This window comes from Natator depressus, chromosome 2, assembly GCF_965152275.1.
Source record: "Natator depressus isolate rNatDep1 chromosome 2, rNatDep2.hap1, whole genome shotgun sequence".
Classification (NCBI taxonomy): Eukaryota; Metazoa; Chordata; order Testudines; family Cheloniidae; genus Natator; species Natator depressus.
Window position 1 is genome coordinate 119,009,213 of NC_134235.1, and position 486,440 is coordinate 119,495,652.

The 486,440-nt window shown below is 42.4% G+C and overlaps 3 protein-coding genes and 1 long non-coding RNA gene across 5 annotated transcripts; 2 read left to right on the top strand and 2 right to left on the bottom strand.

The window, feature by feature from the left end:
- The first annotated feature begins 37,714 nt into the window (after positions 1-37,714).
- On the top strand, positions 37,715-58,220 carry LOC141981533 (MARVEL domain-containing protein 3-like). The gene is made up of 4 exons (XM_074943185.1): positions 37,715-38,030; positions 42,009-42,166; positions 46,410-46,579; positions 57,388-58,220. Exons 2-4 carry the CDS (start codon positions 42,051-42,053, stop codon positions 58,083-58,085), a joined length of 984 nt encoding a protein of 327 aa, XP_074799286.1. The 5' UTR covers positions 37,715-38,030; positions 42,009-42,050; the 3' UTR covers positions 58,086-58,220.
- Positions 58,221-84,190: 25,970 nt separating this feature from the next.
- On the bottom strand, positions 84,191-302,182 carry PHLPP1 (PH domain and leucine rich repeat protein phosphatase 1). The gene is made up of 17 exons (XM_074944968.1): positions 300,471-302,182; positions 182,526-182,722; positions 179,291-179,416; positions 157,034-157,200; positions 134,490-134,636; positions 133,693-133,923; positions 129,838-130,040; positions 128,368-128,428; positions 125,083-125,178; positions 121,441-121,596; positions 114,692-114,892; positions 113,305-113,467; positions 101,880-102,010; positions 95,346-95,450; positions 93,466-93,660; positions 90,705-90,933; positions 84,191-86,146 (listed from the first exon to the last, which is right to left on the bottom strand). The coding sequence occupies exons 1-17, from the start codon at positions 301,951-301,953 to the stop codon at positions 85,037-85,039; spliced, it is 5,001 nt and encodes a 1,666-aa protein (XP_074801069.1). The 5' UTR covers positions 301,954-302,182; the 3' UTR covers positions 84,191-85,036.
- Positions 301,224-372,674, top strand: LOC141982681 (uncharacterized). Its single transcript, XR_012638172.1, has 5 exons — positions 301,224-301,446; positions 306,881-306,994; positions 335,039-335,110; positions 370,184-370,345; positions 372,580-372,674. It is a non-coding gene; the product is annotated as an uncharacterized LOC141982681 (long non-coding RNA).
- On the bottom strand, positions 360,600-433,222 carry ZCCHC2 (zinc finger CCHC-type containing 2). Of its 2 annotated transcripts, XM_074944969.1 has the most exons (14): positions 432,392-433,222; positions 419,168-419,276; positions 411,067-411,143; positions 406,716-406,787; positions 401,809-401,921; positions 399,782-399,876; positions 396,907-396,990; positions 394,391-394,448; positions 388,666-388,801; positions 387,294-387,358; positions 385,401-385,495; positions 366,870-366,998; positions 362,366-363,865; positions 360,600-361,340 (listed from the first exon to the last, which is right to left on the bottom strand). In XM_074944969.1, the coding sequence occupies exons 1-14, from the start codon at positions 433,220-433,222 to the stop codon at positions 361,273-361,275; spliced, it is 3,432 nt and encodes a 1,143-aa protein (XP_074801070.1). In that variant the 3' UTR covers positions 360,600-361,272. The 2 variants fall into 2 exon arrangements, with proteins under 2 accessions (XP_074801070.1, XP_074801071.1); XM_074944970.1 differs by lacking the exon at positions 396,907-396,990.
- Between the last annotated feature and the right edge of the window lie 53,218 nt (positions 433,223-486,440).

Genomic DNA, 486,440 nt, shown 5'->3' on the forward strand with positions numbered 1-486,440 from the left:
TTCTGACTGCAGAATTGTACAATATTGTGGCTGCATTAGCTGTAAGGATAGTTGATGATGCATTTATTATTAATCACCATACTAGAAACATTGAATGTATATAAAAGCTTGAACGTGTTTAAAAAATCTCCCCCTCAACCCTCTTGCTTTCGCAGTGATTCCTGTCCCTTCCATTTTCTTTGTTACCATATGAAACAGAACTTTCCCTACAAAATGCAAGGCCTTACAGTCACACTCCAAAACTACATTTCAGTTAAAAATCACTTCTTCTCTCACCCCGATAAGTCCTGGTGGCAATCTATAAAAAGAAGCTAAAAATCTAAATAGTTGCACTTCTAAAGTTACTTGGCTGTGGAGAACTAAGGGACAACATGGGAAGAGGTGTTAAGAAGTGTTGAGAGGAGATATATCATTGAAATATCTCCATGACTGAGGAGAAAAGCGTCTGAGAAATTTGGCCACCTTTCATCTAGATGAAAAGAAAAAGAATTTTAGGCAGTGAAGATAAACAGAGCAAAAGGTTACAAAAATTCCCCCCAAAGTATTTAAGTAAAGCCTTGTTAATTCTAGCAGCAATCATCTACAAACCAGATCAGATATTTGATTTTATTGTACCACAATTTTTTTTTTGTCCTTTAATTCTTTTGGGCTTTGTTTTTCAATAAAATAATAAAGAAAAAGTCTTGTTTTTTTAAACAAAGGAAAACTTCATAAGATCATCTAAGATTTCTTATAGTTCCACAATGTACCGATAAGCCCCTTTGTTTTCAGTTTTAACCAATTTTTACTGAAAATTTCCTGGACTTTACAAAAAGTATTAATCTACTGAATACTTTCCCCCCTTACCCCATCTTTCCATCCACCAAAATAAACCCCGATATTTACCCAGAAAAACTAATAGTTTCTTTGCACTGATTTTCCAGTTGTGTTTATAAATATTGATAAATTCCCAGGGAAAATTAAATAAAATAAAAACTGAAAACAAAGGGTTGTATGTACAGAGTAAATAAGATTTCTAAAACAAGGGGAAGGAGCCTAAAACTAAGTATTAAACGAGAAACAGAGGATAGTTCTTGGTAGTTCAGACATTGGCTCTGACAATGGAACAACATGTCTGTCGTGGTAATTGAAGCTACAGAGAGAAGTGGGATCGTGAGGGCTGAAAGACGATTAGAGTGGGGTTCGTACACACAGTCTTGTATGATGCAGAAGCTTGGCCACAATGGTCCAAGTAGTAGATTTCAATCATAACCATCTACATGTTTGTGCATCAACCCATAATTACAATTAATATATTTTCTGAGTTTCCTGTTGTGATATGTGAAATCATGGGATGCTTTAATAAAGCACACAGCTAGAGACTGGAATAATTCCTTTAGAAACAGACTTTTGCGTGTGAAGGTCAATATGGGATGATATAAGGTGCAGGTTATGGGCCCAAAACTTCTTGTCCTTGCATACCCAAACCTCCCATTCACCTCAGTGGGAGTTCTGCATGGTGATGTGGTTGGCCATGCATCTGCACTAATTTCATATCAAAACATCTTTTTAAATGTTGATGAAAAGTGTGATGAAGTTGCATGTGCAAAGAGCCTGGATTTCTAATTTTTTTTTTTTAAACAAGATAGCATATGGATTCATTCACATTATTTGTTAATGACTCCTAATACCATGTATGATAAGTTAAATTTTTTTGGATTTTGTGTAAATATCCTCTGAAACCAGAAAAATTCAGTTTTATTTTGCATTCCTATATATCTTTAAAACAAAACTAAGCAATAGCAGACAAGGAATCAATTTAATCTAAATTGGTTTTAAAATGTGCTCCTGTGCTAAAAGTTAATGCAGATTCATCCTGGAGTGAAATCTTTGCAACCAAGTTATAGAGCATTAAGAATGCCCATCACACACAAAAAATCATGTATATTTTTATTATTTAAATAGCATTGTTTCTTTTTCTTTTGAGTATTTGACTTTTAAATATCACCAGCATCATTGTATATAAGCAGATATTGTTTATGCATTATCTTGGATGATGTTTGTAAGGTAAAGTAGTTTGCCAGTTTATTATTGTTTAACATGATTACATTGTTCTTTGTGTTTAAACTGTTACATGTTGCCATTAAACTTTCTATGTCTGTCTAGTTAATATTGTGAAGAAATAATAAAGTACACTGTGAGTTACTTGTTATAAATTTAAATGGTTAGTAACGTTTTACTTTTCCCTCTATTGGCAAACATCTTATGAGTGTGATCCTGTAAATGCTAGAGTTTAGAGTTTACTACTTAATAGTTCTGTTGACACACTGGGCTGCATATAAAACCATCATCCTGCAATGAGCTCTGTGGAAGCAGTGCCAACTCACCTGATTTTAATTGCAAATCTCTTAACATTTGATGTTTTTCCTAAAGCCCTAGATACCGGAGTCATGTGAATTGGATTTTTGGCCTTCACGGTTGCAGAGAGAAGCCTGAAAGGTTCAAAGCCAGATGGCAAATAAACAGAACTTCAAATGTGTGTTTTTAAAAATCTTGTGATTTTTTCAAGCCAATGTCATGATTTTTTGGGGATCCAACTTCTGATTTTTAAACACCTGAGATTGACAGTACTGAGGTGGACTCCTGCACCCAGCCCAAGCACCTTGTTAAATCAGGTGTCTGCCTAGACAGAGATTATTGCAGAATTGCGGTCTAAGTGCTTCCAGGACTGGACCCTAGATAAGATTATTCAAAGGGTATGGCCTAGTGATCTGAGCTTTAATTTTATCATACCTAGGCCTTTTGGAATTATGGGCTTGGGTCCCAGCAAGCAAGTCAGTTCAGGTTTCATCCTTCCAAAGTAGATAAATCAAGTACCACGCAGCTTGGGAATCTTCCAGAGGAGACCTGGAAAACAGCCATGTCAAAAAGGGACCATACAAGCTAAGATCCAGTGTTGTCAATAGCAGAATCCTGCTTTTGGGCATATTAACGTGACAAGACTTGCTCCTAGAAAAAGAATGAAATATAAGAATTTTCCATAAGTATGATAAAAAGTGTGTTGGCAGCTCATAAACAATGGCATTTAACTTCCATTCAAACACTTTATATTTTTTACCCAAATTCTCTCTTTTCTGGAGCCCAAACCTGAGTCACTGCAGCTAAGGTACCATGGTGATAGGCACAATATCGAGAACCAGAACTGAACAGAATTTGTCAAAAGAGAAGGACGTTTGGTCAAGGTCATATTTTAGAGAGTCTGGATTGTCAGAATTTTCCTGCAAGGGCCCCAAACATCAAGCTATAACATCCAGTGTTTGATGGGCCACCACTTTATGAAATATAGGAGGCAGATGCACCTCATATTTTGGAAACTCTAGGCCGTGACCGCATTTTGGCTCTACCATTTATCTAGTTGTCTGCTGTAACTAACTGATTATTTATACTAGAGTAAAAAGTTGCTCAGCAAAGACATTGAGAAATTATAATAGCAAGATTAACCAACACTAAGAATAAGAAAGATTATGTTTCTGTTATTCTTACAGGTTTGCTGCAATTATCATCAGCACCCATGAGTATTGAGATATTTTACATCTTAAGGGTTTAGTTTAATTGGCCCTAAAAAGGGTAGGAGGGGAGTTAGGGAGGTGCCTCTTTTTTAGAATGACATCTGAAGTGTGGAGAGGTGATCGTGTAAGTTTCTCCACGAGAGAGGCAAAATATATGCAAACAATCCCAGTGCATGCCCATTCCACAGACTCTCCTTTCCCTTTTGTCACTGGGTGCAAGCGCTGGTTCTTTTCTGAATGGTTGAGAGATGAGCATCTGTAATGGCACTAGTGACCTGGGCAGAAGTGCAGTAAGATGATGAGAACAAGATGAAGGGGAAGTAAGTCTGGCTTGAGTCAGAATCTGTTTCGGACCTGACAACCAAAATGTGCACTAGATACCGTGGTGAGAGTCCCCTCAGAAAAACCTTGACTAGACAGAAAATTACAAGCTACATTTACAAAAAGAGATCTCTAATTTTACCTCCCCTAAATTTTCCCATGCATGCACACGAAGGAGCAGCTCCCTCACACCCAGCTCCTCAACAAAGTTTGTAATGACCCTAGAGTATTGCAAACCCATTGACTCAATGGATTCTCTCCTTCCATCCATTTTTCCAAAGTGCTTTTTAACCTTGTCAGTACCCACAGTTATGATCCTTAAGGCTAATCCCTGTACTGTCCTTTAAACTTGTGCCTTCATTAATCAATAGACTAACAATCATACTGGGTGAAATTCACCCCTGCTCAGAGAAGCAGAATAAGGGTTATGTACCACTGTGTCTCATTTAAGCCCTAAATGGTACATCTACATCCTGAGGGTAGCTATGCCAACATAACCCCCAGAGTAGACACAGCTAGGTCACTGGAAGAATGTTTCTGTGGACCTAGCTACCATCATTCAGGGAGACAGAGTTCCTACAGTGAAGGAAAAACCCTTTCTGTTGCTATAATCTGCATCTATGCTACAGGGTTATAATGGTATAGTCACAGCACTTCAGCTGTGCGACTATTATGCCCGTAGAGGAGCTATGTATTGGCCTTCTTCACAGGAGTGAATTCCACCTTTACATGCTAGCAAGAATTTCTTCTAGAAAGGTGTTACCTAGCCTTACTGGTAGGGTGATCAGACCTCCCGATATTTGGGGCTTTGTCTGATACAGGCAACTATTACCTCCCTCTCCCAATTTTTCACAATTGCTATCTTGTCACCCTACTTACTGATAAGACAAGTGAAAGAAGTTTGTTTAGCAAGCTGGGTAGACAACAAAGATCAAATTAACTCTTTGAACATCTGATCATCGTTGTCAATGAGCTGATTGAAACGCCTGAGTGGAAGAAGTTGATAGTAAAAGCAGATATAAAATGGCCCTCTTAAAAAAGGAAGAGTGTGTGCGTGTGTATCCTCCCTCCCTGCTAATCAAATTAAAAAGCTACATAGTTCCCACTGCAGTAATAATGCAAAACAATCCATAAAAAAAACCCCACAAAAATGTAAACACTGACCATTACCTGAACAATTAAAAATACTTCACCAATATCTTAACATAAAAAGCTTGCTGGTCTCCATAAGGGCTCACACTTAAAGGTGGTGTGTGCCTGCAAACTCCTATTGACATCTGTGGCAGCAGAATGCACTCAGCAGTCACCACCCCCACACGAGTGCATAGAACCCTGGAGGACTGAGAAGCAGAATGTGGCACTGGCCTTGGGAATCTGAATAAAATTTTGATAAAATCCCAAAATTATCAGGCTGTTGAGGTGATGAAAATCTCTCAGGATGAAGTCAAGTTTTCGTGTGATATTTGGGCAATCTTGAAAAAAAATGGCAGGGTGCAGGGGGAGTCTGAAGATCTAATTACAGACCAAGATAATTTTTATATCTGACAAGGAAATATGAATTATCCTTCCTTGAAAATGTATCATTGATCCCTGCTACAACTCCATATCTAATAATATATATAGAACCCCACTGTGACAACTTTTGTACCTTGCACTGTAATAAGGAAAGCCAAATTCATTACAGTTAAACATACTCTTTCGGAGGGTTTTCTAATGTTTTCTGATTTGTTCAGCTGTTAGTCACACCCTGATTAGTCTTTCATCCAACAAAGAAGCAACCCAGCACCTGAATCTAATAATGCAAAACCCTCTAAATAACCTGAACGACAATTGTGGCAAACCAATTTTTATAAAACACAAATGCTGGTATCTGTAGTCCCGACAGCCAGTGGAGAAGGGACAGTACCTGGCTGTAATGAATACTGTGACGGGGCAAGGCCAGATGGCTATAGAAAAGTAGTGTGAGATAGATATATTAGCTCCAGGCTAAACAAATCCCTGGTACCAGGTTAAGTGAAATGGAAGCTGCTCCTGGTCAATTAAGACCCCTGGGGCCAATTAAGAACTTTCCAGAAGGCAGGGAGAATGCTAGGTTGATTGGGACACCTGAAGCCAATCAGGGACTGGCTGAAACTAGTTAAAAGCCTCCCAGTTAGTCAGGTGGGTGTGCATGTCAGGAGCTGTGGGAGGAAGTTGTGCTGTTGGAGAGGCTGAGTAGTACACACCATATCAGGCACAAGGAAGGAGGCCCTGAGGTAAGGGTGAAGTGGAGCTTGAGGAAATGAGGGCTGCTGTGGGGGAAGTAGCCCAGGGAATTGTACATGTCACGTTTCTAAAAGATCAGCTACCATAGCTGATACTATTAGGGTCCCTGGGCTGGAGTCCCCGGGCTCCCCCCCCCACGCCTTTGCCCCCTGATTAATCACTAAGACTGGGAGACAACAGAGACTGTGCAAGGAAGGATAACTTCTCCTCACCTCCCTCGCTGGCTTATGATGAAAATGGCTCAGTAGACTATGACCCTTGTCTCTAGAGAGAGAAGGGTTACGTGGAGGGTCACAGTGAGCCTCTGAGGCTAGCGAAATCCGCCAGGAAACGTGGGACCCACAGAGGCAATGACAGAGCTTTTTCACAATATATGGGGAATCTTTTCACTGAGGACTCTGAACACAGACAAATCTATTTGTCTCTCCCAGCCAGCTAACAGGCTGTGCTGTCTAATTTCACCTCACAAATATGTGGCCCAAGTTCTGGCCTGGAACGGATTGCTGACTATGTTAGAGTCCTCGTATAATGTGCTTTTAGCTAGGACTGGCAGAAAACCAAGGTGCTCACTCATTAGGCTGTAAATTAACGTTGCCGAGGGATATTGGCTGGAAGCTCACATGGTTCAGAGTTTGTTCGCCATCTGGAGTCTAATTTTGAATTCCCTCTACACCTAGGGATAAAGCAGGTGAGGTGTTTGGATCCTCTCCTCATTACTTTCACAACAGTTCCCCATTCCCCCCCTCCCTTAAATGCTCCAGGTTTTTTTGCACTCACAAAAGCAGCTGTTATTTCTCTAAAGTAATATGTAAATTCTGCAGCCATGTCTCTCATTTTGTAATTCAACCTCTGTTAACACAAATGCTTCTCTGACAAGCAGCTCTAAGAAAAATGATTCTTGTATTTTACACTTTAAAACATGGGTGAGCGTTAGGCACAGATTCATTTTAAACAAATGTACTTACTTTTAACTCCTTTTGACCCTTAAGTAACATCTATGTTATCTGTATAGGTTTTTTGTATCAAGCCCAACACCTTATCTGATCACTTAAGATATCGTTGCTTAAAACGTAAAACAAAACCCAGTGTAACCTCTCTCTCTAATTTAAATCAATCTTCATCCACAGACTGGAAGCACTGATGCCAGTTAAACTGAGTCACCGGCGCCAGTTGTCGGTCTAGGTCACAAGCCTGGTGTTTCTGTTAAGAGGAAAATGAGACAGACCAATCACAAAGGAAATCCCTGAAACATGGAAAGGAAAGAATAATTTGGGGGGCCACCTCTGAGAATATGTGGGGTAGTACCTGTGGTCCAGAAAAAAGTTCCATTTTTTTCTTAAGACATATCACAAACCTGGGGCCTGTTCCCACTGAATTCTATTGCACAACTCCCACTGACCTCAGTAGGAGCAGGGGCAGCTCCTTTATTTTCGTATCCAGCAACGGAAATATTTACGGTCACAATAGCTCTAATAGCTGCGTGTGTTCTAACAGCAGGTAGGGAAATTCTAGGTCTACTCAAATCTCTCCTGTTTTTAGCAAAGATTGACCATGACTGGGGTTTTCTAACTAGAGGAACATCAAGGCTGATCCCAGCCCCTATGAATCCCTGGTCACAATTACAGAACAGATGCCCGTTCTTGCTACTTGCCAGCTCCACCCTACCCCTGTGGCTGCCACTGGCTCCTCCACCATGCAGCAGATAGCCTTAAATCTCCCTGCAGGTTAAGTTGGGAAAGTTAATGCTGCAGTTGGACCAGCATCAACATCCATGACAAACTGATGTAGATATTAGGGAAAAGGAACATGCCGTGTAAGTGTGTACACATTCCTCCCCTCACTTACCAAGATATTTCTATTTTCTCACTTAGTTCTTGGATGATCTTTAACCTCAAACTTTCCTAAATATTTGCATAACTACTGTCTTTTCTATATCAATCTGTTTAAAATTTCATCACAACAACAGGAAATGGTAGTGGAAGGAAAAGATTTTGAAAATCTTTTATTCCTTTTTATTTTTTTTTTTCATTGTGGCATATTTTTTAAAAAAAACGGAAGCTGAAACATTGTCAATTGTTATTTAAAACTGTCTTGAAAGAATAATTAAAAGAAATTTCGCTTTTTTCTGAGGAAGCCTTATAAAAGAACTATCTGATGTCTCATTTTAATTCTTGCAGCTGCTTGTTGTCCAAATTATAGTTGTCTTTGGTTATAACTGGCATTTTCCAGCATTCTCTAGTGGTGAAGACTGCACAGAATGACACACATTCATGGCAGTGAGATGCATGAAAGACTTCTATGAATTAATAGTTGTCAACATCGCTTCATTAACGCATCTTGTTTTTTCTCCTTCCAAATACAAATAAAAACAAAATTAACAAATATTAAAAAGCAAATGTGTTTCTGTCATGACATCCTTCAACTGCCACCCCTAACTCAAAAGTTAGTGAAAGAACTCACTATTTTTTCTTAATCTCATCCAAAGAAAAGCAGTCCATGAGCTCAGAACCACACACGAAAAAGCTTCTTTTCATTCCCAGAACACCATATCTGTTTGTCACGTTGACCAATCAAATTAAATAGTATGAGTCATCAATGACTGTAGGACAAACATTCATATCACAAATTCTGTCAAAACATAATAAAAATGGACAACACAGAGAAGGAAGCATTGCCATTTTCATGATGTGCCATAGCTAAGTATGCCCGTAGAAAAAAATGCTTTAGCATTAAGTGAACTCATCTATAAACCAATATTTCTGATAATCAGATATATTTGTGCATTTAGAAGACCCAGTAAGGTAGAGGTCAGATATAAGAATTTCCTTTATTGTTGAGGAGAGTCCTAACAACACTTGTTTAACTTATAATGACCTCAGACAGTCTTCTCATTTTATGTACATAGTCAGGGTCAGCTTTTTTAAAATGGTCAGCACCCACCCATGAAAACAATGAGGGCTGCTGTGTGAGGAGCTCTTGACAATTTCACCATTTCATTTAGTTGCCTAAATGGGAGTTGTGGCTGCTGAAGTCTTTTGAAAATCTGGAGACAGGCACAACTGTGCTAAGTCAGAGAGACGTACAGATTTAATTCTTCCGCCTAGGACAATAGATCATTCAAAACTATTTTTGGATCAGACTCAGCTCTGCAGCTTGACTTTTTTCCAATATAAGACAACCTACCAAGTGTATACATCATCATTAAAAAGAATCAGTAATGAATGAGCTTTGCTATAAAAATACTTCATTATCACAATCAACAGAAGAAATCAGTTATAGTGCTTCTCACTTTTCATAATCTAATACAACATGCAACTCCAGTATCTTCTTATGTCTATTTGGAGAGGAGGGGGGAATTTACAGTACGACCAAAAAGGGTATGTTCACATAAGATACAGACATTACCTCTCCCCTCCCCCCAACCCTCCACTGTCTTGTCACCCAGGGGCTCAGTCCTGTGAGGTGCTGAGCTCCTGGCAACTTCCACTGAAGCCAGAACCTTGCAGCATCAAGCCCTTATGAGCTAAGGACTCAGACAAAAAAGCACAACGACCCACAGAATATAGACACTAGGCAGTGTAGGTGTTGGATGGAGGAGCATCTGACATAGACCATGGGATTAATACAAAGATGTTCATGAAAAATATCTTAATGTCTTATGGATGGAAGACCTCCAAGAACTATTGTCACACCCTTCTTCTGTGAGCCTCTTCCTTCTGTAAGAAGTCTGTGAAGAGGCTGCAGATTTCACAATCTAATTTGCCACCGTGTATGATTGTTTTTTCAAATGAAACTGCTCTTGTGCAGTTATTGTCTGTATACAAAAATAACTAAAGGGTAGTTGGTGAACATTTTATTGTTGCAATAAAATCATTCAATTTGTTTTAAGTACAAATAAACGTATGATTTTCTTTAAACATGCAACTGAAAAATGTTAGTTGCCCATTAATAAATATTGAAGCAGTCTCCTTTTTTTCTGAATTATTAAAGGTCATTTACATTATTGATCTATTGATCTATTATCTGAAATGTATTAGTACCACCACAGGCATAATTTAAAATAGTTTGTTAATTACTTTTCTGATAGGGTTAAAATCCTTCCTAGCAACTATCATTAAGACTGTGAAATTTAGTATGATTTCAAAATTAATGGAAACCTTTTAACAACATACACTACTAACAACCTACATAATAACTATTACGCAATTTGATGTTTCACTTTTCATCAAGGAACGCTGTTCAGCGTCTAGAAGATAAACCTCACCATCTGTAACTTTATGAATGCCAGAATCAAAAATCCATGAAAACTCCTACCAAAATACCTCTGATTAGGACCCTCCCACACTTATTTCTCCTGCTGGCCTTTGTCAGAGGTAGATTTTCATCACTTTGGGACTTTTGCCATATAGGTAGCCTCTGTGAACCTACCCATAAAACTGTTCCACTCCCCATATTTCCATTCCCCACCACCACCATTTTTCCACTGCCATCTAATACTGCTCTCATGCACCTTCTCTGGTTTGTAAGACCAAGTCTCCCTGACAGTGAATTACAGGTGATTCACTGGCAAGGGAAAGTGCTCTAAGGACCGGAGCTAATGGATCGTCCTGAAAGACAACTTCAGCTCCAACTCCCCATCTCCATTCAGCTTCCTTCTCCTTCTTCTGGTAGGAAGATGGAACATGGCAAAGGGAAGGAAGAGAGGGAGACTTGTCCCTGAAGTAATTTGTACAGCCAATATACAGCTGTTGGCTAGAGGAAATCTCTTGCAAAGCTCTGGAAATTCTCTGGCAAAACTTGGCATAGTTCCCAGCTATGGGGGGGGGGCGGGGGGAGGATCTATGAAAGATATCAAATCATTTAAAATATGGATACATCTGTATTGCAGATGGGGCTGCTGTGTGGTACCTTAGTAAATGTGAAATGAATCCATGCAGGAAATAAAGTGACACCAACCCAAAGTTTAAAAACGGAGATTTTTTGAATATATTTAAGAAATTGAAACTCCAAAGCAGACCTTGAAAAGGTCAGAAACTTCAGAACTATTACATTACACTGTTGGATTAAAATATTCATTTTGACCAACAGAAAGGCTTTTAAAGTCCAGTTAAATGCAAAAGCTTAATGCAATCTTAACTATGGAGTCACTGTTTCACCTTCATAATCAGAAGCCCATCAGTAGGATGACCAGATAGCAAGTGTGAAAAATCGGGACACTTTTGGGGGGGATGGGGGTTATAATCGCATATATAAAATAAAGTCCTTAATATCGGGACATCTGGTCATCCTACCCATCTGTGACAATTTCTGTAATTCTGGGATTGGCAGTTTATCCCCCAATGCTGAAATACAAAATATAAACAGCACTGCGTGTGTCATGGAAGTGAGTAATTGCTTTAAAATTTTTCTTCTTGGAAAGTGCCTTGTAAACACTCTGGTTTCAAAAGAGACACAAGACCCCAATTTGTATACTTGATAATTAGCAAGAAAATCCCAAATCAAAAAATAAAAAAGGGTGGGGGACGAGTGAAAGGCGAGAAGATTTGGACATGTTTCAACTACCAACAAAGGGGCCTAAGATCAGACACATAAGAGAAAACAGAGCGGTTATTAACTTCAGACTAGTCTTCACTGAGGCTGTCGTTATAAACTTTAAGTACAGCTGCATTTAATGAGTTTGGGCAAAAGCAGACATCATCCAAATTGAAGAAAGTAGGAGCTTCATCCAATTAGATAACAAATTTGGCTGCCAGCCTCCAATGAATCTAAAAGCTCTTCCAACTTTTGAGACAAGAGCTAATTATAAATGTATTTCTCTGTGTGCATGCGCGGTTACTAAATTACTAAGAAATATTGTCTTGTCAAAAATTCATGCCGTATGCACGGATTTCTTACAGATAAAATAGTTGCTGGGGTGGGGTGGGGAGATTGAAGCAATGAGGCTTGACAACAGATTGAGCAGTCTCCTGCAGTCGAACTTCCAAATGGTTTCTCTTTTTAAGTTTCTCCAAAGATAGGTTTTTGTTATTTTATTTTTTTTTTAAGTTTTTGATGGACTTTTTGGCTGAAAGATCCAAGGAAAGATTACAGACCTAGATGACTTAATTAAATGTGACTAATGGGAAAAGTAAGAGCTCCTCTCCAAATGTCGATCCCTGACTGAATGGAATCATTTGCAGAGGAAAGAGGGAGCCCTTCTGTAGGGGTTGGCCAGACATGAAAGTCATCCTCCCCGCACGAAGAATATTTTTGGGAGCACATTATTTGGTGCAATCTTCAAAACCATAGTTATGAGCTGGGGCCAAATTGGTAGCAATGGGACACACCATCGGTATTTAAAAACTAAATTGTTTAGCACCATCCAGAGTGATGGCTTAACTCAGGGGTCGGCACACCACTTCTAGAAGGTTGCCGAGTCTTCATTTATTCACTTTAATTTAAGGTTTCGCGTGCCAATAATACATTTTAACGTTTTTTAGAAGGTCTCTCGCTATAAGTCTATATATTATATAACTAAATTATTGTCGTATGTAAACAAGGTTTTCAAAATGTTTAAGAAGCTTCATTTAAAATTAAATTAAAATGCTGATCTTACACCGCTGGCCCGCTCAGCCCGTTGCCGGCCTGGGGTTCCGTTCACCTAGGCTCGCAGCGGGCTGAGCGGGGCCTGCGGCCGGGAACCCGGCTGGCAAGGGGCCGGCAGCCAGAACCCCAGACTGGCAGCAGGCTGAGTGGGGCCGGTGGCCGGGACTCCAGACCAGCAGTAGGCTGAGCGGCTCAGCCTGCTGCCGGTCTGGGGGGTCCGTCTGCCGGCTCCTGCCAGCCAGGGTCCCGGCTGCTGGCCCGGCTCAGCCCCACTGGCAGTCTGGGGTCCCAGCCCTGTCCACATAGAGTAGGCACCTACCTTCTCCCTGGTTCTAGCCACTGAGATGAGGGTGGGAGTGCGCTGAGTACAGGGCTGGGGGTGAAGGAGCAGGCTGGGGCTTGGGGTGCAGGGTCTGGCCAGGAGCTAGAATGAGGGAGGGGGCTCAGGAGGTTTGGGTGTGAAGCGCTTACCTTGGCAGTGTCCATTTGGTGCGAGGGGTGCAGGTAGGAATGTATGGGTGTTTGTTCAGGAGCTCATGTTTGGTGCTCAGGGTGAGGGTGGGGATGTGGGGGGTGCAAGAGTCAGGGCATGAGGTGTAGTGGGGCTGGGGATGTGTGGGGGGTGCAAGAGTCAGGGCAGAGGGCTGGGGGTGCATGAGTAGGGTGCAGGAGTCAGGGCTGGGGGGGGCTGGGTATTCATGGGGGGTGCCGGAGTCAGGGCTGGGGTTGTGGGGGGGGGGCGTGCAGGGGTCAGGGCAGAGGGCTGTGGGTGTAGGCTGGGATCTTGGGGGTGCTCCTGAGCGGCTCATGGCAGGACGCTGGAGGGGATATGCCGATTCCACCCCCCTCCCCAAGGTCCCCGGAGCAGAGAGCGTGCTGCGGCTCCGCTTTTCCCTCTCCCCCTCTGTAGCAAGGACCGCCAGCTGATCGGCTGCAGGGAGGGAGAGAAGGAGGGGCAGGAACCCAGCACACCAGGGGAAGAGGCGGGGGGGAGGGGGAAGCTTGCCTGCCCTGCAAGAGGAGAGCGGCTGCTGCCCCTGCTGGTGGTGCTGCCCCTGCTGAGGAGAAGAAAGAGGAAGAAAAGAAAGAAGAATCTGAGGAATCTGATGATGACATGGGTTTTGGTCTCTCTGACTAAACTGACTTTTTGTACCATCTGTAATAATAAAAAAAAACACTTTAAAAAAAAAAAAAAGGAGGAGAGCAGTGGGCCGGGGGTGGAGAAGAGCGGGCCGGCCCAGGCAGGATTTTTAGTGGCACACTGCTGTCTGCCGGGTACGGCAGACAGCAGCGTGCCATTAAAAATTGGCTCGCGTGCTGTCTTTGGCACACTTGCCATAGGTTGCCGACCCCTGGCTTAACTATTAGAGAAAGAGGGGAATTTCCTGACATCCCCCTCACAACTTGCTGCTGCACGAATTCACAAGTTGCAATATAACTTAACAGGTTTGGCCTGCACAGCTTTCCTGGCTGGGTCATTCCATTAGATAGCTCCTGGCACTGCTGCTCATCAAGCTAGAATTTATGAGAAACAAAAGACACCTTATGTAGGGAATGAAACATGACAAAGCATGTGCTTATTTTGAGACAAATGCATGACCCGGGTGCATAGTGAAATTAGAGGATAAAATTACTCCAGTGCAGGCAAAATATGATTATCGAACAGCTTCATACCCTGGAGTGTTATTTCACCTAGGAAATGGCACTTTTGAATGAGAAGAGCTTATTAACACTGACAGGTACTGCAGTAATTTCCTGTAGCTCAAGGGGGAAGGTCTCAGGTTGTATCCTTAATGGCAGCCTGTGGTGGATGGGCATTACATATCCATAAAGTGTAGGTTGTTTTCCCTTTTTGGAGAACTGGTGCAGCCAGTTAAATAGCCTCTAAGATAATGGTAAGAAAACAGAACAGAACAAAGAGAGAGCATGAAAGCAGATTGAGATCACAAATGGGAGACCAGTTGATAAGAATGAAAAAGAGTTTGCCTATATGGCCACTCAAAATCAAAGTAAGAAAGGCCCAACAATTTCAGGTATGGAGTCACAGAATCATATAAGTGTAGGACTGGAAGGGACCTCAGTAGGTCATTGTAGTGAGGTGGTGTGGTTCCCTGCCGCCCAGAGAGAGAAGAGCCCCTCCGGACACCAGAATGGGCAGAGCCAGGGAGCTCTGAGCCCGCCCCCCAGAGTGTCAGGTGTTGCCCTGGAAGTATAAAGGCCTGACCTCAGGGCTCACTGGGGAAGCAGCTGCTGGGGAGGCCAGATACCTCCAACCTAGCTCATGAGTGGGAAAGCCCAGCAGCCTGCAGAAGACCTGAGGACTGGCACGACCTTCCCTGCACCAGCTACCCGGAGGAGTTGCCGAGCCTGCCCCGCGCCAGCTACCAGAAGGAGTTGCTGAGTCTACTCCTGGCCAGCTATCCCGAGGAACCCATGGTGCTGGAATCCCCTGAGGACACCACCTTGACCCAGGTACCTCTAGAGGAGGAGTCAGGAAGATAAGCCCTGGGGCAGCCGACCCTAGTTTGGCTGCAGCACTGCCAGAACCCATGTCAGTGTGTTGCGGCCAGGATCCCCACTGATGCAGCAGTGGGTCTTCTGCTGCTGCTAGGGCCCCAGGTTGGGATGCAATGGACTGGGAGGGCCTGCATCCCCCTACCACCCAACTTGCAGGTGGCAGTCTCCCCCTCTCCCAGGCCCTTTGACACCTAGGGCCTGGGCCTACTCTTATTAGATACTGATATCGCTCAGCCCCTGCCTGAGCGCCTGACTTGCCAGTGCCCCGCCCTGACCCAGGGCCTGGGCTCACTGTGTTTATTTGTGCCTTCACTAAGGCTGTAGAGGAAGACTCCTGCGACTGGACTAATTCCCTGCAAGAGCTATTCCCAAAGGGAGTGAGGCGGTGTGGTTCCCTGCCACGCCGGAGAGAGAAGAGCCCCGGCTAGCCTCTCTACAGTCATCTAGTCCAGTCCCCTCCAATCAAGGCAGAATTATGTAATAACTAGTCCATTCCTGACAGGTATTTGTCTAACCCAGGGGTGGGCAAACTATGGCCCGCCAGCCATTTTAAGCCATCCCTCGAGCTCTCGTTGGGGAGCGAGGTCTGGGACTTGCCCCACTCCGTTGCTCCAGCTGTGGTGCTAGCTTTAGGGCCACTCCACATAGCTCCCAGAAGCAGCAGCATAGCCTCCCTCCGGCTCCTACGTGTAGGGACAGTCAGGGGGCTCCACTCTGCATGCTGCCCCTGCCCCAAGCTCTGCCCCTGCAGCTCCCACTGGCTGGGAACCACAGCCAATGGGAGCTGCAGGGGTGGTGCCTGTGGACAGACCAGCGTGCAGAGCTGCCTGGCCACGCCTCCCCATAGGACCCGGAGAGGGACATGCCACTGCTTCCGGGAGCCGCTTGAGGTAAGCACGCCTGGAGCCTGCACCCCTGAGCCTCTCCCCATGCCCCAACACCTTGCCCCTGCCCTGAGCCCCCTCCTGCCCTCCAAACCCCTCAGTCCCAGCCCAGAACCCCCTCCTACATCCCAAACTCCTCATCCCCAGCCCTACCCCAGAGCCCACACCCTCAGCCAGAGCCTGCACCCCTTCCCACCCTTGCACCCCAGCCCAGAGCCCCCTCCTGCACTCTGAACTCCTCATTTCTGGCCCCATCCCAGAGCCCTCACCCCCTCCCACACCCTAACCCCAATTTTGTGAGCATTCATGGCCCACCATACAGTTTCTATTCCCATATGTGGCCCTTGGGTCAAAAAGTTTGCCAACTCTTGGTCTATCCTGTTCTTAGAAACCTCCAATGATGGAGATTCCACAACCTCCATTGGCAATCTGTTCCAGTGCTTCACCACCCTGACAGGAAATTTCCCCTCATGTCCAATCTAAACCACCCTGGTTGCAATTTAAGCCCATTGCTTCTTGTCCTATCCTCAGAGGTTAACAAGAACAATTTTTCACCCTCCTCCTTGTGAACTTGAAAACTCTGTCTTCTCTTCTCCAGACTAAACAAACCCAAGTTTTTTTCAGTCTTCCCTCATAGGTCATGTTTTCCAGACCTTTAATAATTTTTGTTGCTCTTCTCTGGACTTTCTCCAATTTGTCCACATCTTTCCTGAAATGTGGCACCCAGAACTGGACACAATACTCCAGCTGAGACCTTAAATCCGCAGAGTAGAGCGGAAGAATTACTTGTGTCTTGCTTACAAATCTCCCAGTGATACATCCCAGAATGATGTTTGGTTGGGGGTTTTTTTTTTTTTTTTGCAACGGTGTTATGCTCTTGACTCATATTTAACGTGAGATCTACTATGAGCCCTAGATCCCTTCCCACAGTACTTCTTCCTAAGCAGTCATTTCCCATTTTGTATGTGTGCAATTGATTGTTCCCTCCTCAGTGGAGTACTTTGCATTTGTCGTTATTGAATTCCATCCTATTTACTTCAGACCATTTCTCCAGTTTGTCCAGATCATTTTGAATTTTAATCCTATCCTCCAAAGCACTTGCAACCCCTACCATTTTGGGATTGTCCACAAACTTTATAAGTGTACTCTCTACCATTACCTACTCATTGATGAAGATATTGAACAGAACCAGACCCAGAACTGATCCCTGCAGGACCCCACTCGTTATGCCCTTCCAGCTTGGCTGAGTACCAATGATAACTACTCTCTGGAAATGGTTTTCCAACCAGTTACGCAGCCACCATATAGTAGCTCCATCTAGGTTGTATTTCTCTAGTTTGTTTGAGGTCATACTAGACAGTATCAAAGGCTTACTAAAATCAAGATATACCACATCTTCTCCTTCCCTCCTATCTACAAGACTTCTTACTCTGTCAAAGAAAGCTTTTAGGTTGGTTTCACATGATTTGTTCTTGACAAATCCATACTCACTATTACTTATCACCTTGTCATCTTCTAGGTGTTTGCAAACTGATTGCTTGATGATTTCCTCCATTATCTTTCCAAGTACTAAAGTTAAGCTGACTGGTCTATAATTCCCCAGGTTGTCCTTATTCCCTTTTTATTGATCGGCACTATACTCGCCCTCTTCCAGTCCTCTGGAATCTCTCGTCTTCCATGAGTTTTCAAAGATAATCACGAATGGCTCAGATATCTCCTCAGTCAGCTCCTTGAGTATTCCAGGATGGATTTCATCAGGCCCTTCCAATTTGAAGACATCTAACTTGTCTAAGTAATTTTTAACTTGTTGTTTTCCTATTTTAACCTTGGATCCTACCTCATTTTCACTGGCGTTCTCTACACCAGATGTATGATTGCTAGTAATCTTTTTGATGAAAATTGAAACAAAAAGGCATTTAGCACTTCTGCCATTTCCACATTTTCTGTTATTGTCTTTCTCCTCCTCTTTGGTCTTTCTCTTGCTTCTAATGCAGGGGTGGGCAAACTATGCCCTTCAGACGTTTTAATCTGGCCCTTGAGCTCCCGCCGGGGAGCAGAGTCTGGGACTTGCCCTACTCTGCACAGTTCCCGGAAGCAGCGGCGTGTTCCCCCCTCTGGCTCCTACACATAGGGGCAGCCAGGGGGCTCCATATGTTGCCCCTGCCCCATGCGCCAGCTCTGCAGCTCCCATTGACCAGGAACAGTAGCCAATGGGAGCTGCAGAGGTGGTGCCTGCGGACGGGACAGCACACAGATGCATGGCCACACCTCCACCTAGAAGCCGGGGGGGGGGGGGGGGGGGGGACATGCCACTGCTTCCGGGAGCTGCTTGAGGTAAGCGCCACCCAGAGCCTGCACTCCTGACCCTCTCCTGTGCCCCAACCCCCTACCATGATCCCCCTCCTGCTCTCTGAGCCCCTTGGTCCCAGACCAGAGAACTGTCCTGCACCTCAACCCCTCATCTCCAGCTCTAACCCAGAGCCCGCACCCCCCACTGTGCCCCAACCCCCTGCCCCAGTCCGGAGCCCCCTCCCACACCCTGAACTCATTTCTGGCCCCACCCCAGAGCCCTCACCCTCTCCCATACCCCCAACCCCCAATTTTGTAAGCATTCATAGCCCGCCATACAATTTCCATACCTAGATGTGGCCTCAGGCCAAAAAGTTTGCCCACCCCATTCTAATGTATTTGTAGAATGTTTTCTTGTTACCTTTTATGTGTCTAGGAAATTTAACCTCATTTTGTGCCTTGGCCTTTCTAATTTTGTCCCTACATGCTTACGTTGGTTTTTATATTCTTCCTTCGTAATATGATCTAGCTTCCACTTTTTTGCGTTTCAGATAATTGAAGATCTCCTGGTAAGCCAGGGCAGTCTCTTGCCCTACTTCCCATCTTTCCTACGCAGTGGGATAGATTGCTCCTGTGCCCATAACAACATCTCTTTAAAAAATTGCCAAATCTCTCAAACTGGTTTTCCTGTTAGACTTGCTTCCCATGGGATCTTACCTACCAACTCCCTGAGTTTCCTAAAGTCTGCCTTCTTGAAATCCTTTATTTTTCTTTTGCAGTTTTCCCTCCTACCCTCCCTTAGAATCACGAACTCTACCATTTCACGATCACTTTCACCCAAGCTGCTTTCCATTTTCAAATTCTCAGCTGTTCCTTCCTGTTTGTCAAAATTAAATCTAGAACATCCTCTCACCTGGGTGATTTCTCCACCTTCTGAAATAAAAAATAGTCTCCCATGCATTTCAAGAACTTATTTAATAATCTGTGCCCTTCTGTATTATTTTCCCAACAGATGTCTGGGTAGTTTACGTCGCCCATCACGACCAAGTCCTGTGCTTTGGATGATTTTTTTACTTATTTTAAAAAAGCCTCACCTACTGTGGCATTATATGATTAAAGTATTACCATTGTTGCTACCACTGTTATATAATTGCAACAAATCTTGTGACAAAGTATGTCATGTAAGGTGTCAATGGAAAAGTTACGGTTTGCTGAATATGATTATCCTATTTGTATGCATGTATCATTTTTGTATCCGAGGTTAGGAATATTGTCTATGTACCTGTATTTTAAATGTTTGCTCCTGTGGTAACACACACAAGGTAGTTTGCATCCAATCTAGCCAACACATTGTAAATGAACTATTCTAGGTGATGACCCATCAACAAACACAATGGGCCATGGAAGAAGCTTATCTCACCTGATGGATTTTCCTATGGATGTTCTAGCTAGAATATGGGTAATGGCTCTGCTATGACTCGGAGTATTCAAGGCATGTGACTAGATCATGTGGTATTGAACTCCATCTTATGCCAGTACTTTTCCACAAACTGTGCTGAGGGCTTTGCTTGGGACAGTGAAGTTCCCTCCACATGGCAGAAGCTATAAAAGGCCCTGGAAACATCTCCATTTTGCCTCTTTCCTGCTCTGATCTCTGGACTATGGACTTGAGAGCATTTTTCAGCAAGGGACTGAGGACCTTTGGAAGCAACCAGAGACTCAAGCCAGCAGTTTATTCCATGACTACTTCAAGCCTGATCCAAGAACTTTGTAATTATTGTACGTATTTGATTCCTTTAACCAATTTTAACTCTCATCTTTCTTTTCTCTTTAGATATTAGATACTAAAGGATTGGCAACAGCTTGATTATTGGGTAAGATCTGAGTTATATATTGGCCTGGGTACGTGGCTGATCCTTTCGGATCAGAAGAACCCTTTGGTTGATGAAATTGGTTTCATAACACTACTCATCATTAAGTCTAGTGTCTGGATGTTGCAAGGACAGGAATACCTAAGGAGGCTGCATTTCTGATTTCTTGCTAGCCAGTGTGGTGAGACAGCAGTTTACTTTTGTGGCTGGTTTGGTATATTTTATGGAAGAACCACCACCAGTTTTGCGGTGTGTCTGCTCTAATTCTAAGCAGTTTGTCCTGAATTTGGTATTCTCAGTTGTGACCCACTGAGGTATAGTGACACCCACCTCTTCCAGGTTAGGTGCTCTTTTGTAGACCCCTACCCATGACATTGCCCTTGTTTGTTTTTTTTTTAACCCCATTTATCCCTACCCAGAGATTTTCAATAAGTTTGTCTCCTATTTCCATCTCAATCTCCAGGCAAGTGTATATATCTTTGATATACAAAGCAACACCTCCTCCCTTTTTTCCCTGCCTGTCCTTCCTGAGCAAGATGTTTCCCTCTATACTAATATGCCAATAATGTGTATTACCCCACCAAGTCTCTGTGATGCCAGCTATGTCATAGTTGTGATTATTCACTAGTATTTCTAGTTCTTCCTGTTTATTCCCTCTACTTCTTGCATTAGTATAAGATACTTAGATTATAATCTAAGATACTGATTTGATTCACCTCTGTGGTCCCTCTTGTCTCTCCTTTGTCCCTGCTATAATTGCCCATACTCCCACCAGATTACCCAGGTCTGTTTTTGATTTACCTCAGGGTTTTTGTTTCCTGCCACCATCAAACCTAGTTTAAATCCTGACCCACTAGGTTGGCCAGAATGTATCCAAATATGCTCTTCCCTGCCTTGATAAGTGGACCCATCTCGGCTCAGCAGTCTTTCTAAGAAGAGCATCCTGTGGTCAAGAAGCCAAAACCCTCCTGGTGATATCTGCACAGCCATGCAATCATTCACCTCCAGGATGCCTCTGTCTCTGCCTAGGCCCCTTCGCTTGACCAGAAGGACTGAAGAGATGACCACCCTGCACTCCCAGAGCCTGGTAGTCACTTCTGATCCACTCAGGCTCATACCTCACAGTATCACTAATGCTCATATGGATGAGTAGGATGGAGTAGTATCAGAGGGCCTTATGTTCCTTGACAATTCCTCTGTAACATCTTGTATATGGGTCCCTAGTAAGCAGCATACCTCCCAAGATGCCATGTCAGGCCTGCAGATGGGTTCTTGGGAGTGGTGGCTGCAGTCCTCCAGCCTTAAGGGTACAGAGCTTCTCCTCCACCATCTTTGGGGGCAAATCCTCATCTCTCGTTGCCAGGGCTGCATAATGGTTCTTCATTATTATGATTGGTCGGTTGGGAGTAGGGATAGAGCACAGCCTGCTGCCAGAAGTAACCAGGGGCCAGTATCCTCCCTGTGGCAGAGCCATATCTACCTCCCCCAGGGGCATGAAAGCAGTCCTCTCTAGCTGGATATCTTCCTCAGCCTTGGAAGTCTCCATATGAATATTTCTGATGAATTCCTCATGCGCATAGATGCTCCTCAGCCTCGCCACCTCCTCCTGTAGCTCTTCCACCTGCTTCCTGAGAGACTCCACGAGCAGACACATTTCACACTGGATGCCACTCCCAGCCTGGCTTTGTGTGACTGGGCAATGCAGGCCACAGTCTCTGCAAATCCACAACAGGTGCGGAAGTATCCCTGGTCAGATTCTCTGTCTGGATACAGGTGCAGGTGGAGGAGACAGGAGCAGCATTGGCACTGGCAATGCGGCCTTCCCTAATCATAATAAGTTTCCCTCCCACAAACTCCCTTTTGCTGTCCCCTAGATCACTTGGCCTCTGGCTTTTAAGTCCTTCTCTCCTAAGTCAGCCCTATCCCCTCATTAATCACACAGTGGGAGGGTGATCACAAGGATGATCCAGGGAACAAAGGCTCAAACAGTTCCCAAACTCAATCGCAACAGACACTGTAACTTTAACCTGAAGGAGAAAAAACCAAACAGCCAAACAAGCTCACTCACCCCAAACTTAGCAACTGCACCTTGTTCAGCAGGGGGATCCCCTTTTCACCCTCTCGAATTCCCATGATTGCTGTCCCCTGTTCATTTCACCTACATGCTGTAATAGGCATTTTATTAATATTTTAATTCTATTTTTCCAAAAGTAAATAAGCCAACTAGACCAGACTCATATCAACAGTGACATAAAATAGCAATTAGCATCTCAATTAATTTAAAATAATTTATCCACCGGTAAACTAAGGATGGTGGGCAACTGTACCTATGTATAGCAAGCAAATAGGGATTTGGATATTACATGTAGATCTCACATGTACATTAATTTTAAAACCTAAAGCAACATGGGTCTTATTAAAATAAAAGCAAATCACTAGACCATCAGCTCTCCATGATCAGCTGAACTGCTGCATTATACTTGCATGCAATATCCAGCAGCTTTGTCCAAGTTGTGGAAAATGGATCAGTTTTGCTTAGTGAATGTGACCGCCAAGCTTTCCCATTGTAATGTTTTCAATAGAAGCTCAAATCAGTTTGACAGGGTGGAGGGAAAGAGGTTGCTCTGACCCACTTCTCCATGTTGCATAGTAATTTGGCAATGCTGTGGTGTGTTGTGTGTGACAATATTGTTTATAGCACAGCTTCTCTTCTCTAATTTTTCCTTTCATTCTTGCTCACTGCTTTGTTTAAATAATCCACAGCTATTCTCGTGGCTTCAGGAATGGGCTTAATGATCATGAAGGCTAGTTCTCATACCCATTCAGCTGGTGGTGTCTTTGACAGAGGCCCTTTCTGCAGTTTAAGAAGAAAATCTGCCTAAGGAAGCATTCTGCTTTTTTGGTCTTAGGTCCATTTCGGAAGTACAGTTTGTTTCTCTCTTATGCTTTTGCCCAAGAATCTCCTAATGACCTAGGAGAAACTTTTTGAAAGGTTAGACCCTCAATGGAACCTAAGTTAACTTAGAAGAAGCTTTCAGCCAGTGCTCATGCTCCCTGCTACTTCTCTACATCACATCACTTAGTCTCCAGAAGAGAGATTTTGTGCTTTACAAGAAGAACGAACAGAACGACAATATGCCAAACAGGGAGAGTAGCACGATGATTGACCAGCAGACACAGACTGAAAGGAAGTCAGACAGAGGTGGCAACAGGAGAGACTGAGGGAGCCCCACATCAGAATATCCCATAGTGGCGACAGCACGTTCCTGAGAGGCGTGGGAGACTTCTCTTCAAATCCTCTCCCCTCCTCAGGCAGAGGGGGAAACTGAAACCAGGTCTTCTACATTCCAGCTGAGTGCTTTAAGCACAGGGCTCAAAGTTAAATTGGGCACCATCACCCCCTCGCCTGCCCTGTGTTTTGTGGAGAGCGATGTATGCGCCTAACTCTTCCCTCATAAGAAATGACTTGGGTGTCTATGCCACCTGCTTCCAGTAGAGGGGGACCCAGTTGTGGATCGCTAGCAGAGTTAAGCACCGCCCTGCACCCTGGATTTAGGCACCTATCTTGGCAACAGCGGCAGGGCTTAGGACCCTCTCATCAGCAACTTCCATTGGCTAGTTTAGGCTTCACTTGGGGGTATTCCGGCTATTGTAGATTGTATTCCAAGGTGCCTCTCTCTCTCTCCCCATTCAGTGCATAAGGTGCCTAGGGGCCTAATTCAGGCTTTGTGGATTCTAGTGTGGTTCCTGGGGTTTTCTAGACATTGCAATGCATAAGCCTCTTTGTGGATCCAGGCCTCCCTCCCTTGGAAAATCAGGGACTGACATGGGTGTGGCAGGGCAGGTGAGAAATGCACTTCTGTGCAAGCGCTACAGCAGTACAGTCCCAGCAAATACATACATTGAGAGATTTGTGACAAATTACTGCTAGAAGTAACCACGCTACCAGGTATCTGTACTGGAAGGAAGCAGACCACAAAAAAAAGAGGAGGGCTAAAAACTGAGAGAAAATTGAAAGTAATGATTAAGGGAAAAAAATTAAAAAGATGGCAGATCAAACTAAAAATAGCCCTTTTGACAGTTAAAGGAAATTCATTTGACAGGGTACCGTTTCTTTCTTCAAGAGTGGTTTGTTATGCAACAGATGATACTGAAACCAGCTCCTCTTATCTGAGCTGTCAGTTTAACTGACAAAAAGGAGTTTGTTTTAACATTACTGCCGCTCCAATAAGTTTAAACGTTTGTTTTTCAAGCATGTTTATTTCAGGGGGCAGCCCAGTAATTGAATGGACAAGAGGTTAAGGTACATGTTATGCAAAACATTTGCTTTCATAAGCATTCCTTAAACTTTTATCTCTTTATTAAGATGTTAAGCCCCTATTCTCTATCCCTGTCAGACTCTCCCAGGAAGGGGACTGCTGTGACTGTAATGTGCAACAGAAAACTTGACACCCACAAGAAATTTGGTGTATGGAGAGTAGGAAACCACTCTGACCACTGAAGTCTGCTTTTCACCCATTAAGGCAGAATCACGTGAAATATAGATGAACCTTAAAATGTAATATCCTTCTGGACACTGGTGAAAATGAAAGAATAGTCAAAGTCACTTTATTTTGTACTTGTGAAGGTTAGTCCCATTAGAACGCAGTACAAAACAGGTTTAATATGAACACAGTCATCTTGACAAGTCCATATTTTTTCCAGCCTTATCTTTGCTTATTTTAGTTGTAATTGTTGGAGAAGTGGGGGGAGAGGATTGGATAGCTCAGGTGAATGATAATGGATATGCAGAAGCTTTCACCTCTAGGTCTAATGTAGATGGGATCAGAGGGGAAGGATAGGCTTTGAAAGACCCCGTCTCTTGCTTTTTCCTCTTAAAAAGAGGGTTGCGGGGGATTAGGCTACTAGAAGGCCTGTCATCAACCCCCTTGTAAACATGATTGAGGTAGCTCATCTTGATCTCCACTGAGGGTGAATTCCTAGCCATTCACCACTCTTCCCCTGGTCTGCACAGGTTGTGTCTTGCAAACCCTTCATAGAATTGTAGGTCTGGAAAGGACCTCAAGAGGTCATCTAGTCCAGTCCCCTGCACTCATGGCAGGACTATCTTGCTCTTAAAAATCTCCAATGATGGAGATTCCACAACCTCCCTAGGCAATTTATTCCAGTGCTTAACTACCCTGACAGTTAGGAAGTTTTCCCTCACGTCCAACCTAAACCACCCATGGTGCAATTTAACCCTCAGAGACTAACAAGAACAATCTTTCTCCCTCTTCTTGTAACAACCTTTTGTGTACTTGAAAACTATTCTGTCCCCTCTCAGTCTTCTCTTCGCCAGATTAAACAAACCCAGTTTTTTCAATCTGCCCTTGTAGGTCATGTTTTTTTAGACCTTTTTGTTGCTCTTCTCTGGACTCTCTCCAATTTGTCCACATCTATCCTGAAATCTAGCGCTCAGAACTCGTCACAATACTCCAGTTGAGGCCTGAAGAATCCCTATTGCTCACAGTTGTTGCTGTATGCTGTAGAGGAGATAGTTAGATCAATGCCCATTCAGGGATTTAAAGGTAAAGACCAGGACGTTGAAACAAGTTTGAAAGTGGACAGAGAGCCGGAGTGTATTGCAGAAATCAAGTATTATCCGTTTCTATTGGTCAGCCATTCACTGAACTTTCAAGTGACTTTCACTATTAGTCCCAGGTAGAGTGTGTTGTAGTAGTTCAGTGTGGAGAGATGAATCTCCATGGCTGAGAATGTTTCTGAGAGGAAAGGGCACAGTTTCACTGCTAGTCAGTGATGAAAGAAGACATTTCTAGCCACTGTTGCTATTTGAGCATCCAGAGCTGTAATAAATCCCTTAAGATTCCAAGACTGTGCATTCTTTTGGACACTAAAAGGCAGATAGTTACCTTCAGTGCACAAGAGCTCTCAGCTCACTAATTCCTCAGAATGTTTCCTTCTTTCTACGGCCACTCTCTTACCCGTATCACCTCTGTTATCTTTGTGCCAAAGCAGCCCAAGACAGCGGAGGGCGGGGGTGGGATCTGGCTTGTAATCTTTAATTACATAATCATAGATTCTCAGCAAGATTCCTGCCTCATTCAGTACATAGGTGAATGCCGCACAGTGAACTATATAGGTCAGCCATATTTATTTATATACTTGCCATTCAATCAATCAGCACACACCAAACAAGTTGTAAATTAGGCAGGGGTCCTGTAAACGTCTGCTTCATTCATTACTTTATTATCATGTACACCAAGGTCTCATATGATTTTCAACAGGTCAGATTTGCTCTTGAAAGATCTTGGTGCATACAAAAGCTTTATTTAGACAACCCATTGTGTAGCTAGGATGTGGCATGAAGCATTACAAGAACGTGCAAGCTATATAGTTAACAATATTTTCCTACCTCCCATATCTTAAAATTGACTGGTTCAAACATCATCACATTTAGTAAAGTATTTTTATACTGGCCACAAGCCACATACTGAGGGAATGTCTACACCACAAAATTAAGTCAACCTAATTTAGGTCAGCATATAGCTGCCATGGTAATTACATCACTTGTGCGTGTCTACACTTTGCTCCTTGTGTTGGCCATGTGTGTCCTCAGCAGGAGTGCTTGTATCGATTACACTGTTTGTTTGAAGGGCTAAAACAGGCTTATAAGGGTAAGCAAGACTCAACTTTAAGGTTCAGTTACTGCTACCCCATAATAAGACTACTCAGAACCCTTTTTCCTACATTAAAACCTGTACTAATGGCACAGCAGCACCACTATAGTGAAGGTTGCATCCTGACTTCTGTGGATAGGTTGATCTAAGTCCTGTAAAATTGACATGCATAATTAGATTCCTTTGAAATTTCGTTTCCCTTCCCTGTGTAGGGGTATTGAACCAAATTTGGGGTCATTTGAGCTAACAGTTGCAAAGATATAAGCCCTGACAAAACTAGCCATTTTTCAAAAAGACATAATGTGGGTCAAAATGGTCTCAATTTGTGAAGTTTTACCGAAGGTAGTGCATGACACCCATTAAAGCTTTTAGGGACCCAAACTGAGAATAGTATTTAAGAAAATGTACATTTTAAAAAACTTTTTATTAAGGCAAAGCTACAATAAAACACTAATTTACTACATTGTACATTACTTATTCAGGATCAGATTAATATTCAAAGAACCTGGCTAAAGATTCTGGCTTGCTGGCTGGGAAGCCCTCGTCCTCTGAGTATACTTAAAAGGGTAACCAAATTTCTAAATACCTATCCTCTTTTTGGCTTTTCTCTTGTGTGTGGACTTGGTGTGAAAGCTTTTGCGTTATGAGGACAGTCCATATTTTACTATACCACAATTACACAGAACTCACATTTTTCCAGTAATATGAAATACAAAGTCTTGCTAACTAACAATAAAAATAAATTAATTTATCGTTCTGTTTAAAATGCAGATCTTTTACTAGAGCATTAAGTAACCAGGTCAGGGGATCCCCAGGAAGCTGACATAAGATGAATCTCTTTAATAATTTCCTCCCAAAACGGTCTAATTCCTGGACACAACTACCACATGTGCAAGTATGTTCCCCTTTCCACCCATCCGTTCCAACACAGCATCCCCCCAATAGCAAAAAATATGATGGATCTTAACTGGAGTTAAATGCCATCTATACAGTAATTTCCCATAGAGAGAGAGACATCCAGATCAATTTCTTTGTCCAAATCTGTCTGCCATCTTTTCATATGAGTTGTTTTCTTATCTTTTTCAATCAAATTGTCTACATCTTAGAAATTAAATCTTTTCTCCTCAAATGTGGTTAAAGGTCTAGATAGACCTGCTTTCTATCCAGATTTCACAATGAAGTGTTTGACCTATACATATTGAAAATATGGAACCTTTATATTATTACATATTTCTTGACATGATTTCAAATTAGGACCCAGAAACAGCTGTCCAAATCAAGTAACCTCACCTCTTACCCACGATAAATAGTTACTCTGATACAATACTGCCTTGGGATAAATTCCTGATTATTAATGAAAGTAGTTAAGGGAGAGGGCCTTGGCAACAGGAATTCAAAAAAATTGTCCAAAGTGGTTCTGGATGATTTTTATTTATTTTTTTGGTGACCTAAATGTCTTTTTAACCCAACTATTACTATGAATAACTATATTTGGGCATCAGGCTTGTTCGAGTTTTATCCAGTTTGCATGGTCTATTGTTATCCTAGTTGATTACAGCTTAATCATAGAACCATAGAATATCAGAGTTGGAAGGGACCTCAGGAGGTCATCTAGTCCAACCCTCTGCTCAAAACAGGACCAATCCCCAACTAAATCATCCCAGCCAGGGCTTTGTCAAGCCTGACCTTAAAAATATCTAAGGAAGGAGATTCCACCACCTCCCTAGGTAACACATTCCAGTGTTTCACCACCCTCCTAGTGAAAAAGTTTTTCCTAATATCCAACCTAAACCTCCTCCACTGCAACTTGAGACCATTACTTCTTGTTCTGTCATCAGCTACCACTGAGAACAGTCTACATCCATCCTCTTTGGAACCCCCTTTCAGGTAGTTGAAAGCAGCTATCAAATCCCTCCTCATTCTTCTCTTCCGCAGACTAACCAATCCCAGTTCCCTCAGCCTCTCCTCATAAGTCATGCGTTCCAGTCCCCTAATCATTTTTGTTGCCCTCCGCTGGACTCTTCCCAATTTTTCCACATCCTTCTTGTGGTATGGGGCCCAAAACTGGACAGTACTCCAGATGAGACCTCACCAATGTCAAACAGAGGGGAACAATCACGTCCCTCGATCTGCTGGCAATGCCCCTACATATACATCCCAAAATGCCATTGGCCTTCTTGGCAACAAGGGCACACTGTTGACTCATATCCAGCTTCTCGTCCACTGTAACCCCTAGGTCCTTTTCTGCAGAACTGCTGCCGATCCATTCGGTCCCTACTCTGTAGCAGTGCATGGGATTCTTCCGTCCTAAGTGCAGGACTCCGCACTTGTCCTTGTTGAACCTCATCAGATTTCTTTTGGCCCAATCCTCTAATTTGTCTAGGTCCCTCTGTAATGAGCCAACTCCTTTCATAACTTATTAGCGGTCATTCACAGGATTCCATCCAACACTAATAAAGGACAAACAGGTAAGAAAATAAGAAAAAAAAAGGTTGCCCATGCCACCTTCCCTCTACTCTTTTCAAGCAATGACTTAATATCCACATACTCACACTGGCCCTTAGCAGTTTTTGATTCAGGAGATTCTAGATCTTGACATACATTCACACTCTTAGCCAACTCCCCAGAAAGAATACCACACGTGTACAATTTAACAACCACTTCACAGACTTTTACAACTGCCATACACTTACTCAGAGGACAGTCTCTCAACCTTAGGTGTGCATTTCCTGGTTTTTAAGACGTTTGAGTTTTGCTAAACTCAATGTTCTGCAAGGGGACAACCTATCACCAAGCAACCTTAACCTTAACAGTTTTTTGCCACTGAATCTTATATACAACCTGTGAGAACACTCCTGTATCAGTCTTACTCTGGATCACTAAATCAAGTATCTGATTTAATATTTTTTGTTTTCTGTTAGAATAAATCATCGGAGAGAAGATAAGTAAAAGGCATGATACTTCAGGTAATTGTATTTGTGAGTTTGCTGTTGGATACCCAGGCTGTATAATGATAAAGATACCAAAGACCAGGCACAGACCCTCCTGGCACAGTTAACATGATTAAAGTTTGTGAAACTCTGTAGAGCTACTTGCCTTTTAGGGTGCTGGAGTACTGGCAGCACAAGCACAGTATACGCTGTGTGGTTCTTGAAAGCATTAAAGAAATCAAAAGTGAAAGTGAAATAAACTGATGGAAGCCCTGAGATTTGTACTGTGTGTGGAGAAGATTTAATAAAAAAAAAGTTCCCCGAAATAACTCAAATTTCTTACCATTCCACAAAGAAAGATTGATTGACTCTGCTCTAGAAAAGACACACCTGCCATTAACAATATAGACCACAGGATGGCGCTGTTTCTTTTATTTTTCTGTAGGTCAAAATAAATGAAGAAAAAAAACTTAGTCATATGACAGGTTTCAGAGTAGCAGCCGTATTAGTCTGTATCTGCAAAAAGAAAAGGACTACTTGTGGCACCTTAGAGACTAACAAATGTATTTCAGCGTAAACTTTCGTGAGCGTAAATCCATCCTCATCATCGTATCCACGCATTATACTCCACACCTGAACATAGCCATTATATGAACAACATACCCTTATGTCTGTACTTTGACCCGTTAACCTTTTACCCCCAATCGGGGATATTGCAGATTATGTATTCCTTATGCCATCCGATCCTAAACCGAACTTTGCACCCCTTGATAATCTGTACCTTATTCCCTGATAACCAGAAACTTCTATGCTTAAACTCTGTAGCTCACGAAAGCTTATGCTCAAATAAATTTGTTAGTCTCCAAGGTGCCACAAGTCCTCCTGTTCTTTTTATTCATATGAATGAATTTTTGTTTGTATTACACTAGCAATACAACTGCAGACAATACCTGATGTGAAAAGCTCAGTATCACAGTACAAAATGTCTGCCAGAAATAAAATGTTTGGATATCTTTAGCCATTGTTTATGTGCACACAATTTCCCATGCACTCTGGTCCCAAACCAGTGCCCACTGAAGTAAATAGGGGTCTGCTCATTGACTGCCACGGGTACTGGCTCTGGTAGTTGTGAACGCAAAAGAAAGAACAAATACCTTCTGGTGGGTTTTACCTGTTTCCAGCTCAGAGATGGAGAATACAGGGAAGATGGAACAAAATGAAGAGCCGAAGTAGCTTGTGTGATTAACTCTTGAAAAAGCACACAGCATCTAGCACACTAAAGGCAGCTAAAAATCCACATTTTCCTAATATAACTTTTCCATGTAAGCAGTCTAGGATGTAACGTGCTCACCAATGGGAGGGAAAGTGGTTCACGCAACTGTGTGGGAGAAGATTTCTATGTTATGCTGTGGTCTATCTTATGAACAAAAGGTTTGAGAACACCTGCCTTAAGACGTTAGGCCCCAGTACTGCAATGAGCTCTATCCAGGCAAAATCGAGGCTGTATATCTGTAAGGAGCTCATTCCTGAATTGGGGCCAGAGATTTTGAAAAAAAATCAAAGATTCTGAAGATCCAAACTGATTCTAGATATCTTTGAACAAGTGTCAAAATATCACATTACATTTTATATTCAGCTTATTTTGAAATACTAGGATTATATATAAAGTGCTAAGTATTTTTTTTTAAAAGACCTTAAATATGGAATTGGCATTATCAAGTTTGAGACTTTTACTGTGAAAATACTTTCCCCTAACATTGGTACAATAGCAGGGTGCTGGTAAGAAATGGGACAGAGCTTCTCAGCTTTCAAAAGTAGAAAAATGTATACATGTTTCCTTTTGTCACTTTTGAAAGGGAAAAACATATGCTTTCAGCCTAAAATAACTCATTTTCAGATTCAGGAAAACAGAAACAAGAATGGATGAAAATGTTTTAACACCTGCTAACTAGTCAATAACAACAGTTCTGAAGAAGGTCAACATGAGAGTGGAAAATTGTGGTGGTAAAGATGTTATGGAGGTTGCAGTTGGGGTTGCACAGTTAAAGTTCAATTATATATGAATTATAGGAATAAGATTTCTGAAGGGACATGCTGAGAACTGAAATCCAAAGCCCACTGAAGTCTATGGAAATACTCTTATTGCCTTCAATGGGTTTTGGATCACTCCCTAAACCAAGATATTCCATAGTCTAGGATTTGGATTCATGATCTGAGCAGATTCCTCTCCTTACAAAGATCTATTGGGGAAAGAGAATGTGTTTTTTGTTGCTCAGTAGAAGGTGGAAGAACTTAGCTTTGGAAAGTGGGTGGACAGAAAAATACAACAAAAATAAGATGTCTAAGGATGATTCTGTTTTTTTTTTTTTAGAAATGAAGTGTGTACATGTAACATCCCAAAGCAAAGATACAGTATTAATAAAAACTTGTGATTGTTACTTCCTTTGCCGAGGCAGCATCCAGTGTGATTATATTTATTTTTCACTAGAACAGAAAGTTGACTGAGACATAACCAATTACTTGGTTCCAAAACTCAATTTACATCCTACTCTACAAGACTGGATCTTTTAAAATCTGTTAAAAAAAAAAAAACAAAAAACAAAAAACCACACACAAAAGCACAAGAAAACACCACCCCCAAAGCAAATTAATTCTTCTGCTGGTACTAGTCACTTGTTCATAACTAAGACTAAGTTTTAGTCATGGGTATTTTTAGTAAAGGTCATGGACAGGGTCACGGGCAGTAAACAAAAATTCCAGGCCCATGACCTGTCCATGACTTGCACTATATACCCCTGACTAAATCTTGGGGAGGGGGACATCCTGGAGGTGCTGTGGGTGATCGTGGGGGCGGGGGTGTGTGTGTGGCACTCAGCCCAGGACCCCCACTGGTGCTGGGGTGCAGGGGCTGGCAGGCTCCCTACCCAGCTCTGCGCACCCCTGGAAGCTGCAACATCCCTCAGCTCCTAGGTGGAGGCGCAGCCAGGCAGCTCTGTGTGCTGCCTCCTCCCTGAACACCAGCTTCACAGCTCCCACTGGCCAGGAACCACGGCCAGTGGGAGCTGCAGGGGCTGTGCCTGAAAGCAGAGGCAGTGCACAGAGCTCCCTGGCCATGCCTCCCCCTAGGAGCCGAGAGATGTCACCGCTCCCAGGGAACCGCCTCCCCCCCCCCCCCCCCCGAAGTAAGCCCTACCCAGAGCCCTCACCCCCTCCCGTGCCCCAACCCCCAGGTCTGAGCCTCCCACCCAAACTCCTGCTGCTGCTGGGGGGCGGTGGTCCATGACTGCCCCAGCAGCAGCCGGTGCAGCTGGCTGAGGGGCCGCCCGAGCTGCTCAGGTGGCCTTCGGGCCAGCCGCATCAGCCGCTGCAGAATTCACAGAGGTGATAGAGTCTGTGACTTCCATGACAAACTCGCAGCCTTTTTATAATTATTAATCTTAGAGATTCCAGTTATAAGAAGAGAAAAAAGAAATGTCTCAGTGTAAATGTTAGTCATGTTGACCTTAGGAGGGTAGTGTTCCGGCTAGAAACAACTAAGATGCATCTTCATGTGGATCCATTTGCAGAATTGAGGTTGGACAGACCTCTGCAGCTGTATGGAACCCCATAGACTTCAATGAGTCTCTGAATGGATGGAGAACTCTCTCCAGTTGCAGGATCAGCACCTACTGCCCTGGCTATACTAGATAGTTTTAGCTATGCTGGTGAAAACTTCCAGTATGAATGAACTGCACTGGTATAAAATACTGACAAGACCTTTCCCAGTAAGTTACCAAAGTAAGTTGGTCTGGTATTTGCCCTATTTTGCACTTTTGTAGTGCCTACAATAGAGTTACATTGGGTCAAAGTGTTTAAGTGAGTTAGGCTCCTGAGTGCCTACATCACTTTTGAAAATGGGATTTAGGCACTTTTGAAACTTTTACTCCAAGTCTAGACAAGCCCTAAGATGCCTATAGGCTAGTGGTACTCACCCTTCCACAGCTGGAAAGTCACTTTTTATGCAGACAGCCGCCAAATATTTTTAAATAGCTGGAACAGTTTGTAGTACCACAAAAGATTATTTTCTGCTAAAGCACTATTTTTAAAGCTAAAAGATCACAGAAGTTTCCACTCACCTTACTTAGCTTCTAGAACAAATATAGAGTCAGCCCATCTAGGGTGTGCATGTGGGGGGTGGGTGTCTATTTTTTAAATTGCCATTTTCCCTAAGACATGCTCGTGGGGGAGAGGGGGAATTTGCTTTATGCCTTGTTCAGATATACAAAGAGTCTGATATGCAGCTCTACGAAGAGTGGAAGACTGAGGTCATGTCTATACTACAAACTTTGATTGATGCATGTTCTGTCAGCATAAAACCGCCGTAGTTATAAATTGCTTGTGTGCGTGTGTTCTCACTAAGAGTGCTCGTGTTGCTGTACATGGCGATGCACCATGGGGAGGTATCCCAGTGTGCAACCCACAGCCATCCAGCGCACTCTCTTTTGGGAAATTTTGGCAATGCATGGTGGGACAGAAAGGAGTCACACAGGGTGACTAGGAGCACGGAGTCAGCTTCCCAGCAACTGTCTCCATCCCATAATATCAACACCCCACAATTTTCACACCTTTTAAAAAAAATCCCACAAACCCACACAGCCCTCCTAGCTGTCTGTCATCTCTGACAGACACACAGGGGGGCTGGAACAATTTGTGTAGTGGGGGTGCTAAGAGCCACTAAAACAAACTGTAAACCCTGTATATAATGGAAACCACTTCCAGCCAGGGGTTGCGGCAGCACCCGTAGTTCTAGTACCTGTGCAGATGCATGGAGCTGCACAGCTCTGCACTATTGTCAGAAGAATTGCAAGGAGAGGACGCACAATGCTCTGATATATGCAGAGTTGTGAGAACATGACTATTTTCTTGGAGGACAGATTGCTGTGGGACACTATCTTTAGTCTTGATAGGTCAAGACATGCATATTTTTACCTTACTTGCTGTATTATACTTATCCACCCTAGACTATTGTGTGTGTTGATTCAGCGATCTCAGGGACATTCTTTATTCAATCTTTCTTAGGTGGCTGCTGAAAAAAATCAAATTTTGTTTGACAGCCCTGGATATGAAATGTCTTGTGGGAAGCAATGCATTATTCTCTCCTAAACTAAAATGGTAAATTCTCATTCTCTGATGTTATTTGTTAATAAGACAGTTATCAAAGACTTGTCTTGCGGGTCTCTGTGATTCCAGGCATACATTTTAAGGGACCAGAGTCTCAAGACCACAAAGCATTGGCATGCCTGGGATTAGAAGCAAGAATTCTCAGTCCTATACTCAATCAACCAGACCAAGTACTTTTATAAATAATGCAAAGAAATTAGAAGGCTATTAATACAAATGGGCAATTAACACTATTTTATACCAAATTAAAGTTTAATGTATTTCCCTCTTGACTTAGACCACCCTTTTTCCCCCTTTATTAATCTTTAAATCCCCCACTCCTACCTTTCCAGTTCCTGAGCCCAGATCTCTCCTCTTTTACTCTGTCTTCTTTGGGTTTCTGTTCTTCAGGGATTTCAAGCTACAGAACTGCCAACCCTAAATGTTCAAAATACATGAGATTATCTTAAAATACAGTAACAACTTTAGGGGCTTTTTATCTGCCTTCTGGTGTTTGAGCTTTCAGGAGTCCATTTATCAGCTTTTCTTGGCAATCAGCAGGGCTAGAACTTAGTTTTTAATAAATGAAAGATTCTCACATAGTTAGTTACACAGTTCTAGGAGCTGTGGGTTATCAGCAAAACACCAAATGTTGCCGGGCCCATGGTCAAATCGTGAGAGTTGGGAGCAATAAGTTTATGCAGTCATTTATGCCCTTGTTTCTTTTTCTTCCATTTAATTTTTTCCTCTATCTCCTGACACCTGGACCAATCCATGCGCTACAGGCTGCAGTCCAACTGCTTAAGATATTACCTCACCCACTTGATATATTTTCTGCTAACTGTATTTTTCACTCCATGCATCTGATGAAGTGGGTTTTAGCCCACGAAAGCTTATGCCCAAATAAATTTGTTAGTCTCTAAGGTGCCACAAGGACTACTCATTGTTTTTGTTCTCACCCACTTTGAGTCTCATGCAGATGTCAGAGAGGATTTACTTGGCAGTACTGCCTATCAGGCTGCATCATCCCTTTGTCCCAGGGTCTGCATCAGTATCTCACTACTCAATCTCTCTCCCTCCTGACTCCTGCTTACTACTTTATTCCACTCAGCCTTCACTTTTACGGGGACAGGGCACTGGCTAATTGTGTGGCTATAATTCAGTGGTTCTTAAACTTTTGTACCAGTGACCCCTTTCACACAGCAAGCTTCTGAGTGCAACCCTCCCTTGTAAATTAAAAACACTTTTTATATATTTAACACCATTATAAATGCTGGAGGCAAAGCTGGGGTTGGGGTGGAGGCTGACAGCTCGTGACCCCCCATATAATAACCTTGTGACCCCCTGAGGGGTCACGACCCCAGTTTCAGAACCCATGCTGTCGTTGGTTGTGCCTTTGTCTCACTTATCTGTTCCCCTGCTCTGCTTAGAAATCCAAAGCAGTGGCTTTTCTTAACCTTTCAGACTACTGTACCCCTTTCAGGAGTGTGATTTGTCTTGCGTACCCCCAAGTTTCACTTCACTTAAAAACTACTTGCTTGCAAAATCAGACATAAGAATACAAAGTAGTTACAGCACGCTGTTACTGAAAAATCACTTACTTTCTCATTTTCACCATATAGGTTTAAAGTAAACCAATTGGAATATAAATATTGTACTTACATGTCAATGTATAATATATAGAGCGGTATAAATAAATCACTGTATGAAATTTTAGTTTGTATTGACTCGCTAGTGCTTTTTATGTAGCATGTTGTAAAACTAAGCAAATATCTGAATGAGTTGCTGTACCCCCTGAAAGACCTCTGCCCACCCCTAGGACAGGGGTGGGCAACCTGAGCCTGAGAAGGAGCCAGAATTTACCAATGTACCTTGCCAAAGAGCCACAGTAATACGTCAGCAGCCCCTCATCAGCTCCTGCCCACGGGCAGCCGTGCCCATCAGTGCCTCCCCCTCCCTCCCGATCGGCTCTTTCATGGCATGGCATGCAGGAGGCTCTGAGGGGGAGGAGCAAGAGGGCGGGAAGGGGTGGGGTGGGGGCAGGGCCTGTGGCAGAGCCAGGGGTTGAGCAGTGAGCCCCCCCCCCCCCCCGGGCACACTGGAAAGTTGGCGCCTGTAGCTCCAGCCCCGGAGTCGGTGCCTATTACAAGGAGCCACACATTAACTTCTGAAGAACCACATGTGGCTCCGGAGCCACAGGGTGGCCACCCCTGCCCTAGGGATACATGTACCCCTGGTTGAGACCCCACTGCCCCCAAAAGATACTGTTTAAATGTGCAAAACAATAGGGGCTGGAGCTGGAGGGTAAAAACAGGGAACTAATTGCTGCCGGCTCTGAGGCCTGCCATGTTGTCATGTCCCGTCCCGCCCCCCCATAGTTACTGCTGAGAAAATAAAGGAACATCCCCACATACTTGGCATAATTATCACTACACAGCAACAGCCCCAAAACGCTGCACGCATATTAGAAATTATAAATATCAATTAAGGCGGCGCTACACCCTAATTAAGCACCCGGGTTACAGCCACTTGTGTCCTAATTACTGGGTCGCAGCACATTGCACGGGTAGGGTGCTGTTTGACTCCTGCTTTCCCGGGGAGATTAACAACGTCCCCACCCCCCCGCCCGCCCGCCCGCCCGCCCGCCCAATCTCAGGTTGCCTGGTCTCCCCCTCACTACCCACCCTTTGGCCTCAGCAGCGAGCTCCCCGGCTGCAGAGCCGCGCGTTGCCGACACCTCGCGCAGGCCACGAAGCCAGCGTGGTGTGAAGCGAAACTCCCCCGCGGAGCAAGCTCCAGCCTCGGCGAGAGCGGGGAGGGGCGGTGACCTGTCCTCCACCTGTGAGACTCGTCCTCCTCCTCCCCCGCACACACAAGGAAATGCAGCTCCCCTGGCTTGGAGTGGAAAACAGGGAGACCCGGGGGAGCAGCCAGGGAGGAAACTTCAGCTAAAAGCTCTCGCTCACAGGCCCTGGGTGCTGCCGCCGCCGCCGCCGCCGGACAAGTGAGGAGCTTTAAAGACTTTTTTGAAGAGGGGAATGGGAGAGAGATCGTGGGGAGGGTCGGGAAAAGTGCATGGGGCGTGGTCTGGATTTTCTCGGGGAAGGAGACTGTGCAGCCAGGGATGTAGAGGCTGGGGTTTTTGTGGACTAGAGCATGGCCGGGGTCTTACATGGTGGGGATTTTGGGGGGAGGGGGTCGTCATGCCAGAGGAGCTGGGGCTGGGTTGGACTCTCTCTTGAGAGTGGCCCCTGTTGGGCGGGGAAGAGATAGGTGTGACCCTTTCGAAGTCCTGCACCTGCTGTCTTTGTGTTTTTTGTTTACTAAGCACTTGATTTTCCCAGAGGACCAGGTTAAAGGGGTGGGGGGCATTTTCCTCTTCAAAGGGGGCTCATGGGCTTAGAGTTAGAATGCAAGAGTTTATCAACACAGGGGCCTCGGGTCTCAGACAGAATCGTACACGTGCGACTAGCCCCTCCTGCCGCTCGCGCTGCCATGGCTGCATGCTGATTCTTAGCACACTAGCTCGATCAGAAATTACGCCTCCCACTCCAGTGTAGACATACCCAGAAACAGGCCCATTCCACAGCCATGCAGCCCTGAATTTTGAGACAGTCTGGGTGGGGATTGGTGCCTATCACTATAGTGGCCTACACCCCATAATCTGAACTCCTCCCCCAGACTTCGCAACAGCATGGGTCTAAACTACAACACGGGGCTCCCCCCTCCAATTGACCCTAACACATGCAGCAGGGTAGCTGTGACGCACTCCCAGTGCACTGCTACATCACCATGTCTGACTAACCTTCTCTCTGGAGTGTATGGAGCATCCTGCCATAAAGGTTGGATTGTATGAGCCCTAGCTAAAGCATGGTAGCTGAGAAAAAAGGCAGAGAGGTGACTGCCCAAAGCTACTTTAGGTACTGATAATCCCTGTTACCATGGCAGCTGGATGCTTCACAGTTTTTAGTAGTGTATTTATCCTTATAACACTTGGTGAGGTAGTATAGTGCTATTATCCCCATTGTACAGATGGAGAACTGAGGCACAGAGAGGCTAAGGGACTTGCTGAAGGTCACACAGGAAGTTCCACAGCTAAGGATTCAGGCACGGTATATGCGCCCCGAAACTACAGCACTGAGGCGGAGTACAGAATGAATATTCTGAGACTGTACACATACACAAGTTAATTAGTTGGACAAAACTAATTTTAAAGTGAGAACTTTAAATTTATCATCCTGTGTCTCTGAGTGTGTACACAGAGCCTGTGTAATCTTAATGGACTAATGAAAACTTTTCATAATTAAAAGTCATTGAAATCTCATGTATTGGCTACATTAGAAGAAACTGTGGTCATTTTTTGCCACTTTATAACTGTCTCCTTCAGCAAAGAATTTCACAAAGGGCCCATCTTTCAAATTAGCTGCAATCTCCTTTTGTTCTCAATGAAAGTGAGGCCACAAGCTGCTCTCAGGAAAGACAGTGGCCCACTGTCAAAATGGTCATAGCATTCCTTTGAGAAAAATGGAAGTGAAGCCGTTCCCTGCCTTCAGGGAAGATGGTGGTTCCCCATTTGTCAGCCATACAACCTTAACTCCTCCCTTCACTGCCACCACCCGGGGAAAAAATGAGGGAGGGGAGGATGGAGGGGATGTTTTTACAAATCAGTTACATCTAATTAGGGTCTAGAAATATTTATGCATTAATCACAATTGTTTGGTTGTTACATGGTATCGCTACACAGCTGAGTTAAGGCATGGAACTATGTGGTTATTACATGCAAACAACCTTAACACCTTGGGATTCCTTTTAAGGTTAACCTTACATTTGAATTTCCTAAATTTATAACATTGATTGTTGGAGGATAATTACAACACCTCTGTCAGGGTTCCTTCCCCACTCTGAATGCTAGGGTACAGGTGTAGGGACCCACATGAAAGACCCTCTAAGCTTATTTCTACCAGCTTAGGTTAAAACTTCCCCAAGGCACAAAGTGTTTGCCCTTGGATTAGGTAAATGCTGCCACCACCAAGCAATTTAACAAACAATCAGGGAAAGGACCACTTGGAGTTCCTATTTCCTCAAAATATCCCCCCAAATCCTTACACCCCCTTTCCTGGGGAGGCTTGAGAATAAAGAAGATGAGCACAGACCAACCTCAGGTTTTTAGGAATGCTAAAAACCCCAATCAGATTCTTAAAAAAAAAGATAAAAGAACAACTCTGTAAGATTAGAATGGAAGATAATCTCACAGGCAGTCAAATTTAAAACATAGAAAATCTCTCTAGGCAAAACCTTAAGTTACAAAAAGACACAAAAACAGGAATACACATTTCCTCCAGCACAGCGAAATTCACAAGCCAAAACAAAGAAAACCTAAAGCATTTTCTAGTTAGATTACTTACTAACTTTACAGGAGTTGGAGGGCTTGCTTCCTGATCTGTTCCCGGCAAAGGTATCACACAGACAGAAAAAAGCCTTTTCCCTCCCTCCAGATTTGAAAGTATCTTGTCCCCTCATTGGTCATTTTGGGTCAGGTGCCAGCCATGTTACTTGAGCTTCTTAACCCCTTACAGGTAAAAGGACTTTGCCTCTGGCCAGGAGGGATTTTATAGCATTGTATACAGAAAGGTGGTTACCCTTCCCTTTATATTTATGACAATCTCTAATGTATTTTACCCTAAATAACTGAGGATAATGTACTCTCAATCTTATCCCATGTTAATAGTTTGGGTTTTTTGGGAGGGGGGCACGCGTGTCTGGGCACATAGCCTAGGTTGAAGCACAAGCTATAGACCAGGGTGGGCAAACTGCGGCCCAGGGGCCACATCCGGCCCTTCAGATGTTTTAATCTGGTCCTTGAGCTCCCGCCAGGGATCAGGGTCTGGGGCTTGCCACATGGCTCCCGGAAGCAGTGGCGTGTCCCCCCCTCCAGCTCCTACGCTTAGGGGCAGCCAGGGGGCTCCGTATGTTGCCCCAGCCCCAAGCTCTGGCTCTGCAGCTCCCATTGGCCAGGAACAGCAGCCAGTGGGAGTTGCAGAGGTGGCACCTGCGGATGGGGCAGCGCACAGAGCTACCTGGCCACATCTCCACATAGGAGCCGGAGAGGGGACATGCCACTGCTTCTGGGAGCTGCTTGAGGTAAGTGCCATTCGGAGCCTGCACCCCTGAACCCCTCCTGAACCAGAGAACCGTTCTGCACCCCAACCCCTCATCTCCAGCTTCACCCCAGAGCCCGCACCGCCCCCCCCCCGTGCCCCAACCCTCGCCCCAGTCCGGAGCCTCCTCCCACACCCTGAACTTGTTCCTGGCCCCACCCCAGAGTCCTCCCCCTCTCCCACACCCCAACCCCAATTTTGTGAGCATTCATGGCCCACCATACGGTTTCCATACCTAGACGTGGTCTTGGGCCAAAAAGTTTGCCCACCTGTGCTATAGACAGAACTATAATCCTCCCTTTAAAGGGCATTTGTGTTCTCTCCTTAAACATACTAGCAGGGATAAATTTTGCTCTCAGATGTACATGGCTCCTAGTAAAGTCAGGGAGAACCACATATGCACACAATGCAGACCTAAATAGGTAGGTGTGCATTTCCTATGCTTAATGTCTTATACAAAAAGACACCATTAGAGGAGTCTTGAGATATGCTTTATATAAGAACACAGGAGGACGATATGCATTGTCCTTGTACTCAGGCTAGGAGAGAAGAAAAATCTGTTTAAATACCTGTACTGTTGAACGCAGAAAAGTCAAAGTTACTTGGCAATGGAAAAGTAAAAGGAGGGGAACTTACTTCCTTGTTGAGAAGCTACATCTTACTCATGGACTAAGGACAGCTTCCTTATCCTCCCCTCCCTTCCCCAACACTGTACTTCTCAATCACTTTACTGAAATCCTAACTAACTCAGGGGTGATCATTTTGTGTAAATGCTGGTCAATGAGTAATTAGAACTATAAACTGAATTGGTTTTATCTCTCTAGCTCAGAAGAGTTCAGCAAGAAGAAATACATGTGAAAAACAAGATGGCTGATGCTGAGACACCTCACCTCAATAAGCAGCACCAATATTATGAGAGCCACAGATCTGACAGACACCATGAGGAGAGAAGAGCTAAAAAGCCATACCCATTCAATGGAAGGTATGTCTCCTTTGTCCCTCACTATGGGGTGCGGAGCTTGTTTGTTTTACATTCATGTTGTGGTTATTACAATACCAGGAAAGACATATTCAGCTTTGAAATTCAGAAATGTGAATATGCCACATTCAGAACTGTGACAATTATTTTGCTATTGGAAGTTTTAAGGAGTCTAATTAAACATTCTTTGTACTAAAGAACTATGTTGAGGGAGAACTAGGTCATGTGGGCTGGCAGGAAAGGACGGAGGTGAGGCTGAGTCATGGAGGTGGAGAAGGAAGATGGGAAGAGCTGAGTTGTGGGCATGAGAAGATGTGGCTGGGTCATATGACCAAGGAGGGGGGTTATGGCCTGGTCTTCCCAGAGGTGACAATTGGAGCAGGCTTGTCTACATGCAGAGTTGCACTGGTTTAACTGAAGATGCCGTTTAATTGAACAGATGCTAAGGCTGAGTGAACACTTTTTTCAACTAGGAACAGGTTTAAGCTAAACCAAAATAAACTAGTGTAAACATATGTAGTCACTCTTTAGTAAACCAGTGTTAGTGTGTCAGCAAGGCCTCAATGTCTGCGGTAGATGTGGCGCAACATGTGAAGCAGCTAATGGTAGGGTTGCCAACTTTCTGATTGCAGAAAACTGAACACCCTTGCCCCCTGCTGACTCCATCCCCCACTCCCTCCATCACTTGCTCTCCCCAACCCTTGCTCACTTACTCATTTTCACCAGGCTGCGGCACTGGGTTGGGGTGCAGGCTCCTGCTGGGGGTGCGGCCAGAAATGAGGGGTTCAGGGTGTGGGGGGTGGGCTCCGGCTGGGGGGGGTGGGCTCTGGCGTGGGGCGGGCTCTGAGGTGGGGCTAGGGATGAGGGGTGCAGGAGGGTGCTCCAGGCTGGGGCAGGGGGTTGGGGCGTGGGAGGGGGTGAAGGCTCCAGCTGGGAGTGCAAGCTCTGGGGTGGGGCCAGGGATGAGGGGTTTGGGATGCAGGAGGGGGTGAGGGCTGCAGGCACATCTCTGCAGCTCCTAGGCAGAGGGACAGTTAGGGGGCTCTGTGAACTGCCCTCACCTGCAAGCACCACCCTCACAGCTCCCATTGGCCTTGGTTCCCAGCCAATGGTAGCTGTGGAGCCGGCACTTGGGGTGGGGGCAGCGTGCGAAGCCTCCCCAGCCACCCCTGCACCTAGGGGCCACAGGGACATGTTGGCCACTTCCAGGAGCCGCATGGAGCCAGGGCAGGCAGGGAGTCTGCCTTAGCCCCGCTGTGCTGCCACCTGGACTTTTAATGGCCTGGTCAGTGATGCTGACCAGCATCGCCAGGGTCCCTTTTTGATCCGGCATTCCGGTCAAAAACCAGACACCTGGCAACCCTAGCTAATCTAGAAGTTTGGGGTGGCTTCAGAAACTGGCATGTTTTGTGCTCTCCCTGTCCAGCCCTTCCAGCCTAGACCATACTGGGGTGCAGCCTGGCTTATTTTACTGCATTTGACAGAGGAGGAGACAATGAATTTTCAGGACCATTAATAAATAAAAAGGGGAGGATGCAGGGGAGCAGAATGAATGTAATTATGGTTTAAAAAGGCTGAAATACTGAAGTCCTTAAAATCTATATTTAACAGGGAGGAAAAAAAAATATTCCAACAAGACAATCCCTGTAACTAATGGTAAAGAGGAAAGGGAATAAAATAGGTAAAGAATATAGGTTTCAGGGTAGCAGCCGTCTTTAAAATAATCACCCGGTCCAGCTGATGTGAATTTTAGGATATTAAGAAAATTTGCTGATGAACTTACTGTACCACTGACAATTTTTGAAAGGATGTGGAAAATTGGGAAGGAAACGGTTTTCATCTGAAAAGCAAAATACTTTGATACAAAGTGACATTTCAGTGCATCAGGGGAGTGTAATTTTGATGCCTAGTGATCCCACTCTTCTCTATGGGTTTAGCTTTCTGGCCAGGCTATATTTCCCATGATGCCCCATGGCCATAGAGTCCTCTAATAAACACACCACCTCCCCTCACCAAGATGGGAGAAAGTGTTGCGTCATTGGACATGTGGTCCAGACTGAGAGTCCAACCCACAGAGAAGAATGGGAGCACAGTGGACAGGAAAAGAAACTGCTAGAAAATTACAAAACTATCAGAAAAAGGCCATATTTCGTTTGGAACTTGTATCACACTCTCTTTTTGAATATCAATGTTCCTGGCAAGTAGCACAGTATCAGAAGTATTAAAGGGATTGCTTTCGAGTTAGGTGAAAGATTTTATAAACAGTTTAGTTTGTCAGGCAGCTCCCCAAGATCCAGGACAAAAGTCAGAAAATTTTTGATTAAAGTTAAAGAACTAGAGTGAAAAATCACTTAATTCTCTAGAGAGTGAAGATGCTTTTGCTTACACATCCAGGTTAACTGGTATTTGTGGATTACTTTAAATTCATGGAGTTTTAGGAGGACAGAGAAATGTAAAAGAACCTAGAGATCAGAAAATGAAACTAAATTCATTTGAGGAAAAATGTAGGCTAATAGACCTGTGGATAAGTAATCTCAGACAGATGTTCAGTTGGAAGGAGAAATTTTGAAGTAATAATGCTGAAGGGAATCTAAGAGTAATAAGACACCATATTAGACATGTTCTGTTCTATACAGTTTTTTATTCCATCCTCATAACTATAGTGGTGGAGAGCCTTTCAGTACTGCACTGAAATATGTGCAATATCGGTCACATGAAGTCCATTCTCTCATCCTCCCTGAGGGAGAACTGTGTTTTAGTTGTAGGGAAGCATTGTGTTTTGGTTTGATAGGGCTTATGTTCACGCTGCTACGTCTGTACATTAGAGAACGCAGGTCAGAGAAGCATGCTTTCCACTTAGAGCAGAAGGTGTGAGGCTTGTGATAATCCTTACTTCCCTTGGGAATTCTTGTGATGATCCTTAGTTCCTGTGGGGATTTGTTCTACAGTTTCAAACCCGCCCCCAAGAAAGCTGTCTCCTGCACAGATTCTATCACAAGGTGGGGAGGGGAATGTAAGTTCTGTTGTGACAGAGGGGTGGAGTTGTTGACCACTGTCCTCATACCAGAGCTTCAGGAAATCTTTTAGCTCTCCTGGGTCCAAGCCATTTTGATCCTTGAAGATAAAGAACTAAGACCTGGAACTTGCTATTCTATGGGAAAAGTGGCAGACAGGTGTATTAATAGCTTAGGTTACTGAGGAGATGTACTGCACTAGCTGGACTAAACTAAGGACTAATGGTTTCGTGCCCCAGCGTATTGCATTGCTGTAGTCCAGCTGAGGAAATGAATGTATGCTTAACGGAAGTCAGGCCAATATCTGCCAGGATGGGGTATAGTTTCCTAGTCCACCATAAATGGTAGAAAAGCATTATTCATAGATGAGTTTACAGTATGATAAGGCAACAAAATGGCCAGTGCAATTTTGGATACGCAAACAGAAAGGCGGTAATCATACACATTGACACTGGTGCTACCACAGCTGGAATATTGCATTCATTGCTGTAGTACTTCCTCACCAGAAAGATATTCTTAAATTGGAAAGGAGTTCAGAGAAAGGGGGAGAGACTAGATCGTACCAGATCTTGTAAAATTGTAAAAAGGAGAATGTGAGTAGATACAATGTTACTGTCATGAAATATTTTATATTCTGGTTTTAATGCCATGCTTTTGTATTCTTGTAAAAGAATCATTGTGAAATGCAGTAAATTGCAAATATGCATGAGATACATTGCTTATCCACAAATTGGTAGTGCTTATTTACAGATTTATTTGTTATGTGCAAATGTTACAGAAAAAACTTTAGCCTCTGGTTTGTCCATGGGCTGGTAATTGAGTATTTGCTTGTCATGGCAGATGAGTGATCACTGGGTACACGGTATTTAGAAACAGAGTTCCACCCACTTCCTCTTTTCTTTTTGCAAATTACACAAAAGCATTAGCAATAGTTGAATGGACTTATGATGTGAATAATTCAAGTTTTTCAAAATCGCTGTGATATTCACAAAACATTGTGAATATTTATTCGTGCAAGCAGAATACAAGGTGATACATTTCACGAACACTCTTGCAAACAGATCTCATTTGATCAAATGTCTGTAAACAAAAGGGATCACTCATAGCAGTGAAGCAAGTCAGTTAGCAAAAATTCCAGAAACTAAAACTAATACTTTTTTGATGCACTTGTCCAAAAATATTAGACTGTGCTGTCTCCTATAGATAATCCTTTACTCCTACCCCATTTGCAGATCAACACAAGGGATTCCTGGCAACCAACACTCGAGACCTTCTACTGCTAATTCAGACCTGTACCAAAAAAACACACTATCAACTCATGAATATATCGATTCACCATCACATTATAATCCTGAGAAAGAGACCTTTTCAGAGAAATGTAATAACCTGTGCTCAAGGAGAGGTATGTGGATTTTTATTTTGGCTTACCTTCCATGTGTCTCTTCACAGATTTATGTCCTTGTTTCAATCAGACATCCTGATTCATAAACACAACAAACTCAGGCTGAGGGACAAAAGAGGGAGGGGACTGAATAACAACGTCCAGGGAGACTAATTCATGAATGGCATAGCTGCCGTTCAGTTATTGGTCTTATTAAATGTCTATGGGCCAGATTTACAAAGATATGCCTGAAGATGCAAATAGGCCCCTAGTCAGATTCACAAAAGTACCTGAGTTTGGCGCCAAACTCCCACCGACTTTCAATGGGAGTTAGGCCTCTAGGCTGCTTAGATGCTTTTGTAAATTGCTCAAGGCACCTATTTGCATTTTTAGGCCCCTAAGCCTTTATAGGCCACCTTAAAACATGGAATTTTGCGTTAAGGAATCACTCTGAATCATTGGGCCCAAGATAGAGAGCCAGAGCAAGTATGAGTGACTGTACAGCCTGGTAAGTAGAGCACCCAGGGGCCAGTCCTCCTGCTCCAATGACTTAAGTATTTATCCACAGTGGAACAGCTTCAACAGGAGAGCTTGTTGTATAGGGAACCTAGGAGCTAAACTCAGGTTTTGTGAATCCAGTGATTTTCTAGGCACCTAAGTCTCCTGATGAATCTAGCCATATACGGATTTAATGATAAATATACACAGCTTGGTTGGTCCGGAATAAGCCTCATCGCTCCTGTTCTCGTCAGACAAGCAGAACTGGCATCTTTCTGTTTTACGATAGTCCGTTTCTCTCTGGGGGTGTTGCTGCTCCCTTTAGACATTTTCTGTGTAATATCTAGAAACTGAGGTATCCTTACCACATGAATTATCTCCACCATCACATGTTCAGACTCAGGAAATTAGCACCACACAGCTGAACACACTTTTCCCCGATTCTGAAATAAGCGCTGCTCAGACCAGAACAGGGAGCCAAATAACATCTTCTCCATGGCTGTTTCCTGAGCAACACCTAATGCAGGGATCTCAAACTCAATTCACAACAAGGGCCACATGAAGACTAGTACATTGGCCTGAGGGTTGCATCACTGACACCTTTTCATACAAACTTACAAAAGCCCCTCCTGCTCCTAGCCCCGCCCCCACTCCACCCCTTCCATGAGGCCCCACCCTGCCCCACCCCCATCCCAACCGCTTCCCCAAATCCTCACCCCTTCTCCACCTCCTCCCCTGAGTGCCTTGTGTCCCCGCTTCTCCCCCCTGGAAAGCGCACCGCTACAGACTAGGGACCGAATGGCTAGGCAGCAGTTCTGCAGAAAAGGACCTAGGGGTGACAGTGGACGAGAAGCTGGATATGAGTCAACAGTGTGCCCTTGTTGCCAAGAAGGCCAATGGCATTTTGGGATGTATAAGTAGGGGCATAGCGAGCAGATCGAGGGACGTGATCGTTCCCCTCTATTCGACACTGGTGAGGCCTCATCTGGAGTACTGTGTCCAGTTTTGGGCCCCACACTACAAGAAGGATGTGGATAAATTGGAGAGAGTCCAGCGAAGGGCAACAAAAATGATTAGGGGTCTAGAGCACATGACTTATGAAGAGAGGCTGAGGGAGCTGGGATTGTTTAGTCTGCAGAAGAGAAGAATGAGGGGGGATTTGATAGCTGCTTTCAACTACCTGAAAGGGGGTTCCAAAGAGGATGGCTCTAGACTGTTCTCAATGGTAGCAGATGACAGAACGAGGAGTAATGGTCTCAAGTTGCAATGGGGGAGGTTTAGATTGGATATTAGGAAAAACTTTTTCACTAAGAGGGTGGTGAAACACTGGAATGCGTTACCTAGGGAGGTGGTAGAATCTCCTTCCTTAGAGGTTTTTAAGGTCAGGCTTGACAAAGCCCTGGCTGGGATGATTTAACTGGGAATTGGTCCTGCTTCGAGCAGGGGGTTGGACTAGATGACCTTCTGGGGTCCCTTCCAACCCTGATATTCTATGATTCTAAGTCCTAAGTGCGGCCAAACAGCTGTTTGGTGGCGGGAAGTGCTGGGAGGTAGGTGGAAGAACGGGGACATGGCGCGCTTGGGGGGGGTTGAGGGGAGCTATGGCCGGCCGCAGGAAATAACTCTGTGGGCCGCATGCAGGCCACGTGTTTGAGTCCCCTGACCTAATGTGTGCATTGAGAGCTCCTGCTATCCTATTGTTTTACTTTCTACTCTTACCTTATTCCTCTTTGTCTTCTATTTTGTTTAGCCAGCCATGACCAGGCTAACCCTTGCACACGTGGCTTGCCAAACTAGTCACAGCAAAAAGATTCCCAAATGACCAGATCTCTCAAGATCTTTGCCTTGCTCAGACCAGAGAGATTTTTTTCCCCTCAGAGCTATGGTTGCCAATCCTCCAGGATTGTCCTGGAGTCTCCAGGAATTAAAATAAAGATTAATCTTTAATTAAAGATAATGTCAGGTGACAAAACCGCCAGGAATTCAGTCAGTCAAAGTTGGCAACCTACTCAGAGGCAGGGGATTAAAATGGGGGCCTAGAAGAGGCCAACTGGTTTGTGCTATGGCCTTCCAAAAACTGAACTCCAAGCACTAGAGAAAGGAACTGCATTTTTCCATCTCTTGCTGTTCTCTCTCCTTCTTTTGTGTTCATTGTTTAAAAAAACACAAAAACCCAGTACTGGAGTCAATAAAAGAAAGCTACCACCTAAAACTGACTTTTCCCCTAACATTTGATGCCACTTCAGTTTTCAGTTTTTTCTCTTTAAAGCAGTCTGTGGAGGGAGACAGAAGAAATAAGAATAGTAGTTAAAATATCCTTACATTCTATTTCTAACATGTAGGTAGGAGCAAGGCACACAAGAGGCTCCTCAAAGAAATTTAATTTCTCTCACCTGGTTTTTCTTTTTTTCTTTCTTATTTTTTTTTTTTTGCAGGATGGGACTCTTCCTTTCCTTAAACTTTTGTTTTTGGAAACACAAGCCTTTTCCTATTACATTTTTATCTTTCACCCCCTAGATATCACACATTTTCAAGACTTATGTCACAATAATTTTCCTGAACTATATCGTCCCTTTGACCTTTTCAAGCCACCTTTATCTGTTCGCCTCTTTCCAGCTGTCAAATGAAAAATATTGTGCAAAATAAATGGATCTAATTCCAAAAGTTTCTTAAAATTCAGAATTATAAAAATTATTGGAGAAATACTGTTCCTTGTGATGCTAAAATGGTCCATACAGATATTGCATTATTTATCAAGACAAAACCATGCCCCTCTTACTTTATTAAAATATAAAACCTATCAGAGCAATGCATCTGTATCAAGATCTGTTTCATATTGCTTTTATTATTCTGTCAAGTACAATAGTAAAATGTGAATTAATACAATTATCTGAACAAACTATGGTAGCTAACTATATGCAGTTAACTATATTAATACTGAGTAAGGCAAGATCTATTATTACCTGTGTATCCCATTCTTCCAATCACATTTACCTGCCTCAATTTTAGATATCATTGGTATTCAAACTAGCACCACTTGTGAGAGGATGGTGCAGGAACTAATGACTAATTACTCCCAGTGTAATTTTTGGGGAAAAGCGTTGAAGGCTTGACAAACCAATGGATTCGGTGCAGCAAAAAACTATATAATAGAATTAGCCACTGACAAATTATTTTACAATATTGGTATTTGATGACAATATATATTAAACAATCAATTAATAAACGCTCAGCTAAAGTGCAAAATAATCAACCTAAAAATGTAAAAAAAGCTGTTTCAAAAAGACAAAATCCTTTATATATTAATTTATACTGACTTGAGATACTATCAGCTTTATTTAAAAGAAATCATATATCTGATTTTTTTTATCTGGTGTTGTTACAAGTAACATGTAATGCCACTATAACTGGAAGAGTCTGTACTCTTCACTACTTTTCTGTTATAAATCTTGTGCACTTAATTTGAAACACACAACAGGAAGTGCTGTTGCAAGTGCCCAATGCTAGTTAAAATAAATGTAGGCCCCTCTGTGATGTTATTAGGTTGGGATCCATTGTTACAGGGCCCAAGATTTGGTGTGTGACCTTCTCCTCATCTGCTTCAACCTCAATGCAAAATTCGTCCCTGAAGCAGTCATAGAAGCAGCAAATAGGGAAAGTGTCCAGAAGCCGTTCCTACTTTTGTAGGAAGTATCAGGGAAAATAGTGGATGGAGAGAGTCTAAGTAGAAGACAGGACCTGGAATAAGCTCAGGCAAGAACCATGAAAAAGGTTAAGATGTCCTGATCCCCCAAGTGGCCTGAAGTTATTTGCCGTATTGCTCTCAGTCCACATGATGCAGCTACTGCTTAGCGCTATGTGGTGCTGGAGCATGAAGTTAATATCACGCTAGCACTCCATCACTTAGGGACCAGGTTTACCAGTATTGCCTGGACAGTCCTGCAAGTCCCAAGTATGCCACAGATGCAGTACAGGCATGAGTTTCAAACTGTAGGACTTGGAGTAAGTTCTTGGCAGTATGGGAAAACTGCTCCTATGGGAGAAAATGGTCTCTGGGGCAGGGCGGATGTGGGGAATAGAACAATCCCTGCATATGAACTTGAGAATTACCAGGATATCAGGAGGAGTCACTTGAGGCTTCTAAGCAGGATTGTTATCTTCACTAACAAGGGACATTTTACAAATATTAAAAGGGTAGTGCTATTGCTTCTCTTCTGACTAGAGCTGATACATCAAATTTTGTAATATTTTCCAAATTTTGACTAATTTTTCTGTCGGGAGTTAGGCACCTGGATTCCATTTGAATTCAGTGGTATTTAGGTACCTAACTCCCTTAGGCTCCCTTGAACTTCCCAGGCTCAGTTATTAATTTTTGTCATTACATTGCCTCCTGGAACCTGAGTGCTTTTTAAGTATTACCCCATTAGAGATGTTTTAGCAAGATCCATAGAAAGAAGAGCACCACTGGAAAGGGAACATATGAACTGCAGGGTGGGTGGTTTTTTACATAGTATGTTTTCTATTGGTCTGATCCTGCACCATTAGAGACAGCGGGACTTTTGCTGTTGACGTCAATAGCAGCAGGATCACACCTCATGGATATGTACACGTAAGGTGTACAACACAAAAACACACTCACGTGAACATGCAACTTTATTGCAATATGGAGGCATCCAGCTTTATTAAATTATTTTTAGAATGTTACCTTTCTAGGTCTGCTGCTTTCTTTTCCTTCGTTACCTCCCACCCCGTCCCCTGTTTTTATAATGACCTCCTCTCCTCTGTCTGCCCTTTCGTTCTGTTCCTCTTCATCCTCCTCACCTGTTTTTGCTTTCACTGACGTGTCCCTTCTTTCCCTTGGTGTTTTTAAAAATCTCTCCTTTCTTCTGTCAGATTTTCTTAACTTTCCATCTCCCCCATCCTCTCTCAATCCAGCTGCTGCAGCACAGAGGTGACTGTAAAGCCTCAACGGTAACTTTACTCTGTGGAGTGCAACCTGTTTATTGGCATGAGTGGTTCTACATCCGGAGTCCTTTGTAGAACTGTTTGACTCCTGCTTCTGCAATTGCATGTATGTTGTCAGAATACTGGCCTTTTTTAAAAGTTACCTTTAAAAACCAAAAGCCAACCTCCTTTTTTAAAAATCTCTGTTTCAAATGAGGGAGACTCTCTGGCTCAGGGAATTTAAAATGGGCTATTGAGCTATTTAACCCTTGAGCTGACCAATTCACATCTGACCTCTCTCTCTTCCCTGCTTCTATAACAGCCCCTAATGGAGCCTGCCACAGGAACAGCTCATGTGCACAGGGCTGCAGATTTATGCAGTAGCTCACTGCTACTCTGAAACCTGAAAGTAGACTAGGCAGCATAGACTAACACACGGTAAAGTGGAATGTCAAAGCCTCATAGGCTTTAACTCTACCATCTTAGCACGAGTTAAACTCTGCTTTGTTTACATTAGACTATTAGAAGGAGTTAGCTAGCATGTCTTAACAGCACACCTGTAAATCCTACTCTGGGCAAAACCTGAGGCCTTGCTGCTTGACGTGGAAATACTCAAGCTGCACCACATGCTTAGACTTTAAGGCCAAAAGGGATGACCGTGATCACCTAGTCTGACCTCCCGCATATCACAGTATACAGAACCTCACCCACCCACTCCTGTGGTAGACCCAGAACATCTGGCTGAGATACTGAAGTCCTCAAATCTTGATTTAAAGACTTCAAGTTACAGAGAATCCACCACTTGCACTAATTCAGACCAACAAATGACTTTTATCCCACGCTGCAGAGAAAGGCAAAACCCCACATTCCCTCTCCCCCACACCCCTTCCTCTCAGATTTCTGCCAATGTGACCTGGGGGACAATTCCTTCCTGACCATCTATATGGTGATCAGTTAGAGCCTGAGCACGGGGGGCAAGACCCACTAAATTGGCATGTTTAGTGCTCATTCCTCAGCAACAGTATCAGGGCTTGCATCTACACCAGGAGTGGGCAAACTTTTTGGCCTGAGGGCCACATTGGGTTTCCAAAATTGTATGGAGGGCTGGTTAGGGGAGGCTGTGTTGCCCCAAACAGCCAGGTGTGGTCCAGCCCCCGCCTCCTATCCGACCCTCCCCCCCCACTGCTTCTCGCCCCCTGCCCCATCCAACCCCCCCATCCCCTGATGGCCCCCCCAGGACTCCTACCCCATCCTCCACCACCTGCTCCCTGCCGCCTCATCCAACCCCCCTCTCATTCCTGATTTGCCCCCTGGCACCCCTGCCCCATCCAACCCCCATCTCCTTCCTGACTACCCCCCCGTTCCCCGCCCTCTGACCGCCCCGACCCCTATCCACACCCCCCTGCCCTGACCACCCTCCTCAACCCCCCCACCCTCTATCCAACCCCCCCTGCTCCCCACCCCCTTACTGTGGTGCCTGGAGCGCTGGTGGCTGGCAGTGCTACAGCCACGCCACCCAGAGCACCAGGTCAGGCCGCGGCTCTGCAACTGCGCGCTGAGGCTGTGGGGGAGGGACCGGGGGCGAGCCTCCTGGGCCAGGAGCTCAGGGGCCTGGCAAGAGGGGCCCGCGGGCTGTAGTTTCCCACCTCTGATCTACACCATTGCTTGTACTGGTGCCAAAAGTTGGAGACTAGGTTTAAACGAACATACACCAAGCCTTGTGTACGTACGGGATTTTTTGTAATATTTTCTTATTGTTCAGAATAGTATAGCTCTACAAGTAGTGGCGATATTGCAAGCCCTTGTTCGGACAAGGTGCATCAGCTGGTATTCTCACCACAGGGTCGTGGACTCCTGCGCAGTGTAACGGACGTGGGGTGTTGAAACCGACAGTAGGCTGAGCACACTAGAGCGCCCAACGCACGGGCACCCGCGTGGCTGCCGTGGGAAAATTTTACAAAATGTACCTCACATAAGCAAACTCCTACCTGGGTGGAACTGGAGGGCAGTGGCAGGAGCAGCAGCTTGGGAGTTCCTCTTGGAGGCAGCAATAAATGAGAGCAGAGAAGGAACAAGAGGGGCTGAGACAACTGTGCAGGGCTTGGATACAGCACTCTGATCAACGTAGTGTGTATACTTTGAAGGAAGTCAGACTGAGAAGGGCTCTTAATCCAGAGTTCTAATCTCCATTTGCCCCTCAGGTTTGCTTTAGCTGTTTTTTACTTAGACAAAACCTAGCCCTGCTGCCCTGTAATTCACAGCTGCCTGTTCTGCCCTGGAGCAGAATATTTTTTCTCTTTGATTTAGGAGAGCTGTGGATATTTGGCCATTTTACAGTCAGTCTGAATATATTGCAAGTAACTGGGAAGTAGAGGGTCACTGGAAGACTGCGTGTGTTGTTGATTCAAGTACAGTGAACTTGGTTCCATGAAGCCGAGCCCAAATTCCTCAGTAAGTCAGCATTGTGGGAGTTCAGTGCTAAAATCGTACAGACACACAAACCTGTCTAACCTGAATTTCTTGCCTTTGTGGAAATAGAATTCACAACCTGCCATAAAGCAACTCCTGTTACTGTCAGAGATGGTTACACATGTAGTGACCTCAATCCATGTCCTCTCCTGCTGGACAAGGGCCAGATCTGCTACCCTTACTCATACTGTAGTACCTTACTCCAGGAGGAGTCCCACTGAAATCAGTGGGTCAGAATCAGGCCCATACAATTACATAGTAAACTACAGGCACCGCGAAATTGTAGATTGGGTTGAGTAATTTTCATGCTATTGTACAGCTCAATGAAAAGGTCTGAAAAACCCTGGAAGAGCACAGTTGGTTCCGCACCAGGAAATCCCACTTTCCAAAGTGCAACAAAGGTTTCTAGAACAACACAGCCTAGCAAGAGGAAGGATGTTCCATAGTCTAATCCTTGTTGTGCTGCTTCATTCCTTTCTTTGCAAGCTCATACAGATCTGACAGCAACAGAGAGCAGCTGGCTAGATAACAGCAGGGAAATGCAACACAGATGAATTTGGCAGCATAAAGTGAAAGACTGTAGGCTTCTTGCGATTTGTGTCTCACTTTGTAATGGCCAGTAAATGCAGGACCATTTTGGCAAGCTTCTTACATTTAGCCTGTATTCACTTATTGCTGCAAAGAATGGTGGGTGGGGGTAAGAAGAGCCTTAGAGACTCAGTAATTACTTTCAGAAGTTAGGAGGTGCAGCATGTTTGCTACACTACGGGTTTGGCCTCCTGAAGCTTCAAATTTAACTGCAATAAAAGGTTTACTAAGCTTAGTCTGCCCTCTAGTGGTTAATGAACTGATCATTGCTACTACATACATATTGAAGGACTAGCTCTGCACAGCACAGAAGCAGACACACTATGTTAAAGTATTTAATATTTTTCAAATTCTACATTATAATTATTTACTTAGACCCATGAAAAATTCTTCACAACTTCACATTTACCATCCTGGAGATTTTAAAATATGCAGTAAGATCTAAAATACCACCTACATCACACACTAAATAAAACAGTGGTATTACATGCATCACTGGCTCGAACCAGCACTTTACAAGACCTTGAATTCATTGTTTAAGGTGATGTCATCACATAAGATTAACACTTAGATTTTTCTAGTCCAACATAATCCAAAGATAAATTCTGTACGGTCTCTTCCTCTAAGACTATTTACATTTTAGGAGGCTCAGTGCTTGAAGTGAGCAGGATCCAAACTACAGCATTTTTTCAGAAAAAATAAACAGTCCTTTTTAATGGAGTAAGACAAAACAGTAAAGACTGAATTAGTAAGTAGAAAAAATGTACATTTACTAAAAACAGGCCATTTTATTTGGTCAGGCCTGTTTTATCCGTGTTTTGAGAGGTGGGAGAGTATCTAAACAAAGACAGAAATACCTGAATTCCCTAGAGGTACTGGTTCAATGCCTGACATACAGTTCAACATTGCAAGATAGATAAACTGAGTTCTATGCAGTCTTGTGTATGGGTGTTAACCTTTGATATGAAAGCTGTCTTCCCTGGATGGACATTAAAAATCCTATGACACTTCCTTATACAGCAAGGTTTTGCCTTGGTGTTCTTGAGCAAAATTCTCTCTCCTCCCAAACTGTTCCCATTTTCCAAACACAAGGATGAAGGTATTTGTTGTGCTGTGTGGATATATTTTGTAAGCCACTTTAAGATGATGAGCTACATGTTATATTTATGACTTATCTTGCACTGGGGAGCAACCAGCTGATTAAAATGCCCTTTTGAAATGCCAGGATTCAGTTGGATTGCATACACTTAACATGCAGTTATGCTCCAGGAAGGGATATCCGATGGACAGCCATCAACCCCTATAGCCTTGATATGGAAAAGTTACATGTAGTTCTGATTTTTAAAACACTGTTAGAATACAGATATATGGCCCACTATTAGAAGCAGGGGTCTGGGAATCCTTTCTACAAAAAGGTCCTTTTCCTGTCAGCTTGGTGATGGCTTGGAAGATAAACGTTAAATGGTATCTCTTCATAAAATTGCCATTGCAACGGTGGACGGTTTGAAATTGAAGAACTTCAGCTTTACTTTTGTTACTTTGTGACAGACAAACAAGAGTCAAATTATCCAAATGCTATTCCTTTACTTAAAGTCCATGCCATTTTTATTTATTTATTTATTTTTAAACAAGAGGAGGAAGATGGTCAGCCTAGAAGAACTTTTTCATACAGTTTTAGCTTTTGAAAGTGGGAGTTAAGTAAGACAAGCCAAGAATCATAGGATTTACTTCCCTTTAAAAGGAGGTCAGTTGAGGCACACGGATTGAACAAGTGTCTCCTTAAATATGATTTTTAAAACCCTGTTTGATTTAGATTAGATCCAGCAAATAAGAGGCCAAACATTTTTAAAAACAGGCTCCTTAAGTAAGGTTGCTAAATGCATACTTAGGGATCCAGTAAATGGCCTGATTTTTTCAAAAAAGTCACTAGGAGCTTGGAGATTTTTAAAAAATCTTGTTCACAGTTTTGTTCAGATGGACAGCTCCAATTCCGTGTGGTTGTGTGTCAAGCAGCTAGAGTACCAAATACAATCTGTTGGTGCTGTTACCTTTTCTTCATCAGAGCACAAGCAACACTGTAAAAATCTTCATTAATTTTTCTTGCATGATCCACTTATCAAGTGCACTATCAAATTACAGAAAAAGCCATCTTGCTCAGGCTCTGAAATACATTAATTAAAGTGAAAGGAGGGCTTTTTCTGTAGCCTCCCCTGAGGGGAAAAGCTCAATATGATCTCTCTGTAGTTTAAAATGTCTTGGTTCCCTTCCCCCCCGCCCCCGCCATTTGCACAAATACAATATTTAATTCATTCACCCTTTTCTTCCTGCAGGTATTTTGAAGTTTGTTGAAATTACCGTCAACATTCTAGTGCTGATCTGTGTTGGAGCCTCCCAGGCAGCTATTGCAGGCTTCACTTCTATGGGAGGTTTGGGAGTGGGCTCTTTCAACATTGGTTCATTTTACAGCCCATTTGAAGGAACCGAGTTCCAGGAGGTGAGAGACCTGGACATGCATTTCAGCCAGATGAGAGCCCCTTGTGTGTATGGGGGAGTAGCCTTCAGCCTGACATTAGCAGCATTTACACTCCTGTTCCTTGTCGTTGGGGCAAAACCCATTGATCGCCTCTCTGTGAAGATGCTTGTGGCAGAATGTGCCTTTGACATGCTGGCTTGTATGGGGTATATTGCAGCTGTTGGCCTTTACTTACACTTTATCATCCAGGTGAACTCCACAGACACATGCAAGAAGAGGGAAAGACTGTATGCGCGCCGTGGGTACACCTGGATGAACTGTGAGGTTCAGGGGGGTGATGCAGCTGTCAGCCTGTTTGGCATTGCTGCTGCTTGTTTGTACTTCCCAAGTTCTGTGATCTGTGCACTCACCATTCGAAACGTACGGGCCTTTCGAAGCCAGATGACCAGGACTCAGTACAGCCTTGAGAACAGCTACAGAGAGAGAGAATACCAAAAGGACTACAGAAGCCCCAAAAGCACTCACAATGCACAGACCTTAGCAACACTGGTGTAGAATCTGTCATGGAACTCAGTGCAGTGCCAGGGAGCATAAACTCCAGTGATGGGCAGACACCAGATCTGATATTTTTAGGGGTTTTTTTAGTACAGACCATCTGTATCATACTGGGCATAATGTACACATGTACAGCATTAATTGTCGATTTTATGATGGACTAAAAAGTCCTGAATGTAATAAAATGTATACTTTGTCACAATTAATTTTAATTTTAGATGGTTGCACCGATTACTTCAGTCTATTTTCAGTGTAAAAATATATACTGTTTTAATAGTTCAACCCTGCTCAGAGCCGATCCAATTGACTCTAGTAAACACCAGCAGCATGTTAACACTGCGGGAGCTGAACTAGTTAATGGTGGTGGGAATTATTTTTGTTAAAGTTTCCTTTGTATAGATGTAACCCCAACTAGGAGGGTGGGAATTTCATTTCTTCTTCCCCTCCAGCTGCCAGCCCATATAAGAGGTTAATAATCTATCAGCGCTTCCAGCTAATAGATTTAGGCCCCTATTCAGAAAGGTACTTAAGCATGTGCCTAACTAAGTTTGTGAGTAAGTCCTGTTGACTTCAGTGGGGTCTACTAACAAAGATAAGAATGTTTCTAAGTATCACACTGAATCAGGGCCTAAATTGCTACTTGACTCCCTTGCCTGGGCTGCTACCATGCTACTAATCTAGGGAAAGGCTTTAAACTCCCACTATCTATCCCAAGTGACCCCCATTTACACACCCTGATCACACTGCTCCCTGAGGAATTTTGCAGACAGGAGTTAACTACAGTTCCAAACGCAATGGTTTTTTATGTCCACATAACTGACCCTAGTGGAGTTAATCTGAATTTACAAACAGTGAAACATCAGAACTGGGCCCAATAGGTCTGAGTCAGTATTCCCCTGAACGAAGGGCAGTTTGCAAACTTCAAAACACAGGAATGAGGGGATGAATGCTAGACAAATACATACATACACTTGAACATACTGACTCCCTTTGGGTATTAAAATCAGGTTTTTTTCCCCAGAGAAAAGCTGTAACCGAGTGACAAATGCACATGCCCCTCCAACATCTTTGCATGAAAAACTCTGAAGCACAGCAGTAATTAAACACTCCCTGGGTCAAAAAAATTATTATTTAAGAAAACATCTTCAAGAGTCCTCTGTTTGAAGCAGAGCAAACAGATCACTGTACAGCAAAGATGAAAGGGAAAGCAAAAGCGTTGTTGAATCACATCATGATTATGTCAACATGTGGAAAAGGCTATTATCCTAGCTGTGCTCTTTCATCCAGGCAAAACTGAAAGCAGAGTCATTATTCAGATGAAGCCCTCTTTTCATACTGGAATAGTTTTTTGATATGCAGTCAATATATTACAATAATTATTGTGATGTTTGATGTATAATCCATACAAACAAAATGTTAATATTAAGTTCTGGACTGTGCAGATGTGTCTGAATGGACTTAGCAATAATATTTAGTGTTTATATAAAGCTGTATGTGTTCAAAGTACTGAACAGATGTTAAATTAAACCTCAGAATACCCCTATAAGGTGGATAAATGTAATCCCCATTTTACAGATTGGGGAAAACAGGTGAAGTGACTTAACCAAGCCCCTCAATAAATCAGTCAGTGGCAGAAGCATGATTAGAACTCAGGATCTCTTAACTTCCAACCCTGTGCTTATTGCTCCAGACCAGAATGCCTTCCACTGGGCATAACGGTCTACCACTGGCAAATCTATTACTAGGAATAATACCCATAGCAACTCGATTTTGCACTTGAATCAGGAGATTCCAAATTTAAGGCTGCACAAGCGCTCTCAAGTCTGCTGCCCCATTGTGCATATAAATTGTGGTACAGACTGTAGTTACATGATCATATTCTATACCTTTTAAAATTACACACAAAAAATACGTTAAGAAAACATTAAGGTTGCACTTATCAAGCACTGGCAAGTTAGGAAATGCCACAATTAAGGTTGCCTGTGCAACCTTAATTTGATCTTGCTCTGTATATGTACAATGACAGTGTCTTTAATCACATACTTTTTTGTCTGCAAAACCTCTGCCTTATTCAGTACATAGAATGGACAGTGCTCACTGAAGAAGCAGCTATTCAATAGCTTGTTTTCTCTTCATGCAAACCTATGGCTTCATGGGTTATTTATTGCACACTCATAATTTTGTCTTCAGAGCAGGCATTAAATAATTTCTCCATCAGCTTTTGTATGGTGCTTATCACTGCAGTATTAGAGTGCTTCACAAACAATTTATTTTCACAATGCCCCTGACATGAGGTGGTATTATCCCCATTTTACAGATAGCAAACGGAGGTACAAAGAGCTCAAGGTCAAAAAGTATCCACTAATTTAGAGATGCCTAGGACCTGTTTTTTCCAGAGTACTTTATATGTTCCAAGCACAGTTCGCATTGACTTCACTTGAAGCTGTGAGCACTTAGCACTTCTGCAAACCAGATCCCAGGGTCTCAAGTCTGGCACCCAGAAAATGAGGAACACAGAAATAGAGACTACCTGTGAAAAGTTTGGTTTAAGCAACTTACCCAGCATCACATAGGAACTCTGTGGCAGAGGCAGCATTTTCCAGGGCAGCATTCAACTGGCTTAACCATGAGACCATCCCTTCTCTTCCTGCAACCCTTTATGCTACACATCTTCCAGCTTCTGAAATAAATGAAGCAGGGGTCCTACAGACAACCGTCTCCTTCATTACACAACACTGATTCATCCCCAGAGCAGGTCCACCTGTGCACTGAATGAAGGGATCCTGTGGGGGTGGGGAATATAATAATTAATTAGGACTATCATAATGCATAATCACAAGGGAGTTGAGTTAAGATTGCACAGGCAACCTTAAATGTGGTATTTCCTAACTTTTGACAGCTTGACTTTGCAACCTTATTATTTTAATGGATTTTTGTATGTAATCTAGGATTTTTTTTTTTTTTAAAAATCAGAACAGCAAATTCCATCATGTGGCATCATATTGATACTTACATGGGTCACCAGCAGTGCTGGAACCCTTAGATCTGCCACACAGACCTCTATCACTTGCATCAATGGAGTAAATTATGGCAGCAGTAGGCAGTCATTCTCTGCATGGACCAACACTAGCAGGGACTGGGACACTTTGCTCTCAGCAAACAGCTGTGAAAACCACTGGCAGAGGAATGGTGAGACTCCAATGAGGGTTTCATTCAGGCTATGGAGGAGTGTGCGCTCTTAGTGGGCCTATTCCCTCACCTCCCCCCAGCATGAACTTTCTTCTTTGTCCCCTTTTGTGTATTCAAGTGCTCTCTCTTCCCCACCCCAAGCTCGTTGTCCCAGACCCATTCTCACCTAGCCAGTCCCCTCGTGCCCAGCCACTCCTAATCTTTCTTCTCGCTCCTTACCTGATCCATCTCTCCCAAGCGCTATCCTCCAGTCATCTCACCCACTTGCAGATTTCCAATCCCCATTGGCTCACAGTCCCAATCTCCCTCCCTGGTCTGCTCATGCAATCTCAGTATCCCCCCTTGCCTGGCTACTTGTCCCCCTCTCTTTGCCCAGTCCCAGTCTCCTGTGCACGTCAGCTCCTTACCAGATCTAGCTCCTCTCACGTCCTGCCCTCTGCCAAACTAGTTCTCAGCCCCAGCCTCCTTGCCCAGCTAGTATATTGTTTTCCTTTTTTATATTGATGTCACTATCCTACTTGTTCTTTTTAGCAACAGACTTTTTTAATACAACACATTCATTGTGCTAAGGTCCACAGATACATTACAATGGATACATCAGTCTGCTTGCAGCTTGGGGGGCAGAATGAGACCTGTCAGTCACTCCCCAGTGGCCGGTGACTCAGGCAGGCCTCCCTGGTGCAGAGCTTTTCTGAGAGAGAAACTCCAAACTTTTTCAGAAGTTTAGACTAACAGTTTGGCTCAGTGTTTCTGTCTAATTCCCAGCTGTATTTGATTTTTTGGGGTGATTGGCTCCTCAGCTCTGTTCCTCCTTCTGAGGTATTTGTGCAATGGCTGGTGGCCATGCATGCTTCACGGAGCAAGCCAGACAGAGAAAAGAGAAACAAAAGGGAAGAGCCTGCATCTCCTTCACCAGGGAGCTTGGGTGGCTCTGGGGGCAGAGTGCAGTTCTCTCCTTCAGCTTAGTCCAGGTGGGTTGCCTCAGTCCATCCTCCTTCCCCAGCAGGAAAGAAGCCAGACAAGATTAGAAAAGAACCGGCTCCAGGGCAAGCAGCCCCCCACTCCTGCATCTCCTTGAGGGGAGTGAAGGCTCAAGTCACTACGGCTTGCATCAGCAGGCACATGCCTCTATGTAGCTCAGCTGCTTCCCCCACCCTTTGCTTTCTGGCCAATCACAGTTGGAGGACACTGGACACCGAATGGATGCTGCCAACTTTGGAGAGTGCAGTCTGGATTATTTAGGCCCAGCTCTCTTCGCCACTGAGTCAGAACCCTCTCTGCACTGTTAGATGTCACCGAGGGCACGAACAAGGCCCTGCCATCCCTGCCTATCCTGGGCCACTATGTCCCCTACCTACCATCCCATAAGTTTTCCCTCTGTGTAGCGTATGTAACCCTTCTGCCCATCAGAGTTGGCAGCAACAAGGGCCGGGTTCAATATCTAGGGGATCCATTCCAATAACACAATGCAAACCGGCTCGAGCCCCCACCCAGTGACCTGGGACAAATATATACCACCCCCGCTGGGCACCTCCAAGAGGCAATACTTCCCCTCTCGCAAGCACATAGTCTGAGTGTAGCAAAAAGCCTTTTAATAACAGAGAGAAACAATGTGGCATTATGTTGGGGAAACACCACCAACAGGATTCATAACACAAGCCATGAGCAAAAAAAAACCACCCCAAGCAAATTGGGGCATGCCCCTTTCCCTCGGGTTCTTGAGTCCCAGCACCCAAACCTCTCTTGAGTCCAGCAATCCACAAATCACCCAAAGTCCAAAAAGTCCAGCCCCAGAGTTCAAAAGTTCATCTGCATAGTGTTACTCCCCAGTCTGGCTAAGTCTCCCCAGTCTGTGTGTGGGGGAAAGGGGTAAGGGGCACCTTACGTGTCCTGAAGCTGACTGCCCCACAGGGCTCTGCTCAGCTCGCCGTCTCACGAACGGCTCCGCTCTGCACAGCTCGCCGTCTCACGAACGGCTCTGCACAGCTCGCCGTCTCACGAACACACCGCTGTCTCACAGACGGCTCCGCTCCACCACGACCGGCTCCACTCCGCACAGCTCGCCGTCTCACGAACAGCTCTGCTCAGCTCGCCGTCTCACGAACACACCGCTGCACTCTAGATCTTCCGACTCCCCACTACTTGACACAGTGCTCAGTGATTTCAGCTCTCAGTGATTTCAGCTCATAGTAGTGGGGGCCTTAGTGCTGGTGCACCTTAAGGCCAAAGTGAATGCAGCACAGTACCTGTAGCAAGACTCTTAATAGACCCAAAATTTGCTCTGACATTCCACAGTGGAGAGAGACAGAGGTGCAATTGGTGCTTCAGGCCCTCACAAAGGGGCCTACACCACCAGGTACTAATACCTGTCTCAAGTCTCTCTCAATTCACACAGTTTTGGAACCCATGACCCTTGCCTAGCAAGTGCTACTTAGTTGATGGTGAGTCCCTCCATCATAGCAAAAGGCCAAGTACAGTTCCAAGCACAGTTCCCATAATCAGGGTAATAACAATTTATTCTTCCTGCCCCAATAACAGAGACACTGGGGATCCCACAGCAGCCGAAGTGACCATTTGGGCAGCTATGGCCTCAGTCTAGGCGGGGTGGGTGTGCCTGTGCAAATGAGATCAGCCCCTGAAGTTTTTTTTTTCCACAACTTGCCACACCTCACCACCAGATGTCAGGGTGGAGCTCATCCTGACACTGCTTACACGTACAATAGTGGGATTCTTTCACAGGGTCCCTTTTGGGTATTACTCCATCTGCCCAATAGCATGCCTGCCATGCAGATGCTCTGGCTTCATTCTTACCTCACTTCCCAAATATTTCCATGGTCTTTTTCAGATAAGAGGTTAACTGACTTATCTCACCACTGGTTATAAATTCATTCCATTCAATACCTAGCTTTTTCCTGAGGCATTTGCTTTCGAAGGTATGGAGACACGCGGCCATACCTTCAGTTGATCTCCAGCTTTCACATCCATACGTTAAGATGGAAATAACATGAGTTCAAGGTTCGTCATTTGGTCTAAATTGAAGATAACTAATGATCAAACCTTGTTTAAGCTGATGAATGCATCTCCCCTGCTGACACCACTAACATTTCACCACCGCCACTGCCCCAGTGGAATACCATAGAATAGATGGGGTAAAACTTCTCGGAGACCATTGCTGAGACCCAGGCCAACATTCCCAGAAGAGGCCTGTCTGGGGAAGGTGAGACAAATTCAGTCTCTAGGAGGACAGGGAGATCGCTAGCCACTGAAAATATTTTTGGAGCAGTCTCTGAGCCCCGTTTCCCTCCCATCTCTGAAGCAGGATTATGGGGACAAACTCCTAAAGAGGGAAATAAATATCAGTGCTGTTTTCCCAGCTCACCTTCATGGAGTGCTGTATGGCAGATCACTGCAGAAAAGACCAGGTCATAGACACGAAACTTCTCTGGACATGTTCTTGAGCGCGCACACACAAAATGGAAATTCTTCTGCCTTAGGGGAGGAAGGCCACCTGTACAAAAATCAGAGTCAAATAATAATACTAATATATACATATATGTATAAAAAACCCAAATCTCTCCCCTTCAGCCCCCAAACCCTCCATCCCCCAAAGGGTGGATTCTCAGGCACCGTCCTGTGAAACTATGCTTAGGAGGCCTGCAATTGCCCTAGATAAACTACACCCCTCCTCATGCTGCCCAGGAAGATGTAATAGAGGGATAGGATTTCCTTCCACCACTAAAAGACTGGGAGAGTATCAGTCTGTCATCCCCCATCTGCCACTTCATGTTGCCATGACTTACCTACTGGGATGTCATTCCTTGCTGCTTTGGTTCACCATTCCCTGAAGCCCAGGTTATTGTTTCCAGTTTCTCAAACTGCCATGCCTTACCAACACCTCAACCCCTCCCCCCCAGCTGCTGGCCATGGAGTGATGAGAGAGACAGGAGCCCGGATGTGGAAGAACAAGCAGGCAGTAAGGGACCCCTTGACTCACCATTTATTTCTTGTCCCCCATCCTCCATTTTATATGGCCAGAAGGCTCCTCGGTGTGAAAATTCAACCTGGTGTCAGTACTGAAGGTAACTGTGGTTATTTTCCCCTGAGGATCAGAGTCTCTTTTTCTAACTGAGGGAGATTTTTAGTTGGAAGAGCAGCCTCCTCACTATACAGGCCATTCATAGACAACCAAATCCAGGAAAGTATCGCCTCAGGCCCCTTATTTGGTCTTGAAAAACTAAGGGGGCATCAGACGGACCCCCCCACCAAAAATTATGAACTGTTATCTGACACCCACGTTATTCAGTTTTCACAAGGAATGGTATTGGAGGTTGGCATTACGGTCCCTCTCAACCTAAAAATCCCACAAGCCTAACAGCATCTCCCTAAATAAGATAGTGGGATACAAATCTGTTTCACGCAGCTATATGGCACCTTGAGATCAGATGCTCAAGCAATTCAGTTCCCAGCCCTCTTAGCGATACAGTGAGAAACTTTATGGACAGCTGAGGCTATTCAGTCATTGGAAGTTGACTTACTATCCTAGCTCCTGCCAGACACTATTGAAAGAAATACAGGGTAAATGGCAAGTTGAAGCAGTCCATGAAGTACAACCGGAAACAATACCATTCAGCAAGTTGTTGCTAGAACAAGTGCAAGGTGTGAGGTCAGGTGAGTAGCTGCTCTCAGTTGCCTCAGAGCTATTTTCATGACTCCCAATTAGACATACCAGTTTGGGAGCAAAAGGCTACATACAGCTTTGGTCATGGTGAGGTTTCTGGATCCATTGCCCAGAGAAGGTACCCTAGGAGCAAGAATCACAGGAACAGCTTTGTCCCATTCTCAAACTCAAACCATGGAAATTCCAGGACATGAACGAAGCCATCCATCACTTCAGACTGGAGCTACACAACCCGGTCCACATCTTATTTCTAACCTCTGAATCTAGGACAAACAGGGCATCTGAATAATTTCTAAAGAAGGTTTATCTACACATTTCCATTTTATGATCCCATGGACAATTCTTCTACTTTACATATAGATGGTAGTGAAAGAAGTTGGGGGGGGGGAAGGGGTAGAGAAGAAGAGAAGGAAGACCATTTGAGCTGAAAGTGTACTCAGGGTCCCTCTCTAGGATAATGGTAGTATTAAAATTGGCTTTAAGGAAGAAGGAAATTCACTTTCATCTCTTCCTGGACAATTTTTCTGGTCAGGGTTCTGTACAGAGAGAGAGAGCGCTGAGGCAAACAGAAGAATACCATTTCTGGAATATCTTGGATTCGTGATTAACTTCCCTCACACCATATGTCTATCACAGGCCTGGACTGAAGATGAATACTATCAGGTACTAGCTCTCATCTCAGAAGAATATTAACAGAAGATTATGGCCACAAAGGAAAATGAGTGGTGTCTCACACAAAATCCAGTTCTTACTGGAGCCTATTGAGAATGCTGATCTCATGACAGATGTGCTTCAATGAACCAGAGCTCCTATGAGACCTGTTCAGTAATTCTTGCTATCCCCCTGCATCTCACCCCATCACATCCATTGGCAAGGATCAAGGCCCCATCATATATTCTCCACTCCCTCAACCAAGTGTAGACAAAAAAAATTTTTTTTTTAAAGGGATCCACCCATTAGTGCATCAGGAAGAGTAAGCCTTATATCAAAATGCCAGCTGGGACTAATGCTGGGGGCTCATTCAGGTCTCAATTTCTTCTGGTACCTTTCCCCTGCACTCTTTCAATCCAGAGCATCCACCAGTTGAAACACGATTTACTAAAGCTTCAGGGTGCTTTTCTTTCCATAGATAAAAGACTTGTTCTGCCTGAGGATCAATGTGTCTGAGGGAGTTTTACATAAACTAGGGGAAACATGATCATTCCAACTCAGGGAGGGAAAAAAAAAAAAAATCAACTTCTCCTGTCCTGTCCTGACCAGAGCAAAGTTTCCTATCTTTATGCGCACTCCATATCAAGAGCTAAGATGAATACCAAGATTTATTATAGCAGAAGATGGATTAAGCAGAGTGGAATCTGTACCCAGAAATACCCTCACTCAGGCAATTTGGTGAGCTAGTGATTGACATCTGCATCTAGAAACAACAGAAAGCCATATTGGCCTCTCCATGTGTCAGGACCTGGATTGTGAGGTGGTGAATGACCTCTCACAAAACTGAGCAATGTGTATGTTATATGTCTTTCTACTGTTGCCCAGGACCATACAAAAGATAAGAAGGAGAGCATGGCAGTGATACTGTTTTTGCCTTTGTGGGTGAAGAGGCTATGGATTTCAGGCAATTAACTAGCACTGAATTTTCTGATGCCTCTATGTCACAGGGGCCGTCTGCCATTGAAAAAAACAGTTCTTCATCTGGGTTCAGACAGGTTAAAAATTATCACTCTCAGACTATAAAAGTAATTCAACAAAAACAAATTCTGCTGGCTGGTGCAAAGCCCATAGTTTAACTACCATGTAAAAGAAGTAAAACAGTCTTGAATTCCTCCAGGAGGGCTAATGTGGGTGTATAAGAGCGTCCAAGCAGAAAGGTAAATCCCTATAATGTTTTCACGTTCAAGAAAAGTAAGTTTGGTACAAATCCCAGCATTAAATGCTTCCTTAGGACATCAGTGCTTATTCCAGCCCAATAAAGGTCAGAAAACAATAACCTTAGAATCTCATTCTGCTCCTTCAGCACCTGCCTAGATCAAACTCCTGCACACGATACATCATACTTCCTATCCATTAAAGCAGACCCCGCCAATAGCTACTGTCTTCACTCAGATGAATGTTTAAATTGGGAGCTTACTCGGATGACACCCAGTTTAGTACTTGCAATTCAGACATTAGTCCTCACTACAATCAGAATATTAAATCCCCTAAGTAAACTCAATAAATAGTCTTCCTTCTGTTAGGCATCAAAGTCCAGTCCTTAGAAGCACTGACAATCTCAGGCACAGGAATCATGTTTTCTGTATTGAGACCTGCTAGGTGGCCACAGGGCATCAATACATAAATTCACCAAAATTCTACATATTGGTTAGCCAATGCATACTGGCAGAACTCTTCTCCCCACTTTATATATCCTCCATCCTCCCCTGGACACTAATATCTCAGCTGGTATATATTTAAAGAACCACAAGCTTCCCATCTTGGAGGCACAGTGCTGTGAAAATCTCATCACAATGAATCTGGGTGCCTTAGAACAATGAATGGGCCTGCTTACCTGAAAATATACCTTCTTTGCGTAATAAGGCCCATAGATCAGCCTGGAGACACATGGAACATCCAGAATAGAGATGTCAATTGGATTTGCTTTGTTGCCATGGTCTGCAGTAAGAGAATTTGTGCTTTTTCCTCACTCTAGAAAAATAGATATGAATTATCCTGACTGGGGAGGTTAGTTCAAGAGAACTTCAGGAAGCAGGGTACTCCCCTCCTACCAGGGACTTGCAGATCTAGCTCTTCCCCCAAGCTGCAAGTAGGCAGACATACCCATTGTAACAATCTACCTGAATATTGCCTCTCTGAGTAATAAGATCTATAAACACAGAAAAGTTTTCCTATTCTCTTTCACCAAGCATTTTAATGGTTGTCAGGATTAGAGTACTATACATTCTTTTCAATGTGTTTTGGAATAGTCTGCGTTTAATGTGGAAAAAGTACTGAATGCAAGCAAATAATTGTACAACACTGGAAATCACACTCAAAGCCTAGCATAAGACTCTGGATTACAATATGAATCATTGATGCAGCTTTAAACGAAAATGTTTGCACAGATTAATGTATCAAAGAACAGTTTGATTAGTCATTAACATTTGTCCCCATGTACAAAGAATATATTTTGCTCACACTTGTAATCTTTCCCTTGTATTTAAGTTAGTCTCTCTGTTCTTCTCTATTCTTTGTATAATTTAGTTTTACATATATACATAAATGCACACTGATGACTAGGTCTTTTTGGTATTGCTTGATTGTATTGACTGAACTTTCATGAACTTTTTCTTTAAAATCTCAGAAGTTATTAAAACAGAAATAGAAACTGTGTTACTCATGACAGACATGACAAACATTCATTGTTACTCATCTCTTCCACAGCATCGCTCTAAGAAAGGGTGGCATTCAATGTATTAAGAAGCTTTATGCCAGCACAGCATGAAAACTGTTGCAGATGCTCCCCATCACCCATCATAAATAAAACAGGCTCCTTGCAAGGTCTGCAGATTGTCACATTTGATGTGATTGGTTTTGGCATGTGACAATGCAAGACAAGCAAGTCAGAGGGTGCCCTTCAATAATACAAATGGTCTAGATTGATTTATACTGATCCCATTTATACTGAGAAATGCAGCTGCTACTGGACTTTCAGAAGCTCTCATGGCATGTTGAGCAGCTTAAATGAGGAAAATGTGTACACGACTTCTGTAGATAATTAGTTTTTCAAAAAAGATTCTGAGAGGCTCATGAGAGATACACAGATAAGGGATATTGATGTTTTAAATGTGCTTTGGGTAATTCAATTAAGATTCAGATACATTATGTTATTCATATACAATACCTTCCTTTTAGTAATGAGTAAAATATTGTTTAGACAACAGTAGATACCTGAAAACTTGTTCCATACAGGTTTTCAAGTTGGGGTTGGATGAATATGAGCAAAAACAGTAAAAGCTCAAACTTGCCCATCTGCTCTTAATGCAAGTTGGAACCTCATCAACTCTTAAGCGAATTCGATATATGAAGTATCCTTAAACAAACATGAATTCCCATATGGATTATATACACACCATTGGTTCTCAACCTATTTATCGTGGGCTGCATACGGTTGAGAACCACAGTGCCCCCCACAAACCTCTATGCTCAGCGCTCTCCACCCAGACCTCTCCACAGAGCGGGGCTCGGAGCGGAGAGCTGGGCATGGGGCAGGGACCCCGATTCCAGACCCTGCTGCGCGGGAGCCCGCAACTCCCACTGTGTGGAGCCAGGGAGGCTGCCGGGACCCCAGACCCTGCTGTGCAACTGGCAGCAGCCAGGATACCACCCCTGGACCCCACCCGCCCCGCAGCACAACAGCCAGGAGCCCAGAGCCCATCCCCCCTGCTGCGCAGCAGCAACCCAGGGGACCACCTGCTTTTAGCACACAGATGAGCTGGCCCATAATTGGGCCATATGCAGCCCATGGGCCGCAGGTTGAGAGCCGCTTATATATAAACACTGTATTTATATTCTCATATGTATAATATATACACACTATGTTGGATTCAAATGATATAAGTTTTAACAAATAGAGTACCATATCAGCAGCACCGCAGAAGCCACTTGACACTAGTTAAGGATCTGGCCCATGACACCTTAAATTAATGGACAGAAAAATATCTTTTGAAAATAAAATTGGATGTTAGTGATGCTTCTTGGCCACCATGGAGGGAAAAAACAGACACATTCAATTGATGCAGAGAATTGCTTTCCTTCCTTCAGAGAATGTGGAAACACACCTTGACTCTGAGATGGCCTGTAATTATGTCATGACCTTGAACAAGCTAATCGGGATTCGGTTCACGTTAGAATGTCTCGAGACAGCTATATCTCTTTCCTTTAATTTTCTTAAAATACGCTAACTTAGTGATCATAAAGAAAAGGTTACTCACTCTGTGCAGGAACTCTGGTTCTTCATATCCCTATGAGTGCTCCACTTGGTGACTTCTGACAGTATCACCAGATGGAGGCGGGAGTTTCAGAATAGAGTCCACCATGAACTGGACTGAGACCGGTAACTCAAACCCATTAACATGTGCTTAGGGAATTTCACAGGTGCAATAGAAGAGTTAGTCTGTAAAACAAACTAATTTCACAGAAGCCACTGAAAAGCCAAGACACGACAACTATTTCTAGCTTCTGCTTATGCCACAAGAGGCACTTTTCTGTTTCCAATGCACATGCTCCGCAGCAACATAAACTAGTTTCGCACAAGGAGCTTCCTAGGGAGCTCAGCTTCTGAACAGGACAATGAGCCCGGAATACATTTGTTTTACAATCAAGTCTCCCTCAACCTGAAGAAGGCTCTCAATAGTTCAAGAGACTGAGCTGGGCCTGGAAATGATTTAGGACTCTGAGATTGCTGTAAAAAGACTTCATTGCCCGAGGTACAATGATGTGCTGGGGGGCGACACAGAAGCTCCCTCTTGAAATTCTGTCAAACTTCATGCACGGACAATCTCCCTGCCTGTGATGAAGTCTCTCCCCTTCATGGAGCCTGCAGAATCATCCCTGTAACAGCTCATTTGTCCCTGAGGTTCATAAAAAGAGTCATATAAAGAGTTTTTACTTTCATTTGGAATGCAAGCGTCAGGAGCTTAATATATTTATTTTCCTAGAGGAAAAGACTCCCCATTTTCCAGGTCTGTTCCGTCACCCAATTTTTAATAAAAATGAACACAGTCCATGTATTCCATATATTGTACGATGTATATATTCAATATATTTTTCAGGATCAAAGTATAAATGCTTACAGCAAGTGCACTTAATGAAAGTTTATTTGCCAGTGCTGGCGTCCTCTTCCTTGGTCGTGGTTATAATGAAAAAACATTTTATTCACAAGTCACTGTCTCTCATACTTCTACAGCGCAACAGAATCATAGCACTGGAAGGGATCTCGAGAGGTCATCTAGTCCAGTCCCCTGCACACAACTAGCTTTCTTTCACAATCAATGTGTCCTAATTTTCTCTAAAGCATTCAAGTGTGGTTCTTCTCTGAAATGTAAAAATGGCACATTTTTACTGAGAAGTAGAAGCTTCCTATCTGTAGGAAAATCAATTCTGATCACTTCAGTATTAAAAATACTGTTGATCCTTTTTGACTCGACTGGCTAGTCCAAGCCCAGAGCTCCAGGGATGTTCAAGTTGGGAGTAGCAATTGATGGGAGTCTGGTATTTGCTTTGATGTAATCTTGTTTTTTGTTTATTTACAAGGAATGCACCAAGTACTGTCTCTCTGAATATAGAGTGAACCAAGAACAAAAGGAGCTGTTTCTTACAGCACCAAAGCCGCTTTAGCCAACAACAGACTCAAAAGCTCTGACAAGCTTTTTCCAGGATCACATTGTGCTTAGGTTCCTGCCTCTCCCTCTTCCTCTCTATTCTTGTCTGTTCTCAGTTTGAGATTTCTGTACACACACACACACACACACACACACACACACAACCCCAAACAGATACTCAGCCAAAACCTCCTGGGTGGGTTCACATACACCAACTAGTTTTTGTCAAGATCCAAATTTCTTGCTCAAGATATAGTCAAGATCCAGACTCTAGACAAAATTGTAATAAAACAACAATAGTGATAAGTAAAAAGATTTTGGGGTCCATTTAAAAGCATCTGGTGGTCCAGATGTGGCCTGCCTATTGACTACCCCTGACATACACCTATTGTCTTTGGTAGGGGCTTATGCTTATAGTTATGTTAACTGAAGGATGAATTCACACCTGCCAACCCCGGTGGGGTTTTAATTCAACCTGTAACAAGGTTTCACCCAGCTCATAACAATATTTATCTCCTTACACTCCTGTTAGCCCTGCAGGAGCCAACATAAGTAGGAGAGGAAGAGATTGGCTATTTCATTTTACCACTACAATTGTTTCTTAAGTTCCAGTTACACTGGTGCAACCCTCCTGAAAACAAGGCTTGCAGAACCATAGTTAACTGGCAATTAGGGTGGTTGATTAATCACAGTTAACTCATGTGATTAACTTAAATTAATTGCGATTAAAAAAAATAATCCTGATTAATCGCAGTTTTAATTGCACTGTTGAACAATAGAGCACCAATTGAAATTAAATATTTTGATGTTTTTCTACCTTTTCAGAAATATTGTATACTGTGTTGTAATTGAAATCAAAGTGTATATTATTTTAATTATATATTTGCACTGTAAAATCATAAACAAAATAGTATTTTTCAATTCACTTTATTCAAGTACTGTAGTACAATCTCTGTCATGAAAGTGTAACTTTAAAATGTAAGGTTTTTCTGTGTTAGATAACTTTTGCACTCAAAAACAAAACAATGTAAAACTTCAAAGCCTACAAGTCCACTCAGTCCTACTTCTTGTTCAGCCAATCACTAAGACAAACAAGTTTGTTTACATTTACAGGAGATAATGCTGCCCTCTTCTTATTTACAATGTCACCAGAAAGTGAGAACAGGCATTTGCATGGCACTTTTGTAGCTGGCATTGCAAGGCATTTACATGTTAGATATGCTAAACATTCGTATGCCCCCTTCATGCTTCAGCCACCATTCCAGAGGACATGCTTCCATGCTGATGACATTTGTTAAAAAAAGAATGCAGTAATTACATTTGTGACTGGACTCCTTGGGGGAGAATTGTATGTCTCCTGCTCAGTTTTATATCTGCATTCTGCCATATATTTCATGTGATAGTCTCAGATAATGACACAGCACATTGTTCATTTTAATAACACTTTCACTGCAGATTTGACAAAACGCAAAGAAGGTACCAATGTGAGATTTCTAAAGATAGCTACAGCACTCCACCCAAGGTTTAAGAATCTGAAGTGCCTTCCAAAATCTGAGCGGGACAAGGTGTGGAGCTTGTTTTCAGAACTCTTAAAAGAGCAACACGATGATCTGGAAACTACAGAACCCGAACCACCAAAAAAGAAAATCAGTCTTCTGCTGGTGGCATCTGACTCAGACAATGAAAATGACCATGCTTTGGTCCGCACTGCTTTGGATTGTTATCGAGCAGAACCCATCATCAGCATGGACGCATGTCCCCTGGAACGGTGGTTGAAGCACGAAGGGACATATGAATCTTTAGCACATCTGGCACGTAAATATCTTGCGACACCAGCTGCAACAGTGCCACGAGAACCCTTGTTCTCACTTTCAGGTGACAAACAAGAAGCAGGCAGCATTATCTCCCGCAAATGTAAATGTAAACTTGTTTGTCTAAGTGAGTGTCCGAACAAGAAGTAGGACTGAGCGGACTTGCAAGCTCTAAAATTTTAGATTGTTTTATTTTTGAATGCAGTTTTTTTGTACACAATTCTACATTTGTAAGTTCAACTTTCATGATAAAGAGACTGCACTACAGTACTTGTATTAGGTGAATTAAAAATACTATTTCTTTTGTTTTTTTACAGTGCAAATATAATAAAAAATATAAAGTGAGTACTGTACACTGTTGTAATTGAAATGAATATATTTGAAAATATAGAAAACATCCACAAATATTTAAATAAATGGTATTCTATTATTAACAGTGCAATTAATTGTGATTAATTTTTTTTAAATCGTTTGACAGCCTTACTGGCAATGTGAAAGGAGAAAAGTGGCCAGCTGGATTTCCACATCCAAAACAGAGTTTTCGGGACTGGCAATTAGTGAAATAATTTTTGTACTTGTACTGCAAAGTGTGGCACATTAGATTTGTAAATCAACGACACACAAGAAATACGGAACCCCACAGTGCATTTTTTTTTTTAAACCAGAGCCACTTTTCTGAGTAGAACTGTTCTTTAAATATTCTTTCAATTTTTACTAGAGCTTTGATAAGCAACACAGAGAGAGAAGTCTGGAAGAGAACTTGCAGCCTGAGTCAGGAATAGTAGGATCTGCCGACACAAGTAGTCTGAAAGCAACACACTAATCGGCAGGGAGAGGTAACAGCCAGTAGCAGCTCAATGTTATAGCACATGCTAGCTATAGCTCTTAGTACAACCACTCAATCATCAGTTAATCTAGTTAATGGTGGCTGATGCTTTACATTTTTCCTACAGCAGAAAACATCAAAAGTGTATTTACTCAGAAGATATTTACTTGCTGAGAAACGCACCAATGCTTGCTTGTCAGAAAACAGGCTTCAGTTGCATTTCCACTATTATATTCAAGTCTTCCAACACCATACTCTCCTGTTAAGTTCCCAACTACTTCTTGTTGAATAAGAGTGTCTGCTTGTTTTACCCATGAAGATAACACATACCCATTGGAGAAAGGTGAAATATAGCATCTCCTCCATTTAGCTCTTGACTTAGTCATGACCAAGATAAAAGGCTGTCACTTGCTGAACTTGCTTTACAGACTAAAAGTAGCGTTGGTAGAAGAGGTATGTGAACTAACTGCATGGGAATTTCAACTTTTCACCTAACAGAGGGAGGTCTGATGGCTGAACTCAAACAAATGAAAGTATAAATAAGCTAAGAGAAAGAAGGCATGGATTAGTCACCTGAGCAGGAGACTTGCAGCAAGGAACTTCTGAGTTGTTTGTATAGCACCTAAATGGGCCCCACTTCTTCACTGAGCCTCCTGAGCACTACTGTCGTAAGTTAAGACAATTTAGAAAAACGAGAAGTCTGGCGGCACCTTAGAGACTAACAGATTTATTTGGTTTCAGAGTAACAGCCGTGTTAGTCTGTATTCGTAAAAAGAAAAAAGAAAAGGAGTACTTGTGGCACCTTAGAGACTAACCAGTTTATTTGAGCATAAGCTTTCGTGAGCTACAGCTCACTTCATCGGATGCATAGCATATCGTGGAAACTGCAGAAGACATTATATACACACAGAGACCATGAAACAAAACTTCCTCCCACCCCACTGTACTGCTGCTAACAGCTTATCTAAAGTGATCATCAAGGAAGGCCATTTCCAGCACAAATCCAGGTATTCTCACCCTTCCCCCCCCCCCCCTCCCCACACAGACACACATACAAACTCACTCTCCTGCTGGTAATAGCCCATCCCTCTTTGAAACCTCTCTTTATAATGCGCATGATAATCAAGGTGGGTCATTTCCAGCACTAATCCAGGTTTTCTCACCACCACCACCCCCCCCCACACACCCCTCCAAAAACCACACACACAAACTCACTCTCCTGCTGGCAATAGCTCATCTTACAATGTGCACAGCAATAATCCAAGTTTAACCAGAACGTCTTGGGGGGGGGGGGGGGGGTTTGTAGGAAAAAAAAAAAACAAGGGGAGATAGGCTACCTTGCATAATGACTTAGCCACTCCCAGTCTTTATTCAAGCCCAAATTAATAGTATCCAATTTGCAAATGAATTCCAATTCAGCAGTTTCTCGCTGGAGTCTGGATTTGAAGTTTTTTTGCTTTAAGATAGCGACCCTCATGTCTGTGATTGCGTGACCAGAGAGATTGAAGTGTTCTCCGACTGGTTTATGAATGTTATAATTCTTAACATCTGATTTGTGTCCATTTATTCTTTTACGTAGAGACTGTTCAGTTTGACCAATGTACATGGCAGAGGGGCATTACTGGCACATGATGGCATATATCACATTGGTGGATGTGCAGGTGAACGAGCCTCTGATAGTGTGGCTGATGTTGTTAGGCCCTGTGATGGTGTTCCCTGAATAGATATGTGGGCACAGTTGGCAACGGGCTTTGTTGCAAGGATAGGTTCCTGGGTTAGTGGTTCTGTTGTGTGGTATGTGGTTGTTGGTGAGTATTCGCTTCAGGTTGGGGGGCTGTCTGCAGGCAAGGACTGGCCTTTCTCCCAAGATTTGTGAGAGTGTTGGGTCATCCTTCAGGATAGGTTGTAGATCCTTAATAATGCGTTGGAGGGGTTTTAGTTGGGGGCTGAAGGTGACGGCTAGTGGCGTTCTGTTATTTTCTTTGTTAGGCCTGTCCTGAAGTAGGTGACTTCTGGGAACTCTTCTGGCTCTATCAATCTGTTTCTTCACTTCCGCAGGTGGGTATTGTAGTTGTAAGAATGCTTGATAGAGATCTTGTAGGTGTTTGTCTCTGTCTGAGGGGTTGGAGCAAATGCGGTTGTATCGCAGAGCTTGGCTGTAGACGATGGATCGTGTGGTGTGGTCAGGGTGAAAGCTGGAGGCATGTAGGTAGGAATAGCGGTCAGTAGGTTTCCGGTATAGGGTGGTGTTGATGTGACCATCGTTTATTAGCACTGTAGTGTCCAGGAAGTGGATCTCATGTGTGGACTGGACCAGGCTGAGGTTGATGGTGGGATGGAAATTGTTGAAATCATGGTGGAATTCCTCAAGGGCTTCTTTTCCATGGGTCCAGATGATGAAGATGTCATCAATATAGCGCAAGTAAAGTAGGGGCGTTAGGGGACGAGAGCTGAGGAAGCATTGTTCTAAATCAGCCATAAAAATGTTGGCATACTGTGGGGCCATGCGGGTACCCATAGCAGTGCCGCTGATCTGAAGGTATACATTGTCCCCAAATGTAAAATAGTTATGGGTAAGGACAAAGTCACAAAGTTCAGCCACCAGGTTAGCCGTGACATTATCGGGGATAGTGTTCTTGATGGCTTGTAGTCCATCTTTGTGTGGAATGTTGGTGTAGAGGGCTTCTACATCCATAGTGGCCAGGATGGTGTTATCAGGAAGATCACCGATGGATTGTAGTTTCCTCAGGAAGTCAGTGGTGTCTCGAAGGTAGCTGGGAGTGCTGGTAGCGTAGGGCCTGAGGAGTGAGTCTACATAGCCGGACAATCCTGCTGTCAGGGTGCCAATGCCTGAGATGATGGGGCGTCCAGGATTTCCAGGTTTATGGATCTTGGGTAGTAGATAGAATATCCCAGGTCGGGGTTCCAGGGGTGTGTCTGTGCGGATTTGATCTTGTGCTTTTTCAGGAAGTTTCTTGAGCAAATGCTGTAGATGCTTTTGGTAACTCTCAGTGGGATCAGAGGGTATTTTCGACGTCTCCGACTCAAGGAATATTTCCAAAATACCTCTGAACAACATAATGATCCACAGAGGCCTGCCTACCAACATTACAAAAAGAAGGATTCTAGGTGGACTCCTCCTGAAGGTCGAAACAGCAGACTGGACTTCTACATAGAGTGCTTCCGCCGACGTGCATGGGCTGAAATTGTGGAAAAGCAGCATCACTTGCCCCATAACCTCAGCCGTGCAGAACACAATGCCATCCACAGCCTCAGAAACAACTCTGACATCATAATCAAAAAGGCTGACAAAGGAGGTGCTGTTGTCATCATGAATAGGTCGGAATATGAACAAGAGGCTGCTCGGCAGCTCTCCAACACCACTTTCTACAAGCCATTACCCTCTGATCCCACTGAGATTATTATTATTATTATAACTTGGATTATTGCTGTGCACATTGTAAGATGAGCTATTGCCAGCAGGAGAGTGAGTTTGTGTGTGTGGTTTTTGGAGGGGTGTGTGTGTGTGGGGGGGGGGGTGAGAAAACCTGGATTAGTGCTGGAAATGACCCACCTTGATTATCATGCGCATTATAAAGAGAGGTTTCAAAGAGGGATGGGCTATTACCAGCAGGAGAGTGAGTTTGTATGTGTGTCTGTGTTGGGAGGGGGGGGGGGAAGGGTAAGAATACCTGGATTTGTGCTGGAAATGGCCTTCCTTGATGATCACTTTAGATAAGCTGTTAGCAGCAGGACAGTGGGGTGGGAGGAAGTTTTGTTTCATGGTCTCTGTGTGTATATAATGTCTTCTGCAGTTTCCACGATATGCTATGCATCCGATGAAGTGAGCTGTAGCTCACGAAAGCTCATGCTCAAATAAACTGGTTAGTCTCTAAGGTGCCACAAGTACTCCTTTTCTTTTTTTTTTTTAGATTTATTTGGGCATAAGCTTTCGTGGGTAAAAAACCCACTTCTTTAGATGCACAAAAGCTTTTTTTACCCACGAAAGCTTATGTCCAAATAAATCTGTTAGTCTCTAAGGTGCCACCAGATTCCTTCTTGTTTTTGTGGATACAGACTAACATGGCTACCCCTTTGATATAAGAAAATTTAGGTTTTCCTCTATATTTTGATTTTCAGATGCGGGAAGAATTTTTTCTATGTAATAGCAGTAGATCTTTTTGTAACAATATAACACTAGTATTGTAAATGGATGTGTGTCACCTTCTCCAAAACTCAAGTAATCAAGCACACATGCACAAACACACCCACATAGCACATTCCAAGAGCGTCACGACAAGGGAAGTGAGCTGAGTAATCAATAGACAGAAATCATTAGTCAAAGTATAGTGCAGTAATCCTGCTCCAAAACAAGCCATTTCAGTTCTCGAGGGACACAGTACAGAGGATAGGAGAAGGAAAGAATGAGTGGCTGAGAAGGCCCATCCAATGGCTTTTCACTTTGGAAAACTGGATTCCATTCTGACTGAGGGATACAAAGGAATTTCTTTGGACTGAATTTTGGTTACCTTAACCTGGCCCATTATTGTGTATCTGTGCACATCAAGGACAATGATACAAAGCACTTGGGAAGTACTGTATACATTTTCAAACACTTCACTATCTAGTGCTCACTACACCTCTCCGCTAAGTACAAAAGAAAGTATCTTTGTCTCCATATCAAAATATAAGATGACGCACAAAGGGTCAACACCACAGAAGAGGCAGACTTCCCCTAAACATTTACTTCAATAAAATTCTTTAAAATAAAAGCTTAGGTGAATTGAGCAAGGCCGTAAAGGAAATCCACTGCAGGGTTGGGATTAAAATTCAAGAGTCTCTATGATCTGGACCCACAAGCAGATCATGTAAATTTCTCTACACCCAGCCCTGCAGTATCAACCCACTAAAGCAGAGGTCCACAACTGAAACACAGTGACTGTAAGTCAGGGGAGGTCTGTGAAGACTTGTTAAAAATCTAACTGCATTCACTTTTTTTTTTTTGATGCGAAATTCAAAAAGTTGGACAGAAATTCCTTCCACAACCCAATATATCCCATAATCAACTGTGGCCACAAAGATCTGTAGATTTGGGGCCAGGGGGAGGGAGGGGGGGAAGAGTCTCTTCCAGAGGCAGTGGGGCCAATATATCACTTCTCCTCCTGTGCCCGGGCAGGAAAGGAAATGAGGAAGAGCTGTCTCAGGACTGGAGACATGGCAGAGCAGGGAAAGCATATAATGAAGGGAGGAGCAAGCTTCCCCTTCCTTGCCCTGGTATCCCCTAAATCCTAGTTATTGCAGGATTTCCGTACTTTCCCCTGACCCTCAGGTGGTGAGGGGAAACCCCTTGGTATCTACTTTCTGGTTGCAACCCACTAGTTGAGATGTCCAGTTTTATACCATTAAGCCCTCACTTGCATTAGCCCATCCAAAAGTACTGCTGAAGTACACCAATACAGCAGCCCTCTTACTTACAGATTTCTTTTGTAAACCTGTACCTATTTGAAGTACCATCATGGAAATTATATATGCGAGTAAGTCATCTTCTGGGAGAGGAAACTCTGCCCTACATTCAAAAAGCCCCACTCATCAACTGTCTTGTTACCAAATACCACAAAAACGGATACAACTTGGTCTTTTATTTAGGACATTACAGCCTACAGTGGCAGGGGGGATGGACTGATCTGGTGGTGTTCCTCACCGTGCCTTTAAAAAAATTTATTTAGGATGTATGTGTCTATGATAAAAACAGCGCTCTTTGAATGCATTAAAAGATTTGAGAAGTCAGCCACGCACAAGAATCCTATTTTCCTTGACTGGTTTTAAAAAAAAAAAAGAAGCACTAAAGTATTTTTAGTAAGAAAAATTATCGGAGACTAAATGAATCCCAAGCTAAAATAGTTTCATACTTCAAATCTTTCTGGATGTGGCTGAATCAAAGGGCTTGTCTAGATGAAAAATTGGTGTGTGAAAATCTGGGGTCTAAATCACTAGCCTGCTGCGCACTAAAACTTCCTTTATACTCAATGACCTAACTGTGGTTTGAAACAAAAGTAGGTCACTGTGCACTAGGGAACATTCAGTGCACAGCAGCAGGGTCCACATGGACAGCTAGTGTGCAGCACTCTGGAATGGTGTAGAATATACATCTAACTTGCACATAGTGTTTGTGTAGACATGCCTTGCTTGTCCATCTCTCTCTCTCTCTCTACTGGATATGTTATTAATTTAGATATTCTAAGGACAAGTCATCACTACTGAGAAAATTTTCATAAAGTGACTTTCAATTGTATGTGCACAGAACTGCATAAACAATTATTATACGCTCACATACAAGTTGAGTAGTTAGACATCTATCCAGTTTGTGCGGAGATGGAGTTATTGTGCTTGCAACCAAATGTGTATAATCTATAAGCAAACAAGTCAGAACTCAGATTAAGATCACTGAAACTGTTGTCCTTTCAGCATTGCTATTTCTATGCCACTTCAACAAGGTAATTAGTTCTAAGAGCAAGAGACTGCATCAATACAGATACAGTTGGGCTCATTCTGAAAGCAATAAATCATCTAAAGAGATAAGAAAATCACTTCATTACTTACAAATGAAAAAGATGATGTGATTTAAAGAGTCACGCTTGAAACACCCTAGCAGAATTCCTATGATCCATCATCCACAATAAAATGCATTATTTAAGAGCTATTTGACAACAGGGAAGATGAAATATTTCTCTTTAACAATGCCAAAAAAAGGGTTTGCATATATACTGTAAACAAATGAAGTTATTTTTTACACACACACTAGTTTGTTTAGTATTAAAGGTACTTTTCTGTAAAACAATGGAGATGACAACCACCTTTCCACCACCAGCCTTTCCCCTCTTTCCTGTCATGCATCTGACTGTCTCAGGTTTCTCCTTCAGCACATTTCAAAGGCTGCATTAAGTTTAACATTGTCTGTGTCTCTAAGCACCTCCTTTTCTCAATTTCTCATCCCATTAGAGCTGAAAATTTCCCTTCTTTCTTGCTAATTTTTATGAATTGGCTATTGTTCACAGCACACCACCTAGATTTATGGCTTCTCTGGGGTGATCATCACTATGGCATCACAATGCCTAGCCAGCGTGGAGAATTTAGGCACAGAAGTTAAGTGACTTCCCCAAAGTCACCCAGGAAGTCTGTGGCAGAGCTAGGAACGGAACCCAGATCTCCCAAGTCCTAGTCCAGTGCTGATGTCTTTCAGCATGCTCTGGAGGGCCACTGGAAAGATGAAAGAAGACTTCAGTCTCTATGGTCCATTCAGACCTTGATCTCAGGCTTCCCAGGACAGCAGCCCGAATTGCACAAGCAAAACCCTGTCTCACAAGAAATCCAAAATATAGTTTCTCAGCCAAATCCTGGCATTATAAGACTACAGAAGCCCTTTCGGTGAACTGACCATCACTCATCTTTAAAGTAGTAGAGGAGAGTAAGATTTGGTGATCTGTCAGTTTTGTCGGTCTTTATGTTACCATGCATGGGCATAAAAAGACAATGCTAAAAGGCATTTCCTGCAAGAAATAGCTAACATTTGGACTGAACTTCTCCTTTAGTCTCATCCTCTCTGAAGGTGAGGAAGGAGAACATTCTGTGTGAAACCCAAAGAAGATGGGATACAGAGGAGTATATGGATTATTGAGGTTAGGGTCTGATAGACTCATAAGAATCCCCTATTTTGTCCCTCTTATCTGCACCCAGCACCTAAGTATCAATTGAAATTATTAATAAAAGAGGAAATTTCACTCATCATTATGCTATCCTATGTTATTTCACAGAAGCATTTCAGATTGAAGAGAAATAGAAGGACAATTCAAGCTAGTCCTGCTCACTGACAGAGCAGCAGCAACATTATTGCGCTGTTAACAATAGACTCTGCACTGGAGCAAATTCCCATTCCTAGGGTGCAGAGAAGTTTTACAATTACTCAGGAAGCCCTAACTTGTACCCACTTGCCCAGGACCTTGTATAACCTTTGTTCATTAGCGCCTTTAGGCTCAGGCAACATCTGAAAAATCTCAGCGCCAAGGACATTAAGTCTGATTATTCAGAACAAAATGAACCACTACCAGTCCATGTTTGGATTTCGGAACCATTTATCAAAGACTATCCACAGTGTTACCTGCTTAAAAGTTATTAATCTAGTTTCTATTTTAATACTGTATCTTATGGCTCCTCCAGAACAATAGTGATTTGTGCTCCCGTTGTGGAGCTGATTCTGCAGCAAATTAACATACTCCCCCAGCTGTACATGTCCCTACTGAGCTCATTAATGATACCAATGGGACTACAAACACGTTCTGCATTAGAACCACACCAGGCAAGCGATGTGAATCAGTGTCTGCCAAACTGAATATCAGTACTTTTGTATTTTCCCCCCAAATTCCCCACCTCTTAATTGCCCGTAGTATTCTTAGAGGGAAAGCTAGTCAAAAGCTGTATTAAAGGAAATCTCTCCTTTTTGCCATCAGGTCCTTGGAGCAGACTGGGAAGCCTGTCCCATATTATGCTCCCATTACAAGATGTTGACTCAACACAGCCTCAGGGAGGTACGTCACCTGCTATTAAACACCGATCCATCTATCAAAAGACAAAATAAGGCTGATCTGCAGCACTCAAATGAAAGTGAGATTGAGAAGAGTGTTACCACTTCTCAACTCAAGCAGGAAAAAAAAATTTTTTTTTCTTGTTGCGAAAGGCAGAACTACCATTAAACTCAAATTTAAATTGTTCAGACTTCTCGCCCCTTTCTCTCCTCCGCCCCATCCTTCTGAAAGAGGGTGGTGGGGTCTGAAGTCAGACCATAGGTGGTCCTGAGTCTTCCAGTATCGTCAATAGTGTTTTGGAGGAAGCTCTGTCAACAGATTAGTGCTACTGAAAGAAAAAAGGCAATAGGAATTAAATGCAATATTTCTCTGCTAGAGAATTTGAGCCCCTTTATAAGAAATATGATTTCACTGTAAAAGTACCTAGTGATTTATTTTTACAGCAGATTCCTATATTTTCAAGGTTTACCTTTGTAAAATTCTCCAGTTTCACAGAACAATTGAAACGGAGCTATTTAAAAACAGTGTGTGCTATCCAGATGAACCCAAAGAACTCCAAGAACTTTTGTTCAGGAAATACATACATCCAGCTGCTCAGACATAAAAGCAGACTCTCATTATTTGTAAATTTTGTATTTATTATAACAAAAGTTATGACATGTTCATTTGTGCATTCTGCTTTAATATAACTCTTGGTATGTAAATGATCTACAGTAAAGGAGCTCTATACAATCATGCTGGTTGTGGCAGCAATAAGGAACACAAATAAAATGTGCATGTAAAAGTAAAAGGAAGAAAAACAGAGACCAGAAGAGGCTGTTTTCTACGGTTTAAGAACCACCTAAATTTGTAGGTAACTTGTACAGCCACTCAGTATGACAACCATGGCCCAAAGAGTCAAGAAAACAAAAGTAAGTTCAGGTTGTGTCCTTATGCCAAGACTACAAAACATTTTAAGCCTCGCTATACAACACAGACCTATTTACAGTAATTTCCCAATCAACTGTTCTCTCAGAGAAAATTAGTGAATCTCAGTGACTTAAGTCATCTGAAAGACTAAAGCAACTCCTAGGAGTTAGTCTCCATATTCTACAAATGTCTATCATTTTCAAGACCAAAAAAGCCTTTTTCTTTCTCAAAGAAATACAGTATTACAATTTTACTTAATCATTTAGCACTGGCATACTGCCCTGCTTTCCAAACAAACAAAAAACGAGCCATTTAAAAAAAATTACATCATGTCTCTCTGCAATATATTAAACCTTTTATTTTTTACACTTGATATGTTAAGGGGAAAGTTAACTAGTTTAAATCTTATTGGTAAATCATCTCTAGAACAATGTCGGTTGATATTAAAACTAACAAACGGAAAGAGAAACTGCAGTTATCTGTAGTGGTAGAGTAAGGAAAACAAAATGTAGTAAAACCCCTGCTGTAACGTGAGCCCTATTTGGGTCCTGCACTCATGTCTTCTTGTTCGTTAGTTTATTTCTGAACAGCACACAGACTGGGTCATAGTGGTGTATCATAATAGTCTGGCAGCTGATCCATCTGATACTGTCGCTGCTGCTGCTGTTGTTCCTGGTGTTGTTTCATAATCTCCTTGACCTCTTCTTCAAGCTCTGGTGGGATGATGAATTGGTCATCTGGATCTGGCTGCGCTGGGGCTGCAAAGTAGCCCCCAGTTTTTCTGAGGGGTGCATCAGTTGCTACTTCAATCAAGTTATGGCTCCTTTCCTGAGGAGCCACAGAACCATTGCCCCGTCGGCGCCCAATTGTACCAGTGCTGGAGTAATCGGCTTTCCTGGAAAGGCCCGTTTCATCCTCATTCGCACTAATGACGATGCCTTCATCGCTGGCTTCCACAGGCACTTGGAGCAGCAGCTTCTCCTTTGCTCGGCCACAGTGGATGTCCACCTCCACTTCCACTTGGCTCCCATTGGTAAAGACACCCTCAATTGGCTCCTCGTCATCACTGTCAAGGCCGTTGTCAGAGAAGGCGCTGGAGAAGGTGGCACTGGACAACTGCCTTTGGAAAGAATTGGATAGGCAGACTGGGTGAAGCATGCAGCGCTGTTCGTTGGGGTATGCTGGGCTGTTCTCATTCATGGCTACCTGAGGGGGCTCATCAGAGGCAGTGGACCCCACCTCGCTGCTCATTTCAGAGGTGGAGATCTCGCTGCTAATCTCAGAGGCCATGCCGCTGCTGGAAGATGGCATTCCCAAAGCATCCGTAGGTCTGTCTTTAATTACTACGTTGACTGACTGGGGAAAGATGCCTGGGCTGGGAGGCGGGACTCCATTAAGCTCACAGCAGCAAAAGCTGTCCTCCGTCACATTGAGCTGAACCACCACCGCGCTGAGGCTGTCGTTGTAGCCGTAGCTCTGGGCCAAAGTGCAAAGCTTCTTTGCAGCTGCCAGTGGTTCAGGCACATTTCTTACCGCTTCCACCGCCTCCTCGATGGAGAGGCTGTCCCACAATCCCTTGCTACCCAGAATGAAGAACTCGTCCTGCGGAGTCAAGGTCATGGACTGGACATGAGGGCGGGGCACAACGCTTGGGTGAAGGAAGGTGTATCCCAAGATTCTTGTGGAATCTGTCACGCCATTTACTTTACCATCCTGAAATTAAAAAAAAAAAAAAAGAGGACACGAAGTTGAGAATATACAAAGACACTTACATCTTACAAGCATTTTAGAAATGTCCATCTTCACAACATCCTGTATGGCATCTAAACATCCCATCTATTTTATAGATAAGGAGCCAGAGTGATGAAGTTTTTTGGGGAAAAACAGATGTAGTCTCATCATATGCTGATAACACACTTTCCATTTTACTTGTAGCTCTGGAGGATGTTGAACAGAAGCTAATGAAGCTAGACATTTTAAAATCAGCAGGTCCAGATAACTCGTATCCGAGAATTTTGAGAGCTGGCTGAGAAGTTCACTGGACTGTTAATGTTGATTTTCCATAAACCTTGGAGCACTGGGTAAGTTCCAGATGACTGGAAGAAAACTAATAATGTGCCAATTTTTAAAAGGGCAAACAGGATGACCCTGATAATTATTGGCCTGTCAGCCTGACGTGACTCCTGGGCAAGATAATGGAGTGGCTGATATGGGACTCTATTAATAAAGAATTAAAGGAGGGTAATGTAAATAATGCAAATCAAGATGGGTTCATGGAAAATAGATCCTATCAAATTAACTTGATCTCTTTTTTTGAGGAAATGATAAGTATGGGTGATATGCTAATAGTGTTGACATAATATCCCTAGGCTTCTGTAAAGTCTTTGACATGGTATTGCACCACATTTTAATTAAAAAACAAGAATATAAAATTAACATGGCACACGTTAAATGGATTAAAAACTGGCTAGATGATTGGTCTCAAAATATAACTGAAAATGGGGAATCATCATCACGTGGATGTGTTTCCAGTGGGGTCCCGTAGGGATTGGTTCTTGGTACTATGCTATTTAACATTTTTATCAATTACCCTGAAGAAAACAAAATCATTACTGATAAAGTTTGCAGATGACACAAAAATTTGGGGTGGGGGGGGGAGTGGTAAATAATGAAGACAAGTAATTGATTCAGAGAGATTTGGATCGGTTCATGAATTGGGCATAAGCAAACAATATACATTTTAATACAGCTACATGTAAATGTATGCATCTAGGAACAAAGTAGGCCATACTTACATGATGGGGGATTCTATCCTGGAAAGCAGTGACTCTGAAAAAGATTTGGGGGTCGTGGTAGATAATCAGTTGACTGTGAGCTCCCCATGTGAAGCTGTGGCCAAAAGAGCTAATGCAATCCCAGGATCAAGAACCAGGGGAATCTCAAGTAGGAGCAGAGGGGTAATTTTTCCTCTAATATTTGACACTTGTGTGACCATTGCTGGAATACAGTGTCCAGTTTGGGTGCCCACAATTCAAGGAGGATACTGATAAACTGGAGATGGTTCAAAGAAAAGCCATGAGAATCATAGAATATTAGGGTTGGAAGGGACCTCAGGAGGTCATCTAGTCCAACCCCCTGCTCAGAGCAGGACCTAATCCCCAACTAAATCATCCCAGCCAGGGCTTTGTCAAGCCTGACCTTAAAAACCTCTAAGGAAGGAGATTCCACCACCTCCCTAGGTAACCCATTCCAGTGCTTCACCACCCTCTGAGTGAAAGTTTTTCCTAATATCCAACCTAAACCTCCCCCACTGCAACTTGACACCATTACTCCTTGTTCTATCGTCTGGTACCACTGAGAACAGTCTAGATCCATCCTCTTTGGAACCCCCTTTTAGGTAGTTGAAAGCAGATATCAAATCCCCCTCATTCTTCTCTTCTGCAGAAGAAATAATCCCAGTTCCCTCAGCCTCTCCTCATAAGTCATGTGCTCCAGCCCCCAGTCATTTTTGTTGCCCTCCGCTGGACTCTCTCCAATTTTTCCACATCCTTCTTGTAGTGTGGAGCCCTAAACTGGACACAGTACTCCAGATGAGGCCGCACCAATGCCAAATAGAGGGGAACGATTACGCCCCTCGATCTACTCGCAATGCTCCTACTTATACAGCCCAAAATGCCGTTAGCCTTCTTGGCAACAAGGGCACACTGTTGACTCATATCCAACTTTGGGTCCACCATAACCCCTAGGTCCTTTTCTGCAGAACTGCTTCCTAGTCCCTAGTCTGTAGCAGTGCATGGGATTCTTCCTTCCTAAGTGCAGGACTCTGCACTTGTCCTTGTTGAATCTCAGATTTCTTTTGGCCCAATCCTCTAATTTGTGCATAAGGGTGTGGGGGTCACTGCTCTGGCTAATGGCTCATGCAGCTACTGTCTCATTAGCCAGTCAGATCTGTCCCCCCCACTTAAGGTATTTTATCTTGTGTATGATCCTCTCCGCCCCCACAAGTCCACACTGAACAATGGCTAGGGCAGGGGTGGCCAACCTGTGGCTCCGGAGCCACATGCGGCTCTTCAGAAGTTAATATGCAGCTCCTTGTACAGGCGCCGACTCCGGGGCTGGAGCTACAGGCGCCAACTTTCCAATATGTGGGGGGGTGCTCACTGCTCAACCCCTGGCTCTGCCACAGGCCCTGTCCCCACTCCACTCCACCCCTTCCCGCCCCCTCTCCTGAGCCTGCCATGCCCTTGTTCCTACCCCCCCCCACCCCCCAAGCCTCCTGCATGCCACGAAACAGCTGATCAGGAGGTGCGGGGAGGGAGGGGGAGGCACTGATCGGCAGGGCTACCGGTGGGTCAGAGGCACTGGGAGTGGGGGGGGGGGGGGAAACGGATGTGGGGGCTGCTGACATATTACTGTGGCTCTTTGGCAATGTATGTTGGTAAATTCTGGCTCCTTCTCAGGCTCAGGATGGCCACCCCTGGGCTATGGGATCATGGTTATGGCATCTCTCCTGCAGCTGTACATTATTTATCTCAGCTCAGCCCTTCGAAAGGTACAATTTAAAAATATTCTTTAAATTAAGCATGCAAGTCAAATATAGCAGAGTGCAAGTCTGTGTTTTCCAATCAGCTGAGCTGTAGTGAAATGTTTTACATACCCCAATTACTTACTACATTTCCTCTTAGATATGAGATTTCCCAAGGGGAGGAGGAGTAATATCTGAGCGGGAAAACACCATTAAAAATGTGTATTTAAGAAATACATCCATGTACGTTCAAGCCCCAAGATTCTGGCTTAGTTAGAATCTGAGCTGGCAGGGTAAGGAGAGCAAGCATCTCAAGTGTTGTTGTGTTTGGTTACCTGCCAGCCTTTACGGGGATAACTCCAACCCAGCTAATTTAGAGAACCACAAAGGCAATGATTTATAATCATTTGGTCCAACTGATGCCAGCAACGGCCACTACAGAACAAATAACCAAAGGAAAGTGAATGAAGACTAAGAAAAGGTAGGCCTTTAAAATGCCTCAGAACAGAAAAACCTCGTTGGCCTGGTAGGGTTCCATATTATAAATAAGCCTGACAGAATTGATAAGCCATCCAAGTGTGTGAAATTGATGAGTCATTCTAAGATTTAAAGCAGGAATTAACTTCTCCTTTACAAAGGGACATACTGACAGCTCCCTGGTTATCTGCAGTACGTGATGGAGTGGCTCGCTTCAAGCATGTCACATTTTAGATTCTAATCCCGCACCACCTTTGCTTGGCAGGTTTAACAGATCTATGCATGTACAGCAGTAGGCTGAGCATCAAATCCTTAAGTAGGGATGCAGCAGACCAAAAAGAGAAGGACGGGCTCCTCTCTCTTTCTGCTTTCTATCAGTTCCCCACATGTATGTTCTGCGTCAGCTATCTGCCCTCTGGGTCTTTATCTTCCAAGGGAGGAGACTGGTTCTCTACTCTTTCAGCAGCTCACTCAACCTCCAGTCTGTGGGTGAGCACAGAATGGATTCCCTGTGCAGAAGCTGCAGTCTCTCTACTACAGAGCTGCCTGCCAGAGCACAAGCCCATAGCTGGCACAATATATTCTGTCGTGAGACAGAAAAATCAGCCTGCTGTCTGTCAGCATCCTGGCTGGCCAGATAGAAGGAAGGAGCAGAGAAAGTCTCTTATGGAAGAAAAGTTTCAAAGTAGCAGCCGTGTTAGTCTGCATCCGCAAAAAGAAAAGGAGGACTTGTGGCACCTTAGAAACTAACAAATTTATTTGAGCATAAGCTTTCATGAACTACAGCGCACTTGATCGGATGCATCCGATGAAGTGAGCTGTAGCTCACGAAAACTTATGCTCAAATAAATTTGTTAGTCTCTAAGGTGCCACAAGTCCTCCTTTTCTTTTTACAGAAGAAAAGACATCACACTCCAAGCTCTCTCTGAGCACTTTTCCACCGTACACAAAGTGGATGAGCTCTTCATCCCTACTCCAGCCCAGCAATTCCTCTTCCAGGTAGAAGGCTGGTTTCCTCATCTTCCCCTGTTTAAGGCCAGCATGCTCAGACCCTTGTGGCTGAGTATCTCTGCAGAGCAACAGCAACTGGACCACATGACACAAAACATACTGGAAGGGGAAGATGAAATTCCAGCACAGCCACACCTGTTTTTAAACTACAGGTTATTATTTATATGATAAGGAAATATGTTTGGTGTGTTGCTCAGAATTGTCTCTAGAGGAAGTTGCAGACTGTAACATTCCCTCCACCAGCACTACAGTTCTTACCTCTGTGATAATGGCCTTGTGCTGTTTAATCCTCTTTAGCTCTTCTTCACAACTCATCACATAAGACCTGGACAAAGGCAAAGGTTTTCCATTCCTACAGAGAATAGTTTGGCACTTCCCCACATTTGCTGAGGTTAATGTGAAGCATCCACCTGGGTCCATGGGATCGTGTTTTATATGGCAAAGGACAGCAGAGCCTCCAAGTTTTTGTCCTGCAGTTCCAAGTTTCCTGGAATGTAAACAAAGCAATACTTGCTGATTAATGGGAAAAGTTGCATTATGAGATCAGAGTAGAGAGAGGAGCAGGGGACCACAGTTCAGCAATCCCAATCACAGGACATAGACTCTCAAGGTTCACTGGGAAGAACAGGCACTCCAGTTCAGATTGTGACGCTTTATACCAAAGTCGTGAGGAAGTTATGTACAACTCATGGGCAGTGTGTTATAAGAAAGAAGATATACATCCTCAGTTGGATCCATTCTCAATTAAAAAAACCCTCACAAACCCAGTGCCACTGGTCATTTGTCATCGCATTACCAACACAGCTAGAGTATTTTACCTTATACATCCCCCCAGAAAACCTTTAGGAAATTTAAGGATTAGGAAGCTATTGAAAAACTAGAGGTAGAATCTAAAAATATAATCATTTGTGAACATGAAGCTTTAGTTTCCAAAACAGCAATGTATTTTTTAAAGAGCTGGAATCAATGTTTTACTGCTTATTGCCACTCAGTTTTAAGTATTTAACCATTGTTTTTCTGCACTTTCAGACTCCTAAAGCTCCACAGTAAAGTATCTAACCTAAACAAACTAGAACACTTGCAGTTATCACCATTAAAAACACAGAAAACACTTTCCAATTGTAATTGGTCTCCAGATCACTAATTCACAAACCTATCATCACACCAGAAGTAATATCTTATCAGGCACATTTGAAGAATATTTTTAACTTGTCATTTTAGAAAGCCTTGGCTACAGTTCAATGACAAAACCTGTCTTAAGCATACAAAGTATTGTCTTGCTCATATTAAAACTAATCTACTTTTTATGGCATTTTGCAATTTAATTTCCGATTGTATTTAACAATTTTTCCATCTCTCCCTCTGCATGGGCTTCTAACCCTATTTCACTTTCTTTGCAGTAACTGAACAACTAAATTACTGAACATTCCTAGCTTTCTTAGCTCTTTTGTTTTAACAAAGATCAGAACTTTGATATAGAACCCTGAGGTGATAATATTCAAATTCAGTTATCCAAGGTCTGATGTAGGTTAGCATTTTTTTAGCTCAGGAATGTTTGAGAAACAGAAATATTGTACTAACCCTCAATAAATGGATACATGCAACTAGAACCAATACTATTTCTGGGTTCTATGAATTGTTGATTAGCCTATTCTTTGAGACACGTGTAAAGAAATATCTTTTTGCAGAAAAACTGGTATAATTTCAAGGAAATCTAAAGAGATGGGTAAGGCCACCTATTAGGTACTTTCCCTGCCTCATACCTAGGATTCTAATCATCCTGCAGGATTCACTTCCAACACCTGTCAGAGTGAGGCAATGTCCCAAGTAATGATAAAAGTGGGGAGCCACAATATTACAGAAACAAAGGGCACAGTACCCCTTTTTTTTCTTGTGTACAGTTGATTCAATTTGATCCTACAGCTCCTACTTCCTGATGTAGGAATTGGATCTTTTCAGGAAGTGACTGTCTGACAAATATGGTGTAAACAACCCCTCAGACACAGGAATTCATGGCCCTCCAGTGCGGACTATGTGGGTCACAGCGTTCACTGAAGTGTTGCACTGTAACTGCCCTGTGTAGACCTTGCTAGCACAAACTAGAAGGGGCCTAGTTAATGTTAACACAGTCCTTTAGTGTACACAGCAATTCACACCTCCGTAGTCCACACTGTGAGGCCATGTAGTCAAGCCTATTTACATGTCTTCTCCTTTACTTTCCCCATCTCTTCCTTCCCTTTTGTCTGATCCTCTTCATTCAACTCTATTCCCCAAGACACAGTCTCTTATACTGTCAAGAACAGAATACACTGGTTTTCAAATAACCAAAACCACCTAGTATCAGAGAGGTAGCAGTGTTAGTCTGTATCCACAAAAACAACGAGGAGTGGGGTGGCACCTAAAAGACCCATGTGGGTGTTTTACCCACGAAAGCTTATGCCCAAATACATCTGTTAGTTTTTAAGGTGCCACTGGACTCCTCGTTGTTTTTGCAAAAACACCTACTACACATTATGCTTATAGCACCGTCTCTTTATGCCTGCTTGAAGAATTCAATTTTAGGGTTGAAAATATGCAGTTAAACAGTTAGAATACATATCCTCAACAACAGTTTTGATGTTTATGATCATCTGAACTGGTGCAGAGGGACAGACTGAAACACGCTGGGCTTTGTGGGTTGTAAGGGGGGGGGATGTTTAAAGATGATCAGTCTCAGGAAACAAAAGTCACATCACTACCTTAAATATTAACAATTCTGAACAATGAGACTTTTAAAGAAATTAAGCACATCTCAGAAAAGAGACTAAAACTATCCATTCCTTGGTCATGAACCTTTTAGGACATGTGTGGAACAGCAGGTCAGAATTAAAAAAAACAAGCAATTAAGTAATGTGCAGTAACAAGCTAGCAAACAAAATCATTAGAAAACAGTGAAAAAAACAGCTCTGGGATAGAAGCGAGTATGCTGACTGATCAGCATATGGAGGAAGATGACAAAAATTAAAGATCTGGGGTTAACCTCTGCATAACGATGAAAGTGTTGATCATATATTCCTCTTCACTCTTTGTTTTTTGCAGCTCTTCTGCCAAGATATCACTCATTGTACACTGCAGAAGGTAGGGCACTTCCACGTTGCGATCACCATCAAAGACGCCGTACAGCGCCTCCCTGTTGTCACAGAAATTATTCGCTGAAAGAGCTGCCACACACAGTCTAAGGAAAAAGGAAAAACCGTAAATAGTATTTTAATAAATAAGCATTTGTAACAGAAGAGCATTTTAACACTCCTCAATTCTTTTCTCATTGTTCTGACCAGGATGTGCAGCTTGAAGGCAGATCAGACTATAATAAGCATCACAAACTTTTCATGAGTCATGCAGTTTCACTTCAGATCCTGGTAGTGAACAACATAAGTAGCATTTATGGTACTGTTAAATGCCATGGTAAAGAGAGTAACAAAGACGTTGAAACAGAGACCCACTAATGATTTTTCAACTTTTCTGACATGTGAAGTGCAGTCTTTATTTTTGTGATTCAAAAAAATAGTAGTAAAACCCGAGAAAGCTACTGCACTGTTTACTCTTAGGTTTACCCATGAAAAGTGAGCACAGGAAGCTGTAAAGCAAACTTCTCCATACTGCCCCCTTGAACACGTTTCATCAAAGTACGGAAACAAGTGCCTTTAGGAGTGAGAGGGTAGTTCAGACCATATAACATCTTGGCCCCTCTGTTGAGGCTGCCAACATGGGATAAGCTGTGACATGGGTTTTATGACGTGGACACATGCCCACTGACAGCTGGAGTAAGATCATCTGAACAGCCGTCAGACAGGAAGATTCAATCTACAAATTCACAAAGAAAAGTAGGTTTACACTAAGTACCATTTCCAATAAGCTATCGGAGCTAAGGAGGAAGCCTTCTGACCCCTCAGGACCTGGTATGAACAATCCCATGAATTATTTTATGATCGCTGACTCTAGCTTCTAAATGGCGTTAAAAACAAGAACATATACAGAGGTCAGCAATTCACTTTTTGAGCAACTCCTACTCTCTCCTGCACCACTACCACAGCGAAGCCCTGGTGAGCTGATCAACTCAAACTAATCTGGTACACCTAACTGTTCTTTTTTTTTTTTTCAATACGTATTTCACATGCTGCATTGTGTAAATGGGTGGAGGCGCATGGAAAGAGAACACCATAGTTTAAATTGCCTTCACTCCTCTGGCCCCTTAAAGTTGTCATTGTTACTCTATGTGCTAATCATTTTAGTTTGTTGATACATTTAATAAAATGCTGAGTATAAGCTTGCTGGCACTTGACTCAAGTGTTTGAAAACCTTAACTGGAAGTGCAAAAAGATTTTTAGAAGTTATTCACGGACCATTAATGTGAGATGGCATCATATAACCAGCAGCATACAAGCAGTTAACATGCCAGGCCCCTGAGATGTTATTTGTCAAGGGCTGCTTTAGCCATTAAAAAAGGACCAGTCAGTAGTGTAGGAATATGCACAGTTTAAGACACTCTTCTTCCAGCAGCATCCCTGATTTGCTTGGGACACATGCTTAAGCAAAAGATAAAGAGGCTTTTCAAAGAGCAGAGATGCATTTAAGCACTTGGGTCTTTTGCAAATACTGAAGTCTTACACAGACAAAATGCATCAGTTACACTTGTATCTTAGCAACTCCTTTAACAAAGAAGAAATATGAGAGCCAAGCAGGGACCTAGTTTACAGATATAAGTCATGCCGTGGCCTCTGCTTTTGTGAGACGAATGTCCCCAACTAACTTTCTCATAAGAAAAGAGTTTCTTTGTAGGTTTTTTTTTTTTTTTTTTTTTAAAATACAGAAGTGTTCCAGCAGCAGAGCACCTCTGTGCTGATACCAAGCCAGACTTACTTGTTCTTAACTCCCGAAGCTTCGGTATAACCATGACTCCACACTGCTGGGGCTCCTGAAGCGTCACCAGCTGAGGGCTGGTCAATCTTGAAACAACGAATGTTACTGCAGTGAGAAGGGAAAAGAAAAAAGCCCAATGAATACTACAGACATGTAGCTTAAAGTCACTGCTATCTTAAAATTGTAAGGAAGCTTTTATTGTCCCACTTATCCTAGTCACCTACCACTTGAGGCACGTTGCGCATACGCTAAGACGACTACATTTAAGAAAATGAGGTGTCCGTGTAAAGGGAAACACTTAATAGAGTGTGTAGAATGTTATCCATCAGAATACACACAAGAAAAACACAAACAATAAGCAGTACTATGCACGTCTATTTCATTCTTGTTTGCCTTAACTTTGTCTTTTCTTTGCTCAGCTATTTGAACCTTAACCTTGGCTCTGCAGAAAACACAAGCAGAATTTGCCACTGGCCTGAGAAGATATGGAGAGGCGGCACGGGGGGAAAATCCTATCTAACTTGTGCATTTCTTTTACCCATTAATGAGACCTTTCTGCATTCTATTTTTACTGTATTAAAATGAAAGCTCCCATATCACCACCATATCCAGCTTTTCCTCCCACCCCTGAGTCGAAAGCTGATAACAGAGAAATGTTCTAAAACCTCTTATGAAAATGCCTAAAAGCTAATATGAGGATGCTCTCCCCTCTAGGTGCCTTCAGGTCTGTGCTCTAGCTGTAAGAATTACCATTCTCTTACCCCCTGACTCTGGAGTGGTAGCTCTTACTTAGGGTATTGGATCCTTCCTCCCTCCAGTTAACTATCAGTGTAAACTCTGGTCTCAATTTCAAACATCTGAAAATGGTATGCAGCACAATACAGCTTTTAAAAGGGGCCAGCCCCATCTGTTCATACCCATCTTTTTATACTGCTACTGTATGTGAAGGAAAAAACCTGACCCCCTGTTGTTCTCCTCCATTGGCAGTTAAGCAAGTTCTCCACACAATGCAACATCTTCAAAGGCACCAGAGCCTTTCAGTGAAACAAATGCATTATAAAAGGACAAACATAAAAGGTTTAACTATTCACTCTATTTAAAAGTGCATTTCTCCCTACCCAAGCCCTCACTGCCTGTTAAAACTGTGAAATGCTAAGAAATTGTGCATGCACAATCTGCATGGCCTTGGAACTCTTCCTCAAACAACTTAAATTAGGGCTGCTGTATCTGGATCAGAGTCTTTTCCTACACAAATAAATAAGTAGGACATGCACTTGCCAGAGCACATTAAAAAAACAAAAACTCCCCACGTAATGCTCAAACTACTGATGTTTACGTATTAGTCTCTGGGCTCCATACCCTTCTAAGTGTCAGACAGAAGGAAAACTTAATATACTTCTAATATACCTTGTAAGAATGGTCACTAATCAAGAAACAAAAAACAGACCCGTTCCAAAGTAATGCTACTTGCAGTTGGGTATAACCTATACCCAAATGCAATTTACAGCAGATACTGAAGTGGCTCATGTACACTGCACTTGTTTTCCAGGAAGTGGGAACTTGGATCCAAATGGATTTCTGAGAACTGAATTTGCCACCCTCTCACCCCTTTGGCACTGACAGACCAAGGACTCTTGTGGCATTTAGCAGTAGCATTCAGTACTAGAGAAATTCCAACTCCCAGTATCAAAGTTTCACAGAAGAAGAGGATCACTTCTTTAGAACTATTTGCATATTTCCTGGACATTATAAAAAACCCCCTATTTTTGCAATACAGTAAGCCTCTATTAAAAAGCAATTAGGATTATCTTCTAGTGTATAAATACTCCCAGAAAATAAAGCTAAGTAAGACCATCATGACGAGGCTTGAATTCATAAACTCAATTTTTATGCAAAACTTAATATGGAGAGTTACTTAAGATGGGGGGAAGTCTGCATTTCCATGCCCTATTTATTATCCATTTTACCTTTGACCATCTTCCCATACTAGGAAAAGATTATACCAGATCTAGGCCTGTAGCAGTCTTGTTTTTCTAATTCTGTCCCTTTGGAGGCTCTTGAACACTCCAAAATGGCATTACTTCCCACCCTGGATCTTAAACTGGCCTTTTTTGGATCCTCCCCCCTACCCTTTTACCATTCCCCCTCCAGAGAGTTACTTCCTAGTGTGTTTAGTGGCACTTTTATGGGTTGTGATCTGCTCACAACAGAATTCTAGTCCAGTCAGTGCCATCAGCACCTAGATCTACAATAGACTTTCTTTAAGCAATGTGATTCATAGATATTAAGGTCAGAAGGGACCATTATGATCATCTAGTCCAACCTCCTGCACAACGCAGGCCACAGAATCTCACCCACCCACCCAGGCGAAAAACCTCTCACCTATGTCTGAGCTATTGAAGTCCTCAAATCGTGGTTTAAAGACTTCAAGGAGCAGAGAATCCTCCAGCAAGTGACCCGTGCCCCATGCTACAGAGGAAGGCGAAAAACCTCCAGGGCCTCTTCCAACCTGCCCTGGAGGAAAATTCCTTCCCAACCCCAAATATGGCAATCACCTAAACCCTGAGCATATGGGCAAGATTCACCAGCCAGATACTACAGAAAATTATTTCCTGGGTAACTCAGATCCCACCCCATCTAACATCCCATCACAGGCCATTAGGCCTATATACCATGAATATTTAAAGATCAATTAATTACCAAAACCATGTTATCCCATCATACCATCTCCTCCATAAACTTATCGAGTTTAATCTTAAAGCCAGATAGATCTTTCGCCCCCACTGCTTCCCTTGGAAGGCTATTCCAAAACTTCACTCCTCTGATGGTTAGAAACCTTCGTCTAATTTCAAGTCTAAACTTCCCATTGGCCAGTTTATATCCATTTGTTCTTGTGTCCACATTGGTACTGAGCTTAAATAATTCCTCTCCCTCTCCGGTATTAATCCCTCTGATATATTTATAGAGAGCAATCATATCTCCCCTCAACCTTCTTTTAGTTAGGCTAAACAAGCCAAGCTCCCTGAGTCTCCTTTCATAAGACAAGTTTTCCATTCCTCGGATCATCCTAGTAGCCCTTCTCTGTACCTGTTCCAGTTTGAATTCATCCTTCTTAAACATGGGAGACCAGAACTGCACACAGTATTCCAGGTGAGGTCTCACCAGTGCCTGGTATAACGGTACTAAAACCTCCTTATCTCTACTGGAAATACCTCTCCTGATGCATCCCAAGACCGCATTAGCTTTTTTCACTGCGGTATCACATTGGCAGCTCATAGTCATCCTATGATCAACCAATACTCCAAGGTCCTCCTCCGTTACTTCTAATTGATGCGTCCCCAGCTCATAACTAAAATTCTTATTATTAATCCCTAAATGCATAACCTTACACTTCTCACTATTAAATTTCATCCTATTACTATTACTCCAGTTCACAAGGTCATCCAGATCCTCCTGTATGATATCCCGGTCCTTCTCTAAATTGGCAATACCTCCCAGCTTTGTATCATCCGCAGACTTTATTAGCACACTCCCACTTTTTGTGCCAAGGTCAGTAATAAAAAGATTAAATAAGATTGGTCCCAAAACTGATCCTTGAGGAACTCCACTGGTAACCTCCCTCCAGCTTGACAGTTCACCTTTCAGTAGGACTCGCTGTAGTCTCGCCTTTAACCAATTCCTTATCTACCTTTCGATTTTCATATTGATCCCCATCTTTTCCAGTTTAACTAATAATTCCCCGTGTGGCACGGTATCAAATGCCTTACTGAAATCTAGGTCAATTAGATCCACTGTGTTTCCTTTGTCTAAAAAATCTGTTACTTTCTCAAAGAAGAAGATCAGGTTGGTTTGGCACAATCTACCTTTTGTAAAACCATGTTGTATTTTGTCCCATTTACCATTGACCTCAATGTCCTTAACTACCTTCTCCTTCAAAATTTTTTCCAAGACCTTGCATAGTACAGATGTCAAACTAACCGGCCTGTAGTTACCCGGATCACTTTTTTTTCCCTTTCTTAAAAATAGGAACTATGTTAGCAATTCTCCAATCATACGGTACAACCCCTGAATTTACAGATTCATTAAAAAAATCTTGCTAATGGGCTTGCAATTTCATGTGCCAATTCCTTTAATATTCTTGGAGAAAGATTATCTGGGCCCCCTGATTTAATCCCACTAAGCTGTTTGAATTTCGCACATCTCCACTGCAGCTCTGATAGGCAACTGGGAAAAACCAGCAGTGACTCCTTAGCATCTTCAGTAATTGGACATAAGGCAAAGAATGATCCTTCCTGCCAGCAAACCATCTATTAGACCAGTGCTACTCAGACTGATGCTCACAAGCGGCTCTTTAATGTGCCTCTTGCGGCTCTTTGCAACACATGATATTAAAACACTGATTATTAAGTAATCTAAGATATTAACCAATCAGGATGCTTTTACTATGTTATTAACCAATTAATTTATCAACTTGCACTAAGTTATTAACTTATTTGCTGTGAGATTCTCTCTCTCTCTCGTGTGTGTGTACACACGTCATCAACACAGGATAATTTAAAAACTCTCATGGAGAGATCTGGGTCTTGTGATGCATTGTTAGGAGGACAGCAACAGGTCAAATGCAACCCAACATTTGGCTCCTTTAATAATCTTAAGGCCAAAAACAAGTTTCCATGAAGTTTAAAAACTAATACACCAGTGCAAAGAGTTTGTAAATTAAGACACATTTCTTTTGCATTGCTCCCAACTTAAAAATTGCAGCACTGTTGTAACCTGAAAGTGACAAGAAATTAATAAGGACTGTAGTAAAACTCTCTAGTCTATTTTCATTGTCCAAACTGAGAAGCAGAAACTGAACAAACTAGTTAAACAGCGAAAAGAAACTTAGATTAAAAATTCCCTCAGTTTTAATATCCTAAAGGTTTAGTGAAGATAGATAAATTTAACATGAAGGGTCACTGGTGAAAATATATTGGCTGATAAATCTTCCCATAGTGAACAACGTACCTTGCATTTAAAAGTGAAACTATCTGGTAATTACAGTAGAGGACTGAGTCAGGATACTTGGGTTCGATTCTTGGTTTTGCTAAAGACTACTGACCTTGGGTAAGCCATAAACTGTCTACCTCAGGTTACCCATCTGTAAAATGAGGCTAACTGCTACCTCACATTGTTGGCAGAGTAGCTTCCATAAAAGCGCAAAAATTGCATTTCTACATGATTAGGTGTAGCACTTTTAGGACTAAAAATCACCATGCAATCTATATGGTAGTTCTCTATTGCACATACTGCACTTGTCATCCACATGTGGATTAGGAAGATTTGCCATTGTAAAAGAATTAAGCATAATTCAATTACCATCTTCAGAAGTCATCTGCAGAACAGAGACATATTTCTGCACTGCTGTTGTGTTAAGGTTACTCCTAAAATAGAGAAGGATAATTTTTCCTGTTCACTTGCCTTGTTCGCCGTATAAAATACTGACATTTATTTTCAACTATCAAACACTTGCCTTAAATTCCCATTTAACCTAGGTTACTGGTCTTAGATAATTTTTCTCTGTTTAGTTTAACACAATAAGATACCAAGATTTAATTTTGAAAAGCTAACGAATTTAGTGTGAACAAGCATCACTTGTGACAGGTGAAATTTAATACTGCACTGTTTGTCTGTCTGTTTAGAGTTATATAAAACAGTTGCTTAAGCTTTTAAAAAAATCTCAACTGTTCCCAGAACCTATTTGGTCTAAGCAGCTAACAGGCTGGAAGGATCAGACAGGCAAAGAGCCTCAGAGGTGGTGTAGATAGCTCTGGCCTGCTGAATGTTAAAGAATATGAGAGACTTGAAGGCAGAAGCACTAGAACACCTACACCCTGAGGGAAAAACCCAGAACACTCTGTGGAAGGAATCTATAGAGGCTCAAAACAAACTGCTTCTCTATGCGCCAACCCAATTATTTATGGTGACACCTGTAATGTGCTAGGTGCTTTCCAGACCTTCAATAAGGGATGATCCCTGTTCCAAAGAGCTCACAATCAAAGGACAGAAAACCCCCAAACAGGATAACTAAGCTTCACTGTAGGCAGTATAGCAGAAGTGGGTCGTTAAAAGCCACAAGTCTGGAGAGGGTAAGTACCACAGGAAAGTCATACAAAGCAGAGTCATGTGGAAAGAAGCACAGGATTGTGACAAGTGACAGTGAGAGGACAAGGGAGGAAACCAATAGTTTCAAGCCATAGGCATCTCAGTAGTGGAATAAACTAATGTATAGTGGGAAATATTAGGTCAAATCAGCCCAATTGTAGTTACAGCTGGTTTTGATTAGGAATGGTAATTGACAGCAATTGTATTTGTGTGCCAGTAAAATAATTCTGTTTAGAGAAGCTTTAATTTTCTGAATTACCTACACATGTGTTGCCTTTTTGCCCCTCCTTGAAGAGATATGTATGTCTCACGCTTGTGAACTGGGTTCTTGTCCCACATGCCTTTGTAGTCATTCTGCCTCCTGCATTATTAAAAAGACATTTTACTTACTTCAGCAACTCTAGGGTTTTGTGATCCAGGACTAGTCTGGGGTTTCCAGTCAGGTCTAGTTCCTGTAGTTTTGGAGGCAGGTTTTCAGGTAATGTGATTTCACTCAGTTCATTGCAGCTCAGATCCACACACTGCAGAAAGAAGTGGAAAAAGAGAAGAGAGAACTTGGAGAGGGACCTGTAACTTTCTGCCTAAATTAAAAGTATACATGCCTTACACATGACAACCCAAAATCTGCATCATCCATTTACATAAAACTCCGTCTTACTAAATGCAGTCAGAAAATTCTTCTGTAATCTTCAAAGACATCAGACGACACCTGAAAATTTGTTTGAGCCCCTCCCATTTCTTATTAGTCTTAATGTCTGTATCAGCAGAGGTGGATTGATTTAAATTAGCAACCAGGAAACCATAATTTAAATACATTTTAAGTTTGTTTTGCATTTGTACTTTTTATTTATTTTCATAAAGAAAAGTTTATTCTCACTGGTTTGTAACCATTAAAATTTGTTGATTTTCAACAAAGTATACCCTTTCCACTAAATTTGGTTCGTTTTGCTGATCAGGAAGACACACTATATTCATACACATATACTTCAGCATTTACATAGCATAACATACAGGTTTCTTAATTTTTGCGTGGGTTAGAAAATGATGAACGATGCATTTCATTTTAACTAAATTACTGTTTTATTTACTTGTGAATTGTGTTGAGCTCTACTTGAATAGAAACTGGAATTAAATTAAATTAAGTTGGGGTGTGGGAGGGCGTATGGGCCAGAAATGAGGGGTTCAGGGTGCAGGAGGGGGCTCCACGCTGGGGCAGGGGGTTGGGGTGTGGGCTCTTGCTGGTGACGAAGTGTCTGGGGTGCTGGACGGGGCTCGGGCAGGGGATTGGGGTTCAGGAGGGGGTTTGAGTGGGGAGGGGGCTCAGGACAGGGGCACGAACTCTGGGTGGCGCTTACCTCAGGCGGCTCCTAGAAGCAGCAACATCTCCCTCTGGCTCCTAGGCGGAGCCAGGGCCAGGCGGCTCCATGCACTGTCCTCACCCCAAGCGCCAGCTCCAAAGCTCCCACTCGTCAGCCAATGGGAGCTGCAGAGGCAGTGCCTGCAGGCAGGAGCAGCTTGCGGAGCAACCTGGCCACGCCTCTGCCTAGGAGCTGGAGAGGGATGCTGGCAGTTTCCTAGGAGCCGCGCAGAGCCAGGCAGGCCCCCTGCCTGCCCTGCTGTGGGCAGTCAACCAGACTTTTAACAGCCCAGTCAGCGGTGCTACTGAAGCCACCTGCCAGGGTCCCTTTTCCACCAGGCATTCCAGTTGAAAACTGGACGCCTGGCAATCCTAGATAAAGGAAACAATAGATGCAATAGATCTGAACTTCAGTGGGGCATAAAAAAAAAAAATCTTACTTGGGAGTCAATTCAAACTGTCTTGGATATGAGCACTGACAAGGTTTGAAAACTGGCTGAAAGATATTAAAATAAAAGTTTTATAAATGGCAAAGTATTGTGCTGGGAGGAGGGGAATCAAAATTAGGAATCAGTATTAAACCTAGTTTTAATTAACACTGTTAAATATCTTGAAGACAAATATTAAATTTGTAGCTGGTGCTATATTGGGAAGGTACGGGGGGTGGTGGTGGTGTGCACCAATAAAGATGAGGGGGGGGGACAAAAATAAAGCAGGCAAAAATCAAGCAAATTTGCTCAGGAAAAATAAAAAAGTCAATAGATTTCTGAAAAATAACGCCCAATGGGAGGGGAATGTTTGGAAGCTAGGAAGTAGACAGCAAATTATATAGGCCAGTATAATATTTGGCAAAACCCCTGAATGCAGTTTGAGCAGAATACCCAGAAGCTTATCAACACGGATCCAGGAGGAACAGCATGGTCTTTGTGAGAAAGCACTAATATTTGTACCCTGTTCTAGGAACCTCCATTTAGCGGTATGTCAAAACAGAGCAACAAGAATAGTGAGTGGTCTGAAGGGGTTGACTTGAGAAATGATTAAAAAACTAAATGCACATCTTTTAGCTAAAAGATGACTAAGCAGCAACATATAACTTCCATGAATTCACGTGATTAACTTTAAAAAATTAATTGCGATTAATCGCAGTTTTAATCGCACTATTAAACAACCAAATCCTAATTAAAATTTATTACATATTTTTGGATGTTTTTCTACATTTTCAAATATATTCCCTTCAATTACAACACAGAATACAAAGTGTACAGTTCTCACTTATTATTTTTATTACAAATATTTGCACTGTGAAAACAACAAGATATAGTATTTTTCAATTCATCTCATACAAGTACTGTAGTGCAATCTCTATTGTGAAAGTGCAACTAGCAAAAGTAGATTCTGTGTTACATAACTGCACTCAAAAACAAAACAGTGCAAAACTTGAGAACCTATGAGTCCACTCAGTTCTACTTCTTGTTCAGCCAATCACTAAGACAAACAAGTTTGTTTACATTTACGGGAGATAATGCTGCTCGCTTCTTAATTACAATGTCACCTGAAACCGAGAACAGGCATTTGCATGGCACTGTCGTAGCTGGTATCGCAAGATATTTACGTGCCAGATGCACTTAAGATTCATATGTCCCTTCATGTTTCAGCCACCATTCCAGAGGACATGCTTCCATGCTGATGATGCTCGTTAAAAAAATAATGTGTTAATTAAATTTGTGACTGGGGGAGAATTATATGTCTCTGTTCTGTTTTACCCACACTCTGCCATATATTTCATGTTATAGCAGTCTCGGATGACGACCCAGCACGTTGTTTGTTTTAAGAACACCTTCACCGCAGATCTGACAAAATGCAAAGAAGGTAATGTGAGATTTCTAAGGATAGATACAGCCCTCGACCCAGAAGTTTAAGAATCTGAAGTGCCTTCTAAAATTTGAGAGGGACGAGGTGTGGAGCATGCTTTCAGAAGTCTTAAAAGAGCAACACTCCGATTCGGAAACTACAGAACCCGAACCACTAAAAAAGAAAATCAACCTTCTGCTGGTCCATCTGACTTAGCTGATGAAAATGAACATGCATTGGTCTGCACTGTTCTGAATTGTTATCAAGCAGAACTCATCATTAGAATGGATGCATGTCCTCTGGAATGGTGGTTGAAGCATGAAGGCACATATGAATCTTTAGTGCATCTGGCACCGAAGTATCTTGCAGCACCGGCCGGAACAGTGCAATGCGAACGCTTGTTTGCACTTTCAGGTGACGTTGTAAACAAGAAGCGGGCAGCATTATCTCCTGCAAATGTAAACAAACTTGTTTGTTTTTTTACAGTGCAAATATTTGTAATCAAAAATCAATATAAAGTGAGCACCGTACATTTGTTTTCAGTGTTGTAATTGAAATGTATATATTTGAAAATGTAGAAAACATCAAAAAATATTTTAAAAAATGGTATCCTATTATTAACAGCACGATTAATCGCGATTAATTTTTTTAAATTGCTTGACAGCCCTAATCCCTACTTATTACCCCTCTGGCTTTTCAAGGCCATGTCAACACACTGCCCTTTTATTCAATGCTTTAAGATTTAATGGAAAACCAAAACAAAACTATGAAGTCACAGATCTGTCTGAAGGCTATGACATAGCTTTGATTTAGCTGGTTGCAGTGCTCTCCGACACTCCTAGCACCTATAAACACAGCAATGCCTTGTCACAGCAACTCTAGTCCTTTGGTACCAGTAGGCATAACTTTTGTTGCCATGCTAGGATGATTTTAAAAATTCTCTGCAGCCTTATCCCAAAGGATAACAGGGTGTGTCTTCAGTCAAATCTAGCTCTCACTCTACTCCATACACAAACAGGAAAGAACAAGTTTCTAATTTCAATCACATCACAGATTTGGATTGCCTGATGTGTCATTTTAATGCAAGTAGTACCAACCCAGCCTGTACAGCACCAAGATTACTCAAATGTATATAGATTTCCACGCAGTCAGTCAGACTCCTCCCTCCCCTCCAATTTAGTTTGGGCAAGGAGGGGAGGCAAAAGAAGGATGAATCTTAAATATTTGTGTTCCAAAGTTTGTGAGATGAGTGTTCAGAGCACAAGTCATCCACGAACCTGGTAGTTCTGACAGATTGCTCCTGCTCCAGCCTGTGCCTTCAGCCACGGCCGGTCACCCAGCAGTCCTGAGAGCGCTATTACTAAGGGTATGTCTACACTACGAAATTAGGTCGAATTTATAGAAGTCGGTTTTTTAGAAATCGGTTTTATATATTCGAGTGTGTCCCCCCACAGAAAATGCTTTAAGTGCATTAACTCGGCAGAGTGCTTCCACAGTACCGAGGCTAGAGTCGACTTCCGGAGAGTTGCACTGTGGGTAGCTATCCCACAGTTCCCGCAGTCTCCGCTGCCCATTGGAATTCTGGGTTGAGATCCCAATGCCTGATGGGGCTAAAACATTGTCGCGGGTGGTTCTGGGTACATATCGTCAGGCCCCCGTTCCCTCCCTCCCTCCGTGAAAGCAAGGGCAGACAATCGTTTCGTGCCTTTTTTCCTGAGTTACCTGTGCAGACGCCATACCACGGCAAGCATGGAGCCCGCTCAGCTAACTGTCACCGTATGTCTCCTGGGTGCTGGCAGACACGGTACTGCACTGCTACACAGCAGCAGCAACCCATTGCCTTGTGGCAGCAGATGGTGCAATATGACTGGTAGCCGTCATCGTCATGTCCGAGGTGCTCCTGATCACCTGTGTGAGGTCGATCAGGAGCGCCTGGGCAGACATAGGTGCAGGGACTAAATTTGGAGTGACTTGATCAGGTCATTCTCTTTAGTCCTGCAGTCAGTCCTATTGAACCATCTTATGGTGAGCAGGCAGGTGATACGGATTGCTAGCAGTCCTATTGCATCATCTTCTGCCAAGCAGCCATGAGATGTGGATGGCATGCAGTCCTTCTGCACCGTCTGCTGCCAGCCAAAGATGTAAAAGATAGATGGAATGGATCAAAACAAGAAATAGAACAGATTTGTTTTGTACTCATTTGCAAACCCCAACCCTCCCCCCCCCCCGGTCTAGGGGACTCATTCCTCTAGGTCACACTGCAGTCACTCACAGAGAAGGTGCAGCGAGGTAAATCTAGCCATGTATCAGAGGCCAGACTAACCTCCTTGTTCCAATAAGAACAATAACTTAGGTGCACCATTTCTTATTGGAACCCTCCGTGAAGTCCTGCCTGAAATACTCCTTGATGTAAAGCCACTCCCTTTGTTGATTTTAACTCCCTGTAAGCCAACACTGTAAGCCGTGTCGTCAGTCGCCCCTCCCTGCGTCAAAGCAACGGCAAACAATCGTGCATCTGAGTTGAGAGTGCTGTCCAGAGCAGTCACAATGGAGCACTCTGGGATAGCTCCCGGAGGTCAATACCGTTGAATTGTGTCCACAGTACCTCAAATTCGACCCGGCAAGGCCGATTTAAGCGCTAATCCACTTGTCAGGGGTGGAGTAAGGAAATAGATTTTAAGAGCCCTTTAAGTCAAAATAAAGGGCTTCATCGTGTGGACCAGTGCAGGTTTACATCGATTTAACGCTGCTAAATTCGACCTAAAGTCCTAGTGTAGACCAGGGCTAAGAGTCACGTCTTGTCTGCAGCTCATGGGCACATTACAGTATCCCTAATTGTGGCTGAAGATGACTGTGTTAGTGTGGGAGAGCTATAATAACTCAGAGAACACCTATCAAAAGTTAAGATTCTCTTCTTCAAAAAAGTACTACTTGTAACAGATCTTCACTAATACTCTGGAATATCTCTATAAAGACCAAGAGAGCGAGACAAGGAGAAAACTTCACAATTGTCAAGTGTTCCAACAGCAACCATATAATAAAGAGATTCAACCAAAACAGTTATTTCTGGAGAGAGACCCTGTAATTACAGCAGAAGAGTTAGATACTCTCAACCTAGAATATATATACTGTGAAACCAGCAGGGTAAACCTGGACCCAGTCAAAAGGGTGAGTCAGTACAGCAGAAATTTGCTTAAGTATGCAATAACATATATCCCAGTTGGTTTGACCCAGAAAGCAGAGCCATGTTGCTAGGAAATTACTCCTTTTTTATAACAATTGTTTTTCAAGCTTACAAAATTCAAAGCGGATAGGAAAAAAAATTCTGCTGGGATGTGTTATGCTTTAGAAAATTTATAACACATGGAAATTCCCATTAGTTACATACAGGCAACACAGACCCTAGAGTTGGGGATCACCATGACTGGTGTTGCTGGAGACATCATTCTGCACCCATTCTCTAGCTACATGTAGGACTCCTATTCCCATAATTTAAAGGAGAAAAAATTAGCAAAAGTTGAAAAAACTCATTTTGTTTGGGTGGTGTTATGAAGTGCACTATACTCAGTCTCTGGTAATCAAGATACATACTTTCCTGTGTCCTCAAGGTGACAAACTCTTAGCAATTCTCACCCTTTGAGGGCTAGAGATAATGATCTTGATCAGCTAAGTGACACCCTGCTGAGGGCTGGTCTGCACACAAAACTTGCACTGTCAGAGCAAGAGCTTAAGGCTAGATCATCTAGTCTTACAAAGTGTATATCACAGGCCACCAACACCACCCAGCTCCTGTGCACTACATCCAACAACCAATTCAACTAAAGGTGTCATTCAAATTGATTTAATTCAATCAATGCAAACTTGTGTCGACTTTCTAAAATGATTTGCTTAAAAAAATTGATAAACTAGGTTTAAATCAATTTACGGTTGTCCACATAGGCCTTTAAATCAAATTAAATTGTGCGTTAGGGACCTACCTGTCTTTTGCCATCCTTGTGAAAATTCACCTAATTGTGGCCAATTTATAAGCCTCTGAAAAGTAGTTCACACATACTCAGTAGAGAATTTTCATTTCAGCTTCTAAAATCTCCAGAGATTCCATCCTCACTAAGCATGCCCCATCCCCTCAAAGCTCCTGTTGCTGACCAGACAGCACATGCACCATCCCTATAAAGCAGCTGAGAATGCTCCCTCCAGCCCAAGGCTACAAGGCCAAAGCCAGACTTTCCCTATAATGGCTACTTGGGGCCAGGCCCTGGATCAGGGAGCCTGTGTTTGCTGTGCTCTCAATGCCCCCATTGAATATTTTTAATTCAGAATTCCAGAAGTTGAAGCATAAGTGAAAATTGTTTCCATTATCTATATTACCTTTCCTCTGCAACTGGTATATCACAAAGCACAAAACCCACATTTCATGATACAGTATTTGAAATTCAGTATCTAACCATCCCAAGAAGATGAAGAATTAAACATGAAAACAAAATACAATTACTTTTACCTCAGGCCATATATAGTGATATATTTAAAAGTTATTTTAACGCCACCACCATTATTTCATTCTTATAGCTTAAACAATTACTGATATAACATGGTATATATATGCACACTATTCATCCTAGTATATGGACGCTCACACTGTGCCTCTCATACAATGAGACTTTATATAAAGATTTAGGGATTAGATTAAACGAAACATGCCCACAGACAAGTTATAAATTTCAGCCTGATCTACACTGCCACTTTACAGTGCTGAAACTTTCTCGCTCAGAGGTGTGAAAAAACACCTCCTTGAGTGACGCACATTTCAGGGCTGTAAAGTGGAAGCGTAGACAGTGCACCAGCACTGGGAGAGCTCCCCTCATGGGGTGGTTTTTTCACGGTGCTGGGAGACCTCTCTCCCAGCATTGGTGCTGCAACTATGGCAGCGCTTTAATATTGGTAGTGAAGACATACCTTTAATTAGGTACTTAGGTACTTTTCAGAGGCGCTGAATTATTGACATTCCTGAAGATTGAATTTCCTACACTGCCAAGGAACAGATAAAGCAATCAGCAGCAGTTCAAGCTCCAAACAGATGGTTCCTCCCCATGAGAACTGAGGTTCATCTTTTAAGGTCCAGAAAATTTGTTATGGGCACTTTGGCCTCCAAACTTTTCAAGTCTAAAGCTTCTCTGTTCAGAGTGTTAGCTAGGTTAGTAGTTATGTGAACACCTGTTTACTGGAACTGGTCTGAGACCACCAAGTTCTTTACACCTGGGTAAAACAGGCTAAGTACCAACTGGGTATTTTCTGTACATTAAAGAAAAAGCCCAAGAGCAGTATTTCCTCCTATCTTTTGCTGTATATTCTAATAAAGCGTTTCTGAAACTGAGAGGACAACTTTCAGATAAGAATGGCTTTCTTGTCTATTTTAATATGAGGCCTAAGCAACTCCTGACAAAATGAAAAACAAATCCTTAACCTGTTTTCTCTGAGGATGCCTCAAAAGAATTTTGAAGACTGACTATTCCATAGGGCTTTCTGCTTTTGCCGACTATGAGCGGAAACACAAGAAAAGCTATTTGCTTCCCATCAGCATGTTTACATTATTCTTTGAGAAAAAAAAAAAGCACAAGTGTATAGGTTTTGTCAAAAATGTTTCCCACGGAAAGTCTGCCCCTCTCCACCCCAACCCTTCCTTTAATTAAAAGATCAATTAATTTTAAATGGCGTTCAATTTCCTCTGGCTATTGTTCCAAAGAGGGAGGAGTATCCCAAATCCACAACTTTGTTTTACATATCCGGCTAAAACCAGCCTAAGCATCTCATCCTTAGATGTGCTCATGCTCAAGCAGCAGCTTAGTAACTGTTTCAAGTGACCAGATTTATTGAAAAATACATACTGTTCTCAGAACTATATTATTCCACAAGCCAAAAAAACCCCCCAAACAGCTGGAGTAGTATAGTAAGCATTTTGGTCCAAAAACAGTAACCTACTCTCCACCTTGTTTACGTCTCAAGATAAATACAGTTAATCTGCTCTGTGTTATGATGGCACGTGTGTTTTATATCGGGCTGTCAAATGATTAAAAAAATTAATCACAATTAATCGCAGTTTTAATCGCACTGTTAATAGAATACCGTTTATTTAAATATTTTTGGATGTTTTCTACATTTCCAAATATATTGATTTCAATCACAACACAGAATACAAAGTGTACAGTGCTTACTTTATATTATTTTTATTACAAATATTTGCACTGTAAAAAACAAAAGAAATCATATTTTTCATTTCAGCTAATACAAGTACTGTAGTGCAATCTCTATTGTGAAAATGCAACTTATATTGAATTTTTTTTTTTTTTTTTTTTTATTAAAAACACATAACTGCACTCAAATATAAAATAATGTAAAATGGGGTCTCAAACTCCTGGCCATCTGCAGCCCAAGAACCTCCCCAATGTGGCTGGCAAGGCTTCAGCAATTTCAGGGCCAGGTCTCACCCTTGGCCCTGCCTGCCGCTCCTGGGCACTTCCCCTCCCCCCCCACACATCCCCTGGGCGATTTACAATGGCCCGAGGCCCCACTCACCACCGGCAGCGCAGCGGAGCTGAGCGGCTTCTGCCTGCTCGCTCCATGTGTCTGCTGGCCCTGTGGCCCCAAGGCAGGGCTGTGCCTCCACGTCCTGCCCCCGCTGCGAGCGCCCCTGCAGGCGATGGGAAGCTACGGGGGTGATGCCTGGGGGCAGCAGCACACAGAGGCCCCCCAGCCCACCCCGCCTTGGAGCCCCAGGTAAGCACTGCACCCCCTGACCCCCTCCCAGAGCCTGCACCCCATTCCCCTACCCCAGACCTCCTCCCGCACCCAAACTCCCTCCCAGAGCCTTAGGCAGGTGGGGGGTGGAGTTTGGGGGAGGCGGAGTTTTGGGCAGCTGGTTCCGGGTGGCATGAGTGGCATTATTAGCCCGCTGGGAGGATCTGAGGACTGGCACTGTCCTTAAGATAAATTGAGTTTGAGACCCCAGATGTAAAACTTCTTATTTACCTTGCAATGCTGGCTACAAAAGTGCCATGTGAATGCCTGTTCTCACTTTCAGGAGACATTGTAAATAAACAGCAGGCAGCATTATCTCCCATAATTGTAAACAAATTTCAGAGTAACAGCCGTGTTGGTTTGTATTCACAAAAAGAAAAGGAGTACTTGTGGCACCTTAGAGACTAACCAATTTATTTGAGCAAATAAATTGGTTAGTCTCTAAGGTGCCACAAGTACTCCTTTTCTTTTTTTTGTAAACAAATTGTATGTCTTACCGATTGGCTGAAGTAGGACCGAGTGGACTTGTAGGCTGTAAGTTTTACATTGTTTTGTTTTTGAGTTACGTAACAAACAAACAAAAACCCTACATTTGAACGTTGCACTTTCACGATAAAGACCTTGCACTACAGTACTTGTATGAGTGAATTGAAAAACTTTATTTTTACAGTGCAAATATTTGCAATCAAAACAATATAAAGTGAGCACAGTACACTTTGTATTCTGTGTTGTAACAGAAATCAATATATTTGAAAATGTAGAAAAATATGCAAAAATATTTATAATAAATTTCAACTGGCATTCTATTATTAACTAACAGTGCAATTAAAACTGCGATAATTCAATTAAAAATAATCACGATTAAATTTGTTTTGAGTTAATCGCTTGAGTTAACAGCGATTGACAGCCCTAGTTATACCTTAAATGTTTTCTACTTGGATAATTAGCATATGACCCTGTTAGAGTTCTGTGTTATGGCCTGGAAAAAAGACAAAATTTTAGTTTACGTGAGGCAAGCAATTGTTTCCTGAACATATTCAGTTGTTGCATGCCTGCAAAGATAGAATCTCTTAAGGAAAACTCAGGTTTGTATTATTTTTAAGCAACACAAAATTTTTAAAGAGCTATGTGCTTTTGAGCTGCAATTTGCGAAATACCACTGAGACTGTTGATTGCAAAATAATTTGCCAGATCTTTCCTCTTCTGGAATACTATCACTACCCCTTAGGTCTTGCCTGCTCTATTGCTTTTAAAGGTATTTTTAAACCAGTTAGTGATATGGCTGGCTCTAAATATTGTTCGTTTCCATACATGGTTAGCTGTCATGGTTACAAGTATTGACTCATCACAAATACAGCCTGGTTACAGGAAGACAGTTAATACTTATTTTGCAGAGAAGATAGGACCCGCTGAAAGTGCTTGGTTAGCAGGTCCTTTCTTCCTGCCCTGTGGAGCAGCCCATTCCAAAGTGAATTCCTCATGTCCTCTGGCCCGGTGTCCTACCAGGCAGTAACGGTTACCCATATTTCCACAGAATGTAAAAAACTCTGTAGGAGTTACCCAGCACGATGGATTTGGGATTCACATACACGACTAGCACATGTGTGCCGTGACAAACTTATAAGGACACAACTCAGCCTGGTTACAAACACACTGTACGACGGACTGTGTAGATGGGGGGTCTCATTCTTGAGGCATTTTATTCACACTATTTCTAGCATCTAGAACCCTTTCAAAACTTTGTGTGTTTGTTTTTTTTTTTTTTAAACTTTTTTTTTTTTTTTTTTTTTTTTTTATAATGCATCCATTCCATACCTTTATTTCAACAAGTTGCATGACTTCTGGGAAGACTTCAATGCAGTTGGAGTGAGCAATCACAGTATGCATACGTCTACAGTTCATAATGGTTGTTGGAATGGCTTTCAATTTGTTCCCACTGATATCAATTTCTTCCAATTCCTCAAGCTTGGCCATTTTACTATGAAAAGAAAGAAGGGAGATTAAGGAATTTTTTTTTTATATGTATTCTTATTTTTTAATTTTAAGCTTAGCAGTGTTTTTTTTTTTAATTGTAGGCCCATACTGTTGTAAGAGATCACTGTGTGCCATCTCTCCTATCATGTCACGTCAGCAAGGTTACATCACAAGGTCTCACTTGTTCTATTTTGTGTCGTTAATTTCTTAATTTAAAAATTTCTGGTGTTTATTTCTATTTTTTGTTCGTTTCTCTTTTAGAATTAGTTTTTTCCTTTTCCTACTCTATGCTCTTTCCTTACCTTTCCCCGGCATCCTGCTTCAATTCCCTCTCGCAGAATACTTGCTAAATTCCCCTCATTCTGTTGCTCTCTGCAGAGCAACATGTATTCTCACTTCCCCTCTCACGTGTTACTCCCTGAAAGCAGTGTGCTAGGAAGGAGTGGCATGTAGTGCCCTGGTACCGATGGGAGGAGGGAGAGAATTTGAAGGAAGGGGTGTGATGGGGTACCAGTGTCAGTAGCCTGGCTGTGTGAAGTGTCATATCAGGACAGATATGATATACCTTCTGGAATCGGTGGCATCCCCAGCCTTACACTTGGCTTGTCCACACTTAAGAGACATTCTGGATCAAGGTAGGGTGTGAATTTAAGTGCAATAGATAATCCAGAATAGCTCTCCATGCAGACACTAATTCCACGATCAGAGTGTTTTTTTCCTGTTTTAGCTTAATACATTTCGAAAATGCATTAATCTAATCTGGAAAAAGGTACTCTTATTCAGAAATAAGCCTCCACATGATGTGCTATTCTGGAATAACTATTGTGGTCAATTCTGCCATGTAGATAAGGCCTCGGTATGTGTGTGGAAAGCGACCAAGTTATGCTAACTATGTGGGAAACAGCTTCCTGATTTCCATAATGTGGCTGCGACAGGAGAGTGCACTGATTTTCCTTAGTTGAGAAAAGCACACAATCTCTAGAGATAAATGCACAAAACAACACACAAAGTGCCTTCGTTCCTGCGTACAACATGACAGCATGTAGTTATACACATTCAAGTGGCAATGGACAAACCCACCATTGTACAGGCAATGCGCACATGCAGTTAAAAAACAAATGCAACACTCCAATTTGTGAACAAAACCTTGCTATGAAAATATACTCTGCATTTTCCACTTAAGACTGCTTTCTAATAAAGAGACAAGCAGCACTAAGAAGTTACTTACCTCGCAGGAAAGCTCTGTAACCGATTGTAAGCCATATGCAGGATCTTCAGGTGTGGATGGCCTGTTAACAAGGGCACACATTTATCTGTGAGGTTGTTATTGGTCAAATAAAGTTCCTGTAAGATGCTGTTGGTCTCTTCAGAAAGGGTGGCTGGAGGAAGTGTTTCCAGTTTGTTGGCAGAAGCGTTCAAGTTTCTCAAGCTGCAAAACAAGATTGTACATGTAGTTAAGAGTTACTGTATTGTTCATCCGTCTTCATTTATAAACACCACCACCACCAGAGGTTTACAGAATGTTACATTCAGAAGCAGAAAATTGCTGGAAGTAGTCAGAAGACAGTTAAATGATTTTACATGTATAAAACTAAACAATTTAAATGGAAATTTAAAGTAGTGAGAGACTTTGCTCACTTGGAGGTGGCATGGATAAAAAAAGCATTTTCTAGTACTCACTGGACCATAGATGGCATTTCTAATGTACAGTATGAAATGCATTATGGAACCATCTGTTTACGATGGAAAAGTTGGTTATACAAACATGCAAGGTAAATAATAAAGATATACCTGGCAGTAAGGGCTGGGTGGCTTAGGAGTTGAAACTTTTCACTTCTACATCATTGTTTAAAATCTGACCGATACTAATAGTGGCAAGAAGAGGTTACTATTATATATTTGTTTGGTTGCTTATGTATCTAGCTCTTGATGGATGGATACATCTTACCCCCAGACCAGGCCCCCTCTCCCCTCAATGCTCATAGCCAAGTAGTTGGCTTTCTTAATTATTTCTGCAGTCCTAGATGAGAGGCCAAGCACTGAATAAGCAGGAAAATTGAGTCCTTCTCCCTCCCTCAAAAAAGCTTTTGCAGCCCTGGGACGAAATACAGTTGACACTGGTGTGGAGAAGGTTGCACTGTCTGTGCTTTACCTATACAGAGCAGTAGACAAGGAACTCTCATTTGTTTAAATAACGTTAGTGCTAGATTGATACATACAGTAGTCTCAGGGATATCTTGCAAATAGATATAATTCTTATTGGAAAAATATCTTAATGCCACATACATTTTACAAGAGAAATGGAAGAACTTTTATCCCACTATTTCCTTTGCAAGGAGACTGCCTTCAGGAACACACTTTGCTGAAGAATGAGGGGGAGGGGAGTGTGCATGCAAATACACAGTGTCCAGTCTCTTGAGAGCAAACCGCACGGTTTTCATCAACTAATGAAAAATGACAGCTGCAACAGTCAAAGTTATTTTCAAGAAACAGAAGATCAGCCAGGTGAATTTGGTAGACAAGAAAGCAGGTCAGTACCCATAAAACAAGGGAACAGAACACATTTAAAAAATAAAGTATTTGTGTCTGACTGAAGAAGCAATACTGCCTGATTTATTTCATGAGGAAGGTATGAAATACTGATAAATCTTCCTCTAGTCATCCAACTACATGGGGATTCACAAACATTGAGGTTTATTAATGAATGAAACTGATTTCCAAGAGAAGTCACAGCTGCAACCTGTTGAACATTCTCCACAGAAAATAAGGGTTTACACACTACAAAAAACTCACACAGAATGCTGAGGGATTAAAAATTCTTTCCATTAAAACAAAAAACCTCCAGGAGCTCTGAAGAACTGAAACTAGGTTAACTAGTTTACACAGATTCCAGAGGAGTCCACTAACGCAGAAAAACGCAGCTTAAATCAACAGTCTCATTTATTATTCACAGGAGCTGTATGACTTGATGGAAGAAGATTGCAATTGCAAGGGTTTTTATTGTTTTTTTTTTTTTTTAAATCTTCCCCCGGCCCCACTCTCGCCTTCATCCTTTAGCAAACAAATACATTGTCTGTTCAAAAATGGATTACAAAGCATAAGCATACTGAACCAAATTACTTTACTAAATCAAAAGAATGCACACCTAATTCTAAAATATATGAGAAGTTACTGTAATAACTTACATTGGCAACAGCATTCTTTTAGTCTTCTCTTTTGTCCACTATATTTTATAAGGTCTGATCAAATAAATTCTCAAATTAAAGGTGCTCTAAGTGACTTAACAACATTTACGAAGAACAAAACATTCCTGCAACCACCATTACTGAATGGTCGGTTTTGAAAATGGTTTAGGGCTTTACCACTGAGCAACCACCTACTTCCTGTGCTGCAAACTACTACAGTTGCAACCAGTAGAGCTACTCAAGCTTGATCCCTTTGGAAGAGAGGTCTGGCAGTACAGCTTTCTTGTGGAAGGGGTCTCAGCCCTCCACCTGGTCCAAAACTGTTCTGGTGACTTTCAAAACACAATGTCAGGCACACACATTTGCAGGGCCTGCAGGAGAGGGTGGGGTTTCAGGGGGATTGTACTTGTGCAGTGGAGAGGAGTAGTGCTTTCTTGGGGACTAAGTTCTGCTGGCTTAAAGGCATAACCTGCTATTTTACTTTACTTCTTGTGATTTGCAACAGGGGCACTTAGAGCTTTGCATAGGTGTGTCTATTGCTGCATGAATCCAAACAAAGTAACTATACAGAAACCCTAAAGCAGAGAGGCTAAGCTATTTGCACGCAGCAATTCTAAGGCAATAGAGCTGGTCAAAACTGGAATTTCTGTTCCATGGAAAATTCTGACATTTTAAAATTTACACTGCCCAGGGATTCCACAGCCTGGGCTCCTCTATGCCAAGCAGAATGCTGGCACAGTCCTTCCCTACAGCTCAAGCTTGGGATCCTCAAATCTACGCTCATTTGTTCTATCCACCTTTCCTTTCCTTAATATAACAGGTTTGGTTTGTTTTTTTTTTAAACCCAAGTGTATATAGTTACAGTTTCCATGTTTGTGGTTAGGATATCAGATCCTACGTTTTTCATTCCCCCTCCCCCCATCTATAACTTAGATCATCACTGCTCATTAACATTCCTCTTTAGAAGCTGTCATTCCAAACTGATACTGGTTTTTGGGACACTGAAGGATTCATAAAAATGAATACTCTGCCAGCAATTCTCAACCACATACCCATACATAAAAGGACAATATTCTCAGAGCAGAGGGCTTAATGAATGGATGGTTTGGAATAACGTAAACCATTAACTCTAAACTAGTTGTATATAAAATAAGTTGATGAGCATCCGCAGATAAATCTCCATCATGCCGATTTAACTTACTGGGCCTGCCCAAGGCTATGGCTACACTAGAGAGCTCGCAGCTGTGTCACTGTAAGATCTCTAGAGTAGCCACCCTAAACCAACGGGGAAGAGCTTTCCCATCAACTTAATCAATCCACCTCCAATGAGAGGTGGTAGCTATGTCTACAGGAGAAGCTCTCCCCACCAACATTGCACTGTCCGCTCTGGCGCTTAGGTTGGTGTAACTTATGTCACTCGGTGGGGGGGCTTATTCACACCCCTGAGCAACATAAGCTATTACTGATGTAAGTGGCAGTGTAGACATAGCCTGAATCATCATAATTCATCCTCAAACCTCCAGGTGGGTTTGGCACTGCTGGCTACGACATTAAATTTGTTTCATGTTCCATCAATGCCCTCTGAGGCCACAGTGCTGGGAATTTACTTAGATACAAGCACTGCCATCTTTCCAGTGCCTGTATTCAAAACACATTCCATGTGCCTGCAGATATCCCACTCATATCACTATCAGATGGAACCAGAATGTCAAGCATGAAAGCCTAGTCCAAACTCAATTGCTTTTCCTTCACTCTGCCCACACACACACCACACCACAAGCACATGAAAAAGTACAGCATCAACATAAGAACTTGATTGCATAACCCTCAGACATACCAGAATACAATAGCGAGGAAATATGAATTAACAGTTACAGAGATAAAAAAGAAAACTTAAGTCACTGGCAGACACACAGGAATTCTGTAGCTTTGACAAAGTGCTAAGTTTCCTCTGGGGTAATAAACATTCAGCTCTGGTTGAAACAAGTCACCTTCAGCTGTACAGCGTATTAAGCTGATACCCTTGATAAAGGGTCACTTATTTTTTTCAACTACAATTCTTTCAGTTGATGTTTTTTAAAAACATGAAGTAAAAAGACATTTTCCAGACAAGACCCACGTTCACACTCTCCAAGTTTGAGGCCTAATCCATGCTGGCCTTTTTCTCAACTGTCACTGCTGCAGCAGTGGTGTGTGCACTAGTAGATCAGCCAAAGTGTCGTTTTTACCATAGTCTCATCTATACCTTTTCTGATTAGGGTTAGGGTTAGCCCGGTTTGTTTCCCTGCCGCATCTGCAGGTTCAGCCGATCGCGGCTCCCACTGGCTGCGGTTCGCCGCTCCAGGCCAACGGGGGCTGCGGGAAGTGGCACGGGCCGAGGGATGTGCTGGCCACCCTTCCTGCAGCCCCCATTGGTCTGGAGCGGCAAACCGCGGACAGCGGGAGCCGCGATCAGCCGAACCTGCAGACGCGGCAGGTAAACAAACCAGCCTGGCCCACCAGGGGCTTTCCCTTAACAAGCGGGGCCCCTAGTTTGAGAACCACTGTGTTGGATGACGTGGTAACAATTTACACCCATAGGTCTACATAAATAATCCAACCAACAGTGGAGCTGCGAAGGTGTTAAGAAAAATTCTAGAGTAGACAAGGCCCATGTATCTCCTGGAACAATACTTGACATCACTAGTATCTAAAGATCTCCTTTACAATGCATTGGGATGTCTAGGTAGCAGAGGGAAAACACAGAACCTTGAGTGGACCTAAAGTTGATGTTAGCACGCAAGGGAAGAGAACATTTGGAATCTGTCATTTACATCTGACTTTAAATTCTGAATTTTCTTCTGATTCTTTATTTCAGTCAAATGTTTTTATGGTACTTAATGTTTTTGCAGTTGATTTTAAGGTGTGCATGTTATGGTACAATCTCCACCTGCAGCTTCTCGATCTTGCCACAAACAGATGGTAAATTTAATTCAGAAAAGGTTTACCTCCCCACCCCCCGTTTCAGAGATGTGAGTAGCTTTCTGAAACTTCTATTTCTTTTTTTGCTCTCCAGGCTTGACTGAGTATATTTTCTTTCTTTTAAAAAAATCTTGAGTAGAAACGTATATTCTTGTTTGAGGAGGGTGCGGGATGTTAGATTTTTTTTTTTTTTTAAACAAAATGAATCTATTCTTGTGTGCACTTATGAACATGTTTGCAGGAACAGGCTCTATGTTCATGCAATGTTATGGTTGAGATTTTATATGTACAAAAAAGACAGGAAGTTCAAAGTTGTCACCCTGTATCAGCAACTATAAATCTGTCCTTCTGCACACAAAATATAGGCAATATTTTTCTTTACTATACAGGCTGTTAAATTTACTGCAAGAACTTACAGTTGCTGTGGTAGCCATATTGTTATGTTTCCTAACTTGTTAATTGCGTGTTTGGTGGCTGCAAAATTCCAACCATAATATCAAACAACTCATTGGAATAAACTGGCTGAGCAAACCTGGCATGTGCATAGTGCTGAATATGGAGGGCATACTGCAATTATCAAACTTTTAAAATCGAAACTCCATTTCAGCTCCCAGCACAAGCACATTTGAAAGATTCCTTAAAACCATGAAGAATGAAGTTCTATGCTTGGGCAACTTGAACTGAAGAAACCTTTCCTAATGAAAATTAACCTTTTGGCATTACAAATTTTAGTCTAGTCTAAAGGATCGTTTTCCCCACAGCAAAGTACTTAAGTTTGGAATTTATATGCAAACCGCCTCTCCAACCAACCCTGTAGCATTATAACCCTCACATAATGAGCCCTTAAAAAAGAAGATATAACACTGCCTTCATAAAAGATTTATAACAAAATAAGGGCATCCGTCTGACTGACACACTACCAATCTTTTGGTGATGAGTCTTGTCTAAATAATGACAGTGAGATTAACAGCTCGGTTTCCCACCCAAGGAGAGCCAGTAGCTGTGCATTCTCTTGTCATAGTTTAAAAAACAAACGAAACAGTCTTGTATGGCAAGTCACATGCAGCACTGATGTCACCAGTAAGCCTATGACCATTGTTGATGCATGAAGGTACGAGAAATATAAAAAGCTAAGCAAGGTAGTCCTATCAAAGGCCTCTAAATCTGCCTCACTCAGATGCTACAAATATGTTTTTAAAATACTTCTTCATGCCACTAGACCATATGCAAATTAAAGTACATTTTGAAGTGTGTGTCTTTAGATTCAGAAACAAAATTACAAAAACTCCAAGGCATGTGAAGCTGCAGTACAGAAATAAAAGGGGAGGTTGGGGGGGAGAATCAAATCAAGTGATGTCACCAACTAAATTAGTGAAACACTGAAAGGCAGGAAAATTTTAGAAGCAGGACCAGAAGAAACCACTGTCAGTTATTTTGACAATCTTATGTGGCAGGTTTTATTTTGTCTGAAAAGAAACAATAAATTTTGGCTTTTGATTCACAAAGAAGCTTCCACACTCTAGGTTAAAATGTTTATTTAAAAATGGCTGCTAACGGGTCTGGGAACGTATAGCAAAAAATGGCATGCATCTTACTTTGTAGCTAGATTTCAAAATGTAGGGGTACCATGGGAGCTTAGTGACAGAAAAAATAAGCATGAGAGCATAAAACCAGAATTAAAAAAATTACTTCTGTTTTAGTGGGTTGGACAGGATATCTGTTCTTAGCACAGAAGGCTCACAGCTTTCAATTTAAGGGACCCTCAGATTACCTTTTTAACTAAGAAATAAAATGAATCAGGTTTGTCAAAAAAGATATTTTTTTTATTTACCTGTCAGCTTTCAGAAGAAGGTTCGATGGGAGCTCCAGGAGCTGGTTGTGTTGCACATCCAGGACTTCTAGTTGCGTTCGTTCAAACCTCTCTGGTAGCCTTCCTAATTGGTTATGTCCTGCCAGCAGCTTACGCAAACTGTTAGTGCAAAACAACCTTTAAAAAAATAAAATGTCAAAAATAAGTAATTCTAAATTAGATAAGGACACACTGAGAACTACTACTTTATAGGGGACCCAAAGCTTGTTTCAAAAAGTGGTTTATAAACAACTGATTAGCAGAAGAGTGATTTTAATAATACATGAGACTTTACAATGTCTTCCCACACCCCACCAACCTCTCAGAAAAGGGATGAGTGTTGATAGATTTGGGGGAGGAGGGGAAGGGACAAGGAAGGGTTATCGGATCACTCCACAGGCTATTCCTAGAGAGAGAATGTCACTGGTGAAGTGGGTAATTACCAACAGTGTCTTCAGAAAGCTGCACCTGTGGGATCTCTCCAGATAATGAAGGATTAAAAAAAGAGTGAGAGAAACACCAACCACCCTGAAAAAGTAGCAGCAGCAGCACTGTGCTGATCATGTGCTGACTCATAATCCACTGTGCTGCCCCTCCCGCTTCCATTTTTCTTTTTGTTAATACCAGACTAACATAAAGCCTCCTTTCCAGTTCTACAGGGAATGAAATTTAACTAATCCGCTTTTCTATCTTGAGCTTTTACAAGCTGCGGATGGCCCAAAGTTCCCCTCACTGCTTCTTTTTGGGCTGGGGGTGAGAATAAAAGGTTTGTTGTGGTCAACTGTAAGTCAAAACCACTAACTGTTCCTACAAAAATGGTTACGGGAATTTAGATATTGGGCCTAAAAAGCCTGATAACACAAACTGATCAAGTTTCAATTTTAAACAGGAAAACTAAATCAAAAGAAAAAAAGATTATTCTTCATCTGCCACCTGTCTTGTAGTCCAGTGACTATACAGTTTAATCAAAAGATGACTGAGCCCCTTTTTGACCTTGCTTTCAAGCAAAGAGTCACATATGACTCAGCATTAGTGGAAACCTTCCTCCCCCTCTTCACAGGAGACCCATAAACTCGCAAAGAATTCTGCCTTCCCTCCCACCCCAATGCATCAACTATTATTATGCAGTGCCATTGTAGGTCATTGGGCAAGTGTGCCAAAGTAATCAATTAAGTATGCTGGCTTTTTCCTTGACAGATTCAGTCAGACACTACAAGTGAGCGCCAGTATCAACAGTTCAGGAGGATGATGGCTTGCATTATGTAACTATGAATACAAATCAATGTCACCACTTTCTCTAGCCAAGACAACCCAGCAATAGGGGTAAGTATCTCTGAAATATATTGTTGAACCCATTTATTTTAGTAGTTTTGTTTTGCTTCAACTCTCAATTTTGTTCAAAAATGCCTCTTACAAGAGAAAAAGAATTATGGAATTTTCCTTCTATTTTTTGTTTCTCATAGGCATGGTCAATGTTGTCAACATAAAATGTTTTAGCTAAAATGTAGTAACTAAAGCTGGCCAACAAAACAGAACGTAGCAGGTGTGAAAAAAAATTGGAAACAGTTTCTGTCCCAAATCAGGATGGAATATCAAAAGCTTAAAGTTTTCTGTGGAAGCTAAATTAAAAAGAAATATAATCAATTTTGGGAGAACCAAAGTGGAATTTTTTGGCTTGCTCCTTGAGCTACCTGATTATCCAAGTTTCAGAGTAGCAGCCCAGCATGTTAGGGAGATGGGGGAACATTGAGACTCCAGTTCTTTGTAAACTCTGCTCCATCTTGACTGTGTAATCTCCACAGCTTGAAGGACTATATCTCAGTTATAAAAGGTAAGTGCAACTACAATCTGCTGCAGCTTATTCAAATTAGGTGCAACCCCCAGGCTCCCAGCAAATCACTACTCTAGCTCTTTATTCATCGAAGTATGGACACTTGTTTTTATGGTATTAAACTTCCCCCAAACAGTGAGCTCTTCATCCACTTAGCATGTCCTGGCACTTCTGTACAATATGGAAACAAATCAACCAGGTTTCCTTTGAGAGTGGGATGGAGTAAGAAGGCAGAAGGGAATGCTCCAAAGACCATATTTATACCTAAGTGCCAGAGGATTTTGTTGATAGTGATGATAAACATTTGGGAATGGATATCAAAGCTTGAATCCAGGCCCAAACTTGCCTGAAGTTCAGGGATGTTCAGAGCCAATGTTTTGGGGTGGGCCCATCAATAAGCATAATATCACTAAGTTACCTAAGCATATGCTATCAGGAAGAGCTACCGAGGTTTAAGACATGTCCTGGCATTTAATCGGAAGATGGGAGAAGATGCATGCTGATTGTACCTTGGAGCCATTAGTTTCAGCCAATCATTCATCTCCAGAGATGCCCTATGTATGCCTTGATAGTTTTTGCTGTTCTAAAATACAAGTGAAAGGCAACTGGGCATATTTTTCTTATGAGTAATGCAGTTTCAGTTGATGTGAACAAGGCATTTCTAGAGAATTAACAGTATGTACGTTAGCCTGCTAGGTTGCTCAAGTCATTTTCTCACATTTCTTTCAGCCTATATTTCTAAATTCTGCCTTTACTTTCTATTTCTAATGCAAAGTCCTTGGTTCACACCACAGTTCTCACCTGGACTAAAATAATCTCCTCTCTGGCTTCCCTAACACTCTTCTTTGCCATGTAATCAACACAGCACCAAAAATCTTCCTTTCCCATGTCTCATCCCTTTGAGTTGCTACAATGGCTCTTTTTCCATAAAAAGTCTGAACTTATCCTCACTTTTATGGATATGCCCCTCATCCCTTCACCCACTCTTCTCACCACACGATTGCTGCCTGTGTCTTCTCCCACGCTCACCATGTCTTTTTCCATGCTGCTCCCTATGCCAGATATGACAACCCTCTTCCTATGAGCCACACATTTTCACTCTAATTCCTCCTCAAAACCCACTTTTCACTTTGATTTCCAAACTGACCTCCACTCATGTGCCAGCTAATTCCCGTTGTCTCAAGGTGCTATTTACAAAAGATATGAAAATATTAAGATCTTTCTTCTCTTCGCTATAATTTATATTTGTCTGTTAAGCTAACTCTTGGGGGGCAGGGTCCATCTTTTTACCTGAGAATACTGCTGACTATCCAACAACTCACTGTACAAACCTAGAAAAGTCCCAGCCCTTTGTTTCAACTATTTGCTGAGTCTTGTCATATCTTAGGTGGGTAATGTCCTTAGGGGCAGGGATTGCTCTATGTCTCTACTTTGCACCATGGAGGCTTGTTTGGGACTTCTAGGGGAACAGAATTAAGTTGTAATTTCTGAATCTATAAAGCATCAAAGTTATGGTTGTAAATATTTAATAAGGTTTCCTCTCTGAATAGCTGCATAGACAGCTTTAGAACTTCTTTCTGGAATTCAAAGACATTGTTCTCTGCATGAAAGTAAAGAAGAAAGGCTGTGCTGAAGCTTATGGCATGATGACAATCCCATGAGGTAAAAATAAAATCAATCAAAAGATAAAACAAGGTTGTCAGTCAATGGCACACACTAAACACTGAATCAGCAATTATTTTTGAACTTGATTATCTTGTCCCAAGTGACGTAACCTGGTCCGAAGGACTCACCGGGCAGGCAGTTCACGTAGTTGATTGTGGCCAACATCCAGCACTTCTAGTTTTCTGCTGTCACATACCCACTCAGGCAGGCTTTCCAGATGGTTTCTATGGGGATGAACACAGGGATCAAACGAAGGTGTAGTCCTTAAAGACTGCTACTGACACAATCAAACACTCATCTGTATACACACACACACACAAAGCCTGCTGCACACACAGGTCCCAGTGGGAACTGTAGATCCTCTCACCATTGAGAAAACACTGAGGACAGTAAGATTTTGGTTGAAAGAGGAGACAAAGCAGCCAATTATTTTATAAACTAAACATTATGGAGAAGAGGGTAAGTTTTCAAACTCTACACTGAAAGCATGCACAAAGGTGAAGCTGGGCATACAAATACTGCAAATACTTTCCTCTTTGCAACTGTAAAGCACCTAGTACAAGGAAAAACAGATATAGCACTTAACTGAATGCTCAGATACACAACTAGGCATCTAACTTAATATAGTTGCATATAGAATTTTTAAGATTAGGGAACAATATTTTTGACTCCATAGAAATCAACAGTCCTTTGTCATTCGTGTACTTGTGTCCCCTTTGGATTTATTCAAATAATGATCTTTAACCAAAAAAAGCTAATAGTGATCAAGCCCATACTTTTACTGAAATATCAATTACCTTACAGACATAATCATGAATCCCAAATGAATCAAACTATTCCTCTAGAAAAAAACTGAAGAAAACCCATTGCTTAACTGTATGCCAATTTATTATAGAATACAAAAATGAAATCATAAAGAAGTTTCAAAGTCATTGCAAAATCAAATATTGCTTAATATGATTTGTAAGAAATGGAGAACAAAGCATTACAAACAGCACTTTTCAGTAAATCATACTTACGCATACCCAATTACCCTGATTTATGTTCTTGCACTTCTAAAAATTGATGGCCACTTCCCCAGGCTAGCTCATTTACTGCTGTGCTCCCATTTAAAATTTTCAATAGCTTACAAGTGACTGAAGCAGTGTTTATTAAGTTAATGGCACTTAAGTGGAGGTTACTTACTATAACTGGAGGTTCTTCGATATGTGTGGTCCCTATCTGTATTCCACACGTGGGTACACATGCATGCCATGCACCCGAGTCTGTAGACTTTAACAAACAGTGTCCGTTGGCACAACTAAAATGTCAAAAAGTGGCTCCTAGCAGTGGGCTACGAATGGGTCACAGGTGTGGTGGTAGAGGGGGCCAGAAAGCAGGGCCTCAGTCTTCCGTTGCTTGTGGGGAGGCTCGGCAGGATGCTGCCAGTAAAAACACAAGAGGAGAAGGTGGTGACCTTAGTTTATAGGTCTAACTTTAGTGCTTTCTCCTTGGGGCTGGTGACTTATCAGGAACCGGAGAATCGGCCTTAAGTCCTTGAATGAGTAGAGAGAGAGTCAGCCTTTGTGTTAAAGAGGTTGGGCACAAAGGGAAGATCTTTGATATATTCTGCATCTCTTTACGGCCACAAATCCCTCCTTGTACCAATGCCAGTGGCCAAGCTTCTGGATGCTGCAACAACCGCATCCCGCAGAGCCATTTTCACTACCAGCTTGCCACCCTCTAGAAAGGAGAGGAATTGGGTTCTGTCCTCAGAGGAAAGTTTGTCCTGAATAGGCTGGCAGGCTAGAGTAGTTATTAAAGTCATACTTGGCTAGGAGAGCCTGGTAATTGGAACTGGAAGAATTGCAAGCCCACAGAGAAGACATTTTCCCCAGGAGGTCCAGTCTCGGAGCTCTTGTCTGATGGGGTGGTCTTTAAGTATTGAGACCTATTAGGTTTCGTAGCAGCCTGTACCATCAGAGAGTTGAGAGCAGGGTGGAGAACAGGAATTTAGCTCCCTTTGCTGGAACAAAAGAGCAATTCTCAGCCCTCTTAGATGTGGGGGGCAGGATGCTGGGGTGTGCCAGACCAATCTCGCCACCAGTTCCAATATGGCCTGTTAACAGCGTAAACCACCTTATTGACCCCGGAGGCTGCAGAATGTCCAACAGCCAGTGGTGTGGGTCTTGGACTTCCTCAAGAGATAACTGGAGATCACCAGCTGCTTTTCACAGTAAGTCCTGGTATTGCCTATGGTCATCTGGTGGGGAGGGGCAAGAAGGAGAGACCATCTCATCCAGGGAAGAGGAGACTTCCATCGGAAATGTTGGTACCTGCCGTCCCAGTGCAACATCCTCCTCCTCCTCATACACTGATGGAACCAGTTGTTGGAGCAAGGGGGAGGGGACTGGAAAGACTCCTGGGTGTGTCCTGGATGTCTGGTATAGGGATCCCACGGTCCCCAATAGGGCAAAAAAGAGGGGCCAATTGTTTGAGGGGGACCCCATGGCATAGAGAACCATTGGTTCCTAGGGAGGTCATGTTCATAACAGTAGCGACCATAAATCCTGGCTCACGTGTCCAGGCTTAGCTCTCTCTGTGGGGATGAAGGAGGGATTGGCTCATCATATTTGTCTGAATCTGAAAATTGCTCTTATAATGGTGAAGCTGTCAGTATTGGGGCAATCCTTCCTGATGGTTGTAAGAAAGACTGTTCCTGAGACACCAAAGCAGTCTTCCAGCGTAGCTATGTCCCTCAAGGGGGCTAGGCCAGAGAAGATGGGAGTTCTGATGGTCAGCACTGACGGTAACAGTACATCTCTGGTCATGCTGTGTTCTTTGGGAGGACGAGTTGGTACCACTGAGTTGAGAGCTGCACTGGTGGATGGAACTGGCCATTTACTTATCTGCACATAAGGGCTTGTAGATTTTAACGGACACTACTTGTCAAAATCTCTGGATTCAGCCGCATGTGTACACATGTGTGGAACACAGCACTCGAAAAAGCAGCACAACCATAAGTCATCCGTGTTTAGGAAACTACTTGAACACGATTTAAATACTGAGCTTAATAGAGAACGAAACCGATACAGAGGAAGCGCTCAAGAAACCTCTCTGTTACGAATCCAGCCTCTCTTTTAACCAATGAAGTTTATACAAAAGTAACTGTAAATAACTCCAGTAGTATGTTTATCACAAAATTAAAGAGAAACAGGCAGAGTGTCCAGTACATAGGACCAGAGAGGGGGGGCAGCTGAAGAACTGGGAATAAAATTCAAAATTCCTGATACCTCTTGGGCAACATCACAGCCCTTCCGTAATTCGGTATTTAAGGTCAGTAAAACACAGGTGAGCCTTGCTTACTTCACATGAACTTAACTGATTGATGTAGATGCTACAAATAGCAAAAGAAGGCACATCATCCTTCTTACCTAGAAATATCCATAGATGTCAGATGATTTGGAACTGGATACACATCAAGATGAACAAGTTCTGGGAGAAGAAAAAAGACAACTAATTTTATGAAAGGCAAAATAGTCATTTACTGTATTAAGCAGCTTTATTAATTGTGTCAGAGTGTATTGCATATGAAGTATATTTGCTATGCAGCAGACAATACAATAATCAAAATGAACCATTTAAAACAGTATTTCGTTAATTTTACAAAAGGAAACAAGTGCTAACTGAAATTTTATTATTTTCCCAACTTCCTCCTACCCACAGCTCCAACCTTTGGCTTTATTTCCTTTATTCTATTTCTATTTAATAAGACAGCAGAGACAGGCATAAATCTGCGTTACTTTTTCACTAATTAATAGAGTCATTGTTACTGGGTACCTAGAAGCAGATGGTCTCCTCTCAGACACAATGGGTCATCTCTTAGATGTGCCATGCTCAACCAGATCCCACAGATATGAAGCACATTCTTCAATTTGGGATTCAGTGACAATGTCAGAGTCATTTGCATTCCTGTGGGATTTTTTTTTTTTAAGCAGCCCAGCAGGCATTTCATAATTATGTACCACTAGTAACAATGTAAGCACTTTTTTTTGTTTAATAAGGTTTTTAAAACTAAGACCTATGCAATAAATATTAAGATTCTCAATTCAGAATGAAGGCTGAAACTCACTGTAAGTAATACAAATTACAATTAAGCCTACATAGTGTTCTAAAATGAAGATGTACGTACACAATACGTTACCTTCAGAGTTACAACTTACAAATAGTAAAATGAGCTAGGAAAAAAACATGGAAGGAGGAGAGAGATTGGACAGTAATAAATTATGTTGGCCGGTTCACCCAGGACCACTTGTGAAGAGTCCCTTGCTTCTGTTTCAGAACAGTCCTTGCCTATCCTATCACTTTTGACTGAAATAAGCAGTTGATCATAACCAAAACATTGACTGACCATAGGATTTGTAACTTTAACCACAACACAGGTAGGGAGATCTGCTCATAAAAATACATACCACTTTACTAGGTCTCCCAAAAGGCCAATTGTTCAAACACTGCTTACCTCCAGAAAGGAGAAACAACTTCCTTCATTTGCCTTGGCAAGGCAACACACATAGCATATAGGGTAATTAACACTTTCAAGACCCTTCTGACATTGTATAATGTGGAGGGTTAAGACTGGAATTTCTACTTTCATTCTAAATTTCTATGATGCTGTGTCCTTCAAGTCAGCCACTTAGTGTCATTTGAACATAATTTTTGAAACTTAAAATTACCATTGACGTGATATAGGTCATAAGGTTCTCATTTATCCAAAGGTCACATTAACAGACCCCTTGATTAAGCCCAATTATGTGTATTCCACTTAATAAGCATTCATTCTGCTGTAAGAAAACCAGATAACGAAAAGACAGACCTCAACACGATAGCCTTGAAAACGGCCTTACCATTTGAAAAGGCATAAAGAGCTTTGAGAAAATATCCACTGATTTTGAGGGTCACCAGCTGGTTCCGTTCACAGTGCAGCACTTCGATGTTGTTGAAAACTGTTGCATCGAGCTCACACAGTTTATTGTCTCGTAGGTCTAACTGGGTCACATGATGCAGGAAGTCTACTTCATCCGCCACCAGCCTCCTAATTACATTCAATCTTGCAAAGGGAGGGAAAAATAAGAGTTGCTAGTACACAATTACTACACACTCCCCTCTGGCAGGGTAGAGGAAAAGATAAACTTTGCTCTCCAATTAAGCTATTCCACGATGGCTGGGACACAATGATAAGCCTCAGGATCCTGACCTACTTCCACTGTAATTGGTTTTATTCTTCCTCTCTTCTTTGGGATATCTTTAAACAGGATGGTTCAGCTCTTTTATCAAATCTACTGTTACACTGGGATAATGACACTGACCTCTTTTGAAGAATGCTTTCAGATCTACCGAGCACGGCGTAAGAGCTAGTGCTATTATTATGGTGTCCAACACAATAAAGGTGGTCTTGCTGTGATTTACTCAAAAAGTAAAAACTTAACAGTTTGGCTAGCCTTCAAAGAACCACAGTAATCATCTGCTAGACAGGCCGAGCAGATACCAGTACGTACCGTGCTGAAGTGAAAAGCTGAAAATACTGGGAGTCTGACTTACTGAAAGGCAAGATCCAGAATTCTAAATTCCACACACCACCACTCACATCTCACTTCACCACCTTCCAAGGCAACCAAATACGAAGTCAGAAGAAAGCGTACTGAACTCAAAAGGTAACGAGGGGAGAGGATCTAGAAGTAAGGGCTTATCTAACCCAGTGAATTAGTATGCAGCAAGTCTGGGTATGAATCTACAGTGCACCAGCCTGCCACACACTAACCCACTGTGTAGACAAGAACAGTTCTTACTGCTTTACTGTTTTCAATGTAGCAGTTACTAGACTGAAGCCAGCCAGTTCTCAATGACCTCCCCAGGAATTGTTATGAACATAAAGATGATCTATAAAAAGGAGCAACAAGAAGATTTCAGTGCACTTCAAAAAATTGTCTTAGCAGCGAAACCTAACTTTAAAAAAAAAGTCAACACAGCTTGGTGTTTTTAACTAGACAGGAAATGCTTTGCCCTGGTTTCACTGCAGCATTATACATATCATGTAGCAGATAGGGTTAATGAACAAATCCAACACAAAACACTCAAGCTGGTGGAGGACTACATTCATTATTTCAAAAGTGATATTCATCTCTTGGGGTACAAGGAAGCAGACGACAGAGATGGGCTCTGAGCAGCAGACTTTTCCAAAGTTCAGGATATTTTGACACACTATTTTGGTTCAGGCCTATTTGTACTATGAGGCCACCGAGTAATAATATTAATGTTCAAAAGCTGAGCTTGGTACAGCCATCATGGATTTCACGATTTTCCTTTCTTACTTCGAGCAGTATAAACCTGGTTGGCTAACAGACAGTAAAAGCTCAATGACATTACGTGGATAGGACCGGATCACTGGATGCACAGTGAACACTCACATTTCTCCTAAAGATCAAGAGCTTCCTCCTCCCTCTCCCCATCACCAAATGACCAAAGAGTTAAAAAAAAAAAAAAAATGTTTTTTAAAAAATCAGTCATTATAATGAGAGTTGGTTCCTGGATGGCAGCTTGTGTATCCAATATTATTCACTGTTACCATAGGATATACAGTCATTGCTATTTAAAGAGAATGAAAAAACTAGAAGGGTCATTTGAGTACAAACCAATCTTCAAAATTTTCCTCCTTACAAAAAAAAATTAGCCCTGTTATTGGAGGTGTTTAGCACCTCTGAAAATCATGCCACATGTTCCACAGTATCATAAAAATGAAAGACTGGAAGGGACCTCGATTGGCTATCTAGTCCAGTTCCCTGCACTGAGGAAGGACTAAGTATCTCTAGACTTCCCTGACAGGTGTTTGTCTAACCTGTTTTAAAAAACCTCCAATGACAGAAATTCCACAAACTCCCAAGATAATTTGCTCCAGTGCTTAATTACCCTTAGGAAGTTTTTCCTAATGTCTAACTGAAATCTCCCTTGCTGCAGTTTAAGCCCATTACTTCTTGTCCTGTCCTCAGTGCATAAGGAGAACAATTTATCACCCTCTTTGTAACAGCCTTTTACATACTTGGAAGACTTATGTTGCTCCTCTACTCTAGACTAAACACATCCAGTATTTTCAATCTTTCCTTGTAGGTATGTTTTCTAGACCTTTAATCATTTCTGTTGCTCTCTTTTGTTTCTTCTCCAATTTTGTCTTTCCTGAAGCATGGTGCCTAGAACTGGACACAGCACTCCAGCTGAGGCCTCCTTAGAGCTGAGTAGAGAGTGTTTCTAGGACTTGCACCCTTTGCACTGGTCACACTGACCAGTCTACCTTCTCCTAAATGAGCTGCACTTAGTAAAGTGTGTTGATTAAAACTCAAGTTCTAATAATGGATGTGAAAAATCAATTTGATAAAGAGAAGCCCACATACAATTTTAAAAAGCAACTTTTTTTTAAAAAAACAGATTAAGGATCCGTTTGCAATATCTGAATACTTTCCTCATGGATCCATCATTGCACTGGCCCTTCTTCATTGCAAAGAAACCAGGCTATGTGACAACGTGATATCCAGTACATTTCAGTTATATTAACCTAGTTTCCAAAAAGCACTCTGAAATCCAGTTTTGTTTGGAACCTTGCACTCCTTTGCTCATCAGCATTGCAGCAGTGCCATGAAGGCTATCCCTCCCCCAGAGCCTGATTGGTTAGGATTGGAAAGGGACTGGAGAAACTGGCCTCTCCACCCACACAGAGCCCTGGTTGACTAGAAAACTGGCAGGAAACTCCATCCTTACTTCGGTGCTAGCTCTCTTCCAAGTGGTGGAGAGGGACCATGCTATCACTAAACGAACACAGCAGGCCAAAAGTCTGAACTTGGGGCTCAGGAATTGTCCTAAGGAGCAATCTAAGCATGCCGTAAGAATTGGATACTATCCAAAGGGAAGATGACGACTTAATCCATGACCGAGGCTGAGGCTCTGAGGGGCCCTGAGACTGTTTGTGATTGATGGAGGGAGACTTCCTTTTAAGCATTTTGGATTTATGTCATACTCCTAATGACTGCTCTATTTAATGACATTGGGATTCTGTTCATGCTAATAAATGCATTGGGAGAGAGCTGCGCACTGGAGTGATTCCTGGGTGAATTCATGCTTCCCCAAAGGTTGTAAGAATTTGAAACAATCTAGCAGAGAGGGGAGCCCCACCACAGTTGTTTATATAGAGGACTTGTCAACACACTGCTGAGATCATCAATAAAATATTACATATGGTGAATTTGGCTAGGTATTGTCCAGATAACTAATCTGTGCAGTATCATATTTTTGTTCTCTCTCCCCTTTACTGCCCACTTGTTTGTCTAGTCCATCTGTTATTTCTTGTCTTTTAAGTTGTAAGCTCTTTCAGACAGAGGACTATCATTTATTGTATGTTTATACACTACTTGCACAATGAAACCCTGACCTGGCTGGGCCTGTCAGTGATATTGCAAGGTGTTTTTTTGTTTTGTTTGTGTTTTTTAAATTTACAGATTTTTTTTTAAACATTAAATCCTTTATTTCCCTAACCCCCACCTTTTCCCAAAAGAGTTCTAGTCATCGCAAGCAGTGTGAGTTTGTATAGTATGATCTGAAATGTGGTATGATGAACTAATATAAACAGCATCACACCCAGGGCCAACTATCACTATGTAAAAGTAACTTCTACACCAATAATTCAGGTTTGCTTATTTTCCCCCTCAAGTGTTTACCTTAGATCCACATGTTTAACATGAGGCATTCTTCTTAATGTCTGTAGGTTGAGGGTCTCCATACAGTTTCCAGACATACAAAGTTTATCCATGGCAGTCAGCTTCTCTAGTACCCCTGGAATGTCCGTGAATTCATTGAAGGAAAGACTCAGATAGTTGAGCTGATGTATACTCTCCAATTCAGCAGGAAGGGACTGGAGAAAGTTACCATCCAGCAAAAACGTCTGCAAACTAGGGGAAAAATAAAATGACCCTTTAAACTACATTTCCTGGTACCGAACATGTATTCAGCACAAATCGTGTCAACTAAGGTTGCAGAAAACTAAGGTAGTGAGAAAAAAGTTTAAAAAGGTAAGCATAACATAGGTCTGCAATAATATGACAAAAATCTTACAAGCTCTGCTAATTCTGCACCGTGGACCATAGCTGTGTCACATCTTCAAAGGTTTCCAGAATTCCCACTTCTCTTGCACGTACTGCAGCCTTCTTTAGATCTTACACAATTAGCTTTGTTTATACAACAAATGGATTTTAAATTTGTCTTCCCAGTATAAATAAGGCTATTTTAAAAATTATATTGAGAATAGAAAAGCTAGGAACAAAGAAGACTCTTCCCCCACCTGCTGTTTCTGATTGCTCAACATGAGCATAAAAGCAAACCCTCTGTGACAAACAGTGCAGCAAGTTAGAGAGTGTATACATACATATAGTAAGACATGCATAGGGGTTCACAATCTTCTATTGTCTGTATCAATAGGATCCCACTGAGTACGTACACTAAGTTTAAAAATACGTACTTGTGCATATCACCTACAGCTGCTGGAACTCTTCTGAGGGCATTACAGGACACATTGAGTTCAGTCAGGGTTGGAATACTGCAAACTGCCAATGGGAAGTCTCCTAAATGATTACTGGAAAGGTTAAGGCTCTTCAACTTTGTGAATCTATAATAAGAAACAGAGGAAAACACACTTTAAGGAAATGGAATATGAAATGCACCACGTTACTACAGTTGTCTTGTAGTAACTGAAATATAATGTACATTTGATTATTTGAATGCTGCTGGTGTGCATTTCAAGTCTGTACTTTCTGGGTGTCATACACAGATTTGTAGGCTCAGTTAAAGATACTTAAGCGGGCCACTGAAAGTTTGTTGATTCCCTTGACGTCAAAGCACCATTTGGTATAGGCAGAAGAGGGAAACCAGAGTGAAACACTAAATACATTTTCTACAAGTGCATCAGAGTGCAATAGATTCACCCCCATCCTGTCAGAATAGTATGGTAGATTTTACTTTTAACAAGGTCTTCTGTGGAATTTTGATCTTGCACTGAAGTACTACTGTATTCTAACATGCTTCATGCTACAGGACCACCCATATAGTTAGCAGCATCAGTTATCAGGTGCATGGTTCCCTCTACATAAGCCCTTTCAACTGAAAACCCTGTGCTGCATGGCTCAGTTTTGTTCATCTGTGCAGACTTCATATCTCAACTGGAAAATTCTTAATAGATTTTTATGTTAATTTGAACTGAAAGGGAACATCCATTACAGTAAACTTAAATTTAGCAACACTTTTGGTAATGGAAGAAGCACTTCTTTAAAATCTCAGTTCTGCATATCTGCAGACAAGGGTGTCTGCAATTACACTGATTTCATAATTTTATCCTCCTGACATGCGTCATGGGATTCCTAAAAACTTCGGTTTCTCATATCTCTTGAAAGGAAAACTTGCATATGCAGCCTACACTCACCTTGCTAAAAATGCAAAAATACTGGTTAAAAAAAGAGAGAGGACAATCCAATTAGCCAGCCTGCATGTGCAGCAACATTGTTATGGTTGCCTAACAACCACTGGGAGGAGTGCCTAAAGGCAACTAACTGGATGAATGAAAAGATCTGTGTCAGAGCCAATGGATGAGAGGAAGCTCTTTTCTGGCATGGCTAACTAATGCATTTTATTCAGACTTCATTTTCCCATCAGTAAATCTCAGTTCCTTTGTGTTCTTATATAAAGTCAGTGAAAATGGTACCACACCTACTGACGCTAACGGTATAGACAAAAAAGAGCTCTAAAAGCATGCCATTAAAAGTCTACAGCCCGGGGACTGCCCAGACACATTAATATCCTAAAATAATTTGTTCTCCAATTAGAACATTAGGACAATCAAAGCAATCAAAAAAGTGTTACAAAATAAAAACTACAAAAAGATTAAAAAAAGATAGGGAACAATCCAATTAGCCAGCTTGCATGTTGACTAACACAGAATATGCAGCCACTGACAAAAACTTTCCCCCATCAAGATATAAACAATGCCTTCAGACTATAGTTAGACTTTAGATCAGAGGGGGGAAAACTACAGCCCGCAGGCCACTTCTGGCCCGCAAGACCCTTCCCTCTGGCCCTTAAGCTCCGACCATGGAGTGGGGTCAGGACAGGCTTGCGGAGGAGCCAGCCCAACGCCCCAGCAGTGCTGTGAGTGGGGCGGAGGCTCCCCTCCTTCCCTTGCACCTGGGCAACCTGGCTGCAGCTCCGGCTGGGCGGCACAGCTATAACGCTGCCAGACCTGGTGCTCCAGGGCAGCACGGTCAGGGGGATGTGCAGGGGGGCAGTCAAGGGACCTGGGCTCTGCTGCCGGGGACAGGGGCAGAGCAAGCCAGGGCCCCCCCTCCACCCCAGCATACTTGTCCCCTGTCCCCAGCAGTCAAGCCCAGACAGGGAGCAAGCCCTGCCCGACTGTCAGGGAGAGCACCCAAATGAGCAGGGGAAATGCACAGGGAAAGGACTGAGCCCCACTTTCCCCCACTCCACAGGGGAGAACTGGGAAGGTTGGACGGGGGCGGGGGATCCCAGGGGAGCAGTCAGGGGGTGGAGAGCAGGGGAGATTGGCTAGGGAACGGGCGTCCCGGGGGCAGAAAGCAGGGGTGTTTGGATAGGATGCGGGAGTCCCAGGGGACAGTCAGGGGTGGGGGTTCCGGGGGGCTGGATAGGGGGCGGGGGCCAAGCCACGCCTTGCTGTTTGGGGAGACATAGCCTCCACCAGCCTTCCCTACCTGGCCCTCCATACAATTTCTGTACCCAATGTGGCCCTAGGGCCAAAAAGTTTGCCCACCCCTGCTGTAGATTTATCAAAGAGGAGGGGCTATGTCACTGGAAGCTGAGACAGTGAAGATGTGTAACATTTACAAAGGCTTCAACGACAATGGTAATACTGATTCAGACCAGAGGTACGTCTGGCACTATATCCTGTCTTCTGACAGTGGCCAGTTCCAGATGCTTCAGAGGGAATGAACAGAACAGGGCAATTATCAAATGATCCATCCCCATCATCCAGTCCCAGCTTCAGGCAGACTAAGGGATACCCAGAGCATGAGGTTGTGTTCCCGACCATCTGGCTAATAGCCATTGATGGACCTATCCTCCAGGAACTTGGCTAATTCTTTGTTGAATCCAGTTATACTTCTGGTCTTCACAACATCCACTGACAATGAGTTCCACAGATTGATTGTAGTTTGTGTGAAGAAGTACTTTCTTATATTTATTTTAAACCTGTGCCTATTAATTTTCATAGGTGACACTGGTACTTGTGCTATGGGAAAGAGTAAATAACACCACCTTATTTACTTTCTCTACCCCATTCATGATTTTATAGACCTCTATCAATTGCCTCTTTTCTATGATTAACAGTCCTAGTCCTTTTACTTTCTCCTCATATGGAAGCTTTCAATAGTGCTAATGGTTTTTGTTCTTCTTAATACTTTTTTCCAGTTTTTGAAATGGGGTAACTAGCATTGCATGCAGTATTTAAGGTGTGGGCATACCATAGATTTATACAGTGTCATGATATTTTTTCTCTCATTATCTACCCCTGTCCTAATGGTTCCTAACATTGTTAGTTTGGACTGCCGCTGCACACTAAGCGATGTTTCCAGAGAACTATCCTTGACTCCTTCAAGATCTCTTTTGAGTGGTAACAGCTAATTTAGACCTCATCATTTTGTATGTACAGTTGGGATTACGTTTTTTAACCCGAATTACTTTGTACTTATCAACACTGAATTTCATTTGGCCTTTTTTTGCCTAGTCACCCAGTGAGAAATAGATGGTTGAGGTCCTTCATTCACCAGGGTAAGCTTTCCACTTGTCAGCTTCATTTCACACCTCTAGCTGATCAACAGGAAAGTGTTATCACGATGTAAGGAAGAAAATAATCAGTTAAGGGATTACATCTCAGTGATTCAGTGATAAAACTTCATTACTTCCCCCTCAGGCTAGATTGCCGCAAACACTAACATGAGTGGGATGTATAATGGACCCAGACTTGTATAGAAATAATATTTCAACGTAACTTCAATTTGCAATAAGAGGGGAGATGGAGGGCAGAAGAGAGAAAGTGACAGTCAATACATCTACAACCATGGAGAAACTCTAAAACATAAACATTATATTTTTTTAATCAGCCGTAAGAAAATTAGCCTTATGTGCTGATTATTAACTGGCTATGGCCTCAGAGTATTGCCAGCTTGAAGACTTACAAGAGGAGATTCAAAACACACAAAACTAGTGCTCTTTGAACAACATGAAATTATCAACAGGTAGATACTTAAACTGCTTCTTGAGTATGTTTCGAACATCACACGGAAGAAAATAATGATTGCTAAATTACACTTAAAGAAAAGTTGGAAGGAAGGACTGTATACTTTGAATTATCCCCCCCCATTAAAGGGTAACTTAAGATGAGCAGAGGGGAGAGGTGCTGTTTATTTCCTTCTCTGTGTGTTCTCTCAGTTCCAAGATGCTGAAGCCACGTTCTTCATACAGCAGTGTAAATTATTCAGCAGATATATTAGTAATGAAGGCTGGTGGGCAGTTGCTCAGAGAATAAAGATAGTAAGTCAAGCTCACATCTTAGTCACCTGCTTCACATTCATTATTAACAGCATGAATCCCTAATGGTCTAGGGTGTTTGTGTTATTATGGAGCATTGCCAAAAATGAACTGATCTGAAATACTGACTTTGCTTCCATTGTTTTTTATATTTAGAGTTATACCATTAACATACATTGTCACTGATACAAGTAGGATACCATGAAGGTATGTAACTGACTACAATTCTCTGCGGACTAGTTTGCACAAGGAATCAGGCTTTAATTTAAGTGGGCTTAAAGAATTAAATATCCACTGTTTCCATTTCTCCTAAATTATTACATTGTGCTGACAGTATTAACTAGAAAAGTGGTGACAAGCAACACTGATGCCTTTGCAGCATTCCTTGGTAGGGAGAAAACTCCACAATATACATCATTTGTTAACTACTTGATGACATGCTGATTCCATAATTCAAGATGTGTCATTTTCTCCCTCCTGTCTCTAGACTTTTGCCATTCTTCCAAAAAAAAAAAAAAAAAAAAAAAAAAAAAAAAAAAAAGCCACTTGTAGAATTGTGCTTCCTTCCTCTCCTGAACATATTAAGATCAGAAAACTTGATTCTGAGCCTTCTATAATTTCCCTGACCAAAAAGAGTCCTAACTTTAAACTAGAGCAAAATACGGACATGTCAACTCTGGTCTTTGAACATGCAAGATGACTGAACACTAATTGTTCTAATTGAGCCAAATAACGTCCACATTATTTGTTCTTGAAACTGTCAATTTAGGAGAGACTCTAGTTTGACATATACGAAAGCGGGGGGGGGAGGGGGGGGCTGGGAGGGGACACGACTCAACAAGCCAAGTTCTCTTTCACAGTAATATGTGCACGTTTATCACAGTTTCTAACTTTAGGATTCTGATCCACTGAAGTGTACAAAAAAGGAATATTGATTATACTACATAGAATTCGTGTTCCAATATGTTTGAAATAAGTGTTACAGTAAAGCTGGCTATGTGCTCTTAGTCAAGCAAAGCCATAGCAGTTGGCCTGACATACCCAGTTTGTCTGATTCTTATCAAAAAGTGTTTATACAAAAGGTGATTTTTACTATATCCAACCATGATACCTAGTGTAATAAGGGACCAAACCTGAAAGAAAACAATATTCCCATTGATTTTTGGTATTTGATGCATCTATTTTATGGTTACAATGGAACATCATTTCAGACAGAAAAAAAAGTTCTCCTCCCTCAACTCCAGCAGAACATTGAGAGCACCAGCTAGCAGTCAAGCAGGATGTGGCAATTAAGTATTGGAACTGAACCTACCTCTACGCCAAAGGTCTGCTACATTGGCTGGCAATCTCATTACAAGAATTTGCCAAATAGCTTACATGCTTGTTAAATTTCTCTCTTACTACTAATAATCCAAGTTACTGTCTCTTTTAGCTGTCGTCTCAGACCCTCCTAGACCATAGTGTTAATGCCTCCCCAAAGGATTAGTTACCCTAGAGTCAGAAATACAAGACAGATAGCATCTCTTTTCCCTTTAAGGTATAGTCATTAAGACTTTAAAGTAGCCATGCAATTGTCAGGATCAAAGCTTTATGAAGGCCCCTGCTACTCTAGCTCTCTCCAGATAGGAAAACCCTTCCCTGCAGCTAGATGGCTCAAAGATTGTGCTAAGTGGAAGTGGATCCATTCAATCTTTCAGCAAAAATCCAGACACATAGGGTTATCATGGCCCTGCTGAAGTCAATGAAAACATTCCCACTGGGTTAATACACCCAGGATTTCACTCCAGATGCCAGAGAAGAAGGGGAGTGCTTCAGATCTCCCCTCCATTTTGAAGGCAAAGTTATTATACTGGCTCCAATGCATCTGAGAACGGGGATGACAACACACAAAAGCAAACAGGGAAAATAATCCCAAAACAAGGAACAGACAGAGATAACTGGTTAATTTTAGGGTAAGGATTGTATTTGAGTTTGTTTTGGCTACCAAACCAATTAACAATCATAGTTAATTGGATGAGTAACTAAAACTCAAATATAACCCTACCTCCTAAAAATGTTTTCAAATCCCCATGCAAACAAACAAAACAAACTAAAGTTAAGCCCCAGTCCTTGGTAGTTTTACTGCATTTTTACTAACACTACAGGGACCCTGCCATTTTTTTCTCAATCCAACACAGTAAAGGGCGCTTGGGTTCGTGAAGATGAACTTCCAAGTCTCTATATGCAGACAAAAGTTAATAAGTATATCTTTCACTGAAGACTACACAAAGGAAATGTAGCTCATTGCACAAAGAGCAACTTCAAACTTTAGTGGCTCACTATTCAAAACATACAAATAGCCACAGATGTTAAATCAAACTAGGACTACATCCAAGTCAAAAGCAGCTTTTATTCTATTACAAAAATCAGCCAGACCATTAAAAGATAAATATTTTGTTAATGGAAACAACCTGAGGTTATATGGTGCTTTACACAGAAGCAGGATTTAACAATTCTCAATTTCTGCAATAGCCTATTGCAAACTACTTACTTGGGGAAAGACTATTCTCACCTGCAAAGAAAAGGAAATCCTAAGGGATGAAAGTAAAAATCTATACTTATCTCCACACTGGAAGTCTATCTTCAGAACAAAGGAGCTAGAGGAGCTAGCAACAGCTAATCATAGCCCTGCTGGCCCAGATAAAAGGAGCTGCCTAGCCTTAGCAGGTCAGTTCCTGGCTGGGACCAGAGGAATAATGAAAGGTGCTCCTTTCTGGCCTGGAGAGAGAAAAAAACCTGGCCCTGAAATGGGCTGGAAATAAAAAGGTAGGACAAGGCCCAGGGAAATAGCAGCAACGGATTCACGCAAGCAGGACGTAGCTGCCGTGTATAGGGGTGCCGGGGTTGGAATCTGAAGTAGTGGGCAGTCCAGGTTCCCCAACCCGCCACAGGTAAAGTGGTGTAAACTCCAACAAGGGGACATGCCTCATCAGGGAGCACGAAAAAAGGGACTGAATGTAAAGAGCCTAGAGCCGGGGCTGAAAACCCTAGCCCAGGGAAACAGACTGCTTATTTGCTGGACTCTTTAATATGCTGGAAGGGGTTGATTTGGACTTTGAGACTCAGCCAGAGCGCCAAGCCATTAAAGATCCATCACGGTCGGTCAGTAACCTGCAGGAGGCACCAGGGCAAAAAGGACTGCAGTTCCTTACCCAGATGATTGGAGACACTCAAGGTGAGTGCCCCTTTGCAGACGGGTATTGCCAACCTGACAATTACAAAACCAGTGTGTTTTAAACTGCAAGCAGACTGCTTGGAGAGAGACCCTTCTCTTTCAGGAATCTCTTCTTAAATAACAAGAGTGCCAAAAATAATAGGAAAGCTTTTCAAATTACTATGATTACACACAAAGCTCCCCGTGCAAGACGCTCTTTCAACAATCTCCAACTCTTCCTTGCTATAGTAAATTTTCTTGACACCCAGTTTCTGTTGTTAACAAGCAAATAATCCAGCTACTACTGTAACCAAAATAAAAACTGTATTCAATTAAGCATATATAACGATCATATGCAGAATTTCAATAAGATGGAGAGCAAAAACTCCACTCCTCTATTCCAGAATGCAGTATGCTTTTCAAAAAAAACATGATCAAGAAAAAAGTTTACCGTATGATTTAAACTAGATTTGACCTGAATCCTAGCCTGCCAAGTATATGTAAATTAGAAAGGCTGTCCAATTAAGTTAGTGGTTGAGAACACCAATCAATGTGTTTTCATACTAACCATATGTGATTACAAGATAAAAGGGAATATTAAATGCAAATAAACTAGTGAAGATTTTAATCTCCAACTTATTCCTATCTAACAGCAAGTAGCATAATATTTTATGCTCAGGAAATTCAGCTGTAAATTTTTCAATATACTGCTACGACAATTACTGAAGGCAATATGCCTCTGCTATTTAAATGTACTGGTCCAGATATTACATTTAAAACAAGCTTAACAGCAGAAGACAAAATAGGGATGAGCATCCAAATTAATTTTACTAGGTATTTATTAGGTACTAAAAGAGAAAAATACTTCATCAAAGAGACAAGCAAAAATAAAAATAAGTCCAAATAAATTTAGAACTTGCTCTTGAATACAGGAAAAGTGAAAAATGTTTTTCACTTGAAAGTACAGGGGGAATTTCAGTTGGGCAGAATATAAATACCCACCCTGGAAATGAGCCGGAAAGTCTAGAATGACATCTCTGCTCTTGCAAAAAGTACCCTGGGATCTTTTATTGATCACAAATAGTCAGTGCATCACTTTTGTACAACTTCGATTCCTGAATAGTCATATCATGAGGACACAGACAAGGACAACCAGCAGATGTGATGTGAGGTCACTAGCAGATTAACAAAAAACTATAAACTGTATTTAAAAAAAGGGGACAGATTCCTCTTCAATTAACCATTCAGAAAGGAAGAGAGTGACAGATAATCTGAAATGGTAAACTAACTTGTATTAGATTTCAAAGAGCTAGAAAGGCAGGTCAAAGAAGGGTTCCATACATACTCCAGAATCCCTGGAATGCCTAGCATGCTCTCTCTCTTAATTAGTTGCTAATTACCTTTTAAACTAAGCCTCATGCTATACTTATGTACTGACTTGATCATTCGCTCCCATCTTCGAGCAGTTAAAAAAGAGTATGTTAATCTTAATCAACTCAAAAGGGAAATGTAGTTCACTGTAATAAGCTCCTATCCTGAAACTGAATTAACACATTTGCCACCTCTATTTCCACTTCATCTCAATCTCTCTAAAATGTCATTGACAACAGAATTATAAATAAAGTAGTTTTACTGTAGTGACACATGCAAACACCACTTAGTTGAAGGTCAGTCACCATTTCCATTACAAGCTAGTCTTCTCCAAAAGCTGTACTAAAATGGCAATAAAAATGTCCTTGAAGTTAGAAGCTAGCACAACGTACAAAATCTCATCTTATCATTTTGGAGGTTGGGATGGGAGAAAAATGGATGAAAGACAAAAGCTTACCAAAAAAACTCACATAGCAGCTTTAAAGCTGCATCAAAAAAGGAATAGTCAGAAGTAGACCAATACATAATCTCTATTATTTATTTCAATACACTTTAAAAGTCCTCCCATGCCAAAGCAGGCATTTCCAGCAGCAAAGCCCTGTTTAGTAATGCAGATTCATTAAATTCCACAAGAATCCAGGAGGAAGAATGGGAGGGTAGGAGAGAGAGAGAGAAACAAATTGAAGGGTATATTCCACTTCCACCCAACTGTCCGTGGAGATACGAGATCACACCCTGGTGAAGTGGTACAGGTGGTCTTCTAATAAAGGGGAAACAGGATCCGGGAATATAGAAGCTGGTACAATGTCCTTGAGCGTCTCATCAAAAGTTCTGCTTAGCACCCCCTGGGTGTCTGGAAGGGGCACAATGACGCCAAGGCAGAAGAGCATGGCAATCTGCAGCTAAAATCTCTGCTCTGTTTCCACAGTCCCTAGGGTATACAATCATGGAGCTTCACATCAGTCCGCTCAGAAAAAAGTGAAGCTCCCTTGAAGGGAAGGTCCTGAAGGGTTTTTGCTGGACCTCATGCTGGAGACCTGAGGACTGTAACCATGAACTCCTTTGCATGGCCACTATGGAGGCTGTGAATGTAGCTGCTGAATCCACCACATGCAGGGCAACTTGCAAGGAAGCCCTGACTATCAACTTCCCCTTGTCCACCAGCAAGAACTTCTGCCTGACCTCTTGGGGAAGCAAGTCCTTGAACTTCAACATGGAGTCCCACACATTGACGTCGTATCTGTTCAGCAGTGACTTCTGTTTAGTGATCCCAAGCTGCAACCCAGTAGAGTACACCTTTCTACTGAAAAGGTACAATTTCTTGGAGATTTTAGCCTTAGGAGTTGCCTGCAGACCCTGCCTTTCCCTCTTGTTGGCCATGGACACCACCAGGGATTGGGGGGGGGGGGGTGTTAGGCAGAGAGGAGGAACAGGGAGACGTATGTGTATAGGAACTCATAGCCACGGGCAGGGACAAAGTATTTCCTCTCAACTCTTTTTAAGGTGGGGGGAAGGAAAGCAGGGGGGTTGCCACAGGGCTTTCACTGGGTCCATAATAGCCTCATTGATAGGCAATGGCGCTGGTGTCGTGCTGTCCCTCCAGTGCAGTCAGTTTGTCTGGTACCAGACTCAGTGCCTGAGTCAAGTCTGGAGTCAACAGTGCCGACTGCGATGCCGAGGCAGACAAGCAGCCTGACCGAGGTCACACTCCACTCTGCTCCCCATGCCTGGCTGTCTTCGGTGTGGGGGAAAGTCCCCTTTCAGCCAGCTTCTTTCTGTGCTGCTTCTTCAACAACTGGGATGCTGAATGGTGCCAGGACTCCCATATGGTGGGATGAGCACTCCTCTCGGACGCTGAGGTGCTCGGTGCCAAGTCCAACCAGCTTAGCTCAGAGGAAGATCTCAGTGCTGCTCCCTTAGTAGGAGCTTTAACCTGGACTCCCAGTCCTCCTTCGTATGAGGTTTAATTCAAGGCAGATCTAATAGCGATCCCTGATGTGAGCCTCACCCAAGCACTTTAGGCAACTAGAGTGCGGGTTGCTCAGAGGCACAGCTTTGTTGCAGGAGACACAGGGCTAGAAGCCCGGTTTCTGAGGCATGCCTCAGCGCCGGGAATGGACAAAACTCCGCTAACTAATGAAGAAAACCAACTATGCTAACATACTAATATTAAAAAACTATTTACAACCGAGAAAAGCTTGCCGTAGCAAGGAGAGCAGGGCCAGTGACCATCACAGGCAGTAAAAAGGAACTGAAAGGGCTTGGGGTCACCTGGGCCGTTTATACTGGCATTATGTGCACCCGGCAAAAGAGGGCATCTGAGCAGCCCCAAAGAGTACCACTGAGGGGAAATTTTCCAGTGACTGTGCTCAGAATACCTACAGTGGAATGGACATGTGCAAGCACTCGAAGAAGAAACAAGTATGTCGTCAAAGTCATGAAAGACCCAGAAACACATGTGATTGTTAAAAATCATGAGATCTTAACCGAGTGAATTGCACGGTTTGGGTCTGACTCCTGATTTTGTAACTGTCTGTGGAAAACCCTCCTGACACCCATGTGTGCACATTTTCAGGATGAAAATTCGAATAGAAACGAACACAAAACTTGTACATAAAAATTTGGGACACAGCATTCCCATCTTTGTCCCCTCTCCTCCTGACAACTCTTGGCATGACATACTTTTCCTCAGTCACCACTCCCTGGCAACCCCACTCTCCTCTCCTACAAGCACTCTCTCCAGCATCTTTCCACAGACTTTCACCCACCCTCTCCAGCTGCCCCTAACCCCAGCAGACATCACTTGTTCCAAATTCTCTTCCTCACCTCACATGGCACGAAGTAGCCTCTGCCCTCCAGTACTACTTCAACTTAAGCAGTTTGCACCAGAACCGGGTCGGTTACCCCAACAATCCAGCAGGTTAATTCCCCTCTCTCAAGTCCTTCAACCCCGTGGAATCAGCCTCACCCCAGTTTCCAACAAATACGGCCAACTTCTCTGCCAATAGAAGGTTACGCTGTTGCCGCCTCCCCCTACTTTCCTGCACCATTACCCAAACAATATGACCCCTGTCCACAGTTACTGCACTGCAAGTGGAAGAAGGCCCATCTAAGGCACCTATTGCCTCATTTTGAGGGGTGGAGGTGGCTCCCTGATACTTCCATGCAGGACACTGAGGGGTAAACGAGAACTGCAGGCAGCTGCCCTCTCAGCAGATGGAAGAGGTCTCTCATGGCCAGAGGTGGAACAGATAACTGAGCTCAGATTCCTGAGCCACCTGCAGCTGCTCACATGATCAGAGCTTTACGGACCTCACAATTAAGGAGTGCTGGCAAATAGGGTATCAACTACATTTTATTCTGCTTAGGAAGACTCTGACCTTTAAGGGGTTCACATATCACTGGTTTTATGTATTTTTGTAATAATGCGTTTTATAGCTCACGTTCTTGTAGCACAGTATGATTATGCGATCTGTCACAATGATGCAATGTTACAATACAGTGTTTTATTATTTTGGCATTTCTTACCATGCTCACCACTGTAATCTTGTGGGGCAGAGAATACAGGATTTAGTAGATTGTCAGCTTGGCAAATAAACAAGCCTTTAAGAAAGGTCTGGAAACATGTTTTCAAGCCTTATTAACTAAGGCATTTGTATATAAATAATGCCTTTTTAAACCAGAATGCACAGAGTCTCTGGAGATTTCGTGCTCTGCCCACCTTATTTGAAAAGTGTTTCCAGGGACAGTTTTTCCAAATTTGGCAGCTATAGATGATCATCCCTGTTCTATATGAAGCAGCACATCTAGGATTTTTTCTAGGGCTGTCAAGTGATTAAAATAATTAATTGCAATAAATCACAATTAATCGCACTGTTAAACAATAGAATACTGTTTATTTAAATTTAAATGTATTTAAAGAGATCATACTACAGTACTTGTATGAGGTGAACTGAAAAATACTGTTTCTTTTGTTTATTTTTACAGTGCAAATATTTGTAATAAAAATAAAATAAAGTGAGGACCGTACACTTTGTATTCTGTGTTGTAATTGAAATTCATATACTTGAAAATGTAGAAAAATATCCAAAATATTTAATAGATTTCAATTGGTATACTATTGTTTAACAGTGCGATTAACCATGATTTTTTTTGAGTTAATCACATGAGTTAACTGTGATTCACAGACAGCCCTAGTTCTTTCACAAGAATCATCATGGCAGGATAGGGTCTTTGAAGTTACATGGTGGTAAGTCCCAGAGAACTCTGAGGGAGAAAGCCAAGGACTATTATTGTAAAGACCACTACTAAAGGCTGGTAAACTAGAGAAAAGGTGAAGATGCAGCTAAAAACTCGGAAAATACTGGAGAAAACAGAAGGGGAGATTAGAGTGGAAAATACTGAACAAAGTAAAAAGAAATAAAGATTACATAAGAAACAGAATATCCCCTTCACATACCATCTTCTACTCTGCTTACCTGCATTATAGTAATTTCAAATGTGGCCACAAAATTCTGTTTTAAAAACCTAAAAATTAACAAGTGCTGTTATGTTATTTCTTAATTTCCGAATGGTAACTTTTAAAACAATCCTTTACAGTGTTTGCAACTCAAACATTGTAGTATTTTGCAAAACACAAAACAAAGGCAAAACGGACTAGAAAGTGATTGCTGTTTTTATGCATCTGATGAAGTGAGCTGTAGCTCATGAAAGCTTATGCTCAAATAAATTGGTTAGTCTCTAAGGTGCCACAAGTACTCCTTTTCTTTTTGCTGTTTGTGTAATTTAAAAGTTCAATTTAAAAAAAAAAACTTTCAGTTTTAATGATCTGCGGCTATTTGTAAAATAAGATTTTATTTAAAAAGATTTTCCCCACCCACCAGTAATGCAGTGAATTACGTTTGTAAAAATAAGTTCCTTCTCAGCATCTGCAGCTATGAAAATAAAATGCTTCAGCATTTAAGCCTTGATCCAAAGCCCACTGAAGTCAAAACAATCTCTTTCCACAGACTTCAGTGGATTTTGGATTGGGCCCTTATACAGAGATTATTTTCCTGTGACTGAGCTATTAAATGCCTTATCCCCTTCCCCCTCCTTCCTCTTGTGTACATTTGTAAACCCAGAATATACCATTTGCAGGATTTTATTTTCTCTGGAAAGCATGACACTATTTTCCTGCCCTTTGGGGTATTTGATTTTTGAATTCCTGTGCTTCTTTCAAACGCTTTCACTGCTAGCATCCATAATGTATAAATCCTTTGCTTTGTCATACCTTGTGAAAGCTGGAAGATTGAAAGCTGTGTCACCTGCCTAAAGCAATTTCAAGTAAGGGATGCTTGAGAGGAGATTAGATTTCTGAGTAAGGCCCCTAGGAAACCGGTAATGACTGCATGTATGTATTTGTAAAAGAAAATCTATAGTGTCACTGTTAATTATTAAACCTTCATTACAATGTAAGGGGTGGGGGAAAAAGCTAGTTCCTTAGCATAAGAAGAATTGCTAGAACATGCTGACGAAATGGTGTTTGCCAATACTATTTACTCTAATTTCAGTTGCATGCTTTCACTAAAACACTGTTTAATGACAAACATTTGACTAAATGATTTCCCATCATTATTTACAAACAATGTTCTTAGTAAAAAGAAAAGGAGTACTTGTGGCACCTTAGAGACTAACAAATTTATTTGAGCATAAGCTTTCATGAGCTACAGCTCACTTCATCGGATGCATTCAGTGGAACATACAGTGGGGAGATTTATATACATAGAGAACATGTAACAATGGGTGTTACCATGCACACTGTAACAAGACAGTGATCACTTAAGGTGAGCTATTACCAGCGGGGGGAGGGGGGGCAGGGGGAGGAGGAGGAGAGAACCTTTTGTAGTGATAATCAAGGTGGGCCATTTCCAGCAGTTGACAAGAACATCTGAGGAACAGTTTTTTTGTTGAACAACTGCGTTCTTACAACTACAATACCACCTGCTGAAGTGAAGAAACAGATTGACAGAGCCAGAAGAGTACCCAGAAGTTACCTACTACAGGACAGGCCAAACAAAGAAAGTAACAGAACGCCACTAGCCATCACCTTCAGCCCCCAACTAAAACCTGTCCAGCACATCATCAAGGATCTACAACCTATCCTGAAGGACGACCCATCACTCTCTCAGATCTTGGGAGACAGGCCAGTCCTTGCTTACAGACAGCCCCCCAACCTGAAGCAAATACTCACCAGCAACCACACACCACACAACAGAACCACTAACACCGGAACCTATCCTTGCAACAAAGCCTGTTGCCAACTGTGTCCACATATATATTCAGGGAACACCATCATAGGGCCTAATCACATCAGCCACACTATCAGAGGCTCGTTCACCTGCACATCTACCAATGTGATATATGCCATCATGTGCCAGCAATGCCCCTCTGCCATGCACACTGGTCAAACTGAACAGTCTCTACGTAAAAGAATAAATGGACACACATCAGAAGTCAAGAATTATAACATTCAAAAACCAGTTGGAGAACACTTCAATCTCTCTGGTCACTCGATTACAGACCTAAAAGTAGCAATTCTTCAACAAAAAAACTTCAAAAACAGACTCCAACAAGAGACTGCTGAATTGGAATTAATTTGCAAACTGGATACAATTAACTTAGGCTTGAATAGAGACTGGGAGTGGATAGGTCATTACACAAAGTAAAACTTTCCCCATGTTTATTCCCCCCTCCCTCCACCCCCGCACTGTTCCTCAGATGTTCTTGTCAACTGCTGGAAATGGCCCACCTTGATTATCACTACAAAAGTTTCTCATCGCACCCCCCCCACCCCCCCAAGCTCTCCTGCTGGTAATAGCTCATCTTAAGTGATCATTCTCCTTACAGTGTGTATGGTAACACCCATTGTTTCATGTTCTCTGTGTATATAAATCTCCCCACTGTATTTCCACTGAATGCATCCGATGAAGTGAGCTGTAGCTCACGAAAGCTTATGCTCAAATACATTTCTTAGTCTGTAAGGTGCCACAAGTACTCCTTTTCATTAGCTTCCGTTACTGCAACAACCGGGGGTGGGCGGTGGGGGGGAACTTTTCCTGAAAGGCACCATGTTATAAGCTTTAAAGAAGCCACTGTGAATTGGAGCAAGTAAACCCAACTCACTCAATAGGCCATTTATCTTTTACTGTACTTGAATTTTCACACCACCTACCTTTGAAGGTTAGATTCAAATATTTGTTCCCTATTTTCTGGCATGCACAAAAATGGAAAAATATAGGTGTTGGTACAAAACTACCCAGTACTCAAAGTTCTGTTTACAATTTTGGACTATCAGAAACACACTACGAAGTGGATTTAACAAGTTTAAATGAGCAATAAAACAAGTATACATGAACAGTCTCACAAAGTAATGTTTACTTATCTCATGCCCCAAGCAAATATGTCCTTTACCACTCCTCCCCCTCCCAAAAGAGATGCATGAAGCTGCCAAACTTACATTAACTCATCTTGATTCTTCCTTTTACAATACTTGGAAAACATCAAATGCACAGTTACTATAAAACGTCTTCCTACAGCATGCAGCAATAAACATCTATATTTGAGAGCAGAACTGAATCTCAGGATTATTATTTATCTACTCTGTCCTATCCCCTCACTGGAACAGTCAGACCTGGCATCTTATTTTAATGTGAAGAAGATGCTGAGGAAGGCAGGCCAACAAGAAAAGCATTTCTAGTGTTTGCAAGCCTTTACAACCCTAACAATTCATCACCATGACAGGCTTTTTTATCTATATGACATACTGAACCAGAGTTTTGACTATGTATTGTTCAGCCCTGCAAGTTACATGATCTTGAAAACAGAAACAAAAACAAACTACAATAACTTTATAGTACTTTAATCTTCAAGCAGCCAGTTCCAAACAGATTTCTTTCAGAAGCTGTTGAATGTACATCCACTACTGGTTAAAACAGTATTATCCAAAATTTTGGCTCCTGTTGTTGCTGTCTTTCACTGAGGCACTATAGCAGTTCCTACTATTGCATCACCCTGCAGACCACAAACATGGCAGACAATGAGAGTAGCCTGCCATGTTGTTTGAACACTTCCCTTTTCAACATTAACATTAAATGTTAATTTAACATTTTCCCCTTAACATTAAAAAGGCTGCAGAGTAGTTTTTAAACTAAGAGATGGGGGAAAGCCGATTGCTAAAGAGGTGCACGTGGATTGGAAAGAGACTTCTCTTAGAGGAGAGTCTATTGATAGAGATTCTCTAGGTTTTAGTCAGGAGGAGAGGATGGAAGAGGATAAAGTATGCGCCAGATCAGATAAGAAACATTCACAAAGAATCTGACATCAGAAAAGGGCAGACAAATAGTGACAAGTTTTTAAAGTGCTTGTACACAAATGCTAGAAGTTTAAATAATAAGATGGGTGAACTAGAGTGCCTTGTGTTAAAGGAGGATATTGATATAATAGGCATCACAGAAATCTGGTGGAGTGAGGACAATCAATGGGACACAATCATTCCGGGGTACAAAATACACTGAAAGGACAGAACAGGTCGTGCGGGGGGTTGGGGTGGGGGGTGGCACTATATGTGAAAGAAAATGTAGAATCAGATGAAATAAAAATCTTAAATGAATCCATGTTCCATAGAATCTCTATGGATAGCAATTCCATGCTCTAATAAGAATATAACAGTGGGGATCTATTATCTACCACCTGACCAGGACAGTGATAGTGATGATGAAATGCTAAGGGAGATTAGAGAGGCTATCAAAATAAACTCAATAATAGTGGGGGATTTCAATTATCCCCATACTGACTGGGTACATGTCACCTCAGGACGAAATGCAGAGACAAAATTTCTTGATACTTTAAATGACTGCTTCTTGGAGCAGCTGGTACAGGAACCCACAAGGGGAGAGGCAACTCTCGATCTAGTCCCAAGTGGACCGCAGGATCTGGTCCAAGAACTAACTGTAACAGGACTGCTTGGAAATAGTGACCATAACATAACATTTAACATTCCTGTGGTGGGAAGAAACCGTAATAGCCCAACACTGTGGCATTTAATTTCAGAAAGGGGAACTATGCAAAAATGAGAAGATTAGTTAAACAGAAATAAAAAGGTACAGTGACTAGAGTGAAATCTCTGCAAGCTGCATGGACACTTTTCAAAGACACCATAATAGAGGCTCAACTTAAATGTATACCCCAAATTAAAACACACAGTAAAAGAACTAAAAAAGAGCCACCGTGGCTTAACAACTATGTAAACGAAGCAGTGAGAGATAAAGGCATCTTTTAACAAGTGGAAGTCAAATCCTAGTAAGGAGCATAAACACTGCCAAATTAAATGTAAAAATGTAATAAGAAAAGCCAAAAAGGAGTTTGAAGAACAGCTGGCCAAAAACTCAAAAGGTAATAAAATGTTTAAGTACATCAGAAGCAAGAAGCCTGCTAAACAACCAGTGGGGCCCTTGGACAATTGAGATACAAAAGGAGCACTTAAAGACGATAAAGTCATCGCAGAGAAACTAAATGAATTCTTTGCTTCAGTCTTCTCGGCTGAGGATGTTAGGGAGATTCCCAAACCTGAGCTGTCTTTTGTAGGTGACAAATTTGAGGAATTGTCACAGATTGAAGTGTTACTAGAGGAGGTTTTGTAATTAATTGAGAAACTTAACAGTAACAAGTCACCAGGACCAGACGGCATTCAACCAAGAGTTCTGAAAGAACTCAAATGTGAAATTGCAGAACTATTAACTATGGTTTGTAACCGGTCCTTTAAATCAGCTACTGTCCCCAATGACTGGAAGATAGCTAATGTAACACCAATATTTAAGAAGGGCTATAGAGGTGATACTGGCAATTATAGACCGGTAAGTCTAACGTCAGTACTGGGAAATTAGTTGGAACAATAGTAAAGAATAAAATTGTCAGACACATAGAAGAACATAAATTGTTGAGCAAAAGTCAACATGGTTTCTGTAAAGGGAGATCATGTCTTACTAATCTAATAGAGTTCTTTGAGGGGGTTAAACGTGGACAAGGGGGATCCAGTGGACATCGTGTACTTAGATTTCCAGAAAGCCTTTGACAAGGTCCCTCACCAAAGGCTCTTACATAAATTAAGTTGTCATGGGATAAGAGGGAAGATCCTTTCATGGATTGAGAACTGGTTAAAAGACAGGGAACAAAGGGTAGGAATAAATGGTAAATTTTCAGAATGGCGAGGGGTAACTAGTGGTGTTCCCCAAGGGTCAGTCCTAGGACCAATCCTATTCAACTTATTCATAAATGATCTGGAGAAAGGGGTAAACGGTGAGGTGGAAAAGTTTGCAGACTACACTAAACTGCTCAAGATAGTTAAGATCAAAGCAGACTGAAGAACTTCAAAAAGATCTCACAAAACTAAGTGACTGGGCAACAAAATGGCAAACGAAATTTAATGTGGATAAATGTAAAGTAATGCACACTGGAAAAAATAACCCCAACTATATATACACAATATGATGGGGGCTAATTTAGCTACAACTAATCAGGAGAAAGATCTTGGAGTCATCGTGGATAGTTCTCTGAAGACGTCCAGGCAGTGTGCAGCAGCAGTCAAAAAAGCAAACGGGATGTTAGGAGTCATTAAAAAAGGGATAGAGAATAAGACTGAGAATATCTTATTGCCCTTATATAAATCCATGGTATGCCCACATCTTGAATACTGCATACAGATGTGGTCCCCTCATCTCAAGATATACTGGCATTAGAAAAGGTTCAGAAAAAGGCAACTAAAATGATTAGGGGTTTGGAACAGGTCCCATATGAGGAGAGATTAAAGAGGCCAGGACTTTTCAGCTTGGAGGAAAAAAGGAGACTAAGGAGGGATATGATAGAGATATATAAAATCATGAGTGGTGTGGAGAAAGTGAATAAGGAAAAGTTATTTACTTGTTCCCATAATGTAAGAACTAGGGGCCACCAAATGAAATTAATGGGCAGCAGGTTTAAAACACATAAAAGGAAGTTCTTCTTCACTCAGCGCACAGTCAACCTGTGGAACTCCTTGCCTGAGGAGATTGTGAAGGCTAGGACTATAACAGGGTTTAAAAGAGAACTGAATAAATTCATGGAGGTAAAGTCCATTAATGGCTATTAGCCAGGATGGGTAAGGAATGGTGTCCCTAGCCTCTGTTTGTCAGAGGGTGGAGATGGATGGCAGGAGAGAGATCACTTGATCATTACCTGTTAAGTTCACTTGCTCTGGGGCACCTGGCATTGGCCACTGTCAATTGACAGGATACTGATTGGGTTAGACCTAAGATCCATCCCGCTATGGCCATTCTTATGTTCTTAACAGCAGTTGGAACCAAGCCACTCCGTGCACAAAAAAGGACTTCTGTACCTTTTCTAACATTAAAAATAAGAGAGCAAAATGGTTGTGTGTTGAAGGTGCAAGTTGGTTCTTATGTTCACCAATTTGTTCATCTCCAACTGGCAACATCAAGTAGTACAACATTTCTGATATGGTTTTAGAGGGCATAAAATCAACTATTCCACTACAGTTTACTGCTGGCTATGCTCATCTGTTCCTGGAAATGTTGTCTGTTTTGTTCGGGAATCAGACTTATTGGGTTTGTTCATCCCCTATAATGCCAATTTTTTTGTTTTTCTAAAAGTCAATTGGAGATTATTTAAAAATGCAGCAGCCTGCATAATCCATTTTGTATTTTTTGGATATTTTTCAAAAAGAAAAGGATTAGAAGTGCTGGCTGTAATATATTACAATACATTTATACAGGACCATTCACAAATAATCCCAGTGCACTTTGCAATTCAGGCACCACTGAAATTGCAAAACATCTTTACTTGCTATATAGAAACATTCATCTGTCTGAATATGAACAGCTAGTCTGTTCTGTAATTCTAGGGGATGTACACAGACAATACTTGGAAAACATCAAATGCACAGTTGCCCCAACTACGCAATGACACTGCTTACTATTAATTTGTTCCTTCTTGCTCTATACCCATCAGAAAACAGTCACGTATATTAGTGGTCATATCCAGACAGAATCATTAAGGTCACAGCTGCTAGAGGAGTGGGTAGTAGGGAAAAGGGGCAGATGTCACATTTAATTTACTAGTTTGTTTTCCTGACACGAATCATAGAATAACAGAGTTGAAAGGGACCTCTGGAGGCCATCTAGTCCAACCCCCTGCCCAGAGCAGGACCAATCCCAACTAAATCATCCCAGCCAGGGCTTTGTCAAGCCTCACTTTAAAAACTTCTAAGGAAGGGGATTCCACCACCTCCCTAGGTAACGCATTCCAGTGTTTCACCACCCTCCTAGTGAAAAAGTTTTTCCTAATATCCAACCTAAACCTCCCCCACTGCAACTTGAGACCATTACTCCTTGTCCTGTCATCTGCTATCACTGAGAATAGTCTAGATCCATCCTCTCTGGATCCACCTTTCAGGTAGTTAAAAGCAACTATCAAATCCCCCCTCATTCTTCTCTTCTGAAGACTAAACAATCCCAGTTCCCTCAGCCTCTCCTCATAACTCATGTGTTCCAGTCCCCTAATCATTTTTGTTGCCCTTCGCTGGACTCTCCAATTTTTCCACATCCTTCTTGTAGTGTGGGGCCCAAAACTGGACACAGTACTCCAGATGAGGCCTCACCAATGTCGAATATAGGGGAACGATCACGTCCCTCGATCTGCTGGCAATGCCCCTACTTATACATCCCAAAATGCCATTGGCCTTCTTGGCAACAACGGCACACTGTTGACTCATATCCAGCTTCTCGTCCACTGTCACCCCTAGGTCCTTCTCTGCAGAACTGTTGCCTAGCCATTCAGTCCCTAGTCTGTAGCGGTGCATTGGATTCTTCCGTCCTAAGTGCAGGACTCTGCACTTGTCCTTGCTGAACCTCATCAGATTTCTTTTGGCCCAATCCTCCAATTTGTCTAGGTCCTTCTGTATCCTATCCCTATCCTCCAGCGTATCTACCACTCCTCCAGTTTAGTGTCATCCGCAAACTTGTTGAGGGTGCAATCCACACCATCCTCCAGATCACTGATGAAGATATTGAACAAAACCGGCCCCAGGACTGACCCTTGGGGCACTCCACTAGATACCGGCTACCAACTAGACATGGAGCCACTGATCACTACCCGTTGAGCCCAACAATCTAGCCAACTTTCTACCCACCTTGTAGTGCATCCATCCAGCCCATACTACTTTAACTTGCTGACAAGAATACTGTGGGAGACCGTGTCAAAAGCTTTGCTAAAGTCGAGGAATAACATGTCCACTGCTTTCCCTTCATCCACAGAACCAGTTATCTCATCATAGAAGGCAATTAGATTAGACAGGCATGACTTTCCCTTGGTGAATCCATGCTGACTGTTCCTGATCACTTTCCTCTCGTCTAAGTGCTTCAGAATGTAAAGAATGTAATGTGAAGTCCTACACAGTTTATACTCCACAGCTCAAGAACAGAACCCATCTGATAGACAATTCATAAAATTACACTGATGATCAAACACGTGAAAGATCAATGGATTTAAATTGGGCTCAGATGTGTAAGAAAAAAACAGTGAATGTGGAAAACTATTTTGGATTTTAAAAGCTTGCTTAATTCAGAGAACAACATTCAAATCCCTGCACACACGTTTTCCAAATTAGTTATCTATAAAAAAGACCAGAATCTATCGCTCCATGGCGTGTTTCCATACACATATATATAAATTTTTGCCCTCTTGCAGATATACCTTGACGAAAGTTCCTGCAAACCAAGCATCACTAAACTTACACACAGTGAGTAAGAACAGAATGGAGGATGTGGCTAGAAGCACGTGGCTTTTTTTTGATTTACCTCTGTAGTTCACTAAGCCCTCTAGTTGTTGACAGGCTGGGGTTTAGCCTCAGGAAGTTCTGTTTTAAATTGAGATGCGTGAGGTCGTGGCTGTAGAAGAGGTTGGCAGGCAGATGCTCCAGACTGCAGCATGAGAGATCCACTGAGCTTATGCGCTGCGAGGCAACCTAGAAAGTAAGATAACCGAACACATTAACACTCCTAAAATATGGGAATGTCATCCTTTACACGTACAAGTGCAAGATAAGATTTTTTACGCAGCAGAAATCATTGGTCAATGTTGTCAGTACACATGCCCATGTGTGTATAACTTTCTCACTAATTATTCTGACCCTATTTTTTCAACTCTCCCTTGCTTTGTTGTAATGCCACTTCAGCTCCACTGGTGATCAGTCCATATGGACATGTACAATGCAGGCCTTCTAATACAATACTTGAAGCATTTGAAATCCTCACAAATAGACACCTAAAAAAATGAAAGCAATACTTTAAGACCTGAGGGAAAGATCAGAGATTGGCTGCGGGTGGATAACAGTAGCAAATGAGACAGTGCAGATGTCTTTATTGCTCCATAGGCAGAGAGTACACCAGAATGATGAAAAAAGCACAACTGCACAAAAGGGTGCCATATCCATCTGCCCTATCTGAAACACTTAAATGCAGTACTAATGATGGGATATTGAAAGAAAAATCACCATGTCACATTAAAAAACCAACATAAAAATAGGTTATTAATTTATAGACACGCCTATTGCTGCTCGTGTTGCAAATCCACCCTGGCCACTACAATTCAGAGGAAAAAATGGCCAAGAGTAACCAGAGGTATGAGAAAGGAGATGCTGAGATTTGGGGGGTTTTAATACTCCTCAGAAGAAAAAGATACCTATCCATATTGATCAAAGAAATACCACCAGCCACTGTATTTACACCTGTTGCTAACATGGTTTCAGACATGATAGGTTGAGTAGCAACAAGTCTGTACTTACTCATGCTTCATTATACATCAATAAGGCCCCTGTGGCAAGAAGACTTCAAAAAGAAGGTATCCTATCCCTGCCTCCCACCAACGCAGCTTCTGCCAAAACTATTTAAAAATCCTTTTCACTTGGTCATGCAGAAAGGGGGATGGGGACAGAGAAACAGGCTGGTCTTCCCTAGAAAATCAGCTCAACATTAGAAAGAGACCTTGAGGAGCCATGTGAACAGGTAGAATGCTGGATAGGACATTGCAGTCAGTGAATGCTGTGTTTGACACACAGTTATGAGTAAACTCTACTGGAACCATAACATTAATTTCCTAGTGAAGATGAGCCAGAGACAATGAATAAAGAAATAAGGGAAAGTTTACCACTGGACAGGTCCACGAGTTGTATAGAGAGAAGGGGCTTTGTGTGGTGACCTTGTTAAAGAAATAAGAATCAAAAGAAGAGGTACATCTCACCATATTAAGCCTCCACAGTAGCACAAATGATGCTTAAATGGACATATATTGTGTCAGCTATTCATTCCAACAGCAATGTTATTTTATTTGGTCAGTGGCATTTTTATTGCCCTTATAATTTTAAGGCCCAATAAAAATACAAACAACATCTAATGGACACAAAAGGAAAAATTCATAAACACCATACAAGGAGATCTGATAAGAGCTCAATAAGTAAGATGACATGTAGTTCAAAAGTTATAAAATAATTTTTGTGCAAAGTCATGGCCCTGAATGCAGACACACAAGTCAGGCTTAGCCAGCACAGTCCAATTGCATTCTGAGGCTGAGGCTGAAGGAAGGGGTCAGGAACAAGAAATACAGTTCATTCATTATATTTTAAATGCAAAGGGGGGGCGGGGCGGACTGTAGGATAGATCAACTCCATTGTAAACTTCAAGGGGAAAATGTCAGTTACAAACAGTTTTGTAGTTTTCTGTATAGTTTTTTCATTCAAAATGCTCATTTTGTCCACTCACCAATTACACCTTGTATCTGTTTTAGTGTACCCATATATTTCATATTTAGGTCCATAAAGGATCAAAAATGCTTTTTTCTATACTAACCAAAATGCTATCTGTATGCCATTCTAACCAAGCATAAGAGCACAGTGATAATTCCATTTTAGTGTCAGAATGTGGCTGGTAAGGTATGAACCACCACCACCAACCACCACAAGGGTTCCCCCACACAGCTTGTCTGCACTGAAGTTAATTTGGATTAAGGTAGGGTGTGAATTTAAAGTAGACTAACTATTCCTGATTAACTCTGTGTGGATGCTCTTGTTCTGGAATAAGAGTGCTCTATTCCCAATTAGCCTAATTACTTCCCAAAGTGGGTTTCTTTGAAGATGCCTCTAATACAAAACTAAAATGTAAGCAAAAATACATATTAAAAAGTTTTAGTCCAGACAACTGTTAATTTTACTGACTTTTATCAAACTCTGTATATGGCTTATAAATGAAGCAATATTCTGAGGACAATGAATTTTAGTATCCCAATGGAAAATATTAATATATATCTAACAGCTCATTTCCATAGTTCTCTCTGAACCATAAACATATTGCCTTCCAATATTTCTCTTTTTGCTACCACAAACTGGTAGGCAACACAAGGGCAGATTTCCTGGATCACATTTACACTGAGAAAGATATGGAAAAAACCCAAGCAATCCTTTGCAATATATTCTCTCAGCTCTCAAGAGTGAGTTTTTTAAAATATGTAATATTCATCTTCAAAATCTGGGTAAACATTAAAGTGATGTCTTGGCTTCCAAATTAAACAGTAAAGGAGGAGATTTAAAATCTTGTGTTTCCCTCAAGCCAGATTGAAAGAGACTTTGTGCATGACTTTTTTACTTGCTATTGGATTGTTAAAATCAGAGCATTCTTATAAAGCCTACTGCAGTGGGGGACACAGGACATTTCTAGGCATGGCTAAAAATCACAGCAATGGATTTATAGCACACTAAGAAGAAAAAAAAAATCAGGCAACAAGAGCAATCTTCACACAAAAGGGTAAGAAAAAGAAGCCTTGCAGCTAGGGGCAATCAAATCTGCAAAAAGAACATGAAAGATTTCCTTAGATTTCCTCCCCAACCTAGCCCCTTTAGAGAAAAGATAAATTACAGCAAAAGCAAGCTCCTCCCCCAAAAAATATTTCGTGCAGAATGAGAACTACACTCCAGCAGCATTAACTATTTAAAAAAACCAACTAAGATTAACTAAAATTACTACAATGATAAAAACTTGGTTTGTTTGGGGTTTTTTCCTGTTTGCTTGCTTGTTTTTGCTCAGGTTTACAGAGAGGGCATCAGACTTGTTCTGTCTAGGGAGCCCAACACTTCTCAACCTCATCTATATTGAGAAACACCCCCTTTTAACAATACAAAAAGTAGGATGATCATGATCCCAGACCTGTTCATAATCTCCAACGTGAAAAAACCCATGGCCCAGCTGAATCTTCCTGAATTTTCTTCAGTTATCTTACCCTAAGCTAGACCTAGGTGCGATGCCTACTGTTCACGTAAAATAGACTGTGGCAATAACCCTGTAAGAAAAATGGTAGGTTTGCAGTGGTGGGTACAGGATCACTAAGGATAGCAGTTAACAACATGGGTGCAAACAAAACACTTAACTATACTCGGTTCAAAGACGACTGTCTGAATAGATTTTATGGAAATCTGGTTTTCCCCGTTAATATTGCAAAAGGAGACCTAAAGGAACAGTAATATGGCAGTCCAGATATAATTTTATATATTAAAAAGCAACATAAAGGATCTTCAATCAAATTTAAGTCCATAGTCCAACCCTGGTTATGCAACTCAGACCTACAGTATTTTAAAATGCTTCCTTCATCTCCTTTGAGTCAAGCATGGCAATGTGAAAGTCTTTATTCTAGATCCTATTCCACCTTTTTAATGTGCCAATAAAATTAGCACATGCCCCTCCATAGCAATGAGTTCTAAATATTGTCAATTTGCTTTTTACTCCCAGTCCTACAGCAATTAAAATGACGCTTCTACTCCAGCATCATTATTCATAATGGTATTGGCAGAGTACTCTCTCTCATCAGGCAATGAAAGCCAGTAAATGTTCTCTCATTCTCCATCGAGAATCAGTTTACTTAGAAAAGAACTATGGACTATCAGAATATGAAGACCCTCAGGGAACGCAAGCATTTTTAAACTATCATCTGTGTATCTGTGCAGTCGTAAGGCTTACAAATCTAAACAAGAGTTCACAAAAGCCAGTGGTGTCCTTGAATGATCAAAATGCTCTGCACACAAAACTTTCCTTGCTCAGTACTGTCTCATCCAATCTGAAGGAAACCAAGTATTCTGAGAAAGTCAAAAAAATGGTCTAGTTTCATTACAAATCATTAGCTGTTTGCAGCAGAAACCATTGCACCAAAACCCTCTGTGAATCAATAGATATCCCTGCATCTAAAGAATGGTATTTAAGGAAAGCCTTCCTTTGTCCAGTAAAATGTCACCTCTATCACAAAGCTTGCCAGGACGGATCACTGGCCCTGTTTATTCTAAAGCTTTGGCTACGCTACAAAAAAATACCTGTTGCTGACAATGAGTGTCAACTGAACCAGCTGTATGGACAAAGTTATAGGCCTTGTCTATGCAGGAAACTTCTTTTTTTTTAAACCTTAAGGTGTGAATTTAAATTTCCTCCTGTCAACCCCTTTCCTGAAAGCTGAATTCAAATAATAAAAGGATACACATTTTTAAAAAAAGAGCCTTCAACAGAAGAAAACTCAATTAACAGATTGCACTGTAAAGTGACCCAGGATTCTGACTCTCAAAACAAGAAGTTACTCACCTCATGCAGTAATGGTGGCTAACGCTACATTTTGGTCATGAGTATTTTTAGTAAAAGTCATGGACAGGTCACAGACAGTAAATAAAAATTCATAGCACGTGACCTGTCCATGACTTGTCCTATATATGGGGGGAGGGATAGCTCAGTGGTTTGAGCATTGGTCTGCTAAACCCAGGGTTGTGAGTTCAATCCTTGAGGGGGCCATTTAGGGATCTGGGGCAAAAATTGGGGATTGGTCCTGCTGTGAGCAGGGGGTTGGACTAGATGACCTCCTGAGGTCCCTTCCAACCCTGATATGCTATGATTCTATGATATACCCGTAACTAAAACTTGAGCTGTGGGGCCACAGGTGCTCTGGGAGACAGCCTCCAGGGGTGCTGGGAGCACCGCATGGCCTGGGACCCCTGCTGGTGCTGAAGGGGGCAGGCGGTGGGGCTGGCATGCTCCCTACCCAGCTCCCTGGAAGCAGCTGGCATGTCCTGGCAGCTCCTAAGAGGAAGGGATGGAAGGCTGGGGGCGGGGGCCTCCGTGAACTGTCCTTGCCACAAGCGCCAGGTCCACAGCTCCCACTGACCGGGAACCGCAGCCAATGGGAGCTGCAGGGGCGGTGCCTGCAGGCAGTGGCAGTGCACAGAGCCCCCAGCCTCTACATCTAGGAGCTGCAGGGACATGCTGTCTGCTTCTGGGGAGCACCTCAAGGTAAGCCGCCCCGCATCCCAACCCCCTGCCCCAGCCCTGAGCCCCCTCCCATACTCAAACTGCTGCTGGGGGTGGGGGGTGGGGTGGCACAGGAGGGGGGGAGAACAGTGGCACGAGACTGCCCCAGAATCGGCCAGGGTGGCTAGCCCAGGGGCTGTGAGGCCACTGCAGAAGTTACGGAGAGTCATGGAATTCATGACTTCTGTGACAGACGCAGTCTTAACAACAGTTCTTCAAGATGTGTCCCCTACAGGTGCTCCATTGTAGGTGCGTCAGTGTCGCTGCACTGCTGATCGGAGAACTTTGGTAGGTGACTGCTCCCTGCCTGCCACAAGACTAGCCAGCATGCGCGAGCAACCCTCCTCAGTTCCTTCTCAACTGCAGAGTCAATGACAACTCCTCCAAAGTAGAGGGGAGGAGGGCAGGTCATGGAGCACCCATAAGGGGACACATCTCAAAGAAGTTTCAGTTACTATAGAAACAGACCAATAAAAAAAAATAGTTACCTACGTACAAACTACCCCCACCTGTTCGAGAAGAAAGTTCCAAGAAGATGACTTGAACACTTAAGATGAAATCCTGGGATTCTTCCAGATTTTGTAGGCAAGACTTGTCTGTGGTAGGGAATATTTACCAGACCAACTACATCACTCTAGTTATACTGCTATATGCAGTGCTGAGCTGGAGCCGGTTCGCACCCATTCACTAGAACCAGTAGGTAAATTTAGAAGCCCTTTTAGAACTGGTTGTTCCACGAGGGACAACCGGTTCTAAAAGGGCTTCTAAATTTAACCTGCCAAAAGTGGCGCCTTAGGTGCCAACTCCATGGGTGCTCCAGCCCTAGAGCACCCAAGGGGAAAATTTGGTGGGTGCAGAGCACCCATCAGCAACTCCCCACCTCACCTCCGCTCCGCCTCCTCCCCTGAACGTGCCGCCCCACTCTGCTTCTCCGCCCCCCCCAGGGTTCCCGCGAATCAGTTGCTCGCACAGGAAGCCAGAGCAGGCTGAGAAGCAAGCGGCGGCTTTGCACTCAAGCCCAGGGAGGCGGAGGTGAGCTGGGGCGGGGGGGCGTGAGGAGGACCACCCGCGCCGCAGCAGGTAACCTGGTGCGGGGGGGGGGGGGGGGGCTCGCAGGGGAACCGCTCCCTGTCCCAGCTCACCTCCGCCACCCTCTGCCTGAGCTGGAAGCCGCTGCCTGCTTCTCAGCCCTCCCAGGCTTCCCACCAAAGAGCTGATTCGCGGGAAGCCGGGGGAGGGGGCAGCGCAGAGAAGGAGAGCAGGGCAGTGCGTTCAGGGGCAGAGCAGAGGTGAGGTAAGCTGGGGCCAGGCACAGGGCAGGGAGCTGCTGGTGGGTGCTCTGCACCCACCAAATATTCCCCATGGGTGCTCCAGCCCCAGAGCACCCATGGAGTCGGCGCCTAAGGCGCCACTTTTGATGTGATCAGTTGGGAGAGAGGCCACTCCCCTTGCTCCCCCCCAGCTATGGTCTCCCTAGCTGCCCCATGTAAGCACCGCCGGGACTCCCCACCTTGCCCTCCGACAGGTCCCTCTGGCTCTTAGGGGTAGGGTGGGCAACCACTACGGTGGCCCACGAGACCCTCCTGCCTGGTTCTGGGGGCAGTCAGGGGACAGGGGTGTATGGGGCAGGGGGGCATCAAGGAACGCAGGGGGTTGGATGGGGCAGGAGTCCTGGGGGGCGGGGGTGGGCAACGACCCCCTCGTGGGGTGAGGAGGGAACCAGTTTTTAAGGTTTTGGCAGCTCATCACTGGCAATATGGCAGTAAGTTTTCCAGCATAGACAATCCCCAAACATGCAATCTTGTTAGGTAATCTTCAGGTGCACTGGGTACAGCAGAACATACCTAATTTCTTCACTTTAAGTAATTTTCAGTTGGTGTTGACTTCAGTACTCGTGACAATTCTAACAGCAGCATTCAACTGCACGTAGACAAGTTGTGCATGTATGCTACCTGCCGACACCAGTACGCAATAATCAGTTACAGAGAGGATTAAGGTTAAGGCTGTCCGCAAGGGGTGAGCATCAGTACCCCTCACTGGTCCCAGCCAGTTTGTGGATATCATCATTCCCAGCATTTATCTGGACAGAGTTCTCTATCAGTTGTTTTGGGAAATCCTTGTGCTTGAGTTTGACGTTGCGGAAGGTCACATTCAGGCACTTCTTTCCATGGTGGTTGTACAGGTGGAAAATGAAGACAGCATTTCTCCATCCTGGCGTATATCTTACCACTATCCCTCCAAAGCAGCAGCAATAATAGAAGAACACAACCGGGCAATAACCAACCCAGATTTGCCCACCGACAATCTCAAGCAACTGGTGATGCTGCTTTTAGTACAAGAATCCGATCTGGTTAGTGACCAAAGGTTTCAAAACCTCGGGACTATCACCAAAACACAAATGGTGGAGGCTAGGGGAGAACAGTGGGGTCAAGAATCAAGACCTAACCATAGATCCTACAGACCAACTACCTGGCTTCACCATGCCATGCAATATATGGATCACAGCAAACTGCATCTGATTCACAAAAGGCATTGCTATTACCTACTACACAAACAGAAAATGAAGGACAGCTGATATTCAAATGTCAAGACAGTCAAGCCATGGAACATCAAGTGAACCACTGTCCTCTAAGATCTGTCTTCAGAGGGACAGCCATGATTCATTTCATGCCACTGGAAACCACAAACTTAGATGTTGACCTTTAATGTTGTCTTTTAAGCTGCCATACAAAAAAGTAATTTTCTGATTGAAATGAAGACCATTTCTCTGTAACTCAGTCCAAGGAGTATGGACGGATGGAAAACAGACAAAAAAAATGCTATTGATAGTCTCAAAAGTTTTTAACCTCATGAGAAATATTTAGTTTGGGAAATATTGGCAGTTACAGTTTTAAATAGAGTTCACTGCTTGGGTCCAGGCTGGAGGCCAGCACTTTGTGCACCTGTTCTGCCTCAAAATAGTAATCCCTTATGCTCCATAATAGCTTGATCACATATTTGCAAGACTCAGAACTACCACCGTCTACGCCAGGGGTGGGCAAACTATGGCCCAGGGGCGACATCTGGCCCTTCTGACGTATTAATCCAGCCCTCGAGCTCCCGCTGGGAGCGGGGGGTTGGGGCTTGCCCCACTCCGGCGCTCCAGCCGGGATCCAGGGCTTGCCCTACTCCACACGTACCATGGCTCCGCACAGCTCCCGGAAGCAGCGGCATGTCCTGCTCCAGCTCTTATGTGTAGGGGCAGCCAGGGAGCTCTGCATTCCTCCCCCAGCACTGCTCCCACAGCTCCCGCTGGCTGGGAACTACGGCCAATGGGAGCTGCAGGGGCGGCGCCTGCGGACAGGGCAGCATGCAGAACTGCCTGGCTGCACCTCCAAGGAGGAGCTGAAAGGGGGACATGCTGCTGCTTCTGGAAGCTGCTTGAGGTAAGCACTGCCCAGAACCTGCACCCCTGACCTCCCATGTCCCAGGCCCCTGCCCAGCCCTGATCCCCTTCCTGCCCTCTGAACACCTCGGTCCCAGCCCAGAACACCCTCCTGCACCCCCAACACATCATCCCCACCCCTACCCGAGAGCCTGCACCCCCAGCTGGAGCCCTCACCCCCTCCTGCACCCCAACCCCCAATTTCGTGAGCATTCATGGCCCGCCATACAATTTCCATACTTAGATGTGGCCCTCAGGCCAAAAAGTTTGCCCACCCCTGGTTTACACCTTCTGACAGATGTAATATTCTGACATCAGGAGTAGCTATATTCTTAATAGTCAAATTCATTTTCATAAGAACATGTTTTTATAATTTATTTTGTATTGGCAGAGTCCTCCAGCACCAAAAGTTTGCTTCAGCTGGAGTAGTTTCCACTCCAGTAATTGCTGGGAAGTCTTTCAACTTCTTGTTGAGGAAATTACTAGTGAGTCCAACAATTTTTATTTGCTTGGGTCCTACCCTCCCAACAAGGGAGATCTTTAGAAAAGGCACTAGCTGAAAAGGCTAGGTCACTATTTTCTGACTCATATTCCATTCAGGAGAAGTCACACAACGGTCTCTCTCAAATACAATTTAAGACTTCAGTTTTAATTTTTACTTAAGAATTATTTTTCTAGCCATGCTTTCCATTAGATATTGAGAGAAACGTCAAATCCATTACCTAGATAAACTACCTACCTATGGTATCTATGGTGGAACACTTCCACACAGCTGTGCACTCGGCCTTGATCATCAGAGCCCTGTACTAACCCAAACTTACTTTGATGCAATGTCTGCAGTGGTAAATTCATGGAACATTTTGTGATACAAGTGGCAGTCTTCTCCCCTTCCCCCTTCCCCGCCCCTTCTGCGGGTTTGGTTTTTCAAGGGGCTCTCTGATTTTGGTTCTGTTTAGGCTTCTTGATCCAAGAACCTCAGTTTTGTTCTAGGATAGTATATCAAACTGCTGGCTGTTCTGATGACAATAGAGTACCAGATGTTTCTATTTGTAGAAAAGGTTAGTGTTTAGCAAGTTGTTTCAAAGTTACTTGCAAGATTTTGGGTAAATTAATTCACACTTCCCCTTATTTTAGATTTAAAAGAATAAAAAAGGTGTCATCTGAAGCTCTAGGCATCCTAACCCACAATTAATAAAGTAAAATTTAAGACTGAATGTTGCAGTTTCAATAAGTGAGGTTCTATTTTACCTTCCGTGCCCAAGGTTCTATTTTACCTTCCGTGTGAGCCATTAACCTGATTTTTAAAGGTCTGTTCTTACAAAATAAGATTCCCTCAAACTTCCATGGTTTTTGACATTTCTGGAAAACAACGCTTTGATGAGAAGTTAAGTAGTGAAGCAAGAGAGACCTATTTACCTTCCCATGCATTCACCACCCAAATCCCCCAAATTAAAAACTACTCAACAATTCCTCATGTTGTGCAAATACCCTGCCCAGATCCAAAATTTGGATCCACATCCATTTCCCTTCTTACTGACCTCCCCCTGAAAAGCCACATACACACAGGTTTATCTGGAACTCTCTAAGATGACTGCACTTCAGAAATAGGTGTGTATTTTGCAATACACTTTGGGATCTTTCTGTATTAAAGGTGCCACACATATTAAATCCGTGTACACAGCACCTCATGCAATTACTAACTCAGCAGAAAAATCTGCAAGTCTTGTATATCTAAATATACAAAAGTATGCTGTAGAATCACATTTATTAGGGATAGAGGTGCCCAGTGTCCAGTTTTTGACCAGAAGTCCAGTCAAAAAGGAGACTGGACAATGTCCAGTCAGATCTTCTTACCAGATACCCAAAGTCCAGTTACTGTGGGCAGGGTAGGCACTGCTCACCCGCATGAGCCCCTACGCAGCTGGGGCCATCTCCTACCTGTGTCGGGCAGCTGCAACTCCAGCCCTGGCTCCACAAGTGAGTCCCTCCTGACCTGGAGGGGAAGCAATGAGCGACTGTGGAGGGGGGAGAAATTGCAAACAGGGGCAGGGCCTCTGGGGAAGAGGCGGGGTGGGGGAGGTTCTGGCACTCCTGCTGGAGTATCTGGTTTTTAAATATTACAAAGTTGGCAGCCCTAATTAGGACTGATTTGATGGCAATGTATGATTGCGCTTGAAAATTATTTCATGTGTGCAATGACCACTTTTCATGTCCTCACTCTTGGCTGGAACATTTTACATATATTAATAACTAAAGGCAGCAGTCTAGAAAGGGGATCACAGGGTTGCTAAATTTTTGTGTTTTATTTTTCCCTCCACTGGAAAAGCCACAGCTTAACTGAAACAAGGAAATTAAAAGCTTCAAACCACTAGACATGTCATGTACTTTCGAGTCTTATACGTAAAGATCTCAATTATTATAATAGGTGGGGGAAACCTGTAGTCTAGTCGGTCTGAATACAAAGCTTCACTCCCATCCTGGTAACAGTCATGTTATAAACCCTGGAAAACCGAGGTTCATAATTGAAATGGCAACTAACCTCTAACAACTCTGAAGGCACAGAACACAGCAATAGCTATTAGAGGAAGAGAATCACTTCTAAGTGCTTTACGATTACAATAAAACCCTAGACTATCCTTATTTCACACAGCAATTTTCAAACCTGTTTTGATCATTCTTTTGTTCTTCCAGGGACACAAATATGGTATGGGCTCCACAAAGTTTTTTTCTTACTTCAACTTTATTCGACAGAAAGTATAAATCTTGTCAGAGGTGCTGGAACAATTGGGGGGGGGGGCATCTGAGAGCCATTGAATCAAACTGTAAACCCTGTAATACAACAGAAATCACTAAGGTGGGGGCACAGCAGGAACACTCCCCCCCCAGTAAACCTATGGATCTTGTTGTTAAAATGGAGTAGTAACTTGAAGGGCAAGTGTGGGTTTTTCACCTGCGTTATTTCAGGGGACATGTCAGAACACAAAACCTAGGCTCATTGACTGCATTGCACTCAAAGAGTTGAACTGCATATTTTTCCCAGGAAGTGTCACTGTCAAGGACTGGCTCTGTCTGGGTCTTTGTGACTGGATCCACTACTGCTGTTGCAGACATTGGTATGGGGTCCGGTTCCATCACCTCTGACCGGGTCCTGGTAGAAGTCTCCAGAACAGAGCTAGGTGTGACAGCTTGCTTAGCCTGGCTGCAGGTGACCATTCCCAGCCTCTTGGCTCGCTTCACATGATTGGCCAAGTCTTCTTCTCCCAGTCAGTCAGGTAATTTGCATTCAGACAGCCAGGAGCCTGTTCATCAGTGTTCAGATCCTTCACTGCTACTAATTCCAAGGCTGGACTCTGTCTTAAAGAGAAATCATCCATTTTCACTAACAAGCTAGACTCAAAGTTCTGTTGTCCTTCCCTTACCAACCTCTGATTCCACATGGAACTAGATGCTAAGTTCACTGAGAGACTACAAGTCATATCCAATGTGTCTAGAGATGAGCGTTTACCTGACATCGCCTGCATTCTCGAGAGATTAACTGCACAGCTGTTCTGCTCTGCAGACTCAGCTACCCAGTCTTCCCTCTGAACCTGAGACACAGACTGTTCACTTACAGAATCAGCATGGAGACATTCCTCTCTCAACAACCTTGTCTCCCCAACAAGCTGGCCAAACACAGCCACTTGGTTGTAGGACTGTTCAACGTTCTTAACAGCTTTCACTTCGTCTGAGACCTTCTCAATGCTACCCACACTGGATCTTTCAAAAGGAAAGTCAGTGGATCCATTCACAACAGAAAATTTCTGGCTGTTAGGAATTGAAACTTTCTTGATTAGATCACTGTCACACCCTTCAGCTACAGTAAACTGCTTGTAAAGACTACCATGAGGATTCCTTTCCCCAGGAGCTTTTCTAAGCAGCAATTCACCCCTCACACAAATTCTGCCTTTAACCTCTTCACCTAGGGCTTGCACTAAAGGAACACTTCCCTGAGCAACACTGAACTCTAGAGTACAGATGTGGGGACCTGAATGAAAGACCCCCTAAGCTTATTCTTACCAGCTTAGGTTAAAAACTTCCCCAAGGTACAAATTTTGCCTTGTCCTTGAACCCTATGCTGCCACCACCAAGTGTGTTAAACAAAGAACAGGGAAAGAGCCCACTTGGAGATGTCTTCCCCCAAAATATCTCCCCAAGCCAAACACCCCCTGTCCTGGGGAAGGCTTGATAAGAATCCTCACCAATTGGTACAGGTGAACACAGACCCAAACCCTTTGATTTTTCATTGTTCTTAAGATCCATCAGGTTCTTCAAAGAAGAATTTTAATTAAAGAAAAGGTAAAAGAATCACCTCTGTAAAATCAGGATGGTAAATACCTTACAGGGTAATAGATTCAAAACAGAGTCCCTCTAGGCAAAACCTTAAGTTACAAAAAGACACAAAAACAGGAATATACATTCCATCCAGCACAGCTTATTTTACCAGCCATTAAACAAAAGGAAATCTAATGCATTTTCTAGCTAGATTACTTACTAACTTAACAGGAGTTGGAAGGCTTGCATTTCTGATCTGCTCCCGGCAAAAGCATCACACAGACAGACAGAACCCTTAGTTTCCCACCCCCCACCCTCCAGATTTGAAAGTATCTTGTCCCCTCATTGGTCATTTTGGGTCAGGTGTCAGCGAGGTTACCTTTGCTTCTTAACCCTTTACAGGTGAAAGGGTTTTGTCTCTGGCCAGGAGAGATTTTATAGCACTGTATACAGAAAGGTGGTCACCCTTCCCTTTATATTTATGACAGTCATCAATGAATACACATACTGTAAACCATCAAAGACAGGAACTCCTAGATATTATTAGGGACCAGAGGTCTTAATATTCAAGGTTTCATACGTACACAAAAAAGGAAGTTAAGATCCGGTGTGGAAACTGGAGGTTTTGTTTATGTTTCAGTACTTGAAATCACCACTAAAAGGAAACTGTGGGTTTATTTTTAGACCTCTACTTTCAGAGAAGCATTATCTGAACACTATGCCTATGTATGGAGGAGACTGGTTTACTTAAAGCAATCTCAAAAACCTTAAAAAAAAGCAATTGTCAAAATTAGACAAGATGCTTTAAAAAATCAAAGAAACTATCAATCTAAATGTGAAGAGAAACAGCCTGTGTTTTGCTATTGTAAAAAGTATCTTATTCCTGGTGCTCTTCAATATGGTATTGATTTGCTTCCATGAAATTCGTAATGGAGTGAAAATCCCACGAGGTAAAACAGGCTTGTATTTTTTACTTAATGAAAAAAATGATGCTATTCTGTGATCAGAGAGCAAACAATGTCTCAACCAAGGAGGTGCAAAGTATGAGGAACAGTGAAAATTGCGTCCAATTACTCAGAAGTGACCGTCTCATAATCACCATATTAAATGCAAGGAAATGTCATTCAGGGCTTTTATTTTCCACTGGAAGATAAATAAAAAGCTATAACATCAATGTTAAACAATGTACTGTAACAAACAATATTCTAAGTTATACAGGATTTTTCCTTTTGCATGTGCTGTGCTACTGTTTTCTCTGACTTATCCAATATGTGGCCAAGGGTTTAGAGCAGGGGTTGGCAAACTTTTTGGCCTGAGGGCCACATCGGGATTCTGAAACTGTATGGAGGGCCGGGTAGGGAAGGCTGTGCCTCCCCAAACAGCCTGGCCCCCACCCCCTATCTGCCCCCCCTCCCATCTTCTGCCCCCCTCAGAATCCCTGACCCATCCATCCCCCCCCCATCCCCTGATTGCCCCCTCCTGGGACCCCACACCCTATCCAACCCCCCTGCTCTCTGTCCCCTGACTGCCCTGACCCCATCCACACCTCTGCCCCAGCCAGGCCCCCCGGGACGCCAATGCCTATCCAACACCCGTTTCCCGTCTCCTGACGGCACCCCCCCAGAACCTCTGCCCCATCCAACCACCCCCTGACTGCCCCCCCGGTACTCCCTGCCCCTTATCCAACTCCACTGCTCCCCACCCCCTTACCATGCCGATGAGAGCACCAGAACCAGCAGACACGCCACTGAGCAGTCTAGAGCACCGGGGCAAGCTGGCGGCTCTCACAGTTGCGCTGCCTGGCAGAAGCTCGCAACTCTGCCGCCCAGAGCACTGGCAGCATAGCGAGCTGAGGCTGCGAGAGAGGGGGGACAGCAGCAGCCCTCTCCGGCCAGAGCTCAAGGACCGGGCAGGAGGGTCCTGCGGGCCAGATGTGGCCCATGGGCCGCAGTTTGCCCACCTCTGGTTTAGAGCAATAATTTTCAGGGTTGGCTCTGAATAGTAGCTATTAGAGAGCAGCTTGTATGCAACGCACACAGACACCTCAAAAAAAAAAAAAAAACCAACCTAACTATAAAATTTGCTCAAGCCTTAAATTAGGTATGAACAGTAAAGCTCACTGTAGCTTCTGCAGATACAAATAGGAGAATGGAGAAGCCTCCAAGAATGGGCAGGACTAGCTAAATAGAATTGGAAAGAGATGCCAACCTGAAAACTCTGGAGTGGTTTCAGTTTACTCAGCCACAAGCTTAATTCATCCTAGCCTCCTCTACATTCTGAATTGGGACTGGTAATCTGTATTTAGAAAGCTCTGTGAAACCCAAACTTCTGATATCCGGTTAAACTGGAATCAAATTTTAAACTTCCTTATATTTGGCCATGCCTAGTATCATGAGTTTTAAAATCATGTTAGTGATATATGCTCAGTCTAGAAAATGAAGTCTCTGGACACAATCTGAGTTTGATTACATGCAACTTTCATTTTAATGAGCAAATAGTCCAAAGGAAAAACGTTCACCTACTTGATTATCTTTAGCTACCTCAAAAATAAACAAAGCGCAACTGGCAATCAAACCTACTTTACTAATCAGCAACACATTCGATTTCTTTGAGCTCTTCAGGACTAACCCTGTAATTGGCACATTATGGGGATACACACTGATTACATTTCTGTCACTTACTTTGGAATATACTTATAGTATTGAAACCAAGATGAAAGATTTTTTTAGGATGTGAATAATAGTTTATTTCCATATAAATGCTTGATCTCTCCCCACAGTCCTCAAAGAAGCATACAGCTAGTACCCTACACCGTTCTGACTGCATACTTCCAGTTCAAAATGAGGCATGTGGTTGATCGGTCAGTTCGTAACTCTGGTGTTTGTATCTCTGAGGTTCTACTGTGCTAGGTAGAACTGAACTTCTGGTGCGCACACAACTAGAAATGCTGGTATATGACCTAGTGAAACTCCATCACCTTGGAAAAGACAACCAACCGGAAGCACATGGCACTATAGCAAATCAAGGCCAGATTAAGCATTAGGCCCAGTAGGCCCATACATAGGGTCCCTGATTCTGGCCGTCACATGGTGCTCCAGAATTTGAAGATTCCATTTAATTCTGAAACAAAAGCTGTATTAAGATGTAGTTAAGATTGAGAATTTACAGTAAAATTACAATATCCTGTAATGTATTTTACCCTATGTTACTGACATTTATGCTCAACCTTAAGTCCATTTTAATGTCGCTTGAGTCTGGGAATTTCCCTTTTTCAAATTAAAAATTTCATACATGAAAGGTAAATAAACCCAAGGAGAATGTTACCATGTGACATTTCCAATTACTGGAAGGTATGGAATATTAAGCCTTTTATTTTTAACTTTTGTGGCCATATTCATTGTATATCCTGGCTGCTCTATGCCACTCGAACAATGCAAAGCAGCTAGAATTGCCCAGAGCCACCCTCCGCCTTTATTCTGGTATTACTGGAAAGGAGAAGGACAGCTAATTTAAACTAAACAGCCAACACATTGAATATATCTTAATGGAAATACTTTTGTATGGAATGTATAATAAATCCATGGAAGTCATTGCCACAAGGCAATTCATTTTCTTTATCTTTTTTCTTTTTTCAAAAAGGCAGCTTGGGCATTTGTAATAGTCATGTTTGTAAAACAGCTTAAAGACATGAAAGTGCTGTACAAGTACTAAGTACTACGTGACTAATGACATCTACAATTTAGCTAGCAAAAAAAGGAGTTTTGAATCCTCATGCTCCGGGGCATATTTCTCTCTAAGGCATAGTATTGTAGAGTTTAAATAGGGGCACACTACATGTTTTTATCTTCCTTAGAAAAGCATCAAACACTAGGTACTTTGAGACAGGATATCTGATAGAGATGTACTGCTGGTGTCCTGTTTTGGAAGAGTGAGAACTGTATTGACATCTTGTTGCAGTGATAGTCTCCCGGTTAGGGCTAAGACTCCAAATAGGTGTAACAAGAGTGTGGGACAAGTTAGCTTTTCTTAAGCATAGCCTCACAAACTTCACACACACTTTTTGATTCAGGTCAGTGTTCTCTTCATGAAGTGGAATGGCACCCACATGCACAGTGGGTAATAAATTGGTCTATGTGGAAGGGGTATTAATATTTTCCCTTGGTAACTTAATCAGACAGCTAAGAAGAGTCCCACACAAAATGTGAAAAGCAATGTTTAAGTTCCAATGTCTTGTGAAAAGGCATGAAATACAAGGTACTTTTTCTTCTACCTCCCCACTCAGTTCAGTCTTTTCTGCCTACAAACTAATGCTGTAAGGTATAAGGTGTCCAAACTGTCAAAATTCTGGCGTTCTCCTCATCAACCTTTGTAATTTAACATTTGCTTCTTTTTGCTGTTTAATACTACTACATTCTTTCTCCTCTCACTCCTGTAGTTCCTGTTGAAAATGCGTACAGTGACAGTCCAGAATCAACTGCTTAACCTGAATCACTCGCACTAAGGAACTGTACAAGTATCAGCATCTTGATTTCAAGTTGATGTGGACAACATAAAATACGTTTAATATCAGAGTAGGGAAACAAGTTCTCCCCCGACACACACATACGCAAAAATCACCTATTAGTTCTCAGCCTGACAATAGGGTAAGTATAGTAGATTAATAAAACTGAATCCTCTTTATGCCCCTTTTGAACAACCTACAAACTATAATTGCAATATTTAGAAATTAAAACTAAAGTTATGATACAGTGTAGAAAAAGGCTATCAATAATGAAGAACATGCACATTTCCAGCTTTTAAAAGCACTCCATTTGAGGCTAAATCAACATATTTAAAACTGACCTATTTGGAGTAAGTGTGTCACCAAGTTGCATATCTAGGTCAGCATTTCTGCAGTGACCCCATTGAACCTCAGTCTTGAGCAGAATTCACTGTAATCTCCTCCACTTCTACCTCCCCCCACAATTCAGACTTTTCTGTGTACAAGTCTCACACTAACGGCCCACCCCACTGTTTAAAATGTGTGCACGCATAGCCACAGGACATATGCAAACTTATCAAAAAGCCATTAACAATAAACAGAAAATATATTGGGGGTGGAAGCTAATGCACACTCTGAATCACCTTGTTTTTCTTTTGAGCGTTAGTTAACATTAAGCTTTTTAAATTGAAGAAGCCACAGCATGGACATGTTTCCTACGATCTTAACTTTTAGTCTTTCACTGATAATTAGTGATAGGCAGAATTAGAAAAGTGTGGAATTCATTTTAGTCTCCGGAATAAAATAAGAAATGGAAATAAACTGAATTATTGGATGCAAACAATTCACCCATTAATTGTTTGGAAGCTTGAATGAAATCTGTTTCCTTATCCACGTTTTTCTGTTGCATGAATGATTTGTTAGGGATTTTTTTCTTTGACATTCTATTAAAATAGTCACATAGCCTTCTTCCACACCCTACGTACAAAAATGCTGTCAAAGCAAGCAATCCTTTGCAAAGTCAGTTTAAGATTAAACTATGTGAGTTATATAAAAGTACACAAGGCCATCTGAGAATTTTTCCTGAAGCATGTATAAACAATACTACCTAATGGTTTTTCAATTTAAGATTTTAGTAATTGAAAACTAAAATTACATTTTTCATAAACAGATATCTTGTGCTGTGACTTCCTCCTGTGTATTAAATTTATGATGCATTTTATTTTTTGAATATACTAGTAAGTGGAAGTTTTTACTCTCATTTGTCAGAACGCAAACAGATACTATTTAGGGACAACACAATTTTAACTTTCAGACTATCCTTTAAAGATGCTGAAGTGCTTTTGAACACTAGTGAATTTAATAATGTTGAGTGTTAATAAAAATCCAAATAGATGCCACTAAGTAATGAATGTATTTTAAAGAACAGACAATTTCAGAGAGCATATTTGAGTATTCACATTATGACACAAATTTCATACATCCCCTGCGCCAAAAACATTCATTTAAAAGTGGGTAGCATTTTAAATAGATCACTTCTATATAAAACATTTAACCTGTTACAAGTTACACTTAAAAGCTAACAATGAAAGATTAGAGAAAATTCCCACCCCTCCTCCCCCCAAATTGTTTACTTTGTACATTTAAACAGCACATTTGTATTTTTTTCCATTTCCAAGAGTGCGTTGAGTGCCTAAAACCAGTTTTAACTGAACTAGCTTTCAAATAGGCAGCATCTTTTAAGATAATAGAAATACAGGACTAGGATTTATTTTGCTACAAAAGGACCTTCATTAGATAACCCACACTGGTAGATTCCTTCCACTTTGTACATGTAATTCAGGAACTGCGTGTTTCATCTTCTAAATTGAATTCCACAGGTACTGGTATCAGTAGCCAAACGAGATTTAAATTTGTGGTTGTTGCTAGTTTTTTCTATTTCAGTAACATACTAGTCTGTTATTGCATGATACTTCCCACACAAACACATTTAGCTGAGCTGGTATCACTTGTTTTCCATATTTCTTTTACAAAACAGTTTAGAGAAACTTCATTCTAACACATATTAAGTCCTGTCTGAAAGATGTGACTCTACAAAGCTATACTACTGGAACAGAGTGATCTAGTTAGATGGACGTGTAACTGTGAAACAAAGATTTTCCTCAGTTTTTCACTTGCTATGCGCTGCTGTCAACATACTGAAGTGTTCAACTGCCAATATTAGTGGCTTTCCTCAGTTCTGGCACTCAAAGCCTTCTAGGAGCTCTGGGCCTGGAGTTCCTCCCCCTACATTTAAAAAAGGGAAGATGTCATGATTATATGGGGAGATGTCCTCAGGTTGGCTACCTTCCCAATACTGTTAGTCATATGGGTGAGAGAGAGCAAGAGAGAAGCACAGCATGGTACAGAACAAGCCTATGCTGTCAGTAATTCAATGGGACTTTCTGGTCATTTATTTCTACTTCTGAAGTTCATTGTTTTACACTGTTTATCCTCACTCATGAGATCTGTCCCTCATTCACCCAATGTCAGAGCCACTGCAGATGAAAGAACACTTGTCTTATATAAAAGATCGATTGAACAACAAGAACAAGCTCAAAACTGGAAATCAGATCATACCCAAAACCACGCGTATCTTGGCTTCACAATAAGAAGTCAGGGAGTTTTAGGTTAGTGTTCCAACGTCAGAGCGATACAAAATCCTAAAACAGATGAACTGCTAGGACATGCACAAAGGGCATTCTATGCCAGAAAGAATCCCAAACATTTATTGCCCAAAGAAAGCTATAATATAGTAAATTGAGTTGAATTATAAGAGCATAAAATTAACAATCCTCTTTAAAAACCAATACTTCAAAACATTCACTAGATAAAGTATACTGCCTTTTGGAAAAGCCAGACTGAAAGTGATCTAGAGTGCCATAAATCTATAAATATCTTGAAAAAGCATCACACAAACTACTTAATACAATCGAGAACATAAAAACCAGTAGTCTCTTACTAAATACGGAATGAATGAACATTAAAAATACAGTGGAAAACCAAAGAGAAAAATATGTAACCAGTGTGACAAAAGAACAAACATTCTTTACCCTTCAGTGCACACGATACAGGAATATGAGCTATTATCAGACACCGCAAAGAACCCGACTAAAGAAGTAGACGGGAAAAAATTAATATAATAGAGAAAAAGACAATTGCAGAAACAACCTCTCAAGACAAGGTAATATGGTGCCAAATAGTAAGAGGTTAATAATGCAAATGGTGTAAAAAAAAACAAAAAAACCCCTAAATCCTGTTGGCAAAGCCTGCTCTAAACACACGTAATATATTTTTAAGTCCGGAACTCTACTTTAACATGCTCAGAACTTTCATTTTTAAACATGATTGGCCCTCCCCATCACACGTACACACATAGTAAGGCATTGACAGGAGTCTAAACGTTTTTGGACTGATGTTGAAAGTGTTTTAGTGTCAGCTTAGTTACTCTCCCTTGTTGCCTCACCCGGCCCATTTCATTGTGGGATTTCTGTTCAATTATTTACTTTTCTTTTATTCTGAGGTTCCCTTGTATCCTCAATACCTTCAATTCCCTTGCCTGGCTTTTCTGACTGCAACACCTTATGCTGCTTTGTTATCAGAATGGTAGGAGAAAGAGCAGGGCTGCTCTGAACTCTGCCTTATGCTCAAATAAATTGGTTAGTCTCTAAGGTGCCACAAGTTCTCCTTTTCTTTTTGCGGATATAGACTAACACGGCTGCTACTCTGTCCCGAGGGAAGTGAGGAGAACAGATCGTGCTGAACAGAGTCCTCACCTCTGCCCTGTCTTTCCAGCACAAGGCAAATGCAAAGGAGCTCTGAAATAGAAATTCATCAGCTCAGCTAGAAGGTGGGTTGCTCTATATGTGGAGAGACTAGCACTGGTAGATATATAATCTGACTGCATAGTCAATTACAGTGCTGATGCTCTATGATATTGAATAAGTACCAAAATACAGTATATTGGAGAACACTAATTGATCAGCAGTAGGAAATATGTTGATATCTTGCCAGGTCACTCAACTTCACCTATTTTAAGACAGAAGCGAAACACAACATTCCCAACAGAAAAAACTCCTCCAACTGGTTCTTGAAGTTTCTAGCACTCTCTTTGGGTTCTCTACATGCCTTGCATTACCACAGTTTTTATTACTTCTGAAACACAACTTTTCATATTAAAATCTTGGAAAGATGTTACTGACCTTCTCTATTCTAAGGGTCTTATTCCGTACATTAGTGAGCTGCACCAAGATTGGGGGGGCCGGGGACGGGGGAGAGGGAACTCTAGCTAGTATTCTTTATTTACACATTGCAAGAAAATGGAGTTTAGCCAAAAAAAACAACAAACAAAAAAACACCACACCTCACTCCAGCCACAGGCCCACAACTGTTTATGCCATTATGGTGAAAGTGAGCAAACATTTTTCTTAATTAGAAAAATGAGGAGAACTCTAGTTGCTAGAGGTGTTCTTACCTTTGATGCTTGTCGAAGCCACCGTAAGTACTCTGTGAAGGTATCAAAACAAATGTAATAGGTCTGGCTCTGAGGTCCAGAGGAACTAAATGCTAAACAGTGCTGGTGCTTTTTCACTTCTTCCACCTGTATTTAAAAAGATAAAATAATTACTGCATAACATTTGGAAAGTGTCAGCGTGCAGGCTAAGTGAAGCTGTGAAACGGAGGAGGAGCTCAAAAGCCTCGTTAAGTATTGTTAAACCTGCAATTTAATTAATCCAGTGTCAAGGAGCCACAAAACCCATGCAAGCAACAGATTAAGAAACCTGAACTGTTTAATAGGATTCTTGAATTAAGTTATATAAATGTACTGTTAGAGTTGAAGATAAAGATCTGGATAATTCTTAAGACCTGAATATCGTAAGACTTTTCCAAAATTAAACTGCCAAAAAGCCAATTATTTTCTGGCATTTAAAAAAATTTGTATTAACCACATGCTTCTCCCTACTGGGAAATGGAGTGGGAGGTAAGTAAATCTGATGGGTTGTGGGTAGGGCAGAGAAGGGAAAGGAGTTTGGCAATAACTCTTTTCTAGTTTAAACAAGTATTTGTTGATAAGCCTTTAACAGTGGAATGTGAAAAAATATTTTGTGCCCTTTGCTGCTCCTTTTATATAAATACATATAAATATATAAAAACCATCAAATATTTAGTTTCGTCTGGATATTCAAATCCGTAAAAGCAAGAAGTCATCTTTTTTTTTGCTAGAGGTCTTCAGCAAGGGATATGGATAACCTGAAAAGAACTCTACGGAAAAAAGAAGAAGAGCATTTCCTTGTGAAAGACTTTTATGCTGCTTTTATACATGCAATAAGGAGCTGCAAAGAATATATAATTTAGTTTTGTTCTTCACCAGTAAAAATTTACCTTTAAAAAGGAAACTGGTACAATGTACGGTCTCCAAGATGTTTCTGTGATGTTTCACAACACTAAGTTCTGGAATGCCTTTTGCAAACCAGGAAGTGCAAGAGGATTTAAGTGGGTGCGGGAGAATATTTTATTTAAAAAAAAAAGTTCAAAAATACTTATTCTGTTCCAGCTGTCCCCCACCCAAGCCTCGATAGTGTAGGCTTTCAGCAAATATTTCTGGGCTTGACTCAGTTTTCATTTTATGTTTGCATTCTACCTTCAACTTGACCCCTTGCACATAAGCAATTCCTACAACAGACAGGAGACAGAAATAAAGACATACGTTTTGCCAATTCCATGAACAAAACCCTTTAAAGGCTCAGGATCCATTTGGTTAGCTCTCTATCTTTGATGCTAGGATTTTACCCTACTCCTCCCTTGTGGCTTTCCCAGAGATAACAGCAGGCTAGGAAAGCTTGAATCTTGCACTTCCCAGTATGCAGCAATGAGTAATGCCATCTGCTGCTGGGGAGAGGGTTGTGGAATATCCCTTTGTATTTCTTCTGGCTGAGGAAAAGGACACACTCCAGAGAGAAGGTGGGAACATTCTTGCATGGAGAAGGTAGAGAGGGGAGAGAAAAGAATTGCTAGAACAGGGGAAGCTTCACACAACTAGACTTGGCATATAAAATGCCCTAGAACAGAATATTAAGGTGAAACTCTGAAAACTGACTGTGTAAATATGACATCACGGACTCCCATGTGTATCGTGTCTCAGTCAATTTCGATACCATGTGCTAGTACACAAGGTTAAAAAAAGAAGATTCAGCTGCCAGCCCTGCAAAATCAGCCTAGGGTCCAAGAACCAAGAAGGACTCTTCATCTTGTGCATTACAACTAGTTATGAAGATTCTGCCGGCCATACTGGATCTCCAGTTGCTCCTGTGGTAGCCCCATTGTCGTCAGTGCTGTTTCACAGGAAAATCTGATTGGAATAAATTCTGTTGATGCACAAAATGGAATAGAACCCAACTCCATCTCTTAGCAAACAGCAACAAACACTAAGTCACTGGAAAGATACAACTCTGAATATACAAAACAGATTTGTTGATTAAGATAATGCCATTTTACAGTTATGCTGTGGAACTGCTCTAAAACGTAAGTGCATATATTTACACATGCTACCTAGCGAAAACTAAACTCAGCCAATGGGCAAAGTAACGTACTACTCAGCAAATACAATAAAAATGTGTCTTTTGCCACATACCAGGGATGGCTAAATTGGTTCGTGAGCCACATGCGGCTCTTTTACAGCTAAAGTGCAGCTCGCAGAGTCCTCCCTCCCCCATTTCTCTCCCCCATTCTCTGCCTACCAGACTGGGGGGAGGAGGAGAAAAAGAGCTCAGGGCTTCTGCCCTGCGGTGGGGCTAGGGGCTTCTGCCAGAGATTACTAGTTCTTGCTGAGGGTGAGGGAGATGACAATTTAAAGGTTTGGCCCCCCCAACAGCTTGAGGCATGCCCCCCAGGCACACCCCACTTCTTACCCTCAGCAGCCCCTCGCTGAACCTCCCAGAGGCAGCAGCAAACAGCTAGGAAGAGCAGGGAGGGGCCACTGCGTTAGCTTCACAGGGAGGGGCAGCAGCAAAAGTAGCGGCTCTCCCTGCAGCTCCCAGCTGACTGCTGCTGCCTCTCCCCAGGGCCACATCTCCCAGCTTGCCGACGCCAGCAGCTGCAGTGCAGGGAGGGGGCCCCGTGGAACCATGTGACTGAGCAGGGCCAGCCAACTCCAGCAAAAATCTGGGGAAACATGTGACCCCATGTGCCCCCCGTATGTTGTTTCTGGCTTCAGCCCCGCGGGGCACGCCTGCTGGCACTCAGGACTTCAGCAGAAGTTGATCTGAAGCCCCAACCCTCGGTAGGCACCTCCTGAGGGGCTGAAGCCCTGAGCCTCGGCAGGCGCACCCTGGCTCTCGAACTTCTGAAGCTTGTCATATGTGGCTCGGAGGGTCAGTAAGTTTGGCCATCCCTGCCATACATACAAACATACACAGAACAATTAATACTACGTGAAAAGAAGAGATAATGATCCCACATACACAATTTAATAGCCATTCCCTGATTTTTTCCATTTTTAAGTTCTCAATGTAAGAACTTTGCAAGGAGATACAAATGATTCAGATACAGGTAGTAAGTGTTATGTCTAGTAACTGTTTTCATTATCAGATTCCACAGATTGCAAGCTCCTTGGGGCAGGAACCCGTGTCTGAAAATCACCACGTATACCTACAGCAGTGAAAAATAGGATTAAGTGAGCAGCCTCAAGCAAAAAAAAAAAAAACCCTTACTTTTCCACCAATTAGAGGGAGAACATGCATCTTTCCAATTTGGCTTTCTTTCACCGATGATACAATTAGGCACGTCCCACAAAGGATAACTTGGCGTCTTGTCCATCTGTTGACTGGCAAATGCATTTTCCCTTTTCGAACATTGTATGTTCCTGAGAGCTGAATCCGTTCAGAGTTGCCAGTGCTGTGTGGCTTTCCTGAAATAGACACAAAAGCAGGCACTTTATCACTGAAGATGTTTTCCTTTTTCAATCACTCTTAATAATGTTGAGCACAATCTGACAAATGACAACCAACTCTGGAGCCAAACAAGTAAGTAAAGGGACTTGAGCATTGCTGTATCAATACATGGATACTGACTAGTACAATTTCCTTTCTTCAGTATTAGTCTTGCAGTTTTGGTACATTTAAATATTTGCCCAGACGATTTCAAAAATAATGTTTTGCATCTTCTGCTTTACAACCACATATAATACCTTTTCTTGCCTCTCTTCTGAACCAATGCCAAAACCGCACTAGCCCATCCCTAGTAATTATATTTCAAAAACCGTGTAATAGGCATTTTGAATATTTGTTTAATAGTATTGAAGTGTTCAGACTTGGAATGTCCTCTATTCATTAGATCTTGGAGTTCATTTCAAACATCTCTAGATGTTACTTTTTTAATCTTACTCCACCCACAAAGAGCCCACAGCACTTTTACGTACAGTACTGCAGAGAAACTGCAGACGGGGTAACAAATGAGCAGCTCAAATCAGTGACCAGGCGGATCATTTCAAGGTGATCATTTAAAGGAAAGCTCTTTCTGTAGAGGCCACCGTGACAATGACATTCAGTGGCCACATGGTACAGTAGATTATGGAGCTCTGTGTTTAAACTCTTAGGCCTCAGGTGGAAAGGCTTTTCATTGTCTCACTATAATCTGAAGCATTTATCCATATTAAATTACCACCACTTCCAAATCTGGCATTACTCAGCAAAAGACAAGCCTAGGAGTAAAGTAGCAAGGCTGCTGCGAGTCAGGACAGAGGTGCAATCACAGATGTGTGATACACTGGCTAACCTTGTTAATACTATGCTCGGTTATAGTGCAACTTTTCTGACAGCATGTTTAAAAGAAAGGTTTTGCTGCGGGTGAAACAGCAGAAGCAGTAACTCCAAAAAGTTTCCTGATGCCTAGACAAAAGACTGGTAAAATGAAGATTCATCTGTTTTCTAAATTAAACCATAAACCATGAGATCAAGAGAAATCTTAACAAGCTATAATTTCTTTAAAGAAAACCTGAAATTCCACAATTCTGGGGGATTATTACAACAGCTGCTGCAGATTAGGATCACTCCAGTCAGAGTCCACTATTTGAAAAAAAGATAAGTCATGGTGCAGAAACACCCTTTTCTAAGGGTTAACGTCTCTCATTGAGTCAGCTCTTTTAAATTAGCCATAGGAGACCAAACAATTTAAGCCATCTACACCAAAGTAATTTCCCCCAATGACAACTGTAACTATCCCTTCCCTTTTAAAATCTGTTTATTAAACCCAAACTTGGCACAGTTAGTCCCGGTTTTGCTATGCTTTAATTAACACTGGCATTTAGGCTACTGTCTGCCTGTTTAGAACTGCAAGATTGTTGCTGTAACTTAAAAAAAGGATACTTCACTGCCTACAGATTTCTGGCATTTATTAAAAATTGATATTCCGAGATGGCACGACCAAGTATCAAACTCAAATCTATCAGAAGATAAAGGCACTCCTATTATGTCCAACAGCACTTCGAAGATGGGAGCACACTGTAATCAGTTGCAATCTGATCAGAGGATCATGCTATGGCTGGAACTTCTTTATTGTATGAACCTGATATCAAATACAATGAAACTAGTACAGTACTGAGGACCAAACCTTCAGGAGAAATCTTCATGAGGCAAATCAGTTATTTTGAGAGCTTACATGGCAAAAGTAGTTTGAAAAACACCTTCTTATTGTTCATATAACTGCTGCGCTGGGCATCGCAACATGGGGAGTAGATAGCCAGCCCTCTGTGGAGAAAGAGGTGGTTAGGGACTATTTAGAAAAGCTGGACGTGCACAAGTCCATGGGGCCGGACGAGTTGCATCCGAGAGTGCTAAAGGAATTGGCGGATGTGATTGCAGAGCCATTGGCCATTATCTTTGAAAACTCGTGGCAAACGGGGGAAGTCCCAGATGACTGGAAAAAGGCTAATGTAGTGCCAACCTTTAAAAAAGGGAAGAAGGAGGATCCTGGGAACTACAGGCCAGTCAGCCTCACCTCAGTCCCTGGAAAAATCATGGAGCAGGTCCTCAAAGAATCAATCCTGAAGCACTTACACGAGAGTAAAGTGATCAGGAACAGGTGAATCCATGCTGACAAGGGAAGGTCATGCCTGACTAATCTAATCGCCTTCTATGATGACATTACTGATTCTGTGGATGAAGGGAAAGCAGTGGATGTATTGTTTCTTGACTTTAGCAAAGCTTTTGACACGGTCTCCCACAGTATTCTTGTCAGCAAGTTAAAGAAGTATGGGCTGGATGAATGTACTATAAGGTGGGTAGAAAGTTGGCTAGATTGTCAGGCTCAACGGGTAGTGATCAATGGCTCCATGTCAAGTGGAGTGCCCCAGGGGTCGGTCCTGGGGCCGGTTTTGTTCAATATCTTCATAAATGATCTGGAGGATGGTGTGGATTGCACTCTTAGCAAATTTGCGGATGATACTAAACTGGGAGGAGTGGTAGATACGTTGGAGGGCAGAGATAGGATACAGAGGGACCTAGACAAATTGGAGGATTGGGCCAAAAGAAACCGATGAGGTTCAATAAGGATAAGTGCAGGGTCCTGCACTTAGGACGGAAGAACCCAAGGCACAGCTACAGACTAGGGACCGAATGGCTAGGCAGCAGTTCTGCGGAAAAGGACCTAGGGGTTACAGTGGACGAGAAGCTGGAAGATGAGTCAGCAGTGTGCCCTTGTTGCCAAGAAGGCCAATGGCATTTTGGGATGTATAAGTAGGAGCATTGCCAGCAGATCGAGGGACGTGATCGTTCCCCTCTATTCGACATTGGTGAGGCCTCATCTGGAGTACTGTGTCCAGTTTTGGGCCCCACACTACAAGAAGGATGTGGATAAATTGGAGAGAGTCCAGCGAAGGGCAACAAAAATGATTAGGGGTCTGGAACACATGACTTATGAGGAGAGGCTGAGGGAACTGGGATTGTTTAGTCTGCAGAAGAGAAGAATGAGGGGGGATTTGATAGCTGCTTTCAACTACCTGAGAGGTGGTTCCAAAGAGGATGGTTCCAGATTATTCTCAGTGGTAGAAGATGACAGGAGAAGGAGTAATGGTCTCAAGTTGCAGTGGGGGATATTTAGGTTGGATATTAGGAAAAACTTTTTCACTAGGAGGGTGGTGAAACACTGGAATGCGTTACCTAGGGAGGTGGTAGAATCTCCTTCCTTAGAAGTTTTTAAGGTCAGGCTTGACAAAGCCCTGGCTGGGATGATTTAATTGGGGATTGGTCCTGCTTTGAGGAGGGGGTTGGACTAGATGACCTCCTGAGGTCCCTTCCAACCCTGATATTCTATGATTCTATGATATATATATATGGCTACAGTAGTGCTAGGAATGTGAATCAGTGTTGTGCCATGCTAGGTGTAATACAAAAGTAGGCACGATGCTTGCTGTGAAAGCTTTACAAATTTGTGACCAAACTCAGAACTCCTTTAGAAAAGTCATAAAGTAGACCACCAGTGCTGGTGCTGTTTGGAGATAAAATTCCTGTGAATAAACTCTACAAGATGTCTAGAGAGGCCATGTTGCTGCTACATGGCAGAAAAGTCTGACATGTCCAGAGCCAAGATATGAAGGGCAATGGTCTTCAGACAGACTGGCAGCTATACCAGACCAGAGCGTACCCTCAGTTATACTTTAACAATAATTCTCTAACTAAAGTCAGTGTTGTTGTTTAATGAGGTAAACACACAGGCTCATCCTCCAAAGCTAACTACATGCAAGAAGAGTTTAGAAAGAATCCATGAACACAGTTAACATCCACCAGTACCATGTCTCAGACAACTATCTTTGGAAGAGTTTTTAAGTAATAGTTCTCTCCATTTTATACTATGGATCATATCTTTCAACAGATCAAGAATAATTCCCACCCCCAATCTTGCAACTGATTCCACAACTTAAAACATTAAACAAATTTTTAAATCTGCAGGAACTGATAACTTGCACCTAAGAGTTTTAGAAGAACTGGATGAGGAACTCTGAAACACAAAGATTTTTAACAAATGTTGGAATATTGGGAAGTTCCAGAGGCCTGTTAAAAGGTGGTGAATATGTCAATAATTAGAAAGGATAAGTGGAATGATCATGCTAATTACAGACCAATTAGCCAAAACCTGATCCAAGGCAAAGTCATGGAGATGCTAGTAGAGAGTGAAGTCAGTAAGAAAAATTAAAGGAGGATAACAGAATTAGTACCAATCAACAAACTAGATATTTTCGATATTACAAGTAAGGGTAAATTGACTTCTGCAAAGTGTTTGGCTTAATACCATATAACATTCAAATTAACAAAATTAGAAAATATTAATTTAGCACATTATATGGTTTTAAAACAGGCTAACTGATCAAACTCAAAAGGCAACTGTATCATCTAGAAAGAAAAAGGAGTACTTGTGGCACCTTAGAGACTAACCAATTTATTTGAGCATAAGCTTTCGTGAGCCACAGCTCACTTCAAGCTTATGCTCAAATAAATTGGTTAGTCTCTAAGGTGCCACAAGTACTCCTTTTCTTTTTGCGAATACAGACTAACACGGCTGTTACTCTGAAATGTATCATCTAGGTGAATCATCATCCGAGAAGGGACTCCTTAGGGATCTGTTCTTGGCTCAATGCCATTCAAGATCTTTTGGCATGCCTACACTACAAAATTAAGTCAACTTAAGTCAACCTACAGCCACCGCAGTAATTAAAGTGGTGGCTCACGTCCAAACTACGCTTCTCCTGTCAGCAGTACGCGCCCTCACCAGGAGCACATCTACCAACTTAACTGTGTGGGGCATTGACAGCAGGAATGCCCTCTTCCCCCCCACTCTGGGGCTGACAACCCAAGCTGTCTGCTCCAGGGCGCGACTCCGGCTGTCAGCCCTGGGATGGGGGGATGACTCCAGCTGTGAGCCCCGCATGGGACTGACAGCCAACAAGCGATGCCCTAACTACATCAACCAAAGCACTACGCCTCTCGTGGAGGTGGAGTTAATGTATTGGGCAACTTACATCAGTGGGAGCTACATTTTAGTGTAGCCACTTACAGTTCGATCGACGTAAGCTGCCTTGCGTTGACCTAACTCTATAGCCCAGGCCTTTATCAGTTATTTAGAAGAACATACAAAACCACTGCTAACAGAGCTGCCGATGACAAAACTTGGTGGAATGGTAAATAATGTAAAGGCCAGGTGAGTTGTACAGAACAATCTCGATTGCTTGGTAAGCTGAGTTCATTTGAACATCACGTGTTTTAATGTAACATACAACGTCATACATCTAGATACAAAGAACGTAGGTCATACTTAGTGGATAGGGAATTGTATCTTAGAAAGCAGTGACTCTGAAAAGGATTTAGGGATTACTGTGGATAACCAACTGAACATGAACTCCTAGTGCGATGCTCTAAGCCCTGGTCTACACTAGGACTTTAGGTCGAATTGAGCAGCATTAAATCGATGTAAACCTGCACCCGTCCACACGATGAAGCCCTTTATTTCGACTTAAAGGGCTCTTAAAATCGATTTCCTTACTCCACCCCTGACAAGTGGATTAGCGCTTAAATCGGCCTTGCCGGGTCGAATTTGGGGTACTGTGGACACAATTCAACGGTATTGGCCTCCGGGAGCTATCCCAGAGTGCTCCATTGTGACTGCTCTGGACAGCACTCAACTCAGATGCACGATTGTTTGCCGTTGCTCTGACGCAGGGAGGGGCGACTGACGACACTGCTTACAGGGTTGGCTTATAGGGAGCTAAAATCAACAAAGGGGGTGGCTTTACGTCAAGGAGTATTTCAGGCAGGACTTCACGAAGGGTTCCAATAAGAAATGGTGCACCTAAGTTATTGTTCTTATTGGAACAAGGAGGTTAGTCTGGCCTCTGATTGATACATGGCTAGATTTACCTCGCTGCACCTTCTCTGTGAGTGACTGCAGTGTGACCTAGAGGAATGAGTCCCCTAGACGGGGGACGGGGGTTTGCAAATGAGTACAAAACAAATCTGGTCTACTTCTTGTTTTGATCCACTCCATCTATCTTTTACATCTTTGGCTGGCAGCAGACGGTGCAGAAGGACTGCATGCCATCCACATCTCATGGCTGCTCGGCAGAAGATGGTACAATAGGACTGCTAGCCATCCTCATCTCTTGCCTGCCTCGCAGAAGAAGATGCAATAGGACTGCTAGCAATCCGTATCACCTGCCTGCTCACCATAAGATGGTTCAATAAGACTGACTGCAGGACTAAAGAGAATGACCTGATCAAGTCACTCCAAATTTAGTCCCTGCGCCCATGTCTGCCCAGGCGCTCCTGGTCGACCTCACACAGGCGACCAGGAGCACCTTAGACATGACGATGACGGCTACCAGTTGTATTGCACCATCTGCTGCCACAAGGCAATGGGTTGCTGCTGCTGTGTAGCAATGCCGTACCGCATCTGCCAGCACCCAGGAGACATACGGTGACAGTGAGCTGAGCGGGCTCCATGCTTGCCGTGGTATGGCGTCTGCACAGGTAACTCAGGAAAAAAGGTGCGAAACGATTGTCTGCCCTTGCTTTCACGGAGGGAGGGAGGGAGGGAATGGGGGACTGACGATATGTACCCAGAACCACCCGCGACAATGTTTTAGCCCCATCAGGCATTGGGATCTCAAACCCAGAATTCCAATGGGCAGCGGAGACTGCGGGAACTGTGGAATAGCTACCCACAGTGCAACGCTCCGGAAGTCGACTCTAGCCTCGGTACTGTGGAAGCACTCCGCCGAGTTAATGCACTTAGAGCGTTTTCTGTGGGGACACACACACTCAAATATATAAAACCGACTTCTATAAATTCGACCTAATTTTGTAGTGTAGACATACCCTAAGACGGCTGGTGTGAAATACTGAAGAGCAGTAAGGAAGTGATATTGCCTTGTGTAAAAATGGTTTCCAATTCTAGCCCCACTTGGAAAAAAATGTTGAAAAACTTGAAAGGGTTCAGAAAAAGAGATACAAGAATGACGGGATGTCTGGAAAAACAGCCTTATAGCATGAGACTAAAGATGCTCCATATACTTAGTTCATCCAAGAAAGAATTAAGAGGTAATTTGGCCATTGTAAGTAACTAAGTGACTAGAATTGTCAGACACCTCTGATTTTGCAGACAAAGCTAGATAAATATTTCCCCGGTATCTCTAGCCTGAATGTAACAGTTAGGGTAATTAATCTTTGGAACCAAGTGATGCAGTAACTCTCCATCACTTGAAGGTCTTTAAATCAAGACTCGCTATCTTTTAAAACCCTGCTCTCAACCAAAAAACCAGATTTGATTTAAGAATTACTGGGCAAAGTTCTGTTTCAGAGTAGCAGCCATGTTAGTCTGTATTCGCAAAAAGAAAAGGAGTACTTGTGGCACCTTAGGTTTGTGTTATATAGGAATACAGACTACACTGTCATATGGTCCCTTCCGGTCTTAAAAAGCTAACAAACTTTCTAGCAACTACAGTACTTTGTTATACAAAAAAAATTGCAACATTATAAAGAGAAAAAATAAAATTAGCTTTACTAAAATAGGTGCCTATTGCTTGCTTATGTCCTTTCCCTTCCTCATTTGGTATCTCCACTATGAGTATCATTTTCTTGAGTACTTGTGGCACCTTAGAGACTAACCAATTTATTTGAGCATAAGCTTTCGTGAGCTACAGCTCACTTCATCAGATGAAGTGAGCTGTAGCTCACGAAAGCTCATGCTCCAATACACTGGTTAGTCTCTAAGGTGCCACAAGTACTCCTGTTCTTTTTGCGGATACAGACTAACACGGCCGCTACTCTGAAACCTGCCATTTTCTTGAGTGCAAGACTTGATACTAATACTACATATCACTATTTCCTGCAGCCCAAAGTGCTCTAATATTTTGGTCACTGTCATTTGGGTCACTCCTCTAACAGGACTGCAATGCCTCAATATTTAATGTTATCTGGAGTTTGACCATAGTTCAATTTACAGTGCAAAAGAAAAACATGAGGCAGTTCTACAGGATTCTGAGAGGTGCTAAATTATTCTGCACTTACTGGAATCTGTCTGAGCACCACTGAGTGAATGTGTCACTAGTTCAGAGTGAACTGATAGCGAAATTCTCACCCAGGGTACACGTGACTCAAAGGAGAAACTGTTTAACAGGAAGCAATCTTGCCTGCTGACAGATTAGCTTGAACAGCTTGTAACTTTAAAAAAGATCAAGACTATTAGTTGCCAAAGAATGCAACAGGCAAGAAAGCCTCAGCAATGGTGAGCTATAGAGTTGGACAACAAAAGAACAAAGATTTTTTGACAGAGTGAAGAAACTCATACTTGCTGCTTCTCACTGCACTGTCATCAAGGCAGCATGTGCCAGAATATGGCATCAACTACAGAATTACTGGTTTCAGAGTAGCAGCCGTGTTAGTCTGTATTTGCAAAAAGAAAAGGAGGACTTGCGGCACCTTAGAGACTAACCAATTTATTTGAGCATGAGCTTTCCGATGAAGTGAGCTGTAGCTCACGAAAGCTTATGCTCAAATAAATTGGTTAGTCTCTAAGGTGCCGCAAGTCCTCCTTTTCTTTTTACAGAATTACTGTAATCAAAAGAATACAGAATATCTAAATGAAGCAGAAAAAGTGGAGGAGAGCAAGCCAAGACCAAGGAATTCATCCACACTTCATATGGCGGGGGGGGTGGGGGGGGGGAAGCAAGCCATGCATTGGAAGCAGAAGTTAGTCTCTGATCTACTATAAGGGGGCACAAACTCCTTTTCTGGTCAATTGTCCCATCCCTTTCATGAACGTGAACTCCGAACAAACTTTAGACACCTTCCTTTGGGTACAAATCAAGGGTCTGAAGGCAAACAACTTATAGTGTACCAGTATTACCATATTCTCTGCTGAGAGGCTGTTGGTTAATGGGTTAAATTATTCACAGCTGGAAGGAATACATTCTGACTGGAGACCAGCACCTAGAATCTGCTTCCTCAAGCAGCCTGACAGCACTCCAGTTTGGTGAATTTCAGAGAACAGTGCATTTCACATTTTTTCATATATAAAAAGTACCTAAGGATGCTTCAGGACAGCACCAATAAAAAATTCAACAATAAATATCTTAAATATTTTTGCAGGAATTATCACCTGGATGTAAAAGAGTGAAGACAAGTATGTCCAAAGCAAATCCCAAACACATACTAGAAAAATGGATTGAGCATTTGAAAAAAAAAAAAAAATCAACCAAAATAGGTTGGGTAAATTGGCAAGAAATATTTTTTTCATTCCTATCCAGACTCCAAAAGTACAACCTTAACACACCCATAACAAGGCATTCATAACATTACATTCTATGCAACGCTTTAAAGAGATGTCTGAGATCGAGAAACAGACCACTCAGATAACCTGCCATTCATGACTAAGCTACCTTTAGTTTTAAATTGGTCCCAGGACCTAGAGGGGAATTGGTGGCATTTAGAATAAGGGTATAAAAACCTAGGGTTTTGATTTTAACTTTAGACTTGCCATATATAAACCAGCAGCACGGCTGTGGCTGGCCAGATCAGCTAACTCAGGATTGCGGAGCTTAGGCTGCGGGGCTAAAAATAGTGGTGTAGACTTCAGGCTTAGACTCTGGGCTCCAGTCTTAGACTCACTCCCATCAGGCTCTGAGATCCACCCGCCTCGGGAACTCAGAGCCTAGGCTCCAGCCCCAAGTGTCTGCACTACACTTTTACAGCCCCATAGCCTGAGCCCCATGAGCCCAAGTCAGGTGACCTGGGGCCAGCTGTGGCTGTGCAGAAAGTCTGTTGTGACAATGCAGACATGCCTTCAGATGGAAGAGTCCAGGAGAAGCACTGCTCTCCCACATTAAGCAAAGTTAGGTAACAGTTGTTTTCTGGAGGTTTCCTAGCTACATTACTTTCTTCAGAAACAGTGAGATAATTGTAATGGAATTACAACAGATTTCCAAATTTTAAAAAAAAACTTAATCAGATTTATTAACAATGGAAATTAAAAACCACACAAGAAAAGTTTGAATATCCTGGGGGAGCTGTAATATTTACTCTACAGAAAGTGAATGTTTGTTTTTATTCACACTGCAACCAACCCTAATGAACTCTTGCATGCCAGCAGCTGTTGCCCGCAAACAGATTAACTGGATGAAATAATGCATGATGATATTGAATTATACAAGTCACACCCTTAGTCATAATTTATAAAAATCTGCTCGATTTTGGGTGTGCACATTTTGATGTTAATAGAAAAAAATGCATCTAATTTAAAATACTCTATCCTGGCTGATTGTTTTGTGCAGAATACTATAAAGTGGAGAGACCATCATTGTCCCTGACTGAGCTGGAAGAAGCTATGAGTACTGTGAAGATACTCTACATCTACTAGGGGATTGCAAAAGATTTCAGACCATTCTGAGAACCCATAACAGCTGGCTTTGGAATCTGGAAAATAGCTATTGGTCCTAGTCACAAGACTTTTGAGATATTATTTATGATTTGCAATGCATTGCTAAGATAAGTTATAAAATAGCTGTTTATTATGGGACAAAAGCATTTCCAGAAAAGACAGGGAAACTAGAAAGAATTAAATTTAGAGTGTCTGAATTTATATGAAATTAAAACTGTAGTCAAGTTAACTTGTACACAGGGTTAAAGTTATCAAACAAAAGAAAAAAAATGTAGTCAGCACTGATGTATTGGACTTGCTAACTCATCTGACTTTGTAATAAGTTTTATTTTGTCAAAGGTCGGTGCTAAACAAACAGTCTTCCCAACTGCAAAACATTCATACAACTGGACAAATCCCAGTCAATGGCTGACATGTTAGCACAGGCTGCCCTAATATATTCTCAGTCTTCTCAAAAAGTCAGATGTTTGCTAGCCAATAAGAATATAAGCTTTTCATACTTAGAACATATATCTTGCTTTAGCTGTCAGTCTGCTTGAATATGCTGAAGGTTCAAGAATAACTGCTGATTCGGCATACAAAAATTGTCACTCAATTTCAGATACCTCAAAGGGATCTAAACTTTCAGAAAAAGGGTGCTCAGAGAGCACTATATTACTTACCACTCACATTCTGAAAATCAGATCCCTTTAAGGTATCTCAAGTTGGCACCCAAAAAATCAAGGTATCCCAAAATCACTAAGTCATTTCTGAAAAAATTAGGCCACCATCCATTATAAAAAACTTAGAATTTCCTCTTCCTTTCCCCATATTTCTTAATTGCCCCGTTGACAGACAGACAGACATTCTCACTCCCTTGATTCACTTTTTGTGCTTTCATACCAGGCGCATGAGTCTGAACAGAAGAGCAGAGTGCTCTAGAATGCATCATGTAGCTCATGTGGAATAATTATTTCAACTCAGCCACTGGCGGTCGCAAGCTATACTGAACCTTAAATGTAAGAGTAAACTAAGGTTTTGCACTGATTTGGCTAATCAAGCTTTTGCCCAGTTACAAGTATGGGTAAACCCTGATTAGCTGAAACAGTCCCAACTCCTGCATGTCCTTGTCTATACTTTAATTAGGTCTACACAGACAAGAAAATCCCACAGTGCTGAGTCTCAGAGCCCGAGTCAATTGACTTAGGCTCATTGGACTCAGGCTGCAGGGCTAGATATAGCAATATAGACAATCCCACTCAGGCTGAAGCTTGGGCTCAAAGATCCTCCACCCTCATTGTTTCAGAACCTGGGCTCCAACCTGAGTGGGAATGTCTACAATGCTATTTTTAGCCCCAAAGCCAGATGCCCAGTTAAAGGACCTAGACTTGGGCTCAGTGGCAAGGGTTTTTCTCTTCCGTGTAGACATACCCTCAGTTCTCAGCAACTGCTGTACCAATGCTATCCCAACCGTGGTATTTTGTTTTAACTGTTGCTGCTCTTTTTCCCTCGGACATACAAGGCTTCGAAGAAATCTAGTGATATGGTTTTCTTAAGCTTTGAGTATTTAAAGCTCCTTAATCCTTCAGGTGTGTCAAAAGACGACAACAAAGCAGAAAAAACTGCAGGCAAAGTCACAGAGTAATGACAGACAGATGCAAATAGGACAGCAAGTGGATAAGGGGGGGCAAGAGAAGCAGCAGTATATTAGACACACATGGGAGGTTGAAAGAGGAATACTGCAATACATCTTGTATGGACAGAAATGGGAATAAATAGCTTTGATTATTATGTATTTCACTAGTCAGAGAAGCATAATCAAGTAGTTATGTGCAGGAACATACTAGTAATTCAAGTTAATGATGAAGCAAGTGGACTACCAACCAGTAATTCAAGTCATATGTTGCAAGTGGATTTTCCTTGCTGAAGGAAACATCAGGGATCCTAATCTGTTCCAAGTCTTCTTTAAAAATTGTAATGAGATTTAACATGTGGTTGTTGAAAGATTGATTCCCTTTCTCTGCCTCTCCCCATCTCCTACTACAAACTAAGGACTCAATCACATTCTTAAGATAGATGAGTGAGTCTTGTTGTACTGCGAAATGCATGCAGTATTATACCTGGAAAAATCCAGGTTGAGCTTTGCCTATGAATTAGTAGTTCAAGATCTAGTACTCGATGGTATGTAGACTACCTGAAAATGAAACCAAGCCACCTACGTATCCAGTCCACAGACTGGCTGTAGTTGTACAACTACATTTTGCATAATAAATTCTATTAACACTGCAAAGCATCTGGTGCTTTTCTTCCCAAGGAACTACTGCTACAAGCTAGAAAACCATGCATCTTACGAAAAGAAGGCAGACTAGAAAATAGATATTCTTTGGCCTTTGTAAGATATATTCTATCTTCACTATGATAGTACCCCTGGGAGAGAAGCACTACTGCTGTACAAGAGAGGTCACTTTGGAAATGACTGCACCACAAGTAAAGGGGGGCAGAATTTGTCTGGGCTTACCCAAAGAAGGGCAGCTCCGCTTTGTGGTTGGGGGGGATGGGGTGGGGAGGAAGCTGGTCAGAAACTGCTGTAAAAAGGTGCTTGGTGGTCAGCTTTGCAGCAATGACTCACCCTCCCCCGCCCGCCAAGGAATGTGCATAAAGGTACGAAACCTGGGTGGGGCAAGTCTCCATGTCCACGCAGCAAGGAATCCAAGACCCACCCTCCTTCCCCTGGTAGAGGCTAATGGCAGGTTGGGTTAGGACCTGCTGTGGGCATTACGCTAGTCGCCCCTTTTAAAGGGGGGCTGGGAAGGAATTTTTCCCGCACCACTAGAATTGACTTCTATGAAGTGTGGTTTTTTCGCCTTCCCCACAGCGGATGCGAGGATGGACCTTTTCTGGTGAATAGAAAAGGTGGCAGGCCATATGTCGCAACTTATTTTGTAAGGTTGGGCGGATGTTCAGTGCAGGTACTCCATTGGGAGGGCAGTCAGTGACCAGATAAATGGCCTGGTAAAGGACTTAAAAGGAGGTTCTGGATAAAGGAACAGAACGGGGGAGGGGGTTCAGGGAGTCCTATGATTGGTATGGCAGGGAGCCAAGTCCCCCCCTCCCCACCATTCTCATAGCCCTCCTTAACTCTCTTATGAGGCTGGTGGATGGTAAGGTCCAAGCCATGGGTTGGCTAGGGGACCTGGATGGAAACAAAGGGGGGCCGGTGGAAAATTGATTTGAATAAGGATTTGCCTGCACTGTACACTTTATCTGCCGGGTAGTCCCAGACATCTATAAAATAAAGTTGCAGCCTGATTAAAACCCATAACAAATCTCCTGTCCTTCTTGCGGTATACCCAGGCAAGTAATGTCTGTGGTATTATACCAACCATCCTGACTGCATTAAACCCACTGAGTAAGCCTCTAAAATGTTGGTAGTATGATTCCCAGCACAGATTCCATAACTCAGTGGATATCCCTCGTCTTTATTTTTACATGGAAACATACCTGAAAGAACAAAAATCCGTGATTTCACAGCCTGAGTACTCCTCACTTCTAGTTTTCACAGCTCTGTCTCCTGCCCCTCTCCCCCATTCAGACTTAATGCCAAAGTTAAGGCTTTGTCCCCACACAGAAGTCACACTGATTTAACTTTTTCTTTTTTAAAAGGGTAGTTAAAAAGTGTATCCACACAGGATTTTGCATGCATCAACTGAAAACTGATTATTTTGATTTAGCTTTTTCCTGTACAATTAACAACACAGGCAAAAATAGATATGAGCCGGAGCATCCACACATAGATTTGTGCTGGTTTAGCTAAATCAGTTTAAAACATTAACTTGGTGCAATTCTGTATCTTGATCAGAACCAAAGAAGGACAACAGACCAAAGAGGGAGACAGAATGGTCAATGTAGGATGTTTCTTGGAATCAAAAAAAGCAAGTCAACCGCAAGTCTCTTGTAGATTATGATGGAAGAGCAGTCTGGGAACTCTAGCTGCTGCCTGTTACCATTTAGAGGCAGAACAGAGTACAAGCAGGCAGGTTCCTTCAGGCCCACTGGCCTTCATATGAATGACAGTTTTAGCTGCCTCTGTACATTGTGAAATGGACCATGCATTAGCGAACATCTGCAAATGTGCATTGCAGGAGAAACATACCAAAAAGCTTCACTCTCCACCCCACCCCTGAAAAAAAAATCTAATATTTGACAAAATAAAAAAACATTTCAATAACCTTCTTTCTGGCCTTAACATTCTGGGGCAGAAGATAAACTACCAGCCCTCCACAATCCCCCTCCTTTTTGCCTTCCTTCCCCTCCCCCCTCCCCATCTCATTCCCAGTACATTAACAAGTTTTAAAACAAAGTGCATATAAGCAGGTGCACAAAATGAAATCCTAGGCTATCTTGACACCTCTAGCAGTAGTGCATTATGCTTGCACATGGAAGCAGGACCGGAGAGAATGAACAACTGAGACCAATGCTGCACTTAAGCTCCAAATTCTTCAACCCGAAAACAGTACCTGGAGAGGCAGAACCCACCATTGTTCTACAGAAACTATTACAGGCTGGTGGCATCATGTTTTGTGAGCTTGGATATCTTAGGGGAGGTTTTATATGGTATGACTGAGTGCATATGATACAAATAGATTATGAAGTATATTGTTGTTTATGCTACAGTATTTTCTCTGTTCTAGCTCATTTGAAAAAAGAAGTGGAAAAGGAAAATCAGAGAATGCTGACACCTGGGAATCAGTTAGGTAGCTTTAATAATTAGGCAGAATCTACAGGAGATAATTACCCTGATTGCTTTCCACAGAGCCTTACCTGGCCTTTCAGGATTCAGAGTCTGGAGCCCACCAGAACAGGAGAAAGGCCAGGGGGAAGGGGAGAGTGCGGCATGAAAACCAGCCCCTGAGTTTGAGTGCAGGCAGTTTTAAATCCTGGAAGCTTTAGACACCCAGACCCAAATTCTGGAGGAGCCAAGGTTCTGTAGCTTCCACATCTGAGTGTTGCTCTTTTAAAACTTCTGAAAGCATGCTCCACACCTCGTCCCTCTCAAATTTTGGAAGGCATTTCAGATACTTAAACCTTGGGTTGAGTGCTGTAGCTATCTTTAGAAATCTCACATTGGTACCTTCTTTGCGTTTTGTCAAATCTGCAGCAAAAGTGTTCTTAAAAACAAACAACATGTGCTGAGTCATCAGCCGAGACTACTATAACATGAAATATATGGCAGAATGTGGGTAAAACAGCAGGAGACATTGAACTCCTTGTGTTACAAATTTAATATCCCCCCCCCCTTTTTTTAAAGCGTTATCAGCATGGAGGCATTTCCTCTGGAATGGTGGCTGAAGTATGAAGGGGCATACGAATGTTTAGCATGTCTGGCATGTAAATACCTTGCAATGCCAGCTACAAAAGTCCCCTGCGAACGCCTCTTCTCACTTTCTGGTGACTCTGTACATAAGAAGTGGGCAGCATCATCTCTCGTAAATGTAAACAAACTTGTTTGTCTGAGCAATTGGCTGAACAAGAAGTAGGACTGAGTGGACTTGTAGGCTCTAGAGTTTTACATTGTTTTGGTTTTGAGTGCAGTTATAGAACAAAAATCTCAACATTTGTAAGTTGCATATTCATGATCTAGAGATTGCACTACAGTATTTGTATGAGGAGAATTGAAAAATACTATTTCTTTTATCATTTTTACACTGCAAATATTTGTAATAAAAAATATAAAGTGAGTAGTATACATTTTGTATTCTGTGTTGTAATAGAAATCAATACATTTGAAAATGTAGAAAAAATCCAAAATATTTAATAAATTTAAAATGGTATTTTATTGTTTAACAATGTGATTAAAACCGTGGTTAATTGTGATTAATTTTTTTAATCATGATTAATTTTGAGTTAATTGCATGAGTTAACTGTGATTAAATCGACAGCCCTACAAAAAACCTTCAATATTAACTCAGGTTTTTAAAGGTCATTTTAAAGGTCATAGGAATAATCTGAACTGAACAAATAATAAAACTTCCATCTTGAATTCACAGAAATTAGAGATCAGATTTATTTAGAAGTGCTCTTGAACAATAACACCATTCTTCAATCCAACCACCCTCTGAAGAATAATATTTCTCCCGATAATAGGATAATTTTAATTTAAAACCTAATCCTCAAGAATAAACATTTTCCACCTTGTCACATCCCCAAAGTGAAACCTTATGCAGCAGGATGGTTCGTGCTGAGAATATACTGGCAAAAACTGAATGTTATCCATGTTTTAAGATTATCTCAGTAAACCGTATTCCAGATAAAATTGTACATATGCACAGATGTATGTTAAAAACAGGAATTTATCAAACACTAGCCAAAAATCTAATCCCTAATGGTATGGAAATAATGCCTTGGATTTCAAAACATCCCACTGAAAATTTTGTACGATAGGCCCCAGTGACAGCTCAGCCTGGTCTTTTCCCCTTAAAAACAGATAAACAGAATGCTAACAATGCAGATTAATTTCTGTGAAGTCATGCAAAACTGAACTCTGCGTGCTAGACTTCCAACATTTAATAACGCCACAGACTAAAATTCTTGACATCCCAGATGATGTTCTCTCTCTGTAATGCAATTTCTGTAGTGGCAAAACGTCTAAAGATAACACACTGTTCTTAGAGAACAAAAAAACAAAAACAAAACACCTGTATTCTTGCTGGAATTTGAGAAAATTATTCCTTTACAAATATATTGATGACCCACAGTTAGCAGTTTTGGACGATACCTGAAAAACATTACAGATGCATAAAAACTATACTGTTTGAAACTTAATCAACTGTTTTAACAAACAAAACTATCCTCCACGGAGAGGGAACAGTGGTGGATTACAGCCCTTGGCAATGGTTTGACAGTAATATATATTTATATCTCACTGCCACTAAGGAAAAAATTATATGTAGAACCCTTCTTTTTCAATTTTTATTTTATTTAATTTTTCCCAAGGAATTTATCAATGTTTATTACCACAACAACAAAAACAGGTGAAAATCAGTGCAAAAAACCTTAATTTTTCTGGGTAAATATCAGGGTTTATTTTGGTGGATGGAAAGACTGGTAAAAAATATTCAGTAGATTAATGCTTTGAATTCAGTTCATTAATGTGGTTTGCTGCGGAACTAAAACTGAACTCACAACACAATGCGACCTCTGAGTTTAAGAAAACAATATATCTCTAATCCCCAGATAAAAATGTCTTTGAATAAACAGTTCTGTTGTATACTTAGAACTATCAGCCTATAAATATTTACATTTAATAATTAGGTAATACCATTAGCAGTGCATACACTCAACTTCATCCTTTTCTCCGGTTTTTGTTTTTTTTAAACTTTTGCGTGCTTCCTTGGAATACATTTCCGAACACAATACAGATTTTTTTCTTCCCATTTTAGTGTCAAATCTTTAACCCTTTTATCTGCTAACAGCTTGAACTGTGTAGGAGGGGGGCATGAGATTCATCGGTACGTTCAGACGCGCACACACTTCAGAGCTTGCGGGCATGCCTGTTTGTTTATTGTGTATATCTTCTAAATTAATACATAGCCTTACTTAGGCAGCTTTGCATATACACACAGACAACTGTATTACATATCTCATGCAATGTATTGTATTTTGCCCATAAAACATGTTATTTCTTATATATTTTAATGATGCAAATGTAGGGTGAAATATCAGAAAAAACTGAATAATAGTTTTTGTAAAACCCAGAAATTTTTCAGTAAAAATTGGTTTAAACTGAAAATCAAAGGGCTTATCTACATTCTATTCTACCAGCAAAAAAAAAAGCATCACAATTTGGCTAGTGTCAGACAAAAACAGTAAAATTCTCATGGTCACAAATTTAAAAGCACATTCCTTTAGCAAAAAAACTTCAGGGCAAGAATGTCCTCTCTCCCCTTCTCCCCCAGGACTTAACAGACCTGATGAAAATACTTCCTCTCTGCTGACACTACTGTGTTAAATGTTAACTTGATATACACTATTGCTAGAATGGAGTATATCAAGTTAATAAAACATGATGCTGAATAAACCTGATTAATGTTTGTATACTACAAGACAATTGTTTTATATACATTTACCACCATGTGGCCATTCAGGGTTCTTGAGACTAAAATTTTAAAAGCCAAGAGATGCACTAAAATTCACAAAATAGTTTAGAGTACATAGAGTACAGTATGATTTAGAGTGAATATACAGTATCTCAGCTATGGTTTCATATTTTCTAGGTTCTTTCAACAAAACCAACCAGATTCAGTATTCTAAAATATGTTTAGAAGCAGTTTAGTAACTTAAATCCTTTTAAAGCATTTTAAGTAATACACCCTGCAGTAGAGTACTGTACCAGCATTACAACACATAACAGAATCAAGACAGTTTTATTTATTAGAATTCATTTGATGAGCTGTTGGGTCAGAGCAATTTTGTGCAGTTTTGCAAGACAGTGACTAGCATATCTAATTTAGTTCTCATTTAAAATGCCTCTCAAACATTTAATTGCTATGAAAACACTGGGAAAAAATGCAGCAGTATATTGTAATGGTTAGAAGTACAAATTTAATAGGTTTAATGAGGGTGTCTGGTCAAACATGGCCTAAAATTAAGGTTTTGAAATAACAAGCTTTTACAAAACCTGAAGTATTCCCATATTTGTTGGTTTTTCACAATCCCAATTCTACTGGATTTGAACCTGCCAATGTTTATAACATATTGCAACACTGTTATGCAAGAACCTAAAAGTGAAGCTGACTATTAAAAGTGAAACGGACAAGTCAGCCTAATTTAAATTGTACAAAGCGGGAGGAAAAGACAAAAAACCCAAACAGCATAAACAGCGAAAGAGTGCATTGCATAGGGAAGGCCATTGAGACATACTTATTTTGGGGGCATTAGACTTAACTTTTTTCAGTTTTAGTAATCCAAGATAATGGGATTATTTTACTTTATCACTGTATGTGTAACTGGACAGTGTCCCTATAAACAAGCTTGCTCAGTCACATCAACTGGTGTGCCAGTAATTCAATGTGACCTGGGAAAGTCATTTAACCTGTGTGCCACAACTGCTTCATGTGTAACACAACACAGCTCCAAACAGTCCTGTTTTCATTGGGATGTCCCAATTTTCTGCCCCAGTAGCTGCGCCTTTGGCTCAAGCAATTGGGATTAAGGAGCATTTCCACTGCAGTTCCTCCCCACCAATCACAAGGCTGCACGGGTTTCTCTTCCTTCTCTCATGCTGTTTCTCTGGGCTCTAAAGTGAGAGCCTGCTTCTTCAGCAGACAGCAAGGAAGAGACATCAGGAGATGGGCTGGTGTCATTAGCTGCCCCACTCACTGGTCTGTCAGCTTTAACCTACCACCAGCAGCAGCTTCAACATCCATATGGGAGTGTCCATATTGGGGAGGAAAAGAGAAAAGATGGAGTGGGGCAAGACAGAGATAAAGGGAGGCCCCTCTTCATAATGGAAGAGAGAAGGGAAGTTCTTGAGAGAGGACAGAAGAGGGAGATTCACCATGAAGAAACTGGAAGAGGAACAGGTCTGATGCTTTCCCCATTCCTTAAAACATCAGCTAGGGGAGATCTATCGCTCACCCACAGGTGTTAAGTTTGATGCTACTTTTCCTCACCTCTGTCAATATGGGTCTGAAGTTACTTCTCCCAGAGAACTTGACAAAACACAACAGGATATGGGAATCATATGGAAGAGATACATATCATGGTATTTGCATACTATAAAAATACACATTTTGCACAGCCACTCTAAATTCATTAAAATCAGCCATCACACTCATTTGATCTCAGAGTCCTCCCCGCACCTGCTGTCAGTTTCTGTACACAACACTCTAAACATGCCGCAAAGAATATTACAGTGCTGGCTATAAAGGTTGCCTGATACTTCAAAAATATCTTGCTTCATGGATCTACCATAAAAAAAAAAACTAACAGATTCATGAAAAGATCTTGGTGCTATGGTCCAGTTTTACAAGTACACAGCCAATTTAGTGCTCTTGAAGCCTGTTTAATTCAGGAGGTTGTCTAAGCTAAATCAAAAGGTATTTGTAGATCCCCTTTCCCACGAAAGCTGAACATATTCAAAACCTGAATCCCAGGAATCTGAAAAATCCCAGCCAGAGGAGGACTAACGTTTGCTCAAGATAAAATTTCTGGTATTTCTAAAGGTAAAAAAAGCACAACTCCCAGACCCTTCCACACCATAAAACAGCAAATAGAGAAGACAATTTTTTCAAAAGGCCTTCACAGGCCTTCCACATTGAAGAGGTGGAAAGAAAATGGGTTGAGTGTTAAAAGTAGATGTCCTAGCAGTAAGAATTCTCTTCTGCTAGTGTCCCAAATGCCAGATTACCAGAGTAAATAAACAAGGTCCAGAACAGTAGCTTGAAGTATTTTTTTTTCTTTTTGAAGTCCTATTTCAGATCAATCATTTTACTCAAGATGAATCATTCAGTTTAAACTACTGGAGGAACCATTTCTAGGCGTGAGAACAGGCAGGAAGACTACATTTAATTTGTTATGAGAGAGAGGCTGGGGCTCAAGACTTTAATTATTATTAATAATAATAAAAAACTTTCATAACTGATGGGGTAAGCCCAGAGGTGCTGGGGCTATGAACTGCCAAGCCTAGCGGCGACAGGGCTCAGCCCTGGCACAAATTAAGCCCTGGATGAAGCACACGGGCAGGACAACGAAGGGGAAGGTTTTGCTGCTACGACCGCCTGCACTGGACTTGCTCTGTACGGAGATTCCAGCACTGTCGAATTCAGCAACATTCACCACCATTAGAAACAGGTTTTTGTTTAAATAGACTTGTAAAGTAATCCTTACCATTTGGGTAAAACATAATCTTACTGGTTCTTCCCCTCCTCTGGGTTAGGAGGATTGAAACTTTCAAGGACCTTACTTTAACACAATCTATACTTGTTCCAAATTTCTGCATCTCCACCCAGGCAAGAAAGGGAAGGGAGAGGTCAAGGATACAATTATACTTGTAAGCGGTTTTTGAATCCTCTGTGGATTGTCAGCATTTATTTATGTTTCTACAGTACTATAAACAAAAAGACAAAAATAAAAAGCCAGCCAAGGCACTTTTTTCATATAATTATTAGGGGCCAAAATAAATGTTAAAATTGCATTAAAAGTTTTCTGCTCTTTTTTCTGGAGAGATGGGAACAAAAGGCAAAACATGTGAACAGCTGAGTCGTTGTAATCACATTTACTTCATATTAACTAACAGTGTGCAAGTTATAAAATTTATTTTTGAAGAGGTCACCTTACTGCACAGTCAAATGAACTGATGTAATACAGAACTGCGGGTGTACAGAAATTTTAAATTGGAATAGTCTTGCTGCAACCAAGCAGATTAAATCTGACTGCAAATTAGGAAAGATTTAAGGTTGAAACACTGCAAAATCAGAGGCTTTTGCCAAACCTAACATGAAAGGGATTAGAGGGGCTAGGGATGTGAACATCCCAAAAAGATTGGGGGGGGGAGGGGGGGATGTGCTTTTGAACTGTCTTGTTTAAACTCTGCATCAAATGACGATGAGACAAGAGGAGAAATACATGCAAGCATGTATGTAGGCAGACAGACCTCACTTGCCATGGCATACAAGTTTTAATCTCTATGGGAAAAGATTGCAGGAAAAATTAGTGTTCTCAAAATTATATCAGCAACCATTTATGGTCACTCCCATCAAGATGGAGAACAAAATTTCAGGTAATTACTTCAAGACTGCCTTGTGAAACTGTAGGAATGCCAAGAAATTACTTAGAGATGGAAGGGATTTAAGTAGATAGGGTTACAGCTACTTACAGTGTCTGTGGAACACTCTATAGTTTAGTCTAGAAGATCACAAGTCTAGAGGATCTGCTATGCATGGCTGAGAGGCATATGGGTTTTGCTTCATTTTTAGCTCTTATGAAGATTCGGACTGCATGATTGGGACTTTACCATCAACTCTAGACTACAAGGGTGGAAAATGTTTTGTATCCTATAGCAATGGAATGCTTGCAAAGACTTAAGGAGAAGGGGGAGGGGGGTGCTAACCTTTCCACCACAGAAAGTAGAATCCCCCCTGCTCACCCCTCCCCAATTGTCCCAGCTCATCTTACTCAAAGTCTTACTTCTTAAGTCTGGGTTTCTGAACTGGCTTCCTGCTGGTACGTGAGCTTATTTGAACCAATGACCTGGAATGTAATCATGACAAAAAGCCTCTGGTTTACTGCATCTGATTTGCATGCTGCATACTAAGTCACTGTATAAAAGGCTGCTTGGACACACTGTCTTGCCGAAGACCAAACTGTTTGCTCTTAGACAAGAGTTGTTAATAAAAGGTGAGAATCCATGAGAACTCAGTTTAAAAATGTTGGTTCACATTATTTGTTTTGGGTTTTGTTATTTCTCTCACTCCACAAGAGGATTCAATTGTATTTAGTTGTAAAGAAGTAAAAGAAATGGCTTCAGAGAAGAACTTTTCAACATGCATTTTTGTGACTACGTATTTGACCCAAAATAAAAAACTTCTATAATTTTTGAAGCTTCCCCCCCGCCTTAATCTAAATGAATGTTCACAAAGCCCTAAAAGAAAATAGGAAGTGAGATTTATGTAATTTCAAAAAAAAGCTTTCCAAGAACTCTCTTCCAATCCCCCTCAGCCTAAAAAGCAGACCGCTGCAACTAACATGGAAGTATTGCACAATGGACTTCTACTCAGGCTACTGTTTATAAGAATGCTCACAAAAAGTGAGCCAAAATTCTGTAAGACCGCTCGCAAAAAAGAAATTGAACCCACAATTCTTGATAAACTAATCTCGACTAACTTAGTTTCAGGAAGAGCTAGTTTATAAGCGGTTAAGTCATTTAATTGGGAAATAGAAATAGGGCCATGTGACTTGGGTAGCCAGTCACAGCTTGAAGAATTCAAAATATTGAATAATTAACTAAATGCTCACAACAAAGACTAAACAATCCAGAATTCAAACAGGTTAGTAAAAACTGTTAGTTGAACAATTCTGAATAGCAAATTCATTAAAAGTTGTGATATGATCAGTCAATTCGCACACAGGAAAAGAGGGCTGCATTCAAATTATCTGGTTTGTAATGCATAGTTCAACGAGATCTACTAAAGAGCTAAAAATCAGATCTGTGCATTGCTCAGTATCAAAACTGCACCGTTAGGTGCTACTCTGAATAAGGTAGCCCATTTTCTAGACTCTAGAGCCAACTTCAAGTCTGTCTCAGAGGCTTTTTTTTTTTTTTTTTGAAGTCTTCTGGAGAAGACACAGGAGACTTCAGGTTATTTTAAGTGATATAACCATCTTTGAAAGAACAACCACCACCTGTTAGCCAGATCCTAATTGTAGGGGAAAAAGGGGACTGCATCTCGGATGAAATGTACTTGTTCTCTGTCTCCTGACAGAGCTAGACAAACCCGTTTCATTCCCTTCAGGATAGGTCTCTTGGCTCCATGAAGATAGGAGTCTAACCACTTTTCATTCTATTTACCACAGATCGCTAATTCCAGCTAATCTAGCCGCAGACATTTTAAATGACTGAAGATCAAGTTTATGATATTAGTTAAGATTTTTCAAAATTTGGTACAGGGATCTTTAAGCAGAAGTGATAGGTTTATAAACACAAACATTCAATTTTCCAAGATGTTAAGTTAAAGAAAAGAGACATTCTGAATCAAGATGTACTATTTAATTCTCCTAAACTCAGAATACAATGCATGGAAGTTAAGTTCTCCGATTCCTTCAGCAAACTTTGTAGGCAGAGTGGGAGTAGGCTGCATGCACTGTACTTGGCTTCAGGATATTGGATTGAAATGCAAACCACTATCTCCAGCTTTGGGTGCCTCCTAAATTTCATGCCGTATTTACCAGTTTTAGAAACAAAATACATACACTAATCAAACGGCTTTCAAAACAATCTATGCAGACAGAGCACAGCAGCTGTGCTCATCCAGTTCTCTTATAAGGCACAAAGTTGAATTGAACTTGCATCACTAAGTGGAACAGCAAGGCCAGAACCTCTTCAGAACCAACGTTCTCCCTGTTTGGAGAATACCATTCCTATCCAGGTGCAGTCACAATGGACTGTTCACTGCTGCCCTCTGTCTTGCATTTCCTGGAAATAAATCCAAAAGATTTTCCTCATGACTAAATATGATACATCACTGGGAAGATTAAACAAGGTCTCTGACCCGACACTTCTGATGTAGAGAAGAATGAGTACAACAAAAGAGCAAATTTAGAAAGGAGACTGGCTGAGAAGCTGATAATGCAAGAAGTGCGCATTACCCAATTAATTCTTGCAAGGCGTAAGGCCTGTTTGCAATCAAGTCACCTTAGGCCCTGCCGTCACTACAAGTACAGCCATGTCAAGAAATTTGGTTACTATACATTTAAGAGTGCAGTATCTGTGCCAGCATAGTTGGTCTCTGCTCCAACTTCTTCTTTAATATACGAAGGGTTTAACATCTTTTAAGATGTAAGAATGCCTTTGAATTACAAGACTTAAGAAAAATGCCACAGGATTTAAAGTAAGACACACTATTTATGGGGAAAATATTAAATATTCCCACCATTATGTTTTAAGGAGCTGCCCCAGCTTCAAGCGAACACCATCACCAAAAAAAAAAAATACATCAAGTCTGTATTTATAAAGGTACAATTCTATTGACAGGAGGCAGTTCTAATAAATATTCTTTAAAAATCAGTATCAAAAGCTACTGCACATCTGCAAGTATATTTTGTCTTCAAAATATACACAAGTAGGGGATATAGCCGATTATTACTGTATGATTTCTATGATCCTCCTCTCCCTAAAATAAATCTACATATCTGCTATTTGCTTTACAGTCAGCCCATAGTAATGGACATTTTGGTCCCTATTAAATTGGCCAAATAGAAGTTACCTGTCAAAAACAGTTTCAAGATGGGAGAGGGGATGGTTAAGCAATTAAGATGGTTAATATTGATTGGCCCAGCTAAACTATTAAGAGTTAGCGAACAATGGATAATAGATCAGAACTGACAAATGTTTTTATAGTTGTCAAAATCAACAGTGGTCTGTATTTGTGGAAAATTGAATTAATTGTGCTTGCTATCTAATCATAGCGAGATCTAGCCTTCTAACTCTATGCAAGACATTCGAAGAGCTGTAGCTGCCAAAAGCAAATGCATACAAGATTTTGTAAACCTAAAAACAAGGAAGAAATGCCAAACACTGTTTCTTAAACCTGGGACCAATCTGAGTTCTTCATGGTCCACTGAGACAATTTACTTGGGTAGTAACAAAAACCTCATGTTTGTTGCTGCATTCAAGTCTCCATTTCATACTAATAAAATGAAGGTGATTAAAGAGAGATGACAGAAGCAGAGCAAAGACACATATGCATATAAAACACCACACAGTGAGAGAAGAAAAATTGGATGGACTATTAAAAACCCCTAATTTAATATTAAATTGCCACATTCTTAACTCACTCTAGGTTAAAAACCTGCATCTTCATATATTGCTGTTTCATCCTTTCCCCCACATCCCCCTCCATGTTCTATGTCCATGGACTATGCTCCAAACAATATTTTCTAGTCTGCAGCCGTAATGAGTTGTTTTTTATTTTTAAAAGCATTGCTCCAGGGCTTCTCATCCAACTGTTGTGAAACAAAAATAGTATGCTTCTGAAGAGAACCTAGCCACTTGTTCATATAAAAAGGAGATTGCCATGCCAAGCCAACACAAAGATTGTTGTTTCTAACCAACCAAGTTACTCAAGCATCCTGTAATGAGCCATTAAGTTCATCGTGACTTGTCCAAATGGATTAGTCACGTTAGTGCTGAAGCTATGGCATTATGTAAAAGGCTGCTTCTCCCTGACGTGCTTCATTAGTTCCAAATCATATTTACAAAATACAACATGCTACTTCAGCATGTCAGCAGCCATCAGCAGTTAAAACCATTTATTTTAACATCCACAATACACACACACACACACACACACGGGTGGCCAAAGTGCAGCCCATGGGTTAAGTCTACACAGCAGTGAGTAGCCACTTATTTTTTAATACAGCAGGTGCAACCTATGGCAACAGTCTCAGCCTGTGTCAGTCCATCTTGACCCTAAGCAGTCTCTGCACCTCTGTATCAGAGATGACAGTAACCACAACTGGCTCAGTTTTCTGGATATTGTTGTGGGCCATTTACGTCTGGCAAATTGCAGCAAGAGGCTCTTCAGGGAGCAAAGTTTAGATTGAATCTGTCAGCATAGATACCTAACTGTTTTACAAAGGACATGTTGACATTACAGGAACGGAGGAGGCATAGCTACTGCGCCGTAACCATGCCAGCATAACCCTGTGGTGTAAATGCAACCTACAGCAACAAAAAAGATTTTTCAGTCACTTGTAGGAATACCATGTCCCCAAGCGGCTAGTAGCATTCTTCTGTCAACCTAGCTGCATCTACACCAGGGTTAGCTCAGCAGAACTATGGCATTCACAGGTATGGGTTTAATCACACCTGAGGCCATAGCTATGTCAACATATACTTTAAGTGTAGACCAGGCCTAAGAGTGTGGTAGGATGGACGGGAGAGAATAGGACGAGGGGGAGAGGAGAAAAGAGGAAGAAGAATACCAACATACCCTATCTCAAACATACACTACTGAATGGGTTTAAAGAAGCTATGGCAAGTGATAATCACAAAAAAAAAAGACTTCTCAAAACACAGGCTGCCTCCACCTCACTTGGATAAAAAGGCTTCACATAAAAGAAACTGCATCTATCAGCTTGGCATTTTCAGAGTTCTTGTGCTGAGAATCAGGTTTCTGTAATTAAAATTTTAATACTCATTATAAAAGGAAAATTTTCCACAAAAAGTAAGTCACATACTACCTTAGATTTGTCACAAAAGATATTATTTTAGTTACAGATGCATAGTTAGCAAGTTACAGTACTTAATCCAGTAAAATCTCAAGTATATTGGATTATTAAATATTTATATTGCAGTAGCACTAAGTGGCTTCAACCAAATCAGGGACCCACTGTGCTAAATACTGTAGCTACAGATGAGTGACTGATCCACTTTGTTCCCAGGTCTTCCAGGTGATATTCTTTACGAGTTTCAGAGTAACAGCTGTGTTAGTCTGTATTCGCAAAAAGAAAAGGAGTACTTGTGGCACCTTAGAGACTAACCAATTTATCTGAGCATAAGCTTTCGTGAGCTACAGCTCACTTCATCGGATGAAGTGAGCTGTAGCTCACGAAAGCTTATGCTCAAATAAAGTGAGCTGTAGCTCACGAAAGCTTATGCTCAAATAAATTGGTTAGTCTAAGGTGCCACAAGTACTCCTTTTCTTTACGAGGAGTCCCTCTGTAATCAACCAGTACGTCTGGCAATAGAAAAGCTATGAAAGGAATTTAAAGTTTTAGTTCACTCATACTTTGCTCAGTTATAGGGCAAGCACATTTTCAGGTTACGCAATATTCTGACTTAAATACAGTCAGTTTAGTGATTGTGAAGAATGCCAGACTAATAGCCAGGTACCCTCAATCCATAGAACAGATTCAGAGTGAGGACAGCCAGTTTCTCCACACTGCCCCACAGTACGAACCAATTAATTCTAGAGATGAGAGGATATTTCATCCTCCATGTGAATTCATATATTGGCCTCACTGGTGAAAATACCAACTCCAGTGGCAAGTCGTGCTGTGATGTTTCATTACAATTCAGTCTACCTACCTTGGTTTAGAATTTGTTAAAAATTCCTGTAACTAGGATTGTGTAGAGACCATACTCGAAGAAAAAAAATGTAATTCTTCAGTAGCAGTGATCAGAGTTTATTTACTTACAACTTTATCAGTCCCTGCCCATCTTCCCCTCTCCCTTGTAGTTTTACTTTTTTTAGGATTAAGAGAACCATTCAGTATTTATTTTACAAGCTCTGTTCCAAACTTGAGCACGTAGATGCTTCTACAACACCCTTCAGCACTGCTTCCCAAAAGGCTCTTGAAGGCTAAAGTGGGTGAATTAAATAGGAAATACTTGTATATAAGTAATAGAAGGTCCTATCAGAATTAGGGTCCTGGTGTGCTAGGTGCTGTACAAATACAAAGTGAAGAGAGTTCTACAGTCTACACGGGGTGTATTTTCAGGGGCATTCCTCAAAGAGTCACCATTCTTTTTAGTGGAGTTATTCTGACCATCTCATAACTTGGTCCAGTTCTCAGGAACTTACTCCTCTCCATTCCCACTTCCACTGAACCTTTGCTAAATATGCAGCTGAGATGTTCAGAAGACCAGATTAATAAACAGTTGAAACACCTGATGTTGCATTTTGGAATGAAATAGCACGTTTCCAGTAGGATTGATCTTAGAACATTAAGTGCTGCTCCACCACCACCCTCTTCTGTTTATCTTAGGACCAAAGTTGCCCAAAGCTGAAGAGATAGTTGACAAATTACTAGTCTTCAAAAGCACTGGGAATGTATTAAATGTTCTCCCTTCAATTATGTGCCTTGGTTTAGCAATTCTAGGCTTCCGTTTAATAAAGACAGAATGTGGTTATGTATATTGTAGGTAACGATTATGACACTTCTCTCCCCCTGGTGCTATACACTTATTTAGAGGGGTTTTATTTTGGGCTTTTGGATTTTTTTTTTTTTTTTTAAACACAAAATGTAAACCAGCAATTCTGGAGGGAACTGGTAGCTGAAGACTTTGCTGGACAGTGGCTCAGGGAGTATGGGAGCTACACATTCAAGAGAACAAAGGCACTTCTAACCTGCTTCAATACCAGAATATTGGAAGGCACAAAACGAAGATTTTTCCAATTGTTCTGCACTGAAGTATGACAAACCACTTTCATAAGTGGTTTAAGAGTGTACAGGTACAGATGTCACCCATTAAGTAACTGGAGCAAAACTGTTGTAGGTAGTCGATTGCGAATACTGGCAGCTATCAGGAAGGATACACACATATTTTTTAAAATCAGAGATTGTTTAAAAAACAATTTACACAGAATTTACATACATTTATTTTGGGAGAAAATATTTAGTGTAAAATTAAATTTGAAATAACCTATACTAAGAACTAAACTTACTATAATCTTAAAATCATTTATGTTAAATAAACACCAAATTTAGTGTAAAGGCTATATTTAACATGGCAATGATTGTCAGCTAATGATAAACACTCTCTCTTTAGGAAGATAACTAAAGGTAAAAATGCAAAACAAGATTAAAATAGATTTAAAATCAACATGTCCTACTTGCTAATTTAAATCATGATTTAGATAGATTTATATCGAAATTTAAATCACCTATCCCCTCTTGCTATTATTTTTCTTAAAAAAACTTCACATTTCAAACATTCCTAATATACTAATAGTTAAACCACTAGGTACCACAACTGTAGTACTGGGAAGACCAGCGGCATTGCCACTGTCACACGAATGAGCCCATGGGATTCAAGATTACATGTCAAGGTTAGAAATTTATTTATTGCTCAGCTAAGTCAGTATGGGGAAAAAACAATTCCCCCTCACCAAAAAAGATGAATACATAATTGATCAACTAGAAGTCCATGGATCAGAAGCCTACCTAGATTTACATAAGTGGGAGGAAGGGCAGATGGAGGGAAACAGTGCACAAGGGTAGGTGGGCATAACATGCCATATCCCTGGTGAAAAGGCAGAACTCAAATAAAATAGGTGCATCTTTCTAAGTGATTTCTGATACCAAAAGAATGTATAGATGAAACCAGTAAAGGATAAAAACTATATATTGCCTACAATCTATGTAATTTAATCTCTACTTGCATATGCTAAACTATTTTAGAAAGTTTAGGGAATGTGATAAAGTGGGAACACTTTAGAGTTTCCTATTTCAAAATGAAATTATCTCCTTCAGTTACTTACTGTACCTCTTTCAAAGCCAATGCAGCTAGACAGCACCACAACTGTTGGAAAGTGAACTTTAAAGGACATACCGTCAATGAGACCATATACAAGTTCTTGCAGTATTGATAAGGAATTGCAACATAACTGGACTGGGATAAAATGTGGATTTATATTCTGCTTAATACCATTTTTGCTTTACTTCTTGTTCAGTTTCTAAAGCAAGAAGTTTGAAGTGCAAATGAAAAACTAAAGCAACATTAATAGAACTCCTTATCCAATCTTATTGGAAAAGTTTCCTTACTTCAAGCATTACTGACAACTAACTGATTCTACAACATCTTTTCAGCCCACTTGCAGCTTTGGGGACAGATCTCTCACTATGAAAGTTATACCCTCCTTCTTCTGAATAACCTTGCAGTTGACAAACTTCCACAGCAAAGACAACACTCATATTTGGGGGAGAGAGGATGTTTTCTTGCTTTTTTTAAAAGTAGTAAACCATCTTGAACTTTAGCATGGAGTTTGCTTATAGCAGAAGACAAGAATAGTTTCAGGCTGGCTTCCAAATTAGCGATTCCTTATCAGACAATTGCAAAGGTAAAGCCAACTGGAGGGTGTTGGTGCCCCTCTTCGCCCCCCCCCCCAAAAATTAGGAATTTCAACTATAAAGAAAACTAGAGTTTGGAACAGAAGCGGACTTATTTCACTTTTAAAGTGGACTACTCTAGTGATGGTACAAGACTACTCATTGAAGCATTACTTTAAAGAAGAGTCAAAAACCTTAATCTGAAAAAAGTTCTGAACAATTATCTTCGTCGTAGGTTTCTTGAAATTTGTTCTGCTGCAACATCTGTAAGCTCTAAGTCAGTTTTGCCCTGTACATGTGAAGTCATACACCAAGTGAGCCATGATTGTTCCACTGCAGATCAAAGCCATGTTTTAATACAATGTAGAGCACTGGAACAACATTCACTTACAGCATTTGGTTGCTGGTACCACAAAAATCATCAGCCTCACCACTTCAGAAATCAGCTGACATTGGATTTTGGCTGAGTGAACAGATATTTTTTGAACTGACTTCAACAATCTTTCTGTGAACAGACTGTTGGCTTGTGACAGAAGAAGCTCAGTAATCAGTTAATCATGACTGAAACCAGGATCATACACCTGAAGGACATCTTTAAATTGCATTTGGAGTTGAGAGCTTCAAGACTAAAAAATTGTGTAAAATCGGTTCATATCTTGATTTAATATTGCACGCTGATTTTTAATATTTAAATTGAAAGTAAATATACTTTAAAACACCTTTGCTGGGTTCACCTATCCCTATTTATACCTTCCTAGGAACATCTCTCTTCCCAAGAAGCTCAGGCATTCTGACTACCTCCAACTTTAAGCTTTTCTAGTGCATTTGCTCGTACAAAAAGTTACACCTTTCCATCTAAGCAGATGGACTAAAGTTAATTAAGTGTCTCTTTCATAAGAGAGTAGCCTCTTGTTGCTGAAATATATCTGACCCTCGTAGAATTTTGGACAGACTGTCTACTATGTTTAGGACGTTTTGACCTAGCTCAGTACCAAAGAGGAACTTAAACTTTTCCATCTGAGCTGCTATGCCATCAATTTGAGCTCATTTCAGGATCTTCCATTTCATCCTTTGCAACCTCCCAAGCTGTGCACAGTACAAGGTAATTCTCAAATTGAATCCAATGCTTCTCCATGGAGTCCATTTTGTTGGACAGATGCCTGGTAATGGTACTTAACACATTTTGTGTTTTGAAATATAGCATCTCCTCTGGGTGATTTTTTAATATTCTATTACAATAGAATAAATATAGTTTCAATCATATTTCTTAGGACAGTAGTTTTTAAAATAGGCATTAGCACGTCAAATTCAAAGCATACCCATAACAATGAGTATATATACCCTCATGGTTCCTTCTGCTGCAGTGTGGTTGCTACACGGGAGACTAAGCCTGCCATATTAGTGAAACCGCCATAGAACCGTCCATGACAATTACTGATCCTCACATTCAGACGCAATAATATAGATCTTTAATTATATTACTTTCACCAATGTACAGGCTAGCCTGTACAAATGCAATTAACTTCATGAATATTCAAATCATCCACATCACGGGCATAAAACAAAATTCTTCATTGGAGAAATCTGTTTCATCTACCATAATTTTACGGGTTTCAGAGTAGCAGCCGTGTTAGTCTGTATTCTCTAAGGTGCCACTAGTACATAATTTTACAGGAATTCTGAATTTCTCTAGACTCTCAGCCACTTGGAAATATCAGGGTCATATCGGACCTGCAAATAAAGCATCTCAATAAAGTTGCAGTCAACCTCTCCACAGAAGGGATTATTTTTAGCTTGTTCAGTATAATGGCCCTGCAGTGCAAGTCCTTGTCTGACAAGATAACATGCTCTGCTTCGTATTCTCAACAACACCCTTCTTCTTTCTTCTGAGAGCACCAAAAATAACTTAGCATGTCACCAACATTCTTTGTGGTCTACTGAAGAACAACTGCTTTGTGATGACATGAAGCTTGGGGTCTCAAATTTCTCAAGCCTTTTTCCAATTAGAGAATCTGAACTTTACACTTAAAAGCTGTACAATAGTGACAGTGCACTTAATTTCTACTAACTTCAGCATAATGAAGCCACTGGCGAGGGGTGAGAAATCAAACCAGGATAAAACAGGAAAACATCTTGTTTTCCAAAGTATGTAAAGGGAAAGACTTAGCCCTGGTCTACACTACACGGTTAGGTCAAATTTAGCTACATTAGGTCGATTTTAAAATGAATGCATCTACACAACCAACCCCATTCTGTCAACCTAAAGGGCTCTTAAAATCAACTTCTGTACTCCTCCACAGCAAGGGGAGTAGTGCGAAAATTGACCTTGCTGGGTCGAATTTGGGGTAGTGCAGATGCAATTTGACAGTATTGGCCTCCCGGAGCTATCCCAAAGCACTCTAATGTGACCGCTCTGGACAGCGCTTTGAACTCCAATGCATTAGCCAGGTACACAGGAAAAGCCCTGGGAAATTTAGAATTTCATTTCCTGTTTGGTCAGCGTGGCAAGCTCAGCAGCACAGGTGACCATGCAGTCCCCCCAGAATCGCAAACAAGCTCCAGCATGGACCAAAAGGGAGACGCTGGATCTGATTGCTGTATGGGGAGAAGAATTTGTGCAGGCCAAACACTGATCAAAAAGAAGAAATGCTGATTTATATGCCAAAATCACACAGGGCATGGTGGAGAGAGGCTACAACAGGGACACCCAGCAGTGCTGCATGAAAGTCAAGGAGCTCAGGCAAACCTACCAAAAGACAAAGGAGGCAAACGGTCACTCCGGGTCAGAGCCCCATACGTGCCGCTTCTATGATCAGCTGCATGGCATTCTAGGGGGGGAGACCCTACCACTACCCCACCATGGTCCGTAGACACCTGCAAAAGGGGGGGGGGGGGGAAAGAGTCTCATGCCACAGGGAGGAGGATTTTGTGGATGAGGAAGGAGGAGAAGGAGAATGTGCAGCAGGCAAGTGGTGAATCTGTTCTCCCCAGCAGCCAGGACCTTTTCATCACCCTGGAGCCAATACCCTCCCAAGGCAGGATCCCCAAACCTGAAGGCAGCTCTGGTGAGTGCACATTTGTAACTACAGTACAGGGTTTAAAAGCAATAGTGTTGATGTTTGATTTGCCATGAAGAACTGGGATGCATTCGTGGCCAGTACAGCTACTGGAAAAGTCTCTTTACTTGTCTGGGGATGGAGTGAGAATCCTCCAGGGACATCTCCATGAAGCTCTCCTGGAGGTACTCCGAAAGCCTTTGCAGAAGGTTTCTGGGGAGGGCTTCCTTATTTCATCCTCCACAGTAGGACACTTTACCACGCCAAGCTAGTAGCAAGTAGTCGAATCATTGCAGCACAAAGCTTGGCAGCGAATGGTCCTGGATTTTGGTCGCATTCAAGCAACATTTGGTCTATATCTTTCTGTGTTAGCCTCAGGAGAGCGATATCATTCATGGTCACCTGGTTGAAATAGGGGAATTTTTGTAAGGGAACAGCAAAAGGACTCCGTTCATACTGGGTTGTTTGCGCTTGGCTAAAAGAGATCATCCCGGAGAATAGCCACACGGTGGGGTGGGGGGAGGTGTGTGCTACACATCCACCTGAAAACCGCAGCCCCTCCTTTTAAAAGTGAAACCCAACCGGCATTGCTTGCTATGGGAAAGGATGGCGCTGCAGTTTGAAACCATTCCCACATGTTATGAAGGCGTAAGAAGCCAACCCACGTACCAAAAGACTTACCATGGCTGCCTAGAAACTGAGTTCTGTTGCCCAGCCATTTGTGATGTGTCACCATACTGGCAGGCGCTCAATACAAGGTCGCATTTTGCCTTTTATACCTGAAGCACATGTGCGGTGCAAGTGTTTCTATGCTCCCCCTATCATCTCGGCCCTGAGGTTATCGCAGATTAGAAGGTGGGGAAAAAAAAACAACACACTTGCGATAACATGTTTTCCAAGCTCATGCAGTCCTCCCGCACTGATAGGGTACAGCTTAATGCATGCAGGCATTGAGTGGCAAAGGCCAGGAAAGCACTAAGTGAGCACAAAGAGCAGATGCAGAAGCCGATGTTGAGGCTAATGGGGGAACAAATGGACATGATGAAGCATCTGTTGGAGCCGCAGGAAAGCTAAAAAGAGCACAGACGCCTGCTACATCCATTGTATAACCGCCTGCCCTCCTCCCCAAGTTCCATATCCTCCTCACCCAGGAGCCCAAGCACGCGGAGGGGGAGGCTCCAGGCACCCAGCCACTCAACTCCAGAGGATGGCCCAAGCAACAGAAGGCTGTCATTCAAACAGCTTTGATTTGTAGTGTGACTACAGTAAGCAATGTGGCCTTGTCCTTCCCTCCTCCTGCACCCCACCCCACCCCGGCTATCTTGTCAGTTCTCTCCCCCCCCCCTTTTTTTTTTTAATTAAGAAAGAAAGAATGCATGGTTTCAAAACAATAGTTACTTTATTTCCTTTGCCAGCTGTGATCAAAGGGGGGGGAGAGTGGTTGTCTTACAGGGAATTAAAATCAACAAAGGGTGCAGGGTTTGCAGCAAGGAGAAACACACAACTGTCACACTGTAGCCTGGCCAGTCATAAAACTGGTTTTCAAAGCCTCTCTAGAAGAGCACAGCTAGGCACGCTGCTCATCAATCTCCCTGGTGTCTGGCTACTCAAAATCGGCCACCAGGCAATTTGCCTCAACCTCCCACCCCGCCATAAACATCTCCCCCTTACTCTCACAAATATTATGGAGTGCACAGCGAGCTGCAATAACGATGGGAATGTTAGTTGCGCTGAGGCCTAACCTAGTCAGCAAACAGCACCAGCAAGCTTTTAAACGGCCAAAGGCACATTCTACCACCATTCTGCACTTGCTCAGCCTATAGCTGAACTGCTCCTTACTACTGTCCAGGCTGCCTGTGTACGGCTTCATGAGCCACGGGAGCAAGGGGTAGGCTGGGTCCCCAAGGATAACTATTGGCATTTCAACATCCCCAATCGTAATTTTCTGGTCTGGGAAGTAGGTCCCTTCTTGCAACTGCTCAAACAGCCCGGAGTTCCTAAAGATGCGAGTGTCATGCACCTTTCCTGGCCATCCCACGTTGATGTCGGTGAAACATCCCTTGTGATCCACCAGTGCTTGCAGCACCATTGAGAAGTACCCCTTGCAGTTTACGTACTGGTTCGCAAGGTGGTCCGGTGCCAAGATAGGGATATGCGTTCTATCGCCCCACCACAGTTAGGGAACCCCATTGCAACAAAGCCATCCAGTATGACCTGCACATTTCCCAGAGTCACTACCCTTGATAACAGAACGTCAGTGATTGCACTGGCTACTTGGATCACAGCAGTCCCCACAGTAGACTTGCCCATTCCAAATTGATTCTTGACTGACCGGTAGCAGTCAGGCGTTGCAAGCTTCCACAGGGCTATCGCCACTCACTTCTCAACTGTCAGGACAGCTCTCATCTTGGTATTCCTGCTCTTCAGGGTGGTGGAAAGCAACTCAAAGTTCAAGGAAAGTGGCCTTACGCATGCAAAAGTTTCGCAGCCACTGTAAATCATCCCATACCTGCAACACTATGCAGTCCCACCAGTCTGCTTGTTTGCCGGGCCCAGAATCGGCATTCCACTGTATGAACCAGCCCCACTGCCACCATGATGTCCCAATTGCCACAAACCGTGCTTTCAGGAACATCTGTGTCCATGTCCTCCTCACAATCGTCCTCATGCTGGCGTCTCTTAGCCCAGTTCTCCACATACTCCAGGATAATGCGCGAGGTGTTTACAACGCTCACAACAGCAGCGGTGAGCTGAGCTGGCTCCATGCTTGCCATGGTATGGCATCTGCATGGGTACCCCAGGAAAAAAGGTGCAAAACTATTGTCTGCCGTTGCTTTCACGGAGGGAGGGAGGGACGACATGTACCCAAAACCATCTGCAACAATGTTTTTGCCCCATCAGGCATTGGGAGCTTAACCCATAATTCCAATGGGCAGCGGAGACTGTGGGAACTGTGAAATAGCTACCCACAGTGCACCGCAAGTCGATGCTAGCCACGGTATTGAGGATGCGCTCCGCTGACTCAATGCGCTTAGTGGGGACATACAGGATCGACTGTATAAAATCGACTTCTATAAAATCAACCTAATTTCGTAGTGTAGACGTACCCTTAGTCATGAATGCTAACAGTCTCAAGCAGCTGGCATTTGGTTCCTGCTGCAGGTGATGGTTGAGCCATCTTAGCATTGCAACCAGCAGAAACTGAACCAATTGTTGCAATCTGATCACTAAATCTGTCCTCTTATTTTAAGTCAGCCATGTTTTAAGGGATTTCATTTTAGCAACTTGAACATACATTGTTTTTGTACTCCACCTTAAGATTAGCATATAATTGCAAAATTAAAACAAAATACACTACAATCTGGTAAAACAAACATTTAGTTGGCCTGTTGGTTTTATACAGTCACTGCGTTCTTTGTAGAGGAGTCTAGAATGAAGAAATGAAACAAACAATCTGTTGGTTACAACAGAAAATCATTGTTTTTATATTTTGCGTATGGTAACCCCTTAGATTACTTTCTCACCCAGAGACTGACAAGGAAAGGACTACAAATAAAATGGCGACGGAGGGCTTTTGATTGCCTGACATGACGGGTCTGGGGTCAGATGCTGCAAAGGGAGAGCACAAAGAATAATGGGCTCCATGAGGTTTGGCCTCCCCACTCCTTTTGTGAAAACAGCTCATGGAACTCATGCAGGTGGAAGAGGAGAGGAAAGAGGAAAAGAGCCAATCAGAAGGCTTTGGGAGTCAACCCAGAGAAGTGGTAACCGGCTAAGCCTAACCCCAGTCTCCCAAGAGAGAGGATCAGAAGTCCCCGTGGGGGGGAGGGGGAGTGGGAAGGGGATTGAGGGAGGGAGGGAGGGAGAGAATGAATTGCTTTAATGAGAGTAGGGACACAGCCAGCCTGACTGCTCAAAGACTGTGAGAAGCAGATAAGCAAGCCTCACCCAGGCATATAGAGAAAAGGAGATCCTGGCTGCAGAGCCATTCCCAGTCACAGAAAAAAGAAGAAGACAGCCTACTGCAGGAGAGCCATTCATCACGGTCCTATTTATCAAGAAACATCTGATACTGTGGGGGGAAGAAGGACTTCAATCAGCCAAGACCAGAGGACTATACTCCTCCTGGTCCGAAGAGAACAAACTGACTTATGAGAGGTCTATCCGTGCTACAATTAAATAGTAAAAAGGATAGTCAGCTATTTAACTCTAGCCCCCTCCCCCAAATCCTCATCTCCAAAAAGGTGGTCTAGACCCTGCATAGCCATTGGCATGGTCTGTAGACCTTACTACTTGAAGTAAATCTGAAGATAAGCATAGATACATTTTCTTCATCCTCAGCATAGTAGCAGACATACATTCTATGGTGACATTTTATCAACAGCACAGCTAAGGAGGGACCATAAAAATGCACAAGTTTTATTACATTCCACGTGGAGTTCTCAAATTACTGAGGCACTACACTGTATAATACAGTCCTAAAACCAGCATCTGCCAAAGAGCATAGGAACTCACATACTAACATGATGAGGGACATACAAGAACCTACCCAGTGTTTTGCAAAGGTGGGCAGATGAAGACAGCCAGATTTCTACACAGGGTATATAAAGTCACTGCACACAAGAGTCATACTGCTCTTAAGAAGCATGCTAAGACCAAAGGAGACAAATTTTTACCTTATAGATCTCAGGCGCGCACACACACACACACACACACGATCCATCTAATACTCCGAAGCCTTTTGGCCTCAGATCACCAGATGGCCTAGAATAAAGAAAGATACTGAATGCTTTAATTCAGTCTATTTAGAACACCACTGATGCATGCATATGAGATTTGTTTTGTTTTGTCTTCTAGTGCCAATGATTTGAGCAGAAAGATAGCAAAACTATCAGTGATTTATGAGAAACAGAATTTATCACAGGAATTGAGGCTAGATTTGTGCTAAGGACTCACAGTGCCAAGAGTGAAATATGCAGTGCTGGTGCACTATAGACAGATCCTAGAGTTACACATGAGCACACCTAAACAAATCATCAGCCTGTCACCAGTGATATCTGAGCATTTCCGACTCACTAAGTTCTGTAGACCTTACTATGTTGGATTAGTCATACTGTACGATTTGTAGAGTGTTTTCAAAGCCAAAACCTTGGACAGTCATTTAAAATTGCACGTGTGTTCAGTTCCCAGCACCATGTGGCAATGATCTCTGATTGGGGCTTCTACGTACGAACAGAATACAAAGTTACACAAACTCTAGGAGTCTTAGTAGTTTTCTGCGCTGTGACATGGGATATTGCCATAGTTTTTATTTCAAATCTCACTCCTTGAACCATAAAGGATTGAGGTAATAGTATGTTTCTTGTACTGAAAGACATTTTAATTATGTTTAAAAAAAGAAGAAGAACTTATTCAGTATTTTATCTGATTTTGTAATTGGTATGACACCACTATTATACAGAGCAGTGGTTCCCCAACTTGTTCCGCCGCTTGTGCGGGGAAAGCCCCTGGCGGGCTGGGCCGATTTGTTTATCTGCCGCGTCCGCAGTTTTGGCCGATTGCGGCTCCCAGTGGCTGCGGTTCGCTGCTCCAGGCCAATGGACATACTGGCCGCCGCTTCCAGCAGCTCCCATTGGCCTGGAGCAGCGAACCGCAGCCACTGGGAGCCGCGATCAGCCAAACTTGCGGACACGGCAGGTAAACAAACAGGCCCGGCCCGCCAGGGGCTTTCCCTGCACAAGCGGGGGAACAAGTTGGGGAACCACTGGTATAGAAGATACTTCACAGACATCTGAAAAAACATTTAATACTAAAGAGGAATAGATTAGATTCCCGTGTCCCCTTCCACCAAAACAGATCAAGGTAAACCCCCAATGTGAAACAGCTCTATTCCTTTGACATTTGTAATGTTACTAAACATTTTAGAAGTTGCCATTTTAAGAAAAAAAGTAGGTTTTACTGCATATTGGCAATCTGCGTAGGGCATGAATTTGCCCACTCAATTTGCAAAGTCTTGTAAAGAATGCTTCAAGAGTTTCTCCAATTCTAACTGGGACAGCTATAAATCCTGCATGCTAAGAATCAGATCTTTTCTCCACACCCACACAGTGACCTCTGGCATGAACCACAACGCTATCTCCTTTCAAGATGAATAGCACCACAGAAGGAGAAAGTGAACAATTCAAAACCACTCAATGAGTCTCATACCAAGTCCAGGATTCAACAGACCAACAAGTGCCCAGCAGTAGAGGAAAACTAGCCAGTCTACTTATTTAAAATTTGTACTTTGATACCAAGGCAAACCCTGTGAGATTTTAAAAAAACCAGACTTACAGGAATGTAGTCTAGTGCTGTCAACTGAAATTTTATGCAGTTACATCCTAATACAACATACAGAAACAGCCAAATCATCATATGCTAGTAGGGCTAAACAGTATTAGTTTGGTATGCTCAAGTCATTAAAACTGAAAATGTGAACTTTTAATGGACAATGCAGAAAAAATAAGCTACTTATAGAATACTTCATACAAGTATTAGGGGGAAAACAAAGTATTTATTCCACTATGTCCATAACATTAACAGATGCTCGGTACATAGAAAAAGTTCTATTGCATGTGTTTTGTTCAAAGCTGGTAAGTGTCTACCACAACTGTAGGGATGTTTTGTAAACTGTAATGTAGCCTTGTATTAAGCTGTTAATAGCATTTTCGTTGCGTGTTTGCCAGGCTACCATTTATCCTTAACACGTTTAAATGACCCTCCGAAATTGGTTTTTATTTCCAGGCTTGCACTACTAGTGACTACTAGCATATTTGTTTTGGGTAATTTTAACCCTACAGCATAGTTAAAAATCAGAATTAAACCCACCAGACTCAGCCAATCCATCTTCAGACTTCCTTAGTGTGGCTTCAAATTGTAGCACATATAGCACCTTTCATCAGACACTATGAAAACCAGATACCCAGAAGTTAAAGGTGGGAATTGGGACCTAGTGTATACTAAAGTAATACTGATGGTTTTTCAACTTCCCATTATTCCTAATATCATGGTACAAAATTCTACAAAATGCTCTTCCTCCTCCTCAGCCATCTTGCCCTACCCACCCTTCACCACCAAGAAGCGTTCATCCAAGGAACAGGGTTCATAAACTTACACAACACGCTAAAAGCCAATGAATTTGTAGAGACGACTCTATAGCTATTTTAACGATATTGCGGACAGTGACAAACACAAAAGAATTAGTAGGTGTACTGACAACGTGATCCTAAAAAGAGCCTGAAGGTCCATTTTCTCAATGCCACGGCTACCCATATTAACTTTGTGAAATATCCAGTGTTCAGTCTTAGATGCCAGTCACTGCCCCCCATAAACTGAAAAAACAAAACCTATTTTCAGATGATTTCTTAGTATAAAACAATTTGATTACATGTCATATTGTAAGAATGTATTAGCATAAAATATTTTTGGACAAATACCAATCAAACTGTATTAGTCAGTTAACTCCCCCACTCCCCAACACACACACAGACACAGACGCTGAGAAATTATATGCCTAATTTAAGCCATTTTATAAAATAGAGAGGTAATTTAAAATGGAAACACTAACAGATAATAAATTTCTCCTTTTCCAAAGTTGTGCAAGCTCCAGTTTAAAAGCCTACCTCTAGGAAGATACTGGACAGGAAATTCTGAAGCAAAGTGAGGCACTTGATGTGGTCATTTGAATGTCAATATCCAGACCATTTACAGCTATTTCATACTCATGAGAGCACCTATAAACTCATGGGGGGGGGGGGAAGAAGAGGAGAATCAAAGATTTGGGTATCCTGTATTGTTCTAGCATTCTTCTCCACCATGTGGTTTGCAAACCATAACAGTGGAAGGAAGGTTCTCCATTGCTTTTCAGGAGTCACATTAAACACATTTTAAATTGCATGAATGGTACATAAAATCTGTTTCTCTGGAAAGTCAGCACAATGTAACATTTCAAAGAAAGAAGCTAACCACATTACTATATATTATTTATTCAGGAGATCTTGGTTTGCTTTATTGGCAGCATCTCAAATCACTTCAATGAATGGGAACAGAGTGCAGTTAATGCATGCCCAATGCCAATATTATAAAACTAGACCTCTTTACAGAATTTGTTGCAGTAAGCAAAACAAAATTTTAAAGTTTTCCCTTTCTCCCCTTTTGAAACATTTCACTTTAATATCCTAGCCATGAATTTAAAGATTATTGCCAACACACCACTCACCCAACTATGGAGTGTGCTGGTCTTAAAGGCTACTCTGAGGAAATAAGAGTATAAATATGACAAAACATGACTGCTGTGAACTATATCCTGAGCTACTTTATGAGGTTCTGCCTAATGGCTCTAATGACTGAGTTTAATCTTCTTTGACAAATACAGCATGATGAAGTTGCATCATCAATTTGTTAATATTCAGAAGCATTAGGGGGAGGAAAACAAAAGTTTATCTGCTGAAAAGCAGGGTCATGAAAGTTAAAGCTAACAACTAATTATCTCCAATAAATGTTCCAGTTTGTACTGACATGGTTCTAGTATTAGATACATCTGTAATTCTTAATTCTAGTTTATATCCTTTGATTATTTAGCACTCAGAGGAACCTGACTTGACAGGTATTTGTAACTCTTAACTTGATGTTTCTTGGTAAGAGGCAGAAAAAGTCATAAAATATACCTCTATGTATGCAAAAATATCCAGACTTGATTACCGTATATACTCGATCATAAGCTAGTTCGTTTATAAGCTGACCCCCCCCCCCCCAAGATGGATATGTAAAAGTGGAAATTTTTTAAGACTCATTCATAAGCCAACCCTGTAATTCAGGGGTCAGCAAACTTTGGCTCCTAGGCCATCAGGGTAAGCCGCTGGCGGGCTGAGACGGTTTGTTTACTCGAGCATCCATAGGCATGGAGGTAAACCTAAGTAAACAAACTGTCCTGGCGCGCCAGCTGCTTACCCTGACAGGCCGGGACAGCAACTGGTGGGGAAATTTGGAAGGGGGTGAGGGAAGAAGCTGGGGGTTAGGGGAGTAACCCCAGTGACCACCCCCCACGACTCTACTCCAGGACCCCCACACTCTCCCCATCCCATCCCTTCCCACCTTATCTGGGGAGGAGGTCTCTGGCCTGGCTAGAGTTGCTCCGGCAGGCTGGGCAGCACGGCCGCAGCATGTTCCGGTGGGCTGGGCAGGGGTGCGTGGCTGCAGCCTGCCAGCCCCAGAGCTGCAGCTGCTTCGGAGGCTGCAGGGAGAGCAGCATGGCCAGAAGCGGAGAGACTCTGGCCCCACCTCTTCCCTTCTGGCTCTGTGGCCGCTCCTAGCCCTCGCTGTTGAGGGGGAAGGGCTGTGTCCCACCTCTCCCGCTCTATACCCGTTCGTAAGCCGACCCCCTTCTCTGAGGCTTCACTTTTTTACAAAAAAAATTCAGCTTATGAACGAGTATATATGGTATTTTTATGCTTTTGTGAAGAAAGATTTGATCATGCCATATTTGTGAGGTTGGACTTTGTATCTCCAGTCTGTAGAACAGAAACAAGAAAAGTACCGTATGTAAGATGAATACTATAAGATGGGTGCATAATTGATTGAAAAACCACAGTCAGAAGTAGTTATCAATGGTTTGCTGTCAAACTGGGAGGGCCTCTAGTGGAATCCTGCATGGGTCAGTCTTGCGTCTACTACTAGCCAATATTTTCATTAATGAATTGGAAAGAGTTAAGCATATGTTTATAAAATTTGCAGATGGCACCGAGCTGGGAGAGGTTGCAATCACTTTGGAGGACAGAATTAGAATTCAAAATGACCTTGATAAGCTGGAGAAATGGTCTGTGATCAACAAAATGAAATCCAATAACGACAAGTACTACACTTAGGAAGGAAAAAATCAAATGCACAAATACAAAATGGGGAATAACTGGCTAGCCAGCAGTACTGCTGAAAAGGATGTGGGCATTTAGTGAATCACAAAATGACCATGAATCACTATGATGCAGCCGCAAAAAAAGGCTGATATTCTGGGATGTACAAAGGCACAAGAGGTAACCATACCACTCTACTCTGCACTGTGAGGCCTTCACTGGAGTCCTGTGTCCAGTTTTGGGCATCACATTTTTGAAAATATGTGGACAAATTAGGGGGAGAGTCCAGAGAAGAGCAACAAAACTGATAAGAGGTTTAGAACACCTGATCTGGGCATGTTTAGTCTTGAAAAAAGACAACGGAAGGGGACTGGATAAATCTTCAAATATGTTAAGGATAGTCGTAATTTGTCCATTGAAGGTAGGACAAGTAGTAATGGGCTTAGTCTGTAGCAAGGGAGATTTACGTTAGATATTAGGAAAAACTTTCTAACCATAAGGATAGTTAGCACTGGAATAGGTTTCCAAGGGCATTTGTAGAATCCCTATTGGAGATTTTTAAGGACAGTTTCAACGAACACCTGCCAAAGATAGTCTGGGAAGATCCTGTCTCATTGTGTATATGTGTGGTGGAAAATTAACTAGATGAACTCTCTTGGTCCCTTCCAGCTCTCCATTTCTACGATTCTTTAAGATGTATTTGCTCTAAGTTTGACTTTCATTTAAAAATATTTTATGTAAAAAAAATTAGTGGGCTCAATACAGGGGTAAGTGGGTCAAATTAAACGGCATGGTCTGTGACATACAGGAGATCAGACTAGATGATCTGATGTTCCTTCTGGCCTTAAACTATGAATCTATGAAAACACTATTGTAGATTTTTGAATAAAAGCTTCTGGAAGCAGAGCTTCTAAGCTGAATTTTGTTCTTTGATAAGTTAATGTCATCTTTTGCCCCAGGAGCCGCAGTGGGCACAGTGGCAAGCAGGTTTGCTGTACATGCTATTTTTGCCACCATCTCAAAAGGAGTTCAATTTTTACTGTTTGTGTGAAATCACAGAAGTAATAAGATTCCCAATCATAGTTTTAAGAGGATACAGACAGAATACACAGGAAAAATGTAATTATGAAAGAGTAGTTAAAGTAGAAAAAAACCTATGCTAAAATACTAAGGCTGTAACAAAAATGAAGACACTTAAGACGGTCACTCTTCACTTTAAGTGTTTAGGTGGTGGAGATTTAGAAATTAAGATTAAAGTCATCCACGCGTGATCAAAACCCAGTACAGTCCTTTTATCTTCTGCACACCATTCTATTGTAATGAGTGTAGTCAGCTAGGCAGAAAACGCAGTAAGGGCCTTGGAAGTATAGAACTGTACATGCTCTGTGCACCAATCTATAAATTAAATAGAAGAACCATTCCTCCAAATTTTCTGATTTACTGGTTTTGGTTTCCATCTGGAGAATTAATCAGATATCTAACTTTTTTTTTTAAAAAAAAACCACAGCATAACAAGCCTTCCATCATCAATTCATGTTCTTGGTGTCTTTAAAAAGCACCTATACATCACATCTATTCAGAAAAGGTTTAAAAATTCACTGCCACGACAAGTAGACCTCCAGGCAAGTAACATCAATATATGTAACATCTAAGAATCCGATTAAGCAACCCCACAGAGCTCAGGGACAGCAGCCCCTACTTTTCCTAGTAGCTAGAGGCAGGAGTGGGAGAGAAGACGACTTGTCTCCTCATCTGGGTATTGCCTTTGAATACTGGGCCTCCCATCTTTCACATCAACCTGTGGCTAGAGGGTTTAATTGTCCAGCACAATTTTTAAGCAGTATATATGGGTGCATAGGAAAAATAGGATAGTCAAAGTATCAAAGTAGTAGTAAGGTCCTTAAAGGAATTTTATTGGGGGGGGAGGGCGCAAGGTGGAAGAGAAGGAAGGAGAGAAAAATATATGGGAAGAGGCTACCGGGCTTTGGAAAGTTTTTTCAAGACCTGCATTCACACATCGGTTCTAAATTATGTAGTTTTAGAACAGCTAGTTATCTCCTTTCCAAGGCTGCATTCAGGGCATGTTTGCAGTATGCATCAGCCCAATCTAAAAGTAACATGCTCTGTGCCAAGCCTAGGCCACAAAATGACACTGTCGCTGAAAGTCAGGTGAGACATTGTTTCTTCTGTTGGAGATTTACACACCCTGGAGAGGTTTCAGAGTAGCAGCCGTGTTAGTCCGTATCTGCAAAAACAGGTGTACTTGTGGCACCTTAGAGGCTAACAAACTTATCTGAGCATAAGCTTTCGTGGGCTAAAACCCACTTCATCGGATGCATGCAGTGGAAAATACAGTAGGAAGATACACACAGAACATGAAACAATGGGTGTTATACACACTATAATGAGAGTGATCAGTTAAGGTGAGCTATTACCAACAGGCATCCAATCCTATCAAAAAACCACACCTTTCCCACAAATCAACAGGAGAGGGAAAAAACCTTTTGTAGTGATAATCAAGATAGCACTGCGTTCTGCACGGCTGAGGTTATGGGGGCAAGTGATGCTCCTTTTCCACAATTTCAGCCCATGCACGTCGGTGGAAGCACTCTGTGTAGAAGTCCAGTCTGTTGTTTTGACTATCAGGAGGAGTCCACCCAGAATCCTTTTTTTTGTAGTCTTGGTAGGAAGGTCTCTGTGGGTTAGTATGCTGTTCAGAGCTGTGTTGGAAATATTCTTTGAGTTGGAGACGTCGAAAATAGGATTCTAGGTCACCACAGAACTGTATCATGTTCGTGGGGGTTGAGGGGCAGAAGGAGAGGCCCCGAGATAGGACAGATTCTTCTGCTGGGCTGAGAGTATAGCTGGATAGATTAACAATATTGCTTGGTGGGTTAAGGGAACCACTGTTGTGGCCCCTTGTGACATGCAGTCGTTTAGATAGTTTAGTGTCCTTTTTCCTTTGTAGAGAAGCAAAGTGTGTGTTGTAAATGGCTTGTCTAGTTTTTGTAAAGTCCAGCCACAAGGAAGTTTGTGTGGAAGGTTTGTTTTTTTGTTTTTTTTTTTTAATGAGTGTATCTAGTTTTGAGAGCTCATTCTTAATCTTTCCCTGTTTGCTGTATAGGACGTTGATTAGTTGGTTCCGCAGTTTCTTTGAGAGTGTGTGGCACAATCTGTCAGCATAGTCTGTGTGGTATGTAGATTGTAATGGATTTTTTTACGTTCAGTCCTTTTGGTATGATGTTCATCTGGAATTTGGAAAGGAAGATGTCTGTATCTGTACGAGTTTTTTCATGAAGTTGATGGATTTCCACTCCATACAGCTAAATTCAGTGCCTTGCATAATGACAGGTTTCAGAGTAGCAGCCGTGTTAGTCCGTATCCACAAAAATAACAGGAGTCCTTGTGGCACCTTAGAGACTAACAAATTTATTTGAGCATAAGCTTTCACGGGCTAAAACCCACTTTATCGGATGAATGCAGTGGAAAATACAGTAGGAAAAAATTTTAGAATGATAGAGAGATAGAGAGAAAGAACATGAAACAATGGGTGTTATCATACACACTATAACCAGAGTGATCAGTTAAGGTGAACTATTACCAGCAGGAGAGGAAAAAAAAAACAAACCCTTTTGTAGTGATAATCAAGATGGGCCATTTTCAGTAGTTGACAAGACCATGTGAGGACCAGTAGGGGGGAAAAATAAACATGGGGAAATAGTTTTATTTTGTGTAATGACACATCCACTCCCAGTCTTTATTCAAGCCTAATTTAATGGTGTCCCTGGAGACACAAAGTCCCACACTGTTATATACCAAAAGCTGACCCTCTATTGGGCCGTCCAGTGTTACTGAGACAATGGAGTGTCCACACAGCGCAATGGCACATGTTGAGGTGAACCCAGAGAGACTTCCCCTAGATTCCTGATCTTCTCCTGCCTATGTGTGCACTGACAAGGAGAATCATGTCAATCTTCAGACTCAAACAGGCAAGAACTGCCCAGTACAGAGAAAAGAAGGGTGAAGCAACAGTACAAACACTGTTTAACAGAGCAACGAAGAACCACATCAGCAAGTCCCTGTCATATTGCAACGAAAATATATGAACTACAAAACTAGCACATTACTAGGGAGCACAGGGCACTTGGACAGGGACAGCAGCACTCCCTCCTTTTCCTAGAAGCCCGAAGAGGAAGTGGGAGAGAAGACTACTTGGCTCCTCATCTGGCTATTGCCTTTGAATCTTGTGCCCTAGATCTTTCACAGCAGTCTGTGGCTAGTATGTTATGTATCTGCCCAAACTAAAAACATGCTATCTGCAGCACGTAGGCCACTTTGTTGGGATGTCCTCACAACAAACCCACTACAACAACTGGTTTCTACTCAGGGAGGGGCCCAGAGTGGAACAGCAAGGCCGCTGGAGTCAGAATTAAAATTGGTACAACTATATGAGAAATCTTGAGCCCACAGTAACGCCTATTTCTAGTCTCATTTTCATGAATACCCAATTTGCATTAGAACAAGAGGTGGATTCAAGACAACCTGCATAAACCAGTTTCCTGACTCAGACCCTGTCTAAGGCATCCAATCCTATCAAAAAACCACACCTTTCCCACAAATCATCAAGACAGAAGATCCACAGGGATCTATAGGTAAAACCCTGCCATCTTGCAGATGCATCCAGATGGCATGACTGCTACTAGGATAAACACTATATTGATTGTGAAATAAGGGCTTGAATCCTTACTTGGACTTTTAGAGACTTTCATTCTCAGCTCATAATCACCTCACTCCCCACCCCACCCCACCCCACCCCGGCCCCCGCAACCCACCAAAGACAGTCACAATTAAGCCCTCACAGCCCACAATTACCAGCAAGATTGCTTTGCATGCTTGGACTATGTGCCTTACCGTATTACCTTCCTTACTCTAAAAAACACAAAAGGTGTCATGTTCATCTACAAACCTATGGAAAAGGTTAAGGATCAGTTTTTATCATTTCCAAAACAGTTCAGCTACCCTGAACTACTCAGGGAACACACTGAATCTGATAAGCTGCTTGATTAACGAATGCCCAGGCTAAATATAACAATGGGTGGGTTCATCTTTTGTTTTTCTCTTTAATTTAAGAAGTTCAAGACATCTGTATCCATAACAAAAGAGCTATCAAGTGAGTGGATATTTTGTAAATTACAGAAAATTAAATAATAAATAACTTAAATAGGAAAATTACTTTAAAACATTTCAACATGATTAGATAACATTTTTAAGTGACTCATCTTATTATAGTAAACCGCAGGAGACTGGGAATAAATTGGAATTTAGTCATTAGTAAAGCAATAATGTCACAACCACCACAAAAGCAAGAGTGACAATTATGATTCAAATATAGGCCTGTTTAAAGCAGAACACACCCCAGGGAAATCTCTATGTTACCAAAGAGCAGTTGCACTTCGGTAACAAATGGGACCAGTGGAAGGGGGGGAAATTCAATTTCCCCATGTGATAACACTTTGGTAATCAGTTCTTAGACATACTGGCCTAACACTATATTGATCAAATTTCCTTTGTTAATTAAGACAAGCTATTAGTGCTTTTAAAAAAATCTCTGCCTCAAGTGCTATTTATAAAATCTGCAGGTTTTTTAAATTATTTTAAGGCATCATAGACTAATTGGGGGAAGGGAGAGAATTAGAAAAAGACCCACATAAGCAAATTATCTCTATCATTCCTGGGAGTATGTAATAATGACTTGCTACTAACAGCTGAATCAGTGTTTGTGCTGCTCAGAAAGGGATTAGTTTTTTAATTAGGGTGCATATTTTTACTACAACTCACATTAAGGATTAAGTAGAACAGGTTAGAAAAAAAATTTACTTTAATCAGAGAATGGAGAAGAGGGAAGAAGGAAACCGTGTACTGCACAGTCATTTTAGGCAGCGCACCAGGTTCACTGGCCTTTTAAGTTATTTTGACCCCCATAATATATTGTATCAGGCTTCCATGGTTTATTTCTGAACTGATCTATGGCCTTCTGCCCTACACTGACTGCCTGTTTGCTTCAAAACGTCCTCCCCTCCCTCTTCTCACCTGCTGTCCCACCACACCCTCCCTGTCTTTCCATTTAATCCACTGCAACTAAATCCATCACACCTCTTTGTTAAAAAAAAAAAAAAAAGTATAACTAACATGTTTGCCACCATCACTTGATCACTCTGCTTGTATATTGCACTCTATTCCCATAACCTTGACAAGCAGGTAGTTTTGTGTTAAAAGCTATGGGCTGTCCTCCCACAAAATATCTTTGCTTATCAAAGCATTAGCATAACAAACGATGCAACTGAAGGGGGCTTTGAATGACATCACATGACAAGACCCAGTTCTGATGAGAAAGAACTTCAACAATGACACTTAAATTAGACTCAAGCACCAATTGAAGTAGGCAATGACGATATGTGCCTGAGAGAACACTCCCTACAACGCTTTAATCAAAACAGCCTCTCAGCTCCAACAGTTTGAAAGATGAGAAAATTCAGATGCTTTGCACTGTCTAAAAACATATCAAAAATGGTCAAAAGCATTAAAAACTGAAACAGTAACAAGCTGTCAATAATATAAAACGTCCCAAAGGAAAATATTTTACATTTCATTCTGAAGCCCAGAAACACAGCTTTTAGTTGGCCCGCTAGCATACCTGCTTCTTACTCTGCACTACAGAACCCTTCCATCACAATGAGATTTGAACCTAATACTGCACTTAATTAAAAAAGCAAACAAGTTCTTTTCCCCTTTTTTCAGAAAGTTCTCAAAGTCTAGTTTTTTTTCCTCAGAATCTCCCTGGACAAATGTGTTTTGTCCATAAAGATTATTGTGGTGTACACACGGATACTCTGTTACTGTATTTGACTTCAAAATAAATGAAATCTCTTTACTGACCCTCTTACCAGGCCTCTATCTGACGGTGCTTCTCTCTCCTGCCCATGGAAGTTGCAGATGTCATTTTCCTCTGTGCACCAGGAACCATAGCCTCAGACTGAAAAGGACTGGATTCCTTGTTGCAGCAGTTACAGTCAAGTCAACATTTAAGTCTTTTCATCAAGGCAAGATTATTTAATTTTTCAGATGGGGAGAACAGATGAGAGAAGGAAAACAAAATCAGAGGCAGTGGAACTAAAGCAGAAGCGTTGCCTTCAAGACAGACAATTCTCGGCATTGTGCAGCATTCCCAGTTAGAACTAGAAATTGATGCACTTCCCTACATGGCTGTAATAGAGAGAAAAGAAATTAACACTCAGCCTTTCTTCCCTGGCTCTATTATGTCTCACACATGCTTTATCCTTCGAGCATACACAATAATTCCATGGATCCAAATGAATAACTGCTGCTCAAACTTGGGCTCAAATCTTTACAATTTGCTCAGGGAAGGCATAAAGTCACAGGTAAAATGGAGTTTCCACAGTACTGTAGTGGCTTGAAACATTAAGGCTATGTCTACAAAGGTCAAGGGTTGATCAAGGGTGTGAAAAACAACACACGTCTGACCAACATATCTTTCACTGACAAAAGCACCAGTATGGATAGTGCGGTCAGTGGGAGACACTCTCCTGCCGACAGCTACCGGGGCTCATTGGGGGTGGTTTAATTATGCCGACAGGAGAGCTCTCTACAGTCGGCATAGGGTGGCTACATGGATGGCCTTACAGCAGCACAGCTGCAGCAGTACAGCTGGCCACTGTAAAGTCTTTAGTGTAGACATAGCCTAACTCACTAATTTAATGTGCAAGAGTGCTCCTAAACATTGCTGTGATTGTGAATGCAAAGGCAACAGGACTAGGCGATGTATTTTCTACTTTTGGAATCCCTCAGAGAATTAAGGGGTCTCCAAGTAGGTATTCATGCATTAGCTCAGAACCAGTTGGGACTGAGAGAGTGAAGAAATGGCAAGATGTATTCCAAGATCCTTCCCAGATCTCTTTCCTTGTTTATCTGCTTGGCCCTTATGTTGCCCGTCTCCCCCTCCCATTCCAATAATGACACTAGCCTAGGTCAACTACTTCTCTCAAGTGTTTGGTGTCCATCTTATTTATTTTGCCCCGTCTTCATAGAATGCTAACATCTTTTGTCTTCAATCTCTTTAGCATCCCCTTTTTTGATGTGTGCAGTATAAAAATAGAAGATACATTGGACAGTCAAGTGTAATTAGACATTATGTACATATTTTGGTTTTATCCTTCCCCCGCCCCTCCCCCACCGTTTGAACAGTGCCCATTTCCTTAGATAGTAAGTTTTTTCCTTAGGCATGAAAGCTGCTTGGCATTTTGTGACTGCTACTGAAGAAATAGAATATGGAAGCTGGTACCAACCCTATATGGAGGTTGCCTACCGCTTTCCATTATAAAAGCTACTTTCCATCTTTCGAGAAGCTCTCTCATACCTCCAATGTTTGCAGCGGGCCTTTGAAATTCAGTAGGGCATTGCATACAAAATTGTGTGTGCGCCAGAAATGTCTTCTTAAAATGTGTTTGGGAGGTAGCGAATAAACCTGCCAAAGAAACATGTCTGACCAGCTTGATTACTAGCAGAGGACAAAAGTACATTTATATATATGGTAAACAAAGTTACCAAGCAGCAGCTTAGTGAGCACACTGGGGAACTGAGTCTGCACCCCAGGAATCCTTCCTGGCTCTTGAGGCAGAGACTATGAACTTTGGGTGATATAAGGGGAGCAAAAAGGCATTTCAGTTACCCATCACTTAGGGAACAGCACCCTTTGATTCTGTGAACATTGGAGTCCCCTGGCCTGGCGGGTTGGAGATGCTGATAACTGCTTCGACAGATTATAACTTGGTAAGATAATGTTTTAGTCACTAGAAAGCATGTTTTATTTTGTTTGGTTTGTAACAATATCCGTCTTATCCCTCTCCCCACACCCTTGCTTAGAATCACTTAAATCTCTGATCTTTATTAATAAACTTATTCTTGTTTTAAGCCATCTTAATGTTGTATATTCAAATGAAGTGTGAGTCTTCAGCTAATCTATGAGCCGATGTGTGCTCGGTCTCTTTGGAGGCAGCAAACCTAACAGTTTCTGAGCATCCAGCAAGAGGGAATGGACACTGCAGGCAGACGTCTCTGGGGAACTCAAACTGGGATTCATGGATTGTTACCTGCCAAGCAACATTGAGACTAGCAGAGTCTTGAAGAGTTTGCTGGCAAGGCAGATTGGCTGGTGTGTCAGTGAGCTGACACACCTTAGCAACAGCAAAGCTCTCAGATGCTGAGGCAGAGGGGTAACACAGCAACTCACAGTTCAGCCACCCTCTGAAATACAACAGGGTCTTTCAGATGTACCTCCTGTCTACTATGTTAGTTTTCAAAATTTCCATCTTGGTGATACTCACTCCCAGATATTCTTCTCTTTTGGCCTCCAGCATTTAAAAATCATCATCAGACAACTGCCACATGAAATGGGTCTGCCACTGGAAACTCAGATCAAGGTCACCACAGACCACATATGACACGCACCAGACCCGAAGAAAAGAAGAGCTATTCGAGCAGACATCAGTTAACTAATCAGCCACTAGGTGGACAAGCGCCCCAGGAGACCAACGGTTTTCAGAAGAGAGCACACACATTAAAATAATGCCCTTGTTCAAGGAGCTTGCTGATGACCTTGAGAGCACCTGTTTTTCAGTTCTCTATCCAGCCATGGAGGGTTAGTATCTGGCAACACGGAGTATGCCTATTGAGCTGGTGGCCAAGTGGTAAAGTTTTTATCTGCCAGACATCTCAACATACGATGACAAATGGTCTCAGGTCTGCTTGTGCACTCTTCAGTTTCGTGAAGGTCCTCAAGACATAGCACCCTGACAAGTGAGGAAGTTACCGTATCATTATTTAGCTTTCAGACATGACAGGAAACATCCCAGCTGTCAGTGATATTTCTTGCACTTTTCCTTGAGCAGCTAGCCCAAGGGAGGGTCTCAAAAAAGGTAGTTCTTACCTTTCAGGTTCCTGTATCTCAATACATCACTCTGAAACCAATAGCTGGCATCTCCCATTGTTTTCAGTAAAACAGAAACAGTGTGCTGAAGCTGTCTCTGGTAAAGGAAGAAAGATGACAGGACAAAACTTATCTTGTGGAAGAGGCCAAGAAAATGGCCTACTTCTAGTCAGTTTGGAACAAAAAGGCAGTAACCCATCAAAACGTTTAAGTTGATGTACTGATGGTGCCAAACCTGCAGTGTTTCTTTCTGGAAGAGGAAAAAATGAAGGGAGAACAACAGAAAGGTAGAAGTTGGGTGACATGTAGGCTTTATTTGGTTCTAGCATGTTTTGGACCCCGGCAAATTGTGCTGTTTATTCTTGCTGGAGCAAGAGTCTTTCTGCTGTAGAATATCTTTCTTGCTTAGAAGAACCATGAGCTATTCTTCTGGCTCATAAGATGACCAAATACGTGGAGGCTTCTCTTTTCTGCAGAAGTGGTTTGAGGTTTCTTGAAGTTCTGCAGACCCAGGCTTTGGATCAAGAAATGGTTGGGAACAGACTCCCAAACTCAATACTGCCTTAGAGGACTGGTGGCTTTTTCATCTCTATCTGCAGCGTCCTAATGACCTGAGAGGAACAATACAGCTTGATATATTGTTGGAACTAGGTATGCTGCAGCACTTTAAAAGTAAGAAAGTGGCATTCAGACTGAAAAGGACAGATTCCCCCCCCAAAAAAGCAAATACAGACACTTCTCTGTAACGGTTTCTATATGGATGGACAGATGACAGCTGGAAAGGCAGTGACCCAGATGGATGCTCAGAGGATATTGAAGCTGCTATTAAAAATTAATATTTAAAACCCCAACAAGAGACCCATTATTAAATAATTCAAAACAAGCAAGGTTTCACTGTCCAACCCTTTCCTTTCCTTCCTTGGGAAAGTCCTTTTGCAAGGCAGGAACAATTTGAGAGTTTCAGCAAATGACAGCTGGGCTGAATATATAACGAAAAGGCACTTAGAGGAAAAAAGGAGAGAAAGACTTATTTAAACTCTTAAAACTCCTGTAAACTCTTAAGGAGAAGAGTCTCTGCTGCTGTGGAACTTAGAAGCTTCCATGTACCAATTTAAAGAGCAGTGGTGAATAGCAGAGAACACAGCCTCACAACATTACCCTGATCTGCTGAGATCTATGGACAGAGCTAAAGAATTATATATTTTGCTTCAGATTAATGCAAAAAACTTTTCCGACATTGAAAACGACACCGAGTGTTGCTGTTTTAATAGCTAATCAATCTGCAGCTAGCTGGAGCATATTAAATTCTCACCCATTTTAAAGTTAATTAGTATATGTACAAGTTACACGTTTTCCCTTTTCAATATTTCCTAGTATATTTTAAAACGAATTGGATATGATATAGTTCTTGCACCATCACCACACTGGTGAACTTTCCCCACAATATAAGCAAAATGTAAATTTAAATTGATGGGTACTCACTCATTTTCCTGAGTTCTATGCAATCCGGTCATCTCATTGGGGGGGTGGGGGGAGGGCATAAGTCAGTGGTCCTATATCTCCAGTATGCAAAGCAACTGTCCAGTCATGTAATCAGTCCTCTTGTTCTTTGACTGCATATTGTTGTAATTACTTGATATAGCATTACAAAAGTAATCAAACCTATTACTAACATGCAAATTGGCAACGTGGAGGAGGAGGAGGAGGAGGAATGTCTATATCCATTTCCTCAAAAAATTTGCTGAAGCTCTCTTCCAAGTTTCTCATGCTGGCTATCAAATATAATTTTAAAGGCTCTTTGTAAAGCAGTCATTTCATCATTGTTGGCAGAATTTCACCTTGTAATTGTTTGAGAGAATACATTGCATGCCATTGGGATATCAGCAGAGTCCTTCACTATCATCCATACTCTATTTAGTAATAGATACAAATATCAGTGAGGAAACTTTAAAAAAATCTGACAAATATAGGGAAACTTTAATAACTGCTAACTTTTGAAGCATTGTGAACACATTAAAAAAAATCCACGGAAAATCTAATCGGATTTTTCCACATTAAAAAAAAAAGAGTCATGGAGAGAGTAAAGGCAGTGATTTTCACAACATACTTAACTATGAATTTTCCCTGACTCCATTTCTCTCATGGCATCTATATTCCTATTTCAATATTATAACAGCTATGTAAGAAAAACCATACAATTACCTAACAAAAACAGAATCCTATAATCTTTCTGCTCATTTTTAAAATGACAAAATAGCTATACTCTCAAATGTAATCCACTCATTCTGTGCTTAAAGCTTACACAAGAAACAACAAAAACATCAGTGAAGGCAGATCACTGCTGGGAGCTCCGCTAAGCTACACTGTGAGCAACACAGAACGTTATTGTTTCTACATGAAGAGATGGTGTAACTTTATGAAGAAGACCTTGTTTCTGCATTTGAGTCATCACTTTTGCACTTAGATGCTTAACATGATTTGAAAGATTTGGGATGACGAGGTAAATGAAGCTTTGCTAGAAAATTCAAGACATTCTCACTGTCTGATCTTGAGAGGCTTCAAGGGCTCTTCTATAGAGAAAAATGAATGGCCTCTATTTTGAACTCCGGGAGTAACCAAGATCCATTTCCAAACAAAAACAAAAGAAAGACAGATGTTACCCAAACAGCCCAGTTTAAGAGAAATCTTGTTAAAAAGTTCATTTATCTGAATCCATAAGAGTTGTGTATAGCTGGTTGTTGTAAGCAAACCAGGCTTAACTCCAGAACTGTGATTAGTAATTATCAGGGTCGTCCTACCACCCTGCCGAATTATCTCTAATGTCAAACTCATCTTCATTTTATATAGGATCCATACAGATATTCAGACAGAGTGACAGAGACAATTTTATGGAATCAAATGGCTCTGGTAAGACCATTAATTTATCTGAGACGCTGTTGGACGGATAATCTACATATAAAATATATTTGGAGGTGCAGATGTCACCTCCCACCCCAAAAAGGTACAGTAAGTTAATCTCATGAGGTTCTGCAACAGGCAAACAAAAAGTCTCTCTTCCCCAAAGCAAGGACAATACCTAACAAAAATAAAGTTGGTTATGTCTTAACACTGCAGAAAACTGAAGCACAAATATATGAATGGTGAGGAAAATAAGGAAGTACACATTTGGGAAACAAAGTTCTGTGGGTCTCTGTGCTAGGCAAGGGGCAGGGGAGAATGAGTAAGATAAAAGTTTTAGCTTCCCAAGGAACTTAATGCTTTGCTAGTGAATTGGAGCAAGGTTCTTGTTAAACAGTCTCAGGAATTCCTAGCCTGAGCAAGCTCAGATGTGCAAGTCCATTCTACCCTGGTCCTTGAACTGGGGCACATATTTTTAAACTAATCTAACTGTGTATATGGATTTGATATTCACCTTTAAACAGAAGCCATATTATAACCTTAACTTTGGTGCAGTTATTTGTTGCCCCTTTTTATTTGTTTATTCACATTTTAAATTCAGGATCACCTATCCAGCTACACAAATCATAGACTTTAAGGTCAGAAGGGACCATTATGATCATCTAGTCTGACCTCCTGCACAACGCAAGCCACAGAATCTCACCCACCCACTCCTGTAACAAACCCTTAACCTATGTCTCATCTATTGAAGTCCTCAAATCATGGTTTAAAGACCTCAAGGTGCAGAAAATCCTCCAGCAATGACCCGTGCCCCACACTACAGAGGAAGGCGAAAAACCCCCAGGGCCTCTGCCAATCTGCCCTGGAGGAAAATTCCTTCCTGACCCCAAATATGGCGATCAGCTAAACCCTGAGCAAGTGGGCAAGACTCACCAGCCAGACACCCAGGGAAGAATTCTCTGTAGTAACTCAGATCCCACCCCATCTAATATCCCATCACAGGTCATTGGGCATAGATATCGCTAATAGTCAAAGATCAATTAATTGCCAAAAATTAGACTATCCCATCATACCATCTCCTGCATAAATTTATCAAACTTAGTCTTGAAGCCAGATATGTCTTAGGACACAAGGCTTATTTTGGATCTTGTGTCCTGTGCATATCATATTTTTCCTTTTATGTACAAAATTGAAGCTATACCAATGCTTGGAAGGCAAGTGATGTGAAAATCAAAGGGCTTTTTAATTCTCCCTTTCAGAAGCTTGGCAACACAGAACCAGACTACAAAAAACCTAAAGCACTACATTTACACTCAGTATAATCATGGGGGAGGAAAAAATAGTCTAAGTTCAAAGATCACCTCAGAGCAATTTGTCCCTTCGCACTGGGGTCACACGACTCCTCCTGCAGGCAGCCTGGGAGCCAGTATGGGGGGCAGTGACAGCACAGGAGCAAGTCTTGCCACTCACACTTCCTGTGCCCAGCACCACAGCAGCCCCTAATACACAACAGGGTCCCGACACACAGTTTGAGACTTAGTTTTAACCTGATGTGGAAGTCTTGCAAGATCCGGCTCTCCTGATATTAACTGTAGCTCATTATTTTGGTAGACAGACTATCATGACTGCAGCCTTCCATTCAGAATTTCAGGGATTCTGGCTGAAACCAGGATACAAGCAAACTATAAAAGGAAAGGTTAAATAAATTTGGAAAGAAGGTTTATCTTTTTTTTAAAATCCAATCAGATTTTCCATCTCTAGTTCTCACTACAAAATATTCTAGAATTACTACAAAATACTCATCAACAGTAAAAACAGCAACCTGCAAAGCAGTGGGCAAAACACACTTGCTAACAAACTGCAAGTCAAAAAAAATGACCAAAATATTGATAGCTGCTTGCTTTTTCATTTCTCTTATGTTACAGGAGGTGGTTAAGTAAGTGAAACTACACATTCTCTTTACAGAAGCATCATACTTAGAGCAGCTTTTTGACAAGTGCCCTGAGTGACCAGATTCTTGTATGGGTATCTGAAGTTCCCAGCAGGCAGATGGAACATCCCAGGAAACCACTATATCAAGGTCTCTGTTATGTAAACTAAAAGGGTGTTATTCCAGTTTCCACATTTCCTCTTATACAAAAGGATGAGTGACATGTACCAAGACTCATAAGTAATTCCCACTGTTCTTGCAATCTGGAAGATAGTTGTTCTAAAGAGGAGATTAAAGAAAAGCAACAGGAGGAAAGGAAGAGATGCAGAAAATGGCTTACCCTAAGGGCTCAGATGTCCCCTCTTTACTCCTACTACTGAGAGAACAAAGACGACACTCATTCCAAAAAGCACAGTATGAAAGCAGATTGTTATGATCAATGTTACAATCTCGTATTTATTTAAGAGACTTGTAAACAGAATGGACGAACTGAGGATTCCGTGAAATGCAGTCCGTAAGAAGTTTAAAGTAGTATGACTATGGGGTCATACCCATAGCTCCCAATTTAATCCTGTGGGAGCAAGTCTACTGGAGTTGTATTAGTTCTATCTGGTCCATACCAGTGTACAGTACTTGGCTACGGAGTACACAAGGGCCATCGATGATGCCCGTAAAACTGATGCTGACACTTCTGAGCTTGTGCTTCTGGACTAGGTTGATCCTTGTCTTTGTCTTGGCAACTTCTTCAGATGGCTGTGGAAGGTGACTGCTTGCGTTGCCAGGACAAGGTTATCCTCATAGGCAAATCTGCATGACTTTGTTGGAGGCATGTTGCTCTTGTAAACATTGAAAAGCACTGACAGGTTGGGTCACAGAAACCCCCTTGGGAACTGCCACCTGATGTGCTGAGACTACCTCTGAGCCAGTTTCCCCTGGCAGCTTGGGACTTCAGTGCCCTGCCTGGTTTGAGTCAGACACGCTAGCCTGCTACAAACAGACCCAGGTCTGAACCATGCCCCCAAAAGCTGCAGGCTTAACTGAAAGCAGCTTAAGAAGCGTTCCTGTCTCCAGCTTTCTGATACCCAACTCCCAATGGGGTCCAAACCCCAAACAAATCCGTTTTACCCTGTATAAAGTTTATATAGGCTAAACTCAAATTGTTCGCCCTCTATAACACTGATAGAGAGGTATGTACAGCTCCCCCCCCCCCCCGACATTAATACTTACCCTGGGTCAATAAGTAAAAAGTGATTTTATTAAATACAAAAAATAGGATTTAAGTGGTTCCAAGTAATAACAGACAGAACAAAGTGAATTACCAAGCAAAATAAAACAAAACCCGCAAGTTTAAGCCTTATGATAGGTGAAGTGATGAAGTGAGCTGTAGCTCACGAAAGCTTATGCTCAAATAAATTGGTTAGTCTCTAAGGTGCCACAAGTCCTCCTTTTCTTTTTAAGTCTAAGCCTAATAGAGTAAGAAAAGTGAATACAGATAAAATTTCACCCTCAGAGATGTTTCAATAAGCTTCTATCACAGACTGGACGCCTTCTTAGTCTAGGCAAAACCCTTTCCCCTAGTACAGTCCTTGTTCCAGCTCAGGTGGTAGCTAGGGGATGTCTCATGACCGCAGGACCTTTGTTCTGCTCCACCCCTTTATATATCTTTTGCAGAAGGCGGGAATCCTTTGTCCTCGTCTGGGTTCCCACCCCTCCTTCTAAATGGAAAAGCACCATGTTAAAGATGGATTCCAGTTCAACAGACATGATCACATGTCACTGCAGGACTTCAATACCCAACTGCCAGCACACAGGTATGTAGGAGGACTTACAAGTAAACAGAGCCATCTACAGTCAATTGTCCTGGTTAATGGGAGCCATCAAGATTCCAAACTACCATTAATGGCCCACACTTTGCATAATTACAATAGGCCCTCAGGGTTATATTTCATATTTCTAGTTTCAGATACAAGAATGATACATACATACAAATAGGATGACCACACTCAGTAGATTATAAGCTTTGTAATACATTACAAGAGACATTTTGCATGAAGCATATTCCAGTTACATTATATTCACATTCATTAGCATATTTTCATAAAATCATAGAGTGCAACGTCACAGTCAGCACGAGTACTGAGCCTTGTGGCACCCCACTGTTGAGGAACCGGGGTCAACTGATTTTGTTGTCCAAGGGGACACGTAGCCGCCTATTGCTCAGCATTGTCCATAGCAAGTATAGTGTTTTGCGGCAAGATGATCCTTGCAAGCTTCAGCATTAGGCCTAATGAGATTTTACAGTGGGTTTCAGAAGACTAAGCATCAATACCCCCTCCATGTTTTTAGTCACCTCTCACACGGATTTTTTAAAAATGCAAACATCAAAAACACTCAGTTATCAGTAAGTGATTTAAGTTGCTCATCCTTTTCTTTTACAAAAATATGCGTAATATCCAGAAGCAATTTTCTAGAGCTATTCTGTTCAGCTGATTTACAACACAGTGGTCCCCAAACTGTGGGGTGTACTCCCGCTCCAGAGTGGTGTGGAGGAAGATTCAGAGGGGCATGCAACAGGGCTTGGGCATCCGCCCCCAGCCCCACACTCTGCCCCCAGACCAGCTCCATCTCTAGCCCCAGTTCCTCCCCTAGCTCCACCTTGAACAGTTGCTGAGGAAGCCCTGGCTGTGCAGAAATGGAGGGAGTGGTCACAGACAGATGCAACTAATGGGGAGGGGGTGCGCGACTGGAAAAGTTTGCTTGATGTCCTATACTACCAAACTATGAATAAATATAGGGACCGTGGCCATAGGAATCCCACCTGCTATTTAAGCACAAAACATGCATTTTGACTTGCTTCTATGGAGATGCAAGCCTACTTTTTCAGAAGAGCACACCCTCAACTGAGCATGTACAATTGTTGAGCATGCAATTATAAATGCATGCACAGCCACAGTAGTTTGCAAATGAGGCAGGAGTAATTTTGAACATGCATTTCGGAAAACTTGCCCCCACAAAAATCAGTGGGGCACACACAGAAAGTTCCAATTTTTCACACATCATGTATACACATGGTCAAGCAAACTAAGAAAGCCTGACTAATCAAAAGAGAACACATTTTTAAATACTGCTTCAGCATCTCAAAGTTTCAGCTCAGATACAGAAACTATTTCTTTACCTGTAATTTAAATTTCTTATAATAGTACCATCCAATGACACAAATTACTTTGCTGTCAAATTTATCCTTTTATACCTTCATTGATAAGTCCTTTGCAAGATCAAGACTTCCTCATCTCATAGAACACTGGTAAACTGCTGTACTCTACTACCTTCAGAAGATTCTTCTATATTTTAATTTTCCAGGTGGAATAGGATTTAGCATGTTTGTCTAACGTGCTCTCCTTCTGCCAAGCCCTCACCAGTTTATACTTGCACAGAGCTGGAACTGTTTTCTGTGGTCAACTGTCTGAACTTTGATTCTTCAGAGAAGAGAATATGTCCAAAGCCAAACTGCCTGCAGCTACAAAAGATTTATTCTGGACAAAGATGCCTTAAAAAATAGGTGTCTCCAGTTGTGCTCCCAGCCACAAAAGCTGGTACTTGTGGTGCTACATCCAGGAAAAAGATCTTTCACTCAAGTCCACCATCTCCATGTTTTTATTCTAGACTCAAAACCAGTAGCATCTTACACATGCTTAACATTACTGACTCCAAAATTGGGTTTGCACAGGAGAAGCATGACTTAGTACACAATCTGCGCAGACTATTATCCTAATGATTTGAAGACATCAGATGGCCACACACTGGTGAAATCGAGTAACAAGGTGGACGAGAGTTCTATTCTGAAATCCGTCCTCCAGGAGAACTACTCTGCCCTAACTTTTGAAGTCTGGTCCCAGGTGCACAAACTAAGTAGCCCTCTCTGCTCTCCTGATTCTCTCAATTTGGAAATCAGAATCACCATCAATTTCTCACAGAGCCTGGTTACTAATGACTTACAGTGCCATTTGGATTGTTAAGTCACTAGTGCAAAATGAGAGGAGCTGTCAATTTATGGGAAAATGAAGACAGGAAACAACTAAAGGAGACTGTGCTTTACTAGACCTGAAAGAGCCTTAAGTCTAAAGCATTAACATTTCAACCTTACTTTTCTGACAAAGAGAATGAGAACCAAGAAACCTAAGATGAAAAGCCACCAGTCTCTTTGGAAACTATAAAACAAACTCTTAAAAAAACCTTTAACTGTCCCAGTATCTTGAAGTTGCTGCACAGAAGAAAGGAAACAATCTTGTCATAGGTAACTGGGGTTTGAAGACGAAGAAAAAGATGGGAAAAGCACATAAGCTATGTTACAGAATGCTTTCTGATAAATCCCCAATTTTCTGAAATTTACTTCGCTCAAGCATCAATTTTGTTTTCAGCCTTCCCCCCACTTTAGGGATTGACCAGGGAAGCAAGACTTAGTTGTCTGCTAGAGCTGTTCCAAAAGCGTGATCAGGTGTTTTGTGACAGTGGTTTCTCAAGCAGGGGTATGTAGAGGTCATCCGGAGATGTTACCCGGCGTTTTTAGAACCCCCAACAGTGGTAACTTAACTATTTCACTCCAGGCAGTGTCAGGAATAAATCAATAGGAACACAGCAATTCTGTCTGATCAAGGATTAAATGCAGTAAGCGTGCTCTTGTTTAACAGTGCAGTTTATTAGATTTAAGCACACAAAGACAAATACTTGGTTTAGAACATCCCAGATAGTCACCTAATATCTGGAACAGTATTGAATAATTAACAGCAGGTTCACAGTGGCCAGTTACTCACCCCACCGGGGAGAAAAGGAGTCAGGAAAAACCTCTCAAGATGGCTTCAGAGGACTGCTCCAAAATACACTCTATTTGCTAATCTTTTATAACTAACTTCTACAAAACACATAGGTCATAATGACCCCCTACTGAATTATCACTATTCCCAACTTTCAATAAACTTTCTAATATCAGAGGCATGTAGACTCAACGTTTTCATCCACTTTTCTTTCATTGTCAGTTATTTACTTTTCTCCCCCTCCTCCCATTCTGATTAACAGAAACTGTAGCTAGTTTTGACATTACATCTAAAAGCCTGCTTTCCAATTAATGCTTAACTATGTGGTATCCTATTTTCTTAATTAATGGTGGCTGAATGCACATAATATGGTTGCAATTAGCTTGATCACTTTCTGGGATATGCACATCCCTCAAATCCAGGGCAACAGGGGTACATCAAGTCATCTAGATATCTGCCTAGTTTTACAACAGGTTACATAAAAAGCACTAGCAAAGTCAGTACAAACTAATATTTCATACAATGACTTATTTATATTGCCTCATATACTGCACACTGAAATGTAAGTACAATATTTATATTTCAATCAATACATTTTATAATTATATGGTAAAAATAAGTAAGCATTTTTTCACTAACAGTGTGCTGTAACACTTTTGTATTTGTAGGTCTGATTTTGTAAGCAAGTAGCTTTTAAGTGAAGTGAAACCTGTGGGTAACGCAAAACAAATCAGACTCCTGAAAGGGATACAGTAGTCTGGAAAGGCTGAGAGCCACTGTTCTATGAGATTCAAAAAAGGACACTGAATGTGAGATAGATACAAACCAATGAGGTTTCCCAATTTTCTGCTTTGATTTTATCATCAAAAAATGCTGTTCCCAAGCAGATCAGAAGAGAACAGTTCCTCCAGTGAGTAGGGAGAGTTGTCAGAAGGGCAATTTGAAACAAGAAACTGGGCAGAGATCAAAAGAGTGACACCTTTCAGCATTTTTCTGTAGATGCACAAAGGGGTGGGAGATAACTATTTTCTATAGAGCCTAGAATCCCCATCCCAGTCAAAAGCACAGTTGGGGGAAGAGACAAATCGTCAGGTCAGTCTGCAGGGGGATCCTGGATAAGGCCTGCTTATCTTCTGAAAGCATCCAACACGAAGGAGGAGACAGAAACCCCCATTACCAAATAAGTTATACCAAGATGCTCCCACTCCACATCTTTTTCATAATGGAATATCTGTTGGAGCCAAAAAGCATTGAGGGCACAGTCTTACGCTTCTGCATTTTTAAAAATAGCTGGAGACACTGGTGTGGTCAGGACACACTGCCCTCTAGTGTTTGGGATGGCAGACCAACACCCACAGGCAAAGGAAGTTAATGGTTTCAAGTAGAGAGCTCAGAACCACTCCAGGCACAATACCAGGTGTTGCTTTGCTTGAAGGGTCTATACGCTGCTCTGAAATATGTTCAGGAATCTCAAAAATCTAAAGTCAGGAATCTCAATCTGGTTCCCAGTGGAGAAGGAGGGGGGGGGAAAAAAAAAAAAAAAAAAGACGAGAGGCTGAGTGACAAGGACAGCTGCAGCATTCAATGGAGGGAGGGAGAGAGAACAAACATGAGAATTGGGGTTAACGGCACAGTGTCTTCCTGGTGAAGGAGTACAAATGCCATAAAAGAAATGAGTTTTTAACAAAGCTATCTCTATATTCGAGAAACTGGCAGTAGCAAGGACTCCAGCAGATGGACTATGTGTGAGAAATATAGTAAACAGTTTACTCGCCCCTCTACCCCCACACAAGGTAATGAAGTAGTTTGAAAAAGTATAGTTATAACAAAAGGCATACTATCTTACATGTTAAATGATAGCATTGTGTTGCTACATACAACTAAAAAATGCAGTAGTTGATTTTTTTTAAGCACACAAAAGTACTTTAATACCAAATTTTAAGCATCAGAAGCAAGACAGGCCGTTGCATCACTTGCTGGACAAAGACCAGGATCTCATATAACCACTCAAGCTTCTGTCTCCAGAGACAGTTTGTTCCTACCATAATTAAGTTCTGTGCGGTGCAGTGAAAAGGTGAATCAATTATGTTCACCACTAAAAACAGATAAGTGTAAGCATTCTCACGAGACTGAAATTTGTGCATTACTTTAAAGTGTCTGGGGGGGTTTTAAGAAAGAAAAAGGCCTTCACTTCTATCTGATCTGATCCTGGGATTTCCTGAACTGATGTACTAATGAATCACACTCACTCAATGCTAACTCCTTAGGGTTAGGAAATTGGAGATCAATTTTTAAAAGGTTTCAGAGTAACAGCCGTGTTAGTCTGTGTTCGCAAAAAGAAAAGGAGTACTTGTGGCACCTTGGAGACTAACCAATTTATTTGAGCATAAGCTTTCGTGAGCTACAGCTCACTTCATCGGATGCATCCGATGAAGTGAGCTGTAGCTCACGAAAGCTTATGCTCAAATAAATTGGTTAGTCTCCAAGGTGCCACAAGTACTCCTTTTCTTTTTGCAAATTTAAAAGGTTTCTGATGGAGTAATTTAAGCAACTTACACAGAGTCAGCTAAAAAGACACTTTTGGTAAAGGCTAAAGGACAAAAATAAGCAATACAGCCAGACACCCAGCCATCTTGTATACAAATTACTTTATCTGAGCATTTATTAAGATTATTGGAATCCTAGTTCGGGGTAAAGAGGTGTTTGTTTTGAGGCAAGTATCACTTCCATAAAACCTACAGAGGTCCAGACTATTTTATACCTTAAGCTTGCATTTGCAGAAAATGCTGTCTTCTTATTTAGCAATCCTGCTACAAACCAAACTAAATCACTGCACTAGCACTCCAGACTGATTACACCTGATAAAGTCTCCCCATGAGCTAAAATCACCAACAACTACATTTTACTCAGGAAGCTATATTTAATACCTCTTTAGTAAGACTGTGTTCAGTTCTTGGTCTCAGATCAACAGATGATGTTTTTTTAAAATCAAAAGAAAATGTCAGTAATACAAGAGCATTTTCCTACTTGATCCCATAGGTTTAGAACAGTGAAACTCAGACTCGTGAGCAGCAAGTGACTTTTTAATGAGTCTCCTGCGGCTCTTTGCAATATCATCTTTGTGATATTAACACACCAATTTAATTATTAACCAATCTAAGTTAACAACCAAACAGGATGCTTGTACTATGTTATTAACCAATTGTAGCTGATAAAATAGTAATACACAGGTGAGTCATTTTGCTGTGAGAATATATATAAAAATAGTAAACGAAAATGAATTCACACTAGTGTGGCTTTCTTGAGTAATGTTGATCGTTAATTTGGCTCCTGAACCATTAAGGTCTGAATATGACTGGTTTAGAATGTTCTGCTATGCATATTACAAACAATAGCAAGTTTTAGATATTCGCTTAATATTCAGTTTTAGTTCAATTCTGTTTCTGTGAAAGTTTCTTTAATTACTGTACATCTACAACAAAAATAAAAAGCCTGATAGAGTTGAACTGTTGTAGGTTGACAATTTTCTCTTCCGTGCTCTAAAAGTTACTTTCTCTTTAGGAATACTGCTACCTCACTGACTTAATATGTCCTTGACATTTCATCATATCTCAGAAGGAAATAAAAACCCTAATGGAGTTTATTTTAAAAAATGATTCAATATGCTACAACCAAAGTCGTATTAAGTTGCACTACACAACACTGTTTAAAACAATGTTTGAGAGTGCAGATAGAAAATAACTTTTGTAAGGAAACAGACTTGTACTAATTTTTCCTCAGCTTTTGGTAAGGGTATTTATAGGATTAAGGACCACTGATGTACAGCAAGTTCTTCTCCCATTTTAAGCACTCAAATTTATTGTTGCCAAGCGGTCGGTGACTCAAACAGATAGTGATTTCTGAAAGAGCCACGCCTCCTCCCCTTTTGTCCACTTGATTCTTTAGTGGATTATAACCACTAATTTGAATGTTCCAATCATGCAAGTCATCCCACCAGTTTCAGTACCACCACCCAGACTGAATTTATGTTCATAAATGAGTAATTCCTCCTGTTTGTTGCCCAGGTTCTTGACATTACCATATAGGCAACTAAGGAATTTCTTCTCTTCACATCCTTTTTTTTATTATTTTGTTCTCAACATCATGAGATGTGCTGACTGCTCATCTGTTCTCTTTTTTCAGCTTCCCCATTTGTTAGTTTAACTACTCTAGCCAGCTCATCCCCAAGAAGATTGGTTCCCCTTGTACTGAGATGAAGGACATCCAAGATAAAGTTACCCCTTGGAATAGTGACGGTCTTGCTGGACCTATTTCCAAATATCTGTTTATATTTAGAAAGAAATTAATTGAAGAAAACATTCATTAAGCATTATATATTAGAGTTGTAAGCAGCTTTAAAGAAGTGTCTAGCCAGACTTTCAACTGCACATGTTCAATAGACTAACTTGGGGAAAATATTTTATGGAGAAATACTGTAGCATCTTAAAAGCTTTAGCTTTAAGAGATTATGTGGGGAAATTACTCTCTCACAGCAGTACTGTACTCATTTCCAAGCAAGAAAGACAGCAACGTAGCAACCATTTACAATAAGCTGTAAAGATAAGAGTTCTTTACAGCTAGCTTTAAAAAGTGGCAAAACTAACAGTTTTCTTTTGAATATCCACACAAAGCAGCAGCCTTAATCAGCACTAATTAAAGAATGTCATCTCACATACACAGAACTGTGCTGCCTGACCTCTTGTCTTCCTTTGGCTTAAGTTATCCCATACACTAATGCAGAGGTCTCAAAACACAATTTGCTTTAGGGCCAGTGCCAGTCCTCAAATCCTCCCAGCGGGCCAATGTCACTCATGCCACCCAAAACCCATCCCCCAAAACTCTGCCCCCCACCTGCCTAAGGCTCTGGGAGGGAGTTTGGGTGCTAGGTGCAGGCTCTGGGCTCGGGCGGGGGTGGGGGTGCAGGAGGAGGGGGTGGGGTTGCAGGCTCTGGGAGGGAGGAGTGGGAGGGATGCAGGCTCTGGGAGGGAGTCTGGGGGTGGGAGGGGGTGTGTGGAAAGAGGGAGGGTGTGCAGGCTCTGGGAGGGAGTTTAGGAGCTGGGGGGGGGGTGAGGAGGTGGAGGGGTGCAGGCTCTGGGAGGGAGTTTAGGAGCTGGGGGGGGGTGAGGAGGTGGAGGGGTGCAGGCTCTGGGAGGGAGTTTGGGAGCCAGAGAGGGGTTGGGAAAGAGGTGGGAGTGCAGGCTCTGAGGGGGGGGGGGGGAGCGGCGCTTACCTGGGGCTCCAAGGCAAGGCGGGGCAAGGGGGCCTCCACGAGCTGCTGCCCCCAGGCACCGCCCCTGGAGCTTCCAACTGGCCACAGTGGCACTCGGGGCAGGGGCAGCACATGGAGGCACAGCCCCGCCCCGGGGCCACAGGGAGGGGCCGGCAGACACATGGCGTGAGCAGGTAGAAGCCACTCAGCTCCGCTGCGCTGCAGGTGGTGGGCAGGGCCCCAGGCCATTGTAAATCACACGGAGGGGAAGCACCCAGGGGGCGGCAGGCGGGGCCAAGGGAGAGACCTGCCCCAAAATTGCTGGAGCCCCACAAGCCACATTGGGGAGGTTCTTGGGCCACAGATAGCCCACAGGCCGGGAGTTTGGGACTCCTGCACTAATAGTTCTCCCCTTACACCTCACCTTTTGGTGGTTCTTTTGTCCCCTCTCCCATTTTCTGCGGGACTCTGTCCAGCACCATCTACAGCCAACTTCATCTGCTCACACAATTTAAATTGCCATTTCTAAACCGACAATGAATGAGCAGGAAGGGCGTGGTATATATCAAAAGATCATTTCCATCAGGTAAAAATCAAGGTTTTTACCACCCTGGGAAAAACTAGTTAGTTCTGGTGCAAGGAATTTTTAATTTTGAAAACAGTTTTGTTAAAGCACACCACATTACACTTAGTTTTAGTTAAATATTCAAATTGTGGTTACAGAGGACAATAGGTTGGAACACTAATTTACGGTTTTACAAATAAAACGTAAAACAGCAGCGGACATACGTATTTAATACTGAACATCAGACTGTCAGTATGCATTTTGGTTCATGTTTTCTCAAAGAAGTTATACATGTCATGACTCATCTTTCAGTTTTCAATATTATATATAATCAAATGTTTTTGACTTGTGTTTATTCAAACAATAATGCAGAGTTGTAGGGGTGAATCATTAAACAATCAGAAGCATGCAGAGTTGCAGACTATTAATCCAGGTCCACCTGGCCACGCAGTATTCTGCAGCACAAGACCAACTTTGATTTAGTGGTTAGACTAAGCCTATTCCTCAGTTTTGAATGGATATATCCGAAGTTTGAAGAATACTTGCTGGGCACTGATGCAATTATTTTTTTCCCAGTTTCCTGGTTTAAACAGGGTTTAAACTTGTATTTACCAGCATCGTGTCCTAAACTAGTTTTTCCCCAGGAAATTGCCAACCTTGCACTCAAAACTACCTGTCTATTCCTGAACCCAACAAGTTACCATACCCACTCCCCTCTGCCAACTATAATAACTGCAGTATTCTATTTGTCATTTATGCCCAAGGCCATCTTCATAATTTTCTCCACTTTGTCCTTACCCAGGGAACACCCTCCCTCAGCTGGTCCACAAAGCCACCACACTTCTCCCTAATTTAAATCACTCTTGAACACTCCTCTGTTCGGTCTACAAGAAATTAGCAAGTCAGTCATCCAGGAACTAATTTAATTCATTTATGAGTTACTGTGCCTGTATAGAGAGAAGGGGGTTAGACACAGAGTTGGAAGGGTTGGAAAGCATGGCCTGATGCTGGGAGGAGGGGGGAAATGGAGAAGACATTGGGACCGTAGTTTGATTGTTGGGTTTTTAAGTTAAATGTACTGTTAATCAGTTATATAAAGAAAATCCCTTTCCTTGATTCCTCCAGTCTGTCTTTTTAGATTACGCTGTCCAGAGCAGGGACTTTGCTTTCCTCTATTTCCGTGTGCATAACACATTTTAGGTACTATCAGCCTCTTTAGAGAAAGAAATTAGAGTGACCTCATTGCCTTCCAGTTGATTCTTTAACAACTCTCCTTCCCTCAAAAATCTGTGCTTTTCAGAAACATTTAAAAGTGTTAAAGAGGAAAGACCACAATAATTTTGAACGAGTCTTGAGATATTTGGAATCCAGACCTCAGGTGATACGTCAAGTGGATCCTTTGACGATCACAGCTGATGCTTTAATAAGAATATTTATTACACATGGGAATCCGAGAACAAAGCATGAAAAAAAACGGTTACTAACTTTTTGTAACTTGTTTTTCAAGATGTGTTGCTCATGTTCATTCCATGCTAGGCGTGTGCGCACTGCGCGCACAGTTGCCAGCTATTCTTCCCTCCGTGCTATCCATAGAACCAGCTCTATCGCTATCTGGAGTCACACACACATGCGCTGGTACAAGGGGTGCTGCCAGCTCAGCACCCTCAGTTCCTTCTCGTCAGTAACTGACAGAGTTTGGGAAGAGGGCAAGTCATGGAATGGGCATGAGCAACATCTTGAAGAACAGTTACAGAAGGTTAGTACCCGTTTTTTCTTCGAGTGCTTGCTCATGTCCATTCCATGCTAGGTGACTCTCAAGCAGTACCCCAGAGGTGGGCTTGCAGTTCACGGACATGCTGACTGCAACACTGCTCTCCCAAAACTGGCACTGTCATAGGCCTGCTGGATGATGGCATAGTGGGACGTGAAGGTATGAACTGACAACCATGCTGCAACTCTGCAGATGTCCTGGATTGGCACTTGCACAAGGAATGCTGCGGACAAAGTTTGGGCTCCTGTGGAATGAGCAGTCATGATGGCTGGTGGCGGAACCTTCGCCTGCTCATAGAAAGCTTGTGTACAAGCAGTTATCCAGGATGAGATTCTTTGGGATGACAAACTCAGCCCTCGCATCCTTTCTGCAAAGAATTCTACAAAGAATTGCACAGACTTGCGGAAGGGCTTTGCTCTCTCAATACAGAAGGCGAGCGCCCGCCTAACATCCAATGTCGAAGCCAACGTTCCTCAGTGGTCTTGTGAGGTTTCAGAAAGAAGACAGGAAGAAAAATGTCCTGGTTGTTGTTGAACAACAAAAGAGGTAAATGGATCTGGAGCATAGTGGTAAAACATCCTCAGGCATACCTTCAAAAGGCTGACCTGGCCCCGCTGTGGTATCTATGTGAACCCAACTGGAAGGCTGAGGCAGAATATAGGGAAGGGCTATAAGTGATGCCCTCCACCCCCCTTTTTAAAAAAAAAAAAAAAATAGGGCTCCTGCCTGGGAGGTGCCATGAACCTTAGGGGCTACTGGAGCCTAAAGTGCCTCCTGGAGGCATGAGGCAAGTGAAGGCTCAAGGAGCAAATTGTGGCTCTTGAGGCCATGAAGCCTGGTGTCCCTCTGTCCCCTCAAAGGGGAATCCTGGACGGACTGCTGCAATGACTGGAGCCATGAACTGCCTCCTCCTTCCTCCACCTCATGGTGACGACCGACGCCATAGTCCTGGCCACTTGAGTCATCCGCATCCAGAGCCCTCTGGAGGGAGATCCTGGCCACTATCTTGCCTTCCTTCAGGATGGCTGTGAATTCCTGCCTCGACTCCTGTGGCAGGGAGTCCATAAATTTGGCCAATGAGTCCCATAGGTTTAAAACGTATCTCCCCAGCAGAGCATAACTGCCAGCACAATAAGCCTTGTGCAGGAACAGCTCCAATCTCTTGGCCTCTTTATTCTTGGGGGTAGCACTCGACTGCCCGTCTGTCCCACTCATTCACCACCAACATCACAAGGGACGCAGGGGGAAGGGAAGGGTTCAAGTAAAGGTACTCAGACCCACAGGCTAGGACATAGTACTTCTCCCTTTTTGAGGTGGGGGCAGAGATGAAGGAATCTGCCATAGTACCCAACACAGCCTCATTAACAAGCAGGGTCACTCTGGAGGGAACAGCTGCAGCCAGGATGTCAATTAGGCTGTGCACAGACTCCTTTAGCTCCTCAACTTCCAGCCCCACGTTTGTGGCGACCCTTCTCAGGAGCTCTTGATGGGCCCTAAAGTCATCTGTTACGAGCGGGTTACTAGAGCCCACAACCACCTCGTCCGGGATGAGGACTGCATCGGAGGAGGTGCTGCCTCCTCCTTCCTCCACCTGCAGCATGTCCATTGGGGCCATTCCTTGGATTCAGGGTCCAGTGCCGGATGGGATGAAACAGTGACTCACCTCTAGGATACCACTGAGTATGAGCAGTGGGAAAGGGGACCCAGTACCAGGGGAAATCCCCATGGGTTCCAATACTGCCACTTGATTGGCCAGTGGCCCAGTGCCTCTTGGGGGGCTGGTACCAAAGTATGGTACATAGACAGGGTATCGGTAGGTCTTTGGAGTCCAAAGAGGAGTCCTTTGCTCTCCCGAAGAGAATTCTTCCCTCGAAGAGGATGACAATGCAGTACCCACTTCTGCCTCCAGGTGATGCTGGAGAACCGGTGACCAACAATGGGCTGGAGATTGCTCCATTGGGACCATGGAGGGTTTGACCCTGGACGGCACCACGGTGGTCGATGCCACGATGGAGCTCAGCACTCCTTGATCCCTTCTATCCTCAGTCACCTTGGCTGGCAGGGGTCGTTAAGGGGTCAGCAGGATCAGGAGGGACATCAGGTCCTTCGCCATCTGGAAAACCTCTGGGGTCAAAGGGGTCGTAGGCACAAGGTCCCACAGCCACTCCAAGGAGTCAGAGGTGGGTCCTGGACCAGACTCAGCACTGTAAGCGGAATCACCAGAGCCAAAGTGGCTCTGGAGAGAACAAGTGGCCCAGCAGGTTCTCACTACACTGGTCACTCCCTGCTTGTCCCTCTTTGGCACCAGAGAGCACCCTTGCTTGGTGTACTGTTTCTTATATGCTTCTTCCTCGACACCAGGGACAGAGAATGATGCTGAGAAGAGCACTGTGCTGATAAACGCTTCACATGGAAGCTGAAGTGCTCTGCTCAAAGACTGGTCTGAGGGCTGCCTCCATGAGTAAGGCCCTCAGACAAACATCTGTCTTCTTGAGTGCATGGTCTGAAGCCCCTACAGATCTGGTATTTCTCTTTAACATGAGATTCCCCGAGGCCCTTTAGACAGCTACAGTGCGGATCACTCAATGGCAGCTTGCAACAAGAGGCACATTGCCTGAAGCCTGGGACCAGAGCAAAAGTCCCTTGATAACAGGGACAACTATTCACATACAACTATATACACTAACTACAATAACTATACAATATACTACAAAAAAGAGTCCAAACCATTGGGAAAGAAGCTTTGCAAAAGCAATAAGGATTGTTCAAGGCAACCATCACAGGCAGTAAGAAAAAAACCTGAGAGGGTGTGGAGCCGGCGGCACCCCTTATATCGGACATATGTGGGCAGCTCCAGAGGGCACTAGCGCCAGTCCTACGGATACCACTGAGGGGAAAATCTCCAGCAGCTGTGCACACGGTGCGCGCACACCTAGCATGGAATGGATGTGAGCAAGCACTTGAAAAAGAATATAACCAGTTGCTAAGTAGATCTATACAGCTCATTATGGAGCTGTTAGCTTGCAAAAATCTGACATCTACAAACTAGAAGAATACGAAAAATTAGATGACTCAAAGGTCATCCAATGCCAACATGTACACTGAAGCCCAATCCTCTCACACAGAGTCCTAGGAAGGAGTGAGACTATGGGCCCCTAGTCGGGAAAAACCTTTACTTTATGTAAAGAGGACTAAGATGAAATTTGAAAGCCTCCCCAGTTTCCTTAAATAAAGCTGCTCAACCACTATTCTTTTCATAATGCTGCAGGAAAAGGAAAATCACATTACTTCAGTAATCTTAGAGGACTTCAGGTACAGAACTGGAAAACAAGATGCTGGTTTACCTATGAAAAGCTATGTATATATAATATATTTGACTATCATCATAAGCCTCAGTCTAAATTCCCAATGAATCTCACTGAAAATAAACTGCCATTTGGAATTTCCTCAGTCTTGCTATGAGGACTAAAAGTACTCCATTCATGTTCACAATGAACAAATTGTGTCACCATATAAACAACTTTGTTTTTTCCTCCTGCTTTCCTGCTGCACACTATTTTCTACATTTCTGAATGGCGCTTGCAAGGACACTTTCTATAAAGTTGGATCAGAGTCTGGAACATCCAGCTCCAAAAAAAAAAAAAAGGGGGGGGGGGGAACCACTCAAACATGGAGAGGAAGGAAGCACTCTTCTGCTTGTATGAAAGAAGGTGAATTAAGGATATTTTGAGTGAGGACAGTTAATCTCAGTGCTTTTGCAACACTTAACTAAATATAAAAAAACAAAAAAGGGGAAGTTAAGCAGAATCTTTAAAAGTATAAACCCTGTATTCTTGAAGTTAGAAGTGGGTTTAAGGTAATTTAATGCCATACATCTTTTTCAACATGTGTTGCCTAGTATCTTTTCACCCCTTCTCAATTACTATGCTAAATTAGAATAGAGCAGCATCAGTTAAACCTAGTCAAGTCAAATAGCTCTGCTGTGCTTTAATGAAGGAAAACAAGTCAATGGTATTTGTCCATGCCATCAAATTCATTTACCTTGGAAGTCTATCAGAAACCTAGACATACAGCAAGGATAACCCAAGCATAGAAAAAACAGGTTTGTCTGAAGAAGATGGGACACAAAGGCATGGTAACAGTTATGGAAAAATGTGTTTATATGAAACTGAAGGGACATCTATTCAAGGTTCCAGGCATACTGGAAATAAATCACAAAAACAAAATTCAACAGCTAGCAGAACAGGGTGGATAAAGTCCATTTTTCTTTTTAAATAAATAAAAACGGATTATTTTAAATTTAAATTAAATACAGGCTTTTTAAAAAATTAAACCTATTCAAAATTTGAAATTAGGACCCATATGTTTAGGCTTAAATTTACTATAATCTATTAAACTCATTTAAATTAAAAGAAAATATTAAGCAGTATATGTTTGTTACCAAGTTTTAAAGAATGTCACACCACCAAACTGGTGGAAGTCATTGGCTAAGCAACTGAAACCAGAGTTTGCTGAAGTGCCAAACCGGCTTTTGACAGCAGTAGCCTCTTGTGCAGGTGCAGAAAGAACATTTTCTTCATATAAATTTCTTCAATGCAATGACTAGTTAATTTAAAGTTAAGTTCATGAAAACCAGGTCAGATAGGATGAGATCTAGTAGTTCTAAAATCTTGAAGGATCCGGTGACCACAAACAAATCAGTTCAATTTACTACAGATAATATTTCCTTTAATAAACTGATTTTAAATGCAGAAAAAGTTTTGATAAACTTACTGAATCTTTTTTCTTATGTATCCAGCATATTTGATAGTTTTATTTAAAAAAAAGATTTAAAATGCTGTTTTTGTGCATTAATTGAATTAGAATTTCCATTTAAATAGAGCTTGATTCAAGCCACAAGTAAAAAATAAATCTAGTCAATAAGAAATGAATCATTCACCATTTTCTGAAGATAATAAAATAAGAATATGAATAAATTAAATTAAGATATATAATTGTTTTAATAAATGTGTATAAGTTGAGTGTATCCTCCTGGTTAGCAAAGAGCACCAAATTTAGTGTTAATGCTATATTTAGTTGCAAACAAAATATTTTAATGATTACCAACAAATTCAACTCAATCTTTCTTGAAGAAAAGAACTAAAAAGTACAAATGCAAAGTGCGATTAAAATTTAGGATTTAAAACAAGATTTCCTGATTGAATTGATTTAAATCAAAGCAATTTAAATCAGCACTCTGTAGCAGAACCTAAAGTTCTCCTTTCTTCCTCTATACAACGGATTCCTCTCAAAAGCCCACCTCTGCAGTAGCCCACACAAATAGATGCATCTTGCAGTGTATCCTGAAGATCAGCCCCAGTTTGTCTCAGTGCATAAATCACTATGATGAGAATATTTCACCTGGCTGAGAAGACAGCACTTAGATTTGTACAGATCAAATTTCTCAATTACGATTGTGAAAAAGTGTTACTTTTTCAAAATAAGCAGCATTTTTTCACCAATGTCAGGGAGTTACCTATGCCCTCCATTTCCTACTGTTATCATGCCACACCTTAGCTACATGACAAGCACTCATTCAACTGTTTAAGTAAAAAAAAAGGTTAAACACGTGACTGATGTAGAAGAGACTCGATAAGAGCTTTGCTTCGGTAATGTTTATTCATTAAGACACCATTTTGAAAATTGCTCTACCCTTCCTCCAGCTTTTTCTCGAGAACTATGATTATCTTAAGAATACTACATAAAACCAGCACACCACACCATGGGTTAACAAATAAAACGTGGAATTAGTCACTCTGATTACTTCCTGCATTTAAAGCCAACAAAAAGCATAACAGAGGGGAAACTGACTATACCAGTATTAAAAGGATGTATTAATCTGCTACAGTAGCTGGAAGTTAAGCAGAAACATTTTACAACCACATCAGATGCTTACTTGCTTTCCTTTAAAAAAAAAAAAGTTTCTAAAGTGCATCAGAAATCATCCAAAAAGATAATTTCTTAGATGCAAGGTTTGACTTCCAAGATTCAGATTCATCACACTGGAATTTGAATATACATTCCTATTCTAGTTTAAGATGAATTTTAGAACTCAGCATATCAAAGCAGCAAGTACCTCATATTTAGCAATTGCTATGTAACTAGAGCTCTTAATTAAAATCCACTTCCAAAACCCAAATTAGAATAAAACCATTCCATGGATACAGGGATTATATGCAGAGTCTACAGTACCATAGTTCTCTATTGTGCCCAGAATCTTCGTGAATATTTACACCCAGACCAATTTGTCCAGCACAACACCACTTAAACAATCAGTTACAATTATGCAATAAGAGAATGCATTTAACTTTCACACTGCCTTGAGTGCTCTGCACAGAGAAGCACCCTGATGGAAATTTACAGTATAATTAATTCTACCTTAGTTATGGTCACACACAGCTCCTCTGTTTACAAAACAGATCAGAAGCCAAGATTCTTCCTTCTAGAGGTCTTACAATCAACTTCACTCCCCTCTCATTCAAAACACACCCAGAATGAATTCTGAAAACAAGCAGTTGATAGAAAGATTCCTGTCCTTATCTGAAAGTTTTGAGTAAAAAGTTCCACAAATCTAGGACAATGGATACTTCAACTTGCTTGCAAGTTGGGGTCGAAACCAGGCCTGTCAGTCACTGACAGGAGGGGAATGCCTAGCTTCCTGAAGTTCTGTCCAGTTGAGAGAACTTCCACTGCCAGGATAACTCAAATCTACTCTCATATTAAAAATTTTGTTAGATCTATTGTGGGAAAACACAAATTTATCCTACTGTAGAGCACAATAACTTTTAAGTAATAACAAACCCATGTCCCTAGATGTCAATTTCTGTTTCTATTGATGATGACCCATTTGTCTCTAGGGTGGGCTGGATCCATGGACCTTATTGTAATGCTGTCTGGAAAAGCTCATGACTGTGAATACCTATCTCAGGGCAGACTGTCAAAGACAGGACCAAATTGGTGGTATGTTCTATAACTAAGATTTCACCAAGCCATATTTTACTAGTTGATTCTCCAACTCTGATTTGGACTGCTCCTCTTCCTACCATAGGAAAGTATTATCTTTGTGTGCGATGGGGGAGGGGTGCACGCACACTTAGTAGAATCTGCACATGGACATTGTCTTTCCTTTTTCTGCATTGATTTGCCATGCTGTTCTCTGGGGAGGTGGACAGGGGAACTGATCAATTATTTCATTATTAATTCACTTCCCCTTTGGGAGTTTGTCCCTATAAACCTGCTTCAGCAGGAGACCAAAACGGGCTCAGATTGTTCCAAAAATATTTCAAATGGCTACCGAACTTCCCTGTCCCCACTCAAGGAAGCTGGGCTTATTCGTCTCCCCTCCCCACATGGGTCCCTTCTGAGTCTCTCAACAAAGGTGGTGGCCTGTGGCTCAAGGATGGGGTCTCCAGAGGCTCTACTCCTCTGTTACATGGGAACCTCACAGGTCAGATGGGTCTGTTTTCCCCCCAGGAGGTCTCATCCCGGGAAACGAATAGGGATTCTGGGGAGGGGGCGGAAGAGGGTTGTCTGTTACAGAAGTGGCAGCAGGGAGAGGGAGCTAGGCCTGAAGTCCTCTTACAGCATCCTCTGGCATCAGCACCATCCGTACTGTGCCCAGTGCCCTCCATCCACGACACATGGAGAAGCAAAAGGGGGAAGGAGAAGGCGAAGGCGGCAGCTGAGCTGGACAGCTGGAGGCATAGCTGCTGGTGTGACCTATAGGGACTGAAGTGCAATCTTCCATATGGCATATTACCCCTCTGGCTTCACTTCCCACATGGGGACTGGGGAAGGGGGCTGCTTGCCCTGAAATGAGTTCTCCTCTCACCCAGGGAAAGCAGGGGGGGTAAGGGATTAAGGCAAGCCCACCCTGCCTGTGCTATACCCTGTCCAGCACAGCAAGCTGCACTGATCCTTTCTGGCTCTTTTCTCACCAGAGTAAGAACAGAGGCAATAGTCAAGATTGGGCTGAAGGAGGGAACTGAACTGCCTCCTCCCCCACAACTTTACCAGCATCTGACCAACCCCCCAAAATAGTGCTCCACAGCATAGAGACAGACAGGAGAACTCTAACAAAGGGCACAGAAAATTCCAACAGCAAGCACTGGCACAAGGAGTCTGAAGTATGTTTGGAAAAACAATGAGGAGTCCTTGTGGCACCTTAGAGGCCAGCAAATGTATTTGGGCATAAACTTTCGTGGGTTAGAACCCACTTCATCAGATGCATGGAGCACGAGGACAAAAACCAGAAAGAGAAATGGAGTACTTAACTCCCATCAGGATATACCCGTCAAATTCAGACTGGTATAAGTCTATTTTTAATCTAATTAAGCATTCACAATTTAAGAGCCACACTTTCCATTCCACAAGTGAACTCTCACTGGGTGCTTCTCATTTGCACATTAACAAAACCATTGCTTAAGAAATTACATAAATATACTGTCTCATTTAGCAATAACCTTCTATTTGTAATTAGCCAACATGCAAAAAGTACAAGAGTACCTGTATGTTAAGGTTTACTTTGCTTACAGATTTAAGTTCCAAAGTAGTTGGATTTCAGAGTAGCAGCCGTGTTAGTCTGTATCCGCAAAAAGAACAGGAGTACTTGTGACACCTTAGAAACTAACAGATTTATTTGAGCATAAGCTTTCGTGGGCTACAGCTCACTTCATTGGATGCATGCAGTGGAAAATACAGTAGGACAATTTTATATACAGAGAACATGAAACAATGGGTGTTACCATGCACGCTATAAACGAGAGCAATCAGTTAAGGTGAGCTATTACCAGCAGGAGAGGGGGGGAAAAAAAACAACCACCCTTTTGTAGTGATGATCAAGATGGGCCATTTCCAGCAGTTGACAAGAACGTGTGAGGAACAGTAGGGGGGGGGGAAATAAACATGGGGAAATAGTTTTACTTTGTGTAATGACATCCACTCCCAGTCTTTATTCAAGCCTAATGTAATGGTGCCCAGTTTGCAAATTAATTCCAATTCAGCAGTCTCTCATGGAGTCTGTTTTTGAAGGTTTTTTTTGTTGAAGACTTGCCACTTTTAGGTCTGTAATCAAGTGACCAGAGAGACTGAAGTGTTCTCCGACTGGTTTTTGAATGTTATAATTTGTGTCCCCTACTGTTCCTCACACGTTCTTGTCAGCTGCTGGAAATGGCCCATCTTGATCATCATTTCAAAAGGGTGGTTGTTTTTTTCCCCCCTCTCCTGCTGGTAATAGCTCACCTTAACTGATCGCTCTTGTTTATAGCGTGCATGGTAACACCCATTGTTTCATGTTCTCTGTGTATATAAAATTGTCCTACTGTATTTTCCACTGCATGCATCCAATGAAGTGAGCTGTAGCCCACGAAAGCTTATGCTCAAATAAATTTGTTAGTCTAAGGTATCACAAGTACTCCTGCTCTTTTTAAAGTAGTTAGAGGGAGTGAAACCCAGACAGTGTCAATAGATAAACTGGAGAAGGATGCTATTACCCAATCCTAGATCAAAGACCTGTGTGAAGTTGATGTAACTATCATCTTATTTTAGTGAACAGAAAGTATTCTAGTTGCTAGACACTGGAATGTGCATGTTGCACCAATATGAAGAAAAGTGTGTAGCCCTACTCAAATTGGAGCTTTCTAGAGCCCTTAGGGTATTCAGCAGCAAAGTGACCTTCACCTCTATCAGAAGAGCAGAGAGTGAAGTATACCCAGCCAAGTATGTACTCACTGGTAGGCCGAACAGATCTTTTGAGAGCAGCCACCATGTGCCATTCCCAGGGGGAGAAATTTCCATGATAAAAAGCAGAAGGGACAGGAACATCATCCCCTCCCCAAAGCAGTTGCCATATAGATTGAAAAAAATAATGCACTCTTCAGAAACTCTGAAGGTTACAGCCACTTGCATAGTGGATAAGCCATCTGCCATACCAGACAGGGTGGATAAAAATTTAAAAATTAAAAAAAAAAAAAGATTTTTTGATAAAATGCTTTTTGAGAAAAAAGCAATCTAAAGATTTAATTAAGACACATTATAGCTCAAAGATTGCTCATCATGGAGTAGGGATTATAAACTCTAATCTATAGTATGAAACAATATATTCATGTAATGTTTAAGAAAATTTTTGTAAATGAGTTCCAATAGTTCATGGACTAGGGACCCAATCTTATGGGGTTCCACAGGCTTCTGCATAGATTTAGGTCAATCTTTCTATCTACCCGATGGGACTCAGTGCTCAGTCTAGAAGATACTATCAAAGATGCTTAGTTTTGTAGTTCTCAAACTGTGGATTTGTCTCTCCAGAGGCAACATTCTTGTTAACAGCAAAAATGTTTTTAAATAAATAAATATATAAAGGTGTGAAATAACAGACCTCAACCCTGTTGTCCCTCTGTAAATTTGTGTACACAGAGTCAGTCCCTTACCTCTCTCTAAAAGTGCAAAGTTTCAAAAAGTTCAATGAATAGAAGATTACTGGGGGCGGAACAGATCTGGACAAGGAGAAGAACTCTGGAGATAAATGTGAGAAGCAAGGGACATATGCGTCTTTTATTAAAATATTATATGTTTGACATTGAAGAAAAAAATCCAGAATACATACCATTGTTGTTTTAGTTAAATAAAACAATTTAAATGTCTATCTGGTGATGTTCTCCTCCTAATACAGCATGGCAAGAAAATCCTCCAAATATTAATGATTAACCTGTTAAACTGGAGATAGTTCACCTCCCAGCGACTTCATAAATATCTGTTTCAATTACCTTTGGTAAATGAAATAACCAATCATTCACTTTCTGATATAGCTGTAAAATTAATCTGAAAAGTTAAAACAGTGATTTATTTTATGTATAGTGTGTACCTTCTAAAAATGAAACCTATAGCTATCTCTGAGTTGTGAAGAATACGTATTAAGGTTATAACCAAAAGAATGCACTTTTATGTAGAAAACCATGATTAAATAGAGTCTTCCTGACTAATGATTTAAATCAATTTGATTTAAATCAAATCCACCGATACCACATGCAAGCAAGGAGCTCCTAGTTTGTCAGCTTCCCTCCCACCCTACATCACATCCTACGTTTTCCACTGTTTCTGAGTTACTGCTGCTGAACCCTGGATACTGTCTGTGCCCGAGTGAGCCCTGATTATCTGTCTTACATGATTATCACCACTTCCACCTAATGGATCCCTATATATGATAGTGGTGGTGGTACAGGTGATGAACTAAGTCTTTCCTTGTATCCTGGAAGCAACCTTTGCAATATTTAAGCTGTGGACATCATTCAATAAGTGATTTATTGGATCCAACTTTATTGTTTGGGCACCTTATCCCAAAGTTTCTATTTTTAGTCATCATGCAACTTTTTTCATTTTAGAATTGTTCACAGATGTAGTCCTCTAAGCTTTTTTTCCTTCCTCACTACTAAACCACATCTAACTTATAGAGCTAGGAAGCACCAACTAGGTATGCCAGGCTCTTATTTTCCAGAGTACAGCGTGTAAGCTTCTATGGACAGTGGCTCAAGCCAAGAAAGTATGTGGTTTAGGAAGGAACACTTAAGTGAGACCTTACAGGAAATATTCTTGTCACCTTAGCCCACTTGATACTGCTGCCCAAAATACCTAACAAAAGAACTGTAGTCATTTATATTATCTTCAAAATGGAAATATGCATGCTTTGATACAACTAAGGAACTGCCACCACTTGTTGATCATATCACTTAAAAGACATGTCTGAGCTGTATTCTTCTAGAGTGCAGAGATTACAAATACATTAATGTAGGAGACAATTGTTGGCTCTCTTAAAAGCCACTAATTTCTATCAAGTTGGGAAAGAAACATTTAATACATTGTTAGAACCACTCCAGGTGGCAGGATTTTCTTTTCCCTTGGCACCATGTCTGGCATTTTAATATGAAACATCTTTTTATATTCTTTGTGGTAACACAACTTAATTTTGGCCTAAATCAAGATGAATGTTACCTCTGTCTTCTTCAGAGGTAGAGAAGAGAGGCCTGACTACCACAGTACTGCTTAGATGGAAAGATCTCACCACTGTACATTACCTGTTGTAACAAGATTTCTATGTGTCGTTTTCTTTTATTCTTTAAATTTAATTTATCTCACGTGGCCTGGTACATTAACAAAACCCTGCTGGAGATTACTAAGTAATTTCACCATGTGAATCACACACAAATGTCTTCTTGTACTGAAGTCTTACTCTCAGCCTCCAAATCCCGTAGGGAGATGGTTTTAAAAAACTAAAAACAGCCTCGCAGAGGGAGAATGGGAAACAAAGCCTTCCTTTACACAAATTTCCTTTTACTAGTTTCAGATAGAGAGAAATTATATATCTAAATGCATAATAGACATACATGGGGGGGGCATTTTACAATTTCTATTAGAAAAAAAACTCATGCAGAAGTTTAAGATTGCATAAGCAATCCTAACAATGCCTCCTTGTGACCTATACAATAGTTTTTAATTACATGATCACAGGACTCCACATGAGCCCATCTCATTCAGCATGCAGCCAAAACAGAAAAGGGTTAACAGTAAATGAAGCAGGATTGAGGATCCTTGCCTGAAGTGAGCAAAGTTCTCTTCGCACTTAGTCTAAATTCAGAGTAGCTCCGCAGTGGAAATGTACACATATACAGGGCTTCTGACTACAGGTTTAGGTGACAAATACCAACAAAATGCCCCCAATAAAAAAAGTCAGCATTTATCCAATAAACGCCAGTAAAACACTGGAAATGTTCCTTGTATCTAAGGCCTTATCTAGATGGAACAGAATTGCAGACTACAGAGGTGCAATTTCTAAAGCGCACTAATGTGTCGTGCATTAATTGGTCCATGCAGACCCTGCTGGTGTGCACTAAAGGTTCCATAGTGCACTTGAACGTACTGCTGTTTGAAACAGTATTATGTTAAAGCACATTAGGGAATATTACAAAGATTATTCATTACAGTACATACAAAGAGAAAGCCCCCAAAGACACATTTTTGGACCACATAATACTCAAATTGCTAAAAAATAAACCTTGAAAACAGAAACCATACTTACACAGTAGAGCAAAATTTGGCTTTCAGTGCAGAGTTTGGATGGTGCACAGTGAAAGAAGAAGGGGTGCACTGTATGAAAGTGGATGAGTTACTTAAAATTTACTTGGTTTTTTAAAGAGATTTAAATTAGAAATTGTAAATTGCCATAGTTCCTTTTAGCACAGGTATTTTTTACTGTGTGCAGCCTCCTTCACTTGTTTTCAGAAGGTATTTCAAAATAAATGTCATACCACTTCAATCACTATGTACTATCTTAAAGATAGCAGGGGTTCTGCAGATATTAATGTGACCATATACTATATATACTCCATCATAAGCCGGTTCATTTATAAGCTGACCCCCCCCCCCAAAATGGATAAGTAAAAATGGAAAATTTTTATGACCCATTCATAAGCCGACCCTATAATTCAGCAGTTGGCAAACTTTGGCTCCCGGGCCATCAGGATAAGCCACTGGCAGGCTGAAGATGGTTTGTTTACCTCAAGCGTCCGCAGGCACGGAGGTAAATCTAAGTAAACAAAGTGTCCCAGCGCGCCAGTTGCTTACCCTGACAGGCCGGGACAGCAACTAGTCGGGAAACGTTTATTTTTTTGGGGGGGAGAGGGGAGGAGAAGCTAGGGGTCAGGGGAGTAACCCCTGTGACCACCCCTAGCCCGGGACTCCCACACTCCCCATCACATCCCCTCCCACCTTATCTGGGGAGGAGGTCTCTGGCCTGGCTGGAGCTGCTCCGGCAAGCTGGGCCACACAGCCGCAGCCTGCTCCCATGGGCCAGACCAGGCGGTGTGGCTGCAGAATGTTCCAGCGGGCTGAGCCAGGCGGAGCAGCCACAGCCTGCTCTGGTGGGCAGGGCCGAGTGGCACAGCTGCAGCCTGCCAGCCCTGGAGCTGCAGCTGCTTCGGAGGCTGCAGGGAGAGCAGCATGGCCAGAAGCGGAGAGACTCTGGCCCCGCCTCTTCCCTTCTGGCTCTGCTGCCTCTCCTTGCCCCCTCTGTTGTGGGGGGAAGGGCTGTGTCCCACCTCTCCCGCTCTATACCCCTTCATAAGCCGACCCCCTTCTCTGATGCTTCTTTTTTACTAAAAAATTTCGGCTTATGAACGAGTATATACAGTAATTATAAGGAGAAATGCATATGCACAAGAAAAAACAGTCAGAAGTGGTGCAGGCAACATGAACTTTTGTATGGTTAGACGCTTAGTAAGGAAATACTAGTCCTGCTGCTCTTAATCTAGTTTTATTTATTCCTTCGGAGTCCAGTGTGCTAAGGTACTATACAGAAAGAATGAAGATGTGGTTCCTGCCCCAGATGGCTTACAATCTACATCAACAGGCATACCTACTAATTTAACATTTCCATCCATGTACACTTTATACATGTTTAGTACTTTACATTTTCAGAGTGTTGTTGAATACTGTGTATTATTGGACTCAAGTCTTCAGGACTTGAGTGCTAACCTCTAGCGAAGGAACTCTGCAAGGAAGTCCTGTGCATGTCCCAGTGACTAGTTATGAGCACATGTAAATACCCAAGAGTGGCTGCAGCAATCTTGACATGAGGAACAATTCTTGCCCCTTTTGGCATTTCCTCAAGTCCATGACTAGCTTCTCTTTGAAGACTGTGAAACAAGACTAACACTACAACTGAAGACCGGGAGAGAAGAAAGAAGATTCCTTGGCCCAAAGTTCTGGTCCCAAATGCAACTGGTGCTGCTGCCAGCCTCTTGCAAGGATACATCACACCAGTCCACGATGAAGAATCAGAGGGTGGAAAAATATAGTTTCTATCTACAGAAGAGCCAACAGCACCAACAGATCATAAATCCCTGTTACAACACCCCAAGAATCACCAATATGACACATTTTAACACATTCCCATACATGAAAATATAGCCAGGCAGGTTACATAAGACTTTACCTCACCCTCCATTAACTATTATTTCTATTACCTGAATAGATGGAAGATATCAGAAGACTAATTTTCTTCAGTCAGACCAGACGTTTGGGTAGATAGAGATCATTCATGGCATAGTGAAGTAAGCAGCCCCAGGCTGGTACCCTTGCTTTGTTTTTAGCAGACAGCTACACCTCAATGAATTAACTAAACCAGAAAGAACAAAATCCTTTACCTACCTTAGGGTTCACAGCAGGAACATACATTAAACATAGAAAACAATGACATATTGTCTGTTAGAATTTAAGCCCATTTCTTTTCCAAAGAGAAATCCCACATTCATTCTCACACAGCTTGGGCCAACATTATGAAACCCTTGGTACTAGGAGCCGGGTTTCCTGGACACTAAGCAAACAAACAATATTGGCAGACTCTCCAGACCCACCAGTAGCAGAGGTTAAGAGATTTGGAATATTGTGCTGAGAAAAAAAAAAAAAGGAAGTTCAAATGGTGAGATGCATTTCTTACCATATAAAATACAAGTTGTATTTGAAAATAAGACAATCTTCTGGTTTTGTATTTAATTAAAATGGGCCTTTCTGTGCTTTCTGCTGGTAATATAGTAACTATGTTGCTGAAGTAACAATACTGATATTATAAGAAGTGGTTTGGTTTGGGGGGGGGGGCGGGGGGGAAGAAGGATGCTATATTTGGTTTAGAAGAATACTATATTCTCCCCTTGTCTGCCTCCAGTCGGCATTAGTGAAGCTGTCTGCTCAGTTAGGATCATTCATCTTCTCTATGAAGCCTGTTTTGTTGGGGGATGGGGGTGAGGGTGTCAAGAAAATCCCAGCAGGTGTCAAACTTTACTGCAACCACCTGCATTAAAGAGCACTGTTTCATCAGTCTCACTAGTAGGTTGCCACAGAGTTTCAATCTATGGAAAGATGAAAAAACACCTTCCCTTAAACCTAAACCATGAAGTTCTAAATGTACATATACTGTTGTAAGTACATACATGAGTATTGTTATTTGTCTTACAACAGCTGTATGATTAAGTTCAGGGGGGATAAACTGACTTTTAAAAAAACATTTACTTTAAAATTTACAAATCAGATTTTTTATTTACAAGTTTCCCATTTTATAGTCTAGGACGCTAAAGTAGACTTTCAACTTCTACTAAAAATTAGGACATTAAAATTCAGATTGGGGAATTTTTTCCACTAAGAAAACTGACATTAAAAAATGTTTCTTAAGTGCCTAGATATGGCCTCTACCAAAGATAAAAATAATCATCTCTCATTAGAATAGTGTGATTCCCAACTAAAGTGAAACTCGGAAGCAGTGGTCATTAGTACCCTCTTGTATCCTACCACTAGCTGATTCCGTGCAGAAAACCTTCATCCCCTGTTGGCTTTATTAAAATTAATTTGAGAGGAACTGTCACCACCGACGTTTCAGATTAAATTTAATCTTCAAAGTTAGAGTACCGAGAGCTGGAAACGCTATGAAATTCAGACAAAGAGGTCTGGGATAGTTGTGATTTATGACAATATTTATGTCAGAAAATCATGTTCTACATACTCAGTTAAAACACAGGTAAGATCACTTGGCTGCTTACACTCCTATCCAGGTGGCAGGGTGGTGTTGTGTCACAAATTGGTGTGAGGAGTTCCCAGAGCACAGGTGGGTGATGGTACAAGTACTATGGAAATTGGAAGCTGCTGTTGGAGAGGGAGTCCCAGCAGATTTCAGTGTCACACATCTCATTAGGATGATATGTAGGTAGAATACCTACACAGCTGGGGGAGATCAAGGCTGTGTCTATACCTCCACTTTCAGCGTTAAAACTTTAGTCGTTCAGGGGTGTGAAAAAACCATCCCCTGCGGCGACAAAAGTTCTGGCGCTGAAAAGCGCCAGTATACAGGATGCTTTATTGCTGAGAGCCGCGCCCCCAGCGATAAAGCTACCACCTTTCATTCGGGGTGATTTTTTTTTTTTTTTTAATCACCAGCAGAGCTCTCCCCCAGCGATAAGGCGTGGCTACACTGCCCATGTCACAGCGCTGCCGCAGCCATGCTGTCACATTGGCAGTGTAGACATACCCCAAGTATAAAAAGGAGACTGGGCATCAGAGTGAGACAAGTTGTAAACGCTGAGCAGTTGGTGAACAACCATGAAGCTTAACACACTATTCTTAAGTGTTTGCTGCCCTTTGAAGAGCCTTCAGAAATTTAACTTTGAATGACCTGATTTCCATATGGTATCCTTACTATCACCCCTACACTCCCAAACTGGGAATAGGCCAACATGTGCCAATTAAGGGAGAAACCTGCACTCGGGCACATAGAGTAATCTTACTGCAACCATCAAAATCCAGAGCTTGTAAGCGGTCTTCATAGACTATCTGACCATGCAAACCAAGCCTACGAACAGTCTGCTATGCTGTTATCAAACAACCTGCTGGTCCCTCCCTGCACCCCCCCTATTTGCAGTTGCAGCTGTTCTCTCACACTGGTAGTGTTACATTTCCTTTTTTCATGGACCTGGACATACAAAGAAAACACTTTTATCACCTCACTTTTCATCACAGTCTTTTGGACTGTTACAATTAGACAATGAGCACCTGGGGACAAACACTACTAAGGATTTAGCACTGTTTAGGGTCTCCTAAATTAACAAGGAAAATATAGGGAGAGGAGGGGAGCTAGGGAGAAAAGCACTTTTCCTGTTCATTACAATCCTATTCTGAAGTTATTCCTGGAAGAAAACTAGAAGTTCACAAGAACAGCATTGCTCACAATCCTCAGTAGTGGGGGATGGGATGAGGAAAGGGAGCCATATCTAAAATGTTGCCATGAAAACCCTCTGTCATAATGCCCTTCGCAGTACTTTCAAACTTCACAAGAGTAGTTCAATAGGCAAAGATTAAAGGTTTTGTACACTGGAGAGCAGCCACAAAATAAACATAGCTCAAGCATTAGGGCGTGACTACATGCAATTTTTGCACTGATTTAATTAGATCAGTGAAAGTTTAGTCAAGTCAGTGAAAACCCCCTTTTGTAGATACAGTTAGAATAGCAGAGTTGGAAGGGACCTCAGAAGGTCATCTAGTCCAACCCCCCGCTCAAAGCAGGGCCAATCCCCAATTTTTGCTCCAGATCACTAAATGGCCCCCTCAAGGACTGAACTCACAACCCTGGGTTTAGCAGGCCAATGCTCAAGCCACTGAGCTATCCTGTAAAAACACCAACTTTACTAAAAAAAATTTGTACTGAACTAGTTAAATCAATGCAAAAACTGTTTTGACAAGCCCTTTATACAACAAAAATATTGCATGTATTTACTATAATGACAAGACTGTACTTTCAAGATCTTCAAGTTTAAACTGAGGATATCAAAGCACCTTTCAAGAAAAAAAGTTCAAAGTTGAAATAATCTTAACAGATGGAGAAACTGAGGCAAAGAAATTTGCTTACAGCCACAAAGTCAGTCAGTGGCAGTTAGAAATAGAAACTCCATCTTCTGACTCACTGTTCAGGTCTAACCAGGCTCTCTTAACAATATCAGCAAGGTAATGGAAAGTTGCAGGAGCAGTCATTAGCCTTTTCTTATTATGGGAATGATCTTCTGAAGTGTCTACATTACCAGAAGTGTTTACAAAACAATCTTGCATCCATATGTTATTACAATATGTTTTAGAGCAACTACGGTAAAGCGCGCTATTAGTTATAAGCGGTTTACAAATTAAAATGCATACGATCAAGTTTAACCTAATGGGAGTTACGCACATTACATTGTAGCAAGCTCTGCACTAATAGCGGGAGGGGTGGCTTTCATTTATAACCTAGGAAATATATAATCTGATCCGCAGAGCAACTCCTTCAGGCATTCAGCATGTATCTAATTAGGAAGGTATATTAAAACTTTCATCCTGTATTACAAAGACAAAGGAAACAAAAGGATCATCCTGAGACAATATTCCAACACCTTTACAAGTATCACACCTAGAAATAGGTACATTGCAGGGCCCTGTGATAAAGGCTAGACTCATTTGTATTGCAGCACAGTATACTAAAATAAGCTTTTTCAAAAAAGCTTAACATTGCAATCGTGAGGGAAGAGTCCCTAAAAGCACCTTTATATCCAAGATGTCTGATGGAGAGAAGATTTCAAGTGATTTGACACTCCACCACCACCCAAAAGTGGGCACATTCTATCCTCCCGACGGCTATTTGAGTTACGGCATTAAGATCATTTTAAAAACTAAAGGAATAGAACTATATTTTCGAGTGTGATCCACTGCTACATTCTCATCACTCATTGGTCAGGCCTCCTGGATGACTGGATAATTTTTCCATCAATATTAATCTACAACTCATTTTCCTCTGTTCTGTATTTTACAAGCAGGAGCAAGTGCGTTAAGAATACTGTTCAAGTTCTCCCTTTCCTGTATTTCCTTCACCCCACTCTTAACACCAGCCCCCATCCTATTATTTTTCAAGTGATGTGAAGTCTCATTTCTTGGGCTGCCTGGTAACAGAATTTTATTTAGCTTATCATCTCTCCCTGAATCTACAAACTCCCCCTCCTCCCTAAATACTCCAGTAGGGTTGTGTGGAACAGCTGATGCTGTTGGCTTTTGTTTTTACTGAAAACCTGCCAAAAAGAGATCTTCAACTTGGTAAAGGATAAGAGGTACATGGGGGGCAGGCGAGGCATAGCTCAGTGGTTTGAGCTTTGGCCTGCTAAACCCAGCATTGTGAGTTCAATCCTTGAGGGGGCCATTTAGGGATATGGGGCAAAAATTGGGCATTAGTCCTGCTTTGAGCAGGGGGTTGGACTAGATGACCTCCTGAGGTCCCTTCCAACCCTGATATTCTATGATTCTATAAGAGAGTGTCTCTCTAGCTACTTTTTTAGCCTTACTATGCAAATGATTTCTCAAAGTAGGTCTATTAGCTGTTTTCTTTTTTAAACTGCAAACTGCTTTTAAAAAAAAGCAAATACAACTTTTGCTTTCCTATGTATAAAGCAAATAAGCTAGTACTATTAGACTACAAAACAGTAAATTGGTCTTTTATTTTAAAGAAAAAGCTGCCCTAACACCACAGAAGTTCAGAACTATGATCTTCTTTAATATAAAACAGAAAGCAGTGCTCACAGCTCCAAATCAAAAACAGTTTTACAAGTGTGAAGAGGAGATCCAATGACAGTAATTTTACACGCTTCATTTCCTTATTTTTTGTGGGTGCAAGCCAGACATTTGGCATTACTTTTACATAGTTATATGCGTGTTAATGTGTCCCATAATCAGTACATAAGTAATGTTCTTAGCAGACCACAATTCTGGGAACTCCTCTGGCACATTAAATAGTATTCCATCCATGACAACCTGTACAAAATCCTCTCTAGAAGATACAAAGTGTTTTCCAAACTCAGTGGAGCTTTAAAGCTAACTCATTCCTAATACTGGAATTTTAACTTAACTCCTCTACTACCCACCAACTACTGTAGTAGCAGGATTGCCACTACTGTATTTGATGGACAGCGGAGGAGTGACATTAAAATCTCAGTATCAGAAATGAGCTAAAGAGAGGAAGCAGTTAAAGTGGACAAACAGAACTGTATCAAACTGAGTGGAACCTCTTTCCTTCGGCTTTGTCTATACCACACTTTTGTTGTTAAAGCTTTTTTTCCCCCCACACCCCTGAGACACAAAACACACCCCTGAACAACAAAAGTTTTAACAAAAAGCGCGTGTGTGGACAGCACTTAGTCGGCAGGAGACGCTCTCCCTGTGACAAACAAGAGCTACACTGCTGACCTTACAACAGCGCAGCTGCAGTGGCACGGCCATGCCGTTACAAGGTGCACAGCGTAGACAGCCTTAGAAAGATTATGTAGAAGGTAACAGAATACTCAGAGGGGTTGCGGCGGAAGGGGACAGAGAGGATAAGCTTGTAGGTTTATATCGCTATTAAGCTTCCTTTAAGTCTGCCTGTTTATGCCAAAATCAAGATGAGATACCCTAAAGGCAGTAATCACACCAGTGTAAGGGGTCTGAACTAAGATGTTTTTTTAAACACAGAAAATGTGTTGGCTACCACATTTTAACACTCCCATGAGACAGGGCAAGCTATATTTTAACACAAGATGGGAAGGTGAAGTCTTAGGCTTCCACCCACAGTTCACTTTGACTGGTCAGAACATGTTAAAAAACAGCTTGTCCCATCCACTCTACAATTTTCATCACTTGAAATGCATACTCACACTTCATGCTTATAACAATGTACACATTCAATATTGTCCACTACCAGTACCATTGAAAAGAGCAGAAACCTACAACACAATGTGGCTCCTTCTTCATAAGCCCATAGCAGCTCCTTCCCCCACAACCCAATTATGCAATGGAGACCAATGGTGGAGAGAATCTATCACCATGAAAGGTTTGTCCACAGAACACCAAATTTGCAGGACTGAAGACACCATCCTGCTTCCACTGCTCAGGAAGGTAAAGGGGGTATTGTTACATGCTACTGCCGCTTTCAGGAACCATCTGCCACATTTAACTAGTTAAATGCTCCATGAGCTGCATATTTACCATAGTCCCATTACCAAAAACATTCTACAGCCACCTTCCCTTCCCTTATATATTCTAGATGTAAACTGTGCCTACCATCATGGTTTCTAGTTGTAGCAATTACATACAGCACAGATTAGAAGTGAGGGATGATTCCAGAGAAGTGAAACAAGGTTTTAGGTTTAGATATGAAACAAATGTCAATTCTTTTCCTTTTATTCATTTCCTTCTCTGTTTCTCTTTTCTGCTCCTCTTCCCCCCAGATATTCCCTAGCTACCCTCAGAAAGCCAAAACTGGCTACTGCAGCATACATCCCTCCCTGGAGACACTGACCAAATTCTCTGCTAACCCCTTCTTGGGGAAATAAAAAAGGTATTACCAGGGGATTTGTCCTGGCTAGTATAAGAAAATGTTTAGATGCTCGATAGCTCCTTCTAAAAGTCCTGTGTAGACAGAGCAAGTTGTACTTTGGCATGTATTAGCGGACTGAGCTGAACTTTAGCCAGCTAGGATGTCGATGTACATCTTTCCTTGTCTACACGAGATTTTAGAATATATTAGCTAACACATTCTTTTTTAAAAAAGAAAAGAACAAAACCTTCCTACCCTAGTCAAGACATATCCTAGAGAATCAAACAAACAAAGTGTTTAGCTACCTTGGGGCTGTGGACTGAACTTTTGTATTCCTAGGTCATTCTCAAAAGCTGCCAAATGTATAAACTGTTCCCATTATTTACTCACAGATTAACAGTTGGTAAATTGGTCCCATGGAATCACTAAAGAATTTTCCTTATAACCATTTCCCTTGCTTTAAAAAAAAAAAAAAGCAGCCCTCCGTTTCCCCCCATTCCTGAATGAATGTGAGAACTTCCTGCACTCAGAACAACATGAATAGACCTGGCAACTAGTCAGGGAGATAGTACAGGCCTATGAATGCTCTGAATTCAGCTTCTGTGTAGCCGCTAAATTAAAGGAATTCAGGAGCTTCACAAAGGCTTGGCTATTTAATGGATTCAGCCTTTTATTTTATAATATAATTAGGCAGCATACGAAAGAAAGCCTTTTCCAAGTGGCTGTGCTGAACAAGCAGACCCAGTGACTTCTCCTGACATTCTCCCTTTTTCTTGAGGTGATGTCATTATCACACTCCTGTAAATGCATTAGGGAAGAGCTAACTGCAATCTTAGTCACTCTTTACCTGCAAGAATAGAGCCTTTACAAGTGATCTTTCAAGTTGTACATGCTTCTTTAGTGTCTCATTTTTTAACTCCACTCCTATGTACACAGGGAAACTCCCGCCACATTCCCAGACAAGATACATTTTGACTTTGCTATTGTATCTTCAATCCCCTCCCCTGAAATCCACTATTAATTTGTCTTTGGATATATGCACAATAAAAAGGGGATATTGTGGGCACCCAAATTGTAGGCACCCTGAATATAGATTAAAGTGTGCATAATAAGAATCTATTACAATTTCAACTGCTCCTTCCTACTAGCCCCTAACCAGAAAGCCATGCGAGTTAAAAAATGAAAACTCCCACTTCCTTAGCAACAATTCAGTGACCTCACAATGCTCTACCCTTTTTCAAGCAATATAGGCTTTTCTAACCCCTACTAAATCTGGCTCACACGTCTACATCACCTCATGATAAATGGTATCTTTAGATCCAATATCAGCAAGGGTATTGATCTTTGTCTATCACCAGGAAGAGGTAATCCACCAATGCAAACAAAGTGACATCCGTTTCATACCTGATTTGTAGCCATATTGACAAAGATCAATGAAATCTGAAACAACCAGGATACTGTGAAAATTGCCTCACCACAATCTTTTCCATCATCTTAACCAAAAAACGGAGACAGCAGTAAATGGCCAGATCACAAGCATCAAGCAATGCTTTCCTGTGCTGCAGCCACACACTAGTTTACTTAAAGGAGCACAGCAATATGCTTTCCTTTAAGGAGGCAAATACGACCTCTACCAACACACTGGTCCACCAGCTTGAGCACACGTTGTCACCAAGAGCCTCCAATATCTCCAGTACCCCTGGAAAGCAAAAACCTGAGGAGAAAGTGACAAGCCAAGATATTTCAAGGTTTTCCCGAACATCCAGTTATTTATACATAATCTGTCACATTAAAATCAAATTAAAAATCAAATTATTTTGTCCCTCCTATTCAATGCAAAGCTGCCCATTCAAAATTCAGTAGCCTATACCAGATACCAGCAAAAACTTTCAGCAGACAAAACCTCACTTAGTGCTTTGCTTATAGCAGAATCATAGAATATCAGGGTTGGAAGGGACCTGAGGTCATCTAGTCCAACCCCCTGCTCAAAGCAGGACCAATCCCCAATTTTTGCCCCAGATCCCTAAATGGCCCCCGCAAGGATTGAACTCACAACCCTGGGTTGAGGAGGCCAATGCTCAAACCACTGAGCTATCCCTGCCCCCCAAGGTTCAGCTCATCTGGAACTGCTGGATTCATTAATTTCAATCCTACATTTAAATCACAGCTTTTAATTTTTAACTACAAAGAACAAGTAGACATCAGTTTTAAGGAGGATGATTGTAAAAAAATCATGACCTCCAGCCACAAGAGATGTGGAAGTTAGCTATCAATTTCTAACTGCATCTGTAACAGCTGCATTTCTTGCACCAAAGCAGTTTGCCAGTCAATTCCTGTTGAGAGGGGGTTGAGATATTTTGTATATTATTCACTCACACCCACTTTGTTTATCTAAATGAAGGCCATATCACAACCATGTCAGGAAGGTTCAAAGTGAGGTTTAGATGTAAACTGCTAGCTGGAGTTGCCAAAGCCCTGCTGCTGAACTGGGGACAACAGGATGCCTTAGCTAGAGCCCTGTTCAAATGCGAGCCTTACTTAACAGGGGAGTGTGCTCTGTTGCAGACTTTGAAGTCCATGTACTGGGTTTGAAAACCCTGAAGGAACATTTCCAAAATCTGCAAGACCAGCACTTCAGATTATCTAAAGGAGGTGTGTGTCAGACCTCCATAGAACTTACATTGCATGTACCTGAAGGAAAAGATTTCTCTCAAAGCTATAGAAACTTTTAACTGATTTTTGGTACTAATGTATTCATGATTCTCTCAAAGGGAACTACACTTTTTTCACGAACAGCACACAATTCTGAATATTCACAGTTATCAGTGGGAGAAAAAAAACGTAAAACAAAAAAACAAGTTTTCAGTTGCAGTGACTGACTAGACTGAAGTCATGTTGACATGACTTAACTCAGCAGTACCACCCCTCATGAATCAGAGAGGCAGCTCCAGGTTAGAAAGGATGTATGTCTACACTAGAAATGTAAGTCAACCTATATTAGGTCAACTTACAGCCACCTCAGTAATTACCGAGGTGGTACATGTCCACACCACCCTCCTTGGGTCAGTTGTGCACATCCTCACCAGAAGCGCTTCCACCAACCTAAGAGAAGCGGTGTGGGGAGCTGAGAGCCTGGTCACAGAGCTTCTAGCCTCCGTGTTCGAAGTGGTGGGGAAGCCACCCTGGGCTTCTTGCATCCCTGTACCCCGCTGAGAGGAAGCCACCCAGGGCTCGTCGCCCCTGGGGAGCAGGGTCCAGCCGCCCCAGCTTCTCAGCCCCCCTCCTCCCCTACCAGGATCCAAGCAGCCTGGTTAATTTCACAGCTCCAGCATGGAGCCATGAAATTGACAAGATAGACAACTTTCCCTGAGGGGAGCCATAGTTGTCCAGGCTTCCCACATCGGCTTCCCACCAGGAACGGGATCAAGCTGTCCAGCTCTCCAAATGAGCAGGGGGCAACTGGGCTCTAGCTGCCCACAGCTCCTGCTGTGAAACTGACAAGACAGCTAACAGCGGATGTAAGTAATGCAGTTTCTACACAGACCCTGTGGGCTTGCCTACACTTACCAGGATCTAAGGGCCACATCAGGGTGCAAAACTGTATGGAGGGCCGGGAAGGCTGTGCCCCCAAACAGACTGGCCCCTGCTCCCTATCCGCCCCCCTCAGAATCCCCCACCCAGCTCCTTGCCCCCTGATCACTCCCTCCCCAACTGCCCCTTGGGACTCCAGGCCCATTCTAACCCCCCCCCCCCGCCCCATCCAACCGCCCCCTGCTCCCTGTCCCTTGACTGCCCCATATCCAACCCCCCGGCCCCCTTACCATGCCATTCATAGCAGCATGTCTGGCTGCTGCGCTGCCCAGCTGGAGCCGGACGCGCACCCCACCGCCCAGCATGAGCGCTGCCCATGGGGACAGTGGGGGAGGGGCTGGGAGTGAGCCTCCCAGGCCAGGAGCTCAGGGGCTAGGCAGGACGGGCCTGTGGGCCGTAGTTTGCCCACCTCTGCTTTACCATCTTGTCCTCTACACCTCACTACATACAGCAGTCTAGCCACCAGCTAATAGTCTAAACCTGCGACATTAGATATCTATTCACAGCAAAGAAAATCCTCCGCATTAACAGAAGGTGTTCACACACGTTAGCAAGAAAAAACCAAAACCTTTGATATAATACTACAGTATCAACCTTCACTGCAGTTTAACACAGGATTAAGAACCAAGGACATTCAAATTTAAGGTCAATCTTAAAAACACATTAAAAACATGGAAATATTTTTGCTGCCAATCCAGACATCATTAACTCCCCTGCTGTGGCAACACCAGCCTCACATCTATTTCTTTCTTACCTACTTTACAAGATGTTTCTAAGATCAAGTATTTTTGGAGAGTTTTAGGGCTTTAGATTTGAATGAGCAACTACTAGTAAAGTAACACAAATGTGTACCACAGAAAGATTGATTTTGCAACTGCTTTCATAAACTTCTCTCAGACACCAACTGTGATGCTTTGTCAGTACTCTAATCTTTGTTCTTTTCATCCATGTGCTTTAAATCATGGTTTGAGGCTCTGCAGTTTATAGACATAGATATGCCACAAGGCATAGCTCAGTGGGTTGAGCATTGGCCTCCTCAACCCAGGGTTGTGAGTTCAATCCTTGAGGGGGCCATTTAGGGATCTGGGGCAAAAATTGGGGATTGGTCCTGCTGTGAGCAGGGGGTTGGACTAGATGACCTCCTGAGGTCCCTTCCAACCCTGATATGCTATGATTCTCTGAGTGTGTCTGTGTAGACAAACCTCACAGTTGTCTTCTTCGCTGCCAACTACAGTTCAGGATTCTGGCCTCCAACTGAAGACTTCCAACATCTGATGTTAATCCTCCCAGAACAAATCCTCCCTGTCAGATTACAACTTAGGGCTACTGTTATGCATATCACCTTGCAGAACAAAAGGCCTTCGCATATCAGTAAGCATGCTTAAAAGAGGAAAAACCCAAGGTACATGCTCCAAGCTCCGATATTTAACTCCCAAAGGCTTCATGGAGGACAAACATCTTACTAGCAAGTTTAGCAAAGTTGTGTGATGAGGAAGCCTGCAACTGATCCATTATTATCACTATGGTAAATGATAAAACACTTGTCTCAAAATAATTGAAATATATATATTTATAAGCCAAGCTGTTCCACCAGTTAAAAGTAACACTGGCATCTTGCCAAGAACCCAGATTGCAGCAACCTTCACCTTTAATCTGAAACTGCTCAGATTATGATAGAGCATTACATACTGGGGCTACACCTCCTTGATATATTACAAATGTGAGCCATCTCAGGCTTTGGAAGCAGGTAAAGAGAAGGGGCCTGATCCAGAAAGTCAGCTTCAGTATCATATCAACCCCAGCCAGTAAACAAAACAAAAACACGGAAGCTGCACTCGATATAATCCAGTTTCACAAATATCCCAAGATTCAAATCCTTACTTATCACAAAAGGCTATGACTGATGAATAGGGATTTTGATTGTACTGCATGCTGCAGTGCCTCTTAATGCACTGAGTAATGTACAGCAGAAAGTATCACAGACAAGGCTACATCACTCTTTATTTGAGCCAACAGAGTCACTATGCATCCTACAATAGTAAGTAGTCAGCTCTACAACGACCAATCACGCTGCTAACAGGGAACCTGTGCAAACATTAAAAATCCACCTTTAATTCACATTTACAGGGTTTTGAATCACAACCCTAATACTGTAAACATATTGCTTCCTCTTTTCTATCTGATTATAATTTGCTCTATGAGAGTTTCTGTAGGGGTCAGGGTAGGAGAGAGACCAAAAGAAGTGTTTACTTCTCAAAGAAGCAATATCACTATATCAATTTCTAGTTAGGAGACTGCCTCACTGACCTAATTAACCTTCAAATATTAAAACTATATGAAGTTATCATTAAATTTCAAGTTGAAGACTATCTGTGGTCCACATAAAAATCCAAGTCATAATTCGTAAGAGGTTTCAATTTTTCTACTTCATTTATCTTAAAGCAAAAATGATGTGCTGAACTGAGTATCAAGAAGCTGTTTAAACAACTTAAGTACAACACAAACGTGTAGTTTTTCCTCACTAAAATAAGGAAACAGGATTGGTATTGTTTTGATTAACTGAAGTTGTAGAGATTAGAATTACTAATTTTGTTCTAGTTTGCTGCCTATTTTCTAATGCATTTTCAACAATTCTCCTTTGACTAGAACACCCATTAGAAAGAGAACGGGCCCCCATTTATTTTAGTTATAGGTCTGACCCAAAGGGAATGAGAGTTATGTGTGATATAAACAGATAAAACCAGTCTGCATTAAGATTACATAATATAAAAGCATCAATTACATTTGAGATTTTATGCAAATTAGCATCTACCACTTTAGGGCCAGATCCTGAAAAGAGCTGGAGATATCTACTAAGCACCTCGTGGGATCCATCCAATTATTTTAAAATAAAGTTGACAACCATTTGAATGCTTACAGAAGAGAGGAGTGGGTTAAAGGAGCTAAATTAATTCAATTCAATGTAATCCTGGAAACAGAAGGGACGGGGAGGGAAGGCATGACCCCCCCCATTCCCTACCATCATGCACAGAGGGCCTAATACAGCTACAGGTGACCTACGAGAAGAAGTCATCTTTACCTCTTAAAATCCTTGTTTGAGGACTGAACCTACCCTACTGGTCCACCAGACACGTGGTGCACATGCAGAGGGAGGAGAAAAATATCTAACTCCTCAATAACATGAGCTGTGCATGAATGGACTGGGGAAAGCAGGATGCCTCGGTTTATAGGCAAAGCATTATCTGACTCAAACTTTGCGCTGTAACAGAACAGATCTCTCAGATCTTTGATGAAATACAAATTATTATCCTGCAACAACTCTATTCCATTCCACTCTTACTCAGTGGAAAAAGGTTTTTTTTATGCTCAAGGAACCTTGTTTTTAAAATACTTGTGTTATAGGAAAGAAATCTGTTATTGGTGTCTGGTGTGTAAAAGACATTCCCAAAATAAACACATTTAAAAAGACATTTTGACCCTACAACTCTAGGAAGGGCAGCTAAGTAAATGAGAATTTTGGAAAACTGTAGTGGGAAGGTGGCTGTGAGGGTAGGGATTGTTTGTGTGTGCATTTGGTTTTTGTTTTGTTTTGAGAACTATGGACAGGGATGGCATGGTATTTACCAGAGGTATTTTTTACCAAGTAAAATCATGGTTTTTACTGCCCCAGGAAAAATGAAGTTAGCAGTTTAAAGCATCTTCTATTTTAAAAACTGTTATTAATGCACGCCCTATTACACTTAGTTTTAGTTACATATCCAAAATGCAGTTACATAAGGCAGTAGATTCATAGATTTAGGGTTACACTAGTAAAAAGTAGAACTGGAGTGGGCATAATACTAATCTGTAATACTGAGCCTTGGGATGTCTGGATACATTTTGGTTTGATATTTTCCTCAGGGAAGTTATACATGTCATGACTCATTTCAGTTCCCAGTATTACTGAAACAAAAAACAAAACATCTGATTATATGAAAACAACAATAATTCAGGAGTTGTAGGCTTAAAGCACTCCACAATCAGAAGTATGCAGAATTGCAGACTACCAGCCCAGGGCCACTGGGTCATGCAACATTCTGTACCAAAAGACCAACTTTGAGATAGTGGATAGACCAGAGCTCCCCAAACCGTGGGGCATGCCCCCATGGGGATGGGGGAAGTGGGGTGGAGGAGGGAGCACCACCTAGCTCCACTCCCTGCCTCACCCCGCAGCCTTGGCCCCCTTATCCCTGTCCCTCCTCCCAGAGGTGCAGCCCCGCTGCCAGCCCCAGCTCAGGGGCAGAGGTAAAAAGTTAAAATGTTTGGGGACCACTGGGATAGATGGAGCCTGTTTCTCAGTTTTGAATGGATGTACCTGAAGTTTGAAAAGATTTGTTATGTGCTGGCTGAATTTGCTGGACACCAATGCAATTATTTTTTTCCCAGTTTCCGAGTGTAAACTGGGTTTAAGCTGGTATTTCCCAGCACCATGTCCTAAACTAGTTCCCCAGAAAATTGTCAACCCTGACCATAGATCTGATCCAAAGGCCACGGAAGTCAATCAAAATACTCCCACTGACTTTAGGCTATTAGTCATTCAGTGTCTCACCAAGGGAATACAAGTTACAGGACCAAATTTACCTTTGACAACTCCTCGATGGAGTTACACACACTTGAGCCAGAGGTCAACTTCAGGCATAAATTCACACATTTTGTCCGTCTAGAAAGACAAGTGTATACATATACACCATACTATTTTCACTCTAGTTTTTACCCTAAAAACCAAGCCTAAATGCAATTAAAAAGAATTCTACTTTTGAATATTTGTTTGAAAGTTTTACTGACTGCGTAAAAAATTGTCAATTGTCACACTAAGAAATGCTTGGTCTCATTTGGGAATGAATATTTTCAGCAATCAAGCCATGGCCACAAAAGCCAGTTAGGAGAAATTCTAGTTTCCTGGCAATAGAAAACCTACAGGATAGGCGTGCTGCGTTGTCAAATTCAACAATTCCCCACCCCAGGTAATTTTTATTTAAAGACTAAAACAGATGTTGATTTTAGAGACAGATTTGTTTATTTTTAAATGCAAATTGAATAATATATTAAATAGCAATATTTTGAAAAACTGAGGGAGAGTAAGACAGTTTGCTTCATTCACATTCTTTCAGCATTTATATCATCGGCAGCCATGCCACTTTCAGTTGTGAAGACAACATCTAAGATGAACAGGGCCAGGTCTAGTTATCACTTGAATGGGATATTTTCAAATAAAATCCAGGTTGTGGCAAAAGTGGCACTGACAATTCAGTGGCTTTGAGTCAATGACCATGCATGGCTTTTTTGAGGAAGGGGCACAGGGTGCCATTACAGGTACTATCTTACAGCTAAGACTCAACAGGGGATCACAGCTATTGTTATTTTTCAAAATAGGTGTGTTAGCATGGGTACTACAGAAAATGACAGTTTGGGTAGTAGTCTGCCTACCTAAATTCCCCCTGGAATATCAGACGGACACAATATTGTTATTCATTTCCAGCCCACAAATGTTGCTTTGTGCAGTTAAGACAGATGTCACATTCCAGCAGCAATTGATGCTGTTCCTCGTATGCATGTATAACATGCTTTGTGGTAAAATATATTTAACTAACATTATGCCACACAATAAAAACTGAAACTGTGGTTTAGATAGCATAACACCTTCAACTTGAATGGTTAACTACAGTTGTCCATGTTGGTTTGGTTCTAGCCACACTGGTGGGGGGCAGCGGGGGGGGGAGGGGGGGATTCGGGAACTCATTAGGTTTTTACATGGATTTATTTTTGGAGGGCGAGTCCCATGTTACACAATGTATTTGAAGCCCAAGAGCACAAAGCACTATAAAATATTTCAAACTGAACAAGCAAATGACAGACCACCTCCCATAAGATGTTAATACTGCAGCAACCATTAGAATAAACTGATTGCCCCCAAAGTTTCTGAAGGCCAAAAACTTTGTAAAGAGTTCAAATACATTCATTGGAGGGTTTTTTTAAAATGAAATATATTAATAGTCAGTTGGGTCATGGAAGTGGGTCACGTTTCTCTCATACAATTAGGAGCACAGTTTCAGCTTCCTGGTTGTTGTTTTCTTTTAAAATGGCTGCCAAATAAGCTATCCAAAAATCACTCTTTAAAAGATGTGCGCATGGAGGAGGGTTCCACCAGTCTAGTCTGCTCAAAGGGCTGATTCAATTCCCACAGGACCGAAGTGCCAAAATCTGTTCCAATTTGAACCAAAGAAGTTTTTGCCATGGACTCCAATGGCACAGAGCATCCAGCTCCCAATTCAACACCAGAGAAGTTCTGCAAGAATTGTTTAGATACAGGTGCACAATGTGCATTTTTGGCCCAGAAATTGTGGTTTTTTTAAATTAAAAACACCAAAGAATAAATGAGCCAGACAACCAATAAAAACCTCAATCTACAAAAGTATAATGGACTATAAAGCAAAAACTTCTCTCCATTGATTTTCACTGTCCAAAACAAGAAAAAGGACAGAAACAGTCAAGCACAGGCACTAGTACCTGGATTTTTAAAATTCTCACTTAAGAAATAAATAAAAAAAAAAATCTTGTCAATATTTTTAAACAGCCAGGCTTCCCTGAAACAAACGAACAGACCAGCTACCATCCCGATGAGTCGAAAGAATAGTAAATATGGCAGGCGACCAGCTTGGCTTAATGGTGAAATCCTAGCGGATCTTAAACATAAAAAAGAAGCTCACAAGAAGTGGAAGGTTGGACATATGACCAGGGAAGAGTATAAAAATATTGCTCGGGCATGTAGGAATGAAATCAGGAGGGCCAAATCGCACCTGGAGCTGCAGCTAGCAAGAGATGTCAAGAGTAACAAGAAGGCTTTCTTCAGGTATGTTGGCAACAAGAAGAAAGCCAAGGAAAGTGTGGGCCCCTTACTGAATGAGGGAGGCAACCTAGTGACAGAGGATGTGGAAAAAGCTAATGTGCTCAGTGCTTTTTTTGCCTCTGTCTTCACTAACAAGGACAGCTCCCAGACTGCTGCGCTGGGCATCGAAACATGGGGAGTAGATGGCCAGCCCTCCGTGGAGAAAGAGGTGGTTAGGGACTATTTAGAAAAGCTGGACGTGCACAAGTCCATGGGGCCGGACGAGTTGCATCCGAGAGTGCTAAAGGAATTGGCGGATGTGATTGCAGAGCCATTGGCCATTATCTTTGAAAACTCGTGGCAAACGGGGGAAGTCCCAGATGACTGGAAAAAGGCTAATGTAGTGCCAATCTTTAAATAAGGGAAGAAGGAGGATCCTGGGAACTACAGGCCAGTCAGCCTCACCTCTGTCCCCGGAAAAATCATGGAGCAGGTCCTCAAAGAATCAATCCTGAAGCACTTACACGAGAGGAAAGTGATCAGGAACAGTCAGCATGGATTCACCAAGGGAAGGTCATGCCTGACTAATCTAATCGCCTTCTATGATGACATTACTGATTCTGTGGATGAAGGGAAAGCAGTGGATGTATTGTTTCTTGACTTTAGCAAAGCTTTTGACACGGTCTCCCACAGTATTCTTGTCAGCAAGTTAAAGAAGTATGGGCTGGATGAATGTACTATAAGGTGGGTAGAAAGTTGGCTAGATTGTCGGGCTCAACGGGTAGTGATCAATGGCTCCATGTCTAGTTGGCAGCCGGTGTCAAGTGGAGTGCCCCAGGGGTCGGTCCTGGGGCCGGTTTTGTTCAATATCTTCATAAATGATCTGGAGGATGGTGTGGATTGCACTCTCAGCAAATTTGCGGATGATACTAAACTAGGAAGAGTGGTAGATACGTTGGAGGGCAGAGATAGGATACAGAGGGACCCAGACAAATTGGAGGATTGGGCCAAAAGAAACCTGATGAGGTTCAATAAGGATAAGTGCAGGACCCTGCACTTAGGATGGAAGAACCCAATGCACAGCTACAGACTAGGGACCGAATGGCTAGGCAGCAGTTCTGCGGAAAAGGACCTAGGGATTACAGTGGACAAGAAGCTGGATATGAGTCAGCAGTGTGCCCTTGTTGCCAAGAAGGCCAATAGCATTTTGGGATGTATAAGTAGGGGCATAGTGAGCAGATCGAGGGACGTGATCGTTCCCCTCTATTCGACATTGGTGAGGCCTCATCTGGAGTACTGTGTCCAGTTTTGGGCCCCACACTACAAGAAGGATGTGGATAAATTGGAGAGAGTCCAGCGAAGGGCAACAAAAATGATTAGGGGTCTGGAACACATGACTTATGAGGAGAGGCTGAGGGAACTGGGATTGTTTAGTCTGCAGAAGAGAAGAATGAGGGGGGATTTGATAGCTGCTTTCAACTACCTGAGAGGTGGTTCCAAAGAGGATGGTTCTAGACTATTCTCAGTGGTAGAAGATGACAGGACAAGGAGTAATGGTCTCAAGTTGCAGTGGGGGAGGTTTAGGTTGGATATTAGGAGAAACTTTTTCACTAGGAGGGTGGTGAAACACTGGAATGCGTTACCTAGGGAGGTGGTAGAATCTCCTTCCTTAGAAGTTTTTAAGGTCAGGCTTGACAAAGCCCTGGCTGGGATGATTTAATTGGGGATTGGTCCTGCTTTGAGCAGGGAGGTGGACTAGATAACCTCCTGAGGTCCCTTCCAACCCTGATATTCTATGATTCTATGAATCAATTTCTTCAAATTGTCTGTCCTTTAAAATCAAAGGGAAGTGTAAAAATGAGAACTTGATTTGAAGGTAATCAGAGGTGAAACTATACTTCAAAATTAAACAATTCAATACAAATGGGAAGTTTTCTTTTGGATTTCCAACATTTACAAGAATTTGTTAGGATAAAGTGGAAAACAGTGAAAAAGTGCACTTTGTCTACATTTTCCAGAAATAAGTAATTTTAAGACAACTCCACAGAAGCATTCACTACAGCCGTATTATATAATTATGTCTTTAAAAAAGGAAACTTCCTTTACATTGTCTCATTAGACCAATAAAGCAGTAAATACTTCAGTCAATAAAAGCCAGTTGCTAATATTGTTTTGTGTAAAGGACTTTCATTTCCTTTTGCCCCATTGCTATTGCCTTTATGAGGCTGTGTTCTCCTATGACAGATTGCATGGGCCTTCTAATATTTTAATGGAACAGAGGGTTTTTAAGTATATCATTGTTACCATCATCAAGAGGGATTTTATGCACAGAACTCCAAAAGTGAGAGCTTTTGGGGATCTGGAGAAGGGTGAGTCAGAATATCAGATATTTAAAATGTAAGAATGCTTGAAGAAACATGGAGAAAAAAATACCATGTTCTATACTGCATCAGCAGTGAAATTCAGCACTTAAACATTCTAATTTAAGTACTAAATATTTACAGAATATAGCAGTATTTAAAATTTACTTAATATTGGGATATTTATATTTGAACTTCTTCATATGCACTTATAAATAACGTAAACTAGACAAGTATGCATCAGAATTTGTGAGCTGTAAACACTATGGAACTCGCAGCTGTTGCAGATCAACTCAAGCTACAACAGCATTCCAATGTTATCAGTGAGGCTCCTCCTCCAGTGTTTGAAAGGCCTGCATGTTCCCCAGCCCCCAGCTTCACACCACCAACCGAACTGCTGCAAACTAACAGTGATTCAATCCTTTTAACTTGCTGACAAGGAAACAAATGCAACTTCAGAGGTGGACATTTAGTCACCTTAGCATACCGAGGTTAAATGTTTCAGATTCAAACAAGATTAATGGGGTCTGGTATCACTGAGTTGTGAAGACTTACCAATGTTTTCTTCCCTTACTGCATGATACAGAAATATGTCCCTTACTCACCAGGGTAAAATGCCTGCAAACTGCACAGAGACTATTTTAAAACACCAGAATGGAGGCTCAAACTAAATGTATATCCCAAATACATAAACGAAGCAAGAGAACCAAAAAAATGCCACCACCGGTAAAAAGAGTAGAAGAGGCAGTTAGACACAAAAAGGCACCCTTTAAAAATGGAAAGTCAAATCCTAGTGACGGAGACAGAAAGGGGCATACATTTTTATTTGACTTGCCACAATTTAAGAAGGCCGACCAAGAACAAATCTGGAGAGCAATTAGCTAAGGACATAAAAACTACGGGTGGGGGAGGAGAAAAAAAAAAGTATGTACATCAGAAGCAGGAAGCCAATCAATCAGTGGGGCTAATCGATGATCAAGGTGCTAAAGAAGCGCCGAAGGAAGATACGGCTGTTGCAGAGAAGCTAAACGAATTCTTTGAATCAGTCTTCACTGCAGAGGACATAGAGGAAATCCCCACAGCACAGTCATTCTTGTTAGGTGACAGATCTGAGTAACTGTCCCAGATTGAGGTGTCAATAGAGGGGGTTTTGGAAGAAACTCAAATTAAACAATAAGAAGTCACCAGGACCAGATGGTATTGACCCAAGAATTCTGAAGGAATTCAAATATGAAATTGCGAGCTACTAACTGCGGTATGTAACTTATCACTTAAATTGTACAAGGTGATTGGAGGGTGACTAATGTAGCACCAATTTAAAAAAAAAAAAGCTCCAAAAAGGTGATCCTGGCAATTATAGGCCAGTAAGCCCAATATCAATACCAGGCAAAATAGCTGAAACTACATAAACAACAAAATCAGACCCAGATCAAGACAATACTGAGAAGAGTCAATACAGCTTTTGTAAATGGACATCATGCCTTGCCCATCTATCAGAATTCTTTGAAGGAATCAACAACCATATGGACAAGGGTGATCAGTCAACAGTGTATTTGGACTTGCAAAAAACCCTTGATAAGGTCCCACATAGAGCAACAAGGGTGATGTCGTGGTGGGAGTCTGCTATAGACCACCGGACCAGGGGGATGAGGTGGACGAGGCTTTCTTCCGGCAACTCGCAGAAGTTACTAGATCGCAGGCCCTGGTTCTCATGGGAGACTTCAATCATCCTGATATCTGCTGGGGGAGCAATACAGCGGTGCACAGACAATCCAGGAAGTTTTTGGAAAGTGTAGGGGACAATTTCCTGGTGCAAGTGCTGGAGGAACCAACTAGGGGCAGAGCTCTTCTTGACCTGCTGCTCACAAACCGGGAAAAATTAGTAGGGGAAGCTAAAGTGGATGGGAACCTGGGAGGCAGTGACCATGAGACGGTTGAGTTCAGGATCCTGACACAGGGAAGAAAGGAGAGCAGCAGAATACGGACCCTGGACTTCAGAAAAGCAGACTGACTCCTGCAGTGAACTGATGGGCAGGATCCCCTGGGAGAACAACATGAGGGGGAAAGGAGTCCAGAAGAGCTGGCTGTATTTTAAAGAATCCTTATTGAGGTTACAGGGACAAACCATCCCGATGTGTAGACAGAATAGTAAATATGGCAAGTGACCAGCTTGGCTTAACAGTGAAATCCTTGCTGATCTTAAACACAAAAAAGAAGCTTACAAGAAGTTGAAGATTGGACAAATGACCAGGGATGAGTATAAAAATATTGCTCAGGCATGCAAGAGTGAAATCAGGAAGGCCAAATCACACCTGGAGTTGCAGCTAGCAAGAGATGTTAAGAGTAACAAGAAGGGTTTCTTCAGGTATGTTAGCAACAAAAAGGAAGTCAAGGAAAGTGTGGGCCCCTTACTGAATGAGGGAAGCAACCTAGTGACAGAATGTGGAAAAAGCTAATATACTCAATGCTTTTTTTGCCTCTGTCTTCACGAACAAGGTCAGCTCCCAGACTACTGCACTGGGCAGCACAGCATGGGGAGGAGGCGACCAGCCCTCTGTGGAGAAAGAGGTGGTCCGGGACTATTTAGAAAAGCTGGACGAGCACAAGTCCATGGGGCCAGATGCTCTGCATCTGAGAGTGCTAAAGGAGTTGGTGGATGTGATTGCAGAGTCATTGGCCATTATCTTTGAAAACTCATGGCGATCGGGGGAAGTCCCGGACGACTGGAAAAAGGCTAACGTAGTGCCCATCTTTAAAAAAGGGAAGAAGGAGGATCCTGGGAACAACAGGCCAGTCAGCCTCACCTCAGTCCCTGGAAAAATCATGGAGCAGGTCCTCAAGGAATCAATTCTGAAGCACTTAGAGGAGAGGAAAGTGATCAGGAACAGTCAGCACGGATTCACCAAGGGCAAGTCATGCCTGACTAATCTAATTGCCTTCTATGACGAGATAACTGGCTCTGTGGATGAGGGGAAAGCAGTGGACATGTTGTTCCTTGACTTTAGCAGAGCTTTTGACACGGTCTCCCACAGTATTCTTGTCAGCAAGTTAAAGAAGTATGGGCTGGATGGATGCACTACAAGGTGGGTAGAAAGTTGGCTAGATTGTCGGGCTCAGCGGGTAGTGATCAATGGCTCCATGTCTAGTTAGCAGCCGGTATCAAGTGGAGTGCCCCAAGGGTCGGTCCTCGGGCCGGTTTTGTTCAATATCTTCATAAATGATCTGGAGGATGGTGTGGATTGCATCCTCAGCAAGTTTGCTGATGACACTAAACTGGGAGGAGAGGTAGATACGCTGGAGGGTAGGGATAGGATACAGATGGACTTAGACAAATTAGAGGATTGGGCCAAAAGAAATCTGATGAGGTTCAACAAGGACAAGCGCAGAGTCCTGCACTTAGGACGGAAGAATCCCATGCACTGCTACAGAGTAGGGACCGAATGGATCGGCAGCAGTTCTGCAGAAAAGGACCTAAGGGTTACAGTGGACGAAAAGCTGGATATGAGTCAACAGTGTGCCCTTGTTGCCAAGAAGGCCAGTGGCATTTTGGGATGTATAGGTAGGGGCATTGCCAGCAGATCGAGGGACGTGATCGTTCCCCTCTATTCGACATTGGTGAGGTCTCATCTGGAGTACTGTGTCCAGTTTTGGGCCCCACGCTATAAGAAGGATGTGGAAAAATTGGAAAGCGTCCAGCGGAGGGCAACAAAAATGATTAGGGGACGGGAACACATGACTTATGAGGAGAGGCTGAGAGAACTGGGATTGTTTAGTCTGCGGAAGAGAAGAATGAGGGGGGATTTGATAGCTGCTTTCAAACTACCTGAAAGGGAGTTCCAAAGAGGATGGATCTAGACTGTTCTCAGTGGTAGCTGATGACAGAACAAGGAGTAATGGTCTCAAGTTGCAGTGGGGGAGGTTTAGGTTGGATATTAGGAGAAACTTTTTCACTAGGAGGGTGGTGAAACACTGGAATGTGTTACCTAGGGAGGTGGTGGAATCTCCTTCCTTAGATATTTTTAAGGTCAGGCTTGACAAAGCCCTGGCTGGGATGATTTAGGTGGGGATTGGTCCTGCTTTGAGCAGGAGGCTGGACTAGATGACCTCCTGAGGTCCCTTCCAACCCTGATATTCTATGATTCTAAGGCTCTTGGGCAAAGTAAGTAGTCATGGGATAAGACGAAAGGTCTTCTCATGGATCAGTAACTAGTTAAGACAGGGGGAAAAAAAAAAAAAAAAAGAGTAGAAATAAGTGTGCAGCATTCACAGTGGGCAGAGGTAAACAGCAGGATCCTAGGCCCTCCACAGATCTCTGCTGGAGCCTGTTCTGTTCCACATATTCATAAAGGACCTGGAAAACGGATAAACAGTGAGGTGACAAAATTTGCAAGTGATACAAAATTACTCAAGATAGTTAAGTCGAAAGCTGGCTGTGAAGAGTTAAAAAGGATCTCACAAAACAGGGTGACTTGAGCAAGAAAATGGCAGATGAAATTCAGTGTTGATAAGTGCAAAGTAATGCACATCTAAAAACATAATCCCAATTATACATACAATAATGACGGGGTCTAAATCAGCTTTTACCTCCCAAGGAAGATCTTGGAGTCGTCATGGAAAGTTCTCTGAAAACATCACCCAATATGCTGTGGCAGCCCCACCCAAAAAAAACAAACTGTGTGTTAGGAACCCAAGAAAGTAATAGATAATAAGACAGAAAATATCATAATGTCTCTACATAAATCCATGGTACACCCACACCCTGAATACTGTGGGCTGTTCTGGCCACCCCACCTCAATAAAAAGAGATGCATTAAAATTGGAAAAAGGTACAGAGAAACAAAAAAAAAGAGATTATAGGTATGGAACAACTTCAGTATGAGGAGAGATGAAAAAGACGGACTGCTCATTTTAGAAAAGAGGCAACTAAGGGAAGGATATGATAGAAGTCTATAAATCATGAATGGTGTGGAGAAAGTGTTATTTACCCTTTCACAGAAAACAAGAATGGGGGATCACTCAATGAAATTAATAGGCAGCAGGTTTAAGGCAAACAAAAGGAAGAACTTCTTCACACAATGCACAGTCAACCTGTGGAACTCGTTGCAAGGGCATGTTGTGAAGACCAAAAGCGTAACTGGGCTCATAAAAGAATCAGATGAATTCATGGAGCAAAGGTCCATCAATGGCTATTAGCCAAGTTAGTCAGGGACACAACCCCATGTTCTAGATGTCCCTAAACCTCCAACTGTCAGATGCATCTGGCACAGGCCACTGTCAGAGATCTGGATGCTGAGCTAAATGGATCATTGGTCTGATGCACTACTGACATTCCTATATAAAAGTGATCAGGGCACATACAATTTACATCAAACTAGAAACAGGAAGGAAAAATCAAAGTAAAGGAAATATATAGGAAGTTTCAGGCTAAAAACGGTTTTCTTTAAAGTGCTTGGTCGTACAGTTATGCTTAAGTTAACACACCAAAGAGCTCACCTTCTCAATGATGTCTTTGGGAAAAATAAAATAATGGAGTTGAAAACAAAAACGATGATGCAAAGACAGAGAGAAACCTTAATAGTACAGGTCTAGTTTTATGCTTATGCGCCATGTTTGGTGAACTCAATTTAAGGCCACTAGTAGTCCTTGAAGAGAAAAGGTGCCAATATTAAGTTATTCATTCTCTCTTTACCACAAAGTGGTACAACTTCAGAATCATGACTTCCACACTACACCTAAAATATACATAAAATTCCACACGTGCCACACTCTAGAAAGCCCATTTGTCACATAACATTAAGTGTCTAAAACCTGTTCCTGCCCACATAGTAACATTAAAATTTCCAGCTTCAATAACTGACTATTTTTAATCCAATTAGATCATTCCAGTTGACTAATGTCTTAATCGTCCCCAGATTGAGACAAGAATGGAAGACTGACATATTTTACATCAAAAAAAAGTTTGATATAAAGCTGAACATATTTTTCTCAACACTGCTTTCTGAAAGGTCATATGGGCAAGAAGCATTTCTCAAATAAGATCTGACAACCATGTTTGAAATGAAAGTTCTTTGTTATAACTGGCATTTCTCAATATTCTGCCTATAGGCAATCTTACTGAAAAGCGGTATTTGATGACACCAGCAGCATGGAAGCCTCATGACTCACACCGAGTTTCAGGGTCAAAAGTAATGCCACATTTCAGCAAGTGCCAAAAAGAAGCCCCAACTGCTAGTCGCAAAATACAAGTTTTCAGAAATCATTTCAGAGAACACATTGTTTACAGTGCGCAGATTCAGAATTCAGCATGAATAAGTTAAGGAAACCCTTTTAAGCTTTCTTTTGACCTAAAAACTCAAAGTGATTAGCCCTACAATGATCTGTTCATTTTAAAATTATTCGTACTAGCAGCACATTTTTGCCTGCATTGAAAATTTAAGAAGTCAAGTCCACCTGGAGAACGTTTCACAAGATTTTGTTTTGGTAAACAGAGCAGTAAGGGACAGTATACTTGGTGTTCAAAAAGCATGTTGGATCAAAGCCACTCGTACGGTTTAAGCAATAATTTAGGAACTCCGATCTAATCGGTCTCACAGCTACAATATCATGAGTATAATTGCACTATGGATTATTACTGAGTTCCATAATCCAGTAAAATAATACCTCATCAGAAAGCTATGTAACCACATCCTTTAAAATTAAGATTTAATATTTTGGACTTTGAGGAAAGTCTGTTAAAAATAGATTCCCACCGAGCACGACTTTACTGTGCATGACTAGTCACTTAAGGCCTGATTCTGCTCACAGTGAAGTCAATGAGAATAGGATCAGGCCCTTAAGGCCCAAAAGATGGGTTTCACTTCAACAACAGAGTTATACTGTAACTTTAAATGTTACAGAGCTTAAGACGAGAGTTAAACACCTCCATGATCTTAAAAATAAGGGAGGAGCAGGGAGATGGAGAAATACTGGAAATGTGCAAGCCACATCTTGAAGTGAGCTAAGTAAACATGCTTCCTCCTAATTACATGTAGAATATAGAACTTTACCATAAAAATGTCAAGCGACAAGTTTCTGCATTTTGTTTGCTTGGGTTTTTTTTTTAAAAGCTGCCATTCCACACAGAGAAACGTACTTAAAATATAAGATGCTGGTAGAGTGCTACATATGAGTGTTGCAACATCTTCCTCCACTTAAAGTCTTAAACATTTTTATTAAAGGGAGAAAACTTATTAAATTTTTCTTCAATTTTTTCCAGTTTCATTTTGCAAGGGGAGGGGGGAGACGTTTTTTGTTTTTTTGTTTTTTTTAAAGATAACAGGTTCTGTCATGTTCTAAAGTTAGTGGGATCACTCTAAGATCTGGACGCTAATATCAATACCTTACTGGACATTACACTTGTAAGTTTCAGATTAGTAACCATGCCCTTTATTACTCATGTTCAACTTGCATAGGCATGCTTCTGGTAGCACAATTTTAGTATATCAGGGAAGCAAAGAAAAAAAGTGACCAGGGAAAGAGTACACCAATTCCTACTGTATCTTCAGGAAATTGTGGAGATACATAGCAACCAACACCTCCATCCACTGGCGCACCACCCAAGAGAACGATGGTCAGGGAGAACAAGGGGTACACTGTTTTAGAGCAGCCCTCAGAACCCTCCACCATCAGGGTCTTTATGAGTCACCATTTGTAACCACACTGCTTATCACAGCCAGAAATGTCCGATGTCAGGAGCATCTGCTCCTTCCACCCCCTTAGGTGAAACCCTCCACTAGAATATAGGAGACCAGACTAGCATAGGGAATAATTCAACACTTCCCTATGTCAATTTTTGTTAATTCTGTCCTGTGCATTTATTTTATGTATTGTTGTAGCTGTGTTGGTCCCAGGATATTAGAGATGCAAGGCTGGTGAGGTAATCTCTCTTAATGGCTCAGAAGAGCTGTGTGTAAGCCTGAAAGCTTGTGTCTCTCACCAACAGAAGTTGGTCCAACAAAAGATATTACCTCACCCATCTCGTTTCTCTGTGCATTTATTGTCTGTTCACCACTATTGCTTACTGTTACACCTGTTTGCCTGAGAAATAGGGTATTAAAGAGAGAGAGAATTTAATTAAGTAGCCAAAACTGCTACATGAAGTTGGTATGATTAAATGTTGTCCATTATTTTTAATCACTAGTTTTGGATAGCATAGATTACCAATTAATGTGGCCATTCTATTACAGACACCTTATTATAGGGGTTTTATAATTTGGTTATTAAAACAAGTCATCCTGAGAAATATGAATCTAAAACTGAATGAAAGGTTCTTGTTTAAAAGTGCTTGAGAATGGCATGCTAAGCAATATTTGAGATTGTGTAACTCAAATTTAAATTTGCTTTAATCCACTACATACTCCATCATATGAACTTATCCTGCTAAGTTGTGTTTTAAAGCCAGGAAATTCCATTTTTACAAGCTGTTAAGTTTTCCATCAAGTGGATAAAATCAAAGATTATTCCATGCCTAAATAATTATTTACAGGTTCAGAACTTTGGCATTGTATGGATCTTTTTAAATTAAAATAGTCATGCATTAAAATATGTAAGTGAGTGTAAGCAAGACTGTAAAAGCCTCATGTTTTTTAACTTTATTTTATTTAAATAATGTGCAGTTTTTTGAAGCATACAGAAGTGCAAACAGAGTTGCTACCCCATTTGGGACCAGATTTGTGTATTCCCACTTAACTGTGGGAATCGAAATAATGAGTTTAGAAAAAAGAAGTATTCCTTTCAGCAACACCTGCTTAATTCCACACTTACTGCATAGTGAAGACATTAAGCGTACAACCACCTGAAACAGTTTTAAATTTCTTTCTGATCCCAAGGTATCCATCCCACCCCAACCAATTCCTGCACTGAGCAATATTCTAGTTGCAGTGAAGATACTGCTACAGTGCATGCTAGAAACCTAAGGGAAGCATCAGAATGGAGAGAGGTAAATAGTGGTGTCCCCCAGGGGTCTGTTCTGGGACCAGTCCTATTCAACATATTCATAAATGATCTGGAAAAAGGGGTAAACAGTGAGGTGGCAAAATTTGCAAATGATAACTATCTTTAGTAATTTTGTAAGACCCAGGCAGACCGCAAAGAGCTACAAAAGGATCTCTCAAAACGGGGTGACTGGGAAACAAAATGGCAGATGAAATTCAATGTTGATAAATGCAAAGTAATGCACATTGGAAAGCATAATCCCAACTATACTTATAAAATTATGGGGTCAAAATTAGCTGTTACCACTCAAGAAAGACAGGTTTCAGAGTAGCAGCCATGTTAGTCTGTATTCGCAAAAAGAAAAGGAGTACTTTGGCACCTTAGAGACTAATAAATTTGTTAGTCTCTAAGGTGACACAAGTACTCATTCACTCAAGAAAGAGATCTTGGAGTCATTGTGGATAGTTCTCTGAAAACATCCACTCAACGTGCAGCGGCAGTCAAAAAAGCAAACAGAATGCTGGGAATAATTAAGACAGGGATAGATAATAGGACAGAAAATATGTTGCCTGTATATAAATCCATGGTATGCCCACACCTTGAATACTGTGTGCAGATGTGGTCACCGCATCTCAAAAAAAGATATATTGGAATTGGAAAAGGTTGAGAAAAGGGCAACAAAAACTCTTACAGGTGTGGAAGAGCTTTCTGATGAGGAGAGATTAATAAGGCTGGGACTTTTCAGCTTGGAAAAAGATGACTAAAGGGAAAGAAGATAGAGGTCTATAAAATGACTAGTATGGAGAAAGTAAATAAGGAAGTGTTATTTACTCCTCCTCCTAACACAAAAACTAGGGGTCACCAAATGAAATTAATAGGCAGCAGGTTTAAAACAAACAAAAGGAAATATTTCTTCACACAATTCACAGTCAACCTGTGGAACTCCTTGCCAGAGGATGTTGTGAAGGCCAAGACCATAACAGGGTTTAAAAAAGAACCAGATAAATTCATGGAAGATAGCCATTGATGAACCTGTTAGCCACAATAGACAGGAATGGTGTCCCTAGCCTCTGTTTACCAAAAGCTGGAAATGAGCGACAGGGGATGGATCACTTGAGGATTACCTGTTCTCTTCATTCCCTCTGGGGCACCCGACAGTGGCCACTGTCAGAAGACAAGATACTGGGCTAGATGGACCTTTGGTCTGACCCAGTAGGGCGATTCTTATGTTCTTAAGCATCAGACCATCAGACTGAAAAGGGAGGGGGAGTTGATCTAGTGTATTACTGTTAGACTTTTTTCCAAAGTGTTCATTTTGCATTTATTGGAGTACACAAGAACGGCTGCCTAAGTAGTACACAATAGAAAGCAAGTTTCATGGTCCAGTCAAGTCCAACAGCGGCAATGCCTACATGCTGTGTCTGTCACTACATGCTGTGTCTGTCATTTTCTATTAAATGGCTAATAGTACCAACTTGTAAGATACAAGACATACACATTGAAATAAACTCACTTATTGGAGGTGACCACATATTCAGATACATGGCAGGTATTTGAATGTTCAATAGTTCTTTTCTCTCCCCTCATTTTTAAAGTACTGGCAAGGAAATTAAATGCAAACTATTTATGCAACTATATGGCTGACATTTTACATTAACTCAGTAACTCAATTGGCACCGCATGCTTTTAAGCAGATATCACAAATACAAAATAGTGCATATTTACAGTGCAAAAATTAAAACAAGTGACTTCCCAAGTTCTGCTTGGTAAGCCACACAGCAAAGTTTCATTAAAAATTTATGTGACCAAGGTTTTGATACATATATTCTTAAAGGTTACTTTGTGCATATACACTTCCAGGGTTATTGTCTTATTCTTTTAATACAAACAGGACTGTTCTGTATAAACTGCTCAAACATTAGCAGTTGCTTTTAACAAGTTTTTTTAAATGTAAATACAGCATTTAGCTTTCAGCAATATGCACTTTTATCAACTCACAGGAACTACTGATGCTGCCTGTACAATTACAAGCCTAAAGTGGTTGAATTTTGAAGATCCATCTTTAGGACATATCTCTATGCAGCCCTGCCCTCAGCTTCATGTTTTAACAAGAAACAGTCGAAAGCCATGTAGAATATACTGCTAAGCTATTTGTATGATAAAAATTCGTATTTAATACTTGTTTTGCCTTTTCAGCCTAGCGAAGAGTTGTGGAAGACAGAAGTAACGCACGATATTAAAATTTCTGATTTAACCTTAAATGCAGATGCTAAATTTCACTTAGGAGGAGGAAGAAAACTCTGCAACATTATAGTACAACCTTCATGACCCAAACAGCATCAGACAAACTGAATACGCTCAGATGATGTGCGTTTTGGATAACAGGGACTTTTGCTAAAGTTGACTGATAGGTTTTCATGACAGTCTAGCCACATAAATGATAACAGAACATTAATCAGGTTTTTCGGTGGGGTGGGGTTCCCGGGCTATGGAATTTGGTACAGCAAATAAATGGGAGGGAAGAAAATGATTGTAAGCTTTTCAAAACGGAGACACACTATGTTTTTGTAAAGCACCTGGCACTTTGGGGGCCCTATACAATTACAAATACACTGTAATAAATACAAGCTACCCACCATGTCTCTGGTGCAACTGTAACAAACTGTCCACAGGTTGATGCATGCAGTTTTTAAAGTAATTCCTCTGGTACTCAGCTAGGGATGTCTAGTTACTCAAAGGTTAGTGTCTGTCTTTCTGCTAGGCAGAGCCGTCCCCGCGCCCAGCCAGCCCTGTTACACGCACACCCCTTTACTCACCTGCATAGAAGCGGATGAGGCAGCCGGTCTCGGAGTCCATGCCCTCCTCCTGCACCCTCCACAGGTCCCGGAAGCCCAGCTGGGAGAGGTAGTCGTTCTGGATCTGCAGGGGTTTCTCGTGTGCCTCCAGCCGGCGGCTGGTCTCCCCGTGGAACTGCACGTACAAGGCCGAGGGCAGGGGAGACGAGGCGCCCGCCTCTCCTCCCAAGTGAGACACCTTGGAGCCGGCAGGGGCTGCCGCAGCCATCCCTACCCCGGGGGTCTCTTCTCCCGCACACCCTGTCCACGGAGGGGGGTGCACCGAGGGCAACTCGCCCGGCCGGTGATGGCTCCTGCCCGGTCCCACACCTGCCCCTGCCCCCACTGGCGCAGCAGAATCCACCTCCAGCTCCTCGGAGGAGGACGAGCCGCCGCTGCTGTAGGGGTCCAGGCGGTCGGAGACGCTCTCAGTGCTGGGGCTGAGGCTGAAGCTCTCGGTGTCGGAGCCGGCCAGCCCCAGCTCGCCCAGGAGGGAGGGGCAGGATAGCGGCGGCCCAGCCAGGTAGAGCTCGGCGGGCGGCAGCGCCCTGGGACTGAAGTCGGAGGACAAGGGACTCGGCCGGGGATCTGCCCAGCTACTCTCCCCGGCGCTGCCGCTCAGTGCCAGGCGGCCGGGTCGGGCCGCCTCCGCGTTGTCCCCCGGCGGTTGCCGGGCCAGCTCGTGCCGGGTCCCCCGGCGGCTTCTCGGCCTCTCATCGTGCTCCGGCCGCTGCTGCCTGGCAGAAGGGGGATCGGGCGGTGTCAGGCTGCCCAGGTCTGCTACAGCCGCGGCGCCGGGGAGCGTCTCCCCCGGGAATGCTGCCACCTCCTGCTGGGGCTGCGCGCTCGCCTTACCTAGCACCCGGACCACACCGGCGCCCCCCCGGTGGCCAAGCTGCAGCAGCCGGGCCGCCACCTCGGCCGCCGTGGTCTCCAGCGTACAGAGCACCGGGCGAAGGTAGGACATGTGGCGCTCGTAGACATGGACGCAGCCCCGCCGCAGGTCCCGCCGCACCCAGTCCCGCTCCGCGGGCTGCAGCGGCTGCAGCTGCCGGGGCGGCTTCAGCAGCAGTGCTTTCCTGTCTAGGCTGCGGGTGCCCAGCGAGGCAGGGGCAGCCGGGGAAGAGGAGGAGGCGGCGGCGGCAGATAGATTCCTCTTCAGCCTCCCTCTCCTCAGCAGCAGGGAGTTGGCGCTGCTGCCCCGGCTAGGAGCAGCCTGAGTCCCGTTGGCTACCAGTGCAGCGTGGGGAGAGAAGCCTCCAGCGGCCCCTCGTCTCCTCCGCGGCCCCCCGGCTGCTTTGCCTTCTAGTTGCCCGGCCTCGGCGCCGCCGGGCGGCTCCACGCTGCTCTCTGTGCCCGGCGCTGCCCGGCTCCTCTCGCCCGGGGAGCTGCCCTGCTGCTCCACGCTGCTGCTGCTTCGCGCTGCCGCCGGGGCTTCTCTCGCTCGCTGCTGCGCGGGCTCCATTGCCCGGGGGCTGAGGATGCCGCCGCCTCCTCCCTGGGGCAGCGCCGCTCACAGCCCGGAGGAGGAGGGGGGTGGGGAAACAGAACGGAGAGAGGCGCCGCGTTCCAGAGGCGGATTATGTAGCAATTGGGAACATTCCGTCGGTCGGTGCCTCCGCGCGTTCGGCTCAGCCGCGCTCCACAGCTGTCGCGAGCGCCATTAGGGACAGAGAGAGGAGCCGCCTTCCCGCCTCCCTCCTCGGAGCCTCATGAATATTAAGCAACCCCAAACTTCTATTTACAATAGCATCCAGGGAGGAGCGAAGGGGGTGGGCTCATGAATACGCGTCCCAGCTTGACGCCATCCCTAGCGCGGTGGGGCGGGGCGCCGATGATAATTCAAGGTGACGGCAGGGGGCGAGCGAGGCATCCTGGGAAATGGAGTCCGCGGCCGGCCCCCATAGGACACACGCCCCCACATACGAACTACAAGTCCCAGCATCCCCTGCCCCTCTTCTCTCTCCAACAGGAGCGAGGTTCCCGCCCTCCTGTCCCCACGGGGCGCCCGCCTGCCCGCACGTGATCCTGTGACTGCCCCAGGGCGGGGGCCCTGTCAGAAATGCCTCACCTGCGGCCGCACAAACCGTGGTGGCTTTGCCTGTAGCCTCGTGTTGGCCTCTGCTCCCACAGCGCTCTGCACGCCCCCAGCCCGCGCGGGTTCCCCCCCGCAGCTGGCAGCCACCCGGCCCCAGGCACAGTTGCTTCCCCCAGTGCGTTGCTCAACTCCCCAGCGTGCTTAAGTCCAGCCTGACGTTTTCCACAGTTATTGATGATAGCAGCATTCAGAGGCCTGGTTAGGATAGTGAGCATGGTCTTCCTTCCCTTTTAATCATTAAAACCGATTTACTATCGCTGGGAAACCCCTCTTCACACTTCTTCCAGATCATAAATGTAATGAACACAAATTCATTTATTCTCAGATACCGCAATGAGGTTTAAGAAACTGAATAAAGAATAGACTAGCTAGAACGCCCAGGGGAAGTCACTTAACATTCACTACCACTCTTCATATGGCTTAATTAGTATTAAAATCTACACTAGGACTTTGCCTTTTACCCAATGATTATATTTTATCCAGAGCTTTCTCAAAAATAAATCCAGCTGTTCCAGGGAACCTGTATTGCCCAAGGCACTGATAATGAAACCTACATGCAGCTCCTTTCACTAGTTTAATACTGAGTGAAGGCAACAGTGTTTGAAAGTAATTACCAGCTGGTCGCTTCTTGAGGGCCTATGTAAAACAATCTCACAAGTCCATTTACCATATCCACATAATTTTTAAAAATCTGAAATGGCAACCTTATTTGCTGTTTCAGTAAAGAGGCCAACAAATTAATAAGAAGAGGCGGAGCTACCTTTTCATCTATAGAGAATGATCTCTTCAGATTAGAACCAGGATGGAAAAACTCATACAATTGTGAAAAAACTTGTACAGCTGATGCTTATGTTTGGTGCACAGAGAAGTGGTTGTTGGTCTGGCACCCATTTCAAGCACTGAAAATTGAATTAAAATATTTTGTTTAAAAAAATTGCTTAGTAGCAAAATGATTCTGCAAAATTGTCCAAAAAGATATGCCTCAAAATAAAATAATGTATTAAAATGGTAAATATCTCATAAATACACTTAACTATGTGAAAATATGAGTTTTAATATTGTAGGGGCACAATCGAACAATATTTATTTAGGCAAAACTGCTCCTGAAGTCAAGGGGGAGTTTTAGCCAAGTAATGTCCCCAGGATCAGGTTCTAACTTCTTGAGATCTGTACCCCGTTTAGTACATTTTGTAAAGTTGCAGTGAAACGTTTTGCCAAATATTTGTTTAAAATGTTACAGACTGCACTAAACTAATTGCTTTTGGCAATTAACCAAGTATCAACAACATTATGGGAGACAGAAACAAATCTTCACCACTAAGAACCCTAAAATAATCTCTCTAGGGTCAGTGAAACACTAACTATGAAACCTACTGCAAAACTTGTGATTTTTTAAAAACATATTTATAATGTAAAGAGAAACAACAAAGCAGACTGTGTCCATTTGTACATTATCATCATCATCTTCATCCTGTAGAAGTGTGCTGCTCACTCCACAGAAAACACTCAAGGTTTTCTCTAAAGAATTTATGATGTAAATATATCTTAATCTTTGTAAAATATGTGTCCAAAGGAGGCTTACAAGTTTATTTTCACTGGTAGACTGTTGTCCTTTAGAACAGAGTGATTTGTAAATTAATTGCTCTGTTCTGAATCTGCAGTTATCTTGTGTATATCCTTAGGTCTAATTGAAAGCAAAAGCATCTTTGGAATTCTTTCTAAGCTAGATAGCCAGAATCATATCCAGAACATAAATTAACAGCAAAGGCTCAGATTTATGTCCAAAAACAACTTTGAGAGGGGCAAAATGCAGCATAAGTGCAGCTTTGAGTATATCACAGTCCAGATATTTAGACTCTGATTCTCCACTTCCTTCCACATTCTCTATTTTCACTTCTGCTGATTTTACACAACTGTAATGCCACTGACTGAACTGGAGTTATTCCTGATCTGATTTAAACCAATTTAAGTGAGAGGAGATTCAGGTTTTAGTCTTACTATACACAAGACCTAAAATAGTATAAATACATAAAATAAAGATTATGAGTCCAAATCAGAATATATTTCTTTAACCATCTCTTTTCTCCAAGATTTTAGGTCCAAATACACTTTGCAGGTGGTGATAGGTTCTGACTTTTTTGGGAGGGGAGGTGAACAAAAAGGGTGTTACCAGAATTATTTAGTGATCAAAGGTGTTTTCCTTGAACAGTTTGAGACACCCTGTGGTCCTTGCCAAGACACCACAGCCCCAGTACAGATGGCCCAATCTGAAGAGCAGCAGGGGGTGGAATGGGGTATATGAGAAACTTGTCTGGGGAGACTGGAGGAAGAGAGAGAAGGACATAGGAGGCAGGGCAGAATGATCCTGGCTTGGGGCAAGCAAGAGGGAGACAGCAAGTTCCAAAGAGACTGTTGTCACTTAGTATTATATTAAGCCTTTTTAAAAAGGAAAGGAATTTACCAGGAAATACTTTGCTGAGTTGGAGTTAAGCTGGTAAATATTTATCTAAAGGGGGAAACAACAGTTTTCTCAAATAGAACAAATATTTAGAAAACCTGGAAGTTCAAAGTTAAGATTACACTAAAATCCATAACATACAGAAAATCTAGTATTAGATAGTATGCATATGTATGGCTACAGTCATCCAAACAACCTCATTTCAGATTCTCAGCTGGTGTGAAATGGCTTAGCTCCATTAGCATCTATGGAGCAATGCTAACTGACACTATCTGTGAATCCAGCTCATAACTCTGCCCACAGAAGTACTCAAATCCATAAAACAACTCTGTTAACTGAGTAGTGATTTATATGATACTTTCTTGTTGATAGGCTGGCTACATTACTGTGGTCCTTAAAATGAGGTGCACCAGCCTATCTCACTGTAGCAAACTACTGAAGTCCACAGGGTGGACTGGATTAAAGTTAAGGTTGTTTGGGTTACCACTGCATTATAAAATTCATTCAGGTGCAAAAGCATGTTTGTATCTTTAGTGAAAACCACACAGTTCTCTTTAGGATTTATTTCCCAGTAGTTGAGAGATATTTACAACCTTAATTCTCCTCTTACCAGGTTTTTTTTTTTTTTAATTGGAATTGGAAATGTTGATAGGGATTAACTGCTGCTATACTGCGATACTCTCATGATTAATCTTTGTAGCTCAGGACAGGTGGATGAAATATTTTCTTTGCTTTTCTATATTTTTATTGATTATTATTATTAAACAATAAAAAGGAATAGTGGGAAAGGGGATGATTCACAATCTAGAGGCTTCCCAGCAGAATCTGGCAATTTTGATGAAAAATTTTCTGAACTTGAAACACTTTGAAAAAAAAAAAAAAATACTTTAAGTTTATCATTATGAAATCATTGTGACTAAAAACTACATTAAAATGAGGGGACATAGTATACCCTCCCACAGAAAAACTGGTGGGAAGAGAACAGTAGGCCTGTGAAAGTGAGATAAATCTGCTGGAGAAGGGGTGGGCAAACTCTGGCCCAGGGGCCGCATCTGGCTCTTCAGATGTTTTAATCCAGCCCTTGAGCTCCTGCTGGGGAGTGGGGTTGGGGGCTTGCTCCGTGTGGCTCCCGGAAGCAGCAGCATGTTCCACCTCTGGTTCCTATGTGTAGGGGCAGCCAGGGGCCAATTTGGGGAGCTGCAGGGGCAGCGCCTGTGGGCAGGGCATAAGAACATAAGAATGGCCATATTGGGTCAGACCAAAGGTCCATCCAGCCCCATATCCTGTTTAGGGTGACCAGATGTCCCGATTTTATAGGGACAGTCCCGATTTTTGGGGCTTTTTCTTATATAGGCATCTATTTCCCCCCAACCCCGTCCTCATTTTTCACACTTGCTATCTAGTCACCCTAATCCTGTCTGCTGACAGTGGCCAATGCCAGGTGCCCCAGAGGGAGTGAACCTAACAGGTAATGATCAAGTGATCTCTCTCCTGCCATCCATGTCCACCCTCTGACAAACAGAGGCTAGGGACACCATTCCTTACCCATCCTGGCTAATAGCCATTAATGGACTTAACCTCCATGAATTTATCCAGTTCTCTTTTAAACCCTGTTATAGTCCTAGTCTTCACAACCTCCTCAGGCAAGGAGTTCCACAGGTTGACTGTGCGTTGTGTGAAGAAGAACTTCCTTTTATTTGTTTTAATCCTGCTTCCCATTAATTTCATTTGGTGGCCCCTAGTTCTTATATTATGGGAACAAGTAAATAACTTTTCCTTATTCACTTTCTCCACACCACTCATGATTTTATATATCTCTATCATATCCCCCTTTAGTCTCCTTTTTTCCAAGATGAAAAGTCCTAGTCCTAGCACAGAGCTGCCTGGCCACATCTCTGCGTAAGAGCCAGAGGGGCGGAGACATGCCATTGCTTCCGAGAGCTGCTTGAGGTAAGCACCAGCCCTGATCCCCCTCCCACTCTCCAAACCCCTCGGTCCCACCCTCCTGCACTCCAGAGCCCGCACCCCAGGCCGGAGCCCTCACCCCCCTCACCCACACCCCAATCCCCTGCCCCTGCCCCAGCCTGGAGCCCCCTCCCACACCCTGAACTCCTCATTTCTGGCCCCACCCCAGAGCCCACATCCACGGCCGGAGCCCTCACCTCTTCCCTCACCCAACCCAAAATTTCGTGAGCATTCATGGCCCACCATAAAATTTCCATACTCAGATGTGGCCCTCAGGCCAATTTGGTTAGTCTCTAAGGTGCCACAAGTACTCCTTTTCTTATAGCTAAGATAATTTTTTCACTTCAAGGTCTAAGAGACACAGACAAGGTTTTCATCTCGAGGCCAAAAGAAAGACACTTGATCACGGCCTTAGATAGGCCAAGAGACTACTTACACTTGATCTTAGCCAAAAGGCATGTCAATGCCAGGGGTTACATCAGCATAGCTACAGTACGCAGGGGTGTGAATTATTCACACCCCTGGATACCATAGCCAAGTCAACCTAACTTTTAAGTGTAGACCAGGCCCGAGATACTCTCTGCACTTCCCTATTGGCCTACCTCTGCTGTGGTAGCATGGCTATATAAGGCTTGCTGCCATCAGCTGCATTCTGTAGCTGCACAGTAGCACCTCGGGAGGGGACCCAGCCATATCAGTTATGCTTGGAGTAGTATCAACTCCCATTCAGCTATCTATGAAGTCTGCAGTACAGCAGCTACTCTCTGATTCCCACAAATCTGTATGGAGCCCTGAAACTAAAGTACACCTATAGGAGGGCATAGTAGGGGCACCAGTTGGTTTCTAGGGGTTTGGCTCCTCTTTGATTGCAGAAATAGATGGGAGAATGTAGCCCACAGTCAACTCACTTCAATGCCACTTTGTTGTGTTGACTCTATTAAACCTCCAGCACTTGCAATTGTACAGTTCTTAGTTTTAGCTAAAATGAATGTCTTGATTTGCAATTCAATCCTGTCTTTTTATCCATTGGAACAGAATAGTATATATTATGTAGTCCTTATTAAATAATTAGTTTGATAACTTACTACATTTAAAAAAGAAGTTTATTGTTATATGGAATATGCAATTATTTCTTCATTTTTAAATACTAAATTTAAAAATGGTATAATACTGTGCCTTCATTGAGCAAGTGTTGCTCATTCTCCAACCTTTGAATAAATAAAACTTTACTGGTGAGTCAGTGCTGGATCAAAAGCAGGTGAACACTTACAGATCATATTCATAGTTTCCCTGCTGTAAGTAGGTTTTATTACTGCTGCTAATGAGCATCTATATTTAAGAATGGGAGGGATATGAAGGGTTGGGGGAAAACATTGAAGTGATCCCAGTTAATGTGTGAAGGGGGAAAAAGGTAAAATATGGGAGCTAAGAAATAACATCTAGTTCAGAAAGGAGGACTTAATATTCAGCAGCTCTGTACTAAGGTATCTGGAGCCTTGTTCAGCTCTGTTTTTTAATAGCCTATTTTTGCTAGAGAAAGAGAATTTCCCTAAAGAGAAAGAGGCAAGAGGCTTGCTTAAGTGTTAACATGTTGCAACGGAAGACAAAGCATTTTCAACAGTGAAAATAATCCAAGAAGTAGGGAAAGGATGAGAATATATATATAAAATAAAGCAATTTAATGTCTTTTTTTTTTGTAAATGCAATTCAATGTTTTCATATGAAAGGTGTTATCAATAGTCTAATGCCCCAATTTAGAAAAGTACTTAAGGAAGTGCATAAGTCCATAATTATTCAGGAAAGCAGGTAAGAACATATGTAATCTTAAATATTTGCTTAAAGTTGAGCATCAGCTTAAGAGCCATGCCTCAATAGGGATGCTTTCTTGAATTGGGGACTAAAAGAATTAGGCCATATATTATATAATGCTCTACACTTGCATTTGTATCTTTAGGGAGTGGGGGAGATCATGAAATTTTGTTTGGTATTTATTTTCTGTTTCTAACCCCTACAATAATTTCTGGCAATGGTTGCCCAACTTTTCAAATCCACAGCCTCTTCCAGGCTGAAAAACCCAATTATCTTACAATAGTAAGTTTTCATCTGTAGATCTCAAAGCATTTTACCAAAGGATGGATAAGCATAATTATTTCCATTTTACAAATGGGGAAAATGGCAAAATACGGGTTAAGCTACTTTCCCATGGTCACACAGTGAGTCAGTTTCAAACCTGGGAGTAGATTCCAGGCCCTCTGTTTCTCATTTGTGAAATCTAGATAGGAGAGAGTGAATATGTGGCTCTTGACTCTGCTCTTTGAATTGGAACCAGTGCCCAGATCCTCAAAGGTTTTTAGACTCCTTGATTTCAATGGAAGTTAGGAACCTAAATACATTTAAGGATCTGGGCCCACGTCACTAACTTCATTCTGACTTGGCAGGCTGGATAGGGCTCCATAGAGAGGCTCATCATTGTCATTTCTGATTATTGGGGTCTCTGTTAAGTAATGCAAGGCTCCCTCTAACCCAAGAATGGAGGATGCTGCTTCTGCAATGTCCCGCAGTTCCCACCAGTCACGGGAACTGCAGGACCAGTTTGAGGCTAAGACCAGTATTTGAAGTTGCTCCTTGGTGTAGCTAGATCATATAGTTTTCAATGGGACAAGGAATTCCTAAATAATCAGCATTGTGAATTGTATTTTTCCAAATTGTGCTAGACTGTTAATATATAATTCTTTGTAATACTGTGTTAGCTTTATCATGAAGTAGTTCAGAAGTGTGGATGCATTAGCAAATTTAAGAAGGCCCCAACTTATTCTGATTATATCTGTCACTCCCAGCACAAAGATGTTGATCCTTTATCAGCACTAGGAACAGCGTCACATCACATGTGTCGGGAGAGATTTAAAGAGCTACAAATAAAACATCAGGCCTCTTTTAAATTTTTCCATTGTGTTGTTCGAGACAGCAGCTGATGGTGAGTTGTGATGCTATTAAAAACAGCACCCACAGAAACAAATTCAGAAAAAAAACCCACCTAGCCTTATAAACTACAGGAGTATGTTCGATGGTATATCAAATATTCCAAATTATTACAGTAAGTATTCTTAAAATGAAAGCAACATTTATTAAAGATTTTGTTTATAATTTGTGCTGGATTAATCTCAAAACCAGACTTCAGAGCTGAAAGATTAATTAGTAGAAAGTTTTCACTAATCCTCTTACCCAGCCATCCACTCTCCTGTCTTTAAGTACAGATTTGTTTGTTTATTTAAAAAGGGAAAAAAAGTTTTGTTCCACATTGCATGTTAAAAAATTAAAAGGTTCTCCTCCAAAAGCTTATAATGCCCTTTCCCCCCCTTTCAAGTATTTTCCCCTTAGGTTGGTATTTGCTTGTTCAAACTTCTGTTGTGTTCCAGAACTGTACAACTCCCTGAAGTACAAATTCATCATTAATAAATCTAACAGGATTAGTGTGGATTCAGAAAGCTATAACCTAACACAATGACTCAAACAGTTGGTTTCAGCATCAGCGATAAACCTGAACAGCGACCATTAACAAGTTTGGAATGACCCACAGTATTTGGCAGTTTTTCACTATAGCATCACAAGCTTCCATTAAGCAAATTCTTTAAATAATTCATGTCACAGTCTCTAGTGCTAAAAGAGGATTTGTGATAAGAGACTAAATTTAGAAATTCCCATATTTTAAGTCTGAATAGAGTAAATTTTGATGTGAGAGTGGGCACAGTTGAAGGAAAAAATTCTAAATGTTTATTTATTGTTTTCCGTTTGTACAAGGTGCCTATCACCCGCCTCCAACTGCTTCTACAATAATTAACTAAAAGCATGGACAAAATGCATCAGTTAGTTCATTTTCAAAAGTTATTTTTATTTAGCTGCTTAAGCACATAAAATATACACCTTATTAAAAGGTACTTAAATATCAAACAATATTCATACTTCACCTTTGTCCAACTTGTCCTCGTCCCTCCCTCCACGAACACAAGTCGACACCACATCATTCTATTCTGTTGTGAGCACGTTCTTTCCATTTCTGGCCAAAGAGTTTTCTCCTGGGATTGGCCCAGCACGTTTTCAGTCTGCCCAGCGATCACTTGTGGTCTCTGGGGATCCAGTCACTAATGCGGGTTATCCACCTACTGTCTTGCCTGCGGACTACATGACCCACCCATCTTCGCTTTGTGTCATACATCGCCTGCACTACATCGGTCACCTCTGTACACCTTCCGATTTCCTCATTCGGTATATGATCACAGAGTGATATCTTACATATTCGCCTTTCCACTGCTCTCTGGGTGACCGCAAATTTTTCTTCCTCCGCTTTCGTCGTTGACCAGCTTTCTGCTTTGTATATCACTGCTGGCACAACAGTGGAGTTCAACAGTTCTTTCCTTTTCTTCATGGGCAGTTCATCATCTGTTAGAGACGTCTTTATTTTGTTGAAACTTGCCCACCCCGCCTTTCTCTTCCTACTGCATTCCCCTTCGAATGAGTTGTCTCTGCTCAGCTGCTGACCCAGGTAAATATATTTGTCCATGATTTCTTTCCCATTTACAGTGGTGATTCCTTATGAATAATTCCTTATGCTCATTCCGCATCCACTTCATCTTCAACGTGTTCACTTCCAACCCAATGTCATGTGAAAGTGTTTGCAGTTGCTGCAATTTGTTTTCCAGTTCTGCTGTGTCCTTCGCTAGTATTAGTTGTCAGCGAAGAGAAGATGCGTTACCTGTTCTCCGTCAATTCTGATTCTTTCTGATTCATACTTAGGTGAATTAAATAAAAATCAAAGTACAAAAATTCTAACTATCAATACACCAGTTAATGACAATAAAGCAATTAACATCCCCCCATACATACAGCTTCCCAGAAACCCCTCGAGCAACCCTCTCAGAGCCTCATAAATAGATAAGGCAACACATTCTAGCTTTATTGAACCAAGAGAGGCTGGAGGAGTAAAATTCCGAATCAGAGTCCTCCCCTAGGAATCTTCTGCTTCAGCCCCCTGACAGTCAAACCTGGGGGCTGTTAGTTTGCATGTCCCAGTTCTGAACTTCCACAGTAACACATGAGAAAGGCAGAGGGAAATCCTGGCTCTACTGAAGTCAATGACAGAACTCCCATTGACTTCAGCGTGACCAGTATTTCACTCGCAATCTCTAAGAACACAGAATAAAAACCATGAAGAGCTTTACAGATCAAATCAGCAATTTGAGTTGCACTCACAAATAGATTGGAAGTCAGTGCAGACTCTAGAGCACAATGAGGGATTGCAAAGTACATGGGTGTAGTCACATGTTTGCTCACACTTCGATAAATCTGAAGAATGTCAGTATTCAGAAAGAAAAAATACTATGCCTTTCTATTCAGAAAAATAAGAATTGCCCTGCTGGATCAGACCACTGGTCCTTCTAGTTCAGTGTCCTGTCACCAACAGTGACATTTGCTTCAGGGGAAGGTGAAAACCCCCCCTGCAATTGTGGGATGAGCTGCCCACAAAATATTTCTTCCAAAACAACTGTAGTTGGAGGTTGGCTTATGCCCTGAAGCATGAGGGTGTCTATCCCTTTAAAAACTCTTGGTTTTTTTTTAAATAATATTTATTATTGTAATTCTGGATATGTTTGTTATCCAGTCCTTTTCTGTATCCTGCTAAGATCTTGGCCTCAGTGATATTGTGTAGCAACGAGTTCTGGTATGTCATTCTGTGAATAAGTATTTCCTTTTATCAATTTTGAATTTGTTCCCTTTCAATTTCATTGAAGATTCCCTTGTGTTTGAGTTATATAAGAGGGAGAATAATAGAGGGTGAGAGGGTGTGCTGGATGGAGTCAAGGATGGCTGCCCATGGCCTCAAACCAATAGAAACCACAACAGGGTTAAGGGAGAAGGGGTAGTAAAGCAACGTGGTTATATTAATGTTTCAGGTTACAACTTCACGAAAACAGAGTATTTTATAAAAAATAAGATGAATAAATATAAAGGGAAAATACAGGAAACTTTGGCATGATAATTATAATTGAAATGTGATTTGAATACATTTTAAATGGTTTTTATTGGGATTAATGCAAATATATTTTAAAATATTGAATAGCTAAGAATAACATTTTTCTTACATAACTCAATGATTAAGTGGTAGGCTTGAGAATTGAGAATTTGCATTATCTACATGCACTCCGAAATGTGTATATATTCACTATGCAGGAAAGTAAGATTGATCTCTAATTCTGAAGCACATTTATCATGTCTGTGCAAATGAATGGAGGGCATACCCAGGGAAAATCAATACTTATGCAGCCTACTTTAGAAAAAGTGAGAGAGTTGCTTCAGAACAGCAGAGAATCTTGTCACTAATGTTTTCCTGTGATTTTTTTCCTTCCTTTGAATACTGTTCATTTACATAATATTCTGTATTTACTACAGATTAAAGAGAATCGTACTGAAAGGGGGCCATCTCAGCCATCCAGAACAATGGGATGCTCTAGTGACCAACCACCAGTGGCAATTTCTCAATAACAATAATACAATACTCACATCCAACAGTAGACAATCATGAAGCCCACTGAAGTCAAAGAAAGTCTCCCATTCAGTTCAGTGGGCTTTGAATCAGGCCCATAATGGCAGATTCACTTGATGACTGTATGCTTATTTCTAATTACAATATACATTCTGATTCACTACAGCTTCTACACAGAATAATATACCACAACAAAGTTGGTTACCTGAACTTTTCATTCCCTTACACCCCATCAACCCATCTATCTTTGGTCCTTTCAGTCTGCATCCCTAGTCCCAGTTGCTATTTAGGAAAGATTAATCATCATAATCCTCATACCCAATAACTAATTTGTTAATTAATTAAATTGTATTTGTGTATTTTAAAGCTCGCTCTCTCTCACACACACACACACACACACACAGGTCTTCTTTTTCCCCTCTCACCATTAACTCCTTTCTCACACGCGATGAGGATGAGTGCCGGGAAAAGTAAATACATAAATAATAAACCAAAGAGGTAGCCAGGAAGAACATATAATAAAGGCTGCCTTCCTCCAACATGCTACTCATTTAAGTTAAATAGGTGTTAAAAAAACCCACAAAGAAAACAGGTTTGAACAGTCCCACTAAAAACCCCCTTCCCCTCTCACTTGATCAGCTTTCACCCTCATAATTCTTGTCATTAATTCACTGGTTCTCCAGTCAATAATACAGTTTTCAAGGATAGACTCGGTCAGAAGCCTAATGTTTTGTTCTTTTCCTTTTCAAGTCACCTTTAAGATTTGCAAAGTGCTTTGAGATCCACAGATGGAAGGTGCTATATAGGATCACAAAGTTGACTCCCGTAACTTGAGAATCCACCCTATTTACAAAGCAATAACCTTATCCTAATATAAATAAATCCTGACTCCTTAATCGTATGCAAATCAGAGTGCAGGGAACTACATAACTGAGAAGAAACTATATCAGTAATTTTACAGCGTTCTTGAACTCTGAATGGCTGTAGCAGGATGGACTGGCCTCCCTCTGATGCTGACAGGGAGGAACCACTCCCCGCCCCCTGGTGGGAAGAGCCATGCTGGGCCCGCCCCTTGCTCTGGAAGCTGAGGGGCAGAACAGGACGGATAAGAGGCATGAGTCGGGGGACCACTCGAGGCCACTACAATGGCTAAATCAATTTCATTTCAATATAATAAAATACACTTTACAGGTATAAAGTAAATTCCCTGCACACATTATTGTTCACAATAAGAAAAGGAGACTCCATCAAGAAACAAACATTTTAAAATTGTAAAGTCTAGGTTATTAAAGATTCTTGATTTCCGTGGCCATAACAGTGAAATGCAGTGTTAGCAAATACAATATATCGATTGACAGAGCCAGAAGAGTACCCAGAAGTCACCTACTACAGGACAGACCCAACAAAGAAAATAACAGAACGCCACTAGCCGTCACCTTCAGCCCCCAACTAAAACCTCTGCAACGCATCATCAAGGATCTACAACCTGTCCTGAAGGACCACGCATCACTCTCACAGATCTTGGGAGACAGGCCGGTCCTTGCTTACAGACAGCCCCCCAACCTGAAGCAAATACTCACCAGCAACCACACACCACAGAACCACTAACCCAGGAACCTATCCTTGCAACAAAGCCTGTTGCCAACTGTGTCCACATATCTATTCAGGGGACACCATCATAGGGCCTAATCACATCAGCCACACTATCAGAGGCTTGTTCACCTGCACATCTACCAATGTGATATATGCCATCATGTGCCAGCAATGCCCCTCTGCCATGTACATTGGCCAAACCTGACAGTCTCTACATAAAAGAATAAATGGACACAAATCAGACGTCAAGAATTTATAACATTCAAAAATCAGTTGGAGAACACTTCAATCTCTCTGGTCACTCGATTACAGACCTAAAAGTTGCAATCCTTCAACAAAAAAACTTCAAAAACAGACTCCAACAAGAGACTGCTGAATTGGAATTAATTTGCAAACTGGATACAATTAACTTAGGCTTGAATAGAGACTGGGAGTGGATGGGTCATTACACAAAGTAAAACTATCCCATCCCCCCCCCCCCGGTTCCTCAGACGTTCTTGTCAACTAGAAATGGCCCACCTTGATTATCACTACAAAAGGTTTCCCCCACCCCACTCTCCTGCTGGTAATAGCTCACCTTAAGTGATCACTCTGGTTACAGTGTGTATGGTAACACCCATTGTTTCATTTTCTCTGTGGGTATAAATCTCCCCACTGTATTTTCCACTGAATGCATCCGATGAAGTGAGCTGTAGCTCACGAAAGCTTATGCTCAAATAAATTTGTTAGTCTCTAAGGTGCCACAAGTCCTCCTTTTCTTTTTGCGAATACAGACTAACACGGCTGCTACTCTGAAACATATTGATTGCCACTGTTGTAAATAATTTCAGTTTTCTAAGGCACTAACTAGGAAATAACACCCTTGTCACTTCTAAGTTGTCCAAATGTCTCAGTTATATAGTAACTAGAGAGTTGTCCCCATTGGCATGATGATAAAATTCCTCTCATTAGCTCTTGAAAATGTTAGGGCCCAAAGTGTAATTACAGTACATAGTTCACACCAGTAATAGAATATAAATTATTGTGTAATCTACACCATGCATAGTTATATCATTTAAAGGGGCAGTATCAACATTGACAAGATATCTTCAATTTTACTTTTTTTTTTTTTTTTTTTTTTTTTTTTTTTACTACTAATAACACCTAAGAAAGCAAAAACTCGAAGCTTTTTGAAAATCAAATTCATATTCAGGCTTCTTCTCACACATTCATGGGGAAGCAGCCAAAGAGAGGCCCAGTATTGCCAATTTCTGCAGTTTTATCATGAGTCCCACAATATTTGATGCTTCTTTTTGAAGTTTCAGCTCCTGAGGTCCCTTGATTACGTGAGAACCTTAGCACTCATCTAAAAAGAAAGGATGCTTCTTGCCCTCAGGCTGCCAAGAAAAGCTTAAAAATGTCATCAAAGGGCACCCTAAAGGCTCAAAAACCAAAAGGCAAATGAGGGAGAACCTAATTATTTAGGGTTATATATTCCCATGATTAAGCTTATCTCATGTTTCGTTAAGGCCTTACTTATGATTTTTTGGAACATTTGGAATTAGCAATGCTGGAGGCTCAACCTTTTCACGAAGCTGGAATTCACCTGCAGATCCTATATGACCTGAGACCCATAGGGGTTATTCTAGAGTGGGATGCATCACGGGGTACGGTGTGTGTCTGCTAATGCATTGCAACAGTCGATGTCTCGGCTATCTGAGATAACTTTGTGCACTGATGAGCTTTCCTCAAACACAAGGAGTAGACCATATACTTTTGGTGTAAATAGCTTTTATTTTAGATTAAGGAAAACAACAATTAAGAATAAAGGGGAAGACTCCACAAGAGAGCATCGTGTGAATGTGTGTGTGTGTGTGTGTGTGTGTCTCTACTCTGTAGAAGTTGCAGTAATTTTGACAACAAAATGGCTGCTTCATAGACATTTCAAGGTGCTGTACACAAAATAGGCATCATAGTTACATGAACAATGGCGTTTGGTATCTATGCTCCATAAAGATATACACTGGACATTGTTTGACCCAGCTGATTATGTGGACAGGGTATCTTGGATTCCACAGCATTATGCAGATATGTGAAGTGATTTTTGTACCTGAACCCCTTTGAGGAAGACTTGGTGGGAAGCTTGATAACAGCAAAGGTACAGTTTATTCCCTTCACTGACTCACGGAGCTCACGTTCTTCCTTTCCTTCTCCTTTTTTCCCGGTCTCGCTGCCTCCTCCACTGGTGCATCCTGGGAATTGTAGTTCCTGGACTTAAAGCTACAAGAATGATCTAGAAACAAACTTACTATAAAGTGTAGCTTTCTGCACCTCTCTAGCTAAAACACACACTTCCCCTTGAGAATAACCATTATAAAACTTTAAACAGTCACTTTCCAATCTGTCACTTGAGTCCAGTAACAAAATCTTCCAATCTTTTTAGGCAGTCTCCTTTGTCTCACACTTCTCCTAATACCTGATGAGTCAGGAACAAGAGTAGGTGGTGGAGCAATTCCTACAGCTATAGATTGTCTATCATCACTATCAGTGTCACCGATGTTCTCTGGTCCAAGGTGAAAATCGACACTCTCTTCTTCAGCTGCTGGCTGATGAGTTGCAGACAATCTTGAAGTGTTCCATTTCTTTCCATCTATTAATACATCTCCTAAGATTTCTGTTATTTGCAAAAGACACGAATATCTTGAATGTCCTTTTTTGACTCGATATGGCAGCTTCACACAAACAAAATCTACAGTTTGAAACTTTTTTAGGTTCAGCACTTTTCTTAAGATCTACATCCTGTCTGTTCTTAACACGTTCATGAATAGTTTCATTGTGTAACCCCGCCTCTTGTTCGCTGGCCCAGTATGAAGTTGTTCAAGACACAGGCGCTGACTTTCCATTCTGCTGGGGAGTGCTCAACCCCCAGATCTGCCCCAGGCTCCACCCCTCCCCTCAGGCCCCACCCCTGCCCAATGTCTTCCCACCCCCACCCATCCCCTCCCCGCAAGCATGCTGGGTCCTCGCTCCTTCACTCCGCCCTCCCCAGCCTCCTGCATGCTGCAAAACAGCTGATTGTGGTGGGTGGGAGGGGGAAGCACTGATCGGAGGGGCCCACCGGTGGGCAGGAGGTGCTGGGGGAGGTGCTGAAAGGAGGGCACCGAGCACCCACCAATTTTCCCCCGTGGGTGCTCCAGCCCCAGACCAGCCATGGAGTCAGTGCCTAAGATTCAAGATAAGGTAAGTCTCCCTTGTGGCTTTTTACACAACTTTAGGAAAATGAGCCTGAGGTGCCTCTATGTGCTCTGCATTGTGTGTCAGTGCATATTCACGTCAGACCAGACAAACCACCAGAAACAAAGATTTATTCTGTAAGGAGAAACAGAACAGCATTACAGTCCAGCAGCCTCCTCTCTTCTTGCCTTGTGCTCCCAGTTTCAGTCAGTGCTGAAACTTCCTGCTGGAAGGGCAGAGGGTACCTCCTGGCAAGAACCAGGAAGTCCTCCCAATATGTCACAGAAACTCCCTTTTGGGCCACATAGATTTTCCTTTGGGCATTATGGCCTTTGTACTCAAGGGTACCTGTAAAATAGCTACTGATGGGGATGGGAGATCCACTATACCCTCCAGGGTATATGTCTGGAGGATGCAACTCACTTTGGGAGCTGGCATATAGCGCAGCATACAGTTGGTTGAGAATGATAGCGTAAGGTGAACCAGAACCCACTGATATGCTCATCTCATGGCAGTTGTCTTGCTCTTGGCAGCGTGCAGTGGTGTGGTGATCTCCTGTAACGTTCAGTTTGCCATCATCCTTATCTGTGAGAACTCCAGACACAACAATGACGGCAGACTTACAGACTTTAGCAAAATGTTCTTTTTTGTTGCACTTCTTGTTTACTGATTTCTTGGCACTCACCCTTGAAAGTCTACCTTGTGACCAAGGTCACTGCATCTGTAGCATTGGTAGCAATGTGATGTGTAGAAGGATAAAGGCACCGTGGATATAGACTTAGGAGTTTTGCAAGTAGCAGACTTTTATTGGACTGCATTAACCTCTGCAGGCTGGAAGACATCTGGTGTTGTGGACAGTGACTTAGCACAGTAGATGGCGCTTTCCACTCATTGAGCAGTTTCTGCAGTTTTCTTTTAGGTAAGGACTTTTATCATGAGACGTCATTCACACATCTTGGAACTGATCGTCTTCATGACAAAAAAGAAGCACTATGACAAAAAGAAGAGTACTTGTGGCACCTTAGAGACTAACCAATTTATTTGAGCATAAGCTTTCGTGAGCTACAGCTCACTTCATCGGATGCATACTCCGATGAAGTGAGCTGTAGCTCACGAAAGCTTATGCTCAAATAAATTGGTTAGTCTCTAAGGTGCCACAAGTACTCCTTTTCTTTTTGCGAATACAGACTAACACGGCTGTTACTCTGAAAACTATGACAAAAGAGGCACTGCCCCTTTAAATTTCTCTTCTCAGCAAGCTACAGTTGCAGAGAACAGCAGGCTTTAGGCCTGTGGAGTTATCCTGGGAGCAGGAACAGCAGATCACAACAGCAGGAATCATGAGTTGCTTGGCTAAATTAGAGTTCTATTTCTCCGATTGTCTTATGCTCATTGCCAATTTGTTTTGTACCTGAACCCCTTTGAGGAAAACTCAGAAAACTTGATAACAGCAAAGGTGAGGTTTATTCCCTTCACTCTTTCACAGCGCTCACATTCTTCCTTCCCTTCTCTCTCTCGCTCTCATTCTTCTCCTTCTCTGGTGCCTCCTGGGAATTGTAGGAACTCCAAGCTACAGGACCCACCTAGGAACAAACTTACAAACACAAACTGGGGTAGCTATCTCCACCTTGCTGGATACAACAGTGAGCTTTGAAAATGGTCAGTCCCTCACTCTCTGCCACCTTCTCATTGCTTCATTCTTTTTGGCTGACAAGAAACCCATTTTGATGATGTTGTAGAGAAGAAAAATGGGCTCTTTATTCAAGGAACCATTGCTACCCCTTCTCATATGTGTTTCAAGCCACTCAGCTCAGGAGGCATGTATCTGATTATGTTGAAACCTGAATTTTCAAATACTGGCTGTGGTTGTGTTTTATCTTTCAGAATTGTCGGTTATTTTTGATGGCACCTAGTCTATTTTTACTTATTTGGACAAGGCTAAAGTGTTCCTTGACTCAAAAAGGTTTTGCTTCTTAGCAACAACTGGTGAGCATAGAACATTTGGCTGAACTTGCTGAAGAACTTACAGAGCAGGCGTTACATTTTGTGGTACCTGACCTACTTTTTTACAACACAAAATGCAATACAAAAACATTCCCACATTTCCCAAACTATAACACTGATTTTTTCATAGCATTCCATAAACACACCTTTTTAAAGACAGCTATAACTATGTGCAAATCAAATCCCAGCAGCTCTTTCCCAGGTCTAATTTTTACATAGATTTATGCAGATGTGTAAGTGACAGCAGTAGCATTTTCTGGCCCACTCACTACAGTTTTATGTGACTGTTCAAAAGATCTTATTTAAAAAGTCTGCATGTTTCCTCTTTTCTTATCGAACTTTAATTTTACAGACAATATATTGAAAGGGGCCAATTCTTCTCAATAGTGAGATCTGCTAAACTGGAGTCATCTTCCCAAACCACATTGCCTATGACTTTTCAAATAAAGCACCAGAGAACACACTAAGGAACAATCCTACACTGCGTGGGGAATGGACTAGATGATCTAATAGGCCTACCTCCAACTAGGGCTGGTTTGAAACAATAAGCTATGCTAGGTCCCAATTCTCTGCACCTTTCATGCTCCTCCACTCCCCAAGCGCGCACACTGCAGTCAGTGAAGAGCTGCTCAGCAATCAAGTTGCTTCCACCACCTTCTTTCCCTTTTTGTAGATTGGCACTATATTTGCCCTTTTCCAGTCCTCTGGAATCTCTCCCGTTTTTCATGACTTTTGGTATGTAAGAGTTGGATATTATTCCATTACATTTTCACAATCTCTCCTACAGGCTAGCTTTACAAAATTAATCTTCCAGTTTTTTAAATAGCATTCATATTCTCTGCGACTCCAAATGCGGCTCCATTCAGGTATGGTCACATGCATCAGATTGCTGTGATTGGGTCCATGTGCTCACATTCACATGCTACAGAAGCAGCTGAACATTCAAGAACTCTTTAGCCTAAATGCCCTTGCCACCTGCCTCAGTGTTGGGCAGCCAACATTTTAAGTAGGAGCTTCCACAAAAATGTCCTCCTCGGTTTGTGATAAAGACCAGAAGTTCTTGTGGACGGAAGGGGTGAGGGAATGGATCATTAGGACGTGAGGCAACACCGCTTGGTAAACACGTTAACTGCATTTTCTGGAAGTGTGTCCTTTGTTCTTGTTTACTATACTGAGTATAGTAAAAGCCACAACACTTTTCCATTTTTACCATTCCCAGATGGGAATGGGGATGAAAGTGGGGGATCCTCCCCCCTTTTATAATAGTTTTTGGACAATACTATTTATTTCCAGATGGGCCAATCCAAAGACAAAATGTTTGCTCTTCAGAAGCATTGTTCATGGGGCAAGTTGTCTCTGACGGGGATAATTTAAAAATAGCCTGAGAAAGGGGGAAGATTATTAGAGGCAGGAAAATTAAACTGATTTTCTCTTTCCTCTGGTGGTATAAGTTTGACAAGGGTCCTAAAAGCCCACTCTGGCACATACTGATCTGCCTTCAACTTTCACCACGAAACAAGCTTTGCTACAAATTGAGGGTACTGCATTCTCTACTCTGGAAAGATGGGGAGGAAGGATGGGGATATTGGAGCTATCAATAGCTGAGCTGATACCTTAGGTGGGGGAACAGCAGCACAGACTGTCCAGCATCTTCTCTGGCAGTCTGAAGGGATGACAAAAGCCCATGAGTAAGTTAATAACATGGTGACCTAGGTGAAGGGTCAGTCTGGGGGGAGCATGGGCCATTATAGCAGGCACAAAGGAGAGACAAGAAGGAGCACAGAGGGGAAATCAAATCAGTATCTTAGGGCATGTCTGCACTGGCAGAGTTACTGTGCCAGGAGTTACACCGCTGCTCAGAGAGCGCTGAAGGGAAACCGCTGTTGTGTGTTCACACTGACAGCTGCCTGTGCCTCTTCAGTCTGCAGGAACGGATCCCGAACTGTTGACCAATATGCTGCTCGCTGTGACCAACACGTCACGAGTGGCAGTGGAGTTATTCCTTAAACTACAAAGGCAAGAGGAGTGCGACATTGGTCTCGCCATGCATACTAGCTACGACACGAGATTGCTTGTGGCATTTATGGAGGTGCTGACCACAGTGGAACGCCACTTTTGGCCTTGGGAAACAAGCTCTGAGTGGTGGGATCACATTGTGATGCACATCTGGGATGATGAGCAGTGGCTGCAGAACTTTCGGATGAGGAATGTCACATTCATGGGACTGTGTGATGAGCTTGCCCCAGCCTTGCAGCACAAGGACACGAGAATGAGAGCTGCCCTGCCGCTGGAGAAGCACGTGGCGATTGCACTGTGGAAGCGCTTGGCGACTGCACTGTGGAAGCTACTCCAGACTGCTACCAATCGGTCACTAACCAGTTCGGAGTGGGAAAGTCTACTGTTGGACTCATGTTGACGGAAGTGTGCAGGGCCATTAATAGCAACCTGCTCTGGAAGACTGTGACTCTGGGCAACGTGCTTGACATTGTGGATGGCTTTGCACAAATGGGCTTCCCTAACTGCGGAGGGGCGTTAGATGGCATGCACATTCCAATTCTGGCACCAGATCACCTAGCCACCAAGTACATTAAATCACAAGGGGTATTTCTCAATAGTTCTCCAGGCACTTGTGGATCACTGTGGGCGCTTCACAGACATTAATGCAGGCTAGTCCGGAAAGGTGCATGATGCACACATCTTTCGGAACCCTAGCCTGTTCAGGAAGCTGCAAGCAGGGACTTCCTTCCTGGACCACCAGATCACTGTAGGGGAAGTTGAAATGCCCATTGTGATCCTGGGAGATCCTGCCTCCCTTTAATGCCATGGCTTATGAAGCCATACACGGGGCAAATTGACAGCAGAAAGGAGCAGTTCAAAAACAGGCTGAGCACATGCAGAATGACTGTTGAGTGTGCTTTTGGCCATTTAAAGGCCCGTTGGTGCTGCCTCTATGGGAAGCTGGATGTGGCTGATGACAATATTCCTATACTTATAGCTGCGTGCTGTACGCTCCATAATATTTGTGACGGGAAGGGTGAAAGCTTCACTCAGGGCTGGACCACAGAGGCTCAGTGCCTGGAGGCTGAGTTTGAACAGCCAGAGACCAGGGCTATTAGAGGGGTGCAGCGCGGAGCCATAAAGATCAGGGATGCCTTGAGGCAGCAATTTGAAGCTGAAAGCCACTAATATTTATTGCTATGCTCATGAGTGCAGTGCTTGCAATGCTAGGAGGTGATTGTGATTGGTACAGACGATGCAATATGAACGTTTAACATAATTGTGTGTTGCTTTGCAAGGCTCTGTTTGCTTTCAATTAATAGAATAAAAATTGCTTTCAAACCAACACAATTCTTTCATTAAAAAACAACAACCGGAGGAGAGAGTCAAACAAAAAAACCCCATCAGCAGTGAGGGGGATGGGAAGGTCCCAGGAGGAGGTGGGATCCCAGGATGGCTAAAGATTTGTGTATGTCCAGGAATCATCTCCAACCTTCTCCTTTGGAGTATAATTCAGTGGGTACTGTACTTCAGCAGGGCTAAACTGCAGAGGGATGGGTGTTGAGTGCAGTGGGCAGTGGGAGTCCGCAGTGCTGGACTGTGAGGGGGGAGGAGTGGAATGCCATGGGTATAGACTGGAGCCAGGAGGTTGATAAGAGTGTGTTGGCAGTGTCTGGGGAGAGCATGAGTTTTGCGACAGCGACTACAGGGGACGGTGGACGCGGAGGTGCTTGGTTTGAAGAGCTAGTATCGCCTGGAGCATGTCTGCTTGGCGCTCCATAATGTTTAAGAGCTGCTCTGTGGCTTCATTCTGGCATGATGCATTCTCCTTTCTGTCCCTCTTCTCGCTGACCCACCACTCCTTCAATTCCTGTTTCTCAGCGGTGGAGTGCATCATAACATCACATAGAAGTCCTCCTTAGTTCTTCTTGGCCGCTTTCTAATTCTGCACAGCCGTTCAGCCGCTGATAAAGAGGGAGGCTGGGCTCCCAAGGTCATCTCTGTGAAGTTTAAATGCAACATTTTACAGAAGCAGTATTGTTCGCAACACAGAGAACACTGATTCAGTGCTTTAAAACACAGCCAGTACTCTCACCTGTCACTAACTGACTGACCCCAGGCAAGCACACATGAGCCACAAGACCCCCAAAATGGTGAGTAGCTGCAGGGTCAGGGTAAATCACTCTTCCTGGACCATGCTGTGCACTGGGCATGCGGCTCTTGGGGAGAACCATCACTGAAAGGGGGCCCTGATAATCATTCCTGTCCCCACACTTTCCACAGGATGTGATCATTATGGAAGATCTCTCACTGTGGACAGTGAGCAGGGAATCAAGGGAGGGTTTTCTCCAAGACTGCAGCTTCCGCCCTGGCACCTATGCAGCTTGCCTGTGTGCAGCAATGGTCTCCCCCTTTGTGATGGCACAGTGGTGAGGGAAAGTTACCGTTAATGGGGCAAGAAACAAAGCAACTCTGCTGAAGAACCTGCGGCAGCGGATTTGCCAGTATCTCCATGAGAGTTTCTTGGAGATCTGAGGGAGATTCCCGTGAAGTCAGGTAGTGTATCAACAGCCTGTTCTGCCTGCTCAGACTAGGCATGTAGCAGGAGACAAGCCTGCTTTCTGCAACCCTCCTGCCCGCAACAACTCGCTTCAGTGATTCCCAAAATCAAATCCAGTTACCAGGGGCCTCCTCTCCTGTTTGTGCTTTGCCAACATACGACAGCTGTGACTGGCTAGCCTCCTCCAGGGTAGAAAAGAGCTCCTGACTGCATGCATCTTTGGCCTCCAAGTTATCCTCTGCCTCTGGGTAACCCTCCCGCTCTTCGTCTAAGATTTCCTCCTCCTGGCTCAGTCCACTCTCGGTGGCTCACATGCCAATCGAAGTATTCACAGTGGTCTTTGCAGTGGAGGTGGGGTCGCCACCGAGTATCGCGTCCAGCTCTTGGTAGAACCGGCATCTCGTTGGCATAGCACTGGAGCAGCGGTTTGCCTCCAGCGCCTTGTGGGAGGCGTTCCGCAGCGCCTTCACTTTGACCCTCACTGCAATGTGTCCCAGTCATGGCCCTTTTCTGTCACGCATCATGACATCTGTCCATAGGTATCATAATTCCTACAGCTGGAGTGCAGCTGGGACTGCACAACCTCCTCTCCCCAAATGCTGATGAGGTCCAACAGCTCGGCATTTCTCCAAGCGGGAGGATCACCTGTTGCGTGGAGCAGGCATAGCCACCTGGAAAGATGTGCTGAGACCACTGCACACATCACCAAGCAAACAGGAAGGGGACTTTCAAATTTCCACAGGAATTTACGGGGTGTGGATGATGGTTGGTCACCTGAGGGCAGGGCAGTAGAGTTCAAACTGATGACTAGAGAGGTGAAACAGGCATTGTGGGACACCTCCCAGAGGCCAATCACAGCACTGTAATCACCACGGTGTCTACACTGGCACCGCAGCACTGTAGCCCCGGCACAGAAAGCTCTACGCCTCTCGTTGGGGTATTTTTTTTTTAAAGCACTACAACTGTGCAGTTTCTGCTCACTAAGTGGCTTGGCAGTGTGTGCACCTCAGGAGTTACAGCACAGAAAGCTGCTTTACTGCACAGAAACTTGCCAGTGTAGACAGGGCCTGTCAAGGTTCCTTCCCCACTCTGAACTCTAGGGTAGAGATGTGGAGACCTGCACGAAAGACCCCCTCAGCTTATTCTTACTAGCTTAGGTTAAAACTTCCCCAAGGTACAAACTTTGCCTTGTCCTTAACAGTATGCTGCCACCACCAAGCTTTTTAAAAAAAGAACAGGGAAAGAGCCCACTTGGAGACGTCTTCTCCCAAAATATCCCCCCAAGCCCTATACCCCCTTTCCTGGGGAAGGCTTGATAATAATCCTCACCAACTGGTACAGGTGAACACAGACCCAAACCCTTGGAACTTAAGAACAATGAAAAAATCAATCAGGTTCTTCAAAGAAGAATTTTAATTATAGAAAAGGTAAAAGAATCACTTCTGTAAAATCAGGATGGTAAATACCTTACAGGGTAATCAGATTCAAAACAGAGAATCCCTCTAGGCAAAACCTTAAGTTACAAAAAGACAAAAACAGGAATATACATTCCATCCAGCACAGCTTATTTTACCAGCCATTAAACAAAAGGAAATCTAACGCATTTCTAGCTAGATTACTTACTAACTTAACAGGAGTTATAAGGCTGCATTCCTGATCTGTTCCCAGCAAAAGCATCACACAGACAAACCCTTTGTTCCCCCCCCCCTCCAGATTTGAAAGTATCTTGTCCCCTCATTGGTCATTTTGGGTCAGGTGCCAGCGAGGTTATCTTAGCTTCTTAACCCTTTACAGGTGAAATGGTTTTGCCTCTGGCCAGGAGGGATTTTATAGCACTGTATACAGAAAGGTGGTTACTCTTCCCTTTATATTTATGACAGGGCCTAAGCAGATCTGAGATGACAGAATCAGGACCCAAGGATCTTTTATACAATTTCATGTCTTTTGACAAGTTGGGAGTTCAAAAAGTAAATAGCATGACTTTGAAGGAGATCCATCACCAGTACTTAGCTACAGAATTAACAAGGCCATTTACTTGTTCCTCCACCATTCACAGTACATTTCAAAGAGAGATGAATACCGAGATATCCCGTGTTTACAATTCATTTAAATGATAGGATGTTCTTTTGACCTCTGAATGATCAGAATACAGCATAGACAGGGACTGTTGATTACATTGTTGACCCTACTCATACCTATGTAAATATACAAAAACACAAACATTATCTCCTCACATGTCTTTTGAGGGTTATTTATTTTTCAGGATTTTTAACCTTTTCTAGCTTTGTGTCACACCTGGCTTGACAAAGCCCTGGCTGGGATGATTTAGTTGGGATTGGTCCTGCTTTGTGCAGGGGGTTGGACTAGATGACCTCCTGAGGTCTCTTCCAATCCTAATCTTCTATGATTCTATAAACAAGCAACTTCAGATTCCCTGGAATCGGTCATGGCGTTTGATCTGTGTGTCACTCAAAGGTGGTGGTGGTTTTTTTTAAAACCATGGCATCTACTATTTCAGTTGCTGCTGTCTTGGAGAGTAATGCATTGAGACAATATCTCAAGTGCATCCAAAGCAGAAAGGCTGCTAAATCTATTTTCAACCCCTATTTTCAACACTAGTCTGGAGTGTCAGGGGTTCACAGACAACTGTAGAGCTCTAGCCCTGGCTACTCTTTGCCCAGGAGAAATCCATTAGAGCTATATCAGATGATGGCAGCTCTTGCCAAATACCCGAAGGTATGTAGCCAAGCTACTGGGGTGCCAGCTGTTTCCTCAAAGGTATTAAAGGGACTTACAAAGATGCTTGTCAGAAGCAAGGGGGAAAAGGATTCCAGCTGGAAGCCGACACATTTCTTAGTGGGCAGCTTTGCTTGCAAGGTGACACCTCTTTGATCACAGGAACTCTCTCTGGCCAGTGTCCATCTTGCCAAATGCTCAGTGAATCTATTATTTTTTAGCAGTGGAAGAGGTCTTGCTCCTTTATGATAATATTTTGTCTGATTGTACTTTCCCAGTCTTTTCCTCACTATCACAGACTCCTTAGTCATTGTCATGGTGCCTTAGTAGGTCACAACTGAGAATACCAAATTCAGGACAAGCTCCTGAGAAATAGGGCAGATACACCCCAAAAACTGGTGGTTATTCTTCCATAAGATACACCAAACCAGCAACAAAAGTAAACTCCTGTCTCATCACACTGGCTATCAAGCTTCCTTAGGTATTCCAGTCCTGGATTCAACACCCACTAGACTTAATGATAAGTGGTTATTTAAAACCAATTTAATTAACCAAAGGGTTCTTCTGATCCCAAAGGACCAGCCACATACCCAATAATCATGCTGGTGCCAATCCTTTAGTATCTAATATCTAAAGGTTTATTTATAAAAAGAAAAGAAAAGAAAGAAAGGTGAATTAAAATTGGTTAAAGAAATCAAATACATACAATAATTGCAAAGATCGTGGATCAGGCTTGCAGCAGTCATGGAATAAACTGCTGGCTTAAGTCAAGTCTCTGGTTGCTTCCAAATGATTTGGAAGGTTCTCTGTCCCTTGGTTAGAATGCTCCCATTAGTATAAGTCCATAGTCCAGAAATTAGGGCAGGAAAGAGGCAAAATGGAGATGATTCCAGGGCCTTTTATAGCTTTTGCCCTGTGGAGGGAAAGCTCTTAGACTCAGTTTGTGGAAAATTATCAGCACACAAGATGGAGTCTAGTCACATGCCCTTGCATGCTTTGATAAGTCATAGCAGGGGCCATTACCCATATTCTAGCTAGAATGTCCACAGAGGGTCCATCAGGTGAGATAAGCTTCTTTCATGGCTCATTGTGTTCATTGATGGGCCATCAACTTAAACATTTCCTTCACAGTGTGCTGGCTAGACTGGATGTAAATACCTTGTGGGTGATATCCAAGCGCAAACACATTGAGATACAGGTATACAGCCAATATTCATAATTTCAGATACAAAAATGATACATGCATACAAATAGGAGAATTATATTCAGCAAATCATAACTTTTCCATTGACACCTTACACGACATACTTTGTACAAGATTTGTTGCAATTGTATAACAGTGGTAGCAACAATGAGCTACATGGTCCTATTTTAATCATATAACTTCACAGTCATCCTTTGTTTTTATCCCATATCTAGTAACAGAGTATTAATACACCTCTTGTGGAGGAGTTCAGCACATTACTTTCCACACTGCAGTGGTGTAGCTCTATAGCTGAGTAGTGCTAAATATGGATCTTCTCTTGCGTCCATTGTTTTTTTGAGCAAGTTCTTCACTATATATGCTCCACATTCAGCTAATCCATTGGCTTGAGGATATTTGAAACGAAATGTCTCATGATGAAAGCCATACATTTTAGCAAAGTCCAGGTATTCCTTTTTCTTGAACTGTGGTGGTGACATAAGGGTTCATTCAGACCAATAAGGGGTTCTGTCACTGCCTACCCTGTAACCCTGAGTGCCTCCGTGCCTGGATCCCTGACACTAGCAGCATGCTCACAGCACCATGGTCTCCACCTGGCTTCCAATAGCCCAGTGTCTCCTTGCAGGGTGACCCCTATCACCCTTCTGGTCCCAAGTCTTGCCAAAACCATCCCGCCTGCAGCATCCAGTCCCTCTTCCTGGACACTCATACAAAGGTAATACTGTTGCCTCGAAAGAGCCAGTACACACAGCTTGCTTGTTAGCCCAGCTGGGGTTATACACAGCTCTGAGATGGTTTGTAGTAAAACTAAGAATAAGTTTATTAACAAAGAACAGAGATTTAAGTGATTTCAAGCAAGAGCGAAAGAGATATGAAAGGGTTACAAACAAAGCAAAAACAACACGTTTTCTAGTGTCCAAAACTTACTTTCATAGCACGATATATAGCTATGCCTAACATAGTTCCTTGCTCACACCAAGTTGTCAGCATTCTCTTGCCTCTTTTAGCGGGAGGACCCACCTTTCATAGATACAAAGCGCTGGCTTTTGTTCTCTCAGTAGATAGGTCTCCCAGACTCTTCCAACAGTTCCTTATATCCCTAAAGTTCATCTTTGTCTTCAAATCTCAGGAAGCCCCTCTGGGGGCTGAGCTTCTTGTGTTGGCTAGGAAGTCGACACTACGTTCATTTTGCAGTCTCCTGTGATTTAAGATGCAAATGATCTTTCCACAATCTCCAGTGTAAAATGAGTAGCCCATTGTCCTGATCCCTGACCACACCTGGCTCAATTTACAGCTGAGTGAAAGAGAGGTTTGCCTGTTTCTTTGGAAAAAACCTGTTTTGCCTCCTTTGTCTGTTTACAGACTCCAAAACATATCAGAAAATCCATAATTTCACATACACTTCACAGTGATATTAATGACCAGTGTGGTGGTAGTTTTCAGATGATGTATTAAATAAATAAATATCATGACTACGGTGTGTGAGGTGTATTCAGTAGGTCAGACCAGCTAAGATTTAGAGTTACATACCAGGAGCCACTGGCCATCTGGCTTGGGATGCTCTTAGGGTCACAGTGGACCATTGTCATTTATTACTGTATTGGAATTTCATGATGTGCAAATATAGATTTAATGTGCCTGACAATTGTTGCTGCTGTGGTATCTTTAAGTGTGATTAATGGGATATTAGAAAAGTAGTCTTTTATAACCAGGTGATCAGGTCTTCCCAGGCTGAATGTTTCAGTTCCAACTTTGTCCTGTGGAATTTCAAGTTGTTCAACCAATATCTTTGGTTCTTTCTGCTGGAAATCGCTATACTTTGGACAAGTTCCACCTGCTCATCATTTCTTTGTTATCACTGTGCCAAAATACAACTTCTCTAGCTCTCCTTTTTGATTTGGTCATTCCCAGATGCCCTTCATATATTTGTTCCAATGTTTTTCTTCTCATCAGTGTGGAACGACAATCTATGGTCCCTTTAAGAGAACTTCTGAGACCACAGAAAGCTCATTTTGATAGTGGGAATAGGCAGATGGGAAGTGTTGATTTGTTTCCTTTATCACTACGGCAGCATTTCATCTCTCTGGCTCCATATGCCTGGAGAGACAGCACATGACACTTACCATGTTCACATGTATGTTTACTTCTTGGTCCAGATTGTCAGGCTGTCTATTGTCATCAGTGGTTTGTGATCACTTTCTGCTTTGAAGTTAAACCATAGAGAAAATCAAGAAGTTGTGTACATCCCATGCTTCAAACCTAGTGTCTTTTTCAATTTGTGCATACACCATCTCTGCAGCTGTTAGAGCCCTCGATGCATATGAGCGGCAACCAGAGTTGCCAACTTTCACACAGTTAATAAGCACCCCGACTTTCACAATAAGCCAAAAATCAAGCTAATCCCATTTCAAAACAAGGTCAAAACAAGCCAATCCTTAAGAACTAACACCCTATATGACTAGATCCCCCCGGTGTGCAGTCTGGGACTGCGATGGGCCCACTGTGCACCCCTGACTCTCTCCCCACCCCTTGCCTCTGCTTGCTGGGAGCCAATCAAAAAAAAAGAAGCAACAAACTACAAGCCAAACAAGCAACAAGCTACAAGCCAAAAACTAGCCAACAAGTAACTCACAAGCCAATTAAGCCAAAACCAAGCCCAATTTCTGCATTTTTTTCGTGGGTTTGGCACGTCTGGTGGCAACCAGTCAGTTCCATGCAATAGTACTGCTCCCAGACCTCCTCTTGAGACCACACAATGGGTCAAAAAATTGCAGCATTGGAACAGATGCCAGAATGTACTTTAAATCATTGAACGCTCTTTCATGCTATGACATCTATGTCCATTCAGTGACCTTTGGAAATGTCTTAGGCACTGTTCCCTCTAAGCTGTGCACATGTGCATGCGCACACAGCTCCTAAACCCCGCACACATGGTGAAAGACCACGCGCACAAAAATTTGCACAGCACAATTTGCACAGAAGAAATTTTTTGCACACATGGCCTGTCAGAAATTTGCACAGAAGGAATATTTTGCGCACACGGCCTGTCAAAAATTAGAGGGAACATTGGTCTTAGGTGAGCTGTGTGAGCCATATAGTTAGATATGAACTTGGTGACATAATGCCACATGCCCAGCAGCCTTTGAATTCCCTTTGTATCTTCATGTCTCAGCCTCTTCAGTATTGCCTGAATCGGTGATTCACTGAGGAAGATTCCCTTGGAGATCAGTCTCTCTCTCCCCCAGGTGTGTTATTTCAGTTATTTGAGCTAAGATTTGGCCTTATTCCGTTTAAGGTTATTAGCTCTTGCAATTTCCAGTACTCTCCTCAGTCGTTCCTGATGTTCAGTGGCTGTGCTGTCCCAAAATTATGACGTTATCAATGTACACTCTCACACCAGCTAGATCGGGGGGGGGCAAACTTTGGCTCATCAGCGCTTTCAATCCGGCCTGCGGGATTGCCAGCCCAGAAGCGGCCGGCACCACGTCCCTGCAGTCCTTTGGGGAGGGGGGCAGGGCAGACGGCTCTGTGGGCTGCCCTCACCTGCAGGCACCACCCCCCACAGCTCCCATTGGCCGGAAATGGGGAACCCACAGGCGAGGGCAGCACACAGAGCCCTCTGCCCCACTCCACCCCACCCCACGGAGTCACTGCCAGACATGCTGGCCACTTCCAGACGTGGCACGGCATGGGTCCAGGGGAGGCAGGGAGCCTGCCTTAGCCCCGTTGCATGCCACTGTCACCCCAGAGCCTCTTGAGGTAAATGATACCAGGCCGGAGCCCGCACCCCAACCCCAACCTCCTGCCTTGAGCCCCCTGCTGCACCCCTACCCCCTGCCCTGAACCACCTCCTGCACCCTTACCCCTTGCCCTGAGCCCCTTCCTGCACACCGCACCCCCTCCCACACCCCAACCCCCTGCCCTGAGCCCCCAACTCCCTGCCACACCCATCCTGCACCTGAACCCTCTGCCCTGAGCCCCTTCTTGCACACTGCACCCCCACACACACCCTCCCACACCCCAACCCTCTGCCCCAGCCCTACATTCATGGCCTTGCATACAGTTTCTCCACCCCGATGTGGCCCTCGGGCCAAAAAGTTTGCCCACCCCTGAGCTAGATCCTCTAGCATTTTGTTCACAGAAATACTTCTGGAGATAAACGTATTATGAAAGGCAGTCTTAAGAAGCTGCATCTGCCAAACGGTGTGTTGAAAGTACAGATCTTGGGGCTCTCAATGTCCAAGGAGATCTGCCAAACTCCTGCTGATGCATCTAATCTGCTGAAGAATTTGGCTCCTGCTATCTCAGACAATAGTTCACTTTTGGGGGGCAAGCAAAAGGTGAGTTTAGTTTGTTTTTATTCAGATCCTTAGGATCTATATACAACCATAGCCCCTCTTTTTTTTTTTCCCTCTCTACAATTACTAAGGAGTGAACCTAATCTGTTGGTTCTTCTACTGTCAAATGAAACCATTTGCTGTCATGCTTCTCAGCTCTTGCTCTAGCTTCTTTCTTAAGGCTTATGGAACTTTTCGTGTACCATGTACCACATATTCTGCATCTTCTCTTAATTTGTATGTTACCCGTTTCCTGTGAATACATCTTCATATGATGCTATTAATACTTTCATATCTGATTCTCTGATGTGTCAGACTGGTTGCTTGCCTGGGCATACCACCACAAACTCTTCTATCATTTTTTCTTTGTATTTAAGTGTCCCTACGCACTCCCCCAACAGTGGAATTGTTCCTCCATTGTTATCTTTCACAGATACTTTTGATTCATCTGCTTTTATGTGCTCCTTACCTCTTTCTATTTCAGTTTCTGTGATTACATTTTCTTGTGCCTCGCTCCGTGTCTGTCTTGTGTGCCACAAGTGCCAAGTTTGCATATTTTAACTAGCCAGTCTTTTGAGTTTTTAGCCTCCTCCATTATTGTCCTTAAGAACAGCTCTTCCTCTTCACTTGAAGAATCCAGTTTTGCACTTAATATTGCACTTTCCTGTTTTCTCTGCATATTTTAGCACAATGGTTAGGCATATTGCAGTTTCTACATTTTTGCCGGAATGTTGGGCATGCTGAATGCCACATTCTTGGCATTGTTTCCTACTTTCTATTCTTCTATCCCTGGCCAATTTAATTTCTGTGAACTTTTCCCTTGCTCATTTAGTTATGCTACACACAGTTCTATACACTGTGCCTTTTCCTAGGCTTATTATTTTGGTTCTGGTTGCTCTGCTGCTTTACAGGTACATATTGCCCTTGCTAGTGTCAGATCCATCTCTCTTAGTAACCATTCACATACATTCTTATTGTTATATCCCAAGATGGCACGGGACTGACCCTTTAGTTTTAAGGCTACAAAAAACTCCTGTGTTGTTTCCCCTTCATTTTGTGTTCTCATTCTGAACATATGTATTTCAAAAGTAACACTTATTCCAGGCACACAAACATTTTCATTATTTCTGCACCACTTCCTTCAGCTGATTGGAATACATTGTCTAAATCCAGGGCTTCTGTGCCTGCCACGGTTAAGAGCAGAGCAATCCTTTTCTCATCATCCAGTTAATTTTCCTCTGTGGCTTTCATTTACAACTCAAATGGTGGTTTGAACCATTTCCAGGCGTATTCTGCATGTCCCCTGATTGCCAGGGCTGGTGGAGGAGTTGTATGCAGTGAAATAGGCTCTGTAGCAACCTGTACAATATAACTTCTCACTGAGTCTCTTCCAGGCCGCTGTGCCTTCCACTGCTGGTGCCATGTCGTATCTTACAGCTGTGCAGAGACTGGCATCAGGCTAATTCCTTTATTATGACCAGCACTATGCATGACAGTGAGATAAACTTCCTACTACTCTGTGGAGCTGCAACCTGCAACTGCCATGTCCTGGGCTTCTCTGTTTCAGGTCCCAGCAGAGTGTGTGTCACAGGAAACCCAAAGATGGCGAAGGAAACATGGCATCTCTACACTTCCTGGAGGACTTACTCTACAGTACAGTCATCACTGTGATGGTGTAGCAGATGAGTGTTGGGGAAAGCAGGTTAGATAGAATGACCAATCTTGACTATACAAACTGGGAAATATAGGTATAGACATGAGCAAACTTAAGGGCTCGCTTTATCAGAGACATCAACATCTGGCACATCTGTCAAGAGTTATGACATCGCTTTGGTTTTCTCCATAGCCCAGAGAAGAGGACCTCCTTCAAAAGCTGTATTGGAAGCCATCAGAAGTGGACAAGTATGAATTGGCAACAGTGAGTCTCAGATACTATACTATGTGGAAATCCCCATATATAAAAAAGTCATCTGTAGTCCCTGATTTATGAAAACAGGTATTACATTTGAGGTAAAGAACAGGTTATTTTCTTGAAGAGAAAGAGAGAACCCATTCCCAGTATAGACAGATACATACATTGTACAGGTATTTGTTGTACACGGTGTACTCCATTTGCTAACCTCAATTAGCCAGCATCCCCGGATATTCACTATAGAATATGGTCCACTAAATGTTTAACACTAAAGATAACACTAGAACCAACATATGCCATTGGATAATCAAAATTACAGAGTGTGTACAATACTCCAGCTGTGTACAGAGGTGGGATAAACTCTCCTAATATATGCATATACCAAATCTTTCATGCTTGTCTTGGCAAAGGTAAGTTTCCATTCAGTCTCAGAAGCGAATGATACAGGCCATATTGCTTTATTATTATTTATAGTAAACTACCTGTGCTTGCTGTTTTACTGACATGACAGATGTCAAGATCCTTGCCCCAGGGTGTTCACAATATAAACTCTGTTAACTCCCAAATGGCTCCTTGGGGGATTCTCATTCTCTATCCACTGGCACTGCTAGTTCATCTTTACTCTGGTTTATCATCCCGGATTTATAAATCAGGGATTACACCAATTTATTTTGTGTCAGAGGGAGAATAAAATCACCACCACCACCAGATGGCTCTTGTTCCCATCTACGGTTTCTAAAATATAGCCAAATTTATCTTGCTATGCAATATCTTGCTGGTGTGGATGAATTAATCCAGATGGTGCAAAAAGTATCTAACAATCATGGATCCCAAGCTTGCACCTACTGAAGTCAACATTCTCAAAATTGGGTACTTAAGTTAGGTACCTGCAGCTATATTTAGATACCGAAACAGATGGCCTGATTTTTCAGAAATTCGGAGCACCCAGAGCTACTATTTAAATCTAGGATGCAGTCAGTCATTGTCCCTGCTTAAACTTTCAGTATGCGATTTAGAGGGAAAAAAAAATCCTTCATACTGCTGAATTCCAGGCCCCCACTGGCTACCAGCATCTTATTATTTTATTTAGTTTGATTAACCAGAGCATCTAGCTTTAGATTCATTTGTTCACACTGATCTCCACTAGTACTTGGTTGTGTGTCCAGAGCTGCATCCTCTGCTGCCACTATGTTTTCAGGGTCAGCTACAGCATCCATCTCGTTTTAGTTTTTCTGTTTAGCAAGCAAACCAGCTCCTGCTGCAGATCTTCTATTTGTGCTCTTTGTTGAGCCATCAAGTCATATAATTTCTCAGAGTTTTCCTCTGCTGTGAGGCTGGCTTGAGTGAGTCCAAGCAACAGCACTGCACCCACAAACAGCTGACTGAAGGCTTCCAGTGGAAGTCTGCCCTGCCCAGGTCTCTCTCAAACTCGTGAATTTCACCTCCCCGAAGTGGGGGAAAATTCAGGCATACAGTAACAGAATGTTGAGTTACAATGCAGCGGCATGATAAACAGCAGAGCTGATTTCTCCCCCTCCACCTCAGCCTAGACTACATACTGCAAACAGACAGATCAGAAGCCAAGAACTGAAAGAACTTTTACACTTAGTACAGCTACTGGGACTTCTAATCCATATTGTCTGGCAGGGCCGCCCCTAGCAATTCTGAGGCCCTATGCAGCCCCCCCGCAGGGGTGGGTGTAGGCCTCCGCTGGGGGGGGGGGGCGCGCGCCACGGGGCTGGCTTGGGGGCAATGTTCCCTCTAATTTTTGACAGGCTGTGTGCGCAAAAAAATTTTCTGTGCAAATTTTTGTTCACGCGCTGTTTTGCCGTGTGCGCGGGGTTGAGGATGTGTGCGCGCACACACGCACTCAGCTTAGAGGGAACAGTGCTTGGGGAACAGGGGGAACCACCCCCCAGTACTCACCGGGGGCACGGCTGAGGTCAGGTAACTGCACTTCCTGCTGCCTGTGAGTGCAGGCCCGGCCCTGCTGCAGAGCTCAGGGGAGTGGGGGCAGGGCTGGGGCAGCACGCTGTCTGGGTCTGTATGCTGCAATGCTAAAAACAGTATATGAAAAGTAGTGTATTAGATGTAGTGAGTTTGTCAGGTCTGAGACAGGAATTGCCTGTTTAAAAAAAAAAAAGATTAAACTCTTTGCCATTTGGTACCAAAGGACCTCTGTGTATCTCACACACTCAAGTGAAGTTCTTTTAGCTTGTGCACAAATCTACATTGGTAGTTACCACTCCCCATCGCAAATTTGGGTCCTACCCGCATGTGCCAAGTTTGCCTATGTGGTAATCTAGCACTGCTTAAGATGCGATTTTTAATTGATAATACAGTCTTTATCTATATGATCCTACTATTTTCCTGCAGAATCCCTGCCTCATTGAGTGCACAAGCTGGATAGTACTCACTCAATGGGTAGCTATTCAAGATTTCCAAATGCTGCCCTGAATACAGACTGTTTAGTTTTCTCATGGGCTTTTCTATGGTATTTTCATTGTAGTATCTTAAATTCATTAACAGTTGTAAAGAATTATCTTCATGACTTCCCCTGGGAGGGGAGGAAGTATTATTCTCTTTTTTACACATAGGAAACAGACAAATTAAAGCCAAAATTGTCAGAAGTGCCCATTTGAGAAACCTAGGATCTGATTTTCAGAGTACTAGTACATATGTTGAGTGTGCAGTTCCCAGTGATGTTGACTGCAGTTGAGAGTACTCAGCACTTCTGCAAATCAGACCCACGGTTTTCAAGTTTGGCACCCAGAAAATGAGGAATACACACTTGTGAAAATAAAGGTTTGTGTAACATGCTCCGGGCGACCCCTCTGCCAGATTTCAAGACCCTGCTCCAGATCATAGAAACGCTAGAGCTTTTTAATGAAACAGTTGTAAGAATTTTTTAACATGAGCAAATCAGTGCGTTTTTCAATCTCAAAAGTAAATCATTTTAGCTGAAACTTAACAAAAAAAAATTTCATCCGGAGGCCACCACTCAGGCTGGAAAATAGCTCAAGATTCGAAGCAACTGAAAACAAGGTTTTATAAACAGAAAAAGTTTAGGGCAACTTCTTAACTATAGGTGTTTGCTACCTGCACTGCCTATTGATTAATATATAAAAAAAAACCCAAACAAAAAAAAAACAACCCCCGTCTGCGTTGTGTTTTTCTCCAGAACAGACTAACCGCATCTTTGCTTTTGGGTAAAGCTGTATTCATAACCCCTCTTAACCAATTTACAATACAAAGCCCTTCCTTGCTCTTATTGGTGCTTGTGAAACAAAATGGAGGCCGCACCGTCATTCTTAATTCACATATTTGCACCTCTTTTTCTCCTTAAATACATACAATGAGTATAAGGCGTCTACACTGGACTTTCGTCAGTAAAACTTCTGTCATTCAGGGGGGTGAAGCCCCCCCCAACAACAAAAGTGTTACCAACGAAAAGCGCCGGTGTGGACAGCGCTTTGTCGGTGGGAGAGCTCTCCCCTCGACAAAGCTGCCGCCTCTCGTTGGGGGTGGAATTTTTTGGGTCAGCAGGAGAGCTCTCTCCTGCCACTAAAGAGCGGCTACGCTGGGCACCTTTTAGAGGTACAGCTGCAGTGGCACAGCTGTGTAGACAAAAGGTGCATAGTGTAGACACAGCTTAGTTTATCTTAGGCTGTTTCCCCTCACTCTTTGCTTCTGTCCCACAGTGAATAGTGGTGTTGATGCCACTCAATATCCTCTTCCCTGCTCCATGTTTTACAACTTGTGTGGTCTGATTTATACAGATCTGCAACAAATTCCCTCTGAACACTATCAGAGTGAAGTGGACTTCAGCTCAGCATGGTTCATGACCTCATTCCAGGGCACCCTTTACCCAACATTGACCTCATGCATTACATGAAAGATAGTCCATTACAGCCTTGCCAGTGTGAACGTTTGAGCCAGCTTTTGTTTGTATAAATAATCAGTTGGAGCAGGAGAGGATGAATTATGTCATCTCCACATGTTAATACTAGGGCTGTCAATTAATCAGTTAACTCAAACGATTAACTCAAAAAAATTAATCACAATTTAAATAATTACTCGCCCTCTTAAACAATAGACTACCAATTGAAATTTATTAAATCATTTCAGATGTTTTCCTACATTTTCAAATATATTGATTTCTGTTACAAACACAGAATACAAAGGGTACAGTGCTTATTTTATATTACAAATATTTGCACTGTAAAAATGATAAAAGAAATAGTATTTTTCAGTTCACCTTGTACAAGTACTGTAGTGCAATCTCTATTATGAAAATGCAACTTACAAATGTAGATATATTACATAACTGCTCTCAAAAACAAAACAATGTAAAACTTTCAAGCCTACAAGTCCACTCAGTCCTACTTCTTGTTCAGCCAATCATGGAGGGAGGGATAGCTCAGTGATTTGAGCATTGGCCTGCTAAACCCAGCGTTGTGAGTTCAGTCCTTGAGGGGGCCATTTAGGGATCTGGGGCAAAAATTGGGGATGGGTCCTGCTTTGAGCAGGGGGTTGGACTAGATGACCTCCTGAGGTCCCTTCCAACCCTCATATTCTATGATTCAATTGCTAAGACGAACAACTTTGTTCACATTTACAGGAGATCCTTCTTATTTACAATGTCACCTGAAAGTGAGAACAGGCATTCACACGGCACTTTTGTAGCCGGTGTTGCAAGGTATTTATGTGCCAGATATGCTAAAAATTCATATGCCCCTTCATGTTTTGACCACCATTCCAGAGGACATGCTTCCATGCTGATGATGCTCGTTAAAAAATAATGCATGAATTAAATTTGTGACTGAACTCCTTGGGGGAGAACTGTATATCTTCAGGTCTGTTTTACCCGCATTCTGCCATATATTTCATATGATGACCCAACACACAATCGTTTAAAAAACACTTTCACAGCAGGTTTGACAAACACAAAGAAGATACGAATGTGAGATTTCTAAAAATAGCTACAGCACTCAACCCAAGGTTTAAGAATCTGAAGTGCCTTCCAAAATCTAAGAAGGACAAGGTTTGGAGCATGCTTTTAGAAGTCTTAAAAGAGCAACACTCAGATGCAGAAACTACAGAACCTGAACCACCAAAAAAGAAAATCAACCTTCTGCTGGTGGCATCTGACTCTGATGATGAAAATGACCATGCGTCGGTCCGCTCTGCTTTGGATCGTTATTGAGCAGAACCCATCATCAGCATGGACACATGTCCTATGAAAAGGTGGTTAAAGACGAAGGGACATATGAATCTTTAGCGCCTCTGGCACGTAAATGTCTTGTGATGCCAGCTACAACAGTGCCATGCAAACATCTGTTCTCACTTTCAGGTGACATTGTAAACCAGAAGCGGGCAGCATTATCTCCTGCAAATTGTAACCAAGTTTGTTAGTCTGAGCGATTGGCTGAAGAAAGACTGAGTGGACTTGTAGGCTCTAAAGTTTGACGTTTTATATTTGAATGCACTTACAAATGTAGAATTATGAACAAAAAGTTCAACTTTCATGATAGATTGCACTACAGTACTTATATGAGGTGAATTGAAAAATACTCGTTTTTTATAGTGCAAATATTTGTAATAAAAAATATAAAGTGAGCACTGTATACTTTGTATTCTGTGTTGTAATTGAAATGAGTATATTTGAAAATGTAGAAAACATACAAATTATTTAAATAAATGGTATTCCATTATTAACTCGATTAATTGCAATTCATTTTTAAAATCACTTGACAGCCCTAGTTAATACTTTTATAACCTACAAGAATTTTTCTCCATTATTAATTGGTAGAGGCCCAGTGCCATGCAGCCTGGCCCTTTAAAATAGTCAACCAAACAGCTGGAGAACAATAAAAACAAAGCACTGAGCCTCCACCCTTAGCTTTAAAACAAGGAACTCAATGAGCAAGATGAATGTCCCCTCAAAGAACATTCAATATACAAAGGACAAGGAGCAGTGCATGCAATTTAGAGAACCCTAAGAAAGAATATATAGAGCAAGACCCCCAAAAGGTCAAAGAACAAACCTCTTATCTGATATTATGAGACCTGAGGGAACATGGTTGCATTGATAAAATAATTAAGGGACTTGTTGGTACCTTTTGTGCAGCCCTGGAAACAGAGTGGGCTACAGATCTATGTGCAGAACTAAATTGGGGAAGAGACGACTTAGGTGGAATGGAAAGTTTTGGAATACACCAGCTATATCATCATAGCAAGCAATTTAAGATTTATTTGAGTTTGTAATTGAGTCCTAAATTATTTAATTGTGCATTATAAAATTGTGAAATGAGGTCAGAAAATTAAAGGAAAAGAGGGTCTCCTGTCATCTTGCCTTGATCCAGAAGAATTCTGAGCCATGATACAGCTGTATCTTGCTGATGTAATAAAAAAGATCTATATGACTAGAAGGACTTTCTGCCTTACTGGAGCTGGTCTCTAAACTTGGATGCAGTGTCATCTAGTGGTTAGAAGGGAGGACTGGGAAGCTAAGCCCGGGGTTCTATTCCTAGCTCTACCACCACCATGTTGTATGATCCTGGGTGAGGCATTTGACCTTTGTATAGATGGGGAAACGGGCACAATGGGGATATTAATACTTACCCATGTTGTAACGTAGGTACAGACTATTACTCTCCCATGATTGCAACTGAAACTGACAAAGATAATGGCTCTCTTATAGGAGATGTGCACAACTGTTCAGTCTGCCTTGTCCATGGCCCTGCCACGATAGGGCTCTCCCCCTACAGGGTTTTCCAATGCTTTGTGCATCCTAGTTTTAAAGGGCTCAACTGATAAGGCTTCCACCAGTGAATGGGGAGGTTTCACATACTAATGCATTTCACCTTCAGGATGTTTTCCTCAGGGTAGAGTTTATTACAAGATACAAGTACTTGACAAAAACTGAATGAATTATAAGATTAAAATTCAGTCTTCAGTGACTTACATATTGGAAACTGAGAAGCCTGACAGTGAAAACAGCTTTAAATCAAAATGTTTGGGCTAGATGGTATCTCAAAGGTCACCTTCGTCCTGCTCCATTTCAGGCAGAGTAGGTTCATTCTTACATGATAGCTCCCCCATCCTCCTCCACCAATATCTCCCATCCAATAAGTCTATATGGATATGAAGTCACGGTATCTGAGTTATGGTGCAGTAAAGACAGACAAAGCTGCTTAGTATTCATCTTCCCAGCTGCTGTCTCATACATAACAGAGCCAATTCAGATGGAGAAGGCAAGAAGTGGATTAAAAAAATAGGAGCTCATTATAGAAGTGCAGGCGAGAATGAGAAGACAGATTAAAAGAACATTTATGTAGATAAGAAGCAAGGGTTGTTTAAAGAAAGGTAGGTCATTGATCATAGCAAAAAAGTCTATTTACTGACATTAGCCAAAAGTAGAAATAGCAGAACTTGTAGAAAGGAACACACACAGGTGTGGAAACAGCAGCAGGGAGGTCAGGGCTAGGAAATGAACTAAGGAGAATAAATTAAATAAAAACTGGTTCTCTTGATCACAAAAGTCAATCAGCTGCAAGATACTTCTAAGAGCATGTGACCTGGGTAATAGCATAGAAATATTTTTAAAAGGCAGACTTGAGGGAATGTAGGAACTCTTAAATTAGATCAGTTGCTGACCCAATATCTTTTCAACAGAAAGAAATTGAAGGTTTCTATATACATTCCAGTATATTGATCAAGACCCCATGTCCTATTTGGCACATTAGACTTAAATTACATGGACAGGCTCCCATATATCTCTGCCCTCCCCCAAGCCCTTTCCCACTCACAGCTCTATTCCCCAGTCAAGGTCAGCCATCCTTATTTGGAGATCAAGTTCAATTTATTTTGCATTGCCCCCAGATTTTCAATATGTTGCAGGCTTTGGGTAGAACAATGGGTAACTGGACTGGAGAAGTTGTCAGAAAGCCTTGACCTGGGGAGGGGGACATTTTGGGTTCTTGGAACTCAGAAAGACACAGGAGTGAGTTAGTGAATAAAGATTAGGTGTGGGAGACAACATTAGATATTCTGTCCATCAACTCACTGGGCTGCCCAGGGCAAGTTCAATCTCTGTTCCTCAGTTTTCTCATCTGTAAAATGGGAACAATTCCTACCTACCGCCTATGAGTGTTGTGATGAAATGATGTATGAAGAGTAATTTGAGCTCTGCTAGTGAAAGGTACCATTTCAATGCAACACATTTAAAATTGGAGAGGAGGGAAATGCACTAGGTTCTTCAGGCTACTTCTCCTGCTTTCACATGAGAGCTATTCATGCTGCTCTATTGCTCTCATCAGATGTTCAAGTGAGGACATGGGATTTAGACCAAGGACAAATAAAGGAACTGAGAAGCAGCAAACCGCCACAGTCTAGTTTCAAAAAAATGAAAGATGGGTTTTTTTGGTTGAATTTTTAAAAAGCAAAAACAATCATTAAAGCTCCTGATAGAGGAGCAGCCCCTCATCCCCCTACACAAAACCAGAGGATGACAGATGCTTCAGGACACTCTATCCCCAACTCAAAGGTCAACCGGTTCAACATCAAAGAAATCAAAAGATTTCTTTACCTGTTCATGTACCAACACCAGCATTTCCCAGTGCTTATATGCAGCCAGATTTGACAGAGACTATTTGAACCACATACTGAAATGATCCCTGGGTAGTATTTCTGGCCCAGAGTACAATCCATCTTGCTTCCTGTTGGCCTAGAACCATAGCAGGTCAGGGCTGGAAGGGACCTCAGGAGGTCATCTAGTCCAACCCCCTGCTCAAAGCAGGACCAATCCTCAATTTTTGCCCCAGATCCCTAAATGGCCCCCTCAAGGATTGAACTCACAACCCTCGTTTAGCAGGCCAATGCTCAAACCACCGAGCTATCCCTCCTTTATTTTTGCCCCAGATCCCTAAACGGCCCCCTCAAGGATTGAACTCACAACCCTGAGTTAAGCAGGCCAATGCTCAAACCACTGAGCTATCCCTCCTCCCAAAACACCACAACAGAGAGGACAACCAGCCCTGCAACACAGAAATGAAGCAGAGAGGCCATTTGTAAATTCAGACATTAAGAATTGGTGGTCGCCACGGCTAAGCTTCAAACATGTCATCACCAGATCCCAGTGGGAGGACAAGAGACAATTACCTTCACTGGTGTAATCACTCTCCTGGGCTGAACAGCTCCCGCCCTGCTGCCCATCCCTAGGCCCCTGTGCTCCCCCCAACACACTCAGGACCCCTGCTCCTCTTACCGTAGCAGATCTGTGGAGGACTGGGAGGAGAGGACAGATGATCAAGATTGGCTGTTTTGCTAAAAGACCTGCTCTGGGAATGATTTTGGGGAAGTCCTGGGCCCATTTTCAACAGGGGGAGACACTAGATGCCTGGAGTAGATTCCAAGGCCAGAAGGGCCTAGGAGGGAGAACCTGCAGCAAGCCTTAACAGGCTGATTGGAGACCCCCACATGTCTCAGAAGGTTCACCAGGGACCACCCCTTGACCCCTCTGTAACCCTTAGTAGCTTTTTGGGTTGGGGGGGGGGGGAAGATAAACCATAAACTTTGCAACTTGGAGCAGAGTACCAACGGATACGGGAGTATCTTCCTGAATCTGCAGACAGACCTTTTCATTGCCTCTACTGCTGCAGGAAAGAGTTCTTTTCAGCAACAGCATGAAATTAGTTTCAAGTATTTAGTCTCAGCACCTCAGGGAAACTCAAGAACCATGTCAATTTCAAGTTGGGCGCTCCAGTCATCTGCAGTATGGAGGGCACAAAACAAGATGGCTGTGGGAAGCAGCACAAACCTCCTCTCCTTGCAATAGGCAGGAGGCTCTTCAGACAGGCAGATCCTTCTCCCTTTCAGCAGCTTCACATTTACCAGACCCCTACCACCCAGACCTGAGAAAGAGCCCTGAGCATGGTCCAGGGGCAGCTCATTGGTAAGAGTCCCAGAGCCAGGGAGGGAATGGGGGTTGGCTACGGCTTCACGCCAGGGAGTTGCCCGTATACGCTACAGACGCCCACCTTCTCAGGTTTGCAGGCTGGCCCCTGGCTAATAGCTTCAAATCTCCGGTGACGTTTCTGAGCCCAGTTTATAAAGCACGGAGACTAGATTCAGCTTGATCTGAGTTGTACCAGGATGCACAGTAGCATGAGCTTTTAGCTCCAAGATTTAAGTACGTGGGATATTGCTTGCACGGGGTATGCTGATTTTCTCCCTTTACCGCCAATGGAAGCGAACAAGGTGGGTGAGCTGCATCTTCCCCTGTTCTAAGGTCACCCTTTGCAAAGGAGAAATAGAGACTCCCGAGCCACAAAGTACTTTTTTCTCTTTCTGTGTAATAATATCGGGAAATACGACCTTATAACCTCATTCATAGTCACTACTGGGCAGACTCCTGCTCTGATTCTCTAATCGCATTTCCTGAGAAATTGTACCTTTGTATTAGTCTCTGATCACTTAATATTCAAGCAATAAGGTGACAAGCAGAGTACACGAGGCAAGCGTGTATGCAAGGCAGTGTACGTATGATGCACAAGGCAAAAGGTTGAGCAACTTCAGTTTTGAGTGCAAAACTCACCCAGAAATACATGGCCACTTTCTGCTTCCCTTTATCAAACTGAACTGACAAACAGCCAGGAGGAGGAGGAGATTTTGTTTTACAAGTGCTGTTCCCAGTCCAAGGGCACCTCAAATAAGGAGCAGTCGGACGTACTGGACAGTGCAGCTATGGTCATGTCATTACATGCCGTCAGGAAGCTTTAACGGTGCACCAAGCTAAACTCCATTTCCTAATAAGCTGCACAATTCAGAGTTTGGGGGGGGGGGAAGGGGGCGGGGGAATCAAGAGAATTTTCAGCCTCGGAGAAATCAGCCCTGCTCCATTTCTCTAAAGCCAAACAGAAGAAAACCTCCGAACAGGTGTATGAATAAATCCTGTTTACACGGCTAATCTGCCAGCAATCCAGATCCAATGGAAACTATACAATCCAGCAAGTCACTTAGCCCATTTTAACAATATGCAATTTAACTCAAATAATGGATCTCGACATAATATTAGTCATTTGGCCCTTGGGGCCCAAGTTCATATTTAGAGAAACATTTTATTGCTACATTAAGCCAGTGAGCTAGCTCCTCCAGTACATTTTAATTACAGTACTCTTAATACCTACAGGCAGCTTTCCTGTATACCGTCTCCAAGCGTCTGCATTAAACAATATGTAGAGGAACACACGCCTCCTCTGACAGGCACACGGAGACCCCAGCAATGAGCTAGCGCTCCAGAGAAAGGGAGGGCGATTCCCCATTAGCCCTGCTGCCCCACGACTTAGTGTTTGCCACCCAAGTAAAGGCATCTCTCTCCTGCCAAGGCCCAACTGAGACAGATGACCCAAGCCCCACCGTAAGGGACACAAGAGAAGGGACAGTGCAAATCAGGCGTGGAGGTGGGCTCCATTTTTGTAATGCCTTTGGACAGGGCAGCTCAGAACACGCTGTCGAGCTCAGTCCTGGCCTGGCCGAGCCCTCTATTTTTCATGAGTCTATGGCAAGATTTTCCGCAACCTCACAGCGTCCTGGTGTAAAGTAATGGACACTAGTGACCCTGCGCTAACGAGCAAAGCTTGGTGTGGAGGCAGATTTGGATTGGTAAAGTCTGAGAATTACACTGACCTAGGCAAGGCACATTGTGAGGAAGAGGGTAACAATGGAGCTGGGCTGTACCTAGGACTTAGGCAATGAGTGTCTTTCATTAGCTAGGGCTTTTCTGAGGGGGGAGCAGTTTTACTCTGTAGAGAGGAGTGTAGAGATATCGGGGCTGAAAAGGGTTCGTTGTATGTCTGCACCAAAAGCTTCTGCCCTAGCAGTGGGCGCTCTTCTCCAGCTCCCTAGCTGTGTTCTTCTAGAAATTTCATCCTTTAATATCACCCATCATTGTAGGCAGACCACCTGAGTCACTGGTTTGCCTTCACCATGCAAATGTCACTGAGTGCACATATGCCAAGGCAAACAATCACTCAGGCCCCCACATCCATTTTGCTCTCTGCATTAGGCACATGTGAAGTTAGTTATACCACCCATCAAAACGAGAGCAATGCAGTAACCTTATACACCACTACATTGTACAGCAGGAACCAACTAAGTTGCATGCTTGGTTGGATGTGTTAATAAATGACTGTCACTCAGAGACTGAGGGGTTGAGTGGATGCAGATGGATTCAAGCTATTCAGTTGCCTGCTATTGGCCCTCCGCTTGCTAGCCAATTTCCTCTTATGCTGATGCTACTTTCAGAGAGAAACTTTGCTTCAGGCCACGTCCTTCACTGGTTGATCCCCTCACATTGACCCATCTTCCTCTCACCACTTTTACCCAGTACAGACTGGAACTACAATGCTTTGGTGCCACTCTTCCAATCTGTGTTCACTGCACCACCAGGCCAATTGCTGGACATATAGAAGAGAATAAAGATGTGGATTCAGTCCACTCCCAACTACATAACATTTTTGTAAAATGTACATCATCTTGGACCCAGAGCACCGGGTCAGCCTAGCGTAGAATACAGCAATATGTCACCGCCAATCGGGTAGTACTGAGGGAGAACATAAGCTGAGCTTACAGCGGAAGCAACACAAGAGACATCAACTAGTTGGCTGGAGGAAAAGAGACTTTAAAAAGAAGGGATGGGGAAAGTATATTATATCAACATTGTAGTATAAAGACAAATGGAAAAAAAGGAGCAGGAACACGGGAATAATCAGAAGAGAAAAACATTAAAAAGGGCCCAGTTTGGGCAACAGCATTAAGTGTGAGACTGAGAATTTTAAGATGACCTCACTGACAAAACAGGGAGACAAAGGAGTAAAGAGGACAGAAGAGAGGTTTCAGAGTAGCAGCCGTGTTAGTCTGTATTCGCAAAAAGAAAAGGAGTACTTGTGGCACCTTAGAGACTAACCAATTTATTTGAGCATAAGCTTTCGTGAGCTACAGCTCACTTCATTGGATTGGATGGCTTGGGACCAACAGTAATAACTACAGAGGGAATGTAAGAAGGCCGGGCCGGGATAGACAGGATGGTAGAAATGGAGATACATGGACAGGGAATTTTGCTTACTGTTTGTATTACAACAGCAGCTGCATGCCCCAACCAAGACTCAGGCCTCATTTTGCTAAGCACGGTACATCCTGCCCTCTCCCCGTTCCGGTAGCTGAGACAGAGGAGGCAAAGCACTGCTTCAAAACCTGCTTGCAGGTGTGAGATGCTTAAGAAAACACAATAGCCACCACTAAAAGTCATTTGCATTTATATATGTAACCTGGTACAAATGCAGTTACTGCTGGATGTTTCTCAGAGGGAGGGGAAACTGGCATTTCAGACCTCATGCTGTGGCAAGTGGGGAGTTTCTAAGTGGACAGCTGTGCATTTATTTGTTTCCTCAGATAAGGCAGAAAAAATCTATAGGCAAGGCTCCACTCCTCAACCTGTCTCGATGCCTCAGCCTTACCATGCAGCGCCTTTATTTTAATAGTCCTCAGCTGAGCAGTGAAACGTATTACCACAGAGTTGAACTGCCACTGTGCTGCTGCAGCAACACTTACCCAAAACAATATATTCACCAACCCCCATTACGTCACTGGGGAGACGGAATGGACAGATCCACCACTGTTACTTCAGTTTCTCACTCACGGAGCCATCGATGTTGGAGCAAAAATGCCCAGAGCTGCAGTTCAACCTTTAAGAAAACAACTTCTGTTCACTGTATTGGCAGCATCCCACTTTGCTGTTTTAATTTCCTCCCCAAGATCATAATTTGCTGCTCATGTTTTGTTGCAAGTATCCACTTCTCTCAGAATTAGGGTGACTTATCCTCCTTATTTGGTGCCCACTGACATGTGACCCTATACGATCAGGAGCTGCTAAGAAATAAGCAGTTCCACAGAATCACAAGAGGGATCATGGACTGTGGTGGAGAGATTTTTTTGCACCATGAACAGAACACTGGGGGATGCCAACTGTCTGTTTATTTTAGCGCTGGTCCGTATTTTTCATGCCATTGTCCTGCATTGAAAAATTCCGACTCAATCTTCTGCACAGAGAGATTTGCAAAGAACAACTCCATTTACAGATATGGGCTTACAAATTCTCCCCCTTATCTTCTGCTGGGGTTTGGGAATACTTCAAATAGCTGTTAATTCCCATCATCATTTTCTTTCTCCTTCTGAACTCTAACATTTTCTTATATCAAAGGCACGGCCAACTGTAAAAATAATGTACTGGAAGAGATAAAACAATTACTACAGAATATACAAACACCTAAGCAAACTAAAGTAGTGTTATGTGCAGCAGGAGAGTCAAAGAGAAGCCTGTTTTGAACATAATTAATTTTTTACAAAGAATTAAGGGAGCTTCCCAGATGTTAGAATAGCAATAGAACAAGCTTGGCTTCCTGCATGTATACCTCTATCAAAGAAAGAGACTAAAAGAGCATTTCAAATGAAAGAAAAACATGCATCTAGAATATGTTACCCACATTGGTCATTGAAGTAAGCAGCTTTACTGAGTTCAAAAGGAAATTAGATGCATTTCTAAACAAAGCAACTGAAAAATATGGGGCAAACATATGGAAATCAAGAGACCAAATGAGAGGCATCATGTAGTTTTGCCTCTTTTTAATGAATTCTGAATATTTTCATATTTAAAGCTTTAATATTTGAATCAGATATAATCTAAGCAGCCAAAAATAAAACCTTCAAACTGTGAATTTAAAGGTATAAAACGTGAAGCATCAAGGCATTAATAAAAGAGTTTTGAAAAAAATGCTTAAGAGCCCAAATTACTAATCAAATATTCTATTTACTAACATACACACAGATAATATTAAAGTTGTCATATTAATAGCTTAGGCTTAAGTTTCCCAAACAGTTTTTGTTTTTTCAAAATTTGAGCAAAAATGGTTCAGCAGTGTGAGAATGAAGCTTGTGAAAAATAGGCAGAACGGACCAGTGGCCAAAAATTCTTGAAGAGCTCTAGCACTTCCATGATTTGGAGCAGAAACCAGAAGTTTGGCAGTCTCCGACCCCAGGATTTCTGGTGTCCCTGGAAAAACCCATCCAGATTTGGTCAGTTCTGAATCTCTGAAAATCGCCATCTACAGAACTCTATTGCTAGCTCTGACCATTCTAACTGCACTGCATGTGCCCCCAAATCCCTGCTGATTCTCCTGTACTGTAGGTGTAAGCCCTTGAGGGCCTATGCCGCAAAAACAAACCCCTCAGCTAGCCCCTGCCAGTCAACTCAGGCTTGTGCGGCTCCTCTGTAGAGCCCCACAGGGTCCTAGAGCCCTGGCCCCAACCCCAGCCCAGAAGTCTACCCAGCAATGAAGCAGCCTCACAGCCCGAGTCCCATGAGCCCAAGTTGGCTGGCACTGTCTAGCGGCGGGTTTTTCTTTGCGGTGTAGAAATACCCTGAGACAGAGCTACAGAGTTTCAGATGGAGACACGAAGCAAAATTCCTCCTCCAGAAAGGTTTCAGAGTAACAGCCGTGTTAGTCTGTATTCGTAAAAAGAAAAAAGAAAAGGAGTACTTGTGGCACCTTAGAGACTAACCAGTTTATTTGAGCATGAGCTTTCGTGAGCTACAGCTCACTTCATCGGATGCATAGCATATTGTGGAAACTGCAGAAGACATATACACACAGAGACCATGAAACAAAACTTCCTCCCACCCCACTGTCCTGCTCGTAACAGCTTATCTAAAGTGATCATCAAGGAGGGCCATTTCCAGCACAAATCCAGGTTTTCTCACCCTTCCCCCCCCCCCCACAGACACACATACAAACTCACTCTCCTGCTGGTAATAGCCCATCCCTCTTTGAAACCTCTCTTTATAATGCGCATGATAATCAAGGTGGGTCATTTCCAGCACTAATCCAGGTTTTCTCACCACCACCCCCACACACACACACCCCCCTCCAAAAACCACACACACAAACTCACTCTCCTGCTGGCAATAGCTCATCTTACAATGTGCACAGCAATAATCCAAGTTTAACCAGAACGTCTTGGGGGGGGGGGGGGGTTTGTAGGAAAAAAACAAGGGGAGATAGGCTACCTTGCATAATGACTTAGCCACTCCCAGTCTCTATTCAAGCCCAAATTAATAGTATCCAATTTGCAAATGAATTCCAATTCAGCAGTTTCTCGCTGGAGTCTGGATTTGAAGTTTTTTTGCTTTAAGATAGCGACCCTCATGTCTGTGATTGCGTGACCAGAGAGATTGAAGTGTTCTCCGACTGGTTTATGAATGTTATAATTCTTAACATCTGATTTGTGTCCATTTATTCTTTTACGTAGAGACTGTCCAGTTTGACCAATGTACATGGCAGAGGGACATTGCTGGCACATGATGGCGCATATATATATATATATATATAAAGCAAAAAAACTTCAAATCCAGACTCCAGCGAGAAACTGCTGAATTGGAATTCATTTGCAAATTGGATACTATTAATTTGGGCTTGAATAGAGACTGGGAGTGGCTAAGTCATTATGCAAGGTAGCCTATCTCCCCTTGTTTTTTTCCTACAAACCCCCCCCAAGACGTTCTGGTTAAACATGGATTATTGCTGTGCACATTGTAAGATGAGCTATTGCCAGCAGGAGAGTGAGTTTGTGTGTGTGGTTTTTGGAGGGGGGTGTGTGTGGGGGGGGGGGTGAGAAAACCTGGATTAGTGCTGGAAATGACCCACCTTGATTATCATGCGCATTATAAAGAGAGGTTTCAAAGAGGGATGGGCTATTACCAGCAGGAGAGTGAGTTTGTATGTGTGTCTGTGGGGGGGGGGGGGGGGGAAAGGGTGAGAAAACCTGGATTTGTGCTGGAAATGGCCCTCCTTGATGATCACTTTAGATAAGCTGTTACGAGCAGGACAGTGGGGTGGGAGGAAGTTTTGTTTCATGGTCTCTGTGTGTATATGTCTTCTGCAGTTTCCACAATATGCTATGCATCCGATGAAGTGAGCTGTAGCTCATGAAAGCTCATGCTCAAATAAACTGGTTAGTCTCTAAGGTGCCACAAGTACTCCTTTTCTTTTTCCTCCAGAAAGGTGCACTGAGCTGGAAGCTGTCACTTCCTCTCCCTCTTTAGCCTAAGAAAAGAAATGCTGGGCTGGGAGCCAGGAAGCCACAAGTTAGTTACCCTGTTAATTTGATGCACTTCACAACCTGTAGCTCAAAGGAGGCCACATACTCCAACCTTTGGAGGCAGACAAGTATAAAATTCCCCACACTTTAGAGGAGATAAACAAGGTAATTTCTGGCCGATTTGGGAATGGAACCCAAGTCTCTAAAACAGATGTGGGCAAACTGTGGCTCGCTGGCCACATCCAGTCTGCCCTGCCCAGCCCAGCCCTTGAGCTCCTGGCTGGGAAGGCTAGCTCCCTCCCCGCAGCCTCAGCTTGCCATGCCGCCAGCACTCTGGGCAGCAGGGCTGCGAGCTCCTGCTGGGCAGCGCGGCTGCAAGAGCTGCCGGCCTACCCCCGTGCTCTAGACTGCATGGTGGCGTGGCTGCCAGTCCTGGTGCTCTGAGCAGCATTGTAAGGTGGTGGGGAGCAGGGGGGTTGGATAAGGGGCAGGAGTTCCTGGGGGGTAGTCAGGGGACAGGGAGCGGTTGGATAGGTGTGGGAGTCCTGTGGGGGGGGGCAGTCAGGGGACAGGGAGCGGGGGGGTTGGATGAGTCAGGGGTTCTGAGGGGGGCAGTCGGGGGCTGGGAAGTGGGAGGCAGCAGATAGGGGGTGGGAGCCAGGCTGTTTGGGGAGGCACAGCCTTCCCTACCCGGCCCTCCATACAGTTTTGTAACCCCAATGTGGCCCTCAGGCCAAAAAGTTTGCCCACCCCTGCTCTAAAATGACAGACCCAGTTTCACGTACCTAGATGCACTACTTCTTGGCATGCTCATTTTGAATCTGTGTGCTTGGCTAACATTGAGGTTAATAATGCCGACCTTGCTGACGACCCATACTGGAGGTTGTTACACCATCTGTAAAATGTGGCTGCTCCTACATAACCATGTTTGAAAAGTGTTTTGAAACCTATAGATGCTTTGTAAATACAAAACATTATTAAAAGACAAATAGGAGAGATGTCTACCATTTAAGCCCTGCTCTAATCTGTAGACCAAACTTCTCTCAAAGAGCTAGGAAGACCCTGTGTTTGCTAGGGGAAGAAAGATGCATTACTATTGTGAGTTACAAAATCCTAGTGAAGACAAAGCAGTCTGTAGTTTCCATGGGAGTTGAAAAGACCACAGGGGAGGCTACTAGGGCTAGATGATCAAAGGTATTTTAGGTGTCTAAAGATGAAGATACGTGCCTAAGAGGATTTCCCTAAAGCACCTATCTTGTGTTGACAGTGGAAGTTAGGTGCCTAACCTGCTTAGGCACTTTTGAAAAAATCTCACTGCAGGCTCTAAACTAAGTTGAAAGTCTGGCCCCTACTCTTTTCCTCAACCTGCTGACTCATAAGGAGACCGCAAACTCCCTCATCTTTGCTAGGATTTTACCTTGAGACAGCTAACTCAAGTTAAGATCACCTTTTTTCCTATGGAAGACAAATACAACCCAGGAATCCAGACACACAATATTCTATTGCTGTGCAGTGAATAGCTACAGATGATGGATTTTGTTTTCAATATTTTAGACACAGTTAAGATTGCAGCTCTCTGGGGCAGTGATTATATCTTGACTAGTTACTGTGAAGCACCTAGCATGCTTTTGGTTGCTAAGAAAGATACAGAATAAATGTGCAAGCTTAAGATTTTTAAATTAAAAAGTATGTTTTTTTAAATTCCTCCTTTCCACTTACCTGCCAGGTCCAGAGTTCGTTCTCTCTTTGTGTGTGTGTGTGTGTGTGTGTGCACGCGCGCGCGCAACTGCTGAGTGAAAACCAACATGGTGGTGTTCCAGTGGTGGGATTACAGTACTGCGTCAAGGGACTTTGATTCTATTTACAGCTCTGCCATTGATTTCTTGTGTGACCTTGGTTAAGTGAGTCAGCCTCTGCCTGAACTGTTTGTTATAGAGATGCTTGGTGCACTTGGAGATTGAAACCATCTTTGGGAAGCCCTTCCCACAGCGAGAAGGCAAAAATAGACATGCAAAGTGTTCCTGAATAACTATTGCAGGGGAAATAGTGCTGTGAAGAGAGACTTTGAGAGGCAAATTGCAACTTTTCAAAAAATTTAGTGTTTCAAAATGTACATTTATTCATTCATTAGGCTAAGGCACATACGCTATTGTTAACCTAGGTGAACTGCAAAAGCTCCCCCAACTTCCCGTCCCCCATTTGTTAAGCGCCTAATAAATTAGGAGATGGGGTACAGTCTCCTACCATATATCTGTCTTAAGTCTCTATGGCTCCAGAGGCCTCCTGGGTTCTGCAGTTTTGAAGGTTGACTTTTCTTTCAAAGTGGTCATTCTCCTTGAAAATGGCTGTCTAATGCCCTTTCCCTACTCAACAACTCAAACTGAAAAATGGTCATATAAAAATTACTAGCTCCTCGCATCTCAAAAGTATCAGGATTTAGGAATGAGAAAAGAAAGGATCTGGTCCAGGAAGAGCTAGTCCCTTTCCACTGTGGCCCAAACAGGGATGCTCTAGGTTTATAATATCTGAATGCCTTCTAGCAGTGCATTAAAGAATGTGATGAGCAACTGCCATGTATGCTTTGTTCTCTCACCTCTTCAGGGACAGAAGAGAATGAAGTGGAATGTTTTTGGTAGGTATTTTTGTTGTTTTTAAATATACACATTTAGGTTCGAGAAGCCAAGATCAGAGAAACCCACCTTGAACTTGGAGCAGAAATGTGGTGGTTTGTGGTGATCCTTAGTTCCTGGGGAATACGTTCTAAACTTGGACTAGTACCTGAGAAAGCCGTCTCCTGTCCCAGACAACCTTCCTTCTATGTTGGAGAAGGTTCCATTGTTCCAGAGTAACTCTAGCCCTACAGCTGGAGAAGCTCCAGCTGATTTTGTATGGTCCCAGGTCGTGAAGGAAGGAAACGGGGGGGGGGAGGGAGGGGGGGGAGAGGATGAAGAGGAGACAAGCTGTGACAGAGTTGCAGTAGAGCTTCTCGTGAGTTCACAGCTCTAATTCAAAGACTCCTTGCCGTTGTTGCACACCAGGTCCTCTTTTCTGAGCAAGTCTGAACACCATGTAGCCAGCATACATGACCCAGAAGGCTCCATACATTTGTTGCTGAGTAGATTCCTTAAAACGCGAACACGTTGCTTCCTCCCTCACACCTTTGCTACTTGGGAGATGTTTTGAACAGTACTATATAGTAGAGTAGGTCACAACTACATAAACTAATCTTTCAGGTGTTCAGCACCTGCAGGTCCCATTGATTCCAATAGGCACTAGGGGGTGCTTAGCACTATTGAAAAATCAGGCCACTTACTTAGGTGCCTAGAGACGATGTAGAGCCCAACTTTAGGCTCCTATTTTTAAAAGTATGGGTAATCAGTGTTTGGCAGCAGTCTGAAGACTCCTGCTATCCTAACCCCCTAATCAGTACATGCATTGTTAATCAGGAAACCATTTCCTCTTACTATTATTCAGCTGTAGTTTTTATAATTACTCTTGTTCTATGTGCTTGGGCCTACATCAAGGAGGTACAGTGGAGAAAACTGATGCCTATAGAAAAACTGTACCACAGCCATTTAATAATCTTTGATTTTCTTAAAAAGAGGGAAATAAAAAGTGACAGTATGATCTTAACTGGTGAAAAAGCAGTACCTCTGGGAAAATACATGCACACAACAATATTCCTCTGTCCCATAACTTGAAAATTTATTTGGCATTAATAGTTGAGTTTTTGGCCAATTCTATCTCTAAATTAAGGCCTCTCCTCCCTTCCCTGCTATAAATGATAGAATTATGAAAAAAGGGAGATAAAGGTGATGACTCCCAAAGATCTCAAAAATTGGGTGACTGGGCAACAAAACAGCAATAGAAATTCAATGTGTTGATAAGTGTAACATTTCCAATGGACACTGGAAAAAATCCCAACTAGACCCCATCATTCTGTATGTATAATGAGTTACAACTCAAGACAGATTGTGAAGTCATCGTGGATAGTTCTCTGAAAACACCTGCTCAATGTGCAGCAGCAGTAAAAAAAGCTAACAATATTAGGAAAGGAACACATAGTAAGACAGAAAAAAATCTCATAATGCCACTGAGTCCATACTTTGGACACCCACACCTTGAATGCTGTAGTCAGTTCTGATTGTCCTGTTTCACAATGGATATAGTGGAGTTGGAAAAGATACAGAAAAGGGCAAAGATGATCAAGGGTACAGAATAGGTTCCATATAAGAAGAGACTAAAGATTACAGCTGTTCATCTTAGAAAAGAGGCAACTGGAGGACAGACATGATAGTGGTCTATAAAATCATGGATGGTATGGAAAAAGTGTTATGTACCCTTTCCCACAATACCACCACCAGGGGTCACCCGATGAAATTAATAGGCAGCAGGTTTAATACACACAAGAGGAAGTACATTTTCACACAAAATCCACAATTAACATGTGGAACTCATTGCCATGGGATCTTGTGATGGCCAAAGGCATCACCGGGTTAAAAAAAAACTAGATAATCTCAGAGGATAGGTTCTCAGGGGCGATTAGCCAAGCTGACCAGGGATGCAACCCCATGCTCAGGGCCAGAGACATAACCAGGCAATTTAGCACCCAGAGCAAGCAAGCATATTTGCACCCCTATTGTTTTTTTCATCCCCCCCCCCCCAGGCAGCTGCCCTGCTTGCCCCACCCTTGTTATGGCCATGCTCAGGGCAGCCCTAAGACTCTGACCGCCAAACTGCCCTGTCCTGTATACTTCCCCTGAAGCTCTGGTACTGGCCACTGTCAGAGACAGGAGAGTGGGCTAAACGCTCCATTGGTCTGACCCAGTATGGCAGTTCTTATGGATTTTAATCTGTTTCAAAGCATAGGTTGCATACTGTGCTAATCTATTCAATTAGATGTGTATCATATGGTTAACTATACTAATTACACAAATACACAGTTCAGTTATTTGCATACCTAATTGATACAATTGTTGGTTTTAAAAACTTTTGCCAAAACTGGATGTGGGTATGTGTAAAACGGCTAATGAAATCTGAAAGACTGGCTCAGCTCTGGTTCATTCAAACCCTGCCTTTTAAAAAATTAAATACCTCCAACTCCACCCCTGCACCACCCCAAATGTTAGCATAATCTATAATTCAAGAATTTTATATGTTGAAGGAATTATTTAGTGGTCTAATTAATTTGATGGTCTAATTAATTCTTAGAAATTATTAGAAGTATAAGTCTCAGAGCTGATTCAACCTTTCCTCCTCCAGAAGCTAATAATCAGTTCCATGAAGTTTAATGATTATAATAGGGACTTTTCGATGAAATTTTAAAAACTAAGGTTGTGTGTCCATACTGCATAACCACATTTCAGCACTGGGGTCTATGTATACGCTGTAAAGAATTTCAGGATCCAGTCAGGATGAAAGATGTTGGAAACAAGCAAAGCATAATTATGCATTACTGTATAAAAGTAACTCTAGATTTCCCACTGAAACATATTAGCATTACAATGTTAACCAGATGTATTTCAGAAGTCTGGAATCCATTCCAATCAGAACAGTTGGAGAAAAAGTGTCTTATTAGAAAAGTTTGTAAAAAAACGTTAAGCTTTCAATTTACACATGCCTAGTCTTTGTTCTAGGTGTTCCTAACATGCATTAATTACTCCAGGACCCCCCTTAACTCAATTACTCAGTAGCTTAAGCATACTTGATCTTCAAATGGCAACCAAAGTCCTCCAATTTAGGAGGAAAAAAATGCCTCGCAGCAGGGCATAAAAGTTGATAAAGCAGGACTATTTTACATTTAGGAAGAGTTCCAAAGCTAGGGAATCAAGGACATTGCAGCTACAATACACTCAACTAAAGCTATTAAGCTACTGTATTGTACCAACTTAAATGATTTATTCAATGTCAATACAATAACCTGCTTTTTGTATAGCATTTTTTAAAGCCATTTATATAGGACAAAAAGAAAAGGAGGACTTGTGGCACCTTAGAGACTAACCAATTTATCTGAGCATAAGCTTTCGTGAGCTACAGCTCACTTCATCGGATGCTTGACAGCTTGGGCTGTGCGCCACCCTCGCCACTGGCGGCACTTGTCAGTCCAAGTGCTCCCAGTGAGGACGCCTCCACTGGCAGAAGGAGGGTGGCATGGACATGAAAACCTGCAGTAATTATTGCAGTGGCTGTAGGTTGAGCTAACGTAGGTCGACTTAATTGTCTAGTGTAGACAAGGTGTATGATTTTAAAGCTGCTATTAAACCCTGGAACTGTGGAGCTCTGGATATGAAAAAGGGAAGTCAGGTGACAGAGTGAGCATGCCGCCTTCCATTTTTTACTTAGGCCAAGACAGCTGCCCAACAAGTTATCCTGTTAAGGAATTAACAGAAGTGCCACTTGGCAGAGGCTTGGATTTTCAGCCATTGCAGGCCTGTTTGCCTTCTATTCTCCCCAGCAGAATGAAGAAAATGACAGGAAGACAGCTCACCTTCCAGGTATTATGACTGGGTATGTTGATTTTTCCAGTGTGTTAGGGACTCGGAGTTTTCACTTGGACCAACAAAGCATATAAGAACATGGGCTTACCCTAGGCCCAAGACATGCGGCCAACAGAGCCTAGACTTAGAGATCGCAGTAAAATGCAGCTAAGGCTTTAACCCACTGTTGCCCCACATCACCTCATACCTTCATCTGGTTTCATAATTCAGTGTTTCATAGTGGCCAATAGTTCACTTACCCAGTCCAAGATATCATGGCCCTGAATTAGGACATGAAGTTCTTAACTCAACTAGTCAAACAAAATACTTCATACTTATGCTAACAAAATGGTCCAACCTATGCCACTTTCCAGCCAATGGAGTACCTTGCTAAAAAACAACATAATAGGAGCAGGGCACCACTTTAATTAATTTTGTTATAAGCGATAAAGTACAGTACTTGCAGATAGACACTTTTTTCCTTTTTTATTGCTGTTAATTCAAGGAAGAAAGGTTGCATAAAATCCAATCTGTTCTAGAAATATAAGTGACCTTTCCAGTACATAACATTTCAAATATCAAAGTATATGGTAAACATACAAATAAAGAGAAGGTAACATACCTCCTATTTACAGTACAGTATTTTAAATCATAAAATAAGTTCCATAAAGTACAACTGGCAGGTAATTCACAATGTGAGTCCATTGGTGCTTTAACACCCTCACTTAAACTCAAATGCAGTTAATTCATTTAATAATGCGGTCCAAAAATACCCAGATCAAATAAAATATTTTTAATCAAAATAATTTCCATTTACTACTTATTTTTTCTTTTCTTTTTAAATTAAAGCTTTCATCTACCCTACCCCACCCCAAGGGGGAAAAATGTATACTGGTGCTATAAATATAAATGCTACCTATGAAGACATTTAGTAAATCAAGCTTTTTTTCTTCAAGTTTTTGTTTAGCAATTAGGCAGCTGAACTCCCATACAATTTTACTTTTGTCCCTCTCCTGCATACCAGTATCTTACTTCAAAAAAAAAAAAATCTTTCATTTCTGCTATGAACTGTGAGGAATGCCAAAAACCTATGGATATACAGTGGTAATTTGTTCATCGGTGTTGAATATAGCAGTCATGAAAAATTCACTCAATCTTCCAGATAACCTCAGTGCACTTTAGGAAATCAAATATTACCTGGAAGCAATTTAGTACATATTGGCTTTTAAAAATAAAAATACAGCAGCATTAAACTTACTGACATGACACCAACATGATTAATACCATCTTAGCACACGCATTTCAGTCTTTCACATTATACCATAATCACGCATAGTGGTAAATTATTATAAAATAGTGACTTTGCTATTTGGTAGACCAGTCCTAATACTAATACCTGACTATTTTGTAGAAAACCATAACTTTTGTTCAGACTGAAATAAACCATTTACATTCTAAATACAATGCAACACTGTGATAGTTTAGGGAAAAATCAAATCAAAATCTATCAAGTAATGTTCATTCTGTGTTGACACAGAAGTAGAATAGCTTTTAAAAAAAGGACTCACTGTCAGCTTTCATCAGAAATGCAAACACATGGAATACAACATTCATACCATCCCCCCGCCCCTTGTCTCTTGTAGCAATCAGGCTAAAACACTACAATGGAAATAAGATCTTTCACTTTAAGCTTGCTCACGTTCATAAATCTGTTTTAGTCCACAGTGTTTCATTCCCTTCCCACTTGAAGTATTTTCATTCACTCTGGACCCCAGAGAGTGTGTGTGTGTGTGTGTGTGTGTGTGTGTGTGTGTGTGTGTGTGTGTGTGTGTGTGTGTGTGTGTGTGTGTGTGTGTGTGTGTGTGTGTGTGTGTGTGTGTGTGTGTGTGTGTGTGTGTGTGTAAGTAACAAGATATTACATATACACACTATTCTGTGAGTCTTTAGTCTCGCTCCCCACAGGAAGACTAAACAATTTCCCCATATAATTCATGAGCATAACAATTTGCTATAGTTTGGACAAATCCTCTACAAACTGCCAAATACTCATACAGTCCAATGAAACCATGTGGACACACAGTGAAGGTGGGAGAGAAACAAAAACAGCAGCATAAGGAGAACAGGCTGGGGGTGGAGTGGGGTGGGACAGAAGAGGCGGGATTATGAGGGAACATGACCAAGTTTCTTGTTTCAACCATATGGCTGCTCCACCAGTGATGTCGGAGGTCAAAGGACATTTTAAAAAATGCAGTAAACATTGCACATGTCTCAAGTCTTCAGTGCAAAAGTATGGTTCAAATGCTCTTTTGATTGTTTGGCTGTGTGTTTGAGTTACATGCATTATGCAAGCTTTTTGCAGAACCAGGAGATCAGGGACTCAGTTTTCTTCTTTTGTATTGAACAGAGGTGCAAAAGCAATGAAAAATTCCAAAAGAATATAAAACCAGGAATATCCCAAATGCAAGACCTCAGGAAACATTCCCCCTCCCTCTCAATTCCCCAAACTTCAGTTTGTTATGTAGGCAATGTTTACTTGTTTCAGTCTGCAGAATCCAACGTATCATTGGAAGGGGGAGGGGGAGGTGCGTATCTCAGTCTGTAAGTGCCTAAAACAGGAAAGAGAACTACTAAGTCACTGTTTACAATTAAACAGATTACAAACCACTACAAGGTATCAAAATGGACATGCTCTTCAAAAGGCATTATCTTGTTCTCCAATCTTATTTAAAAGGAGGGCTCAAGCTTCATCAAGGAGATGAAAAACGATGAAGTGTCAGCATAAAAGAAATCCAACGTAAAAATGTAAGATACTACCTCCCCTGGAAAAATGCAAAGTAAAAGCAACCCCCAAACACCAAGACTAATTTTTCCTGTTCAAGTTTGGCAAACATGATTAAGGTCAGAACAGACACACACTGAGGATCAGAAAGGAACTGATGGAAGAAAAATGTATTTAATGTTCTACAGGTACAAACACTTTCTCCCCCTCTTTTTTTGAATGGAAAGAGGATGGAAGTTATAAAACCGAAGTCACTTGTTAAAATTTGATTTCTTATTAGTGTCTTATTTCAATGTCTTTTTGCTGCAACTGTCTCAGAAGTCAAACAAATCCCACCTACATAAAATAGGTTATACAGAGGATAGTTGGTTATGCAGAGGTAAAAAATACATCAGAATGACCAGTTTGTTTTCTCAATCTTCACATGCTTTAGAAATCCAAGCCATGTATTGTATATAGTACCTGACAATTTCCAATCCTTTTTGCAACTGAATTCTACCAAAACATCAAAGGGAGTGGAAGACTTGACATTAATAGCATGCAAGTCTGAAAATACTGCCAAAAGCCTAGAGAAAAGAATGACAATTTAGAACAGAGATGGGTTGATTTCCTAACCGAATTTCATACCCCTTCAAAATTTAGTTTAGTACCTGTGAACTCCATTTCCCCCAGTGTTTGATTGGGCCTAGATAAGCCTCTTTGCGGTTTTATAGCAGACCACTAGTGCACAACGTACATTTATACAAACACACACGCACACACCTTTCTGCAAGAACAGAAACAGCATGGTCAGTAAGGTAAAGAGAAACTAGTAAATTCAAAAGCAAGTCCGTTGGGAGCTATCATGATTACCTTGCTGATTGGCCTCCATGGATGACTGCTTACAGTCCTGCGCATAGTGTCCACTTATACCACAATTGTAACATGAAACATTCCCATTCTTCTTGGGCCCCGATCCATTTGTGTTGGCAACTACGTTAGGTGCTGGATATACAGGATAGTACCTCCCAAATCCTGCCATTTGCTGCATACCATAGTTGGCTTGGCTCCCCATTACTGGGTCATGCATCAGTCCATTTGCATATGGAGTCTGAGGCAGGAAAAAAGGAAGTTGTGTTCCATTGCTTTGATGTGCTTGGTTGAGGTAGCTGCCATTGCAAAGAGATGGCAGAGTGAAGAAAGGTGGAACTCTGTAGACTTGTCCATGAATAGGGTTATGATAAAAATAGCTATTGATCTGAAGGCTTCCATTGGACCCACAGCTGCATCTACGTCCACAAGAACCACAAGCCCCAGACCCCAACTGCTGTGGAGGCATTAAAGTCCCATTAGTGTTAGTATTTCCAACAGCATTTATATAGGATGTGCTGTCACTCTGCGCAGTGCTGTGTGTTAAAGCAGGGCTTGGGCTAGGGGCAGGGCCTGGGGTATGGGTAGGTATTGCAGGGGGAATAGTTGACTGGATCTGACCAACACCTAAACCAGCTGATTGAGGTGGTGTGGAAGTTGCTACAGAGTTCAGCACATTTGTATTCTGGTTGGGCAACACACTGGTAGCATGAGGAGTGCCTGGCAAAGTATAGGAAGCTGGTGGAGGTGCTGTTGAAAGACCAGCTGCGGGAAGAACTACCTTTAGACTGGTAGGCTGAGGGATTGCTCCGGTGTTCCCCTCAATATGAGGCACCATTTGATTCAGTCCTACCACTTGGGATGCAGGTTTTGTGATGGGATCTGTATTAGGAACTGGGGATCCTGGAAAACTACCTGGGCTGTGGACTGGGATAAAGGCAGTATTTGGTGAGCCAATGCTTAAGTTTGCTGTTGGTTGCTGTGGTCCATTAACTGTGCAATTTTCAGACGATCCCTGTGAAGAGGGTATTTTCAATCTGTGTATTGCCAAGTGCAAAGCTGGGCTACCAGGCTGTACAGAATGTGGAAGGAAAGTAGATGGTACTGGTAGAGGGGAAGCCAACAGCTCAAGGCGTTTTTCAGATTCACCAGAAGTCATTGGCCCTATTCCAACTGGAGTTGAATTTGCAGATTCTCTCATTGGCGATATAGCGACAGGAGTGGTAACAAGCATTCCCATTGTTTTACCATCAGCAGATATGGGTGGTGGAACTACAGCTTCAGGTTTCTGTGCACCATTGTGCATCACACAGTGTAAGGCAGGCATAAATGAAATATGTTGAAACTTTGAATTTAAAGGATCCTCTGAAATACTTCCATTCTCGCTACTCACTGAAGAAATCTGAGCAGCTGCTGCTTTGATGTTCGATGGACTGACAGCACCATAAACAGTAAACCTGCCTGCGTTTTGTTTCCCAGAGTCCTCTGAATTGCTGTCTGTATCTGTTGAAGATAAAGCATTAGTGAAAAACTAAAAATGCAAACTTGAGGTTTACTGAATTTTAAAGGCACAAATAAGTGTTATTTCATCTTGATGTAGAATAAATTAAAGACTGTTTATCCACCTTTCCAGCTTGGGTTGGACTGATTTTGAATTAGAGGCATATCTGCCTTGCTTTCCATTATTTGCTTACACCAAATAATCCACTTGCTAATTTGTGTTTGTGACTTCTGTATCCATATGTATAAGTGGAGGGCACAGAATAAATTAAGCTACTCCCATCCACCTGGAAAGATGGGAAATAACTATGCCCCCAGCTGGTACAATTCTCAAAATACAGGTGGCAGGGGAAGAGGAGAAAAGATCTCAGACTCACCATGTATAGTTAAACAACTTTTCTGCTCCTTTAGCTTTTAGGACAGTCAAAACATTTTCATCTACTGCACTGTCAAATACAAGTAATCTACAGCACGGGTTCTCAACCTTTCTCTTTCTGAGGACCTCCAACATGCTATAAAAATTCCACAGCCTAGCTGTGGCACAGCTGTTTTTCTGCATGTAAAAGCCAGGGCCAGCGTTAGGGAGCAGCAAACAGGGCAATTGGCCAGGGCCGCACACCACAGGGGGCCCATCAAAGCTAAGTTGCTCAGGCTTTGGCTTCAGCCCTGGGTGGTGGGGCTTGGGACCCCAGGCTGAAGTCCTGTGCGATGGGGCTTTGGCTTTCTGCCCTGAGCTCTAGCAAGTTTAACACTGGCCATATTTGGCAGACCCCCTGAAACAGAGGGCCCTGGACCCCGATTGAGAACCACTGATCTACAGCACTGAAAACAAACAAATATGGTTAGCGCTGAGATTTATACACAATAGGTTTGCTACATTTTAAAAAACCAAGGTGTTTTCATGTGTCTTCTCAATTTTCAAAGAAAGCATTTCTTGTATTTAACCAAGTTTCTTAAGTGTTAAGAGCCCCAACACAATATTAAGTGCATGAAAGCCACTAGTCCATCATTCAGAGCAAATAAAAAATGTAAGTAAATGGTGAAAAATAAATTAAGACGTTAATACCTTAGTCTTTTATCAACTCAGGTAGGGGATATTTAAAGATATACACAATGATTTTTACCTTGACAGTGTTCCTAAAAACTAAAAAGAAAAGGAGTACTTGTGGCAGCTTAGAGACTAACAAATTTATCTGAGCATAAGCTTTCGTGAGCTACAGCTCACTTCATCGGATGCATTCCCCACTGTATTTTCAACTGAATGCATCCGATGAAGTGAGCTGTAGCTCACGAAAGCTTATGCTCAGATACATTTGTTAGTCTCTAAGCTGCCACAAGTACTCCTTTTCTTTTTACGGATACAGACTAACACGGCTGCTACTCTGAAACCTAAAAACTAAGACTGTCTGCCTTAACCAAAGGAAAGCCAGGCAATCCAGAAGGAACAAACCATGAGAACAACTTCTAGTGTCTGCATAAAAAAAAGCTGAGTCCTTCCTATACAGCTTATGCCACCATGCATTACTCCTCATGGTCGCCTTCCCAACCCTGGCTCCTACCCAGCCTTGTGTTCATCCTGCCTCCATTGCCCAGCTCCACAATATACTCTGCATATATCCTCAGTCAACATCACATTTGGTTTTATGTTTAAGAAGCTGAACGTAGAAGAAGAGGATAAGGCACTGAGTGGGGCTAATTACGAGGCACACAGGGAAGAGTTTTGAAAATGCTATGCAGGGAGCATGAGGCAGGGATGAGCGCTAAGTCTCTTACAAGTAAACATACAAAATTACAGAAGATGAAAAGTTTCACACACAAAAGAAGTGCGGCAAGTTTTTCTTGATTTATCAGATTGAGAGATGTTACAGCTGAAAACATGACAAGGTGTAATCGTGCCGCACATTTGGAATCTTACAGCGGAATCTCAATGGGGGGATTTTGTATATTTGGTATAAGGCTGAGCATTGCTCCTTTTTCCTGGGGTATATGTTAACGGCAATATATTTATCTTGGGGATTTTTTTGTATGTTTTATACTGAAGTAAAATTCAAAGCTATTTTTAAAAGCTTTTGAAAATAGCCCCTCTCAGGAAGGCAGACAGCAGAACATTCTCCAGAAAACTTATTTCAAATACAGATTATGGAGTCACCTTAAGCCAGCAGTGAACAAATGCGATATCTGTACATCATCTCATTGCATTTCCTATAACTTTGTAATTTCCAAGGAAATCCTTAACAGTTAAACAAGCTTTGGAAACTGCCAAAATGTTGTCGCATTATTGAAAGTAGATCCTTAACTTGTTACAGAACTTTGTGTGCAGGAGATATATTGTTTGTTCACTGCTTTCTGGAAACATGCGACATGCACTATACTCCTTCACAGTAAATAGACAGCTTGTGTCTTCCAATGATGTTGCTAATTAAAGTATATAAAGCACATTTTCCTACTGTCATATGACTGCATATGTGTCAAGGGGTTATTATAATGGTATAAAATGAAGGGTACAAGTTAAGTATTGCAAAGCAAAGATTAACATTTCTTGCCTTCAGGAATCAATACCACAAAATGTATCACCTAGGTACTCTCTACCATCAACACAAACATGCGTACTTGGATGTAAGTACAGTGTCAGAAGTGTTAATATAACTTTGGTGTTTTAAAAAGAAGAGGAAAAACCTTAATGAAATTTATGGAGCACTGTTTTCTTGGAGGCATAAAATTAGTCAATTGGTAAATTGAGTACACCTAAAATTGAGAGTTATTTAACATTGCAAAACAGGGTTTTGAAATAGCAGTGAAAACCTGAATCCTGACCAGCTGGCAATGCAGTAATCAAATATATGACGGATGCAATCACAGTTACACTACTTATAAATATAGTATAGGAATAAAGATTAAATTAGACCGTCAGTAGAGCATTCCAGAGTAAAAGTGGTCAAGCTCAATGTTTGCCCTACTGAGGTGTCCGAAGTACACACACACACGCACACCACTGCACAAATCCAACCTCTGTCCTTCTCTTCTTCACTTTCAAAGCTTTCCCTCCCATCATGTTGTGGGCTAGAAGGAGAACTGTAACTCTCTGAAGATGTTTCTCCACATGTGTCACGTCCAGATCCAACGTCCAAATTCAGATCTAAAAATAAAAAGAACCTCTCTTTTTATTTTGTATCACACTATATGGCAGCTGGGTTATTTTGGATTGCTCACGCCCTGCTAGTTCAGATTAATTTTTTATATATATATATATATAATCTCCAAAAGAACTAAAAGAAAGGATAAATGCTCAGTCAAATGGTGTCCTTTGCTGAACTGCAGTAGATCAATCATGTCCTCTCTTTTGAATTGCTATCAAATATACTGTCAGGGGGACTTTCAACCAAACACACACTTCCCCACCTTAGACTTACTGGGAGAAAGTTCAATTTCTTGGGGAGTTTTAATAGTTAAATATGTAGTAGAACCGAGTCACGATAGATCAGGGGTGGCCCAGCTATGGCTCTGGAGCCACATGCTGCTCCTCAGAAGTTAATATGCAGCTCCCTGTATAGGCACCGACTCGTGGGCTGGAGCTACAGGCGCCAACTTTCCAATGTGCTACAGGGTGCTCACGGCTCAACCCCTGGCCCCACTCCACTCCACTCCTTCCCCCAAGACCCCCGACCCTTTCCTTAAGTCTGCCACGCCCTTGCTCCTCCTCCTCACCCTCCCCCCAAGCCTCCTGCACACCACAAAACAGCTAATCGCAGCGGGTGGGAGGCGCAGAGATGGAGGATTAGGTGCTGATCGGCAGTGCTGGTGGGTGGGAGACACTGGGGGCAGGGAAGCTGGCGGGGGGCTGTTGACATGTTACTGTGGCTCTTTGGCAATGCACATTCGTAAATTCTGGCTCCTTCTCAGGCTCAGGTTGGCCACCTCTGTGATAGATCATATCACCCATCTTCCCCAACCAAGTGCAAGCAGACTTCCTGGGAGTGAGAATTTTGTATTCACTCAAATGAGATTGAAAAACCAAGGTAGTCTAACATTCTCTTAGATATAAAGGTCAGTATTTGCTGCTCTGGTCACTGAAAATAAGATCCTCAAGTGGAATCTCAGAAGTATCTGACAGTGTACAAAGCTACAACATAACTAACTAATGGCATGGCAAGACTAGAAACAAGAACCAAAGACCAGAGATGGGAGATGTCATGAAAGAGAAAAAGTGGTCAAGTTTTACCAACCTAAACGGAACATTTTTAGACCACACCCGGTTATAGCTACAGAGGAATTCCAGCATGCCATTCAGGAAGGACATTCTTCACAGACTGAGCTGCAATAGCTCTGCCTTTGAGCCCATTCCAGATGCAGCTCAGTATGATGTGCAAATATAACCTAGCTGATCACAAATGTTTGGGAAGAATACGAGTGACCATCTCACCTTAAGTAACTGAAAGTCAGGGCAGACACGACCAGCTTTCTTGCCATATGCTAAGCAACAAGCAGGCAAGCACATTCTATAACTATTACCTTGAAATCAACAACTCCAAATAGAAGCAAATTGCTTTATTTGTTTACTTGCGATTTGGTTATCACCTTGGCTAAGGTCCCTGTCAGGCAACATTCAAATGGTAATTGCTCCTCCAGAATACTACTGCATTATGGACTTCCATACAAAAGGAACAATTCAGACATGCCTTAACTTCTGAACCTGTCAGAGGCATTGCTCTGGCCTCCCTACTTGTTCTCACCAAAATCCCCCAGAATTTCCCTTTACAGAATTCTTGATATATATATTGTCAGTCTTAAACAATAAGCTCTCCAGAGCAGATAATCATGCTGTATAAAACACCATGTAAATTTACAGTGTTAAGTGACTGCTTGCCATTTCCTCAAAACACCACAATATTCAAATACAGGATATTACCTGAATCTTATCGGGGTTAAAACTTAAATCACCTCTCTCTTATCCAAACAAAAATATGTGCCAGACAGTCACCACAGTGTAGAGTTGGGTTAACAAAGGACACAAGTAATTATCTTCATTAGAACATTTTACTGCAGATCAAAACATCCCTTAGCATGCTCACACAGATTGAAAAAAGGACCCAAGATAGAAGTCTATAGCATTTCAAGAATGAATTATTTCAACCAAGTATCCCTCAACACTTTGAGGCCTCTTCCAGGACTGAGTTCAGCCACTAGGTGGTATCAATACCTTATTATCAGCAAGGACAGACCTTTTTGTCCATAGCTCATGCCATGACAATCTGAACTGGACCGACTGAAGTATCAGAGGTTGCATGTTGTTCTAATACATAATGTTGCTTAAATGTGTGGGCCGAGGTCCACATTGCAGCCTTACAGAAGTCCGTAATGGGAATGCGGCAATGAGTCCAGTGGCACCTTATAGATTAACAGACGTATTGGAACATAAGCTTTCGTGGGTGAATACCCACTTCATCGGATGCATGTAGTGGCATAATAGGAATGTTAAGGAACGCTGTGGAAGCCAATAAGGCCCTGGTGGAATCTGTGCGAATCTCTGCAGGGGGTTGCCAGTCATGTTGATGGTAACACAGTTTGATGCAATCTGAAATCCATTTGGATAGCCTCCGTTTAGATATGGCGTCCCCTTTGGATCATTTAGTAATTGAGACGAATAGTTTTGGGGACTTACGAAATGATTTAGTTCGATGTAAAAGGCTATTGCCCTGCCTGCATCTAGGGTATGTAACAGGGAGTGCCATACCTCGTTGGGCTTGGGGTAGAATGCCGGTAGATAGATGGGCTGATTGAGGTGACTTTAGGCAAAAAACTGGGTGGGGGAAGGGGGGGGGGAATTCTCAGGGAAACTGTCTTTGAAAAAAATTGTGTATGGTGAGTCTGCCATGAGAGCTCCCAACTCTCCCACCCATCTGGCAGATGTAATGGCCACGAGGAACACTAGCTTCATGGAAAGGTGCAGTTGAGAGCACGTTGCCATGGGCTCAAATGGAGGGTTGGTGAGGACCCGAAGTACTAGGCTGAGGTCCTATGGTGGAGTAGGATTCTGCACTTCCAGGTCGACGATGCCTTTAAGGAACCATTTGGTGAGTGGGTGGGCAAAGAGCGATAAATCATCTACTTTATGGTGGAACGCTGTGATAGTGGAGAGATGTACTCTAAGCTCATGAAGAGGCCCGATTTTGTAACAAAGCCTAATACTATAGGCAGGGAGACAGATTGATAGAATCTGTTTTTGTTGGCACCAGGTATCAAATCGTCTCTATTTGTGCAGGTATGTGTGACAGGTGGTTGTTCTGTGGCTGTTTAACAAAATGTTTTGTACTTCTGTCAAAGCATGTCATTTCAGATCCTGAGCCACGGAGTAACCATGCTTTGAGGTGGAGTCTTTGGGGATCCAGATGAAGGATGTGATCTGCGTCCTGGGACAGAAGACGAGGCAGAAGTGGGAGCATACGTGGTGGACGCACCACCAACTTGAGAAGATAAAGGTATCAGGTTTGTCGAGGCCACATGGAGCCCATTAGGATTTCTTTGGACCTATCCTGCCTGATCTTGTGGATCACTTGAGCTAGGAGCGGGATGGGAAGGAAAGCGTATAGGAGGGGAGTGTTCCACCGGATGAGGGAGGCATCGCCTAGAGAGTGGGGACCAAGTCTTGCCCTGAAACAAAACTGCAGGCATTTGGCATTTTGTGCACTTGCAAACAGGTCTATTGTTGGCAACTCCCAATGCTTGAAAACATTTTGGAACATGTGTTCCTGAGAGAAGTTCCTGCTTAATGCATCTGCTGTGGTGTTCTGGCATCCAAGTAGATATGCTGCTGTGACATGGATATTGTGTGAGATACATTAGTGCCAGAGCACTTCTCTGCATAGGGAATGTGAGAATGCTCCCCCCGCCTATGAAAAACATGCATGCCATGTTGTCTGTGAGGACTTGTGTGGTCTTGTTTTTGATGATCAGTAAGAAGTGGGAGCAAGCGTTGTTAATGACTTGTAGTTCTAAAACTGAGATCTCAAACTCAAATCACCATGAGGGCCCCATGAGGACTAGTACATTGGCACGAGGGCTGCATCACGGACACCTTTTCATATAAAGATATAAAGCCCCCCCACACCCCATTCCATCCCTTCCATGAGGCCCCACCCCTGCCCCACCTCTTCCCACCCCCTTCCCTGCCCCCATTCCAACCCCTTCCCCGCCTCTTCTCCACCTCCTCCCCTAAGCACACAGCTCCCCGCTCCTCCCCCCTGGAAAGTGCTGCCAAAGCCCGGAGGTAGGCAGAGGAGTGGGGACGTGGCATGCTGGGGGCGGCGAGCTTGGCGGCCACAGGAAATAACTCCATGGGGTGGGGGTGCAGAGACCTTGGCAGGCCACAGCAAATAAATCTGGGGGCCACATGTGGCCTGCGTGTTTGAGACCCCTCTTCTAAAAGATTTATGTGGAGAAGGGATTCTGCTGGGGACCAACGGCCCTGGATGGAATGTGAGTTCAGATGTGCCCCCAAGCCCAGGAGTGATGCGTCAGTCATGATGGTCATGGTTGGGGAATTTTGTACAAGAGGAACCCCTGCACAGACATGGTCTGGTAGTGTCCGCCAGAGCAGGGAGTCTTATTTTGCTTGGCATTGTGAGGTGTTTTTTTTACATTGGGATATAAACTCTGGAGTCAAGCTTGTAGATATTGCATGTGTAGTCTTGTGTGCCTGACAACAAACATCGTGGCCTGCAACTACTAGGCCACATGGCTGCAAGTCCTGGCAGTGACTTACAGGCTGTTTTGTGCTGTGGAGATCAGGTTGGTTAAGATGAGAAATCGTTGTGGTAGAGAGGCCATCACCTTGGGAGAAATGAGGTAGGCTCCAATCAACTCTAGTTTTTGCACTGGTGTTAGTGTTGATTTTTGTGCATTTATTCGGAGGCCTAACCCCATGAAGAGAGCTGTCAGCTGTTTGGTGCACTCTGATGCTGCTTGTTGTATAGGTGCTTTCAGCAGGAAGTCATTTAAGTATGGGAGTATCGAAGTTCCTTTCCTGCGGAGATAGGCCGCCATGATAGCAAGGTCCTTTGAAAAAACTAGAGAAGTAGCAGATAGGCCAAAGCGTAGGATCTTGTACTGGAAACGATCCTGTCCTATGGCTGGAATTATGGTGGCTAACGTGACCATCCTGAAATATTGGATCTTCACGAAGTTGTTGAGTGGAAGATTGAGAATGAGTCTCCACCCTCCTGTTTTATTTCTGTATGAGGAAATAATGTGAATAGAAGCCCTTCCCCTTCTGTTGGTATCAGTTTTACCGCTCCTAGATGTACGAGGTGGGTTACCTCCTGTTGCAGTAAGGCTTTGTGAGAGGGGTCCCTGAAGAGAGAGGGAGGATGTGGGGGGAGGGGAGTAAAAGGGATGAAGTATCCAACCTCAATTATCTCCAGTACCCATCTGTCTGTTGTGATGGACTGCCAGACTGAGTAGTAAGGAATTAGGCTGCAAATGGGTGAGAGATGGGGAGGGGTTCCAGTACTGAAAGATGTGGTGTTCTCAAGTCCTCGAGCAACACATCAAACTTGCTGGTGGGAGGTTGTTTGTTAGATATTGCATATTGAGGTGGAGGCTGGCGTCTTCTTGCGGGCCCCTGTTTTTGGCCCTGTACTTCATACTAAGTGTTTGTGTCTATGGTGTAGACCAGTATCTCTGCACGTTATAATATTTACTCTGTCTTCTCTTGTTCCTAGGAGTATAAATTCCCAGGGATTTCACTGTTGCCCTTGATGGTGTGTAAAGACTCATCTGTCTTGGCCATGAAGAGTTTGAGCCCTTCAAAAACAGCAGATCCTCAATTGTTAATTGCATCTCTCCGGGCTTTTCCAGAGAGATGCAACAAAGAAGATCATCTCATGGCTATCACAGTAGCTGTAGACCATGCTGCCATGTCTGCAGTGTTCAAGGCGGCCTATAATGCCATTCTGGCAAGCAATCAGTTGTCCCTCAGAGGTGAGGGCTCTAAACTCATTTTTTCTCCTCGGGAAGAAATTCAATAAAGTCTATACAATTTATGTGAAATTATTCACATAATTATCCACAGGGACATCACTCGAAGTTGATATAGTTGTACACGTCGGTTGTGGTAGACCGAAGGTAGGTGGAAGCATGCCCTGTAGTTGCATGGAGCTGCTTGGTACAGAGTGTCTTGTTGGCAGCATAGGTTTCGTTTTCCCCTTACTGTCTATACCTGAGCTGGCTCGGAGTCCTTAGCTCTCTTGTGGTACCCATGGTACCAGAAGGTGCCACAGCTTCAGTGGTAGAAACTTCTGGTGCGGTCGGTACCAACTGTGTATGTCGGAACGGGGACTGCCATTTCTTGGTCATTTCCCAAGTCGGCGAATCCAAAGTACACTTTTTAGCCACCTTTTTGGTTGGGTGGTTGATTGTCTGAGCCTAAGAAGAAGAGCCTCTGTCAGAGGCTGCTGTGGGTGACTTTTGCCTGGGGGGACTATGGGGGTCTGTGCTTCTGGCTCAAATGCAGGCTTGAGGGACTTCTCCATTAGGAGTAATTTCAGTTGCAAGTCCCTGGCTTTCCTGGTCCTGGCTTTTACTTATGGCAGTGTGGACACTTTTGAGGTCCGTGTATCTCGCCTAGGCAGTGGACACACTCAGTGTCCGTCCAACACTGGTATCGATAGCTTACAGGTGAGGCAGTGTTTGAAGCCTGGGGAACTGGGAATGCCCCTAAGGGGAGAGTTTTGTCTCCCCACGAGGGGAGAACCGAAAATAACGGTTCAACGAAAACCTACTTCTAATCAGGAAAACAGATTTTTTTCCCCCCTTCAAGAGATAGACAAGGATGAAAAGAAACAAAAAAGGGTTGACTGTCTCTAATAAAACGAGAAATAACTGGGGGGTTATTTTATGCTAAGTAAGCTCTGAGGCGATGCTAAATTCTCCAACTCATAGCCAAAAGCAGTAGAGAAGGAACTGAGAGGGTTGGTCGCACAGAGCCAGATAACTGCCTGAAGCAGTGCGAGGCGAGGACAGTGCATGTGTGACCCAACTGGGCACTGCTACTATAAATCTCCAATTATGATAGCAGGGGCACACGAACACCTAAAATGGATCACCCACAGGGACATCACTCGAAGAAGAACACTACCTTCTAGAACTTAAGAAATGTTCTCTACTTGGATAGCTTACTATTAGAGCTGGTTAAAAAAATTACATATTTAGGGGAGTCCACACATTGGCTTGCTGAAATTTCAAAAATGTCTGTGTACTTAAGTCTCATAAGAGAATCCTCTAACAAATAGGATTAACACTTCAGAACAGGAAAGGGATGGGGTTACTAAAGAGGAGAAAAAAATAGGAGGAGAGAATGAATTCTTGATACAGGACAAAGGTGAAAAGACCAGCAAGACAAACTTATAGCAGTAGCATTTTGGACAGACTGTGGGTGCGTGAACAGAAGACTTATGCAGTGAGGAGAGGGAAGATCTGAAATGGCAAAGATGTGACTTTGGTGATTAGTTGGATATATGGGAGAAAAAAAGCAGACGACAGATTATGAGCCTGGGAAAAAGATAGATAGCAAAGATATGGAAAGCAGAGTGATTAAGAACAAAAGTTAAAATTGAGATATTAGTTTAGATTTACTGTGTTAAAATCCCACTAAGGAGGAGGGTGAGAAGAAAAGGGAAAGTAGTTAATGAATAGCTGAAGTGTTACCTCTAATATTATAATCCTGCTTTCCAACAATGCTTCTCCCCACCCTCTTCCTCACAACAATAGCTGGAGGAGGAGGAGGAGGGGAGGAAAGTACAGAAGTGAAAATGGTACTCCTGGGAAACTTATGTGCCAAAAAAATTAAAAATTCTGCATATTTTATCTGTTAAAACAGAATATAATGACTCCAGTTTCAATAATTTTGGAAATGTATTTCAAAAATACCTGTCAACAAGTATGTGAACAATACAGACAACAGCAAAGATGATTTTCCCCAGGAGTAGACAGTTAAAGAAACCCCTACAACAACCCAGTTCCAGTTGGGGGTGGGGATAAGATGGGGCTTGGGGGAGGCCTCAGAGCCCAGACACCTGCACTCCATTCCTCCCAGAGCCCAGCCACAAGGCACCCCTCAGCCCAGACAGCAGCACCCCCCAGAGCCTCCCCCAAACTGTTTTACTGTCCCACAGGGGACATGATGTGGTGTGGCCCTGCCCTTCCTCACCCCCTTTATAGCGTAACCGGGTGTCCCGTTTTTGCCCTTAAAGGTCCGGTTGGCGGTGCTAAGGCAGGCTAGTCCCTACCTATCTCAGGGCACCACGCTGCACCCCAGAAGTGGCCAGGAGGTCTGGCTCATAGGTGCGGGCACCACAGGGCTCCGCATGCTGCCCCTGCCCTGAGCATCAGCTCCACAATCCCATTAGCTGTCACTGGCCAATGGGAGCTGGGGAGGGGGCACGCGCGAAAGAGCCTCCTGTCCCCTGCCCACCCTGCATCTAGGAGCTGGACCTGCTGGCTGCTTCCGGGGTGCAGCACGGAACCAGGACAGGCAGGCAGCCCTGCCTTAGCACGCTGACCGGGAGCCGCCCAAGGTAAACCCTGAGGGCCCAAGCTCAAACCCCAACCCCCTGCCCCAGCTGTGAGGCCCCCCTCCTGCACCCCAAACCCCTCATGCCCAGCCCCGAGCCAGCACCCCCTAGCCCAGAGCTCGTATACCCTCCTGCACCCCAACCCCCCAAACTCAGAGCCCCTCCTGCACCCCAGAGCCCTCACCCCACCCCACCTCAACCCCCTGCCCCAGCCCAGAGCCCCCTTCCACACCCTGAAACCCTCATCCCCAGCCCCACCCCAGAGCCAGCACCCCGAGGCCAGAGCCCACAGCCCACACCCCAACCCCCTACCTCAACCCACAGCCCCCTCCCACATTCCAAATCCTTGGGCTCCACCCCCAGCCTGGGGACTCTTCCTGCAGCCCAAACCCCTCATCCCCAGCCCCACCCTAGAGCCCACACCCCCAGCTGGAACCCTCACCCCCTCCAGCACCTCAACTACCTGCCCCAACCCTGAGCTCCTTCCCGCACCCTGACCCCTCATTTCTGGCCCACGCCAGAGCCCACACCCCCATCCTCAGCCCAGTGAAAGTGAGTGAGGGTGAGGGAGAGCACACCACCGAGGGAAGAGGAATGTAGTGAGTGAGGGGCAGGGCCTCAGGAAGGGGTGGGGTTAGGGTGTTCGGTTTTGTGCAAACAGAAAGTTGGCAACCCTACCCCTTTGCCAGAGCTGGCTGGGTCTCCCAGGCCCTCTCCTGTCCCTGGGAGAATGAGGATCAAAAAGAGCGTGCAGCCTCCAGGCCCACCAGGGTGGGCACACTGCTCACTGCGAGCTGGCCTCTGCAGAGTCCAGTGGCCCCTACTGGCAGCCAGAAATTCTGAGGGGGTAAACCAGGAATTGTGTGAAATTCTGCATTGCACAGTGGCGCAGAATTCCTCCAGGAGTAAAGTGGCAGAGAAGCTCTGATCATACCAGTTAGGAACCAGACTATCAACCAGTAGAATACATGAACTGCAGAGGTGGTTTAAAATAAAATAATCTCACTCCATTTGAAGGCATTAATTTGAGTGTGCAATTTCAATTATTCTACAAGTTGTGCCATTGTAGCAAAATCACTCTAGTGACGCAGAGGGATTATCAGAACTGCATGAAAGTATTCTGGTAGCCAAGAGGCCAATGGGGAGAGGAGAAAGCACAACTGAAGTGAGAAAGGGGCAATACCTATAGCTTGTACAGGCCTAAATATTTTATATGGAAACAAGATCAAAGTTATAGGACTTTGTGACCTTAGACAGGTGTGACCTTTACTCCAGTCAATATGTAGTAACAGATATACACTAGGAAGACAGGAAAACATCTTATTTTTTGTTTGTTCTCTGGAATTCAGTAAGTAACATTTGGCAGGTACACCACCACTGCTGCAGATATAATAGCACTCACTTAAGACATCTCATTTTTTCACCTTCAGAGGTATCTGAATACTTATGGACACCTGGCACACATTTTAGTTACGTTAATAGGCACAAATCCAAAAGGAAAGTGCCTTTACTATCTGCAAATCACAATTCAAGACAACTGAATAAAAATTAAGACACTAAAAATTAGGATGGTCAGTTAAGTGCAGTTAACTCATGCGACTAACTCAAAAATTAACCGTGGTTAATCGCAATTAAACAATAGAATACTAATTTAAATTTAAATATTTTGGGATGTTTTTCTACATTTTTAAATATATTGATTACAATTACCATACAGAATACAAAGTGTACAGTGCTCACTTTATATTTTTTTATTACAAATATTTGCTCTGAAATGATAAACAGTATTTTTCAATTCACCTCAAACAAGCACTGTAGTGCAACCTCTATCATGGAAGTGCAACGTGCAAATGTAGATTTGTTACATAACTGAACTCAAAACAAAACAATGTAAAACTTCAGTGCCTACAAGTCCACTCAGTCCTACTTCTTGTTCAGTCAATCACTAAGACGAACAAGTATGTTTAGAAGAGAAAAGCTGCTCGCTTCTTATTTACAATGTCACCTGAAAGCAAAAACAGGCATTTGTATGGCACGTCTGTAGTTGGCATTGCAAGGTATTTACGTGTCAGATGTGCTAAACATTTGTATGCCCCTTCATGCTTTGGCCACCATTCCAGAGGACATACTTCCATGCTGATGATGCTCATCATGGTGGATAAAAATCAATGATTAAAAAAATAAAAATTTCTGATTTAAATCGGATTTTTTTGATAAAATTATTTTTGAGAAAAAAACCTATTTAAAGATAAAGATATATTATAGCTCAAAGATATATCATGGAATAGGGATTATAAAATCTAATTCTATAGTATGAGACAATATATTCATATAATGTTTAAGAAAAGTTTTGTAAGTGAGTTTCAATAGTTCATGGATTAAGAATCCAATCTTATGAGGTTCCAGGGGCTTCTGTATAGATTTAGGTTAATCTACCTAATGGGACTCAGTGCTCAGTCTAGAGGATACCAGCAGAGATGCTTAGTTTTGCAGTTCTCAAACTGTGGGTGTGTGTTTCCAGGAGATAACATGCTTGTTAACAGCAAAAACGTTTTTAAAGAAATATATAGAGATGAGAAGTAACAGACCTCAACCCTATTGTCCCTCTGCAAATGTGTACACAAAGAGTCCATCCCTTACCTCTTTCTAGAAGTGCAAAGTTTCAAGAAGTTCAATGAATAGAAGATTGTTGGGGCAGACTAGATCTGGACAACGAGAAGAAGTCTGGCGATAAATGTGAGAAGGGAGGAACAGGCAGTAGAAACAAAAGTGAAATTGTTTGAGCAGCATATTACAGAAGTCTTGAGGTCTTTCCTTCATTGATTTGAGATCTACCATATTCTCTCACTAGAAGGGAAAACCTATAACGGCAGCAGGCCATAAGAGACCCAGTTTGGGAATATTTTAATGAAGTTCCTCAACCTGTGGGTAAGAGAGGCATATATGCAAAATGCAAATAGTACAACCAAGAAAGGCAAGGCATGGTTGCCCAAATGAAACATCATGAGAAGTGTTCCTTCTCAGGAGGAAGCTGCATTGAAGATGATGAAAGGAACATGTCTGAACATACAGGATCCTCAGGTTGGTAACAACCAACAAGAACGCACTTATGTAGAAATCCATGATTAAACCGAGTCTTCCTGACTTCCAAATCCACCCTGATGCTCATTAAAAAAATAGTGTTAAATTAGTGACTGAACACCTTGGAGGAGAATTGTATGTCTCCTATTCTGTTTTACCTGCATTCTGCCATATATTTCATGTTATAGCAGTGACCCAGCATATGTTCATTTTAAGAACACTTTCACTGCAGATTGGTACCTTCTTTGCATTTTGTCAATGTGAGTTTTCTAAAGATAGCTACAGCACTCTACCTAAGGTTTAAGTATCAGAAGTGCCTTCCAAACTGAGTGGGATGAGGAGTGGAGCATGCTTTCAGAAGTCTTAAAAGAGCAGCACTCAGATGCAGAAACTACAGAACCTGAACCACCAAAAAAGAAAATCAACATTCTGCAGGTGGCATCTGACTCAGATGATGAAAATGAACATACATCAGTCCGCACTGCTTTGAATTGTTATTAAGCAGAACCCATCATCAATCAGCATGGATGCATGTCCCCTAGAATGGTTGCTGAAGCATGAAGGAACATATGAATCTTTACTGCATCTGGCACGTAAATATCTTGTGACACTGGCTACAACAGTGCCATGCGAACGCCTGTTCTCACTGTCAGGTGACATTGTAAAGAAGAAGAGGACAGCGTTATCTCCCGCACATGTAAACAAACTTGTTTGTCTGAGTGACTGGCTGAAGGAGGAGGACTGAGTTGACTTGCAGGCTCTACAATTTTACATTGTTTTGTACATAGTTCTACTTTTGTAAGTTCAACTTTTATGATAAAGAGATTGCACTACAGTACTTCTATTAGGTGAACTGAAAAATACTATTTCTTTTGTTTTTTTAACAACGCAAATTTAATAAAAATAAAGTGAGCACTGTACACTTTGTATTCTGCGTTGTAACTGAAATCAATATATTTGAAAATACAGAAAACATCCAAAAATATTTAAATATTGTATTATTGTTTAATCATGCGATTAATCGCTTGACAGCCCTACTAAAAAAAGCAAACCATTCCTGCAGTGCCTTCATTAACTCCATCAGCAGTTGAGGCTGTTCAACACTCCAAGTACCCATCAGCGGTCTCCAAACATTCTTCCAGAAGTTTGGTTACTCATCTTTAAACAAGATGAGCACAGCTGACGCTATAACACTGAGAATACAATAGTAGAGTCTTCAGTTAACAAATCAGCACATAGTTTACCAGCATGAACTGTTTAATTTCTACAAAATGTACCTTCCAAAAGACAACAATGTAATGTGACAGAAGTTCTTAAAAAATGGTAGTTTAAAGAAGTCACCTCTGGGAGGAGGAAAAAAAAAAAAAGATACTCACTACAAAAGGCCCATTAGCTATACTGTTTATGAGTGTAAAGGAACCTCTGAAGTGATCAAATAGGGAGGTTCCTCAAGATGTATGGTCCCTATCTGTATTCCACACAAGTATGGATGCACACCATGCACCTGAGTCCAGAGATTCTCAGCAAGCAATGTCCATTGGTGTGTACAGACACACTTGCCTTCCTCATGCTCCAGACTGAATGCATAAAAGGCAGTGTGGACCAATGAGATGTGTGATTGTCACCTTCCTGAATTAGATTCAGAAAGGGATGAATCCTGATAGGACGAAGGGCTGACAACCTCAGAAGTTCCAGGAACAAAAATGGTCGGGGCCAGTTGGGTGCCGTGAGAATGACTCCTGCCCTGTTGTGAAGATGTTTCCCCAAGACCCGTGATAGCAGGGGAATAGGTGGAAAGACGCCATCTGAGTTGGTCCGTCCACAATAGCAGGAGAGCGTCACCTTGGGAGTCACTGCCCATAGATGCTCTGGAGCTGTGCTGGGGAAGTTACTTAGTCTGGGACATGGAGAGCCCATTGAGACGTTCCCACTAACTGAATGTCTCGCTCAGGACAGAACTCATGGTCTGCAGAGAACTGCCTGCTTGGGTTGTCTGCTAATTAATTCTGAACACTTGGATAGCGATGTGGTTTCTTGTGCACCAATTCCAAAGCCTGACTGCTACTAGGCAGAAGGAAAGGGATCTTGCGCCACCCTGCTTGTTTTTACCTAAGCGACCCTGGTGATGTTGTCCAACATTGCTTGGATACAGACTGAATGCATGAGCAGGAGAAAGGCCCACACACTCGTTCTGGGTTCGACTACCAGGTTAAAATTATGATGACCCTGGCGAGAATAGTCACTCTGGTGTTTATGTGGTCCTCATCTGACAAGCAGCATAAATGAAGTCTGACAAATGGTGTTACAAGTACATAAGGCCATGTGGCCTAGCAGAGAAAGCATACATTGCCCATTGATTAAAATGTTTGGGGGGGGGGTGAGGGGTGCAGAAAAGAGTGGGAGGAAAGCTCTTGCTGAAACTGGAGTCCAGTGTCGCTCTGATAAAGTATATCTCTGTGCTGTCAAAATGGACTTTTCTTTGTTCATGGAAACACTGCACTTCGCCAGAAGATGAAGCAGGAACAAAGTCACTCATCTGACTCTGTGGCTGGAGTGACCTACTACTTGGAGCTAATCATCAAAATATGGGAAAACAAACTGACATCTCAGATGGGCTGCCACCCATCAATGAATACTCTGAGCACTATTGCTAATGCAAAAGGGAAGGTCTCCAAACTAGTAATGTTTCCTGACTAACCAGGAACTGAAGCAATTCTGTAGGACAGATTAATATCTACATTAAAATAGGTGTCCTTCATATTGAGAAGGATGAACCACATTCACATCTTGTAGGGGGGGGATTATTGATGCTAGTGTTACCAACCTGAATTTGAATAAGATGTTCAGTTGTCAGGGGGTCCCGGGTCCCAAAAGGATCTCCACCCTGCATCTCTTTTGGAGACTAAGAAGCATGGGAAATAGTAACCCTCTCCCTTGATATTGAGGTGGTACTTGTTCTATTGCCCCTTAATGAAGAAAAAAATCTGCATCCTGGCAAAGAATCTCCTTGTGAGAGTGGTTCCTGAAGGGGGGTGTGTGAGGAGGGAAGAGAAATTTGATGGTGTAACCATGGTGGATAATTTTTAGCAGCCAACTGTCTGTCCTGACAGAGTCCCACTTGTAGGCAAAAAGTGAGATTATGAGGTTGCTCACAAAACTGTTGGATCTCGCTCACCTTCCCGTTCTGTATATTTCAACAGTGCCAGTCGTGGATGTCCAGGCAATGGCAAAATAGGATTCCTGCACCAATCCTGGCTGTTTAGAGTAGGGCTCTCATGGTCCCAATTATTGCCAGTATGATGGATCAACTGACAGAGGAGGACCTCATGGCATGACCCCATACCACCTTTCTCCTGTCCAATCTTATCTGGGGCTCCTTTGTCATGTCACTGCCTGATGTCACACAGACTTCTGTGGGGCCTAAGACTCATCCAAAGAAAAAGCCATATCATTCATCTCCAGCAGAACTGACGGTTGCATCTTAAGGCTGGCAGGTGGGATAGGAGAACAACTCTATATAATAGGACAGTCTCTTCCTCTGTTGTAAGAATGTCTCAGAATAGAGACTGTTCCGATAGGAGGGATTGGATTGAGCAAAGATGTCCGCTCGGGAAATGGAGGTCTTAGATCACCCTGGGGTACAATGAGAATCCACTGGCATGGCTGTCAGTACTGGAGCTTCCCTGGTCATCATGGCAGTTGGCTTCCTCTGGGGCTGTGTCATACTGGTAGTGCATTGGCTGTAGAAGTGGATGGGACCACCAGGAGGTATTTATCCCAAACCTCCTTTGTACCAACTTTGTACTCCCAACATTGGCGGAGTCAGGGAGAGAGCCTCTTTCTTCGGGGCAGTTTTAAATTAAGATGATTTGTCCTTATGTTTATGAGAGTGCTCCCAGCACTCCTGTGATACCTTCTCCTTAGGCTTCACAGTCTTAGCCTCTGGTTCCCAAGTTTGTGCTAGGAGGGGCTCTGCCTGCTTTATGAGACTGATGGGGGAATGAGGGGAGGTCACCCCTGGCACAGCTTTGGTTGGGGACTCATTGCCTTCTCCATGAGATTTTCTGAGTCTCAGTTCCTGATCTTCACGAGTTCTGGGGTGAAAGAGCAGCAGATGCACATATTTCTGGCAAGTGCGTCCTCACCCAGGCAATAGAGGCAGCATTGATGTTCGTCACTCACTGAAATGAATGAGGACAGGAAACAGTTTCTGAACCCTGTGTGTGCATAATTCTAGACTGGAAAGGTGTCAGCCTGCACCACCTTTTATGCTCTTGGTTTGGAGCATGAGGAGAGCTGTGGCACATGTGCAAGCCAGACAGACTCTACATCCAGGTGCAGGGGGCACATGCATATCCCATGTGTGGAATTCACATAGGAACCATCATTTGAAGAACAAGCTATATTAACTAATATAAAAACTATTTAGACTATATAAAAAAAAAGTTGGAGAAATCTGTGGACACTGGATTCTCATTCTGGCCACGCACTGGTAAGAAGAAACTGCAGAGGCATTGGCCTGCACTGCCTCTTATGCCCTAAGACTAGAGCACAAGGAAAGCAACTGCGCATATGTGGGCCAATAGACACTGTTACGAATCTCCAGACCCGGGTGCATGATGTGCATGCATACCCATGTGCGGAATACACATAGGGACCAGCACCCAAAGCAGAGCTGACTATTGCAACTGTCATATGATCATATTGTACCATTGTACACACTTTCAAAGGTCATTTCTGAGGTTGGAAAAAAAGAGTCAAACAGCTGAATGTAACCCAGAATATAAGCAAACTTCCTCCTACTGCTGGGGATACCCCCCTTTCCCATTTTTCCCTCCTTGACTTCACTTACTGCTGGGTGAATTCTGTGCAAATGTGTGCACACTGAAAACACGTCCCCTCACCGATTTCTTTGCTTCCCTGCAGAAAGTGATGGGGAAGCAAAGGGAAGCCACATTGGCGCCAGTTACTTTTTAACAGGCCTGGGAATGCCCATGGATATAGTTTGCGGAGCGGTGGGGGGAGAAGAGGCAGTGAGGGAAGGAAGGGGGGCAGAATAGGGGCAGGAGAGGCATGGGAAGAAAAGGGGACAGGGGAACCTGAGGGGGGAGCAGGAGCTCTGCATGCGGTATCCCCTCAGCACCATCAGCATCTGGGGCTTCCACACTAAGCAGGCCCATCAAACCCTCACTCTGACAAGCTCCACCTACCCTGCATCTGGACCACCCCGATGAGCACCCCCACCTCCCAAACAGCTGCACCTGGACCTCCACTCCTCCTGAACTGGGTCCTCCCTGCTGAACCCCCTCTATCCAGACCTCCCCACTGAGCCCCATCCCCCCCCCACTCCTGCAGAGTCCCATTGTCCCTGCATCCGGAACCCCAGAACGAGCCCGTGTATCCAGATTCCCCCATTGAGCTGCCCGCAGCCAGACTGCCCCACATAGAAACCTCTCACCCCACATTTCCCGCACTAAGCCCCACTACATTTGGATTCTGCTGGGCTCAGCCTGCCTGCTCACACCTGGTGCATCTGGCACAGAGGGGCAGGGCCCCAGGGTGTTTCTGGGGTGTGGCAGGTCTAGCCCTTGTGTGCAACAGGGTTGGGTGCAGTCGAGTCCCTGTCCCGGGGGTAGGGAGATGTGTGCACACATGCAGGATGATCTCCCACTTCCATGCAGCCAGTGGCCTGTGCTCCCCACTGCCATGCTGGAGCCTCCACATTTATTTATTGACAAATACAATTTGCACAATTTTAAAATATTGTGTGAAAAAATTTGTTGGTGCAGAATTCCCTCAGCAGTACTTCACTTAATCTGCTATTTGAGCTACTATTGATATTGGAGAAAATACCCTCTTCCCTCTGATAATGTTCCATTTACTAGGTACTTTAATTCTTGAAGTGCTCAACTTTTGGTTTCAGCTCCTCTACTGGTTGGTTCAATTATATTGAAGTATAGAGTGGAAGCATTTCATACAAGACTTCACATTTAAGTTTCCCATTTGAGGTGAAAAGTTGGTATTTCTGCAGTTCCTCGGTTTTGTTAAAATACATTTTAAAATATTCAAATATTGACAATACACTAGGAAACAAGACATTTAAACTATTAAGACAAACCAATCTTCCTTAAAGCAAATGTATATTTGATGAGGATATTTTCTACTGCATTTCTCTTTGCTGCTACACAATGAGCAGGTTAACATTAGTAAAAGTTTCACTACTTTCTCCACTTTTACTCTTCACTTTCTCAAACTGCACTACCCTCAGTGTTACTAATCATTATACTAGCCAGACAAAGGTTGTTAGGACAGCAGCACTAATGACTCCTTCCTCTCAATGTATACACAAATAAACCATAATAAATTGCTGTTTTGTGCGGATTCAGAAAGTTTCTCATTTCACTCTACTGCTTGTGTTTGAAGCAGCCATTTATGCCTACCCTACAATTCTTTTCCTTTGATGCTAATAGAAGGAGGCAGGGAAGCCAAGCTAACAAATATGGTATCAATAGTTGTGCTGACATGGGAGACAAAAGTAAACAGGCTTAAGTTTGGTTTTTGTCCAAAACAAATAAGGAGATGGGGGGAAGTGTTCAATACGGAGGGGCACAAAAGGAGAGGGAAACAGTTACTGTGTTTTAGATAACAGTTAAAAAAAATACACACACATATTGGAATTGCCCTTTAATATTAAAATTAAATAAATTCCTAACAATTACAATCACTAGCAGAGGATCTCAACACTGGGTACTCTTAAACACGCATGTAGTAACTGTGCAAAAAATAGGACTAGATTAAAGATATGGCAGCTTTAACAGATTTCCTAAGTATAATGAGTACTATTTTACTATAGTTAAATAAGAGTCTTTTTCCTGAAGGGAATGTCTTACCTTTTGCTGCCCCTGCACGGATGTGCTGTGTTGCTGCAACTCTAACTCCATTAATCCTATTGCTCAATCTGCTGTCAGTTTTCTTTATGTTATCCCTATGTAGATAAAATGAAAGAATATTTTTCAAAGGTAGTTTTGGCAAAGATAACCAAGTGTACTACAAAAGGTATAATATTGCTTTTATTTGCACTGGAATATTTACTTATGACCTCAACTGTGCTTATCAGTGAAAACAGTACCCTACAGAAGTCAATATTGGGATATATCACAGGTCAAAATTGCAACCCGTGTTATTCAGTATATTTAGTAAAGACAAACGAGAAAACAGATGGGAAGTTGGAGTTAGCATTAAAGTTTCTTCAGGTAAGTAACAGAAATATAGCAGAGGCACATACCAGATGGTCTTACAAGCATCCATGTGGTAGACAGCAAAATGGTATGTGATTTCAACTTATATGTATATATAACAATACAAAATAGTGCAACTGGCTTAAATTTTTCACATTGACGGGCTACCAGCTTACAGAAACAGCTGAAGTAGTGGTTAATTTAAAGACGTCCATCCTCACCAAATTACTGTACACTAAGCAATGTCAGATTGAGGAACATTTTAATGAAGTGTCCTGGATAATTTTACAGCCTCTAACTTTCACACTGTTAAGAAAAAGAAAATTCTATATCCGTTCAGGATATAGATGAAGTCCACTTTCGTCAACAAAACAGTGGAGAAGTACACACTGAAATGCTCCTTCCGCCGATGTAACTCCCTTGCTATGTGGACATAATAAAGCCACCTTGACGAGAGGGCAAAGCTTATGTCAGTGCAGTTAGGGCAACGCAGTGTCCGTAGACACTGCGTTCCTTACACACTGGCTGTTGGCTGTCATTCTTGTCAATTTCATAGTTCCAAGGGATGCTGCTGGGTCTCCACTCCAAGCTGGGCTGCCCCTCAGGCTCCTGGTTTGGGCTGCTGCCTGGGTACCCTGCTGGAAGCCCTGCTGTCCACTGAGGTCCTGGCTCCCTGCCATGAGCACAACAGCCAACTGCACTCTGGGTGTCTCTCCCCCTACAGGAGGCAAGAAGCCCCTGGCAGCTGCCTCCGGCTCACAGCAAAGAAGCCCCAGGAGGCAGCTAAGCTCCTGGTGGGAAGCTGTGCAGAGCTGAGAGCCTTGGCTCTCAGTCCCCCACACTGCCCCTCTTCAGTTGATGGAAGTGCTCCTGGTAAGGAGACACCACTGACAGGAGGTTAGCGTGGACATCAGCCACCACAATAATTAATATAGTGTCTGCAAGTCGACCTAACGGATTGATTTAAGATCATAGTGTAGACATAGCCTAATTCTTTGTCCCTCCTCCATCCCTTACACATTTGGCTAAGTTGCAATTTTGTGACAGATCTCAAAAAAGTGTTTGTAAATGTTAGCTTCTCTTCATATGGAAGAATGAGCTTCTCTTTATACAGATCTGTTATTAATTATATTCTTCTTAAATTACAAGAAGGAGTTATGGATTTGTATGTTTATGTGACTCACAACATGCCTGCCTATCATCATCATGCAATTCCAGGCTGAAGCAAATGGGTCAAAAAGGAACAGCATCCAATGTATCCTTGTATTTACTTACAAAAAGGCAATCATTAAAAAAAAAAATCTGCATACCTACATTTGACAGAATCCATTTTAAAACCTAGATCTTCAAGTCAGAATGAAGCTCAAAACAGTCAAAAGAGGGAATCAAATTTTAAGAAATTGCTGGAAATAAGGTACAAATCCTCAAATCTCAATGTTAATGGAAACCAAACACTTAGATTAACCATGGATTAACGACATTTTCACTGAGTACATGCATTATATTTAAGTCCTTAGTTACTAGTTATGTGAAATTAAAACCTACTTTTCCAGTTGTGGCTTTCCTTTCTTCTTGCTTATTGCAGATAAGCCCCGTTTCTCTCCAGCATGCTAGAGAACAAATACCATGATGATAGTCAGAAAACAAAACTCAACAAAAACCAAGCAAAATTTACATTTACATCTCACATTGGACAAAAGTATGAAGTTCACAAAGTTTAAATAAGAATTCTTCAGAGGTAGAAATCTCAATAGTCTTTCCCCATTTACAGTTGATGGCAAAGGCTCCTAGGTGCTACAGTATTATGGTAACAAGCATCTTTCTAGAAATCCAAAAGCATTGTATAATGTTTTCTTAATTTCAAATTGCCAGGAATGACATTCATGTGGTCTGCCTTGGCTGAATGGTACTAGCCAGTGACTTAATGGGATATAAGCATGAAACAGTAAATAAATAAATATATTTAATACTATACTAGAGCAGGTTAAACCAGGTTTAAACCAGGTTAAACCTGCTCTAGTATAGTATTTAATGTTTACTCTCTCATGCTTATATCCTATTAAGTTAAGAAGTAGAAAAAGTTAGTGGATTGTAAGATTTATAGAATGTTAACTGTGTATTTTGAAAGACCCACAAAGCTGTTTTTGGCTTGCAATATTGCTATATTTGTCAATACCCAACTTCGTATGAATGATGAAAAATAAATGTAATTCCATTTATTGAGATATACCATAGTAAGTATTAGTTACTACATACAAAAATTTTTCAGAAACAATGCAGATGACTCATGAAAAGTTTAAGTACGTGTAAGTATCTACCAATGTAGTTCTTCCACTTCTCCAGTAATTATTTCAAACAAGAGTAACTATTACAGAATTGCACTAATATCAAGGCGATGGAAACTGAATAGCCACAAATAAATGTCACTACAATTGTCTTTCAGCAAAAGATAATAGCATTTTAGTTGCATATACAATGCAGGTGTGATACAATGGATACAAACGAAGTGTTAAGTGCCCTCAGTTGAGCCATTTTAAACAGTTGCTCTAGGCTGCTGTTTGCAACTAGGCAAAAAATGATCAAGCTTTGAATCGTCTCCAGTGAGAACCCATTAAAATAAGCTGTTCCCTGTAGGAAACTGAGTGGAACTGAGTATTGACTTTTCTGCTCAGATCTCTCTCATTAGGACATTTTAATTATGGAAATTTAATATATGGCTGTTAGTAAGGAAGTAGTAAGAATTATACAAAAAGTTAGAGGAGGGTTGCTGTAAGTAATGTAGTCACTAACAAGTTGAACTTAAACAGTTTCAAGAATTAATACTGTAATGTGCATAACTAGCCTTGAAGTGAAATTTAATGGTGAGCTCTGGGTAATATCCTCACCTACCATTATGAAATAAATGAAAGCGACTCACCTGATCAAGTAAGTTTGTACAGTGCTCTGGATGCTGTTGAACAGTGCAGTTTTTTCTTCTCCAATCCACTACCCCATTCTGTTCAGAGTGTTTTATGTTAAGGCCATCCAGTGAAGAACATTTTGTACTGCTAGTGCTGGTGAAAAACACATTACACAAGTATAAAAAACTTCTGAGATTTCCATAACAGCATGCCCAATTTTGTAGCATAGTGGGAAGATAGGTGTTTTCAAAATAATTAAAGTCTCTTTCTCAATAGATCTCTAGGTGGAACATGTTTTGTGTGTGTGTATTTATTTTTAAACACACAAAAATGGCTGTAAGCTAGATCAACATTAAAATTTACTTTACTGAACAGGCAATTATATACTAGGAATACTTATGGATTGTGTACATGTGTGGTAGTGTTACTACTGGGGGAATTCTGCACCACTGCGCATGTGCAGCATTTATGTTCCCTGAAGATTTCTTTGCATCCCTGCAGAAAAATGACCAACAGTGAAGCAAAGGGAAGTCACAAAAGCAGTCATGCAACCTTCCCCAGCAGTATATTCTGGGTGTCAGGACAGCCAGCAGAGAGGTAAATCACTGTGGGGCAGGAGGCAGGACTGGGGAAGACCTGGCTGTCGGCTCCTACCCTGCGCCTGGCTCACCTGCTAGTCCTGGCTGGGCTGGGGAGAACAGGACTTCCTCTTCCCCTGCACAGAATCTCCACCTAGATCCAAGCCCCAACCAGCTGAGACCCACTTTCCCAGCATCTGGATCTCCCCGTGAGCCCCCCCCACAGAGTTCTATCCCCCCTACACCCAGACCCCCCCCATTGAGCCCCAACCACCTTCACTTGGACCCCCCTGCACAGTCCCATTACTGTTGCACCCAGAACCCTGCAACAAGCCCCTGTGCATCCAGATCCCCCACACACACCTGGATCCCCCACTGAGTTGTCCGCACACAGAACGCTTTCAACCCACACTGGGAGCCCCTCCACACTTGGATCCTGCCTTGCTGAGCCTGCCTGCCCACATGAAGGGATAGGGCCCTTGGGTGTCTCTGGGGCAGGCCCAATCCTTATGCTGTGTCAGGGCTGGGTGCAGCCTCACTGCTGAGTCCAAGTCCCAGGCGAGGGAAGGGGGGGTGGGGTGGAAAGAGCTGAACAGTGATCTCCCACCTCTGTGCAGCCAGTGGCCTGTGATCCCCAATGCCATGCTGGAGCCTTCACATTTGACAAATAAAATTTGCAGAATTTTAAAATATTGTGCGCAGAATGCCCTCAGGAGTATAAATGTGTTCTGTTAGAGAGAGTGTGATTTCTAAAGAACCCTAAATTGTTATATTATCTATTATGTGTAGATAAGCCCTTACGTTGACACAAAATTTAGGATATTTACAAACTCACAAATCCTAATAGCTCATAGAAATGTTTCACGATTCATTTCCTTTTTTCACACTTAAAGTGGTAAAACAGCAGTTTTCTAGATTTAGATTTTTTTTTAAACTTGTTTTCCTTCTCCTCAACTTCAAAAACATTGAAAAAGTGACTACATACTGTTACTTCAAAAATATACAAGAAAATTGGAAAAAGCTGTGTAGGACTATCTACAAACCACATTTGTGCTCATTTCTACAACCACGTAGCAGAATTTAAAACTATCCCTTTGGTTGCATATTCTCTGTCCCCACACTAAACTACTTCTGAAGAGTGCTGAGAAATCTAAACTAGTGTTCTGCATTTACTTTGGGCCTCAATGCCTTCCACTCAAACCACACGTGGCAATAGTCAGCCTGATTGATTTATAACTAAGTACAGACACACTGATCAACATGGACTCTTGTAACAAGATTTCTGATGGGGGTCACCAGGCCATATGGACCTATAATCCACCCTTCATCTGTCATCCACAGATGTGCCCCACTCTTGACTGAGAACAAAAAGAAAAAACAATAAAGTGTCTTATACATTTATAACCAATTTTTTTCTATATGACGTTTTGCTTTTAAATACATTTTAAAATTAAATTGTTCTTGCCAGCTGCATGAAAGCACTGCAATACAAAATACTTTATTCCATTCCTGGGATGGTAGCACTCTAGTGCCTTACAAGGCAATAGGGATTCTAGAGCTTTGTTACCAAGCACCTCTGGAAGATATTAAAGGAGAGGCTTTAAAGTGAGTTAAATGGTCCAATGAATCCTCAGGAAATAGTTTGAGTAAACCTTGATCAAAACTCAGTCTTGAAGAGTCTTGAAAGAGACACACTTAAAAAGGTCCACAACTAATGTACAGGAGTACTTTGGAAGCTTCTGCTAAAGAGTCAGCTGATGAAGGGTTAGGGACAGGGACTGGTTCAATGTACCACTTGCTGCTTTTCCAAAGACACTAAGTAAGCTTTAAGACTATTTGAGTCTTCATTTCAGATTCCTAACCTTCTCTCTAAATAAATGTGCTTTTTCTAAAAAAGAGTGATGGTAGGACTTAAGCCAGAATGTGCAGAAAGGTGCTATATAAGCTTCTCTACAGTGTACCACCACTACTCCAGAGATATTGTTTTCCTGACCCAAGATTTACACCAGATTCATATGGACGAGTATGTAAGAACTGACCGACAGAAACTTACTTCACCTAGGAGACTCCATTCATATTTGAACACATGAATAGATGGAGACTGAAGTTATCCACAGGACGGGAGACTACTTCGGGGGGAAAGGGAGATTTTAGAATAGCCAGATGACTTCTGTCCCTGTCTTAGCTGCTTGGCTGCTGTAAGGAGGGAGAAGTCAAGACATTTCCCCCACTTTACAGAAACCAGCAGATTCAAGATAGGAGAGAAGAGAATGTTTCTCTCTTCCATCAGCTTGTGGATGGGGCACTTCAAGTTTCAGATTGCTACTACCTGCACCCCTGTACCATCCCAGCAGCGGGGTTAAGCAAAGTGCTGTATTTTTATTTATTTATTTTTAAGTTAACAGAACCTTCATCTTACATATCCAATAGGTTTAGTTTAGCCCTAACTGATTAGGTCTACAGACAAAGGTGTGGCATGGAACAAGTTATAGTTTCCAGGGTAAGAAAGAAGGAAATTTAGATGGAGCATGATGATAGATATATGCATTGTGACAAAGTTCCTCCTCTGCCTTGGTGGGTCCTGCACTTATTGGCGGATTTTCTCGCCTCAGAGGTTCACAGCAGCCCTCAGTTTGGCCACTTTCATGGCTCAAATCTACCGTTCACTCAGTTAGCCTCATCACTGGCCAGCACGGGGAAAGGAAGAAGAACAATCCCCGCAGTCTCTGCTGATCCACCTAGTGGATCGGGGAACAGGCCAGAGACCTTCCCCTCTGGTGAAACCCACAGTCCAGTTCAACTCCTCCAGTATCATGGAGGGATTGGGGAACCCGGGCCCATCCTCTACTCAGGGTTCCAGCCCAGGGCCCTGTGGATTGCAGCTGTCTACAGTGGCTCCTGTAACAGCTGTGTAACAGCTACAACTCCCTGGGCTACTTCCCCATGGCCTCCTCCTAACACCTTCTTTATTCTCACCACAGGACCTTCCTCCCGATGTCTGATAATGCTTGTACTTTTCAGTCTTCCAGTAGTATGCCTTCTCACTCTCAGCTCCTTGCACACACCACAAACTGAAGTGAGCTCCTTTTAAAAACCCAGGTGCCCTGATTAGCCTGCCTTAATTGATTCTAGCAGCTTCCTGATGGGCTGCAGGTGTTCTAATCAGCCTGTCTGCCTTAATTGTTTCCAGAAAGTTCCTGATTGTTCTGGAACCTTCTTTGTTACCTTACCTAGGGAAAAGGGACCTACTTAACCTGGGGCTAATATAGCTGCCTTCTATCACTCTCCTGTAGCCATCTGGCCCAACCCTGTCACAGTATGTATGTATGCAAAATGGAAAATTAGCTTCTCTACTTACTCTGTGCCAGGAGCCACAGAATTTAAGATACATATTGATACTTATGCTAGATAATTTGCAGTTTCTGGTTTTGCTAGATTTTTTTTGGTCAAGATGCTATAAAAGGTATATATAGAGATGACGAAGAACAAAATGTCAGGCTATAAAGCACCTTGCATACAGATTTTCTGGGAAAGCAAAGTTGCTGTAAAAAGATCATTATATATAAATGCTGTAAGTCTTGATACTAAGATGGGTGAACCAGAGTGCCAGGCATTAAACGAGGATATTGGAAACTTGGTGTAATGAGGATAATTAATAGTACACAGCACAATATATATAGGAATCAGAGTCACATATAAAAAATATATTATAATTGGAAAAATACAGAGAATGGCAACAAAAATGATTAGGGGTATGGAACAGCCTCCATATAAGGAGAGATTAAAAAGGACTGTTGGAAAAGAGAAAAGCTTGGAAAAGAGACGACTAAGCAGGGATATGATAGGGGTCTATAAAATCATGAATAGTGTGGAGAAAACACTTCCTTATGCACTATTTACCCCTTTACATAAACACAAGAAGTAGGAGTCACAATGAAATTTAGAGACAGCAAGTTTAAAACATAAGGAAGTACTACTTTACACAACACAGTCAAGCTGTGGAACTCATTAACAGGGAATGTTGTGAAGGTCAAAAATATAACTGTCCAAAAAAAATCAGATGAGTTCATGGAGGATAGCTCCATCAATGACTATTAGCCAAGATGGTCAATGATGCAACCCCATGATCCAGGTATCCCTAAACCTCCAACTGCTTGAACTCGACAACAGGGGATGGATCACTCAATTGTCCTGTCCTTTTCATTCCCTCTGAAGCATCTGGCATTGGCCACTATCAGACAACAATACTAGGCTAGATGGACCATTGGTCTGACCCAGTATGGCCATTCTTTGAGTAAATACCTTCCACAAAATTTCTGGATAGGCTTATTGTTAGTATTCTCCATTAATAATTCAAGGACTAAAATATACATGGAAAGCATATCTAAGATTTTTTTAAACTGTGTTGACAGTAAAAAGGTGTTTACATTTACAATGGCCATAAACAAAAGTTAAGACTTCAATGCTTTAGTTGATGGGCTATTGTAGGAATATAGTAACTATACTTCCCCCATAGGAAAAATCTGAAAAGCCACACAAGAGGGATGATTCAACAACATGAGGAATTACTGAATTACCCGGGGCTGGGGGGAGGGGTGTGTGTGTATGGAGTCTTGTATGCCAACTATGTAAGTATTCAATATGTGATTGTCTGATTTATGCCAGAAAAGTTGTGAACCTTTACTGGTAACAGACTTGGCCCCTACCGGGCAAGGGCCTAATCTTGGAGAAAAAGAAAAGCTAGTTTGTGGTTATGATGTTCTGTATGCTCCCTGAATAACAATGCCATTTTTTGTAAGACCATCCCAAAATTCTTTGGAACCAGCTAGTTATCTTTCAAATCTCATTCCCAAGGCTTAATACCAAGGAACATGGATTACCTTTGGAAAAGAAATGTATGAGTTACCTGATGTACATGTTAGGCAACTACATTTTTTAAAAACATGTTTTAGGAAGAATTATCCAGGGATGTCTTCCAACTGAACTACTTTCTTCTTAAAGTTTTAATATTAGGACAACTTAATATACCTTAAGACAGTTTGAAAAAGCCTTGATCGAAAAGGAAACTTACATGTCCCTAAAGTTTCAAGCAACTAATAAATATGGATTTATTTAAGTTTGACTTTAAAGTAGACATGCTAGTTTTGCAAACCTTAATACCTACTTGGCAACAGGACTTTTCCCATTATGTTTTTTGTGGACTGATGTGTGCTGCATTACATCTGGGGGGGAAAAACAAAACAAAAAAACACAAATCAGCAATTCCAACAGTAACAATTGTTTCTATTACAAGTCAATCCAGGAAAATAACCCAACCAGTAAAGCTTCTCAACTATATTTCACTGAATGTTTTGGCAGTGACAGGAAAGACAAATGCTACTATAAATACAGATCCCAGTCTTACAATCTGATCCACATGAGAGGACCCCATACACTTGCACAGAAGGCCACTCAAGTCAAACAAACAATGCATGGAAGCAGGGGTCAGTTGACATGGTTCAGATGGCTGGACTGGGGACCTTCATCCTGTTTCCCAGAAAAGTTACAAAAATAGCAAAAAGCACACAGAGAAGTGAACACTTCATAAGCAACTGGGATTATTGTCTCACCAACAGACTAACCATAGGTGCCCTGGTTGGGTCAGCAGATGTTGCCAGATTTAGCTTAATGGAATAGGGGAAAACACAAACAAAAAAACCCACCACAGTCAAATCAAAACGAAAAATGGAAATCTGTTTCCTTTCTCCAACTCCTGGATATTGCCCCAGAAGGTTACTAAGGTACTGGTAGGTGATGAACTGCTGAATGAGTAAGTTCCTGCATTGATATAATGCATTTAGAATCTGAGATTAGTTACAATTTAAGCCAACCTTAAAAATAATAGCATGTAGATGTGGAAAAATATTCATTATTTTTAACCGTAAGTCCTTGGAGCAGTGACCTTGTCTTTTTACCTCTCTGAAGTACTGTATATTTATTATACTGCCAAAAGTAAAATTTCCCCGGGCCAACTGCTGCTGATTTTTGGCTTCTAATTAACATCTTTGACTCCTTTGCTATCATTTCTGGGTTTTTTGATTTTTCTTTTGAAAGTTGCTATCATTTGCCTCAACTCCCTTAAAGATGCAGTTCAGAACAAGATCAAAATAGAGATCCAACTAGAAGACGAAAGGTAGAGTGAGAATTGGACTTATTTGGAAAGTACAACATTTGAAAGCATTACCAAAGTTTACTCAAATGGCATTAAGCATGTACTCAAATGCATCTGAAATTTTAAAGTGGAAAAAGTTCTCATTTAAGGACGATATAAAGACAATTTGAACTATTTTCAAATGCATTCCAGAGTTTTCTTACTGTTATGTGTTTTAAGATAAATCAGTGCAATGGGTGGCATTTTCTTTCGAAAACAGATAAAAGCTTTTCTGAATTGCATATAGTTTTCCAGTGGTAGAAGATATTGTCTCTGCCTTGAAGGGAACAAAATTTGATACAAATCAACCAACGCTGGCATTTACAGTACAGAACTTTAAGAATCCCATTTTGCCAATGCATTGCAACAGAAACACAATGCGAGGATCCACTGGATAATGTATCTCCTTAACAGGGACCTGACCAAATAGCTTACTGGATATAACTGGTTGGTAAAAGGAAGAGATACTTTGAAAAAAGCGCTATTTTGTATTACTGCAGTACTCTGGTGAAATAGCTAAAATTAAAGATAGTAACATTTCTACTAAAGGAGCAAGCAACCTATTGTGAGCTCTTATGAAACTGTAGGTTAAACAGGAATGTAGTCTTCTTGTCTCTTTAGCATTCCTACCTGATAGCCCACGCTGCTGCTGTCTTTTTTCACATTTCTTTATTTGAAAAGAGATTCAGAAAAGTTGCATCCAAAAGTACATCACACTCCACCTTGCATATCAGCATAAGAGGACAGGAATGGTAACACTGTGTGCTAACAGAGTATGGTTTAACAGTCCTTTGCATTGCATATCCTCCTTTGCCTATCGAAAAGTCAAACTCGCGTACTGCTCAAATGATGCAAAACTGGCTTGGCATTCCTTTCAAAATGAGACTACTTATCCACTGGGCTAGTACATCCCATCAAAACTGTACCTGAGAAGTATGGTATCTGAGAAGTACCAGCTTCCATATCTGGAGTTCATTACCAAGATCAGAAGGATTAGAATCACTGTTAGTAACTGGCCACAATGCTACAGAAGTGCAGCTTTGGGATAAAACTAGAGGAATGAAGTATTTCCACAGAGAGGATCTTCATATTTAAGATGTTTTATAAATAAGTGTCAACTAAACAAACTGAAACAACACACTCAACATTAACCTGGTCGTAAAAAACAGGTAGACACATGAGAGAGTCACAAATATCTGTGTGTCCGTGTACTAACAAAAAACCCCACAACTCTTCCTAGCTGCTCAACCCAGCCTCTCCAAACAACTCAAAAAGCAACCACGCCTCCAAAGCCTTCCTAGTCACAAATGTAATGACCGTATTAGGTTACTGAAAGCGTGCAGTAACAAAAGTTAAAATTTATATAGCAACTTTCATCCAAAGTCTTCAGCACTTTACAAGAGGTAGAAGTCAGTCAAATACATCATTTCTGTGACTATCAGCCTGGTAAAAATTTTACTCATTAATAGAACCTTTGAATATATGAATACCTTCCTCCTGACTTGAAGCCTCTGAACTGTCCTCCTTGAAGTGTTCTGATGCCTTAGCTGTCTTCAAAGAGGGTTGTAAGTTACCTGCAGAGAATAAGTTTTATGTAGTTTTCTAGGAAGATATTAAAGCAACTAACTCAGGGCAAAAAGTTAGCTTCTGCAAGAAATACAGAAAACTAGAAGTTAAAGAAAAAGTGTGTGCGCGCGCACACACGCATGTGAGAGATAAATTGGGGGTTTTATACCAACTTAACGATACCATCTTAATTTTATCTAGTTGAATAGCAGGTGAAGTTATGTGCAAATATCATTAAAACCAAAAAAGCATACTTTACACAGGTGTGCCAATGCAATAAAAGCACTCAGCACATATTATAAATGACTTTAAGAAGTTGTGTTTCCTTGCGGTTCTAACACCTTAAAACTCCAATATGACATCAATATGAACTATACCAAGAACATACTCTCAAGACAGCAAACCCTTCCAGGGCTGGCCATTTTGAGAGGAGGAGTGAACAAGTGTGCCATTTTAAAACTATGGTGCAGTTTTGACTGTTGGAGATTGTTTGAAGAGGGTTAAACAAACTACTTTAAAATCTCTTTGAAATGGGTTTAAATGCATTTTTGCAAGTTTTGAGTTATTTCTTAATCCTTTCACAATTATAGGTGAAGGTAATGTGGCATTAACTATAGGAAAGTCTGCCTAATACTTTCCACTGCAAGACCTCATTTGCAGTTACTTAGAATAGCCAAGCCAGCCACCAAGGCTAAAATTTTCTATACCAGGTATCTGCCTTGAGGTTGCCTTTTTTGCTGTCTGCTTGGGGGTGGGGTGGGGGGGAGAATTGGCAAAACATTTTTTCCCTATGTTAAAAGAAATTCTAACCGTTGTTTTGTTGAGAAACAAAAGTACTCCCATGCTTTGGAACAGGAAATCTGACAGGTGTTTGCTCTGGAATCATGGATTTTCCTGGACAGGAAAAAACAATGAAGATTTGGCTGAATTATAAGTCTTTGGAAACTGTTTGCACATGTGGAGTGGAGGCTTATGGGAAGTAGCAACAAAATTTTCCTGAACACTGTCGATATTGAGAAAGCTTTGCCCCCAAAGCACAATCCAGGCTGGGGCTGAGTAGGCCTTTTGCTGCAGTTGCTTCTCCAGTCTGCTGGGAGGGGGTCGCTGTGACACTGGGAACCAGGACTGAGAGCTAGTAGACCATCTCACTGCTGGTGCCCAGGCATTGTGGACAACTGCTCACTGAATGGTTAGCAATTCAACATATTTACCCTCTATGCCTGGCCCTAAGCCTTATTTACTACACACCATTCAAAACTTGCCTTGAATGCAAATTTATTAAAATTTTCTCATGGGCTTTATGGTGTTTATCCCTATTACATAGGAGTGCGTCACAAACAGTTTATCTTCAAAACAGTCCTGTGATGCAAGATATTCAGTTACTCAACTGTAGAGTGAGGGTCTAAGGCAGAGATTCAGGCCAAGATTGTCAAACATGTCCACTAATGTTATTATAGCACTTCAGATGTCCAAAGCACAACTCCTATTGACTTCAGTTGCAAATATCAGCACTTCTGCAAGTCAAAGCATGCGTGTCTGAAATAGGGCACCCAGAAAAACAGTCACCAGTAAGTTTTGGTTTATATAATTTTTCCAGCATAACACAGGAACTACAGGGGGCAGGGGGACGGGAAGAGGAGAGAGAGAACGAACACACTTCTTCAGAGTGGCACTCAACTGCTTTAACCACAAGACTAACCTTTTGCTTCCTGCGGTACCCTGCCTCATTGGCAACTTAACTTCAAACTTCCGCAACAACTGAGGCAGTAGTCTAGCCCCCCCCCAAACCACCACCACGCAAACATGGCCCACCCTGTGCAATGAATGCAGCAGGGTGTCCTTTGGAAAAAGGCACGATGATACCTGTATCCTAATGCACTTGCACCAGGGGGCAAAGTGAAGGCTGCATGACCAACATATGCTGCATAACAGATTTCCGACCCAGGAAATCTACTGCAGGATACACATGCGTCAGGGTGGGAGCCCAAAAGAGACTCTGGACAAGATCCAAACACCTTTTGAAGATCAATTTGCCCCAACATTTACACAGTTGGTGCAAATCCTACTTTAAGCACTAAAGCATCCAGCAGCGAGGCATCTAGCAAAACATGAGGAATAGAGATAAGAAACTGCAGTTGATCTGAAGTCAGCCCAGTTGAATCCATAAATATTTTGTTCGAAGTCTATGAAGGTGTTTGTCATTCACTTTACAGGGCTGATCAACATATCAGCCTTGTTACAGAAGGCTTCAGGGAGGGTAGTAAAGATGATTAATGTACAAATTAATAATTCACAGTAAGTTAATATTTTTCCCTTGTGCCTTGCAGTCCTTTACTCAACCTCTACAAATATATGGAAAGGTCTGCACAGACAAAAAGTCTGCACACTATGCACTAGTTTGCATACTTGCATGGGAGGAAAAAAGATTTCCCTCCCAAAAGGCAGGATCAACCACTGACTGATATGACTCAAAGCAAAGAGTATGATTCAGTTTTGAACACGCCTACAGTGGTCCTCTTGATAGAGGGGAAGCCAGGCCATAAATAGGTGAGATTCTATGGGGTACCCAAAATCAGGAAGCCCCAAATTGCTAAACACACTAAGTGTTGCCAACCTGCTAGAAACTCAAAGAAAGCAAAGAATATTCTACAGCATCTTCACAGTCTCATTCTAGATTTGTATTCTTGAGCAGGGGGCAGTGAATAGTCACTTCTACAATGGATAAAAGTAACTTGGTGGCAGGAAGAAAGTCTTAAAGCTTCTTCATATTATACAAAAGAATATTTAGAAATTTCTTACTGTGAGTGTGCAAAGATTCTGATGAAATTGACTGGAAGAAGTTGTACACTCTCTGACTCTGCAGAAATACCTGTGACGTATTTGAAAATAGCTGCCTGAAATAAAACAGAGTTTTCAGTTATTTCAAAGACATTGGTTTTCAACATTAAACCATATGTCATTTAAAACCATCCTAAATTAACCATGAAATTTAAAGTTTAGTTTTCATTAACCCTTAATTTGGCATAGACAATATAAAACAGTCCATCTTTCTCTTTTGAGCTAGTACAGTATTGTTACAGTACAGACCTCACAAAGGAGTAGTTAAAAGCAAAACCAATACTTAAAGAAGTCTCAATGTTAATCTAGAAACATCCATTTATATCAATTTTTTTTTTAAATTCCACATTTTTGGCTTCAGACTACCTTGAACTCTAACCATCTGAAATAATCTGTAACATTCATAAGCAAGACTTGGGGCTACCGGACCATGGAATGTGCACTCCGGCATCTTAAAATTTTTTGAAACTGAGCACAAAGTGCTACCAAAAATCCAGTCCGTTAATTTATTCTTTTACATGTAGATTTAAATTTGTCTATGGAAATAAATTAGAGTAGTCTGAATATTCTTGGAGGTAAACATGAAAAAGGACTCGATTTTCAAAAGCACTCACTCAGTGTTCATCTAAATCTGCTCCCACTGAGTCAACGATAAAGCCCATGAGCCTTCAAATAGGAGAAGGCTTAGGCTAATGTCATCAGGTACTTTGAAAATCCCAGCCCAAGTTCCAGTTTTTGCTTGCTGAAGAATATTACCCATTTCCATTTTCCAGAAAACTATGCTTTCCATTGCTGAAAAACTTCGAGTTGTATCACATTTAAAACAACAACAAAAATTTAACTCTGTCCTGCAGTGACACCACGAGGGGAAAAAAAGTCAGTTTAATCTAACCTGGAACCACAATGCCATAATCATATGGTTAGTGCATGGCCTCACAGGACAGTTAACGATGTTTGGGTATCTTAACCACATTTCCATACCATAACATGTTTGGATTTCTTTTAAGTGTAACCTTACCAGAATTTCCTGGCTTTGTAATTCTTTCGTAAATATGCATTACAGCCTCCATTACCCTATTAGCCCTAAAGATACGTACTCTCCAACCTGAACTCTATTTTAGAGAGAGTGTATGTCTTGGAATTTCTATTAAAACCAATTTGGGACTCTCAAATTCTACATATAGCTAGCCTATTGAATTCCATATTCACATGATACTACCCTTATCCATTCTCTTCCAAGCCATCTTGTTTGTTACTCATTGCCTCTTATCTTACATGAAACTATTAGCCATTTGGGGTACTGTCTTCCTATAGTGTTTGTACATCTCCGAATACAATGGAGATCTGATCCCTGGATATGACACCACCACATAACGTTACCCCAAGACAAGTATTTTCTTGAGTACAGCAGCTAATTATTAAGAGTATCTTCCTAAGAGCGTCTCAGTTGAATACCTGGCTCTCAAAGATAAACAGTTGCTGTTTCACTTAGCCACTGCCAGTCCATTTTGCCTTAAATACTCTGCTCCATGAGCACAATTAATTCCCACTAAAGTCAATGGATTAAGTCTGGTAGCCACTAGACATTTTGGTATTTAGTTTCATTCTGCAGTACATATTCACAAAAGATGTAAGAGGGAGGGAATAAAGCAGAGAAAATGGGATCAATGGGGAGAGGAAAAAAAAAAAAAAAAGACCAAACACTAGTTGAGGGAAGGAAATGCTCATCTGACCTGGAAATGAGGAATCAAAATTCTTTTCTTCAAAGTTAAGGGGAGGAGGGGAGAGAAAAAGAAAACAGACAAGGAAAAGAAGAGAAACTGGACAGAATAAGATACATGTTTCCACACGTGACTCATTTTATTGTACTTTTCTGAAGAAGTCCAGAGCCTCTAAGGAAGTCTTATCATAGGATGCCATGCTGCTGACAGCTCACTTGCTTAAGTGGTTCTTTTCAAAGAAAATAATTTGTCTGCTCAGCTGGTTACCTTATTATTGGCTCTAGATCTGGGTGCCGCCGTTCTTCCTTCTTCTGGAAACCCTGATTTAGTGCTCGTAAAATGGTCTTGTCAAATGCTTCAGATGACAGTTCCTTTGGAAGCTGGTGAAAGGGTTCCAAATATGAGTTGCGCATTATCATATTCAAAGTCTTGACAACAGTACTCTTTATATATGCAATTATACTCCTTACTTAGCAGCACTGAGCTTGGATTTGCTTTTTAAAACAAATCTCATTGCTCTAGTACTGCGTACCAGGGTTAATAGCAAAACAATGTTAGACAACTGTGAATACTAAAGTGCCCGAGGCCATTTAAATGTTCCAATTTAGCTGGAGACAAAAATGTTAACATTCTTTACTCTAAAACTTCCAAATGATGTGCTGTAGTATGAAAGCATGAGATGGGATTATAATCATGAAAATTTTTCTAAAAAAATTTATTGAATTTTTAAGAAATGCTAGCAGTCCAATCTCAATTTCCAAAATTTAACTGAATAGCAATACTGCACCTTTTAACCTCTAGTGACAATCAGTTATGATCACGATGTTCTATAGTTTACAAAGAAGCAGTTGTCCATCAGCAGCATCCTTCAGCATATTTGAAGAGACTGAAGTCAGAGCGCTAGCTGGGAACTGTATGTTATTCACTGGCCAGGAATTAAGAATTTCTTGCACCGCATGAGGAACTATTGCATTAAATAAGAGGTACCAATATGCGCTACTTCTAGGTAGCAACTTACAAAACTTGACATAGAATCAGAATTTCCAAATTAAAACCTGCAAATTAACACCCCACCCAAAGAGTAATGAAGGCATAGAAAAAAAGAAAGTGGCAAATGTCAGAAGTTGTGTTTACTTCCCACTTCACGAAGCGGGCACTGGTCTCATGGACTAGACCACAGCAGCTAGTGGAAGCATAGGAAACATGAAGACTCATGAAATAGAATATTCCTAAATCAAGTGTGCGTAAAGTGCCCATCTTCAGCTCTAGGACTACGTCCTTTCATAAGAGCTTATGTTATATAGGTGTTTCGTTTTTAAGATACACAGACATCAGAGACTTAGTGCTAAATTAGTGGTAATGAGAAAGGAGATTTTGACCACAGAAAATACAAACTTTAAACTCAAATCAAAGTGCTGAAAGTAGGAATGTCTTAGACCAGAATGGAAATCTATGAACTAGGGAAGGCTTGAGGAGATGTACAGCACAAAAATTTTGATGTGTGTGTATCCAGAGATGTCATCTTAAAATATTTAAGAGTTTAAATGGTCAAGACCTGCATTCTTAAAGTGCCTGCTTTGAAACCCATTGTGTAAAAAGTGAATCTGGATGAAAGAGGACTTAGTAAAATTTTCAAAACATACCTAAGTCAATCATCATGAGAGATGTGGGGATGCACAGATTTGAATATACTGAAAGTTCTCATGGAGATTCAGTTAATGGGATCTTTCCAAGAAGAAATGGAAATATTAGAATGATCTTGAATAATCCTTTGCTTTATAGGGTTTGTTGTAATGAAGGGGACTGAATTAATCTGTCCTACATAGGGTATTTCTATTCCACAGAGTAGCCTTGTGGAATAAATAAGATCCCCCTACCCGACATTGTAGAGGTGCATAAATGAGCAAAATGATGAAATGTCCCCATTATGCTTTCTTGGGCCACTAAAGTGAGGGAGTCAGGTAGCAGTTTGAGATGGAGATTGCAGATGCAGCCTTGGCTCAGCTTCATTTCCCTCTGGAAGCAGAGCTTCTTTTTCTGCTACCTTGAAGAGCAGAAATCTTGAAAGCGCTCATCTTTGCATGTTGTATGAGAAAAATTCCCTCTTGAACTGCCTAACTGATGGAGTGAACATTTTCTTCTAGACTTCAGGAACTGAACAGACTAGAACCTCTTAAATGAATTTCTCCAGAAACTTTGGAAGTGAGTGTTGAACACTAATAGTCTAGGTAACATAGGAAAGAGCATTAAATCCATGGTCTATTTATTCCAATGTCCTATCTGATAGAAGCCAAACCTAGATGCAAGAAACCTTGCAGCAGGTAGATATGGGACAGACTGTCCTCCTTAAGGTCTCATCAAATACCTACTACTTGGAGAATGACTACCTACCAGACCACAGGCTTATCCAGTTATCCCTTTCAGAATTTAACAAACTGTGTTTGTGTTAGCCATACAAATGTTGAATCCCTCTCTGAATTTTGCTAAGTTCTTGGCCTCAGCAACATCCTGTGAGTCTAATTCCTTTAATCAGTTTCACTGAATGTCCAATTATTCTTGCACTATGAGGGTAGAACAGAAGCTCCCTATCTACCTACTCTATAGCATACAGTAGGACCTCAGAGTTATGAACACCTAAGGAATGACAGTTGTTCATAACTCTGAAATGTTCATAACTCTGAAATGTTCATAACTGAACAAAACGTTATGGTTGTTCTTTCAAACTTTAACATTGACTTAATACAGCTTTGAAACTTTACTATGCAGAAGAAAAAGGCTGCTTTTAACTGCCTTAATTTAAATGAAAAGCACAGAAACAGTTTCCTTATCTTGTCAAATCTTTTTAAAATCTTTCCCTTTTTAGTAGTTTACGTTTAACACAGGACTGTACAGTATTTGCTTTTTTAGTCTCTGCTGCCTGACTGCATACTTCCGGTTCCACATGAGGTGTGTGACTGACTGGTCAGTTTGTAACTCTGAGGTTCTACTGTAGGTTTTATATACTTTTATCATATCCCCCTCTTATTTGTCTTTTTACTGTAAGGAAGACTAGGAATCCTTCATACAAGGATTTTTCCATGTCTGTAATCACTCATCCTTCTCTGAACTGCTCTAGGAGCTAAAATGACTTTCATCAAAAGAGGTATCAAATACAAAAGCAGCAACCTGAGTATGGATATATATGAGAGTTACTTACCCGTAAAACTACACAGTCACACCGTTATTGGGAGATGCACCAATAGAACAATGGAAACCACTAAAAGCAGTGCCCTGTCTTGCCAGACTTTACTCCACATGCTTGGTATCAAAAGGATAGAAGAGGGAGGCAATAAAGGAGATCTGTTCCCCAATTTAGCAGAAAAGCCTCTGAAGTGACTAACATCTTCATCTGCCCTAGAACAGAACCTCTGACATTGGTATTGTGTCTTGTTATAAAGTAACTATCAGACAGATGTATTCCCACCTGAAAAATATCCATTCTGCAACTGACTTTCAGAGACCATACTGGTACCACTGATTCTGGCTGAATTAGTCTGCCAGGATATTGATTCTCCCTATTACGTAGTGTAATATCATTACAGCTATCCTGTGGCTCACTACTCTCAGAGAGCCACTGCCGCCTTGCAGAGTCATCTGGTGTGGATCCCTCCCTATTTGTTAGGCACAGTATTTGACCATTATGATGCTGGCCAATCATTTGTATTGCATTGTGCAGCCAGTCTGGATCAGGGTCATGCATACTCCAACTAAATCCATACCTGCTGGATTCTGAATGGCTAAATCTCTAGGCTTAGCTCTGCACCTGGAAGCAAAAATGAACAGGAGTCTGGCTAGGCTTCTTAGCACTTGAGAGGTTACTAGAAAGCTGAGGAAGGTCTCTTAGAACCCTTCAAAGCTCTCATAGATCTAGAAGTCTCCCAAATGAAAAAGCGTATAACATTCAAAAAGTCTGGAATTGTACGCTGAGCAAGAAGGGTTTTCCAATATGAACTTAAATCTTATTCCCCTTTTAGGGTAGCGAAGCTCCACCAAACACTGATAATTCATATGCACTGGGGTCCATCAAGATGCTCTTTGTATAAAGTTATGTTAACAGGGTAATAGTAACACGAGAAGCTATTTGAGCCAAGCTCTCATTAACACTCTGAATCATTGGGAGAGGTAAAGAAAGATTCTCTAGGGTAGGCACAACCCAAGAATAGCCACTGAGGTGAGGAATGGATCCAAGACCACAGTAGCTAGGATGACAGCACTGTTTTAACCCATTTTACAGGACACAATGGACATACAGCACAAATATCCACTAGTTTACTCATATTTTGTGAGCTCCTCAGAGAAGGGGACTGCATTTGTCTCTACAACACCAAGTAGAAAATTGTAAAAAGTTTGGTATTCTTGGCTTTGCACCAGTAATTAAGTTATTTTCCCAGAATAGTACTAACATGTTTATTAGCACCCATGTAGTCCATGTAGCCATGTCCAGTGTTAGCTCCACTGGGACCATAAAGAAAGCCAGCCTTACAGTTTTAGGACAGCTCAGTTAGAACCAAAAGGGTACGAAGGTTTGTCTCCCATCTCAAACTACCATCTCCTGCCAACCAAGGAACCATATCTTCTAGTCCTGCTTGGGCAAAAGGATGGTCAACATACTTTGGAAAGTAGCAGCTGTGTTAGTCTGTATCCACAAAAAGAAAAGGAGTACTTGTGGCACCTTAGAGACTAACGAATTTGAGCATAAGCTTTCGTGAGCTACAGTTCACTTCATCGTACTTTAAGAATGTAGGTATATGTTTATCATTTAGCTAGTAATAGAGGTATACAAGAAAGAATCTGTGTAAGGGCCTTCGCTCACTGTGACAGTCTGAGGCCCCGTTCTTTGGCCAATGCCTTTGGCTAAGCAGCAGAGAAAGCCATAAGCTGGGAAGCGTATGGTCACATACTTTGGAAAGGAATCTATCACCATACAATGTACATTCCGTTAAACAGAATGTCTAACATGCATCGGTGTTCATTCAATCAGTGCTTTCCTGAAAGCCAAAAGTCTGGCAATATTCTCAAGCTTCTGTCATTAAAGCTCAAGAGACAGAATCATCATCTACTAGTGCCCTATCCCATGAAATTCTAGTGTGATGTACAGTACTCTGCTTGTACGTTGCTTACACTTGAATACATACTTTTAGTAGGAATTCCTGCAGCTCCTGGTGTGTTTTTGTTACACATGTTACAGAAAGGTCAGACCAGGTTACCTGATAGGAAGGGAGAGGAGAAAAGTTACATCATGTTTCTTACCTTGCATTATACCATTTAATTATGTTTAGTACATCTACAGCACTGTCCATTTAAAGATGGTATACAAATTCCCACTGCAATTAAGTATTAATATCCATTTTGGCAAAATATAGTCTCCTTTTGAAAGTGTGGCCCTTACTAACAACTTTGGATCTCCTCTAAAACAGTGGTTCTCAACCAGGTGTCTGGGGGCCCCTTGGGGACTGTGAACAGGTTTCAGGGGTCTTCCAAGCAGGGCCAGCATTAGACTTGCTGGGGCCTAGGGCAGAAAGCCGAAGCCCCACCGCATTGGGCTGAAGCCCAGGGCCCTGAGCCCCGTGACCTGGGGCTGAAGCCAAAGCCTGAGTAACTTAGCTTCACGGGGCCCTGTGGCATGGGGACCCCGTGGCATGGGGGCCCCAGGCGACTGCCTTTCTTATTACCCCCTAACGCTGGCCCTGGCTTTTATATGCAGAAAATCAGTTGCTGTGCCACAGGTGGGCCGTGGAGTTTTTACAGCATGTTGGGGGGGCCTCGGAAAGAAAAAGGTTGAGAACCCCAGGTCTAAAAGACAACTCAGACATTATTTCTGGAGGAACAAGCACCAACAAATCAATCATCTCCAGAGTGTGAGGGAGTGATGGGGGGGGAAGAGAGGAAATCAAGCGGGGCACACAAGATTAGCACACACTTGAAAATTTGGGCCTAAAATCATGCATCTGAGGCTATACAACTAAAATTACTAGAAGCAGTATCAGCTGTCAGTAATTACTGGCTCCCAGTACCAGACACAAGCCCAGTAAAACCACACTGTTTCTTTAGAGAAGAGGATTCCAAGTGAGGCATACAAAGTCTAGTTCCACCACTCCTACTTGGGTAAGTCAAAACCTCTGTTCAGTTACTCTGTCAAATGATATAGTTAGCTCTCTCCTAAAGTTAAGGAGTTTTAATGTTTAAAAAGCCATACAAGATATGGATGTAGGATGCAATAAGTATTGTAAAAGTTTGCATCAAAAAGTGTTATGAAGTTAGACTCCAAATTCTGGTATTGTTTATACATTATATCAGTGCTTCTCCATGCTTTGTTGCACTAGCCCCAATATGTGAACAGCAAAATAAAGGCTCCATATAATTACTTTTAAAGTGAAGAGTAAATTCTATTTCCCTCCTCTGCTAAGTGGCTCAGTTTCCTAGCTTCAGTCTTAACTTTAGAAGATCCTATTACCAGGAAGTGGAGCTGACAGCTCAAAATAAGAGGGTATTTAGCAGTAGCTGAATGGATCTAACCACCACCATTTTCAGTCGAGATTCTGGGGAGCCTTGTAAGCTGCTATGCTTGTGGAGGATGACCATTTCTATAGCCTCATATTTATTGAAGGGTAGAGAAGAACTTACAAGGCAGATCTCTCAAGTGGTTTGGAGCAAAAAGGATAAGAGTTGAATAGAGGAGATCTAGTTGTTTGGGTTCCTAGATGTGCTGGAGAAGGAGCTATTCTCTACTCTAAGAGTACAAAGGGAGTGGAGCTGGAGAATTCACTTAAATGCTTTCCAGCAAGTCTCTGCTCCTTTCCTACTTCATGTAGGATTTCAAGACTGCTATCATGATAATCTGCAGACTGGCTCTCTGAAACACCTTTGAGTTATTCATGTTTATGTCACTAATGGATTATGTGACGGATGGAGATGGTTGTCTAAAGGGTATGTCTATGCTGCAGGTGGGAGCATGCCTCCCAGCCAAGGTGGGCTCACATTAACTTTGCTCAAGCTACTGCGTTAGAAGTAGCAATGGGTGCTGGGGTCAGCAACATGTCTATACACGGACACAAGTCTCCATGGTAATTTTTCAAAAAACTGAATGACTGAATGACATACCCCTCTCTCCCCCACAACGTCCGTCACGAAGTACGTTAATTTTGTCAAGTGTCTGTTGTGCAACATGGTGGTGCCGATCCCTGGTGTAGATATTGTGGCACAGGCAGTGGTTTGGGCCAGATTTCTGAGCTCATATCCAGAGGGGTAGGCAGAGTTGGTCTCTGGTGGCTACTCAAGCTTAACTGCCCATGCCGCAATGTCCAACCTACTATTTTAGCATGCTAACTCAAGTAGAGAGATCACAAGTCTGTCTACTGGGCAGGGAGGCTCGCTCCCAGCTGAAATATAGACATAAACCAAGTTTCTGGTTGTTCTCAAATAGCCACTTTGACGCAGTTAAGATTGCTTCAATGACAAAAGCCTGTGCATCTGCACGGTGTTCTATATTTTGTAGACTAAATTCTAAATTAACATGCTCTACAACAGTGGTCTCCAAAGTGGGGTGCACAAGACAATCGATTGGGGGGCACAGCAGGAGGAGCACCGCCGGAGGGGGGGGAAAAAAGGGTGGAGGGGCGGCCCTGAGTCCTCTGGCCTGTGGAGGAGCACTCTTTGAAGGGGAAAGCACCGCTTCTCTCCAGCTGCTGACTGCGTGGCTGCCCCTGCTCCTCCTGAGTCCTCCCGGCCTGTGCTCTCAGGGCCTTATTCCGAAAGGGGCTTTAGAGCTGCAGGCCAGGGCCCCAGGGCCCCCTTAGCCCAGGGCCCTGAAGCCCCTAAAGCCCCTGCATTCCAGGTGGCCCTGCCTGCCGGGGGTGGGAAGCTCCCAGAATCGTGGCCATGGGGGTGGTGCTGCGCAGCGCAGAGTTACCTGCGCGCCCCCTGCACCAAACAGGAGCTGCCCCAGGTAAGTGCTCTGCACCTCCTGCCTGCCCCAGCCCTGAGCCTCTTCCTGCACCCCCACCCTGAGTGCCATCCCACACCCTAACTCCCTCCCAGACCCTGCATCCTCACCCTGAGCGCCCTCCCACACCCTGTACCCTACCCTGAGTGCCCACTGTATCACAAAGTGTTAAACCAAGATTTTCAAAAATAATAAAGCATATTCAATCACATTGCTCACTAAATTGAGGTTTTTTGTACCGTTAATAAAAAATTTAAAATATTATTTCTTCTCTCATGCTTTTTTAATTTCTATTTTGTGTGTATGTTTTATAATTTACAGAATATATTAGTACAGTAGTACATGTATATAATTTATACATAAATATATATACATATATTGGGGGTGTGTGCTCAAATTTACTGATAGATGTGCACGATCAAAAAAGTTTGGAGACCACTGCTCTACAACATTGTGTTTTCGAGGGACAGAAAACCATAAGTGAATTTTTTTTTTAACTTTAGCTCCAAACATAAAACTTAAAAGTTTTCGCCTGGGAATATTGTTACATTTTCATGTCTACTTCTCAGTGGCCAGTAAGGTTAGACGCCGAACTACCTTGCTTTTATATAGCACTTTATTAGCAGATCTCAAAATGCTTTGCAAAAGATAATCATTATCACATTTTACAGATGGCGAAAATCAATCAAACCCAGGCCTTCCGAGTCCCAATCCAGTGCCTCAGGTACTTGGCCACATTACATAGCATTGACTAGGAACAAACAAACTGTAAGTTGTCCTCATTTAGTCAAAGCAGGACCAGTTTGCAGAATTCATGGATACATAGCACTAATAGTCTAACTTAATGCACTTCAGTATAGAAAGCTTTTCTGAACTAGTAGCAAAGCACTACTCAGTTACGTAATCAACCCCCAACCCCTGGTAACCATTAGATCATTGTCTCTGGATATTCTCATGCTTGTGGGATGCACCAGATAGACCTTCCAGAAAGCAGTGCTGGTCAGGGCCACCCTTTTGTAGTACCAAACATTCAGAATATAGTTATAAAAGGGCCACATGGCCTTGACTGCCTTTCTGACTTCTGTACTACTGGCAGCTGCAGATAAAAACCTCAGGACACCTATTTGGTATTTTTGGTAAGTAATTAAACAGTTTTAGTATTAAATATATTTCTAGTACTGTTTTAGAATTTTCACAAGCATGCAGCTCTCCAGGTCTGGGTTAGACCCAAAAAGGCCAAGATTTTCAGGCATATTATTACTCTGGAGTGATACACACACACGTTTAGAAGAGGCCTAACTGATGCTCAGTATGTTGTGTCTTCACACCTCAGGCCTGGAAGTACAGGAAGCATTTGCACCATATCTTAATGAATGAGGCAGAGAGCATGTGTCTTAGAATAGGTAGACATCACTTTAAAAGAACTAGTGGGGAGAGAAATCTCACTAACATTAGTAATTTAAAAACATTTTTTTATATCCCTAAGCTGTGTTAACTTCATATTAAAAAGATGTACTTTTAAAAGCCAGCTGTTATTTGCTTACTTTGAAGGTGTACTCCAAATGTTTGTCAGCCCTTTTTCTTGATACTCCTTTCAGTGTTATCTTCTCAATGTGAACAGCTGAAAGAAAAAACAGCAATTTGTTGTACTAGGTACAGGTCTAGTTTGAAAACTTATTCATCTGTTATGACAGCATCACCATGTTAGAGAATCATGCACCCTCACTGCCAGTTACTCTTTTTCTGGGGAAAATAGGAGCAGAAACCCACAGCCCTGGTGCTCAAGGAAATAAGTTTCTCTGGTCTGAAAACCACTCTTCAAAACCAGATTCTCAGTACTGACTGCCACCATTGTGTGTATTTCTGTCCAGATGTATTACACAATATTAGAGATATGGGCATGAAGCCTTACACAGCCAATAACAGACCCAGTAATTACTGTCAGTGAAGAGAAAACCTTAAAATAAACATGTTTATAGCAAAAGGTTTCAGTGCAGCCAACTGAAATCAGTCAACTCCTGTGCACTGCAGTCCCATTTTGCAGAAGTTAAGAAATAGGGCCCACTTCACAAAAGGCCACAGTCTGTAATTGAAAGTGACAAGTGAGGTAAAATGTAGAAGACTGATAGAAGTATGACAGCATGACCAAGTCAGTGATCAGAAAAAAGCAGGGGGGGGGAAGAAAGGATGGGGAGACTACAGCAAGAGAGAAGTACTATATTCAGATTGCAGGTTTTGAACTTGTTCACATGCAGAATGAATTACTGAAAAAGAGCTCAAGAGACTGAGACTAATAGTCCCAGCACCCAGACTATTCAGACAGATCCAGTAACAGGCCAGGGCAGTTTCACTGCATTGCATTGGAGAAGGTGGGCTACAGGCTCTATACACCCTCTGAACCCTCCACATAGTCTCCCATACCTGGAAAAAAGGGAGCACCCCTTGCTGATACTTGTTAAGGAGATGTGGTGTTGTAATCTTCAAATATTACTTAAAGCTTGAATTAGTGTTTTTCAGGATGCAACTTGTAAGAAAAATCCTATATGAAAGTTGTTATGAAGTTGAAAGGCTCCTCTTATCTTGTTTCCTCTAAGGCCTGGTCTAGGCTACAATTAGGTCGATGTAAGGCAGTTTACATCAACTTAATTATGTCAGCACACACACTACAGCCTCATCCCACCGATGTAAGTGTCCTACTACACCAACATTGCTCATGCCGGTGTAGTTAGGGCGACAGTGTGTGTGTAGACACTGCGTTACCCAACAGCTGATGTAAGTGTCTTGTCAATTTCACATCTCTATGCTGGGAGGTGAGAAGCCCAGGCAGCAACTGGGCTCCCAGCATGAAGCTGTGCAGAGCTGAGAGCCCTGGCTCTCAGGCTCCCACACTGCCCCCCTCTTCAGTTGGTGGAAGCACTTCTACTGAGGAAGCACACCACTGACAAAAAAGGGAGAATAGTGGAGACATCAGCCACTGCAGTAAGTTGACATAACGTAAGTTATTAGGGCTGTAGTGTGACATGCCCCAAGAATGTATCAAGATAAAGAATTCATTTCCTTACAACCATGGGCTGATCTTGACAGACCTCATCTGTTAAGTAAGGTCACAACATTAGCATTTGTATCAGCGACCCTGAAGAAGGAAAGACATGGATCTTTTGTACATCATGCAGAAAGCAATTGTCTGCAGGAGATTCTCTCCTTATCATTCTGCTCATCTCCCCCCCCCCTTTTTTTTTTTTTAAAGTAGCAAGGTTGTTTTTTCATCACTGAAAAATTAAGATTGAAATAGTTAAAATGTCAGGTAATTCAGAGATAAGGAATCTTAATTAACCTCCTTACATATATTGATTAGAACAGAGTTATTCATTCTTGCCAAATCAGCTGCAATATCACCACCTTACACAACTTGTACAGCTTCTGTTCATACTTACATTTAAATTTAAAAGTTTCAGTAGGTTAGACATCCATTTGTAAATGCCAGTTCTAGACTGAAACAGCCAAATTAGTAACTGAATCTTGGATAAACTGAAACAAGCAACCACACAAACCTGAAATCCTATAATCCCACAACTCCTGAAATACTTAGTTTCTAAACCATAAACAGAGTATCCTTTATAGCTAGGAATTTTAAATGTCACTTCCCAGATTTTTTTTTTTTTAAATTGTGAGTAACTTGTTTTCAAAGTAATGAGAGGAAAAAAATGACCTACCCACCAATAGACATTTAAGTTACCCCAAAAATTAAACAAAAACCTTTGTTTCAGAAGTTAAGACTGCTACACCTGTCACTTTAACCTCAAGAATTTAAGGATAACTGAACAGTTAACCTTGCAAAATCTTCAACTGCCTATGTTAACTAATACATTGGTTTTTAATTATAAAGAAATGTGCACTGCATAACACCTTGAGCCTGGGCCATGGGAGGTTCCATAAGCGGTATTGTTAAATGGGAAATACCAGTTAACATTTGTGTATAAACAAAAATTCTTGGTTCATACTTACAGTCATTTGATAATGCTGTACATGTAGTTAAATCATAAACTTATGGTGAAATGTCATAATAGGGAAAGTGTATGCTGACTAGTATTTGAGGCCGATCCACACTATGTGTGTGCACATTTATGATCATATTAATCTTGAAAATGAAACTTGTATTTTAGGCTATTTAAGACTTGTGTTATAAATATTTATAATATTTGAGGAATAACTATTATGCATTTATTATGTAGACAAAGATATGTAATTTCCTTTACTATTCATTTTCTTGGTTTTCAATGCTCTAGATTTTGTAAGTGCTCTAACTGATATTGTAGTTACCTCTCAGCAGCCTCTAAGTGTTTCTGAAATAAAGACTTAGTTTTGTGAATTCCTATGTTGCTTTTTTATTTATGTTTTTAAACAGACTTTTCTTCCAGAGTCAGTGTTTTTAAGAGCTTAAGTGAGTAGATGGATTGGTCGTCTGTTCAAATTAAGTAACACTGGCTAAGATAATAATGGCTCATACATAGCTCTTACTCATTCTGTTCACAATACATATTCATGCTGAATGTCAACTCAGTATGTATGTGTGCATACTACAGCTTACCATCATTCTGAACACTGTTTTAGCACTTAGCTACAATCAAATTATGTACCAGAACCAAGTCTGGAAGCTAAATCTCTTGTTTTGAGTTATACATATAGGAACACTTTTTTCTTTTTTTTTTTTTTTTTTTTTACAGCTGGCCTGAATACAGAGTTTTGAAGTCATCTATATGAGAAGAACTGGGGTTTACTGGATAAGATATAGGATTGCCACAAGTTTCCAAGTAACTTTTTGCAAGTTATCTGAACTCTATTCAGCAATTCCACCTGGAAGATGCACTACATTGGCACAGAATTCATGTCATCTGCAGATTTCTTTGCTTCCCCACAGAAAAATGACTTCTGAGGGGAAGCAAAAGGGAAGCGCAAGAGTAGTCACTTGCTCTTCCCTGGCAGCCCAGAGCAGCTGGTGGAGACGTAAATCAACGTGGGGGGTGGGGAAGTGGGAGAGAGCTAGGCATTTGTGGGGAGACATCAATTAATGCTGGGGGTGGGACTGGGCAGGCATGCAACTCAGTGAACAGAGACTCTGTGCTTCTGGCTCACTATTGCAGCGCGCCTGGCATGGAGGGGCAGGGCTTTGGGGTGTTTGGAGGTAGGCGTGAGGCAGGCTCTGTCCTCTCAGGCAGAGTATAACATAGCAGCCTGCCTACTTAGTTGGTCCCACTGTTAGCGAATTGTTCTCATTTTTAGTGAGTTCCCCCAGGAGCATAAATCATTTGTAAAAGTTTTAAGGCTCCTTTACATCGCCAGAGAGGTGTAAAGGAGCCTTGTTGTAAAAGACAGTATGACCATATAAATGCTTATGGTGCTTCAGTGATTAGAACGGGTCTAATTTTTTGGACCTAAAAATTTTCCTATCAAAATGTGCTCTATGAACTGTCTACTACTAACCTTTCTGGAAATGGTCGGTAGCCAATATAAATTGTGAGTTTGATTCCCCAGGCCTCACTTGCTCTCCAGTTGCCTAGGATATAATACTGAGCATATGGCTGCATACATTTGTTGACTAAGAAACTAGAAATAAAGGGTCAAACCTAGCTACATTACTATTAGACAAATGGGGTTTGGATATTTCCTCCAATGCCTCACAATCCCATTCTCCATCCATTGTATTGTAGTTTAATTACCAAAATAATTAAAACCAGGGTGATTACATTGTGTTGACAAATAAAATATGGAGAAATTTAAAATATTGTGCACAGAATGTTTAGTGTGTGTTACAGAATTACCCCCGGAGTATCTATATACATACTCCCTAAGCAAAGAGGGTATTATTAATGAGGAATGCAACTGAGTGGCACTTGACTACAATCATTGAAAATTAGACAAACTATTACTCATTTTCTTCAGTATTTCACTACTACACTTTTAAAACTCCAAACTGAAGTGAAGCACTTCTAGACTAGTACATAGTAAAGAAAAGCAGAAGACTCGTTCTCATTTAAGTATTTTGTTAAGATAAAAACATTCCAAAAAAACCCTCATGTAAGCTCCACACCTGATTATAACATTGAGCAGGAGGAGAAAACCAAGAGAGGATACAGCAATGGAGAAAGAAACAGCAATGGGTAGGAGAATCGACATTCAGAGGAAAGATACCTGACTCTTAGTGCCAATGCCAGTGAAGTTAAGCAATACTGGCAGCAGAATGACCGTACCCAATTGGGTGAGGAATCTGGGCGAAGTCAAAACAGAAACAAGTATGATGTTTGTACACCAACACAAGGAGCCTAGAGAGCAAAACAGAGGAACCAGAACTACTGGTGCAGGAAGTGAAATCAAGTATCATAAGGATAAGAAACATGGTGGAATGGTAGTCATGACTAGAGTACAAGTATTGAAGAGTATGTGCTGTTCAGGAAAGATAGATATAAAGGCAAAGGTGAAGGAGTAGCATTGTATATTAATGATGAGGTAGACTGTAAAGAAATTAGAAAATGATGGAATGGATAAGAGTCTGTTTGGGTCAAAATCACTTTGGGGAAGAAAGCTACCAAAGCTTCCACAAGGATAGTACTTGGGTATGAAACAGACTCCTAGGATCCGATTTGTATATAGAGACCTCTAACATTTTTAATGAAATAAATAGTACTGAGAATTGTGTGATTATGGAAGATTAACTTCCCAGATATAGATCGGAGGGCAAGTGCTACTAATAATAGTAGGGCCCAGATTTTCCTGGATGTGATAGTTGACAGATTTTTTTCAAATAGTTTCTGAACCAACAACGGGGAAATACCATTTTAGATTGGTATTGGTGAGTAATGAGGACCTCACAGAAGAATGATTGTAGGGAACAACATTGGTTCAAGTGACCATGAGCTGATTCAGTTTAAACCAAATGGAAAGAAACAAAAATGATGAGCAACTAGGGTCCTTGAGTTAAAAAAGGAAAACTTAAAAGGAATTAGTTAGTGAAGTTGACTGGACTAAAGGCCAAGCAGTGTTGGACCTTGCAAAGGAAATTAAAAACAGTAAAAGGTTCTATAGCCATATATAAGAAGAAAACAATCAAAGAAGTGGGACCACTAAGCACCGAGGATGGGGTAGAGATTAAAAATCTAGGAATGGCCCAACATCAAAACCAAATACTTTGCCTCAGTTTTTAATAAGGCTAATGAAGAGCTTAGGGATAGTGGCGGGGTGGCTACTGAACAAGGATATGGAAGTAGAAATTACCACATCTTAGGTGGAAGTCCAACTCAAACAACTTAATGGGACTGGGAGGGTGCGGGGAGGGGGGAAGAGAAGGCGCACAGATAATCTCCATCCAAGAATATTAAAGGAATTGGCACATGAAATTGCAAGACCAATAGGAAGGGTTTTTAATAAATGTGTAAACAGTGGGGGAGGGTGTCATACCCCATGACTGGAGAACTGTTAATATAGTTCCCATTTTTAAGAAGGGGGGGAGAGGGGGGTGATCTGGAATACTACAGAACTGTTAGTTTGACCTTATGCAAGGTCTTGAAACAAATTTTGAAAGAGAAAGTAAAAGGGCTGTCAAACTATTAAAAAATTGCCATTAAATCACGAGATTAAAAATAGTCATGATTAATAGCAGATTTAATCGCACTGTTAAACAACAGAATACCATTTATTTAAATTTTTGGATGTTTTCTACATTTTCAGATATATTTAAATTACAACAGAATACAAAGTAAACATAACTGCACTCCTACATAAAACAATGTAAAACTTCTTATTTACCTTGCAATGGCAGCTACAAAAGTGCCATGCGAATGCCTGTTCTCATTTTCAGGTGACATTGTAAACAAGAAGCAGGCAGAATTATCTCCCATAAATGTAAACAAACTTGTTTATCTTAGCTGAACAAGTAGGAGACTGAGTGGACTTGTAGGCTCTAAAAAGTTTTACAGTTTTGTTTGAGTGCAGTTATGTAACCACAAACAAAAAAATAATATCTACATTTGTAAGTTATACAAAGCACTAGTGAGACCTGGTCTGGAATACTCTGTGCAATTCTGGCCTCCCATGTTTAAGGAAAAATGAATTCAAACTGGAACAGATGCAGAAAAGGGCCACAAGGATGATCGAAAGAATGGAAAACCTACCTTACGAGAGAAGACTCAAAGAGCTTGACTTATTAGCCAAACTAAAAGACAACTATGAGGAGACAGGACTGCTCTCTAGAAATAGAATATATATATATAGATGAAGGTTTCTTACCATCAGAGGAGTGAAGTTCTGGAACAGGCTTCCAAGGGGAGCAGTGTGGGAAAAAAAACTTAAGTGGCTTCAAGACTGAGCTTGATAAGTTTACGGAGGGGATGGTATGATGGGACCATCTACAATGACATGTATCTGATCTGCAACTTCTAGCAGCAGATATCCCCAACAGCCAGCGACGGTACACTAGACGATAAGGGTCTGAGTTACTGCAGAGAATTATTTCCTAGGTGTCTCTCTGATGGGTCCTGCCCACAGCCTCAGCGTCTGATTGACTGCCATATTTGGGGTCAGGAAAGAATTTTTCCCATGTCAGATTGGCAGAAACCCTGGGGCTTTTCACCTTCCTCTGCAGCATGGGGCGTGGATCACTCGTAGATTTAAACTAGCATAACTGGTGGATTCTCTAATTTTAAGTCTTTAAATCATTATTTGAGGACTTTGGTAACTCAGCCAGAGATTATGGGTCTACTACAGGAGTGGGTGGGTGAGGTTACATGGCCTGCAACGTGTAGGAGGCAAGACTAGATCAGGGGTGGCCAAACTTACTGATCCTCTGAGCTGCATGCAATAATCTTTAGAAGTTCGAGAGCCGGGGTCACCTATTCAGGGCTTCTGCCTAGCAGCAGGGTATTGGGGCTTGGGGCTTCAGCCCCATGTGAGGTGTCTGCCAGTGCTCATAGCTTCAGAAAAAGAGTGGGGCTGAAGCCCTAAGCCCTAGTAGGTTCCTCCTGCAGGTGACCCCCACACCCCACTGGGCAAAAGCCCCTAGACCCACCACTCCACCACATGGCAGAAGCCCCGAGCTCCACCCCAGTCTGGTAGGTGGAGAATGGAAGGGGGGGCCGGAGAGGTGAGGCGTGAACCACAGTTTGGCCACCGCGTACTAGATGATAGTGATGGTCCCTTCTGACCTTAAAGTCTATGAGTCTTAGGTAAGAAGAGTGAATCAAGCAAGCAACACCATAGTCACAACTTTACAATATCGACAGCTTAATTCACAAATGTTTTGCATCACTATAGCAACCACTACTGTGGATAAAGTCAGTTCCTGTTAAGTTTATATTCCTCCTCCCAATAAACCATCTCTGCTTCAGGGGTAAGCCTCTTTCTTGACCCACCTGCAATTAATCTCTATCCATTCTGATATTAGCAGTAGGAAACTAACTACAATTATACAATCCTGTCATTCTGCTCAGACCAGATGGGAGAGTGCTGTGTAGGTGATCCAGAAGCAGCTGCACTTAGGGACCAGTCAATTCCTCATTTAAGTGAAGAGTAAGACATAGGAGTCCCATAACACCAGGTTAAATTTAACATGCAAAGAATATAAAAAAACTTCTAAACAGAATTTTATTTACATACCTTCCCGCTGAGGTCTATGAGAGGCCATCGAAAGTCCATCATGAGGTGGTGTGGTGTGATCCAAACTATTCTCATTACTTGGCATGCAGTCATTATGGGAAAAGTCATTCTATATGGGGGAAGAAAAATAGAGGGGAAGTTCCTTCAAGCAATCTATATTCTCAAAACCCCACCACCACCTGAAATTATGCAGGCCAAATTTTGTCAATCTGAGAGTCTGCTGTTAACAGAAAAACAAAACCAAATAAGCAAGCAATTTATTTTTTCCTACAGGTGCACAGTACACGCTATTGACAAAGAATAAGATTTTAAGAAGTGACTAGTGACAGCGTACCACAATTTTCCAGGTGCTTAACAACACATTTTCAAAAGGACTTTTATTTAAATAAAGTGCTGTCCACCTAGCCTCTGAAAATCAGATTCCTTTAAGATGTCTCAAGTTGGGCACTCAAGATCACTAGCCTTTCTTAGAAAACCTTGGAAAATGTAATCATTACCATAAGTGATAGATTAGCATTAACCATAGCAGCACACTTAAGTAATTTGTTCACTTAATTCTGAACATGCTCTCATATACAATAAACCCCTCACGTACTACTTTGCTATGATTTTGCTATTAAAATATGTATACAGCTTAGTTGCCCAAGTCATCCTAAAACTAGGAGATAAAACACCTGTATGCCTCCAGTAACACAGTAACTAAGGCAAGTGAACTGAACAAAGGGACTATCAAATGTCAAGTATGGCATCTGGAAAGACTGGGCAGTGCGTCCGAGATTGGCCATTTCACTCAAGTTTGAGCATCTGTTGTAATGCACAGCACAAGTCAATATATACACGTTTTGTCTTTTCAATTTGTTCTTGGATAAAAGAAGCTTACTGGAATAGAAATACTTCAGAAAAGCTCTGGAAGGGTCATTCTCACATGAATATACTTTTTTTATATAAAAAGTGTTCTTAACTGTACTAACATTGTTATGCTCCTGGTAAAAGAAATATGTTGACCACTATCAGGGGAAGCTTTTTACAAAATCCTGAGATAGCTCTCTTATATTTTGAGATATTGGAATTGAGGTACCTGGGAATTCAATTCCAGAATACATTTTAAGGGAACCAAAGACGCATTGTGTTGAAGCCCAACATGCTGAACTAATATTAATATTCAGAGTTGCACTCCAATTGCCATTCACACAGGAAAGTCAGAAAAGTCATCGATCAGCTGTAAGTACCTTTGAAATGCTGATTTACGGTTGTCAAAATAAAGACCTCCTAAATGTGTGTTACCACCACTTCAGATAAGCAGAGAGCAAAAGAGTCAAGTTCAAATATTGAGATTTCAATGTACTACAGGCCAGGGAAAATAGGTGTGCAGAATCGTATGAAATGCTTCCTTCAGCCTTCACCTTTGGTCAGAGGCAGACAATGAAATCTCCCACTACAAATGTTTGTATACATAATGCATATAAAACTAAGAGCAAGTTGTTCACCCCCTGCCATGGCCTCTTTATGCATGCAGAAAGGACCACAGTGGTATAAAGGAGTATTAAAAACACTAGATTCATCCAGAAGAGGATTTGCCCAAGACACAAAGTGGTCTGGTAAGGACGCATTCACACACTAACGGGGCATGTCAGGGGTACAGCAAAAGCAAGGTTCCATGCAGTGCTACAGACAGGGACAAGCTGCTGTAACTTAGATAGGCCCCCCATGGCTGTCAGTAATGTCAAGGGCTGTTAAGCAGTCCAGAATCAGAACAGCGCAAAGGTGGGTTAAAGCCACAAAAGGCATCCCTGATCCTGTCTTGCACAGAACCTAAGAGGCACAGAAACTCAGTGTTTATTTAAACCAATGCATCATTGTTGCATTTGGACCGTTTTGGGTGAGCTTCATTAGGCTCTGAGGAACCTCTGTTTTCAAACTTATGACCTCCCTATTAATAGGAAAAAAAACTGTCTTCTGAACATTAAAATGCTTTGCACAGATGCTTAATCATTCAGCTGCAATCCTTATCCCACTCCTCTGATAAACACCCATAATTTCAGCCTGCTGAGGTTTATAATAAATTGTGAACACAATAGGAGTATTTGAACTAATTGGCATTTTAACAGCTTTACTATTTGCAATTTTTCTACAATTAGAAATAAAAATAGTTTGGATAGAGAGAGGCATTTTGAGACAGACCTCTTCCCTACTCCAGTAAAATGGAGGTGGTTTGCCAAATATGCCATGACATTATTGGATACAATGGACAGCCATACATAAACACCAGATCTAACTTTTGATGGAGGTCAAGCTATTTCAACTAAAAGCAGAAAGAGGTAATGTGCTAGAATTTGAATTCCTGATCTCACACTATTCTATCAGATCAGAGAACTGTTAGCTTCCAGATACTAAACTATCAAGTTTTTGTTCACTTTACGGAAGCCCACAAAAGCAAGTTATATTATGGATAGGGCCCTACCAAATTCACAGTCATTTTGATCAATTTCACAGCCAGAGGGTTTTTAAGTTAGTCAATTTCATGTTTTGAGCAGTTTATATCTGAAATTTCAGTGTTGTAACCATGGGGGTTCCAACCCAAAAGGTACCTGGAAGTTAGTCTGATCTCCTCCCACCCAACCCCTCTGCTGCCATGTCCTGTCCCTCCCCACCCCAGCAGGGACTCACAGCTAAGAGCTCTCCAGGAGCAGGGGGAATATCCGACTCACCTCCACAAGTCTCCTCCAGCTGCAGGAACCTCCGAGGCTGGAGCTTCCTGCAGCAGAGGGGAGGCAGGCACTCCAAGGTGGGTCTGATCTCCCCCTGAAAGCTAGAGCAGCTGTGCAGGGGAAGGACAAGTCCTCTCCCTCCCCGTCCCAGACTTACAGCTAGGAGCCCCCTCACTGGAGCGCTCCCAGCAGCAATGGGGAAATCAGATTTCATGGGGAAGAGCTTATTTCACAGTCCTTCACAGCTGTGAAATTGGTAGGGCCAGAACTATGGATGAAGTTGAGCAAGCTATTTGAACTGACAATTTTTACCATGCATTTTGGCAGAAGTGAAAATGCCTTCTTGCTGTCATCCAACTAAAGACCTAGACCCAACTTTCAAAAGATCAATGCAGCTGCCAGAAAATTACTAACTAGGTCCTGTTTAAGCTATAGCCAAATGCCTTGCCAGATACAAAAAGTAGATACAAAAGTTAGCTCGACCGCATGCAGCAGAATGACTCTATATTAACATTTTGGAAGAGCTGCCTAATTTCTTGTTTCCTATAATAAAATAGTCTGTTACTTTAAAACCATGAGCTTGAGTGAAAAAAAGCTATAGCACCATTCATTTTAGAAAGCTGGACTTTCTGCATTTAACAGCATTTTCTAAAATTGACCTAAAAAAACCCAACAGAGTAGGAACTGGCTTTCTGCTTACATGTTAGACCCAAGATATTCACATACTACAATTTGTGACAAAATATACTACAACATATTCCCTTAATACAGTCTAACCTGAGGCATACTTAAGACCTAAATCTGACAGTTAGCTCTCTTCCTCTTAAAGTACAGCTATTTGAAGAATTAGCTTGTATTGTTTTGATTTTTTAATGCTTTAACATCTCTTTAATAGAAAAGAAATGTGGAGCAAGAAGCTTGTTTAAAAAACAATTTCTCAATTCACCTCAGCATAGGAAAGAGCATGGGATTTAAGGATTGGGGAAAGGTAACACAGGAGATAGTGAACTCATAGGTGGTCACCACCACAGCTCTTACCAGAGACCTGAGCTTGTAAAGGATAAGCAGATAGCATAAAGGACTTAAGACCCTGTATACGACTATACTATAGGGGCATACTATAGAAAAACCAGACCCCAAAGGGAGAGGAGATACTCATGTCAGAGTAGAGGTACTCTCCAACTATGCCCTCATTGAAAACACCGGGTCTCTGTCTGAGCCAGTATGAAGGAAACTGAGGCCATGTCTACATTTACCGGGGATCAACTCTGCTGTGATCGATGCAGCAGGGATCGATTTAGCGGGTATAGCGAAGACCCGCTAAATCGACCGCAAAGTGTGCTCTCTGGTCAATTCCAGTACTCCACTGGATCAAGAAGATTAAGGAAAGTCAACGGGAGAGCATCTCTTGTCGATGTAGTGCTATGTAGACACCACAGTAAGTCGACCTAAGCTATGTTGACTCCAGCTACATTATTCACGTAGCTGGAATAGCATAACTAAGGTCGACATACTGCAGTAGTGTAGACAAGGCCTTAGTATATCCGACAATGGTTTAATTATGGGAACTCCACAGCTGCAAGGGTCTGAGATATAGCCAGTCTACCACTGCTCTGTGAAACCTTTTCTGCTGTCCATCAGCAGAGCCCCACACTGTCTACAAAAACTTTTTTAAAACACAAGTATCGTATTAGCTTACTAGTGTTTTGGAAGTAATAAAAGTTTTGTGGAGGGGAAAGGTTACATTGTTCTCATTAGTCTATCTACACTAGTCACTTACCCAGCCTCTTTGTATTCCATTCTTTACCCCTTGTTGAAACAGAGCAACTCAAGCCAGACTACTCACCTTCTTTACTGTCTACTTGTTTTTTTTTAAAATCACCATACCCTCAAAACTACTCTAGTTAAAGCGATTTACTAAGATGTACAGTTTCCCCATGTGTACCACATTCAGTTTAGTACTAACCTACCCCCCTAGAGACACCGTTAGCGCCTTCTTAGAGCCTGAGGACTATTATCCAGAAACGGTGCTCTTTTCCAGAGGCACATGGGTCAGGGTCATGGTGAAAGAGCCATGGTGTTTTGCACTCCAGTATGTAAGAAGCTATACCAGGAAAAAAAAAAACAATCAAAAAAACTAGTTTGCCTGAAATGTAAAGTCAGTAGACTACACAAAAACCATGTAAAAAAAGAGTGTCAATACACACTGATCTTTCTATTCTTCCAATTTAAACCAGTTTCAGAAAGATATACAAGTACCTACGTAGATGCGTCTGGCAGTACACATCAACTGTACGTGCAGTGTACTGGCAACTGGCTTGTTTATTTTTTTACTCTCTCAAAACAAAAACTCCCTTAGATTCTAAGTCAATTAAGCACCAGTATCTTGCTTTCTTATAAATCACTGAAGATTAGCCACGGAAAAGGTGTTGTGTTTTGCTGTAACTTGTTAAGCAAAATAATCTGTAAATAGAAACCATTCATTTATTTGTTTACAAATTGGCTTACAGGAATTTTCTGAAAGTGGTTCCTTAAGCCAGCTAATCATAGCACCTCTCAGAGTACCAGGATTTTCAAGAACTTCTATTTAACTAAACAATCTTAGCTCTAGTACTGTCATTAATCAATCCTCATTAAATATTTGGGAACCTAGACTAAACCCTGCTTACCATATATGCTAGTTATAATTATTTCAGATCACGTCAAGGTGCTGAAATGGTCATTTTAGGTCCTGAAAAAACATTGTCTGAAGAGGAATAGGTCAATATTTGCTAAAATTAATTTGATTAATTTTAATAGCCAATTCACAGCAAAGATTAGTTGAAAGTTCCATTAAATAAACCTTATGTTTTGTTACTCAATTTGATGTATGATAGCGATAGCAACAGATGTTTTTGTAGAATGGTATGTAAAGTATGGCGTTTGTGGTCTATATAGTAAAATTAGATAAAGATGTTTTTGGATAGATTATGAGCATTAATACACATTCAGAGTTGAGATTCCACACAACACTAACTGAATTTTTGCAAGATTTTTTTTTTTTTTTGCGCAATAAAACATTCAAACAAGCCATTATTTGCAGCTTCTTAAATGAATGTGTATCAGGTAACTTTTAGTAGCTGAATAAAACATTCTTTTTTAACTGTGTGAATTACAGCACCTTGAAAACACAACCAACCCATTGTATTAAATGCTGTACACATAAAATACAGTCCTTGCCCCAAAGAGCTTATAGTCTAAACAGGCAAGAAAAAGGAAGTATTATTTCCCTTTTGCAGGTAGGGAACCATGGCAGAGATTAAATGCCCCATGTCACAGTCTGTCGCAGAGCCTGGCCTGAACTCAGATGTCTCAAGTCCCTCTCCCATGCTTCAACCATAAATCCAGCTTGTGTGTTTATTTATCCTCAAGTTTGTTCAACAGCCTCAATACCCTGTGAATCCAGGGAGAAGCAGTTTCAACTGCTCCAACTCTCTGGATCTCCAAAGCAGCACCTCACGAAAGAGGAGAATGATTAAAGGACTAGCTGCCCTGTATCTCTTTGCTCATGGAGACACCATACCTACCTCTTCATCAAACTATAGCTCAAGGTTGTCAATAGGCGGACCACAGGCCAAATCCCAGCCACCAGATACTTTTGGAAAGGACCTTGAAATCTTTGTATTTACTTTTTTTTTCTCTCTCCTTTTTTCCCCCCCTTTTGCTCTAGAGTCTGGACGTTGACTATACCTTGACAAAAAAATTTGGATCTTTACGAAAAAATAATTGACTATCCCTGCTATAGCTACAGGCACGAACTGCAAAGAATAAAAATCAGAGCAAATTCAGCTTGACTGGTTCATTTCCAGACTTTCAAGTCCACAGACTAGGCCTGTGGAATTCAAATGCCATAAGGCTGACAATATTAAGCTTGAATTCTCAGACGACAAACGCATTGCAACGTAATGCGAACGCAATTCCAAAAATAACCCCCATGCCTACTACCTTTATAAGAGGCTGCTGTCAACAAGAACAAGTTTTCAGACAGTTTTTAAAATACAATATGCCAACAAAATGAAAACCTCAACTTTGTAAGGTCTCAGTTGGAAGTAGACCAAAATGCAAGAGAGTTAAACAGGTTTTCTGAGGAGTTGGGAGGAAAAGGGATCAAAGTTGAATTTAATAAAATCTGATTATAATCTTAACTATGAAATTACTACTGTACCCATGTTGTATGTTTATGCTTGCAGTGTTACAGGTTAGCCGACATTACATGCATTTATATTTAGCGAACCACTCTGCCTTTTAACGAAACTTGCATATAAATTCTTTTGTCAATGTTCTGCAGGTTTCATTTTTTCTTTTAAAAAAGAGAGATGGGAAGAGAAACTAAAGTTAGATTAAGTGAAATTGTATGCCCGCATCATCAAAGTACCAGGCTAAATGACCAATTATAGAAGAAATATACTGTTATGACAGGCAGCTGCCAATCCATAGCTCATTTCAGAACAAGAGGGCAGCTTTTCCAGACTACTTGTTTACTGGTGCAAAACAAAAACAAATGAAGTCAATCAATAGAATAGGTGTAAACCCACTGTAGTACTACCTTGAAGTTTTCTATCATGACCAATGGTGGTAATATTTTCAAGATGTTTTTCTAGAGTAATCAGGAGTCTGTAAATGCTTTGTTTTATTGCATTATAAGGGAAAAGACTATTCAGTGGTTAGGGCACTAGTCTAGAACCAAGATCGCCCCAAGTCCAATTACCTGCTCCTGCAGCAACTGTGTGTGGGACTTTGAACAAGTCACTTAGCCTCTGTGCCTCATTTTCTCAGCTGTAAAATGGGGATAACACTTCCCTGTCTCACAAGGGTGTTGTGAGAATAAATACACTGAAGACTGAAGCACTTTGAGATCACTGACAAAAAGCACTAGAAATTTTTTTTTATTAGAAGTGTTTTTGACTGAAGTGCCTTCACTTCTTATACTAATTTATTCAAAACCTGAAATGTCAAGTGTAAGAAAGTTGATGAGCTAGTCTCATCTCAAGCTGTAAATGGTAGTCAAGAAACGTGATGACTGATCTATCCATCTTGTTCTTAAAAACTGGTTGGCACAGTACATATATGTGATAAGTTCTCACTACCATTTGCCCTATTGTTTGCCAGTAAAACTGATTTTATTACAAGATTAACATATAGGAGGTTTTAATAATTTTATTTTTGGCTTCTAATAAGAAGACAGGCTTACAGGAATAATGATGAATATATTTTCTAAATATACCAATTTTTGAAAACTCTGCTCAGTTACTCACCTCAGTTTTATCTATGGCAGTGATTTCTATGGGCTAATTTTGCAGTGCAAAGTTATCCCTTGCTTTCTTCATTGGCAAATGTAAAAAGTGAGGTATAAAGTAAAAGAACCTTCACAGAGAAGAACAGAATGAGCAAAGTACTTTCATTGTACTGCATGTACAGGGTACTTCTCAAAGCAAGACCCTCAGTAATACTGATGTTTGACAAGGACATATACATTTATATTTTGACATGTGATGCTGACAATGTGTTTCTAGTAACAAAACTTTAACTGTTTGAATGTCTACAGTGATTACATAATTGTCTGATCACCCATAATTTCCTGCAATTGTGAAAATATAAAATGATAATCAAAAAATGCTTTCAAGTGTTGATATTATCCCTCAAAACGACAGAAAGATAAAAATTAAATTCTGCCAACCCTAAATACAAGGTTTCATTTCAAAACCTGTTATCTATTAGGACAGCAAAATTTGATTCTTTTTTGGACAGTGGATGTTTTCTATTCTAGTCCTCGGGGGCTGTCCGTGGGTTGTCCCTGTCTGTACTTCTATGCTTAGATATCGTTAGTGATTTAGATACCAGTGAGCATGAGCCAGGTTAGGAGAGGCTGCAGCCTGCTATCCTGACAGGGCTCTGCACACACGGAGATGGCCGAGGGAGACAACTCAGGGCGGGCGGGACAAGGCGCTTGGGAGACAAAGGGAACAGACCCCGTTGCACTTGCTGTACACAGCCCGGCAGCTGGATCGGGCGCGATCAGCGCTTTAGACGCGGGCCCTGCTGCAGGGCTGCGCCCCTCTACGCCAGCGGGGCGCGACGGTGACACGCGGGTCTCAGGGGAGAGGCCGGCGACAAAGGAGCGCAGAGCTGAGGGCTGCTGAGGAAAATCTCTGCCCGCCCCTCGCCCCACCGGCTCCAGTCTCTGACGCACTCCTTGGAGGGGGCGGGGCAGGTTATCGTCTTTACGCTCGCGAACTCCCCTTACATCTTGTCCCCGCCTCGCGATTTATCGTCGCTCTCCTCACTCCGAAAAACCGACCTGCACGCGCGGACACTGCGCCTTCCTATTGGCTGGTCGCGTGCCCCAATCCCAACGGCCGGCGCCCTCTGCTGCAGCGTTTTCACCGCTCCCTCCCACATCCCAGCAGCGCGAAAACTGCAAGCGCGCGAGACGCCGGGCCCCGTCAGAATTAACCAGACCCGTCACATTCCTTATGTAATGAATGGAGACTCCGCCCCCAGGGCAGTCCCGAGGTCACGTGACAGGGAGGGTCGGTTCCGCAGCCGCCATTTTGAATCGGGGCGGGAAGGCACAATCACCGATTTACTCTCTCTGCCCCCCCACCAAGGCGACAGGGCAGCGCGAGTCTCCTCCACAGAAACACGGGGGCAAAAGGGTGTCCCCTCCACACACAGGAGAAGGAAGCATTTCCCTCATGTCACCTCCCTCCCCGCAGATAAAAGGTCCTTCCCTCCCCCAGAGGCATGGCCTCTGTAGGGCAGCCAGGTGGTGAAGATCGGGCTCCTCCCAGCACGCCGCCTCAGACAGCAGCGATCCTGTCCCTTGGCAGGTCCTCCCCTGTGTGGCAACTGAAGCATCTACACTTCTCCACTCTGGTACTGCTAGGCCTTCCCGCCCCCCGGAGACGTCTACTCCAGTAGTCCTAGGGAAAAGTAGTTTTGGACGGGTCATGGTTGTAGCTTTCCACCACTAGGATAAAGGATCAGAGGTAAAACACCTGCCACTGGGGCTCCCACGTGTAACTGACAAGCTGAATGACTGCAGCAGTGGAACTAACTGGCAGGAACTAACACTCTAGAAACTCCCTGCACAAACTACTGGAAACACTACCCCCTGGAGCTTATAAAACCAAGCATGGACATGTTCCCTTACATTTTGACTAATTAGCACCTCACCTACTAGAAGAGGTGAAGTGAGCTGTAGCTCACAAAAGCTTATGCTCAAATAAATTGGTTAGTCTCCAAGGTGCCACAAGTCCTCCTTTTCTTTTTGCAAATACAGACTAACACCGCTGCTACTCTGCAACCAGACAAACCTATGTCTCCCTTGTGAGATAGGAAGGGTATTTACCTCCCATTTGTAAATTGGGACCTACAGGTCAAGTTACTCGTTCAAGGCCACACAGCAAATCAATGGCAGACCCATGTCTCCAACCACACTGCCTTCCCTGGTTTAACTGCAAGCTATTTGATTGGGAACCGACAGCATTTTTAGGCAAGGACCATCCACCCACTTTTCCCAGCCAGGCAATCCCAGGAAGTGCTCTGTGGTATATGATTATAATAAAAAAACTGGGGGGAAAGGTGATGCAGAACTTCAGTTCTGTGTAGGCTAAAGAAAGTAACCTGTAGGGTGAGCCAAGCGGATTTGGCTATCAGTGCATTCTACATTGCATAGTCTATTCACATAAACCGTGCTAACAAAGTGGGGGCTTTTTAACTACAGCTTTTAAGCTACATTATACAGAATAGCTTCTATGGGTACACTCCACAACAGGACTTGAACATTACAATGCTGAGCATCACAGCATCTAAGGCTCAAGAAAATCATGTGAACACAGCGATCCACAAAGCCAAGTTAAGTACCCAGGTCCCTTTACAATGAATTCTCCCTCTCTCTGGCCCAAAGGATCTAATATGGATAAAAACTTGAATATTAAACAGAGCACAATAGTGACTACACCTGTGATTAGGGCATCCAACTCAGAGATGGGAGACCCAGGGCCAAGTCCCTGTGCTCCAATCAATCTCATTCTTTATTCACTGTGGAACTGCTTCAACAGAAGGAAGACTGAGGGAGCCCCACAACTATCCCAAAATTCAGTGGTTAGAGCACTCAGACACAGGAGATCCCTGTTCAAATACTCTCGCCCCCTACAACAGAGGGAGAAATTGAATCTGGGTCTCCCACATCTTAGCTGAGTGTCTAACCACTGAACTAAGAGTTATAAAGGTGGGCATCACCAATATCACCTTCTCCAGTGGCCACATTTTGCATGAGATCCAATCTGCTAGGCAGCCTCAAGCATGCCTACTGGATCAAGTCCCACAAACCACTCAGGCCAGCAAAGACCCCTATCTTCCCCAGGTTTGTGAATCACTCTGGGGCACAGGCTGGGAGACAGGCACCTGGACATTCAGAGGGCGGGAACAGCATGCATGCACAGAGGCAGAAACAAGCACCTACATGGTTTGCCAGGAGTTTTGTAGATGTGGAGCCGATACTGGAACTTGGGCACCCTAGTCCACGGTTTAGGTGCCTAGGCACTGTTGTGGACCTGGGCCATTGTCAATAAAAATCCTAACAATGCTCTTGTTAAGCCTCTAGTGCTATCTGTGGCACTTCACCTAATCATAACAACTGTTTACTATCTTCTAATCTTTACTGGGAAAAGTATATGTCTACTTACCAGTATTTCACACCCAACAGAAAGAGTTGTCAGCTAACTTACCATAATCCTCTCCCCCAACATAGTGAATCCTGGCAAGTCTTTGTTATAGCTAGACTTGATGCAAATGAATTGGCCAAAATAAGACAAATCTCATCTTCCCTACTTTATTTTACGGCTCATGGAAATTCATTATTAAAATGTCAGCATCAGAACATCCACTCTCCACTGCTGACCTGCCAACTGAATAATTTAAAGCCACAGTTGAGTGTTTACTTAAGATGTATGAAATCTTAAAAATTGATGCCTGTCTGGTCCTTAAATATCCTAAGACACACTGCATAAGTGTTGGCCTTGGTGTCCTGCTTATTCTTTTATTCAGCATGCCACGAAAGAGTTTTTTGCCTGACTGCTGCCTTCTTATCCCATCCCAGAGGTGGCTGCATATCGATGGTGTTGTAAGTAGTCATGAAACACTTTAATATTTCGTTACTCCTACAGAGAAAAATCTAACATAAGATCATTTCTATACATGGAACATGTTGCAAAGATAAGCTACCCACACCCTTTGTTCCTCTTAAGCAAGGAGCCATCTGCAGACCAAAAGCTGCAGACCCATAAAAAGATGGTACTGTCAGATTAATAAGGGGAAATTGTTACAGAAGTTTTAAAAAGCATTCAAGAACAGAGCATAAATTAAGGCTACCTAGTGAAATTCTGAGTTTGACAGCTGATTCTTATGGAAAGAGGACTTGTGCCATTAAGTGAAAGTCTTTATTACCATGCATAACCATCAATGCAGCAACAAGTGTCCCATCTAGGACACTAAGCTGTCCACTTTGAACACAAATTCTAGTTTTGACATTTTCATTTGCTCACATAGTAAAACGACCACTATCCTCTCCTAATGTAACTTACAGAATGTTGCTGTTTGGAGGCCAGTCTTAGGCTTGGTCTATAATTTAGGTTGACATAATTAACTCAGTCAGGAGTGTGAAAAAAACACAATCCCGATTGACATAGCTATGCTAACATAACCCCTAGGGTAGATGCAGCTATGTCATGGCAAAACTACTTCTGTCAATGTACACAATTTTCTTTGGGAAGATGGTGTACCTACACTGACAGAAAAACTCCTTCCACAGGCATAGGATGCATCTACACTATGGTGTTGTGCCAGCATAGCTATACCTGCATAGTCTCCAACATAGACACGGCTTTATACCCCGATCCCTGTAAATTCAAGTGTCCGAGTCTGACACAGAACCCACTGTCCCACTAAAAAGCCACATCTCTTGCCAACATTCACACTGGCATTTGGACAATCAGTTTCTACAACATACTGGACATATCACTAGAGCCTATCTGCAATCTCTTCTAGCAGTAACCTTTTCAAAAGGGGGCCAAAGGTTTAGATGTTATTAGCCACAGTTTAAGCAGATCATAAGTATAATTTGCGGTGGTGACTTATGCTCCAGGGGTGTATAAAGAGCCCACTGGACTGCACCAGTGCTGTTTTGCTCCCTGTTAGCATAGGCTGCAGTCAGCACTGAAGACAGCTACAGGGAGAATCCCCTTTCCTCCCAGAACCACCTTCGGGCATTATTATGTCATAAGGGGAAATTCCTACAGCAGCCGCCAGAAAATGGAGGAGTGAGGGCCTCCCACATAGCAGCATGGGGGTTAGGATGGGAGAAGAAGCAACTTCACTATCTGGGATGATGGCAGAAGGGAGAGAAGAGCCCAAGACAGCACATGGGAAGGGGTGACAGGACGCTGTCTGGAAACTGGGGTGGGAGTTTTGGTACCTGAGCTGCAGGGCCGAAGGCAGCATCCTCCTCCTGGTCCCCACAGAGGGCCCTCCGCAGCCGCTCCAGATGCTCCCTCAGGGTGACCCGCTGGTGGAAGGAAAAGGCGGGGTGCAGAGAGGCCATAGTGAACAGCAACAGTAGCTCCTCCTGCGCCCCGAAGCCCAGGCTCTCAACAGGGAGGGCCTGGCCGTTTTCTCCAGGCCCTTCCATGTCCTCCTCGGGCCCATCCTCCTCCCGCACCCGAGCCCCGCAGCTCTTCAGGACAGAGCCCACCTGGGGCAGCAGGCAGTGGAGGCGGCCGGCGGCCTCTCGGTTCTCGGAGCCCAGCAGCGCCAGGTAGACGATGAGCTTGGAGCGCACGGCCGGGTCTCGGAAGTCTCCGAGCTGCCCGGGGTCGCTGAGCCCGTTGGCCTTGGCCTCGGCGTCGCGCAGGCAGTGGTAGTCCTTGCGGGCCAGGTCCTCCAGGCAGGAGCCCAGGAAGCGCAGCTCCAGCGGGTTGCACAAGTCCAGCAGCCCCACCATAAACTCCAGCCGCTGCGCCGAGCCCAGCACTAGGCCGAACCACTCGTACACCGTCTCCTTGTCCGTGCGGGCGGCCGCCACGCCCGCGGCAGGAGCCGGCGGCGGCCCAGGGCCCGGGCCCAAGCCAGGCAGCTGGTTGGGACGCTCCCGCCCGCACCCCGCCGACGCCCCGCCTCGGGCAGGCGGCCGGGGCACCTGCTGCAGCTGGAGGTGACAGTCCCGGTTACCCGGCTCCTTCAGCCCCATCCCCGCCGCCTCCTCCGCCCGGTGGCTCGTCTGTTTCAGCGGCAGCTTCATCTTCAGCATCCTCAGCCCGGAGGGGCCTCGAGCATCCGAGAGGCCCCGGCGGCGGCGGCGGCGGGCGGGGCTCAGCGGCTGGCGCGCCCGGGGGAGCCGCTCATGCTGCTGCCCTGGCCGCGCGGCGCGGGAGGGTGGAGGGTTCCGCCGCCACCGGCGGCTCCGGGGCGGATCGTGTCGGTTCCCAGCGCGCCCCCGCCTCAGTGCGTGCGCGGCGCGAGGCCCGGACGCTCTTTTCTCCGCCACTCGCCGGCGCGGACTGGACGCGGCCTGGAGGCTGGAGGGGCGGGGAGAAGCTCGGAACGCCCCGTATCAGCCTATCAGCGAGCAGCTTGGTGGCCCTGCCGCTGACGTCAGTCCGTTCCTTTCTACGACCTCGCCCGCCCGGCTTCCGCTGGGTCCTAAACAGGCCCCGTATTTAGGTTGAAAGAGGGTGGGGAAGGGTCTCGCTGCAGCCCGCTGGTGGGGCGGGCGGGTCACACGGCTGCTCCAGCCCTGTCCCTGCTGCGCGCCGGGGTGTGTTACAGAACAGAGCATGAAACCCCAGCCGTAGCCAGGAAGCCTGTTCTTGGCATGCAATAACCCCAGGCTGTCTGGGGAGAGGAGCCTCAGCTGTGTGCCTCTGGGGGACAACGCTCCTGGCCTCAATTCCGGGCTCTGTACCTGATTTTTTGAGTGCACGCTGAACCGCTCTGCTTCATGCCAGCCCTCTGTAATGGGGGTAATAACAATGAACCATCGTATTTCAGCATCGCTGCTGTCCCTGCCACCGTGGTTCAATATGCTTTGGGCCATAGGAGTTTGAGGACAGCTCTCTAGGGGCGGGGGGACACCTGAGTCGGGGAGACCTACCTTCAAATCCCTTCTCAGGAGGCAGAGAGTGAAACTGAACTGGCCTCTCCTACCCCCTGGGCTAAGGACTATAAAGGAGTCCTCAAGCCCTGCCTTTCTCCCCCAACAGTTTAGGCACCTAGGCCCAGATCCCCTGGTATTTAAGCATATTGATTTCAAAGGGAGTTAGGAGCTGAAATACTGTTGAGGATCTGGGCCTTAACTCCTAGAAAGGGGTCATGGCTGAGAATCCCAAGCAGAGATAGGCTCCCTAAGAGGGGTGGGGGATTTAGGTCACATCCTTCTTCTCAGCATTTCCTATTGACTAGCTTATGCGACTCCTCACTCAGCTTGCTGGCTTGCTTTTGTGGATCCCATTTTTAAATGCCCAGCTCTCCCTAAGCATTGTTTAGAAAGCTGAAGCACCTGACTCAGGGATACGGTTTCCATTGCATGGCAAGGTACCCAAAAGTTAGGCACTGCCACTCTGAGTGTTGTAACACATTAGTCTCTCTGTGAATCTAACCGTTACTGCCTCAGGTACTCCTACCGGTAGAAGCACCAGGAAACAGAAAGGGAGATGATGCATTGGTACAGCTAATATCCTGGTCCGCACCTGCATTTAATTACTCACACTGCAGACTGAGCAGCACAGCTTGAAAGCAGTGGAGGAGAGTAGCTTTTAGGAAGCTGGTTACACTACTGTTTGATCTTCGGCATCCCTTGTAAACCATTTCATTTTTAAATAAAAGTTGAGTATTTGTTAAGGAAATCCAAAGAGGTTTTGCTTTGTGATTCTTCATTACACACTTGCTGCTCAGAGGCGTTAGTTAATTGAAGCATAATCATTTGTTTTAAAACCCTATGATATCTTTGTCTGAAAGACTCTGTAGAAGTGCAAAGTATTAGTACAATGCCCAATACGAAACATGACTACACATGACATTATTCCTGATTAGCTATCCCTGATTAACTCTATGTGTGGTAGCTCTTATTACAGAAAAAGATTCTTGGGCCCACATGGAGTTTCACATTGACTTTAGTGGGGCTCTACCCCGGCACAGGAGTTCATCTGCATGGAGTAGTTTAAAGGATTGGGGTATGAACATCTATCCATTCAGAGAACAGAACATTGCTAGGTTCAGAAGCACAGTTGTTTATATCCTTTATAAAATGTATCATAGCTAATGTAATTCAATCTATTACTTATTAAAAATGCCTAATCCTTTTTAAAAAATCTTACTGAGCTCTTGGCCTTAATGTCATGTAGGGATGAGTTCTAATGGCAAATTATTTTATATTTTATACTACAGTATAAAATCATGGTAAAAAACCTGAAGAATATGCTTTAAATAAACAAGGAAAATCAGACTAAAATAAAAGCCATTATATTGTTCCCATCTGTTATTCCCAAATATTATAATTCAGTGTTTTTATGTAAGACCAGGCAGTACTTTGAGTTGTCTAAAACAGTGGATCTCAACCTTTTTTTGGCTCTGTACCTATTTGTAAATATTTATGGCCTGTCACGACCCAGTAAATACTCTGGCGGTGGAGGCCCTGGGGCAGAGCCATAACTAGACATTTTAGCACCTGGGACGAGCAAGCATTATTTGCACCCCCTACCAGAGGCAACAAATGGGGAGGCATGGGATGGGGGGGTCACGTGCCTCCCCACTCCGATTTTTTGATTGTGACCCACCCAATCCAGACAGGATGGGTGGCCTGTTGAGATGAGTCAGGGGTGGAGATGGTGTTCCATCCCTGCTGCCCTGCTGGCCCTGCCCTGGGGTGCTTTCGGTCAGATCTTGCCCTGTGGTTGGGGTTGGGTCCTGCCTGGCACTCACCCCCCCAGGGGCAATTCCTGTGCTGTGGGGCTGGCTGAGCTTTGCTTTCCACTCTGGGCATTGCAGCCTCCAGGGTTGCAGTGCTACTCAGGTTTGGCCCCGCACTCCTGACTAGACCAAATTTGTGTGGGTGAAGTTGTGACCTGGCTCATGGAGTTGCAGTGCCACTCACTCAAATTTGGTCTACGCAGACTCTTGTCATCATGACAGCTGGGCCAAACCTGAGTGTTGCTGGCTGGGACCTCAACTGTTGCAGTGCCTGGAGCAAGGACCGTGGAACAGGAGCTGCCATGAAACATTTGAAACATTCTGGCTACTCAATTTTGAGTCCTGACCCATGGGTTGAGAAACCCTGGTCTAAAAAGCTCCTGCTTCTGTTTCCACATACTGGTGGTAAAACTGGTGTAATTGTAAGTGAGAACAAAATTAAATCCTTGACTTGCAAAACAACATAGTGAAGAATATAATATATTTTAATTGGAAGGATGCAAAACAGCACCCTCAAACTGCTTATAATTACAAAGTATAGAATGCTAATATTAAAAAGCCTTATTTATCCTTGCAGAAGCTTATCCTGCAATAATGAAAGAACTTATTTATTAAACACCTAAGTAAATGTCATGCAAATTACACTAATTTTATAAACATCATTCAGACTTGCCACAGAATATTTGTTCAGAGCTGAGTGTTAGTTATAAGCCAAAGTATCTCTCTATTATATTTACTCGGCAATAGGTTCATTTCACTTTATAGAAAACAAACTTTTGTATGCTGTATAGTCAAAGATATATCCTGACAGCTTTGGCCCATTCCCGTGGTGAAAAGTGGACTTAATGCTCACCTAAGTGGCTAGCTGAAGAGTTCCCATTACACAGGGGAATGCTTCAGTGGCAGAGCTGGTATCAGCAGCCCTATGGCAGCCACCCTTGCAGCTGCTCTTGATATAAGGGATGTAGCAGAGAAGTGGAAATGAACAGGGCACTGCGGTATGATCTCTTGGTGGAAGAACAGCTCTTCGACTGGTTCCAGGATCTGGGAGTTGAGCAGGGTTTAAAGGTGGTATATAGGTGCTTTGTATCCCTCTCCCTCTTAGGTTCTACATTCATAAGAGCTTGGCCAGACCCAGAGCTTGGGCCCAACAAATATATTCTTTAGTCAATCCAGGTACCATAACACTATGGTAATTTCCTTATGTTGTCATTGTGAAATCATTGTTCTGGAATTTTATTAGATCACTTAAAAATTTAGGCTGATGTGATCATTTATACACAATGTAGTGTTTACATTTTTGGTTCTCATATTTTCAGTGTGATGATTCAAAAAAACATTACAGAAAATAGCATGATGTGCCAAATTAGAAATAATAAGGCAAAAACAGGGCCTGAACTCACAGCTTAATAACGTCAGTGGGTGTTTTGCCTGAGTGAAAACTGCAGGATCAGGCCCACATTTATATAACTAGTAGAAATAAGTACTTCAGTATAGAAATAAATCTTTGGTACCTCAATAATTAATAAGATACAATATGAACCTGAGATATGACAATTCCAAACACAACAATTTGATGGGAAAAGTAGTAAAACACTTTGGGAGGGCGAGGGGTGGAGAGAAGATTCACCCAAAACTGACCCATTCATAAATCTACTACTATATGATAAATTACATATATACATGGTGGACTGGATAGCTGGTAATTAGTAATTTAGGGTATGTGTACACAGCTTGTGGCAATGAGCCTCCCAGCCCAGGTTGACAGAGTTGAATTAGTGGGGCTTGCGCTAGCACACTAAAAAGAGATGTATAGACAGCACTTTGAAGCTGTGGCTTGAGCGCTGAAGTGTAGGGAGGGGGATGGGCTTCAGAGCCCAAGCTCCAGCCCAAGCTGAGACTTCCAAACTATTTTTAGAGTGCTAGTGTGAGCCCTGCTAGTCTGAGTCTGTCGACCCAGGCTGGGCAGCTCACTGCTATATGCTGTGTAGACATACCCATCGTCCCTGATTTGGGAAAGCACTTAAGCATGTGTTTAAATCCATCCCTGTTCAGGACAGAGCACAAATGTGCTTAACTTTAAACATGCTTACATTCCATTGATTACCCCAGCCTCTCTTAGTCCAGGAGTATCCCAAATTGTTATTGTGTTCTGTTTTAAAATGTAGCACTTAAGGAAAAGCAGAAAACCACAGAAATGGAAAAAGAGAGAGAAACCAAGTTTGAGAAAGAGGAAGAGAATAAGAAAATGAAACAGCATAAAAGAGATTGAAAGTCAGTGTAAGAAAGGGAATGTGAAAATATTCCAGTGGCTCAGGGAGAGAGAACAGGAACAAAATGGGAGGGCATAGGCATAGAGAAACAGAAATGAAACTGAAGTGTCTGAGGGAAATGTGAAATGAAAGTGAAACTTAGAGATAGCAAGAAAATGAAAAAGAAAACAGAGAAAGAATAAAAGAAGGTATACTGATGAGTCTGCAGTAACAACACAAGAGGCTATTACAAAATTTGACTCACTGGTGACAATGGTTCCAGCTTCCCTTGAGTAGTCTGTTTATTATTTTAAAAATCTGATTGTCCTCAAAGCTGGAAAAGAAATTTTAACACACAATATATACCCACTGAAAACAAATGTTGATCCCAGTGAAGAAAAAGACAAAACTTGTATATGCTTCAGAGCAGGAGCAGGATTTAGCTCACTCTATTTAGCAAAGTAGATAATTTATTGTGCAACTCACAGAAAGAGTCTCTGAACATTAATAGTAATAGTTGGTGTGGGGTATGACAAGGTAGAGCAGTGAGTTAGTATAATAGCCTTTCATCTCTGGAAACTGGGACCAATAATCAGATAAGAAACACAGGATAGTAATGGAGAGAGGGGAACAGTGGGACTGCAACGATCTGTACTGGGACCTGTGCTGTTCAACATATTCCTTAATGATCTGGAAAAGGAGGTGAATAGCGAAGTGGCAAAATGTGCAGGCAATACAAAATTTTTCAAGATAATTAAGTCCAAAAAGCTGACTGCAAGGTGTTACAGAGGAATCTCACAAAACTGGGTGACTGGGCAACAAAATGGGAGATGAAATTCAAAGTTGAAATTCAAGTGCAAAGTAAGGCATGTTGGAAAATATAATCCCAACTATACATATACCATGATGGGGTCTAAATGAGCTATTACACACAAAAAAGAGATCTTGGAGTCACGTGGATAGTTCTCTGAAAACTTCTGTTCAGTGTACAGCAGCAGTCAAAAAGACTAACAGAATGTTAGGAACTATTAGGAAAGGGACACAAAATAAGACAGAACATATTATAGTGCCATTATATAAATCCATGATACACCCACACCTTGAATACTGTGTCCAGTTCTGGTCATCCCATCTCACAAAGGATATAGGGTAACTGGAAAAGGTTCAAAGAAGGACAACAAAGATGATCAGGGATATGGAATGACTTCCATACGAGGAGAGACCAAAAAGATTAGGCCTACTCAGCTTAGAAAAGAGCCAACTAAAGGGGGATGTGATAGAAGTCTAAAGTCATGAATGGTGTGGAAAAAGTGAATAGAGATATGTTATGTTTTCACACAATACAAAAGCCAGAGGTCACCTGGTGAAATGAATAGGCAGCAGGTTAAATATAAACAAGTAGTAGTAGTTTTTCACACAACTAACCTGTAGAACTCATTGCCATGGGATATTGTGATGGCCAAAAGTATAATGGGTTCAAAAAATAACTGGATAAGTTAATGGAGGAAAGATCCAGCAATGGCTATCAGCCAAGATGGTCAGGGACGCAACCCTATGCTCGGTGCAATCCTAAACCTCTGAATGCCAGAAGTGGAAGATAGGTGGATCACTCCATAATTGTCCTGTTCTGCACACTCCCCCTGAAGCTTTGGCATGGGCCACTGTTGGAGACAGGACACTGGGCAAGATGGACCTTAGTCTGATCCAGTATGGCAGCTGTTATGTTCTTATGTCTGCCCGAGCTGCACATTATGCAGGAACTGAAGGGGTGCAAAGGTGCCTATAATCCTCCTCCCAATCTGATGGACCTGCTCAGCTCCAATGCAATATAGAGCAGCCTCATGGATACCCTAAATTGTGTCTTCATGCTCATGGAACCTAGGGGCTATTCTTGTAGAAGTGATATCTGAGTGCAGCAGGGCTCCTGTCACATACAAACCCATTCAAGGGCAGGAAATGTGATGAAGAGCCAGCTCTTACCATGGAAGGATTAGTTTGATTACTGTGGGACAGCTACATTTGTAGCAATGGGGTTCTCTTTGTTTCCTTGCTGAATCTCTCTTCCATCCCTTCTAGATGCCTGTCTACTATTATACCCTCATAGTGCTTGTTCACATGTTTTTCAGGGGCAGAGATGCCGGCATGAAAGCAGGCATCGCTATTAACACAGCCAAGTTTTCATCACTGCTATATCATTCTGTGAATTTGGTGTCCAGACCCCACTGTGGTTAGCCATGCACAGGGCTCTTATCTATGTACACCTGAGATGATTTTTGCGTACATTACCAACAGTTTCACAGTGTAGATAAATGTGAGGCAAAAAGTGACCAGAGAAATACAAGATGTATTTTCCTGTTTATTGTAGTGCATTCTGCATCTCACAGTACCTTACTCAGGCAGCCTTGGGCAATGCATCTTTTTGACTGTAACAATTTCTCTCACAAAGGCCTTGCAGAAAGGTTATCAGCCATGTGGTATTTTTATTCCCCTATACTGAAGAGCCAAAAAATTTCCAGCTGTACATTAAAAAAGGGGGAGAGAATCATGAGAAAAATAAAATCTAATACATTAGAGAGCGAACAACTGAACTAAAAGGAGAAGCAATGAAATATATTTAAACACCATCCATACATTTCTCTCTTTTGTCCCCTAGGTGTTCCCGTTTCTTCTTTTCAGCCCTGATCTAAAGCCCATTGAAGTTAATGGAAGCTTTTCCATTGACATCAATACACTTTGGATCCGGCCCTTAGCTTCACTTTCAGTTGATAATGGACATTTGTTACCAGTTAACAAGGACAAGGCTGCTTATGAATTTCCCACAGTCCATTTCTTACCACTGTTCACTAATGATCCAGTAAACCTGGTCCATAAGGAGATGAGTGAGACAAGGCTGCAGTGGTGGAGGAACCCTGATGGAGTTTCTGTTGGTGAGATTTAGTACATTTTTCTTACATTTATATCATTCCAAGAGTATTATGATCTGGGAGAAATTGACTGGGTCTGTTTATCAGAAGTGTTTTTTAAGAGATTATAAAGGATGTCCAGAGCTTCAGATGGATGCACTTTTGTTGCAGAGTAGGAAACAAATAAATAGTGAGTCAGGGAGCTTTATTTTTTTCCTTTTATAGTTTAAAAAAATTCACCTTCCTTCTTAAGACCAAGTTCAAGAACTGATGTGTTAGACTCCCTTACAGCACAGACTGCCTCACTCCCAGTAAGATGGACCACTTACCTGCTCTCTACTCTTCTAAGTTGGTGTCACACACCAAGGATCTAGAAGATCTGATATTAAAGTGCACTGCAGTGTTGCCAACTCTCATGATTTTCTCATGTGTCTTGTGATATTTGATGTTGTTCTTAAAACCGCAGCTCCCGGAGAAAAGAGATTACATGAGATTATTGGCTTTTGTCTAAAAAAAAAAAGTAGCTCTTAGGTTTGCAGAGAAAAACCCCAAAACATAACCTAACTGTACCCTAAAATGCTCAGAAACTATAAAGCAAATTAAAAGAATCCCTCAATTTTTATAAATCTCATGGTTTTTAGACCAATTTCATAATTTTGGGGTCCTAATTCATGATTTTTGAATGCTTGAGGTTGGCAGTACTGCAGTAGTTTAACTTACATCTTCTTTCATCTCCTTGACATGTAAGTTCAAGCATCTTAGATTCCTTCACCTACAAGGAGAGTAGGTGAGAGTAAGGTACTCTGAGAGCATAGGAAGGAATTATCAGTAGAAGAGAGTGTAATTTACACATCACCTCTGAAATTGGACTTCCAAGTCAAAAGCAAGACAACTGACTAATTGTTGTGGATGTTTCACTGTCCATATTCCCAGAATACATGATTTATAGTATAACTAGAGAGAAAGAGAGAGGGGAGAGAGAAATTTTTTGAGTATAGGTCACAAGCTTCTCCTCATCCTATGTTTACAGAATGACTGGCAAATCCCCTCAGAATAAATCTCTTTTGAGTAATTTCTCTCAGGATGCCGTTTAAATGTGTGGCTTTGTAGAAATGCCCTGTATAAATCTGAGACCAAAGTCCTGTGTAAATATAGCATGTAAAAAAAGCTTATAACTCAAGAACAGTTTTATTGTTTAAATTTGCATGTGCTTTGGAGGAGTACTTTTCTGTTGCAATAGTACTGTAAACAGATTTGAAAGATAAGCATATGTTTAGGAAATGATATTTCATAGAGTATTTCACTTCCTTTTCAAGAGACAGGCACGTAAATTGATGAAGTGGCATTTCTAGGACTTAATAGGGTGGCAGGTGGGGTGATGAAGTGTTTGCTATGGAGATGAAACCGTCCTCCTCACTCCACCACCCTCTGCAGGAATACACAACGTTTCAACTAGTGGGTCTGGGTTTGTAGTAAGAGGTGACTATCTGAAATCACTAAAACACAGTTACAGCGCAGGCACTGGAAGTTCCCCCACACTGCGCCGCACCTTTCTTCCAACGGGACCGTTTCTAATGTTAAAATGGTTGGTTATTCACTCTGAAAGCCAATCCAAATTAATCTCTTATGAGCTTGCCGATAGGGTGGCAGTTATGATGGTGGTGTTTGTGATATAGACAACTGGATTGAGACCACCAGTTTATTTCATGTATGTCACCAAACAGCCATCAAACAAAATGATATTTAGTTGCTACTAGGTGAGCGGCAGACTGCTACTCATTTGGTTGACTTAATGTATCCTCTCTACACACAGGTATATCATACATCATTTGAAAGCTTATTATGTCTACTTTAAGATGAGGTATGATGTGGAGCTCTCAGGTGGTGCCATTACCATAGAATCAGGGATGAACAATGACACCCTCAGCACATTAAAATGACTGAAATATTTGCATTCGTTTTTTGTTAGCTTAATGACTCTGTATATTATTTCAAGACATAAAATTAGATTTCTTTGTGGCCTCAAAACATCACAACAACAATCTAAAGAGTAAAACAAAATCTAATAATACAATTGTACAGGTATCTTTGAAATGGAATGGTGCTGGTGACATTTCTAGTCAACATCATCATCTTTTTCATCATTATGATCTCTGTCCAGAGATGTACAGAATTCTGTACAGGGAAGATTTTTCTGACTACAGACACAGTGTGCATTGACCCCAGTAGTATAAGGGCCCTACCATCAATCAAACCCTGACCCCGCCCCTTGACCCCTTAGCCCCGCCCCTTGACCCCTTAGCCCCGCCCCTTGACCCCTTAGCCTCACCCACCGGAAGTCCCGCCCCATGGGTTATTACTTCCGGGGTCAAGGCTGCCACATGACCGGAAAGCAAGGTGTGTCATGTGACACCCACCCCACCCCTTGACCTCTGCCCCCCCCCCACCGGAAGTCCTGCCCCATGGGGTATTACTTCCAGGGTCAAGGCTGCCACGTGACCGGAAGCAAGGTATGTCATGTGAACCCTCTAACAACTCCTCCCACTGCCCTCTACCAATCAGGATGGGTTTCGCCCCGTAGGACTTCCCCCCCAAGAGGAGCTTTGACCAATCAGGGCGAGTTCCGGAGCGGGGTGTCCTCTCCGGAAGTGGGTCTTGTGACCCCTCTAACAACTCCTCCCCCCCCCACCCTCTACCAATCAGGATGGGTTTTGCCCCGTAGGACCTCCCAGAGAGGAGCTTTGACCAATCAGGGCGAGTTCCGGGGTGGGGGTGTCCTCTCTGGAAGTGGGTCTTGTGACCCCTCTAACAACTCCTCCCCCCACCCCGCTACCAATCAGGAGGGGTTTTGTTCCGATAGGACCAAGAGGAGATTTGACCAATTAGGATGAGTTCCGGGGGCGGGGTGACCCGTCCGGAAATGATTCGTGTGACCCCTCTAACAACTCCTCCCACCAACCTCTACCAATCAGGCCGGCCCGAGAGCAGATTTGACCAAAATAGGGCAGGTTCTGGGATGGGGTGAACCACCCAGAAGAGGGGCGTATGACCCCTCTGCCAATCAGAGCGCAGCACCATCACCCCATAAGGCCAAGCGTCGGGCAGAAGAGGCTGTCTTTTACCAAGAGCGCGTGTTTTAGAAATCGTGGAAACATGGACTCCTTCACCACCCCCGTGAGAACTTCGGACTTTGTTTTAGCCCCGAGGGCCTTCAACAAACCGCGGAGAAAGCGCTACATCAGCGACAGTTCCGAGGAGGAGGAGGGGGCAATTGAGGGGAGCCCTTTGGCCCAGCCATTGATGGATACCCCGGACCCTGAAACCCAGCCGCTTGTGGGGCCCCACGATGAGCGTGATGGCCTCTTGTTGGCCACCCCCCGGGAGGAGGAAGGTGATCGCAGCTCGGGGAAGTCACTAGTGGACAAGATGAACGCTCAGGTAAATGAATGCTTAAGAAGTGACGGTCGGGATGGGGTTGTAACGGGGCTAGGAACCAGGGATTGTGTAAATCAAAAACCGAGCAGTGGGGTGCTTACGCTGTTTCTTTTTTGAAAAAAATCTCTCAACAGCTCAATGATGCCTTTCTAGAGGACCCGGAGACTCTGGACAGCGTTGCACCAAGCAGCGAAGATGAACCGGGCCCACCTTGTTTTTGCTCAACGCCAATACAAAATGTTGAAGAGGACTCCGAGGATGACGGCTATGAGGAGTTTAGGAGGAGGCTTGGCATGGAACTGACTGAGCCAGTGCCACGTCGTGAGCGTAACAAAGTCATGCGGACTATTGTACGTGTTGCTGTTTATTCTGTTCTTAATCACTGTCTTAGGGAAAAGCTTTTTGAAGATTGTGAGGGCTGTGTCATAGATGCACCAGGCCAGCGGCACCATGACTGTGTGACTTGGACTTCAGTGGATATAAACTGCAAGCTCCGGGGCCTGTGTGCTGAGCTGTGTTTGGAAAGCTTATTAAACACTGTGATTGCCATAGGTTATGCTATGCAATGTCTATGCCTAACCCAAGAACATTTAGCACAAGGGGTGACCTTGATAAATGCTGTGCAATTCAGTGGAGACCCTGACCATGTTTTAAAGAAAATGACCAAACCGGAAGATGCCTGCTTAGAGCGTTATATTGACCGTCTGGTCCGCACAAAAAGTTACAGAACCCTGCTTAAGAAAAAGCCTATTTGTAAGAAATCTAAAAGGATTAAGTTAGAAAATGGTGAGGTGCCAAACATGCGATATAAAACTTGGTAGCTGTAAATTTTAAAAAAAAATCTATTGAAAAGGGCTTTGTGACTATTTGTATTTCTGTTAAAAGGTCTCTGGCCCTTAAGGGAGCTTAAAGTCTTTTTTTCTTTCTTTCTTTTTTTAATGGAGCATCTTGGTTTGTTTTGAAGGAGCTGTATGTCTTTTAAATAAAAAAAAATTGTTTGTGAGAACCTAGCTCTTGTGTCTTTTGTGTAAGAGAGACCCATTTACAGCAAAAAAAAAAAAAGCTGAAATGTATGTTGTGGGAGGGGGAAAAATACCCTAAAAATGTGTTTACAATAAAACAAACGGGGATGGTTCAGACATGTGGTTGAGTACAATAGAGTTGACTTATTCTGTTGAACTGAACGGGTTTAACCACCCCCCCCCCCGCCCCTCACTGAATAGCCAGGGTGACTGTGATTACTCACCCTTGTTGCCATAGGGTTAATTTTGATGGGGGTGCACCCATAGTAAGGGAGGTGGGTGGGTGAGGATGGTGAGTTCTGATTAATATGAATGAAATAAAACCTCAGGAGTTTGCAGATGCTATTGGGCAGTTTAAATATAACCCCTGGAGTTGGTGGAACGCTATAGGCCAGTTTAAATATGGCCCAGGAGTTGGTTGAAGGCCACGGGGCACTTTTTCTAGAAATCACCCCCCGTCCCACCAAACTTTAAGCATGAAAGAACATGTTTTTAAAAACAAAAACAAGCCCCAAGACATTCATTGATATCTGCAAAGGGCCCCTCACTTGAAATGGTTACTGTAAGAAGGCCCTACAGGGTGGGGGGAACAAAAAGTATTTGAACTTAAAAAAGAAAAGCAGCCCAATTGTGCAGAAAAACTTATTCCCCACCCCCGATCACAAAAGGGAATGCTAGGGAGGGGTGATCCAATCAACCTGCTAACTATTTTGAAACAAAAGAGTTAGGATGGTGTAAAAAAAAACAACAAAACCTCAGGTAGCTTGGAGACTGTCTCTTTCAACAGAAACTCTCTTGAATTGCTGCTGGGCTGCAAGTGGAGGTATGTTCCCTGGTTTTTTTTTTTAACTCTGAAAATATATATATATTATATAATGCCATTTTTTGGCCATGCTATCTTAGTAAATAATGGTGCATATCTGTATTGCAGTGTGATCGGTTTAGCATGGAGCCAGTAACTTTAAGTTGCAGTTCATCACCAGGCCAAGGTAAAAACCATTTTTAACTGTAGTTGTGCTTAATAACTTCAGGTATTACATAGGTTGAATAGGGATTTGGGAGCTAATACTAACTAACATTTTGGCTTGTTTTTCTTACCCCAAAGACCCCAAGCACACATGGCTGGGGCAGGGCGGGGGCCAGAACAACCAGGGATCTTTTTAAAAGCATGTGGGTTTATTGAAAAGTATTTTGTTGCAAACAGTGTTTTAAACTCTGTGTGTGTGTGTGTGTGTGTGTGTGTGTGTGTGTAAAACATAGGCGGTTTTTAAAAAGTATATGTCTACAAACTGATGGTGATGGTGTGTTTCCAATTAACAGGGTTTTTACTTTGCAAAATGAGATGTATTTTAAAAAAAAAATATTTGTGGGGGTTGTTTTCAAAGTGGTAGAAATAAACTCAAAACCTGTGATTGTTGTACAGCCTGAAATGGATTATTTTGTTTTAAAGCTATGACTTTTTTAAATAGAAAAAACACTCTAATGGATATTATTTTATTTTATTTTAAAGTTTACTAGACAGTTTCATGTGTTTTATTAGAATGTTGTTTGCTTTACAGCACGGTCAAAACTTGAGCGGGTAAAAATGCTCAAAAGAAAAAGGAAAGAGACAATTGAAAAGAAAAATTCACAAGTATCAGTGACAGATGGATGGATGAAGCCGGGTAAATATATTTTGCTTATTAGTCTGGTTAATTTATGAGGTTTTGTATTTTAAGTACATACATAGGTGTGGGTGAGAAAGCTGGCAAAGTTACATTTTTGTAAAATGCTTTTTTTCCCCCCTCCTGCCCCAAGCAGGCATATGCAGCCCTTCTGACAAGGCTGTAGTGGGAGCTACAAGGACCCCTCCCCGAGAACCACCAAAGAACCAGGAATCTGCTTTGAGACCTTTAACAACGCAAAACAGCACAAGAGTGCAGATGAAGCATCAGCCCAGTCCAAACCTCATTTACGTTAAACCCAAGGACAAAACAAAACACTCTGGTAAAAAACATCCATGCAAAGACAACTCCAGTTCCTCAGCGGCCACCGCCACACCAAGCCCTGAGAAAACTGTGAGCGAAAACGCCCACATTCACAAACCCGGAACAGGCGCTCTAGGGATTGTGAATAAAAAACCAACGATTGAAAACACCTGCGATGCCAAGGTATTGCAACCATGCAAACACAACTCCAGTTCCTCAGTGGCCACCGCCGCACCAAGCCCTGAGAAAACTGTGAGCGAAAACGTCCACATTCACAAACCCAGAGCAGGCACTCTAGGGGTTGTGAGTAAAAAACTAAGGACTGACAAAGATCCCCCATATTCTAGTATTTGGGAAGAGTTTGATGCTTCATTCAGAAAACTGATGGACGCTGTATCTTCGGGGAGTCTAAAACTACGGCATTCTAAAAAGATTTGGAAAAAATACGACGCTTTGTTCAGAAAACTGATGGACGCTGAATCCTCAGGGGGCCTAAAAGAAAGGGGGGCTGGAAAGGGTGGCTCTGATCAGGCATGACTAGGTGTGGAAAGGGGTACCCTCAAGGGTGCACATCAGCTCGTGTGTAAACAAAAGGGCGGACGGCGCTTGGGGGATAAACAGATGGCTGCCAAAAAATTCCAGGCCAGGGTCGCTGTAAAAATTTTAAAAAGGGCTAAAGAGGTAATGAGGGAAAAAAAACAAAAAGAGATGCCCCCTACCAGAGGCTCTCAAACTGGCATGTCTGAAAATGGGGAGGCGAAATCAGACTCTGGTTTAGAAAATTCCCCAGAGTGCTCTCTAGACGGAGTCCCATCGACTCCCAATGTCCCTCACGGAGGCGTCTCAGAGTCTGACTCTCAATTAGTATCGGATGTAGAAGATGCCACTGATGGTTCCGTAGAGGAACCCCCAAGTAACCCTGAAAATGCAGAGGTGTATATGGAGAGAGTGAGAAGTTGGCAACGTGAATTACCTAGATTTGGGGGGTCGGTGTATTGTGAGGAGTTTCGTTTTGTCCATCTTGAGCAAATAAATTCAGCTCAACAGGCTGTTGAAGCCATACACAGAGGGATACAGCTAGTTCTTGATGATGTTAATGGTAGGGTAGGCCCTGATGATTACGTACAGTTATGTTTAGAGAGCCGTCGTTTAACTAACCCTTTGTTTTCAGTCAGAAGAACTAGGGATGAGCTGTCCGCTGAGGATTTCTTGAACCAGACCTCAAAGCTGCTTCAGAGCAATAGAGAATTGCATTTCGATGGGACGTTGCGCCTTGTTGTGACAGTTGTAAAAAATAGGGGTGGGGGCGCTCGAAGAGTTTTAAATTCTATCCTTAGTAGTCAGATTATTCATAAAAAGAGACAATGTTTAGTAGACCTGACTTACACCGGTACCAATCTATGTTTTGCGGGAGGGCTCTTGGCTGTCATGGCCGGTCATAAACCTACAGATGCAGAATTGTTAGCAGAGGCGAGAAAGTTGCACGAGAAACTGGGGTGGTCAGATCAAAAAAAGGTTATGCTCACTGATGTAGCAAAGTTTGAACAGCATTTAGGAGTTAACATACAGGTGGTGCTGTATGCGGTGAAAGGTGGCTGGGGTTTTTTTAAAACGGGGGGCCCCGTGTACCCTAAGACTTATTTCATCCTGTTGCACAATGAACATTACTATGGGGTTCTGGATGTGAAAAAGTTGTTCGGAGCAAAAAATTACTGTGAGTTTTGCCACACGGTGTACAGTCACGACCATTCTTGCAGGTATCGTTGCCGTCTCTGCTTGAGCGCAACATGCTCTGACAACATGGGTGTGCAGCTGAGGTGTCCTAGCTGTAAACTGTATTGTCGGTCCAAAGAGTGTTTAGACAGACATGTCAACTGTGTGTCAAAAAAACAAGTTGAATGCCTGTCTAAAACTTTGTGTGGTAAGTGTCAGGCGTACGTGGACAAGCAGCACAGGTGTAAAGGGAGGCGCTGTAAGCAGTGTCAGGGTTTGATCGTTGGAGATGTAGACATTCACCTCTGTTTTATGGACAGCCTTAGAAAGCCCGAATCATCAGAAAAGTATATTTTTTATGATTTTGAATGCATGCAGGAGACTGGGTTGCACACTCCCAATTATATTTTTGCAATGTCCCTAAAGCCGGAAAAATCCTGGGAATTTAAGGGTGACGAATGTCTTTCTATGTTTGTTAAGACCTTTATTGGCAAAGAGTTCCGGGACTACACGTTCCTAGCACACAATTCCAAAGGTTATGATGCGTATTTCTGCGTTAGACAGTTACTGAAGGAAAAGATGTGCATAGAACTGATCACTCAGGGCAGTAAACTAATGTGTGTGGAAGTTAAGGCCCTTGGCATTCGTTTTATAGACTCTTTAAACTTCTTGCCCATGAAGCTTAGCAAGCTCCCACAGGCGATGGGGTTTGAAGGTTGCAAAGGGTATTTTCCACATTTTTTTAACACTTTAGAAAATCAAAATTATGTGGGGCCTATGCCCGGTGTGGAGCACTACGGTGTAGAAAGCATGATGCCCAGGGAAAAAGCAGAGTTTCTCGACTGGTATCAAGACCACAGCTCTGAGACTTTTGACCTGCAGAAAGAGCTTGCGTATTACTGCCAGCAGGATGTAAAAATTTTGAGACAGGCTTGTATCCTATACAGAAAAGAAATTATGAATATGACGGAGAAGGTCGATCTAGTAGAGAGAGAACCCGGTAAATTCACTGAGATAAAACTGTGTATAGATCCGTTCCGGTACATAACGCTGGCATCCGTCTGCATGGCTATGTACAGGTTTATGTTTTTGGAGCCTAACACGGTAGCTCTTCTCCCTCCAGACAACTATCACAGACAGAAAAAGAGATATTCGACCCCATCTATCCAGTGGCTGTTGTATATCTCTCAAAAAGAACATATACAAATACGGCACGCTTTACAGGGTGGGGAACTACAGGTAGGCCCCTACTTTTTAGACGGTTATGCCAATATTGACGGGGTACACACAGCCTTTGAGTTTAATGGGTGTTTTTTTCACGGCTGTGTCGCCTGTCATTGTGAAAAAGCACAAAACCCTATGATGGGGACAACTTTTGGGTTTCTTTATTACAAGACGCAGCTCAAGACCGACTATCTAAAACGGCTTGGTTTTGTAGTGAGGACTCTTTGGGAGCACGAGTGGGTGGTGATGAAAGAAACAGACAGGGAGCTTGCGAGCTTTTTAAACCGAGCCCAGTTACCCCAGCCTCTCATGCCTAGGGATGCTCTTTTTGGGGGAAGGACGAACGCCATCCGTCTATATTATAAACCTAAGCCCGGGGAAGAAATCCACTATTATGATTTTACCAGCTTGTACCCTTTTGTAAACAAAACGAAAGACTACCCTATCGGGCACCCCGATATAGTTTATGACAAATTTGGACCCCTTGCAAATTATTTTGGAATTGCAAAAGTTAAAGTGTACCCCCCACGAGGCCTCTTTTTCCCATTGTTACCTGTCAGAGTGGGCGGCAAGCTTATGTTCCCGCTATGCCGAACCTGCGCGGAAACCGTGCAGCGGGAGACGTGCACCCACACTGACGAGGAGAGGGCCATCCTGGGGACTTGGTGCACTGTGGAATTGAACGCAGCCATAGCGAAGGGGTACGTGGTGGCTAAAATCTATGAAATCTGGCATTTTAATGAAAAATCTGATAAACTCTTTTCGGAGTACATAAAATTACACCTCCGCCAGAAACAAGAGGCTTCAGGGTATCCCAGCTGGTGCACAGACGAAGACAAACAAAATAAGTATGTTAACGATTTCTACCAGAAAGAAGGCGTGCTTTTACGCCGACACGAGATCAGGCTAAACCCCGCTAAACGCCAAATTGCTAAACTGTTTTTAAATTCTCTGTGGGGTAAATTCGGCCAAAGAACCAACCTACCCAATACCAGCATCGTGAGAGACCCCGACGAACTCTTTCAGTACCTATTTTCCCCCAACTACGAGGTTTCATCCTGTGAGTTTATCGACGATGAAACAGCGTGTGTATCTTGGAAGCACGCAAAAGACCGTTATTCTGTCTCTGGCAATACCAATGTTTTCATAGCCTGTTTCACCACCGCTTATGCCCGCTTAGAACTATACAACCTCCTAGACGGATTGCAAGAGCGGTGCCTGTACCACGACACTGACTCTGTGATATTTGTGAAAAGGGAGGGGGCCTGGAATCCCCCTCTGGGGGATTATTTAGGGGACCTCACGAGCGAGATCCCACCAGATCAACACATCACCGAGTTTGTGTCGGCAGGCCCAAAAACATACGGGTACAAACTGTCGGGAGGAAAGGCTTGTATGAAGGTCAAAGGTATTACCCTGAACGTAGCAAACTGTGAAAAGATCAACTTTGACAGTTTGAAAGATCTAGTCCTGGACTATTGCACGGGTCTGCGAGAGAACCCCTCAAAAAAGATAGAGGTGCAGCAACCCTCTATTGTAAGAAACAAAAATCAGTGGCAAATAGAGACAAAAACCCTTAAAAAAACACAGAAAGTCGTTTACAACAAGAGGGTCCTAGGAGAAGGGTTTAAAACCCTGCCCTACGGTTTTTGAAAAATGGATACGAGGTGGAGACACCCCTTTTCTGCAATTCTCGCGGGGCCTAGCAACTGCGGGAAAAGTTACTTTATAAAAAATGTATTGGATAATGCCAAACAAACATTGTCTGTTACGCCTGAGAATATTGTGTGGTGTTACAGTTGTTGGCAACCCTTGTATAAAGAACTGCTCTGTAAATACCCCTTTATCAATTTTGTGGAGGGTCTGCCTGATGCTTTTGACGATGACCGTTTGTTTCCTACCAATAAAGTGAACATGATTATCATAGACGATCTGATGAACTCCGCTTGTGAAAGCGATGAAATCGAGAAAGCCTTTACCAAGTACGTGCATCACAGGAACCTGAGCATTATGTATATAGTTCAGAACGTATTTTGCCAGGGAAAAAAGAGTCGCACTATTAACCTAAACACAAAATACATGGTTCTGTTCAAAAACCCCGGGGACAGATTACAAATTGCTACACTCGCTCGGCAAATGTACCCCGGCAAAGCTCAGTTCTTTCTAGAAGCTTTTGAGGATGCTACCAAAAGGCCTTATGGCTACCTGGTGGTGGATTTAAATGCTTCCACACCAGAAGCTTATAGGCTAAGAACTGGTCTTTTCCCTCCAGACTGGCCGGCAGTTTATACTTTAAAAAGAACAACAGCCCTGTATAAAAAGAGATGAATTATTGGCAGGCCCCTTTTTAGCAGCCGGGGTTGCTGACTGAAAACATGTCTAGCTGCGTGAAAAGAAACCTGGGCCTTTTAAAATTACTTAGCAAATCGTCCCCACAGCAAAGGAGGGCTATACTGTGCTCGGCCTCTGACGATATAGTAGCAGCCATCTCAGAAATAGCGCTCAACACCTTAAAAGGAAACGTACCTTTAACACCGAAGCAAGTGCGTGTGCTGAAAAAGAAACACACGCTTATAAAAACTTTGTGTAATAAAAGGGTTTCACTTAAAAGAAAGAAGCGTCTGGTGAAGCAGTCTGGGGGGTTTATAGGACCCCTGTTAAGTTTTGCTATCCCTCTGATAACGGGGCTTTTAACTAATCGATAATGGAGTATGCAGAAAAAATGTACCTGGTGCCCAGCCGGCAGTTGGAGCAATTAAGTGCTCCCCCTCCGGCAGAGGAAAATATCAGAACGACTGCAACTCGCTTACTGGATGCTGAAATGAAATCTGTTCTTCAAAGAACTGACTTAGGTGAATATGAAAAGGCTAAACTTTACAGCACCGTGCTTCAAAGGTACCTAACGTACGTGAAGCAGAGCGATGTGGACAAAGGAAAACTAAGTCTGTTTCTACCAGAACAGGAACAGAGTGTGACTGCCAAACCCTCCGAAACACCAAAGACCTCAGACTCTGTTGCTCAGGAGGTGTTGGATAACGTGAATAAGCGTTATAAGAAAAATGCATCAGTATTGCTAAATAAGCTGGGCCAAGATAAAAACATTTCTTCATGGACCGATAAAGGGTCTTTTGTGTACAAAGGCTCTGTGGTTAATGGTTCTAACATGCTCGACTTAGTCAGGGCCGTCACCCAGACGCGCTCTGTTCCTAGCAGACATGTACCTAAAGGATGGGATGTGTTTATGAATGCCATGGCAGAACTGAACATGCCATCTTCCATCATGGGCAACGCGACCAACAGAGATCTTTTGGAACGCCTCAAGGCCTCAATCGCCAACACCGGTGTGGACCAAGAAACAGTGATCCCTTTTTTGCCATCTAAAAAACGAAAATTGGCTAAAAGAGCCGAATGGCTCAGTTTGTGATCTTTTTCACGTTCTATTTTTTTTTTTAAAACTGGTAATGTTTTGCTTTAAATAAAACATTTCTGAATTGGGTCATTATGTTTTGTTTTTTTTTTAAAAAAACCACGCCAAACATCGATTGTCTTTAAACTCCCCACCTGGGGTGCTTTATTGGGTAACATGACTATGAAAATCGTTGCAAGATACGCATGTCTGGGCTTGTTGAAACATGCTTTGAGCAAGGCTAGGCATGGCCAAGTATTTAAATTTATTTTTTACAAAATTCATCACCATCCGGTCGTTTTGCACTAAGTCATTAGAATACAATTTTAAAATCCGGTCAAAAGATAAACCCTTGCTACGATGGTGTAAGAAAAACACGCAGTGATAGCCGCAGGCAACGGAGCTGGGGTCTTGTAATTGTCTGTTGTGAAACACAATGTCTGTGGCGTTTTTGTTTAAAAATTTCATAATGCTTTTAGGAAAGAACACACTGTTCGGGGGATGCCCGTATGAGTCAAAAAACTCTCCAAGGTTACGCTCCACCAGATACACGGCAAGCCAGTGTTCACCCGGTCGGCTGTGTGGATGTGTGTTGACCACCAAACCTAGGGGTCTCTGAGACAGCTTGCCGCCAGGGAGCCAATCGCAGGGAAACACGTCTAAGAAATTCTTTTTCGTGTAAGGGTCTGTTGATAAGACACGTGAGAGCTGCACGGTGTCCATGTTCACATGTAGTCAAACAGAACATTTCTCCTCTGATTTATCTCTATGACGTTGTCAAAAACCCCATACACGATCATATTGACGGTAATGGTTAAAGCCTTCCCAAAACGAATTTCTGCTCTCAGGTTCCCGGTTTTAATCAGGGAATAGTGATCGGCGCATTCCTGGTCGGGGGACAGGTCAAAGGCAAACATGGTGTAACCCTGTGCAAACTCCTCACGGTCGATTAACAGAGAACGATCTTTCATGTGTTTACCGGCCGTCTGTACCAGATTCATGTATTCTCTCACGCAGCGTCCTGCCTCGAAGTCTGGTTGCAGAGGCTTGGTCGGTATCTGCTCACCATCCACATACAAGGCCACAAAATTAATATCGTAATGCTTAAAATGAAAGGGATTTTTAGCGTAACTTCCGCTAAAGGCATCGTTATCCACGAACCCCAGGACAAGCATTTTGGGCAACTGTCCCAAGAACAGGTTCTCCTGGTTACTGACCCTGCTGCCCGCAGGGATGCTAAACACTTTCATTCCCACACGGTCCACGGGGTATTTGGCATTAGCGGTAAGCAGGGCCTCGGCGTGCCCCAGACGAACGCTCGGGGCCACACGTACTTTCTTCACAAAAAGGGATGCTGATAGAATGCGCAGTTTAAAGCCTTCGGTTCCGCTGCCCATTAAACAGAAAGGATCTTTACTGCGCGTCAGTTTAATTTTCACATCCACTCCGTTCAACAATAGTTTTTCTTGAAAAAACAGGTCGCTGTGTAGATGACCCAGAAGCTCTACTGTTCTGCTTTGAGCGGTCAGCTTTGCACGCCTCACAAACCCTAGATTCTCGCCATCCAAGTCTGTGTCTTCCTGTTGTCCGGCAGTGTCTTTGTAAAAGAGGCCAGCGGAAAATTGCGTGGCGAGGGTGTCGTTGCTGTAATTGAGCACCGATTCTATAAAGGCCCTGTAAGGGTAACAGTTGTTGCTTTGGCTTACAAGACGGTCTCCGAGCGTGACATCCAGCTGACTAAAAATAGAGGCCACTGGGTAATTCACCAGGCCCACCTCGGCACCCGCGTTGAGTTCAGTTCCATCTCCTTTTACAATCTTGCAACACAGGTACAGCAGTGTGTTGTTTAAATCCATATAATCTACGCCATTCCCTGCTATAAAGAAGTCAATGGGGGCAGACTCAGTAACGGCCGACAGAGGTGGCACCTCGATGTAGAGGCTTTTCTCAATGCTGGTCTGCGTAGGGGCTATTTGGAACAAGTCTAGTTCGGATTTGGTGCATTCTTCAGACCCGCAGTGAACGAACGCCATGTTGATTAAAATATATCTCTCGTATCAGCCGGCGAGTGTTTCCTCTTTCGCCCAGGCTTCCTCTTGGACTTTCGCTTATGGCCGACCCTGCGGGTCAAAGCCCTTCTTTTAAAGGGTTTCGGGGGACCTGCGCGTCGCGGGTATGACGCATTTCTCTTTCTCTTCTTCCTCCTTTTAATGTACATCAGCCCCGATCCTTCCTGTGAAGCTGTGTTCCCCACCTTCTCCAGAACAGCGCGGGAGACGTGACCTACCACGTCTTTAGCTATGTTTTGAGCGGCGGTTTTTACGTGGGGTTTAATAATCTCTAGCCCCCTCCTCAAAAGTGGTACGGCTTTTCGAAAGAGGCTACGGAATATTCCACCCACGCCTGCCCCATACATCACGGGGGCCCCATGATATCCGGGAAGGGCGTATCCCGCCTGGGCTTTGTAATAGTTTCTGTAGACGTTGGGGTCGCCGTAATTTTTTAGGATCGCCATAATACTGTTTTGCTTTTTTAGAAAACTCGCTCTCTCCGGGGGCGCAGGTGTAGCTTGATGATCACCTTGCCAAAGCGAAATGAGACGCTTTTGTTCTGATCTGTCTTTATTTCAATGGTAATTGTGTCGATGTGGTGTTTACTGATAGGGACGTAATGAGGTTTATCGTAGGTGATGGTGACAAACTCGTTGTTCCTTCCTTGGACGGGGACACAACGTAACAGGGGAACAGAAAAATCCCCCACAAACTGATGTTCTACGATATCCGTGTACAGATACAAGGAATTAAAACCCCCTGTAATGTCTGCCGAGAAAGGGAATTTTTGGACGCTGTGTTTGGGGCCCAAGCCCAGAATGTTAGCTAGCTCCCCGCTGGTAGAAAACATATAAGTAAAAGCGGCGGATTTAAGTCTAATTTTTCTACCCACAGGGTCATAGTTCATGACCATCTCAGGCGGTCCGGGGTGACGAGCTATGATACTGTTCATATGATCCAGTAATTCGGGTATGGATGCATAATAACCTCGTCGTAGGATGAAGCTCCATGCCATATCTCCAAAGGTGACTTCAAAAGGGGTGTCTTCGTTGATAGTGTTCCAGCTGTGCGGGTATTGTATTTCCACTAACCCCACCTCCCAGGCACCCCGGAGATCCAAGGGCTTAATTAGCCGTATTGTAAAGTTCGAGCTGGTGTTTTGGGGAAAAACTGCAGAGCTGGCGTTGCTGGGCAAAGTAATGTAAAACCCGCCGTCGCTCATCTTCTCTGACTTTGCGGGGAGGAATAACTTTTGTTTGTTTGTTGTTTGCGTCTAAATGTCACAGAGTTGAGAAGCTTTCACCCAGCTGTTAAACTTATCAGGCCACCCCAACCATTTTACCAGTAGTTGCTTTTTTCTCCCTTTTCCTTTCTCCGCTAGAACTTTTTCAACCCTGTAAATCCTGTCTCGTTTGGGGTTTACTTTTTGTAATTCTTCAGGGTAAAAAGATCCAGTAACTGTCTCACCCTCGTAGTCTTTTAATCGGTATACAGGTCTGTGACCCCTGGTTAAGGCTTCATCCACTATGAATATCTCATCGGTAAATGTCTGTTCATAACCTTTTTCGAAAGCTCCTTTGGTTTTAGATAGTCTCACGTGGTCGCCTTTTCGAAAAGGGGCAACAACCGGTTTTATTTTAAAATCATCTCCATAAACCATTTTCCATACCTTCAGAGAATTTGAAGGGTTAACATCAGCGGGTCTGTTATGTATAGTTCTGTGAAAGCTCTGGTTGTAACTCTTTATAAAGTCAGGTAACACATCGATGTAGCGAAAGGTGTTATGGGCTGTAAAATATCTCCACATCCTAGTTTTTAAAGTTCTGTTAAACCGCTCCACAACCCCTGCTTTGACTTCATTATTAGTAACAAAATGGTGAATGCCATGCCGTTTTAACAATCTGCTTAAGGGTTTGTTTAAAAATTCTTTCCCCCGATCGGTTTGTAATTTTTGAGGCACACGCCCTTCGCTAAAAATAGCTTTAAAGGCCTTGCATACCTCACCACTCGTCTTGTCCCTTAGGCCTAAGGCCCAGGCATATTTGGATAGAATGTCTACCACTGTTAAGATGTACTTAAAATTGCTGTTCTGTTTGGAGAACTGGTGCATATCCACCAAATCTGCCTGCCATTGCGCATCCACATCTGAAACAATGGTCTTGTTTCTTTTAAAACGTATTCGAGCCGGTTTGTGTAAAGTATAAGCATCCTGGTCTGAAAGCCAAGCTGTTACTTGTCTTCTATTTAAAGTTTTACTATGCTTTTTGGCCACTTGAAAAAGAGGGTTCACCCCGCCAAAGCTCCCAACTTCCCCGGGGGTGTAATATATTTTCTTTAACAGAGCCGCCTGTGGAGACATGACTGTTACTGGTACCATCTTTTACTAACACAAGTGTGGGTGGGGGACAACATTCATATTAACACGTTTAAATAAGTTTTATTAATCGCCTGGTTTAACACAACCTTTTACAACCGCCTGTAAAAATGGACGCCATGACTCCTAACATGAGGGTGTCTGTGTTGGTTCATTCTTCCATTTTGTCCTTTTCCTCTTGAGATCTGTGTCTCAGACATGAGCAAAAACAGCTGACGCATGATACATTTACTCCCACAGGGCTACCGATGTGTAAGTTCTCAAAGGCCTCCAGAAAGGCATCATCGAGCTGTTGAGAGATTTTTTTTTTCAAAAAAGAAACAGCGTGAGCACACCACTGCTTGGTTTTTGATTTACACAATCCCTGGTTCCTAGCCCTCCCCCCCCCACCCCCATTACACACCCCCACCCCGACCGTCACTTCTTAAACATTCATTTACCTGAGCCACGTCTTTTTCATTCACCTTGTCCGCCCGTAACTCCCCCAAGCCGCGATCACCTTCCACCTCTCGGGGGGTGGACAACAAGAGGCCATCACGCTCATCGTGGGGCCTCACAAGCAGCCGGGTTTCGGGGTCGGTTTCCGGTGTGTCCATCAACGGCTGGGCCAAAGGGTCCTCCTCAGAACTCTCGCTGATGTAGCGCTTTCTCCGCGGTTTGTTGAAGGCCCTCGGGGCTAAAACAAAGTCCGAAGTTCTCACGGGGGTGGTGAAGGAGTCCATGTTTCCACGATTTCTAAAACACGCGCTCTTGGTAAAAGACAGCCTCTTCTGCCCGACGCTGGGCCTTATGGGGTGATGGTGCTGCGCTCTGATTGGCAGAGGGGTCATACGCCCCTCTTCTGGGTGGTTCACCCCATCCCAGAACCTGCCCTATTTTGGTCAAATCTGCTCTCGGGCCGGCCTGATTGGTAGAGGTTGGTGGGAGGAGTTGTTAGAGGGGTCACACGAATCATTTCCGGACGGGTCACCCCGCCCCCGGAACTCATCCTAATTGGTCAAATCTCCTCTTGGTCCTATCGGAACAAAACCCCTCCTGATTGGTAGCGGGGTGGGGGGAGGAGTTGTTAGAGGGGTCACAAGACCCCCTTCCAGAGAGGACACCCCCACCCCGGAACTCGCCCTGATTGGTCAAAGCTCCTCTCTGGGAGGTCCTACGGGGCAAAACCCATCCTGATTGGTAGAGGGTGGGGGGGGGAGGAGTTGTTAGAGGGGTCACAAGACCCACTTCCGGAGAGGACACCCCGCTCCGGAACTCGCCCTGATTGGTCAAAGCTCCTCTTGGGGGGGAAGTCCTACGGGGCGAAACCCATCCTGATTGGTAGAGTGCAGTGGGAGGAGTTGTTAGAGGGTTCACATGACATACCTTGCTTCCGGTCACGTGGCAGCCTTGACCCTGGAAGTAATACCCCATGGGGCAGGACTTCCGGTGGGGGGGGGGCAGAGGTCAAGGGGTGGGGTGGGTGTCACATGACACACCTTGCTTTCCGGTCATGTGGCAGCCTTGACCCCGGAAGTAATAACCCATGGGGCGGGACTTCCGGTGGGTGAGGCTAAGGGGTCAAGGGGCGGGGCTAAGGGGTCAAGGGGCGGGGCTAAGGGGTCAAGGGGCGGGGTCAGGGTTTGATTGATGGTAGGGCCCTTATACTACTGACCCCTATTAGTACAGGCACAAGTAAGATCATGTAGAAACTCAGATGGCACTTGCCCCTTGAAGAATACAGGAAGTAGAACATCCACATTTTTCCATGCATGTTGCAATGGTGATCCAATATCTGGTTCACCTATGTGCAAAGACATCCAGATCTTTGTTTGCCAAGATGCTCTTTTGACGAGCTCTTCAAAATGGTCTTCACATAGTGGGAGTTTGGCAAGTGACTTGTCCTTTTTGATAGCTAGATTGAGCTACAAGCAATTCAGGTCTCTGTGGGTCTGCTTCTCTTTCTCGCTCTGGTCATAGAGCACAGCTACCAACTTCCTTGCTGCAGAAATTGCAGCTTGTCCATCACTCTCCTCCAATTTGGCAAGATCTCTGAAGTGGTAAGCTCCCTTTGTTTTGACAGCATTAAACAGATTTTTCCCCAGTACCAAACAGGGATAATATGGAGTCACATCCTGTTAATGTGTGTACAGCAGGATGTATGTTGCAGAAGTTAGGAGTGAGCATGTCATAAATTGCATGCACAGGTGTGAAGTGATGCTTGTCAGTTGTGTTGGTAATGATGCCTGTTTCAATCCACATGTTATCTGTGTGTTCCATGTTTGGAAAGTAATGAACAGCAAACACGAAAATATCTGTATCAAGTGACCTAATTACTATGGTTCCTTTGACACCAAAAGACCCAAAAGCCATATTGGCACAGACAGCACGTAGAAGCATCCTTGTGTCTGTTTCTCCTTGAGTACTGTATAAGTCTTGGGCTTCTTCAACACCTCTGCTGGTGACGGATTTTGCTACTTCACAACTGGAAAAGCCTCCAGCAAGATGGAGTGTTTGTGTTGGATGTGCTCCTACACTCTCAGGTGCATTTTGAACTATATATCCACGGAGGAATTTTACAAGTGACTGCTTCTTGGATGCCATGGTTAGAAACTTTTTCCAGGGAGACACAGGGTGTCCACCAATTACCTGGTATTTCTTTCATCCAACCTTAGATCCTGTCCAGCACCATCTTTCCGCAGGTTTCACAGGTTTCAGAGTAGCAGCCGTGTTAGTCTGTATTCGCAAAAAGAAAAGGAGTACCTGTGGCACCTTAGAGACTAACCAATTTATTTGAGCATAAGCTTTTGTGAGCTACAGCTCACTTCATCGGATGCATTCAGTGGAAAATACAGTGGGGAGATTTATATACATAGAGAACATGAAACAATGGGTGTTACCATACACACTGTAACAAGAGAGTGATCACTTAAGGATCACTCAGTGTCTTCAGCCTCAAACACCTTTTGAGTGTCAGTCAACATTTGCCAGACTAATGCTGGAACTACATGAGTACCTCCATTTAGCTCACACCATTTAGCAAATGAATAACGTTTCAGAGCACTCAGAGCCTCAAATGCTAGAGTCAAGCCACATAAGCGATTCAGCTGTGCTCTATTAGCAAGCATTTGACCTGCAGTACAAGCTGCATGCACATCAGAATCAACAAGAAGGTCTAACAATCTGGCGCCTCCCCACAATTTCTCAATGCATGCAATAAAACACCACAGGGTAAAAATGTAGAGGTAAAATTTCCAAAGTATATTGTTAGCATTACCACCATGACTACCGCTATTTTTCATTTTATACAAGTATGCAGACTTTTACTAAATTAGATTTAAAATAGATCTATATGGTAGTATCAAAATTGCCATTTTTGCTTAGTGAGCACTTTGATTGAAGCCCAATCTGAAGCTGTGTATTGTCGTCTATAACACTAATCCTGACCTGTGCATAACTGTCACTGAATTAAAAAGCTAGTTTTCAGAATATTTCAAAGGCTGTACTAAATGAACAGGCAATTACAAATTAAAAACTTCTACCAGACAGACTAGATGCGACACTTTATGTAGGAAAGCTTACAAATGGAAAAGCGTTACATTAGGAATTCACATTCAGTCATAGCTACTCACTATGCAGCACAAACTATGGGCACACAATCTACTGCTACTGGTGCACAATCTTCAGTGTGAGACTGATCTGGTCAGCAAATATTAATTGAAAATGTTAAAAACGATCATAATCACTTGCAAGGCACTTTTGACAATTAAAAATATGTGATGTGAAAGCATTTCATTGAAGTATATTGCAACATGTTGATATTTGCCATTTTTGCCACATGCTAAACAGCCTAATCATTTCTGGAAAAAACAAAACAAAACCCCTTGCCCATGCAAAAATTAAGGGATTGAAATTAACAAACAGTAAAACTGTCATGATGCAGTGTTTCTGGAACTGTGCAAAAATGATGCTCTCTCATTTTGGATATTATTGTTTCACAGCAATACCGGCTTAAAGCATGATTTAACAGCTCCACATCATACCTCATCTAAATGTACATAAAATAAGCTTTCAAATTATATATGATCTGAGTGTGTGTAGGGTGCGTAGCTTAAACTCCAAAATATGGCCCTTTTTGGAGAATTGCTGCAGGCCTATACTGACTAGCACTGGATCCAAACCAGTGATTTATAGATGAAAGCCTTCATATCCCATTACCAAATCTCTGAGACAACTGGTTCCACTTTATTTTATTGTGACCTGAAAAGAAATATTTATCTTCACAAACTCCCACTCCATGTAGTTAATATAAGTCTATTTTGACTCCTTTGGTTGTAAAATAATAAATAAATAAAGATTAGTAGACTAGAAGGAATGTTTGGGTGCTTAAGACAGCACTTCAGACTGATTGAGAAAATCTGACTGGTTTCAGCAGCTGTGTTATTCTGTATCCTTAGAGACTTACAAATTTATTTGAGCATAAGCTTTCGTGGGCTAAAACCCACTTCATCGGATGCATTCAGTGGAAAATACAGTGGGGAGATTTTATATACACAGAGAACATGAAACAATGGGTGTTACCCTACACACTGTAACAAGAGTGATCAGGTAAGGTGAGCTATTACCAGCAGGAGAGGGGTAAAAAAAACCCAACCTTTTGTAGTGATAATCAAGATGGGCCATTTCCAGCAGTTAACAAGAACGTGCGAGGAACAGTAGGGGGGGAATAAACATGGGGAAATAGTTTTACTTTGTGTAATGACCCATCCACTCCCAGTCTCTATTCAAGCCTAAGTTAATTGTATCCCGTTTGCAAATTAATTCCAATTCAGCAGTCTCTCGTTGGAGTCTGTTTTTGAAGGTTTTTTGTTGAAGAATTGCCACTTTTAGGTCTGTAATCAAGCGACCAAAGAGATTGAAGTGTTTTCCGACTGGTTTTTGAATGTTATAATTCTTGACATCTGATTTGTGTCCATTTATTCTTTTATGTAGAGACTGTCAGGTTTGGCCAATGTACATGGCAGAGGGGCATTGCTGGCACATGATGGCATATATCACATTGGTAGATGTGCAGGTGAACAAGCCTCTGATAGTGTGGCTGATGTGATTAGGCCCTATGATGGTGTCCCCTGAATAGATATGTGGACACAGTTGGCATCGGGCTTTGTTGCAAGGATAGGTTCCTGGGTTAGTGGTTCTGTTGTGTGGCGTGTGGTTGCTGGTGAGTATTTGCTTCAGGCTGGGGGGCTGTCTATGCTAGACATAGTCACTATTCTGTATCAATATTGTTAAAAAGTCATGAGTCAGGCTCCAAAAACCATGGGATTTGCTAAAAATCATGAAATCATATTTTTAAAATACATTTTGGCTTTTTCTATTTGCCTTCTGATACTTTAGGGTGTACTTGCTTCATCTTTTCAAGCTTTTACTTCAAACCACGAGAAGTAGGAGTTTACTTTTTTAAAATAAAGTTGAGATTCTCATGCAGTGTCATAATTTAAGCAGCTGGGGTTTTAAGAAAAATACCAAATAATTCATGTATTGCAATAAAATCATGAGAGATGGCAGCATTGCTGTTTTGTTCTGGTGAGTTACTGGAATTTCCTTGTGTCTTCAACAGCTTATTTGTAACTTCTGAGGAATATTATAGAAGATTTTTATTTTTGAGCAAAGACAAGGTGACAGAGATAATCTTGAGAGAAATCTATACAACAACTTATTTCCCAATGAAGGTATCTTAGAGAATTATCAGAAATTTAAACTGGAGGATGCACAAGAGCAGAAATATCAATTGGGGAACACCATTATTAAGAATATTCCTTGTTTTGCTTCAGAATTTTCCATAGCCTCATTATAATTGAATATGCATAACCATCATCTCATTTAAAAATACATTCTGCTTCAATGGAGCTTAGTGATCCAGTTAATTAATTTAAAACATTATCAGTGGGATTGGTAACACCGTCTATTATTATAGCTGCCTGCCATTTCCCATTATAAGACCCTATTTTCAGTTGCTTGTAACTTTGTGAAGCCTTACAATTTGGGTTGAAATTTTCCATGCCAGGTTTCTGGCTCAGGCTGAATTTCTCTGAAAATTTTCAGCCAAAATGGTTCAGCCATTTCCAAGAAATGGGGAAAATATATTGTTTTGCATAAGTTAAAAAAATTCTTGAGATCTTTTCTTCGAAATGCTCATGCACCCCCAATGCTCTGGAGGAGAGACTTGACATTTGGCAGGAGAGTGAGTGGCCTTTGTGTCAGAGTTGTATCTTTTGCCATCCCTGTGAAAAAACAACCCCAATTTGGCCAAGTCATAAGCCTTTGAAAAAAATGCAATTTGTACATGCTCAGTAGAGACATTTTTTATTTTAGTAACTAACATCTCCAAAGATTCTGTCCTCATTGAGCATGCTTGGGCTTCTCTGAGCTCCTAGTGCTGACCAGACTGTGAAAATGTCATCTCCACACAGCAACCGAACATGTTGCATCCCCTCACGGCTCCTATGTATGACCAGACTGTGCATACACTATCCCTATAGAGAGATTGAGCGTGCTTCCTCCAGTCCAGGTCTACAGGGGCAAAGCTGGACTTTCCTTGTAGTGGCTGCTCCTAGCTCCTTTGAGCCACTGGGGTGGGCTGGCACTGGAAATGAGAGCAGGTAGCCTGTCTCTCCTGTGCTCTCAATGCTGCTGCTGCCCAGACCACTTGGAGTAGGACGCCAACTGATTTGAATGCAGAAGAGACAAGAGTCAGACAGGGAAGGAGGGAAAGGAGTAGATATGAACAGAAGTCTGGTGAAACTGGGACTGGAGTTGCATGGGGAGGATGGTTCTGGAAGCAGTGGATGGAGAGCAGCTGGACTGGTTGGACAAGAAACCTAGGACTGGAAACTGGCAGTAGGGAGAGGCTGGGATTGTTTGGGAAAAGAGATTACGGGGAGAGCTTGTAAGGAGGAGACTGGGACTCAGTTGACTGGCAGTGGGAAACACTGAGATTACATAAGAACTGGGGGTGGAGGAAGCTGGGACTGGCCAGGCAAGGAGACTGGGAAAAGGAGCCAAGGAAGAGATGAAGGGGAAAGACTGAGACTGGATGACATTAATAAGCCCAGGAAGGGAGGCTGAGATTGGCAGGCAGTGCAGGGGGAGAGGAGAGACAGACGAGATGAAAAACTGGGAGATGGGAACTGGGGACTCGCTGGGCAAGGAAAATGGGACTGGGTCTGGGAAGGGGGAGCGGTTGATAGTCAGGGAGAATTGCGACTTGGACAGTAAACTGGGAAGGTGAGACTAGGACTGGCTATACAAGGAGACTGGGCCTGGGATAAGAAGCCTGGGGGGGTGGAGAGTGGGACTGGGTCAACAATGAGAATGGAACTAGGACGGGGAGCCGAGAGTGGGAAAGAGACAGGACAGGGACAGACTGGAGGGGACAAGACAGAAGGGGTCAAGTTTCGGGGGAATGGGAGGAAGAGTCTGTGCACACTAGAGCACACTCCCTCCAGAGCCTGGAAAGGAATCCAAGATTCTGGACTCTTACCATTCTTGTGATATTAGCAGATATCTGTGAAACCCACTGTCTCCCCCCTCTAGTGCTGGCCCACTACTGCAGTCAGTGTGGATGATGTGGGTATGACCAGTGCTGCCCCCAGCTCACAGTCCCCATCCTCCCCATCACGAGGACCCTGGCATCCTACAGAGATGCCTCCATGGGGTTGGAGTGGGAATGGAGCTTAGCCACAGAAGTGGTTGTGTCCCTCTTCCATGTGGAAGTGGGGTGATCTGCTTATGACGGGTAGTGGGTACCCTCCCCACACATAAGCAAACCCCTAATTCAGCAAAGCACTTAAGCACATGCATAACTTTACTGAAACTTAAGCATGTGCCTAAAGTTAAGCATGTGTTTAACTGCTTTACTGACTAGAGATGGACTGCTGATTGGGGCAACCTATGCATTTAAATCCACTTAAAATAAAGGACCATGTTCATTTTTTTGTCTTAACTTACAAAATATCCCAGTAAATACTTCCAAATTTAGAGTTTTGAAATTATTGCATTGCATTTCAAACGAAAACACCCGTTGAGAAAAAAGGGCAGAAGTAAGTATCATCCACACATCATGTAGTAACTCTAGAAATTAATGGGCTAATTATTCCTTATTTCTTTTGGCGTTCATTGAAATATTGTTAATCATCATATAGGATAGGAATACCTGTTAATAGGGCTGGTCAAAAAATTTCCATTGAAATAGTTTTTTGATAGAAAATTGGGGTTTCCACTGAATAATTTTTGTCATGAAATGCCTGGTTTCCATGGAAAATTTGAAAAAACAAACATCTGAAACCCCAAAAAGTTTGGCCCAAACCAGAAATATTTCAAGTTTGGAAACATGCTTCATGGGAGTTGTAATTTCACTATCCCATGCACCATTGTCCTCTATGGCTTGAATTCCCCAGCCAGACTACATCTCCCATAATTCAGCACAGCCAGGGACTCCCATGATGTCCCACAGCAGCTTAGCAAGAGGGGGAGACTGTGGTGCATCATACAACATATAGTCTATCCAGTGAACTCCAGTGCTTAGAGGAGAATGGAGGCATGAGGCACCATGGCAGCATTTCGTAACTGAAATTTTCAGTTCAGCCCTAAGATTTTGGCTGAACATTTTTGGGTTTTGATTTTTTGCTGAAAAGCTGAAATTTTGCACAGGGAAAACCAAACAAAAAAACATAGTCCATCCTGCTGTACTTGTTAAGTACATCCTTTTTTCTGGGACTCAGCTGCAGGTGGAGAGCTGATAAGTTTCAGCTGGCTGTGAAGAAGTAAGAAGCATGGCTAATAAATCACCAGAATAATTTTTTAAAACCCGTACATTAAATAAAAAGTTTTTCCTCTTAAGAAAAGCAAAATAAAAAAAAAATGCTTTCAAGCTTTTGCATCTAGCTCTCAATGAAGTGATCAAAGGCCTACTAACTTCAGACCTCCTGCAATTTGTCCACACGTCTCTCTGATTCACAATTTGGTTTTCTTTCCTCATTACATTTGGCATTTGCTGGACTTTAATGAGCTGCAGGTGCCTTATGATGGTCTTGGGAAAATATTCTGTTAATAATTCTGGCCAAAAATTTCAGCCCTCATGAAAGTTAATTGGTCCCAGTGGGCACTCAGCACCTTTGAAAAAGAATCAGGTAACTTTTAAGGTGCCTAAATATAGATTTAGGAGCTTAGCTTTAGACACCCCAATTTGAAAATGTTGGACTCAGCTTATATCATCACATTTTTCATTGTTTCTCTTCCCACAATGTTAACACCAGAGGACTTCTGCATGAAAACAAAGGGCACGATTCTGTGCCATTGTCGTAAATAGAAATTTTATCATTGACTTCAATAGGAGTGGGATTGGGACCAAAATCTTTGTTGTGTTGTACTAAGTACATGGATCAGATGAGGGCTTTCTTTAAGAAGACCACAAGGATTTCAAATTTTGTTTTCTGAATGGCCACTGCAATTACGAGAGTAGGATTCGAGAGATATGGGTTCAATTCCTAGCTCCACTACAGATTTTTCCTGTGGGACCTTGAGTAAGTCACTTAATTTCTCTGCATCTCAGTTCCCCTTCTGTAAAACAGGGACAATAGCACTTCCTTTCTCCCACGTTTTGCCAGTTTTATCTATTTAGAATTTAAAATAATCTTGGCAGGGACTGTCTCTCTCACTGTTTATTTGTACAGTGGCAATCACAATGGGGCCCCAACATTGGTTGGGGCTTCTAGAGGCTACCGTATTAAATAACAATAATGTTGTTCAGGAGAGGGTCATGTCTTATCGTCTAGATCTCTAAAGTGCCACGTGTGCTTTGAGGCACTATATTAATAACAAATCATAATAATCTGAATCTTCCTCAAGCAGAAAAAAGAAGTAGTGATAGAAGCTATAAATCAGAAATTTGGACAAGCATGGAATCCACTACTGCTACCCCACAGATCAATGAGAGACAATAATCAAACACAGCTATTCCACAAGGAAGAGTTCTTATCTGTCTTGACAACCATTTGTATCGCCTCCCAAAGAAAAGGCGGCAAAAATCAAACAGAAAAACACAGTATAATCAATTAAATACAATCATAAAATGTATTAATGTCAAAACCACTGGCAGCACTCCTAAAAAAAGACTCTCCAAGTCTTTGAGAGAGGATTAGCGTACTCTTTCTAGTTTCAAGCCATTTCAAATATTTCATTTTTGCCACTTGAAATAGTAATCAACACTGTGAAGCAGTTTGAAGATAATTTTGTCCAGTTTTTATTTTCTCCTCTTTTCCCATTTTAGAGACTCTGCAGGGATATTTTTTTCTCATTTCTGACCGTTCTGGTAGAGATTTTCAATACCTATGAAATATGGACTTCTTTAACCTGTTGTTGATGTCGACAACCCAATGTGTATCTGTAAAGAGAGGCCTAGCTTAACTCCAGCATTCAACAGATTTCAGTGGGAGTTGGGTGCTTAACTCCCTTAAATGCCTTTGAAAAGCCTGGCTGAATAACTCTATAAATAAAAAATATATCCTAAAGAACGTGTCAGGAGTTTGTGTTTTTAAGCACTGAGAAGGTGTCTTCCCATAAGTGCAGCATTGACCACCCCTCTGAAGAGGGGAGAGACCAAAAAGGAACCAGGGTCAGCCAATTATGGGAGAAAAATATTAAACACAGGGGGCAAAATAATGAGGGATTGAATAAGGGTTTTAGTCGTGTGTCTGGAGAGGAAAGGTTGGCTCTTAGAGATGTTGTGTAGGAAGAAGCAGGAAGATTTAGACACAGACTGAAAGTGCCGCACCAGAAAGAATGCTGAGTAATTGTTGATGCCCTGTAACAGGCCCGAGGGAACAGGTGTCCCCTCACTGCCCTGCACATGTGACTCAACATATAAGAGGTTTCTACTGAGCTTGCAGATTAGGTCCAGTTGTGTAGTTTTTGAGATATGGACAGCTGTTCACTGGGAAGCACTCTGAGACCAACACAGCTCATTTTACTCAGGCCATCCAAGAGACAACAGAGGGTCGCTTTTAGTCACTACTAACCTCTGAGTTAGATTTGAATTGGTGTTCTAGAGATGAAAAGCTCTGTCTCCCTTTACAAATGTGCTGAGCCATCCTGTCTCCCTTTTATTTGGATTTTTCATGTGCTTAGAATGGAAGCATATGCTCTTGTCTGAATGCCAATCCATCTCTAATGCTAAAATGTTCGTTAGTTTTAACTATCTTATAGCCTTTTTTTCAGTGAGATGGATGTGACAACCTAAGCATATGCAATGCTTTTATGCAAAAGGATGCCAATGGATTATCTGGATGCATTTTTATGCCAGAGCCACAGGGACAGAGTTACTAGATTTGAAGAAGTGAGGAATGCTTAGTAGTTTTAAGATGTTCCATCACTCTTTGCTTCATCTAGTGAAACCCACCACCTCTTTGATTTAATAATAATAATAATTTACATCTGCTGATGTGTGGGAGAAGAGCCAAACAGCATACGGTGACACCCTAGCGTCCCAATGGGCACAATTGTTTGAATCGAGGGCTGGTCACCAACATGAGGATGGTGGCAGGAGAAAAAGTGTGAATAAAGGAGAGAAAAGTGTCATAAAATTATGGCACTTGAGCCAGAGGTTGAGTAATACCATGGAAACTGTGAGGGTAAAATAATATGAGAGATGAGGGGAAACAGAGTGATATAATGCAAAGGTGAAGAGATGAGGAAGAAATAATTCTACAGCTGGAATAGTAAAGACGATACAACAATATACAGGGTCTGATTCACTGTTACTCTGCCAGAGGATTAAACCACGATTGTGGAAAAGATTTCCTTTAGGACATTGGGAATGATTTTTAGTTACTAACTGTTTATTTAAGATAACTTGTATTGTCAACAATTCTGTGTATTTCCTTAAATCAAATCTGAGCTGCTTCTTGCCGCTTTCAAAGTGTTATATAATTCTGTCCCTCCCTGATCATCATCCCTTGTCAAGCTTCACATCATTTCTCCACCCTCTTCTTCTGCCAATGTTCCCAGACTTGCCATCCCATTTGTCAGTTTCCTGTATGGTTACCTCCATGCATGGTATGACCTCCCTGACCTCATTTGCAAGGCCCCTACCCTGTGGACGTTTGACTTCCTCTTAAAGATCCACTTCTGCCATGCTGCTTAACAGGGAATTGAGTTGACTTGCATGTAGATGTATAGCCTGCAGATGTTCCCTTTTCTTTGGTCCTCTAACTCCTTGTCTTTTCCTTAGACTATGAGCTCCTAGGGATCAGGGACTGTCCCTTCTTGTACGTCTGAAAGGTACTTAGCATGTCACGGGCACTACCATCAGCAATTATAACAACATTATAAAATTAACATAATTGATGGTAAAATAAATAATAATAAAAATACAACAATGAATAAAGTTGTAAGAAAGGGTATAAAAGAAATCTTAGTTAAGCACCTGCTTAACTAGATACCCATACCACCTTTCTAAGGGTTCTTTTAATTTCAATTGCTCCACTAAAGAGAAGGACTCAAGAGTTTAATTTAGTTTTATAGAGTGCTATTAGACACTCTTAACAACAGTAACTAATAATATAGGATATAAGACGACAAATTGTATTAGGCTAAGATTTGGCTAACATAAACTAGAAAATTTGTCAATATAACCACTCAGGTTTTTCAGAATCAAATTACAGAACCACAATAGAAAATAACATGTACATAATCACTATCGTGGGAAGGTAACTTTGTTTAGATTTTTGACAAAGAATCCCTCAGAACAGGGCCTCACTTTTGCCAGTTGGTTATCAGTTTTGGTGTTGCTAACGCTACAGAGAAAAAAAACAAACTAAAGCAAAAGGCAATTTGGTCAATTACTTACATGCCAATTTACCAAGGCCTCCTTCCCAATGGGTCTACGTAGTCTACCCTTTTAAACTACTTCCCCACAAATTATATTTGCCCCAGGACCTGACTATCACTCCTATCTATCTAACAAACTCCTACATTTATGACAGACTGTGTAGATGTTCAGGAGGCACGTAGAGTTGGTCTGTTTCATGTCTACATGCACAGAAAACTTGTAAGGCGGTATGAAAGCATTAACTATGGTAGACATATGTACAGTTTTCTACAATCTTAGTTAACAGCAGTAACTTGCTCAGTTTCAAAGCTACTTTACTACAGTCTTGATTGGAACCTGTTACAAAACAAGGGGACACACTGTAACTCTGTGACAATGTTTAAAGTGCATACACAACCATGTACATTTCCTTACTAAGTGGATACCCAGTTTCAGGAAGTGGTCAACTGACTCTCTTAGATAGTCACTCAAGACAAAGTCTCTGTGTTACTTACCATCAGATCTTTGCTCAGCCATCAGCTTTAAGCTCCGGTTACTGTTCACAGCAGGAACTGATACAGAAAAACAGGTGATCAACAGACACGACTATAATATTTTCCCAGTGTGATAGCAGGCAATCTGAATTGCTGGAAAATAGAAAGAGACAGTTAAAGGTATCTGAGATAGGTACTTGATGTCACCAGGAGAACTCCCAGATAGCTGACCCAGGACCTCAGTCTTCTCCCTTCCAGGTGTTTTCAGCTTTCAGGAAGTAGTGTGCTGAAGGAGAAAGGGCCTTTTATCCCATTTTTTCTGGGTGGTCCAACTTGTTTCCTCTTTTTGGAAATGCTGGTGTGGACAGTCAGAAGGTGATCCATACTTGTTCCAAAGATTCAAAATGTCCAGTCAAAGTGAGAGTTGTTCTTGCTCACCATCCATTCAGGGAACGAGGCATCACCTTTGAGTTTTTGCAACTGGGACTAGAATTTTCTAGTTTCTTTATGGAACACATCTTGTCACGCCAGCTTGTCTAAAACATGTTGAGCCATAGCCATCTTGGGGCATACATTGAACACTGATTGAGTTGCTCTGGTCAATGACTTACTTCTGCAAGTCACTTTCTGTAGCCCCCTCTCTGGTGCATTCCTTGGTCAATTTTTCAGTTATGCGTGCTCAAGTTGCAGTTTCTCCATCAATGCTCTGCTAGTTACTGAAATGTCCAGTTTAAAGTTTAAACAATTTACACAAATTTTTTCCATATTCTTTGATGCTCTTTAAACTTATTTTAACTGTCCATTATAAAATGAAAAGTCACATCAAAGACTGTTGTTTCCCAGCAGGCTGGAACAACTGTATACATCTTCCATACTTGTTCTCCTTGTTTTAACAACAATGGTGGGACCTTGGTACATATGGCTGAGCTGAGTACATTATTAATCAAACCATTATATTTTTGATTATTCTACTCTGTGATCAAGTGTCTTTATAAACACCCTATTTAATTTCAGTTCCTTTTTACTTACTGCCTCTTTCAGCACAGGTGTATTTCATTAACTTGATAACACAAATACTTGATTGAAAGTATTAGCCTTAGTTCTTTACTTTATAACTTAAACTACAAAAAGTCTATATAAACACAACCACTTCTTCCCTAACAGGATTGCCTATGAGGTCGTAAAACCTGCCATTAAAGTTTATAGCATTTTGCCCAAAGCTGTGTCACTTATAGTTGACTTCCCTTTTATACATATAAACTTCATTTAATCACAATATTAGATTCTATCAAGTTCCCTATTTTTCATTATTTTATATGGCACATCATATAATATCTTGACATTTGATATAAAAATTTTTAATTCATTCATTCACAGAGAGGGAAAACAGGAAATCTCTCTAGCTGCCTCAGCAGTACACTCTTGCAAAGGACTGTAGCAGCTCAGACCGTCTGAAGAAATCTTGCCATTAGACTGTGGGATCGTTTTTCTCTCATTCCTCTGGCCTATGTTTTCTAAACAGCCTTGATGCCTGGGCAATTCTTAAATAGTAATAACTCATAACTGTGGGTCCTTAGTTCTGACAGACAGAAATAATTAATTTAAAAGAGCTCTATACAAGATAAGGGAATACAATACAGTAGAGGCAGTATAGCTGATGAGTTCTAATAAGCAAATATACTGTTATAAAATGTATTAAAAATCTAGCATCCCACTAGGTCTCTCTCACATAGTGCATTTGTTAGTCTAATGCAAGGCATGAATCATTCAATTCTTTAGCTCTTTTCGCTTTGTCAACCATATTTTCAGAGTTTGGAATTTGTTTTTGCAACCATAGCAATGAAATACATTTACTGGATGATCAACATGTTGCATAAACTTCCTGAAGACACAAAGGTCCTGTTTTTAATACCGCTTGCTAAAAGACCGACTCATTAGTTATACTGCGAGGGCCTGATTTACCACAGTCTTGCTGCACTATTATGCTGGTGCAATTCCACAGCTCTGGGTGGAGTTACACTGGCATAAAAACTGGAGTAAGGGCTTGTCTACATGTGAAAATCAATCCAGAACAAAGTAAGGTGTGAACTTAAAGTGGATTAACTATTTCTCATTAACTCCATGAATTAACTTCATGTGTGGACTCTCTTGTTCTGAATTAGCTTAATCCAGTTCCAAGGTGGTAGTGAGTCAGGCCCTAAAGATCCAATTCTTCAAACACTTTCCACTGGATGCACTGCTTGACTAATATGATTAGTTTCATTGAACCAAATGGCACACTGATGCCAATGGAACTACTCACTCATATTAGTAAGCATCATGGCTCCAAGTTAGCAGAATTCTTAAACATGTCCTTAACTTTAAGCATGTGCTTAAGTCTCTGTGACTTAAGCATTCTCTTAAGAGCTTTGCTGGATTTGGATGGACTTAAGCACATGCTTAAGGACTTTGCTGACTCTGGTCCTGTGCCCAGTAATAAGTGTTGCAGGACTAGACTCTGCAAGCCTGATTCACCATTGCCGTACACATTGTAAAGTTATTTTCACCAATTTGAAGTGATTGCACAGTGGGCTCTGATTTGGGATTCCTCACAAAGTAAAGTAAAGGTGAGTAAAGGTGGCAGAAGCTGGCCCTGTGGTATTTACCAGGAGATGTGCAGATATTTAATTTTATTAAACATGTTTGTAGGGGGGAAATGATGATTCTTTTAGCCTAAATAGGTTTTGTGTGTGGGTATGAAAACAGGCACACACACACACACACACACACTGTTTCTAGCGACTGTTTTTCAATGGAATATCTGTTTTCACTTTCTCTCTTTTCTGTAATGTAACTAGCCCATACAGCAAACAGAAGAAAGCCAGTAAGATGTTCTTTGGGAAAGCGATTATACTTTTTAATGGTCAAATAGCCAAGCGATATCAAGTTACAAGTAAAAGGGGCCTTGATCCTGCTTCAGTAAATCAGAAATTATTTCTGGTCAGTTGAGTAGCTATGATCTATTCTCTACTAACATTAAGTGGACATCCTTGTGAGGGACTGAAAAAGGGGAAAGGCCTCAGGTGAAAATCAGAGGCATATCTTTTACTTGCCAGTAGAATCCTCCCACCTCCAACCAACCAATACTCAAACAAAATAAATCAGGAGACAAGCCAAGCGCCTTACAAGCAAATAATGAAATTCACATGTCGTTTTTAGCTGTGCTTTTGCACCGGGCCTCTTGGGCGTGAGACCAAAGCAAATGGTTAGACACAAAGTATAGCTGTTTCTAGTCTCACACAAATATATCTTTGACTGTGGTGAAGTCTTAGACAGTTATGCATGCTCCACCATTTGTCTAGGCTGTAAAACCCTGGTTTGATGCTTTTTTTACCTGACTTCTTTCACTTGCTTTTACTCCTTTCTCCTTAATTTGGCAGTTTGATGCTTTAAGCTAATAATGCAACCTGTGCAACTCTGTTCTCATTGTACTCTGGCTGATTTATAATAATAATTACATACACAAAATGTACATTAAAAGAAAGTTATCTAGGTCACAGTGTCAAGCACCTGAAAATTATAAAATGCTATTGACAGTTGCCCATGCAACCTTAATTGTGGTTTATGCATCCATCCTGTGCACTGAATGAGAAAGGGGACCCTGTGGGGAAAAATAGTATATGATTGTGTAATTAAAGGCTATTGCATAATGCCTGTGTAAAATGGGGCAGAAATAAGATTGCCTGGACAACCATAAATATGACATCTCCTAATTTTTCAGTAGAGTTGGTGGGAAATTCTAAAATTTTGTTTTAGTTCAAATTGGAACAAAGAGTCAAAATTTTGAAATCTCCCACGGAATGGAAATTCTGAAAAATTTTAATTAGGAAACATTTACCTGTTTTACTTCTATAATGTCAAAATATTTCATTTTGATGTCAGTACATTATAATATAAAATATTAAATCAACTATCAAGAGATATAATACTCTATTAAAATAACATTAAGAGAATATAAAAATGAAACAAAATGGCTCAAAATGTTAAGACCAAAATGAAATATTTCTACCTTAATAAAATGAGCCTCTTTTACATCATCAAAATGAAATGAGAAAGTTGAAATGATTTCTTTTGTTTTACATTTTTCCAGAGAAAAATTTGTCAAACTCAGTACATTGCTGCACAAGATTTCACTTTTAAAAAAACTATATTTTCTAAGGGAAAACTATCTATTGAAAATTTTTCAACCATCTCTACTTCTGAGTGTTTGACTTCGCAGCCTAAATAATGTTCTTTTAATGCAGTTTGTTTTGCAGGTAATTTCTTAGTTTTTTTTTTAAGTAAAAAGATAAAAGCAAATTCTGTTATGTACAACTATAATATTCTCTTCTCATTCATCATAGGGGGGGTCTGAATCTGTAACCCTCACCACAGACTGGTTCCTCCAGAAGTGCAGGATTAACTACATTAGCTAGTAGCAAGAGAAGGTAGTTATCCCACAGTAGGAGAATTTGAGCCACTGGCACCATGTGCTGGGTTTAGGAGTAATTAGGAGGAGTCTGGTCCAGCTTTCTCCCCCTCTCTTCCAGGGGATAGGGAGGATTCCTACTTTGTGTGGCGCCCCCAAAGGTAGGGGAACAGCTTGCTGGTCCAGCCCAGCTTGGTTAGGCTCTCCTTCCACCCTTATGACCGCTCTGATACAAGTGTTCTGGCAGCTCCCAGGCATTCCAGTACAGTATATGTTTCTGCTTTGATGGCAGGGTGGGCCTGGACTTAAATGAAGATGAGCATTCTAATGTATTATTTTAGATGCTGGCAAAATGTTCCTGAGAAAAGCAAGCTACAGCAGGGAAATGGTGAGTTTTAACAGTTTACAACTCAGTCAAACTTGAACAGAATTTCACAGAGGGGGTGAAAATGTACTTTGCTGGCCTGAGGGCTCTCTAATTGCTGGATTGCAAAGGGCTGCTGTAAACAGGTGTTAGAGCCTCTTATAAAAAATATCATACTAATTAAATCTTTTATAATGGAAAGTATAAGGCAGCTTAAATGTAGGGACTGCTACCAGTTGCCCCGTAATAATAATTACTTATAATATATGATTTATCTTTAGCTCTCAAAGTGCTTTCCAAACGTAGGTTAATATTTCCATTTTACAGATGGAGAAATGGAGGCAGAGAGAGGTATCCAGTGTCATAAAGCAAATCAATGGAAGAGCTGTGAATAGGAGGACCCAAGGCTCCTGACTCTCAGAACAGTGTCCTATCCACTGGATCACACTGAGAGCTAGCAGAGCCAAGTCCATATATTGCTAGTAAAGAGTAATTGTTTGCTAATGTGTTTTCATAACATCACTGTTTGAGTTGTCACTGCCAGTGATATCTTTTCTGGTGTTTTAGTCTTTGTGATTGGAGGATGGAGCTGTGGGGTGAGCTCCTTTTCCTCCCCCACAAAAGGTCTACAACTGTCTCTTCATGATGGGCAGATTTCACTTTGGGAGGGCATCGGGCTTAGATACAGACTGCCTGGTATTTTAAAAATTGGTTTTTGTTTAATTACTTATTTAAGGATGATATAAAGCTTCCAAATTCTGTAATAACTAACTCATCATTTGTATGATCTACGCCATCATCTCGCTTTTGTTGAGGAGAGGGGGGTATTTTGTAAAAGAAAAATCAGTAATTTGTTTTACTACTTTAAAAAAAAAATAGAGAACCTCACCAGTATTTTCCCCGATCATAGACAACTAGTAGGATGACAGTCTCTCCAACATGTAACATTTATCAGGCTGAGGGTCAGACTCACTCCCACACTCAGCAAACAAAAAACTGTGTATCACAAATACACATCGTGTGCCAGATGACACAGAGGCAAACAAACCAGCACAAAATGTTAGCAGAAAAGGCTTGGGCTGTCTCAGTGAATCATATGTTGGAATTATTTCTAGGGATCCCTAGAACGAAAAGCCTTACTCATGTTGCTTGTCTTATTATCAGAGAAAAGAGTCTGACAACACTAGAAATGGCCCATTTTTATCATGTCACACAATTCCCCTGTGTCACTTTTCTATGGTAGTGATTGTGTCCATTTACATGCACAGACAACACGGGAGTCAGCTTAACCACATACTTGTGAAATCAGACATCTATCTGTAGAGTGCAAGAAACAGCTTCACTAGCTCAGCCGGTAGAGGGAACTGCTAATCAGTAGTAGTTGTTTGAGCAAGTCTGAGATATACTCTATCCAGTACAGTATATATCCAGTAAGTTATGGTTTGATACAGAAATGTAAGGTACTATGTGTCAGACCATAAATCATTCAACCTGCCTTCCATGAACTCCCTCCATGATGTCCGTACAGATCTTCATCTCCTTTCAGTTTGACTAGTAAACTCCCTTCTCTAAGGCCCCCTGCCACATGCAGTGGCATTCCTGTATCTCTCTGCCTCACTGAGCACTCAGTACATTTCAAATCTGAGCTAAAATATACCATATAGTTTTCCCTCTGTGCCTTTTATTCCCTTCTCCATCTGCAACATGTTTTGGAAAACAGTTTGTATACAAAAAAGGGCCAAATCTTGCAGTTCTTATTTGGGCAAAACTAATAGGAAAGTCATACAGGCTTTTGATGACAGAGTGTAGGATTGGGCTGTAAAGTTATGATGCTTCCCAGGGGCACCCAGGGCTGTGAGGGTACCTACCTGCCCTTAAATGTGAGGAGTCTGTGCCTGCTGGGGTCAGCTGTCCAGCTGCACTGGTGATGATCAACACAAGCTCTCCCTGTGATGCTGGCAGACCAGGTGCCACCTCATATCAAGGCCCCTAGGCCTCACTGAACACTGACAAATTGTAGGAGGTCGGGGTTGTTCCTCCCTGTCCATCTGGGGAGGGAGGCCATGCCCCCTCTCTATGGTGCCTCTGTAGGGGTCAAGTTCAGGGGAAATTATCATTGGCGGCTCGAGCCCTCTGGCAGGATGGAGCACCAAACAGTTAGGTACCCCTGGCCCGCAGTCTGGGCAGACCAAAAAAAGACTCAAGGGGCCCTGGCCCTCAGGTAGGGTGGCGTGCCAGACATTTAGGGGGTTCTGGCCTGCAGTCAGGACAGACAGCAAACAGTCTGACATCCTAGCTCCAGGGGATGACAGACAAATGCAGGCCTCTTTGGCCTGAGGTGGGGAGGCTGCCGCCCTGGGGTGGTGTGGCAGGGGAACCTGGGCCCACACAACTGCACCAGGTCCCAGCTTAGGGCCTGTGAAAGTAGAATGAATTATATTGAAATTATAATTCATTAAAGAAATGCTACTTGAAGGGTTTGTTGAAATATAGTTGTCAGGAAGAGAAACATTAAGGTGTGTGAGACAATGGGTCCTCAAACTAATTAACTTAGAGCTCCTACTGAGCTAGGAGATTGGTAAACGTTAGTATGCAAATAAGATATGTATGTATATTTGTCAGTTTCTGCTTCCTTTTGTCTCTTATGTTAAATTGGCTTTGGCTTAACTGTATAAATAAGTTAGCTTGAGCCTCAGAGAGGGGCTCACACATCTGGGTGCATTGGCAAGGCGCTTTGCTAATAAACAGAGCGGTCTGACAAATTCTGTGGGTCCTGAATCTGACTTTGACAGGCCCTAGCAGTGGCAGAGTGTTCTGCCATTGGGTCAGCGGAGATCTGCCTGAAACATGCTGACCTAATTTCAGGCCACAATACCACCGGACTCTTGTCTGATTCCTACGCTCCTACTGTGCGGTACCCGGGTCTTGGGGTTGTCATCCATCTCCCTGGGGCAGACAGTTAATGGCAGCCCTGACAGCTCTTTGGCAACCCCCCACACCCGGCAGTTTTGGCAAGTCCTCCAGGACTTTGGCAATGTAGTGGTATCCATTAGGCTTGAGCTCCAGCCAGGGCCGGCTCTACACTTTTTGCCGCCCCAAGCAGCGCGCCGAATTGCCACCTGAAGAAGGGAGCTTGGAACGCTGGTGCCCGGAGCTGGCCCTGGCTCCAGCAGCAGACAGGAAGACGTCCTCCTCCAGTGGCTCAGACCCAACTGAGCTTGAGGGTCTGCCCTTTGTACTTCTGGTTTCTGTCCCACCCTTCTGTTTCCAGCAGCGTGAGCATGAATTCCCTGGTGCTGCCCACCAGGCATGGCCTGGGAGTCTCCGGGTCTGTTTGGGAGGGAGGCCATGCCCCCTTGCTACACAAATGCATGGCTGGAAACTAGTCTATCTTACTGTGTGTTTAGCATTGCTAGAATAGATGTTAAATTGATACGCATGTGATTAATGTTTAGACCTGATGAAATGCTTGTAGGATGCTGCATGTATTGATCTCACGTGTAACATCTGTAGCCCATGCTATAAAGTTATATTGAATATTTGTATTGTAAACCCTCCGTAATTGTGTAACACAACAAACAGGAAAGCAGCATTAATTAGCATAAAGTGCTGGTCCTGCCCACAAGGCGGCACCCGGAAACCAAATGAGCCATTTTGAAACATCAAAGGACAAAGACTTTGTTGATTGCCTTCTCCCCCTACCCACCCATGAAGAGGAGATTGGTACCGACCCTTATTTTATCAGTTTGAACTCTGGGGGAAGAGAATAAAAATTCCTGACCAGAAGGAACTTTATCATTATGCTGCTTGGAATTTGGAGAGGGCAATATTTCTAAGCATAAGCAAGGGATTCCCCAAGTGGCTTAGTTTGGGCTGGCCCTAAATGACATACAGAGCTTGCATATAGCAGCTACTGACATCTTTTGGAATGTGTGTGTTTTCCAGCTTTAAGCTTGTAAATAACTCTTATTTCTTTTCTTAATTAATAAATCTTTAGTTAGTTTATTACAGGGGATCTGCAAGCATTGTCTTTGGTGTGAGATCTGTGGTGCAACTGAGCTGAAATAAGTGACTGGTAGTAACGTGAATATTGCTGTGATTTTTGGTGTAAGGGACCATCTGTCACAAAGGCAGGCTTGCCTGGGTGGCAAGATAGACTGGTGTACCCAAGGGGACAGTCTATGATTCCATGGTAAGGCTGCTATAGTGCTTGTGGAGTTCACACTGGTTACTTAGTTGGTGAAATCTAATTATAGATAGAATGTATAACCAATTTGGGGTTTGTGCCTTGCCTCTTGACAGTTTGCCCTGAGGTTGGCATTCATGGTTGTGAGGCACTCTAGACACTTTGACACTCCCCTCCAGCCCTACACATGCCCCGCTCTCTTTCCGCAGGTTAGCGATAGGCACGCTCCAATAGACCTCCAAAAGTTCCCCTGGAATGTCCAGCCCCCGATTTGCCCAACTCTTGCAGAAGTCACAGATTTGCTGCTCCCAAAGAAACTATACACCCCAGCTTACCAGTTTCCCATTGGGTCCCTAGTCAGTTTATTAACACATACCACTTAGATATGTTGATAATGAAAACAAGTAAAAGTTTATTTAACAAAATATAGAGATTTGAGATTTAGCCAGTCAAAATATTGGAAACAGATGGTTAAATGTAAAATAAAATCATAACATACATTCTAAAGCCTAGATTTAATTACCAATTTCCCATCTAATGAAGTTTAGCTCACCCAAAATCTTTGCAGTATTTTTCAGCCAGATTGGCTGTGACCCTCCCTTCATAAGACAGCACACACTGACAGTTTGTCTCTGTGGTGAAAGATCCAGAGTGTACCTGAGTACTCCCAGCTATACCCCCAGAATTTATTGTCTTTACTCATAAAAAGGATACCCCCCTGCTGCTTTTGTTTTTTCCTGCAGCTGTCTTTTCTTGTCGAATTCTCAATCTTCTGATTAGCAGCAGGCTCAGTAATGCAAACAGGCCTCCATTGTGAAGCGGATAATACACAAAACACACATGATCAGACAGAAAAAGATAAACAACTATTACCTCCTGCCTGGTCGAACCTAAGTCATGTCACATCTTGGTGACCTGCCTTACCTTAAGAAGATGATTTTCAGAATAGATACATAACTTTTTACAGATTATCCTTATATATATTTCACAATGATCATGATGACCAGTGGGCTACTGGTTCCCAGTAGACACCTTACATGTCACCCTTTGTTGAATTATTGTGCATACACTTGACCGACGGGATCTCCTGGCATCAAGAGGTCCCTATGTCACAAATGTTGTACAGTGTTGTAGCATTATATCCACAGAGCCATATTCAGCTGGTCAACCCATAACACTCCTCCAGTTCTCTGGTGTATAACCACCCAAGTTCGTATGGAATAAACATGCACACAGGGTGGAAAATAGCCTTGACAGTTAGTGTTGCTTATTAGCAGCTGTGTCAGAACTGCTGTGGTTTTGAATAACTAATTAAGGCAATATTTCCCCAGGCATATCCACTGCATTTTATACCTTCTGAATACACAAGAAATCTTCATGGTGATTTTACTTTGTTTCCAAGGGTTAAGCAACTCTGTTCGTTATGCCACTTGGGATAATGACCCAATTTGTCCTTTTTGTTTTTCATGCTCTCCTTAGTGTTTTTTTTTCATGCAACAGGTAAAAACAGACGGTGATAATAATATCTTACATGTATATACACGAAGGGTATGTCTTCACTACCCGCCGGATCGGCGGGCAGCGGTCAATCCAGTGGGGATGGATTTATCATGTCTAGTCTAGACACAATAAATCGACCCCCGAGTGCTCTCCCGTCGACTCCTGTACTCCAGCACTGCAAGAGACGCAGGCAGAGTCGACGGGGGAGCGGCAGCAGTCGACTCACTGCAGTGGAGACACCACGGTAAGTCGATCTAAGTAAGTCGACTTCAGCTACATTATTCACGTAGCTGAAGTTGCGTAACTTAGATCGATTCTCCCCCCCGCCCCCAAGTGTAGACCAGGGCTAAGATCTTTCATTCTTGTCAGAACACTTGACAAACTTTGGGACTGATCCTGCAAGGTGCTGAGGATGCCCTGAGATGGACAGGATGCCCGCAACTCCCCCAGGGGGATGAAACATCTCAGTGGTGGACTACAGGCAACTGTTTAACAGCGCCCAAGAACACTGGACAACAATTTCTTACAGCAAGTAAAAAATACAGGATAAGATTCTTTGGACTAGCTGAGGAATACTTAGTGCAAATGTGGGGAGGGAAGGCACAACAGAAGTGGACAGCAAAGATGGCATTAAGCTATTTTAGAGGATTTTTGATCTGGGGTGGAGTGTGTATCAACTTAGCGTTAGGCACAGGATCAAGCAGCCTGAAGGCTGCTCTCTCTTACACCAGCTGTCAAAGGCTTACAGAGTCAAATTCAGTAGCCAGGGATCACCCAGACACACCTCTATGCTAGGGGAGTGGTATAGGAACTGTAACAGCAGCCCATGCCACCAGAGCAGTGCAAAGAAGCCTTAACAGTCTAGAGAATCTGGCCCACTGCATCCCAATGAATGTGCAGGGGAATTCAGGCAGGGAGAATATATTGAACTCAACTGGAACCTGGACAGGACTTAAATCACACTAATTATAGGTTTAAAATGAATATAACACACCCACTTCCTCCAGTCCTGAGAACACTTCCATAGAAGGGTGTTATGTCTAATTTGTGCTTTTACAACCTCAAGAGAAAGCTACTTTTAACATGTGAGATTAAACACTTAGAAGCCCTCGCAGCTCCCTACCTGGAAATCAGAGGCTCAGAAAAAAACAGAATTAAAGACGACAGGTGTACATTAAAATGCTTAGGAATAATGAGAGTGTAGTTGTAGCTGTGTTGATCCCATGATGTTAGAGAGACATTACCTCACCCACCTTATCTTTTATTGGACCATCTTCTGTTGGTGAGAGAGACCAGCTTTCAAGCTTACACAGAGCTCTTCTTTCCCAGACCTGGAGATGAGCTCCGTGTAGCTCCAAAGCTCGTCTCTCTCACCAACAGAAGCTGGTCCAATAAAAGATATTACCTCACGCACCATGTCGCTCTAGGAATAATGACAACATTTTAAAAAATTACTTTAAATCTCTTTATGGAGGAGCTGTTGTTAAAAGCTTAACGTGGTCAGTTTAACAATTCATACAGCTCACCTTTTTTTGTTACTGCTGTTTATATAATCTGCATCATGATACGGCTGAACTGTTTCTGTCCTGGATTTTTTTTAAGGTTTAAAACAAAATTATTTGAGCTCCGTGTTCATCTGGGTGTGGAAGGTGAGCACACACATGTGCTAGAAGATGGGCATGATTCTCAGGGCTGCTCCAGCTACTTCACACTGCAAAGCAATGAGAAACCTGGTGGAACTGATTGAATGAAAAGGTAAAGATGTTGTGAACCGCCAGATATACCATTAGCCACCTCTTAAAAAGTAGAATCTCTGCGCCTCACCTCAAAGACATGTTCTTATTTTCACCATCTAAGGCAGGCGATTAGGTATATGCTATTATCTTTAGGTGAGTTTCTCAACACCAGATTTTCTGCAGCTCTGTGTCAACTGTAAACATTCACTGCTCCAAGCTGACAGTTGCTGACACACTAAACTTGCTGTAGCCTATTGTATTTTGCTGCTTTAGGCAACTGCCTCTTCTACCAGTGTGGTAAAGACAGCACTGACTGCATCTGAGCTGTGGGAGGGGTGAAAGGGCCTGCAAAACACTCCTCCATTCTGTAGATTAGGAGGGAGTAGCCCTCGCTAACTATCCAGAGCATAGATCCTCAAGCCCGACCTAGTCCTCTCTCGCTGGTCAGGAAGTGGGCCCTTAGGCCATGTCCCAGTGGCCTCTGTCTGAGAATGCAGGCGAACAGTTGGGAGAACTACGAGCTTGAGCAGAGAATGGTAGGGAATAGAGTAGGTGGGTTAGGAAGCTGGGATCAGCGCCATACATTTTGATGGTGGAAGAACAGGTGAAGAAGGGAGATGATGGGTAAGTTACATAGCTGATAAGGAACCTGCCAACTATGCTCCTAACTCATATTACAGGAGAACTTTTTTTTTTTTTTTTTAAAAACACACTTTTAATTTTTCTATTCATTAATGCCGTTTTGGTCCCTCCACCTGTAACAAGCTGTACTTAGTTACTTGAGGTAACTAAGGCAACCAGATGTTCTAGGTGGAGGGACCAAATAAATAGCACCAATACCAATTTTTAAAGGCTCGAAAATAGCTTTTCTGTAGAACTACTAGAGGCATGTGCAGAATGCACAAGAGTCCTGCCTCACAAGCTAATGGTGAAGATGTTCAGCTATCCCAAATTTCAGGTTATGAAGGCCTTATTTGTCTCTTTTGTCATGGGTGGGGTCAGGCATCCCACATTATACATTAGCAATACTGAGTGCAATCCCCTGTCAGCTGCCTGGGAGCCACACATCAGAGCTCCTCTCACTGTACATGAGGGAACACAAGTAGTCATGATGAAATGGCAGGAGAGGCAGGAATTCCTTGTGTCACAGGGTAGCTGGACCCTGACCTGTGACAGGCTCCACTAAGGAGAATGAGCCAACCCAGATCCACCTATGCATAGTTAATTTCCTAAGTAGTTAGGCAGCAGTCAATTAGGTAAGGCGCTCCTGGGCCTAATAAAGGCGTATGAGGGCTCAGTTAGGAAGCCCTAGAACAAGAGGTAGCTTCTGCAGAGACCAGTTTCTCAGGGGAGTGAGTTAGAAAGCTACTTCCAGTGGTATCTCCCTGGAGAAAAGAGGTTCTTTGAGAGATGGAACAGGTCCAGAGGGAAAGTGCTCCCAGGCAAGGGACCAAGCCTCCCAGGAGAATGAACTGTGTGTAGGATCTTTGGGGTGCTAGTAGAGCCTTGCTTTGCAAAGAGTGATGCACTGTCAGGGGTGCGATCCATCTGAACACCCGAAGCTCCAGGCAGAGAATTCAGCCTGCGAGTGCTGTGTGGCTACAGGGGCAAGACGTAAGACTGATTAACCCAAGGGCAGAGAGTTTCCAGTGGAATAGCTGTTGGCAGCTTTAATTTTTGTTTTCATTTTGTCCTTTCCTGTTAAATAAATTAGAGCCTCCAAAGAGGGTGTTCTCTTAATACGACAAAGGCCTGCTTGGATACGTTTACACCCTGGCTGAGGGGAAACTGAGGCAGAGGCTTCTCTGCAGGGTGACACCTGATCATACAAGGGGGCACAGACTGCTGACCTCCTGGCCTTTATACTCTCTGTCCTTCCAAGCAGTTAGAAGGGAAAGGAAGAAACTAGAAGATGATGCTGAATGGAATCACAGAAAGCCACAACATAATCACATCCTGAGGTTACACTGCAGAGCTCCTGTCATCATGTTACATCAATATTTGATGATGTTGAGCCTTAACAACGTCATGTCACTAAACAGATACAGCAACACAATGTACAAATGCCACTCAGTGATTATTTTGTTGCTCTCCAGGACTGTATTTGAAGATGAAGCAGTTCTCGGCAAGGTTAATTAACACCATTGGAAAGAGTGGCTAAAGAAGACTGAAACACAAGAAGGAGCTCTCAGCAAACCAGCCAGCCAGGAAGAGGCACTCTCCCTAAGCTTAGTGCAGCACAAGCCAAGAATGACATGGAACTCTCCCTATACTTTTAAGAAGTAGAGAAAACGTATTCCCCTTCTTCCCCCTTCCTTTAACTGCTGGTTATAAATGGTGTATACATACTACATAGTCAGTGCATATCACTTGTCTGTTAACCTAGCTCCGCTTTAACAAGAGTTAGTTTAGAAAACTTTAATGCTAGTACAATCAGTCTTTCACTTCAGAGGTTTAATTTCCAGTGGGCTCCAAAGTAACACAACCAGTAAGCTCCTTTTCAGGTTTTGTGTCTACCAATTGAAGGTCTGCTCTTATAAAGTGCTTTTCTAAAGGGTACATAGGGCTGGCTGTGCCCCAGCTTGGTTGGGCCTTGAGTGATAATTTTGCTTGAAGATACTACTGCAAAGCATCAGAGAG

Coding starts and splice junctions, on each gene's coding strand:
- ZCCHC2 (XM_074944969.1), bottom strand. CDS start 433,222: ATGCTGAAGATGAAGCTGCCGCTGAAACAGACGAGCCACCGGGCGGAG. Junction 396,991..399,781: donor AGAATCTTTGCACACTCACA/GTAAGAAATTTC, acceptor TATTCTCTGCAG/GTAACTTACAACCCTCTTTG. Junction 385,496..387,293: donor GGAAAGCCACAACTGGAAAA/GTAGGTTTTAAT, acceptor TTATCTACATAG/GGATAACATAAAGAAAACTG.
- PHLPP1 (XM_074944968.1), bottom strand. CDS start 301,953: ATGGAGCCCGCGCAGCAGCGAGCGAGAGAAGCCCCGGCGGCAGCGCGA. Junction 114,893..121,440: donor CTTCTTCTGAAAGCTGACAG/GTAAATAAAAAA, acceptor CTTGTTTTGCAG/CTTGAGAAACTTGAACGCTT. Junction 113,468..114,691: donor TTACAGAGCTTTCCTGCGAG/GTAAGTAACTTC, acceptor TTCTTTTCATAG/TAAAATGGCCAAGCTTGAGG.
- LOC141981533 (XM_074943185.1), top strand. CDS start 42,051: ATGGCTGATGCTGAGACACCTCACCTCAATAAGCAGCACCAATATTAT. Junction 42,167..46,409: donor CCATACCCATTCAATGGAAG/GTATGTCTCCTT, acceptor CCCCATTTGCAG/ATCAACACAAGGGATTCCTG. Junction 46,580..57,387: donor TAACCTGTGCTCAAGGAGAG/GTATGTGGATTT, acceptor TTCTTCCTGCAG/GTATTTTGAAGTTTGTTGAA.